A 482,829-nucleotide genomic window follows, 5' to 3' on the forward strand; every position below is an offset into this window, starting at 1 on the left:
TTTCAATATAATCACTTTCTAAGTAATTAAAACAGTAACTAATTTCTTCCGTAATTAAAAGAAGTTTGTTCATTGGCACACACATCCGTCCTAACGCCATATCTGGTAAATACTTCCATTTTTTCAAAATACCAGTTCTAATGCACCAGACTCTCTTCTATCAAGAAAACATTGCTGCAATTTATAGAATACTTTCTTCCTTGTTCATTCTAAGTTCAACCTTCCATTCTCTTTGAGCCATTGCTTTTCAGTCAATCCTAAAACACTTCCTTTTCATTCATTCCTCTTTTGTAGCTACAATATTATTGCACAAGTCCCCAAAACATGTCACCTTGATAAGTTTTATATATGTATATAAATATATATTTTTTTTTTGCGGGGGGAGACTAATACAATAACTAGTAATATATATATATTCACTAGCTCTTCCAGGATGATATTTTACAGCTTAGGGAGAATTAAATCTTATCCAAATTGAATGATTTACCCAAGGTCTCCCACTTGTTACTAGCAGAGCAAGAACCTAAAATAGCACATTTTCTGCTACACACTCCGTTCTTTTAAAGACGTCAGTAAAAGTCAACTATCATCCGCCCTTTTGAACCCATGTAGCGTCGTGGCGAGACTTAAAACCAAGCAAACGTTTTAAATTTTAGCATTCTCAATAATAACTTCCTATCTTTAGGGATAAGGGCATATAATACATGACTCTACAGGTAAAATATTACACTAAGAACTCCGAAGGTTTCTAAATTCCTTGATGAGAGAATTCTGCATTTATCAAATATTGTTTTAATAAATGAGTCATTGGCTGGGGCTTGAGATTATTTGGGCTTTTTTTTTTAATTAGAAAGATTGTTCACTCTAATTATATTCTTGAACAGGATTTGTCATGTGGGTGTTAAAATAATAGTGTCCCAATGTGCCCCAGGCTGAAAAACAATACTTCAGAGATGTGGTCCTTTGCCCTCAAAATGTGAAGACTTTGCATAGCCTCCTGGAATTCAAAAAGAATATTAATCCCCTGCCTTTGGCAGGTGAAATTGACAGCCACCTTACAGAGCAGAAATCTGTCGCTGACCATAAGGGATTGGCATTCCGTTCCTTACTTACAAGGGGACAGGAAATTGGTGGGAGCCCTGAGTGACACAGCTAATGATCCTCTAATGCAGCAGGAAAGAGAAGGAGGGAGAGCAGAAGGGAAGGAAAAGGAAAATGCAGAGCTAACATCCACAGCAAGTCACATTAGCAAGGAGCTACATTCACAAGAAGGAAACATCAGTATCGATGCCTTAAGAGTCTAGGAAACTAAAAAGCAATTTTCATAAACTCTCAAATATAACTTGAAATAATAAAAAGCTTAAACCATCTCTTACAAAGGAAATTCTCCTTTGAAAGGATTCCAGAAAACCATGAAATGTTGTTGATAAGGCTGTGCCAATTTGTAAAGCTTGCCACAATCTCCAGCTCACGTTTTTCCTCTCCCTTTTTTTCTCCTTTCTTTCAAAAAAAATTTTTTTTTCACTGAGCTTTGTTAATCTGAGAGCCTAGGATGACAACAACAACAACCACACGAAGTGTTTTCTAAAGCTGAAACCTCTTTTCCCCCACAACAAGGGGGCTGCGTGGTGGATGAATTCGATTTATTCCATGGAAATGATGTTAAAATAGCATTTGCAAAGCCAGAGAAAAGATTTTTGATGGAAAGCTCCGGTAGAAATTTGTAAAGTAGAAATGTGTAAAGTAGCTGCCGAAGTTTCTCACCTTTATCAACCATTGTATTCAGGATTAATTATAGGTTTGCTCAAATCTCACACTTCACTAAAATGTTTACCCACCAAGGCAGAGTTGGCTGATTGGCTTTTTTCAACTAAAGTAAACTTTTAACTAGTGGAGTCTTAACTTTCTTAACATTTTGCTTAACAGTTGTTTTACATATTTTTCCTCCTCCTCATTGAACAATTATTTTCAATTAGACTTATAATTGCATTGTATAGTTAAAAGGCCCAATTAATATCTTTACAGCAACAATGTTAAGTAGTATTTAGTGGAAATTTTATATTTAGCTGTCAAGAAATAATCAGAGCTTACGTTTATGGAGCACCTTTCATCCTGTGGGCTACCGAAGAGCTATTACAAATTTCATATGCCCCATTACTAATTACAGGTCAGAATCATTCACCCAGCACTACAACATCCTGTTGGAGGTGAAGAATGATAGACTAACATGGTAGCGTTTAAGAAAAAATTGGAAAGTCTCTTATTTAATTGGAACAGTGAAGGCAAATGAGCCAACAGACGGCAGTTGTTCTGGAGATTACTGGAAAATAGTTCCCCGGCTCCTTGCCCACAGAAGAAAGCGACAGCAAGTTGCATAAAGGATTTACATGTGAACACTGAAACCCCTTTTCAGAGACAGACCAGGGGGATCCCATGATACCATGGCAAGACGGTGATTACCTGCTTTCCAACAACCAAAGCAAATTCATCACAAGCAAATCGGCATCACCAGCCTCTGACGGGCCATCCATCATGGGCGGGCACTCACTCCATCCTCACTCGGGAATGTGTGGCCAACTGGCTTCTGCATTTCCTGGGATGCCAACCATGTACGCTAGAAGGTGAAGTCTTGAGTGTCCCCTTGACGGAACTTAGGACATATTTATATTTGCACCGAGGAGGTGCTGGGGGTGGGAATGGGGAAATACACCCAACTTCACACACTGACCTATTTTATAATAGATCAAAAGGATGAAATGTAAATGTGGGTCTTAGGTATGTTAATAGTCCCACTGAGAAAAATGAACATGACCCCCAGGGTCAGTCCCTGAGACCTGGCAACCTGATTTCAGGGACAAGTTACTCATGTATTCATTCAACGAACACATGAGTGCCTGATATGTGCCAGATACGGATTCAGGCCCTGGGAATAGAGGAGGAAATGAAACACACAGAAATTATTGCCCTCGGATATAAAAAGGTAAATGGAGTCAAGGAAGGACGGAATGAAAAAAAAATGTTCTTTCATTCAAAAATTATAAATTGAACCCTTACTTTGGGCTGCCCTATGCCAGGATGGAGAAATGATGGAGACCCTAAGGAAAACCAGTCCCTTCCTTCGTGGACATTTCAGTCCAGTTTGGAGCACACAGTGGTCACAAATTCCCATAAGCTCATGTCTCATTCAAGCTGATTAAATGCAATGAAGAAAAAGTACCCGGTATGAGGAGATCCCGGAATAGCAAGAGGAGACAACAGATGACAAATGCGATAGCAATTATGGAATTGCAGGAGCAGACAAAAGGAATGCAAAACTGACCAAAAGCAAGTCAGGCAGAAAAGAGCAAACAGCACCTTAGGGAGAATTGTTTCAGACAACCAGAAGAGCCTGCAGAGGAAAGATTTGATAAAGAGGTGTTGGGCAAGAATCCTAGGGGAGATGCAACCACTCATTTTTGGCTCAGGTGACTGCTTCCATCTGCAACCTGATTGGGAGGCTAACATGGGGGCTGATAAGCAAGACTGACTTGGAATGCCAGGACCAGGTCAAAGGGAGGGGGCGACCCAACCTGGAAACCAGCCGTGGCCTCTTTGCCCAATGAATGGCCCATTCCTTCAAAGACTTTTCGCTTTGGCACACAGCCCTTTCTCCCACTAAATTCAAGTCCCTTAACCAGCTGGCTGGGTTTGTTGTGATGAAGAGACACCAGAGAGAAGCAAGAAGGTGGTCATAAAGGAAGATTCTTTTTTTAAAATATCAGGGTATGCTTGGAAGGAATCAAACGAGATTGTCTTCTTTCCAAAAAGCATCTAAGATGGGTCCTCTTGGGGGTGAGATTGTGTGGGATGAGTCCATTTCATCTCTGCAGTGGAAAATAGAAACCATGCAGGAGAGAACAGAAACTAAGGGGTAGGGAAGGAGTCCCAGGCAAAAAATCAATCAACACTCCATGAATCTCCCCAGGATTTTTTTCCATCTGTGTCATAGCACAGCTCCATCCCATGGCACCCATTAACACCAACTCATTCTCCCATAGTGGTGGTGGCTGCATTGCCATCAGATTCCAGGCAGTGTCATGACTGAATATAGCTTAAGATATAGGTCAGAATCTCAAGCGTAGAAATTCTATCTACTCTTCGTCTTTGCTGGTAAGTGAAATATTCCAACTAATAATAGTGTTGCTCTTCCCTAATAATCTTTTACTTTTTTTTTACTGCCCATTAATATAAACTTTTAGTAATAGTTACTCCTATGAGCTGAAAACAATCTTTCCTGCTCCCATTAATTTTGTCCCTCAATGTCATGTTCGTCTCCTAACGTGCCAGCCAGGCATGGAATGACTCTTGGAAAAAGGAGCGTTGACCTGGGGCTCATTCCTCTCCAGACAATCCCTTTGGTCTTTTACTTCAAGGGTTCCATTTCACCGCTTTTTCTGAATGTAATGCTAGTGGAGGAGACTCCCTTCTTCACATAAAAGTGGTTCAAATCCCAATATATCTGACTCCAAAATCAATTGCATCGTACCTTCCAAAGATTCAGAGGCCTAGTATATATTACATCAGATATTCTCACAGCATCCCTACAAAGTAGAGAAGAAACGGTACTATTATTCTAATTTAGAGACAGAAGAATTCGATTTAGAAATATTAAGATATTTAGCCATAGGTAGGTGTGGGAATGAAACACCCTCTCATGCTCAGAACCCACAGCTCTGACATAATGTAGTGATAACAATAATAACGTCACAGAGCTGCAGACATCATGTGAAGTGCTTTATGTAGAGTATCTCAACTAATCATCACAACAACCACAGGAAGTAGATGCCATCATTAGCGTCCTTGGCCGAAGCTGAAGGCGCTGAGGCCAGGAAGTATGGGAGTCAGGGTTGGAACCCAAGCTGCCCACTCCAACATGCAGCCTCTGCACTCATGTGTCAGACACGCATTTATTTAAAACCATGATGCACGGACACAATTCAGTTGGGTGATGGGTTAAAAAATATATATACGTTCATTCATATTCTCATTCTCTGGAGAAAAATGACCCCAACAAATATGGTAACTTCTAGAGAACTGATAAACAGGAAAGCTATAGCAGGGAGAGGAAAATTGAGTTTGACCTGAATCCACGGGCAGAAGAGAAGGAAGCGAAATGAGGAGAAAGTGGAAGGGGATTGGGGATAGTAGATCTGAAACCCACTCCAAGCAGAGATACAGACGGGAATTGGGGGAGAGTGTGAAGGTAGAGCCGGTGCCGCAGACAGCCCGAGATCATAGGACATTGAGGGAGGAGGACGTCTGGAGGCTTCCACGGTGGCTGGAAGACAGCAGCATTCTTCCTCATCATGACACTTCCTTGAAATTTGCTTACTCTGTCTAGTTCATGCTTCTGCCAAATGCTCCTGCATCTGAAGCAATCAATCCTGTGGGTATCATCCCCAGGTCAGATGGTACCGTATCTGCCAAAATCTCGCTTCCCGCAATCTCAGGCTCTGTCTCGGAATCCATAGTTGCCTTATTAGTGTGAAGGACCTAGACATCCCTCATTTTGCATTTGGAATGCTCTGACCTCCTGGCAATATTCCCCACACTCCCCTCAGACAGCCATCCCCCAGACCCCACCCTCCCCATCCCTTTCTTCCCTCCTTCCTTCTTTTTTTTTTGCCCTTGAAACTCCTCTGCTTATCTCAAAATTTATATTTCCTTGTTAAGTCACAACCTAAAATAGTCTTTTAATTCCAGTTGCTAGACAGATCAGTCACCCAACAAATGCTTGTTATGTAACTGTGCTCTGGGGAAGGTACGAGAGGTACACAGCAAGGTGAGTGCCCTGGAGGAATCGAGTTGGGGAGATAAAACAAAAAAGTAAGTCTGGAATCTTAGGAGAAAAACACCTCTGAGCTTACTAGCCCCTCAATGGTCACATTCATGTTCTAATTGCCTCTCCATATTCCTTCCAATTTAACCCCACGAAACAGAACATTAAATAAACACCCAAGAAATATTCAAACATCCCTCACTTGCCCTACTTGCAGCCCCCAACCTCTGCCCACCCCTGCCCCATCCATCATCAAAGATTCTGCCTGATTCTCTGTGAGTTCGCCCTTCCTTCTGCCCTGACATATCTGATTTTGAAACCTTCTTCCTCACAGAGAAATTTGCAGGCTAATTAGGTAATGTTGTTAAAGCAATTCAAAAATCCTTGAATTATATAATCTCTGGTTAATTTTTTTAAAATCTCCTTAAATTACTCTAATTTTCTATTTCTCCTTGCTGCGTTGTATTACCCAGAACTTACAATGGGAGGTCTCCTAAATTGCCTAAACAGCAATGGTGTTTTCCATTTAAAACTCACAATAGGCTCCCGTTTAAATGAGTGCTAGAGGACTTTTTTTTTTTCTTCCTAAAAACAAATTCTTAGAGAATGTTCCTTCCTATCCTCATGTGGTCTCAGTGACAGCCAACGTTAGTGACAAGCTGCCGTATGTCCTCTCCAAAAGTTGGTTTTCATTGTTATTCAAGACTGAACTGCAGACTAGAAAGATCCAGCACTAAATCTCTGCACATGGATTGTAGAAAACATTATTTCACGATAGAGATTGTATCGGAAAGCCTCTACTCCTTTTTTGTCTGTGGCTTATCACCGCTCAGGGGAGCAGTAGAGCACAGAGACACAGGGGAAAGAATGTCATTTATTTGGGAAGATCCCTGATAGGAAGATTTCTAGGTAAATTTCACCTGAGAATCATTGAGTAGTTATCGTGGACCCCTAAGTGTGGGCCTGTAGAAGTCAGTAGTCAAAGATTGTTCCAAGAAGCCCAGCAAATGCTAGACCAGGAAGTTGGTAATGAGTCTGGCTCCACCATCAAGAGCTGAGCGGCCTTGGGCAAGACAGTGACTTTCCTGGGCTTTCCTCTCCCTATTGACGACGGTGTTAGGGCAGGTGACCATTCAGATCTTTCCTGGCTCTGAAAGACTTTCTATAGAATGAGAGATTCATAAATGGGACATGGGAAATTCATTTCAGAGAGATTTTAGTTCCCTCTAGGCAATCTAAAGAGTTTGAGCTGCAATATCAAACAATTTTTAAATGAATATTTTAAAATCAAAGTCAGCTGATCATACACTGGGACAAGGGTTTTTTAAATAACATGCAAACCAGGCTGAGTAATTGAGTTTGGTGAGTTTTATGTGGACCAGAATTTTTACAACATAATGTCAGTAAATAAAACTTTGGAGTGAAAATTTGAAGAGCTCCATATACAGAACCCAACCCGGCCTTCAGATCAGCAGCCGCAAGAGATCAAATCTCTAACGCTCAGGGCGAGGCTTGTCTCCTTCCTTCCTTCTTCTTTCTTTCTCTCTTTATCTCTCTGTCTCTCTCTTTCTTTTTTCTTCTCTTGCCCCCTTTTTTTCTTTTTGCTTTAACTTGCGTGTCTTTGAGCTCACAAGCTCATGTAGGCAAACAGAGAGAAAAATTATCCACAACCAACCTGAGATTTTCACTGTCTGCAGTGCTATTCAATATGGCAGCCACTAGCCACCACTGAATATTGACACTTAAATTTAAATTAATTAAAATTAAATAAAATCTTAAAAACCTATTTCCTCAGTTGTACCGGCCACAATTTATATTCAGAAATGACTTGTATATTGGGGTCGACTGGTGGTGTAGTGGTTAAGTTCGCACGCTCCTTTTCAGCAGCCCAGGGTTCGCTGGTTTGGGTCTTGGGTGTGAACCTACACACCACTTATCAAGCCATGCTGTTGCAGGTGTCCCACATATAAAGTAGAGAAAGGTGGGCACAGATGTTGGCTCAGAGCTACTCTTCCTCAGCAAAAAAAAAAAAAAAAAAAAAAAGAGGAGGATTGGCAGCAGATGTTAGCTCAGGGCTAATCTTCTTCAAAAGAAAAAAAAATAACTTGTATTCAAAAGCCACGACTAGCCACTGGCCAGCATGTTGGACAGGGCAGCTATAGAATGTTTTCATCATTGTAGAGAATTCTATTGAACTGTGCTAGATGGCTGCCAGTTAGAAGGTTTAAGAAACTTCTCTCATAAAAAATTTTTCTTGGAGACAGGCTCTGAAGTCAGGCTGCCAGAGTTCAAACCCAATACCACCACTTCTAGCTATAGTGCCCTATAGTTGTTTAAGTGTTCTAAGCCAGTTTCCTCCTTGGTAAAATAGAAATGTTAGTTATACACTGCTTCTACTGCCTCTATGGAGATTAAATGAGCTGGTACTACAGGTAAGGCTCCGTGCCTGGGATCCACAGAGTGCCCAATAATTGTCAGGTCTTGTCTTTAATATTGATCCTTACAGGGAAAAATGACAGTGAAAAGAATGGCCCTGGTACCTTTCAGTGCCATGTAAAGGCCTGTTGTCCATCAAAACCCTGCTCCGTTCATGCAGAATACCTGAGAATATTTTTCCCACAGAGAAAAGTCTACCTTATTACTCAACCTTCACCAAACCCTCCTACTTGGCATTTGACGACTCTTGCAGAATCAGAAAATTCCTGGTATTGGTCTTAAAATTATTATTTTTTGTGTGTCTGTGAGGAAGATTGGCCCTGAGCTAATATCTGTGCCAATCTTCCTCTATTTTGTATGTGGGGTGCTAACACAGCATGGCCTAATGAGCGGTGCATAGGCCGGTGCCCAGGATCCAAACCTGTGAACCCTGGGCCGCTGAAGCAGAGCACAAACTTAACCACTACACGACTGGGCCTGCCTCTTAAAAATTACCTTCAATTTAAATAAATAAGACTGATGGCAGAGAGTCCACACATAATCATATCATGTGGACTGAAAACTTATGGCTAGTTTTTCGCTCAGGCCAATTACAGAACTTGTTGCAAAAGCATTATATGATACATTACAGAAATAAATTTAAAAATTGGGGGACAATCCACTTTTGAAATTTTCTTGGAAATACAGTCTTCACCGGAGTAAATTCAAGATGGTGGCTATCCCCAGAGAGTTTTGACGTATGCATTTTCTTGCCACACACCTCTATAAACTCTTCTGCCTCTACTCCCACAATGAACCAGGAAATTAAATGCTATCTATTCTAAATGCTCATTGTCACCTCAGCCATGTTCTCTGCCTGTCAACCAGCAGAAGGAGCCTCTCAGAGGAGAGGGGAAGCCAGTGAGACTACTGGCTGAGCAGGAGCCCTGCTCCTGGCTTCCTGTTTCCAGGAAGAGCTTATACCTCAACAGTCCTAGCCAACCAACGTGAACATCCAAACTGTCCTCACTCAGGGACACATCAGGAGAGCCCACGGCTGCCAAAGCGAGGTGCAACTGCAGACGGAGTGGGGACCCGAGAGGAAGAAGGCCTGCATTTCTAATTCAGGCTCAGCCACAAACATTTTGATTTGAGCATATTGTTTTCCTCTCTGTAAAGTGATGGAGTTAAACTAGATGTCTCTCAAGTCCCTTCGAGAATCTATCATTCCCATGGCAAAATTCAGGTCAAATGGTATCTCAAATTGGTGCCCTTTTTTGGTGGAGGATTTTTGGTGAATAGAGAGACAAATCAAATAAAGCACAGCATCCAAACACTAACTGGCCTTGGAACATAGGGAGAAAGCTCCAGTTCTCTCCTGTTTGGTTCTATACCCTCTCACAGCTCCGTCACTGACAGGACGTCTCCTCTCCCTGGGTGGGGCAGTGGCCCCCCGCATACACATCTCAGATTCCTCAGTTAGATCCTTTATTATGAATTAAGTCATAAAATATTAAGAAGTAAAGGACTTTTTTTTGCATTTAAATAAGAACCAAACCAAACTCTTAAGATGAAGGAATTATAAATACCACTCTAAGTAGCTAGGAAGGAGAGTTCAAGGGTTTGAGTGCCTCTCCCCAAAATCTTACCTACTAAGTAGAAATCCTGCTGTATCCAATTTGGTTTTCCCTTTACATTACCTTCACAGGTAAATCACAGACAGATGAAATCATTGATTTTTTTTTCATTTCAATGCAGTTTTGTTCAATTAAAATATTCTTTTTATTGTTGTCCACTTTAAGAGGCAGGCTCTTCGCCCCTTCTCTTGAATGCAGCATCTAAAGGGAGACTGTAAGTGTTTTTGAGAAGCCACACATCAGCAGAGAATGGAAGGCTAACTTGTGAACTAATTGTCACCTATGCCAATGTAAATAATTTCTTTGACGACAGTCTTAATTTTCAGGTTCCTTCAACATCCACCCACTCAACATAGTACAAAAACAAGATAAGTAATGATTAAAAGAAACTTTTAAAAAATCTGCCAAATGGTTCATTGGTTGACCATTCCATGCTGGAGTAGGTTGTCGTTTGCCTCAGTGTTTGCCAGAAGCTAGAGGGCTCCTATTGGCTTATGAAAGAGAGAAGCAACTGCCAGAAACTACAAGTCCCAGCGTGCAAGGGTCCACGGAGATCAAAGAGACATGATTGGAGTTGATGATATCTTCAATTTAATTAAAAGAATTTTCTTATCTTCAAAGAGTTTTTCAAATACTCCAAGCACTTCATAAGGCCCACACCATTATAAATCCAATTGAGAGTGGATAAGAAGAGGCAAGGAGGTCAATGCAATTGGACTTGACAAAAAAGTCGCCTATTGTAGGAAGCCTTTGGATCTCACCATTGTTCGCTAGGTCAACATTCTCCCAAGATTTTAGTTGTCCAATCTGATCAAAAGATTTAGAAGATCAAATCTGATTCGTCAGATCCAAGGGTCTCAATATTTCCCTATGAGACTGACAGTTTTGCTTCTAAAAAAGCTTTCAAGTTAAAGCTGTGGCGAAGGAACCCAAGACTAGGAAGATGGGAAAAATCAAGAAAGCTACAAATGAGAAAGATAAATTGCTAATCCCCAGAAAGCAAAATTCGGGGCTGCCTGAATTTAGTCATCAAAACTTACTCCTCACTAGTCTTTTTTTTTCTTTTTCTCCCCAAAGCCCCCTGGTACATAGTTGTATATTCTTCATTGTGGGTCCTTCTAGTTGTGGCATGTGGGACGCTTGCCTCAGCGTGGTTTGTTGAGCAGTGCCATGTCCGCGCCCAGGATTCGAACCAACGAAACACTGGGCCACCTGCAGCGGAGCACAGGAACTTAACCACTTGGCCATGGGGCCAGCCCCTCCTCACTAGTCTTTATTAGAACAAAAGCATCTCCCGACATGGAAGGTGTGATGAGCCAACACTATGTTCGACCTTCCACACATGATTGGTTCTTCATAACGATATGGGTTCGTGACAGATGACCAATCAAATGAGATCCACCAAAAAACAGGGTATTGGCATCAGCATACCACCCCACTTATTACCTAACAAATCCATTCACAATGAGCACACAGTGCTTAAATTCCCCCACACCCTTTCTCATGTTTTCTTTGTATTTTTTCTGATTCGCTTATCACTAAAATACACATTTTAATTGAATTATGCAAGATTGAAACTTCCATGGCTTTGAACATTTCAGTAAACATTTCTACACACTCACCTACAGCAATGCCACAAATCCTTGCAGAAAATTGAGGACAATTCTGACAGCTTCTCAGCAAGTAGAATTTTTTAAAACTTTTAAATGAATTCTCGCTACAAGCCACTGAGCCGAAGTTCAGTATTTCTCTGATTTTTGCTCTTCCCATGTCAACTTCCTAAACCATTTTCTGTCCCTCCATCCTTTTCTTTGTGTTTCTAGACCACACGCGGGTCTGGGAGCAAGGTGTACTATGGTGACCTCGTTGTGAGTCTCTTCCTTTAAAAGGACAAGTATCAAGATTAACTCTTTCTACTTGCCTCTTGCTATCAAATAGATCAAACATTTGGCCATTTGGGCTTCCTCTCTAGTTCCCTATAAGTTGTTCACATGTATCTCCTCTAAACCACAAAACTTTGGCTTCTCCTCGAATTTTGGTCCAGGCCTTCACTGCTGCTCTTTTAAGAGAGATGGTTATCTTTTCCTCAAGGCTTCTCTTTGCTTCGAACCTCTTTTCCTTGTTCCCTTCCACTCCATTGCTGACGAACTCACACGATTATCATCTCCAACGCACCAATATTTTAGTTGAGATGCCATTTCAAATTCATTCATCTTCTAAGCTTTTCTTATAGCAATTGTGAGATAAGAACAATGTATAATATTTTTTAAGTTGAATACAGATTTAAGTTCCTTTGGGGCAAAAATTAATCCGTATCCAAAAGAGTTTCTGACTGAGCCAGTTGGCTCCCCTGGTAATAGCATAGAGCCAAGGAGACTGAAATCAGAGAGGTGTTACCTTTTTATAGAGAAATGTTTTTGTTCTGTACCAACCAATCAGTAATCCCAGCAAACATTGCAAAACTGTGTGCCACTGGTTACAAGTAGAGGAAGAATGAAAAGATCATCAGAGGGCTTGCACCTATCATCACTATGGAGGGAAAAACCATTTCGGAACACATGTCCCTCTGTGTGCTGTATCTTTCACAAGTCAAAGCCCACACATGAAAATTCTTTCAGGGAATAAATTACATCAGAACCTGGGATCTCTAATGACTATGACTTGATCCAAGGCTCCACCGATTCAAAAGCTGGAACAAGAGCTACTGAGAAGACTTTACAGTTATTCACTGACTTGAAAGTCAATATCTGCTCTCAGCTGTCATGGAGTATGATATAATCATGATGAACATTTATGGACCACACACTTTGTGCTAAGCACCATACTATGCACATGCATTATTTCTTTAATCTTCACAAGAAAATGAGCATTCTACAAGGCTTATGAGTTACTAGGACCAAAGTCATTTATTCACATCTAGCATGTACATGAAATGCTCGTCCACCCCTAACCTAAATAGCTCAGTGCTTAGAGTTGCTAAGAGGTAAAGAGACTTTAAACCCAACAAAGTATGGTTAAAAGGAAATGACATGTTTGGCCTGACAGAGTCTTAAAATGGCTTTCTGACTGCCACGTGCACAAGGGCTTCTGCTGATTTTGTACGGCCGTGAGTGGAGAGAGAGACGTCATTTCCACATAACGAACAGTTTTGTAGCTGTGGAGGGAAAGAGCAACCTTGAGAAGAGAGCTCAAGTCACTAGAGGTATTCACACCAACGTTGAATTGGATTACATAACAATTACTCAACTAAGGCAAAGTACTTAGATGACTAGATACATGAGCAAGATGAACACATGGTAAGAATTCGAGCATTCCATGTGGTGAGTTGAGACCATAGGGACCAAGACAAGATATTAGGGGAGCAGAAAGAAGGGTCACTACTCCCAGCTTGAAGTTAAAGGATGAGGGTTAGGGTGAGACACGACAGAAGGCTCCCAAAGACGGGGAGCCTGAGCTGACTCTTGGCGGGGGAGGAGGAGTTAGTCAGATGGTGAAACTGGGATGGGCATTCCAGGTTAGTAACAAGGCAATCAAACCTTTAGACATAAAGACATTACAGAAGTGAGTCTGTTATCAGATGAGTGGTTCAACATGTTGACATTTGACATCCGATTTTGATTCTACAACTTCTAAAACTGACTAAGAAAACCATCACCAGGGGCAGAACTCCTTCACACAGAGAGGCCTCTCCTTTATCTCTGAATAAGCAAGGGAATCGCTTAAGGAAGCTGGGATATGGCCCAGAACAAGTGTCAAATTTCCTGTCCTTCCAGAAGGAGGAACAGAGAGGCATAATGAGGATAGCCAGAAGAAAACATATAGTGAGGTCATCAGAGCCCCACACTCTGAAACTGGGCCAGGCAGAGGGGCTGAATGGTGACACCTGAGAGGCAGCTGCCAAAAAAATCATGCAGATGGAAGGGAATAAAGACCTCAGCTGGCCTACCCTTAGTATTAGGAAAATAAGGCCCAAAGAAGTAAGGTACCTTGTCCAATATCTCATGGCTGTTTGGAAAGAGTGTGCCTAATTCTAAACCCAGGGCAATTTCCATCATGCCATGTGGTTAGTTTAGGTTTTTACCCTAATACAAAAATTGCTACTTATCCTTTTATGGACTTTCTTCCCTAGGGGCCAGAGTGGTGATTATTTGTTTTGGTTTAAAATTCTCTCCTTTTACAGTTCCTGCTGGCATTGACGGCTACAGGCAGGGGAAAGAGTAATGAAGATGGTGGGAAATAGGTAATAATGTTGACCGGACTTTTTAAATAGATTTTCACAGGGCAAATCTTTGATGAGAATAACCCCAAATTGACCACATTACCACAATTAGTTGAACCCTGTTGCCGGAAAAGAGTTGGATCATAAAGCATATAAGCTTCCTGGTTTTCCCAAAGTTCAACTTTTGTTGAAAGTAACAAATTTTTCCTTTTGAAGCCATTCAGCAAAAAAAATGATGAATACTTATCATGACAATTTTTTCTAGTCCTTGTTTTCTGTTCATATTTGGTTCAAAAAACATATTTGTTTCGCGTAAACTCACCAGTAAGTAGAAGCTGGTAGATGACACGGAAGAGTACATTCAATAACATTTTCACAGGTTTGAAAGCCAGTGGGCATGCCTCAATAAATAAGGAAGTCAGTGGTTTTCTGTCATAAAGCCACCTTGGGCAATTCAACAGGGAAACAGTCTACCTGATAGACAGGCAAAATGAGTGATTTATAAGCTTCAAAACCTCCACCTACTCTCCTAGGAACAAGTGTCAAGGAAGAACCAGAGTGAAGATGTCTCATGAGGTCTTAAATCACAATAAGAATTGCTATATACATTCATTAGTCTCACTCATTGAATACTATATATCAAAGTGCCCTAAAACAAAAGATTCAACAGAAATGTGATGCCTGAAACCTTTTCTGGAAAAAGCATGATACACACACAGACACACATATACACACACTGGATATAAATGTTACGTCAAATTAATAAACATATCAAATAACTATTATGCTAACCTTTAAGTGTAGACTTAGTATTTGGCAAATCTATGCCAAAAGTTCCCTTTTTTAATAAAAGGGGGCGTTTTCAATTTTCAAACTGCCTGGTTCCTTTAAAAACAACTTTTTAAGCTATTTTAAAGTTATTTCTTAAAGGATGATCATTTCTCCCAAGCATTTAAAATCAAAACACAGGTTCTCATATTTTCTCAAATGTAATATTCTGTGTTTTTTTCCCCAGCTTTATCGGAATATAATTGACATGTAATGTTGTATAAGTATAAGGTGTAGGACATGATGATTTGATGCATGTATATATCGTGAAATGGTTACCAGAATAGCGTTAGTTAACACCTCCATCACCTCACATAATTATCATTTTTTGTGTGTGGTGAGAACATTTAAGATCTGCTTTCTGGGGCTGGCCCTGTGGCATAGTGGTTAAGTTCGTACACTCTGCTTCAGGGACCAGGGGTTCACCAGTTTGGATCGTGGGCATGGACTTATACACTGCCCACCAATCCATGCTGTGGCAGCGTCCCATACACAGGAACCAGATTTACTTACAACTAGGGTATAAAACTATGTATTGGGGCTTTGGGGAGATAAAAAAAAAAAGAGGAAGATTGGCAACAGATGTTAGGTCAGGGACAATCTCAAAAAACAAAAAAGAAAGTCCCGAGAGAACCAGGAAAAAAAATCTACTCTCTTAGCAACTTTCACGTGTACAATACAGTAGCGTTAGCTCTAGTCTCCATAATGTACATTAGATCCCCAGAACTTACTCATCTTTGACCAACATCTTCCCATTTTCCCCAACCCCCAGTCTCTGGAAACCACCATTCTACTCTCTGTTTCTGTGAGTTCAGCTTTTTTAGACAAAATGCAATATTTTCAAAATGGTGTGAAGTCAAAAAATAAAAGAGTCAGTGGAACATTATAAAGCAAGGTGTCCAGATTGCCAGTTCAACTCTGATGGCATGGTTGACAGACCCAAAATATTCATCTCATTATTGGTCTAAACTCATCACTCTACATTATTAAGTTGCATGTTTTTGTGTTTATCTTTATCTAAAAAGGAGAAGTTCAGTCACGTTAATATAGTCCTATCAGCTTGAACTTGTTGTTTTTATCCTTCCAAGGCAAATTTACTTAAGTCTTAACTGACGAGTGGCTGGAATTGGTCATGCAAATATAGTATTAGTACTTAAGTGCCGATTATATCTTTCACGTACCCATAGTTCAAGAAAAAAATGAATGATTCTCGACATCTACACAGTTTCATAAACAAATTTTTTTATTTACCTCCAAGAAGTTAGTTATCATTCATCTATTCAAAAAATACTTATTGAGTAGTCAGTAGGTGTCAGGCACTATTCTAGCCAAAAGGGATAGAGCACTGAACTAAAGATACAAAAATACCTGTCCTTAAGGACCAGAGTCCAAATAATAAATGCCCTAGTGAATAAAGAACATAGCGTCTTAGAAGATTATAAGCACTTTGGAGTTAAGGGGATTGAGACAGTCAGACACTGATTGAGTCAGTGAATGGGTATGTGGAGTGAGGGTTGTAATTTTAAATAGGAGAAGAAAGCCAGATCTTATTGAGAAGAGGACATTTAATGGAGGTGCTAAATTTAACAATGTGGATATTTGAGGGGAGAGTATTACAAATGTTTCAAACAGACAGAACAGCCAGTGCAAAGGCCCTGAGACAGAAGGATTCCTAGCAGGTTTGAGGAACCACAAGAATACCTGATTGACCAGAGTAGAAAGTGAGGTGTAGAGTAGGAGGTGAGGTCAGGCAGGTGAGGAGAGGTGAGGCAGATCTTGTAGGATCTCATAGACCATCATAGGGATTTCTACTTTCTACTCTCAGTGAAATGGGAAGCTGTGGACCAGAGAAACGACATGAACTGAATTCAATGTTGAAAGGTTTGTTGTATTACTGTGTTGAGAATGGACTCTAGGGAGTAAAAATGGAAGCAAGAAGACCAATTAGAAGACTATTACAGTAATCGAAGCAAGAGATAATGGTGACTTAGACCAGGATGTTAACAATGGGGTTATGAGAAGTACATGGATTTTGGATATGTTTTAATGGTGGACGATCTAACTATTGTGTGTGAAGAAAGAGAGGAGCCAAGAATGAATCCACGTTTTTGACTTGAGCAATTGGAAGGATTAGTAGGCTATTGTATTGAGAAGATTTAGTTTTGGTGGTGGTTGGGGCAATGACCAGAAGTTTAGCTCAGGATACGTTACATTTGATAAGTCTCTACACACATGCAAGGGGAGAAGTCAAATTGGCAGATGAACTGTGGAGTCTGAAGTTCAGAAGAGAAGTGTGTGTGAAGATATAAATGTGGGAGTCATCAGCACCTAAATTATATTTAAAATCATGCTGCTCCTTGAGATTCATATAAAGAGAGTGTTGACAGAGAAGAAAAAGGGACTGAGAAATGACCCCTCAGACACACGAAAGTTAAAAGTGCCTGGTAAAGAGGGGAAAGCATCCAAGGAGAGTGAGAAGGAGTGACTGGTGAGGCGGGAGCAAACCAGTGAATGTGGGGTCCTGAAAGCCAAGTGGAAAAGCAAAGCTTGTCAAGGAAGTGAAGGGCAGATGGGACAGGCGTGGAGGTCGTGGGTCATCTTGACAAGAGCAGTTTTTGCAGAATGGTAGAGGCAAAGAAAGGGACTCAGATGGGGGTCTGGTTAGACAAGAACAAAGGCAACTCATCTTAGCAACAATTCTCAACCTTTTTGGTCTCAGGACCCTTTTATACCCTTAAAGGTTATTGAGGACCTCGATGTACCTTTGATTATATGAGTTATTTATCAACATTATCAATATTACTGTATTCGAGATTATAACTGGGGGATTTTTAAAACGCAAGAATACACAAGTACCTGTTGCCTTAGCCACCAAGATGATGACATCATCACACATTGTATAGCTTCTGGAAACTTCCACTTTGCACCTATGAGAGTAAAAGGTGAAAATGTTTCAATATTATTATGAAAATACTTTTGACCTCATAGCCCTCCTGAAAGAGTCTCAGGGATCCCAAGGGCCCCGGGCCTCCCTTTGAGAACTGCTAACAGATGTGAAAGGAAAGCGCAAACTCAGGATGATGGTCAGTGGTGAGGCAGATAGAGTCTGTGGACATTCTTTTCTCACGCTTGCATTTTTTTTCAGTGAAGGATTGCATACAGTCATCCACTGAGAGCAAGGAAGGAGAGAGAATGACTGAGGATTTGGAAAAAGGAGAGAGGTGAAATAGTCTAGGAGAATGGGAGAATGGATGATGGACTGTTGTAAGCGTTAAGAGTTATTTTTGTTGTTGTTGGGTTTAGTTGTTTCAGTTGTTGTTGTTGGTTTATTTTGAAGTTTTATTGTATGTATGATTGAGAGAGATAGAGAAAGAGAGAAATCAATCCAAATTTTTTATATGTTGTTCATATATTTGTCATATTTGTTGATGTCAAGAATATGTCTCAACCAGATTATTAAACTTTCCTTGTGTGGGTCATGAAGCAAATCATAACACTACTGTTCTTCATTCATTCATTCTTTAAATATTTGTAGAACACCCAGCATATACCAAGTCTTACACTAGGCTCTGGAAACATAAGGTTGAATAGGCCATATATTGGTTCAGTCGGCCTGGCTCGTATTCATATTCAAACTGCATATGCTAAGATCCAAGTTGCTCCAAAATTTCTCCAATATATAGAAAACATAGTAAGGACCATCAAAACAATAATGTCATGTGGCTACCTGTCTCACATTTTCAAACTAAGGTACTGCGCCGTTAACAATTTACTAAGTATCTGATAATAATGCATAAGTCCAGGGAACCACCAATATGCACGTCTAGAATCTGTTTTCTAGAAAACCTATTTCCTATGCCACTCCTGAAGTTTGGGCAAATGCAAACTCTTACAGTTTTAATAAAACAAAAACTTGGGCATTGGTATTGTCTTTTCTCGAACCAAGGCCCATTAGTACACGACATTGGGGAAGAATGTAATTCTTGCCATTCCATCTAAGTCATGGATAGTAAGATTTTATTCTTCAGTCCTTAAGTTTAATGCTTGTAATAATGTCTCAAAGCCTCCTAAAGCGAAATTAGTCGTGTTATCACTTAAAGACGTATTTCAATGCACTCTTCATCCTTTTTCAATCTTTAAAGATCTTTCTGCTTGGGTATTTTGTTTACATAGTGAATTTAGAAACATCTTGACCCTATATTATAAAGGGGGAAACTTGTGGGGTTTTTAGATATAATCATTGGCAACAGAGAAGAGGAATTTAGATTTACTTGTATCAACACTAAATGTACTTTTGAGTTTGCAGGTATTTGGGTCAAAAATATATTTAGGAAAGGGAACTATTTTGATATTTGAGGAGCCCCCATCAGTTCCCCAAAAAGCTAGATACTAAGAAAATGAGATTTTCCTTATAAGATGAAGACTTGTGGTCTCCTTGATAAATTGTAACTCAGTATTCTGGGTTCTAGAGATAAAACAAGATTGCTAAAACAGATTACATTCTCTAATTCCTGAAGTAGTAAAATTTAGAGGGGGAAAAAGTCCCCTAGAGTAGACATTTAGAGGATAGAAGGAGAAAAATTAGGAAATAATAACTGAAAGAGAAATTTTCACTTTAATTAATTTGTTCTAAAATGCTCTTTATTCAATGTGTTTTGAAGTGGATTTATAATCAATTACATTGAGTGAAACGCCTAATGAGCACACTCTATACTCTGAACCACAGCACCTGAGCTACACGCTCACATTTTATTACCTGGACAGTAAACCCAAACAAATAGATTTATAATGGTCTGTAGACAATTCCCATGCAATAGCTATATTATTAAATCTAAGGCATTATTAAAGCTTAATTATATTTAAAATTATTGAGATTTAACAATGATGTAATATATGGAGAAGATATTTATCTCCTGTTTGTACTATAATTACTAAGCCTCAATGAACTCCTCTCTTTAATTCTGCCATTCTCCTTGCTAAATAGCCTCTAATGGAATCCTACGCCTACAATCCAAGATGGCTCTTTCTGCTTAAGACCTTTAACGTCCTCCTTATCCACCTCCCTTCTTCTCCATCTTTACCCAAGATCTTGTCAATATCTTCAAAGGGAAAATTGTCACTTTGTAGCAAGAATTCTCACCCTCCCCTACTTCCTTCCTTACCATTATCCTTCTCTTCATTGCCCTGTATCACCCTCAAACTTCTAAACATCTAAAGCACTAAGTGTATCATTTCATTCCATCAAGGTCATTCACTAACGGCCTCTGCTATTTTTTTCTTTGTCACGTGTCTTTGCTGTTTTTGTAACGCTTCCATTCCCAGCTTTCAGAAGAATTTGTTGTCCAATCCTGAATTCAACTTCTCCTGTTCCTATTTGGGTTTTCAATGTTTCCTCTCTCTCTTTTAGCTTCACATATAAGCCTCTACAAATATATTACGCCTTTGGAGCTTTTATTTTTCTCCCTTAAAATGGGATCTAGTTTCCAGCTTTTGAGGCTATCAGTATTTCATAATTAAGTCCTCGATTTACATTTCCTGTTATTTTCCTGCCATGCAGGTTTTATCTTCACTGATAGCTTTGGGGATCTCCTGACATCTCTCTCAGGTCTTCAACCTCTTGAGCCTTCTCTTCATTCAAATGCAACAGTTTTTACTAAGCACCTGCTATATGTCAGACACTCCGAGGCTAGAGACAAGAACATCCCAGTCAAGATCCCCACCTTCATGGAGCATGCAAGTGGGGAGAGATGGACAATAGAAAGTATATAAGTAAAGAATGTTGCACATTCCAAGAAGGAAATGAAACTGGGTAATGGCATAGAAAGTGACCGGAGAAGAGGACAGCCACTTTAGAGAATGTTTGTAGTGGGTGACTTATTGGAAGAAGCGATATTTGAGTCGCGATCTGAATAATGGGAAGGAGTCAGCCATGTGAACAGAAAGCCATGAGAGGACTCAGAAGAAGAGTAGTCTGGAAAGTAGGAATGGCAACTTCCAAGTCCCTGTGGCAGGAACAAGCTTCGTTTACTCGAGGGACAGAAGGAAGGGCAGAGTTGCCGGAGTCCCTGGGAGAGCAGGAGACGCTGGCCAGGAGCTGGATGGCGCCAGACCATACACCATATGCAGGCTCGGACTACTTCACAGCTCCACAGCCTCGTGTCTAGGGAGCCAGCCCTACCGCCTCGAAATGCGGCATGTTCCAGGTTTCAAATCCAATTCCAGAAACCAAAGAACAAGGACCATCCTTTTCCCTCTCACCAACCAACCACCACAGCAAAACGTCAGTGTCCTTCTCCTCTTGCCATATCGTCTTCAACATGACACCAAAGGAATCAAAGAAAATACACCAAAATGTTACAATACTCAAGTCTCACTACTGGGTTTATGGGCAACTCTCCTTTTTTTTTTTTCTTTCTACTTTCCAACATTTTCTGAATTTTTTATCATGCACCCTACTTTTCACTGTTAAAATAATCAAATGTTCTTTCTCTGCAGCCTCCTATTTTCCTTTGGATTATTCTGGAACTCCAAGGTGACCCGTTTCCCCAAGAACAGGGCACCAAGGTGGTTGCATGAGCGCACAGGTAGGCTTGCACCTGTGGGATAGACACAGGGCTTGTAATTATGTGCAGAGGACGCTGCCGATTTTGCGGAAGCCTCTCAGGCTTGGTGTTCAGGATACTGTTCTAATTTAAATGATATCAGAGTAAACAGGATGCTACATGTAGAACGAAACTCCTCAAGCCCTTACCTAAAGAGATAAGGCTGAAATTGTAAACATCGCACATAGTTTGCAAATGAAGTCTGTGATCCGCTCCAGGAGCCAGGGTCTGGACCCACTGCAGCCACCGAACCTTTCCAATTAGCAAGAGCCAAGCAAAGGAGACCACCACAGATTGGAAATTACTTCCTGCTCATTTCTTCCAGGGCCCCCACAAATTTAAAATTTCCATATTTATTTAGTAAGTCAGAGCGAGTAAGAAAAAAAAAGGGAGAGATGCGAACTCCTGCCAAAAGTCTAGGGTCTCTATTAAAAAAAAAATCCCCAAAGTACGCCAGTTCAGCCACAGCACATCTGGGAATTGTTTGAAGGATAATGACAGTAATAATTATGATTACTTACACTTAATTCTCCCTCACAGGGGCGCTATGAAGATTAATGAGTTAATGCTCGTAATGTGTTTTTGGTTCCTCGATGAAAGCTCCCATAAAAGCCAGATTATTATTATGGTTATTGTTGTTTATATTAGACCATTCCTGTGGACAGCTTCCCTTCACTGCCCGTCCACTACGTTCCCATCATAAAATACAACCCCTTCTCTAATTAACAGCCCACTGGCTCAGGAGCAGTCGCATCAGGCAGAAATCTCCCACTTTGAGAAAGAAAATGCCAGCAGAGTCACTGTCAGCAGTTGCCCATGTCCGTCCTGCCTACCAGACTTCGTTCTGCACTCTGAGCTAAACCATAAGGACACAGGAAAGAAGGCAAGCAGTGTCATGCCCCCAGTGGGAAATATATTGACAGGGAAACTATCTTGCAAAATAGAGTGCCTGCAGATCTATAGAAGTGACCCCAAATCTATAGATATCACCCCAAAATAGGTAGAGAAAACTTGATGATAATGTTTAAGTAAGGCTCATAGAATAGCTTCTTCAAAATCAAAGCCACGTAAAGATCAGAGATCAGTGGATTGCTATTTAACATTCTTTTGTTTTTAAAGAAAAATATTGCAAACCTGCTTATCTCCTATGCATAGGCCTATACCAAACAATATTTGTTGAACAAGACAGAGTCTCTATCCCTGAGAGGATGGTTATTGAAGGACAGCTGTCAATCACCTGCATGTGGTCTGGTCCTCAGGGTAGGACACTGTTACAATGCAGTTATTCCTCTGGAAAGGCAGGGACAACACATTCTCTATGATGTTCTCTCGTCTCCATCTGTAGTTGCAATTAGAAATGGCAACCTATCTGTCCAATGATGAAAGCATTTTTGTGTAGGGCTAAAAGAGGAATGAGCCTCCATAAAGGTCCTTTTTGCATGGTGCGTGTGTAAGGACAAATGTATATAATATGTCTGGTTCCTTTCAGATGCTCGATAATACATAAATGAATGCAATTGCCCTAGAAGAAAATGAGGAACAAAGACTTCCTTCTTCCCTTCTACTCTAGTGTCTCATTTCTCAACTTAAAAATATCATTCCTTAACTCTGGAGGGTCCAGAATCAATCGTTAGGTGAAGGAACTGAGGAGAAAATCAGACCCCCTTCCTCTGCCTCTATATGGCAGAAGCTGCTAGTTTCCTGCTCAAGAGCCATTCTGCCTTCTTCCGTAGAAACAGAATCTTAATTTTAGTGGAGCATTTTACCACTAGGAAACAAAGACCACATTTCTCAGTCTCCCTCAAAGGTAGGTATGGCCATATGACTAAGTTCTGGCCAGGGAGAGGTTGGCAGAGATGCTGAGCAGAGCTAGCTTAGCTGGCAAGGGTGTTCTTTCGACCTTCCCCACTTCCGCTTTCCTGCTGCCTGGAAATCTGACACAACAGTAGAAATTGTAGTCACTGTTAAGGACCATGAGTTGGCCTTGAGGAAAGAAGGCAGAATAATATCCCAAAGATGTCCACGTCCAAATCCGTAGGATCTGTGAATAAGTTACATTATGCGACAAAAGGAAATTAATATTGCAGATGGAATAAACATTACTAATCAGCTGCCCTCAAAAGAGGGAGATTATCCTAAATTACCCAAGTAGACTCAAAATAATCACAAGCGTCCTTAAAATGGGAAGAGGGAGACAGAAGCAAACCAGAGAGAGGGCTGAGCGAGAAGGGGTCGGCCTGATGTTGCTGGCTTTGAAGATGGAAGAAGCGGCCATGAGCCGGGGAAGGTGGGCAGCCTCTAGAAGGCGGAAAAGGCAAGGAAGCAGATGCTCCCTAGAACTTCCAGAAGGAATGCAGCCCTGCCAACTCCTTGATAGCAACCCCGTGAGATGCAGTTCAGAATCTTGACCTCCAGAACTGTAAGATAAATAAATATGTGTTGTTTTAAGCTACTAACTTTGTGGTCATTTGTTATAGCAGCCATCGGAGACTAATGCACTAGCACTGAGGATGACAAAGCAAAAGGAGCGAAGGAGCTTGCATCCCTGATGACTTTGTGGAGCCGCCATATTAGCCTGGGATGACCTAACTCTGGACTCCTTTGATGCGAAAGAGTAATGCCTTTGGTGTTTAACCCACTGTTGTTTGGAGTTCTCTTTTATGAACAGCAAAAGATAACTCATAGCTGATGCACTACATTCTAGAGATAAGAGACTGAGATCCCTGAAGGTTAAGGGACACATTATTTAATGCCATTCAACTACTTATTCAGAATCAGAAGTGGAACCCAAGGTCTCCCAACCCCCATGTTTATGACCTGCCCAATAGCATACAACAGTGGTTCTCAAACTTGAGCTTGCATTGGAATCATCAGGAGGGCTTGTTAAAACACAGGTTTCTGGGCCCCACACTAGAATTCCTGAGTCAGCAGGTCTTGGGGTGGGGCCAAAGGGCCCACACTTTGAGAACACTGGTCTACACGATCACTGGACCAACCTCTGATAACGACTCCTTCTCTTCCATTGCCAGATCCACAACCAAAGTCCAGCCCTCATGACCATCCCCCTGGAGTATCACAGAAGCTTCCTAGCTGGCCACCTTGTCTTGGGTCTTCACTTAGTGACTCCCCCTACCCACACTCCCACCTAACGAATTTTGCTTTCATCATATCCTATTTCTGCTTCAAAACCATGATCCCTCTGCAGGACTTTCAAGGCTCTCTGTAGCTGCCTGCCATCTCCCCTATCTACCTCCAGCCTGCCCTCCCCAAGTCGTCCCTACAAAGAGTCAGAGAAACCAAAACTTTTCTGATTTTATGGAATTTAGGAATTCTTTATGGAACACCAGGAAAGAGTTGGCCAGGTCACAGCCTTTGGCAGATCCAAACTGGAAACCATTGACCTTTCCTATCTTCCACCAGCAGCCCAAGACAGCCCAGCTCCCGCCCTCGGGGCACAAGGAACCAGGTCCGTTGCAAGCAGCCCACAGAAGGTTCTGCTTAAGGGAAGCAGCAACGACTCCATAGAAACTCAGGATGAGGTGAGAATATAGTGTGCATTTCAACTAATTACCCAGAAAGGGAAGACAGCCAGGAGGACCTGAGATTGCTTGTGTGCTGTTATTCTGAATAACAAAGAGAGGGCAAACTTAAAGGAAATTGGCAGCCACTTCACCCAGCTCTGGCCAAAATGGCATTCTGTCCCTCCCCATAGCAGCTGTGCAGCTGTGTGGCTGCGGGCTGGAGTAGTTGCCTTCCTTTGCAGAAAAGGACTGGAAGTGTGGAGGCTGGAGAGGCTGCCTCGCCGTGGGAGGCAGCTTTAAACCCCTAGGAGGAAGGATAGTTCACCTGGGGGCAGAAGGAGCACCAAATGATCCCGCAGTCCTAAACCCAACGTATTTCAGGGTCATTGACTCCTCTCACCAAAATCAGTCTTCAAATAAATATCAGTTGTGTCCTTGCCAGGAAATCTGGTACCTGTATCACTGAGGCCTTTCTCTAAGAAGGAAAGCTTTTCATCTGTTTGTGGTACATTTTTATCCTGCTGCATTAAAAAAGAATTAATGCTTTTGCGTCTTTGTTCTCAATCTGGCCTGCTTTATTCCCTTCTTCCATTTTTCTTTCCTGTTGTTTACTCATTGAAACTCTTCCTCGCTCTAAAAATGATTTGCTACAGCTTGGTTTTCAATTGTCTTACCAGAGCCTCCAACCACGCCCTCCTATAACATCCCAAAGCCATGTAGCCGGGCTCTCTAGGCTCCCACAGATGTAAAACCACACCACTCCCTTCTAGATGTTCACAAGACCGGGGCTTTGCGTAGTGACTCTTCCAACAGCTACTTATTGACTTTCCTATCTGTGTGGACGGCCCTGCGCTCTTCTCTTAGAGATCAGCCTTCATGTTTCGTCACAGGCGTCTCACGAGACCCTCATTGCACAGCTTCTGGTTAAGGGTCCAAAAAACTCCCTTCCAGAAGGAGCTGCGTGAGGTGGCCAGGCTGGTGCAAACAGATTTCCTGCCTAAGTCCCTCCTTCCATGACCCTATCAGAACAGTTTGGAGAAAAGAGACGTTGCTGAAAAGTTTCATACAAATTCAGGAATACAAAAGATATTATTTTTATTGAGAGTTTCTTCCCTTGTACTCACTGAAGTTTCTTACTTCTAAACCCGCCATTTCTCCCTTTCTTCACCCAGACAACTACTGTTTTTACCTTCTCAGAGTGACTAATCTTTACACAGTTTAAGTGGGAGGCAGGTGAAACCCTTGCCTTGAGTAATTTTAGCGAACTTCATATTCTCCTACCTGGATTTAACCGTGGGAAGATAAGTGGAAAATCACAATTCAAAAAAAAAGGAGGTAGAGAGAAGGAGAGAGCCGTTCTAAACAAGAACACACTCACTCTGAGAACTGAAAGTCGGGTATACCCATGACAGCCGTTCCCAGGGCACATTTCAGTTCTGTGGGCTGCAGGCTCACACACCCCGAAGGTAGTGGTAATTACTTCGTAGTTCATTAGGTTTTCCTTGTGTAGGGTGTTGAAGGAACGAGGGAATAAGGTAGCTGACTTTGAAATGAGATGGGGGATGGAAATTCCAGGTGAATTTAAAGCACCTGGCAAGCAGGCATCTCTTCTCAGTGTTTCCTTGTTTTTGCCCCAGACTGGGAAGCCATCACCTTCCTGGCTCTTTCAGAGAATTTCTGTGTGGTCTTGGTCTGACTCAATTAACCTCTCCCCTTCTGCATTTCATCATGTGGATATGGGTATAGGATCAACTTCAAAGAGGTCCAGGGCCTAATTAATGTCTCTAGGGTGCCTGAAGATTCTTGGATGGAAAAAAAGAAAACCACCACCTGTATGCAGAATCGGAGACTGCATGACAGCAGGTGGAAATTATTACTATTAAATGTGACTCCGTCTCAGAATATTTGGCAAACTCCTCCTCTGGGCCCTGAGAAATGTCGAGTTGGTGAGAATATGCTTCCTTTATGACCAAGAGTTCCTCTCTCTCTCTCTCTATGTATGTATGTATACGTATTTTTTTTTTTACTTGTGAGCAAATGATCGTGCTACATTAGAAGACAGTATAACCAACAAACAATGAAAACCAAGAATAAAATAATGAGAAGCGTAATGTAATTAATGGCTTTAGGAGAAGACAAGCCAGCTGTGCAAACATAAAGCTACTCTTCCACAGCAGCTTCTTTCTCCATCTCTCTCCTCTATCTCCTGTCAGTGGGTCTACCCAAGGCCAGAATGATCTTGAAATTCATTGGGAACACTGATGTAATGAACATGAAGCTTCTGAGATCAGGAAAAAACACTTTATAATCAGTTCTTAAAATAATCATTCAGAACCTTTACTGAGCCCCATCATCTTTCCTTTAGTTAGTTCACAAAGAGTCGGTTGCAACCAGCAATTTATTTTAAGCTCTCCAAATGCCCTTCCTCTTGAGTAAACGGTCAACACTACTGTGTTTGCAAAGGCCTTTTGATGTGATCGTAAGATTTTGCAGGATTTCCTCCATAACATCCTCAAGCTGGAAGATGGCTTGGTGAAGTCAAAAGCTACGTTTGTTTATTCATTTATTGAACACATATTTATTGAGTTCCCTCTAAGGGACAAACACGATGCTTCAGGGAACTTGGGGACACTCGGACAAAGCAGACAGGTAATCATTGTGTTGCGAGCGCTGAGGATGGGCAGCTGAGCTCTTGCACGGCAGGAAGGACTACAATGTCTTTCAGTCTTCTGTCATGGGGATTCTCTGGGTCAGGAATTTTTAAACTCAACAGAGTCACAAGAGGGGGAAATGGTTGGATGAAATTGTTTGGTTGATGCTATCTGTTCTTTGTAAGATGTATTTGCCTTCCTGAATGTTTTAGGACCCGTTTTACACTACCCCTAACTTTCAATCCACCTTATAGACAGAATCTCCTTCCTCTTTCTGTTATTTTCTGTGTCCCTGTTGGCTTTCTCTCTTCCACACAAGAGGTGTTGGGACTCATGGAAACAATCCCTTGAATGTGGAAGACAGACAAGGTAAGGTATGTACCAGTCAGGGTTCTCCAAAGAAACAGAACCAATAGAATACATATTTTTAATAGATATATTCTATACATAAATATTTCATATGTTTCATATATATATAAAATACTGAATTGGCTCACACTATTACAGAGGCTAGCAAGTCCAAATCTTCAGGGTGGCCCAGCAGGCTGGAGACCCAGGACAGCCAACGTTCCAGTTTGAGTCCAAAGGCCGTCTGCTGGAGAACCAAGAAGAGCTGATGTCACAGATGAAGTCCTAGGCCATCTGCTGAAGAATTGCCTCTTGCCTGGAGGAGGTCAGCCCTTTGTTCTATTCAGGCCCTTCAACTGATTGGATGAGGCCCACCCACATTATGGAGGGCAAACTGCTTTCCTCAAAGTTCACCAATTCAAATGCTAATCTTACCCAAAACACTCTCACAGAGATACCCAGAATAATGTCTGATCAAATATCTGGGCATCTCATGGCCAAGCCAAATTAACACATAAAGTTAATCATCATAGATAAAAAGCCCTATACTAACACAATTTTTTGATTCTTTATAGCACTTTCCCTAAAAATGTGTTTATAAATATCCTCTCCATTTCATCTCCATTTCGTCAAGTTAGGGGGGGAAAAAACAGACACATGAGTAGTGAGCAACTTAAATATTCTAAGATCCAGCCTTAGTCTACCTGCTACCATTCTTGACATGCTGTCATATCATTTAAATATATTTTTCAAATACCGAAGATGTTGGCTCCAAAACTATTTCCAAAATCTATAGCAATACTTGAGTGCTGCAAAAAAAAAAAAAAGAAAAAAAAAGATAGCTAAATCTCTTAAATGCCTGAAAAAGTAACAGATTTCCCCCATGTCTCACCCCATCTCCTCTCTTGAAATCCAGAAAATGCTAGTGGCTCAAAGAGCCACTGACCTGCTTCATTACTTAATACTCCACATAGACCAGGAAAGGGAGCAGAGCATAAATCACGGACACTCCCTACTTTCAAAAAAGCGAGCCGGCTTTGGGAAAATCAGCACACCACTGCAAGAAAGTTGCATCACATACATTTGGTCTGCCAGTGCGTTTGACCTTTTTTAAATGAGGGAGCAAATAATCATGATTTTTATTTACCTTATAGCTGTCGATAATACTGTGACATTGACTTCAGATGAAATTACCCACCACCATGATCATCCACTGCAAGTTATAGATTTTTAGCAGTGTCGTAACTATAGTAGATATTCAATAAACATTTGTTAAAGTTACACTCTTTTTCAACAGATAGTTAAAAGTGAATCATTATAATAGAGATGTTTGGTTGTCAATTCATTTAACCAATATGTATGGCTAAGTTCTGATTATGTACTAAGCTCCACTGAAAATACAGCCATGACTAAGCAATCATTCATAGCCAAAGAAGCCTAGAGCCCAGTACACAAGAGAGAAAAGCAACAGTGAACTAAAATCATGATGTGAAAGATGCCATTCTAAGCTATCTACTAAGAGCTATCAACGCAAAAAGGAATGGCTTCCCCTAAACTGCCGTATTTGGACCATCTTAAGATCATACTTAAGATATTTTTATGAGGGATATCTAGTGGTTGTATTCCAAAGTCAATATCACAACAGATCAATGAATAGACATAAGAAAACTGGAAAAGATATTGAATCCCGATGCTGAAGCAACACTGATGACTTCTTCGGGTGGTATCTAAAGTTGAATACCAATATACTATTTTTTCATCTCAACAACTCTGAACTGAGAATAACAATATCGGAGTTGGCGATCACACACTCCTTCGCTAGTGCACTGCAACATACTTAAGAGCTACAGTACATCTCTGCCTGATTAATACCTTCATATTCCACGGTCAACAATAAATTCTTCCCCTGCCATTATGGTGCCAACCTTCACACGATGCAAGTTTCCAGTTAAGGTGGTGTAAGGCCCAGCAGAAAACTATTCTCATATGGGACAGAAGGTGACATACCAAGTGGCCAGAGACCATTGTTGGTAACAGGTTGATGTTTGTAATAGGAGGCATTGCATACACATACTATTCCAGTCCTATTCCATCCAGTACTGTGGATTATTTTTTTCAAATAGACCTAAAAGCATAGAATTTTGAGCTAGACATGTTCCTTAAAACAGCCTCATTATACAGGTGACGAATCAGAGGCCAAAGGAACTTGCCTAAAATTGCACAGTTAGGAAACAACGAAGCCAGAACTATACTCTAGGTTCCTTACTCTTTTAATTCTATCATACTCTTAAGCGGCCCATTAGACAGGAACTCTAACATCCCGAAGGCAAGCACTAATAACTGCCAGTTGAATTATCTAAAACCCAGAATCGATTTACAACCAGATTGGTCTTCTATCAACAGATATATTGCACGTGAAAGGCCATAGTCTCCTGAAGGAAACTGGAGACACTGGAACTGATCTGTGGAGATCCCGCAATGGGCAGACTGTGGGAAACATGCCGGAACCCTGAAACAAACCTGAACTTGAAAAAGCTTGAACTCCATGAAGATAGGAATTATGTGTGATTCATTTTTATCCACAGTGTGTAGCAATGCCTGGCAACACACACTCAAGAAAGCCCTGTCCGCTCCATGAGCGGCTCAATGGCAATGTTCAAAACAACACTGAATAAGAGTGATAACCATATGAATGTGTCATAAATATGGAGCCCCTGCCTGAGGTTGCAGTGTGTACATAAGACCCAGGGGAATTGCTGGCATTCACTCTGTTGAGTGATAACAATGGACCACGCCTCACTGATTTGAAAGTCGATAGCCTTATGAAGAAAGAAATAGAATGTCTCACACCAGGAGAAGTAATTTCTCTTTCTTTCAGATCTGCTTTAAAACACACGTTTGCCTATCGCTGACATAACGATTATCTCTTGACATGAGTTTCATGACTGCGTGTGACTTTTCGTCTTCTAGCTCAAAATGACTCTTTCCTTAAATGACCACTGGAGAGAGAGAGACAGAGAAAGAGTCAAATGAACCAACTCCAAAAAAAACACTGGGGCTGATTTCCATGTCCAGGAATAAAGAACCATGGGAGTTTGGCCAAATCTAAAATAAAACAAGTAGAAGTCAACCAGCTCCCGGAGAGCCACCCACTGTGCAGTGCACAAAACTGTCCAACTCTTCAAGGGGGTTCTTGCGTTCAGTTTCATTAAGACTCTGGATTATGTCTGACATTACGTCATAAGCACTTACTAGATATTCAGCAACATGAGCTGATATAAATGAAAAAAAAGGGACATTATGATTAAAAATCAAGATTTGAAAGACATTTAATGTCATGGAAAAGTGTTTATAATATATTGTGACCTGAAAAAAAGCTATGTAATCCCAGTTGTGTGAAAACTTAAAAGTGTGGGTGCCTTGTTTTCTAGTTATATACTGCTGTGTAACAAACTAGTCTAAAACTTAGTAGCGTAACACAACAACATATTCATTTTGTTCATGAATCCATAATTGGTCAGGGCTCATTGGAAACAGCTCCCATGTCCTTGATTCCACGTTGACTGGGACAGCTTGAAGGCTGGTCCTGGAATCATCCAAAGGTTCACTCTGTCCCATGTCTGGATGTTGATGCTGACTGTTGACTGGGAGTCTAGGTTCCTCTCCCTGTGGGTCTCTCCATTTGGTCTCTCTATAAAGGTTAGTTTGGGATTCCTCACCACATGGCGGCTAATTGAATGGCAAGCATTTCAAGAGAGAGAAAGTCAGGAAGTAGCTGAATTGCATTCCCTAACCTAACCTTTTAAATCACACAGCAACACTCACACCATAGTCCCAGGCCCAGCCAGATGCAAGAGAAGGAAGCAAAGATTTCTCACTGGAAGAATATCAATGTCACCTTGCAAAAGATCATGTACTATGGAATATTTATTGATACAACCATCTTTGGAATATGCTCTGCCACCCATAGAAAAAAACACAGACAGTAAATACACCAAAATGTTAACAGTGATTATCCTTGAGTGTCGTGATAATGGCTGACCTATTTTTTTCCATCTATTTTCCAAAATTTCAACAATTGGCATGCTTTACTCATAATCATTTCTCTATTGTTTATTGGGTCGGAGTAGGGGAATGGGATGGGAAGGCAATAACTTTTCCTATAGCACTAGCAAATTTTGGTTTCCAAGATTCCCCAACCCAGGAGTATAACTTATTCATTATACATAATGACCCTTCTAAGATAGCCTTCTCGAACAAGGCTGTGACTTAAGGAATACTTGGTGTCGGAAAAAAACCAGAAAAAAGTCTCCATGATCCAACATGATAGAAAAACCCTTGCCCCCTAAATCTTATCCCTGAGGGAGAGAATGAACATGTGAACATTTTAAAGGCTCTGAAACATTCTGCTATAAATACATTATTAGCCCAACTTATTGGCATTTGAGCCACATTTTTGTAGCATCTATTGGTTGAAAACACTTTGGGGTTCTCCTTCTCTAAACTAGGATTTCTCGACTTCAGCCTCATTGACATTTGGGGCTGGATAGTTTTTTGTTGTAGACAACTGCCCTGTGCGTCCCAGGCCTCCATCCACCATGCCGGTCACAATTGCCATTGCCTTTCCAGTTGTGACAAAAATGTCTCCAGATATTGCCAAATGCCCCATAGGGGACAAAATCACCCCTAATTGAGAACTACTGCTGTAAATTAATAACCAAAATTGTCTATTAGCTTGTCAATTATGGAAAGAAAGAAAAATGAAAAACAGCCTTTCCCAGATAATTTAAGAAATCAATTGAAAGCTGTTGTGCATATGGCAACTACAAATATGGTTTCAGGGGTCATCTCCAAAACCAAGCACATTCACTGATGATAGATCTCTCCTACCAAGAAGAAAGCAAGAGCAAAACCAAGAATCTTTGCTTCTATAGTTCTCGTTTTAAAAAACCTATCTTCAGATCTAGCCCTACTGACAAAAAGTTCAACCTAAATTAGCAGAAAAATTGATTTACGGAATTTTTAAAGAAATGAGGAATTTTCTAACTTTAAAAAACATAGTGGGATTACTGTAAGATTAAGCAGGTTTTGCCAACTAGAGTTAAAGGGACCTGCTTTAATAAGTACGTATATGATTAGCAAATACATCACTTATATGTAAATAAGGCCTTCTCTTAAAAATAGCTGATCTAGTTAATAGTCCTACTTAGAGAAATTTAAAGTTCATCCAGATTCATATCCAAATTGGTGAAAGCCATAAATCCATAGTGGCCAAGTCTTCAGAACCACCCAAAATGTTCTCTGTTTTCTATGGACTCTTCAGATTTTGTGACCACCATGAAGTTCTTTAAACTTAAACAAAATAGACAAAAAAGACCAATAAAGAGAAAAGACGGTAACACAAGACTGGAAGGAACCTGAGGAAGGAATAACATTTTAGAATTTTAAGACCAGGGGATCATTGGAGATCAGGTGTCTGGCTCTCTCCGGAAGGCAGCCGCAAGGATGACCCCAATGGTCCCTGATGGTAATTCCCTCCTGTTGAGTGAGGGTTGGACTTACAGGTGCTTCTAACAAATAAAACATGGCAAAAATGATGGAAGGTCACTCCTGATATTAGATTCTGTCTCCTCTCTTGCTCACCCTGAGGGAAGCAGCTGCCATGTTCTGAGCTGCTCTAGGAGGAGGCCCAGGTGGCCAGGAACTGAGGGAGGCCTCCAACATCAACCAGCGGGAAGATGAGACCCTCAGTCTAACATCCCACAAAGAACAGAATCAGCCCAAGAACACGTGAGTAAATTTGGATCCTTCCCCTACTGAGCCTTTAGATGAGACCGCAGCCCAGATGGTGACTTTGCTGTAAACCTCTGAGAGCAAAGCGCTCAATGATGCCTCTCCTCGATTCAGACCCACAGAAACTGAGATAATACATGTTTATTGTTTTATGCCACTAAGTGTTAGAATAGTGTGTTACATAGCAATAGATAATGTTATGGATTAACTGTGTCCCTCAGACCTCATTTGTTGAAGCCTTAAGCCCCAATACCTCAGAATGTGCCCATATTTGGAGACAAGGCCTTTAAAGAGGTGATTAAGTTAAAACGAGGCCATTAGGGTGGGCCCTAATCCAATCTGATGGGGATCCTTATTAGAAGAGGAAGAGACACCAGAGATGCACGTACACAGAGGAAAGACCATGTGAAGACACAACAAGACGGTGGCCGTCTGCAAGCCCAGGAGAGAGGCCTCAGGAGAAACCAACTCTGCCCTCACCTTGATCTTGGAGGTACAGCCCCCAGAACAGTGAGGAATAAATTTCTGTTGTGTAAGCCTCCCCGTCTGCAGTGTTTTGCTATCACATTTGCTATCACAGTCCGAGCAGACTGACAGAGATAATGAGCACACCATCCTTTTTATAGGTGGCTTGGTAAAGCATCTAATCTCAAGTCAACTAGCTGACTACTACTCAAGGCTTTGACTATAGGTGTGGTTATTGTCAGCTTGTCTCTCTGGACTTCGATCTCTTTCTGTGTAAGATGAAAGCTTACACTAGACCCCCGGTGGCAAGCTACATGGGCCAAATCTGGCTTGTTGCCTGCCTGTGTAAATAAAAGTTTTATTGGAACACTGCCATGCTCGTTTGTTTCCTGATGTCTCTAACTACATTCCCACTACAACAGTGGAGTTGAGTAGTTGCAACAGAGACTGTATGGCTTACAAAGCTTTTAGTATTTATTATCTGGCTCTTTACACAAAATGTTGGCTTGCTGACCCATGGACTCAACAACCTCCAAGGAATCAAGCATCAAACCTTCACAACCTAGGACTCTAGGACCTAGAACCCCTGACACCCAGTTTGACAGTCTTTACATTAGACTAGTGATCCTCAAAGAATGGTCCCTGGACCAGCGGCATCAGCATCACACGGGAACTTATTAGAAATGCACATTCTCAGGCCCCACCCCAGACGTCCTGAGTCAAATTATTGGGGTGGGGCCTAACGCTCTGTGTTTCAGCAAGCCGTCCACATACTGATGGGACCACAGTAGTAGATGGCTCTCCCAACTCAAATTCTCATTTTAAAACTAGATAAGAATTGTTTCACTCTTTAAAAAAAAAAATAAGTCAGACCAAAATAGTGCCTCCCAAAAAAGGGGCATTTTTAAAGGACGTAATCCAACGTTCTTTGATTAGAATGAAGAAATAGAAGTGATATTAAACAATAATAATAATAATATGATGGTTTGATCTCTATCATTTATCTCTCTTTGCGGAATTAGTAAAAAACCACAGCTGTCAACCTGTGTGTTTACTTTAGCAGCCCGTTAGAACTGTCCTCTAACTTGAACAGCCTGACAGTGTTAATCTCCTCCGAGGAAAAAGCGTTTTGCATCATATACTTGACAGACTAAACAAAGAGTAGCTCCAAAATGGTCTTTCCAAGACTCAGCAAATAAATTTGAATTTTGAGTTATATATTGGAACTTAACAACAACAACAAAATTCAGGGCATTAAATACATTTGCTAAATGTAAAAGCTTAAAGAAAAAAAAGAAAGAAAAAAAGAACAGGAAATGGTGACACCCACACACTCAGAAGAGGAATCCCAGGACTGAAACCCCATTTCCTGCCCTGCAAGGTAACAGAAACGTCTCTTCTTTATCTACAATCTGGTTCCTGTGCCACTCAGAATCAAGAGCTAAGCCGAAATGTTGGTTCAGGGTTGGCAGAAGAATTCTATTTCTTTCTTCTTTTCCCTGAAAAACAGAACTCGAGTGGAGTCCCCCACCTTCTCCTTATGCATGAAGAGGAACAAGGAAGAACGATCTTCCATGACTGCCAGTAAAGCTCTTGGCCCCCCCTCCAGCTCTGCTCACCCATCCAAGCTGACCTTGCCTGGTCAGTGTGTCACCTGGAATCTCCACTACAAATGCTGAGCGGTGAGGGGTGAGTCCATGTTTTGCATTCAGACCCAATCCTGGTGCCCTCACTTAACCTTCTAAGAAGCTGCGTTTTAGTCAAACACAGCTAGAAATCAATGAGGCACCGCCAATAGCATCATTTCATTTTACTTCAGGCCTGATGTTTACAAAACCAGGCAAATCAAGATTTTGTGATTATCTATTCACTTGGGAACGTGAAGAGAGCCACCCTGTATCACTTGGGAAAATATGCTTCGATTTTAGTTGTGATTCATGTATCTTTTTCCTAGTGTCAGAGTTCTAATGTTCTATGTGGAGTCAGGAGTTTTAACCAATATACAGACTGCCACCTAAAAACCCAATTAGAGGGCTGGCCCTGTGTCACAGTGGTTAAGCTCGTGCTCCATTTCAGCAGCGTGGGGTTTGTGGGTTCAGATCTGGCGTGTGGACCCACACACTGCTCATCCAGCCATGCTGTGGTGGTGTCCCACATACAAAAATTAGGGGAAGATTGTCACAGATGTTAGCTCAGGACCAATTTTTCTCACCAAAAAAAAAAAAAATCCAATTAGGTCAACTTATAAGTCTCAAATATGGAAACAGGTGTCAAATTATTTGGATATTTTCAAATCTGCCCATCTAAGAGGTATGGTTGGCTCTAGAGAAGTTTTAGGGGTATTTGCTGATTACGCGATCATTTCTTCTTGAAAAATAGGTACCAAGAGATGCATCCCTTCCTAATGGAGAAACAAGCAAGAAGCTTGGCTAGTGAACTAGTTACCTAGGAACCTCCAGATAGGTGTTATAGCATGTACTTGTACTCCAATTCAACAAGTGTCTTTGATCATCTTGCATACAGTCAACAGTGCGAGGTTCTCTGATGATCTCCCCTCCAAAAAAGATGAAGATGCTGTCCCTCCATGTAAGAAGGTACGATCGCTATGGGAAAGAGTTTGGCAGTTTCTTACAAAATTAAACATACACCTACCTTTTGATTCATCTATTCCACTCCTAGGTGCTTACCCAAATAAAAATATTGACCCAAATGAAAGCATACCTCCACACAAAGACTTTACTTGAATGTTCATGACAACTTTATTTATAATAGCCAAAACCTGGAAGCAGCTCAAATGTCCATCAGGGTGTGAATGGATAAATCACGATGCATCCATCCGATGGAACACCACATGGCATCTAAAAGAACAGATTAGAATAGAAAAGAATAGCCTACTGATGCACCCCACACAGATGAATCTCAGACCATTACGCTGGGGGGAAGAAGCCAGACAAAGGAGTACAATGTTGTATGATTCCATTTTCATAAAATTCCAGGAATTGCAAATTAATCTGCCTAATCAGACAATCTAAGTAGATCACTGGCTCCCTGGGGATGGAGGAGTGGCAGGGGCAGAAGGAAGGAGGAATTACAAAGGGACATGAGGGAGACTTGGAGGGGGGACAAGTTCATTATTTTGATTGTGGCGATGGTTTCATGGGTGTACATATATGTCAGAACTTATCAGACTGCACACTTTAAACATGAACAGTCTATTGCATGTCAGTTATATCTTCGTAAGACTTTTTTTTGAGGTGTGACTCCCATTTTGTTGTTTTTTGGTTTGGTTTGGTTTAGTTTTAAAGCATCAACTTTTTTTTTTTATTGAAGGATTGGCCCTGAGCTAACATGTGTTGCCAATCTTCCTCTTTTTTCTCTTCTCCCCAAAGCCCCAGTACATAGTTGTATATCCTAGTTGCAAGCCATTCCAGTTCTTCTGTGGGATGCCGCCACAGCTTGGCCTGATGAGAGCTGTGTAGCTCCATGCCCAGGATTCCAACCAGCGAACACTGGGTCACGGAAGCGGAGCCTGTGAACTTAACCACTACGCCACAGGGCCGCCCCCCTCTTGTCTTGCTTTCACTGGAGAGACAAAATATGCTGCAGACTGGAAATGTGTGATCCATTCACTAGTGCTTTGAGACATCACTTTTAGCACGATGAATCTTTTTATGCTGAGACATCTGGTCCCTCTCACTCTGCGTTCCCCATCCTCATCCCCAAGCCCAGTTGTACAACCAAGAGCAGAACACACGGCCTGTGTTTCCAGTTTCACCAATTCCTATGACATCCTCCCAGCAGCAGAGGAAAAGAGCTGATGAGGGCAAATCGTCTGTTCTTGTCTGTGAAGTCAAAGAAGAAGACAAACTCAAGGTGAGAGGTCGAGATGCAGAAATGCCCAAAATCCCCACGCACACCACAGAAACAAGCCTTCAGCAGGAATTTACCTGGAACTGAGTAATGGGGACTCCTGAGTGGGGTTAATCTAGGCCTGATCTCAGCGGAGACAGCGGAGTGAGAAGAAGGAAAAGCACCTGGGTAGAAACATTTGCCCCCCAGCCCTGTCCTGGGGAGACTCTTGTCCTTCCTGACCTCATAGGAAAGCCCCCTGCTTCAAAAAGCTTCCTCACCCGCAGACAGATGCTCACCAGGAAAATGTCACTTTGTGCTAAACATTAGGTTAGCTGTAGTTGCTCGGTTTACACACTCAGCAACAACAAGCACCGTGCCTTCCTACAGCCTTTGAGTTAACTCTCCCATCTGAAAGCTAAGTAGTCTCTCCGGCCCATTTGCTGTTACAGTGATAACCTCCCACCTTTCACCTCTTGGTATTCTATGGCTCCCCTCCCAGGTGAGCCCCAGACAAGCCCAGGTTGCTGATTTCAGAGTCTCAGACATCACAAGATGATGAGTTTTTGACACAGGTTCTTTCCAAGATAATGGGAATGAGATGCTCATGCCCTTCCAGGATGCTCAGCCCCCAGGGGACATTTGCCAATATTTGGGACATTTTTGGGTGTCACAACTGAGGGTGACAGGTGGTTCTGGCATCTAGCGGGTAGAAGCCAGGGAAGCTGCTAAAATCCTACGATAACAGGACAGTCCCCCCACCACAAACACACAGACCAAAAATTATCTGGCCCCAAACATCAGTGGTACAGAAGTTGAGAAACCCTGCTATACAGTGAAAAGTTGTGTCTTTCTAGGGACTTACCAAAGGGACGGGGAGGTAAGCCACCTCCATTTTAAATTCAGTTTTCAGAATGCGGTATTAGGAAAGGCATCTAATTTTCTGCCTTGATTTCCCATGTCTGCAAAATGGGAACGATCCTATGTCATTTATTCCTCTTCTCTCGGTCTTTCTCCCGGAGAGCTTGCTAATGAATGCTGCCAAGACTTTGAAGACTCTAATTACTGTTATCCCCAGTCTATCAGTTCAAGATTGTGTAGCACCTGGGAGTCCTGCAGACGGGAGATACCAAGCAGATGGAGCCAGTCCTGCCACCGTTGTTACTATTTATCCTTCTCAGAGGGCAGTATCAGGCCCTCAGGCTTGAATTACTCAAAGTCGAATTACTCAAATCAGCTTTAGAATCTGCTGAAGGAAACCGAGCGTTCTCACAATTAAATCTCAGGCTTTCCCAAAGTCAAGGACTTCAACTGGGAGCTTCCAGTTGCCAGCAAGCAAAATTCAGAAAGTCTAAGCACGTGATAAGCATTCAATAGATCTTTGTTGGTTGCTGCTTGACACATAATTCAGATAAAATGTGTAACTGAATTGGGGATCTTAATAAGTTTCAGAATTGCTAGGAGAATTACATATATTAAAAAAACCCATTCCAGTGCCTCACACAGAGTAAGCACTGCCCTTTAAAAAATAAGTTTAGGGGCCTGCCTGCACTCTGCTTCAGTGGCCCAGGGTTTGTGGGTTCAGATCCCAAGCGCAGACGTACATACTGCTCATCAACCATGCTGTGGCAGCATCCCACATACAAAATGGAGGAAGATTGGCACAGATATTAGCTCAGGGCCAATCTTCCTTGCCAATAAATAAATAAATAAATAGTAAGTTTATAATTCAAAGTCTGCTGAATGACTACAAAATTACATCAGTCCCTCACAAAGTTCTTGCCAAGCAGACAATAATCTGACGTTCAACACCCAAATGTGTTTGCCTAAAGCAAAGATGGTCCTCCTCAGCTTTCTTCCCCTCTCATCACCGCTTCCTGATCCTGAGCATCTCTTTATTAGGAAACGATGGCAGCCTCAAGGTCACAGGTCTGGAGGAATCAACCTACACACTCCCCTGAGCACAGTCTACATAAATCAGCACTCTGAGAGCTGCCGCAAGACCCCGAAAATATGAAGGCATGGTATCTGTCATTGTGGAATGTCCAACTGACCCGAGAAGTCAAGGCCAGCATCAAATTACAGCGAACTCACAATGCCGGGCATGCAGAAGTGTTCATGTGAGTGGCATAGTTTACAACAGCTCGAGAAATTCAGAGGAAAGGACCTGGAGTAGATTGGGCAGGCTCCCTGGATGTGGTGAGACTTAACAGGGTCTGGAAGCACAGGTAGGAGTTCTGGGAGGTGATGCTAGAAAAGCAGTCTAAGCCTTCCTTCTCACTTGCTTAATGATTGCAAGGCAATCATTCTGATTTTCCAGGCAAATTTTACCTCAAGAGTAAAGACCTTGAGTTCTGGCATGGGTTTTATGTTCCACTGCTGAACTGCACAGCTATCGATCAAAGTCCAAGAACCCTGCATCTTGTCACCAGTCAAGAGGGGACTGAAGCAGACCTGTGGTTCTCAAAATTGAGCCTGCATCAAAGGCAGCTGGAGGGCTGGGTGCAACGTGAAATGCTGGGCCCACACAGATTTTCTGATTCAGGGCTGGGGCCTGCGAATTTGCATTTCTAACCAGTTCCCAGGTGATGCTGACGTTGCTGGTCTGGGACCTCATTTGGAGAACCACAGAAGGAGAGTATGGCTACATTAGGGCAAATACAAAACCTCTTTTTGGAAAACATGCAAAATGCTCACCCACCCGAAGGCTGGTTCGGAGCTTCAACTCTTGGGGAAGCTGCACACCACGGCCCCTTCATTTATGACATCACTTTACTAGATGTTCAACAGCAGGACCTCAGGAAGTCTCAAAGACCTGGCTCCACTGAACAAATATTTCTTGAACATCTGCCACATACCAGGGGCTCTGCAGTGACATCGCCTCACTGACATTTTCATCTCATTTGGATGGGTTGGAGTTAAATGATGCAAAAATGCTTCTTTGAGTTGACCTAAAGGAAAGGAGGAGACAGACAGGGATCAAAGAAGAGATTTTAAACACACACACACACCAACACACCCTGAAGTGACCTAGCACAGGAAGGGGTGGAGACCAGAAAGAGGGACTGAAGAGAAAAAACAACCCACAGCAGACAACAGATAAATGACTTTGTGGTTAGGTCCAAAGCATAGGAATTGAATCAATTCTGGAACGTGGTAACCTCCTAGACCTGCTTGCTTCTCATCTGGCACATTTTTGACTAGCATTTTCTTCATTTTTAAAGCTGCTTAGCTGTCCTGGCACTTTCTGTGGCGTTTGGGATTTTTCCAGAATCTCCTCTTCAGTTTCTATAGAACAGATATCCTTTCACCCACGGCACATAAGTGTCCATCTTCGCAATGAAGACCAGAGCTAATTTCTACCAGTAGGACTCCTTTTTTTTTTTAACCAGTGAAGCTGAAATATAAGTTCAGCCGCTGAAACCACCAGGGAAATTTGAGACAGCAAATGCAATTATCAACTCAGTTGAAATGTATTATTAATAATAATGCTTAGCTCTGTTGTAGCATTTTCTGGCTTCAAAGCACCAACTAATTAATCCTTACCTCAGCATGGTGAAGTAATTAAGTATTATTATCCCATTTGACAGAGGGGGAAACTGAGGCACCCAGAAGCAAAGCACCTGGCCCAAGGCCACAGAAAGGATACGCTCTCCGAATCACGGGCCTTCTCTGACTTTTAATTGTATGCTGGAAAGGTCTCACGCCTGGGGAAAAAGAAGTTTCTAGAAGGAACCACACCTCCAGAAAAGGGATTGAGGGAGGAAAGCCAGGCCTCTGCTTTCCATAGCACCTTGCTACAAATAATCAGAATTTTACTTTTCTGTAGTATTTTCCTTCCTCATTAAACTTTTTAAAAGCATGCTGACTTGGGGGAAATACTGAAGCATTTTAATGATGTATGAAATAAAAAAAATAATAAAACCTTCTGCCCACCCAGAGAGAATACAAGTCTGGGATCGGACTCGGGCTTTCCTTTTTCGCTCTCGCTTGCAGCCGCTCCATTTCGGTGCCATGTAGCTCAGCTGCAGCCCGCAACGTTTTTTTAAAGGAAAGAAAATGAACGTCGAAACTTAGCAGGCTCAGCCAAAAGAGTGGAACCCGGTCTTCACTGCCCTTTTGCAAATCCCCTTCTCACTTCCATTTCCCTGAACTTTTCTCAGAGCTCTCAGCCCCACCGCAACAGCTCAGCTGGCTTTTTCTTGTATTTTGTCTAATTTTCTCTCGTCTTCCCTTGGGTTTCCGAATCTTTGCTTGAGCAGGAAAGGTGACTGGTTGGGTATGAGTGTTGGCACTTTCTAAGTCTCCCTCTCTCCCATACAGTTCCCGTGCTCGTTAATTCAAGGACTGAGACACACTGAGAAGACCCAAGTGTTATCATGCGACAGAGGTGCACTGGTTCCTTTCGAGCCCATCATAAAGGCCTTCGTGGGCTCCTGGGGGCCTCTTTCTGCCCTGTCCTTCCAGGGGAGAGCGGGACGCTTCACCAGTGCCTTTTCTCTTCTTTCAGTGGCACACTGATGACTGATGGGGGGCGACTGGGGGGCTGCAGGTGAAAAGGAGTGGAGCGGCTCCCCGCGCCCCACCCCTGCGTGGTGGGAGACCCCCCTGCCCCTGCCCCAGATCCTGCCTTGATGCCACACTCCCAGCGTCACCTGGTCTTGCTGTGAAACCACATCAGCACCACGTGTAGGTCTGTCCGCCAGTGTTTTGCTCTTCTCTGTGGGTTCATGTGAAATTTGTCTCAAGGAGCTTTTAAATCCCTCACATGGTTTAAAAGACATATATAAACATTTTTGAAAACAGACAAAGTTAAACTTTAGTTTAGTGATTAGGGACACCCATTTGGATGATAAAAACTGTAAAGAAAAGCTCAGAAATGATTACCATACAAGCCAGAATAATGGTTACTTTTTAGGATGTGGAAGGGGCTGTGGAAGGAGCTTGAGGAGGGCGTCCAGGGTGACCTGCAAAGTTCTCTTTTTTAACCCAGGTGTAGTTACAAGAGTGTTCACATTTTAAATCATTTATCACGAAGTTATACATTTTTAAGCAGTGTCCTATACCTCTTCTATAAGTTACAATTTTTTTTAAGTTTAAAAAAGAATGTAGGATTATATGGACCTCCTTAACTATGTGTGGGGTTATGGTAGTGCCCCATGAAAATTGACGGGGTTTTTTTCCTTTGGTTTTAATAAAATTATTTCTATTTCCTCTACTTAAACTCAAGAGAGTCTCTTAGAGTTCCCAAAGAAAAGGTAACCAGTTTCGAGGTTTCCTGATGGGTGAATTGTTATTTGAAACATGGCAGGTGATAGATGCAGAGAGCAAAACTTCTGTGGTTTCTTCTCCTGCGTTGAAGTTGTCTATTGCTCCCTGTCTCTGGAAATATGGGGGGTTAGAGAGAGCCCCATTCCCCAAAGGAAAGATCCAGGGAAGCCCTGATTCAGAGTGGTAATCATGGAATACACATGTCCTCATGAGCTGGCCGGCCAGCCTCACCTCCCATCATGCCCAGCTGCTCCTCACACACCACGCTTGGTCCCTCAGCATCTCCCAGTGATCCACTCCTGTGCCTTTCCAGGTTCCTCCTCGGTGCATTCTTCTTCAGAAGCCTTCTCTGAACCCTTGAGCTCTGTCAAGTTTCTCTCCTTGTACACCGTGCATAACTCTGTCTTAACACAGCCCCATTACATGGAAAGCGTCTGCATGTCTGTCTCCTTCACTGGACAATGACGTCATCTAGGAGAGAGCTCGATCTATTCATCTGGTCATCCCAACCCCTTGCATTGTGCCCACACATAGTAGGCATTCAGACAGTGTTTATTTAAACCAAGCGTGACTGAGCAATTGACGGGTTGGACCCTACCTTGTACCAAGAGGGACAGTACCAAGGCCCCTTGCCCCCTCCCCACCTACCTTCTTTCATACACACCTACCCTCCTGTCTGAGGCTCCCAAGCCAGCTGACCATCAGGATCACCTGATGAGACTTTAAAATACAGATTCCTAAGCCGTTACACAGAGGTTTTAAAAACCTCCCCCCAGACAATTCGGATCCATCAGCCAGGTTTTGGAATCCTTGCTAAAGTTCAGTCAGAGAAATCTAATGGGATGTAAAAACGATGCTTCAGGGGAAAAGGAAACAAAATAGTAACATTCACCCAGAATGCTGGGCAAGCCACAGCCAGAGGGGAGGGGAAAGGACAAAAAATCTTGTCACAAGGGCTGAAATTTTAGCTTTTTAGCGCAAACAACCTCAAGCAAAATAAATTTGGTGGAAGACGGTGCAAAAGTCCAGGGTACCTGTCAAGCAAACCGTTTCTTCTCCTTTAAGAAAGCGGAAGGGGGCAAAAAGGAGCCGCGCTCTTTCACTGAAGCTACAAACTTGGGTCTTTGGCAATGGCCAAATATCTTCGACAACACATTTACACACCTATAAAAACAAAAAATTTGGTCAGAAATGCCAATAAATGATTTTGAGCCTGTATTAAAGCCACACAGCTGCAAAAACATAAAATATAGCTCTGATTTTTAGAGCAACCGCTTCAGAAAGAAGCCAGTTACAGAATCTAAATAAAATGACTTTTTGAAATTTTAACGGTAAAAAATAAGATTGTCTTCAACTTTTTATTGTACATATTTCATTGGTCTGTGCAAAATTGACTAAAGACACAGATGACTACTACAAATTTACTAAAGGAGGGGAGAAAAAGTTTATGATTAGGGATGGGGATGAGAATGGATGTGGGTTAAAGGTGAGTTGAGCTTTTTATGGTTAAGCCTCCAGTCCGGCACCAGGCAGAACTTTTGCCATTAGTATTGATGCAGATGAGGGAGAAAGTGAAAAAGAAATTGACGATTCCAAAGGCAGTAGTAAGAAGCGTGTGCCATACCACCATGACAAACCAAGCCAATGATGAGTAGAGAAGGCGTGTTTAGGAGGTAAAGAGAAAGTCCTAAGATTTGCCATCGTATCCACGGGCCACACTCAGGTCTGCGCTCCGATGAAGCCATTTTCAGCTGTCACAGGTTCTACCCGTTTCTGATCCAGCTGGACGTACTTGCTCACTCAGCTTCTCCCCATGGGCACAGCCAGAAGATGCTCTGTTGTAATTCCAATTCCAGTGGGCTTGGTACATTTTTCCCAGTTCTTGTGTTGTTATTAACTTCATGACTAACTGAGAGGTGTTTGACTTTTGAAACAGTGCCACAAAAGCTCCTCTCTCATCTCTGGGTGATGTCAGCCCCGTAAACAGGAAAGCTGGAGGAAACAATAGAAATCTCAGTGGTAACGCCTAATGAGGTGGACCCTTATTTTCCCCAAATCTAAAATTATCTCCATTTTCTACACCAGGCAGTTAAAAGGATCTCTGAGGAAATTCAGGATTGGATTTAGATTTAAAAGTAACTTGGGTGCTTTGGCTCTGCCATTCCCTAGGAAAAAAAAATATGAAGTCTTTTTACATTCTCCACGAAACGGATGATTTTAAGCAACTTGTATGGACTTCATGAAAAGAAATTGTTGATTTCCCAACGCACCTGGTGCAGATGATCCAAACAAGCCTTTAGGGTGGGAGACAGTGAGTTTAGCACCAGAAACTAAAGGGTGTGAGCCCTGGAGAACTTCAATAAAATGCCCAGCAAGTTGACAGCTTAGAGGAGAGAACAAAACTAAGGACTCTTCTGGATAGAAACTTTGATTCGTTCCAAGTTAGAGAAACAGCCTAGACTAATGATCTTCATTAGGAACATGATTTTAAATCCATAGTTTAACTTTACAGAGCAATCATGAAATTGAGCACCCGTGTTGACCTGCTGACAGCTAACGCGGGATATTAATTAATGGTTCACAGGACCCTTGCCAAAACCTACACAGAAACACACAATGCTTATGCTGACACAGCACCATCTCTTCAATGAGTACAATTAACTTTTCACTTTTTTTTATGGTATCCTCCAACCAATGCAGAGGAAAGGCATTTACATCGGCAACCTGCAACAGCTTCCCAGTCGCTCTCGGGACATTTAGATGCAGGGAAAAAAACAAGCTACATGATGCTAAGTGTTGCAAGGTTTGGCTCAAAATAGTCAGAATCCAGAAGCTCAGCCAAAAGTGTGAGGCCGGTATTTCTAAATTCTGAGTCTGTGTGGTTGTTGTTGTTGTTGAATTCTACTTCTAAGGCTGCAATCGCTTTCTCCAATGGTGATTAGGCTCCTAAGAGAGTTGGTTTTACTTGAACCCAATCCCAAATAATCGGGTAGATGTAAGAGTCTCAAGAAGGTTTTCTTCATTGATTATGTCTGTGAGGCATCCTTTACCACTGCTGATTAAATGACCCCAGGACAGAGTGGACCACTATCCACAACAAAACAACTCCCATAGAGGGGATGACTTATTTACTCAAAAACACACTACAAATCAAGACTTCATCCCATCAAGAAGCAAAGCACCTGGACCAAGCTTAAGAAAGCACCTGGTTATCACCCTCATTTTTTCTTAGCACTCGTTCCTTTTTCATTTGTTTTTTCCCCAATTTGTACCCGAGGAGCTAGGACTCCGTGTCACCGTCAGCCAGTTTCCAAATAGCAATTTGGGACCTGAATTTTGGAACCACGCAGGGATTTTAAAGCTACATTGTATGAATCTGCACATCAAATAGCAGAACCCACCTTACAGGAGAATGAGCATAACCTGCATTCACAAAATCTTTCACTTTAATAAATGCATGCCTATCACTGAAAAATACCTGCCCCCCAAGATACAAATTATGCCTCCACCTTCATGTAGAGATAACATTGCCCTAGAAGCACCTTTGGTTTTGAACACTTAGAGGAAGAAAACTTCTTGTAGCCACGCCCGAAACATGTCTCCATAGATAATTCACAGTCCACGGAGATTACGTCCAGAAGCAGGATTGGTGCAAGTGAACCGGCTGGAATATGAGTGTGTATTTTTTGAAATAATGGGAATCCACGTAGCTATAGACCATTCAGTTATTCTTTCTTTCCTGTCCTGCTTCCTCTGTTTTGGGGAATAGCTATTAATAGACAAACTATGGCCACAAAAATGCTGTTCAATGGATTGGATAGACGTTTCTTTTTCCTGAAGGTTCCCATCCACTGTCTTAAGATCCATAAACTAGAAAAAGCCATCACTACCAGCCTACTAAGAACCTCAACCAAGACTAGTCCAAAGTTTAACTGATTTAACTAGACCAAACTTTCACTGATTCTAAGGCCAGGGTTCTCTTAATTCTTAATCCCATTGTATTGTACCTGCAACGTACTCAAAAGTTAAGTCCTGTGAATTAGGTCCTAAGGCAGGCTAGCTTTGCAGATATGAAAAATCTGGCACAAAGATGTGAAATGATTTATTCAGCACAGGCAAGAATAAAGAACTGTCAGGTCTACTTTTTCTCATCCATTGCTAAGTGTCTCACTAATTTCCTCAATCTGATAAATTACTGATAAAATCAAAGAGAATGTACATCTCGATGTTCTTGTCTCCCAAATGAGGCCTAAAATCTGTGTTTGTTTGTATACGCATTTCCAAAATGAGTAATTTAGAATTATGTTGCTTATGTCATTTGGTACAGTCTGCCTTCAGGCATGAAGAACACAGGCATATTAGTGACAAATGTTGCTTTGTGTCACCTGCCCCAGCTAAACCCTCCACAGGAAAGCCAGAGGAACTGTTGGTAGAGAAGTTGGAAATGTTAGCACAAGACAGGACCTCCAAACTCCTTTCTGTGTTGTTGATTCAACATAGATGGTGGACGTGGGGGTGGTTAACAAGCCTGTGGGTGTATGGAAATCACAATCTCTGTATATGGCAGAAATCATCAGTCAGCATGGCGTGGATAAATAATGTTCAAGGTAACTGATCCCAAGTTTAGAAAAAGGTGGGATCACCGGATCCTGTATCACCGGCTTTAATCAGTGCAACAAACTCAAGAGAAACTGATTTTCATGGCATAGTAGTCAACAATTACTAGGAATAATAACTAACAGTGAGGGAGCGTGTGATCAGTGCCAGACATCACGAGGACTGTTAATAGGGGTTGTCTGATTTCTTTCTCCTGCGCGAAACTTTGCAAGTTGTGTAATAAAAGAATCAGAATCAAATGAATTGGAAGTCCAGTTAAAGCTCTTGCACCTAGCAGGGATGTGATGCTGGGCAATTAACCTCTCTAAGCCCCAGTTCCCTCATGTGAAAAATGAGATAATGGTGCATGCCTCATAGAGACTTGCAAGACTTACGTGAGCTAATGTGGAGAAAGAATAGGTGTGTAAGTGCCATTTACTTTTAGCTTCATTTATTACATTATTTCCAGTTGTTTTTGATTTATGCTTACAAACTAAATTAACACTGATGACACAGTACCTTTCAAAAAATATCAAGTATGATCTTTTTACATGAAAAAATGAAACTTAAAGAGTGTGTATAAGCGTCATCTTGTTGATTGCCAAAGAGAGTTCAGCTTCTCCGCTGGACTGCGGAGGTGGGGGTCTCCCTCCTTCATTACTTCATGTGTGTCCCTCACGAAGTCTTGGTCTTTATCCAAGAACCCTTCCAAGTTTGACAGAATAATCCTCTTGTCAAATACGTACAAGCCCCTGTGCTTTCCAGAAAAGCAGAGGAAAGACTAAGTAATGGCTTGCCTTTCATAGGCCCAAGTTGAGTGTAGGTGCTTCCCGCCGCTGCTTCCTTGGCTCTCTGTGCATTCCCACGGCCCACGCCACGTAGGCCACTATAGCCTTCGTTAGACCAACTGCTCAAAACTCTGCTCATGGGTGGATGACTTCATCTCCACAGCCTACGGCAGAAGGAAGGGACAGGAATTCCTCTCCCCATCTTCACAATGTGATTATTTGTATTACAATCTCATTTCCGTCATGGCAGCCTAGTTATTCCAAAGTACCAAGGCCTGGCCTTGCATGGTTCATTCCACCATGGTAGCGTTGAGGCTGTACAGCCTGGCTCAATTCCCATTACCATTTCCAATTTCACTTTAAAGTTTGCCAGGTTCTCTAAATCCAATCAAAGACTACCTCCTCAATGAGAAAACAGCATATAAAGGGCTGCTTTTTCTAGTTTTAAATATTAAGCTGAAAGAAGGCCCTTAGCCTTCTGTCAGTGAAGACATCAGCCTTGGACTATGATCCCCAACCCTGCTGAGATTGTGGTGGTTCCATCTTCCAGAGAACAGATAAGACTAACTGCACCAAGCAAGGTTTGAATGTTCATGCTAATAACTTGGCTCCCTCTAGAATTCTGCCTACAACTAAATCCATTTCCTAGAAGCAGGGGAAGTTAACTGTTGGCCTATGGTATAGTTAATTATCTATCATTTACTTCTTCTACTTGGTACCCATACATGAGGAATAAGCATAGGAAAATGTGATGTCTGCGAAAGTTAATTCTTGGTCTTTGTTGAAGACTTGAAGCAAAGGGAAGGATTAAATACTTTCTGGATATGTTATGTTTAAAAAGAGAATAAAACTAGTACATTCAGTGGCTCCTGTGTTTAGGGGGAAGAGAGTGGAATTTATCGTCAAGAGAAAGGAATATTTCTTAATTCCTCTTGGCAGAGGAAGGATGATGGATAGAATTGAGATTATCTTTGCGTTTTGGAAGACTTCACGATGGTGAAGTGTAGGATGTTGAGATTTAAATGCATGTGCTCTCAAAAGTCGAAGAAGCGAAAGTTGGCTGGGTTCTTTTCGGTGCTGTCATCACATACAGTTTTAAACCCTCCTGTGGCCCACAGAGGTCTCATAGAGGGAGGATAGGAGTCAGAAGACCTTTTGGTACCTTCTGTGTAGGATGCCACTGATTCATGGACGTCTTGGGCAGCACTGTTTCAATTCACCCACCTATGAAAGATACATATTTTTCTCCAAGGGATATGACTATCCAGCATAGTTAAGTAAGAACGTTCAGGTCCTTGTATTAAAACAAAATATTACTAAAAATCCCCCCAAGATGGAAAAAAGAAGATAGGATTTCATTACTACCTTTGTCTGCTATTCCTGAGTAAAGGTACAACATGGGTATTAATAGCTATAGGAGAGACAAGGGCAGGACCGGTGCCACAGGCTCCGTGGTTCAACCCATCTCCTGCCTGGCTGCTGGGAGCCCTTAGGCAATTTATTTAAGCACCCCATCATTCAGCTTGTTCATCTGTAAAATGGGTATAATCATACTCCCTACCTCAGTCACATAGCATGAAGCAGTTAATTAAGGCACATAAAGCTTTTGAAAATATAAAATGCAAAGTATGTGCCAATTATAATAAATCCAAAAAAAACCACAGTTCAATTTTTAATGACCTCTATATTTTATTGAAGACACATAAAGCACATAATAAAATTAACCTCTGTGTCAAAAATTATGGCTAGCCTGTGCTGTCTTGTTCATTCCTCTGCCAGAATTACAGTAATAATTTCCTAAACTAAAGTCATAATTTTATTCATGGGTAGCAGTTTAACCAATATTACCAGGCCTACCTAGTGATTTACTGAGTCATCAAATGGCATCTCCCATTCTTGCCTCAATTTTTCTCAGTTATTATAACTCAATTAATGTAACACTAGGATCTACTACCAAAATTTTATAATATAACAGGGTTTTATGACAATTTCATGTTAAAGGATTTAAACACTGAGGTATGACTTTTTATCTAGGTCTTTGAAGAATAATCTACAATATTCCATAAAAAGGTAACAATATTTTAAAAGTGGTTTTAAAGTCTGGTTTAGAATGTGAAAATCTCAAGTGGAAGGAGGAAGAGATCCACGGGCACCAGTCCCTGGCTTCTGATCCTGAACTGCCAGAGGTAGCACGAAGAAGAAATGTCATTGCCTCTCACTTTCCCACAACAGAACAGATTCCTCGACCCTAAAAATGAACATTTCTCCTCTCCAACAAACTCTGGGCTCATCCTTGCTTAATAATTAATGGTCCATGGGCGTTCAGAATTTCAGGAGAAGGACAAGAGATACAAAATGAAATTGTGGTTATCATCAACATTTAGAAAATGATGGTAAAATTAAAATCAGTCCCATTATCTGTCCCTGCTGGATCAAAACACTCTGATCAAGCCATGAGCACCAAGAACACGTGGTCCCTGCCTCAAAGTAGTTACCAGGTTGTCAGAAGACAAAACCAAAGATTTTATTAATCAACTTGAGACTATTCAGAAAACCATATGTAAGAAAGTCATATGTAGTTGCATGAGCGAAAGAATGGAAAAATGATTGAATAGGTGCCTGTCACTGCTATGGGAATTCAGAGCAAGGAAAAGGTCTCTGTGAAGAATTCTTGGAAGGTGTGCATCCTCAGTGAGGCCATAAAGAAAGGATGGGGTTGAGAGGGGCGAAGAGGCAGTGAAGCATAAAGCCATGTGAGTATCTGGGTGATCCAGAATGAGGCCTAAGGGCTAAGGGAAGAAGAACAATGCAGGATGCTGCCCTTTCCAAGAAGCAGGGGCATTGCTCTGCACCCTGTCCAACAGCATTTTAAGCTGCAGACAAGCCTCTAAACGTTATGGAGTCACCTCTTCCAAGTGTTGCATTCCTGTGGGCCATTCTCGATGGTATTCCCTCATTTGACAATGAGTATTCTCCCGGAGAACTTAGCATAGGTGACAGTGAGTGCAATTCATTTCTTTGCTTTTCACAGCAAACAAGCTCTGTCTGCTCAGGAAAGTTGGCCCTCACTATTCTGTTTGTTCTACCCTAGACTCCCTTTCAAGCCCATTCTCTTTTCTACTGCTTACTAGCTTCAGCAGACAAGAGAAATACAGTGTGTGGAACTGGACTGGCCCCAGGAAAATGCTTGCTGTAGCTGCATTATTGCTGTGGCTTAAAATCATACTGCCCATCCACTTGGCACACACCCACGGTTTTTGGAAAAAAGAATGAATGATTAAATGGGACCGTGGTCCATACACTGTTAGATGAAGGATCCAATTTTCCTAGAGAAAATGTCTCCCCCTACTTTATGGGGAGGCTGAGAAAAGGAGAGAGAGATTTAATCAACTTCCTCCAAAGTTGTTTTTTTATTTTTTAAGAGCTTGATTATGATTCATATGAAACATTTTAAAGTTCGAGTGCTGCCTATAAACCTGTTCCCTTTATGCTAATTGCTCTCAATAAAACTAGATCAAGAACTAAGTCTCTCAGCCCAGGACAAGCTCCAGCATGCCTGCTGGGAACAAGTTCAGAGCGTGTAGGTCCTGTCTGATAGGCCCTTTGGAAACAGATAGATAGCCTGATGGATACATGATAAATAGACAGAGACATCATATTAATAGGTAAATGATCTTGCAAGGAACTCTAGGTGATGGAAGGTAGGACACAGTAAACAATTTGTCATCACAGACATTTCGTCAGAGAAAACCCTTTGAAGGGAGTAGGCACCTCGTTTCAGCCTGTATGATTCATCAGCACCAGTGGGGACCCATATAAACCTGCAGATATCTTTGAATTGGAATTGGGAATAGCCAAGTGAACAGAAAAATGGGAACCCAAGTGAAGCGGCTTATAGTGAATCCTGAAGGGTCAAGTGCCTCCGATGAATTTCCTCTGGTTTACCTACAGTCTGTAAACACGGTGAACCCTCAGCCACACTTGCCCTATTTCACTGAGGACTTCAAAGGGACAGCATGTAATGGCTCCTCTGGCAGGCCACCAGCTCTGACCTCCACCCTGGCTCAAGGAACCATCGCTCTGTCTACACTTCACTTTCTACTCTCCATCAGTCATCAGCTGCTCCTACACTCCAGCTAAGGAGAGGGAACAACGAAATGGGAGGGCTAGGAAGGCCCAAGCAACACCTCGTCGCTGTCCACTAAATTTGAAATTGCAAATAGGTTGGCCTAAAAGATGTGTGCTTAGTCAGGGCATCTTTTTTTTTTTCTTTTTTAAGATTGGCCCTGAGCTGAGATCAGTCCCCATCTTTCTTTTTTTTTCTTTTCTTCTTCTCCCCAAAACTCCTAGTACATAGTTGTATATTCTAGTGGTAGGTCCAGGGTGTCTTTGACACAGAGTTAGGGCCTCCAGAACCTTCCTCCTTCCTCATCTCAGTATCCAACAAGCCTAAGAAAGTGTTGCAGACTTTGTCTAAATTCTGCCTGCTACCTGTTAAGCCTGTGCCCTGTTGTTCCATCTTAACTTTTGGCAGAAATCTTTTTATGGACCCACTTTCAGAATATCTGCTAACTCATTTACAATCCTGCACGGTTTTCTATGTGAATCGCAATTAGTGTGGATGATAAAAAACCAATTCCTTTGGCTTAAGCCACCAAACACTTGTTGGAGGGCGTGATTTGTGAACTAGATACCTTTGATTCTATCCAGGCCGTGTACACACCATCACAACAAGCAGGGTCAAAGCTCTTACGCAGGTCTTTGAGGAATTTGGTCCTAAAACGTTGATTTATTAAAGGTTCTCTCTGTGCAGTGTTCAGAAGGCTAGAAGAAAGCAGAGGAGTGTGTGTTTGTGTGTGTATGTTTGTGTAGCTTTAGTGAAAGTGTCAACACCAACCACTTCTACTGCAGGGAATTCTCCACTAACAGCTTTGGAGCAGAGATGACTTTCCCAGTGGTTCTTATGCTGGGACCCCTGATCTCACACACAGAAGGAACGGTACAATAGACTCGAAAAATTTAGAGTAACCAATCACATGAATTCTAGAGTAACCAATCACATGAATTCTAGAGTCGTGAGAGAAAGGTAACTGATCATGTCTCTCAACGGTTCCATCAGAATTTTGCAAGCATTTAAAAGATAGCCTTTGCACACCTTTGAAGATAAATTCCTCAAGAATTATGGTACCCCAAAAGAGCTCTCCAGTCCTGGCTCCCAGACCTCTGGAAGACAGCCTAACGTGGAAAGATCGAGTGGCAAGTCTGAAGTGTCTTATCACTAAGGACTAAGAGAACATCAAAACCCATTTCTCCCCCATTCATTTGGAGGAGCAAGATGTGTGCCAGCTTGTAGAAAATGATGATGATTTTCTTAATTTCACTGCCTGGGTCACATTTCCAAGGAGGCCACAGTAAAACTAGTCTAGACTAGACTTTATTTATTTGTAAAGCTGCTTTCTGGGTTTTGTAGGATTCCTTCCTCTAACTTAAGAACTATTGAGAAAAGATCTCAACTTCCCACTTTTACAGGTCATAGAGCTTAAAACTTTTTTTTTTTTGACTGAAGAGATACAACTTAGGGGGAGAATTTGGGAATGCCAGGATTTCATTGGGGCTGATGAAAAGCAAGAAACACTAGTTCTTCTCAAGTAGAAAAGAGCGAAATTCCTGACCACAGGATGCTCTATTGCATGGGCCTGCGCCCTGCTCCCTCCACTTCGCCCTTCGCTGAAAGCTAATCATGGATTCGATTCCTGAGAGAAATTGTAACCTGGGTGATAATGGCCTTACCAAAACTTGGATGTATTTCGCCTTTAAATTGATAAGCTTTCTTTGAGGAAACAAAGCTACTTAGGTAATCAAATAAAATGTGATAGCACCCTGGGAGTACTAATATCCCCAAACTAGATCTCATACAGGTATTGATCCCTATCAGGCATGGTGTGGAATGTAGGTATGTCATCAGTGCTAATCAGATGAGAATTGACAGGGTCATGCTCAAAACCATATTCAATGTAAAAATCTTATCCAGAAAATAGTTGTAATAAAGCAATTTCTTCTTAATGTTCTTCTTGATGGATTTGGTGCAATTTTCACCCTAAAATGAACTACTTCAACTTCATTTATCTCAGCAGATTAATCTGGATAACCAAGAATAGAAAGAAAAACGTTTGCCTATTTTCATCAGAAGGACAGTGTCAGCCTTGTGCATTCTTTGTTTTCCTAGACACCCAAAGCCAAATGAGCAGTGTAGGGAAATAAATATGTTTTCAGAATAACAACTTAAGATCAATTGAACCTAAACTAATAGAAACAGGAATAATATTTTCATAGCTATTCAAACTGATTCTGAATCCCACGGGAAGTTGCAGATAATTCCTATCACATATCACAGCAAGCTCAGCTTCTCAATGGTGGGAGGAAATTAACATTTATTCAGAATCTTCTATGTGCTAGACACTGTACAGGCATTTTACTTGTATTTAATCCCCACAACCAGAGCTGACATTCAGCTGGTCTGCTCCAATACAACACACTGGCTGGCATCCAGTACAACTGGCCAGACATAATTTCTGATTTGTCTGTGCCCTGAATGACCTCTCAAGAGTGCTCTTATTATTATCTCAGTATTTACAAATGAAGAAATTGGAGTTCGTGTGAACAAGTAACTTCCTGAGGGTCACACAGATTTTAAGGGGAAACAAGGACTTGAACACAACAGATCTCTTCTTATGCCTCACTTACTTCTATTCAATTTATTTCATGTTTTTACTTCGCTGAGAAAGTTTAGGTTGGGTTTTGACACAATTTTTGCCCAATATATGTTCAGGAGTGCAAATAGTGTCACTTGAGTATATCCATAAGTATTCATTGAGGGCCCGGTTTACAAAGTAGTTGAGTATGGCTTATCACATTTATATGAAAGAGATTTTTATTTTTTTAAGATATAATCAACGGTATTGAGTATTTATTGAAGGCTCTCAGAACACGCCAGTTGGAGAACATTTGCCAAGTGCTCACTATGTGAGGAACATTTGTCCATCCATTCAACAAATACAACATAGTTGAGAAGCACTTTCCATCTAGAATGAAAAACAAAACCAGAGTTAGGAAGAATTTCAACGTCCCTCCAGTCTCATCACCCATCTGATGCTTCAGCGTTTTACACAATATTCCAAGCAAATTACTTTTCAGCCCATGTCTGAATACTTGCAAAGCCGGAGAACTCATCTTTGGATAGCCATGTCTATTAGAAAGTTATTTCTTACAGCCATATATCATCGCCCATTTGAAAAAATTTCAATACCTCTTCCACATGGCAACTCTTCAACTATAGACAGAGACAGTTTATCTTATACTTCCATCCACCTTTGTCTTCTCCAGGTTAGATGGCTCAAATTCTTCAACCGTTTCTTATATGGAAATCATTTCAAGTTTCTCATGATCCTAGCTGGTCTCCTTTTAATGCATTCCAATGTTTATACTCCTCTCCAATAAAGTGCCCTGAGCTAACTCAATATTCCCTGTTCAGTCTGACTACAACAACACAGAGCCTTTTCTTGCAAAGTAGTTGAGAATACAGAACACACATAGGTAAAAAAAAAAAAAAATACTTTGAAAGCATTGCAAAATGATAGATAATCAAATACCAATCAACATGGTAAAAGCTACAAATATTGGACCTAATGGATTCCAAGGGATTCAAACCAGAGAAATCTTCCCAGAAAAGAAGAATTGTGATCAAATATACCATGGAGATTCACCAAAAAGTGTGTGGAAAGCATTTTGTGGGGAGGGGGAAGGGCAAATTATGGGGTATCCAGAAGTCATTTTTGCTCACAAAGGACAGAGGCTGGTCCACTGAAAATTCGTGAGACTGGAAGATTGTGAAGGGAAGAGTTCTGGGGAGGAGATGAAGACAAGAACTAAAATGTGTTCACCGTCTTCCACTTGACAGGTGGTTTACATACATTATTTGACTTAATCCTCATACTTAACCTGTTGGGCATCTGTATACATATTTTAGATGAGAAAAAAAGAGACAAAGTTAGTAATAGATGGAGTAAGGAGTCAAACATAGGTTCTGCTCTGGCTACAAAGCCTTAGATCTTTCCTCTACATCTTAGGGACAGAGGAACAGTTAGTGGGAGTCTTCAAATGCCATGATTAATGTAAAGAAGATATGATCTTGCTTCTGTTTCATGATAACAGGATGTCTTATTGCTGGCAGTGAAGGTGGTGAATATATGGTGTTTTAGTTTTATCAAATCCACACGTGTATAATGCTAACTTAAGTAATGCCCCTCATCATTAAAAATTCTGGGTGAAAACATAGGCCCAAGCTGTGTTTCCTTGAAACAACAAACGGTTCCTTCTCAGATCACTGTCCTACAAGTGAAAATATACAAACAGTGTAATCCCAAAGGAGATAATTGAGATAACATTGTAGCTTTACTGTCTTCATTTTTCATTGGTGAATTCATTTCATGAGCCACATGTATGCTATCAAGTTTCCAATTTTTTCACAGAATATCAGCAATCTAGAGCCATCACATGTCAGAAGTTGGAAGTGATCCTGGAGCTCATTCAATCCCATATGCTCCACAAATAAGGAAACTGGCATTAGAGAGGTTAAGTGACTTATCTAAGGTCACAAAGGCAGTTAGTGATATGCACAATGAAACATAAATCTAGGCTTTTGGACTCAACAACTCTCTGCTGCCTCTTAGGACAAACACCGACTAGACCAGACCTAAAGTGGTATCTTCAAAATGCCAGCACGTCCAACTGAGAGGTTGAAAAAAATCCATCCTATGGTCAGTTCCACTGATCTTTCTTCCACTGAATTGAGTTGTTTCTTGACTAAATTAATCAAATCAAGCAACTTCTGAAATATTTGGACAAGACCTGGATCAGTCCCTGTCTCATTTCTTTATGAATACATCTTGATGTCAACTGAACAAAAATAAGAAAGATTGGTGTGCAGACACACATGTTGTCTCGAAAGTCTGAACTATACATTTGGCGTCCCAAAGGTTATAAGGTTATCCCTGTTAGGATCGTTAATCCAACTCTTACTAACGAATCCAAAACTTACATTTTCATTCCTCAGAGAAATAACCATGAAATAAGAAACCCTAGAAGCCTCAGTCTGCTTGGAGTGAAATTACAACTGTGCCTCTGTAGGGTGTCTCTTCCTAATTTTAAAATCAGCCTGTAGACGAGCAAGTCGACAGGTCAAAATGACAAACTCACCCTCAGAGTATTGGTTCATTGCATCTTCCTGTTCAATTTAGTCCTTTAGGTGGAAATCAGACCTCAGAAATTTTCTAATAGCCCCAAACTCTCCTAACTCCGTTGTCCCAGGTTATTCAGGTATACATGACAAGAATTAAAGGTGCTAACTGGGTTTTGCTTGTTTCCTTTTTTCTCTTTCATTTTTTTTAATGTTTTGCATCTAAAGTAAGGTTTTTTTTTTATGGGTGCTTAACGGTTTTAATTTTATAAAACATTGTGCAACCAGATACCTTGGGGAACAGTAATTAAGTGGGATTATGTTTTCATTTCAGTGCATTCTAAATGAGAAGCCTAAATGCTGATTTTTGTCTATCACCAAATGGGGAAAACACACAGCCGTGCTCATTGCTGAAGTATATTCCTTTGCTTACTACGAACAATTTCCTAATGATATTTGCAATTTGCCCTTTGCTTAAGCAGGCCTTCCCCGGGAAATGCAATGAATTCTTTAAAATAATGAAAAAAGTTTACTTTTAATTTTAATACTTGTTCCTAGTAGTCTCTAATCCTCATTCTTCCCACCAAGGGCTGGCCACTACCCCCCAGATAGGCAGAATATTCATTTAACAAATATTTCCTGTGCATCTACTATGGTTCAAGCATTGTTTAAGCCACTGGATGCTATAGTCAATGCAGCATCATTTTCAAGTTGAATTCAAAGTCGTTTCAAAACGAGACTGAGGAGAAGAAGAATTGTGGTTACATCTAAGTTATATACTAATTATGAGTTCAGAGAAAGAATGAACCCTACCTTGAGAGTTCTTGTGTGACATCTCTACAACGTAATAGCTAGCCTTGGAATTCACCTGGATTCAAATTCCAGTTCTATCATTTACAAGATTTTGATCTTGAGCAGTGAATTTCCCTTGAAGCTTCTTTCCTCATCTATAAAATGGAAATAATAGTTTCTACCTTAAATGGCTCCTGTAGCATTTCATGAGAGACTGATACTTGAAATATACTCAATAAATGGCAACGATCATCCTCGTCATCACCTCACTCTTAAAGCACCAAGTAAACTGTCCAGCATGCCAAAAATAGCCGCCAACCGGGAGCTGCTGCCCTTCTGCCTACACAATGAGAAGCCTGTGCTGGCAATCGCTGTGGAATAGATCTCTACAAACAGATATGTTAAGATGGTCTCTTTATCTCTGGCACCTTGCAACTAAAAGATCTCAATAAAGCCTTAATTTGGATAAATTCTGTAGACTGTCTAGAAATATTCATTAACTATGGATCTCTCTTATGGATGATTTTTTTTGGAAGTGCAGTTTTATTAATTTCGAGCTCACAAAGCAATCAAACTAAGCTGGGATGATTTCTGTTATAAGTGCTTAGGGAACTCACTTTAATCAATAAATGGAGAGATCTGTAGTTATCCTGTCAATTGCGTCTCTCTTTCTATGGATCCACTTTCACAGTGCTTTTGGTACTTGAAACAAGCTTGTCTTCTCATTTACACCGTTGATTTGCATTATCTATGCAAAGTTTGTTATACAAAGACAAAGTTCTTCCTGCTGCCTATCTGAACTTTAACACATTTTTCTTAATGAAGCTCCAGTCTGGTCTCTGTACTAATAAGAAGACAAGCAAATTCCACAGTGATTTTAGCCAATTAGAATAATTATCTCACGATGGCATGAAATGTTCTTGTTCCTGGCCCCTTGAAAAGAAATATTTCTGTTAGTCTTCGTTTAGGGAGACTTGTACTGAGGGAAGGAATAAAATAAATATCCTTTAGCTGAGCGGTCATTGACTCTCCTAATGGAGTTTGGTGGCTAGACTTTCAGGAAGTTCATAGGTTCAGACAATTCAAGTGGGTCTTTGAAAAATGGGCCAAATGACTGATGTCCAGTGTAGAATGGAAACAATGAATGTGCTAACAACAAATCACTCTTATCTGCTCATTAATGTGGGTCCCCCAAGGACTTCTAATCTCCCATGTTGCCAATGTAGATTGGGTTACTAATTTGGTTGTTACATGAAAGTTCTAAAAAGGCATTTATCCCAATAAGTCTCTTTTTCACAGAGTTTTAAATAAAAGCACACAGACACCAAAAAAAAACACATTTCTCCCCACTCTTCCAAATATGACCATAACCCATATTCCTTAGCCAAGCTTTCTCTCCACACTATGATTATCAAAGGCTTAGGTGATAAAATAACCCCAACTTCAAGACCATTTTATTTTTCTCTGTGTTTCACCCTCGAAGTTTCGTTCTTTCTTAGGAGCAAAAAAGTCTCTATTTGTAGTTTTCAACTTGCAGCATAGGAGTAACCTTAGCGAGAAACAAAATAAGAAAAGTATTTTACTACAGTATAACGTTACGTAGTTTACAAGTGAAATCCCATAAATCATTTCACTTGATATGTTCATTCACAAAGTAACTCCACAATTATTGCATTTCAAGGACTAGTGTGAGGCAGTGGAGATGCCAAAAAGAAAGGCGGTATCTGTTATCCAAGGGTTGACTGTTCACCCTTATGGCAAACAGGATACTTTGATTCTATTCATTTTATAAGTGAAGCAGGTTAAGGGACTTGCCTTAAGTCACACAGCTAGCAAATGCCAGAGTTGGAGGTAAAATTGAGGTCTTTCCTCACTAAGTACCACGTTCATTCTATTCTATGACACCGCCCCTCCCTACTCTCCAGGTGGAGGACTGCCTCTGCCTTTCCCTGATGGAGAACTTTCACATCTAGTCAGCACTAAAACTTCAATGGGAACTTAATAAGGATTCAGCCTAATGGAAGTTTCTTCTGCAAAAGACATGTGTAATGTTAATGTTCTGAATTTATCTCAGGCCCACTGCAGTCTAAGCTGTATGCTACGTGTAAAGTGCTTTGCGTTTCTTCTAAGTTTCTGTATGGTGCAAACTGCAGGAAAACGGTTTAAAATTGGGTTTCTGCCTTACCCATGTGGATGTTAATAGGTAGTGGGTTTTATCTGAATTTCAAACATCTACTTTCTCATCAAATATTTACTCTCACGAGAGTAAATGTGACAGCCATCATCATATGCTCGAAAATTATTTCATTTATTTTTAAAGGTGAGGGAAGTGACTTGCTGTTTCATCTGCGCACAAAATGATTGTCCAAGGAAAGATTCGTATCTAATCAAGGGGGTAGAGGAAGCATCTCATTAATTTGAGGAAGGCTAATAGACACAATCTTAATTGTACTGCAAAGAAAATAAAGATAGTGTTACAGGAGCAGGAAAGAAACCACGTGTTCTCTAAGCCAGTCTGTCACAAGAACACAGGAAGCAACAGGAACTTTTAAGGGACAATAATTATCTTCACAAGTCAGGAACTCCCGAAGATACCTAGCCTCTCCTATGGCTTTAGTTGGAATTCCTTTGTGGAAAAATGGCATGCTCATCAACTGTGTAGTTCTCACTTTAAAGACATCCTTATAGTCTTTATTTTCTCGTATACTTCTAAGTGTGGGATAGACTCTTTATGCCTTTCTGACCTTTCTGATTCTTGTCTCTGGGACTTTTTTAGCATCTGGTTCATAGCATCTCCCGTTTTCACTGTAATCTCTCTGATACAGATAAAAACAAAAGAAAGGAAGTAGTGCAGGAAAAGGGTTATCTAAATAGACCTTCAGAACATCTTGATAGTGTGTTGAAATATCTCCTGCCACTGGAGCCAAGTCTAGGTACATGCAGAGGAGCCAGTTACTAACAGCACTGTTTTTTTGTGGGTAGCTACGGGGTTAGAATGGGCAAAGAAAGCAGAAATAGCCAGGCTGACAGTAGGATAGGTAGACAGAAAAAGTCATGCGCTATCCAATATGGCAGCCACTAGCCACACGTGATGGAGTATTTGAAAACTGGTTAGTCCAAAGTGAGATGTACCATAACTGTAAAATAGACACAGAATTTAGTATCAAAAAAAAGAACGCAAATATCTATTAATAATTTTCATATTAATTACATGTTTAAATGATAGATTCATTATGTTGTTAAAGAAAATACCTTATTAAAATTAATTTTACCTGCTTCATTTCCCTTTTTTAACAAGACTATTAGCAAATTTAAATTACATATGTTGCTCACGTTATAATTCTATTGGACACCACTGTTATAGACTAACTTGGCATATCTCTACCCATCCAAAATAACTAATGCATCTGGTGAGTAGAAACTAGACATATTTCTCTGAAAACTTCTTTCTTGACGGAGAGGTCCCAAAGAGCAGATGGCAGAAACAAAGGTTTGATTAGCATCCTTACATTCGCACTCATCCAATCCTTTTCTTCTTCCCAAGCAGAAACAGCCTTTTAAATGCTCTAAGGAAAGCTGTTGTCAAAATGATTTCCCTTGTCCTGAAAGAACCCGAAAGAATCTCCAAATCTTGAGACAAGCACAACCCTTAGAGAATTTCTAGCTTACCTTTGCAGATCCAAGACATTCCAACAACTACTTGAGCTTGATAATGAAGAGTCAATCTAAAATGAGCTGTTAAAGATTGAAAATGCCATTTCTAGATCAAGGAGTCACATGGTCTAGTCGTATTCTCTGTGTCTCTATGTGGCCATTGCTATTTAACCCTTAGACCTTCTGGGAAAATGGCAGAATAATAATTCTCAAAGCATTTTAACCCTGTAAGGGTAGTTTGGAAAAGAGCTTCTCTCACTTGGATGTCATGCAGAAGGACATTAATGTACTTTCATTAGTAATTATGCTGTAAAATAGCTTTGGCTCTAATTAATGATATTTGAAATGGTCAGTGAAGTAATCTGTAGTTATCAAATTTCCATCAAAGAATAAAACAGATGCATAAATCTAAAAGTTGGAAGGGAAATCAGTTATGGATTTCCTTGGTTATAGGTCACAGAAAAATCTGGCATAGAAAGTTAGAGGGTTTAGAGCAGTGAAACTACTCTGTATGATACTGTAATGTGGATCCATATTGTTATACTTTTGTCCAAACCCACAGAATATACAACACCAGGAGTGAACCCTGATATCAGCTCTGGCCTCTGGGTAATGATGATGTGTCAATGTAGGTTCAGCAGTTGTAACAAATGTACCATTTGGTGGGGGATATTGATAATGGGGGAGGCTGTGCATGTATTGGGTGCCGAGGGCATATGGGAAATCTCTGGGAACCTAAAACTGCTCTATAAATTAAAGTCTAAAAATATATATATACAAAATACATTTAAAATATATAAAAACGTATAATATATATATATATGCACACATACACACTATATATACACCAAAAAAAAGGTTAGAGGCTTAATATATTCCTCACATAACTGGAAATCTGCAAGTGGCCTCTCGATAGCTGTTGCCACTGCTCTGTGCTGCCATTAGGGATCCAGGCTCTTTGTATATATCTGCTCAATGACATTTAGCTTGTAGATGCTCACCCTCATACTTGTTACCTCATGGTCGCGAGATAGCTGCTAAACATCTAGGTATTTCTCCGATCCAGGCAGGAGGAGCATGAAGCAGCAGTTCCTGTTTCAGGAAAGTGAAAGTCTTCCCAGAAACCCTCTGTTCATGTCTCATTGGCCACAGCTATGCCACATGACCAACCAGAGGCAAGTGAGGCTAAAGCAGCAAGTGTTTTTAGCTGGATTTATTGCTATTCTGAACAAAATCAGGACTCTTTTTACTAAGGAAAAGGGGAATGCACTTTGGGTGGGCATTAGCAGTCCCTGCCGCTGAGGCATCTGGAAAGTTTCTCTAGTCACCTTAGACATAATGAAACTCAAACAACTGATAACATTGACCTTTGACAAGTATGAAAAAGCTGAAGAAGAAAAGCATACAAACTTTCAAGAAGCTATCACACTTATAAATCTGGAGACAAATGGGACTGAGAACTGTTTGTTGATCAACCACGTGAAATCTATTTTTGTTGATTATAAAGATGTCTGTGTAGATAATTGGTACAGCTATATTTGAATAATAATGAACTCTTCTAGTGATTGTCAGAACATTATTGAGTAAACAGCATTTGACTATAAAAGATCATCTATGAGTTCAATGGTGAGGAAAACAATTTGGAAGACAAGAAACGGGAAAGAACCTATCTTGAGTCCTAGTTCTCTGTGTATATTGTCTTCCAAACGGCACCTCTAACTAATTTAACCATCTTCCCTCAAGCAATATATAAATAATCCCTTCCAGTCTAATGATTAGAAAGGAGTCAGTTGAATCACTGAGGACCACAGATGTCGTCAGCCTACCAAGAGGAAATGGCATCACCTAGCTAGTCATTTATCTTGTGGCTTTATGAGATATGTCCTTAGAAATGGAATGGAATGGAATGGGATAGGATAGGATAGGATAGGATAGAAATGCATCATTGGAGATAAGCGTGGTGTTGTTCAGAGAAACTTCTGTTTCAGTTATACTTCTGTTTCGGTTATATATGTACGTGTGTACTGGGCACAGTGCAAAACAAATTTCTTTCTGTGGGTTGTGGTCAAAAAAGTTTGAAAAGCCACTGTCTTAGCAGTTTCAGAACACCTAAGTGCAGCCATTAGCATAGGTCACCAAAAAGAAAACACGGCCTTAAAAACAGCACAAGAACTCAAAACAAGAAACAAGCCCCCCAAAATTAAAGTCAAATGTAATGTAATGCAACCTCCAGACCTGTGGAGCGCGTAGGAAACCGCAGGAATAGCAATAACGGATAACTATCTGTAAAAAGGGTGCCAAATTTTTATCGTGTTATAAATACCTTAATTCTTGGTGAATTTGAGAAGATATGACACTTGAGGACAAGGGACAAGGATCAGTGACACCCAAGAATGGAACAATATCAATCTGGAAGGACTTTAGAAAAGCAGGAAGACCATGATTCTGACCAGCCACCTGTGAGTGGTGCCACACTAGAGAGAAAGGATCAGCAGTTAAAAAGATTATGCTTGCAAAAGCCCCATGTAATTAGTTGTGTTTATATGCCTAAATTAACAGTTACAACCCTGCGTTGTTATTATTTGCAGGTAATTACTTTTGTTGTTTTCTAAAGTCACAAGTTAAAGAACACTGTCAGTAACTTTTAATGAAAATGTCTGGTACGGTCAACTTGATTTGTTTTCCAGAATTTACCATAAAAATGAATACCCAGTAAACAAGGGCTCCATAACCAGCCCTGGTACTGATAATTTTACAAATGGTACCAAAACAGGAAGTGGCCCTGGACCAGAACTGTACGTGGTTTGCATAAGCCATGTGAGTGTTTCAGAAAGGCTAATGATCTGGAGCCCCAAACGACACTATAAACATTTTCCAGTATTTATTTAGGGGAGAAGCTGAGCCCTGTGAAATTTTCTGCCTCCAAGCTGATATATCCATTCAGCAAACACAAAGCCGCGCCCTTGACCCACACCCTGGAAGGCAGTTTAGCCCACCAAAGCCCTGCCCTTGTCTCAAGCAGCTTCTAACCTATGGAGTGTTCTCCCCGAGAAGAATTCTATAAAATACAGTCATCTCCATCTCATCACGTTTCCAGTGATTGTTAACTTCCTCTTCTTGTTGGACCCCAGACTCCCAGCCCAGCCTTCTCCTTGATCTCTCTGTAAACATCACCACCACTTGGGTAATGGTCCACATTCTGGGTTTGTGTGAGACAATAAGGTCACTGATGAGGGAAGAAGTGATTCTACCACTCTTTCTGTGTGTTTAGCCACTCAACCTCCACCACCGCCACGTGTACCTCAGTCATTTCTTCAAGCAACTGCTCCTCCTCCCCTCCAGGTTAACTTGGATCAAGCTGCTAATCAGATACTCTAAGCTCCCACCACAGAAGGGACCAATGACAGTCGAGGTCTATCACTGAGATTGTTTGAACTGAAGGCTCTTGAGTCAAGAGGTAGATAGATGTAAATTGGAGACGATTGGTGACTATCTTCTCTAATATGAGCACGGAAACCTGTCTGAAGTAGAAGAGAATACAGACAACTCAGAGCCAAAAGAGAAAGAAAGAGTGGGCTGATGACCTTATATGGGTCTCTGAAGAAAGTTGTTCCTGGAACCAGACTTCCCACTACATGAGCCGAAACATTCTCTTTTGCTTGAACTAGATAGTGCCGGGTTTCTGTCACTTACTACCAACTGAATTCTGATTGATGCTACAAGTACATTTCTTCATGCTTAAGCTTATTGTTTACTCTGACAGACATATCCATACCACCTGCTTAACTCCTCTCAGCTAAGATTCAGTTACCATGGTTCCTCCTCTAGAAAGCCTTCCTTGACTTTCCAGGGCAAGACAAGCCTGTTCGCCTCTGTTTTCCCAGAGTGCTTTATGCCTGCCTCTTTTACAGCACTTCTCTCACTGCTGATCTCTGCCATTAGACCTCTAGAGTCTAGAGGACAGGAGACTGGACTGTCCCTCATCTTTACATGGCTAGGTTCAGAGCAGTGCCTGACACTGAGAGGTAGGGTAGACAATCAATAGAAGTCTGCCGGATAATGTCTGTTAAATGAAAGCTAAGAAATGGGCATTATGAAATGTTCAGAGAAAGAAACAACTCTCTGTAGGATCACCACTAACTATCATCTGATTTTAAAATGATAGATTAAACACCAACATCTCCCTGATGAACTCTACAAGTTATGGACCAGTTTTATTTCCACCTTTGTGGGCTGTGGAGTACAAGGAAACCTCATTTTATAGCTAATTGATTAATTAATGTATTCATTTGTTCAACAAATATATACTGAGTACCTAAGATTAAACGCCATAAACTCAAAAGGCAGACTGTCGTTGTTTATGTCAGCCATGCAAAAATTGGGCTTAGTTCAAAATACCACTGGATAAAGGCAATTGGGTTTAGAAAATGTGATATATGCAGACTAACATTTCTATTCTCTTTCTTTTATGCTTTTAGGTTTTCCAACTCTGTTTAGAATTTCCAATACTGTGAAAACTATACATAAATATATTCTCTAGGGTCTTTTGCAGAATCAGAAGCCAAGAGGTAGGCAAATTAAGAAAAAGAAGTTGCATCAGTAAATGCTGACAAAATCATTATGATTTACAACCTGTGCAATCTTTGGTGAACCCTAAGACTTTTAACCCACAAGCACAGTTGGCATTTTTTGATGCTTCTATTTCAGGACAAGAGCAGAAGTCTGAAAAGTATCTTCATAAAACTGTCTATAAACCAGTCACCTCCAGGATTTCACTATGCTGATCACATGTAACCAGATTTATCTACTTATCAGCCCACTCATCATTATCTATCACTCTATGTAGGTGAAGAGTGAAATGAATCTGGACTATCTCATCAGGGCAGAGGTGTCTGTCTTAGTGGGGAGAGAAACTCTAGAGGGCCAGCCTAGAGTGTCATTTTATTAAGTGATGGACCAACAAACATTTCTGGAGATTGCAGAGTGACAGTCAACACAACATAAGTACAGATCATAACATCTCCTAAGGATCACTGTGTCTTTAGCTGGAGGACAATTGGTTAGCAACATTAACCTAAGTTTTATAAATGCAACTATAGGTAAAGAAAAACCTTCCAAGAGCTATCCAGGAGAATCATAATCACGTAGTTGTACAAAATTCTATTTTCATACGAAAACAATAATAATCCTGTGGACCAGTAGATCAAGTTTGGAATGATTTCTCAATAGAGCAGTTGTAATTCTGTTGTTATGTATGCCAGCAGTTCTCGAAGTGTGGTTTGATGAACTCTGGAGTCCCCAGGCTTTTAGAGGAATCAGAGTTCTCCTCTTTTCCCTATACACATGTATGTGAGGCCACACAGACTGAACTCAAAAGCAGACATGAGAAGCCAGCTGTTTTCTCTTAGGCCAGACATTAAAGAGATGTGTAAAAATGTGAAACAAGACCAGTCTTCTCATTAATTTTGCATTGTTTTGGAAAGTATCATTATTTTTCATACAACAGATGCTTTATTAAAATGTAATGGATTTATGATGTTATTTTTGAATGAATTTAAAAACAAATATTTTTAAATGTCCCATTTCTAACTTCTAATAGAGTAAATAGAAATATCACAGATAGAAGACAAATAAACGAAAGCACTTTGGGGTCCTTAGGAATTTTTTAGAGGGTCAAGGGGTTCTGACACCAAAAATCTGAGGACCACTGATGTGTGCATTCCAGATAAATTTTTCAGTATTGTTCCACATACTCTGAAGTTTCTTGAGCCCATTTTCTTTCTTCGTGATTTTATGTTTCATCAGTTCTCTGAGTAGTAAACCTACATAGGAATCTTACTAACGCAGCAGATTAAGTCACAACAAATGGGCAATGGTTAAAAACCTACTCCGTGCAAAGTGTTCCATAGGTACACAAAGACCAAGATAGCTGTCCCTTGTGCCAATTTTTCCCTGGAGATATTTGGGCTATAGCAAGGCTACAGTATATAATGCATAAAATACTTTCATCAGTGTGGATCATAAAGGTGAAGGGTTTGTCCCTGAATACATCCGAGAGAAATGCCAGACTTTTCTAGGACAATTGACTCTTTCATTGAACGCAAGAACTTATTTCTTTCCAGAGTTTTGTAAAGTGTGTGGCTGTCAGTTCTTGACCATGGCGACCAATGTTCTTTTGGATCATAACAGGACAAGTTAAAATACCGATTTCTAGTTTCAAATAATGTTGGCCCACTTCACACAGACTTGGCCATAGCAAATGGCTTGTGACACAGCTCCTATTGCACATTATGCTTAAATATAAGAGTGACCAGTTGTCTTACTTCAAGGGTATTAGGAAGATCAGAAAGTAGCTATGCATAAAACAAACCGGAAATACAAGGAATACTCTCTGGGAACGAAATTTCATCACTGGGTCTTTAAATCATGTTGTCAAAGGTCTGCAGGATTATCTCCCAATCAGGTCTGGTTTAGAGGATTTCAAATAATCCAAATAAAACAGTCTGTATTTGCCCATCTGTTACCGTGACAGCAAAAGTATTGCATTAAGGTGACAACCTACCCAAAAAACCTTTGTACCAATTTACTCTATGAGTCTCTTTAAATGTATAAAGAGATGGTTGATCATTTTATAAGCAAATTATGGGCAATTAGTATGTTCTCACCAGTTACGTGTGACTGCAATTTTGTTTTACATTATTAGAGAAAGAAGTTCTGCGCATGCTTCTTTATGGATTTGTGTTTTGTTTTATTAAAAGAATGGTGTCTCAATGTTTTCTGGAGACTGCACCGTGCTCTAGGATAATTACACCATTGAAATCATTTCAGATCATTTGTTTTGGATGCAACTAGGAAAAAGCAGTATCTTATGCCTCTTGACTTTCATGCAAAAGCGAATTATTGTTCATTAAATGTAACTATTTGGTAAGCATAACTCATTCAGTGATAAACACTTTCAAAATATTAGGTGCCATACTTGGCTTTGTGGTAAAAATTTGTTGGTAACTACTTTGTTCATTATCGGAATTTGAATACCACCACAGTTAAGGTGGAAAGAAATTACGGTCAGACAATAAGCCCTGTTCACATCTTCTAGACAAGGCGACTCTTGTTATTTAAGGTGGTTTTAAATAGAAATAGTCTGCAATTTGGGGAATACGGGAGGAAATTCACTTGAATCCCCTTCTTCCTCCTCTTTTTTTCCTCCTCTTCCTCTTGGTTTCCTCCTTCTTCTCCTTCTCCCTGTCTTCTTTTCTCTTCTCTTATGTGCAGCATTAAATAACATTGATGAGTGCCCTTTGTTTGATTATAAAACCTACAAGCTATTCCATGTGCTCATCTGGTTGGAAATTGGTCCCTGTGCCACATTTACTGTGGAAGGATAAACTCTTAGAGTTTAATTAGGCTTATTCTTGGCCAAAGATTGGCACATAAGCAAAAATCACTTATTATGTTCAACAAAATATTTATTGCAACGCTTGGAAATTAGCGTAACATTATAAATCTCTCACGTCCTTGATGGCCGGTGCCACGAAAGACTTATGCTAAGGTGGTTTTCAGCTCTGGAATATTACCAACAGAAGGCGGGATTATGCCTGGCTGAGCCAATCAGGACGGCACAAACGTTCCATTGTTTGAGAGCTTTGCCTCAAGACTCAAAATGCTGAGATTTCTCTCTCATATTTCTAAAAGCTCCCATACACACTTTCATAGGCAAAAGTCAGCAGAGCTCTTTGAACTATCCATGTGGAGGCAAGTGAAAGCATGGGCTTAAATCAGAAAAAATAAAAGTCATGTCAAAAGTCAATGAAGTAACCTGCCTTCCACTTACTGGTTACATTGTCATTATAGATGTAGGTTTGGCGCTCCAATCACTTTCAAAGGAAACTTTCCCATAACGTATAGCTCAGGTTTATTTTTCTAAAACTTTTTCACAAAAAGAATTGAAACGATTTCCTAAAGAGTTCGGAACAAAAATCATTTTAGGTCCTGAGCTATCTGGATATAATACACCAAAATAGTTTACTTTCCAAATTATTTGAATGAGGGATTCAATTCTTTGTTTGCTTATGTAGGAACATCCCTGAAATGTTCATTTTTAAAGTAATCAGCAACGTCAACATCATAAGTAAGCTATGGAGAAAAATTTAGCCCTGTATCAATCAACCAAACATTAAATATTTACTTAAGCAACTACTATGTGACCTTCGTGGTATTAAATGGTCAATATAATACAATATATTCAGCTCTTCCCCACAGGAATTCATCACTTCTTTGTTAAAAATCACTGTTGAATTTTTCAAATAAATAAATCTTTAAATTAAAAACTTACTTATTAGTCATAAAATGATAAAAATCTTAGAGCTGAAATGGACCTTAAATGTCATGCCGTTTACACTTTAAACAGGATAAAGTTACCTAATTATTTTCACAGATGACTATACCAGACTTTCGTAAACACCATGTTGCAATTATAAAATCAATTATAACTGACCTGTGCAAATATCTCACAAGTGAGTTTCTTCGAGGATTCAGAACAAAGCATACAGTCCTTGAATTCCATATTTTTAAATTTGCACATAAACTCATTAGCCAGGAAGCGCGTATTGAATTACTCATATTGGATTTTCTTGGCAACAGTGCTCACCGTTTCTGAGCAGCACCCTGCCAAATCTCCAACTCCCACCTGGTGTTGTTCCTCAGAAACCCGTCATATCTTTCCATCAGTTGACTAAACAAGAAACCAACTAAAATCAGTTTTGTTAATCAGGTAAGTAACTTGGAACATTTAAGAGATAGGTTACTGCATATTTAATTATTATTATAAATTAAACTAAAGTACGATTACGATATTTACAGAAAGTCACAGAAATAGGTTACAGAGAGAATATTTATTTCTGGGCATTGCTTCAGAGTTCATATCACAGTAATTTCTTTTACCTATAGGCAGTATTTATTTTAAAAACCTCAGTGCTTTGGAAGTTGCAAAAAAAATTAATGGCACTGTTTTGTCTCAATTTGACTAAATTCTGCATAAAAAAGAGAGAGAATTTTGAAAAATTATAGACTTTTCTTTAATTACACGGTGCCAAGTGACTGAATTCATTGAACTTTTCAATTAGTTATTTGAGTAGCATTTAGACATGTGTGCGTTTCACAGGGAATGTGTAATGCATATTAAAGATTATAATTAATCATTCCACATTTGAGATCAAGGCCATTTGTGTTCATAACTTTTCTTCTGCCTTCCAGGAAGAACAAGTTGAGGTTAAAATAGAGTGTGAAAACAGATGATAATGTTGTGTGAGGAGGAGCAGATCAACAGTCCTGGGTAAATTTGATGGCTGAAAATATTCAACAAACACAAAGGTAATATTAAACAGTCTGTAGGTATCTAATCCTGAACATTCTGAGGATTTTCAAGTCCTATAACTTTGCTCGTCCCGTTTCCTCTGTTTAGAATTCTCTTTCCTGCCTGGTGAGCTCCCTACTCTTCCTTCAAAGGCAGCGCAAATATTGCTCCTGTAAAGTATCCTTGGATTCACCCAAGTCAGTATTAATTACAAACTCCTCTGAGCGCACGTACTTACTACAGTCCTTACCACATTGTTCCATAATTATTTGCGCATTGCCCTCCCTCGTTCCACATTATGATCTTTTATTCATCTTTGTGTACTTGAGTACCCAATACTGTTCCTGTGTGAGAGAACAGCTCCTGAAACCTCTACAAGACTGGTTCTCAAACTGTGGTCCTGGGACCAGCAGCTTCACCTCATTCATCTGATGTCACCTGGGAATTTACTAGAAATGTACATTTGCAGGCTCTACCAGGAGCCTTCTCGAATCAGTAATTCTGGTGCAGGGTGGGGAAGGGGTGGGCAAGGGACAGCAATGTGGGCTTAACAAGCCCTCCAGGTGATTCCAAAGCACACCAGATTTGGGGCTTTATCCCTGACAGGAAAATCCCAAGGTGGGGAAATGTAGCTGATGACAGGACCCTGTGCCCTTTCCCCTGACTTTGAACTTGTCCTTGCGACTCCATCACTCTGACCCCACTACAGCCAGACTCATTTCCCTTTCAAACTCTAACCAGTGGCAAACGAGGAGGCTGGGTATTTCTTCATTTCCATTAGTTTAGCCAACGAAGGCTATGGTAAATTTACAGACTTCTGTAAATTAAAGAAAAACAAAGGTTTAAAAATGAAGAAAGAATAGGGAACAAAGTACAGTGAAATTTGCAGAGCAACTGATTATCCTGTAATTAACTTTAACCACAAACAGGTACTGTCCTACTCCACATCCTGTCTGAAAACAGGACCAGTTCTGATCTCCTGGAACATCATTACGGCGCGATATATCCACGGGCTAGATAATGTTCCTCGATAACTTTATAAAGCAAACCCAACTGGACGACGTAGAAATTAGCCCTGAGGGTGCAGAAGTCAGGGGGCTTGACTGCCCAGCTCAGAGACTTTGAGCAGATTATCAAAATTTTCCAGCCTCTCTTTTTCGTCCCCATAAAATGGAGATAATACCTTTTAACACGTGGTTATCCAAGAGCAAAATAAGATCACCTATAGGAAGGCAGTTCATAAGCTGTAAAGCATGAAAGCATCATATATACAATGTCTACATATGATATTAGTAACTATCTTTTTAGTTATACTAATAGTAAGGCTTGCTTACTGTTACATCACGAGTGTTAATTTTATTTTCAAAGATTAATTAACAAAGTTTATAAAAATAGTAATAGATTTCAATTTCAGATGAATTTTTACTTTCATAACATGTATTGTGTTTTCCCCGCTTTAAAATGACATCTCTAGGGGCTGGCCCCATGGCCAAGTGGTTGAGTTCAGATACTCTGCTTCAGTGGCCTAGGGCTTTGCCGGTTCGGATCCTGGGCACGGACCTAGCACCACTCATCAAGCCCTGTTGAGGCGGCATCCCACACAGCAGAACCAGAAGGACCTGCAACTAGAATAGACAACTATGTGCTGGTGGGCTTTGGGGAGAAGAAGAGGAAGAAAAAAAGAAGATTGGCAACAGATGTTAGCTCAGGTGCCAATCTTTAAAAGGAAAAAAAAAAGATATGTCTATTTTGGAGAAATTTTGGAAAAATAGGGAAAAGCAAAAAAAAGAAAGAAAAAATCACTTGTGATAGCTTAACCAGAAATAAATCATATTTTTCTGTAAATTTTTGGGATAAAATTATAATCACATAGGAAATAGTGTATTGTAATCTGCTCTATTCACTCAGCAGCACATTGTGAATCTTTTTTGAATTTGGAAATATCCTCCAACAAAATTATTTCTGCTAGCTGCATAGTCATCCGTTGTGACCCCAGATCTTTCACCAGTATTCTTTGTGAGTATACCAGACATTTAGATGGCTTCTAGGGCTTTGCAATTATAAATGTAAGTTTTGTGTATTTATTCTTTTACCATCTCTGTTTCCTAAAAATAAGTTCTTAGAAGCAGAATTGCTAGGTTTGTGTTTATGAACACTTTTAAGACTTTTGAATCTTAGTGACAACCTGCGTTACCAAAAAGTTGTATAAATTTACACTTCCATCAGCAACAAATAAAATGCTTGATTTCTCGCATCATTATCAATATAATGTTATTGTTTCTTTAAGCTTTGCCAATTTTGTACAAGTAAGATGCTATCACATTTTTGTTTCAATTTACATTCATTTGCTTACTACAGAAGTGGATATAACTAAATTATTGAATGTATTTTAGAGTTATAATACACCTCCAAAGAAGACTATTAAAGGCTTAAAGTAGGAAAATTGTAATTTCACTTATCAGAAAGATGCATAGAAATAAGGTATTATCATTAAAGTCAGAAAATAATTTAGATCTTATAACAGTGGATTGTAAATAGTTAAATGTCTATTACAGATATGTATACGTAAATGTGAATATAGATTACATAGATGGAGGTGGAGATAGAGATGTGTATAGGTGAAATGCAAATTGCTATAGAAGGGATTGTGTGTAAAGGTCGTCTTTCATTACCTTCATACAAGTCCAAATTCATCTTTAGGCTCCTGCGTTCTTTTAAAGTCCTATTGCAGGTCATTTTATTAGGGTTTTGCTGACCTATAACAGGTATCTTTGATGCTAGTCTCATAAATACCCCTAAAGTATGCTAATATCAGAGGAGGAACACTACTGAGAGAATATGTTAATCGTAAACAGTAATGGTAACATTATTGCTTTCAAACTATTGTCATTAGTGTGATAATCTTAATTTGGGGTATTACGTGTGTTCATTCTTGTCCAGGTGGATTACGTTTTACATGTGGCTAAAACAATGAATCCTCGTAATTTTCACTGCATTTCTTGAAACGTGCACACCTACGTCTCTTCTGCTCCCTTCAAAAACTGCCAGAGTTTCCTGTTCCCACTGCTAAAGGTGCTTAGCACCATTTGTAGGAGTTCTCCTTTGCAATCCACTGCCCTAATTGTTAAATAAGAACTTGCCTCTTTCTAACTATGGTCCAAGTTAATCCTAAGAAGAAAGCTCCTTATTTTCTCTAGGATGAAGACGGCCCACCATTACCATTTTAATGAGCATTTACCAACCCCTTCGTTGTCATTCTTAGTTTTCAAGTATAAAAAACAGAGGTTGATCATATATCCAATAAAAATGTTCCCTATTTGTAAGTTTTTTAATAGGGTCACCAAAAAAGTGAGAAACAAGTTTCCCTGAAGAAGATTAGCCATCATATATGGCATAGCAATGGACTGGGAAGTTAGAATGATTGAGCGAGAAAGCTCTGTGAGGTTAAGGTTGAGAAAGAAAACCTAGAAAGTAAAAGAAGAAAAGAAAGAAGTTTGTTGAGGGTCTATTATGTGCTATGTAAATGTGCCTGGGGTTTTATATAAACTGACTGGTATTTCGATGTTAGTTCTCTAGATATCATAACATGAGTTATACAATATGTATACACATAATACATACCCGAGAGTTATTTCTCCATAGGAGGATTACAGGGCTTTTTAGCTTTCCTTTAATGCATCTGTAGTCTCTAATTTTTATACTATAAACTTGTAAGAATATATTTTTAAATATTTCATTTTAACTACATCTTAGAAAGTTAAGATGTGTGTTTGGTACAGGGCCCCATGGTTATGAGCATCACTGGAGCTGTACAAACAGGGACCATTTTCCATGCAGATGCACAATCCACATGCAGCAATGAGGGATTTCTAGCTCTTCCGTGTTTCCAATTCTCCATGGCCTGACATCAGAGAACTTCTTATCTCTTCGCCCACATAACTGTCCGCCACTTTGGTGTTGTCAAGTTGACAAATCATGGCCAACACTAATTGCCCAGAGCCACCATCTTTTCCTAGAACTCCTATCTTTATCTTCTCTCTAAAAGTAGAGTTCTTTCTCTTGACTTAGTTTGCTGCTTACATTGGCTACTACTTCCTTCCCTCACCCAACTACATGCCCCTCCCTCTTCCTTACCTTCAACTGCTTTTATGTCCTCCTTCTCTTCTTGTCTTCAACTCTTTCGTTTCTGGTATATTTTGAAAGTCAGGGGGACCTGGAAATTATCATTGGGACATAGTAATACTTTTTCTTCTCACTAAACTTTAGAAATGATGTGAACAAAATGGGACTAGCAAGAGAGAGTCCACTTGTGGCACTCTTTGTCTTCAATCAAAATGTAGCTCCCTCTTGGGGCCGGCCTGGTGGCCTAGTGGTTAAGTTTGGCATGCTCCACTTCAGTGGCCTGGGTTTGGTTCCCAGACATGGACCTACACCGCTCATCAGCAACCAAGCTGTGGTGGCAACCCTCATGCAAAATGGAGGAAGATTGGCGACAGATGTTAGCTAAGGGTGAGTCTACCTTTGGCCCCATGCTTCCCAGCCAAAAGGCAAGGGACTTGAAAAAAGTCCAGGTTTAAGAGCCAAGTCAAGTCATTCCTGCGAGCCAGGAAACTTCAACTCTGAAGAGCACTGTGTGAATTAAAATAATTCACTCAACAAAGGACGTTTCTAGAAATTTTACGAAAGTGTCTTATTTTATCTCTAATTTGCAGTGAACTTAAAGGTCGGTATTTCAGCAAGGACACAGGAAGAGAAACTAGCTTGGAAAAGTTCTGCTCTATAAATATCATAACTCATTACTTTTAATACTAAATCTATGGTAAATTATAATAACATTAGGGCCCACTCCTCCAGATAGAGCTGAAGTATAGAAATATCTCAACTCCTGATTCTACTAACACAAGCTTGGGCCACAAATTTCTTCAATGCTGCATGACAAAATTTTTTTTTTTTTAAATATTGGCACCCCAGCTAACATCTGTTGCCAATTTTCTCTCTTTTTTTTATCTCCTTCTTCTTCCCAAAGCCCTGCAGTACATAGTTGTATATCTAGTTGCAGATACTTCTGGTCGTGCCATGTGGGGCGCCACCTCAGCATGTCCTGATGAGCAGTGTCACTTGCGCACCCATGATCCAAACCGAGGAAACCCCAGGCTGCCGAAGCAGAGCACGCAAACTTAACCACTCAGCCATGGGGCCGGCCCCTACATGACAAAATTTTAAGCATTTTTTTAAATTTATTAAAATTTTCTTAGATGAGTCTTTTTGGGCCATTGGTGCTCCTGTATGGGTGGATGCCTAAGCTGATATGCGCACAAATGAAGTTCACTGAGGACATCGCCTGTCAAATCATATCAACTAACAGGTGCATCTGTTAGCTGATGAATTCACATGAGAACCTTATTGCTCAACCACACACCCCTGCATCTTCCTTAAGACAGGTTTGGCTTTAATTGGATTGTACCCTGTATAAAGGCATATCAACTCTCCACATTTACTTGGAGTTACTAAAAGGCTATTATGATTAAGAAATTCTAATTGTGATTTAACTACTGGAGGAGGCTTCATAATGGTAATCTACATTATCCATTGGCTGTCCCACTGTCCTCAGGAAGGGCTTTTTCTTTCAGTTGTATTCTGGCTGAATTCTGTCTCACAGGAAGCAGAAGTCTTATGCAAGGTAACCAGTTCTTTGTGCACTAAACCTGCTGCCTCGGCTTCCTGCAAGGACAGCTGGTATTCAGAGAACTGCCTGGGAATGTGTTCCATTCCAAAGGCAGTTTTAAATTTCAGGGTCTTACTTCCTGAATTCAGGATGTGTCAGGATTCTCATGCTGTTTGGTCCACGAATATGGGTGCTAACGATTAAAAAGCAAAGTTGTGATGCCTATAGTATTTCACTGTATATATAAACATATACATACTATATATATACACACTGTATAAATATATAGACAGCTGTATAACTCTAATCAGAATTATAGACATTTTAGAAATGGAAAAAATCCCAGATATTGTCTAGACTGCTCCTCTCATTTGCAGATGATAAATCCACAAAGTACAAAGACTCAGACTGATTCAGGTTCACACGATAAATTAAGGAAATAGCTCCTTAGGTCTGTATCAAGAAAGTGAACTTTTAAAAGGTAAATGGTATAGAAAATGCTCTCCCCCAAAGTGGCCCTATTAGAGAGATGTGTTTTGTAACTGCTTTGATGAAAATTAGGAAATTGCCAAAAGAAGAAAACTAGAATAGACTTCTCTGCAATAGACTTTTACTCCTCTGCCTCTTTTTTTCTGTTCTATTGAAATCTAATTAATGTTTTTGAACTTTTTGTTGTGTAAAGTTTTAAATGTATGCAAAATTGAGAGAGAATAATAAAATGAACCTATGTATACATCAAGTGGCATCATTTATCATCAATTCCTGACCGATCTTGTTGAATCTACATGCTCCACTTCCACCTCATTATTTCTGAAGTGAATATCAGACATTATGTCATTTCATCTGTAAACATTTCAGAGTGTATCTCCAAAAGATAAGGACTCTTTTTTTCAAAGCATAGCCACAATATCATGATCACTCAAAAAAATTTAACAACAATTCCTTAATATAAAAAGTGGTGTAAACTTTACATAAATTATCCTTTGCCTTAGAACTATTCCACGCTACTACAATTTGATAAATACCGCTTCATTGATTTATTTATCAAACAAATACTTACTGAGCATTCATATAAACAACCACAAGGATTTTGTTCGTATGACAGACTGGGGAGGAAGGCCAGATTCTTACGTCTTAGAGATAATAGAGAATCGAAGGAGGAGAAAGAATTCTGGGACCACACAGAGCTGAGTCTCACTCCATACCAGATGTGTCAACACGAGCAAATTTCTTAATCGTCAAAGCCTCAGTTTGATTACCTGTAAAATGGGGATAATGATGCCCATCTCGAAGCGTTACTAGAAGGGCTAAATACGACGAGATTCATAAAGTGACAGAGCATGGGCAAGTCAACACTCCAAAACTAGTAGCTATTTTTCTCTCAGATTTATTTAGTGATGTGTAAGTACTGAGTTAATAAAATTTGCTTTAATTAACCAATGGGATATGTAAATCTACTTTGAGGCTCGTTATTCTCTTTCTGAGCTGTGCAAACAACGCTTTAAAAAAAAAGGAGTCTATTTCTCACTTATAAAAACGGAAAGCCAAAGATTCCTAAGAATTATCAGAGATTTGTTAAGTGTTGTCAGTTCAACAAATAATATTTGATGAATTAATGAGTGAACAAATAAACGAGGAAAATTGGAGAGTCTCCTCTCTTTCCCCCAAATCTTTAAGAAACAGAAAAAATTCTTACCCACATTTAAGCGTAGTGATACCAAAAGGATTAATAACTATTTCTTTCCAGCTTTTTACTACGCAACTTTCCAATGCATGTTCCTGTTATTAAGGGGAAAGCTTTTATCCGAGGTAATTCCTGGAGGTAAGCTATTGTTTGGTGGTTAAATACTCGAACATTGCCCAACTTGCTTTTGCCTTTGATGAAGATGTAATTCTAGTTCCTAATTCAGCGTTCATGTAGCACTAATTGTTAATAAACCCTTTAACATTCACTGTTCAGACAGTCATTTTATTAGACTTTTCTCACTACACCCCTCTGGGGTAAGTCACTATTATTATCTTCTTTTTATAGATGAAGAAACTGAGGCAGAGCACGTTTAAATAATTCATTTCAGGTAAGGCGATGAGTCACGGGGAAGAAGGGCCTAGAACCCGCAAGTCTGGGCAGACCCTGCTGAGGTCAGCCCTGAAACACACTGGGCTGCACCACAAGGTGTTACAGCTCTCAACCGGGCCAGTCACCACCGTCTCTGGACACGCCTCTCCCACCAGCTTTGAGGCACTTGAATCAAATTCATCTTTGCAGCCCCCATTGCTAACACTCTAGGTACAGAACAAGCGCTTAATCAATGTGAGTGAAACGTTGGCTGAATGACTGAGATCTGGTGCCCATTTACTTCAAAGAACTGATTCTGCCCCAAAGTCATAAGGGGCGAGAGGATCTGAAAATTTTCTTAATGAAAGTCCGGGTGCACGCCCCCCCCCCCCCCCCCCAGCCCTTTCCCTGTTTGCAGTTTGGATCCCATTCTTTCCTGCCTTCTCAGGAAGTGCTCATTATTGATTATCTCTTCTCTGCCCTCTAGAGCCCTCCCCTCTCCCTCTGTCTGCTGCATTAGCATTTCCACACGGCCAAGTCTCTTCCTCAGCTCTCTATTCGATGCCTAAACAGAACTGTGTTTCCCTTCCACATTTCCTCTGGAGCCTACTCTATTTCTTTCTTTCCCTGCCGCCTCCATTTTCTGACCTCCCACCCATTCCTCAACGCATTCCAAGCCAGCTCCCATTCTCAGTCCTCCCCTGAAACGTCCCTCAATAAAGTTACGAACGTGAATCCCACGCTACAAATCCCTTGGACTCTGTTCAGTCCTCATCTTGTTTCTCAGCAGCATTCGACAGAGTGACTCCACCTCTCTTGGCTTTTCTCCTCTCTGCTGGCATCTTGCTGCTCTCCCCAGACAGTTTGTCCCACTCTACTGCATGATTAAATGGTAGAGATTCTGGAAGGTTCAGCTGAAGGCCCTTTTCCTTCTCATCCTCAGCTCTTTTCCTAAGCAAGCTCACCTCTACCAGTGGGTTGTTTACCAGGCGACTTATCAATGGATCAGGGACTTCCAAAATTACCTCTCCAGCCCAGACCTCTTCTCTAAGTTCTGGACTCCTACATCAAACTGCCTGTTACAGCCCTCAACATTAGTGTTTCCAAGATCTTCCCCCAAAATGTCAAACTGTCCTCCCCAGACACAGTTTTCTTCCCTGTTTCAGTGAATAGCAAAACACTCCACCCAGTTGCTGAAGCCGGAAACCTAGGAGCCATCTTTGACACCTGACTCCCCTTCCACCCATATGGAATCCTTCACCAAGCCCCGGCAATATTACTGCCTACAAATCCTTCAGGTGCATCCACTTCTCTTGACACCCATCCCCTGGCCTAACTGTTCTCTCCACGTTTTTCTTGTTCAGCTTTCCCCACTCCAATTCATGCTTCTCACTGAAAACCACAGCCCTGATCTTATAACACCTACAGCCTCCTTAAACTCCCAATGTCTTCTGGTGCTCTGAGCCTAAAGACCCAAATCTTCAGAACGGCCTTCAGGATTGGCCTCTATATCCACCAGCAGCTTCATTCTGCACCACCTTCCCCCCATTCTGCCTTCTAGTCCTCTGACCTTCCTTGGGGGTCTTGCCTGCACAATGTTTCCTTAACGTCAGAACATTGCCTGCACTGTCTCCCTTCTAAAGACCATCCCTAACTGCCACCTTCCTTCAGTGAATAGTCATGCACCGCATACCGATGTTTCAGTCAACGACAGACCACATATGTGACAATGGTCCCATAAGATTAGTACCATATAGCCCAGGAGTGTAGTAGACTATATCAGCTAGGTTTTTGTAAGTACACTCTGTGATGTTCCAACACTGACAAAATCACCTAATGACGCATTTCTCAGAACGTGTCCCCGTCATTAAGCAACAGCATGACTATACTTCCAATCAAATCACTGCTCAGGTGTCATTTCCTCAAGGAAGCCTCATATGATATGATCTCCTAGACAAAATCTAGTGCCCTTGTTATGACTTCTATAGCACCCTGATGATAGAACTTGCCTCCCATATCTAGCAAAATTATAACTTTATGTTTCTTCGTGTGGTTATTGGATTAAGGCCCAGCTTCCTTACAAAACCACAAGTTCCTTGAGGGTAGGCATTTTTCCATTGTTTCCATATGCCCAGCATCCAGCACAGTGCCAGCCACGTCCTAATCAGTCTACAATGATTTGATATATGAACACATGTGTGTGTTATGCAGTCCTGGAAGGGGATTGCCAGCACACTCAAGCTGGGCAACTCAAGGCAGGTTAACAAAGGGAGTTTTTACAAAGCTCTGGGCTGGTTAGGGGAAACTAAGAAAGGGGGTGCAGCACCCCAGACCTAGCAACAGCAGGGAGCCCTTTCTGCCTTTTTCCCTGAGGGGCGGGAGAAGGGAGAGGTACCAGGTGCTGGAGAGGCCTCCAACCATCCAAGAGGGCCTTCTACCAACGTCTGTGCCCATGACCCAGCAGTAAGGGAGCTGGGGAATGAATAGTCCAATCTCACTCTGCCCTCCTCTGCTAGGGCCTCCCACTTGCCAAATCTAACGCAAAGCCAGAGGGCAAAGGAGCCCTTAATTCTGTCCATCAAGGTCCGCCTGGCAGAGCAGAGCAGGGTAGAGAGTAGACTCGGAAGGGGAAGTGGACAATACTCAGCACAGCATTTCACCCAAGGCCCCACCAGAATCTGGTTTACGCCATGCACAAATGCCCATGTAATCCATTCATTCATGCAGGAGGTGTTCACTGAGCACCTCCTGGTGCAACGTATTGTAGTAGGCACTGAGGAGGCTGTGGTGGAATTTCAGTTAAGCTCATCCAGAATTTATTCCTAGGTTACAAGTCGTAGAGCCCTGGACTACAGGCTGATCCCCGCCCTGCAGGCGCTTATCCAGTTAGAGTGACTAACCAGATAATGGATCACTAAAACCCCGAATGGACCACTGGGGTTGAAGGGAGCCAATAAACCCATATCTCTCTCCCCCTTCCAGTTCCAAACCACATGAAGAATATACACCTGCATCAGATAGATGAGGGTCAATATACCATCTCTGTCTCTGGTCTAGCTGGATTGCAGGATACTACATTACGTACGTTCAGATACCAGAGAGAGCGAAGCGAACGCAAGCATTTGATCAAGGATCAAAATGAGGGACATGGTTGTGAGCTGCAACAGGCAGTCAGAGCCCGGCAGGCTTCCACCACTTTCAACCCTTGGGTGCTTTGAATGAGGGTGAGAACAATGAGGCACAGAATACTGCTTTAAGGAATACAAACAAAAATGCAACTTTAATGCAACATTGTATTAGTTAACAAATAGATTGTGTTCATTCTAAAAAACAATTACTATCAACCTAACACCAAAATGTTTTATCTCCTTAAATTTTTTAGGCATATCAAATGTACAAAAATATGATAAATATCTTTATGTTATTTTTATGTTAGATAAGCATGCATTACACAGATATATGTGATATTTACGTATGTGAACACATATGAAATTCAATGTGAACATATTTCAGTTGGCTTTTTCATGAATGGTTTGAAAATTATAATAGGCAAGAATGGCAATCACGTATCATTCAATTATTTGCCTTTATTATGAATAGTAGAAATGAATGAGCGAGTCCTCAAATATGAATGTCTGGTGTTTACTAAGAAATAATTGATTCAAGCACCCAGGTTACACAGAAATTCCACACCAGCCCCCCCACTACCAATTACAGTGGTCCCCAAGTAAATGAAATAAGATGGAAGGTCTTTTCCCTGAATCTAATCATCCTGCATTGTACAAACCCAGATGAAGAATCCCATCAGCCTGGCAGTTTCCCTGTGACATGGAATTTTTCCAAAGAAATGGAACCTACACAGCATTCCATTTCAATGACATGCCAGACCTGATGCCATTATGACTCCTTTTCTATGCACAGAATTAGAATAACCAAATATCATCCTTGGAGGAGACTTTAAAGGTTCTTCAATTCAACCTTATTCAACCTGGTTTCCACAAGGCTCCAGTCATTACAGCCGTGGACAAAGAGGCCCATCAGCAGGTCTTCACTAGAAAATTCTACTTTTATAAATTGTTGTTCCATAGAAGATTCTTCAGGAGGAAATGCTTTAGCTGATAAAAGGGGTTTGAAATACATTAGACTAGTTCAGCTATTTCATGACCTAAATTAGTAGACTGAGTCCTGCAAGCAGAAAGTGATTTGCCCCGAGTCTCAAAGCTGCTTAATTGCAAAGTCAGGGGTAGACCTCCTCTCTAGGAGCACATTCCAAAAAATCTGTGCAAAATGGTCAGTTTGCAACCTGAAGAATAGATGTCAGCAGCGCTATTTGCCAGACGTGTAAGTGAGTGAGTTGTTCAATATGAAGAAGAGCAAGTAGATTGAGATCCAGGGCCTGTAGCACAATGTGAAATAAAAGTTGCACATAAACAATTCTGAAGATGATATACGAAACTTGTATTACTGGCTGCCATTTTTAAGATTACAAAGCCCCAAGCTAATTTTCTCTTCAACCTCTGTTTATACAAAGATGTACATATCTCAAGTGTCTAGCCTAATCTCAGTAACTACAATAAATATTATGACAAATAATTTAACAACTTAACGAAATGTCTTTAGACTTTAGTGCTATCATTGTCTCCTGGACCCAAGAAAGGCCAAGGAATTGAAAACCCAGAGTGATAAGGTGCCATCACTGGTTAGTTCAGATGGCCAGTGTGCGGTGTGAATAAGACGCAATGCCTGTCTGGGTCTGTTGACACCTCTCTTTCCCGTAGGTAAGTGCTCCCTAGTCCTTGGCCAACAGACACACCACTGGGCCACTGACTGTCAGGGGCTACCTACTCATCCTTCCAGGCTGGCTCAGGCATCACCTCATGCGTACCATCTTCTCCACGATCTCTCCACTCTGCCTTCTCATAGGTCTTAGTAGCTTGAGTATTCCCTGAGCATTTATCCTAGGCTACTTTACATTGTTATTTAATTTATTAGCATACATGGTCTTCCCAATTAAGTTATAAATCTCTCTGCTGCAAAGATGTCTTATGCTTCCTCGTCTCACCAGGGTTTGACACCCACCCTACTAGTGATGGGCTCAATAAATATTTGTTGATAATAATGAGGAGGATGACAATGACTAGAGACGAGCCAAGGCAATCTCCCTTTATCTTCCACCAGAGAAAACTACTCAAAACGAATACTCTGCAACTCAAAGCATACGCTTTTCGCTATGAGAGCAGGATGGATACAGATAATAAGAACAAACATTTGTGGTTGCTTTACAGTTTATTCTCTTAGGTGACAGCTACTATTATTTTCTCCATTTTATGGAGAAAGATGCTGAGGTACAGAAGAATTAGGTGGTGTGCTCATGATTTCATAGGGGCCCTAAAGATGGTGGAAATAAATGTGTTAATATTGGAACAAACCTCTAAGAAAATAAAAGCCATCACTAAGCGAAGGTCTTTTTAAAAAGTCACTAAACAACTATTCATGAAGAAATAAGTCCCAAGTTGGGAGAAACAGGTAGAACGAAGCACATCACTATATTGCGATTAAACAAATTTTAAGTAGAACATGCATGAAGCCACATCATTACCCTATTTAAGATTCTCATTAAATTAATATCTCAAAAAAAATATTTAAGTGCTGAAAGGAAACACCTTAGTGAGGATCTTTTTTCTTTTTGACCATAGCTTAAGGATTGTTTTTTCTTGCAAATGACAGAAAACTCACTGTTTCGATGAATGTCACCTCATCACTCTGAGCTTGAATTTCCCTTCTTATATAAACATGCCACCTCAAGTCGTTGTGAACTATCTCAGAGATGCTGTGGGAGTGAGCAGAGAGAGTGATCGTTGGTAAGGTGTCTAATCTCTTTGAGGAGTTTTTCTACGTAAGCACAATATTCTTCTCTGAGTGGTGAAGAATTCATTTGTCCCAAGGGCTGCTGACCTTTCTTTGCAAACTTTAGTAATGTCCTAGTTTTCTTTTTCCTGGTCTCACACCCTCACCTTGATTAGTGCTTCTATACTGGCAACAACCTAGTCTCCAGCTTCCAACTCTCGTGCATCCCACAGAAATAGGTCAGGCAGGTTCTCATTGGCCAAGGGTGCCAAAGTCTTCACTTCTATTCTTTTGCTCTGCCCTGGACTCTCTTGCAAACATCAGGGCCACTAGATACAGCAGATCCACAGATGGTTTACACATGAACCATTTGACAGCTTCTATTCTAAGAGCACAGGAAACAAACTGAGATGTCATGCTATCATTCACTCATTTGATGAAATTCATTAAGTGCCTACTATGTACCAGCACTGGATGGAAATAGTGCCTGACTTCTAGACCAAAGGCCCATATTTAAGTCTGGCTTTGTTATTTAGTGGCTATGTCGCCTCTCTTTACCTTAGTTTCTTTGCCTATAAAATAACGATAATGATAAACTGACCTCGTGGGTTATTCTAGACATGAAAAGATGACTAAAACATGGCCCTCAACTTGGAGGAGGTCACAGAAACCCCATGGTGATTTCTGGCTCAAACTCAGACCCAACAAATAAGCTTCTCAAATTTGCCACCCCAGAATAAAGAATTGCTGTTGCTATTGTGACCGTGCAGTTGCACAGAGGAGCTGGAGTACAAAGAATGAGACACTAGGTGGAAAAGAAAATGGAGATGTAGCTCAGAGAGTTACAGAGCTGCGAGGAACTGTAGAAATGACCTGGTCCGAGGGTCCCCACCATTTTCGTGAGGAGATAGCACAGAGAGATAGCACAGCTCTTGTCTCTGGAGACAAAGAGCTTTGGGTTCAAATCCTAGCTCTCGCACTTTCCAGTTGTGTGACTTTGTATAAATGACCACCCCCTTTAGCCTCATTATCTCATTTATAGAAAGGGAATATAATGACTCCAACACAATTGTTGTGTGGATTAAGTGAAATAGGGTATGAAAATTACTTGGAATATAGTAAGCTTTCAACAAATGATTATCATTTTTATTAAGTATCATTATTATTTTGATCTTTTTATTATCTGAGATCTTTTCCCCAGTTTTATTGAGATATAATTGACATACAACATCGTACTTATTTAGTGACTACAACACAAGGATTCAATATATGAATTTGTTGTGAAATGATTACCACAATAAATCTAGTCAACATTCATCATCTCACATAGCTACAATTGTTTTTCTTGTGATGAGAACTTTTAAGATCTACTCTCTGAGCAACTTTCAAGTATACAATATAGAATGGTTAACTATAGTCGCCATCCTGTACATTACATCTCCAGGACTTATTTATCTTATAACTGGAAGTTGAGATCTCTTTAGGGCTGGGTGAGGGAGGAATGAGGTACCTGAAAGCCAAAGAGAGAAGGACTGGAGTTAGGAGTAAAGATTCTGTTTCAAATAGAAAAAAGATGCCAGCTTGAGTTTCATTCTCCTTTCTGTTGGAAATTCCGAAAAATCAAGGGAAAGCAGAGGGGCAAGAATGGCATAAAACTGACTCATAACTCTGCTGGAAGACTCTACTGTGTTCTAGAAATAGAACCTACTTTCCAGGGTAAGGAGACCTAATCTAAGTCAGTGAGGAAACCACAGCCAAGAAAGGTTGTGCTCTCTAGGGTCAGATAGCTGGTTGTTGACGGAGCCAAAATTTGCATTGTCACTATGCAAATCTTGGTAGAATCCGTTCATTCATTCATTCAAAAATAAGTATTGGGCACCACCTCTGTGCCTGGAATTACAATTATGGGGTAATGCAAAATTGTACTTCTCAGAAACATGCAATGGCAAATGATGGCCTTAATGAAAATTATCCTGGTCTGGAAACCTAAAGAGAACTTCAGCAGGACCACCTTTCTTTACTCATTGTTTACTTTGTTTTCACATCAATCAGAAGAGATGTGGATGCCGGGCCGGTGACGAGAAGTTGGTAGCAGCAATCTCAGCTGGCTACCGTTGACTTCCTGCTCTACTGTCTCTGTGCTTCAGAGAGGGACTTTCCTAGGGGGCACGTAACCTACATTTTTCAAACAATTAGATTCTTTTCAAACTGAAACCTGCAAGAACAGAAGAAAAATTTTAACACAATTCACTGAAAGCGGCATATGCCTTTTTAGACACGCTCAAATGTGAAAACCTTTTAGTAAGTTTGAACACCATACTACTAAATCTCGTGCGTAATTGTTTCCTGAGAAATGTCGGAGACTACACAACAAGAACACCACATCCTAATGAGTAATAAAGATTACATAACAGTCAAGATAAGCAACCACACCCAGAGATTTCATGTAAATGCTAATGTTGGGTTCTTGGGCACAACGTGAAATAAAAGGGAAGGAATCCACACAACTGAACTTCACAATATTACTCCCAATTGTTACATAAAACCTCAGTTGGTCTTACACACTGTTATTTCGCTTTTTCTAATTGTTGGCTCTTTGTTTTAAAGGCCAATCTTTCTTCACTCACAAAGCGGAGTGTTTAACAAAAATCCTTAAGAAAGCCCTGATTGAATGGGAACCCAAACAGTGGTCCGTGGACTCATAGAGCAAAGTCCAGATTGGGGAAATCCCATAATCTTCTTCAGCACCTATTGCATAGTTTCAGATGGAAAGTTCTTCAGTACATCTAACTGGAATATCCTTTGCTGAAATACAAATGGGGCATCTCTTTTGGAGAGTAAGTGAGCATTAAAAGCATTGACTCCTTAAATCAATGTTCCCCAGTCTGTCCTCCTCAGAACGCTAGTTGCTTAAAATAATAATAATAGTAAAAATAACATAATAATAATAATAATGAGTTTGTGAGGGAGGAATGAATTCTGTAATTAAACAAGTTTGGTAAATACTATATTCTATCTTCCCACCATAAAAGCTCAAAATGTACTATTAACATATTAACAATTTTGAGAAGTCTGGTAGAAATGATGCCTGTTTAATCTCGTTTTTAAGCAGAGTCCTTCCCCCTTGCCCAAATACTTATTATTAGTTCTTGAAATTTTTCTGTGAAATACACAATGGGAGTTTCTGCTTGAGATCGCCAGTCCAGTCTCTCTATTTTATACTTGAGAAGTCTAGAAAGACAGTAACTTGCAAAAGTGTTCAACGGGAAAGTTATTGATCCCTTCCCAAGCAAAAAGAGCAACATTTTCTTATTCTTTGTAAACTGCAGATAGTTGCAGAGAATTCCCTCATGAACCTGTTCCTAAAATACAAGGGTTGCTTAAAAATAGCTCACCTGCGTTGCGTGCACCTGTTCCAAAGCTGCATTCAGGCCCATCGCAGCTCATGCCCTCCAGGCCCACGGTGAATGGTTACTTGAACTCATACACAGTTCCACCATTTAAATGCCCCAAGGAGAAGGGGAACAAGTTAGCGTATAGTCACATCAGAGCCAAACGGAGTTTAGAGACCATCTCGTTTGATCCCTTTATTTTGTAGCCACGAGGGAACTGTGGCTTAAAGAGAGAAGTTGGCGTTGCCTAAGGGACAGTTCGATAGTGGCAAAGCCGGAAGTTCACCTGAGTCTCTCCTGGCTGCTCTCACCCTTCCATCTCTACATTCACCATCCCGAGGGTTACACAAGCCTGCTCCCGACCTTTAGACCAGAAAACTGAGCTCAGCGGCAGAAGCGCTTGCTTACCAAAGAGGATGCAGAAGCCAACCTATTGTTCATGCTGAGTTGCTTTATTCTAAGTGCAAAGGTGAAAAGATTTCCACTCCAACAGTTTCAGAAGAATCATGGGAACGTGGAGAAACGCTGGTTTCTTCACCGCTGTCCTGACTCTCTCTTCTCTTCTACCCGGATCCATCAGATTTTAGGTGACCCCTCCCAGAGTACGCAGAAGGTTAAGAATTTGGCTGGAGTTGAAAACGAAATCATTAAGAGGAAACTATAATTGAGTAGGGTAAGCTATGAAGACTTTCCATATAAACCTCCCAAGAGCTACAACTCTCTATATATGGCAGCAGCGTTTAGAGTTGAAATTTGATATCTTTTTTTCCACTTCGGATTTTTATTTTATAACTATTGTTTGCCAAGGAAGTTCCTTCTTTTCATTCACCCCTGGAGACATTTTAATTATACTTTGTTCTTGAAAACGAGCATTTTTACTTTTAACTATTGATTTCAGAACTCCATGAACTTTCTAGGAAGTCATTTCCTTCAAGCCTCTACATGTCGAGGGTCTCCTATCCCTGCTCCAAATAGGGTCACGTTTCAACAGATCTTATGCCCTCCTGGTCCTCCTGGTGCCTGACCCCCAGGAAATAAAGGAGCATGTTCCATTGAGATGGCCATTATGTATCTCCACTCATCAGAATCACAGTCGCCAGGTGGCAAGGGTACAGGATGACAAGAAAACAATCCCATCTTTCATTTCCCAGCTTCTGTCACGCACGCCCCTTCAACCTGAAAACGGACCAGAAAAATCCAGGGAGAAAAGGTTTGAAAGACTCTGCCCCAAGGTGGCAAGGATCACAAAGTCCAACTGTTATTTGTCTGAAAAGTAAGGGTTCGCAGAGAACCATGAAGGACTCAGATGTTTCCTTTGCTTATCAAGAGAAATAAGACAAATTGTCCCCCCCCCAGCCAATGATTCATCTTGATTGTTTAGGGCAGTTTCCCTTTAATATTTACGCTGTCTCTAAGCTTGGTCTAGCCTTTAAAAAAAGAAGAAGAAGAAAAAGAACTGTCATTTCTATTCACTTAACTGCTTCCCCCTCTGACTTTAAATCAAGGGCAGTGTCTGTTCAATTTAATTACTTTCCAAGTAGCCTGCATGGCACAGCAGCAGCCGCTAAAGCAAGAGAGCCATGTGGTACTTTATAAGGCAAGAAGTCGATATAATTTAAGGATGCTCTTCTAACAGAAAATGCAATGAGGCTGATTCTCTCCTGCTGTGTTTCTAGCCTCTTGATAGATAATATGTTCACAGGTCAAGATTTTAGCTAAACAGTTTAAAACAAGTAAAATGGGGAGAGTGTCATTTACCCTCTGGAAAGTCTACAGGAGAAAATCTGTGAAGGACTAGTCCCACTTGTTCTGATTAGAGGTAAAAAAGTGACCTTCTTCTTCAAAGAAGGTGCTTATTTTTATTATCCACATACACAAGATTTTCCAGAACTATCTGTGTTAATAGTCGCCCCAGCAGCAGCGTATTCCACATCAGAAAGCAAGACTAAGTCAAAATGGTGAATTTGTAGGGCAAAAATTGCAGAAATACAGCACAGACAGAATGCCAAGATCCTGATTCTAAGCTTGACTCAGCCACCAATGAGCTGTGTGGCATTGAGCAAGTTGCTTGACTTCTCTGGGTCTGTTTTGCCTTCTGTAAAATGAGGGAGCTTCATTAAATCAACACTAGAGTCTGTCTCTAACATCCATTGAGACTACTGAATGATAGCAAGGTACCTACCAACTGCCAGTTGGAGTCTGAAGTAGAACAAACCCATTTCCTCCGAGCAGAAGAAATATAAGGACAACTTCAAGTAATAATGCAAACCTAAATTACCCACAAAGGGACCGCCTAGGGTGCAGCGAACTGAGATGGAGTTGCTCTTGTTCATTAACAGGCCAGAAAAATTCTGATCCAAAGGAGAAATGAAATGTTAAGGCGGGAGGAACTGTACATTCGACATGTTAATTTACAGGGGGTAATCAACGCTGATGTGCTAGGATTCAATATATTCTATGGTTTGAGAATATTTTCATTCAATTATAATGCACACTTTGTCCAAGCGATCTGCAGTCACATATAGACTCCTCAGTTTGTTCCATCTACACTAGGTAACTACTTAATATTTTAGAAAGCATATGAGAGCCAAAGAAACGTACACACTTATTGAGTAGAAAGCTCCCTTTTGCACTCTATCAGCCAAAGAGGATAGATTTTCCTATCAATAGCAAATTAATGGATGGTCTTCAAAGCACACAGTAGGTCTTTTCACATACTTTCATACCCATTCACACACAACAGATAAGTGACATCATTTTATTCAAATGAGAATGACGTGTCTTGTCAGTCAACATGGAAATGACTCCAGTGAAAGATCCTATGAGATGTTATGCTCTTCAGACTTGTATTAAATTTGAATGATCAAAAAATTTAGGCATGCTTTGCATAATAAATGTCCATATTTAATGTAAGTGACTCAAGGACACCTTATTCTAGGGATGCGTAGTCTTTCCAGGCCTCAGATTCTGAACATCATCGTTTCTCCATATTGGTCTATTATTGGACTGAATTTGATTCAAAGGCCGAGTAAATCATGCCAAGGCCTGTTCTCTACTGTATGTGGCTCTGTTCTTAGCTCTCCTTTGCCTCTGTATAACTTAATTAAACGAAGAAGTAAGAGTAGTAGGTAGAGAAAAATCTTCGTAGAATGAATCAGTCTATACCACTGCCTTCCAATTGAAGCAGTAACTAATTCAAGACACATAAATATTTATTCTACTATATCCAAACACCTTCTGGGGAAGGAATACTACTACCTGCTCATCCAGCTTTAAACAATTTTGATAATATACAACAAATTAGCAAACTTCCTGCATCTTTTGTCCAATTATTTCCCACGAATGGTGAATGACTGTAATTTTCGCATATGTCTTTGCTCTAAATTCATTACGCGTATTCTAGGCTCTGCAAAACCAATATGGTTTTTCTCTCTGCCCAGATACATTCGTCACATGCCAGTGGAAATCATCAAACAATCAATTAATCAAAAAGCTCTCTGCTCAGCACTGTTCTGGGTACTATCAGATTTGTCACGTCCACAGGAAGCTTGTTATCTATTTGGGGAATCAGGACTAAAGTACAAGAAAAAAAATTATGCACATTCTACTTATAAGTATATACACCTGTGACATAAACTGCAGAAGTTCAGAAGGTAAAAAGGATACGTGTGCATGAAAAGAGACCCTATGATATGTATTCACATTATGGAGTTTTCTTATTGTACATTCAATGTGGTTGTATGTTTCCAGAGATCTTGCTTGTAGACTCTTCAGCAAGGTTTCTCCTGCTGTGTGTTCTAGGTCCTTTAAGCTGGATAATTAATTACTTTGGAATGAAGGAGTTTCTCTCACTGGATTAATGAATAGCACCAGAGAATAAAGACATATCTGAGTAAAACCTTTCTTTGCAAGGTAAGACTTTACCATGAAAGAGCTTATTCTTTCAAATATCATACTCCCCAAATCATAGCACCTTTCATTTATCTCCTGTGCTCCCTCCATTTGTATAAGATCATCAGCCAAGCTAAGGCTTACCATCAGAGAGTAGGGTTTAATGGAACTGTAGTTCCAAGTAAAACGGAGTAGGAAGCAACAAAACACTGCTCTAGCTGCAACAGCTTTAAAAAGCTAGCTAAATTGCTAAAATTATATTATCCAAGACATCAGAAAGCTGTGGAAGCCAAGAGGACTAAATAAATTCTACCAGAGACAGGAGAACCCTTCCAAGATGAGTAGGCGGCCTCTGGCTGCTTTCTGCCTGGGAATGTCTGCCAGTTCTAAGTGCAAGATGAGGCTCGAGCTTGGCCTGAATACAAGGACATTACTGCAAGAAAGAAAAACTACCAAAGCTTTCAGAGGTTGTATGGAGCTGGAATGATAATTTGGAAAGCTCAGGAGCCCTAAATACACAAAGGCCATTTTCCCCTATGGCTCCTTTGCTGAGTCAAGGGGCACTTGGAAGGCTAGGGACCTTCTTTAAAATAGCAGGCTGAAATATACCATAGTCTCACAGTACTGGGGACACAATGTCTGTCTCAAGGAGGAGCATCTGCTTCAAACACACAGCTGGTCTCCTCCTTAAGATATTTGCCAAATTTGGAAAAAGCATGGGGCTGGAGACAAGAGAGCGAAGCTCAAAACTTGCAAAAGGCAGCTCAACTTCCCTGTCTCTGCAGGTAGAAATGAGGGAGGCAAAGACCTAATAGGCCAGCAGTTAAAAACCATAGGCCAGGCTTCTCCACTCTCAGATATTTGAAACCAGAGAGAGACCGAATTTGACTAAAGCCCCATCCCTGAATAAATCATCAAAGGGCAAATTCTCTCCAATTCAAAGCAATATAAACTACAGGACTGTTCTCTTATATACAATGTCCAGCATAAAATAAAAAGTTACAAGACATGAGTAGAAGAGGGGGAAAAAAAACCCCCCAGCACTTTGGGCTGACCCCGTGCCCTAGTGGTTAAAGTTCCATGTGCTCTGCTTTGGTGTCCCTGGTTTGTGGGTTTGGATCCCGGGTGCAGACCTCCTCCACTCATCAGCCGTGCCATGGAGGCACCCCACATGCAAAGTGGAAGAAGACTGGCGTGGGTGTTAGCTCAGGGTGAATCTTCCTCACATAAAAACAAAAAAACCAGCCATTTGAAGCAAACAGAGGGATGACCCAGATGTTGAAATTAGCAGACAAAGTCTTTAAATAACTGTTATTAATGTGCTAAAGAGGGGCCAGTCCAGCAGCATAGTGGTTAAGTTCACACATTCTGCTTCAGCATTCTGGGGTTCACCAGTTTGGATCCTGGGCACATGACCTAGCACCGCTCATCAGGCCATGCTGAGGTGGCGTCCCACATGGAAGAACTAGAATGACTTACAACTAAGATATACAACTATGTACTCAGGCATTGGGGAGAAAAAGAAAAAAAAGAGGACAATTGGCAATAGATGTTAGCTCAAGGCCGATCTTCCTCACCAAAAAAATATAAATATGTGTTAAAGAAAGTAAAAGGAAAGGTGGACAAATCGATTAAAATGTGGAGCATTTCAACAGAGAATTGAAATCTGTGAAAAAGAATAGAAGGATATTCTAGAACTGAAAATTAAAATATCTGAAAGTCAGAATGTATTGAATGGATTTAACATCAGACCGGCAAGTCAGAAGCCAGGATTAGCTAACTCAAAGACAGGTAAACTTAAAAATATTCCTAATAAGATGCATAGAGGAAAAAAGAACAGAACAGAAAAGACACATGCGACATAGTAAAATGATCTAACAAATGCATAATTGCAATCCTAGAAGGAGAGGAGAGAATGGAGAAGAAATATTTGAACAAATCATGGCTGAGAATTTTCTAAAACTGATGAAAAATGTTGATCCACAGATTCAAAAAGCTCAACAAATTCCAAGAAGGATAAATATAAAGAAAGTCACATTTGATTTAATCAATCTGGGGTAAGACCTGAGCATCAATATTTTTAAAATCTTCCCAGGCAAATACTAACATATAGGCAGTGCTGAGAACCACTGATCTAGAGGATGACATATTAAAAGAGTAATGCACAGTTTGTTTAATTTTTTTATGTTTTTGAGGGATCATTAAAAAAAAAAGCAAGTTCTAGTCTCTTCTTCTTGCAAATGTCCCCTAATGGAGTATCAAGGAGCACATTTATATTTCAATTGTCATCTCCATAATTCAGTTCTACAAGTGTGTGAGTGATGGCATCCATACCTATTCTTTCCATGATCCACCAAGTACCATGGGAAGAAAAATAAAATGGCACAAATTCAATCTGGCCAAGAAACTTTCTGATCAGAAAAACAGGAGGTTACAGGAAGGAGCACAAAGTTGGCTTCCTATAGCACTCTCAGCCTAGCTACGTTAGATGCATCAAGAGAGAAGACATCAAGATAGAAGGTAAACTTTTCTCCCTGGTGAAGATACTCAAAGTCAAGCTAACTGTTGCTGGTCACTTAACTAGGTGGAACAGTCAGATCAATGGAGAGTCTGCAACTGGGGCATATGAATGCTAGACAATAAATCCCCATAAGGCTTTGGACACCAGGTTGGCCTGCTGGCATCCATTTCCAGAAAAAGAATTCAGAGCAGAGAAAGAAAGAGCTTGTCAAGTCTGAAGATAAGATGAGATTAAACCATGACTGGTAGATAACACTTTGTGGTTAATGAGAAAATCATACATATTGTTTTCTTTAAAAGCTTATCTTACAGAATTGTTATTCACTGAGTGTATACGTATTCTTTAAAGAAGAAACGGAAATCGTAGCACTAAACGTAGACTATCCCAGACCTCAGAGCCACCAGGAGAATCTCCACGAGGCAGGAACACAGGATCAACAGCATGTCTGTGCCCCAGCAGCCTGCTAACTTTGTCATAGGCAACAGCATCCCCAAGTATTGAATTTACCTAAATTTATAAAAGCAACCGGAATAAATGTCAGTGTTGTTGTCATTATGATTAACAAATTTTCCAGTGAAAATCATGAAACGGCACAAGACAAGCAGCGCATCTCCCCCAAATAATGAGGTATAAACTATGCGTGAACTAGACCCAAATTGCTCCTTGCCACCAGGCTGTTCTCTGTCCACTCGAGTGTGCCCCAGCCAAGAATGCAGGCTCCTGGGGTCGTCCAGGCTGGACTGTAACCGAACGCTACTAATTCTCACGGGAAACAGCTCTGCTCTCTAGCTGCCCACCTGTTCTACACAGTTTCCACAGAAGCTACCACGCTCCTCATCCATTCTTCATGGTGCATCAAGTCCATATGACAAAATAATTTTCTTTTGATTTGAGGTCTTGTTGCACTTCTCCTCCCAAGATTGGTCATCCCTTTTTCCTGGCTTCTCACTATTTCTTTAGCTGATGTGCATACGACAGGAAAGCACTCTATCCTGCCTAGCTTAAGTTTTTGCTATTTACCCTTCCACAAACTTTAGGATTATTATGCTTAATCCTATCCTCAGGGCCACAACTTTACATTTCTCTGCAAAATTCTCAAAGGGGCTCAGTCTGCTGATGCTCCTGATCCATGTAAGACCTTGAGTCTCCTGTATCCTCAGCACCAATTTTCGTATTCCACTGTCACCAGTCCGTTTACATATTGGTTCAAATCATTGATCTGTAAATTAATTCAAAAGACTCTAAAAATAGGTTTTGAGTCCCAAGCTTTTGATTGCTATTTATAATATTTTTTTTCTGTTACCATTCACTACAAAGTGGGATCTGCTGATTACAAATATACATCTCTATCCTTTGAAAGGACTTTTCTTCCAACTCATCATGCTTTTCTAGTGGCCAAGACACAGCAGAAATGATATTTACGTGAGAAATATCTATGTACATATCTATCTTCACCACCAGGCATGGCACATGGTTGGCCTGGGTCCACGAGGGATGAATGAGTGGAAGAGTGGCAGATTACATTCCCAATGCAGCCACTGAAGGTTATGTGACCTCGAACCCAACACTTGACCTTTGAGTGACTTAGGGTCTCTTATGATGATCGTTGGCCCCTATATTTATGGCTTGGCTGGTTTAGTTTTAAACTATAGAGGCAGTAAGAGCTCCTTAGTCTAAGCTTTATATAAAACCAAGGAATTTGTAGGAGAGGGAAGAGCAAACAGTAGGCCTTTTTTTTTTTTTTTGGTGAGGAAGATTGTTGCTCAGCTAACAGCTGTGTCAATCTCCCTCTATTTTGTTTGTGGGATGCCACCACAACATGGCTTGACAAGTGGTGTGTAGGTCCTTGCCCGGGATCCGAACCTGTGAACGAACACCAGGCAGGCAAATCACAGTGTGCGAACTTAAACACTATGCCACCAGGCTGGCCCCAAGAGTTGGCTTTTTGATTAAAAAAACAAAATGAAAGGAATCTTGGATGTCCTCAAGGGAAGGAGCAGCGTTGGAGTGAATATTTTGCTACCATACACATGTGCCTAGGGTGGCAGTCCTCTCTGAAGGCTCACAGTGTCTTGCTTTCTATCCTTGGGGGAGGGGGAATCAAGGAACTCAGCATTGCTGCCCCACGCGGATAATTGTCAGCGTGTGGATATTCCTTACTGCCCAGCGTCCATAATAAGCCACCACTCCATGAAACAGAGTTTCATGATGGATTCTAAAAACCTCTATCTCGCCTACCTTCCCTAAACCAAACTCTTATACATGCTTAAGCAGATTTTTCCAGAAAGGTTTTTCTCCAGAAAGGTTCAGGTAATTGCAAGTGCCAGGACAGTTGTGCGGTTTGTAGATTGCACAAGGCAGCTGACCCAGGGAAAGGTGCAGGCTGGGATCCAGTTCATGTTGGGCTCGCCAAGCCCTAAGCCCTGGCACTGGCTTGTGTCCATGTGGAAGAAGAGGTCCCTTTTCCTTCGTACAAAGGCACAGTCTGCTTGCCAAACCATGCACCTGTGGCCCGAGGATGTCCAGAGATGGCACACACACACAGGTTCACAGAAAGGTTCCATACAGGCTAGTGGAAGCCCCGGATAATTATCCAAAAGTGTGTACGTGTGTGTGCACATGTGTGCGTGTTATGGTTGGTGGGGAGGGTGCTGACAAAGGGCGCTGCACACCTGGTGGGTATTCTTCATTCTTCTGCAAGATATGAAGGATGTGGGTGCACATCCTTAGCCTTTTCTTAGGAATCTCATTCAAATGTTGACTAGGTCATCAGAGAATATTCTTTGCTTCACTCTCACCTTTTCTTCTCTTCTCTTTTCCCTGAAACATACCCATCCTACCTAGCAAGTAAAAAAGTGCTAATACCCTGCTCCCTTCTTATATTTTGCATATTCCAAAATCACAGGCATTTGCCAAATGCCAAAGCGTTTCTTAATTATCGACGGATGCATAACGAATTACTCAAAGCTTAGCGGTTTAAAGCAATAAACATTTTTCTCTCAACAAACATGTTCCCCGTGTGTGCAGAATCCAGAAATGACTGAGCTGGGTCACTCACAGAGCTGTGATCAAGCCGTCGGCCAGGGCTGCAGTCATTTGACAAGCTTTGCAGAAATTGCCGAGCTCATCCACATGGCTGCCAGCAGGTCTTAGTTCCCCTCTAGCTGTTGCTTGGAGGCCTCAGTTCCTCACCACAAAGGTCTCTCCACCCAGCTGCTGACCACATAGCAGCTTGCTTCTCCCAAAGCCAATGACCCTAGAAAGACAGAGGACCAGTGAACGCGAGAGTGCCCAAGACAGAAGTTGCCGTCTTTAATAGCCTGATCTCAGAAGTGACATGTCACTTCTGCCAAACTCTGCTGGTCACACAGCCCAATCATGGGACAATGTAGGTGAGGAGGAATTATACTACAGTGTGGATACCAGGTATCAGGGACCACTGGGAGCCATAGAGAAGGCTGGCTCCTACAGATGCAACCCTCTGGGCAATATCTACTAGCTCTCCGAGAACGCAGTGTACATGCGTTATCCAATTCGATGTTCCAAACGCTATAGAGCAGACCCTATTTTTATTCTCATTTTGAGGATGAGAAAACTGAGCTTTAGAGAAATCAAGCAATTCACCTACAGCCACACAACTAATGATAAATAGACTCCATTCTCTCCTTTCCCTAGTGTAAAGTCTTACTATTTTTGTTTACAATATTTTTCTCTGCCCTCCAGTCCACCCTTTGTACATTCACCAGAGTTATCTTCCTTCTCCAAATGTCTCAAAATGTCTTTCAACTGAATAGAGAACAGAATCCCATCTCCCTATAATGGCATTTGTACTCTTCTATAGTTTTGCTGCAATCTACCTGTGATGGTCAGTTTTCTGTGTCAACTTGGCTGGGACACGGTGCCCCCATATTTGGCTAAACATTATTCTGGATGTTTCTGTGAGGGTGTTTTTGGATGAGATTAATATTTAAACTGGTGGACTTTGAGTAAAACAGATGGTTTTCTTTAATGTGGGTGGGCCTCATTCAATCAGTTGAGGGCCTGAATAGAACAAAATGTTGACCTCACTGAGCGAGAGAGAATTCTCCAGCAGGAAGGCCTTAGGACTTCATCTGCAACATTGGCTTTTCCTGGTTCACTGTCGGACTGCCTCTGCAGTTACACCATAACTCTTTTCTGAGTCTCCAGCCTGCCAGCCTCCCCCACCAGATTTTGGACTCACCAAGATTCCACAATCACGTGAGCCAACTCCTTAAAACACAACTCTTCATATATGTGTAGTGCACATACATCCTATTGGTTCCACTTCTCTGGAGAATCCTGATCAACACACTACCTTTCAGCCTGTTTTCCTGCTATAGCCTCTGAGGTCACCTCCCTCACCATCACTGTCCCTGCCCACGTGCTCACATGGTACATGCATGCGCACACACACATCCACGTTCTGACCCACCCACTCTGGCTGACCCAGCATTTTCCAAATATGCAGTGTTGTCTCGTCTCCATGTCTTTGTTCAAACAGCTAACTACAACTTCCCTCATGTCCTCTCCCCTACCTTTCGCCCAAACGGTCTCCCTCCTATAATCTCACAGTGTTTGTTGTATATCCCCCACAGTAACGTTTATCATTGGGTTCTCTGATATAAAAATGAATGTCTGCCTCCAGTATTAGATTAAGAGGTTCTGGAGAGTAGGATTATGCCAGTCTTCTCTCTGTAACTTGCCCCAGTTGTCAGTTATGTGCTTTGCTCACTGGGACTCAATGAGCTCAACTGAATTCCTCATCTGTTTTCAGGGAATGTTCGTATCTTATATAATCACATCTGAGTCTATCCGGGGCAAAGGAAAAGGATGTATGTATATGCAAAAACGGAGATAGATATGCTGATGCTAATAAATTTTTTTAAATAATAGAATAAAGGCTCTAAGAGAGTTATGATGTCCTATAATTGCCACTATTCAAAAACAAAATGGCGCACACTCTGGAAACCTGATGTGCTGGTCTCATAAAACAACACTCCTGTTGAAAACAACTAAAATTCTAGGTAAAAAGAAATGTAATCTCCTTAAAAACATCAAAGAGCTGGCAAAAATTTGAACAATAACCAGGCCAGGGACTGGGTGATGTAGGGACCCACAGAGAAGCAAGTGGAACAATGAGCCTGGCTTTGGCCCTAAGGCTATATGCCAAACTGAGTGAATTTGAACTTATTCTTTTAAAGTGATATAGTAGTTTTATTTAAAACTCAAAATTTATAATATGCCAGAAATTATATTCTTTGCAACAACGTAAAATTATAATGTAAAATTTTGAATATTAACTTTAAAATGTATGAAAAAGTACATAATTTTTCCAAATCCTTTTAGGGGTTGTGCAAACAAAAATATGAAGAACCCTGAGTAAGATGTGTCACGGGGGCAGGGATGATGAGGAAGACATGATCAACTAATTTTTTTTTCCTTAAAAACTGGTATTTCCAGTTAAAATACCTGGAGAGGTGACCTGATTAGATATTTTTAAACCTCTCAACAATATTTCAATAAAAAAGGGATAATTCCCAAACTTTAATATGATGCCCCAGAATGCCAACACTTTCCTTCTAGAATCACTTAACTTTTACATGCCCATTCCTCTTGTGGGACCCTTTGTTGATGCCAGCTTAGTTTTGGTAGCCTACGTTATAGTGTGTGCTCTCTCGCAGCCGAGAAGAGATCTGAGATCTCTTCCTTTCTTCCTAAGCATAGCCTTTAGAATTTTCTTTAGCAGGTTCTGCTGGTGGCAAACGCCCTGCTTCTGCCTTCCTCCTGTTGGGCTGGTTTTCAGGGGTGGAGGGCATAGAAGGTAAAGGTCAAGGCAAAAATAGAGAAAGTCTGAGTTGCACGAGAGAGCGCATTATAATGCAGGAAATCAAAACTGAGCTGTATAAAACAATTATTATAATGTCCTGAGCTGTTAAAAAAAAAAAAAGAAAAGATAGGGACTCTCACTTACAAGTGGAATCTAAAAAACAAAAACAAAAACCAAGCAAACCGGGTTCATAGATACAGAGAACAGATTGGTCGTTGCCAGAAGTGGGGGTGGGGGTGGGCGAAATGAGTGAAGGGGGTTAAAAGTTACAAACTTCCAGCTAGAAAATAACTAAGTCCTGGGGAGGTATTGTTCAGCGTGATGACTATAGTTAATAGGACTGTGTTGCATATTTGAAAGTCACTAAGAGAGTAAATCTCTTACTAAGATGAGAGTAAGTTCTCATCACAAGGAAAAAAAAAATTCCATTACGTAACTATGTGTGGTGATGGATGTTGACTAGACTTATTGGGGTGATCATTTTGTAATATATGCAAATATCAAGTCATTATGTTGTACACCTGAAATTAATAAAATGTTGTATGTCAACTATACCTCAATAAAAAAAAGATGGGATTAAATACAGGACAATGATATCAAATAAATTGGGAGAAATATACTTAGAGTTACTGTATTCTAAGATTCTTATATTTTTGAGAGAAAAATAAAGATATCAATTAACATAGGTATTATTAAATTAATAAGCATGCTTTAATTTCTAGGTTAGCAGCTAAATAGAAATAAAGTATACAACTTCCAAAGGTGTAAAGGGGAAAAAAAAGAATAAGGAAAAAAATTGTCAGTCAAAGAAAGTAAGAAAGGAGAGAAAAACATGAAAGATCTAAACTCAAATATGTCAGTAATTGCATTAATAGTAAACAGACTAAATGTTTCCAGTTAAAAGGCAAAGATGAATATTCTGGGTAAAACAAAATGAAATCCAGCCATAGCTGCTTTCAAGCAATACATCTAAAACAAGATATAGAAAGATTGAAAATAAAAAAGGAAAAAGATATACATCTAAATACTGACCAAAAGCAAAGGTGGTATAAGCTATACTAATATTAAATATTAAATTTAATTTAAAAAGTCACTTCATAAAATAAGATGATAAAGTCACAAGAAAGATATAATAGTTACGTATCTATTTATACCTCATAACACAGTCATAAAATATGTTAATGCACAAACCGACAAAACTATAAGGAAAAATAAACTAATCTACAATCATAGTGGAAAATTTTTTACATAACTCATTCAATCACTGATCTATCAAGCAAGCAAAAAATGAGAAAGAATATAGAAACTTTAAACAACATGAATAATAAACTTTACCTAATAGATATATATGGTTAGGACACTTCACACAATTATTGTAGATTACAAGTCCTTTTCAAGCTTTTATGAAATTTGACCATATATATTGAGCTATAAAGCAAGTTTCAACCAATTTCAAAGATTATTTTAGCAATCACGTTATCTCACCAGAATGTAATTAAACTAAAAACTAAAAACAAAAAGATAACTGGAAAACCCCCAGGTATTTAGAAATTAAGAAATACAGCATACAGAAATGCCAATTCCAGGTTGATTAAATACCTAAATGTAAAAGGCGAAACTATACAACATTTAGAAGGAAAATATCTTGATGACCTCAAGATAGAAAATATTTTTTGAAACAAGACATATAAAGATAAACCATAAAGGAAAAGATTGTTAAATTCAACCACCCTGAAATGAAGACCTCTGTTCATCAGAAGACACCTTACAGAGTGAAAAGACAAGGGAAGTGATCTCTAAAATATTGATAAGGGGCTAATATCCAGAGTATATAAACTCCTATGAATCAACAAGCAAAAGATAAGCAACCCATTTGGGAAATGGGCAAAAGACTTCACAAAAGGGGCATCTGAATGAACTCTGAAAACTCTGAAAAGAAGCTCCACCTCATTAGCAATGAGGGAAATTCATATTAAAACCAGATTGGCAAAAACATTTAAAGTCTGAAAATATCAAAAGTTGGCAATGACCCAGAGCAACAGAAAATCTCATATGCTGGCCGTGGAAGCCTAAATAGGTACAATCAATTTAGAAAAAGTTGTTTGGCAGTACCTAGCAAAAGTGGACAGGTGAATGCCACGAAATCCAGGAGTTCCACTTCTAAAGTATAGATCCTAGAGAAACTAGTGCATGTGTTCTAGAAGCATGTGTAAGAATGCTCACAGCAGCATTGTTTGTATAGCAAAAACTTGGACATAATCCAAATGCGTAACAATAGAACAGATAAATAAATCATGGTACATTCACACGATGGAAAATCCTAAAACCCATACTCTCCTTAGCCGTAAATTTAACATGGGCGTTCGTGTCCACATCATCAGTCCCTCTGCTGACAAGCATAATCAGATGACAAGAAGATGCATAACAATATCTGGTTCTCAAGTGACCTTGCACCTGGTTCTGGAAGAAATCATTGAAGGTTTTGGCGGCCAGTACATTATGGCAATAGGACTCTTGGATACAGAACAAACCTTGAAGACGAAGTGGCATAATCTCCCACTTTTTGTTGGTTCAGTAACCAGATATAATCAAAGAAAGTTTAAAGAACATATTGATAGGTAGGAAACAAGACTGTCATTTTTGGTGTATTTTCACATCCACAGAGCTTTTAGATGTGATTAGAGTGTGGATCATTGAGACCTGATGTCTAGGAACCAAACCAGGAGTCAGCAAACTTTTTCTGTGTGAAAGTCCAGATAATAAAAATTGTAGCCCCGTGGGCTGTAAGACCTCTGTAGTAACTACTCAATTACGTAAATGAAGGGACATGGCTGTGCTCCAATACAACTTTATTTATGGATGCTGAAGATTTATTTCACGTAATTTTCTCATTTGTTGTGAAATAGCATTATAGTATATAGCATTGGTTTTTAAAATTTTTTTCAACCATTTAAAAATATAAAAACCATTCTGAGCTCACAGACTGTACAAAAACAGATGGCAGGATGAATTTTCCCACTGGCTTTACTACGTTGACCAGCAAATGATGTAAGCTTTCCAACTGCCTTCAATATCAAAGCAAGGTTGGTCCTGGCCAGTTGTTCCATAGCTGAATATGCTAGAAGAGAGTATTTTTCACCCTAAATCATCTTGCTTAGCCTTAACCCTTTAAGTAGTGGAAACAAAATATATAAGCATTGAGAGGTAATATAGGACAAGAGGAGAGAACAAAGGCCTGGGTTGGAATCCCATCTCTAACTCTAACAGGCTGTGACCTTGGCCACAATAACTCAAACCTCCTTCATTTCCTCATCTGTAAAAATGGAAATAATAATACATACACAGTCATTTGTTGTTTGCAGTTATGGATTCTTCTATCCTTGAACTTCAAAACCCATTCTTTTAAAATTAACTACATCCTGCTTTACTTTCCTGTGCCCAGTTTATGATTCTCCCGTGTTCTGCTCAGTTATTCTTTCATGCAGAAACTCGTGAGAGTTCACCAGGGTATTAACACTCACGTTCCTTAATGCCCTTGGCTTCTTGGTTATGGGCCTTGAAAGGTCACCTCCCATTTTGGGGATAGCTATGAGGCTCCCCAGCCCCTTCTTGTTCTAAATCAACGGAAACTAGAAAGAATGCAAATTGGAACACAATTTAGCAATATGTATCAAGTACCTTAAAATGCTCTGAAACGTATTTTGACTCAGTCTTTTCACTTCTGGGAATATATCCACTTCTAACAATCTAAAACACAAACCAAGAATTATTCACAAAAATGGCCATCAAGGCATGAGTCATAATAACAGCAACAACAACAAAAGGATTTTGAGGACATGCTCTACTTCCTTTAGAAAAAAACAATACCTATATAAATTTCTAACTCTTCGTATGCTTCCCATGGGATTATGTATATTATATTATGTATATAATCCCAGGAATATGAGGACATCTCAAGCATCAATCCTATTTCAATGCTAATATTGGAGCTGTCTAGAACCCCGGTATCATAGGCTTCCAGTAGAATGGTGAGACCCATAGATCCTACCTCATTATATGTATTGAGAAGCTAATCTGACTCATGGTGAAGCTGAATCTGTGATGCAAGAATGTGCTTTATATCAAGGGCGTCTTGTCATAAGTTATATTTCCCTCAAAATTTCTTTGACCACCTTACCCATACAGGTGGAGTCTCATATTTTACTCCACTGGTCCCATGCCAAACACTGGACTTCTCTGAGGAGCTGGCAGTCTCCCCACATTATGCCTGGGAAGTGGGATTGTATCCTGGATTTAATTGGACAACCTCAAACCCACACTGGGAAGTTAAAAACCAGGCTTTCTCGCTCCACGCAACCGGGATTTTGCAAATCGAAAGCACTTATTTTACTATTGTCCTGCTATGGATTTAAAAGTCCCGATTTTCAAACTCAAGGCTGAGCAGTGCCAATTTATTTATCTAGGTTATACCATCCTCCCCTTGAAGTAACACATGTCTCTATTTCAATCAGTGAAGCTGTGGAGAACCGGGAAAGCTTACGAGGTTACTAGGAATGCAAAGACATTGATTTAAGATTTTCAAAAATGTTATATGCACTACTATGTGGAAATCTATCTTTTCACCCAGTAGTGTGAGGACTATACGAAATGATGTCACATTCCTAGCAGGAGTCCATCTCACAGGATTCACTCAATAATCATTAGCAAAGAAGTAAAGTGGGTGAAGGAGCCAGCCACTGAGATACAGTAGAGTTTTGGAGGTAGAAAGAACACAAGTGCAAATGCCCTAACGTGGGAGTTTATAGGTTCATGTTTAAGAAACAGAAAAGAGGCCAAAGTGAGTAGTTGGGGAGTACTCAAGCAATAAGAGTGGGTAAGTGTCCTTTAGACTAAGGTGAGAATCCTGGTGGGAAAACATTGGAAGGTTTTGAGTAGAGGAGATTTTTTAAAGGGTCACACTCTGGCTGCTGTATTGAGAAGAGAGCATAGAGGAGAAAGGGTGGCAACAGGGAGACCAGTTAGGAGTCTGTTGGCAATAATCTGAGTGAGAGGTGATGGTGTGAAGGTTTGAGCAGGTGGAAGGTGGAGGAATGAGAGATGATAAAATTCTAGATATCTTCTGAAAGCAGAACCAACAGGATTTGCTGACAGATTGGATGCGGGTGTGAAGGAAGGGAAGAGTCAAGACTGACTCCAAGATTTTTGACTCAAGCAAGTAAAAGGGTGGAATTGCCATCAACCAAGACGGGAGAGACAGCAAGTGAGGCAGGTTGGGAGGAGTTATCCTTGGATACATTAAGTCTGGGATGTCCATTAGACATTTCGGTAAAGACATCAAGTTGGTGACTTAACATGTGAGTCTAGGCTCAGGAGAGAGAGAGAGATCTGTGTCGGGGTATAAACAACTTTTGGCCCAAAACAAAAATGATACAGGTACCATGAACTGAGACAGGGAAGGCTGTAGTGGGAGTAGGTTTGAAGAGGTGACAATTTGGAATTCAGCTTTAGGCACGTTAAATTTGAAAACCAAGTGGCAATCTTGAATAGGCAGCCAGAAATGTGAGTTTGGACTTCAGAAGAGAAGTCCAGGCTGGAGCACTTCTCGATTTGGGACTCTTCAGTGTATAGATGATGTTTAAATCCATGAAACAAGATGACGTCACCAAAGGCACAGATAGAGAACATAAGAGGTCCAAGGAAGGAGTCTTGGGGCACCCCGACATGAAGAAGTCTGGAGATGAGGTAGAAGCAGCAAAGGAGACTGGGATTGAGCAGCCTGTGGTGGACGGAAGCCTGAAGGTGCACAGATGCCCTGCAAGAAGTGAAAAAAATATTTCAAGGAGCAACCTACTGTGTCAAAAGCTATTACTAGCTCAACAGTGATGAAAATGTCCTCCCAACAATTGCACAACAGTCGGTACGAGCAACGGAAGCGGACCATCAAATATAAAATCCTAAATCTAGGCTCTTTTGTTCTTGATGTCGAACTTCAGTATTCCCATTCTCCTCCTTGATGGGTCAATGAAGACCACTCCCTGTAAAAGTTTGGTTCGATATTTAAATAAGTTCACTGTCAACCCACACACCCAGAGTGATTAGTGGAGAATAAAGATAAGGTCACGGAGAACCACAAAGGTCCAGATATTATTCTAAGACTCTGAAGTGACAAGAGGGAAAAGGAAGGGAGTTCCAAACCACTGCTTCAAAAGTTTCCTCCTTTCTTACCTGTTTAGCAACCGCCTGAGGATAAACTTACTCTCCCTTGGGAAGACTTTAACATGGCATTCAGTAGGATTACTCTTAAAAGTGACATTAACATCTATCTCTCAGGAAGACATTTTTTTACAAATGCCCAGGGCATGGAACCCTCTCCCTCCTTTCATGTTCCACAAGTTCCTCCTTCTCCCCTCTCTTCTGTCCCCAGAAAGTATTTTCCCAAACCAGCTTAGGGAACATGGCTCTGTCACCTTGTCAAAAATATTCCATTATCTTTAGGTGACCTTTCTCTGAGACTTAGAAATGGAGTGTTGCAACGGTGGGTCTGGCACTGGGTGACTTTACTGGTGCTCCCTAAAAGACAAGGCTGATGAATAGCATTTGAACCCTGCTTCTCTGATCCTTCAGGCAGAATTAGAGGCTCTCCACGAGGGTAATCCCGAATGATTCATGACGCCTGCTTCAGCACAGTCACACATCATATAAATACAAATTGACAGTTCGCACTCACTGGCCTCATGATGGTATTTACTTAAAATCCTCTCAAGTCCTTTCCCAATGGCTGTGGTGGGGACAGCACTCTATTTAAGGCTAGCAAACAAAGAAGCACCCACTTGGCCCATCCAGCCACCAGATTTACAGGAACCCCGGAGCCTTTGGAATATTCGGCTTTCTTCTTGTGGCACTTGGCAGTTATCTCTCACTGGGTTGGGCAATTGGTTTGTTAGTTGATTGCAAGGATAATCTTTTAAAAAACAAACAAAGAGGTAGTAAACTGAGACCTTTGGATAACCCCTTTGGCCGTCCTGAAGTGTCAAAGATAGAACAAAAATTCCAGGCTATGGAATAGCAACAGAGGCAAAAAAGAGAGGAGCTATGAGACAGTTTATGATATAACATGCTCAGAGAGAGTTGGAGAAACTTGAGGATGCTAACAAAGCCCTAACTGATGAAAGTGTAAAAAGAAAAACTCATATAGAGTCCCCCAAGGAAACACTTAATTTTGTTATTTTCCAAAAGGATTCTTGGTAGATAATAACGAAAAACTAATAGGCAGATACCAACTGTTATTGATCTGATTTGTGTTTTCAACACTGATGAACCCGCTCCTTCAAAGAAATTGTCAACAACAGAAACATTGTTCCCTTGGAGCAATATTAACGTCATCCAGGCAGCAGCATCCTGACGGCTGTCCCTAGACTCAGGAGGAAAAAATACTGCGTAGGATTTGGAAAAGAGTGGCACCCATGTAAACAAAAGCAGAACCAACCCAGAACTGCCTCAATACCAGCTTTTAGGAAGGCTCCTTGGGCGGGTAAACGAATTGTGAAATAATGTTCTCAATGGTTGTGGGGAGCCCCAATTTCCTACATGTGTAAGCCCATTATGTGTTTCCTTGAAAGGATGCCCCTTCTCCTTTCTGGCTTTCTCCGACAGTCACCCTAATGCTTCCCCCTTCTCGTCAGAGCTTGAAATGGTACCCTTTGGAGACGATGGAAGAAAGAAAGTACCACTCAAGCAGATGGAGAGCTGGCAAGGCTCCAGGCAACAGGTCTACGGAGGGAAGCTGCCTCCTTCAAGTCACTGTTTTCATCCTTTGGGTATGACCTAATATATTTTTACATAGGCATGCTATTATTTTATTACTATTAATTGGTAATCAATTCACTTTTACCGTTTGGATAACCCCTTTGGCTTATACTCCCTATCCCTGATTAGAAGGTGGAACCAAAAACTCAAGGCTATGGGACAGTTAGTACCAGAGGTGGGAAAGGATGACTATTAAAAGGAGTCTAAGAGAGCTGCAGACACTGGAGAGCACTAATAAAGAGCTAACGCATGCCCTTGGTCTCGGGCCACATGAAGGGACTACAATTTGCTTACTGTGTTCTGACAGATGCAGAAACCATCTTCTGAGTGACACTGACAGTCAAGGTGCCTCTGTTTTCTGCTTCGTTGGATTTGCTTTTGACTTGATTGGTCTGAAAGCACAAGCGCCTAGTCATAAGCATATAGGTGACAGTAACCGTACTCACAGGAAGAGTGACCAAGGTTTTCTATTTTATATCAAAGATAATAATAACCTTTTCTAAGTGAGTACTCACAACGTTTAGTCCAACAGAGCCTATAAATAAAATATACCAAAAACACAGTATCTTTCTCTTTAAAAAAAAAAAATCTTTAAGGGAATGAGAAGACAAGCCACAGACTGGGAGAAAATATTTGCAAAAACACTCTTAAAACTCAACAGTAAGACAACAAACAACCTGATTAAAAAATGAGCCAAAGACCTAAACAAACACTTCACCAAAAAAGCCACACAGATGGCAAACAAGCATATGAAAAGAAGTTCCGGAGCCGGCCCTGGTGGTCTAGTGGGTAAGATTCAGTGCTCCCACAGCAAGGTCCAGGTTCGTTTCCCAGTTGTGGAACCACACCACCCATCTGTCAGTTGTCATACTGTGGCAGAGGCTCACATAGAGAATTGAGCTAACAACTGGGATACACAACCATGCGCTGAAGCTTTAAAAAAAGAAAAGAAAAGATGGTTCACATCATCTGTCATCAGGGAAACGCAAATTAAAACAACAGTGAGACATCATGGCACATCTATGAGAGTGGCCAAAAGCTGGAACACTGACACCACCAAATGCTGACAAGGATGTGGAGCAACAGGAACTCTCATTCATTGCTGGTGAGAACGCAAAATGGTGCAGCCACTTTGGAAGACGGTTTGGCAGTTTCTTACAGAGCTAAACGTAGTCTTACCACACAGTTCAGCCATTGTGCTCTTTGGTATTTACCCAAAGGAGTCGCAAAGTTATGTCCAGACAAAAACCTGCACATGAATATTATAGCAGCTTTATTCATAACTGCCCAAACGTGGAAACAACCAAGGTCCATCCAGACAATGGGATATGATTGAGCACTAAAAAGAAATGAGCTGTCAAGCCAAGAAAAGACCTGGAGGAACCCTAAATGCATATTGAAGCAAAAGAAGCCAGTCTGAAAAGGCTACATACTGTATGATCCCAGCTGAAAAAGGCAAAACTATGGAGACTGTAAAAAATCAGTAATGGCTGGAGGCAGGAGGTAGAGAGAGGAGAGGGAGAGGAGGGATGGATAGATGGAGTAGAGAAGGTTTTTAGGGCAGTGAAAATACTGTGGAGGATACTATCACAACGGATATAAGTCACTCCACATTTGTCCAAACCCACAGACTGTACAACACCAAGAGTGAACCCTACTGTAAACTATGGACTCCAGGTGACAATGATCCATCAGTGTGGGTTCATCAACTGTAACAAATACACCACCCTGGTGGGCAATGTTGATAATAGGGGAGGCTGTGCACATGTGAGGACAGGAGGTAGATGGGAAATCTCTGTACTTTCCACTCAATTTTGCGATGAAGCAAAAACCACTCTAACAAAATAAAATCTTAAAATAAAATTTAAAAATCTGACAGCCCGTGCATATTTAGACTGTATAGTTTGTGCAAAATGAAGTAGGACCATGTTCACATCCAATGGCAGAGGGGTCAGCATCTTCAAGGACTTGAAGCCAGGTGTCCTGGTCTAGGAAGGTGCTCATATATTCAAGAGGTGACCTGGTTCACCTGATGGTAAAGTCACCTGAGTTGTTCAATAAATAGTTGCAGAGTCTCCTGTGTGTCTTCAGGTCCTTCTCTGAATCTTTACTCAGTGTGGCCTACTGTCGTACAGTGCTCACGCATGCACATGCTCAAGGATGGCCTTTTACAAGGTGAGGGCTTCTGAACTGTCTCATCCTCAGCCCATCCCTCAAACTGGTAAGCAGGCTAAAGCATAGAGAATGGCTGGTACCTAAGGCACCACTTCTTAAAGCTGACGTGGGAAAATTTTTATTTATTTCTCAAACCAGCTTGTAAAGTAGACCCTCAGAAAGTTTATGCAAGCCCACTTTCTCAACGCTGGAGCCCTTTGCGACTAAGGTAACACAGTCATCATTAAGCTCTGCTGTAATTAGCAAGTTGACAATTTCGCCATAACTCGTCCCTGACCAGGGATTCTGGATGACACAGGAAATATCATCAGGAGGAGGACCTGTGACTGACTGGGAAGAAGGACTCCAAGGAAAGAAAGACAGGCGAGGAAAAGACAGTGTCATGAAAAATTAAAAATACTAACTGTGTTGTTTTTCCTCTCCCCTCTTTAAGTTATAAAGTGTACTTTGAATTTTCAAAGGAATCTAGGGAGCGCTGAAGGCAATTCAGGGTGTGCCAGAGATGGAAGAATGGACTGTAAGATTTGGAAGGTACAAAAGTGAAACTAACAGAGATGGACTCTAACGACAGTGAGACCCAGAAATTTAACTGCCCACAACAGAGACCAGGGAGTAGAAAAGTTAAACCAAGAAGCTTATGCATCTCCATCCACTGTGAGCAAGATAACCAATGAAAAGGGAGAATTTGACTGGCAGAGGGAATTTTGGCTTCCATGTGCCATTTTCTAACTTTTCTTTCCCCAGCAGGTGTTTCTGACAAGGCAACCAACAAGAGCATTGAGTGAGCCACACCATGTCCCATATCTCAGAGTCCTGGAGGCATTGGGAAAAGAGAGGAGATGGGACAGGAAAGTTTTCAGTGTTGAAAACCCAGAACCAACAAAGTGCTAAAGTCAGTGTTTTTCTGACTAGGATGCAGCCATGATCTTGTTAGGTGATCTTGAGGCATAATAGATAGACGGGGCCACCTCAAACTTTTTAATAGTTTGAACATTTGAGTTGGTTTTAGAAAAGCACTAACTCCTGCCATTCACAAAGTGTCCATTACAACATCCCATAATTTAATTATAGTCCTTCATTCCTAGTTATTTGGGGTATTTATTTTTCAGGCAGGTAAAGCACGATACTGGGAAGAGTGGAGTAATTTGCAGTTACATGGAAGGGTACAAATAATTAAACGACATTTCAAAGTGTGGGGAAAAAATGCCACCATGGCAGCTCAAATGGTGTTTTCCTTCCTATATATCATGGAATATGAGTCAACCCGGCCTAGAGGTTGACCTGAATTCCGGCATAATTACATATATAAAATTTGGATTTCAGCCCAATGTATGTTACCTTTCTACTGCAGCTGCTGGCCTTCCAGGCTGGGAGATCTCTCATTCCCAGTAGAGAGACTGCCCTGGCAGGATCCGCAGCTGTTTGAAGTCAGCTCTGTGCAGTCATTCCTGATTAAAGACTGCATGGGCGGGAAGGATCAGGCTACTGGTACACCCAGGAGAGAGGTCCGCATTCTTCAGGGTTCCTTGTTGCAAGCCATAAACCCACTCCAACTGACCAGAGCAGAAAAGTTTTAAAGGCTAGTAGGTAGCTCATAGAAGCTCTGGGAGGGCCAGAGAATCAGGCTCAAAAGCTATCCAGCCAAGAACAGTCCCCAAATTGTCCCTCCAAAGTGCTACAAGAACAGTCCCAGAACACTGGACCGATGTGCGCATGCCACGGAGGCCAGCTTCCCACCAGTAGCTCAGCGGGACCCAGTCTCCAACATCCTCCACCACCCCCAAACCAGTGCTGTGCCGCATCTCCAGCCACCCGAAGCTCTCTTCTAAATCTAAGTCGTCTGACTAATGCAACCCTAGGGAGCTGATAGGGCAACTTCTGACTGTCTTGGAGACGCAGAACTCATAATGTGAGACATAATCTCAGCGCCGAAAAGAAATGAGCTAGCAAGCCACAAAGAGGCGGAGAAACATGGGTGCCTTTTCAATCTTGCAAATTCACGGCACCATTGCAAATAAGTGAAGGTAAAGATCCTTCTGCCCCCTCTGGAACTTTAATTTACACTTATGGGGTCAAATAGTCATTTTTTTCCCCATGAGAATTTAAGTTGCTAGTGGGAAGGACTCTTTGTCTGTTTTGTTTGTGGATATAACCAAAGCAAATAAAACAAATCTTAGCACATAGTCAGCGCTCAATAAGCATTTGTTGAATGACTGAATTCATTTAACTCATTTTTCCTTCGTGTCTATCAGACACTGAGGATACCAAGGTAAATAAGAATGAGTGTCAGAATTCAATCTGCTTTCAGCTGCTACTGACCTGGATCCGCAGGAAAAGACAACAATTACAATAGGCTGTGACAGGTGCTTGGACAGAGGAAAGAACTGATGGAGAGTTGAGAAGTCCCCACTCTGGTTTTTGGAAAGATGCCCTAGAAGATGAGTATGAATTAGTCAGCAAAGCAAAATGGAACGGGTAGGCCATTTGGGTGGACAGAAGGACAGAGGGTGTTCAGGCCAAGGGGCAGGATGTACAAAAGCCCAGACATAAGAGAGTCTGGGATTTCAAGTAGCTCAATACAGATGTCTTTGTGTTATAATCTGCCTTTGGGTTTCCACTCACTTACAAGGTCACACTGAGGGTAGGGAGAGAAAAGAAAGTCAGGTTGCAGCGGAAAACCAAAAAATTAACATTAAGTTCTTCTCGAAAACGCTGCTTGGCAAGAAGTTGTCATTTTCAGCAAATCTGTGAAAGACAGTGTCAAGTTAGGTCGCTGAAACTCAGAAGCATTGGAACTCACTGCCCATCACACATAGGGGCACACTGTGATCAAAAGTGGTTATTCAAGAGCCAGCCTGGGGGCGTAGTCGTCGGGTTCAAGCACTACACTTCAGTGACCCAGGGTTCACGGGTTCAGATCTCGGTCGCAAACCTACACACTGCTCATCAAGCCATACTGTGGCAGCATCCCACATACAAAACAGATGAAGATTGGCACAGATGTTAGCTCAAGGTGAATCTTCCACAAGCAAACGGAGGAAGATTGGCAATAGATGTTAGCTCAGGGCCAATCTTCTTCATCAAAAAAAAAAAAAGTTGTTATTCAAAAGAAAACAAATAACTCAATTTAAAAATGAGCAAAAGATCTGAACAGACACCTGACCAAAGAAGATATACAGGTAGAAAATAAGCATAAGGGAAGATTCAGCATCATACGTGTCAGGGAAATGTAAACTAAAACAATGAAATGTAACTATACACCTATTAGAATGGCTAAAATTTTTTAAAATGACAACACTAAATGCTGGCGAGGATTTGGAGCACCAGGAGCTCTCATTCATTACTGGTAGGAATGCAAAATGGTACGGCCACTTTGGAACACAGTTTGGTGATTTTGTACAGAACTAGACATATTCTCATGATTCAGCAGTCGCACTCCTTAGCATTTATCTAAAGGAGTTGAAAACATACGTCTACACAGAGCCTGCACATGGATGTTTATAATAGCTTTATTCATGATTGCCAAAACTTGGAAGCATCCAAGATGTCCTTCAGTGGGTGAATGGATAAATAAACTGTGGTCCATCCAGACAATAGGATATTATTCAGTGCTAAAAAGAAATGAGCTATCAAGCCATGAAAAGACATGGAGGAACCTCAAATGCACATCACTAAGTGAAAGAAGTCCATCTGAAAAGGCTACATACCAGATGAATCCAACTCTGCGACCTTCTATGGAGCAGTAAAACTATGCATAGCAAAACTGTGGAAAAAAGATCAGTGGTCACCAGGGGTTGAGGAGAGGGAGAGGTAAATGGGAGGAGCACAAAAGGTTTTAGGGCAGTGAAACTACTCTGTATGATACTACAATGGTGGGTACACGTCATTACACATTTGTCCAAACCCACAGAATGTACAAGACAGAGAGGGAACCCTAATGTCAACTCTGGGGGGAAAGGGAGCTCTTCATTCATTCTTTCACGTTCATTCATTCAACAGCTATCAAGACATCCATACAATCTCATAAAGTGGGGTGGCTGACAATTCTTCGTTCATTTCCCCCTTTTTCTGAAGCTTGTTTTTTTTTCCCTTCTTCTCCCCAAAGCCCCCCAGTACATAGTTGTATATTTCAGTTGTGGGTCCTTCTAGTTGTGGCATGTGGGACGCCACCTCGGCATGGCCTGATGAGCGGTGCTAGGTCCATGCCCAGGATCCAAACTGGCAAAACCCCGGGCTGCCGAAGCAGAGCGCACAATCTCAACGGCCCCTTCATTTCCCTTTTGATACTCTGAATTTAAAAGTCCAAACAAATTTCATACCAAAGCTAAAAATAAACCGAAGCAATGGTTATTTTTAATATGCTGTTTTGAACCACCACAGACCTGGCTCAGCAGAGATTCTAATACACCCACCTCTCCCAGGAGCTTCCCCCCTTCCACCCCACCATGGCCCAACCCCACCCCTGCCCCAGCATGATAATCACTGTGACACGGAAAGTCTGTGCCAGCTATAGTCCAAGGCGGGGTGTGATGGAGCTATGAGAAGGGTACAAACAAGGAATTATTCAGAAAAAAAAACCTTCGCCAGCTGGAACTAGTAAGTGGCATCCATGGCTGGAATTGAAGGGTACGTAGGATTTCAAGAGCAGAGATGGAGAAAAGAACATCCATGAAAAGAAAGTGGCTTAAGAGAAAACAGTGATGAGTAATCGCAGATCGTAAATGAGAAAACTGAATTGTCTAGTTTGACCAGAACAAACTGTGTATGTCAGCACCCAGCAAGGTGTCCTACACAAAATAAGAATTCATCAAATATTGCACGATGAATAAATGAATTATGCGGAGTCTGAAAAAAGAAAAGAAAAACTAGATTGCCACAAGACTGCAAAGAGCCTTAAATAAAGGCAAAAGAAGGTGGCCTTTATTCTGATTATAATAGGAATTTATAGATTTTTGAACAAGGATTCAGCCTGATCATATCTGTGTACCTTAGAAATTTTTTCTAGCCACTGTCTATGGGATGAAGAAATATCCTCATGAAAAGACACTAGACAGAAGTCGCTGCAGTGATCCAGGGGTAAGAACAATTGAAAGTTTGCACTACCTCTTATGTGTAACTTTCTTATGAAATTGTTTTCTTAAGAGTCTTGGATGAAAAGATAGGGAGAAAGAGAATATTTACATATAGTTTAAATACATTCCTTTTTGCATTGCTACACATAGACTCATTTTTATTATACTTTGCTTTCTGACTTCCAAAATAACACGTTTATTGTGGAAAATGCGCAAGATACCAAAAACCATTTTAACCTTCTGAAATTTTATCACACATAGAAAATGTATACATCTTGGTTTATATCTTTACAATCTATATGATGTATGACAAACACACATACACACATATTCAGATCACTTCCCACATAACTATTTTATAATCTGGATTTTTTTCGTTAAAAAATGAAATGGCTTTAATTTTTTTATAATTATAAAAGTAATATATGCTTATTGTAAAAGACAGAAATAGTGAAAATGGTAAAGAAGAAAAATAAAACCATCTATAATCCCACCCCCAAAGGAAAACTCCTACTGTCAACATTTTGTTATAGTACCTAGGTTTCCCCTCCCTTTATACAAATAGATGAGATGAAATGAGATTAGATTAGATACATAGATAGATGAGATAGATACATGGACAGATAGATGAGATAGATACATAGACATATAGACAGATGAGAGATAGATGAATAGATGATAGATACATGGATACATAGATACACATGCATAGGTACATAGATACATACACGCATAGAGATACACAGATAGATGAAATAAATAGATAAATAATAGATAAATAAATAGATAAGTAGATAAATAAGATGAAATAAATAGAAATAGATAAGATGAAATAAATAAATACACAGATGAGATAGATGATAGATAAACAGATACATACATACATATGTACATAGATGATAGACACATAGACAGATTTTAAATGTGATACTTCATTCTTTTGTAGTCTTTTTTATCTATCTATAATAAAATGAACATTCCTCCTGTTGTTAAATATTCTTTTACAACATGACTTTTTAGTGACCACATGCAACTTCACTATACAATTGTTCCATTGTTTGCTGAACAATTCCTCTATTGCTGTATTTAGTTTGCAGGTTTTTTACTATCATAAACAACTCTGTAGTGAATATTGTTGTCAATTACTCTTTGCTCAAATCCAAGTTTCTTAGGATAAACTCATGAAAATAAAATTGGTCAGAGTATCATCGTACTCTTTTTGCTCATTTAAAAACTCCTAAGTTGAACAAACATTATCTGTTAAAATGTCATCCATCAGATGTATTTTTGAGATAACCTCTATTTTCTAAACAGGCCAATTGATTCACTCTTCTTCAGAATACTGAGAAGACATTAAATGATTCAAAACCAAAAGCAGTGGTTGGGTCTTGGAGGTAGTAACTCAGATGTGAGTTATTCATCACTGCAAGGCCACTACACCTTCAGCCACCACCACGTCATGAGGCCAGCCGTCGCTGCCCCTCCTCAGCTGGGATCTCCACACTCTATTCCCTGTGTGTGCACCATTGTGCACCAGGAGCATCTGGGTCCACTCACTCACTCATTCATTTCTTAAACTCATTCATTCATTTCTTAAACTCATGTCAATTCTGCCCCAGCTTCTTTCTCTTCTGTATTTTATATCTTCTAATAATCATTGCTTTTAAATGTTTATGCGTTGGAGAGAAAAAGAAAGAGTACGTATGCACGTATGTGTGTGCACGTTATTACTGTGTGAACACTGCCTGCCTTTCTTAGTCAAATGGGTGACACAATTTACTAACATTTGACTACATTTATTCCATGTGGCAAGTGTAAAACACTGGGTTTATATACACCAACCATGAGTTGCATAACCCATGGTTATCCACGATTCCTAGATACTACGGAGTACAAACACTACCAAAACTCTCACGTTAAGAGTGTAACGCCAATTATTTGTGCTGCCAAATAGCACATAGGTCATACATATACAAGAATCAACTAAATATAATTTGAAGCAATTTTTGAAGAGTAACTCACAAACACCATTTTAAACACTCAATAAGATGATATTAAAGTTCAATAGTAATCCGTCCTGCCCTCAAGCATCCAGACCCAACGGTCTCCAAGCTTCTTCGGAAAGTTTCTGCCACTGGACAAAGCCAAGGTCTTATCCTCAGATGTTATCCTCAGATCTAAAGCAATGAAAGAGACAGGAATCTCCGTTATCTTGAAAGAAGGAAGTCAGGACCAAAAAGTATTTTTCTAGTCAAAGCTGGGGCAATGGAAGTAAGAAAGTTCATTCAAGGTCAAAGTAACCACTGCCGTGAAACTGACAAGGGAAGACCACAGGCTCCTTCAAATCTATACGTAAATAGAAATCCAATAAAGTGAAAAACTCACATTTTAATTCTAAATGAAGAATTCTGGCATTGTTCCCAGTGGGACCACAAGCTTCTTCTAAACACTCCCACCACCACAGGAGCAAAATTTACGGAGGTGCAAAAAAGCAATGATCGAGACAAAGAATATTTTCATGCAATATTTTTTAAAGTAAGAGTTATTGGCAAAAAATATATGATGAACAAAATAGGAAACATTTTAATAAAGACAAGGTTGTTCATTTTCTAATTTTCAATTTGTAAAATATTGCATCAAAATGTTCTTTATCTCTTTTCCAGGTTTGTGCCCAAGGCAAGTGCTTCCTTCTCCTCACCCTGGTCCCAACCTTAAGGAAATCAAATCTCAGGTGCCAGTTGAAATCTAGCCTGTCCCAGGCAGAGAGGAAGAGGGTGAGAAAAGCAGACTTTTCCTCCAGTCTTAGGAATGTCTCAGGCACAGAAGCTCTTCCTCCCCACGCCAGAGGAAACTATGGCTGCCCAAATTTAGCAAATAAAAATACAGAATACCCAGTTCAGTGTGAATTTCAGGTTAGCCAGGAATATTTTTTTAATGTAAGTATGTCCCATGCAGTATTTGGGACATACTTATACTTAAAAAAAAAAACCTATTCCTTGTTCGTCTGAAATTCAAATTAAACTGAGCATCCTGTATTTTATCTGGCCACCCAACCTCCACTCCACTCCCACCCCTCCCCCAGGAAAGCCTCCCCCAACCCGGACAAGAGTTTCTATCTACCCTGAGAGAGACCGTGCCTCTGAAGGGCTGCAGCAAGAACAAAAGAAATAAAAATAACAAACGAACTGAAAGCCAGCCCAACACGGAAAGAATGTTACTGCACATTTGCTGACAGAGACCGAGGGAGATTTCCAACATAAACAAGGAAATTTAATCTCTCATTTGCAAAAGCTTCCCCTGTGCTAATTTGTTAACTGCTCATGTAGAGACACAGAACCAAGTGCATTTCATTGAGCTTGTTTTTTCTTATATTATGCAAATCAAAGCAATGCCTGTTGATAAAGGCCACGGGAGATCCCAGAAGTGGTGTGGCCAGGGCTGAACCCACAGGCTCGAAGCTGTTTTAGGAATCGGTCAAGTCAATCAAATTTAGCTTCTTTTTCCCAACCAAATGGATTGTTTGGTCAACCAACTTCACGAGCCACTTCAGCAGGTTGTGCTTTTTGCCATAGTTGGGAGGCTGCGGATTACTTCAGACCCCAAAACAACGTGGGTTTGCCTGTTAAGGTTCATTCTTTGTCCTTCAGCCTGTTGTCTGGCTCCCAGGTAGGAAGCAAGAGTATCATCAGCCCCAGAAGAAAGATGCTGTCTCAGTTTCCCCTGCTGCTTCAGAAGGAGGCCGACATGGGGTATTCTCCCACCTCGATGCCAGCGAACGTGCTATGTCATCTAGCTGAACCAGAAAGAAGGCAGGACTGGTTTTCATTTAAAATAATAATTTTTCAAACAAGGCTCTTCCTTCTGCTCACCAGATCTGAGCTACCGTTACACATGGTATTGAGCGCAGTTGCAGCCCTGCGAACTTGATCTTCTGCTTCCGGAAGAGATGTGCCTCGACGATATGGATTTAAGCAGGAGAGTCATCTAGAAAAGTTCTTTCTCTCTCTCTCGCTCTCAATCTCTCTAATAATGCTTATTTCTCTTTTCTTTCTATGTATTTTTCTTTGTTACAAAATTGGACTCCCTTTTCATATACGATTTTGCATCTTGTTCACATCTTTGCCCTTTTACCTTGGAAAAAACAAACAGTTCTCTGCCTCCCTAGCTGTGGAAGACAAAGATAAGGACCTACGCACATTCCTCCTAAAGATTTTGAATAATCAACTCTCAGCCAAACTGTCCTTAAAAATAAGTAAAACTAATGGCTAGCCCAGTGGCATAGCAGTTAGGTTCATGCACTCCACATCAGTAGCCCAGGGTTCACCAGTTTGGATCCCTACGTACCGCTCATCAAGTCATGTTGTGGTGGCATCCCACATATAAAATAGAGGAAGATAAGCACAGATGTTAGCTCAGGGCCAATCTTCCTCAGCAAAAGAAGGAGGATTGACAGCAGATGTTAGCTCAGGGCTAATCTTCCTCAAAGAAAAAAAAAAGTAAAGCTATTTTACTTCCATTTGCAGCTGAAATTAACATCTTGGTTCTAGTATGTGAAGACGGACAACTGAGTTCACAGCTTTGGCCTTTGTGTCTTCATCAGTAAATGCGAATGGAACCATCTCTACAAACCCTTCCAGCTCTAAGATTCTAGGCTGAAAACTGATTTTCAGTATTACCTTTAAAGATTTAAGGGGTCTGGCCAACATTGGTATTATAAAGAGAATCCTTATCTACGAGGATCCCAGCAGTCTCACTGAATTAACAGGAGCTTGAATTGATGGATTGGTCAAAGGGGTAAAGAGGAGAGGGACCTTTCCATCCATCAGCTGCATGCTGCATGCTCATCTCTTGAAGATCAGTCCACTAGCAGAGGTTGCTTAGAGAGTAACTATGCTTAGCACTCAAGGGACACTCAAGGAATAGCATCGTATAAAGGTGTGGAAGGCAGCACAGACTTGCACCTAGTCCAATTAGTCAGCGACTTCCCACATAGGAGACTTAGATTAGACATCTCTTTAAAAGTTACTCTCGAGTAGGAATGAGATACTGGGCTCTAAGGAGATGAAAATATAAACCCAGACCCTAAAATCAATGGGCTAATGCTGGTCTTGGTTTTTAAAAGAAAGTTTTGCACCTGTACGTAGGAATTTTTGTTGAAAGTTTTAAACATAACCCGTGGCATTCCAACACGGGGAGTGTAATCTAGCTGAGCGACCATGAGATGTGACGACTAAGTTACAAAACTGATCCTTGAAAAAAAGAAAAAAAATACTTGTGCTTATGAACGCAACTGAATGTGGATATTAGGAGACCATGAATTATTTCATTAATAATATCCTTCCTCAAAACACTGCCAGTCAAAACTTCACTCTCAAGCAATTAAAAAATGTCTTCCCTACTCGACACCATCCTCAAAGAATCAGTTTCTGACTTTATTGAGGCAATTACAGAATCAGCCAGATTTTTTTTAACGAAAGCCAAGGTTAATCATCGGCCTTTCTTACAAACCTACTTTCCAAGTGGGATTTCGGTGTTTCTAAGAATCAAATCTATTGAAATCTAAAATTTCCTAACTTTGCATAAGTTCAAAGGAATATGGCATGGGCTGTGAAGGCAATTCCAAGAAAGCATTCAGAAAATGTGTTGGGCAATGGCAGTTCAGTTAAAGTAAGCATACATCCCACTGATGCGACCACTTACAACAACACGATACTCACTCGTGTGTCAATGTTCCAGATTTTGTTTCCCAAAAAATCCTCAATCATGGTTTCCAGTTATAAATGGGTTAAAAACATGCAATTGTCTCCACTCTCTCCTGAAACCCCAATAAAAGTAACAGTAAAGTAACAGTAAACAGTAAAACAGTGGATTTATTCCTTAGAATAATCAGGACAGAATAGTGGGAGAGGAGACAAAATTTTGGAAGCTGGAAAATAAAAGGAAGAAAGGTATAAGCTTAGCAGTTAGAATAAGCTGCATCAAAAGCAGTACCATTGTGTTGCAAAACACAGTAGGCTTGGTCCTAAACCACAAGGAGGAAATCCAGGAAACAAATTTTTACCACCCAGATCCCGAAAAAGCTCAGGTGCTATGATTAGGTATCCCTGGCAATGAAAAAGATGAGGCTCTAAACAGGAAGGTGTGTTGAAATCACATAAGGAAAGAGAGACTCATATTCTCTTCAGTCAAGTGGCTGTCCTTCCCCCACCTTCATGGAAATCTGGAGGTTTATTCGCTGTAGAAGCTAAAATAGCAGATGTCTGGATTGGGGTAGCTGAGGCCCAGTTGGAAGTGAGGGGTGCTACATGGAAACAGATGGATCAGTATTAAAGTTGCCTTTCTGCAAATTGAGATCCCTAGCCCCCTTCTCCCAGATCGCTGGCCTCTAGGGTTCTCCATGTAGACAGGAGGCTGGAACAGCATTCTCGAGATAAATTGACAATCCTACCAAAAAAAAAAAAAAACCTTAAAAATTGATGTGAGGTTTTCCCAAACAAATGATCCAGCCAGATTACCCTACAGAGATATCTATAGTCAACACCCTGTCCTAATGACCACAGAGAATCCAATTAGCCTTCTTTAGCTTTCCACCCTGAAAGTGTCAGCAGACACCCAAGGAAACAGCCTTGAACAGAAAAAAAGCAGAGGCCAAAACAGACAGAGAAAAGAAACAAGGAGGAAAGAGAAACTCTGCAGCATATTGAACACTTCCAAAAACCACCATCCATATATAAAAGAAGAGTATTCTTTTTAAAAAGAAAAAGTGGGGAAAACCAATAAAGAACTGTTGAAAATTAAAAATATGATAGCATATGATATGTCCATTATACCTCAGTAAAAAATATAAGGTAGAAATAAAAATCTCAATAAAAGTATTATAAGTTTAGGTCAGACAATGCCTTAGAACAAAATGCCTAAAGAAGAAAAAGATAAAAGAAAATTAGAGATGTGTTCTGGAATTCCAGAAAGAAAGAAAAGAGTAAAAGGAAGTAAGGGTGAAATTATCAAATAAATTATTCAAGAAAATTTCCCAGAATTTAGGAAGCTGAGATTCCAGATTAAAAGAGCCTGAAACCCAAGCGGAGTGGATGAAAAAAGACCCACTTTGAGACATATCTCTGTGACGTCTCCATCCCTGGAGACAAAAAAAAGCTCCCAAAATGTTGAGGAGAGGAAAAAGAAACTCCCATACAGAGGACAAATCAGAATCCACTGGGGCATCTCAATGTCAATGTTGACAGCTAGAAGACAATAGGGTAGTGCCGTGCAAATACTTAGGAAAAAATATTTACAACTAAGAGTTTTACCCTAAGCCTATTAATTAAACGTGAGGCTAGCCTAAGGACATTTTCAGGCAGGTACATCTCAAAATTCATTTCCAGTGCACACTTTCTAGGGAAGCTCCTAGAGGAGACCCTCCAACAAATGAAACGAAGAAACAAAGGAAGATAGGAAGACTCGGGAACCAGGAAACAGAGTTCCAACCCCACAAAGGGGCAAAAGGCTCCCTAGGATGCGGTGAAGGGAGATTTCAAGACTGGAGAGCAATCACCAGATTGGCGATCAGAAGGAGAGAACTTTCCAAAACACAAATTAAAAGCATACCTGATGAGTTCGAATATGTTGCGAGGAGATTAAAACAAGTGAAGGAAGTTTGGAGATGAGTGATAATTAAAAAAAAAAAAAAAAAAAAAAAAAAACCTAAGGGAAAGCAAGACAATTATTAACTCCTGGAAAACCAAAAAGTTTTCTAAGAAAGCAAGGTGATCATAACATAACAAATGCCCCAGTTGCGATTGCCATTTAGATACTCAAAATAAGGCAATAACATTTAATATACAATAGTATCGGGATAATGGGGGAGACGGGAAGTCAATGTTGAAAGAGGTGTTGGAAAGTAAGCAACGTGCAGGTTTAGTGAAAGAGAAAGAAAGTTTCATCTTCAAGAGTGAAAAGAAAATGGAAAACGCCTAATAGTGAAATTAAAGAAAGAGCTGTGAAAAAACATGTTATTTAGAAGTAATGGAGGTTAATACCAAAAGGAATAGTTGAAACAGTTGAAGGTGATTTCCTCTGGGGATCAGGAAAGTGTAGGGGGGTGTCTTAGCCCATTCTGGCTTCAATCACAAAATACTACAGACCAGGTGGGTCATCAACAACAGAAATTTCTTTCTCACAGTTCTGGAGGTTGGAAATTCCAAATCAGAGAGCCCCCATGGTAGGCAAGGGCCCTCTTCAGGGTTGGGACTTCTCACTGTGTCCTCACATGGGGCAAGAAGTCTAGGAATCTCTGTGGGGTCTCTTTTATAAGAGCACTAATCCCATTCATGAGGGCTTGACTTTGATGACCCAAGCACCTCCTAATGGTCCCACCACCTGATATCATCACATTGGGGCTTAGGCTTCAACATACGAATTTCGTGGGGGGGGGGGCAGGGGGAGACCATAAACATTCAGATCATAGCAGGGGGTATTGGGCAAGGGGCTGCCATTTGTCATCCTAAGTCTTGTAATCTGACTCTTTAAACTATGTGCATGTGTAGCTTTGATAAAAATGCAATCTAAAATATTAAAACTCAGAAATGTTATTTGATCTCTGCATCACTTAGAGGCCTAGGGCAGGATGTACAGGGTGGGGGAAGAATGAAAAGAACACTGGTAGTCTCAGAGAGAATACCACCAAATATTTGGTGGCAGCCCTTAGGAATATTAGCTGGAATTCCTCAACTCCACAACTGAATGAAAGTTAGTTCTAGATCATCTGTCTTGAAAACCAAGATGGCCTCTTTCCAAATATGTTTGACTGCCCATGTGCAGTGCATTACAAGCAATAATAAAGCTAATCAAAGGGGCCTCCCACAAATACTTCTGCTACATAGACCAGACCACAACATTTTTCCTACACCTACTAATGTCAGCAATGATGTTTCAATGGCAGGAAGCCGTAATGACATGAAGAAGTCTACTGCAACATCAGGGATTGCATCTTATTAAAATTTGTAATAACCGAAGGCCATAAGGGCAGAAAAGAAACCACCTTCCTCTGGGAACCGAGTCTGTAATTCCACTCAAATGCATTGAATGAGTTATATAATAAATTAATACAGTTGACATTTATTGAGTGCTTACTGTATACCAGGAACTGTTCATTGCTTGGTGTATATTAAGTCCTTACATCCTCATAGCAACCTTGTGAGTCGGTATTTTTCTCCTCATTTTAGAGATGAGAAGACTGAGGCACAGAGAGGTGAGATAAGTGGCGCATGGTGGCACAGCTGGTAAGTGATAGATCTAAAGCAGAAGAAGACTACCCCTCCTCGAGCCCCTCTTGCAAGCCAATCCTGCCCCAATGTTGCAGAGATGGGGAAAGATGGTTCCATTTCTCTTCGTAACAGCAGACCTCCTTGTCAAACCCTTAAACAAGGACCAGATTCTTAACCCAATTTATTGAGTCCTTAGCACATGCCAGGGCTCTGCAAAGCATTTCACAAGCAAAATCTCCTTTAATCTTCCAGCAATCGAAAGAAGTAGGTATTACCACGGCCATGTCCAGACAGGGAAGGTAGAGGGTCCCAGAGGACAAGCCACTCTCCTAGGTCTGTTCAGTGAGGAAGGGGCAGAGCCTGGATACGAACCCCACGGTTCCCTTCCAAAGCCCTGTGCCTCTAACAAGCCAAAATGACTGATGGAAAAATGACGGTTCAAGGTTGAGATTCCAACAGGAAAGAATCCAGGAGCTCTTGGAGGATGAGAATCAAAGCCCCTCTAATCCTTCCAGCAGTCAACAGGGTCTTATTTCATTTAGTCTTGCTCTTGTTGTTGGCATTGGCATTGTTGCTATTGCTAAAAGAGGACATTTTGCTTAATTTTCATTTAAATGATTAAATTAATTGTTTAAAATGTAATCATTTAGGTTTAATTTTAGATGATTTAATGTGCTTATAATAGAACCACCAGTGAGTGACAGAGACAGACGTGGAAGGCTAGGGGGGTCTGTGCTCTATCCTTATGACCTCCCTCACCAACTTCCACACTTGAATTTCCAAGTACAATTTCAGACTTCTCCTAGCAATCCTTAGAAAAATGTCTGTTTTGCAGTTAAGACTACATTTACTCAAGAGCAGTCAGGATAAACAGTTCTATTTCCCAGCAGGCCCAGCATTTAAAGGCAGGGTTAGAGGCAGAAGCACCATCTATGCTTATGAACTCAAAGAAGGGAAGGAAGGAATCGAGAGAGAAGAAGTTTACACTTCTAGCCCTAATAAGCCAAATGATGAACTTCTTCCCTCCCCAACAAGGGCGCTGGGGCAATCAACCCTGAGAAGTTTTGTCTTCTCTGAACTCAGACAGCAGCCTGTGTCTGTGTCACGCATTTGGTGCTCGGTACCCCATGGCCTTCTGTCCTCGCCGGCTGTTTAATCTGCTGTGTGAGAATCTGAATTCCCACAAGGCCCCTGGAGGGCTCAGACCTTGCTCTGTCCTCCTTATGCCCCCTGCTGTGCCTTCACACAGCACAAGGCCAGGTACAGTCCGGAACCTGACAAATATTTGTTGGATTTGCTTGTTCTTGTGCGAGGAGAGAGGAGAATTGGACCACAGAAAATGGGCATCCTTAAGAGCAAATCTAGTTCCAGTACTGTTAAACCACTCAGGATAGCATATTCTGCTGACTTTGTTCCTTTCGTGAGCACTGCTTAAGAAAATGCTCTCTTTTGTAGAGAGGGTACCTGAGAAGACTGACTCGATCTTGTATTTGAGAATCAAGCATCACAGATGTTCCCATTTCCATCACTGAACAAAAAAACTTGTATTTCTCATATTTTCTCCATCTCTCTAGCCCACCAGAGTGTTGTGGGGATCTGAGGCGTCAAAATTTGCAGTGCTTCGAGCTGGAGAGGAACCACACGACGTCACTGTAGCATTTGATCAAGAATTGGCATGGCACTGCATGGCTAGAAACAATAACAATAGGAATGACTAGTGTTTTTACTACAAAAAGAATTGGGTTGCTCTGTTTTTCCTGGGTGTTAAGCAGGATAGAACTCATGGAACATCTGCCAACCAATGAAAAGAACTTTCAAAAACACGGAGCTGGGATTTCAGCCTCAGAGGTTGTGCTTGCAGAGGTTATGGTTTCTCATTCGTAACCTCTGTGCAGTCTCAAATAACTTCTAAATATGCCTCTGCCTGTGAAAGGAGACAAATAGGCATTTCTTCATAGTCCCTTTCTCTGAGGTAGAATAAAGGGGGATTTAATGATCTTTCCATGATCCCTATTGCTCTAGGATTTTAGAATATTTGATATTTCTCCACACCAGTTCAACCTCAAATCATTCATTATCACATTAGGAATGGAAGGGGAATTGTCTTCTTGCTCTTTATTTTGCCCCAACCACCCCCTCCAGACCTACCTCCCCTAACAAAATAAACAAGCAAACAGATAAACTGTTGGAGGCCATGCAACTGAAGGGCCAGGCGTGGTCAGTGATGAGGCATTTCCAAAGCCTGTTAGCACCGGCTCAGATTCCAGAAGCCAAAAGCACCTACGGGCTTGGGAGCTAATGTGAATGTTTTGCTCCCAGTCAACTGCACATGCTCATCTGAGACCTGTTTGCTGAAATCCCGACCTCCCCACTCGAGGCCCCCAAGCTGATGGGCAATGTTGTGAAAGGACATATAGGGGTGGCCCATGTATTCACTTAAAAACGAAGACCTAGACCCGGTATGTATTTTTGAATTTGGACTCCAGTGAGAGGCAGCAAAGCTCAAAAAGGGTTCACTTTCACCAAATTCTCATTCCTCTTCCTGAAAGGAAGTATGAAAAGATCCCTTGCAGATTTCAAGGCTTACAATCAAATATCAGATGAACAAGGGTGGAGAGGAGATGTTGACACGTCACCCTTTCCTTAGAGCCCAAGTAGATTTCAAACCTATTATGCCAACTGGCAGATTCCCTGGATTGAGGCTGTAACACATGCCATAGGAATATGTCTCGAAGGTGACCATGCCATCAGCCAAATGAAATTCCATACCAGCTTCCTATCATCGCATTTCCTCCATGCCAGCAGGCAAGGGGTGGGGGCAAATATTTTATAAGTCAGTACCTGTGTTCTCGTAGACCAGATTCTGGAAACTCATCTTGAGACTAACGTAGTCTGGAGGGTCACCTATTAATGTGGTCTTTTGCAACCTTCCCTCCAAAAAAAGTCTCAAGAGACAAGGTTACCCATTCATTTATATATTTTTATTTTTTATTATATTCTTTATGCAGAGAGATTTGAAAGAGGATAAAAAGTGATGATAGAGAACCCCAACCTCCAAAATGAAGTTTGTCCATCGCTGGTGGGTGTCAGGTGAGTTGGTGAGAAGACACAAGCATGACCCACAAAGGATGACCTTCACCACCGTGGGAGCATCATTAACCCCACAATCACATTTTGAGTACCTGCTAAGTTCAAGGCATTGAAGAACCAGACACAGTTCGGGCATTCAGAGCTCTTAGAGCCCAGTATAGGAGAGAAGACAAATTAAGTCAATAACTAGAACACAAGAGAGAATATTGTAATTATCACAAAAGAGATACAAGTACAATGTAACGGGCATCCACAGTTGGAAGAGACAATATGTCACCCAGTGAACACATCCACAAGCATAGTGATGTTCGTAAAGCTTATTGACAAGTTTGATGTACAACCAACTCTGAGTCTTCCTAGACTCAAACTGAAATGGAACAGGAAGTTTCCAGTAAAATGTAGCCTTGACTTTAGATGTACTTCTTACACCCCACCTCCCTAGCTGAAAAGATGGCAATGTCAAACCTCTCTAAAATTACATTGGACCATGATACCCCCTCACTCAGACCTCTACTCTGCAAAAAAATTAACTAAAAATATGGTTTATAAAAATCACTTCCTGAGCCTCAGAAATGGTGAGACAGAAGGATGTTGTCAAAGAAAATGATGGAATCTTCCACTCCAGAGGTTTTGCAGGAGATGTTTGTAGCAATATTTCTGAAATGGCTTAATAGAGAGGTCAAGACCGTGTTCCCAGATCGTGGGCAAACTTCAATCTCAGCTTCACCATCAGTTAAGGGTGATCTCGGAGGTCCCTTCCAGCTCGAACCTTCTAGAGCAAAGAAACATTTGTTTTCTTACTCTAAATGATGATCTGAAGGGCCCTGTAGGCCTAAGATTCCACCAAGATTAGAGATCATTGCTGCTACACCCCAAATGGAAACCATTTCTGAGAACCAAATGGAAAGAGGAATATGGGGAAAATAGTTCTCACTCATAAAAAAATAAAAATAAAAAAAAATTTCTGAACCATCACTTAGCTCTGATATGGAACAAGAGAATGTCAAGCAGAGTGGGGTTGGGGCGGGGGAGTGGGGGGGCATTTTTTCAGAACTTGTTTGCCCATCCCTAGTTGCAACACCCATTTGCTTCTCCCTAAAAGCATTGCAACATTCCACCCCTGAAACTGACCTAGTTTGTGTGTTTCTTTAAGAAAGTGCCTCTTGTGCCAAAGGTGGCCCTGGCTTAGTCCAGGCACAGGGTGAGGGGATCTGTGTCTAGAAGCTTGGATGGTCTCTTTCGATCATTTAGTCACAGGCTCCAGGTGAGATGAAGCTGCTCTACAAAGGCGGCAGGAACCCAAACAAGCAACCGGCCTCTTCCCCAGCCCCAGCAGGCTCATGATTCCAGAAGCAACTTGCCTTCCTTTCAGCTCTTCTGCTTGCCTCTCCTCAACTGCCCTGGGATCACTAGTTCCCTAGAAGCAGCCCAGGTCCTGCTGTAGCACGGGTCCTGCCACATGGAGCTGACACTCCCTCAGCCTCCTTGCCCCTCAGTTTGGGCACAGATCTGGGAAGGAGACAATCACACTCTACCATGGGTAGAAATGTAGCTTGGTTTTAAGTCTCAAGAAAGAGAAATGAGCTCAAGCCTTTGCATTCTTAGCCTCCTCTTCTCCCATGCTCCACATCACCCAACAAGCTGTCTGAAGTCGGCAAGTTCTTGGCTCCTGCCCATCTCTCACTTGCCTTGGTCCTTCCTCTTCTCCTCCAGGGGCTCTTCTCCACCACAAAGGGGCCTGAAGGGCAGCGGCGGCCTCGCCCCTCTGCGGACGTGCTCCCTAGCATCCAGTCCTCCAGGACGCACCCAGGCTTCCCACACAGCAGTGACCTGCATTCCCACCCAACCCTGGCTCCAAGGTGAGAACTTGGCCTTGGTTGTGCTCCAGTGGCTCCTTCCTCTCATGATACCCCCCTCCTCCTTCACCCCAGCTTCTCTCTCCTTCCTCAGCCTGGCCCATGGCTCCACTACATGCACTCACCTGGGTTCACTCTTTACCCAAAACTTCAATGTCAACTTTGATAGAGGAACTGGCGAAACCCCAGGCCTCACCAGATTCTACACGAGGAGGATTTTACCTTAACTGATTTCCCATACTCGTGCCAAAGGGACTGGATCCCATGCCCTACTCATCTAATGCTTACTCAGGGGCGTCTTGCGGCGAGACACCAGCCCAGAAAAATCCCCTTCTTACTAAGGAGTCCGTGGTACTGTATTTTCACTTTAGTATGTGATAAAGCTCTCAAGATAGCTAATGAGTCACCCAATAATTATTTCACTATTTACCATATAAATGGTATCAAGCAAGTCAGAGCTTAGTCAGCACTGAATTCAGCTGCAGATCTCAATGGGTTGGGATCAATGAACCATTCTCATTGCCTTCAACCATTCTCATTCTCAACTTGAAAGCCGCCTTCGACCCTCTCCTTTCATCTTCTGCCTCCCTCTGAGGGCTCACAGACCCTTTAGAGTGGCCAGCTCCAGGAAGACAAAGAGTAGAGCTCATATCTCTTTGCCTTTCTCTCATTAAACCTAACACAACAAATGGCACATGGCTGGGCTCGTTCCGTGGTGTCTTTGATGAATTTCTAAGGGAAGCATCAGGAAAATTCGGACTTGGAGAGCTAACCCTCTTTTCAGTGTTTCTCAGAATGAGGTCTTGTGTTTGTCCTTGCTGAAAATTCAGATTCTTCACCCCTACCCAAAGCCTGCAGCCTCAGAATGTCAAGGGTGGGTCCTGGGACTCTGCATCTTTTAACAAGCTTCTCAGATGAGTCTTCTGCACGTTGGAGTTACTGAGCCACAAATTCAACTCCATTTTAACTTCTCAGAGATATTTCTAAGTACGAGGGAGGATGAATTTGATTGAAAGAGGAGTATGAATGGAAGTGGTTATAAGTCCTTAGCAACTATAGACATCTGTGTACATCAATGGCCCCCTACTATTAACATGGGCTCATCTTGCCTGACTCTGCTTGGACCATGAAGCCTCTCTGATCATCAGTCCAGCCTTTATAAGTCGGTCACAGATTGACAAGTGGAAAAGCATCTCCTATCATATCTCCTATCTGTTATACCCGAGGCCCCAGCAAGAGAACGGTGGACGCCCCAGGAAGAGAACAGTGGAGTCCCCAACTCTTACTCAAATGAGACAAGCTCCACAGGTGTGTGAAGAGTTCAGCACACTGGACTACATGGCTCCAGTCTTCTGTGTCAGGTTAAGGGTAGGGAAAAGGAGGCTGTAGGACATGAACTAGTTCGTTCAGGTTAACAGTCTATTAATTGTCATGTTTTCTATGGGACAGTCCATTTGGTTCATTTGTATTATGCCAAAGAGTGGTTGAATAGTCAATTCAGTCAAATCAGTCAAAGTAATGCACACCAACCCAGCCCAGGATAGATTGCTTTGTGACAAGGCATCTGGATAAAAAAAAGAGATGGAGACAAACAATGGTGGTCCCTGCTATGCACAATTGAAAGCCAGCATCATGTATCCACCTGCAGAAGAGTAGAACTTGTCTGAAAAACATTGTGTGATGAAAAAGAAAAGAAGTGCTACAAGGGGTATACAACATATATTCAAAAAGGAAAATAGGTTTACAATGTAGCTCTGTCCGATGGAGGAAATATATGAAAATATGTGAAAAGAGATGAATTTAAGCCTCAGGATCTAATTCATTCATTTCAGCATTGTAGTAGAGCACGTCTATTTCTCTCTTTTATAACCAGATCTTCTGTGACACAAAGTCTGAATCTTTGTCCCTGACGTGGTCACCCACAAGCCCAAGTGCCCCCCATTAGAAATACTCTGTTACTTCTGAAATCATTTAAAAGGCTGAACTGTGAAAAGACTAGGCTTAGGAAGGGAAGGGGAGGCGCTTGATGAAAGATGATGGGGTGTGTGTGTGCGTGTGTTTGTGTGTGTGTGTGTTCTTTCAAAAGATAGGTGCTATTTCAGACTCTCTCACATAGAAATATAACAAAAGAGTCCAAAGCTCAGAGCCACAGCGTGCCCATCTGTCGACACGCTATTCAATTAACTTATTGTTACCAGTGAAACGCCAGCTCAGTGAGACTGGAGAAAGAGGAAGTCCCAGGTGCTAAAGTGACAGCCATTAAGCAGTTGGCAAAGCTGAGAAGGCAAGTTGTTCCACCCGAGGCCTGAGAACTCTCTTTCCTCCTCTGCCTCTCTTCCTTCCCCTCTCTCCCTTCCCCTCTCTCTCACTTCCTCATTTTTTCTCCTCCTGGTTCATGTTTCTTTCCTTTTCTTCTCTCTATCCCTTCCCCCATCGGGGTATATCCATTGGCAAAGAGAAAAGGCCATCTTTGCAATTTCAATTAAGCTTATTCTTGAGAGAGAAGCCTTGATGAAAGAGAAATGGGCTTAATTCTGAGAATTTGCTGAAGCTTCTATTTACTTAAACAGAGCCAAGGAAGGGGAGAGGGGAAGACCGTTTCTGCCACCTCAAATGAACTTCAAACCATTCCCCACCCTTCCCTCACATGCGTGAGGTTTTATTTTTCCACTCTCCACCCTCTTGCTTGCTGACTACTCTCCCACTCTCTAAGTCATTTCTTGATTTCACTCTCAAGGGGCAGAAAAGCCAAAAAGGTGGGGCCGCTAAGCTAGAAAAGAGCCCTAGTTAAGACTACAAAGGTGCACATATCCCAGGGGCTCCCGTGTGTACCTATCTTGGGGCAGTGGGGAGTCAATCTGCCACAGGGACACGGCTGGCACTTGACTCATGGCCATGGCACTTGCAAATTTGAGATGGCTGTATTTATCGTCACATTTTCGTGATCTAAGTCCACTGGCAACGGCTCAGAGGGGAAAATAATAGCTCTCAAAGGAGAAACGTTAATATGCTATACATGGATATATTCTAAGCCTTATGTCTAATTATAAGGAGTGAATCACAAATTGAAGCATCTTAAATATAGGCATAAAAAGAAATAATTAACCCTCGAACAGGAAGCTGCTGAGTTATCAGATTGCATCGTTTGAGAACCAAGAAAAGCGAGTCAGCACACTGTCGGCATGAGAAAAGCAGAGGTTAATCCTCCGATGGGGTTTCAATATTCTGCTCATTTCCATAGATGTGTTAAGGAAGGTCCTTATATGAGCAGAAGCTTCTAGTCACGGGACTGTGAAACTGCCCCAGTGGAAACACCCTCTCTTCTTTAGAAAGTGACATTCTTTAGAAGATATATCCAGTCTGAATCCCTCCCACTGGGGTTTTGTTGGTGAGGTATTCAGCATTCATCATTATAAGGAAGTTTCAACCTAAAAGCAGACAAACTCTACAGTTTTATAAGGAAATTTCATTCTTGTGTTAGTTGCCCTCTGCTCAATTTAAAAAGCTGTCTAAGAATTCCTCAGTGACCATTCTCTGCATAATCACAACATTTCTTAGTCTCAGGTTAGAAGCTCCTAGAAACAAGAGGTTGTGGTCTCATCCAGCTAAGTCCCACTGTTTTCCGTAATGGGCCGAACCTGATAATTTAGACCCACGTGACACCCACAGATGATGGTGAAAATGGCTCTGATGGTGCCAGGTGAAGGAACCCACACCAGGAACCAGAAGCCTTGCGTTCCAGGCTCAGTTACTTTATCAGCATCCCCATTGTCAAGCAAGTGGCATTGTCAGGAGCAGAAGTCCGAGCACTTCTGCCCACTGCATCCTCGTCTCAGAGTCCCCAAGGAAACACAGAGCAGACAAGCACTGGACAGAAGAGCCTTCCTGACATAGAGAAGAGACAGAGCAAGATCAGCTTCAATAGTGGGCATCAGACCCCCATAGCCAGCGCGTCCCTCTGGGCAGCCGACACAGAGCAATTGGCCTGCATGCACCTCTCCTGCTTCAGCAGAAAGATCTGTCCCCTCCTTACAGGGGACAGATACAGCAAGGGGTTGGCCAGATGCCATACGACACACACGGCTAAGCAGAACAAAGGAGCCCACACTGAGTGTGAGACAGGGAAAGATATTCCCGCACAAGGCGACAAGGCTAGCATAGGCAATGACAACTCTTTACCTCTTGGGAAGGAAGTGTTCCAGGCTTGAGGCTCATTCTTATGTAGCTGAGTGGGGGTCAAAAGACTGCTCTCGAGACTGCCTTCCCAATGATCATGACCTTGGGAGAACCACTTAATCTCACCGAGTCTCAGTTTCCTTGTCTATAACATACAAGTAACGATGATGACCCCACTCCCCTATACAGGGCTGTCATGAAGTCCAAACCAGAACATTTATTGAAAAGAGCTTTGAAAAATTGTACACCTCTGTGGGACATGTACATGCGGCGACTAACCTAAGTTCTCAAAAACCAGTACAACTGTTTATCCCATTTGAAGGAAATTGTTAGCATCCTAGAGTCCAGTTTGTGTCCAGCATGAGAGAGAATAAATTTCTTGGCACTTCCTGGCATCTGTGGATCCTTCTACATCAAAATTTGGCAACAGGAGTTCTAGCTTTCACTCCAATAATGATATCTCGAATTTTCATTTTCCCGGTATATTTTCTTCTCACCAAGAGCACCCGTGTCACTGCTCTTCTTCCTCTTTAGAGCTATCTTGACATTTTCATTCACAAATACCAGGTGCCATGACACTGTCCTTGACAATCTAAGCTTCATTTATCCACTTGTCACTTTGCTTTAAAAAGTGCTTACATTAGCGACCGGCACTGTGGCCGAGTGGTTAAGTTCATGTGCTCTACTTCTGTGGCCCAGGGTTTCGCTGGTTTGGATACTGGGTGCAGACATGGCACTGCTCATCAAGCCATGCTGAGGCAGCATCCCACATAGCAAAGCCAGAAGGACCTACAACTAGAATATGCAACTATGTTCCAGAGGACTCTGGGGAGAAGAAAAAAAAAAGAATATTGGCAACAGGTGTTAGCTCAGGTGCCAATCTTTAAAAAAAAAGCCAAAAGTACTTACATTGAGTGCAATTCTGCCATTTTAAATGACATTTTAGAAAATTAGTTAAGAGTCCGGCCCTGTGGCCGTGTGATTAAAGTTCCACACACTCCACTTCAGCAGCCTGGGTTCACGGGTTCAGATCTGGGATATGGACCTACTCCACTCACCAGCTACACTGTGGAGGTGTCTCACATACAAAAAAATAGAGGAGGATTGGCACAGATGTTAGCTTAGAGCTAATCTTCCTCAAGCAAAAAAAGAGGAGGATTGGCAGCAGATGGTAGCTCAGCGCAAATCTTCCTCAGCAAAAAATAAAGAAAGAAAGAAAAGTGCATGTTTAAAAAGAAGAATATTAGTTAATATGCTCATAGTGTATGGCTATAGTTATTTGAAAAGAGCGGGTTGCAAAAATATATGTAGTAACAATCCCGTTTAACACATACACACACACACATATCCTAAAAAATTAAAAATATACATACATCGAAATGTTGAGTAGTTATCTCTAGGTAGTGAGAAAAAATATTAACTTATTTTTCTTTGTGCTTATCGATAATCTCTGCGGTTTCTAAAATAAGCATGCATTTCTTTTGGAAAAAGAAAAGAAATTTATTTTAAAATGTTTTTCTTTCCCTCTGTATAAAGGAACATGTTGTACTAAGTAAATCAATGATGAAGTATCCTTCTCTACTGAAGTTTTCTTAACCACGGCTCTGATGATCCAGGAAGAAGAAAGCAATCATCTATTGCAGTGGTTGCAATCTTTTTCCGTAGTAAACAAGTTTATGTCAACCCAATACACACATACTAGTATACATGTGATTGGATGAAACATTTCAAGAAAGAGTCCATCTCTCTGTTACACGCGATACATTCTGATACTTTATATCTTACGCTGTTCACCCATCACAGTTGGAAACAACCTGATCTGTTGCAAACTCCTTGTTTTACAAAATTAGGAGCCTCGCCCTCCAGCTCAAGATCGCCTTCAGGAACAAAAATAAGTCACCCTAGAGAGCATCCTTTAGGGAGATTGTTTCTCCATCTGTCACTGGAGGCCTCTCCAGGAACAAATTACACTTCAGTGCTCTAATCCAGAGCTACACGTTTTCCATGCCCAAACCAGCCACGACCAAAAAAGAATTTTCCAACAGTTGAGCTTCTGGGAGAAAGTTTATGATACCAACTTCTAGGGTTTAGACATGGTAACGTAGGAAGCAGTTCTCCCTCTGGGAAATGAGCGTGAACTCCTTTGAGCTTGAAAACCAGTATTAATTTCCACGGGGCAAATGAAGTGAAGAGGGACCCCAATTCAGTTAGGATCTAATGTATTACCTGGGCTCATCTCACAGCTTTCTATCCTCGTCATCTTCTTGTCTTTTAATTAATGAGAGAATAGGGTGCAATAATACTAATAATCATCTTCTTCAGGCTTATAGGATCTAAGGCCATCCAAACTAGGGAATATCCATCATTTATAAGACCAATAAATGTTTCAGCGACAGTTTCCCTTCTGGGACAGCATCACAAATGGCACTCAAAGTGGAAGGACAGGAGTGAAAGCAAGCAAGAGCGATTAAATAACATGAAAGATCCCAGCCTTTGAGGGCTCTGTTCCCCTATCAAATCAGGATGGCTCACTCACACGCTAATGTGACCAGCAAACACTGAGAAAGTCTTGTGGTACCTTCTTCATTGCCATGTGGATGAATTTCTAACGAGCATGACTGCAATGCATGGTCAGAATGCTTTCTACAATGATTCTGCCACTGAGAGTGTGGTTGTGGCCTAAAGTCCCTAGACTGAGGTTTCTGGAGTTTCCATTCGTGGTCTGGGCTGCAATGATCTGATTAAGCTTCACATCTGCTAAGGGTTTGAGGTGGAGGAAAAGGGAACTGGAATGGTTCTCACCTCATCAATTCTGACCACATCCTCCCTCTCCAATTACCCCAAGAGAAGGGAAAAGAAAAGAGAGCAGGAGAGAAAGAAAGAAAGAAAAGGGAAGGGAAAAGAGGAAAAGACGAGAGAGGGAAGAGACAAAGAGGGCTGGAGGGAACCTCTGGAGCGGCTTATTCTCAGAAATGGAAGCACAGAGCATAGTCTCCAAAGAGCCAGAGCTTTGCTTAATCTGAATTTTTGCCTCCCTTTCTTCCTTTCTTCCCCAATCTATCTACTAACGATGACATGTTAAATGACAGTCATCTGTGAACATTAATTCAGTAAATAAATATCTGAGCATTCCAAATGGGATCTTCATCAGCAATACCATTATGTGAAACTATGTTTTAAGAGGACGGTATCCTGGTGTACTTGTTATAATGGTGGCGCATCTTAAAATAAAAACTTTCAAATACAGTACGCAAGATGCTCAAAAAATTAGGACCACTGTATGATCTAGCAATTCCACTTCCGGGTGCGTATCCAAAGGAAACGAAAACACTAACTTGTTTTCTGCAACTCCGTGTTCTTTGCAGCATTATTTTTAATGGTCAAGACACGGAAACAACCTAAGTGTCTATTGATGGGTGAATGGATAAGGGAAATGTGCTGTGTGTATATATGTACAATTCAGCCATTAAAAAAAAAAGGAAAATCCTACCATTTTTTGACAATATGAATGGACTTGAAGGCATTATGCGAAGTGAAATAAGTAAGACAGACAAAGATAAATACTGTATGATCTCACTTCTATGTGGAATCTAAAACAAATGAAAAAACAAACTCACAGAAAAAGAGATCAGACATGTGGTTACCAGACATGAAGTGTAGAGGGTGTGGGATTGGAGGAAGGTGGTCGAAAGGTACCAACTTCTGGTTATGAGATAAATAACTACTAGGGATGTTATAAACAGCATGATGACTTTAGCTAATGCTTCTGTACGATGTATAGAAAAGTTGAGAGTAAATCCTAAGAGTTCTCAACACAAGGAGAAATTTTTTTCTTTTTTCTTCTTTTCTTTTTATTATGTCTATATGAGGGGATGGATATTAGCTGAATCTATCATGGTAAGAATTTCACAACATATGTAAATCAAACATCACACAGCATGCCTTAAACTTATACAGCAATCTATGGCAATTATTTCTCAAGAAAACTCGGGGTGGGGGGGAGATTTCAAATAATTATTTTTCCTTAGTTTTCTAAATAAATGCATAATACCACTTTTATTGCATATATTATCTTTCAAATTAAGTGTATTTCTAAATGCATTCCACATCTCCATGGTCCTGGAACCCAATGGAAATGACGGGTGGAAGAGGCAGCCACAAGTCCAGGAGAAAAGATACAATAAACAGAACACTATTCACTCCCACAGCACTAGAGCATTTCAAAGTATTTTACCATATTCGTGAGCAATAGGTACACGTTATACCCAAATGGGGCACAGATTCTCAGAATTGTCGCTCTCATCCCATCCACTACTTCCCTTTTTTATTTCAGGAAATACCCGACAGGGAAATTTGCGTAACTTGCCTGAGGCCACACAGTGGCTGAGTTAGATGCATAACTTAAGTGTCCATCTTAATCCTGCCTTCTGACCTCCGGCCAGCATTAGCCTTTCTGATCCTTCCTGAAGTCACAGACAGCCTGCCCATGCAGCGATAAAAACAACCAGCTCAAAAATGAAACACTCATTCAACCAGTTTGCTTCATCTACCTACATCCAAGCAACCAGTTGGACTGACCTGAGTCAGTCAGATGGACTACTGTTCTTCAACTAATGAAACTAAATAAGACTAACTTTTTGGCACTGTAGAGACAACATCATAATGAGTCATTGTAATAGAAGTTACAGGACACTATTCAAAATGGCAAGTGATCAGAATATTACTATTTCAAGAGATCATTATAATTGGACCCTCACTTAGCTGCCAACACATTACATGACAGGAAAACATAAATAGAGTTTATAACTGGTCTTAGCAGAATATCCCGGAAAGTGATATCTATAAGCAACTGTAAAGAGGTGGTTGATAACTTGTTCGTTTCATTCACTGGTGCATTTACTCCTTTGCTTTTATTGCATGCCTATTACGTGCCAGAAACTGAGTGGGATGCTGTATGGTATTCAAAAATAAAGAAATATGGTCCCTGCCATCATAGATTTTACAATACAGAAGGAAAGATATATATACATTAGACAGGATAAAATAAAGGCTAAAGAGAGACTTTTAAAAAACCTCTGTATGCGCTGTGGGATGGTAGAGGCGTGATTGAGCCCAAGAGTGGGTGCTGGGGAAGACTGCAGAAGGGATTTGTCCTCTGATCAGAAGACTAGGGTAGGAGATTCAGGAGCAGGGAACTGAAGACGTGAAGATCCCCAAAAGAGAGCCAAGGCTAAGCTAATGTGGGCAACCGAAGGAATGCACCCATGGAGGGAGCTGCCCAAGGGGGAACTAACTGCCAATTCTAGCTGCTCTCAAAAGGTGGGGGAAACGAGGCTGCAGAGAATAACATCAGAGTCTGGGTTAGAGCAAAAGTGGAGGGTCGGGGAGAAACTACATTTTGTTAACTGCCACGTGTAAGGCAATATACTATGAGACTCACATGAGTTATGTCCTTTAGTCTTGGCGACAACCCTACAAATTGGGTATCTGTATCCCTATGTTATGGATGTCTTCTGCGATTTCCATAGAGCTCCACCAGTTGATGAAGGACTTTCGCATACACTGTATCATCTTAATCCCCACCTTCCTGCTCACTAAGTAGGACAGGAGTCCTCATTTTAGGAAAAAAGAAACTGGGGCCCTGGAACCTAAACAGCTTGCCAAGGATGGGACAGAGACACTGACTTTTCCATTTTGCTGGTAGCCTTAATCTAACTGCAAAGCCAACAGAATATACTCACTTTCTCCCCAGCTTGAGTTCACTTTTTATCGTGTTACTAGCTAATCAATCTGGTTATCTGAAATGCAGCTGGCAGAAACCCAAATTTATAACAGCTGCCTCCAAGCAGCTCATGCAAGCTTTGGAAAATTCAGCCTCCCCCGTTCTACCAATGGCAAACGATGAGCGCCATCCCCATAGATGTTTTGGGGGTGCATTATTATGCCCTGTTAAGTTGAGAGAGAAGGCTCAGTCTGAATGTCTTGTCAGGACTACACGGCCCAAAAAGCCTACAAAATTATTTAGGGAGTACGTTGTAGATCCACCTGGAAAAAAAACAAATCATGATTGCCCAAGTGTCAACAAAACTTTAAAAAAAAAAGCAAGTCTCGCTTGGCAACAGCATGAAGACCACACCTTACGATACACATACCTGGCCTCATCATTCTTGCACAAAGGCGTTTCAGAACGGCCAATAAAACATTTCGAGATAAAGCTCCTTCAACTTTGAGCGATGTTTTAAAAGTCTCCAGGCAAAGCAGGACCTGAATTTCCCAAAAAACATAATTTCGTAGCCGTGGCAAACAAGCTAGTGGGTTGATAAGCGATAGCCTATTGCCAACAGAGATTCCAGGAACACAGGTTTCCACTTAATATCTCAGCCAGGTGGGTGTTCACCCATTGAAATCTCCCCCTAAAGGGCTGCCCCCAGTCCAAGAAGCATAAAGATGCAAGAAATCATGGGAAACTGTTCCGTTCACCTCTCCATTGAATCACTTTCTGATTAAGAATCCCTCTTTCCTCAGAGATCTCCCAAACCTAAAAGAAGCCTTAGCCATTTAGTCTCCTGACATGCAACTTGCTCAACATCTCAAGGGTATTCAAGTTCAAGATCACACCATAAAGAACCCTACTGAAAAATAACCACCACCTAAGGCAACAGGCCAAATACTACAAAAAATTCAGAATAAATTTAATAGGAGGGGGAAGGCAAAGCAAACTCTGACGTTCCTGTCTCTCTCCATAGCTTTACCAAAAAAGACTATCCACCTAGAAAGTCAAAAGCACCTAACAATTGAGCCAAGACTACCCATGGCTCCCGTCCTAGCCCGCTGCGTGCTTGTCAAATGAAGCCCATCATTTGACCTCCTTGAACTCCATCTCCTCATGTGTAAAATAGGGATAATAATAGCTGGGTTCTATTTACTCTCCAACCAGGTATGGACGATTAGCAAGATACTGTCTGTGAAAGTACTTTGATCTCCTCTGAGATAGGTGCTATGTAAATTTCAAGCAGTGTTATCACCACATTTTAGCACACATGAAACCTGAGTGGCCACTGACCAGTAAAGAACTGGTCCTCGTCAGGCAAAAACAGAGCAGGAGACAGCACGAGGAGGTCAGAAATTCAAAATGGGTGATCAGAGGGAAAATGGAGGGCTTACATCCGACCAACAGAAGAACACAGTGAGGGAAGAGAAATGTGCATTTCAAAGGGTAGAGTCCATGGCAGGACAACCTGACCCAACTCTTGGAAATCAGTCACTGGGTGAGAAATTAAAGTAACCTGAACTGGGGGGCGTGGGGGGGAGGGCGGGGCAAGTGGGGGCGCCCAGTGGTGCAGCAGTTAGGTTTGCATGTTCTGCTTCCGTGGCCCAAGGTTCACCAGTTCAGATCCCGGGTGTGGACCTCGCACCGCTTGTTAAGCCACGCTGTGGCAGGTGTCCCACATATAAAAAGTAGAGGAACATGGGCACAGATGTTTGCTCAGGGCCAATCTTCCTCAGCAAAAAGAGGAGGATTGGTAGCAGATGTTAGCTCAGGGCTAATCTTCCTCAAAAAAAAGAAATTTCTTTTTAATTAAAAAAAATAATGTGAACTGGATGTTTATTCAAGAAGCTCCTAAAATCCCAACTCCTCTAGAAAGGAATTGGGGAAAAGCTAGCAAATTGCCCTCATTTCTACCCTTCTGTTCTGGAGGTTCTTCTGGAACTCACCATTACACAGTTTGCACTTTCCTCTGGACTTAGACTTAATGTGAATGCTTTTTCAAAAAAAACCTTCAGTTTCTTTACTTGATATACATTTTACATATTTGGGCCATTTTCTGCTTTTTCCTTTATGTTGCTCTATTTCAATGTCATGCTTTTTAACATTTTCAGGCAAAGACCATGTCCAAGCAAAATCATTTTACCAACACAGCTCACACATTAATTTCTTCGACCAACATAGATTGAGCGCCTACTGTCTACCTGAAAGAAGCTAGCAGAATGAGCAGATAAGTGCTTAGTGATTTGATCCTAAGAATGATCTTAATACTTCTATATTCCTTTTAAATGGTAAAATATTTCCCCATTCATCTGTTAAAAGAAAAAACAGCCATATACCCTCACACTGAATTGTCAGAACTGTCCAAAACACAACTCAAAGACTCCAGGGTTAACATCCCAACTACAGAAATATATATCCAGGATTAGTGGGGCAGATATAACCCAAATTACACCTCAATATTTGTATTTGATCATGCCTGGAACTTCTCCAGTTTTAGGATAACTTGAATCACTCAAAGCATTCAAGAAAAAAACAGCAATTTTTTTTTTTTGGCAAACTGTGGACAATGATATCTATTTAGTCCTCAAGACTCTTCTGGTGGAGCCTGGAAAGTTTCAACACCCAAATGTCTACCAGGGACTCAGGAAACATCTTGTGGCTTGATGACTGGATGATTCTGACTCCAGCAAGAGTCTGTGATCACGTTCTAGGCTGGGACGAGAGGGCAGAGTCAAGGGTTCCATTGGTAGGCCTTGGAGCTTTGTCCGTGGTCTGCTAACCTCCTCTTTCCCACACAGAAGCACAGCCTGATGCCTCTCTGCCTATTTTTTGGGCTCTCCCTGCTCTGTGTTCCCAAAAGAGCCCATTGTGATTAACAACTTGGGGCGATTTTTCTGTGCTCGTGCTGACAAATGGAATCTGAAGGGATTACAGAAGACCAGCGTCAGCCCAGGCCCCTAGAGCTTTGCTTTTCAAGCTTGGGTTCTTGTAGTCACAAGAGTGGGGACTGTTACTCTATTTGAAGAGGAATATCTAAGTCAGAGAAGTCATGGAGGGTAGGATTTGAAAGCAGTCACTTCCCCCTCTAAAAATGACCCTATTCGATTTATTAACAAGTACTTAATGTAGTGTTCATCGTAAGCCCGAGTCCTTTGAGTCCTCAGCATTTTGCCAATGTTAACTCATTTCATCCTTATGACATCACTATTATCCCTGTTTTTAAAATGCAGAAACTGAGACATGGAATAGTTAAGTAACTCGCCCAAAGTCATCTGGCTTGGAAGGAGCAGAGGTGGAATTCAAACCCAAACAACATCCTCCGAGGGCAGTGCTATCTGGCACATATAATGCAAGCCACATATGGAATTTAAAATTTCCTAAGAGCCATACTTTTTTTAAAAAGGCAAAAGAAACAGGTGAAAAAATTTTTTTTTCCTGAGGAAGACTAGTCCTGAGCTAATATCTGTGCCAATCCTCCCCTATTTTGTATGTGGGTCACTGTCACAGCATGGCTGAGAAGTGGTGTAGGTTCACACCTGGGATCCGAACCCATGAGCCTGGGCCTCTGAAGCAGAGCATGTGAGCCTAACCACTACACCACCAGACCAGCCCATGGTGAAATTATTATTTTTTTAAACAATTTTTTTTTAAGACCTTTATTTTTTCCTTTTTCCTCCCAAAACCCCCAGTACATAGTTGTATATTCTTAGTTGTGGGTCCTTCTAGTTGTGGCACGTGGGACGCCGCCTCAGCGTGGCTCAATGAGCAGTGCCATGTCTGCACCCAGGATTCAAACTGACAAAACACTGGGCTGCCTGCAGCGGAGCGCACGAACTTAACCACTCGGCCATGGGGCCAGCCCCTGGTGAAATTATTTTTAACAAAAGATTTTATTTAACCCAATGTATACCAAATATTATCATTTCAACATGTAATCAATGTAGAAGTTATTAATGAGCTATTTTACATTCTTTTTGTTGTCGTACTAAGTCTCTAAAATCTAGTGTGTATTTTACAGTTAGCACAGCTCCATTCAGACCAGCCACATGTCAAGTGCTCAGTAGCCACTTGACTGCCATATACACACTACTACACACTACCGTGTAGACCCTGACTACCACACAGGACAGCACGGTGGAGAATCTGTGCTGCCTTTCCAATGATACCTCTTGGGAGAATGCAGAACCTTTACCCAGGGGGTGTTACGATGCTAACTTTATGACAGAGACTTGGTAGAAAACCTCAGACATCATCTCAAACGCTGCAGTGAGTGCAACAAACCCGCTAGCCCTCGAGCTTTTACTTTCGTTCAACTAGGCATGCCTTCCACTGGAAGACCAGCGTGCGCCACGTAGCACACCGTGGCTTCGAAATGCATAGTGGCATAGGGACAACAGAACTTCAACAGTGGGAAAAGGGAATGGACTTTTCTACCCAATCTGGAAGCCGAGAAGCCTGGGATCCAGGTGCAGCACTAGAAAACCAACAAGCTGCATTATCTCACAGAGCCGTTCACTTCTTGATGTCTCCATGTTTGCATCAGTACAAAGGATGGGACTGGATGATTATGGAGATTCCTTTCAGTTCCCAAATTAGCCTAGTGGTAAAGGTCATGTGCATCATAGTAAGATAGTCTTGGAGTTGAGTCCTGACTCATTCCAGGACTTTAGAAGCTGGTGACCCTGGGCAAATCCTAGTCTTCTGGGAATTGTGAGGTTTTAACGAGCCGATGCACGTAAATACTTAGCCCAGAGCACATGGTGAGCATGAAATAAGCCGACCCCATGATTGATCACATTATTCAATGATCACCTAGATTAGTTATTTTTTTCCTGTATCTATAAGCTAAAGAAATTGAGGCAATTGGCTGAAACTTTAAAAATAAAATAAGCTTGTCTAAAATATTTAGAAAATTGAAGCTGGGAGGTAGACTAGATTTCTTTGATTTCCTGAGTAGCTTCTTTCCTTTGACATGTGTAGTATCAGCCTTATTGTAAGAAAGTAGAATAAATAGAAAGTTTTAGCAAGACCATTAGACCAAAATCCCAAGTCAAATAGAATAAACTCTAATATTTTCAATTACATAAAGATACAAACTCCTATACGTGTGTCTTCTTTGGTTCCTTAGAAAACGTCACAGCCTCTCTTTGTTTAATATAGAAGAGAGTTTGCATTTTAGGCCAGTAAACATTGGTGTTCGGTTCTGTGTCCATTTTAAAGCAACTTTTAAAAATTCCTGTATAACATTTCTCAATGGATCTTGTGAAAAATCATGTTGCGATACCCAAACTCCTTATTTGAAGTGTTACATCCATTTGGTTTGTCTCTTAGTACAGTTCCTGTAAATATCTGTGTGTCTCCTTGACACACTCCAGAATTGACAATTTCCAGACTGACCAACAATCAAAAATCCTATCACCTGGGGTCATTTGATTCAATCACCAAAACTACTGAAATACCTAAGATGCTGACGGACACACAATGGAGCCACTTCTTGGTAATTAATCTGAATTAACTTCCTATATTCACCAAGGTGGTCAGCATGGATGGAGATGGAATCCTGAGATTTACTTTAGAGTAAAACCGAGCTTCATCCACTTACATATCTGTTAGGCAGCACCTACAGAAAAACAAAAATGAGATGAGATTTTGTCTTCCTTCCTTGTAGTGTAGCATCTTTTTGTGGATCTGGATTTCAGAGTAGGAAGTACCTAGTAGCAAAATGGGCTTCCTGGAGATTCTCTTTGGGAATCACAGCTCTACCTTTACCTGAGTTTTCTCTCCTGGGAGGAACTTTGAAGGCAAACTCAAGAGCTGTCCTGTGGCTTTGTGTTGAAGATTTGGGTTGAATGATACACCATGGAAAATGCATATTTTCTGTCCCTGTGATCTAGCTGGTCTCACGCCTTTGGAAACACCAGCAAGTGATGCTTGAACTACATTTTTCGTGAATGTTGTTAGTGCAAAGCACAGCCAAGAAAAGAGATCTGCTAGGAAAGAGCGCTGGCGAACCCAGAGGCTAGGCAGGCTGGAAGACAGTGAGGTGAAGGGCAATCTAGAGTGGGAGCCATTCACTCCATCCTAAAACCACGTTAGATAGCATGCAAATGCCGTCGAAACACATTGTTTCCATTAAAACATCATGCATGCGTGTATTTAATAATTTTCACAGGCTCCCTAATAGCTCTTGCCTCCAGAGACCTTTTCAAGAATCTCGGTGAGTGACCACAAAAATATTACCAAGAGCATGGAGTAGCAATGGGGCACAGGCTAAAGGGAGCATTTTCGTCTGTGGCACAGTCCCATGGGGAGCAAGGAAAGCTAACGTTTCTGCCCATTAACCAGAAGAGGAAAAAGTCAGGCAGAGATGGATTTGAATGAGCTCTTTCCAAGATGTTGGTGACATAAACCAGGCACACTTAGAAGGAGGCACAGAGGGCATTGCAGGAGAATCCTTTCAATCAAATAATGCGGATCCCAAAGGCAAAGCAGGATTTCTTTTTGGAGTTTCCAAAGAAAGTCTAACGGATCCTTTTTAAGTCGTTTTCCTCTTCTACAACTTCTGTGGATACTGATTTAGGTGGAAATGAAACTTTGCTCTTTAGGAGTCCCACAAACAGAAGTTGTGCAACTCAACAAAACAACTTACAGAGATGGGTTTGGGAATGGTAAACTGTACGCAAATATATGTACTAATATAGCACTCAACAAAATGGGACATGACAAGAATTTCTGAACGTTTTTCTACAAACAATGGTATATAATTGTAAATTCTTAATTCACTAATTTTGAAACTTTTATTCAGCACCATTATCTTCCTTGCTCTATGTGGGGCTTTAGGGACGAAAGACTTTCTTCGCCCTCAAAGAGTTCACAGTCTAATGGAGGAGGCAACGAAACAATGACCGTGTTTGATCAATGCTTTGACACAGGTAAGCAGGGGGGATTCTGGAGCAAATAAAAAGAGTCTTCATCCAGATCTGGGTGGAGGGGGCCAGGATTAAGGAAGGTTTTCTGGAGGAGATGACGAATGAATCAGGCAGAGGGGTCAACAAAGTCACCAGATGATGAGAGGGAGCTCGAAGGGCTGAAACATGGCCCGAGGGCTGAGCGGTGAGGGTTGGGGCTGATGGTGCTGAGCCAGGCCAGATCATATCCTTTGTTAGAGAATCCTGTGAAGCTGGGATGCCATCCTGAAGACAATGGGGAGCTGGTGAAATTTTACCAGGGGAGGTAATCATATATGCACTGTAGAAAGCTCACTCTGGCACCAATTTGCAGATAATTGAAGTGGACTGAGATGAGAGACGGGAATACTTGTCAGGACACTGTTGGAAAAATTCAGGTTAAAAAAAACGATGAGGGTTTGAACGAATGCCATGAGGATCGTTCTTCAGGTAATACCAACAGGCTTTTATGACCAATTAGAGGCGAATGAGAAGGAATCATGGATGGCCGCCAGGCTTCCCGTTTGGGTAGCAGGGTAGCTTGCACTACTGTTCGCCAAAATAAGGAATGACTGTTCCTTCATTCTGCCAGCGGCTCTTTCTGACCGCTGGTTGATCCCGTTTCTCCTATCTTCAGCAAGCCACAGGGAAATTCTGCCTCAGTAGCTCATTCCGGTCCCCTCCTTTCAGGCAAGTTGGATCTACACCTTCTTTCTCCAAAAGGTGGGAACCAGGGAGAAGTTCTAACTGGAAGAGGTGTAAACGTGGGGCATAAATCAGTCAAGCCACTAAACTGTCATCCAGATACATCAGCAGACGTTTCTAAACTAAAAGCCTATGAAAAACTATGACCGAAGGAAGGTTTTACAGTGGAGATATTCTGAGGGTGCAAATGTTTACAGGGGTTGGATTCCAAATTCACTGATGTCCTTGCAGAAATGAAGCCAAATTTGTGTCTTTCCCTTACATACACAGCCAGAGTGTATATAATTAAGAGAAAACAGGCCTATGAAATAAATTTATTCAATGAAAACTTGCATACGCCTTAGAAAATATGGCACGTCTCACTGAGAGTGGTTTGTGCTATTTGAGAATACAAACTCTTTTAAGATTCCCATGCATCAGTTTGTATTATGCTAAGGAATTCTGGTTCAATCTGTATTCACTTTGGTAAAAGATCTAGCTTCATCCCCTATATTCTGGTTTGGGAATTGTACGTTTGAAATGATAACCGCACCCCACATGAAGGTGAAAGATTTGGGGAAAAGAAATGTTTCCTGAAACTGTGTCACTTCCTTCTCAGTGGGAAAGGAGGTACTTGTCCTGAGCTGGCACCAGCACCTGGAAGGAATAATGAGTGTTTGCAGAGCGCTCTCAGGTCTGAGGATGAAAGACATCTATGAGCACAGCGTCTAATTGATGTTTGCTATTTTGAAAGTTTCACTAAAGGATTTTTCTCCATTTAAATGAACTCTCATCCAGAAGCTCAGAGAAGGACATAGAACTGAAGAGTTTGGAGTGTCGTCTTCCACCAACATTTTTTTGTTCGGTGGTAATTTCAAACATGGTAATTTCCCACTCCATTGGGATTATCCCTGCTAAGGCAGGATATTGACTTCAGATGCTGTGATCCCTTGGTTGAGTCTATTTACAGGCAAAACAACCATTTAATTCCATTACTTTGGAAGTAAATTACATACATAGGTAAATAAATAAATAAGCCCAAGTCTTTGATGGGCTAAATCATTGACTTTTCAATCGATGTTTAAGCAGTGTTGAAACAATTTTGTTTTCCTTGTACATTGGAAATAAATAGGTGACCAAACATTTGCACGTCGAACTGTGTATTTGGCTTGGCTTGGCTTCATTTTCCAATAAGTTGTTTTCATAATCCAAAGGCTCAAGGAAAGACCAAGTTTGTTCATTCAAGCCCCAAGATAGACACTATTTTACCATAGAACTTAGCAATAAGTTATTTAACTGGTGCCAAACTTGTCACCCCATTTGGTCAAATGTTTGTGTATCCCCGATTAGGAAGAGATTTCAGTGCCATGACAGACCTAGACACTGAGGCAAAGTGTCCCAAATCTAAATGCAGAGGAACTCCCTCCTGCTCTGACGATTTGTTTTTCCCGGTCCTAAGCAACCTAGCAATATTTCTTCTCCATTCTTCCTTTTCTCTATAAAAATTCATATTATTTAGGACTGAAGAAGGAGATTATGAATTCAAAGCTACCCCCTCCTCAGCTGAGCCAGAGTGTTGAGTTCCTAAATCAGCAGATAAAGATTAAAGGACAGTAGCAATCATAGATTAAATATGACATCTTTCCAGATTTCCTTGATGGTGCCAGTAACTAAAGAAGCAGACACACTCTATAAAGAACGAAACTTGGCCACCATCACCATCTTTCCAAATCTAATTTCACCAGCCAAGCCTTAGGCTGGCTCTCCTAGAGCTGACCATTTCTGAAGAGATCATACTTCAGGAAATGTATCTGGGAAATTCATGACTTTATGTGTCATGTCACTATCGGTCTCAGAAGAAAACATCTGAGGTTTAGTTTTGGCTCATGGCGAACACATCTGTAAATTGAATCAAAAGGAACAGTCACCTTGTTCCCAATCTGGGTGGGCCCAGGCTTCCATGAAGCCCACGGTGCTTCACTTGCTGGTGAAGATTCCAGAAGAATATGGGAGATGCGGGCAAACATTCACCTGTTTTGCTAAAAACCTGAGGCGTTTTCATAATCACAGCCTCCATCTCCACCCCCGCCCTCCAATCCAGATTGCAGAACACCCTTCGGGCCTCGCCTCTGTTACGTTTATCCCCTTCAAAACTCCCTCTGGGTTCCTTTTAACGTGATTTTGCCTTTAAAAAAATATTTGGTTGAGACGGTCAGTACACAAGACTCTTTCCCTCAGGCACTGCATTCCCCCTAAAGATGGCCCTGAATCTTGAGACAGAAGTCAGCTCAAGACAGAGTTTTATCTTAAACAGCTGAGCATATAAGCACACAACCCTTTGCGTGTCCAGGCTAGGTGCACACACAATGCAGAAGAGGCAGCGTAAGGCTGTCTGAGCAATCTAAGCAATAAAGCTCCATCCCCAAATCAGATTTTTAAAAAATAAGATTAAATGAATGGCAGAGCAATGATCATCTGTTATAAAGTATGCCAATGACAGTAAAAGCTTTGTTATCGGGTGAGTTGGAGGAGTGGCTGCTGGTCAGCTAAAAATTCTGGTTAACTCAGGCTTTCTTCATCTTGCCCCAGGAGTTTTGCCTCTTATCTCTTCGTGAGCTCTCCCTTTGATAAATGAAAGAAAGTGTATCTGGTTTGTGTGCAAGTCGCCATTTAAGATCCATGGAGATGGAGAATTCATTTTGTTTTTCCAAAAGCAACAGGAATGGGAGAGGCCACTCCCTGGCCACCCAGCCCTGCAGATTCTCCCTGTTCTGGTCCATTTTAGCTGGTTACCAGGGCGAAGATGTTGTTTGGGGGGTTTTTGACTGTATTTAATACTTTGTGGTTACTTTGGTTGCGTGCTGGAGTCAGAAGAAATGGAACTGGAATTGTGAAGAGGCCAGTGCTTTACACCACCCCAGGAGGCCCACACATGAGACCCCTGCTCTCCAAAATGAGGGCCTTCTCACAAATGCAGAATAGCATAGGGATTCCTGTCAACGCAGTCACACATTGTCACGGCAGCAGGGCGTAATGGCAGAGGCCTCGGCTCTGAAGCCAAAAGTCTTGGTTTTGGGGCCCAGAGTTTCACTTACTGTGTGACTTTGGGACAATCTTTTAATCTCTCTACATCTGAGCTTCCTTTTGCAGATCATGATAACTGCCTTTCAGAATGATGAAGATTAAATGAAATAATATATACAGTGTAATGCACAGTGTCTCATACGTACTAGATACTAAACAGATTCTAACTATTAGTATTTCAGTGAGTGGATTGTCAATATCTGGAATGGTTTACGCAAGTCCCTGGAAAATGTTGGCGGGAAACCATCTTGTCCTGGCCAGGGAGATGGGTACAAATTACCTCGCAAGCTTCTTTTTTATGAATCTAGGAAGGAATTTCTATTCCTCAGGGAAGATTAAGGAACAGAGGAGGCAAGCTTCTCTTTGTTAAGGGCCTAAACTGACTCATTCTTTTTAGCTAGAGGAAAGGGAAGGACCCAGAAGAACTTCAGGAATGAGGGGAATTAACTCGTGAAGTGACAAGGCAGTTATCCATGTGCTGGTCACAACAGGGAGGTGGGGAGAAGCATATGCATGTAAGATTCAAAAAAACCCAAGGATCACTGTCTATGACAGATAAGGCAGGCCAGCTAGAGCACACAAGGGCCCAGAATTCCCTACAAAGTCATTATTTGCCTTTCTGCATAAAAAGCAGAATAGAAAAAACCACAGTGGAAACTGATTCAGTGACAGGCGGTCAGCACCACATTGGCTGATGCTTAAACTGTCGCCTCCCAACCCCAAACCAGAAAGGTGTTGCCTCTAAGGCCTTTTCATTAAGAGTGTCAACCTTCATAAACCCCATATTCCATCTCAAGTCGGTGACACCCAAAGGATGGGAGAAAAACCCAGAAAGGAAGGTCAATGTCAACCATCTTCCTTTTGAGTCTCCAGGACTTCAAGACAGGGACCCGCTGAAGACTCATCCTGCTGGGCTTTCAGCGGCTTCACCTTTTTGTAGGAACCCAAAAGAAAGAAAATCCTGAGGAGTGAATGGTCTCTGTACTTTGGTGCTGTCTTGTCTCTGTGTGACTGTCTATCATTAAAGGTAATGGATTAAAGAATCATATCATTAAGATGAAAAGAGAGGTCATTATTTGTTACACCATCTCCCTTTAAAGAGGATGCTTGGAACAAAGAGCAATGACTAAAAGTAATTAGACTGGGGACTCAACTGCAGCAGACATGTTATTGGTGACCCTATGCTATGCATTAAAGTGTCAGACAGACCCAGGGCTGGTTCCCAGGAGGGGGTAAACAAAATGGATTATTCTGTCATCGAAAGCACTAGGCTAGGAGTCAAGAGGCCTGGGCTCCCAGCTAGGTTGAAAATTTGCTGTGAAACTTGAAAGAGCCACTCATTTCATGGGGCCCTGGTGGCTTCCACTGAACAATGATGAGGCTGGACTAAAGTGACTCCTTAAATTCCAAAGTTAGTGGTGGCCAAGGTCATGGGCTGTAGAGTCCTAGACCTGGAGCAGAGTCAAGTCTCGGCTGTATCCCGTGATAACTGCATGATCTTGGCAATCTTCCATAAAATGGGAAGACAAAAGTATCTACTTCATAGTGTTTGGGGCAAATTAAATAAGTTGATGCACCAAGTCTTGTGTGTGGACACCAAAGTGACAGAGAGGAGAGAAGAGCCCTGTCTCCAATGGGTTTTCAATCTATAAGTGACACTGGAACAAGCACGTTTGGTAGAAACAAATCTCCATTAAAGGAATAAGATAGGTTTGTGCATGTATGTGACTTGTGTCGAACACATTCTTAACTAATAATAGTTATAATGCCCTTAAAAATCACCCTTATTAGTTATCTGAAAGCACGTACCTGAGCATCTGACACATAGTGGGCCCTCAAATAAGTAGGTCAGAATTTGTATGGAGATTAGTCCCTCAGAGCTAAGTGTTCCAGAAAGGCAAAGATTCTAGGGACTGAGGTCAGATGATGCCAACTTGAAAAGACAGGAAGAGAAAGAGAAGAGAAGAGAAGAGAATTCAGAGCAAGATGAATGGAAGCGGAGGCAGGCAAATGGCGGTGCGAGACAAGGGACTGTGAGCGTGTTTGCCTGGCTGGTACTGAAAACACAGTGGGAGGAAGGGCAGACAGACAGCCTTCGTGTCCGCGACCAGGTCCCGAGGACGGGCAGGGGCTGCTGGGAATCCCATCCCAGGAGCATTCTGAGGACCAGCAATGTCCACCATGAGCAGCACAGGAGGGCCACGCTGTCCACATACGGGGCAGCCCTCCTGGGCCAGGAGATGCCTGTAGGTGAACATACTCTGGGCAAACAAGGAGAGAGAGAAGGGCACCCAGAGAAGCCACAGTCAAGGGACGAAGTGGTGAAGAGAAAGATATGAGAAGGCTTCGGGAGACGGATGGTGGTGATGGCGGCACAACTTTGTGAGTTCATTTAATACCACTGAACTGTAGACGTCAAAGTGGACATAAATTGTGTTATGTGTATTTTACCACAATAAAAAAAATTGGGGGGAAGGAAGACCTCACTCCCTAGGACTGGAGAGAAAAGCACCAGCAGGGCAGACAGAGCCTCACGAAGCCATCTACCCTGCCCCACCGGCCCCAAGTTCTCCACAGGGCACGGGGCACATTTCTGCTGGGAAAAGAAGTCAGCGAGGTTGGGGAGTAGTCCCCATGGCTGTGGAAGGGAGAAGAAATCTATTTATGCTGCAAACTTACAATCTAATGGGGAAAAAAACCCCTCAAAGACAGTAGATCAAAATCATGATAACTGTACTGGGGTAGCAGAATTACGGGTGGTTTTCATTTTTTTCTCTGTATTTTTTAAATTTCTAAAATAAACCTATGTTACTCTTGTAATGCGAAACAATCTTGCTTAAAAATTATTTTGAATCTGTGGCTACCAAAACCAAATTTGATTCTTCAGATTCGAAGCCTTCCACCCTGTCAATGGCAAGGAGAAGGCTGCAGCAGGGCTGCGCATCAGTTGAGAGACAGCAAGAGGGAAGCATCTCTATAATATCTCGATTTTCTGAAGGTCAGCTTGTCATCCCGTCCCTGTCCTCCACCCCAACCCCCGCCCCAACGTTTAAGAGCCATCCAGAGTTTGGAGCATTGCAAAACAATTCCAGGGATTTTTTTTTTAACACCCTCAGGAATTTCCTGCTTCTAAAACTTACCTCCTCCTAAGAGGGCATTATGCTAAGTGAAATAAGTCAGACAGAGAAGGACAAATACCGTATGATTTCACTTATATGTGGAATCTAAAAAACAAAACAAATGAACAAACAAGACAAAACAGAAACAGACTCAGAGATACAGGAAACAAACTGGTGTTATCACAGGACGGGGAGTGTTGGGGAGCAGGGAGAAATCAGTGAAGGGGATTAAGAGGTACCAACTTCCAGTTATAAAACAAAGAAGTCACGGGATGTATTGTACAGCATAGAGAATACAGGCAATAACATTGTAACAACTTCATATGGTGGCAGATGGTTACTAGACTTATGACCCTGATCCTTTCATAATACGTACAAATATCGAATCATTATGATGTATGCCTGAAACTAACAGGATATTGTACGTCAATTATACTTCAATAAAAAAATAAAAAATAAAACTTACCTTCTCCTGTCTCTCTCTTTTTTTTTTGATAGATATTTGTGCCTGTGACGTCAAACCAGATTGTAAATTCCTTGAGGGTAGAAACTGTGTCTTATTCCCCTTTCCACCACCCTTGGTATTTAGCACATAAAAAAAGGATTTTGTAAATATTTGTTGAATGACGAACGAACGTTGGGTCTCACCAACTTGGTCTTTCTCTGTCCCTTCCCCCTCATCTGCCTGGCCCCTGTTTCCCCCTGGTGTCCCTTGTCCCTGCCAGGAGGCAGCACCATTTCTTGTTCAAGGAGAGACCAACCTGCATTTTGCTGATCTCTGTCTAACCAGGGGACATCACATGCCACTTCCCTGGGGCCCTGGTTTTGAAGCACAGTTTCTGCCAACGTCAAGAGACGACTCCAAACCAGTGGTTAGTCTCCCCGGGGCTGGCTGCAGGATGGTGTGGTCCATCTAATAATAATACTTAACGCTTAAACTGCCACTTCTATGGGCCTCTTCAAAGCCTTTTAGGACAATTAGCTAATTAAGGCACAGCCCTGCCCTGGTGACTACAGTTATAATTCCCACTTTACAGATGGGGAAACTGAGGCAGATTTTAAGTGAGCTGCCACAGGCCAGAGTCAGCTTCCGAGCCAGGATTAGAAGTTGCAGATACTTAACTCCAGGTTGAAGCAACCGTACCCACCCCCCCACCCCACCCCCCCCCCCCAGTCCTCTTACTCTGAATAAATAGTTCCTGGGGAAGCGGATGGACAGGCCTCTCCACAGGATCCATGTCTACAGTCTTTGAAGGATGAGTCTAATTCGTTCCTTCCACACTTTCGGAACTCTCCAGGCTCAAGTTGAGTTCAGCTTCCAACTGGGATGACAAACAAACAAACACAAAGAGAAGAAAATGAGCTGGCTGTGAGATTTTATTTTCTTAAGGACATTTTTCTACTCTGCACGCTTTCCAAGTGCATGTAAAATGCATATGGCCGTTTAGAGCTGAATAAGGATTGTTACCCACTCTGGCCTTCTTACCAGCTTCCTTCCAGAAGGCGATTTAAGAGGGAGAAAGAAAAAGAGAAAGGAGACGTAACAAAACCTGAAGCTATGACAATCCTCAGCTGGCAGCAGAAGCAATAACAACCAGCCACAGTCGGGCGACAGAATGTAACATATGATTAGGGGCATTAATATTTCCCATCTTAGCTGGTAAGGTGCAAAATTGGAAATTTTGATTGATTACTTTGGTAGAAAAGCTAAATGACTCAAACTATCCCAAAGAAAACCTCAGATTCTTCACAACCGAACACAGATTCCCGCTATTAGCACAGAATAAAACTACACACCTCAGCCAACATAGTGTGTTTGGGTTTTTTTAATACCAGCACTAGAAGCAAATATTGGAGATTCTTATAGAAACACGTTACCCATCTCCAGGCCCTGTGGTCTATGCAAATAGACTAAATACCAAAGCCGAGGGCTTGTGGAGCAATGAAAGGGTGATGGGGGCATTCCTGAAAGACACCTTCTGGAAGGCGCCACTTGCTCAGGGTCTGTAGGGCCCACAGGATCCGGGTCACTGGGAGGGTGTGGTGAGGACATTCCACACGTAGCACGCATGAAGACACAGAGATAAGAAGGAGGAAAGAGACCCGACCAAAAGAAGGGACACAAGTTAAAGAAAAGGACCTTTGTTGACTTTTAAATAAGACGATTTTCCGTTGTTCTGAATCACAGTAACCTTCATGCTCAGTTCTTGGAGGAAGGTGCATCTAAGGTAACAGCAGATAACCCCAATCTAAACCCCATGAAGCACATATTTCTTGTGTTCCAAAAAAGAGAAAATTCGTTTTGTGCAGCAAGAAACTCTTAAAAGCGAACACTGAGCGCTTAACATTTGCAGTTCATAAATACTTCTGTTTGTAACTCCCTGAGAAGTTAAGCCGAATTCACCGCATGCTCACGAACACTGTGGCTGGAAAATCAGAACTGAGAACACATTCTAGGACAAAACTGAGATCTTCCTAACAGGGGACCCCCCGTATAACTTGGTTCCCAAAGCAAATGCTGGAAAAAAATCAAATGCTGAGTACTTAAATCAAAAATCCCTCCTTAGGCATAAATGAGAGGTGTTTGTACAGAATGAGGAGTTGAAGGGGTTTTTTTGTTTGTTTTGTTTTTATGGGATTAACTATTGGAATTAAAGTAATTAAATGCTATTAGCTTAACAGTTCTTGATTATGATAATAGCCCAGGCTTGAACCAGGTAGACTCAAGCTGGGTTTCAGATCCCACATCTATTTGACCTTGAACTCTGTTCATTTCTTGCAGAGGTAAAAGGAGCTAAGGAATCAATCTGAGCGACTTGAAAAGGAGAAGGATCTAGCCCTTCTTCAGCCGAAAGAGCACTGGACACAAGCATGGACTTACATCGTCTACATTTGGCTTTTCTCACCCCAAAGCCGCTGAATGGGCTAAAAGGGGATGAAAGCAGAAGTTTGAGAGGATGTCACAAAAGAGAAATCTACAAGAAGCACGTGTCCTCGGGATTCTCCCCTGTAGAAAGTGGCTGTGAGGCACCAGCATGGGAGGTCAGCTGGCTTTGGAAGAGTTATAAGAATATCCATCATAGCTGGGGTTGCCAGATAAAACACAGAACACCCAGTTAAACTTGAATTTCAGATAAGCAATGAATAATCATTTAGGATAAGTATGCCCCAAATATTGCATGGGACATCCTTATACTAACATAGTACTCGTCATTTATCTGAAATTCAAATTTAAATGGGCATTCTGTATTTTTATTTGTTAAATTTGGCAACCCTGGTCGCAGCAAAAAGTTCCCAATGTAAAAATGTGAAAAATTAGGGGAGAGGAATATAAGCATTTTGTTGAGAGATAGGAAACTAACAATCCCAAGAGACAGCTAAGCATGTTTAAGCTGTTTCCTTCAGGAAACAGGAAAGTTTGGGCAGTGAGATTGCCCTTTTTCTTAAGTCTTAGCAATAGCGTTTGAATTTTTCATCTGTGTCCCCATATAACTTTGACAAATTATCATTTCTTTTAAAAAAGGAAATGATCATCCATGATTTCATTTTAATCCACTTTTCCCCATCCCCCCCCCCCAAAAAATTGGTATGCCAAGATGCCAAGTTTCAAGGGCATATAAGGAAAGGGGCAAAAAATCAAAATAAGAGGCTGGCCCCATGGCGCAGCGGTTAAGTGCGCACATTCCACATCTGTGGCCCGGGATTCACCGGTTTGGATCTCGGGTGCAGACATGGCACCACTTGTCAAGCCATGCTGTGGTAGGCGTCCCACATATAAAGTGGAGGATATTGGGCACAGATGTTAGCTCAGGGCCAGTCTTCCTCAGCAAAAAGAGGAGGGTTGGCAGCAGATGTTAGCTCAGGGCTGATCTTCCTCAAAAAAATTAAAAAATAAATAAATAATTTAAAAATCGAAATAAAAAGAGAGACAGAGAGAGCCATGTCTCCCACGCCCCTGTCCCCAGTCAATACCACTGGCTTTTTGTCTCCCGTGTGCAGGAATGCAAACCTCCAGTCTAGACAACCCCATCATGGTGGAGCTCGAAGCTTGCAGACCAAGAAGAAGACAGGTGGTTTTTGCAGCGGTGGGAGTGGGGATTAAGAATTTGGCTACTAATTATTGAGTGCTTATTAAAATGCGATGCACTGCGTTAAGAACCGGACTACGTGATCACCTTAATCTTCCCATCAACCCTGTGAGATGTTGTTATCATCACCTTCAGATGAGGAATTGAGGCTGACTGAGGTCAAGTACCTGCCAGAGATCACCCAGCTCGCAAGTGCTGGAGTTGAGATTGGACCCCAAGCTTGTCTGACCCCAACCCCCTGCACTCAACCAAAATGGTACATCATTGCCCAGGTGTGATGCTGGGCGCGAGATTCTGGCAACAGCCCCGCCTGGAACTCAGGATGTCAAAGCTTCTCATGACCGCCTAAATGAGATGAAATTAGGAGAATGACATGACTCTCCTTGTAGCATCTAAGGCCTTCTCCATCTCCCACCGTCGTGGTGGGAGAAGAGCTGGTCAGGGTTCTGACGGCCTGGGATCCTGGTGCTGTGTCTCGCTCTTTGCAGGATGAGCCCACCCAGGAAGAAACACACACCCCATAGCTTTTCCTCAAGGCTCTCCTCCCAGACTGGGCTTCCACGCTGAATGCCTCCTGCAATGGATAAAGGCATCTAAGTGTCCCTCAGTTGCCTTATCATGGGCATCTTTAAGGCCTGGGATTTTGGAAAACATCCCTGAGAATGTACAACCCGCCGTGTGCCTGTTTGTTCCCGACCGCAGAGAGTAGAGGGGCTGGGAGAGAAGTCATGACCATCTCCAGGGAGCGAGGAAGGCTTTGCCCTCCCACGCCACTCCACTGCCTCTGAGCCCGGGGTGCAGTGCAAAGCCAGGAGAGAAGGCTGGAGCTTGTTGTTCTGCGCCTGGGTGTTTTCAAGTTTATGCTTCTAGACAAACAAGCCCGGAGGAGCCGAAGACAACGCGGACATCTAAAAGCTGCCCCTCAAATTAACACCTTTCGTCTCAGCTTTGATTCCTTTCGGAGACACACCTGAACATGAAGAACTGATGCCGTTATCTCACCAGATCTGAGTTTGGGGGAATTGTCCAAGTTCTGCTTCCTTCCTCTGCATTGGGACAGATCCAGGGTGGGAGAGAGAAACAGCATTATGACGAGGAGAGAGCGGCTCCGTTGTTCCTCATTATGATTATTATTTGCAGAAAGGCCCAGTGCACATTCAGCAGGGTTGTAAGTGCCCAGAAGGTGGTGGGGAATGCCCCTGGTCATTCTCAGGGAAGTTAGCCCGGCTCCCCTCCGCCAGCATCAGATAACAGCTAAGATGGTAAGTTCAGCTGCCTGGCTGGAGCCTCTTCCAGTATTTGAACCCAGTTAGGGATCTGAGTCCCGCGTAATCGCAGCTCTCTTTGATGTCTTGAGATTCTCTTGAGGATAAGGGAGGTGACTCCCTGCTCCTGGCCTGACTCAGTTGTGACTTTCTTGTGGCTCCTGGGAATGACTCCTGTCCTGGAGGCCTCCCCATCACACAGTCTGTTTCCCAGGGTCTGTTTGGAAGTTAATAACACCATTTCTAAAAACAAACATCAGGAAAAGGCTTCCTCTTTTTCTCTGCTAAGGACAAGAGTCTTTAGCCACCCAATCGGAGTCCATTGTTTTAAGAAGCCAAACGGTTGGATTATTGCTAAGATGCTGGCTTGTAAGAGTTCTGTGGGTCCTCATTGTTCTCTGCCCTTGAACAGAACTTCTGTGTGGGCCTCACTGACTAGCTGGGCATTGTGTGGCCTAGGGGGTTAACTCAATACCGTATTTAATTTTCAATCACAAATGTTTACGAGACCACCAGCCTGGAGGCCTCCATTTCCCTCTTGGCAGGTAGGTGGGAGTGGCTAACCCTCCTGGGAAGGAAGACGATTGCTGGTGGGGCTGAGCCCCAGCGCAGGCAGCTCTGCCTATTGGCCTGTCGTCTGGCTTGTTGAGTCACTGAAAATCCCCGAAGTAGGGTGCGCTGGGGCTATAAGAAGAAGATAGACTTCAGGGAACTAAATTATTCCCTCTTCTTTGGCTGGCATTTCAGACTAGATGGCTGCACCATAGTTGTGGGGTGGGAAGGGATTTATTCCAAGTTCCCAACTTCTAGACCAGAAAATATTCCCGTATTCGTCAAACTCACACATACACACTCACACACACACACAAGAACAATCGATAGCTTGCGTATGAAGATGAGATCAGATGTCAGCGTCTGATAAGCCCAGGTGGGGTAAATTGCAGAGATGGAGCAACAAACGCTAGCACAGAAGTCCCCCTGCAGCTCTGGGCTGTCCTCCCCACAATAGGACCTGGGGACTCTCGTCACTTAGCGACCTGTTTCCCCAAGTAGGTAGGTCGCTGCCTTTGGAAAGGTCAGGAAGGTTAGACAGGGCAAGCTGCTCCCTCTCCCACTGAGAAAGAGGTGGAGGTGGGGAGAGAGAACAAGCAAGACCTGGGGGCAAATTCCGACAGGCCTGATCCAATTCCAAGGATGACAGGATCCCTCTGCCCATAGTTCCTCCTTCCAGAACGGGGCATTCTTCCTGATTCTGAGCCTTCTAAATTAGGGGCAACTCCAATGGCCTAGAAAATTCTGGACAAGGCTCTCCAAGGAGACACCCACCACCCTGAGACGGGCTCCCCACTTCTTTAAAACCCGAAACATCTCCCAGCTCTCTGCCCCTCGGGCAAGCAGCAGCTTGAGATAGCAAACCGCTCCCCTCCTTCTTCCTGGGGAGGGAGGGAGGCAGGGAGCTGCTGCCCCAGCAGGTGTCTCTGCCTCGCCTTTTCTCCTGGGGCAAGAAGCAAATGCAGGTGCCTGGTACCACTCCCTCTTTCCTCCTAGGAGGAGTGGGCGGCTAGGGTGGTGTCCCAGCCACTCCCTCTGGCCCCCCAGGGCTGGTGGCTTAGGGAGGTACCCTTGCTACCAACTCCTTTCTCAGAGCAGAAGGCTGGAGTCCAGAAGTCAAACCTCACCCTCCCTCATTTTTTTCCCACCAACCCTACCACCTCCAAGTAGCTTTATGGATGTGTCCTGAATTCTGCTTTCTACAGGATCTTAGCCTCTTACTCAAATCTGCTGTCATTGATTGCTGCGGTCCCGGCCCCGGCCAGCAGCCTGGCCAGGACAACACCAAAGAAATGCAAGAGGCAGCCCTGGCCTCAAGGAGTTTACAGTCTTCCCCAGGAGCTCACAATTTGTTTAGTTAGATTTACAACCCACCCCAAAGCTCTAGCTGATGAAATCTCTGACTCCCTGCTTCTGGATCTTATCTGATCCCTGACAGAACAGGACTTTGGGGAAAGCATTCCTCTCCTCGCCCATATCTGGTTCCCACACTGGGGAGGAAGGAGGAAAGAGAATTCTTCAAGGATACGAAGGTCAAAGGTGGAGGACAGCCATCAGATCTTTTCTAGATGCTCTCCACCGAGAACTTCAGGTCCAGGACCAGCATGGATGGCTGTGTTGGAAAGGGTAATGGCAGGAGAGTCAATAAACATGGAGGGTACTTCCAGAAAATGCCACCATGCACGACACAGCCGCCTGCCTCATCTCTGTGTGCAATCAGGACCTCCAAGAGGAATCCCAGATAGACTGAGGTGAACCCATCACAGCACGGTCTACCACCTTCAATCCATGCCAGCCCCTCCAGAGAAGGGCCATTGCTTGGTGGCACAATAAGCTTCCTCTCCTGGGAAGGGTTACGACTCCCTGGCAGGCAGCGATTCAGGGAAGCAATATTCTAAGGAAACAGAGAGAACCCTAGAAAGAATCCTAGAAAGAATAGGCAACAGGAGGCAGAAAGTGCCAGAGGGAAGCCCACCAGGCAGCTGTCAGTGACAAGCAGTAAAAAGAAGGAAGTGGGGAATATGAGAAGGGATTGGTAGTGATGACAAAAGTGGCTTCACCTAGAAAACCCACCCAAAAAAGGTCCTGATGCTCAAAAATCATAATTTTTGACCAAGAGAGTTCATTGTTCTAATCCAGGGACTGGTGACTTTTTTCTCCTTAAAAGCTAGGAGCAAAGCTAAGCCAAGCCTGCATCCTGGCTGGTCAGACGCAGAAACCGGGGAGAAGGAAATGGAAAGCCAGAGAAGCAGAAAAGGAGAGCCACAAATGGGACAGGACAAGGCTGGGCAGAAAGTACGACGGAGAAGAAAGATGGAAAAGCAGACAACATGCAGGAGAGGTGGCGAAAATGATGCCCACTGTCCTCAGGCCCTTAGCAAATCTGTTCTGTTGTCTATTCCATTCTGGACGTGGACAAGTGCAGACCCGGATCAGCTAGTCTGAACTTGAGCTGAAATTCCAGAAGGCCCCCAACTCCTTTCTGCTGAAAATTCAGTCACTAGACACTTGCGTATAGGGGACACTTTCCCAGAAGCAGTCGACCAGGATTTCGGGGTTCTTCCTGACGACAATTACTCATGATTAAGCCCCTGGCTGCATCCCTTCTCCCAAGATCTGTCTGTGAAGCAGTGAGAATTTTTACATCATGAAGGTGTCCTCGGTCTTTCCTTTTATCTGATGCATCTTTCTCAGCGCAGTACGCTTGGTAATCAGTCTTCTCGCAAATGCTCCATGAGTCCAGCTGAGAACTGACAAATGTACCGTTTTACAGACCGGAAATCTGAGGCCCTGAAAAGGGAAGGGTTGCTCTTTAGGGATGATGGCACCACAGCAAAGAAGACCCCGTCTCCAGTAGCCTGAGTGTGACCTGGCGTCTTTAGAGCCAAGGTCTGGGGGACAAGAACCCCGATTTCTGTTCTTGCAGGGGAGCAGGAATGCCTGTAAAGTCAAGTCAATCCAGACTGAGCTTTTAACGTCCTTCTTAAAAGTATGTACCAAGTGAACACCACCACCTTCAAGAAATGCCGTTTCTGGACTCTATCCTTTCTGCGAAATTCTTTAAGAGCAAGAGAACTGCAACCAGATAAAATGGAATTCCAAAATCGCTTGTGCAACTCGCAACAGATTCCTAGCTGCCCATCCACACAGCTGAGTGTGATGAAAACACAAGTAAATTAAATCTAGAAGGGTCTACAGAGACGTTCCAGGATATACTCTGATAAGACAGATGAACAGAGGGATGTCAAAGTGTCACAAAATTGTATGCGACTTGCCCAAGAACGTACACTAGGAATTGACTAAACTGGCATTAGAATTCCAGTCTCATGACTCCCAGTTAATAGCAATAAGAAGAAATTAGCAGCAGAAGAAATTAGTGCCTGTATACAAAACACTGCTGTAAGCACATTGCTTATTAGTTTAACCTCATTCATAACCACAATCTGAGTTATATAATACTGTCAGCAATATCACCTTTGGGGTAAAAAGACTGCGGTCCCAGAGGCTCAAAAAAAAAAAAAAAGAAGAAACATTATGGGCTTCCTAACAATACAGAAAATTACAGGTGTGCCTTACTTCCTGCAAATTCTACGCTATTATATTTATATTGAATTTTCATAGTGATAGCCTTTGAAAGCACTGGGGAGTTGGCAATATAAAGTAATCCTATGGTGAATCCTTTTTATTAGCAAAGCATCTTTTTGCAGAGCAAATAATTCCTCCTGATGTTCATAAATCAGTTTTGCTTAAACTGAGATGTGTATTGGGACTGAAAGCTAATCCCCATATTACTCCAAGCACAGCTCAGATTCCATAAAGGATGTGACTTTGGGAGCAGCTCGGGAAGAAAGCGTCTGAGTAGGAGCGGATCCAGGAGATAAATCAGATAGATCCACTTCTTCCCTAATTTCTCCCACCTTCTTCAACAGAGCAAAGCCCCGACCTTAGTGCCCCCAAGTAAAGATTTTCAAGGAATTTTATGAAAGGAAAATAATTATTAACAGGGTAGCCAAGGAGGCATGTCTTATGGTGAAGAATAAATGTTATCAAAAGGCAAATATTTATTCACGCTCAGCAACATTTTTCTAGTGGGAGGATATGAGAGGGCTGGTCCTGGAGAGATGCAGAAAAGATGAAAAAAAGTCAGAAATTGATTAAGAGATTAAACACATCATGGGAGTCCAATAAATATTTTTAGATCTATTATTCATTTTTTTAATGGAAACTATAAAGAAAAATTAAAGGACCAAGAATTACTTCCAGGGTAAACTGAGGTAGGGTCCATTCAGAGGAAGGTGATAGCCAGTTTCTCTGTCTCCCCCAAGAAGCACAGCGAGGAATCAGGCTGAGCTCGAATCAGGCTCACATTAGGCTAGAGCTTTCCTTGCATTCTCTGATTATTAAAGCAATTCATGCTCATTGTGGAAAATCTGGAAAGTAAACTATAAAGAAGTGGAAGCACCCACAAGCCCACCACGCAGGTAATCACGATCAATTTGGGGGCATATTTCTGGAGCTCTTTAAAGACACAAAATCATCTTTGCTTTCTGAAATGGTGAAATGAGAGCTACTCAAGGACAGGACATTTTCCTTCCGCATCTAGCAACCCATAGTGTTGAGCTACAACTCCTGCCATATAAGAATTTGTGTTCCGTGGAGCAAGATGACGAAAGCGTAGGGACCTGGAAAATAACAACTCCACATTCCCAGGGCCCCTTCCACCCCAGAGCAGATGAACCTAAACCCGGGGAGCTGCAGCCTGGCCCGATCCCCACCTGGCCCAATCCCCACCTGGCCTGTCTGCAACTTGAGACACCCGTCCAGGTGAGGGTGGAGTCCTCCACATCCTGACAAATGGGAAAGCATCACCCTGAGGCACTTTCTGCTCCTAAATCGAGTTTTCAGTTCAGGGAAAAAAATAAACCAAGCGAGGAATTTTCCACTGCCCCATTAATCATGAGAGCAGTAGTCTGGGAGCAGGAAATACTGTGGCAGGCATTCCTGGTCTGCGGGTCCACCCGGCCCCACCGCTACTGACCATTCCCTAGCGGAGTGGCCTTCCATTGTGTCCACGCTCATGGAGGTTGGCTTGTGGGAATACTTTGTAAATGCTTTTTACCTCATCCATGAGGTGGGCGGCGGGCCGGTGGTCTTATTTCCGTGCCCAGTTCCAGCAGGAGACACAACATGAAGGTTGTTAGAGGGAAGCTTCTGACCAGATAGCCTCCCATCTTGGTTTCACAGTGGCTCGTACCCCCCTGAGACTCAACTCCTTGACGTAAGCATTTCCCTGCCCCTCTGGTTCTCTCGTGAGACAGCTCAGAATAGTAGCTGAGAGGTCACTGCACCATTAACTAGCTATGTGAACTTAGGCATGTCTTTGAAGGTCTCTAAGCCTCTGCATCCTCATCTGTGAAATAATAATAGTGTTTCCCTGATAAAGTCGTTGTGAAGATTCAATAAGATGAATCATGTACAGAACCCGGTACATAAACACTTAGCGAAGGCTGGTTGTTGATGTCCAGCAAGTCATTCGTTCAACAATTATTTATTGATAACCCACGTGCCTCTGAGGACATGTGGTTTCTGCCCTCGAAGAAGTCATCATCCACCGGGAGAGACAAATTTAAAAACAAACAACCATGACATCACACGGTCACTTCTGTGAGGTGTGTGTTATAACCATCCTTTTGCAGACAATCTTGTCTATCTTCCCAATAACGCCACAAGGTAGGTATTACTGTGCATTTACACACGATGGGCCAGAGCCCCAGAGGCCACCGGCTTGTTAGTGGACACTTGTGGCCTAGAACCCAGTCCAGCCCTAGTTCTCTTGGTCCAGGTTCACCAGTCTTTTTTTCTCTCTCTTACGGGTCCCTCAAATCTTCAGGGGGAACTCCTGAGGGTAACTCAGAAGACCACCTGATGCTGAACACAGCTCTAAATCTGAGCTCGAAAGCATTCACCCTTACAGGATCAACTTTGCCAGGTCGATGCAAAATTACCTGCCAATTTCCATCGGTGGTGGTTCATGTTATTACTGCCGCTGTTCTTTGTCATTATAGAATTGCAACCCTGATTGTCACTCAGGGACATATGGCCCCGGGACTATAAACTGTCACCAGGCCATTGCTGCTGAAGGCTGCCCTTCAGTGCCTGACAGTGATGATTAAACATTGCCTATTAAAGGAGCCATAAAGAAGCCAGACATCCTGACCAATGAGTAGAGTGGAGCACAAACAATGGGCCAGATTTTCCTGTCTCTCAAGGGAGTCACTCTCTCATCTTTCAGAGAAAAAAAAAAAATCACGCAGTCAGAATCTGGCAGAGTAACGTCAAGGAGGCACAGGGGAGGGCAGGGGTCAGGAGAGGGGGGTCTGGACACAGACGCCCACCCAATACTAGAGTTACCCTTGTTCCTACCTCAAGCTAAGAAATAGAAAGCTATTTTATTTCTCCTGAATTCTACTGTCTGTCTCACTCATTTGCATTATTTACTGCCTCGATGGTGGGAATCACTCAGTCTCAAGATGGCTGGCCAGGCCCGTCCACGGGCTCAGTCGAATTTTACCACTCTGGTCCCAAGACTTCTGAGAATTGCTGGAGAAAGTCCCTAACTTCACCTGGGCCTGCCCTACTGCTTGGCAGTCCTTTAGTCATCTCTTGCTGACTCCCAACTATATTCTCTGTGGAATTCCCAAAAGGGATTCCCAAAGGGGATTCCCTGGAATCCACAACATGCCTGGCCTTCCTGTTCTCCCTGCAGACAGCTTGGCCTCCTACCTTCCTGAGAACACGGTCCTTCTCATGACATCTTTCTAGTTCCCACCATCAACCTCAAACAACTGGAGGCGTGACATCTGTGTGGGTGACACCCTTTTCTCTGCATCCCCCCACCCCCCCGCAACTTCTGAATCTTCTTCCATCTCTTCTTCTCCTTTCTCAGGAGAAGACTGATTCTACCTCCTTTTTCCAAGGCCTTTGCTCCTCATCCCACTCTCTCCTACCTCCTGTAGGATTTCTCTCCATTCGGCCCCATCTGTCTTGCATCTTGAATCTTGTCTTCTCCCCGCTTTCTTCTTCCCTCCTGCTTAACAACCTGATTTGATTATGCCCCTCTCACCTCCTGAACTGAAGACCCCCATCTTTTTTCCGGCAGAAATCTGGAAAGAGTCTGCATGTCCTGGACCTCTTCTTCCTCCCCTCCAGCTCATGCCTTCTCCTCCTAACCATCCTATAGCCACCATGGCTATCTAACCAGAACTCTTTTTCCAGGTCAAAAAAGCTGCCTCGCTCCAACAACTAGTGGTCTCCTCAATCTTTCTCTTCTTTTTTTTTTTTTTTTCTGCTTTATCTCCCCAAACCCCCCCGTACACAGTTGTATATCTTAGTTGCAGGTCCTTCTAGTTGTGGGATGTGAGACGCTGGCTCAACGTGACCTGATGAGCGGAGCCATGTCCGCGCCCAGGATCCAAACCCTGGGCCGCCGCAGCAGAGCACATGAACTTAACCACTCGGCCACGGAGCCGGCCCCGGTCTCCTCAATCTTTAACCCTTGATTTTTACAATATTTGACTTTTCTTCTTGAAATGTCTCCTCTCTTAGCTTCCAGGAGGCGGTTCTTCCCTGATTCTAGTCTTGCCTCTCAGACAGCCTTCTCTGTCTGCCCACTCAGGCCCTGTTCTTTCTGCCTTCCACCTCTTAAAGGGGATGGTCTTCAAAGTGATGTCCCCATTCATGGATCCATATTCTCTACCCTCAAGCTGTCTCTGTGATCTCATAGCCTTAACGTGGATCGCCCCCAAAGGTTCATCTCTTCCTAACTCCAGTTTCACGTATCTAACTCCCTGTTGGACAATTTGATCAAGATACCCCACCAACAACGTGACATGTTGAGGTTAGGTGTATCATCTTTTCTGGATTCACTGCCTCCTCCAGACTTGTCATGCACTTCTACGAGGCATGGGGAGTATCTGAGAAAGCAGAGCAAAAGAGAATGGTAGAGTCATTTTCACTGTCACCCAGTGTAGACTCTCATTCTACCTCAGCCGATCTCATCTAATCCTCTTCCTGGTTCTACTATTCTTCCTTCAGAAGATCTCCCTCATCCATCCCCACCTCTCCAAAGTGTTATCTTGAATTAGACGCCATCTATTACCTTCTACATGGGCTCCCACCATGGCCTCCCAGCTGGTTTCTCTTCTTCCTATCTTTCCGCCCCAACTCATCCTACTCATTGTCAAGCATATGGCTACAATTGGATCACTCTTCTGCTAAAATACCTTCAATACCTCCATATTGAGTACTGAAGAAAGCCCCAGCTCTTTAGCCTGCCACTCATAATCTGGCCTCAGCTTCTCTCTCCAGCTTTTACATGTCCTCTGTACTCTAAAGACCTGGGCAACTCCAGGTCAAGTAAGGGTCTTCTCCTTCCCTGCCTCCATGCCCTTTCCTCTGGATGCAATGCCTCTGCTCTTCACACCACTCTGCCTAGGAAATTCCTACTATCCTTCAAACCCAGTTCAAATGATACTCACTCTCCCAAATCTTCCTTGGTCTCACTCCTTCTCCTCTGCCTTTTAGTCTGCACCTCCCTTATCGTGCATATAGTACTGCTATTACAGGATGCATCTGCCTTCATAGATTCTAAGCTCCTCAAGGGTAAGGGCCATGCCCTCCACCTCTTGACACCCCTCCTGGAGCCCAGCATTGTGTCTTGACTGTGCCAACTCTCAGTCTCAAGCATTTGTTGATTCTACGGCTGGAAAGCGTTTTGATCATTAACTGAATCTACAGAGTCCTCGACTCAAACATCTTGGTCACAGACCTCTTTGATCTTTGCTCTGAAAGACGTCTACAAAGCAGCATCAGTAGCATCTTCTTTTCTTTTTTTTTTTTTTAACTATCTTCTCTGTTGTCACTGATTTTTAAAGGTTTATTTTATTATGATAAGAACACTTAACCTGAGATCTACCCTCTTAACAGAATTTTAAGTGTATGATACAGTACTGTTGGCTGTAGGCGCCATGCTGTACAGCAGCTCTCTAGAGCTCATTCATGGCACTTAACTGAAACTTTATGCCCATTGATCAGTAACTCTCCGTTTTTCCCTCCCCCAGCCCCTTACAAGCACTGTTCTACCCTTTGATTCTGTGACTGACTACTCTAGATACCTCGTATAAGAGGAATCATGCAGTATTTGTTCTTCTGTGACTGACTTATTTCACCTCCCGTGATGTCCTCCACGTTCTTCCATGTTGCCATGTATTGCATAATTTCCTTCTTTTTTTAAGGCTGAATAATATTCCACTGTGGGTATAGGCCACATTTCGTTTATCCATTCAACTGTCGATGGACATTTAGGTTATTGGCACATCTTGGCTATTGTGAGTAATGCTGCTATGAACATAGGAGAGCTAGCATTGCTTCAAGATCCTGATTTCGGTTCTTTTGGGTAAATACCCAGAAGTGGGACTGCTGGATTGGATGATAGTTCCATTTTTAATTTTTTGATGTGCAAAGTTCCAATTTCTCCACATCCTCACCAGCAACTATCTTTAGCATCATTTTCAAAAGTATTAAACATATTGATGGCTGGACCCTTCTGACAATACTAATAATAGTGACCATCTGTTGAATCACTACTCTATCCCATGCAGTAGGGCTATATCTCCTACCTATGTTCTCATCTAACTTCAGAGGATCCCCCATTTTACAGATGAGGAAATATATTTTCTGCAATCTAAAACAACGTGATTCTGTGATTCTGCCCCCGTGAGCTCTACTTAAGCTCTGGGAATCTTGGGAATTAACTGGGACACAGCCTTGTTGCCTCATTTAAGGATATCTGAGTTGACACAGCCACTAATTCTCTTTATGAAGAGCCACTCGTATGGAATTCGCCACTGCTATTAATCAGCTCTAGCCACGAGTCAATACGACACCAGAGGCAGGAGAAGCAGTAAAACCTGTTTGTCTTAATGTGTCTGAATCATTTCTTTTTCAGTTTTGAAGTTTTATGCATCATTCATTCCACTGGATTGCCACTGAAGGCACAGCCCTACATCTGGGACACAGCGGGCACTTAATACCTGCATTGACATATTTTTTTCCTCTTTAGGATGGAATTGAATTATTGTGCATGCACAGCTGTAATATATAACCAGACAAGTTTGCCTTGCTCACAGGGAAACACGTCTTCCAAAGGGGCAGAAGAGAAAGAACATGCCTCCTCGTGCCCTGTAGGGGTCTAAGAGTCTTCCACATTTGGGAGAGTCCGAGACCTGAGTCCTATATGATGGTTGACTGCAGTCCTTGCCTGAATGCTCTAGGAAACTGGTTTAGATGGAGTTCAGACCCTTGATTAACCCTCAAACAAAGTCCCGAGGACATTTCCCAGCTTCTCTGCGCTCCGGGGAAGCACGAGGCCAGCAACAACACACAGCAGAAGCCTGTCTACAGAGGGGACAGTGCACCCCTCGTGCCTGCCTCTCTGAGGAAGAGCATCCTTTGACTTCTTCTCAAAGTTGGTCCCCAATCCAAACATCAGAGAATCAGAGTGGACTTCACTGACCTTTTTCCTCCAGTAAATTTAGCCCTCCATAAGAGAATGTAACTCTGAAAACCATTCTCTTCCCTACCCAAATATTCAGCTTCTGATATCTGCTCTGCTGGAAGAGGAAAAAAAGCACGGGCATTTCAAGGTAATGAATAAACCTAAACTAATTTATATTTGGCTTGGGAATATCAAAACAAACACACAAGCATGTAAACATTTGCACATCCGTGGAGAAACATGTAGATACATATACCCTCAGACATAAACACCCATTTTTGTGACCATCCTCAATAGGACTTGAATCTGAGCCTATTATTGGAGGCCAACAATGTCTTGGTGGCATTGTTTTGTTAACATTTTTGTTGTTGTTGTTGTTGTTGTCATCATTGAGGAAGATTTGCTCTGAGCTAACATCTGCTGCCAATCTTGCTCTTTTTGCTTGAGGAAGGTTCACCCTGAGCTAACATCCATGCTTATCTTCCTCTTTTTTTTTCTTTCTTTTTTTTTTTTTTTTGCTGAGGGAGATTTGCCCTGAGCTAACATCTGTGGCAATCTTCCTCAATTTTGTCTGTGGGTCACCACCACAGCAGGACCACTGATGAGTGGTGTAGGTCCATGCTGGGGAACTGAATCTGGGCCGCTGAACCAGAGCATGCCAAAATTAACCACTAGGCCACAGGACCAGCCCCTTAACTTTTTCTTTTTTCTGAGGATCCTCCTGAATATATGTGGGGCTGATGTCCAGCTGATATCCACATTGCCAGTATTTTAGTCTGGATGCCAACAGTATTTTACACATTGAGTTAAAGAGCACATTGCATTATAACATTTTTCGCAACTACTTGACCTCAGCCTTGACTTACTGACCACTCTTGGGGGATAACAAAATAGGCCCTGAGGGAGGTGACAACCCTTTCTTATTGACACACCCTTTACCAGAGCACCTATAAGCTGTAATTACCATGATATTCCAGGCTCTGGATGAGAAAACCATGGCACAGGGAAAGGAGGCCTATTGTCCAGTATCACGTAACAAGTGAGTTAGGACAAAGTCAGAGAGAATTAGCACTCTGGATATTTTTCATCTCTTTCTGTCCTAAGCCTAGTGATTCCAAGAAGTACAAAAGAGAGGCCAAAGGATCAAATCCAGCCCTTGGCAGATATCCATTTCTCCTCATACTGATGATTTTGGATCTTGCATTTTTATAACACTGACAGAAAAATGCAAATGAAAACCTGAATTGTACTTACCATTGTATACCAATCCTTAGAATTCTAGGGATCAAAAAGAGAAAGGAAAGGCTGGCCCAGTGGGGTAGTGGTTAAGTTCGTGCACTCCACTTCAGTGGCCTGGGGTTTGCAGGTTCGGATCCTGGCACGGACCTACACACCACTCATCAGGCTGTGCTGTGGCAGCATCCCACATAAAAAATAGAGGAAGATTGGCATGGATGTTAGCTCAGGGACAATCTTCTTCACCAAAAAAAAAAGAAAGAAAAGGATTTTCAAAGGCCAGCCTTGTGGCACAGCAGTTAAGTTCAGTGTGCTCTACTTAAGCGGCCTGGGGTTCACAGGTTCAGATCCTGGGCATGGACCTACACCACTCATCAGCCATGCTGTGGCAGTGACCCACATACAACACAGAGGAAGACTGGCACAGATGTTAGCTCAGGGACAATCTTCCTCAGCAAAAGATGAAAAAGAGATTTTCAGACAGACATTTAGAAGTGTGACTTCGTTGGCCAATTTCTGGTGAGTAGCAGCCTCCATATTCCTGTTTATTGCCTTTGTAAAACAGATTCTTTCCTTGTCCAATAACTACCTTTTAAAGTCCAGGAGCCACCTCTTGAAAGGCAAGTTATTCTGATTTTCCTCTAGTTTTGGTCTGCTATGAATGCTTCAATTTGTTCTGCCATCCCTTGATGGATGTCGTTTATGGTATGCCAACATGGAGCCACCTATTCAACACAACATGGACTTGTTTGGTTTCAGGGGATGCTCTGGGTTCAAGAGTGATGCACAAGAACGAATTGTAAGACCCAGCTTTATCTTGGACGCCACAGATGGCAACTAGCTGCCTTCACAATCCCTAAAAAGTATTGTGGTTGGCCTCCCTGAGACACAAGACCAGCCTTCAGTTAAGGCTTCCTTTATCCTGTGGTCTTCAACATGCCTAGAAACAGAAATGCACTAAACCACTCTTCTCCTGTAGCTGCAGCCAATTCTGCTGCCTCCTCAAGTTTTCCTTCCAGCATCATACCCACCCATCCTCCATGATTCCATCTTCCGTGTTGACTCCAGAAGATTCTCCTAAGCTAGGACGTTTATCCTGAATAAATTACTTGGAATCATTTTCCAAAGCATAGGGTTTGGGGTCACTTGTCATCTCACTCACCCCACAGCCACCTTTGTCCACGAATGTGCTAGAGCAACTGTTTCAAGTCTACTGCTCAAGGACCATTGGAGGGCCTCAAACAGGATTCCGAATGGCAGAGCTAGAACAAGGTAATTTATCTTTGTAGCCCCACCCCCTGCTCTCCCTACCCCATCCTTGACCATCTAGGATACCTCTCTTGTGACTTGCCATTAACTAATCCTTGCCAGGTAACCTGTTTATAACTAATTCTGGAAAGACTTTAGTAGTTAAAGAAATAATAGTAACTCTTTAACATTATGGGCTGAATTAGTGCCCAACATAGTTCTAAGGACATTATATATATCATTGCACTTAATCCCCACACTGACTAAATGCACAGACTATCCCCTTATTACGGATGAAGCAACTGACACCGTGGAGGTTAAGTAACACGTGCGACATAGCACCTTTGGAAAGTTTGGGGCGCATGCTGGGTCCTCCCCCTCACCTTCATGCCTTCTTCCAAAGCTATAGGATCAGTGACCTGGGTCCTCAGGAACCCATTTCAATCGCTAACCAAATCTGCTTCTTGGCCGAGCCCAGCGAGCCTGGGGATAGAAATCAAACACACCCAGAAGTGAAGTACACAGCACCGGAAGTTCAAAACAGACTTCCAAAATTCTGTGCTCATAGTAATTCTGTTCAAACCCCAAAGGGGGAAAGAATCACGTTAGGCCCACCACCTCCTTCCCTCATACCCCATAAGAGAACGCAAGACTAGACCCAAATGTCACAGGAAGTCAGTGACAGGGAGACCTGACAATCTGGGGGAGTCTGGAATACCAGTGCTAGATGGTTACCACTTCCCTTCAGTACACAACTTTGGAATGGCCTTCAGGTCCCTGGACGAAGGCTCCAGCGTTGCATCTCCACCTGCATTTTGACCAGGCCAAGGGGCACCATTTATAAAAACAAACAAACAAAAACCCCTGATTCCTTTTCTAGATGCATACATAGTTCTAACAGCGCAAGTCACATTACTTAGCATTAGCCAGTCGCTCTCAGATCTGGCATGAAAGGCAGGAAGCCACATACGGTGTACCACTATTAATATTATTATAATTATAATTATATTTTATGACAGTTTCCCTAACCTCTACTGCTCGACACTAGTTAATTTCTCCATCATAAAAAGTGGGTTCTTTTATTGGACTGAGTGTTTTGTGATTAGTTTGGTTGAGTTTTACCAGCCGAGGCATAATTAAGGAAGGCAAATCTCCAAGTGGAGCCTGAAAACCCGTTATCTGCTCCACTGCGTGGGCAAACAAGCAAGAAAATGACCACCATTTACAGATCGTCCAATGGGAAACCGCCTCCTCCTTCAGTCTTGGAAGAGGATTTTAAAACCAGAGCTCCCAGTGGTGAACACGATGCAGTCTTTACAGAAACTGAAATATGGTGACGCACACCTGAAATTTACACACTGTTGTAACCCAATATGACCCCAATAAAATAATTTACCAGTAAAACTTTTTTAAAAATTAAAAAGTTAGAGCTTCCACAGTGGCTATTATGCGGGGCTCTGGAAGACTGCCGATGACCCCCAAGTAATCGAATCTAAACATAACCTTGGGTGCCAAGGACACTCCCCAAGGGCACTGGCCCTGAGCACTCTGCCTGTGAGCTTTCACCCCAGTTTTGACCTTTGCCTGCTGGGAGATGTTGGGCAAGTAACAACCTCTTGGGAGAGTGGGTTCAATGGTCAGGCTGCCTTACAACAAAGAAACTGCACGTCTAGTCGCTCAACCTGAAGAACCGATGGAAAGCGCTCTTAGAAAAAAAAAATCCAAAAGCCTGAAGACATAGGAGCAGAGCATCCTTCTTCAGCCCCCGATTTTGGCTAAGGAAGGGTGGCGTCTCAGAGTAGAGAGCAGAAGGAAGCAACACTGAGTTCTGACGAGCTGTGAGGCCATTGCTCGGTTTAGCTTCTTCAAGCTTTTTTCTCCTCCTATGTAAAACAAGAATGATAAATAATAACACCTACATCCTCGGGCCCTTGGGATGATTAAGTGAGAAACCATATACAAAGCACACAGTAAGTGCTCAGTATTCAGAGTGGCCACCAAATCTAAAAACATAGGGGAATGTTTCTAGACATCTAGATGTAAACCACACATCAATGGTTCATTGATATTAATGTCCTTATACAATAAAATAATTGCTACGTTTCCAGTTTTGCTGGCCACCCTTTGCATTAGCTGATACTATTGCTCAACAAACAGCACTGTGCTAGGTGTTGAAAGACATCAAAAGGCCTCTTTGCCCAAAAATATTATTCTGTCGTTGGTGCCTAGAATTCCCGTGGACTCTTATGCTTGGTTTAAGTTTCAAGGTGTTAAAGTCTTCTTTTACACGCCAAGCTCAACAAAGAAGGATAACTTTAAGCCATTAAGAGTCATCGTCACCTTAGCTCAAAAGAGTGTATCAACTCTGACAAGCTACTGGCCTGGAACCGGGAGGGAAGATTTGATGAAGTGGCCCAGAGTGCAGGGCCCTACGTGCATCAGGGTTCTGCAGCTGAATGAGGGACAGTACCAGGGACTCGGCATCACAGTGACGATACCGAAAGTGAGTAGGTGGGGGTCAGCAAGGGGGTTTGGAATCCAAAGCAAACTTTGCCTTCTTGAGTTAGTCATCTATTTATAATCCATCTCTCAGCATAACTCGTGGTTCTTAAAGTCAACAGCCCACAAAATAAACGCCTACTCTTCCCTATCGACCTCCAGGAAAATAAACCATCTTTTTTAAGTGAAAGACCACAGCTCATCCCTCTCTTAGCATGGCGGTCCACTCTGACAGTGATGTTCTCACGTCAGCCATGCTGGGATTTCTGCACAGTGGCAAAGAAGCTCCGTTATCACTGGGAACTGATCTCAGATGTGGAGAAAGATAACTCTCCCCCTCCTTCACATGGCCTAAAATAAACCATGGGCTGTTGAGTATTCCACTTTGTTTTATTCCCTAAGCCCTCTTTAAACATCCTCTAGAGATGCCAGCCCATGAGTTCAATGAGATCGTGCCTGTGCTAGAGCGATTGGCAGGGTGGTATCCAGCAGGAAGCTGAAGCCATTATAGGGCCAAAAGGTTGGGTTGAAGGGGTGTACGGGCTTCTGTACTAGACATTCCATATTTCATGCGGACGAGTTTGATCCTTTAAGCTCTGAAAACACCCAGAGGGCAAACTGTCAGCACCATGCACAAGAATTTTGCCCTGAACAAAATGACCTTTGAGTTCTTAACTGGTTTCATATTCTTCAGGTCTCTGCGTACATATTCCTCTTCAGTCACTCTCTAACATCTTAAATGCATTTATTTGCTGGTAGGGTTGGCCCTCGCTGGCCAACAGCCACTGATTAACATCTAGTCTGCAAACCATGTAGAAATGTAATCCTTAACAAAATGGGGAAGTTCCGAGGGAGCCAACACCTTGTATTGATTTGCAAACTTCAGCCCAATGTGAGCGTCTTTTCTCACTAAATTACAGCTGTCTGTCTTCAGGGAAAATCCACTGAAACTCTAGGGTCAAGGTGGGACTCTCTCTTGTCACATCATCACAGATATTGAGTTCAGTGATGGATGGGTGTAAATCACCGTTCTAAGACATCAAATGGGACATCCATTGACAGGAATGGGACTTTTATTTTAAGATGTGAAATGAAGGTGACATCTTCCATTAGGGATATCTTTATCTAGGTATCAAACATCTTTTTCTCAATGGTAAGCCAAACCAGCATTTCCCTTAAGTTTAAAACTCATATTATAGGCTTTTCTATTTCTTACTGTTAACGCTGAGAACAGACACACCAGCACTCCCACAGCCCAGGACAGGCCCTTGGGGACAGGTCTTTCTGTGTCTTTGGGTAACTCAGATATGCGCCTAGAGCTTCAGTTTCCCAGGTCATGATAGAGAGGAAACACAGTCCAGCAGTGTACCTTAGAGGACCGGGTAATGGAAAAAGTGGATTGATACATGCCTTCTTCTTTCCTCCTCTCCTTTCACCTTTGCCCAGCCAGCTGGCTAGGAGGGTGGATGTTCCGCCAGCTCTTCTATCTGTGGTAATGGAAAGCAGACACCGAATCCCCAAACTTCACCTTAGACACTGCTGTAGCTGAAAAACTCTCCCTCCATCAGAGCTGCTGGTGATTAGTAAAGCAGGCGGGCTGTGATGCTGTTGTCTGTCCTTCCGTCTTCGAATGGATGTGCTGAGGAGAAGAGGAGTGGGCTGCATCTGGACTCTCTTAGGAAAAGTTGCAGAAAGGGTCTTCTAATCCACAAACTGGATAGTCAACCTCTGTGGAATGAGGGTGTGGTACAACAGCCAGCACAGCAGTGCAGTGAATGAGGCTCCCAGCTCCATCCCTTCACGCAGCACCAATCCCATTGAGGGAGCCCAAGGGGCAGCTCCAGGCCCCCTGATCCAATTAAAGAGGCCTGGCCCTCCTGTCTTCTCTAGTATAAGCACAGGACTGAGCATCAGAACCTGCTCAACCCGTGAGCCAGACCCACATTCACAATGCAGTTGTTCTCAGGCACATCTTGTCACCCCCAAGAGATTGCAAACCTCTTAAGGGAAGAGCTGACTTCACAGAGTTGGACTAGATGCTCACTTACTTGGTGTGATTTATCAGGCTCTGAAAGAAGGCTGTTTCCCATCCAGATATATCCTGCTACTCACCCACTAAATGCCATTTTAAAAAGACCTCCACGTGGGTGAAGTGCTGTCATGGAAGGGCAGAGGAACAGGGGTCTCTAGCGTTTTATTACACTCTACCATTACAGAAGGGTCCCAAGTAGCAAGAAGACATCGAAACAGGGCTTGCTCCCTGCCCTACTTGCACACAGCCATCTCATCAACAGGTCCCGGTGCATTCCACATAAGATGAAAAAGATCACACTTCTACCTCACCATGGGGTCCAAAGAACCCGAGACCCGCTATGAGATTAGAAACCTTGGGAGAGGAATTTCTTCATTTCTTTATGTCTTTTTTTTTTTTTTTGAGATTATGATAGTTTACAATCTTGTGAAATTTCAGTTGTACCTTACTGTTTGTCAGTCATGTTGTAGGTGCACCACTTCACCCTTTGTGCCCACTCCCAGCCCCCCTTTCCCCTGGTAACCACTAATCTGTTCTCTTTGTCTACGTGTTTAACTTCCACATATGAGTGGAGTCATACGGAGATTGTCTTTCTCTGTCTGGCTTATTTCACTTAACATAATACCCTCAAGGTCCATCCATGTTGTTGTGAATGGGATGATTTTATCCTTTTTTATGGCTGAGTAGTATTCCATTGTGTATATATACCATATCTTCTTTATCCAATCATCAGTTGATGGGCACTTAGGTTGCTTCCACGTCTTGGCTATTGTAAATAATGCTGCAATGAACATAGGGGTGCATGGGACTTTTGGAATTGTTGACTTCAAGTTCCTTGGATAGATACCCAGCAGTGAGATGGCTAGATCGTACGGTATTTCTATTTTTAATTTTTTGAGAAATCTCCATACTGTTTTCCATAGTGGCTGCACCAGTTTGCATTCCCACCAACAGTGTATGAGGGTTCCTTTTTCTCCACAACCTCTCCAATATTTTTTACTTTATGTTTTAGTTATTTTTGCCATTCTAATGGGAGTAAGGTGATATCTTAGTGTAGTTTTGATTTGCATTTCTCCTTATTTCTTTAACCAATTCCTCCATATCAGAGTAGACCCAAAGCAGTCAGTGAGGCCAACTTCAGTTGATTAATGCCTGATGCAACTGAAGACAGGATGGTGGCCCCATCTCCACTTGTGGCTTGCTAACTTGGCAGAGTAGGAAAACTCCCCAGCTTCGGGGCCAGCCTGGTGGCGCAGCAGTTAAGTGCGCATGTTCCGCTTCGGCTGCCCAGGGTTCGCTGGTTCGGATCCTGGGTGCAAACATGGCGCCGCTTGGTAAGCGATGCTGTGGTAGGCACCCCACGTATAAAGTAGAGGAAGATGGGCACGATGTTAGCTCAGGGCCAGCCTTCCTAAGCAAAAAGAGGAGGATTGGTGGCAGGTGTTAGCTCAGCGCTAATCTTCCAAAAAAAAAAAAAAAAAAAAAACTCCCCAGCGTCCTGTTGCACACTTAGCTCTAGAGAGGGAGGGAATAAGATTCTTTCTCCTATTGTAACCCCTAAACCATGTTTTTCTCCAGGGTGAGGGATAGCTCCTAGTTTTTGACAAGAGGAGTAGGACATGTGATGATGGAAACCAAAGACTGGAGTGATACAGGAAATGACCATGAGCCAAGGAAAGCAGGAGGCCACCCAAAGCTAGAAAAGTCAAGAAAACAGATCCCACTTGGGAGCCTCCAGTAGGAACCAACCCTGAGACACCTTGACTTTAGCCAGTGAAACTGGTCTCAGACCTCTGACCTGCAGAATTGTAGGAGAATAAATCTCTGCTGTTGGAAGCCGCTGAAGTGGTGCTAATCTGCTACAGCAGCAGTCGGAAACTAAGACAGATTTTGGCTTCACAGGGGCGTTGGACTTGACACTCATGAAGAGTTTGCCTGGAAGCCAAAGATTTCAGGGTTCCTGTGGATCTGTTAGCAGGTCTCGGAGGAAATGTGAACACATCCTGTCCTCCTCACACACCCCCAACTTCTACTACCCAACCAGAACTTGGTCAGGTTGGAAGCCACTGTGTCTACGGAGGGATTTCAATTTCTCCTCTGAGAAAGGGACCCATATAGGTTCAAAGCAGCAGAGCATGGTCATTTGTGTATCCAACAAAATGTACTGAGTGTGTCTTCTGTGCCGGGCACCATGCTGCTCACAGGGCTGCCGTGATGAGCGCAACAGAGCAGGCTGCTCATGACGGGGCCAACCATCCATCAAGGGCCCGGCTCTGTATCCAGCTAGGGTGAAGTCTCAGCAGATCCACTCACGTATTTGTGACTTTGGGCAAGTTACTTGCCCTCTCTCCCCTATGATTTCTTACCCATAATTAAGGATCATAATCTTCCCACTTGACAGGGCTTCTCTGGGAATCTAGTGAGAAAATCCCTTTGAAAAGCCTAGCAGCTTCACTGCCACACAGGATGTGTTCAGTGGAAATGTTGGCTACCATTTCTTTATGGTGTGATGGGTCGTGGCTTTGTTTGGTGGCCTCTGCGTATCGTACAATAGCCTCCTGGCCCATTTCCTCAGACCGAGTCCTGTCACTGTCCTGTCCATGTGAGCCCAGAGGGTCAGACTGAACCAATGACCGTCCCCCACCCTTCTGGGAGGCCCACAAGAGTTCCAGGCACTTGTCAGGAGTCCTGGGGTCTTCAGTGAACCCAACCAGTTGACCTCCGGGAAATTTGGAATTCTCTGAAGGAGGCCCAGCTTTTACAACAAGGGAGCCCTGAAAATGCTCAGAGTGAAGAACAGGATGCCTTCATGCACTGGGGTCTCAAGTTTACAATAGAGAGGTCTGCTTACATGCCTAGCCCAGGTATGATTTGCCTGCAGTGGAGGACTCCAAGGAGAATTTCTGATCAGTGTAATGGGTTGTCAATGGAGGGGAATCCAGGCTGCTTTGGCTCAGGGTTGGCAGTGACCGTGGGTGGGGCTGTGGCTGAAGGGGCTGATGTGTTCAGAGCTGCTTGTGTTGTCAGTGCTCAAGGAGGACACAGCTGTCCTTGCAAGGCTGTGAAAGGCAGTCCCAAAAAAAGGGAATGGAACCTTCCCTAATAATAAGAAGAGAGAGGGCAGCCACAAGGTGGGTTTTACTTAACGACCCCTTCCAGTTCCTGAAATGCAGTTTTAATGACCCTCCAAAAGGAAACGCTGTACTCAACCACCCCCCGGCCCCACCCCAGGGCCATTGGGTTCATTAAGGGATCCCAGATAGACTATTTAAACGACAGGCCTGCACATGGCCAATTCAACACCAACCGAAAATTCCCAGTTCTTCTGCTTCTTTTAAAAAAATTGGGGGGGGGTGGGCGTACTTTACAAGTTTGGTCAGTAAGTATTAACTAATTTTATGATCAGAAAAAAACAAAGAAAGAAAACAAAACTTTCATTTTCTGGAAGTTTCTTACACCCACTGGCCAAAAAAGAAACCCGATTGGCTGATTTCTTAGTCGACCACCTGGTAGTTCAGGCATCCTGCAGGGACCACCCAAATCTTTCTGCAGCGGAGTCTGGTTCGGTGCTGGGAGCCAGTTACCTCGCGGGTCTCCACACTACATCCTTAAGTTGCACAATCCTGGGCCCAGAGCTGCTTCCTTAGGAACACAAATTCCCCTCCAGGTGTTTGCACATCTTTGGGGCTGTTGCTGGGGCCCACGCAGCACAGATGAGCGCTCTATAAGGCACCCCTTTTGTCTAGCCTGAGACCGGTGGGGGTAGGGTGGGGAGTGCAGGGGGAGGGGGCGGGGGAATGGGCCTGCTCTCCAAATCCCCACGCCAATGCACAGACTGCCAAGCTGCACACAGACATGACAGAGGATTGTAAAAACGCACCACAAACAATGTGGCTAATGTACCGGGATCCCCTGCAGAGGAGCTCAAGGGCGACGGAGGAAGGGACTGGAAATGTCAGAGTCCAAATAGAGCACCCTAAAAGGAACGGCTTTGGGGCAACACTGATCCACTTCGTCTGTTGATCCCCTTCTCCAAAGAGAAAGAGAGAGGGTGGGCGCAAGGCACAAGAAAGACCAGACTCTGGCTCTCTCCTTCGAACACAGCCTGTGAGCAATTCGGGCAGGATTTCTTCACACAATGGATGAGTGAAATGCGAACCATGCTGCCAACATCAGCAGGACAGGCAAGTCCTGCGTCTTCCACTCAAGAGGGGCCTGGACACATTTCTGAAAGAGCAAGGACTCTGCAGGCTGGGACACTAACTCTTGTCCTGGGTTGACAGTCACAAATACAAGTTAATTTGTGTTTCGAAAGATAGTGCTAAAGACAGACGGGAGGGGAAGTGCCCGTGACCCGTCTGGGGTCTGATGAACTATCACCCCGGCCCTTTAAAACACCCTGGTCAAAATGCTGACAGGGAGGTGTGAGGGCGTCTTCCTGAAAAAGGATGTTCTCAAAAAAAAAAAATCCGATGGGATCACAGCATTCATCTTCTCAAATGGGTCTTAGAGATCATCGCATCTAATTACACAGATCAAGAACCCACTCGCAGAGAAATTAAACGATGGCCTCAGATCGTCTGCCCATGAGTGGCAGGGCCAGGGATGAAACCCAAGTTCTCAGACTCTTACCAGGACAGTTGTTACCACACATTCAAATGATCAATGAATTTCTCTGAATTCTGGGTTTTTCCCTTTACTGGGTTTTTGCAAAGGATGTGGACAAGTCCAATCTGGGGTGTAATCACACCGTTTGAGCAAGATGGAATAAACAAAATGAAAATGTTTTTCAGAAGTTCTTTTCATCTGAAAGCACAGTAAAGGGTTGGTGTTTTACTCAGCTGTTTGGGATGATGGTTAAAATTTTTGCTCTGCGGATAAAACTATAGGATGCTATCGTTGAAATGATTTCTTTTGACCTTTTAAACAATTTTTAATTTTTTAAAAAATCTCTCCTTAGCTTGGAAATTGAAGGGAATTTACCTACAGAGGAGTCAATAATGACTGATCCCAAAAATGATTCCAGATTCAGGGGCGGGTTTGGGGTTGAGGGCAGGAGGAGGGAACAAGAGAACATGGAGAAATAACGCTTCTAAATCTTTGAAATGTAAACAGGACAATTCACCATTGCGAGGAAAATATCAGATGTGGGAACGGATGGCGTTTGAGTTCGAGCTTCTGAATTCTGCCAACAGGTGTTTTCCTAAATTCAGGTCAGACAGGAGGCACCTGGGAAGAATTGCCTCCCTTCACACTCCTAGACTTAGGAATTATCCAAATGAAGGTCTGGGATGAGGAGCAAGCTTTAAAAATCATTTTAAGACCTTAAAAAGGTTTCGAAAATAGACAATCATCTCAGAAGGCAGGCTCTGCGGGTCCCCACTTCTGTCGCCTTCTGTCTGCCTGGCAAATAACCCAGAGACCCAATTGGGAACCACGCCACAGTTCACGGAGTTGTTTTTAAAGAATAACATGTAAATGTCACAAAGTAAAAATGAGACACTGGCGTTTTGGTTTCTCTATTTCCTGATCTGCTTTTTTTTCAAGTGGTTTTAAATGGACTTCAACCTAGACATTCAATAGGTATTTGTCGAATAAATGAAAGAAGCCCTCAGATTCAAAATTTTTGCTTCATGCGCTTCCACTGTTAGATAAGAGGAGTTCATGAATAGCAAAACTGTTCAATAACTACGTAGTTTATTTTTTTCTATTATGTTGGCTTTTAAAATGTTTCAAAGAAATAAGCCAAATTCGTGCATGTATTTCTCAAGTAATCTCTTATGGATGAGCTAATGCAACTGTTTCAAAAGTGAGGCAGAAGAGACTGAAAATTAATTAGGGGTGCAGTTTACTCAAAAATATTTGAGCCATATTTTAGATCTACAGTCTTGTTCTGTTTTTCTAGATGAAACCTTCTCTACATTGCTCTTCTAGTGTCTTACAGATTTTTAAATGAAGAAAAAAGAAAAGAACAAAACCATGAAAACATATGATAACGTTCTAGAGAAGAAAGTGAATCATTGTTATCATATATATTTTAAATCTTTTGCATCATCTTCTGGAAATATCTTTAGAACGTCAAATCAATGCACAGAAGGATAAAATGACATTTCTCTGAAGAAGAAATAGGACCACATATGCCATTATCATGATGGCACCTAAAACAAAACATAGCTAGATTACCGAGTTTGGGATTTTTCTACGTGTGCCCACCCCAACCCTCCCACCCCAAGAATGTCAAGAATTTGAACTCCCTGTTCTTAAGGTGAAAGGGCATTAACTCAAATGTTCATGAAGAAAAGAGGTGGCGAATCCTGAGACACTGGAACTACACAGCAAAACCTCCCAAGTTTAAGATGGCAAGAGATGATGATTTCCTTTGGTGCTTTAAAAGTGATCGAAAACAACACTCAAATTGTGGACCACGAATCAGGAGCCAGGAAGATCTCCATTTGCATCTCAATAATTCTCTACTCCTTTATTTCAACATTTAGCTTTAGGTTTAAAATATTTGCTAAGAAAGCAGAGAGGCGATTAACAGAGATTTTAAAATGTGTGCCATAGTTACACATTCTGTCAACAGAGTAAAAGGAAACTATACAGCATAAGTTACAAAACAGTTATTTCATGTCTCGCAAACATTCCAATAAATCCCTCCACTGTGGTGTTAGTCAGCAGCAGAAAAGAAAAGCAGAAATGAACTCGAGAGCCAGCCCAGTTCCTTTACGTCTTGCAGAGAACCACGAGGAACCCATCCGCGCGGTCCGCCTGTGAATCTCACCAGGGAATTCTTCCTGTTTCTCCTGCAGGAAGACGGTCTCCTCGAGGTACACAAGGAGGAGGGAACCACAGCTCACTAGGGACCACAGAAGGGACTCCAGCCCCAGGCTGCCTTCCTCTGGGCTCCAAACAGAGCTCCAAGATGCTCCGTTTCCCACAGGAATAAATGATGACACTCTGGGGTCTGCATTATCTCCTAGTGAATTAACACGTTTGGGATTTGCTTTTTTTTTTTTAAGCTCCTTTTTCTTAGATTAGCTAGACCTACCAGATTCTATAAGAGCTTGGCCACCACTTTGATACGATGGTATTTGGTTGTTTTAAAATATTCTCACTTGATGATGGCTTTTATATTATTATTCCAACAGACTGTATTAAAGGCAGTGGTCACTAACACAGAACACGACAGGAGCTAACAGCCAGGCGGCTCCCAGGCCCCGATCTGTCTGGCCTAAGTCGCTGACATGCAAGTCGGTAGCTCATACGCTGCTACCCTCATAGCACAGGCTGCGGGAGGAGTGAGAGAAAGGATAGATGCGGCTGTACCCTTAGAAGCTACTTAATAAATATCATCAAAAAACGAAATGGAAAAGAAGCCCTCCGGAGCACAAGCACCTTAGGTCAACTGAACATCATCTAGTTTATTCAACCAAAAATTGAGAGAGAAGGAAAATATTAAAACCAAAAAGCAATTCTTAACACTAGCCGTAAATAAATTTGTACAACAATTCAGTCTGTATAATAGAATGAAATAAATCTACATCTTTTCTCATTTTGGTGCTTTGAATTATACATACAAACAACAATTACAGGGACTTGTTTATACAGAGTGGAGGCCCAGGAAGGCTCTCTGACACCCTCCGCGGCAACTTACGAGTGTTAACATGGATTGCCCGGAACTGACAGACTTTCCTACACAGAGGCCCACAGCTTTGAACAAATGATTTGCCTATGACATTTTTTTTCCTTTTTTTTGTTTTTTCTTTTAATGCATCAACCAACTGCAGCCAGGGAAAGGAAATAAAACTGGCAGTTTGTCCATTTGGAATATCAGACTAGTTTCTTCTGAATTTCCACACTTAATTTCCCCCATATTCCTTAAAATTCTTGGCGTCCTTCATGCCTTTCTTACAGCTACCCAGATGCAACAAAGTCTTCTTCGAATGTACAGTATTTCTTACAATATAAGTTATATGCAATGTTCAGCATTTTTTTTTCACAGCACTAGAGAGACCCTGTTGAATAGGGAATATGAGTCTGAATGGCTTATTCACAAATGGGATCCAGATTCAGTGATGGAGAACACAGACACCCACAGTGAGCTCCTCTGCAAAAGTGGCAAACATCATTTTGTTTTCTGCCTTCAAAAACATATATCCATCGGTTGTCGGCTTCATGATTCTGCTCCTGCAAAAAAATGCACGTAGAAGGGGCCGGAGGGACTCTCGCCTGGACACCGTGAAGCATCAAGCAGGGCCTCTAACCCATGGCGGTGACCATACTGGAAGGATGGTGAGGTCCGAAGGAGAGGCTGGACGGCGGGTGCATCGGTGTCGGGGTGGTCAGCATGTGGCTGGAGTGGCTGAAGGGCGAGATGTGGCTGAGAGAAGACATGTGTCTGGAGAGAGCGGCTGGGTTGAAAGAGCTGCCCTTGGGGAAGTCCTCCAGCGTGTCATGCACCTTTTTGCACTTTTTGGATTTGCTAGACATTTTTCGGTTTCTGGTCTGGATGCCTTCCTTCTTCATAGTCAGGGGTCTGTTAATCTAAACAGAGATCAAGTTTTTTTTTTTTTTTTTTTTTTTTACTTTTTTGCTGGCTCTGAAATGGTGCAGGCTTTCATACCCCAATATGGGTTCCTCTGACTGCCCCAGATCAGGGATCTGCTTGCAGGGGGCCCCTTCCTCCCACCTCTTCCTGCCTCCTTCCCAAGGATCCAGAGTCCTCAGGCTAGGTCTGTGGCGGGGTTCCGACTGTCAGCCCCTATCAGTTTCAGAAACCAAGAGACCAGAGGTAAGGTGTTCCAAGCAGGGATCATTAATTACCTTCCTCCTCACCACTCATTTGGGAAGAACTTTGCATTCCCAAGGACCATATTCTAGAGAACCACTCCATAGGATTGTACTTCCATGATAACTAAATTATAAAAACTTGTCTTGTTTCATTAGAATTTCCTTAGACTATTTTAGGAGAATGGAGGCAATCGAGGAATCTTCAAGAGAGAAATAACACCATGTCTTCTCGTCTGAAACCTGCGTTGGGACTTTAAAAGCACTACCAAGGTAATCGATCTTAAGTGTGTAAGTCTACCTGCCTTCAGAAACGAGGCCTGCACCCCTCTTCAAATAACTTATGGTTGCCTCTCTCCTACTTGGCCTTTTCGCAGCGAGAGGTGCTGTAAAATCTTCCCCTGGAATTTGTATGTTCTGGGGTCATTTTCTAACACACATGTCTTTCCAAAAGATCATCTCTTGCCCATGTCTCAGAAGGGCAATGACTCAAAGTTGCAAATTTCTACCTAGTTCCGCCTATCCCCTTCTAACTAGACAAATAGCTAAACCACCGCGCAGCAAGCATTTAATAACCATTTATGGGGTACAAAGGACTGTGCTAGTCTGAAAGCATTCTCCTCCTAAATCCAAAGACCGGGAATGAACTAAAGAGACACAGGCCAGCGCCGACTCTCCGCATCACCAGTCTTCAGTCTCCGAGACAGTGCAGCATCTCCCTCCTCTTGAGAAGCCTCATTTGTTTTGTTTTTAAAATACATTTGCTTTGGGAGGGGCAAAATCAAGAGAGGGGACTTGACAAAACAAACAGACATCCCTCCCCACAAGGAGTCAGAATCAGATTAACCTCAACAGCAGACATCCGCCGTGGATAGGAACCAACACATCCGGCCACGTTCCCAGGGGAATGTGGCAAAGGGACTAAGAAGGGCATGCCGGGGTCTGGGTCATTTCTGGCTCCTTGGGGAAGAAGCATCTTCTCTCTCTAGGGTCCTCTAGGATGAAGAAAGAGAAGAGCCTCTCACAGCTCCAGGATCTACCCGCCTGCTCCAAAAGCTAGAAGATGACCGTTAAGGAAGAGAGAATCCAAAAGGCCAAGAGAGAGAGGCTGTTGACAATGCTTCTAGGAGCAGCAAACACAGCTGCCTGGAGCTGAGCTGGGAGAGGTCACCCTGGAGAGGGGGACAGAGCCCCACAGTGGAGCTGAGACCTGGTTTCCCCTGGTGCAGGAAAGCAACGTGAGCGACAGCAGAGGATCTAAAAGGTCGCTGCGAAAAGAACATTTCAGGGTTCCTTCTTCAAAGTTATAATCAAGATAAAGACGCAGCCTACAGAGGTGATAGGAATCTACTGTCACATCAAATCTTCCCCAAGATAATGTCTAGACACACAGTTCTTTAGGCTGATACCTAGATATACACAGCCGGGTATCTAAATATAATATCTAGTTACACAGATAGCCACCCAAACCCAGATAACTAGTCCCAACACCACCTGGACACACTGATACTGAGATAGCTAGTTATCGAAACACCTAGATAAGAAGAAAGGAACTAACTATGGCATACACGCGTAGGTACCTAGATAGGCTGCACAAAACACAACACCACGACGATGTTAACAGACTATTATCTCTTATTGTTAAATACACGTAAATCGTAAATCGCCTCCTTTTGTGAATTCTTACTCAACCAGAGAAGATAGAAAAACCACTCTTGGTGGTGAGCAAGTTTCTCTCTCCCGGCCCCTGGAGCCCAGTTGTGAAGTTGGCAGCTAATTAAGAATAAGGTGGAAGCGAGGAATGGAAAAGGTTCCTTGGGTTTTCTTTGATTTGATGAGAAACTCCTAGTCTCCAGAAATATTATTTTTAGATTGGACACAATTGAGATCATATCTCACCACGACTTGATGAGCTTATCTCATCAAATAGTCAGAGAAATTTATAGCTGGTTAATGTCCCATAATTCCTATACTTCTGTGGAAATAGGAAAGAAATACACACACACACAATCCATTACTTGGAATTGAACTTTGGCATATCCTAAAATGAGAAAGTGTTTCCTCCCCACTGGTCCCTGTTAGTCCTAACGCTACAGACCTCCCAGGATGGCCTTCTGCTAGTCTGAAACCGCTCGTGACTCCTCTCCAGCAGCCTCCTGTTCCCCTGTGCTACTTACTTGCTTCTTCTGAGTCACAGTTTCATCAAGTAAAACGGAAATAAGAATAATTTCTGCCCTGGCTACATCATGGGACTATTTGAGCCTCAAATGTAATCAAGTAACACGCAAGTTCTTTGAAAACTACAAAGTACAACCTCAAAATAATTTTATAGGCTGCGCCGATGACTAGGGTAGCTCATACACTCGACTGCCCCAAATCTTCCAAACTTTAATCACAAATCTGTTCATCTCCCCGGCAGTGAGCAAGTAAATTCCCCAAAGTGAAAATAGGACTTGGGTTTTGTCACTGATAAATGGATTTGTCCCACAGTCTGAAGATCTGAGGGACAATGACTGAAGGCAGGGAGACCCTAGTTCCATTAGTGCTGGGCCCTGCATGGGGACCACGTGAAGAGGGCATGACACCGAAGGGAGGGAGACAAGTTTCACAGGGTCCCTGAGAATCGCTGCAACTTATTCCCAAAATGAAAAAAAGAATTGGGGTGCTGAGGTCACCATGAGACGTTCTCCTGTGACTCAAAAAAATCTAACGAGAGATGCTTCCTCCCCAGTTCCCAGGTATTCCTGAGTAAGACGAGTTGACTGCCAGAATGGCAGGAGCCCAAAGCTGTGCCTCTTCCCCATTCAGCCCCAGACTTTGCCAAAGTCAGATTGGCAAAGACTTTAGGAGAATCAGACAGAGCTAAAGAGGAGAGAGAGACAGAGAGAGCGAGAAATGACGATTCTTCCTTTGGGATTAACACAAACTTCAGGCCAGAGCTGTTGCAGGAAAAAAAAAAATTCCTGAAATTTTTTTTTAAGGTATTACAAAATGGGAGGACCCCAAATTAAAAGATTAGAAATGACACAGCTAAACCCAGGGGTCTGACTGGCAGTTGTCATCCTGCTAATGTGATGCAGAAGGAGAAAACACTACGTTTCTTTTCCCTAGTCTGGATAACCTCCACCGCTTTCCCCAGTTCTCTGCTGGTTAGGACGAGGCCATCGGATGAAATCTCTCAGACATTTCATTTCAGGTCTTTCACACAAAGAATCCATTTCAAATTCACAGCACAAGTTAAGCCAAGACTTTTTACCCCTCAGTAACTGAATCGGCCCCTCCGTTTCAGGAATTCGTGTGCCATGCATTACAATTCTATTTACCTTTCTCTCGATCACTCTCTTTCTCTATTTTGCAAAAAGTGTAAGCCGCAAGGAAACATCAAAATAGAAATGGTGACTTTTTTTGTTTTCCAAGAGGAAGATTTTTCTCCCTTAAAAACTCAAACGAGGCCCACCATGCATATTGGATCTCTGCATTGCACATGGTGGTTCCCATACATACTAAGGGGGTTGAATCGTCCCGTCTTTAAACCTGACAGTCTCATCAAGGCCACCCTGTACAAACTAGTTTCCCACACTGGTCCTATGGCTTTGGTTATCTGAGGCCTGTTATTTGCCCCAAAAGAGGGCAACTGCAATCGAGAAGGGGACCTGGAAAGGGGGATGCTCTTTGTGGGCATCATCAGAAAGCAAGATGGTTCTAGCCGGTCCCCGAGACACTTACATTGTGCAGCTTGTAGTACAGCCCGCAGGCGTTGCAGACAGGATCCCCATTGGCATTTCTTCTCCAGAGAGTGGTAGTGGTGGTTTGACAGTTTGCACAGGACGTACCTGCCCTTCTCGCTGCCGACTGGGAGCAGGGAGAGAGAGAGCGCAAAACCAAAACAAACTTTAAACGTGTTTTCAGAACGACAGAGACAGACTTTTTTAAAAAAATGAAAAGAAATTATCATTGAAATCAAAACTAGCAAGTGGCCCACATGAAAGTAATAAAGATCCCCAAAAGCTGCCTCAAGAAGAAAAAGATAGCCAATTGCCTGGCACAGGAGGGCGTCAGACTGTAGTCAAGTGGTCAGGATGCAGCCTGCTCTTCCCTCGGGGAGAAGCCAGGAGGATCAGAAAGCTGATGCCAGCTCTCTGAAATAATGTTCCTCCTGTTCCCTTTCGACAAAGTTCACTGGATGTTAAATTGTTATAGGTCGCAATTTTGAATTGCCAAGAATATCAAGTCTCAGCAAGGCTATTGGCCATCACAATATGCTAACAGCAAAGGAAGAGCAAAAGCCAGCATCGTCACTGATAGATCCAAATAAAGAAACACCGGATTGCAAAGAGAACAGAGAGCGTCCGTGCACATGTGCGGCTTCCACTCAGGGGATGTATGACTTAGGAGGCACAGAGCAGGACATCCTAAGGGAACAGGACCCCAGCCAATTGGTAGTGGTCCTAAATTTACACAGCTTGCACTTTGGTCACTTCCAAATTTTGTCACTCCTGGTGACAGCCACCTCATTCTCTTTAGGTAGCTTCCAGTTAATGAGACAAAGTGGAAACAACAAGGAATTTTGCTTTTCAACAGCAACACTGGCCCCTCCTCCTGCTCGATCTCATTTCACCTTCTTGAAATTAGGTATTTTCTTTTTGCTGTTTGCAGAGCAGAATAATCGCAAGTCAGATAGATGTCAGCCTCCACTTGAATTTTAATTATTTGATTGTGTCACTGCCTTCATTTCCTTTAAAAGGGAGATTTTTCTTTCACTTTTTGATGCACTTACATTGATAAGGGAGGGGACTGTTCTCTCTGTTCATACTTTTAAAAAAATTAAACTCAAAAACTTTTGAAAGAAAATGGGGTTGAGTCACTTCTGACATACTCCTCTCTCACCTCCTCACCCCTCAAATCTAAAAAGAAAATTTTAACTGCAGAATCATTCCTGCTCCTGGACTCCAAAATATTGTCAAAGGCTAGAGAGGGAGAAAGAATTCAGCTGGTCTTTATCTGTGATCAGGAAAATTCTGGCACACTTATAAAAGCGTGGAACAGAAACTACAGCGATCACAGCGCACTTCTCCATCAACATTTTGTCAAGCAAGAAGTTGGGCCAGATATGCCAGATATGGAAAACCCAGTGGCAATTCTGAATTAACCAGACTGATTCCTTTCCTTTCAAGCCACGAAACAGTTCCACAGATACGCCCCTCCTTCCTACTGGCTTAAATAGCAGAGCTGTGACCTTTTTTCTTTTTTTTTTTTAGTAATTCTTTATTTTCTGTGTTCTAAGGAAGATTCCACTTTTCGGCTGTCCATTTTGAAAATAATTCACCACAGTCCAAGAATGCAGCCTCTAACCCCACCAACCTATGCCCACCTGCTTTATGAAACGTGATGATGTAAGACTTATAACTGTTTCCCTTGTACGCTCTTGGGAAGAAAATGATACATCACATCACTGCTTAATGATTTTGACAATTCTGTTATCATGTGATTATTATTATCTTCCTGTACTTTTTTTTTCTTTAAAAGAAATACTCGGATATAGTAGACTAATATCTATTCAGGGGCCGGATCTCCCAGCCCAACAGCTTGGAATGTGTACTACAAGCACAAAACGCCAGCCAGTAAAATGGGAGCTCCAGTGCCGAGACTCACAGGCAGCCCTTTGCAACATATTAACAGTAACAGAAATACAACCAGCTCAGACTTTATGCGAATTTACACAGAACCTCTAAAAGCCACACTGTTTGACTTCACTAGCAGGACACAAAGTAGGTTAATAAAGCAAGCTACTCAGCTAGTTGTCAGTTGTGAAAATCCTGATGACACCAGGAAAAAAAATTCCATGGATCTTCCCTTTGGTCCTTTCTCCTATTTCCTGCATGAGTTTATTCAGTGTTAGATATGCATCTTACGGAAGAGCTAGCCACACGATGGCTGGGCGGTCCTCAGCGAATCTGCAAATGTGCAAAGCGAAAATAGCAAACCAGAGAGCCAGAGCCGGAGCGAAGGCACAGGAAATATAGGAAAGAAGAAAAAGAAAGTTCTAGGTATTCATAAGTCGAATACATCTGAGGGCTTTAAAAAAAAAAAAAAATCCTGAATGTGCCCTACGTGTCTCTCTGGAGCATATGAATTCTATGGAACTAAAAATATAAAACCACCCAGAACGGATGAGTAAGAAAGAAAAGATAGCTTAAAAAGTGACAGCCAATGAACTCCAGAATTAAAAGCAATTATTACTCAGAGTTCTAGAGATTTCTTAGGAAAGGTAAATGAAGACAGAATTATATAAAATGCAAGTGGAGCCCTCCTATGCAATGTGCCCAGACAGAAGAAACTCCAAGAAAATGTCAAACGTCTTCTTGCTCATGAACCAGGCTGCAGACAGTCACTGTGCTCCCTCTTTCTCCTTCTTTCCTCGTACAGTAAAAAGAAAGCCCAATTATAATGGTACCCTGACTTATTTTAACAAGAAAGTTTTTGTTATTAGTTTTCTTTCTTTTTTTTCCTTTTCTTTTTCTTTTCTTTTTTTTTTTTTTCTAAGGCCAGGTTTTGAGTGATTCAGAACATTCTTTTGTGGTGTGATCATATTCATTCTGTGCTAACACCTCCAGCCATTTTTTTTTAAAACTCGTCTTGTTCTGATACGTTCAAACATCTTGATGTTTAGGTTGGGGAAGCTGAGTCGTTGTTTATGAGTTATCTCCAGTGCTCAGATATCCGGCAGCTTTTTCCTAGGAAGTTAGCTTTGCACATGAGAGAAAGGAAAAAAAAAAAAATACCACAGTGCATGGGGACGAGTGCGGGGGGGGGGGGGGGGGGGGGGTTGAGAAAGTTGGAGAAGGGGGTAAAGAATAAAGCCTAGAGACTGAAGATTGTCAAAAATTAGTCCGTGGACACATCCAACCCCAGAAAGTTTTTCCTTCTTCTAAAGAGGATGTGAAAGGTATTGAGTTGAATTAAAATATGATGGGGAAGACAATTCTTTAAAAAGAACACAGAGGATTTTCCCCCCTTTAAAATGTGATGGATGCTGCTTCATCCATTAATCTGCATGGGGAAATTCCCCTCCTCCCTTCTCTACTTGGTGAATGTCATCACCACAAAGAGCATTTTGATCTCTTGACTGTGGTTAGAGTCATCATTTGCCAAGGCCGCTTTTAGTTGTCTGTTACAGACACTTGCTATTCAGTCTGGTCTGAGGTCCAAAGACAAGCTTACGTATGAGCCTCTCTTGCTAGTTTTCCTTATAAATGCTTGACAGTGCCAGTTTTCTCAAGTATTCCTAAGGGTCAAGAAATTTAAGAAAGAAAAATGGTGGCGGGCCGGGGAACTATCACCCTACCGATAATGGTTCAAAGAGAAAACAAGACTAAAAGCTAGGTGGGACCAAGAGGCAAGGCAGGAATCACACAATTTTTTCCCAGAGGAATTATCTGTGGAAAGTCCTCAATTCTGTTTTTTTTTTTTTTCTTTTTAAGATTGGCACCTGAACTAACATCTGTTGCCAATCTTCTTCTTTTTCTTCTGCTTCTTCCCAAAGCCCCCCAGGACTCTACTAGGCTCAGTGGTTGCCGCTTGTGAGAGCCAGTTAATTGGCCCCATCAATCTTAAAGCATTGGCACACAAGACTCATCCATGGCACTAGGACAGCACTGAGCCTGTCACCGAATCCTAGCATTCCCACCTATACATCAGGAACATGTTCTGGATGGTGCCTGGGACATTCCATCCTCATACTAAATTTCTCTGTCATCATCAATGCATCTTAAATCAGTTGTCCCATTAAAGCAATCATTCCACCAGCAAACACACTTCAGATTTGATAACCAAGAAGTCAACATCCTTAAAAAGGCAATAAGTGACTTAAGAAATATGAAGAGAAAAAAAGAGAGAGGGAGCTTTGCTGTATATATAATTTGGAAAAAGAAAAGAAAAAAAAAACTATCCCAAGCAAGCTGACATGATTTTGAGCTGTCCTGCCAATTTCCTGCAGAAAATGCTCCTTCCTGAAGAGAGGAAATTGAAGACGAAATGGTCCGTGTTGGAGCTGGGCTTCCCAAGGACAACTCACCAGCCTTCTCTTGGGTTTGATGAGGGGTCGGTTCTGTCCGTTCATTTTGTGGTAGAGCCCACAGGCATTGCAGAGGTAGTGCCCGGTGCCATCTCGTCGCCAGAGTGGGGTCGAGGTCGCCCCGCAGTTCACACACTCCCTGCCTTCTAGAAACAAGATTGCACATAAGTCACTTATGGGAGGAAAACACCCAGGGAAGCTGCCAGTGCTGGGAACTAGGGAGTGAAAGTAACGTGGAGAACTTTCTTTTCTCTCTTTCTTCTTTTGGGGAACGTTCCCACTCCCACCTCCCTCGAAGGTGGCTCCCAAGTTGAAACGAATTACTGTAGGGCTGTCTCATGGCCTCAGTCTCATTCCCGTCCACAGCCAGCACCATCACAAGAAGCGGGGCGTGAATAAACAGCAGCAGAACTTCTGCTGGTTCCGGGCCTGCCCGACTTGATGGGGAAGACCAAACCAAGCCAAGGAGGAAGGCAGATTTCAGCTCGAAATAGTTCCCTGAGAAAACTCTGAGCCCTGGACCATGGCGAAAGCAAAACATTCCATTCATTTCCCTCAAAGGAAAAACAAAGGTGACCCATTATCGTGGCTAGGTCTGTCTATACAAATCGATTAAATAATGAAGAGGAGGATGGGGAAAAAGGAAAGCGTCATCAATGGCCACATAGATAAACAGATAATAAAGAGACGAATAGATTGATCACTTGGCTGATTGATTTTAGTAGCCAGGGCATTCGATTTTACTTCCAATAATACTGTAAATGTCCCTGGCTGGCAAGTAATAGAAGACGATCCCACAGGGTCCGCTCACACCCCCATCATCTTTTTTCTGCCTAGAAAAGGCTCAGGTTTTCAACAGTTTCCCAGCCACTGGGACAGAGACTGAAGTGGACTCATGACCCCAGCCGGCCCAGGCCAGGGGTGTTACAGGGATGCGCAGCACAGTCGTTAGCAAGGAACCTGGGGAGGGAGGAGGGGAGAGGAAGAGCAGCGTTGGGAGGGGCAGAGCCAGCGAGGAGCAGATCGGAGACCAGGGGCCTCTAGGTCGGCTCCTCAACCAGGCCTGCCTGCGTTGCTCTTTTTCCAACAAACAAACAAACAAAATAAACAGAAACCGGCCAGGCCGGGTTCGAGCAGCGTTCACTGCAGGGGCGGGCGGGTGACCTGACCCACCTCCGGAGGGGAGCTCCTGGCGACACCTCCAAATACCATCTGAGGACACGGGGGAGTTCGCTGGTGGTTTCTTTGCAACTTCGGTGCAGGGAGGAGGAGGGGGGCGGTTTGTGGCAGAATCTGCCCGGTTCGTGGGGGGCCTCCTTCTCCTGGCGGCACCGCCGCACCAGCTCGATGCTGACCGAGCCTGGATCCCAGGAGGAGCCCCCGCCCCGCCCGACCCAACCCAACCCTGCAGGAGCCAGTGGCTCCGCTGGAGCTGGTCCCCCCAGGAGGAGGGGCCAGAAGGGGTCTGGCTCTCTTTGGGGGTGCAGGAGGGAGGTTTTGGAGGATGCTGGGGAGAAAGAGAACCCCTAAATGTTGTTTGGTCTTGAGAGATTAATCAGCTAACCCCAAACTACCAGGAAGGCTAGGGTGGGGGAAAAGAACCTGGCAGGCCCTTGGGAATCTTAACCCCCTACAAGGAGGGAGAGGCTAGCTTGGGGACCCCAAAACTGCTCAGCCTTTGGAAACCCCCAGTATGAAGGAATTGGGGGGTTGACCCCTGGGACCTACGCTGTTCTCCTGGGCTGGGTTCTGGGGGAGGAAAAGAAGCTTTGGAAATGGAAGAGAGTTTTGCCTCCTCCGACACTAGAGTCCACGACGGTGCTGAGTAATTTTTGCGCACTTTACTTTTGCCAAAAAATTTAAAGGAGTTAAGAGAGATTTTGGTTTTTTGCTCCAAATTCAAAACAGGTTCTTAAGCCCGGGGTTTAGAGAGCTTTCCAAGAACCCCTGCGATTATCTACAAAAGCTGGCCCTGTGTGCCAGGAGCACTTTCTAGGGACCCAACAGCGTTGCTCAGCCCTCAAAAAAGACTTTGGACTGAACTGCATCCAGACACCTTTGGCTGGGGTCAAAAGCCTGCGGGAGGTGGCTGGCTGGATGCGGGGGAGGCAAGAAGGAAGGAGGAAAGGGCGAGTGGGCGAGGAGGTGCCAGCAGCAGCCAAGCCTGGAGGCGGGCAAGCCCACAGATTCCATGCTCCAAATGGGCACTGGGTCAGCCCCTTGTGGGGGCAGCGACACTGGCCTCTGCTGGCTGGGGCTCCAGGCCCACCCCATCCTGCCAAGACAGGGGCCTCGCAGGTTCCCAGTCATTTTGTCCCTTTCCCACTTGGGCGTTGGCAGACGGCTGGCTGCGAGGGTGCGCTGGCTTCTTGCTCCCCTCAGCAGCAGCAGCAGCAGCTTAGGTGGGAGTTGTGGCCGTGGCTATGACAGGCGCGGGGCTGGCTGGCCGCCCTGCTCCTGGGCACCCTGGGCTGGGGGATCTCCCAGCCTGACGCGATTAGTCTGATTTCCTTCCCTTTGTCAGGCGGTGGGGAGGATGACTGGCTTCCTTTTCAGAGGGCCCTTAAAAGCTGCAACGGCTGCCTCTGCAGCCAGGCCCTGCACACTGGAGCAATGTTCGGTCTAGATTCACTCCACAAGTCTGTGATTGCCTGGTGTGGCTTTTCTTATGTTTTCTCTTTCCTCCTTGTTGCCTCCAGTCTGTGACTTCAGCCAACAACCAATTTCCTACGGGAGGCCCTGACTGTCTCCCACTTTCCTTCCCTCTCCTCGCTTACTGCCTGGTGTGAGCTGCTCAGACAGACACCTCTCTCTTAGGTGACAAGAACCACAGAGCCGCTAGGCCTCCTGACGTTCAACAGCCGTTTTTTCGAACACCCCTTCGTCTCCAACTGAAATCCTGAAATGGGCTGGATGGCAGGGGTAGGGAGCAGGGCGGGAGGTCATGTCCAGAGGGAAGTGGAGGGGGATGCCCAGGGTGAGAGGAGGTGGCAGAGCTAAGAAATGGCCCTTTGCAAAAAAGCCTCTGTCTTTTGTTTGCAAAGTTCTATCCCAGCACCGACAGCCCCGGGGCGTTAAAAAAGCTGTAGGTGCCCTTAACCACAGCTTCAACCGTTTCTCCTAAATGCGACAACCCTGTCTTCTCTGTCTCCTCCTTCAAGTGCGTTTGCAAAGAAGAGGTTAAAAAAAAAAAAAATGTGACCGCTAAAACCAAGAGAATCCCCTCCTCAAGAATTCCCACCACTTCCACCCTCTTTACACAGAAGGTGGCTTGAAACTTCCTCTCCACACTCCCAAAGTCCCGACTCCCTGGTGCCCAGGTGTGCTGTTCTTGGTTTTTTTGACTGTGAGAAAGGAATAAGGAGGAGGAAGTAAAAAGCCAAATTTAAATAGTCGCCTCTCCTCTCTCCCTCACCCAAAAAATAATAAAATAGGTATGGAGGTGCTCCTGGTTCTGGCTTAGGGAAATGCAGCTCTTTCCCGAACCCGCCCCAAAAGTTCAGTCTTAAGAAAAGAGATGAGAGAAAAGACAAGACTAAACCAGAGGCAGAAGGTGTGCACAACAGAGGGGAAGAACTCAAACACGGAAATGAGGGCAGAGAAACCAGAGGCTTTTGGAAAAGTCACTGGGTCCCCTCCCCCCACACAAACCACCACACCGGCCTCAGATACCACGATCTGCCCCAAACTTTTAGCCCTACCAGAAAAGAGAACTTAAACAAAAATCCCATAACTACCTCAAAATGCACACCATCGCCCTCTCTGCAATCAGCCCTCAAGCCTGAATCTAATCCTGGTGTTTATGCAAAGCTGTACCCCCTTTCTCTGGAACCCTCCCCTCCAGGTCCAAACCCAGCCCCTGGCGAGGCAGCGTGGCCACTGTCCTCTGCCAGTTCTTTCTTCCTCTTGCTTTCTCTTTGCCTCCACCAGCTCGCCTGCCTCCCTTTCCCTCTGCCGACTTTCATGTACTGAACATGCAGGTCTGAGTTCTTCAGTCAGCCTAACCGCATCCGGACTCTATTAAAGTTCCTGGCGCGGGATAAACAATGCAACTGTCGCGGGCAGCAGCCTGAAAATAATTGGATTAGCTAAAACATATCAACTAAATAGAGACAGTCCTGCCCAGGCCGTCGGAGTGAATGTCACCCTGGAAAAAACCCTGAAAACTGATCTCATGGTCACTGGGCTCCCAGAGCCCTCCCTCGGAAGTTTTCTAAACCTGGGTTTTGCCAGCTCTGTTTCAAGGTTTCCACCACTTCTCTGTCTATAGAATCTCTGTAGAGGGAGAGAAGAGGGAAGGCAGTGAAATGGTCCCGGCAGAGACATCTACCCTGAACTGGACACCTCCAAGCAGACACCACAATCCTCACAAAAACATCTCTAAAAATATAGTTAAATCCCATCTCAGAGAATCCCAAAGTCTCTGATTTGGCTGTTTCGGTCACAGACAACATCGGGGATGGATTATTTTATTTTTAAAGCAAAAATACTCGCTGTGCGTTTTCTGCTTTTTTTAATGCAAGTGTCTACCCCGAGAGAATGAACAGGCAGCGTGCGTGGAGGCAGGGTGCACGTTTTTCGAGAGAGGATGAGCAGAGGAAGCAGAGGCACACACCTGGAGAAGCTTTCTCAGTTCTTCCTACCTCCTCTGGCTTCAGAACAATTGAAGCGAATGTCCTAAGACGGCTTCCTGTCCCGCCCTGGGCTGGAGCCCCAGAAGTCACTGCAGGGAACTGGGCCCTGCGACTTCTGATTTTCCTTCAACTGTTTCCTCAGGCAAGAGCCCATCTCTCTCTCCCAGAAGATGGGATGAGAGCCCCCTTTTTCACGCAAAGAGTATGTGTGCTGCCTTTGCCAGGGTCCCGCCCCCCACAAAAAACATATACACACTTTATTTATACAGGTCTGTACAGGGGGCTGTCCTCTGTCGACTGCATGACCCCCTCTGAGCTGAGCCAGAGGAAGAGTCAGACGGTCCCAGAGGCCAGGGGGGTCATAGGAGGGACCTGTGTTTGTTTAGGCTTCAAGAGGTTTCGTTTTAGCTTTAAACACTCAAGATTTATTCCCTCGGCCTTCCATTTGGTCTTGGAAGCTTGACTAGAGTTCCTGGCAGAATCCAGAAGTTTCGGGGCAGGCCAGCAGGCAGAGTATTTTGTTCTTGTTTTATTTCCTTACCCAGTTCATTGGAGGGTTTTAAATGAGATCCCACTTCCCCTCTGCTCTGAAGACTAGAAGGAGATAGGATACACCTCATTCTTCCCCCACTGGAAGAATGGGAAGAAAGCAAATCTCCGAAGGGGCTGGAACACCCCCGCCCAGCTCCCCTGGGGGGCCTGGCTGCACGCCCCCTTTTCCTTGCCCTGGGTTTAGGGGAGGGAGAGGTGGGTGGGGGAGAAGGGGCTCCTACCTGTGCTGGATCTCGCCTTGGGCCTCGACTTACATCCGAAGCCGGTGGGGGAGCCCCCCAGTAGGCTGCTGGGCGGGAAGAGTCCAGAGCTGTATTCGGGGACGTAGGGCGGGTACGTGGTGATGGGGTGGTGGGCCGTTGAGGCGGCCCCGCCCAGGGTGGGCATGCTGGCGCGGGAGTGCGAGGCCTCGAGCTTCATGCTGTCGGGCAGCGGCACCTGGTACTTGATGCACTCCTTCTCGTCCTGCCGGGCCGAGCCGGCCGAGCCTGGGGTGGATAGCGACGGGTCCGGCGAGACATCCTTCGGCGGGGTGGGCGGGAAGGTGAAGAGGTGCGGGCTGGAGTGGCCTGCCGACAGCGACGAGGACGAGGCGGGGGGATAGACGGAGAGGGGCCCCGGGGAGCCGTGGTGGATGGACGTCTTGGAGAAGGGGCTGAGGTTCCAGGGCGAGGCGGTGTGGTGGCTGCCCAGGGCCTTGCCGCCGTCCAGCCAGGGCAGGGATCCGTGCAGCAGAGGCGGGCGACACACCTGGCTCCCTGCTGGGGGAAGAGAAGGGACAGGAGAGAGAAATGCACGTGAGAGCGGCCCCAGGAGGCTCTCCCCTCCATCCCCCCTCCCCATCTGGAAGATCCCAAACACAGCCTCCACTTGCACCAGGCCTGCTGTTTCCAATCCAGGCAGACCCCCGAGTACCTTGGCCAGCACACACTCTTCACCCCTCTCTCCCACACTAATGTCCCATCAAGTCCAGCCGAATTAGGGGCCTGGGTCTGACACCCAAGAGGGGCTACAGTGGAGTGGAGAAGGGCCCCTTGGCTTATTCAGGCCCTCCAGATCCACTTTCTAAATCGCATCCCCTGGGGTCCCTCTTCTAGGACCTGACTTAATTTATCGGTTTCCTTCAATGGCCTGGAGTCCCCCGTCCCAGACCTAATCCCAGCTAGCCTGATAAGACAGCAGGCTGTGAATGATGAGGCCTGGTTGGGGGAGCCTGGCCGCAACACTGCTCAGCACCAGGACGACACAACACACCGGACCCTGGAGAGGGGTCCAGCAGGAGTGCCAGCTCCTGATGCCCAGTGCAAGAAGGAGAGGGCTTGGAAGAGAGGAGAGGGGCATTTTAGGGTGACTTCCAAGTAACCCAGCTTCACTGCTTGCTGGTAAGTGGCAAGGCCTGAAGTGGGACTGACAAGGAAATTTTAATTTGCTCAGACTGTTGGAGAAAGTTTCCAAGCCTGGACCCTTTTTTTCTGCCTGTCTCAAGCTCCCCACACCTACAGAAGGAAATAAAATAAGCCCCATATGCTCTCAAAGATGATTCCACCCGCGCAATCTGTGAATTTTCACCTGAGCCCCTGAGACACAAAATTCCAGTGTTTGTATTTATTTCACTCACACACAGAGGGTCTTTAGCCTTTATATGCAATACACAGTTTTAAGGCAACCACAGCTCAGAGTAGTCCATACGCTCTGAGAGAGGGACACTGAAGCTGCAAGTGAAAATCCACGCACTTATTGATCTTTTAATCCAGTACCTGCCTCAGCATTTGACATTCTATTTAACCATCAAGAACAATACTGAAACTAAAATCTTGAGAGAAAGGAAGGGGAGGGGAGAGGAGGGGGGAGGCGAGTTCTCTGAACACCAAGGGTCAAGATTCATATTATGCAGGAAGTCGTATAGTAAATAATATTAAGTCTGCATCTACCGCATTTCCACTTTACTGCTGATCTGCACAGAACGAGGGCAAAGAGCGCCCCATCCACAGAAACAATTGTTTAAAACCTGGTGACAGCAGGGCTGCGCACGCCGGCTGCCGGAGGGGCTCTGTCATCGGCGCCAACCCGGGCGCTAAGCAGGGGGACCAGGGCAGACCTGGTCGGGCGGACTGAGAGAGCCTCACGTTGTCTCCGCCTGAAATTTTGCTCCTATTTCTTCTTTAGAAACACCCTTACAGCTGGAAAACGTTAGAGATTTTTTTCCCCCTAACTATATAGGACTGGCTTTCTTTTTAACATTTCAGAACTTTCCTAAACTTCTCAAGGGGAAAGAGAAAGGAAAAAAAAGAAAGGCAACTGAGATCTCTTCTCCATAATAAGAAACCCCAATGGATCCTGAATCTCCTTCGGGAGCCTAGTGGCACGGTGGTAGGCCAGAGGAGAGAGTATGGCGAGAGCTGGCCGGAGCAGGCAAGGAGGCAATCCCAAAGCAAAGACGCAGGAGAATTCTGTGCAACCGGGAATCTAGGAAACCTCAGATGTCCCCCGCTTAAGACAGTAGTCTTTCCACCAAAACCCCCCCAATCACCAGAACGCCATTCCTCAGAGCCAAGAGGTAAGGGATCTGCCTAGAAACCAAATGCACTAGCTTTAGGGAAAGGGCAAAAGGGAGCAGCGGGAATAAATTCGCCTCTTGGGCCTTTCTGGAAATGCGCCGGAGAAACAAACTGAGGCACGCCGGCAGAAGCCCCCGGGAAAGAGCTACTGAGTAACTGGCGGAGCGAAGAGTTTTGAAAGCGCCGAGTCCGAGGCGCTAGGGCCGGCGCCGGCTGCCGGGCCGGGAGGGCGGCCGGCGGAGGCAAAGCCTCGGCTCGGAGCGCCTGGGACCCCCCGAGGCCCCCACCCTGCGGCGGCGGGGAGAGAGGGCTGCGGCTCGGCGCCCGCCAGGTGAGCGCCAGGCCCGGGGACACCAGGCGCGGAGAGACGCCCGCTGCGCCTGTTTTTTAAAAACACTCTCATGACGATCGAGACGCCTTCCTCGCCCATTTCCGGGCCCCAATTGTTTTAAATGAAGCAGTAACGACACTTGGGGGCCTTCGCTGGGGCTCCCCACCCCCGGATCCCTCCTTGCCTCCCCGACCCGGGAGAGCGGGGGCGGCCGGGCGGGGGGGTCCCGCACGCGGGGCGCACTCACCGTGGTGGGTCGGAGGGTATCTCTGCACCGTGGCCCTCACCGAGTTTCCGTAGTAGGACGAGACGTGGCTGCCTTGACTGTCGATGTTAAAAAGTACATCCACCTCCTCGGGCAGCGGGTACTGCGCCGGGTCCATGTAGGAGTGGCCGAGGCCCGGGTGGTGCGTGTCCGGGTGCTGCCCGTTGAGGACCGCGGGGTGGTGGTGGCTCACCCAGCGCGGCTGGTCCGCCGTCACCTCCATGGCCCCGGCTGCGCTCGCGCCCTCTCGCCGGGCCCGGAACCCGCGCGCGGAGAGGGAGGGCGGTCGGGCTGGGAGGTTGGGGGGCCCCCGAGGCTCCGCAGGTGCTCCTGCCGTCGGAGGGGCGGGGGCCGTTTAATGATTTGTTTTCAGTGGGGAGAATGGGAAAGCTGGGAAGGAAAGGTGATCAAATGAGATTTTTAAAAAAACCTTTGAGGGGTAGTTTAGCAAAGAGAAGAAGAGGAAGAAAAAAGAAATTCCAAAAAATAGGCACGGAGGGATAAAAGGGGACCAAATTGTAAGAGGGGACGAGGACAGCTGGAATTCTGCAAATGAGGCTGCTCTGCACCGGGGCCTCTTCGGTGCGTCCGAGACTGTGTCTCCTCGAGTCACCTGCGAAGGAGAGAAGGGGGAGACCTGGATGAGCTCCTAAGTACTTTACACCTGAGTTTATGAAGTGGCACCACCTCCCCTGGAGCCGCCCGGCCCCCGCGCCCGCGCACCCGGGCCACGCACACACGCGCCAGCACGCCTCCTCTGGAGCTCGGAAAACCCGGACGCAGCCGGGGAGCAAACGCCTCCCCAGCGCATCCCTCAGCAGCCTGGCTCTCCCGGGAGCCCCGGACTGACTGAGCGGTTCCAACTTGGACGACAATTCCCTCCCTCCGGGAACACCGGTCCCGGGACCTTCCTTCCAGCGTTTAAAAACTCTCCCAAAGAGGAGGGTTGCGCGTTTAAAATGTTTTAAAGTCCTCCCAAATAGAAAGGAAAAAAAAAATCAAATTAAAAAAAAAAGTCGCCAGTACCAACCTGGGTAGCGAGGAGCAGAGAGGAGGAGCAGGAGGAGGCGTGTGACCTGAGAGAGCAGAAACTGCTCGGTCAGATTGCGTGGCTCGCTCTGTCTCGCGCTCTCTCCGTCTCTCTCTCTTTCCTCTCTCTCTCTCCCTCTCTCAGTATTTTTTTTTTTTTTACAGGGAATGCATTCTTTCTGAAAGTATCAAGACGGCGCCAGGCAGCTCAGTGTTCGCAGACAGCTGTGGCGCGACGCAACTTAAGGAGGTTCTAGTGTCATCCGCGCCGAGGGGGAGGAGCCTGGCGCTGGCGAGGAGGGGACAGGATCGCCAGCACAAGGAAACTGCAACCCAAACCCGCTCCAGGACTTCGCCGCCCCCCCGCCCCCCCTCCTCCCTCCCCTCCAGTGACCGGAAAGGGGCGCCGCGGAGGGCGGCCCGGGAGCAGGGGCCGCGGGGCGGGTGGGCGAGGCGCACGGGAGGGAATTCGCGCTCTGGCCCTTTAACTGTGGCTCCCGCTCCTGCCAATTCATCCGGCTCCGCAGATGATTCCGTGCCGGGGACACCGGCCTGCCCCATTCATAAAGTGAATTTCTACAGGCAGCCTTTCTTTTCCAGACTTTTTTAAATGAGCAAACTTTTTTTTTTAGTCAATCCAGGGTATTTGGGAGTTTATCGATTTGGGGGCTCTGTACATGTAAAACTGCTCAGAAAAAAAAATATTTTTAATGTCAAAGTACGTTGAGATTTGCCTCTGGAGAGAACGGCCTAAAAGATCGAGGAATCGGGCAAAAGAATTTGATTGGAACGTCCGTGTTACTTTGGGGTCGTTGTGAACATTTTCTCCAGCCTTATGGCGCTAACGAGCCTCTCAAATGAATGTTCCAGCTGGTCCAGCTGTCCTTTCCAGACCTAATATTTGTAAGCGATGTGTGCTTTTGACTTAAGTGACAATCGTGATGGATGAAAAGAAGTGGTGGGAGGAGAGAGACGCTGACTAGTTCCCCAAGTACAGGGAGAGGTAAAGAAATCGGTCTGCAATCCAGTCCCCCAACTTTTCCCTTCTCCCCGCCCAGAGCCCTGCTGACTCCAGCTCCTGGCGTTTTTCCCCAGCCGAGGACACCAGCGCCCTGCCCCGACGCCCACCCGGGCCGCCGGGCAGGACCGCGGCGACTCTCCGCGGGCCTCGCAGCTACCCGGCTCGCTCTGCCGGGCCCCGCAGCCCCGGGCGGAGGGAGCGCGGTTCCGAGGCGGCCTGCGAGGGGCGGGGCGGGGGCGGGGCCGCGAAGGGGCCAATCAGCGGGCGAGGCTGCGGCCGGGCCGCGATTGGCCGGCCCCGCGGGCTCCAACCTCCTCGGCCTCCCTTGGTCCTTTGAGCCACTGCATCCCCTAGCGGCGCTTAGGCTCCTGCAGCCGCCGCCCGAAAAGGCGGCCGGGGCGAGCAGGGGTCAGGCGCGGAAGGAGACTTCCACCTCTGCTCGCCCCAGGACGACGTGTGCGAGGACAGATTGTGGGTTCTCTCGCAGGCTTTCCCACCGATGGTACAAAGAGCTTGATAGGGGGTTTTATTTGAAGACTTTATTCCCTCTTCGCTTCTCTACTCCATAAAATTCCCTACAAATACAAAAATTCGAGATAGAAAAGACTGTCCCTAAAAGTACGTTCTGGACTAGTCCTTTCACGAGGTGAAGCAAAACCCTCAAGATTCAGCCTTGACTTGGCGTGGAGGGGATGTGTTGTTTTAATACGCAATCCTTGTAGAAAGATCAGTAAAATTTATTTGGAAGAAGTAGAGGAGACGCGGGTCCTCTCGATCCTGGATTTGGAGCTTCTCTTGAGTCTCGGTCTTCTTAAACCTGACGTTTGCTAGGAATCAGAGTTGTGTTTAGAAGATCCCTAAATTAAACACACGCCCCCGTGTTTCTCCTGAGCCCATTTACTCCCGGTTTATTAGGGCGGCCCAGTAAAGGAGCATCGATTTTTCCTTCCACTCTGACCACTTCTCTCTAGGGCCATTCAAGCTGCCAGCCTCTCCTGCTCCGGGCGTTCTCCAAACCTTTTAATTATTTAGTTTCTGTCCAGCATTCACCGAAACAGCTCCATAAACAAGGACGAACGAACGCACACACGTCTTTGCTAAAGTCCCGAGATTAAGACTAAGGATGGAAGCAGAGAGAAAAAGTGAAAAGCGCTTCTTGGAGCGTCAGTCCAGGACCAGGAGACGCTAGCTCGACCCCAGTTCAAAGCCACCCAGAAAATCCCAAACGGAGTTCCCTGGTCCTCTGCTCGGAGACCTGGAAGCCACGGAAAGGACAAAAGGGAGCCATCCTCGAAAAGCTGCTGTAGCCAGGACTTGAAAATGTTAACTTCTGAGGCTAAGAACGATTTTTCAAAGACAAAGAGAAAGTATTTGAGAAGGAGGCCTTCCGGTGTAGCGGCGCCTCTCTGATAACGCACACAATTTTGGGGGCGGGCGAAGGAGAATTACTCGTTTAAATTAAATCGTAAGCCCCGAGCCTGGCTGCAGTGGGATGGAGAGACCCCCACCACCACCTTGGAAAAATAAAAGATGTGGAAGGCCCCTCTGGGTGGTTTGGACCTGGCAGAGAGGCGTGGGGGGCTGCGGCTGGATGCCCGGTGTAATGGAGCCAGCCTGTAGGGGGTATTTAACATTTAATTCCCAGCCGGTCCGCCCCTGTTCCCGGACTGACAGTGGGTAATTGGGAAAGAGGACGTTGCTCTTTTGATGGCCCGCGCCGGCCAGTCTCGCCGACGCCACACTGGGTTTGACGTCACGGGCCCAGCCCCAGAGCCAGGAGCGCAGAGCAGGGGGAAGGGAAGAGGAGGGGAGGGGGATACCCGCGAGGGAGGGCCGAGGTCGGCCCCGGGACCCACGGGGAAGGAAGGGGGAAGGGAGCGAGGCCGGAGAGAGGCTGCGGCGCTTGGCCTGAGGCGGAGAGCCGGGCTGCGGGGGTCTGGGCCAGGCCAGGCGCCGGCCTGACCCGCCTCGCCGGCAAATGCAGGCCGGGCTTCCTCCTCCGAGGGCGGGCGGGCGATGGGAGGGGGCTCGAGGCCGGGGAAGGGGGGAAAGGTGGTCCTGATTCCCCCATGCAGTGGCACACCAAGCTGACGCTGGCCTCCTGCGGAGACGCCTCAGCGCCCTCCTGCAGACCTCACGCCCCCCCACCCCCAGGAACCCCGGCCCTGGCCTGGTCTAGCGAGTCCCCCCTCCTCCCCGGGAGCAGCCGGTGAAGCTCCGGTGGAGGAAGCGAGGAGGAGACCCAGGAGGAGGATGCCGCTGCCGCTGCCGCCGCCGCCGCCGCTGCAGGGCCCAGGGCTCCTGTAGGGCACGAGGCCTCCCACATCAGGGTAAGGGGCCGGCGAATGGCCTGGATGCGTGGGACCCTGGGGGCAAGCATCCTGGAGCCGAGCAGGCGACGGCACAGCCACCGCCCTCCCCCTCCCCGCCGCGGGTCCCGGGGCCGTGAGCGGGACGGCGGCAGCCAGTTGGGCCTGTCTGAAACGCCAGGCCTCGAGGCGGCTGCTTTAGGCGTCAAGTTGAGCGGGGTGTGTGTGCCCTCTTGGGGAAAGGGTAAGAAATGGAGCCTTCCTTTTTCTCCTTGGTTGGGGTGAGCTGGGACCCACACCCCCCCAAACACATGCCCATGTTCAGGTCCCTCCCACCCGCCCTCCTGGGAGTGCAGAGACTCCGTCCGGATGGAGGTGGGGAAGCCAGTCCCGCCAAGGAACCGGAGTTCGCGGCGCAGAGGGGAGGAGCGTGACCCCCAGGCTCACCCCTGGGGTCGCAGGACCCGGCGAGCGGAGATCCACGCGGCCAGCGTCACCCACCCGAGCCTGGCGACGGGCGCGTCCAGGCGAGCTCCGCGGGGCCGAGGTGCCAGGAGAAGCAGCCCCGGGCGCCCGCGCGCTGCCCGCCGAGGGGTACCAGAAATGCCGCGCCTCGGGGTCGAAGTCATAAAGTTACTAATCCCGCGCAGGGGGAGCAAGCGTGCCTCGGGCCGCCTGGGGCGGTCATTTGAGCGTGTTTACTTAAGGACTTTGCAAGCGGAGCGCGCGCGAAATAGTCGGATTTCCAGCGAGGCAGCAAATATTTGCAGGCGGGAGAAAGAAGCGGAGCCGGGCCGCGCCGTTAAAGACAGAAATGAAGCCGGAACCTGCGGGGCTGGGGGCGGGGAGGGCACAGAGCGACAGCAAAGGCCAGAAATTGGAGCGCGGCCCCGAGGCCCTTGCGAGCCGGGGCTGGAGGAGGAGAAATCCCTCCCCATTCCAGCTCGATCAATCTTCCTTGGCTGCGATCGCTCAATAAAAATGGTGTGAACCGGCCGCGGTCGCTGTGCGTCTGGGGAGGAAGTAGAGGCCAGAGGTGCCGAGGCCGGCGCCGGCACCCCGCACCAGCCCGGTTCGCGGCCGGGCGGTCTGCAAGCCTTAGGCGGCCGGGAGCCGAGGGCGGCCCGGGGGGCCTTTAATTGGTTGTCTCCATTTTAATAGTGGCCATTGTTGGAGCAATTAGCGAGAGACAATAACCGCCAAGAGGCGTTTAATTCGATTCGGTGCCCCGGTTGCGGCCGGGACAAGGGCGCTCTGGAAGCATAGGCTGGCTTGGGAGGGAAGATCGAGTTAAGCGCCGGCTCCCTTGCTCGCCAGTTTTGTCTTAGGTGTGGGAGTTATACTGGGGCAAGTTAAAAGCGGAGCGAGAGCTACCAGGTCCTGCTCCTGGACAGAGGAAACCCGTCCTGGGCCTCGCTAGCCCCGCAAGGCGCCCCCGGGGCCGCCGCGCCTGCTGGCAGCACGCGCCTAAACTGCGGCCATTGCGCGCGTCCCCAGTGCCTGCTGGAGGGAAAAAAGCAGAGAGGACAGGGACGTGGAAATCGATCTCCTTCCTCTCGAGCCCCGGGACTGCACCTCGATCACCCGAACCGCGTCCCAATTTCTTTCCCCATCGGAGGAGGTGGGGCAAAGGAGAGAACGCTCTTCTGGCGCGTGCACACCTCCCTCTCCACCGAGCCAGTCAGTACCCCCACCTCTGCCTGGGCCCTCGGATTAGGTTACCGTGGCCGGGCGAGGATTTTTACTGGATACGAGAATAGCGCAGGTAAAGCTGTATAAACAGCTCGCCGGCTGCCGGACGGGAGGGTTACGCAGGGGACACGGCCCACGGCGCCACCGCCGGGCCAGGGCTGCGCGGGCGAAGCGGCGGGAGAGCACAATTATGTTATGCTCAGGGTAAACAGATTATATTATGTCTCTGCAGTCCCCACCCGAGCCCCCGTCTCTTTCCCGCATGAGCTGAAATGAAGAGAAGGAAGCGAAACCAAAAGGTGATGAGAAAGAAGCCGGCGTTCGGCAGTGCTCGCTGCTCTCTTAAAATGAAACAGTGGACGTGGGGGAACGCAGAGAAAAGAGGGCCCCCCGAAACTCACTGGCAAAGGGAAGATTCTGGAGGTGGAAACGTCAAAGGGGAAGCCCGCGGGAACTCAGGCGAAAAGAGCTCGGCACGCGCGCCTCTCTTCCCGGCTCCCACGCCTACCAGCCCCTGGCCTGGGGTCTCCCTGCCCTGGGAAATGAGCCATCGCTTTGGGGGTGGTATGTGGTTTGATTTACCTTCCCCCCTCCCTTATTCATCTATCACTGTTTAAAACTCGGAAGGAAACCCTCCCGGGCCTGGAGGGGCAGCGAGAGATGGGGAGTCAGAGACAAGAGATGCGCTCCGAGATTACCCCCTCCCGCCCCGCCCCCACCGCCAGCCTGGGACCTCCAGCTTCAAGCGATCCTGGCCCTCCCTCTGCCGCTTCCCCCCTTCTCCCCGGTTGAGAAAAACCCTGATGGTATCGAGATAAAAATTGGGTAGGTAGGGGTGTAGCGGGAAGGAGGAGAGAGAGGGAGAAGACAGGGGATTTCTGCTTTCGGGTTTAATAGGGCCCCTGTCAAGGGGCCTTGGCAAAGGGGGGAGCCCCGCGGTTGGGTAGGAAAGAACGATTCCCCCTTGAGGGTGAGTCGAAAGGAATGCCAGGCGCCCTGGAGGAAGATGCACCTCCCAGCTCTCCCTCCCTCGTGGTCTGGGGGACAGGTGAGAGGCACAAGAGGAGAGGAAGCGATGGAGGCGGCGCTCCAGCGGGTCCGCGCGGTGCCTCCCGGCCCCAGGCCGCTTATCTGGCCCCCAGCGGCACCGCCGACTCTCAGGAAGGCGCTCTCCTCCCCGGGGGTCCTCAGGCGGCACCGCCGAAGCGTCTGGGACTCCCAGGGAAGGGAGCGGCCACCGCAGCCAGGAAAGTGGTCAGAAGTACGAGGTCAACCGTGTGAACTCCAGGTCCTAGCATTTTTTGGGGCGAAGAGGGGTGCACGTGGGGCGCCTGCTCCACTCCCCGTAGCCTCGCGGGGCTCCTGGCTTGTCGCCCGCCGCCTCGCCGCCTCCCAGCTCAGAGCCCCCAGCTCCGAGCCCCGAGCGCTCGCTTCAGCCCTTCAGGCGACTCGCCTCGGGTCACTTCAGTGTGGCATTTCAGGAGCCGGAGGGCTTTAACTGGGGGCTATTGTGTTTTTACTTCTCTTGATAAGCCGGAAAACTGGGGTGTGATGGTTGCTGGACAATGGACCGCGGGCTTCAAGGGAACAGGGAGTTCACAACAGGGAGAGGGGCAATGAGAGAGGGTCGTTTCGTTCAGATCAGGAGACAGTAGCGGCGAGGTTCTAAAAGCACGAATTGTCATTTGTTCCTTTGGACACGCTGGAGACCCGATGGGGAAATCTGCGCTTCTGCCCGCCTCAAAGGTGTCAAGAAGCCACCTTCCCGCGGGCCCCCTCCGCCTCTCCATCCCTCCAGGACTGCGCCCTGCCGGCCGTCTCTCCCCGCCAGGCCCCGGCTCGCGCTCGGCTCGCCGCCGCCTGCCACCTCGTGGAGCCCAAGCAATTTGTTACATAAAACAAAACAGCAGCCACACACATGTGCCTGCAGACCCGCAGCGACGGACACCCAGGGAGACCTCCGCTCAAGCGCCTCGGGCCCCGTGTTTCTTTCTGTCCATCTAAGGGCCGCATCCACCGCCACCACCTCTGGTCGCATCTGCCCGGCGACCAGAAGCTAAGGCAGTTCGGACTCGCGCTCCCGGGCTTGCTGGCCCACTCGCGGCGTTGCCAACCCTCTCTCCGCTGACTCCGACCGTTGAGAAAAAGAGGGGATCAGAAATATTTGGTGCGCGCACAAAGACGTACCACGAAAGGCATGCACATTTCTGTGTGAAATGGCTCAGATGCGAGAATGAGACACCGCCTCAGTGCAGCCAGCCCAGAAATGGTTAGAATAACCTGGTGCTGGAGAACACTGGGCTTCCGAACTCTGCCCCCATACATCTTATCAGGACCCCGAATTCCCTGCCACCTCCCATGTTCCCCGACACAAGCTGCCTTAACCTCCAGGAGAGGGATTCTCAGCCACCCGGCTCCCACGTACCTGCCCCCTCCCCAGGCTCTCTGTGTCACTCTGGGCTGGGGGGCTCCCAAAAGAGGCTCCACCACTGAGTGTCCAGGGGCAGCTACTCCCATCTCTTCACTGCACCCCGACTTACCCCACCTCGTGTAACACCTGGAAATATCAAATAAAGGAAAATGCAGTGTCCCCTGTCTCCAGACTTTTCGCAGGACAGACTAACCCCAACCCTGAGTCCCCCAGGGTTGACAGAGATATCTTGTGTAGAATGGAGGGTGGGCCTGTGGGATGCAGGGGCTTGTATGCTGAGTGCCACACACCCACATCATCGAACTCAGCTGGCTCCTCAAGCCAGGAACCTTAGGCCTCTCAAGGTGACTGGCTGGAAGCTGGAAGCTGGACTCCCTGCCTGATCCCACTCCGGAATCGATAATGGGAGCCCATGGGACCCAACACCCACCTGGGTCTTGGTCTGTCTGACCTGGACCCCATACCCCAGCCCAGGTTCAAATGGACAGACCACAATTCCTGTCCTCAGAACCACACAGCTGTTTACGGGCTTTGAAGGTAAGCCCCCTCCCACACCCAGCCATCCGGGCTCAGCAAGCATCTCCCATCCAGACACCTGGATTGACTCTGCCAGCCTGGCTGGGACTCCCCACCCCGCAGCCTGTCACAGGACCAACAGCCCCCACACACACCTTCTGCCACACACACTTTTTCTGCCACAACCACTAAGGGATGGAAGGGCTGTAAAGGCTACTTCATTATTTGTCCCTTTAAAGGTCTCGTGTCCACAACCCCAGCATCCTGGTGAATGTGGGCGACAGGGGAGGAGAGAAGGACCAGGAAACATGGGAACCAGAGGGGAGATCCTGCGGGTCAGACTCACTTCCAGCCCCTGCCCTGGACAGAATCGCCCACATCAGTTTCCTCAGGCACCCTGCAGGATCCAGAGGAAGAAAAGATGTCTAAAAGCAATTCTCCTGCCCAGATTCTCTCCACTTCCTCGGCATTTGAACATTCTCTCTCTTCATTGGGACCTGCCTCTGACTGAACGACTTCTTGGAGGTCTGTTGGTCAGACACCCCTGGAGAAAGTCAAATTCTTGTCCTCTCTACCCCTCCCGCTCCCCGCAACCCTGGGCACCCTCTCTTGGAAGCTGCGGTTTTCTTGCCTAACTCAGGGTGCTCCTGGAAGCCAGGGCACCTCCTAGCCACCAGCTCCCCCTGGGGGAAGGGGATGCCAGATGCCTGCACATCTGGGCTCCAACTTTATCTCACAGGGCACAGCTGTTTCTTTGATTATACGCAGAGACAATGAGCCTAAACACACACTTGTAAGCAGAGGGAAATAAACACGAAATTGACACTCGGGGCTGCACCCACCTTCCGAGAAAGCTGAGCTGCTCCTTGGCAAAAGGGTTCTTTTCCCTAAGCCTTTGCCCTCACTGGCAAGAAGGAAACGTATGTCCAGCCCTTCCCAAGCATTCCCACCGTCTCTTATTTTTCTGCTTAGTTTTTCTTCACATGCCTAGTCCTACTAGCTTGTTCCTCCAAACAAGGACGTACACCCCTGCACACACCATGCTGGCCCAAGGTCATTGCAGAAAGCCGAAGATTTCCAGGGGCCAGAAAGAACAATAAGGACAGGGATCTAGCTCACTTTCTTCCAGGGGTAGCTGTCCTTTTGGAGTCAAGACCTCCTCTTAATTCTCTCCACCTGGGCCGGGGACAGCGCGTGCAGAGTTAAAGAGGGAAGACAGCGACATTCACTGACCTGGTAGCTCGCTCCCGCCGGCCAGCTGTTTTTTATTTTTTCCTGACTCGCCCGAGATCTGAAGGCAGAAATGACAGGCAGACTTGGCCGCTGTTGCCGCTGCTGCGGTCCTCGCCGCCCCGGCTGGCTGCCTACGGCATCTCACGCGGGCTTCCAGCGAGAAGTAAAACCTGAGTGATGCGCATCTTTCCTAGAAACCCCCTCCCTCCGCCTTCTCCTGCTCACTGTAGAGAGCGGAGCTCTTCCGGGTTGCGAAGGGGGAAAGGGAGGGAGGGAAGAAGACTGAGGGAGGAATGAATTTCACCCCCTTTTTGCAAACAGGCAAACCGCACATCAGGGGGATGTGAAACTGGCAGGGTTGGGGGGGATGGGGAAAGACTGCCTGAAATATGACCAGCCCCTGGCGCCTACAAAGCCCACTGTCTCTGGCAGGGTTGGCATTAACACTGTAAATGTCATCAGTAGTGTTGACTGGGTCATTACCTACGTAGATATAAAAGCTTTTGCGGAGTTTTCTTCACATTTTTGGAGGAAGTAGGGACCCACTGGGACCATCTAGAAGTACAGCTGGTGGCCACCATTATTAGCAGGGTCTCTGCCCCACAGGGTTTTCCCTCTCCCTTCTGACTGTTTCTCTGTTTCTGTTTATGCTGACACCTCAAAAATGCCTGCACACTAGCTTCATCTATCTTCAGCCACAGCCAGCCAGTAAAAGTTAGGAAAAGCGGATGGCCAGTGACCCAGCTCTGGGCTTGCTGCTGCTTTGGGGCCCTCCTCAGGGTAGGCATTGGGAGGCTGGGGTACTCGTACACATACAAAGTAGAGATTTGAGGAGGGGGCTCCCTATGGGTCCCAACTCTTTTCAAGAAGACTTCTAGAGCAAATTTACCTTCTCAGAGAGTGAGATAAGGAAGTGAGAATCAGAGGTCACTCTGAAGATAAAATGTCTGAAAGAAAATGTTGCTATTAATCTTCACACCGGACCCAGTCAACTCCAGCCCTCCCCTGGCAACCTCCCCGTCTCCTGGAGCATCCCTACTTCTGCTGGTGGGAGATCAAAATTATCCACGGAGAGAATCTGTCATGAATAAATTTCTGCAGGAGTAAAATGAAACTCCATAAACATTGGGGTAGAAAGGTCAGATCCATTTGTTTTGACAGGTAGAGTTTTCCTTTCACAATATTTATACAATAAGAATATGGAGACTGACTTTAAAAATAAATAAATCTTTGGGGAGAAATAAAACAAAATTTGTCCATTACTGGGCCAGGATGTCAGGAAGTTTCTTGTGCTGAAACCAGTTCGGTAGGAAGGAGCTGCCCGGTTTAATGGTGCGAAGGGTTTAGGGGTGGCTGCTCCGTCCGGGGAGGACGAGGCCATTGGTCAGCAGGTCAGAATGAGCGGTGCAGAGGTGGGGCCGTGATCCGAGAAGGGAAAGCCGGTGAGAGGCAAGCGGGGCGCGTGAGAGTCAAGCTGTCCTGGAGCGTGGTGTCTAGAGAGGAGGTACGGAGGATGCCCAGGCCAGAGGGCGCCACGGTTGAGGATACGCTGGAGGTCCCGCGATGGGGCCGCGACCTCCAGCCACTAGAACCCCCTCGACTCAGACACACCACCAAGCGGTCTGCGCCCTCCGCTCCGCACCGTCGGGACTCCCTGTTTAAGCCAAGAATGGAGGGAGAGCATTATTCATTTGCCACCTTGGCCAGGAGAGCAGAAGGGGGTCTCTCTGCCCTGGAGGGAGCCCGAAGTCCACCTCGCGTCACTAACTCAGCCCCTCCTCCGCCCTCCTGCCCTCTCCCTCCCGCCGTCTGCCACCAAGTGGCAGAACCAAGTTCTTTGGTGCTGGGGAGCGGAGTCCGAAGGGCTGCGCGTTTCCAGGACGTAGGGGACGAGGCCACTCTCTTGACAGCTTTCCCCCAACCTGTTGCTCCGAGGCATCTGGGGGCTGCAGCTTGGCCTGTGCTAGGAAGGCCGCGAAGGGCTGGGCCGCTGCCCAGGCAGAGGAGGTGACCGGGAATCCCGAGTTTTTTAGGGTCCCCAAACCACCCCACCCTCTTCGAGCGCCGCTCCGCAAGAACTAGGACCACGGGCCCCAGCATCTGTCACCCAAGCAGCGACATTGGCTCCTTGGCCCAGGTGTTAGCTGTACCCCAACTCGCTGTGCACCAGGCCCTGGGGCCATTTGCGTTTTTCTCCAAGCTCCCCTCCCCGCTTCTTGTCCCTTTCGAGGTTCCCATTCTCCCTTCCCCCACCTCCCCAGATCCGCCTCCAACTGGAAAGCCCTTTTCCTGTAGAATCGGGATCCCAAACTGCACCCCCTGGGACCCAAGGCCCACTGCCGCTCCTCTCTTCTTGGTCCCTCTCCCCCACCCCGTCGCCACTCTGTCCCCGGCACGCGCCGGCGACCCTGCGCCCGGTTCCGGCCGGTCTGACGGCCTCTCTCCCCGTTCCTTTTCTGCTGACGCGGGCACTTGCTTGTCTCCGGGTCTAAAGCGACTCTTCGGTAAGGGACTGAGTAATCTGATCGCATGCACACGGCTCCTCCATCACCTCAGTTCTACCTTTAGCCAAGTGAGGCTTAATTCAAGGAAATTCGGCTGCCAAAGACACTCGGGCTGGGAAAAAAAAAATTCGAAGGACTTAAAATATAACTGGTGTTCAATGTAATGGTCAGACAGGCGCAAGATTCAGAGAAGAGATGCCAGCTCTCTTGATGGACTTAGGGGTGGAAACTGCTGCTAATTAGGGACAGGAGAGTGAATTATTCCGAGAGGGTTGGGGGGAGATCTCATGGTGAGGAGGAAGTGAGGTGAAGACAGGAGAGAATTTATTCTGAGAAGTAAGCCAAGTCAGGGAAGGAGTTGGTCGCTTAGTCAGATGGGCTAAAGATTTATTCGGGATATGTGGGCATCGGCGGCCGCACACTGTAAAGATGTTGCCTTAATGAAGCTACAAGTCGCTTTCTGAATTTTAAAAGCTACCAGTCTGGCTCGCTGATTCGTGGTTCAGGTCTCTGCGTGTGTATTTACTTGTGTGTGAGAGAGAGAGCAAAAATGATCCTCTGTTATTCAGGGGCGGCTGTCTGTTCAACACTCAGGGACAGCAGGGCTCAGAGCCTGCCCTTCCTAACAAGTCTAGGGGACAAGGTGGCTTCACTCCCAAGATTTCAGGAGTTTTAAGTGGACCTTTCACTGAGGAGTCACTGTATTGGGTGCGGGGCCTGGAGCACCAAGGCAAGAAGGCAGGGCCCCAGCTCTCCGCCACCTGGGTGGACACATTCAGGTGCTCCTCTCCTCTTCGGGGCATCCATCCCCACATACCTGCAGACCTCCCTGACTCCTTTCCCCTTCATGGGGCATCTACCACTAACCTTTTAACCCCTTAACCCCAGGCAGGCAATCATCCTTCCTCTGGCTTGGATTCAGAGGCAGAACCAGGTACAGAAGTGGTCTGAGGCTCCTAGGCCTCGGGACAGAGCCCAGTCTGGGATCCTTTCTGGAGGCGGTCCGGGCCATCCTAACTGGCACCAGCATCCACTGCTTTAAATCCTGTGGCGCGTTGGGCCACATTCCTACAAGCTAAGGCATTCGATTGCATTTTAAATATACAGAGAAGTGGCTGGGCATGTGGAGGTAGAAGATGACTAATAGATAATAGAAACACTGCATCCTGGATCTCTGTGATGGCCGCGTAGATATGAAGTTCACCTGTTGGGTAAAGAAAAAGGAGACCCTGCAGGAAGAAATAATCGCTGGCAGAGTCGTCTCCATTCTTTCTAAGAATGTGTGGCCACTTAGAGTTCTCTGCAGGGCTGGGGGAACCATGTATATATTCTTCCAGATTTCCGACATCCCTTTTCTTTTCTTAAAGCACAGGTAATATTTTTCTTTCTGCCTATCTGTCTTTAGCATCGTCCTCCTTGCCAATTTTTCTACCTGCCTGTATACACCCTCAGATTGGTTTAGTTTCTGCCAGAGGAAAACACACACTGGATGTTAGCCTTGGCTTAAAAGTTCTAATCTTTCGATCTCACTCATTGAGATTTATTTTATTGTAAATGTGTACAGTTGGGGGTTGGGAGGGTGTAAACGGGGCCTGGGGTGGGGACAACCAGTTCTTTAATTTTTCTTCTTCTTTTTCTAAGAGAACATTTTTTAAACTCAACTTTCAGGTCAACGTTTGCCAGTGTTTCCCTGATCACCAACCGCAGCCCGGTTGGGGGTGAGTGGGTGGTGCAGGTCTGGGTGGTGGGGGGCCCGATGGTGGGGAACCATGGATGTCTCAGATGAAAGTTTCACAAAGCAATGACTGGAAATTTAAAAAAAAAAAATCAGACCTATTCCAACCAGGCACCCTAAATAAATAGCCCCGTTTGCAAATTCCTATCAATTATTACGTGATGGGAAAAAATCCTATCTAAAAATAAAGCACGTGGACGTGGAGAATTTTAATTAAATCTTACTGTGGATATAATAACATGGAAGTGATTTTTCATTCGGGCGCTTGCCTGCTCACCAGTGTTTTATGGCGTTTTCTTGCCTCTGACTTTATTTTAAAATATTAGACGAGGTGGAGAATTATAAACGACTCTTTCCTTATCTGTACTGCTCACATATCCAGGATCAGAGGAGCTGATTAAGAAAGAAGTCAGAGGCAACGCTGGATTCATAATGATTTGGAATAATGAATCCTTATCTCTGCTTTCCAGATTATCTGCCTTTCAGCTCCCAATGTTTTGTTACATGGGATAATTTATTGCATCTAATACATCACAATGAATCTGATGGTAGAAAGTGATGGCCAACGTTGTGAAAAGGGGGCCCTTATTTTTTATCCCGGGGCAATGAAACTGCTTTTTGCAGTTTTTAATTGGGAAAATATAAGGTAGATCTGATAAAAAAAAAAAAAAAAAAAGCTGGGTATAATCTTGCCTGGTCGTGCTTTACCACGCTGCTCTTTAATTAGTGTGTCAATTTCAGGCTGAAATTAACAAGATCGACCTGAAACCGGTGCTTCGTTTCTCCCCAGCACCGAGATCCTAATTTTTAACATGATTTATTTTTATGAAAAAGGAGATAATTAATCATAAACACTGAGTAAAGCACAGAGCCAAGTTAAGATAAAATGCCATTTGTGTCTTTATAGGGACAGATACCAACAATTCTAATTTTTCTGAGATTTCCTCTCTCCTCACCATCTCCTGCCCCCACACAGCTCCCACGCGGACCGCTGCCCTCTCCAGCCCCATTCCAAGTAAACAAGAAAAAAAATCAATTCCTCCCGGTATTCACGGCTCTCTTTCTAAAAGTGTGTGTATTCAGCTCTTCTGGCTTTGTCTCTTAACACATGCAGAATGTGCAAAGACCTCCTTCCCCCAGAGCAGAGTGGTAGGTGGGGTACCTGTTCTCGCAGACCGCATCCCCCGCCTCCATCTACCACCTACCCTCGTCATCTTCCCTCCATTTTAGAGTTAGAGAGAAGAGGACACACATCTCATTTAATGGTTAATTAGTTACAATAATTGGCATTTTTGTTCCTTTTGTCTTTTGCCCTAATGCCAAAAGAACACAAGCCATCTAAACGCAACAGGCTTTACTCCCTGCCTCTTTGAGGACGGATTTCAGAATCCAAGGCTATACCCGGAGTCCCCTCCCGACGACTGACAACACTAGCAACCTCCCGGCTTCAGGAAGTAGACGGGGCAGGAGTCGCTGGTAATTTGCTCTTTAAGCTTTTTATGCCTGTTGATTACTTTCTGGTTGCTTGGATTAAACAATCGTTGCAAATATGCAGACCAGTGAGAGGAGATTCATACATATTCGCTCTCCAATTGTTCCTCCTGACGTCAGACCATAATTTCTTGGTAATTGGATGGCTTGCACCCGAATAATGCTCATCTGAAATTCTCCACGTTTCTCTAGGTTGCAGTAGATTTTGTACTGGAAGGTGGGAGGAGGACTTGATTTTTTTTTTCCTTAAAGAATCACTGTCTGTTCCCCGTAGTTCCTATTGTCTCCCTTCCTCCCCCTACACTTAAGAACACTTACTTCTGAAGTGTGAGGATTTGGGGTTCGTTTCCCCAGAATATAATTTCCCAGACGCTTCTTGAGTAGGTGGCAGAGTGTGGAATACGGGTTGGGAAAGATAGAGGAAGTGGAGGTGAGGTTGGGGCAGAGAAGGGGTGAGGTTCTATAGAGTCAAATCTATAGAACCTCTATCTATCAAATCGAGAGTCAAATCTGCCCGCCTGCTGAGATCCTCAAGAGTCGCCTGGATCACCCTCCCTACCATTCAGTTTTCCTCTCCTGAGATGACTCTAGGTTCCCGGCTGTCTAGAGTTCAAGTCTCGGTTCCTAACCCCGTCCCACACTCTCAGGCAAACTAGGCAGCCAAGTAACTATGGATTTAAAAAGGCTGAGTCTGGATTATAAAGATATGTCCGATTTCAGGTGGTGGGAGAGACTTGATTTCCTGCAATATTTCTCCTTTATCTTTCAGTTCACTTTGGCCCCAGTACAGTGGACTCCAGATGTCTAGGTCCAATCTTACATTCAATGTTGCACGACTTCCCTCTCCTTCCTCTCTCTCTCTTCCTCTCCTTCTTCTCTTCGCCCCTTCCTCCTCCCCCTTCCCCCCTCTTCCCTCTCTTTAGGATACATCACTCCAAGAATTTCAAGTATCAATTATAAGTAATATTAATTTCTCAGCCCCAACCAGTGAAGTGCAGATGATCTGATAGGAGGATGAAAACGGTGCTCCCCCAGATGAAACGGACCAGCGGGGCCTCCTGGGCCGGTTCCCATGCTCAGATGAGCATTCAATTTTCCGGCATTATCTCCGCACTTAAACTCGCTTTCTCCATTTCTGTGCCAAGATAAATTTGCATAATATTTGCAGCTGTAATTAGCTGATGAGCATCTCCCAGCCTCCCCCTTTTGTTTCTCTCTGCATTTGGTCTTCCATTGATGCCTCGTTTGATCTTTAATATTACAGGATTCCCGATAGAGGATTGCCTATCTTATCTCCTCGGCTCCAAAATCTTTTAAGAAGGAGGGAGAAAGGGAGAGAGGGGGTTGGGGAAAAGCGTGAGTGAGGAGAATGAAGCCTCACTAATCAGAGTTTGAAAAGGTTACATGGGGAGAAGGTATGGCAGGGACAGAACAAATAAGATAAATGGGGAGCTATGGTGGGTGGGTGGGGGAGGTAGGACTCCCTCTGGGAACGGGGAGAGTCTGGAATAAACGGGTTATTATTCAGAGAATTCAGGAGTGAGATAGCGGAGACAGGGCTGAGGCCCGGAACCTGGACGGTTGGGGGTGGAGTGTGGTTAACAGCCAGCCTCAAAAGTGTGGCCCTTCCTTCCTTTCTGGGGAAACGTAACTGAGGGGCTCCAAGAGGGACGTTCTGCGGGGTGCTCCCCTCAAGCCGAAACTGGAACTTCTGAAACCGGGCGATTCCCTTATCTGCTCATCTGTTTGTCTCTCGTTAATAGCACAGCGCTCCTGAATTTCCACTACGCTGCTGCCACTTCCCGTTCTCCCCATTGCTGTTCGAAAGAAATGAAAGCCCTCCCCCCCCCAAAAAAAAAGAAAGAAAAGTAGGAAAAAAGCTACAAGAGACTAGGAAAAAGTGGAGACGCGGAGTCCGTGGCAATGAATAGCGTCGCCTCCAGAAGTGGAGCAGAACCAGAAAAGTGCCCCCCCCCCCCACCGCCTCGTCCTGGTTGTTAATGTTAGTTTTCTCCAACTCGGGAGTTTTCTGACTTGGGTGGCGGCACGGTGGGAGGGAAGGCAGGCGGATTAGAGGAGCCCCTGGTTGAATGAGTATTTGTGGGAATCCGGAGGGGGGGAGAGAGAGAGAGGAAAGGAAGGAGGGAGAAGGAGGAAAAAAAGAAGACGAGAAAGAGTCGATTTTCATGCCAATCATTGGAACAAATAGCTAACATTTAACGTTTACACCCGCACTGGCGGCGCCCTGGCGCTCCGAGGACCTGGAGCCGGGCTAAAATGTCCCGAAAGCCCTTGGAGAAAACGAGTTTCCAGCTATCAGGTTCTCCCCATGGCCCCCCTTGCGTCGGGCTTCGGTTTCAGGCTGGACTTGTCCAGTGTCTGCGTTACTGCTGCGGGCTCCTGCAGGCGTGTCAAGGCGGCGAATATCAAATAGCGCCGGGGTCAAGGCGCTGTCGTTAACCGTGCGGGGCGCTGGGGGCTGCGGACTCGGGTGGGACTCGCGGGGGGAGGAAGGCGGGTGGAGGGAGGGCGAAGGAATGAAGGACTGAATGAATGAATGGGTGGAGAGGGCCCCCAGACGCAGGTGGGCTGAAGGCGCCTGTGCGCACCTCCTCGCCCTCGCAGGGCAAGTAAGGCTCTCAGTTTGAGAAAAGTTCCTTGAAACTTTTTTTTTTTTAATGAGGCCAATTTTCTAAAGCGATGCTGGGAGATTGGGCTCCAGTCCCGGCCCTGTCACTGTGTGCCTTTAGTAATCTTGCTAGTTCAAGGCCTCAGTTTCCCCATCTGCTAATTGAGGGGGTTGGGCAAGGTGATGGCCAAGGGTCCCTCTGGCTGGCAAAAAGAGCAGGCTGTGGGTCCGGGGCGGTTAATAGGGAGTAGAGTGTGCCGGAGGTGACCACTTCTGCAGCCCCAGTGTCCCCCCCGGCCCGGGTACCGCCCCCAGTTTGGCCCGCAGGCACTGGCCTAACAGACAGACGGCCAGAGAAAGAGCCGGGAAACTCCTAACTCGCGCCCTTAGGGCTCCCCCGAGCTCGAGCTCTGCAGCCGGGAGCAAGAGCGAGCGCGCTGGGGTCACCGTCTGGGGAAGTCCAGCGTCCCCTGGCCCAGCCCACCCAGATGACTTAGGCGCTCTCTCCTCGGCGTCTTGTGCCTCTTAAGCGTTTCCAAAAGAGAACATCTTTTTGCGGGTGGGGTTTGAGGTTTCTTTCAAAATCCCAGACTCCAGGGCCAGAGCGGAAGTCCCCGCAGACTTGGTTGGGGCGGACAGCGCTGGGTCAGCGGCACCGCGCGCCCTGTTAGAAATCCCTGAACAGCAGCCCGCTCCTTAGGATGTTAGGGTGTCTCTTTTTTTTCCCCCTTACCTTTGAGAATTGGGTTTCTGTTTTGAGGTGGGGGGAGGTTGGTACGTTCGCACGTGCGCTGGGTCTGCGTGAATGGGCGTTTCAGCCCTGTTTCTACTGCGGGTGGAGGTGGTGTCTCACAGGCGGTGTGGAGGGGAGGGAGGGCCACTCGACTTAGACGTTTATTTCCCTAACCCTGAGCGGAAAATCGAGCGGAGGCACTAAGCAGCCTACAAGAGGTTGCTTCGAAGGCTGCGGCTCAGGCTCCGGGGCGGGGACCCAGGTCCGTACTGACCTTACCCCCACCCCCAAGGCCCCACCTCCCCACCCTCCTGCGCAGCTCCGGGTGGTCCGAGGCTGCGCGCCAGACCCCTGGCCTCTCAGTCCGCTGCGCGCGAGCCTGCGGAGTGGGGGTCTGTGCAGGAGCCAGGAGTGGCAGCAGTGGGGGGACACAAGAGCGAGGCGCCCCGACGTGCCGGGGTGGACTGGGGGCCCTCCTTTTGATGAGTCGTTCCCTCCCCTCGGTGTAATTCTCAATGATAGTTATGAAGACTAATCACGATGCTACTTTTCCCCTTCTTTCTCAAATTAAAAAGAGAGAGAGGAAAAAAAAAAATACGCGCCCAACTTCACTACCGTTCGGGTTCCGGAGAAATTCTCAAATAGAGCAGTGTAATTTCTCAGTTGATTTTGATTGACATACTGTCCCTGGGATCATGTGTTAATCCCTTCTTCACTCAAGCCTTTTCATAACTCATTTCTCTCTTGCTAGATGGGGACTGTGATGGTTACCGAGGCAACGATGATAGCGCTAAGCTATTTCCCTCTCTGCAAGGAGACCATTATTCCGCATGCATAGGCCATTTGCAGCAGAGGTCGTCACAAAGTCATTCACAACACAGCGCTCGTTTATTAAACTTTTATTCTCTTTTTTCCCCCAACACAGAAACTAGTTTGCACTTGTACCAGGGGGTGTCATTGTCCCGCTCCGTGCTGGCAGTAACCGCACTGCCATGCGCGGGCCCCACACTGACACTCATTTACACACCGACACCGCACTCCCCCGCGTTAGGGCCAGAGGCCTCGCTACCTCCCCGTCCGCCCCTCAGGGTCTTCTCTGACGCCGCCTCCAGCACCTCGAGGATGAGACCAGGCGGTGGCAGCCAATAAGTGTAGACGGGAACCGGCTTCCCAGGCCGTGCCACCTCAGCCAGGGGACTTGGTTAACGGAGGCGCCTTCTCTGAGTGCCTTCCTGCAGGCTGCCACTTCTGGTCCTTTCTGGGAGCCCTCGCCCCGCCACATCCCTTTTCTCCTCCCCGCCTTGGGATCTGCGCCCTGGCCCAGGCCCCTCCCTTGGGTGGCCGGAGACGCAGCCTGGCCGCGCTGGTTCTGGAGAAGCCACCTGCTGGGCGCGCCCGGGCCTTAGGTTTCTTTTCCCAGTTTGTCCAGGAAAAGGGCCTGCTGGTGGTTCGGGCTCCTGGCCCAGCGTCCGGCACGTTAGGGACGCGGAGAAAGGGCAGATTTGGTCCTCAGTCTTCTCTCGGTGGTGGCCTGGGGCTGGTGGGTGGGGTAAGTAGAAGAACCGTTAGGGGCAGTCAGTCAAGGACGTTGGCCAGAGACGGGTCTACACTGATGCAAACGCGGCACACGTTTCTATTCCGGATCTGCAAGGCCACCAAAACGGAGGGACAGTTAGGGAGGCCATTGATGGCCACGGCCTCTCTTTCCCTCCATCTTCTCCCGAGTCCTCCCTCCCTCCCTCGCTTTCTCCCTCCTTTTCTTTTCCTTCCCTTCCACCCCTCCCAGTCTTTGTGTTTTATGGGACATGGGGACCCACTGGGGCCCCAGGGACTTAGTCTCCGTCTCCAGCGCGGCCTCAGTGAGCTGGACCCGGGAACCCCAGGCCAGTGACGGCCTCCGCAGCCCCGGCGCACCTGCTGTCGCCCTATCCGGTGCCGCGCCTGCCTCACCCCACAGCCGCGGCGCACCCCAGCGGAGCGCTCCCTGGACCACCCAGTCACCCTGTCGCGGGCACTCGCCAGCCAGGACCAGGCCGCAGAGCTGGCTCGCTGCTCCGCAGGCATCGGAGGGGACCCGGAGCTGGGCGGGGGCAGACCTGCGCGGGGTAAAGGTTGGGGACCGGGCTCCTAGATCGACAGGTGGGAGGTGCTCCAAGGGATCCCAAAGATCAATCTCCCTTCTCAAGGCGGGGATTGCCCGACGGCCTGTGGCGACCCGGCAGGCGACACTGGAGGCCGGAGGGGATGCCCTTTGCACGGGTGACCCCCACTCTCGTCCTGTTCCTAGAGCGCGGAGACACCCTGCTCAACCACGGAAGGGACATCGCCTGCCCCGTTGGGAACGCGCCCGGCTGGAGTCGGGGGTGGGTGGGGGAGGAAGGGGACCAGAAGAGCCGGTGGTCCCCATGGCCCCCAAGCGGCGCCCCACCAGGGGCAGTGGGACCCCCAGTGCAAGGGAGGGCCTGGGGAGAAAGGGAATGGGAACTCTTGCCCTGGAAGTTGGGGCTGTCCGTGGCGGCTCTCCTTCCCACATCGCCAACCTCCCTGAGAAAAACCATCCACAGACGCGAACCTCAGGCCGCTCCCTTCTGAAGGCCTTCAAGCTGCAGGGGCGTCGGGATGTTGGCATCCGAGGGCCGGGGCCGGGGCAGGGCAGGAGCTGAGAGGGGACATGGCCCGCGGGAGATGGACTGCAGTGGCCCAGAGCAGAGACCCCAAGAAGTGAGGCGTGTGGGTGGCTGACCCGGCTCTTTAAAAGGCGCCTCCAACTGCAGAGAGGGTAAGTTGAAGGCTGAAGTGGGGCCAGGAGGAAGCGCAGAGAGTGCCTGTCTGGGCCTCTCCTCCCTGCGCTCAGAGGGTCCCAGCAAGGTCACTTCCGCTGTGCCAGTGTTGGACAGGAGGGTGGTGGAGACCTGGTCTGGGTGGGTGTTGGAGGCGCATTTGAGGGGTGGTAGGAGAAAGGCTGCAGACCCACTTGGGGTGGCAGGGGGGTGCTCATGGGTGCTGTCAGGCTGGAGGCCAACTGATAGGTGAGTGGAGGTGAGGACAGTAATGGTAGCACTCTTGTGGCCGCGGGAGTCTCTCCCGAGGGTCAGTTTAGGTCTGACAAGTCTGTTAGCCGTGTAAGGCACTGCATGCCACACAACTCATCACCCGCCTCAGTTATCTTAGGGGAAACCAAATTGATGGAAGTTGAGTCCTAGGAAAAAGGTCAGCCAGATCCCCGGAAGCTTAGGCACTTTCACCAAAGGCCACAACAATATTATTGTGTAGTAGCAGGAACTGCATCCATCATAAAATATGTAGGGCATGAGATAATGCTCATTAAATACTCAGAACATCCTATAAGGTAGGTTTACCCCTTTTTACAGGTGACCTGGTCTGACTGTGACCCCAGCTGTCGTCACTGCTCCTATGGACTTCTTTCCGTCCAGATCCCAGGACACACTGAGGATATCAATAGAGTTACTAGTATTTACATTTGTTCTTTCCTCGTTCCTTTCTTCCTTTGACACGGGTCCCACAATGGGCACCCTGCTGGTCTCTGAGACTGCGAAGTAGGAAGCTTTCTCTGTCCACAGGTAGAGTGGGGAGAAAGACGAGCAAATAGATCATCACAGATGCAATGAGTACTCCATTAAAAGGAGGACATAGTGGTACGTGGCCCCGAGGAGAGACTGCTGTGTCTCCACACCCCCTGGGAGGCTTAGGAGCTTATGGGGCAGAGCAGGGGGCAAAAGGCAGGTTCAGTGGCACCGGGCTGGGGAAAGGGCACGGAGAGCCCATAAATCATGAGAAATGTGGAGGGCCTGGAGCAGGGGGACGTGAGAGAGGCAGGGCAGGACAGGACAGGACAGGACAATGTAGCCCCTTGGACGTCAAGCTAAATGGCTTTCTGCTGTGGGCACTGGGGACCCAGGCACAGGCTGTAAGCAGGGATCAGAATGAGCTAAGTTGTAGATTCCAGATGCCATTCTGGTGACAGTTTCCCCCTGTCCCTCAGCCACACCCCTAGAACTGAAGCGTTTGCCTCAGTATTTCTAATTGTATCAAATAAGTGGGTAATTATATATATATATATATTTGCAAAATGCTTATGCAAAAGCAACATTGACACCTCGGCTCATGTTTCTCTATGTGTTTTTGCAATATCGCTACATGGGACCTCCGTCCTCTGGGGTTGTGGAAGCTTGTGGAGAAAAGCAGCCCTGTTCATTGCCTTTGTTTCAAAGTCACAGCTTTGCCTGGGCCAAAGGCACTCTGACAGTGTAACTACCGCCATGGAGGGGGAAGCCCAGCGAGAGAGCGGTGACACCACCTAGAAAACCACCCTTCACTGTGTCTATGCCAGGAGAGAAGAGAGCACGACAGGCTCTCTTGAATATATGGCAGGTATCTACTAATGCTCACCCTAATTGATGGGCTCTCTATATATCATCCCAGATAAAGGGCCCCCGTGCAGTAAACGCTGATGCTTAGAACATCCTGATAGGGCTTTGTTAACAAGAAGATAACAGAAGAGCAAGATATGTTTGTTTAGCTGCCTATAGATAAACCCAATAGGTCTTTGTTAACTTTCCATGACTGATGGCAACCACTAACCATGATAAATAATCCTGGAACTGGAACTTTATTTAAAGTGCCAGAAATGGGGCGCAAATTTTTAGCTCTTTCAAACGAGGAGGCAGTATTTTCCTGTGTGAGTACACGTGTCATGGGACGTCAGCGCCCGATTTTCTCCAGATAATTTTAAACCATCAGCCAAGCCTCCGAATCAAGTGACTCTTGATATTTATTCAGGGCATGTTATGTTCCCATCCCGGGAAACCTGAGCCGGTCTGAGGACCTGGATTTTGCAGACCAGTCTTCAAAAGAGTGGCAGAACCTTGAGAAATCAACGCAAACGGTTTTCTGGTAACTGCAAACAGGTGAAAAGATGCTTTTCAACACTTGTGAGCAAAATGGTGGCCAGAGATGCCGGTTCGTGCAACATGTTGGAAGTTGCAAAGTGTTACCCAAAACTGACCGCTCAGTAAGGGTTTATTTTATTTTATTTTTTTTTAAGATTTATTTTTTCCTTTTTCTCCCCAAAGCCCCCCAGTACATAGTTGTATATTCTTCGTTGTGTGTCCATCTAGTTGTGGCATGTGGGACGCTGCCTCAGCGTGGTTTGATGAGCAGTGTCATGTCCGCGCCCAGGATTCGAACCAACGAAACACTGGGCCGCCTGCAGCGGAGCGCGCGAACTTAACTGCTCGGCCACGGGGCCAGCCCCAGTAAGGGTTTATTTTTAAAAGCCAAGGAGGTAAGTTTTTTCCTGTTTTTAAATGACGTCTTGCCTACAGAGGTAACATCATTCCTTTAACTAGATGGAGCCACAAGAAACGGTATGCCCAGAACCCACCCAAATTGAAAACCTCAAAGGCCACTGAAAGCAGCTGTTTCATAAATGCAGTTACAAAGAGAGCAAACTGTGGCGCTGGTGAAAAGAGTTATCTTTACACCGTTATCTTTAATGCAATCTCTTGAAAGAAGGCAACCATTTTTTACTAAAAACATCATTTGAATTTGATCTTTGCTAAGACGCTAGGGAAGAAGGGAGGAGTCTGACCTGAGTGTGCCATCTTTCCTAACCTGCAGACTAATCAATTTTGATGGAAGAAGCGATATTGGGTCTCTGAAGTTAACCAGATTTGCCACCAGTCATTGGAGGTCCCAGGTGAAAGGATGTTTCCGTTCATAAAAAGAATATTAAAGGGAATTCATTCTTAATGTAGAAAAATTACTATTTGCCGAAGCCACAGGTTTAATACGTCCTAAAGTACTAGAGCAAGGCGTTTTTGTGTGTGTGGTTTTTTTTATGTGTCACAAATAAGAAAGAGCTATTGTAACTCAGTTCCCTTTTTGGTTCTAAGAGAAAATTCCGGTTGGCTTCATCCTCTAGGGCAGCTCAGGCCTGAAAGCATCAGATTGGATTCCCCAGACTCCCTGAAACCATAAGTTCACATCCCAAAGGAGCCGGGCTCAACCCTTCCTCCTTCCTAGGCAATAAATAGCATGGAAGACAGGTTATCTCTGTGGCCAACTTTCAGGAAAGACCTTGAAAACAGAGCCGGGGTGGACCCTGGCATCACATGGTGCTTCCATTAAGGTGGGAGTTTACTGCGGGTGGCTGAGCCGATTGGGGCCAGCTAGCAACTGAATGCCACGCTGATCCCAGGGGACACTTCAACTGGGTTTTTTCATAGAAATCCATTTAAAAGCCTGAGATAGAGTGCCGAGGGAGCCTGCCAGCTCCACTTACCCCGGTGGCGGGCCATTGGGTGGCTCCATCAGATTAGGTGTGAGAGGGGCCGGGAATCTGGACTATTTACTTTCATCCTCAGAACTGGCGGCATTTCTAGAGCGCCCTCATATCTTCGCACCATATTTTGTATTCCTGATTAGTGGGTTGGCTGAGGTACAACACGATTAATCTTTCTTTCTTTCTTTTTTTTTTGGCTCAAAGAGCTGGGGCCCTCACCTGAGTCTGAACAACGAATGACTGAAATTCTAGCACACGTTTTAAGCCTTGTGCCGCTTCTTTACATAAGGGGCACTGTTTCTGCTCGCCTTCGAACATACTGTTGGTCTAATTGCTGACATTACTCCACTTCATAGGAAAGCCCAGCTTTTCTTGTGGGAGAAAGTTGGATAATGCCAGTGGAGACCAGCACGGGGCTGTGTGCAGGTTTGTTTGTTTTAGTGACACGGGCTGTCACCACACCTGAACAGGAACTGGGGGAAGATCAGCTCCCCGGGACCTCTCTGACTTTTGCTCCAAACCTTCTGTTTTTCTTCTGATCTTTGAGCACTAATGAAACATGATGAACAACTGAATGCAAAATAGGGGCTTGCAAACCCTTATCAACTGTGCTCGTTTCCAAATGCATTATACATCTTAGAAATCATAGCTGTTTAATGTGACTTTTGTGTTTGCTAACTGCATAATTGCAAAAATTATACACGAATATGTATATAAATAGGTAGTGCTGTGAGCTGTATGTAATAATGACACCATGTATTTTTATATAAACATCCTTCAGATGAATCTGTATACACAGACTTTGCTATGCTTCTCAGAGACAAAGTGGGCTACTGTCTGACATCGACATTGACCGGTTGCTTGGGAAAGGGGTGAATATCCTCTTATGGCAGAAACATCATCTTTTGAATTCGGTCAGGATTTCTGCCGCATTAAATTGCTGTATTGTCTGTGACTACACACTGAAACATTGGCTAGCCTGGTTTTGGTGGTCTGGTAATTTGAAACCCTCAAGTAGGGTTTGGTATTTTGTAATCGATAAGTGGATCTTCTCTGTTGCTTTTAACGATTTGCAACAAAGTTCGGCGACAATGATTTGTACATAAAACATTTGCAAAAATAACTAGCCATCCAAGAAATGAAGTAGATGTTGAAAGGGCTTATATTACCTCCTAGATACTAGAAACCTCGTGGAAGCAATTCAGATGTCCAGAGATTCAGTGTATGTATATGAACAAGGACAACATAGCTTCATACTAATGGGTACATCAATGCAGTAGAAAATTTTCACTAAAATTTTATACAAAGCACTGACTACTGATGTTTTGTACATAGGTAGAGACTCCTGGATACATAAAATAGGTACTGAATGAAAAATTGTTAGTAAGTTGAAAATATTAAACTTTCTGTCCACTTGCCTTTTTCCGTTTCATTAACAATAAACCATTAAATGTGTCTATGCTATTTTATCTAACTTTTGTAACTAAAGATACATTCCAGTGCAGGAAATGTCAGTAAATGTATTCACTCCACCAAGAGCTCTCTACCCTTGCATTATGCCAGTGGAGAAATTTCCTTCTGCTGTGCCTTTTTGAAATATGCTCTTGCAAGAAGTGAACAATCTAAAAGGGATGGCTCATGTGTCAACTTTTTTTTTTTTTTTTTTTTTTGCTGAGGAAGATTCGCCCTGAGCTAACATCCATGCCGATCTTCATCCATTTTTTTTGTATGTGGGACACCTCCACAGTGTGGCTGGTGAGTGGAGTAGGTCCACGCCCAGGATCTAAACCCGCAAACCCCAGCCACCAAAGCAGAGCGCATGGAGGTTTAACCACTTGGCCATGGGTCCGGGCCCACGCCAACTTTTTGTATCCTAAGCTCATTTCCTTTTTAAACTTTAAACCTATTCTTTATGTTATTTTTAACCAGATTCAAACTCGAAACATGTTGGGGGTAAGTAGTTTCTGATTGGGTTCCATCCCACAACACACATGTCCCTTCCCCTATGGGTTTGACATTGTAATGGTCATTGGATAGATTTCACCTGTCACTACCTCTTAAATAGAACTCATTTGTTCATAACTTTTCAAATCTCAAACCCAGAATGTTAGTGCTACAACAGCATATAAAGCTCATGCGATCTCTTTGCTTCAAAACAAAAGGGCTGAGGCCCTTGCAGGAGTGACAGCCTCTACCTAGTTAGGAAGTGTGGCTGTGATGTTAGTGCTTCTTGCACAACATCCTTCACACACTCCTTCCGGGCCACATGGAAGACTAGGATTACGAGGAAGGAGTGAGTAAGGAATATCTATATTTGCGGATGTTCTAGAACTGCACTGTGCAATGTGGTCGCCACTGGCCACCTGTGGTTATTTAAATTTCAATTAGTTAAAATGAAATCAAATGAAAAATTCAGTTTCTGACTGCAGTAGCAGTAATTTCGAGCACTCAATAGCCCGTGTGGCCGTGGCTGCTGTATCGGACAGTACAGAAATTATAGGACATTGCCACCATTGTCAAAAATTCTGTTGAACAGCCTGAGGTCCGAGATTGAGTGCTGTGACTAAGGAACACAGACGCTCGCGTGTTGAACACATTCCTAAACAGATAAAGAGGGGGTGCAGTGGGAGCTGCTCCACCAGGGGGTGCTCTGTAGGGTTCCGCATCCCCACGGCAGGATTACTATTGAACGCTTTGAGAACTCTCTGCTCATTTTAAGCGCAGGTTGGGTCTCCTCACTTTATCTGATACGTTTACTGAGCTGAGGCCTGAGGTTGTGCAAGAAGGGACATGCACCCATGGACCTGCTGAGCACAGGGGAATCCGAACGATGGCTTATCCTCGGTGGTCTGTTATTCCGTGTAGCTCTCCAAGATTGTTTAGTGTAATAATCAGAAAATGCCAGTGCCAAATCAATCGCATTCTGACTCGCTGCTTATTAACATTGGTTATACAATGTATACATAATAACAGTGGTTATCCTGGGAATGAATGCACTGGGGTGTGGGACAGTGGCGTATTTCTCCCTGTCCTCTCCAGCCCTGTTTACCATATAGACGTGTGTAAGACTGCTCTGGACTGCCCACTCTGGAGAAAAAAGGCTCTGGGAGGAAGTCTCTATCTCAGCGATCTTCTGTGTCTGATAATCAACTTGTCTGATGATAAAATTGCCTCATTACTGTCTTGTCTAACTTTTCTAGCCTTGACTGTAATATCAAGATCACTGTTTTTGATGGGGTGTTGAAACCCAGAATCTGAGGCTCATAGACAATCCAGAATTCATAGAGCACTGAAAAATTATTGAAAGAGCAAGATAATTCAGATTAATGGATTAAGTTAAAAAAAAAAAAAGCCACAGTACAGCTATCATTTACTGAGCTCTTCCCGTGGGTTAAAGGCTTTACGTGCGATTTCGTTCCATTTCCACGACTATCCAAAGCAGATGTTCTTATTCTCTCTTTTCAGGGCAAGAAACTGAGATTTAGAGAATTGATTTATTCGAGTTCATTCAACAGCTGAGCAATAGAGCCAGGATACAAATCTAGGTTCTGCCTTTAAAAAGCAAGTGTGCTGTTGGCCACTATCATGCTATCTAGATTCCTAAAAAGTCACTTAGAGATCTAAACGTGATTTGAAAGGAAGATACGTAAAGCAGAAAGTATCAATTTAATGCACGAAGCCCGTCAAAAACCCTGTGGGCACCTTAACGGGGAATAGGTCTGGCCAATTCAACTTAATTTCTAAAAATTGGTGGGAAAATGGTAAGCCAAAAATATTTCTCTGACTGTACTTCAAACACTAGTTGATTTGAAGCGAAGTTACTAGAAATGTGCTTGAAAGTAGAGGGGCAGTGTCCTCTGACTCAGGCTGGTCACCCGCCCAGATCACACTGAAGGTGGCATGCCCCACCTAAAGGTTTTCAAATTCAAATTTTGACAGCTCTGTGCTACGCTCTCCCCAAAACCAAAGAAACAAACCAACCTCACCCAAGGGCCTGTTTCCATCTGGGGCCTTCAGTGGAGAAATGACCTTGGAGAGGTCATCAACTGACCTTCTAGAAGTTTGCCCTCGGCAGCAGCCTCACTGGAAAGCTCTGGTAGAAGCCGCCCCACTAATCCTTCCAAGTTAAAAAATTGCTTCCTCTTGTCCTTTCTTTTTTTCTGAACTATACAAGTATTTATTAATGTCTTTCCCTCTTATCTTACTCCCTTGGTAAGAATTCACCTTACTGTTCCTCTAAGCGGACTCTCCTCCCACATTTAGCATGACGGGATTCACAAAAAACTTGATGTACATATATTGCATCAGGAATACATTTATCCCAGTCAATTGACTTTATCTCCTTAGAGAGGCCCGATCTTTTGCTTTTATTCAGTTTCAGAGCCAATAATTCTTCCTGGGAAGGTTATGATGTTGTCAACTTCCTTTTTTTTTTTCCAATTTTTTTTTTAATTGTAGAGGATAACAAACACAAACATAGCTACAACTTTATAGTTTTGACAAATAATTACACAGTGATGTTGTCTAGCCACCTCCCAGGGGGAGAGATAAGACATCACCTGTACCCTAGAAGTACCCGGGCTGGCTTATGCCCCCCAACCTAGACCCCACTGCCCCAGAGGAAGCCGCCACCCCTACTGTTACCAGGATCTCTCCTTGCTTGCTCCCCTTTGTCTGCATCCCTAGACGTGCAGTGTGCCTCTTTCCGGGCTTTATTTACAAGGACTCATACTATATATATTCTTATGTCTGTGTTGGCTTACATTTTGCGGTAACATGTCCCTTATTCTCATAGACCTAACACTGAAAACTGGTCAACTAGCAGTCAGAACTTCTGACTTGGATCCATTTTTGAGGTGGGCACCACGTTTCTCATGGAGTTACCTGTCGGAGCTCTCTACAACACTGGGGACCTGGCTCATTCCATCTTTGCATCCCCACCATGCGTGATGGGCGTCTCTTGCCTAGAGAGATGACTAATGACTTTTTTTGAGAAGGGTATGGATATAGCTAAGTGCCGGACATTCTGGGCCTGTTGTTTTTGTCAATGTTGTAAATAGCCACGTCAAAATTAACAGAACGAAGGAAAGATGAAGTTATTTAGAAATCCTCTTACAGTGAATTCCCTTTCTAGAAACTAGCGAAAAAGTCTTGATCAACAATCCAAACAGTATATAAGAAGTAATCAGACTATAACTGGGTAATATTTTTGGACGATTTGAACTACCTCTGGTAAGTACTTCTATAGGTCTAAACGAGTTAATTAGAAGCAGCACACACATTTTCTTCAAACCATTTAACTTGGCCGTAGTCAACTCCTCATGGACAGTAACACGGACATTCTTCAGGTTTGTGCTGTTTTGCTCAAGATAGTCTCATTCTATTAGTGGTTGTTTCACTATCCAAGAACAAGACCGAACCCAAAGAAACCCCCCAAAGCTTCAAAAAGTAAACAGAATATGGACTAGCTTGCAAGGATAAAGTAGGAAACTATTGCTTAGGGCAAAGCACTCAAAATACGCTTCTGTTCTAAAAGCCTAACACATTTAAGTCGTGTGATGTATATCCGTCTGCGGGTATATATACACACATTTCCTATCATGTCAACTCTGCTAGTTCCTAGGATAGGTAATGTAACCACTTGCTAAGCTTTTAAGTATTTTGTTGTAAATATAAACATTTCAGAGTGTACAGCTCCACCAACATGAAAAGCCACTTGCAGTCTAAGGTGGAGAGAAAGGTTATGGCTAAGGAAATGGGAAAAGAACAAGGACGGAAGATGCTTAGGATTCGATGAAATACATTTTAATACATACTATGTTGCGGAAACAGCTGCAAAACCAGGGAGCACCCCGGAAGTGGCTCCTGGGAGAACTGAACTTGGGTCTGATACATTTGTGCCATTTCCATGAAGTGTGCCCAGCAAATGTTGAATGAACGAATGAAAGTGTTTAAAACTGTTCTTTTACTAAGTAAATTAAAAACCGAGTTATCCAGGATGAAAAAGGCAATCAGCAGTTGTTTTAATAGCTCACGTAAACCCAAAGTGATGTTTCAACGATATTAAGAATAAACTGTTGAGCTGTCCGTCCAAATATCTAATTTCCAGGGTCATCTACTGGCCTGCACGCATGGATTAAGAGTTACTTTATAGGCTATAACTAATGCAAGATTCCTAAAGAATTGCTTCCTAGTGGAACGACTGAACCTATTGTGGAAAGATGTTATTCACAACATTATCTATTTCATTCTTTAGCCAGGGTCATTCATTTGCTTTTAGACTTAAACGTCTATAGAAAACTGCTATGATCTGAAGAGACTGGCCATCAGACTGTTCGGAAGCTTAGCCAGCATGGCTTCAGGGAACTCCATTCACCAGCATTCTTCCTGGCAAGGTTTCCCTATCTCAGTGCTCACTCTCTACTTCGGTTAGTAGGTCTTTGTCTAATCGTCCTATTGAGAGGAGAATACAGGCGTTTAGCTGATACAGGACAGTAATGCACTGCATTTTATCCTGGAGAAAAGCCCGGCAGAGCCAGCAGGCTGATACCCTCTCATTTTCTTCAGGACGTTTGGAACCACAAATCAGCTGGAAGATAAAGATGCTCGCTGTACTTAACTGCAGACACCTGCGGAAGAGAAACAGCGTGTCGGTCCTAGAAAGCACACTTTGCCAGCTACGCAGGGGTCGGAAGGCAGACTATCTCAGCAGAAGAGTTTCCTGGTTTCCTGGGAGTGAGGAGGGTGTCTATTTCTTAAATATCTTCTCCTCCAATGAAATCCTAGCCAGGACCATTTTTTCCTGACTGCTTCTTTTTATAAAGTATCGATGCTACCGTCAGATGAAAACAGTCCCTGAGTTGACTGACAACTGGAAGACTTCTAATGCTCCAAAGGGAAATACTTCCCATTCCTTTCCATCGAGTTTTCTCAGCCACAGTAGTTCCTCAAATTCCTGCCGCTCTGATTTCCTTCTCCCTCCAGTCTAAACCCATTTTCTTCTTCTCGCTCGGGTCCGCTAACCTTCTCCTCCTGATGAAATCATCCTTCCCAGTGTAGCCCTCCCCGCTCTCGTCTTTTCCTGTCTTGTTCGACTTTGTTAATGAAAGTGAGTTAATCTCCATCCTCTTCGTAAGCTCTGTGGCATTGATAAGCTACTCTCTTTTCCTTCAGGATTCTTTCATGGAGGATGACTCTGCCCAACTTTCTAACACAGGTCTTTCATTTTTGAGTCCACATTTCCTTTTTCAGTTTCTTGGACTTCCTTTGGTTGGCGTACGGACAGCCATCCAGTGGAGACGGGGACCACCAGTCCATTCCACACGGGCCACTGAACAGTCAGAAGATGGGAGCAACTTTGGTCTCCAGTGACCTGGACTGGATTCAACTCACTGACCTAGAGGGAAAGGCTCTGTATCCATTACTAATCCCGTGAGCTCTCCAGCCCCCTGAAAATGATTCTTTGGTTTTATTATTGCAAAGGCCATTTATAAAATCATGAACTGGATTTAGGAAAGCAACCATGAAATAGCGAGGGACAACAAACTGATTGAAATTCCTTCAAGGTCATGTGGGCTGAAGCCTCGCAGCCAGCAGGACGGGGGTGAAGTTATATATAGGCACCTTCATTCTTATTTCATAGCATGACCGGCTCACTTAAACGTGGCAACTTTAGATCCACTGACCGTGCCTCAAGTAACTAAATCCTAAATAAAGAAAATGGAAAAGCAAACTATGAAATAGCCAATAATCTTTATTTTGCACTTCCCCACCCCCCCATCCCTCTCCAAAAAGCACTAATGGGTATATTTGTGCATGTGAAAATATTGTATAAAGTATTTAGGATGATGTCAAATTAATAAAACAAAAAACACGTATCTCAACATAGATGCTTTGTTTCTTTGTAGGGATAGAAAAATTTTGGCTTCTAGAACAAGGAGGGCGATGAAATACTGCACTCTTAAAAGGTCGACTCCATTTCCACTGATTTGCAATTTAACATTCATGGCAGAAAACCTCATTTCTCTAACCACATAATATGTTTTAAAATATGACTAATTCATACACTAATATCAACTTACTTGGCATTAAAAAAATCACAATTTCTATTAATATATTTGTATTAGGTTCAAAGCCCATATTCTAGCATTCAAGATATCCATTACACTGGTCCAAATTGGGATTATTTCAGAATCAAGTAAAAGTCCATATTTATTCCAAAGTTGCTAAAATATGCTAATAAAATTAAATTTGATGTTTTACATTAAAAATAAAATATTTGGTTTATCTCTCAGACATCTATAACATACAATAAATAGTGGGCAGTATAGTAATATAATAAAGTTTTGTGGTACCCTGAAATTTGATGAGTTTTCTTAAAAAAAATTCATAATATACTTCATTTCAGCCTTAAACCACAATATCAATGAACAGATTTGCAGAAATAAAACCATATAAACACAAAATGCTACAGTATACTTTTTTTTTTTTTTACTTTCGGGGAATCTACACGTCCTTTTAATAAAAGTTAAGTCAAAGAAATTTACAGAAACAAAATAGATGACAGAATGATTTCAAATCATCCACTATCAAACGCCTTGTTCTCCTTGCACCTGCCAGGCCCCTTGCCCACAGGCTCCGGGCTGCGCCGGGCAGTTCAACGGAGGTGGCTTTGAACTGTGGCTCTTTTTTCCAGCCTTCTCGGCTTACGTGAAGCGGTAATTACAGACATGGCTGAAATCACAGTGGATTCCAGAGAAAGCCAGAATGAAACACGATAAAAATTTAAAAAATAACTACTTCATAAATATTTATTATTTACATGAGGGGAGATCTTCTGGTCTGAAGAGTTTTCATACAAGTTGATGAAATGTATACGCGGTGAGAAGAGCGCCAGCGGTTTAAAGGAGGACAGAGTTAGAATGCAACAAAGATAGAAAATACGGGAGAGTCAACAAAAATAATTTGCACAAAAGCAAACAGGACATGATAGAAACCTTTTTCTTAAAAAATATAAGGTATTTCACAAAAGCCTGAACATTTTACATGTTAGTACTAAAAATGGGGGGGGGGGGAGGGGGAGCTTCATATATTTTCATCACAAAAATATTTACCAGTACTCCACCTGGAGCTGTCTCTCATGTTCTTATGATTATCTTACTGTGGAGGGCGGAGGCGGAAACTGTACACGGACTAGTCATATCATCCTTAGACACAGTCAAGGCATTACACGTCATCTTCTCGTCTAACACCTTCATGAAAAGGCCCTGGAGAGGACAAAGGGATCAAAGGGGAAGATTACGGTCTTTTTATTAATAATACTTGTCACTGGTAATAGAAAAACGGAGGCGCGGCGGTCCTCGCGCGGCCCCGGCTTGCGTTCCGCATCCACTGCCCGGCCGCGGGCGCTCGGCGTCGGAAGGAGGCTCCGGGGGCGCACGCGCGTCCGCAGTCTGGCGGGTCCCTCTGCACAGGACCCTGGTGCGGGCGGGATGGCGGCGCGGCCCCAGCGCCCTCCGCGTGGCCGCCGCGCTGTCCCGGCGCGGAGACGTCAGTGTGCCCGGTGCTTCCGCTTCTTGTGCTTCTTATCCTTCTTCTTGTTGGCACACTTGGGACAGAACCACTGCATCTCCTCCGGCGGGGCGGCCATTATTCCAACACAGGGCCTACACAGCAAAAAAGCCCCACAAAAGTTTCAGATAAACAAGCTTTACTTATATACATATTCTTTTTCTATGTTTTAACATAATTTTAAATAATTAAGTAATTTTTCAGTCTATTGTATACCGACTAGAAATCCGAGTCAAACAGCTGTAATTTATGGAGCAGGCTGTCGGGCGGTGGGTCATTCTATTACATAATGCCCCTTTTACAGGCCCTACTGGAGAAATTAATTAGCTCATTCATCCTTTCAGCCAGAAATGGTATGATTCTTCTGAGCAACGGCTTTGTTTTTATCTTATAGCTATCATGTATCATGTGACTGAATGGATTTCTATCTTTTTATTTCAGGTATTTTAAAGATAAAATGAGAAGATGATTGGCATAAATTTTGGTAGAGTTTCTTCAGTTCTGGAGAGCTGCCGAAGAGGTGTAAAAACAGACAAGCGGTCGCTTTATCTGCAGTTTGGGACCTGTGTTCAGAGGGGTTAGCTCAGCCCCACTGTCAAGCACTGTCGCTTTTACAGAGCCTCACTGGAAAGAAGGGGAAAGCCTTCTATTTCCTTTTTTTTCAATAAGGAGGATGTGTAAGCTAAGCAGAATATTGGGAATTTAGGCTGAATCTCAAGAGTCCAAACACTCGTGCTTTCTAATCACATTTTACTGGCTCGGTGATCCTGCTCGTCTGCTGTTCTCAGGACAGCAGCGGAATGGGCGCAAACCCGAGGCGCGGTCACTCATCACCGGGGGTGGGGAGCCCCGCGGGGCAGGCCGGGCTGGGGCGCTCACCAGTGGTACCAGTCGTCGCAGTCGTCACAGCCGATCATGGGGCTCCCGTCGTCCGGCTTATTGCAGCCGGGGCAGATCCAGATCTGATTGCCCCATTCGTCTCGGATCTGAGGGTTTAAACAGGGAGGGAGCGAACAGAGAGGGAAAGGGCAAAAAGAACCAAAAAGGGAGTAGAATAAGAACGGTTACTTTACACTGCACACCGAATAAACTGGCAAATTACATGAAAAAGAAGTAGTAGTTAATTTATTAAAGCCATGATCATGGCCATCACTCTCCTAGGATCACATGAAAAAGAAAACAGCCACTAGGGGCTCCACGATAAGACAGTTCTAATGAATGTTTTAAACTTTCTTTTCTAAGTCATAAAAACAAAGCATTTCATAATCATTTCTGTGAACAATATGACCTAATGACCGACAGCCCCCTTTATCTAGAAAAATGCTGCAAATATGTAAGTTCTTAATGATCAGGGTCTTCATGGCCGGAACAGTTGGTATTTTTGAAAGCGACACAGCTCCAGTATACGCAGTTCCCTCAGCCGCATTCATAGGCCTGGAATTAATACATACAGCCAAATGTGCGTGCATCAGCTTATTACTTATTAGCCAAACCCTTCTCCTGAACTAGCTGATAAGATCAAGGATATAAAAGAGTTGTTACTAAGTAACTTTCCATTCCCTTTATGACATTTTCAGTAAAGTACAATCAACTAAAGGGCAAATGAAGCAGGGGAGGCAGGAGGCCAAAGAGCTGCATGTTCTCACGTTATTTGGCTGCAAACACCGTGAGCGCTGGAGTTTGCTTTACCTAACGCAGCAGTTCGAACAAGAAGCAGCCCCAGCTGTACCACTCGCTCCACCTCCACATTAACAACCATCCGGGAGAAAGAGTCTGCACTGGGCATTCAAAACAGCCACGACTGACAGCTAATTCTCAAAAGTTTTCATAATAACACCACATATAATTTCATTCAGTTTATTTTGCGAGGTACGGTCTCTTCCTGTACTTGCAAATACAACAGTGACTAGATATACAGAAAAGAAATGGCTTTCTGGGTGTGTGATGCATGTATTAGGAGCATAGATACTATTTCATTCTACTGATGTGCTTTTTAAGGCTGACCATTTTTGAGAAAGTCTCTTCAGAGTCAACCTACGTCGACATGAAAGCTTCCTAAAGAAATCTGTGGGCGGCTACATGGACCCAGCCCTCTCTCATTTCAAGGGGAGAGCACAGTCACTACGTGCCCGCTGTCTAGGGGTAAGACCGGCCCAGCATCCTATGCCCTGAAGCTGCCATGCATGGCCAGTCCTGCTGCTGGCTGACCTCTCCTGAATTAGAAGGCCATGACTCTGTTGCTACATGAGAAATTTGCCGCAGCATCCATGATAACTTACGCTCAACACTTCACAGTTTACTAAGTTATTCCAAACATCTTACTTTGCTTAATCATCCTCAACAACCCTGGGAGAGGTTAAGAATGAGGAAAGGGAGCTAGGGGAATGTAAGCGACAGGTCCAAAGCCACACCATTGGGCAGTGACGAAATCAGCCTTGTTGTTCTATAGCCTATGTCTTTCCTCCAAATCACAAATTTTGTCCTCTGTCTACGAAATGTCTCTTAGGAGACAGAAGGCTTCCCATCCATGTTGTCTATACCAATCTGATCCATACCAATAAGTCAGCTTAAAAATCCACTGAAGAATCTGAAATTTCAGGGCTAGAACATACTCTAGGAATCATCTAGTCTAACATAACCCCTTAATTACAGAAACAGAAATGGAGGCTGAGGAGGTTGAGTATAAAATCTTTCCTGATCATCCCATCTTGGGGTGATGTGGCCTTAATTAAACGTCTACAGCAACTGGTCCTCAAATGGGCCAATTTGAAGATCACAGACTTTTGTATCGCATCTTCTAGTTTTGTCTTGAACTGTGAATTTAATATTTTTCTGTTAATTTTTCATGACTATATCTTCTCTTAATTCTTCTGAGATTTTCTTATCTTTTGTATCTAATGCCTCCAATATTTAATGATTTGTTGAAATTTCCTTCCACACCACCTTTAAAGAGATGTAATATTTGCATGACATATAACAACTATCGTGAGTCCTACCAGCCACTTTCCAATTCCATCTATGCAGAGAGACCGCTGTCACGAGCTCACAGCCCACGGTCTGTGTACTTGGTGGTCACGGCAATGTCAGCGCACTGAGTACCTCTATGTGCCTGTTGTGTGTTTCTGTCACTCTACCGCGTCCAAAGGACATATTAACACAAACCCTTCATTCCTAGACTCAATTCAGGGTGTGACTCAGACCTGAAGACAGTCCCACGAGCACAATGAGAACTCCTTCCACAAGGCACGTTCTGCCACCTGAAGACACGCTCGGGCACTCAGGGGGCTCTGCGCTCTGAAAACCAGCTCCCTTTCATCCACAGGCCCTGGTGTTTTCTGGGCCTTAGCCAAAGAAATACTCTAATTACTGCTCTTACTCAGAAACGGCAGCTGGCTCATCAGATCTCTGCACATTACGTAAATCATGCTCTTAAGTGAATAATTTAATTGCTTGATCAAGAGATTCAACATGGGATTTAAATATCACTATTCATCTCTCTATTTATATATTGATGTTATTAAATTTGTTTATAGTCATATTCTAAAACAATATAAAGAAAAGCAATGCTTTGACAGTATTTATGGAGACTAAACATGCAAACACTATAAAACAATACTTTTCAGCCAAAAGCTTGCAAATGCACTGAAAATACCTTTCCAGTCATAAAGAATTGCCTCTGAAATTCAATAATGATACTTATGACACTGCTTTTTAATTGAAAACATTTCATGATACAAGTCTCAAGTGACTTTTTCTTAAATACTACAAAAGTAAAAGGTAGCATACCACGTAAGTGCTGACCGTCTCCGTGACCACACTCCGGACAGGGGCTTTGGAACTTCCGGCTCCAGAGATGGCGGGAGACGGAGACGGCATCAAGGCAGGGGACGTGGTGGACTGTGCGAGGAGTGGCAAAGGCACCGGGGCGGGGGTGACGTGCACAGGCACAGGGGCTGGGGCTGGCGCAGGTGGCGGGGTCTTGGGTCTGCTCAGAGAGGGCGCTGGCTTAGCCTCGGGCGCAGGCACCACTTTGCTGATGACACTGCCAATGAGAGAGAGAGAAGGAAAAGTCAAAACAGGAGGTCGAATCAAACCAAATCTTTAAAAACATTATCACAAAATAACGTTATTCTTCTGCTGGCAAAATACTCTTTGGACAGTCCAGAGATAGCTACAGACCTCAGAGTTCAAAGCCCTTTACCAATTCACCTCTCAACTTATTCAGCCTCATTTTTTATTTCCCCAAATTGTCCCTCAGTGACCAGCTATGTAGACACTTTTAGCAACCAATACACAGGTACTATTCACAGAAATGTAACTATTTTTAGAGTAAGTGTGTTTGTTCCCCCTGTTGCCGGATACACCCCCTCTCTGTTGACTTCAGATTTGGCAAAGGAACTTCCGTGGCCCATGAAACATGAGTGGAAGTGACGTGTGCCACTTCTGCGTAGAAGCTTTGAGCGCCATCACAAAGCCGAGCTTCCCTCTTTTCTGTGTGCTGCATGCGAGTCCTCCAACGGCCGTCAGCTCACACTCAGGGCAAAGAGGACGTGGGCAGAGCTATGATGGACGTGTCACAGGAGTGAGAAGTAAACGACTGCTGTTGGAGGCCACTGAGACTTTGGGCTTGTTAAGACCTGCAGCTTAACCTACCAAAGCTGGACACAGTAACTTAAACCAAGCTCATATATACACCTCTTTCTCCACTCCAGGGTTTCCTACTCTGAATACTCTGAATGCCAGACTTTCTCACTTCTGGATTTGGCTTGATGGCCAGGCATTAAAGATTTAAGATTCTCAGACGGGCTGGGGAGAAAGGTCAAGTCGCAGGAGTGCATTTTCGCTCCCCGGGAGAGAAAAGCAGCTCGAGCTCCTTTCCCAGTGATGTTACCGACTGATAATTAGAGCTGTCCCTTCCTTAGCAACATTTTATTCATAGTACTCATGCGGTGGACGAAGCACTGGACTCAGAGTCAGGGGAGCTGAGTTCAAATCCCAGACCTGCCACAGGCCAGCTAGGTGACCTTGGGTAAGTCATTTAGAAATACTGTTTACTGGGCGCCTATAAGAAGCTCACTATTACACTCTCGACCATCTCATCGAGTCCCACGACAATGTCAAAGGAGTTATGGTGTCCCCATTTTATGGATGGGGACACAGAACTGGAGAGAGGAATTTGGGTAAATGGGTGGCAGGCTTTGAACCAAGGTCGTTTTGATTCCAAAACTCTTTCTTTTTCTTCTTTTTTTAGGTTTCTTTACTTAAAAAGAATTACATATCATTCCAAGCATAGAGAATATGAGGTAACAGGTTCGGTGACAGTCCGAGATAAACGGACCTTAGCCCTTCCCCGTGTTTGCTTCAGGTCTCTCCCCCGCTGTGCCCCAGAAGTGACCCCCCTAAAGCTGACAGGTTTGTTTTTCTATTTTCGTTCTTCGTACTTTTTCTGCCTTTGTACCTCCCATAAATGACACATACTGTACTACTGTTTTACATGTTTCAACCATATAAACAATATCACACTGTATTTCTCCTTTGCAATTAGCTTTCCTCAGTTTTTTTATGGAGATATAACTGACATACAGCAGTGTGTAAGTCTGAGGTGTACAACGTGTTGGTTTGACAGAGTTATACATTACAATATGATTACTACAGTAGTGTTAGCTAACACCCTTATTATGTCACAAAGTTAGCATTTCTTTTTTGTGACAACAGTTAAGACCTAGCCTCTTAGCAATTATGAAGTTTACAACACAGTATTGATGACTATAATCTCTATGCTGTGCATTAGCTCCCCAGAACTTACTTCTCTACTAGTTGCCCACTTAGTTTTATGTCTCTTGATTTATCCATGTTGATACATATAGATCTATATTACTTTTTGTCTTTGAGGAAGATTACCCCTGAGCTAACATCCGCTGCCAATCCTCCTCTTTTTTGCTGAGGAAGACTGGCCCTGAGCTAACATCTGTGCCCATCTTCCTCTATTTCATATGTGGGGCGCCTGCACAGCATGGCTTGATGAGTGGCGCATTGGTCCACGCCTGGGATTTGAACTGGTGAACTCTGGGCCACTAAAGTGGAACATGAGAACTTAACTGCTGTACCACCAGGCTGGCCCCTATATTACCTATTTTAATTGTTATGTAGTATTCCATAGTATGAATAGGTCAAAGGGTTTTTGTCCATTGCCTTACTGAGGGTAGGACGTGGCAACTCACAATGTTACACGTTAACTTGTAAATCTGTTCAACAATCTCCTGGGCTATGTTCCTAGAGATGAAAGTTGCTGGGTCAGAGGGTAGGCACAGTCTCACCTTTACAAGGAGTCCTAAGCTGCTCTCTAAGGCGATGGCACCCACCCATCTCTTTGTGCCATTCACACTTAACTTCCTAGGCCTGGCTTTAAAGACAACAAAGGGTAAACACATACAGCTGCCTCTGAGGGTCACAGTGGACACAGAGCAACATGTACAACTGTGAAGTGTCAGCACCAGCCGCAGATACACGTCACGGCTGTTGCCGACACCCTGAGGCGTCATCACCACCAGCCTGCACAGTTCCACTTTCTCCAAGTCCTAGTTTAGAAACCACCCCCACCAAAAAGCACTCATTTCTTTGCTATTCTGATTAGAAGTTTATAATACATTAAATTATTTCAAAAATTCCACTGTTATGTAAGCAAATAGTTAATGCTATCTACTTGCTCTCCCCTTGTTTCATTCAAGTGTGCTTGCCTTCCTAACTTGAACACAGCCAAAGACCAAGAGAATTTCACACAGGCTGTCTGTGCAGGAGACACGCCACAAATGTTTACCATGATTAACAGTGTATATTTTTCGACCACTGACTAAGTACTCAACCGTCTTAAGCACCCGAAAGCCAGGGCATGCCAGGCACTGTGCTAAATGCGTACTTGCCTCTCTCACTTGATCCTCATGACAACCAAATGAGGTAATGAGCACTGTTACTCCCCTCCTTTTGAAGATGAAGACACCACAGCACAGAAGATGAAGCACCTTGCCCAGATTCATAGCCGACCATGTGGCAGAGCCAGGATTAAACCCAGGCACCTGGGTTCAGCACCCGTGATCCCAACTATAAAGGTTGTCTCTCAACGCTGACTGAGTGAGTTTTGTCTCACAACTAAGGTGGGAGTGCAAAGTCATTACTATGGCATTTATATCCAGGGGGCAAGCTCCTCATTTTTATGGTTAAATTTTTAAAACACACCAGTTTTAGAGCAAGTTTCCCATACTGGTTTAAAATGTGGGTGTTCAAACCAAATCTAAAGAAAAAAAGGAATCCTGAGAGGAAGTAGAACCCAGGTGTTTTGCCCTGAGGGCATGTACAGAGGTGCATCTGACCTTTGGTTTTCATAAAGAGGACAGGTTTCAAAGCCCAGGACTGCCAAAGGGGAAGTAAAAGAATGCCCTTCCCACAGGAAGGCTCCCAGCAGGCTGCACCGACTAGGCAGGGTGAATCAGAAGCCCATGAATTCTCTGCTCTGGTGGTTCAGGACACTATATTTAAAGTAATCTGGGCTTGTAATGTGCCCACATACTCAACACTAATCATCCTGAGAGGAAGCAACTTGAAAGCTAGGCCTCATATTAATACCTCATAATATTAATATTAATTAATCAATAATTTGATTATTGATTAATTAATATTAATATTGGGGCCAGTGGTTAAGTTCGCGTGCTCCACTTCAGCAGCCCAGGGTTTCACTGGTTCAAATCCTGGGCATGGATATGGCACTGCTCATCAGGCCATGCTGAGGAGGCGTCCCACATGCCACAACCAGAAGGACCCACAACTAAAATATACAACTATGTACTGGGGGGACTCGGGGAGAAAAAGCAGAAAAAAAAGAAATTAATCAATGTTAGTATTAATAAATAACTATTTAAGAAAAATAGGAGCATATAATCAAAGATAACCAAACATACATGGAAGCCAGGTAGCATCAGGGAGAAGCAGAAGAAGTAACAGGCAGTTTAAAGAGACCCATAAAGACCACAGATACTAGAATTATCAACTCTAAAACAACTCTGCTTACAGTGTTTACAAAAATAAAAGGCAAAGTTTGAAATTATCTGCAGGTGATAGGAGGTAATAAAGAATGCCCTAGCAGATTTGAAAAGAACTACACAGATCTTCTAGAAATGAAAAATACAATAACTGGAATTTAAAACTCAATGGATGGGAGAACCGTAAACTAAACAGGACAGAAGAAATTATCTAGAATGTAGCCTGGAGATGCCAAGAGAATACAATAAAAAGATCTAATTAGTACATGTTTAATCATAATTCTAGAGAGAGAACGGGGCAGAGGCAAAACATTAAAGAATATGTGAGACTTTTACAGAACGAATGAAAGACACCAACCCACAGACTTAGGAAGCCCAGCAAATCCCAGGCAAGATAAATAAAAAGAAATCTACAGCTAGACACATCAGAGTGAAACTATAAAACATCACAAAGAGAAAGTCTGAAAAGCAGCCGGAGGGAAAACAGAACAATTACTTCTAAAGAAGAAACAGATGACAGCCAACTTCTCAACAGCAATGATAAAATCTAGAAAACAGTCGAATAACATCTTCAATGTGTGAAAGAAAAATAGATTTTTCTCTTTGAAAACACCTTTCAAGATTAAAGATGAAATAAAGACATTTTCAGGCAGGCAAAACCTACGGACTGGCCACCAGGGGACTCTTACTAAAGAAATTCTGAAGTAGCAATTCGCAAAGTTTTTGGTCGTAGGACCCCTTTACATTCTTAAAAATTACTAAGAAACCCAAAGACCTTTTATTTGTGTGCATTATATCTGTCAATATTTACTATATTAGAATTGTAACAGAAATTTAAAAAGATTTAGTAATTCATTAAAAAGTAACAATAACAAACCATTACCTGTTAACGGACAGCATTTTTCTAATGAAAAGTAAGTATACTTTCCAAGACAAAACAATTTTGTGAGAAGACTGGCAATGATTTATATTTTTGCAACTCTCCGCAATGTATGCACATCTAACTAGAGAAGGGAGGAGTATTGTAATGGCTTTTTGAGAGACTTGTGTAAATTCTTCCTCGAAACTGAACCAAAATGCAACAGTGGTAGTTTCTTAAAAGTTTGCAATGTGCAATCTGAAACCAAATCAATAAGCTTTTCATATTCAGTTACTTTAAGATCCATTGATCTGTCTAGCACTTTGAATAGATATCTTATCCAAGGACAATTTTATAACATCATGTGCTGGTCATTTGGAATATTGGTTCATTGACTTATTCAGATCTTCCAAATATCTACACATCATACAATATTAAAAAATCACATTTGTTGGTGTTACCCTCTATTTCATCAAAACTTTCTTAAAGCATTGAAGAACTGTCAACTTTTAATGACGTGTTTTCCAAAATTCTGATTTTTACTTAAGAGCTTGAATTTTATCACTTATGTCAAATACTCTCAGGTGTTTTCTTTGAAATAACAGGCTTATTTTGTTCATTTTTGAGGCAATGTTGGTCAAATATTCAAGTGTGAATAACCATTGTTAGTTGCTCTTTCAAGTAAAAATGGTCTTTTGTAAGAAAAGCAGCTAGGTTGGTTTTCAACTTAAATAATGACACAAATGCTTTTCCTCAAGACAACTATCATATTTTACACGCGCAAGTGTTTTATGAGTATTTCCCATTTCGATACTATCCACTTCATCACACAAACTATTAGAAAGGCGTACGCTCTGGGAGACCATGCACCACACTCTGAGTGCCTCACACTCTAAAGGAAGCACTTCAGAAGGAAGGACCCCATCAGAAGGTCTGAGAGGCAGGGAAGAAGGAGAAATGTGGTGGTAAAGTTAAACACACACTGACCAAAGAAAACAATAGTAATACACAGTGGAACTAGAAAAAAAGATAAAACATATGGAAATAATAATATGCAAACCAGCAGTGGGGGAAGAGAGCTAACGTGTTCTAACGTCCTCTTCTCTGGAAGGAGATGTCGAGCTATTACCTTTAAAATGTGGTAACTTCTAGGGTAACCATGTCAAGATTAGGAACAGAGTGTATGTATAACTTCTAAACTAGTATAGAGAAAAATGGAATGATAAAACAAATGACCAACCTGACAGAAGGAAAGAAAGGAGAGAAAAAGAAACAGAATGATAAGACAAATAGAAAGTCCAAAATAAGGAGGATTTTAACTCAAATATCAATAATTATATAATGTAAATGGTCTAAATGATTCACTTGTCAGACTGAGTAAAACAATGAAACTTAGGGGGCCAGCCTGGTGGTGTAGTGGTTAAGTTTGTATGCTCCACTTCGGCAGCCCAGGGTTCATCGATTTCGATCCCAGGTACGGTCCTACACACTGCTCATCAAGCCATGCTGTGGTGGTGTCCCACATACAAAATAGAGGAAGACTGGCAACAGATGTTAGCTCAGCACCAATCCTCCTCACCAAAAAAAGGGGAGGAAAAAACCCCAGCAAACAATGAAACCCAACACTATGGTGTTTACCAGAAACACATCTAGCAATAGAAAGGCTGAAAGTAAGAGGCTAGGAAAACAGCGTGTAAATACAAGAAAAGTAATATGACACAAGACAGATATGAAGGCAAGAACTTCATCATTTTAAAAGTTCGTGCCAGGAAGATGTAACAATTTAGAATTTGAATGCACCTAAAAATAAAATATATCCCCAAGATATATAAGGCAACACTAACGGAAGTGTAAGAACAGACAAAACCACAATCATAATTGGAGATTTTGGCATCTCTCTCTCTGTAACTGACAGAGTAAGCAGTCAAAAAACTAGAATGGATATATATAGAAGGTCTGAAAGAAAGAACAAAAATAACAGAACTGACCCAAAGGACATTTTTAAAACTCCATATTCAACAAATACAGAATACTCACTCTTTCAAGAATACCTTGAAAAAACTGACCAAATAAATTTCATAAGGCTGAAGAATAACTTGAACAGTCTGTACATAGATTCGTTAGCCCTGTGATACTGGTAGCGCCACAAAGGAATAGCAAGGCTTTTTATTGCTGTAGCTTTAGCATCTAACATGGTAACTGGCATTAGTAGGCATCTTACAAATCTGAACATACTTAATTTTATTAATCAAACCAAAAAAACACAAACAAAAGCTGGTCCTGAAAGCAGTGATTTCCTAGATGAAATGATAGGTTTGGTAATTTTTCTAGCCAATAAAAACTATAGGAAAAAATTGCCTAGTAATATGCACTATGATATGGGAAGAAAGATGGGATAAAAGACAGGTGAGGAAACATGGCTATCAGTGAAAAGAGACGAAGAGGAGAGAGAAGAGGGAGAGAAAGTGAAGCAATTACAGATTGAGGTTAGGGGCCTGGGGAGAACCCAGGCATTTCCAGTTGTGGGCTCACGGAGGTGACTCGGAGGAGGGCAGGAGGCAGGACTCAGCTCTGGGATCACAGGCCAGAGGCAGAAGCAGGCCTGGAAATCTAAGGCGTCAACAAGCAGAGGCTGTTGGAGGGGCGCCACTATGTACAGGACGGATGGGTGGGAACTTAGAAAACTATTTGCAAAGAATTTGTTCCTTTTATCACTTTATTTCAATTTCACTATTTATTAGCTATTCTAACAACTGAACCTATTATCTAAAATGATTTTTAGATAGTCATGAGCTCTGACATACAAAAATCATATGAAATTGAGAATTAGCTCTACTATGAGTTGTAAGAAGGTGGAGTTAATTTGGAAAAAAGAAAACAAATTACAGGCATATCATAAACCATAAATTCTAGAGGGATTAAAGATTTGGTAGAAGAAAATGCAAAACCATCAAAATGACCCAGAAAGCAAGTAAACATATGTTTTTAATCTTGGCTTGGGGGAAGATTTTCTAAGTATCTCATCAAAAGTGGAAACCATAAAAGGAAACAGTGATTTGAGTGCACAAAATTTTTAAAACATCATAAGCAAAGGCAAAAGACAAAATGAAGAATATTATTTGCAACATACAGGACAAAGGGTTCAGTAGCTCATATATAAAGAGTTCTTTCAAATCAAAAATAAAAAGACTAACATTCTTATTAAAACATGAGCAAAGAACACAAGCAGGTGATACAGAATAGAAGAAACACAAACAGCCAATAGAAAGGAAAAAAATGTTCTATATTCATGGTAATCAAAGACACGAACATGAAAACAACACCAAAATACCTTTTTTGGTAGAGACTAAAAAGACTGATGACACCTAGTGTTATGAAGACGAGAGAATGAGAGGGGTGGTTGGTACAGTATTTCTGAATGGTTATCAAACCTTAAAAACGCACAAGTATTGACCAGCAATTCTACTTCTAAAGAGCCATCCTGAGGAGACAATAGACTACTATGCGAAAATATGGGGTAAAGAATATTATTTGTAGCATTGTTTATTGATTACGAAAAAACCAAAAACTAGAATGACTATAATTGAAAATACCCTAAAATAGGGGATTGGTTAAATAAATGATGAGCAAAATACTATGCTGTTATATTTGAAGAGAGGATACACACATACATACACACACACACAAATGCTATGCTTAGCCAAAAGAAGTTTACAGATAGTATGCATAATAGAGTCCAATATTTGTGAGGGAGAAAAAAAGCAAACAAGAATGCATGAGTGTGTACTCAGAAAAAAGTGCAAAAGAATATACACCAAAATGTCCAGAAATTGGCTCTATTCGGTGGAATTATAGGTGTTTTTTTCTTTCAGTTTACCTATAATTAACATATGTAACATGTAATAAAAAATAAGTTAAAAACACTTGTCACAATATACACATCTAAATTGTGTGGGAATTTTAAAATTACTGTTTGAGTTGTACATTTGTAGTTTGTTCACTTTTCTGTGCGTCTGTTATATTTAATAAATTGCTGGGAAAACATGCTGGCTCAGCTAAAGCGTTTGCGCACAGATGCTGACCAAAGTCAAGCCCTAAAGTTCTGGAATAAGAGTCCCAAGCTAAATGAAAAAGTTGCTCAATTAGTGCATCTAATTGAGTGTACCATCATTAACAGAGACGAACAACAAAAGGATCAAAGGAGGGGACCAGCACAGCCATAAAACTATGCTATTTTTGTACATAATTAAAATCGTAAATTTGAACAGCCTTTAGATATTAAGGTTGGTTCACAGTCTTGGGTCTCTTCTTTTCAAAGAAACAATGTCCACAGTTGCTCTGTATCCTAATTATGTGCATATCTGTCTTTACCATCCATATTAGGCAACACATTTCTTAGGAGTAAGGTGTGTATCTTATTTGTCCTTGAATTATTTGCAGTATTAAACAGTGTCTTAATACGTATTCATCGACTTTATAATCATAATGCCCAACACTGCACAGAGAAGGCTCCTATAAAATAACCATTTTACTTTGGAATATTTTTGTCTGTTTAATATATTTTAAATTAGGCCAATTTTCTCTACTTCCTTCCTGCCTACCTTCCTTCCACACTACTTGCTGAGTTCCAAGGCCACTGAGATTTCTATTTGCCAGCATGGATTCTAATTCCTCATCTATCTAACCATTTTCAGACCAAAAACAATTACACACCAACGCAAGGTACAAGCACACCATGAAGGTTCCATTCTAACTGTTCTAGGGGAATGCTTTTGTTTTAAGCTACACTAAACACAGAATGAATATTATTTGCCTTACCTGACTCTTTTCCCATCCCCTTTCATTTTCTATTTTTCTTAGATTTCTTCCTTACCTAGAAGGCCTGCTAATGGTGCCCATGAAAATGGCTTAGCATTGGCAGGAGAGCCAAGGGACAGAAACAAATTTTTGACTCATTTTATGGGGCAGTACGTGAAATCTCAGAAATAACTATCTGTACATACATTCTTATTTTTTAATTTAGAGAAATGGTATTTTGATGAAAATATTATAATAAAAATGATCCTTCCAAAATGCCTAATATTGTTGCTCCAATTTAATTAAATTACTCCTTTAAAAATAATACTGCATATATATATATATAAATATAATTCTCATTCAAGTTTTCTGAGGAGCAAAAGGAGAAACATTAAAGTGGGTACTCAGTGTTGATGAGACAAAATGTCCTGACTTTCTCTTTTCAGGAGAAAACTTTTCTCTTTTCAGCACTCAAGCGACTTGTTTTTCCCAACTCTTTTGAATTTCATAAGACAATTCACTAGTGTTTGAAAGTTATTTTTTATTTTAGCTCCGAAGTTACTTTTGTGGTAACTGGAAACAGTTTTAATAACAATCCTTTCATTATCTCTTCAATTTTGAACATTACAGAAAAAACATACACACAGTATAACATGATATAACTTCTCACCACTTGTGAGATAAACTATCATCACTTAACCTAATTTGATCATTGTGAAAATAATTCTGGATTCCTATTGGCCTTCATGGCCAAGGTGTGTTTCATATTTCTAGACAGTATTTTGCTTCTCTCTCTTTTTCAACTTGGAGTATCACTTTTTCCCTCCTATTTAATTGCACTTTCTGTCGAATATGCAACGTCTTGCAGAGAAACCAACACCGCCCACCGCTGGGTCCCACGCGGGCTCCATGCCGCTAACGTTACCTCTTTTGGAGGATTTGGTGAGAGCGCCCTACCTGCTGCAAACACTGGCGTTATTCACAAAAACGTGCACAGGGAGGGATTTTCCGCAGGATTTCTTTACTTGTTTCCCCACCACAAAACAGTGAAATAAATAGAATGGGTCATGAGCTGCGTGGCCTGTAATGCAAACTCACAGCTTGACAAGTCAATAAAGAGCCAATCCTCCCCTCTCCAGCCACACGGAGCCTCGGAGGCTGGAGGCAAACATAATTTGGATATGTCTGCACAGGGAGGTTAACGAGCCTCATTACTCAGCTATTGTGTGCGAACACTAGGAAGCCAGTAATCTAAATTATCAAAGTCTAATAAGTGCCACTAAACTGCACACGAAGTTCAAAAGTGCCCTCACAATGGCTTACTTATTCACCCTTAAAAGTGAACAGCCACTTATTTAATTAAATGGTAACAAGGTGATGCCATAGGTAAAAACTACTGTAATCACCTCCATGAATTTTACATCAACTTCCAAACAGGGAAGTTCTTCAACGTTTGGGAGAAAAACCACCTTGATAAAACAATACGGTCCTTAAGCCAAAACTCACTTTTCTTCTTCAGATTTAAAATTTTAATCAATCTCAGAAATACCATGCACCCTTTGAAATACCAGATGAAACAGATTCCCAGGTTGTATCTTAACCTAACCCCTCCCTACAACAAACAAAAAAACACCACTGAGACGTCACTATAATATTACTCTAAAACCGCACAGTGGGTCACTGGTTACATAAAACATTATAGCTGTGCTTTCTTACTTTTTTCCTAAAAGTCCCAGAAATACTAAGCCCAAGTATGGCAGTCAGCCTCCGAGGGTCCCACTGTCCAGTCTTCCCACACTCATGTAGTCCCCTCACAGACTGGGAAGGCTGGCTTGGATGAGTGACTAACAGGATATCGTGAAAACAACACTGTGAGACATCCAAGCTGTGAGACACTGCAGCTTCTGCCTTCTCTCTTGTGGATCACTGGCTCTGGGGAAGCCAGCTGCTATGCTGTGAGGACGCTGAAGCTACCTTAGGAAGAGGCCCATGTGACCAGCCACTGAGGCCTCCTGCCAACAGCCATGTGTGTGAGCTCCCAGCACATTCTCCAGCCGAGGCAAGGCCTTCCAATGACGGCGGCCCTGGGCAGCAGCTTGACAGGAGATCTGAGTCAGAACCACCCAAATTCCTGACCCACAGGAAACTAGGAAGTAATAAAAGTTTATTGCTTTAAGCTGCTAAGTTTTAGGGTCATTTGTTATGTGGAAATAGAAAATATACTAAGTATTTAATTTATCTCATTTAGGTATAAAAATAAATATTCAGAATTTAGGAGAAATTATATTTTAGAGTATCAGTACTTAAAATGCCAAATTCTAACACAGTCATTTCCATATTTCACATTTGACCAACAGGAACAAATACCCAAACACAATTATGGGAACCAGTTTTATGTTGATTCTTCAAATCAATCATTACTCCTTATTCCTCTTGATTCTGACAGCTCAACTCTTAGCATTCATATAATTCTAATAGTAAATGGATTTAATTCCTCAAGCTCATGGCTTGCCTCTTGCATGTTTACAACATCTTATAGAACGAGTATTTTATCTTGTCATAGGCCAAGTACATAGCAAGGAGCAAAGATTTTATCTTTTAACTCAGGCATGACCTATTGGAAAAGTGAAACAAACTGCATGAAATAATCAAAGGAAAACATAGCCATTGTACAATCTTCATTTCCAAAGGGGATCCTCAAATGATTATATATTTCTATTGTCAAATGTTCAAAATCTGTAAAATATCCTAAAAGGGCATTAATGCTCAGAAAAATAATAAATAGTGCAATTTCCTCATATTTGCAAAAAAAATATACTAGAAGAAGAATAAAAGAAACAAAAATGGTAACCTCTAGGGTAAGGCGTGTAAAGGGGCGAGGGAAAGCGATGACAGCAGTTGTCTGAATATATCTTCTTATATCGTTTCAGCTTTGCATTCAAGTAAATGTTTTATATACTCCAAGTTAAATTTATAAAATTGCCTACAGGTCGAAAATAAATGGAAATGAACGAACCTCAATGTATCATGTTGGTGACACAACCACACAGGAAAAAGATCATTTCAGAGGCCTTTAGGAGAACAGCATTTTGGACTCTACTCCCCACAAGGCGTTTCTAACACTTCCTAGCTGGAGGTAATCACCTTGAACCTCTGTATAATTCTAGCTGTATCTCTCATAACCTTTCACACTTTCCACCTTCTATTATGATTTTTACATCTATGCTCCTGAGAGGAGGACCAACATCTGATTCAAATTTACCATTTGCACAAGTGTATCTCCTTCGAAACAGTGGTACTGTATACATAATAAAAATTAACATTTGTTAAAGGCAGATCAATTTTTAAAAAGGCACACCCATGAGGGTGTTGTCTAGGGCAGCGTCAGAGTTCTTCTCAAAACCCACTTCTCTGGAGTCAGAACGTCGAAAAGATTTTGTGATTTCAGAAAGGCTCTGCTTCTTTCCAGCAAATAATAGGGTGCTTTTAGCAAGGAAAAGCACACCCAATGGAACTGAACGCTCGACAGAGACAGGACTGGACCTGAGGACTCCCCGAGCAAGGACAAGCACACCCAATGGAACTGAACGCTCGACAGAGATAGGACTGGACCTGAGGACTCCCCGAGCCCAGGGTCTACAGAAGAGAGACGCCTTCACATGGAAATCTGCTCAAGACGCAAGTTAACCATAAAAGATAAACATTCATTCATTCATTCATTCATTCATTCTAGGATTAAATAACATTCAAAGTATTTGAAAATGCTAAAAGCAGTAAGATGATATCTAGTGAACTTGAAAAATGAACAAGATTATGATTAAGATTTGTATCTCTTTTCTAACACTGGAGTGTTATAAAATTCAGCTGCTACTGGAGTCACGATTGGAAAATCCAACACTGCTACCTTAAAATATATTAAAATTGGATAATAGCTGCTGTGTCTTCACCAAAAATCACCATGCTTTATACAAATTCTCATCTTCCTCTGTTAATAGTATGGGAAAAAATATACATAGTTATACCATGTGATATATATATAGATATACACACATGTTTATTTTCATCTTTGTGTGCTAAAATAAGTAAATAAGTGACGATATATGTATATTCTATACTCCTGACAACTATATATATATACTTATTACATATAGTATGATCTCTATTATATTCCTGACAATTTTAATATCTATTGACTTATGTATACAGTATGATGTCTCTTATACTGCAGACCGTTGTGGTTCCATTCTCCTCCTAGAGCATCTCTTGATCCTGTATCTTTGATAATAAAAATGATCTTCTAAATTGAGAATGAAGAGGGTTTTAACAATTTGTTTGTAAAAGAACGTGTCCAATTGTTAAGCTGTAAAATGAGATGAGATAAAAGGATAAGTTTTTCTACACTCCAAAGAAATAAATTAGCTACAATAAACATTAATAAAATATTTAATGAAAAATCATTTTGGTTGCTTTAGCATATAAAGGACTTTTATGAATAAGAGGAAGATTCATGTTAAAAAAAAAAAAGTGGCCAAGGGAGTTTAAAGCAAAACATAAATAAAAAATTTTAAAAATGTACATAATAAGAGAATGTTTCCAAACTTTTCTCTGAGGCAGGCAAAGACTGGAAAGCATTCCACTGGCGGTGGAGATCATGCTGAAAAAAAGACAGAGGAAAGACGGAAAAAGAGAGGAGGCCACCACAGCTCCTGCACACTTAAGCACTGAATCAAGAATTCATTTGTGAGCTTTAAAGGCTACTGAAGATTTTGGTCCTCTTGTCTCCCCACAGTTCTTTCTAGAATCCTCTATCACCATAATGGCCTAGGAGGGCAAGAAAAATGACAAACCCTGGCCTGAGGGACACGTGAAGAAAGAACGGAAGTCAGTCACACTTTTCCTTAGTGAGGACTGCTTTGGATCTGACTCCAAGAACATGACCTCAGAAGGAGACACTTGAAAGCAGCAGCTAATGCATTTCCTCCTCCTCCCCCCCGTTCCTGCCACAGCAGCGGCAGGGGCCCAGCAACGGAGACCACTGAACTGACAGGTCATCTCTGAATGGTTTTAATTCAGATGTTTACATTAGGGAGCACAAATGAGCAGAAGAGTCAATGCCAGACAATCTGAAACTTCAGTCCTTATTTAAGAGCTGTTTTTCTTCTTCTAGTTTCTTTGCTTTAAAATTAAATAATGATAATACTTTAAAAAACATGTACCGATTTATAAATGTATGCATGCATACAGAAAAATAATTCATATAAGAAAGGCCAGAAAAAAGTAGAGGCAATTCAAAATTTACCCTGTCAATATACTTTGAAAGTGATCTAAATATGAGGCATAGGTGGATTTCCTTGTATTTATTATCAGACAAATAAACAACAACGAAGACAAAAAAAAGTTGCAGACATTCTGCTTTAGTTACTTGGCTTTCATGAGGAAAAACTGGAACATGGCTGTTTACCACTTAAAATTGTGATTTACTCATTCTGTTCATCTTATTTCAGAATCAATGAGACTAAGAGTATTGACGACACATTAATTCTCCTATATGTTTTAGCTCACATGTCCATACATAGACAAATCAGTATTTCTTCAATCGCATCATAACATAAATTAAAGCTATGTTCAAAAACAGGTTAATGTCCAACTTTAGCCAGAAGCGCTCTAGTAGTTAATCTAAGATAACAACAAAAACAAACCCTTTAAAATATATACAGTTAATTTTAACAGTTATATAGTCTTTTAATTATAATAAGTTTTAGAATAATACCATACTTAAGATGCAGCACATATTTATTAACATAAAATCAGATAAGTATATTCTATCATAGACGTAGTTTATACATATATACCAGGAGCATGACTTTTCAAGCTCTGAATCGTGACCCAATACCAGTTTCTGTCTCATTATTACCCAGTTGAGATTATCTGCATCTGAAGTCAAAGGGTTTTGTAGCCAACGCTGAGATATTGTAAAAGAAATAGCTAGAGAATACAATTCATAGCAGGGCCAATATTACCGTTATACTACAGTCTCCAGAAGCTAGGATGTCAGCTTTTAAACAAGCCCGTACAGTAAGGTAACACAAATTTTGCAGTTTCTATCAAACAAGTTATAATTTAGTATCTACAGTGTACACAGCACCCTATGGGGAAACTCCAAAATCTTCCTTCAATAAGCTTACTGATGTTACCAACAATTCATATAGATTGAAATTCCAAACCAGACAACATTAAATTTGGCCAAGCAATTTCAGGTGCCTAATATTATCTTTCATAGGAAATTTAAAACAGCAAAGAAAATCTATGGAAAGAAAGATTCGTAAACAAATGACCCAAATAGAGGTTTCACAACATCATGAATACAAATAAATAAATATATATCTATAAATATAGTGGCTTTTAACATTCAGCACACCAGAAGATCTAAGCCAGTTCGAAGGAGAAAACTTAAAATGAAACATTCCCACTGCAGAATGGACACCTGCTGCGTTTGCCTATTTCCATGCAGCGTCCATTTCCCTTCCTGCCTTCAGACTCTCTCCCCTCCCACTTTCAGTCCATAGGGTCTGGCTTTATCTTACTCCTATTTCCAAGGCAGGACACATGAGCCAGGCCCAGCAGAGCACAACTCCACAGTGACTGTTTGCGGACGGACGCAGGAACTCTGCTGCGTCATTTAGAACCTTCTTTGGGACTTCTGGGTCTGTTTCCTCTGGGTTGATAAACTGGTAGAAAATGTGCTTGAATTCACAATAGGTCATTTCTGCCACAACTGGGGACAAGGCCAAGTTTGATACAACATATTCTACAAAAAGCCTGGAAAAAATCTAGATGATGACTAAAAAACGGCAACAAATACAACACTAAAGATTTCTCACAGACAAAACTTTTACTCTGGTATTCGTGCAAAAGTAAACTTTTGAGTATCACACACAAACAATGCACCACCTTAGAAATTCATGGGGGATTTATAACAGACATTTGTCTTCAAAAGGAGGAGGTATTATCCAAAGGACTAAAAAAAATGCCTACTTGAGAACCTTGATTTAACAGTACCAACAACATCATATATATTAGCCTTAAAAACTGTGTTTTAAAATTGGATACTTACAAACATCTGAATAAACTCACAATATTTACCAGGTCCCTTTCCCAGATTAATCTGATAAATGAACTCCAAGGCACAAACACTATCACAAAGAAAATGATCGTTTGCAGTATTACGTTTTACATGAATAATGCACTCCCCCAAAAAGCCACCTGTGATGGAGACAGCTCCAACGATCAACACGTTTCAGAACATACCCAGGAACGGCCTCAGTAAACGTCAACTATTCTTAAATCAAAAGCTCCCTCCGACGAAGAAAGGATTTCTATAAAACCAACTCACAGGTCCATGAAGAAAAAGAATGGATCTAGCTTTACATATAAAATAACTTATTAGCTGCTCCAGAGTCTCTCAGAATTTCAGAACCACCAGATTTAACTAATCCTTCCTACATATAGTCATTCCATTCTCTTTACTGTCGGTGGGAATTTTAACTGGTATAGCTTTTTGGATGATAATTTGGCATGATAATCTCTTAAAAATCTTAAGTGTTCATATTCTTTGATCTACCAACACTTGAATAAACAAAGATCTGTATATGAGGATGTTGTTTCTTTATTTGTTATAGCAAAATCTGGAACAACTCAGACGTCCACAGATTGGTGATGGGAAAGACAAATAAATTACGATACAATAGTAAATAAAATACCACGTCACACAGACCTGGGCAAACGTCCATGACGAGCTCTTGGCGGGGGGCAAGTTGTAGGGGAGTGTATGTGAGATGATCCTACTCTGTTTTTAAAAAATTGCTGAAAAGCGCTCCAAACAACTAGCATGATTATTGTGGAAAGAGAGTGATTTAGTGGAACTTTTGCTTTCTAAGTTCACATTTCTAAACAGTTTATCTTTTAAAAAAACCACAAAACTAACCATTTATTATTTTTATAATCAGAAAAAAAGATTAAGAAACAAAACCAAGTACTTCCATATTTAGTGATACTTGTTCGAAATAGGTGTTGAAAAGCCTTTTTGCTTTTTATACCTGATTTTATCCAAAGGATGCAGGAGAATATAGGTAACATCTTAGTGAAAGTATTTCTCTTTAGAGCAAGTGTCTGCGGTCAGCATTAAAAAGAAGAAAACATATAAGAAACATTTATTGAAGGCCTATTATGTCCTGATCAGAGTCTTCCGTGTTTTGTTTCCCAGACATTCTTATTTAATCCTCGTTTATTAAAACCCTACGTACATACGGCACGGGGAGCCAAAGATGGACAATCAGGGTACCTCGGAAGAAAAGCTACTCTGACAATTTTATTTTCAAATATAGGGGCATCATTTTTCATCTGCTCAGAGTATATGTGTGGTACATCTGTTATTATAAAGATACTGCAAGTCTTAAAGAAACCCACATTTCCCTTTTACACAGACCACAGAATGACTGACTTTATATTATTTAAAACAAATTCGGAAATTCAGTCACTCCACCTGTAGTATCTTCCAATTCCCTTAAGCAACTTATTGTTAGCATCTTCTTATTATTCAAATTATCTCTAAAATTAGGTGAAATACCAAGAGCCATGGTTTAGAAGGAGAAGCAATCGCTGACAAAGATTTCAACACCAAAGGAAGCCTGTCTATTGCACTGGAGGGCTAAGAGTAAGCTTCCTCTGTCCTCCGTTACGCCTCTCATTTTAAGGGGTTTTTACTCAACAAAAACACGGTTGCTCCTAATGTCACAGCTTTTCTGTAAAAGTAGCTCAATGAAACCCTATTTTGATACTACTTCAAATTTACCAAAGTTTGTTCAGAGTGAAAATCAGTTCTACGGCTCAACAGCTGAGAGACTGTCTGGATCCACAAACGTGTCTCAACAGATATTTGTCGTCAGTCTACTGTGCCTCCTGCTCTTTGGGAGTTAAGACAGAAGGTGAATGCAGCACACACTCAATTTCCAAGAAACTCACGATCTGGGGGAGAAGGCAGTCACAGAGGGCAGACATATAAAGCGTACCAAGTGGAATAATTTGGATAACAACTGTGTATTTTGGGCACTTGGAAGAAGATGGCCAGCTGGGGGTAGGGTGTAAAGACGGGCAGCGATGACTTCCCCCAATGACAAACGACAGTGTAAAAAGATGAATATGAGTTACTCTGATGAGGGGGCGTGGAGGCAGAGGGCATCTGAGGCAGACAGGATGACCTGAGAAAAGAAAGGAAGATGAAAAACACCCAGTTCTATATGGGAAACTGCAAGCAGTTTGTGGAGCTACAACATACAAAGCCAGCCATCGCAGGGTTTTAAGCGCTCCGGATAGATTGCTCTGGAGGGAGTAAGTATGGAGAAGAGTTTTGAGTGGCAGGAGGAATGGAGAAGACGGTAGGGAATTAAGAAATGTTAGCAGGTAAAACTGTCAGGGACTGGGGATCGGCTGGCTGTTAGGAGGGGAAAGCTGGGAGGGGGGAAGGGAGGTACCACCCCTCCTTGGGTTTCATGTTTCTGTGACCATGGCTGGTAATGCTGGAGCTTTCACAGTCTGAGGGCAGAGCCTAGAGCTCAGACAGGTGTAGGGTGATCTGTGCGGGTAAAGTTTTCACTTGATTTGAAAAGTGGAAAACTTTAAAAACTCTCAGTCATTCTCCCCAGGAAGCAAAACAGTCTTGCATCTAATGGCTTTTCTGTTTCCCAGCTAAAGGACGTTTGCTGGGGCAGTTGCAGAAGCCTGTGAAGACGGTACAGACATCCTGCCCTTGGCTGCTTCTACTGACCACTTGCGCGTAGACGAAGAGGAGGGTCCAGACTTGAAGATGCTGAGGGTTCACGTGAAGATAAAGGGGGCTTCTGAGGACAGGGTCTTCCTCTTCCCTTCAGTTTTGTTCAGAGCAACGCTTTTGGAGTCGGGGAGACATTCCTATCTTAGTTTTCAGGATGTTGAGTCTGTTACTACGACATAAATAAATCTCCCAACTCTACTAGTCAGATGGTCTTGTCTTCTTTCAAGTTCCCCTAGAAACTCAAATGGCTTGAAAATGGAGGTTCTGGTCACATCATCAACAGACAAAAAACATAAGAAGAAGAACAAGCTTGGGGAAATAACGATGTGTTCAAATTTTGGAAATGTTATGTTAAGTGCCTCTGGTCCATCCAGTCAGAACTTTCTGGCAGGTAACTGGGCAGACTAGTGTGCCACTTAGGGGAGAAATCAGAGCTGGAAATAAAGATTTGGGAATCATCGTCATATAATTATGAAACCTAAGAGTGAATAAGAAAATTTAGGGAGAAAGAACAGAGTGGTGGGCCAAGGGCGAGAAGAGAAAGCAAAAGTCCATAAAAGAGAAACAGAAGGAATGATAAGAGAGAACCAGACAAGTGTAGTACCAAGAAAAACAAGGAATAGAAAGTCTCAAAGAGAGATGGGGGAAACACAGGGTCCAGTAGAGCAGAGAGGAGGACGATCACAAGGGTCCAGCAGAGCAGAGAGGAGGACGATCACAAGGGTCCAGCAGAGCAGAGAGGAGGATGATCACAGGGGCTGCAGCATGGGCTCTGGACGGGCACCTGGGATGAGGACTTCAATGGGTGCAATGAATGAGAAGCTTCAGAATAGTTTCCAAGGCAGACCCCAGAATGCAGGGGGTTTAGGAATGAAAAATTGGAAGAAAGTCCATATAAACAGCAAGTTTTGAGAAGTCAGAATGAGAAGAGGAAGTTATATAGCCTTCTCTCATGTAGATGGAAGGCTTGGTGAAGGTGAGAAGGTTTAGGATTGGAAAATATAAGACTGAAGGAAAGATATGAGAAAAAGGAAGGAAAGGAAGATAAAGGACAAGAGAAAATGAAGGGAAAGAACTTCCTCGGGAGGGAGGGCAGGAAAGGTGGGAATGAAGCAGGGCGCAGGAGGAGCAGCTGATCCTAAAACTAAGGAGGCATGCTGCTTCCTTCTTGGAGCCTGGAGGACAAGCTGTGAGGATAGCTGCAGTTTTGGAACCCGAAAGAGTAAATCCACACGGACAGGGTAACTCAGCTAGTCAGTCCCACGTGGTGACATACCCCTCAACCCATGTGTTGAGAGTCTGACAACTTATATTTTTAAAAGGCTGCATTATTCTAAATTACAGAAGTCCTGCAGTGACATGAATATCCATCCTATAAGCTGCAAAGGCGAAAGTGGGAATAGAGAAGCAGTACACTATGCCTCTCAAGTCTTTATAGGACTATTTCAATATTACAGCCCCATGAAACGACAGGAAATAATAGAATGCAAGGAATTTAAATTTTCTGTCTTGTTGTCAGTAACAACAAGAGTGCCTAAATGTTTTTATCAGCTGGTACATATTCTTTTTAAACACCAGAAGCGTGAGTAGTTTGATCTTTAGGGGAAATTATAGTCAGATAGTATCCAAAAGGGTACCATGATACAGCTAAATTATCTCTGCCTGTCACAGGTTAAAGAACAGTTAAATTCTGGACGTTCACATCAGCTTTTTCTAGATAACAAATCTTAAGTACCTTCCTATATTCACTCAATTAGTGATCCTGGGCCTTGATAACACTGCAGAGAGAAACTTTCCAACTATCATTCAAATCATATCTAAAAAGGTGGTCATAAATATTTTAAAACCTAAGCGAACTAATAAGACCTAGACCCATTAAGGATAAGATCTTTTACAACAAATTAAATAAAACAATTTATTGAAGTCTGGACTCAAGATAAGCCAGATTTACTAGCTGACCTTTTATTCATTTAAAGAACAAAATTAGCTCTAATTGCATTAGAATGGAATCCAGTAAATTTTCCCAAGTCTTCTAATGTGGCATCCGTGTAAGCACTGCTGCAATTGTTTACAAGGAAGATGGAAATGCTTTGATTATAATCTTTCCACTTGTTTTACTGTGTAGTAAAAGCATTTCCCAAAACCTAAAGCCAGCTTTTCTGACAATATACTATTTTTTTCTCTTAAACATACTGCATCTTTGGTGTTAATGAGCAAACCCAATGTACCAGGGGAAGAAATTAAAATTGGAGATGTCATTATTATTTCATGTCAGTAAACATGAGGGAGTAACATACAGAGGTCAAGAACTCCTTGTCTCGAAAAATCAGAAAAGGGCTGAAGACCCAAATAAGAAAAACTTTAACTACCTGCTTCCCCTCAGAGTTATAACTGAGACACGTGGGTTTGCATCTGTTGAATTTATAAGTACAATCAAGTAGCAAGAATAATGTATACAACTCACAACTTGTGTTCTGGTTCAGCGGCTAGAAAATTTCATTTGTATTGTTTCCATCTTTCACTAGCATTAAAGATAAGTCATTTGCCACACATTTTAAATATAGCCATTCTTAAGATTTTCGGGGGTCACTGCTCTTGTTTTCTAGCTTCTAATGTAGGCAAAATACCTATGAAGTGCTCCAGTATCGGGGACAAGCTCAGCAGGGCAAAACCAAACTATCAACACTTTTCAATCTTTCCTTTTTTAAATCAAAAGCAGACAGTTTTACTGGAAGAGAAATAAATTAAAAATAGAAAAACAAAAGGCCTTCGAAGTCTGACAGGCTAATGCTCTGAAATATTCTGAACTTTACTCCTAAAGGATCATTTTTTTAAACAAACAAGTTTCTTTGCTCTGCCTCCTCAGCATGCTTTCATAAAAATATGAAATCTGACTGCCTTTCCCTAAATTAAATAAAATAAAATATATCTCTTATTTTTGCCTGTCCCTCATCCCTTATTCTGGCAAGAGAGCCCTCTTTTCCTTCTGGAACCTACCATTTCCCCTTCTGACAGGGATGGCTCCCCCACCACCGTGGCTGGTGAGCCAGGCTGGCCAACTGGAGTCCTTGATGGGGACTGAGAATGGACGCTGTGAAACGGGGGTGTTCACCAGGGACATGGAGCCCTAAGAACCACCTCAGCCTCGAGCGACTTGGACATCTTTGCCACCACACAGAGGCAAGATGGAGACAAAGAAAGTGAGCAGAGTCCTTATGACGCTTTTTGAACCCTGGGTACCACCTCACCTAAAGTCAAATAAACCCCTTTACTTTGTTCCTTTAAGCTAGTTTGATTTGGATTTCTGTCGCTTGCAACCGAGAATCTTGACTAACACCAAAAAAAATGAGAGTGCTTCAACTGAAGATGAGAAGCCTCTTCACAGAGTCCCCTTCACCGAGTGCGCCTCTGTGCTGTACCCTCACATTAGGGGTCGGTGTAAGAAACTGTCAAATACAAAATGCCTTTGTATCTGCTGGAAAAGCTGCCAGGGAAGACACTGTTCCTGCCATCTGGTTCCATAGGGAAATCAAGTTGTAAATTTACTGCCTTGGAAAACTTCATCTCTCCTGAAAAACCAAGAGGCACTTTCCTTTTTAAAAATGTATTTCGCTTTTTGCCCTTACTGCTAGAAAGCCGTGATTATATTTGATGGGCAATCATTTGCTTCTTTCTGCCCTTCTTAGCCTTAGTTCCTATTTCTCTTTTCTAGTAACTTTATTATATGTTCTGCCTCTAAGGTACCCTAAGTTTGTTTAGACTGGAAAAAAGTTACATAAGAACAAACAACATTTCAAGGATAGAAAGAAAAATGCAGAAAGTCGGATTAAAAACCATTTGCTACTATTTTTCTAAAGAATATATCAGTAAAACACCACCATACATGTTTCACCGATTAAATGTCTTTCAGCTAAATCTGGCTACATTTAAAAAATATAAAATGTTTATTTTCTTTAAAAATATTTTAAATGGTTATTTTTGTAATTGCCCATAATTATTTTCTACTTCTAGCTGTACTGACAAAAAGTGTTAATGAGAAAAGGTTGGATCACAAAAAGACCAGAAATATCCACAAATATTTTGTTTTTAAAGATTAAACTCTTGGGGCTGGCCCCATGGCCGAGTGGTGAAGTTCACCCGCTTTGCTTTGATGGCCGAGGGTTTCGCTGGTTCAAATCCTGGGTGCGGACATGGCACCACTCATCAAGCCGTGATGAGGCGGCGTCCCACATGCCACAACTAGAAGGACCCACAACTGAAAATACACAACTATGTACTGGGGGGCTTTGAGAGAAAAAGGAAAAATAAAATCTTAAAAAAAAAAAAAGATTAAACTCTTTAATTTTTTCAGGATTAATGGCAAAGTTTTAGTTTTCACAGTACATATAAATAATGTAGGGGTCGGCCTGGTGGCGCAGAGGTTAAGTGTGCATGTTCCGCTTTGGTAGCCTGAGTTGGCCAGTTTGGATCCCAGGTGCAGACATGGCATCGCTTGGCACGCCATGCTGTGGTAGGCGTCCCACATATAAAGTAGAGAAAGATGGGCAAGGATGTTAGCTCAGGGGTAGTCTTGCTCAGCAAAAAGAGGAGGATTGGCAGCAGATGTTAGCTCCGGGCTAATCTTCCTCAGAAAACAAAAATAAAAATCTAAAAACTACAACTATTAAAAATCCCCCTCCCAGGCACAAGCTAAAGTCTGTAAACTGCAGCAAAAACCTCAATTACTCACACAAAAAGGAAAACATCAAATTTTCAGCACCTCTGCTAAGAGAGGTTTGACTAATGAAAGAATTTCCTGAATTTTAAGAAACTTGATAATACTCATGGCTGTGTTGACACTGGGAATCAAAATGTTAGCAGAAAGAAAACTATAATCACCAGGAGTAAAGTGATCACGGAAGAATATCTCAGCATAATTTGCATATTTTGGAAAAAGGGTTAAATCTGTAAAAAAAAAATCTGTTGTGACCTCTCAGTCAAAAGAAAATTTAGAATGATCATTGATGACATAGTGTTTTCATGAAAGGCATCATAAATTATTGTGTCACTTGATCAAATAAATATACTATTAGATATTGTTTTCATGAAAGCCATCATAAATGATTCTATCACTTGATCAAATATACTATCAGATACAAATTGGGAAAAAAGACTGAGCATTACTGGATGTCTGGAAGGGTCTAATTAATGACCCCTTTCTGGTGAGCTCATTGAATAAGGACAGCAATGCCCTAAGAGCATGACCAGCTCACCATTTCAACAGAAACCCCCACTAACCAGATGAAATAACACGGCAAGCAGAAGAGCCGCTCTGACCGAGGGGAGGAGTGAAGGGGCAGACAGAGAAAAGGACAGAAACTTCCTTCCCAGGACTAGTGAGAGGACAGCATTAAAGACACACTTGAGAACTGCGAGGGGGGAAGAACGCTTAATCCCCTAACCGTCACCACTATTCATCTCAAAGTCTTTATATACACTTACATTTTTCTTAATCCTTTACCAATATTTAAAATTACCTTTTTTCATTAGGAGCTCCTTCAACAGAATTTTGAGCTGTATAAATATAACTCCATATTTAACTTTAGAAGAGTTGCAGGTCCTGTTCTGCCATGTCTGTCTGTCTTTTTTGTTTTTTTTTGCTGAGGAAGATTCACCCTGAGCTAACATCTGTGACAGTCTTCTTCTAATTCCTATGTGGGTCGCCACCAGATCATGGCTAATGAGTGGTGTAGGTCCACACCTGGGACCTGAACCTGGGCCACCAAAGCAGAGCATGCCGAACTTAACCACTATGCCATGAGGTCAGCCCTTGTCATGACTTTCTTGACAATCCTATTGAAACAGTCCTCATCCCTAAATTACTCCATCACATTACTTTGCTCTATCTTCTTCACAGAAATGAATAAATGAAAAATAAATGAAAGAATGCCATAAGTTGGACCATTCTTCCTACACTTGCTCAAATCTCAGTAAATGATAAGATTGAGATGACAAATAACATAGCAACTGTGGTACCACTTGCCCATCCCATGACAGCGGACACTACACTCATCATACTCCTTGTCACCAAGTCCAAGGGGGACCTCAGAATCCTGACCAATACAGTTCCAGGCAGCTGCTCCTGGGCAAGCCGAAACCTACCTGAAGGCTAGGCCAGACTCAGATGTTTTAGCAATGTACTTGAATGTGCCGTTTCTTCCCATTCATACTACTCTAACAAACTCCATAGGCATTGAGATTGTATCTCCGGGTTAGTATTTTGGTTTCATCTTCAGCAGAGACTAAGGGGAACTCTGGATACCCAATCCTGGAGGACATGCTAAGGGAATTTGAGGTCTTTGCAAAGTCATCTTGGATTTTAACAGCCTCAGGAGGAGGTGCTGCACTCACCATAGACCTTCTAGAATACAGTTTCCAGTCACATTAAATCAAGGCAAAAACAAGGTATCTTTGTATGCTTCAAGGAAGCATAATAGAGAATAGAGGAAATAATCTAACCTCAAAGTACTTTCCTGGATCGAGGGCAGAAGACATAACTTCACTTAAGAAGATTTTGAAACTAAATATTGTCCTAAAGATCTCCCAACAAGAGGGTATAATTTGAACCCTGTAAAGTTTTTTCCTTTTCCCATAATTTCCAAAGACTCTATTCTCTGCCTGTTCTTCAGCAGTAAACAACCCCCTTCCCTGAACTATTCAGACCCCCTGTTTCAATCCCAGCCTGCTCATTAATTTCACTTCAAAAGAGTATCATTACACTCCCGAGTGTGCACAAACTGAGTAAGTAAAGGTACATTTATATGAATCTACCACCCCTTTTCCATTATAACTGCCATGGAATAAGCCATGTATTCTTAAACTATAAGAACAAAAGATTACTTCTAATTTCATAAATTTTCATGTGTCATAAAATATTCTCTTCTTTTAATTTCTTTCAACTATTCTTAGCTGTGAGCCACACAAAAACAGGCAGTGGTGTGGATGTGGCCCATGGGCCACAGTTTGCTGACCCTGATTTAGATTTAAAAAACCTATACTGATTAAGTTATATTTTACATAAAATCCCATCGCCGTGTGACTTGGGCCTCTTTTTCTCTTATTTTAATTTAAAATATAATATATTTCACTCATGTATTTCTCTGTTCATTATAAGTATTTCTTTGTGTCTCACTTTGGTCAAATGATTAATTATTCATATAATATGGGGGTTATTTACCTAAATATCTGAAAGTTCACATATTATTATACTTTCATAGGCAATTTGTCCAGAATGTCTGGGTATTCTAACTTCCCTAATATGTTCCAGAGTAATAGGATCTATTTCCTACATCTTCAATATCTTAGGTATATAAGCGATTTATTGAGAGGAGAAAAACAAAGAGTCAACAGAATGGCTCAAAAATACTTAAGGGTGGATAAGATGAACAGTTTTATTGATGCCTTTTCCCAAACCTTTTGTCTCTAAAGGGAATGAGCAAGGCAAACCTCTGTGTAGAAGTAAAGATTATGTAACGGCGACTTACTGAGAAAACAGAAACAAATACGAACCAGCAGGAGAAAAGTATTTGTTGAATGCTAAATAAGAACATTTTCCTCTTAGAGAAATGAGCCCAAGTATAGAATTTCCAAGGAGAGGGTATGAATAGTTACTTTGGTTGCGTCTCCTTGCTAACTAGCTCTCTGTCCTCTGCTGGTTAACGGATAAGAACATCACTCAAATTTCCGCAAGTAAGATAGAGGGTACCAGGTACTGTACCAGCATCTGGTTAAAAAAGAGCTGAATCTACAGTATTTTTGTTACATTGTCTAAGCTTGTCAGCAATACTACCAACCACTGGTCTAGGATTCTACTGGCAGAACCAAAAAGGGTACTGTCGGAATTACGCAGGTAATTTGGGTAAGAAAAGTACGGACTATCTGGAGTTTCTTCCCTCAGTCTCCAGAAGACAGCGTGTGCCTCTGAACTACCATTCCTCAGAACGACGGTGGACCTTTTCACTGCACTACATTAGGAATTAACAAAAGCAGCAGCATAAAATACGCACAAAATTTAAGATGGAACAAACTACTGAGAACACAAAGCAAATTTTCTGTTGTCTACCAACTAAAGAAATTCATGGGTCCTACTTTCATTTTTATGGCTAAAAACCAAATGAAAATTAAATGCCTTATAAGCCTATTTTCTACATAATATGTGATCGTTTGCAAAGTAAACTAATCCATGTTCAGGCTTACTGGTAAAAACATAGGGTTGCAAACTTGTGAAATTCATTTAAATGATATATAGTATGATTTTTGAATAATAAGAAAGAAAAATCAATGTTTCATCACCTTATTAGGATCACATGGGAACACTGCGGCCTTAATTTATAACTCAAAAATGAATTTTTCTTAAAAAAAAAAGAGCAGACAATTCAGACTTCAGCATTACTATTGTATGCTGTTTCACTAAGCCTTTGGCAGTATCTTTGCTTTATAGAAAGAGAATAAAACCATGTGCCATCTGAGCAAGAAGAGAATCTTCACTCTCTGTCATGGCGACACAGAAGACGTACTTGAGAAGGTATGCCTTACTGCCACCTGGGTGTAATATGGCAGTTGGTCCATTCAATACCCAGTCTCTTACTTTGCAAATAGCCAGGACCTCAAGAACCATGCAGAAACAATGTCATGTGCTAGCCTTTAAAAAGGAGAAAAAGAACAAGAAAAAAGGATCCTCTATGTTAAATAAAGCCATAAGCATTTACTCTGAGGAAGAAACCAATAAAAATTTGAAAATGAAAAATTCTTAAAATAAAGCTTGACCCTACACGTTCATACCTGGAAAAGGTTTGTAGAGTTCTAAATCCATCAGGAAAGAGCAGGGAAGATTAGGGTCAACTTATTTCACTCCAATTCAAATGTTTATACTTACATCTTGTCTTGGCCAGCACCAACTCTGAGCGTCAATCTGGGGATAACTGGACTTGGGGCTGGAACAACTGGCTCCACTTTTATCTGTTGAAGTTAGGACATTAGAGTTAAACACTTTTTTTTTCAACAAAGGTCCTCCCACCTCTTTTCCTACTTCCTCATCTCCACAAACTTGATAAACGAGTTTCGGCCTCAAATGTTGCTAAAATGCTAGACCCAAAGATAATCTGGGCTATTCTGTGTTGTTTCTCAACAACTGAAGGCTACCTGGCAACAGGAGAAATTTTATAAAATTTAATCACTTTATGTAAATATGGGAATTATTTCTTTCTTAGTTTTGGTTAATTTCTTGGATTTTATTGTTAGAATTTTTTTTTTTTAACAAAAATTATCTAGATCATTTGGTGGAACATTTAAGTAATTACCCGACTTAATATAAACAGAAAAAGATGCAATGATATCTTCTCTCTAAGATAAAATGCATCTACTTATTCGATTGGAAAAACATTAAACTCATCTTAAGTTAGCACTGTCATATAAAACAACTGAAACACCAAGTGTAACTACAACGTTAAACTGTTCCATCTTTTGGCTAGTAGTAAAAAGATCTAAAATACCGTAAAAGAAAAAATATATATACATTTTTAGAAAGGATTTATGGTGAAGGCAATGACTGCTAAACAAGTTGAAGATCTCACAAATATTTGAGCTAATAGTTAGAAACGGCATACACAAACTATGATGTTAAAGGGGTTCTTCACAACCTTTGGGTTGGAGGCGCTATGGTGTAATAAGTATTTTGAATGAATAAACTGAACACAAGCTCTGCAGTTCAAATTATGGGCTATATCAGAGTTTTCAACAGGGGTTTTACTGGCCTTTTTGGTGGGACAATTCTTTGTTGAATGGGACTGTCCCAGGCATTGCCAGATGTTTAACTTCCCTAGTCTTGGGGCACTACTATATGCCAACAGTACACTGCTGGTCACTGTGACAACTAGCTGCAAACCACTGATTTACATATTTCAAGCTCAAGAGTTAAATCAGAACGGTGTGGTGGTTCTAAAGGGGAATGAATATTTAACATTATGTTCGATATACTATATCATATAATTAATATATTGCACAGTGATCAAATCTTCTATTTTTTCATGTTTTCACCTGTCCCCTTCTAGAATTTTTTTTTAATCCACTGTAACATCAAGATCTACAACCTTGACCATTCTCTTTAACAGCCTGGAGCGTAGGAGATACTCAACAAATATTCGTTGGATTAACTTCTCTTGCAAGCACCTTTGACTCCCAGTTATTTCACTATTTGTCCAGGACCAATTTAAAATCATCCTTCAGAGCACTGAGAAATTCCAGAGAAAACTTTAAAAATCATGCAAGCTTCTGCCATCACAAACTCCAACGTCATCTCTGCCTTCAGTACTATTTATTTGGATAACCAGCTAAACTAGATAAGGGCAGAGACCACATCTGTTTTGCTTATTGCTATTTCCCAGTGCCTAACATGGGGTCTGACAAATAATAAGTGCCTAAGATTTACTGATTGAAAGAATTAATCGGAAGCTATGATTTCAAAGCTTTACCTCTTTCAAGAACCATCCCATGATTTCCTTTCCTCCTTTGCCCTTCAAACTCCACAGGAAAAAATACTGAGGCCACTAGTCAGGAGAACTCCAAGTCCCCATAAACTTACAAACTTCTCTGCCTCTACAACTATACTAGGGCCCACCTCCTCCAGTCTTCTAAAGAACCTTTCTCCTTATTTATAGCATCATGAAACATCTTCATTACATTAATTATTTTCAGCTAACTTTTCAATGTGCTCAAATCTATCTTTAAAAAAAATATTACCTCCTCTTCAACCTCTAGCTGACAACCTCTCACAGTTTTCAGTCTTCCACTGTCTCTTCTTCATTGTCTCTACTTTCTCACTCACCATTCATTCCTCAACCCACTCCAATCTTCTGCCCCAACTGTGCCACTCTAAAACCACTCTTTCCAGACGCTATTTCCTAATGTCCCAGTATGTTTTTCCATTATAGGTCTTATCATGCTCCTTTCTTCTCCTTTCAAAAGTCCTCTACTTTGCTTGACCTTACTTGGTCCTCTCCTCTTGTCATTCCACAGTGACATACATCATGTCTTCAAAATCTCCCTCTCTGGACTAGCACTGATGGAATTTAGGGCCAAAATATAATATTGCCTACTGAACATTTTCAACTAAACATCCTGTAAGTATTTCATCTCATCACATTTAAACTGTAACTAGTCTCCCTGTTGGCAAATGTCTCCTTCACTCGCCCGGATCTTTGAACAGCACAGTGCAGTGGTTTTCCTCAAGGTCCTAGGAGATCCAGAGTCACTGAGGTGGGGTCAGAGCAAGACCCACGGAGAACTAACTAGGGTTTGTGTTCACTTTCTCCTTGTCTTGAACAAAAAGTTCCATATCTAACCAAATCTGAAAACCAATGGTCCAACCTATTTTGTAAACTATTAAGATTTTTATATTTTTATCTTTCCGTGTTATCTGTGGGAGAATAAACAAATATATCCAAAACAAACATTTTAAACCACTTCCTATTTGCCAGGCATTGTGCTTGGTTATTTTTGAGATGTTCTCATTTAGGTTTTTAAACATGCAGGGTAGATATTATGGTTTCCATCTTACAGTGAAACTGATCTATCTGAAGCAAAAATTTCCCCTTTCTTTTCCATTTCCTTTTCCTTTTTCTGTTCTAAGGTCACACAAATAGCAAAGCTGGGATTAAACTCAGTTTTTTTGATTTAGAGAATGAAAAATTATATAAAGTTCCTCTATTTCTAAAAACTTTTAGGGTCACATACTCCTAAGTGATGAGGTATTGGGAGTAATATTCCACATTCCTTCAACCCACAATACTATTATTTAAGCACCTAACCCTTTGTTGAGTTTTAGTTAAAAATACAGCTGTTTGCTCTACCTTAAAAAAAAAAATCTTCTTTACTACGATTATGCTTCACATTGTATGTTTGGTCCCTTTCTATTACCACACTATACAATAATTATAAGTCACACATTTATTGCACTTCACAAAGTGTGTCCCATATACATGACCCAATTTGATCTTCACAACTCTATAAAACAGGTGTGGAAGGTACTATTATCCCCAAGTACTGAGGCCTAGAAAGCTTAAGTGGTTTGCCCAGAATTACAATGTTAGTAAGTAAATGATCTAAATCCAGGTGTCCTGACACCAAATTCATCCCCTGCCCTACCATACTGCTCCTTGACTCCTTGCCACACGTTTTGAGTCTTTTTTTCTGGGTATGTTGATGTCTTACATGGAGCTATGCATTTTCTTTGTCAATGTCTTTTACGATGAATGACATATACTTGTGAGATGGCTAGAGGTGGTTGTAAAATACATTTTCTCTATGGAAGGCTAACCAGAAAATGTGGAAATTGAGATTAACTTTGGCCTCACCTCCATTCAACTAAACTGGCTAGGTTTGTGATGCTGTCTTAAATGGCTTGGCAGGGCAAAAGAATCAAGACACAATTTATTTATGACCTACTACTAAAAAAAAGTCAAATGATACAGTATGTAAAACAGAACCAACAAAAATGAAGATATCTTTTATAAGTCAGATTAAAAATGATATAAACGTGCCTTGAGACAATAGATATTTAATAAACTTGTCCAATTAATGAACGATTCAGAAGTCGTTACCTCCGCTCAAAGTTTTACCTATAACTAGGGTGACCACATCATCCAAACAGAGACACCTTTGAGAGGGAAAGTGAAAGCTATTAATTACACCACAAAACAGGCGTAACCTGAGATTGTCCCGCGCAAACCAGGAAATATGGTAACCGGACCTGAATATATTTACATACCTTAATTTCCTTCTTAAAGAGGCTAAATCAGATTTAACCTAAAGATAAAATCCAAGCAAGTGTAGAAACAGACTAATAAGGATGTTAATAACATAGATACAGAAAGCACAATTTCTAAATAAAAATTTCTCATCAGACTTCTGTTTACATTAACTCTATTCAAATGCCTACTAAAATAAAAACAAGGACATTTCCTACAATCACAACATAATTTCTCATGTGTCCATCCCAGAAATCAACAAACTAAATGACAATTATTTCAATTACTTAAACAATACAACTAATGCCATCTTTTAATGGCATGAAGCCAAAATCTGGGAAGATGTGAGCTGTTAAGGGGTTAAAATAAAAGAACAGCACTTAGCGTGATGCTGAGAATTGGGACGCGTAGAGAGCATTTACAGTGGATTACTAAGCTTCCCAAGTCACCAAAGAGGCAAAGTCCAGTAATATAAGACTCCTTTGTAGCTAACTAAAAATACATTGTCAGTGGATTTGTCCAGTTTTATGTATAAGCAATACGTCTTTCACCTGAACTAATACTAGTAGTCACATAAGCCCCTTATTGCCATGTGCTGCATTTTTTTTGCTAATCTTCAAGGATTTAGCTTCTTTGCCACATACCTCAGGGCACCAACTGATAAAGCTCTAACTCTCCATTTTTCCAGGACACCAGCAGTGCGGCCTTGCAAAAAATGAAAATCGCTCAAGAGATTTAAAGGGGAAATTTATTTTTAAAATCCTGACTTGAAGCAAAGAGGTGGATTTTTAAAAAGCTTATCTATAAAGAATCAGTTTAAATTTAAATTCTATCTTGGAACTCTTTCATGCATTCCAGCTTTAAAGTTTATCTTCTGACAGGGACTTTCTGCAAAGGTAATGGGCAGCTTTGTCAATATAATCTGGCCAAGTTTTTATTTTTCTATTTTTTTAATGTTAAACTTCTTTGATTAAAAAAAATCCCCCAAATATGTGTGCTAGATAGGGTAGCAGAAAGTTCAGCAAGCGCTAGTTCAGATTCCCATCTATGTTAATATGTCAGAAAAATACCCAGAAATAGTACTGATGAAAAGCCCATTTTGATAACCTAACATTTTGGATGCTGAATTACGATGACTGGTAACCATCTTGTCGTCTTTCTTGGCAATTAAGGCCTTTACGTTATTTCCATTTAGAAAAATAGTTTAACTAAACACTGAAAAATTATTTAAATATTAAAGACAGTCAGAAGAAGATCTATGGTTGTGGACAATATAAGTGGAACGCAGCCAGGACAACTGAAACAGAACTCACGCTTTCATCAAGCGCTCAGAGTCTACCATATGAAGACTAGGAGATGGCCTCTGGTCAACTTCTATAGATCCAAACATACTCATTTAAACATTAAGCTACTGGTTTCCTCTTGGAACAGACAGTCATAAGAAACAGGAAGGGAGTATGTCTCCCTTTTTACTGGGCTATTTTATTTATTGAAAACCCTTCATTTCACTAGTTAGTTACGAGTGCTGATGAGAAAGACTGGAAAATGAGAGTGCATTACTTTAGAGAGAGGTGAAAACAATGACAACCTTTTGTTAAAGGGACAAACCAGTAAGACTATTTATCCTTCTCTAAAGAACAAACTGTTTAAGTTCAATGAAAGATCATTTGGGGGCAAACAGCTAAGGGATTTGGGGATAGATTAAAGAAACATTCACATTAAAGTCATTAAAGCTGTGAGGACGTCCACCGCCTGTTCTTTAAAATACGGCGGTTGAACAGCAGCTCTCTAAGGTCTTTTCAGGGACTAAAATTTTCTAAAATCATGATGTCACCTCACTCCAGAGTGTGAAAGCATGCGTATGCCTCTCATCAGCCTCCATCTGAGGGGACAGGCCCGTGAAGGAGGTGTTAGGTAAGAAAGAACCCAGCCCTTGCTGACGGACCTAGGTCAAGTCACAGCTCTTCCACTTCCAGGAGCAACAGCACCAAGCCCTCAGAGTTGCTGGGAGGATGATTAATCAAATTCTGGCCAGGTCTGGCACTCATATGCACTCAATAAGTGGCAGTTGCTAATATCATTTACTGTGTGGCTTAGTACATTCAATAGCCAATGTTAGCTCAAAATAAAATTAATCAATCAATAGGATGAAAATTTGGGGAATCCTTTAGAGATTTTGGAGCATTCCATTATAAGCAAATCTCAATTATCTGTGGGCTGATTAACATTATTGGTTAGTTGTAAGAAAATTCTGGATTGTCAGTTAAATGACACAAACTAGTCTTTACTTTGTGCTTTCTATGAGAGGGCAAAGAGAAGGCCTTTTAAGCCAAAATATTCTTAGAGAAGGTATGAAACCATTGTTTTTAAGCAGAGGTAAACCATACTTTATGGTGATGCTGTCTCTTCCAGGTACTGAATGGCAAGGAGAGAGAGGGAAGGAAGCAGGAGGTTAGGAGAGGTGGAGAGGTTAGGAGAGATGAATAACTAGTAAGTGAGGGAGCTGGAATTCAGATCCAAGTCAGTCTGACGCCACAGTCCACGTTCTTTGTGGGCCTGCTCTGGGCCTATCTATCTACAGATTGTGATGTCACCATTTTTGGGGTAAAACTCTACTGTAACATTTCAGATCATTCAAATAAGAGCATAAAAACTATTTCCAGGGGCCGGCTCTGCAGCCAAGTGGTTAAGTTCATGCACTCTGCTTCGGTGGCCCAGGGTTTCACAGGTTCAGATCCTGGGCATGTACCTAGCACCACTCATCAAGCCAAGCTGAGGCGGTGTCCCACACAGCACAACCAGAAGGACCTAGATCTACAATATACAAATTTGTACTGTGGGGCTTTGGGGAGAAGAAGAAAAAAGAAAAAAGAAAAAGAAGATTGGCAACAGATGTTAGATCAGGTGACAATCTTTAAAAAAAAAACTATTTCCAAGTTTGACAGATGGATTTTGGCTTATCTTCTATATAAGGTTATATGTACAACTGTTCAATTCCACTAACATAAATAAGGAGATGCTTTCTTCTTTAGTTTTTCACAGCAGTCCTCCTTCCAAAAAACACTTAAAATATCAAGAGTAAATTTTAATAAAGTAGTCCTGTAACATTCATCTAAACCCCACAGATTCATGGTTAACAAATTAGGTCATGCAGTACATACACCAACACAAATACAAACAAAAATGTTAAACTACTCTGAAATGTACTGTTAGGCCTATCGCTGCTAAAGCTATTATAGTTATGTTTGCCGCTCCTGAACATAATCGCTCTTAATGTGTTTTCCACAAAAAACTAGTTTGTTTCTATTTTAAAGGGGTGAAAGACTAGACTCTTAGCGCTGACTAATGCGGATCATTGCCCATAAGGGGGACTGAAAGACTGTGCATAAACCACCATACTTGCATTATTACCACGACATGAAAAACAATCCTTCCTTCTGAGGGTGCATCACTGAGCCAGGCACCTTGCATACATTAGTTCACTTAATCCATTTCTAATTTAATGCAGGAAAATATAGTGGTTAAGAACATCAACTATGGCATCTCACAGCCTGGGCTGAAATTGTGACTCTTGTTCAATCACTCAGTAGGTATGTGATCTTGGGCAAGTGTATTAATTTCTCTAAACCTGTTTCTCATCTTACAGTAATAATTATAATATGTACCTTATAGAGTCGTGGTAAAGAATTAAACTGATATATAGTGTTTAGCATATAGTAGTTACTCCAAAAATGTTAACTATTACTGTTTTGCTGTTTTAAAAGTGTTATTATCATATCCCTACTTTAAAGATGAAGCACCAAAGGATTAAAGAAACTAAACAACTTGTCTTAGACCTTACCACAGATCTGCTGGATTCCAAAGCCCAAGGCTCCTTCCACCTACCATGCAGATCCCCATTTAATTAACGGTATCTTTATTGGTTCTTGTACAGATAAATGTGGGTGTTGCTGGTAAAAGCCTCGTAGGCAGGTAAAATAAAATGGGGAGATGTTTTTCTTTTATTAAAACAACGCCCTTGCTTGCTTATCTGGGTCAATGTCCACTTGCTCCTGTGACTTGGTCAGGATAAGAAGGAAGAATGAGATGGTGGCCCTCGTTCTTTTGACAAAAGACATTTTCTTGGGGCAGCTTAGATATGCCTGAGTTTGATTTACCCTTGCTGCCTTTCTTCTGTGGACATGTAAAAGAATTCTTAGATCATATGTAATCCAACTTGAGGTGTACTTGCATTTACTCATATGATTTAATACTTGGTGGGGATGAAGTGGGGTTGAAAAAGAAGTCAATGTTTAAGTTAATATCTCAATTTCCACTCTTTGTCAATGGCGTTTCCATGGGTTGCACTAGTTTTCATCCTTTCCTAGCTGCATAAAGGGCTAAAATTTAAAAGAAGGTCAAGGAAGCAGAAATTATTTTTTAACACTGTACCCATAGCTGACTCAACCTGTCACACATAAGTTGGCTAGTATGGTCCAATGAACTATCCAGGTTTCTACATTTTATGGGTTAATTCAAAATGGAACAATAACACTCACCACCTCCATAAGCAGCATCTCCATTTACTGAGCATTTACTTATGTGTCAGACACAGTACTAAATGTCTCAGCTGCTATCTCATTTAATCCTCACAAAAGTAACTCGCCCACTTTCACATAGCTAAAAAAGTCAGGATTTGAACTCAGGTTTAACTTTAGAGACAATACTGTTCATTATTTTTTTTTTGGTGAGGAAGATTGGCCCTGAGCTAACAGCTGTTGCCAATCTTCTTCTTTATGCTTGAGGAAGATTGTCACTGAGCTAATGTCTGTGCCAATCTTCCTCTATTTTATGTGGGATGCTGGCACAGCATGGCTCGATGAGCAGCACTAGATCCGTGCCTGGGATATGAACCTGCAGACAGCAGGCCGCCCAAGGGGAGCACATGAATTTAACCACTATGCCACCAGACCAGCCCGTTTATTATTTTTAAAGACTTTATAAGATAGCTGACTTTTATAAATGTTTATCTTTTGTCATTTATCTGGCTCATAACCCATCAAAACTGATACAAAAACTTCTTTTCTGTAGGCACAATCTGTGCAACTTGTAGCTGAGCCTTTTCCTCCAACCAAGGTAGTCTGAGGGACTTCTCTTCCCCAAAGTCAGGTAGATATGGAGGAAAGGCATGGACTGCTGATACAAATCTAATCTGATGGGCTTTATCCAAATTCATAATGGCTGTTGAAACAACACCAGTGACCTTCCACAGTTAAGAAGGTGATGAAAGCAACAGGACTCTGATGTGCTGAGGGCTCCGCTGCCAAGTGATGAGGTACACGATGGATAAGCGACTAACTGCTGCCAGGCAGGTCTCCAGCAGTACACATTCCAAACGCGAAGTGTGTCTGTGTGGACATGACTCTGTTGGGTATGTGACCTCGATCTTGGACAAGTCACTCTCTCAGGCTCAGTTTCTCATCCATAAATGGTGATAACAATACCTACTGGACCTATGTCACAGGTGTGTTAGGAGGAGAAAACAAGGTATGTGCAAGTGCCAGGTACCACATAAAAATCACATAATGATAAAATGTTTTTAAATGGAAATAAGAGTTGGATTTCTGTGTCTTCTTAATTTGCTGATGTTCAGTTATTAATATCAGAATTTTCATTCTACTTCTTTATATTTTAGAACAGCCAAGGGGACAGAGAAAGAATAAAGTTAGGCAGAAAAATGTGAGCATTGTCAACACTGCTTGTCAGTTAAATTAACTTTTCTACGTACGTTTGAAATTAAAAATATTGCAAAAGTATTGGTAACAAGCTGCTGTAGGTCAGAGGCATCATAGTTTACTATGTGCAAAAATTACGGGGTAGTATTTTGTAGCCAGCCTCAAAGAGGACTGCTCCTGGAGGGCAGAGCAAGGAGTGCTGAGGATCTGTATGTACAGCACCCTGAATACTTTGACACTTTTTAAGAAAGTTTAAAAGAAATTTTCAGATCAACCAGTCAACCACCGTAACCCAAAGAACCATGGACTGAAGAGCAAAGCCATTAAAGCAGAGGTCACGTCCTGTGCCCAAAGGATTGAGGGCCCTGTTTCTACAAAACTGCGGGCTATCTGTCAGTTTCTTTGGCTGAACTGATGGCATGCTAATTTGCTTACGTCGTAAAATACTTGGAATGATTTTCTGCCCACCAACAAGGCTGCCAGATCAGCCTAGATACTCAGAAACATGTCCTATCTTATTAAAGCAGAAAACACAAGGGTAAGAGACGCTACAGAAAGTAGTAGACAGCCATAACCCTAAACACTTGCAAAATGGTTCACCAGAAAGAAAACCGAGTCAGTACGGAAGGACTCCACGGGGCTGGCCATCCTCTTAAAGGCACGCCATGCTCTTGCATGCTCTTAGAAAAATGGATGTTGCCCTTTTTTGCTATCTAATATTGGCTACAAAATAGTGTGTAGTAGACTTGATAATTACAAAAATCTTATTCACAGTTTAAGATTACAGATTTTTTTAAACTGCCAGAAATTAATATGGTTAATAGAGAGCTTAGGGTCTGTGATTAGATTCCTCTTAGCCTATGAATTTTTAACATTTTCCACTGTAGAGGGGGCTTGATTATAGGTTTATGGGTTTTAGAATTAAAATTAAATTTTGTAACCACATTACAAACATATTTCCCATTAAGTTATGGGTGATTTACATCCAAAATACAGATAGAATTGCTGGCTTTGTTTACCTGTATTTTTCAATAGGACTTTGTTCAGATAGTGCCGAAAAGGATAAACTCTTACTTTTTCATGCTTGTGTTTCTCCTTTTCTTTCTCTCTCTTCTCTCTCTCTCTTTTCTCCTTCTCCCTTTCCTTCTCTTTCTTCTCCTTTTCCTTCTCTTTCTCTTTCTTTTTCTTCTTCTCCTTTTTGTCCTTTTTCCTCTCTTTCTCCTTCGGTTTGTCTTTCTCTTCAAACAGTTTTTCGGGGAGCATGGGTGACAGAGAGGGCAGCATGGCAGGCATCCTCACGGCCGCGGCGGGGCTAAACAAGGGCAGCGCCATGTCCTTTGGCGGCAACACCAGTGGGGCTGGTGCCACCTTCATCTTCTCTTCTCGACCTTTATCTTTAACTTTGTCTTTGTCTCTCTTATCTTTATCTTTTTTGCCCTTTTCTCTATCTTTCTTCTTGTCCTTATGCTTCTCTTTCTCCTTTCTCACAATTCCATCTTTCAACCTTACTTTTGGATCAACATCTTCAAATTCTTTTATTTTAAATGTATAGGGATCTGACTCCTCATCTTTGAGAAACTCCTTCCACGGATGCTTGGTTTCCTTCTCTTTCTCCTTCTCTTTCACTTTATCCTTCTCTCTGTTTTTGTCCTTGCTTTTGTCTCTTTCCCTCTCCTTATCGCGCTGCTTCTCTTTCTTTTTCATTTTAGTCTTCAGTTCCTTTTTCAACTTCTTTTTGACTTCCACTGATGAAGGCAGTTTGGTTTTCTCCTCATACACCTTGTGCAGAGGCTCGGGAGTGGGAGGAGAAACTGAAGGAGAAGAGATATAAGGAAAGTTGGGAGGCATATTTGAAGGTGTTCCCAGTTTTGCTTTACGTACAACCTCATCAATGGAGGCATCCATGGTCCATGAATTATCAGAACTTGAAGTTCCGCCTGAATGAGGCAGCGGAGTGGAGCCTGACTTGGTGAAATTGTTTGCGGAAGTGGACGCTTTGGGAGTAGTACATTCTGAACCTGAAATTCTCTTAGGGCTGGTAAAAATGTCGCCTTCGGATTCTGATCCAGAAGAAAATTCGAAAGGATCTGGCTCTCGTTCAGCACAAGCTCGTGCGATCACAGCATCAATAGAGTCATCAATTGTTTTATCGGTCACGACAGCCTTTTTCGGCTGATTCTCATTGTTCAGCTTCCCAGCATCAGGGGGTGTTTGTATTTGTTTTACCTGAATGGCCTCTTTACTGATTTTTTCACTCACTGTAGCTAAAGGAGTCCTGTTTGGGGTTTCAGGTCTGACAGGTGCTTGGGGAACATGAGTCATAACCTTGGGGCTCTTGGGGCTTTTAGGGCTTTTAGAACGTCCAGGAGATTTCTTTTCTTTGGATATAGTTTTTGGTGACCGAATAGGACTTCCGACCATTGCTGGTGACTGAGTAGATTTAGGTGACTTAATCTTCTGTCCTGGAGAACTAGTTTTAGTCTTTGTTTTAGGTGTAAATGACTTTGTTTCTAATGGTTTTGCAGTTGGCATTTGCGATTTTGCAACCGGAGCTAACATTGGTGGCTCTGGCGACGGAGGTGCTAGGTCTGTATTGTCCTGTACATGCACTGGAGAAAGCATTGGTGGAATCTTTTGGGTATTGATTGAGCTGAGTGGTTCTCGAGCTTCCAATAATACTATGTCCAGGGTGTCCCCTTTGGTGCTTAATAGTCGTGGTCGCTTCATGGCAGGCATTTCTTCAGCTTCAGGACTATCCAATGGTCTCTTACCCAAGAAATTCTCATCATTAATAATTTCCTCCTCCTCCAGTTCATCGTCTTCCTCCAAGGGAACCTGCATGGCTTCTGCTGATGTACCGCCATCAGTGGGCACCTGCTCTTCTTCTTCTTCTGGTAAAAGAAGAAAAAAGAAGCGTTACTGGAATATAAAAAAAATCTGACAAATAAAACCAATACTTCAAACATGATTTCTAGGAAAGAAATGAAATTCTTGACAGTGTTTAGAAAGTAGAGCGGTAAGTGTTCACTGATCTTCCAAAGGTGCACCGTCCTTCTTTGAAGAGTAGCAATCAGTGACAGCACATAAATAAGCCGACTGTTCTCCTTTTAAGGGGTTTGGCCCCACTTTTAGGATCTGGAGTTGGCTAAGTTTTTCCCCTTTGTCTTCTGCTTCCTTAATTAATTCTTTTCCTAACCTGACTAAATACTGTCTTTCTCTTTCCCTTTTCCTCTTATGTACACGCACACACACACATCTCTCTAAAAATCAAGAGATGAGTTATTATGTGACTACTATCCTCAGAAATGACAGAAAGGCATACATTTTTTAGGACTTTTATAACAAATTCTAATTCTTGGAGTTTGGAAAATGCAAGCCTCGGACCCAGACATAATTCGCATACTACCTGTGTCTTCTATTTTGCTTGCTTGATGTCGGCCACTTTGAGAGGCGGTATGGTGCAATGGAACACCCGCCGGCTGTGGCATAAGAAAGATGGCGTTGCAGTTAGTGTTCTGGCACTACAGAGCAAAAGGCCTTAGGCAGTCTCTTAACCTCTCTGAGCCTGCTTCATGACCTTTCAAAAGGGGCTAATGTTACTTGCCCTGCCTACTTGACTGAGTTGCTGTAAGATCAGATTATTTCTTTCTACACATATTAACTAAGCATATACCATGCATAATGCACAATGATAAGGGCTGAAAGAGCTTCTGGCATAAATCACAACCTAAAAGAGCTTACAGTTCAGCAGGGGACACAGTGTAAGTGTCTGGCACATAGAAAGTGAGTAGGGTCTCAATAAAGACGAAGTGCTACAGCAGTTCCAAGGAGAAAGAGATGACCGCGATGCCAGCGATCTGGAGAAGACTCGCTGACGAAGCTGCATTTTGGCTATCTGGAGACGGGGAGTAGTAAAGTGCAGGGTGAAGGAGCAGATGACAAAAAGACGGAGATGGAACAACGGAAGTGTGGAAGAACCAGGGAATAATTTGCCTGGGAAGTAGGTGCAAGATGGGGAATAGTAGAAAGTAAGCTTACTCAGGGTGCATCCAGATCCTAGAAGGTTTTTTTTTTTTTTTTAAAGATTTTATTTTTTCCTTTTTCTCCCCAAAGCCCCCCGGTACATAGTTGTATATTCTTTGTTGTGGGTCCTTCTAGTTGTGGCATGTGGGACGCCGCCTCAGCATGGTCTGACGAGCAGTTCCATGTCCGCGCCCAGGATTCGAACCAACGAAACACTGGGCCGCCTGCAGCAGAGCGCGTGAACTTAACTGCTCGGCCACGGGGCCAGCCCCCCTAGAAGGTTTTTTTTAAAAAAATTTTATTGAGGTCATGTTGACTTTTAACATTGTGTAAATTTCAGGTGTACATTATTATATTTCAGTCTCTATATAGACTGCATTGTGTTCCATCAATACTCAGACTTTAGAAGTTTTGAATTCCAGAAAAACAAACATGATCTTTATTCAACTTAGTTTGGAATTACTGAAGACTTTTAGCCAAGAGAGAAAAATGACTGGGGTATATGTTAGCATAATTATTCTGGCAAAAACACATAGGATAAACAGCAGGTAATGATACTAATGAAGAGGTGACAAAGTAGGCGTTACGGAAATGACATAGGTAAGCGACAGTAAGGGTCTGAACTGGAACAGTGGTAACAAACAGGAAGCGGCAGAGGTAGACGATATTTTGAAGACAGAATGAGTAGAAATTGATAAATGGTTAGGTATAAGAGCAGAGGGAGGATTCAAACACAATTTCAAGGCTTTGAGCCTGGTGAGTGACAAATGAAGTCATTAACAGAAATAGGAAATAAAGAAACAGAGAAGGAAGATGATTATTTATTAGCTCAATCCCAAGACACAGAGTTTGAGGAATAGTTAGTGATGTGTGGCAGGGAGCTGAAAATATACTAAAATTCAGAAACCAGGACAGAGTCTGTGAGAGAGAGATCTTTGTGGAGATAAATGAAATCACAATAATGGATAATGTTAGCAAGGGAGAAATAAGGGGTAGTCAAGTTCAGATATTCTGAGGAAATCTACATATAAAGATAAGAGGAAGAAGATTTAAAGAAATACATGGGGGAATGAGGAGATGTCAAAGAGATCAAGGGACAACGAGTTTTCAAGAGGAGGACTAGTGAACAAGGTCAAATGCTTAAGAGGTCAAGGAGAACGAAGGCTCACGGCAGAAGTCACTCCATAAGAGCTTTACGGGGTGAACAGGGAACGAATGATGTAATGTATATGAAAGCACTGTGAAAACTAGAAAGGACAAGGCAAATTCGAGACACACTTCTTGCTACCATTACTTGAGAAGGACACCATCATCCATCCAGTTACCCAAGTCAGAAACCATTCCAGACTACTTCTTTCCCCTCTTCCTCCACATCTGAATTGTCCGTTTTCTTCTGTACCTCCTTTAACGTGCTTTCCCCAATGCTACTGTAGTTCAAATCCTCGGCGCCCCTTCTCTGTAGCACTGCAACAGCCTTCTAACTATTCTCTCTGCCTCCAGTCCCATCTACTTCACAACCATTTTTACCACTGCCCACAGTGATCTTCTGAAAACACAAATCTGAGTGTGTGACTCCCCATCTTAAAACCCTTTCGTTGGTCCCTGCAGCACTGGTTTGCAAAAGGTGCTCCCTGGAGCCTGAGGGTTTTGTGGAACCCCTTTTGAGGCACTGCACAGTAGAGACTGGGTCCCCTATTCTCTATTCAATGGAATAAACCTCTAAGTTTATCTGTTTTCCATGCTGAGCTTCCACAAAAACTATCAAAGATCACTACTGTAAAATCTAACCGTCTAACTTCCCCGGCATGACCTGCAGGGCGCTCCGTCATCGAGCTCAGTGATTAAGCTCACCTTCCCGTGAGCCCCCGAGCACTCCACCCATTCCAGCCTCGCAGACTTCTCTGTGGTTCCTCCAGCACACGGCGCTCCGTCATCGAGCTCAGTGATTAAGCTCACCTTCCCGTGAGCCCCCGAGCACTCCACCCATTCCAGCCTCGCAGACTTCTCTGTGGTTCCTCCAGCACACGGCGCTCCGTCTCCCTTCTGCACCTCGGCGTGTGCAACTAACTCCCGTGGCCTGCAGTCCTCGGCCCTCCTGACTCTTGGGTGACTAGCTCTTCTCAGACGCCAATCAAATGTTCTCTCTTCTGTGACGCTTTTTCTTAGCAGCTAGAAATGGCCATCCTCCCTCCGGCTCTACTGTATCCTGATTACATAAGCAACAAAGAAAGTCTAGAGTGTTTATTATCCGGCCCTTTACAGAGGTTTTCTGACTCCTGTCCTAGACCGACCCTATTCAGATAATTTGAACACTTCCTTCCATCCTCATGTTTATTAGAATGACAAGACAGACTTCAAATCTGCTCAACTGCTAACAGGCAAACATACGAAAAAATCAGAAAGAAGACAGCTTTAGGATATTCTCCAAGTGAATGAATGAAAAGGTTTGGAACACTGACTAGTGCTATATTTCTAAATTCCAAAGAACCTCCTCTTACCCCACAGGGGTTCATAAATCCTAATGATGCCAAAGCAGAGACAGGTTTAGCCTGGGCAGCATCACCAGCCTCCAGAACACGTTTTAGTGTGCCTTGTTCTTTTCACTCTGGAGGCTAATCTGGATCCAGATGGGCCGTGAGAGAGGGAGTCCCCGGGGCCCTAGGTGGACATACTGGGAGGGCAGAGGATTGCTCTAACGTAAGCAGTCCCCACAAAGGGGGCTCCCAGGACCAAAAGTAAGACAGTTACAAGGCCTCTTTTATAGCTAGAACAACTTGAAAATTTGGGTTTTCTATACAGTGTATTTAAGACACATTTTGCTCGTGTGCAATTCTATCAAATTGGAACTGACAAGATGACTGCCAGACAGGCATTGGAACCGAAGGAAATACGTCAGGTTGGGTTATGAAAAACTGTACTACTTTCCTGCAAATCCTTTGGAAAACAGATACATTTGTTTGGAATTTGGAGCTCAAGCACCTCAGAAAAATATCAAAAAAATGAATGATAGTTGTTTATGTTTAAGTAAAAAATAAATCAACATAAAGCTTGATTCAAAGTGGGTCTCCACAAGATATAAGGGGGTTATTTGTTTTTGTTACTTTATTTTTATTGTTTATTTTCATTTTTTGTTTATTTCAAGTCCTGGCTGCTAACCTGTATGCATCTAGAAGCTTTACATTGTTTAGAGGAATATAAATGAATTATAAAACTAAACTACTAAAGGGGCTGGCCCCGTGGCCGAGTGGTTAAGTTTGCGCGCTCCGCTGCAGGCAGCCCAGTGTTTCGTTGGTTCGAATCCTGGGCGTGGACATGGCACTGCTCATCAGACCACGCTGAGTCAGCGTCCCACATGCCACAACTAGAAGAACCCACAACGAAGAATATACAACTATGTACCGGGGGGCTTTGGGGAGAAAAAGGAAATAATAAAATCTTTAAAAAAAAAAAAAAAACTAAACTACTAGAAGTGCTGATTTTAGGAATATTTAAAATACAAATGTTTCTTGTTTTTATTAGTTTAATTTACAATTTTTTTTATGTTTAAAGATTTTATAAGAAAGCTTCAACTGCAGCATCAAAATTAATCAAAATGAAAAGAGAATTTTTCTGGAAGAGAAAGCCTTAAACTTCAATAAGAACAGGAAAAGTGTGAAGATATTTTCTGAATCAGAAATTACCTGATACACACCAGAGAATACAGCAATGCATATATAAGGCATAAAGCATAACAACGAATGAACACCTGTGAAACCACCACCCAACTGCAGAAACAGAGCATCAGCAATATCACTGAACCCCCTTGGCTCCTTTCCGATAAGCCTCCGCTTTCTCCACTCCCATTGCCATCGCCCATCTTGATTTTTATACCTTCTATTCCCTTGTTTCCTGTAACGTTTTACCACATTTCTATGTAGTTGGCTTGTTTTTGAACTTTATATAAGTTGTATCACACTACAACGTTCTTTAGCTTTCTCACCCAACATGTGTTTCTGAGATTCGCCTGTGCTGATGCAGGCACCTGGAATTCATTGGTTTTCACTGCTGTAAAAATGTACCACGCATATGAATCCACTCTCCCGGTATGAAAGTTTCCCACTTGAGTGAATATATTTTATTTTTAAAACATTACAAAATTCAAATAAATGAATACAGTTGATTGAGCTTATGCTTGCTCAAACACAGACTTAATTGATGATTATGCAAAATGAGCTTCTGGTTTTTTATTACATGAATAACTTAATTCTGTGTTCTAAGAGTTTGGAATAAGATAAATATATGATGGCTATTGAATGGTTTATCCTTTACTACCACCCAAACTCCCACCTGAAGGTTAATTTCAGTTTGATAATAGATGAATGGCAATAAAGTATTCTTTGTGTCTATGTGTATAATAAGCATCATTTACCAATAACCTGTAAAATATCTTAAAAGTGTTTTAGCATTTTCCTATACTCATCCATGGAAACAGTTTTACTATAAAATAGCATATAATTTGGTTAACAGAAATTTAATATTACAAGATACTTGAGATCTTTTGATATATTATTACATAAATGCATAAAAATAGTAACAAAATCTTGGATCACAAGCTCTTTCTAATTTAACACAAATATAGACATAAGAAGAAAAGCTGTGTTCCAAAGTCAAAAGGGAAATGCTATATGATATGACAAGTATTTTAAAGATTTTAAAGATTTCCAGAGAACTAAAAACTCATTTTCTACTGTTTCAGTATTTTGAAAGTGGACGAAAGGAATCTCCTGTATCGACATGACAAACAAATATGGGGGGAAAAACTAGTTTAAGGAAGACTATTAGTTGTGAGATGTTAAACAAGTTTCTCAAGTTCTTAGTACTTTATTTCCTTGATCCAGAAGATGCAGGACATTAGTCATCACTGAACTTGTGAGTATAGTGAAAATTAATTGCTAATTAGAGTTCAATAAGTACTCAAATTACTAAGTAATAATACAGGTCAATAACAGAGATATACAGTGTAAAGTCAGCCTTGCAATCCTTTTTGAGAAGATTAAAAAATCAACTCCCCTCACTATAATCTCTCTAACACCATATAACAACAGCATCAGTCCAGAGTTAGCATCTACAGGTCAAGTGGGTATCACCTCAGCATCGGCCCTCATAACTCCATCCTGCAACGAGCCATCTAGAGCCGTGGGGAGACTCGTTAAGGAGAACAGACGTTTTAGTAAGGGAAGCTGGTTCTGGATAACTGTTAATGCTTATGCTGCTAAAGGTATAGTAAAGAATTATTTACAAAACCAATGTTTGCTTTTCTGCTTATGTCAAAATTTGGCTCAAGTTAACAGTGATAAGAGTTTTGATTTATCTTTTCTTTTGCCTGAGAATTTATTCAAAATTATGATATTTGTTATAAACTGATCATTAGCACTGCCATAAATTATGATATAACTACTGCGCTTCCAGGAGGAAAAAGAGGACACTAACAATGAGAAAAGCCATGAAGAACCACACTTAAACCAGGCGTAGGAGCCTCTATTTGCAAAAAAATGTTAACTTACTGGTAAAAAGATTCATGTCCACTATCAACAACCTTATTCTTCATATAAATTCACTAAAATGTGAATGTTATAATTCAATCTAAGGAAAAACCTGCCACATTAAGAGGTAACTTTTCATTCTGCCAAATGTGTTACATACACAGTATGCTTTCTCAGTTGTCAAAAAAGAGAAATGATGGAAAAAAATGTGAATGACTCAGCACAAACTTATCACCACAGAAATACAATTCAGAACAGATGCTTCATTGGTAGGAGAATATCTTACCATAAGGGAAAGGAGGGAGACAGAGGTGATCTCTAAGGCATCTTCTCATTTAAACAATCAATGGTTCCAAGTCAGCAGTTGGTTGTAAAATTATTTTTTAAATTTTTTAACTTGAAATAATTTCAAACTTATACAAAAGTTGACAGAATATTACAAAGAACTCATGAATACCCTTCACCCATAGTCACCAAATTAACATTTTCCTTCAGTATGTGACTGTATGAACAATTGCCAAATTCTCTTTTAATTACATATAATAAATAAAATGGATCCAAGTTAACGTCCATCTTTTAAAGACTTCGCAAATGTTGATGGGCCAAGGTCAGGGTGGGGCAACGCTGCCAACTCCATTCCAATTCTCCTTCCTTAACGACACAAATAAATACTCCATACTCACTACATTCCCCAGAGGAGTAATGAGAAAAACATGCCTCTTTCCCAAACTTCTCCGACAAAAACAAAACAAGGCAATAAGGTCTGAACACACCAAAAGGATTTTTTAGGAGTTAATTCTAAGCTACTATAAATATTGACTTAGTACAAAATATCTTTTTAACTAGAATAGTAAATACCTTTAAAGAAACACTATAATCTAAAAAGCCCATGGACATTAGGGAAAAAAAAGGAAATTGTTTGCATATGGCATGAAAGCTTTTTATCTCATTAACTACACAGATGCATGCCACTTTACAATTCAGTGGCATGATCTCAAACTAAGCAGAAAATATACTTGTGCTTCTAAACTGTAAATACAGGGACAATAAAACGCTATCTGCATATATTTCACCAGAAATTGAATGTATTTAAAAGTAGATGTCTTCTGAGTTTCCTTGGAGAGATACAAGCAGAAATTAATTTCCAGCAATGAGGACACAAATTTCCCTATTTTCCTATTAGTTTATGCATCCCACTGTTTTTATAAAGAGACCTCTTTTACTAACAAGTATGAAAGGATTCATTTAAAATACATATTTTTTCAAGAAACACCTTTCTCTTTGTCTGGATATTAGGTATATTTATTGTAACCAGTTCCTTGAAGTAATGTAACACTACTAATATTCATTCACTCCTCACTCATTCATTCATTCATCTATTAAGTGCCTTCTGAATACTACTGCGGCAAGCACTATGTTAGATCCTAGGAATATAAAGTTGAATAAGACATGATTTCCTATCCTTAAGAATCAACTACATTTTGTGGTCATCAGTTCAAGTGCTGTGGCAGGGACTGGCACAAGGTACATATGTAGCCACATCCACGGATATGAGGACAGAAGTCCCAATGTCGACTAGAAAGGGGGTTGGACTGAAACTACATCTGGGATCTGTACCAGTACCATGATTCAACCTAGCACAGCCCATTTACTTTCCCAAACCTAAGGATTCTCATCTGCAAAGTAAAAGTATTGACAACTGACCTCCCACTTCTAAGGGATGAAGATCTTTATTATTAGGGCCACCTCTACACATAGTTGACCAGGCATGTTGGACGATCTAAAGGGCAGGACAGAACTATTTCTGTCCCTAAATATCTCAGTGACCACATGCAACAGTGCTTGGCATTCTGACCACTTGATTTATGTCTTGGATAAAGGCAATATCTCTAAAATGCTGTGCCAAAATATTTTTAAGACTGTAAAGCCAGCAAATGAACAATTCTATCCTGCTTCTTGAGGTGAGGAGACTCTGAGAAAATGGAACATAAGTAAAATAATTTGATGGAACGCTGAGGATTAAAAGGGTTTGGAACACAGAAGCCTGGCAGGAGGGTAAGGCTGGGCGGGCTGCCACTGAGGGGAGGAGTCTGGGGCAGTTGGAAAATGACAGGCAGACACGGGATGCCTGGGAAAGAGACCAAGAGTAGCAATACAAGGATAACCCCTTTCAACATTTTATTTTTTAGTTCTAATGAAGCTGAAGAAATTTTTTTAATCCCATCTATGTCCCCTCATAAAATATTTTTAAAATTTTCCTGTCTATAATGTAACAGAAAAAACACACCTCAACATATGTAAGTGGATAGGTATTTTTTAAATAAACCTATTTACTTAAAAAAATGAAATTACTAACAAAGACAAGACAATTAGGCAATGACAATTCATACAGTACAACCAATCAATAACACAATAAATTAACAGCAGAGTGAAGATGATGCGTTATAAATACCTACATACACACTGAACTGTAAAAAAGCACTATTTCACTAACATTCTGCACAATAAAAACCTAAAGTGCTATATAAGCAAGGCAACCTGAAATGACACCTAGTATTATAAATGGCCTAATCTATATGTTAATACTGTTGTATCACATAACTGCAGCAAGACGAAGATAACAATATGACTTTGGGGTTTCTATGGCTACACCCTGGGCTAGCGTGCCTGAAAGGGCCGGCTGCTGACACCACACGAGCATTCTGAGGGCTCCTTTTTGGTTATTTATGATATGATTTATGATAACGACAACATCTCCTATTTTCTCTCCTCCTCAGATACAATAAATTGCTATCGTTAATCACCCTTCTCGGTTCAACTATGATTACAATAGCATAATAGGGCCTTGCTATGGTAATACTGTGGATTTTTTTTAAAAGAAATAAATACAAGGAGATCTCTTCAGACAATGTCGATATCGCTAATATTTTAATCATCTTCCTTTAAGTCTTTCAGAATAAACTCCATTACAACTAAGATTCCATATCCAGGTTGTAAGCCCTCCGTACAAATCAAATTCATAATCAAGCCCCCCACATTCACAAATCACGACGACTATGATTTTCTCAAACTTACAACAAGAGTAAGACTGCATATAGGATACAGTTTCTTCTCTAAGACAGACAATGGCAGTTGTTTCTTTCCTGTACTGATGAACTAATCTTATTGCTATTTTTCTCTCCCCAGAACTAGAGAAATTAGGGAAATTAGCCATTCATCTAACAGAAGGCAAAATAGCAGAGAAGGAATAAAACCTGCAATCACACAGAGATGTGTGATGTGCCGTTGCCAATTATTGGCTATGTGGTTGCTTAATCTTTCTGAACTTCAATTTCCTTTTACATCAATTTCGGCTAGTAGAAAGTACTATCTCTTTGGCTTTTGAGTAATAGTGAGATAAAGTATGTAAAGAATCCAGCAAAGTGCTTAATAAATGAATTAGAGTGTAAAAAAAGAAGATAAATTCTTCCCTTCCCTGCATCTATGCCCTTTCGATGGGCTACTCATCCAGAGGTGGTGCCTGTTTGATTTGGGTGGCTACGCAACTTGCTTTGGCCAATGGGTCAGAGTCGACAAAAGTGACATAAGCAGAGGCTTGCAAACCACATGCGTCCTGGGGCTTGCCCTTTTGCTGCTCTTGGGAAACTTGCAATCAACCCCACATGAAGGAGCCCGGGTTAGCCTGCTGCTGGAGGATGGAAAGTGCCTGGCTCAGAGCCCCACACAAATCGTCAGACATATGAGTGAGGCCATCCGTCACCAGCTGATTGCAAATGTACAACCGAGCCCAGCCATATCCAGAAAAAGACGTGCACGCTGAGCCAACTCAAAATGATGCCAACTCAGAATTGTGAACTAACAAACAGGTGCTGTTTTAAGCCCCTAAATTTTGAGGTAGCTTGCTACACAGCAACATGTTAATGATGTATTCACATATACATGTACAGTGGATTTGTGTTATTTGTAGTGGTTACGTTCTATGAAAGTGCTGCAAACATGAAGTTAGTGAAAACTGAACCACTGCTCCTAGGGGAAATACAAGGTTAGGTTCCTATGACGCTCTGGTCACAACACTTTTGTCAGCAAATTAATATACAACCTTGTATTATGTTTCTTTCTGTTTAACGAATACATATATAAAATATTTAATATATGCTGTTGATTCATTAACATATATATTTAATATATATCTAACTTAATATATATTGTTGATTCATTAACACTGAACTCACAGACAACAGCACTATAATTCATGCCTGAACAAAGCTGATCGAATACCTGTATTTTCTCCATAAGGAACATCACAGCCTTCTTGCACTTAGGACCACTAGCCAACACTTCAGCATGCTGCTTGGTGGCCATTTTAAGTGGCATAATCACCAAGAAAAAGCAAAAAACGTGGCACTAAGTAGACCGTGAAAATGACAGTATGAGAGCTGAAACGACAAGGCAAAGTGTCACCTTGCTTGAACTCAGAAAAGGATGCATTGGGCAAGTGAAATTTTTTGCCATTCTGTGCATGCTTGGAATGACCAAGAAAAAGCACCGTGCGTATTGATTTTGGGGTTACAAATACATTTTAGTGAGTAGGTGCAATTGCAAATACAGAATCTGCGCATGATGAGGATCAACTATATATAATTATACAGATATAAATTCATCAATATCAAACACTTTTATGGACTACTGATTTAAAATATAAGCTTTTACTTGAAAGTAATTCCAGTCCTCAGAAGGCATTTAATGCAAAGATTAAACATGTCTTATGAACTTTAGTTCCATAGTGACCACATCTGACAAGACATTCTTCCAAATCCAAACTGGTACATATTTCACTTTAAATACAAAGAACTAGCCATGTGCAGGACATTCTGCTCAAGCCACATGATCACTCTTTGAATTTCTGGAACACATTCAGTTCTTTCCCTTCTCAGGGTCTCTATACCCACACATTCTGCTCCTCTCTGCTGGGGACACTCTTCCCTTCGTTATTTCCTTGTTTGTCTCTCTCTCACCCTTGAGGTTTAAGCTTAAGTATTGTCTTCCTAAGGAATTAGTCTCTGGTCATTCCCCATCTCCAAAATAAAGAGATACAATTTGTAATTGTCCGATTGCTAATGCATTTCTTATCTGTTTCCCCAATTAAGCTTCACTAAGAAGGAACCAAGTTTGCCTTTAGCTGCTAAGCAATCATCACAGGCTGAGGATGAATATTTCCTGCAGTATTACTATTAGAAAAATAAGAAAAATTATTTTGCCACATTTAGTTGAGTGTAAGTTGTTGAAATGCCCATCTCTGAAATTGGGATGTGTTTTATAATCAAAGCATCTTCTTGTCTCTGTTGGACAAGTGACAGTAGTGACGTGGCAGTCACTGCCTGTCAATGGGTGAACTTGATTGTCATTCTTGCTAGAATGACTGGACCTGCCACTCATCAATGTTTCAGTCAACAAATCATTTAAAAATTTGAAGAAGAAATACTTGTTCTATGCAGTTAAAACGAAAGATTTTGTATGATATGAAAGAATTGTTTCATAGTCTAATTGGCAGTGCGTTTTTTTCTCAGTGGTACATAAAAGAATGGTGCTTCTTACAACTGATGCTAGTTGGTCCAAATTATTATTAAATGCTTATTATGTTCCCTCTACATACAGTCATGTGTCACTTAGTGCTGGGGATACATTCTGAGAAACGCGTCATTAGATGATTGTGTCATTGTGCAAACATCTTAGAGTATACCTAGACAAATGCAGGTGGGATAGCCCACCATACACCTAGGCTATATGGTACTAATCTTGTGGGACCGTTGTCCCATATGCAGTCCGTGGTTGACCGAAATGTTGTTATACAGTGCATGACTACAGAGAAATTGTGTTAGTTGTTAAATAAACTGGACATACCTAAAATCCAAGGTTCACGAAGGGAGGACTTAACAAGCTGTGCCTCAGAGGAAATGGACTGGAGAAGTGGTAACTTGGTGGTTGCCCCATGTTCTCCATTTTCTTTCCCTTCTTGTGCTCACTTACAAAAGACATCCCATTCATCAATTCGCTCTCGTATACAGGCCCTTCTACTGGACTGACTTGCCACTTGACCTCTAGGTTTTGGGATAGGGTTTAGAAGCACACTCCTTATTTCAAGCCATACTTTATTAGTAAGGCAGCATTTCATTCCAGAGGAAACGGCGATGGACTAGAAGATGACCCTAGTTTATAGAACCAGCCCTTTCTTGTTTCTGTGTATTGATGAACACAAGATTATTTATCTGCACACACACAAAATAACGCTGACCCTACTTACTTCACAGGACTATCATGTGCAGTCAGTAAAAACTCAATGTGAAATCATTTTGAAAACTGTTCAAGTAGAAGTGATGTCAGCAGTGGTGGCAGCAGCAGAGACCTTTTTATTGCCATCATTCTCCAGTCACCCAGTACCCACCAAGAGCCAGCCCCATGGGAGAGCTGCTCCCACCCATGATCTTTTTCCTCTCTCCTCCAACTACGCATGTATAATCCTAGCAGTTTTAACAAAACATTTTCCTCTCTCCTCCAACTACGCATGTATAATCCTAGCAGTTTTAACAAAACCACTAGAAAAAAAACAAGCTCAGCATAATCACACAATGGCTGTTAAGAAGCAAGATCAGAAAGAAGACCAAATTTAGGATGACTCTAGGTGGAAATGGTAAGAGAAACATTAGTTGAGCACCAAATGATAAATCTGATAGGTGAAAAGAAAATTAGCATTTAGGCTTCTGATTTTTATGTATCTATCCTTGTCTCATTGCACCGACTCCAAAGATCCTGATGTTGAGGAGACAGCCCGTAAAGTCTGCTGTTGGTCTCAAAATCTGGGGACTCAAAACAAAAACACTCTAAGAAACCATCCATATACAAGCCACAAAATAGGCAATTCACAATGGTACGAAAATTACTAGACAAATGCTATGAAATTATAATTAACTCTTTCCTGGCATGGATTGGGGTGCGGGGGAAGCACAGATTATCAAACAATGAGTGATATAAAGTTACCACACACATCAAATATAGGTTTAAAGTTCTTAAACATCAGAATTAAAAAGTACTGTACTTAACACTAAAACTACTTGGAACTTCACTTAAATTTTCCTTGATAAAAGGTATGTCAGGAAGTCACAATGTCTGAGGGATGAATATCACTTATGACACCACATTTGTGTGATTTTGCAAATAAACAGTTTTGGCTAAGAAAAAGCTAAATATGACCACTGTGTATCACTATTAGGGCCACGTGATGGGTGAGCCTAGAACTGACTCTCTCCAACTCCAAGCACTCCAGGAAGCCATTTCCTGCTCAAAGGCCTCCAGTGCCTTCCCATCACCATTGGAACACACAGCTCCTTACTATGGCCCCGGAAGTCCTAGAAGGTACTGCCCCACCCTCACTCTCTGCTCCTCTTCTCAGACCACACTGGGCTTCTTGGAGTTCCCCCATCCTGCCAAGCTGATTCCCAATAGTCTCCCCTGGCCTGGAAGTTCTTCCTTCAGGTCTTCTCATGGCATCTTCTCTCATTTTATTCAGATCTCCATAGCTGCCTCCTCCGAGAGGTCTTCTCTGATTGCAGCAGTCTGCAATCTACTTGCCTCCCAATCACTTTCACACCCTGCGTTATCTCCACTGTGCTCACTCCTACCAAGCGCTATATGATTTAATGCTGAGCTATTTTTTGTTTCACCTACTAAAACATAAGCTTTCCGAGGGCAGGGACTGTATCTTCTAGACTGTATTCCCAGTGTCTAAACAGGAGCTAACCCAGAGAATGCCCTTACTATGTGTTGAACAAAAGCTCTTACCAACCATGTGGCGGTGTGGTGGTTGGAGCCACAGGTATAAGGAAGGTCATCTAGGGAAATACAGAGAGCAGAGGAGCAGAGAAGCACAGACAGACATTTTGGGACACACCAAAATTTAAAGTTGAGGCAGAAGTGGAGCTTGAGAAGGAGAAGGAGATGGACTAGCTGATAAGTTGTGAGAAAACTAGAAGAGAAAGCATAAGTGAGCATGAGCAAGGAAAGTTTCAACAACTAGGGTATTCAATTGTGCCAAAGGTCAGAAAAGCATCAAGTATCGCCCCAAAAGTACTAAGATCCATGGCAGTGCTATGAAATAGATAAGTCGAGTAAAGTAATAGAAAATGACAACTAGGGAGGCAGCAGTGAGGTAGAAGGCCATTTTCTTAGAGAGGATGACGAAACTATGTGAATACTGACTGTTTACACAGAGATCTGAATAATGAGAACAGAGACAAGCCACAGCCCAGGGAACAGCCTGTGGAACAGCCCTATGCATACTGAGGTTGCACGTCTGAGGCACTGAAAGGAAGCCCGTGTGGCAAGAGTGGAGAAAGTGAGGGGAGGATGGAACCAGATGGGCTGTACTGCTACACAGGCCTCGGTGGGTCATGGTAAAGCATTTGGGTTGTACTTAAAGGTTAACGGGAAGTCACTAATCGTTTTAAAATAGCTCGATCTGCTTTTGAAAAAAATGACTCCAGCAGCTGGGTAAAGAATACTATTGAAGTTACTGGTGACGTGAGTGAACAGCGTCAGTCTAGTGGTGGAGGCAAAAGCCGGAGGGCAGTAGGGTAAGGTGTGTACCACGGAGTAAAGACAGTCTCACTCACTCACTCACTCATTCATTCATCCAACAAATACCTATCACCCTCTATGTACAGCAGGCAATACAGATGTAAGCGAACACAAAACAAGGTTTCTCTTCTATGGACTTTACATGCTGGTAGGGTGATGGGCAACAAATAATAGAAACGATAATTCATAGTGATTAATCTCAGGAAGAGAATAAAATACGATCACGTGTATGGGGAAGAAAAGGGCTACTTTAGATAAAAGAGTCATTGAGGAAGTGATGTGTCAGCCGAGAGCAGACTGGAGTAAACTACAGCCACGGGATGAGCTTTTGAAGAAGGACTTCAGGGAAAAGAGCGAGCGAGGGCAAGGCCCTGCTGTGGAAGAAACTCGCAGGCCGGGTGAGAAGAAGAAGGCGGAGCTGGCCTGGGTTGAAAAGCGTGGAGTGGAAGGGCGTGTGGGAGGGCGAGCAGGCCTGGTCTCCAGCACTGAGGGATCTGGAGCGTGTCTGAGCACAAGGGGAAGCCACCTGCGAGTTTTCAGCAGGGAACCTCGATTAGAAGAAAGGAAAAGACTGAGTCAGGCAGGTAAAGAAAGCTAAGGAAAAGTCTTAAAATGCTCACTGTGCAGATGAACAAGATAAACTACTAGATAAGACAAGCAAAAGAACCAGAAAGTAACAGCACTTTATTCCACCAATGGGAAAAAAAGTAACCGCAATGTGAAGCTTAAAAGACTGGTCGGATTTAAAACAACCATGTCCAACAGGAAACCAATTATTATATGAAATTACATACAAATAAAAACAATCACTAAGCATGATGATCAGCATTACTATACAACCTTCACACGGGTGAAACAGACAGATGCCAGAGGCCAGTGCACTTAAGCAAGTGGATGGAGAAAGGCTGTTTATCTTTGGGATGATGCCTTGTTCTATTTTGCACGGTTTACTGCCATAAAAATGCAAATAAAGTAAAAAATTACACCTACATTTAAGTTGTTTGACGCTATGTTTTCATATTGCACATACTCCTAGGTACAGTCAACCTTTATCCCAATGCTCTAAATGACCTTGACAAAATTCTGGAGAAACTATCTCAAGACCTGGGGCTCTAAAGCTATTTTAGAATTAGCTCTGAATAATTGTCCCACAACATGAGTTTCTTGATTAATTGCTTAAGATAAGGTCTCCTTTTCCTTGCTGGCCTCCAGTGGCTCTCTCTAGCTCCCATAATCACTTTTGTCTCATTCTTCTAAACCCTGGAAGGCTAAGAGAAAAATCAGAGATACACCAATTCCATTACTCGAGGATTAGCTAAGAGATAACCCTTTGTATTCCGTTACTGACCATTCTGTGAGTAATTATGCAGTAACTATCATACGTTTGGAAGATGCACTGTTTTCTAACGCTCACTCCTCTTTGTATCAGACAAGTTACGAATGTTATGCTCTTTAACTTTGCAAACCTACATCTGGGTCACGAGAAAAATGGCTAGTAACTTTTACATTTCATTTTTCTTTCATTTCTTTTCCTACATAAAAAGTAAAAGCTGAAACAAGAATAATTAGTCTGCTGAAGGTCTTACTAACTAGAAAATTAGGACTCTATTTTTGACCAGATTTATGTCTTACAAGAGGCAAATTTCTGCATAATTTAGACAGAAAATTGGCAGAGGATGGCTGCTCCATCTAATTTCAGCAAAATTAGTATTCAGCCACCTGAATTTTTGGCAGTATTCCAGTAGGTTTATCCAAAGCAATAAGTAGACAGAAATAAAAGAAAATTGTCGATCATGCCTAAACAAGTTAGTTTCTCTCTCTAACTCTCTCTCTCATACATAGGAACACTAAAAAAATGAGTGAATAATTTTAAAAGTATATTTCATGAATGGATTCATGGTTTTTGTTTTCTCTCCTTATACATACCAATTGCAGCGAGAACAAGAAAGCCCATCCCATTTTCAAAGTACAAAGACTCCCATAATAGTAAGCTGACTCAAACATGGTTTACAAAGTGATGATTTTTTCTTTTAATTATTTATGCTCCAAATAAAGCACATCAGTTACATCGATTCTTGACTATCTGTGCTAACAGATGGAAATGATAGTGATGATAATTCCAAATTCATTAGCAGTTGCTTTGGAACGCATCCTAGTAGAAAGCTGCAAGTCCACAGAACTAAGTTTTGCTTCCCTCTGTTTCCTCCTAGAGCTCTAGTTGGCACAGAAGTAAAAAGCCAAGAAGCACAAATCACGCATTTGCTATTGACTAAGCACCTACCATCTGTAGGCCTTGAGCTCAGAGAAAACTAAAAAGTTATTTATTCTTCAGGGCCATATTCACTCCGTGTCTGGTGGTGTCCAAGTGGTGGCTCCAAGACGCTCCTGGCAGCTGGAATTTAATTGGCAGGGACAATGAAGAATGGCAGACAGTATGGAAGCCATGTGGAAAAAGTCAGCAAAAGAGGGGCTTCCATTCAGTAAGTGTCTACTGTACATCTATGTGCCAGACACCAGGTGTTAAGACCTCAAAGACGTAAAAGACCCTCAAAACACCTACCCACAAGAAACTGACAAACTGAGAAACACACACATCATTTAAAATGCGGTAGTTTGCAATAATAAATAGTAAGCAGAGTGTTAAGGCATCTCAGAAATAAATAGTAACAGCAACATCATCCAACAGAAATTTAATGCAAACCACATAATGGAATTAAAAGTTGTTCAGTAGCCACAATAAAATACTAAAAAGAAACAAATGAAGCTAATTTTAATTTTTTATTTAACTTAATATATCAAAAATATTATCTCAATATGTAATCAATATAAAAATAATGATTGAGATACCTTAGTTTCTTTTTGTACTAAGCTTTCAAAATCTGAGGTGCATTTTACACTGATAGCACATGTCAATTCTGATGTTAAATCTTCATTGGAAATACTTGATTTTATGTAGACCTCATAAAATTTACAGTTGAAAAAGTAGATCCATGTACCTGAGTTGTTCCAAACATACTTAAAAAGTTTTCCAATAATAAATAGTTTTTAAATTTAAACTAAGCAAAACTGAGTAAAATGAAAAGTTCAGCCCCTCAGTCAGATGAGGCACATTTTGAAGGCTCCGTAGCCCCTTGTGGCTAGCGGTCACCAAGCAGGACGCGCAGGGCTAGAACTCTATTAGGAAAACTTAGGAGGGACACTAGGAGAGGTCTGTGAGGAACGGATCAAGAGGCAGCTGAGAAGCAGGAAGAAAAAGACTGAGTATGTGGTTGACTAGGTGTGAGTAAGAGAAAACCAGAGAAGCAGTATAAAAAACAGCTGCAGAAAATCAAAGTTTATAAAGAAGGGGAAAAATCCGAGAAGGACTGAACACTTATTAATGGCCTATGGTGGACTGTATACCAATGGGATGTTGGGGGCAGCTATACAGAAACTTGGTAATCTAGGACCCTAATCTGAGGTCCTCTAAACAGCAGTGTATTCCGTTTCAAAAGTACGTTTGTTGTACAAGAGTACATTTTAAGTCCTCTACTCATATGCCTACTTCTCAAGTCAGCCAATTTTGCTCCATTCCTCTGCTCAGTTACAAGAAAGCAATATAAGGCGGTGGTTAGTGTGTGGGCTCGGGAGTCAGAGGGCTTGCCTTCAGATCCTGCCTTCACACTTGCCAGCTGTGTGAACTTGAGGAGGTCTCTAAGCCTCATCTGTAAAATGGGGATGATTAGAACAGTATCTGTCTCAGGGGTTCAGGGGAGGATATATTAATGCCACCAAAGCACGTGATGTGGCCCCTAATACATGCCGACTGTCCAATCAAAGGGAGTTTTTATAATTAATATAGCTATAGCCCAGATCTCTATCGTCTCTTGCCTGGATTATTAAAACGGAATACTAGCTGGTCTTCTGGTTCCCAATTTCTTGCTATCTCAATCCATCATCTACTCGGCCACCAGACTTTTCTTTTGAAAGCACAGACATTGATCACATCTACTCTTCTGCTTAAAAATCTTCAATGGCTCTCACAAGTCTGCATGTGAGCAAACAATTCTTCATACTATCTCTAGAGTAGACGAAAATTTATAGCATTCAATACCCTTATTATAGAAGACCATTTTATAAAGAAGAAACTTAGTACACATTTTAAGAATTCAGAAAAACTCTTACCCAACCCTCTCTTCAGAGAACGATCTGCTTTAGTTTTCCTCCCACAGAGCACAAAAATGAACAAGAGTTGTGGAATCAGATTGCCCCAGGCTAGAATTCTGACTCTGACTCTTATTAGCTGTGTGACTTTACGCAAAGCACTTAACTTCTCTGAGGTTTCGCGTTCTTCTCTAAAATATACTGTGTAGGGTTCTTGTGAACATCCTACTACTATCTAACAATGAGAAGGCACCTGACAATTAGCTTCCTTCCTTTTCTTTTCTCGAGCAATAATTCCCTCCTCTGTAAAGGGACACTTGTTTACATCATTGTTTCTCCTCTGAGTCTGTGAGTCTCTAAAGGGCAAGGAGCCTGACTGACTCATCCTGATGCCCCAATATACGTTACAGTACCTGAGACGTCGTAGGCATTAGGCTCAACAAATCTCTGTTGAACTAAAATGAGTTGGAGGGTGACCATAAGGGGTAAAGGGGCACACATATATGGTGACAGACAAATAATAACGTAGAACTGAAATTTCACAGTGTTATAAACTATTATGACATCAATAAAATTTAAAAAAAGATTTCTCTTCTTGTCATTTTATCACTAACAATTTTGACTATAAATATTTCAAAAATCATTACCATATTGACTTTATATTCCGAATATAATGCTCATGTTCCACTTTGGCTGAACAGTACAGTAAAAAATTCAGCCAAAAAAAGAGAGAGAAAGAAAGAAAACTAGCCCATCAATTTTCAATACTTTACTGCCTTCTGCTCTGGACTTGTTATTTTCTGCTCTTTCAAACTGCCTGTTTTATAGGGCAGGCCTACAGGCAGGGGAAACGTCTTCTCTGTAAAATGCCTTAAGTATTCCTAGGCATTCCATAAATGTTAAGGAGTCAGTGAGGTCTTATTTGATGAGTAAGCGATACCTTCAATATGGTTAATTTAGGCACTTCAGAAGGGACATTAAATGGCAGCCTCTGCACGTGACAATGTAATTTTTGCATTTAATGCTTTTCATTCTGGTACTCTTCTCAGTCTCTTCCCTCTCAGATTCTCTCTCCTTTTTTTTTGTGAGGGAGGGCATTGGAATTCTCTCCACCTTTTCTCTACCTTCATTATCATCCCTTTCACTTTTGCTTCTGTCTAGTCAACACTTCCATGTTTCATACACACATTTCCTCTTCCAGTTTTACTGCCCTGTAGAGAGTTACTAGGTTACAAAGTGGACTGTCAAGAGGAGTTCTGTTTCCAGCACTGGCTGACGAGGTTGCTCCAGATGAACCCTCCTGCGTGCAGAGAACAACCAGAAAAGCTGAGGGCTCTCTTCCTCCCTCTGCCTTCTCCCTCCTTCTCACACTCTCTTTCTCTCTCCACCTCTTTGAAGGCATCAGAGAGCGAACAAGGAAGCATACATTTGTAGAACCAAGACCCAGAAGAAGAAGGAATCCCAGAGGGTGAGCCTGATATTGGAGCCGTTATTTTCTGCTCAAGGTGACTGCAAGAGGAGGGGCTGAGACCCTGTGTGGAGCTCTCAGCAGTCTCATGGAGCAAACAGCAATGACAGGATCTGACTGACATCTGATTTTAGCAGCATCACCACAGCTGCTGTGTTGAGAACAGACCTTGGGGGAGCAAACACGGGCACAGAGGGAAGTTGGGAGGCGACCATAGGAGCCCAGGGGAGAGGTGACTGTGGCCGGACCCAGGCAGGGAGATGTGAGAGGTGGTCAAATTCCTGGTAAGAGCAGAAGATGCCAGCAGGCAACCCAAGGGCCTGGAAATGGCTTTTTAGGGGGTTGGGGGAGCTGCATAATGTTTTTAAACATTTTTACTTTGCTGCCAAGATTTAAGAATCCAGAAATGGCAAAGAAAAAAAAATCTATATATCCTGCCTTTACTAAAACATCAGAAGATCTAGAATTCTACACCCACATTCCCATGAGGCTATAATCCACTGGGCATGGCAAGGCTGCCCACTTGAGATGGGGCATATGCAATTCCCTGTCGCCAGACCCCCAGCTCCTCTTGGGATCTGTGTTTGCAACCCTGCTGGAAAGCTTGATATGGACCTGCCCCAAGATTTTCTCAGTTGGCAATGACCTAAGACTTGGTTAGATTCCCTAAGTTTTCTCTGGAACTTAGTTTAACTAAAGAAAAGCAAAGCTTATGGTTTTATAGGCATATCAAAAAGAATGTCCTACAGTACTGTCACCTACACAAGGCAATATCCTATAAATATGTTGCTTCTGATTGGGGAAAAAAAAGTAGTATAATTTTCAGCTGAAAAAACCCTGAACTACCAGAGACAAGTCCCAGAAATATGCCAATGAAATTTAATTAAGGCAGATGGGTTAAAAATATACTTGATAAAATATTTACCTTAAGTATCTTTTCAGATATGTAATATTTATATACTCATTCTGTACAGGAAGCTCTACAGAGAAATATAAAAGGCAATTTATGTATCACCGCGGAAGTCTGCCAGAGTGACTCTCCTTTTCCCTGACTCTCACAGAGATTTCTTGCAAATCAGAATTACGAGCTATAAGAACATAACTAATAGAACATTATACAGCTTAATAAAAATGTCAACTTGTCACCTTTTGAAATATAACTGAAGTGGAGCCACAGGATCCAGGCCCGTTTGTGAAGAAACTGACCTCAGAACAAATATTCCCGACTCCTTGAAGCGGTATTCAATTTGACACTTTGGGGGAAATGACAAGAAGTAATTGAAATGGACCTATTAAAAACCAAAAATGTTTTTAAAGTAAAATTTTAGTTAATTTGAGCAAGTAGGAACATTATACCAGATCCAACATAGACTGCTGTCTTTCTCCTTCAGTGCTTACATATGTGTTCAGTGTTTCTCTACTAGAAAACACCCAAGATCTTAAAAACTCAGCTATCACAACCTTTTACTTTTGCTCAGCACTGCAACCCAACTCAAGTTAATCCTTTCTTTGAGCTCTCCGTGATTCCCTGAGAGCTCACTATTTTCCAGACCTAATGGAAACAGTCAGTGGGAAAGAAATTTCCCAGCCCCAAGAAATTCAGTCTAGCAGGAAAGACACACAAGACAATTGGAAAATAGCGTGGCAAGGGTGCTATCCAAGCAGAGAAGAGGGGTTCTCAGTGCTTTGTCAAATTGCTCCCAAGAATAAATATTTACTTGATCACTCCACCACTCATTTACTCTTAAACTCCTAACTATCTGACTGCCCCAACCACTCACCTGAAATGCCTTCCCATGGTGCCTTGTAACTTCCTCATCTCCCATTACAAATAATCCCCATCCTGCCTGACCTCGTATAGTAACAACTGCTCATCACTCTGCCTTTTCCTTGAAGTTCTCTTTTGTTATATTCATTTAAACTTTAGTTCAACAAATATTTGTGTGTCTAGTCAATGCCAAGAGGTAAGGGAGGTACTGAACTTAGAGAAAAGACTTTCCACCTGCCAATGGGCTCCACCTAGCAGGGAGAACATGAAAAATCGGCTGGATTAATCATCCTAAAAGACGGCTCTCCGGATCGAAATCTTCCGAAGACTCCCATTTTGCCTAACGAACAGAGGATGACCCTTTCACCTTCAGCTTGGCTGCTGTGCCTCTCTATAAAATGGTCTGAACTTAGCTTTCACTCTTTTCTCCCCTAACTTTCCTTCCTTCCAGTGGCATTGGACTACTTACATCAAAGGTCATGTTGAATGGAGCTTTCCATTTCTGTGCTTTTGGTTACACTGTTTCTGTCTGAAAGCTTTTCTCCCCATACCTGCTTATCGAAATCTGATCTATTTTATGAGAACTGTCTCAAATAATAACTCCCTTCACGAAACCCTGCTTCCAATCTGATTTGCACTCTCCATTCCCCAAATCCCCATTGCGGTTTCTAACTTTCTGAGAACACTTGTGCTTCTCGTGTTTGTATACAGTTTTTTACCAGTTATTCAGGATCAGTAGATTGCAAACTTGCCAATGGTATGGACTGCATCTTAAATCATCTGTTTCCTGAACCTTTCCATGTAAATCTATAAATATTCATACAATACTTATTATATGCAGGCTGTCATGCTGAAAAAAAAATAGCAAGCGCTCAAATACCTATTGGATTTCACTGAATTTAGACCAAATCGTCTGGTGGTTTCCTGGTAAGAGCTGCGTAAGAAGTAAATGTTTTCGGACTATGCCTAAGACGTCCCTAGTCTACCTCGTCACCTGAGTGATTGCTGGGCTGCATATAGAAGTCAAGGTTGAAATGATTTCATTCTGAATTATGATGGCATGTAGCACTGTCTTCTAACTTTCACTGTTGCCCCTTCAGTCAGACACCACACGAACTGCAATCCTTGGGACGTGACCTTAAATGTATATAATTTTCTCTTAATCTACGATGTCTACTAATTTCACAATAATGTGCCTTGGTGTGCATTTTTATTCATTCATTGTTATGGACCTTTTAATATGGAGATTTACATCCTTTAGTTTTGGGAAATTTTCTTGCTTTATTTCTTTGATAATTTCATTTCCTTTGGTTTCATTGTTCTTTCTTCCTGGAACTCCTTTTAGTTGGCTCTACTAACTGATTCTGTACTTTTCTCCCTCTTTTCTCCTCTATTGCTCCTCTCTTTATCTGACTGTTTATGGATTTTCTTGGCTTTTATCTTAAAACCCCTCTATAGAACTTTTATCGTGATTATTATATTTTTAATTTCAAGAACTTGTTCTTGTTCTTTGATTGTTTGTTCCTCTTGGACAGTTTCCGCTCTTCTCTCTCTGAAGGGGTGTCTGTGTTTGTGTAAAGTTTTCTTCTGCTTATTCATTGTCTCTATTTCTGATGGTTTTGGATTTTATTTTTCACGTTGGATATTTTTCCTCCAATGTCTGGCAGTTACTGGCTGTCCAGTTATATTAAAGAGTCAGCCAATAAAAAGCTCACCAGAAGCTCTGTGTGGGACAATTGGGACTTTGCTACCTGGTGGGCTTCACTTTAAGATCATTTAGCTCTAAAACGTTATTATCAGTAGGCATTTTCTCTGGGACTACTCAGTTTCTTCAGAGAAGGATGCTCCAGGTTCCCACATAGTACGAGCCTGGCGGTGAAGGGCAGAGGGGAAGTCTCACCTTTCAGTGTGCAGGCTCTCCTCCACTTTCAGTACTGAGCTTCAGCTCTGCTCTGCTGGGCTTCACTCAATCACTGTTGCCAACGAACAAACACAAACAAACAAACCCCTCATCGTGTATCGAATGGAGAAGCAGTCACCCAGCGGTGAGTGAGCACCTGAGGGTCACTGCTCCTTACAGACTTTCAGGTGATTCCCGTTTTCAGCTCCCGCTTCATCCCTGCCTTCTGGGGTTCCTCATGCTAATTCCTGACCCTTTCTGAGGAGGCCCAAAGAGATCACTCAGCTCACTTCTCATAAGTATTCTCCTGTCCAGGAGACTTGACTCAGTCAGCTACCACTTCCATCTCTTCTCTTGCTCTCTTGTCCTTGTGGCTTGATGCCTTTTTTATGACTTCACTGTCATTCTAGTGGGGTCAAGGAAGAAGCACAAATAAACGGTGTGGGCAATCTGCCATGTTTAAACAGACATCTCAGCTCCTCCTTGAGGATTTCACTCCAGCTCTTTCTGAGGTTTGGTTATTGATCATTTGGCAGCCTCTTTCAATTATTGGCATTTGGCAATTTCTTTCCTTCTCATGATGTTAGCTGTCATCTTAATGTTGCTGACTCCGAAATCTTTATCTTTACTTATTTCATCCTCTCTTATGGCAGTTTCATTTTCTTTGATTTCCTACTACGCATTATGCATTGAATATTTCACTACCATTTCAAATTCAACAAGTCACACATTGACCTCATTATTTCTCTGTCAAAGGAAACTTGCTCTTACAGTTTTCTTGTCTGTCTGACTGGCCCTCGCATTCTCTTGGTCATTTAGAGACACAAGTTTTAGCTCTCTCCCGTTCACTATCCAATCACTAAACAAGTGTTATTAACTTTCTGTTAAAAAAAAAAAAAAACTCCTGTTATCATCATTTCTCTCTTATTCCCATTTGCTATCTTAGGATAGGCCCTCATACCACATTATCCTCAAAATACCATAGTCTAATAACTATAAACAGTCCGCTTCCAAACTTCCCTCTGTACAGGTGGTCGTGTGTCCCGCTAGAGCTCCCCTCTCATCATAATGCACCTTCCCTCACCCCTAACTATACAAAACTCCTCAGCGTGCCCAGTGCCTGTGGTAGTGATTTTTAAACTCCACACATCTATAGTCAGGGGTGCCACAAATGATTTAACCGACCAAAGAAACCTGTTTATTGTTTTAAATCATAGGATTCTTTTTTTTTGTTTTTTTGAGGAAGATTAGCCCTGAGCTAACATCTGCCACCAATCCTCCTCTTTTTGCTAAGGAAGACTGGCCCTGAGCTAACATAGTGCCCATCTTCCTCTACTTTCTATGTAGGATGCTTACCACAGCATGGCTTGACAAGCGGTGCCATGTTCACACCCGGGATCTGAACCGGCGAACCACGGACCGCCAAAGCGTAATGTGCGCACTTAACCGCTGAGCCACCGGGCCGGCCCGTAAATCACGGGATTCTTAATGTGAATTTGTCTGAAAAAATGTTTCACGACTAAAAACAGTTATATCTAACATCCAAACATCTTATCCTGAGATTTAAAGCCCTAAACAAGCCGGCAGGAGTCCACAGGAAATCATCTCTAACCAGTCTTCAACACAAACCCTACTTTCTAAGCAGGCTGTTCCAACTGGTCCGCGGCTCTGGAGTCAGACTGCCTAGGATGAAATGTGGGCTCTCCCCCTTCCAAGCTACACAACCTTGGGCACGTTAGCCAACCTCGCTGTAGCTCAGCTGACACATCCATAATCAGATAAAAAGAGCACCCCTCTCATGCTGAGAAGACTGAACGACTTTACGCGTGTGTATGTGCTCAGCACAGGGCTTGGCCCACAGCAAGTGCTCTTCACATTTTAGCTGTCGTTGCCATTCCTGCTGTTCCATGAGTGCGATTCCCTCTTGCCTATTTAATCATCCTTCAAGATGCAGCTTAATCAAGAGAATGAGAGGACAAGCCACAGGCTGAGAGAAAATATTTACAAAAGACACATCTGATAAAGGACTATTATCCAAAACATACAAAGAACTCTTAAACCTCAACAAAAAGAAAATGAACAACCTGATTTAAAAAAATGGGCCAAAGACCTGAATAGACACCTCACCAAAGAAGACATACAGATGGCAAATAAGCATAAAAAAGATGCTCCACATCATAGGTCATAGGGAAATGGAAATTAAAACAACAATGAGATACCACTACACACCTTTAGAATGGCCAAATCTAAAATAGTGGCAATATCAAACGCTGACAAGGATGTGGAGCAACAGGAACTCACATTCAATATGGAGGAAACTGAAGTGCATATTATTAAGTCAAAGAGGCCAATTTGAAAAGGCTACATACCGTATAATGCCAGCTCTATGACATTCTGGAGAAGGCAAAAGTAGACTGGCTGCCAGAGTGAGTTTAAGCTCATCTACTCCTCCAGCCCAGAGCTTCCCGAGGCTTCGCATCGCAGTACTATCTCAAGCCCTTCTCACGGTCTACAGACACCCTCCCTTCTAGACTTGTTGTATTATTCTCTCTCCCACTCATTCAGTTCCAGGCACACTTGTCTCCTCCCTGTTCCTTAAATAAACTAAACACTTTCCAGGCTCGAGGCCTTTGAATTTGCTGTTTCTCTGTTTGGAATGCCCCTCCATGTGACTGCAAGGTCTGTTCCCTTGTTTCTTTCCAGTCCTATTTAATTATCACTTCTCAGAGAGATGTTGCCTCAATAACCTATCTAAAGTAGAAAGTCCCACAACTCTCTGTCCCTCCACCTAGCCTTATTTTTCTTCCTAGTATTCACTGCTTGACATGAGTATTTATCGTTAAATGTATCCTGTCCTCCCTAGAACATACGCTTCATGACAGCAGACTTTAGTTCTATTCACTGCTGTGTTCCCAGCTTCTAGAACAGTGCCTGCCTCATAGTAGGGGCTCAATGGCTATTTTTGAAATAAATGAATGGATCACTTAACGAACTGCTAGCATTTAGTGCTTAACAGCAATTATTAGTTCTTAAAAATATCATAGTGCTTTCTTTTCCATTTTTAATTTTTTTGGGGGGTGAGGAAGATTGGCCCTGAGATAACATCTGTTGCCAATCCGCCTCTTTTTCCTTGAGAAAGACTGGCCTTGAGCTAACATCTGTGCCAGTCTTCCTCTATGGGCTGCTGGCAAGGCATGGCTTGATGAGTGGTGTAGGTCTGTGCCCAGGATCCAAACCCATGAACCTAGGACGCCAACGTGGAGTGCACCAAGCTTAACTGCTACGCCACCGGGCTGGCCCCTCAGAGTGCTTTTTAATGTTAAAAAAGTAGAAAGAGATTAAGATCTTTATCAAAGGAGAGAATAATGACTGTATTTCTTTGAATCTGCATCTATCAATTATAAGACATTCATTTTATGTACCACTAAGGAAAAAACCCTGGCAATTAAATTATAAGAATACATTTTTATCACTTAGAAATTTTATTTTAGACTAACTGAACAAGCTGTCCTAGATATACTTAGACAGATTTTAATATATCACTCATACTTACATTAAAAAGAAAACTGAAATAAGTTTAAGGAGTCCTGAAATGTTTTTACTTTCAATGTCTAATTCTTCTGAATTATTTTTCAACCCCAAGTTGTCAGAATCCATGCTTTACCACACAATATCAATCTCTACGCCATCAAGAATGTCAGAAATACAGCATTCTGTTTTCAACGAGCACCTCTGGGATTTTCTTACAAGCCACTGACACTCACTCTGCAAGTTTTGGTGCATGTGTGCAGGCGATGACAACTATGTCAGGACAGCTGCCAGGCAGTGACCATAAGATGCATCGAGATTTCAGAAAAGCTAAAATATGAAAAAAATGTGCATCTTAGAATCTAAAAGTCATGTTTTTTCCTAATATATAACAGCAAAGAAACAGGCTTAAGATGTTTTCCATAATTTTGTAGTTTGTATTGTATATTCATTTTATGTATGATCTTTTTCTTGTCTTTTTTCCCCTGTTGAGGATTATAGCAGAAAGAATCATCTCTTGAGATCTGTAAATGATAGCACTAATGTGTGTATGTGTGTGTGCGAGCCTGTGTGAGCCAGCTGAGGAAGTTTTTACTGTCACTTCATCACTGTGTCTAGTGTCCTGCTTCTCTTTCTATTTGGATGGAGGAGGAGGTGGGGAGGGAAGAGGACAAGCCGGGGAGGGAGAGAAAGGGAACTCAGCGCGGAATTCCCCCAGCAGATGCTCTCTCTACTGGAGGCGCTACCCTATAGTAGACCCACTCTCCGACAGCACGGTGAGCCTGCGTCAGGGCTGCGTGGAGCCGCAGTGCAGCTCTTGGCTCTGCTCTGGCTATTTCCACGCCTGAGGTGGGGTCCACAAAGCTGCTGCATGGAAAAACTTCATCACGTGAGCATGATGAGATAAAACTCTTCCCATGGTGTCTCTCTGATCTAGAATTTATTTCATGTAACCACTTGTATTTGCAGTGAAGTGACATTTTACAAAGAAAATGCAACAGTGTTTGTGTTCTTAGAGTACATTTCTGTGTACGTTTTAAGTAATAGTATTTCAGTAACATGAAATATGCAATAGATATGATAGACATCTTGAAGAGAATAAAATACCTACTCATCTCAGAGTAGCCAGCTAATTTTTGGTTTACTTTATACGACCTTTTATTTTTTTAGCAGCAGGTCTATCAAACTCAAACTATAAGGATTTGAGCAGAATTGCTTTCCCTTCTAGTCTTACTCATTTAATATTAAGCATAACATAAATCAACATCAGTTAAACATTCGTATTTTGGGATAAGAATGAGTTTAACACAACTGGTCTTTACACGTGGGATTACTTTAAGTTACAGAATACAGAGATGTTTGAGTTTACTGGTGATTCTGGTTGCACATTTAAATTCTGGCTCCCCACATAATCAATCAATCAATCAACCAGTCAGTCTCCCTCTCTCTCAACTTTTGGACACATGCTGCAGAAAACATTTAACCAGTACTCCCGGCGTTTGTGCTGTCTCATGGAACACTGACTAGCCGAGAGGCCATTCTCTCTACTGGACTGGAAGCAAGCTCGGCCGGCACACTCGGTGTTCAAGGAGCTTTTGTGTTTTCTAAGAAGAGGGGAGAAAGGCAGAGAATTACCAGCCCAGGTGAAAACTGCTATCAGTCTAGTGCACAGATCTAACCCTCCTACTGTTTTAAACAGGACTGAGTGTCACAAAAACCGGGAGAGGCGACTCTTCCTCCACAAGAAGGTAAAGATGTGGTGGGAAGGGGCAGGCAGGAAATGTGGGGTGAAGAGAAAATGGGATCAGTAAGAAGAGCAGGAAGAACTGGGTTAACACTGCAGGTAATCGCATGTTCATCTTGTTTTACTTTGTAAAATTTGACTGTACTCCCAGTATCGAATATGGCCCAGTTTAAATTTCTAAGACTCATCTTTTCCAAAAAATAACTAAAACACAAAACCATGGAGGATCTTTTAACTTTTGCACCCCACACAGGGTATGATAACAGTCTTCTGGAATAACGGTAACAGAGGGCTATCGCTGCAGCACCTCGCACTCTCCAACTCAGTGCACTTCCGCCATTTCACCCGCCACGCTGTGTGATAAACAATCCGTATATGACTGTCTCACTTTCGAGGCCAAAGACAATACAGCAATACTCTGAGAAGGCAGGAACTATCATTATCATTTCTGCGTATACAGTACCTGGCAGATAGGAACTGCCTATAAGGAAATAAGCACTCAGTATTATTACTTGTTGTCTGATTCTCTAGAATCAATATACACACACTATAGTACATATAATGCTATCATAATCTAAGATTGGAAAACACGGGCGTTTTAGCTTCCATTTTGAAATCTTCAAGTTCTAATTCCTGTCTTTCTACATTTTAGAACCTTCATGAAAATCTGTGCTCTGTTTACTTACAAAATCTTATTGTATCAGAAACGTAGAATAACTGAAGGCCCGTCCTTGGGGTCTAGCAGAACTTAACTCGTGAGCTTAAACTCCCTGGCATCCAAGCGCACGGTTACTCACACTTTCAAGTACCCACGGCAGATCTAGCCCAGGGTGAAGAAGGAGCTCTGCCTCAAACGAACTTCAGGATCAACAGAAATACAAGCATAGCACAGTAATTACAAACAGAGTTCCCGGCCTTCAAGGTCCAAGTCTGCCAGTGATTAGCACAGCACAGGAAGAGGTTACTTGACGTCTCCAAGCCCTTGTTCACCATCAGTAAGATGGAGATAACAACGAAACCAACTCAGTTACCATAGGAAGCGAATTAAACGAGACAACACATGATACGTATTAAACGTTCAATACATTTTAACTATTATATGAGTTACTAGGTGGATTAGTCAGGTATAATATCTAAATAAAGCAAAAAGCAAATGAAAACAAAAACCCAGAAAAACTAGGCAATGCTACTCTTAATATTAGCTGCCCTTACTGGCCTCAGATGGCAATGAACAGACGTACTTGGTAATGTATAGTCACAGTAAGTTCTTGTCATATTTACAGTGTAGGCCACAGATCTGGTAGATACAATTTTGGAAAGAGAAAGTTGTGGGATTTCTAAAAATAAAGATCCTATCCCCACATAGAGATATTAACATATATGTGCTACAAAAATGGAACCCCTATATTTCCCTATGCTAATTTTGTAGTAGTAAGGGAAAAAAAATGGACACCAACATTGAACACATCTATAGGATTGCTAACTATGAAAATTAGTTATTCAAAATCACTTTTTCAGATGGACTCCATTTCTTAGGGAAAACATGACCTTTTTTGGTCAAGTGGTACTGAAAAATGGTGATGATTGTACTCAGGGATTTTCTCTTAGTGTCCTCACATAAGATAAATTTGACTGCTGAAATACTATATGGAATTAAGTCCTCAGTCACTAAACTAAAGGAGGGAATTTGTATTGTAGACTATTTCATACACTACGTATGGCTCTGGAAATGCATCGGACATACACATTCACCTTTTGTTCCAGACTCTTGTACTAGATGAATGGAAAAAATCAACTTGTACTCCCTAATCTAGGAATAGGCCTGGAAAAGTCTGGCCTGGCATTTAGCATTATCCATTAATAATCTATTCATGGATGATCAAGAATCAGTTAAATGTAATTTCAAGTAAGTATCTATTTGTCTGTCTTACTATTTTTAAAAAGTAGAAAAATAGAGAGAAGAACTGTGGAACATTTAAAGAAAAACCATACATAACCCTAACCCCGAAAGGTCTGAATTCCTTGTGCTCCTCTTAATTCACACAATCACCCCTTAACTGGAAAGAACTGAACTGCTAACAGTAACAGGGATTCTGGATGATCATTATGAAAAATAGAGAAAAAGTTTTACTTCTCTCAATTAATACAAAGAGATTCTTGTAATTCCAGTTATAGTTAGTAAGACCTGTCTCTTGTATAAAATATTTTCTCACATTTAGAAATTATATCCTCTGAGTGGAATAAAAAGCAGAAAGAGAACAATCCGGAAGGCAAAAAAAAAAAACTCCCTTAAAACTTAACTATGCATTGCAGAACAAATACAGTTATTACATTAAATGCAAGTTTATGAGAATTTTACTTCTGATAACAGGTAAAGAGTAAATACTGTCTGCAACATGTCATTTCTAACAGTATGAACAAATGCAGAACACTAACAAACGTCTGCTTTGGAGATGAATATTTTATCATAAGCACGTGCCTTCAACTACGCAGCGTAACCTATTTTATAACATGCCTACTTCTCTTGATATTCCAGAATACAATTCTCTGAATGTGAAAACAAAAGCTACTAAATGGCAACTATCTACCAAAAGAATCACTTGCATTACTTGAGAAGAGTAAGGGAGCCAGTCTTAGGCCATTATTTAGATAACTGTAGATGGAATGACAGAAGACCCATGGCAGGAATATAAAAACCCTTAGAACCTTAGTTTTTATGTGTTCTAAGTCGCCAACACAATAGTCCATGGTTAATAACACAAGCGCAGTCCCACAAGCTTCTCTTGCCCACCTAGCAAGTGTACTAATTATTATTCATAATGACATCCTTGAGGCAGCAGGTGAAGTACGTCTGGAGTACTCTAGTTAAGAAATTAATACAAGGTATGACACAATTTGAAAATGTCCATAAGTACATTAAAATGACATTTTAGGTAAAATTTCATGGAAAATACATTTATGTAACTCTCCCAGTTACCTAAAGATGCAGGATAAAGATAATTCTGTCATAGTATAGCTATTTTAATTAGCTCACTCAACAATTACTTGAGTGTTTCCTATGTGCCAGGCACTGCTGTAGGTACTGGGCACACAGCAGTGAATAAAACAGACAAAATGCCTGTCCACATGGAGCTTATATTTCAGTGGAGACAGATAAAACAATAAGAGTAGTTTCTATTTCTATGATCCTTTGTACTGTGGAAAGGTCAAAGGTTATCTAAATCAGTGTTTTTATTCCCACCTTAAACACCTAAAACAAAAACAAACGGATGAGCTCTTAATTCTTTGTTTTAAAATCAAGTTTTCATCAGTCTCTTTAAGAAATAAAATGCTATAAGAAGTAAAATAAATAATAATTCATCAAAAATTCAGAACTCCAAAGAAAAAGGGGCAAGAAAACAAGGTCGAGATTTAGAGGAAGAAATATCTTCCCTGTATTCCAAGGCAGACTACGTTTTTAAACATACATACACCAGTATTTTCACAACTTCCCTGTTACTCACTGGGATTAAAGAAGAAACAAAGCCTCTTCATTAGTAAAACATCTTTATAATTGTTATTTTACTTTCATAATTTTTATAGGTTCTTTTACAAGGCTGGTTAGGTGGTAAATATTATATTCCTAATAACATATATTAACATTTATTTTATACCCCAATTTATCTAAAAAAGGGATGCGTTATAACTAACTTTTGTAATGTGGAGTCTAAAGAGATTCTGAACATTATCTGCTGTTAAAATACAGAATAAGCATTTTGTAAATTAATTATTGGTCAACTCATGACAGATTTTGACCCCACATTATTTAGAACTGATAGTAAGAAACTAAGATACTGCTGGATAATAGAAAGACACTGGAGTGGGTGGCTGGAGGGGCTACAAAGAAAGGCAGAGTTGAGAAATTTTCTTTCACATTTTCATGCATGAGTTCCTGAGCAAACAATTCCTAAAAATTTAAAGACCGCTAACAAAGACTGTTTTAATGATTTCCAACCACCAACACGTTGGAAGATGTCCAGGAGAATATATGGAAAAATGAAAGTACGAGTAGAGAATGGAGAGGAGAATATGGCTAACACAGTCACGTGGCCAACATGGACAAAATAATTTGTGTTCATTATCTTCTCCTTTGCACACTTAACTATTCAAAACCATTTAAAAATAACTTTAGCCTCGTGGATCTGTAACTCAGAAAACCTCTGAAAATACACCTCCACAGATCAAGTCAATTGATCTTTGACCAAAGTTCAAAGACAATACAATGGAGCAAAGACAGTCTTTTCAACAAATGGTACAGGAACTACTAGATACCCACACGCAATAAAATCTAGACACAAACCTTATACCCTTTACAAAAATCAACTCAAAACAGATCACAGACCAAAATGTAAAATGCAAAACTACAGAACTCCTAGAAGACAGTATAGGAGAAAACTTAGATGATCTTGGGTACAGCTGTGATTTTTTAGATACACCACCAAAGGGACGATTCACGAGAGACTTGATACGCTAGACAGACTTCATGAAAACCTTTCCCGAACCTTCAGCTTCAACAAGCGCCCCTCCACACGGTACCCGCGAATGACCTATGCATTACATGTCCATCATGTAACAAGTCACATCAGTATCACATCATAATGAGCTTACCGTTCTGTGTATCCTCCTCTCCATCTGCAATATTTTCAATGGTGGGGCATTTTCATTTTTGGATCCTCAATATCTAACATAGTGCTATCAATAATAATACATGTTGAGCCAAACAGAAAAATATCCTTAATTCTCTGACAATGTTAATATTAAAATGTTGCAATAAGTTGACAAAATTAATTTATTCATGATTAAAAACCAGTAAAGTTTAAAAAATATCACTTATTAGTCTTATACTTGACAGAGAATTGAAAATTTTTAGATATAATGAGATCAAATTCAGATCCTAAAAAGGAAGAAGGAAACGGAATTAGTGAGGGTAACTGTAACAGAGGACCCACTTTGTCAACCTTTGCTCCCAAGGTCCACAGGACACATGTTAGGCTGCCAGTGTCACTCTACCAAAAATATCAGCTTTGGCTTTCCATTTCTCCCTCACCTCTCAAACATCCTGGCACCAGCACAGAACAGTAAATAATAAACACTGTCTAAGAATGATATATTCAAACTTACTCTTGATGACAGTGAAGAGGTGGAATGCTTTCTTTTTAATGGCATGAGGGTGCTCAAAAAGAAGTTTTTAATGAAATTATACCCTAAATATTGTCAACTGCATAGTTCAACTATCCTAGTTTTTCCATTTTCTATCAAATTTTATAAAATTCAAGTATGAAATATACTTCAGACCTTGGAATGTCCCTTTATTTTCAAAATAAAAATAAAGTTTCATTATTACTTCACATCAAATGTCAGCTCTATACGAAGGTCTCACTCAAGATATCTAAACCTCAGTTTTTGTATAAAAAGTCAATCATGTGTATAAAAATTCAATTCTTTCCCCAATTTTTCCAATACAATGGACTATCAACTACAACAGTGTTTGTACAGTGACTCATAGAAATTGGGAAGGGAGTCCACATTTTGTTTGTATTTAAAGCAGGAAACTATCCTAAAAAAAAATTATCATCATGCATCAACTACTGTATTTAATTCAGGATGAACACCAAAGCAACTGGGAACTGATGTGACAACTTGAGTTGGAAGAACAAAAAAGCTTTTTTGCTATACAGCAAACACAGTAATACTAACTTCAAAAATAAAGTCAGAAAAAATAATTAAGCTCCTTTTGAGCATTTTAAACAAAGATGTGGCAAACACTGGCAGAATAAAAATTAGCATTAGTTTTCATGCCAGTAATATCACAGATCACAGATAACAAACAAAGCCCCCCTCCAAAGTACACAGAAGTCCACATTCATGACACACACACTCACAAACCCTGTAACAAAAAGGTTAATAAACAGACATACAAATGATACATTATCATTTAAGATGTGACATAAAGCAATTTTCAATTACATCTGATAATCTGCTCTTATGACTCATTACTTTTGTTCACACACCTTGAATCAAAGATAGAGAATGTCAGCCTTCAACTTGAACTGTTTTGCTATCACAGATTTTTGTCATAATCATAATAGGATTTCAACATAGTTGCTCATTTTAACAACTTTTCTTTACTCATATAGAAAGAAAAAACTTTTAATAAAGACAGTATGAGGAAATTAACTGTTTGGTAGGCAGACCAGAAATCTTATTATGCACATTAAGAGAAACTGATGTTCCTAAGTGGTTTAAATGTATAAGCTGGGAGATACAAGTTTTCTAATAAACCTATTTATGACAGACCAATATGCCGCTCCAATTATGCACTGTAATCTGCTTTTGTTTTCTCTAAAGTGATATATAGTTGAGAGAAATGAACCGCAAGTGATTTCTAAATGTTTCAAGGAATAGCACTACTATTCTGTAACACTGCTTGAAAACAGAACACCTTTTATGTGTTCCAGTATATAAAACTGGCAGTAGGCAGTCAAAATATACACTGAAACATTAGTAACTAAGGAAAAAACTATGATCAAGGGATTGCTAGCCATCTGCTTTAAAAACTGATTACTGAAGTGAGGACACAGTACAATAATTGCGTTGAGCCCACAATCAAGTCACCAGGCAGTAATCTCAGTTACGCTATACATTTATCCAAATAATACTTAACATAAAAACACCATGCCCATATTATTCACCAGCACACTGGGATTTGCAATGTCTTGGAGATTTGAGTATTAGATTATTCAATATTAGATACTGAGGCATCTGTTTGAAATTTGGAGTATGACTTGATTATCACATATCTTCTACAGGAGAGGAAAGAGAGGCTTGGAGAAATTAAGAGGAGGGGTTAAGATAGTACAAATGATCACAATGGAGAAATCCTCCAAGTTTAAAACTCACAAAGTGGTCCTCCTCTGAATCTAGAAAAAGCAATAAAGACATCCACCATATTAGGACCCAAATACAAATCTAGTCCAAAACCTTTTAACAATTACCATTAGCTCAATGATAATTTGTTTATTTAATGAGCAGAAAAAATTCAAGTAGGAGGAAGTACTCATTTACAGCCTTGAGTTATCTGATAAGATTCCAGAGGCAAATACTCCTTTTTAAAATTCCTTTGAGTTTGAACACTAAGAATTGAATTTATTAAGTAACCAGGCCACCATTTTTAAGAAGAAAAAAAATAAAAATGAATACATATATATTTCAACATGGGCCTGACAAAAATTTGATTGTGATTTCTTAGAGATGGAAAACTGTACCTTATAAAGTTCAATATATCTATTAACTAGCATGAGATCCTTAATAAATGCTTTTTGAATTAAGAGAAGCATGATTTTTGCTTAGCTCTGGCATTTCAGGTGTGATCATGTGACAACGCCAGAATTAGAAAATAAAAATCATTTTTTAAAAAATACACAGTTTTAAAGAAAATGTCACTGTCTTTAAAACTTTCTTCTAAAATACTCAACTAACAACAGTATTGGCCACACAGCTGAAACCTCAAGATTTTAAAATGTAAACGTGCAAAAAAGACTAAAAGATTTACCTGAAACATTCTATGTAGTAATAGTTTTCAAACTTTGACAGTGAGCCACTGTAAAAAATATTTTACATTTTCACACTTACATATAGACACACACGTATATGTGTTAAGTACAAAAGTGTCATGAAACAATACCTAGCCTCACTATGAGTGAGGTATTCTACTTAATTTTTTTTTAATGCTGATGTCAACCCACTAAACTGAGTTATCAACCATTAGTGGGTCATGACCTGAAGTTTGAAAAACACTGCTCAGTACATCTCAGAAATTTTTTTAAAAGAGGAGATGGTCAAGGGAGTTGACACAGTCTTTAGTTTTGAACAAAATATTTTGGATCGGTAATGAATACTAAGAGGAATTTTCAAAGCCAGTAGGATAGAAACCTCAAGCCCAGTAGCCTCAATACTACATAATATTTTTTAGCAACTGAACAGAGTGGAAAGGATAGAAAAACCACCAAATAAAACTACCTTTACTTCCTACTTCAAAGTAAAGTTAATTATGCCTTTTACTAATTAGATTTCCAAGAGAAACAGTATGCATTATTAACAAGACCAAAGAAGAATTAAGAAATATATAATGTCTAAGACCGCTTCTGACCTAAAAAAGAGCCCTTGAGAATTCTCTAGGGATTGCAACTTCCCTCAAACAGAACACCACTAATATTCTCCAGATTGGCTGGCCCAGTCCCTCTGCATCTCAAGAAAATGTTTACATTACAGCTGGGTTCAAATGCAAGGTCAGTTAGCTTTAAGATTTGGGAAACTAGCAACAGCTTTTTAGCTACAGCATAAATCATGGTTAACAAAATTATTAACTTTCTAAATTGATAAAAACAGTTTCACTCTATTTCAATGCTACCAAATTTCCTTAAAATATTTGGTAAAAAGATAAGCTTTATTTAAAAAATGTTTTACCTGCAAATCAAAAAGCTTTTCAGGTTTAGCCATATTATGCTAAAGAAGAACAACAATTAACTGTGATTTTTATCTCCAGTCTGACTTCAAGAATGCCAGTTTATATCAAGTAAACAAGATAAGGCATTTACATCGTACAAATGCAGACTTGTTCTTTAGAAATTGTTTCTGTGAATAATACAGAATAGACGCCAGGAGATTATTTTCTATTTCATTATATGCGACACAAAAATCAATATGACTTCATTTGGGATAAGATGGCTGGAAATACATTTTATCATTTATATCTCAGAACAAAATGGACAGCATGAAAAGCTCAACATTATAAACAAAGATTGGGATCACACAATTCACCCGCAGCATTCATCTAGTGAGGGAGAAAACCCAACAAATGAACCAAGCATTTTATAGATATGGATGTACATGTATATGTGTATACATACATTGTTGAGGATAGCATCAACAAATGAAAAAACAGAATATGAGGACTAAAATGTCATTAAGCATCTCCTGTAACCCCAGTCCCTATTGGGGTTGTATATACACATTATCTCTAAATCTTAAAATACCTGCAAGACTGGACTTATCTCCATTTTACAGGTGAAAACACTGAGGCTTGGGAAGGCCATACGACTTGCTCACATGCACAGCTAATAGTTAATCTAGATAACACCAGGACAGCACACACTGCCAAGACGGAAGCAAGGACTACTGAGTTCTTGGTAGGGCCGCCCTTCCCCCGGGCTCAATTCTGTCCACCTTACTGCCACAAACTGCAGAAGAGACCAGACCCCAGAAGGAGCCTATCATAAAGCAGATACTCACTTCCTCCTAAGAGAAAATCAAGACTGCTATCATGCTTGACATCCCCTATTAGATCAGTCATCTGTCATCCTAGAAGCTGAGCCTCCCAGGCTATCTGTCCCTCATCACCTGGACTCTGATTCCTGGGCGGTTCTCCAGCCTTGAGTCTGACTCATTCTGTCATCCCGCCCAGACTCTGAGCCCTCCGAAACTCATAAGCCGTCATTAGCAGAAGCCCCTACGTGTTCAGGGTCTTCTCCAAAGCCCCCTTCACCTTTCTGCTATACCTCTGGGGATATGACTTCCATGACAGCCCCCTCAACTGATGGCACTTTTTCTCCCACATACCATATACAAACTGCTGCAAGGTGAGCTAAGTCCCTCCTTGCTCCTCATTTTGCTTCTCCACTCTTCCCCCCACCCCCACTCCCTGCCTCCACAGTTCCTTGGTAGCACACACCATCAGGTACGACCACCTTCTGCTCTTCCTTGTAGCGTTCAGTCATCTTTGGGCATACAGGGTTAGCCCTCTCCATTTTTGGAAGTGTTTAGTACCTGGTTTACTATTCTTTCCACCTCTACTCAAGCGACCTCAGGCAATATAAGGTAATGGTTTCAAAGGCTGAATGCCAAATTCTGAATCCCCAGTTCACCCCTTACTAGCGGGCATGTTGCTTTATCTCCCTGTGCTTCTGGTTCTTCATCTGTAACAGGAGGATAAACACAGAATCTGACCCAGCCACATATTCAGTACCCAATATTCCCTTCCTGTTCTTTTTTTTTTGGTGGGGAAGACTGGCTCTTGGCCCTGAGCTAACATCTGTGCCAATCTTCCTTTATTTTGTATGTGGGACACTGCCATAGCATGGCTTGATAAGCAGTGTGTAGGTCCATGCCCAGGACCCAAACCCATAAACCCAGGGCCCCCAAAGCAGAGCATACAAACTTAACCACTACGCCACCGGGCCAGCGCTCCCCTCCGTTCTTAGTTCCCTCTTTTATTAGGCTAGACACCATGGACCAAACTTGAATCACTCTCGCAGTTTCTCAAGTCTCTTGCTCCTTTTCCAAAACATCATTATACTCCCCTGGCCAAATCCTGACCCTAGTTACATCCAGCTCTTCATTTACTCTAGGCCTCTGCTCGGCCAGCTAAGTCTGGCTGGATTCTCCCTGAACAAAGGAACATTGATTTCTGATGGGACCCCAGCATTGCCTGGCAATCCTACATCTCTCTAGATAATTCTCTCTCTCGTCTTTCTTGAAGACTATTTCAAGCTCTCTCTTCTCTAGTCAGACTTTCAACATCCTTTCCTCACTCTCAGTCCTTAACTGCCTCTTATTTCTCTCATTTCACCAGTGGAAGCGACCAGAACTCTCTTCTTCTGAGATCTGCCAATTTACTCAAGGACCTGGCTCCTCCACTTACCCCCTGTCTTAACCATCAGTTGACTCTTCTCCAACAGATCTTCCCATTAGCATACAATATCTCCAATCCTAACAACAAAACAAACCAAAAAAACCTTCCTTGACCCAGCTACTTTCCCACGAGTCTAGTCTTTGTTAAATCTAACCACTATGAAACTGCCTCTATTATTGTCTCCACTTCCTTGCCTCCTATTCTCTCTTCAGCCTCCTCCCATCAAGCTTTCATCCCCAACCCTCCACCAAAATTGCTCTTGTCAAGGTCAATATGGCCTCTATCTTCCCAAATCCAATACTTCACTTTCAGTCTCCATCTTATGTAGCTTCTCAAAAGTATTTCCTTCTTAATTGCCATCTTCCTCATTGGCTTCCAAGGCTTCTCTTTTCTTCACACCCCATATCCAATCCATTAGCAAATCCACTGTTGGCCTCTCCACTGCCACCTCTGGAGTGCACACCAACTTTCCCATAAGCCTGGTAATAATCTCCTAACCTGACCCCTACCTTCTAGCCTCCAAACAGCAGCCCGAGTGACCTTGTTAAGACAAAAATTAGATTATGCCACTCCCTTGATCAAAACTCCTTTTACATTAGGATAAATCCAAACTCTATTCCATACCACGGCCTACAAGGCCCTCTATGAACGGGCCCCCCGCCTGCCTCTCAAATTCATTTACCTCTCCACATCCATTTACTACCATTTGCTCCAGGCTCTGTTCTGCCACAGACTACCCTGTATTCCTAGAAAATGTAAAGCCTCTTTCTGTGTGAGAGCACGTGTACTTGCTGTACCCTCTGCTTGAAATGGTTTTACCCAAGACATCCACAATATTGAGAAAAAAAGAAGATGACCACATGGATTTCTTCATTAGGTTTGCTCAGGTGACACCTCGACGGCTCCATCAAAAGTAACTCCTCTCTGGATAAGGGGTTGGGGGAGGGCGAAAGGGATAAAGGGCCATACTTGTACGTACGGTGACAGACAAACACCAGACTATCGGTGGCAAGCACGATGCAGTCTATACAGAAACTGATACATAATAATGTACACCTGAAACTTACACAACGTCATAAGCCAATGTGACCTCAATAAAAAAAAAAGGTAACTCCTCTCCTGACTCCCCACTCTCTTTCCCTCCTCACTTAACCTTTCTCACAGCACTGACTAGCTGAAATGTTATCAAATGTTTATTTAGTTACTTTCATATTGTCTCTCTCCAACTAAAATGTGGGCAACACCAGGGAAAGAATTTTGTTTGTTTTCTTTATTGCTGTATCTCCCATGTCAAAAAGCGTGCTTTATATATATATAAAGATTCCTTTAAATAAGAAGTTGCACTAGAGCAGTTCAACTGGGATTAGATCTACAAATTAAATCCACATACTTCAATTTTTTAAATCTCACCTGTTATGAAAGACATGCCTTTTACAAGTTTAGCTCTCTTGTAAGTTATGTTCAATAGAAAATTGTGTAATAGACGTGGTGTTAGTTACTAAAACAAACGCTACTAAAACTAAAACTGAGATACACGTAGGTATACCAACAACTATTCTGACTTTTTTTTTAAAGATTGGCCCTGAGCTAACATCTGTTGCCAATCTTTTTTTTTTTCTTTCTTCTCCCCAAAGTCCCCCAGTACATAGTTGTATATTCTAGTTGTAGGTCCTTCTGGTTCTGCCATGTGGGACACCACCTCAGCATGGCCTGATGAGCGGTACTAGGTCCACACCCAGGATCTGAACTGGCGAAACCCTGGGCTGCCGAGGCAGAATGCACGAACTTAACCACTCAGCCATGGGGCCAGCCCCCTGACATATTTTTAGAATTAATTCAGTTCTTACATTCTTAAAATTAACAGATATCACATTTTATAGCTATGATCTACATATGAAGCTGAGGGGTTGAAGCTCAGTGATGGTTACATGAAGTTAACTAAACTATTCTACTTTTATATACGACTGAAATTTTCCATAACAAAAAACTTTTTAAAAATTTTGAACATTTCACACTTTAGTTTCTATGTGTGTATGCAACTTAAAAACATGGTCAAAATAGGAATTCCTACATTAATTACCCAAAGAAGAGAAAGACATAATGTAAGATCCATTAACAAAGGAAACTCTAGCTGACTGAAAGCAAGGTTTCTGTTTTGTATAGTACCTTAATAACTATTGGGTAGCATCCAAACTAAACACTTTCGGGTTAAGTGAAAGAACTTCACTGAAACAATTTACAAACCATTCACTCATTTTGACACAACAGATACAATACACCGTTTAGACTCTTAACAAGACTGGCGCTTTAAAAGCTACATGGCATTAATAAATTTAGGATGACACAGTTCTTTAGGAGCCTGAAAAGTCCTCATCCTAAACTCTAACAAGAATTCACGCTCCAGCAGGAAGGGAAGAGCAACAGGTTGTTCACGAAAGCAGTGAGGAACGGAGAAAGTGTGTGATAAGCATGAGGGTACAAGAGGTACATGTCGTAAGTACACGTTTATTGCATATAACGGAAGGCCTGATGCATCAATGATTTACCAGTAAAGTTTTTACTCTATCTTTAATGATAACAACAAAGTATCAACTACTAAAGAACCTACTATTTAAAATGTCCACATTCTCAAGTACAAAAGCTCAAGCAGTACTTACTGTCCCTCTACCCTCCTTGCAAAAAAGGTAAGCAAAGAAGCTTTAGATATTTACAATAGATTATAACAATTTACAGTACAAACCAAATTTGGAAACGCTCAAAGGCAAACATTGTATGAAATCAGATTTTCTTTCATTTACTCTTTTGATATATATTTACTGAAAGCCTATCACGTGCCATACGGGGTACTAGGTTCTGAGTATAAAATGGTGAACCAGAGATGGTCCCTGTCCTTCTGGAATCTATAGTCTGGGGGTAAGAAAGACAATAAATAAATTGACATAAACTCTTAATTAAATCTTATGATAAATGCTGTGAAATAAACGTGTCAAAATTAATGGGATAGGGCAAACACTTGCCTTGGCCATGGATGCCAAGGTAACATAAGCCAAGACCTGAAGGATGAGAAATCAACATTTCTCCCTCTTGTCCCCAGTGTATTTTAACATAAATCTCAGACATCATATTATTTCACCAGTAAATACTCCCTTATGTATCTCTAACAGAAAAGACATTTTTAAAATATATATAACCACACTCCCATTAACACACCAAGCAAAATTAATAAGAATTTTAATACCCAGTTCATATTCAAATTTCCTTGAAAATTGCAAAAATGTCTCTTTATGGTTGGTTTCTTCAAATCAGCATCTAAAATAGGACCACACATTGCAATTAGCTGATACGTCACATATGTCTCTTTTGAGGAATAACTGTTTACTCTCCTCTCCTTTTTCATGCCATTTATTTTCTGTGTCACTTGTTTTGCAGAATATCACATTCTGGATTCAGCTGCTGGTACAGTTTCACTTGCTCCGCTATCCTCTGTATTTCCTACAAGCATGGAGCTGGATCTATGTCCTGATTCCACTCAAGTTCAATCTACTTGGCAAGAACACTTCACAGGTGATTTAGGGTACTTCTTATTGTGTCAAACAAGAGGCACACATGTCTGGTTGTCCCACTTTTAGTACTGTCATGATTCATCAGGGGATGATTTGAAGAGAAGGTGGAAGAGTGTCCCTGGCACAGGCGACAACAGTGTGTGTCTTGAGAAGAAGGATAAAGGACATCAATGAAGTTGGAGAAGATGCGTTTATACAGATAGGTTTGGAAGTCGGGTGGTTGAGTTCCTCAACAAAAAGGATTTTAAACACTAACCTTAAAATACTATGGCATAATACCTAGGTTGGCAACCTTTTACAAGTGGAGCGCACATGGATGGACCTTGAGGGTATTATGCTAAGTGAAATAAGTCAGAGGGAGAAAGTCAAATACCATATGATCTCACTCATACTTGACGATAAAAACGATGACAGACACACACATAGCAACAGAGACTGGATTGGTGGTTACCATAGGGGAAGGGGGGAGGGGGAAGGGGGGAGGGCAAAAGGGGTGATTAGGCGCACATGTGTAGTGATGGACGATAATTAGTTTTTGGGTGGTGAACATGATGTAATCTACACAGAATTCGAAATATATTATGATGTACATCTGAAAGCTATGTAATGTTATAATCCAATGTTACTGCAATAAAAATAAATAAATAAATAAATAAATAAATAAATAAATAAAAAAGAAGTGGGCCACATGCTTTCTGTATTTCTATAATTTATGAGACAAAGGGGTAGAAAAAGGATACCAAGTATTGCCTGGAGCAAGCAAGGGAAATAGTTCAAGTGGCTGCTGTGTGACATTCTCATATTTATCCTGCATGCAAAAGAAACTCGTTATTTACTCATTTCATTTCTATCTAAAAACCTAATGGGTAAAACTAACTAGCAGAGGGCATTCTGAGGTCCAATTCAGAAAGAAAAGGAAAGCACTATGATTTGGGGGAAAACATTAACTAACTTATTTGTATTAACTCTACTGTCTGCTAAAGTTTCAGACTGGTATTCATGCCAAGTCCCAAAGATTGCTGAAGGTTTCCACTTTCAGAATTATCATCAAGAAATTAAGAAAACTTTATGTGGAAGGGTTAGGTCAATCAGTGGTTTTTTAATTTTATAGATGAGACCAAGATCTACTGAAGTTACTGAAATTACAAAACTAGTCCCATAGCTGGTGCAGGGGAGGAAGACATTTCCTCTCTCCAAATGCGGGTTCGCCTGGCCGGAGAACGAATTAAATTCACATGAGACAGAATAGCAAGAGAAAATTAAACAAAGGTTTGTGAGGAACCATGGCCTGGGGCCTTTCTTCCCAAAGGAAGAAAGGGCACCAAAGAAGTGGGGTGCACATAGTGGTTATATCCCCCCAAACAGGGTGTTTCACGTGTGACTGAAATGTCCCTTTCACAATAGTCACGAAGCTGCTCTGTCAGCACAGCGCTCGATGGAAACGACAGATAGGTCTGATGTCCCAGTGAACGCCGCGGGGTGGCAGGTGTGTTGCCTCGGGCTGGGGGGGTCACAGATGAGCGCCGCAATCGGTTCCTAGCCTAAGGAAAGATGCTTAATTCTTAAAGAAATGCCAAAGTTGGGAGGGAGAGGGAAGTCAGTTACAGGAGGTTACCAGACTAGCACAATAAAATGCAGATTCAAGTCCTTGCCTTTGGTATTGATTAAGAGTTTCTAGAGAGAAGGTCACCTCCTTTCTTCTTCCTGGTACACAGAGGGAGGCACCTTTTACAGATAGAGATTTACCTTACAAATGTAAATGTGTCCTAATGAAGGGCAAGTTCCATTCCTCAGAGCCTCCTTCCCTGTGCCAGTTTATCAAAAGCAATCAGCCTCAAATAATCCTGATGCCAAAGAGACATACCTTGGGGTGGCCAATTCCAGGTCCCCACACTGGTCCCAGGACAGAAGTATCCTAAATTGCTGTTCTTTCCACTACATCATTTGGTTCGTACCCATAAAAATTACCATTTAAGAATTTTTCTCCTAACTGTATGAGGTTTAGTTCATGGACAGTATCAAGTTCACAGTTTATTGCATCTACTGGCTCTTTACTTTTCCATTTCAATTCCTCAAAGACACACATTTCCTGAATGATGAGATAATGAGCATACTACCTTTCCTATTACATATAAAGAAACTCTCCCAAAACACATGTACATAAAAACAATAAATAAATCATTAATAATCATGATTTCAGAATTCTGGATGACAAATTCATTAAAGTCAATATGACTCCTTGTGATAGCCTAGGCATTGTTTAAAGTAGGGGGCCCTAAACCCAAATGCCCTTAGGGACCAGAAAAATGTAGTCAAGATATAAAGCGAGCTGGATATATCACAGAAAGGGGTCCTGGCCACTGTGCAACTAGAGAGGGCAAGTCTCCATTCCAGATAATTGTGGTCATTACTGGAATGGAAGCTCAATGTTCCCAAATCTTCCAATTTTTAAGAAAAGATCTAAAAACTGGTTATTTGGTGTGTAAATTTATTCAATTAAAAATGTTGGCAATGAAAGAAAAATGTAAAGTACACTGTGTGAGTCAATCTAAATACACCTGCAGGGTGAATGGAAATTAAACCCCATGCCCTCCCTCATTTGCAACCTTTGGTAAATGTCCTGCTGTTGGTAGCCATCGAAATCTACAAAATAAAGCTTTAAACATACCTTCTAAACAGTTTATAGACTAATATTGCACTAGGCCTATACTGTCACACTAAGTACAACAAAGTCTTTAGTTAAAATACATTATTTTATTTACTTTGTATCTACTTCTCTGCCAAATGGCAGAGTACTTGCAACCAATGTGTTCCATGAAACTCATAAGTAAATGTTCCTTTCTGTGTACAAATAACTTCAGTAACTTAAGCATTTTCTCTTAAAACTCTAAATTTATTTTCTTAAGTGACAGTAATTAGCAGTCTGGATTAGGCCAGATTTCATTTACTAACTTGACATAATCAGATGACTCATGGGTTTCAACATTCAAGCCCTGCCCATGTTTGCTTGTTACCATTTCTATTTTCTAACGAAATGTGTTTTGAGCATATCAACAATTAACACACATTTTTCATCATCTCAAAGCACCCTCTTAGGAAGATCTACATAGCAAGACTTAACTTTCAAATTTGACTCTTTTCACTCAAATTCACAAAATCAAAGACAAAATACCATATGAATCCCAAAACTTATATCATTTAGCACTGAGGATGTGGTTAATGATAAAAAATCACATATACTTAAAGCTGAGGTTAAAGAATTATTTTATTAAGATCAAGAGCTCTACATAACAAGTATAATATTATTTTGGGTCCAGTTTGTTCTTATTCAACAACTTAAGAAAGTATGCATTATTTCTGGTTTGAACTTATTGATATATTTTTTAAAACCTGTGGCCTGGTTCATGATTCTGTATACAAATAAATATTTAAATTCAGTTTAGAATTCACCAAATTATTCCTAGCTTTTGGTTAGTAGTTAGGTTAATGTCCTTAAAAAAAAATTTTAGCTTAATACTCAGAAGTAAACATGTTTAAAATTTATAACACATAAAATTAATTTCAAAAGCCCAGACATTTAGGAATGTTTGTGCTGTAGTAGGAGTGTTGCCTGTTTGCAACACATCACACTTCACAACATATTTTTATTAGACACTTCATAGCCAAATAAAGCAGAAAAAAGTCAGTGTTTACAAATTGTAAGCGCTCAACACACGGAGGAGATTAAAGGACTCTGAGCTCAAAGAGCTAATGACTCCCACAGAGTGGAAAGAGCACAGGTTTTAGCGTCACACAGACCTGAGTTCAAATTCTGACTCTGTGAATTCCTGGTTGATTCATATTCTGCAAGTAGAGATATCTTTACTTTGCAGTGGTAATGCTTCGCTGTTAGGAGAATAAAATGGGGCCTAGTAAAGTATCTGGCATATGTTAGACTATGAAACAATGTTAGTTTCCTTTTGCTCTCGATTTGCAGCCATCAACCACAAATAATATTTCTAAAATTTAATTCATCATCCTTTCTACATAATTGGCTAATCCTCCCATCTTCTCCTTTTCTATAACTTGAATTATTTTTGAAATTAAGTTAACTGATGCAGCAACTTATCGAATGACACCAGTACAGTGAAGGCGAGGGAAGCTTCTGGTCGAATCAGGCCTTTCATTCAGCAGATGTGCTGTTCTGAGGGGTAGAGAGTGGTGGAGGTCAAATCCTGAAAGTGGTAAATGCAGTTCTATTCATGGGGCGTTTCTTAAGCTAGCCCCAACTTCTGAGCAGGGCCAGCAGTTCTCAAACTTTGGCATGTAAAACAATCAATCAGAGAGATTTTAAAAACACAGATCCTGGGCCCCCAAGAGATTCTGGTTCAACAGATCTGGAATGAGGCCCATGAACCTGAATATACAAAAAGCTCCAGGTGATGCTGACACTGCTGGTCAGTGGATCACACTTTGTCTAGACCATCAAACATATGACAAACAACAGGCCTCCCACGGGCCTCCAAGGAACAAGAATGGCCACAGCTCTGGCAGAGAAGTAACACCCTTCTCAGACTCTTTTCCTTTCAAAGCAAGTCTCCTGACATATGAAAATGTAACCTCTAAGCGTAGTAGTTCTCAACTGTGGTTCCCCAGAGGCCCCAGTAACAGCAGCAGCATCACTTGGGAACTTGTTAGAAATGGAAATTCTTGGGCCCATCCCAGACCCACTGATCAGAAACTCTGGGGTTAGGGCCCAGAAATCTGCCTTAACAAGCCTTCTAAGTACTTCTGATGCAAGCTGAAGTTTGAGAACCACTGTTCTATTCAATTCCCCATACCCACTTCAAACAGAGCAGATTCAAATTAATCTTTCTAACACATCGGGTTTCCACGTAAGCATTTGTTGAAGAAAGGGTTCTGTGGCTTGAAAAATGTTTGAAATTAGCTTCTGTCTCATGCGCTTTTTGACTCTGGCACCATGGAGTAACCTAGATGCTTTACAGAGAAAAAGCTTTGTTATTTTTCTTCAGCAGCTCCCAGTAATCCAGATTTAGGAGGAGAGAAGGTGGATATAAGGGCAAGGATGAAGATGATGACGTTGGGTTGTGAGAGATGACATTTATAAGGTGTTAGGTACTATTCTAAGACCTTTTCATTTATTAACCCATTTAATCTTCATAGCCACCCCATTAAATAGCTAGCGTTAGAATTTAAAGTATTGAAAGTTACCAACATTTAAAAGTCAGAAGATTTCAATTAATAATCTGAATTTCCAATTTCTATTTTTAAAATTGAAAGACCTGGCAGCACAGGGCTTGCATTCCTGCCTGGGAAAATCAGCTGAGCTAAGCAGAAGCCACTACTCTAGATGGAAAAAGCACTCTCCAGTTCAAAGATCCCCACCCTCGCCCCCAGGCCCCTTCCTCATTTTTGTTAATTCCTGGCTCTGGAAGGCATTTGAGTTTGTAGCCCCTGCTTTGGAAAAAAAAAATTTGTATGTCTATTTATATACAGAGGGGATGGGGGTAAAAAGGGAACAGTGGAATGAATGCAGGTTGGAAATTCGGAATAAAGGCTTTGATGGAGAATTAGCTACATGTGTGGACGCGGCAAACTCGATAGATTACCTTGTAAGTCATTAGTATTTCTAACTCCTAAATATCTTTTGGACCGATCACCTTCTGTCTAATCCTGCTGCCACTGACCTCGTTTAAGGCTTCATCAACTTTTGCTGATTATTACAGAATTCACTATACGAGTTCCTTTTCTACAGTCTTTCTCAGCTTCAATCCAACCTCTACACTGCCTTAAGAATGCTTTCTAAAACGCAAAGCTAATCATTTTGCCCTCTTGCCAAAAACCTTTCATGGTTCCACATTACTATAATAGCAGCTTTCAAACTAAGACACAGAACCTTCTCTTTAATGAAAAAGCCTACTTGGGAGATAAATATATTAAAAAGATGAACATGGAACTGCTCTGGGTGTCCCTTACAATTCAGTTCTCACCTTCTTCCTGGGCACCTGTGGTTGTCCAGCTGGAGATTCCATTTCCCAGCCTTCCTCAAAGCTACGTATAGCCATATGGCCATGTGACTAAGGAGGCTCGAGTGGGTTTGAATGACAGCATGTTACCTGTGAATTATCTCCAAGTTAAAACAGCCTCTTTGGATTTGGGGACACACAGTGGCAATGACTCAGCTTCCCCACATTGCTTGGGACAGTTCTCCTAGGGGACGCTAAGCAACATGATGGCAAGGACCTGAGTCCCTGAAGGACTGCGTGGAAGAGAGCTGTCTTGCAAGCCTAGAACAGCCACACCGTTAACTGGGGAATTAAACTCTTGTCTTATTTAAGCCACTGTTTATTTGGTCTTTTTATTACTGCAGCTTAACTTTATCCTCAATTAATACAATTTGATTTGTTTCATTTTTTTCTAATGTAGACTTTTTTTTTTTGATGAGGAAGATGCACCCTGAGCCAACATCAGTGCCAACCTTCCCCCATTTTGTACGTGGGATGCCTCCACAACACGGCTGATGACTGGAGTAGGCCCACGCCCGGGATCCAAACCCGTGAATCGGGGCTGCTGAAGCAGAGTGCGTGGGAACCTTAACCACTCAGCCATGGGGCCAGCCCCTCTAATAGACTTTTAATCATCTTAGAAAGCAAGGCAATGGTAAACTAAAGATCCTAAGCTCTAAGAAAATTCTATGCTCCCCTAAATAACAAAACACTAAAACAACCACCCATATACTCAAACAAAATAATTAACATACTGAATATTCTGGAAAAACAAAAAGAGTTGGCAGAAAGAAGATATTCACAGGAACTTTCCTTTCCAAGCACTAGGGGTAAGGCTGGTAGCAATCTATCTTCTAATTTTAAAAAGCAGAGCAAAGCAGAATTCAACAATGTGTAGAAAGTACGTGAACAGAAAACTAGGATTCCTTTCACGCAGAGAGACAGAGGGAAACCTGAGCCCCAGAACTTAGGAAACAATGCAGCACTAGTACTGACTGCACTCTCCCCTGAGGTAGAATCAGTGAATAAAGGAACATGACAAATGACAGGACAATGGACACAGCACTGTAAGGCTCCACTACGATCATTTCCCTGCAGGGAAGCCATTTCGCTTGTCATTTTTCTTCCTGTAGCTCCACTAAGGTAGTATTTCCCAAACTTGTGGGCTTTCTGTGCTACTTTTATAATTTGTGCAATACTGGCGTAACATCTGAATTATTATCCCTTTACTCCTCTTTAAATTCAGTTAATTTTTAACTTAGATACTCACTTTACCTTTGTTCTAAGCAATAATACCTGTGAAATCACAAGGTCCTTGTGTTAATTATACATTTCTAACTTACATTAAAATACAAAAAATAAACCTAAATGCTCATTTGTTTGTCACCTAATATCATCTTGCATGCCAGCAGGGATACGCACCTCACGCTCTGGGAAGCGCTGGATTGAAAATAATCGCACCTGGCATACAATTCTAGGCTCTAAAGAGAAACCTCCTGAAGGCTGTTGCTTTACTGTTGCTCTGAGGCCATACCACAAATGGAGACGTGAATGTGCCTTGGCTTTTAGCTCCAGAGTCCACGTGCACTGTTGCTGCTCTGTATGTGCCAGAACCTGTGTCTGATTCTACGAAAATTGCTAAGTTATTCAAGCTAATCAAGTCTACAGGAAGCGAAGCCAGTTGGCCCAAGGAACACTGTTCGCCCAATGACAGTCACCTAAATTTCAGCCCAAAATGCATGAGAGAGAGTAAAAAGTCACGGACAGGCTAGACGTCAGCACCAGTGTTAGATAAGAAACATGCTGTTAGGCTAGGGGTGTCAAGAGCCACGCGAGATCAACAAAAGAATAAGATGTCTTTCTAGGTGCTGCATGGGGGCCACAGAGCAAACTAATAGCAACTTAGGAGAAATCTTTGTTTTCCTACAGCAGACACTTTTCTAAATCTTTCTATATTTTACTGGTTTTTCAAAGATAACCTCCGAAAGGAGAAGGGAGTTTCTTCAGAGTAGTAATCTTAATCAGCAAACTGTCCCCTTCTCCCATCAGACATAAGGTTTTTCCTTTGAATAAGAATCATGTAGCTGTAGTCACCACCTGTCTCTGAGAGCTTTGTCAGAATGGATATCGAGTAATTCACTCCTGCTCTATTTAAGCGTGGGCATTATCAGATATCTTATTTGTTCTACTTCTTATTTAGGATGACGTGCCAATAATTGAAAGGAATGTTACCATCCTATATTCAAATTAAAGATGAGACACTATGAAACAATAACTTCAGTAGGAAAAGTTAAAGGAAAGTTAAGGGAAAGAGGAAGCAGACAAGAGAAGAAACATCACACACATATTCTAAGGCACTCAAGCAACAAAAGAAAAGACTTTTTCAGTGGATCAGTTCCTATCCTAGGAGCAGCTTTAATCAGCCGGGATGTACTTCTCTAAATCACATTCTATTATATTTCCTTTGCCTGATTGGCAGTTGCCAAAAAACTTCTGAAACATAACTTTCTGCCTAAAATTGGTGCATTTACTACATATTTTGAAAAGTACAAAGTATATAAAGTAGAATCTTTGCCTAATTTTACATTTTTAAAGGAATGTTATTGCCTTCCAATATTTTTACCCCTTGACCATAATAAAAATACTCAAAAACAGATGGTAACACAGGGATCTCTATCTATCTGAACTCTTTCTAACCAAACTCAAAATGTGAATGAATCTGGATCGCGAGGGGTACTTACATTTTTACTGTGTATGAAAATAAACAGATTCTGTCTAAAAGAGAGAAAATAATCAATAATTTATTTGAATTAAAATTAGGAAAAACTTTGTCAGAATCACTGGCTCCGCCGGAACCACATGCTTCTCTTGACTCCTTTTTCTCTTAAAGACAGCACTTGTCACACATGCTCGACCCTCAGACTCACTGTTCTCTCCTCCTGTCGACCACCTCAACTAACAGACGTCAGCTTCAGTCCAGTCTCCCTCACGGGTCTCGAACTCTAATACTTACAGAAGAAGACTGGCTTTGTTTCGTAAATAGCCCCTTGGGTTGTATTCTTCTAATATAGACACGTTTTATTGCATATTAAAGATTAAGAACACTCTTCACACCCACAAAGAAATACGCTCTCATCTTTCTTGAAACACATGGCCCCTTCATTCTATTTTTGTTTTTTCACACGAATAAACAAATATTTTGCTTTTCCTCTTAACTCTACCAAAAGAAAAAGGAAAGCACAAGACAAAGGACGGTGTGAGAGAAATGAGAAAGGGCAAGTGATAGCCTCATGGAGGAGTAACAGGAAGTGGAGGAAACCGCGGCCAACTGGAGTTTACCCGTCCCACGCAAAGGGGGAAGGCAGGTGCTACTTGGCTCCAGCCAATGATGGCATGCCTGGGATTGCCACAGCGTCTGGTTATTCAAGAGAAGCCAGAAAAGTCCCAAATTTTAAATGAGGACAACTATTTCAAATTCTTAAAAATATCATGAAGGCCACCAGTGTGCCAGCTAAACAGATCCAGCCCACCACCTGCCAAGTGCAACCTCTAATTGGGCCTTTTCTCTTTAAATTTTTATTAAAAATAAGTTTATTCCAACTTTTCCCACCTCTACTATCTGCACAATTAGCTCATCTGTCTACTCCTTTGTTTATTCCCTCACTTTGTTCTTTTACTCACTTTCTGATTCATTCAAGTATTCAACAAGTATGAGCTACAGACTTAACGTGTGTCAGGCACTATGCTGGGGAGAGATGATACAATTATGAACAAGACAGACAAGGTCTATTCTCTGGGTGTTTACATACAATATAATGGAGGAGACAGACATTAAAGAAAAAATATATCAAAGAGGATTTACTTTCATTTGTATTAGGGCTACAAAACATAAGTAAAATTGGCCCACTCTTCCCTGGTTAGGGAAGACCTCTTTACTGTGTGGACCCTATCATTTCACTCAAACTGGTCTCCATCGAGATCTACCTGCTAGCTCCCAAGAACAGGTTCAAACATAGCTACTCAACACTGAACAGTCCCTCACTGCCTACAGGATTCAGAACAAACTGGGCCTGAAATTTAAGGCCTCCCCGAAACTGGTTTCAACCTCATTTCTGCCATTTCTACTATTTCCATCTTTGTGGCCCTTGTTCCCAGGTACATTGGTCCCTGCTCTAACTCAAACACAACACCACACTTACTGGTTGCCCTAAATCAGATCTGATCTCTATTTTCTGAATCCCCACGACACCTTAAAATACTTGGTGACGCTTATTATAGTTACCCAACATTACAGGGTCTCTCAATATTTGTCTTACACGCCCAAATAGAGCGTAAGCTCCTTAAGGGTAAGATCTGTGACCTACTCACCCCAATACTCATGGATCTACGTAATACAGTAATAAATATTTCTTGAATAAACACACATTAGTTAAAGAAATAATTGTGTCTGCCTAGAAAAAGATGACTGAGTTCGAAAGGGATCAACATTCTCATTTTACTATATTAGTAGTCCTCTTAAAAGTTACTTCTACAATTAATTCTAATGTCACATATAATACACAGAGTTAACTCTGCCTCATCTAAGCAACTGCAAAGAATAACTAATCACAACACCTCCCTGCTTTATGAGTAAGAAATTATTTCCCAAGATAAAAGTATATCACGACACAGATTTAGAAGGTAGTTGAACACTTCTGACCTTATTAAAAAAATCATAATTTTTGCTAACCACCATTTCCCCACTAAAAGGAGCAAGGGCTTCATGGAGAAGCATGGAGGGCTGCTTCCAAGGCTGAGACAAGGAAAGGTAAGTGTGCAGTGAGCCTGGAACATCTTGTTGGAATGCACAATAGCAGATGGGAGCATGTCAAAGGACAGCTTGAAGGGGTCAAACTGGTTAAATTCGGGAAAATCTGAGTACCAAGATATTTGATGATATAATGACAGGAACAGATTACTACAAATTGAATTGAAAAAGAATCCTGAGTCCAGTCTAATACCTTAAAAAGGGAAAAGGAGTGGGAGAGGGACAGAAGAACCCAAACGCAGAAGAAATGAAAGCAACAGAGAATCAACATTTGACAGCCACCATGATAATAACTGCTTGAAGCAAGAATCATCACTGAATGCTAAATGAATGTGAGGAACAGAATATTCACACGGTCTCCAACTGTCCCCCTGCCCATTACTCATTAATTACAAATGGTGAAAGTTACCTTTACAATAAAAAAAATCTGGCAGACACCACATAAACCTGATGATCATTGCCAAAAACCCAAACTGGATAAAGTGACATTATACGCCTCCTGATGTATTGCACCGAGAACAAAACAGTATCACCTATGAAGCATCCCTGCCAAAAGCGTTTCACCTGGAGTTAATCATGAGGAAACTACCAGACACATCCATATTGGCCTGGACTCTTCAATATCACCGTAATAAAAGACTCAGGGGAAAAAAGCTGTGAGATTGTTAGAGACCAAAAAGACAGAACTTAAATGCAGTATATGATCTTTGGATCCTGAATGAGGGATTAAAAAAATGGCTACAAATAACATTACTGAGAAACTGAATACTGGACAATAATATTGCATCAATGTTAAATTTCCTAAGTGTATTGATTTGTGGTTATGTAGGGGAAATGTCCTTGCTCTTAGGAAAAACATGCTGAAGTATATAGGACTTAAGTGTCACATGATCTGTAATCACTCTCAAATGGTTCGGAAAATGAAGTTTGGTGTGTGTGTCTGTTCAAAGAGAAAGAAAGCCAATGTGGCAAATTATTAACATGATCAAATTTGCAATATACCTTCGCAAATAAAAAAGGTATTTTGTATTTCAATTGATAAAGGTGACATATCAAAAAGAAAAGCAATGCAAGCACTTATTTTCTGGAAAATAAAATTTTAAATGTCACTATCACAGGCCTTAACTAACCAAGTGGAAAAATTTTTTAAACTATGACATTTTTGAATTGTTTTAATATGAAATACTAATTTAAGAATTTTTCTGAATATTCCCAACAGATTTTAGAGGTTAACTCTGTTAAACAATAAACACACAAAACAACTGTACTCATTGCACACCTCACTGTGAGTCTAAAACATAACGAGCCATTGAATTCAAAGATCATGGGAAAAAAGCTGATAATCAAATGTTACTGGCCATCTAAACAGCTACACACCACGCTGTTTTCCACTCAAGCCCAATTTCAAAGGAAAGTAGTTTTCAATGGTTGGTTGGTCAAACACAACATTAAATAGCAAGCACTAAAAAGTTAATTGAATGTTTGCCAGAAAGAGTATGACTCGTTTTTATACTGGATAATTAATTTCTTTGTTTTTATAAGAATTTTAAAGAGTGACCAACATGCACCCTGTGGGTAATTAACTGCATTCAAGAAAGACTTCTTACTTTTGCGGCAAAGACTATACTTAGGTTTGGAAACACTCCAAGAGTGTTTTTGTTTGTTTAAAATTTGACTTCTTCTAGTATTTTTTTTTTTTTTGCTTTATCTTAAGGATATACATTATAATGTCATAGTATTTAAACTCCATTACAAATAACTTTAATAATATCATTGACAGTACATGCCTAAGTAAATCCCCATAAAGAAAACAGGTTTGTGATAGGAGGCATTCTTAAGTAAATTATAATCAAATGCAATGGATCTTATTAACTTTAAAAATGTGTAACCTAAAAATTAGCTTTGGGATTACTGGTCTAGATTTTTTTAAAAATCTGAACATCTGGAAAGTTTACATAAGCATGCTGAGAGAAATTATAAATATTTGTATGCACTACTACTTCATGAAGCACGACTTTAAAAAATAATTTACAAGATTAGTATGGCATCCTCAATGTGAATTATTTTGTGAAGAATTTGTTATGGTTAAAAAATATTTTATGATCACTTGTTAACTTAGGATAAAGTTCACATGCTTCCAATCAAAATCTTTATTTTTGTAATATGAATCCTAAAAAGAAAAAAGTTCTGTGAAACAGAGTAAGTTAAAAATAAACAATATCCCACGATATGTAGGTGTATCTTCCTTATGGAATCTCCCTGAAAGTTGGGGAAATTGCTACTTAAATCTATCTTCCAAATGACTATTTTTATAAAAGTAGTTTTTCTGTTTAGTAATTCAAAAAATCTGAATCATTTCATAACTTTCTACTTTCTGTTTCATGAGACTGAATTTCACAGCCCACATGAGAGGGGCACAAGAGTTTCAACGATGCCAGCTTTACACTGTTTGTGCTTGTTGTCTTGGTGCCTTTTGGAGTCGCAAAATAAGAGCTGGCTGGCCAGCTCACTGTCAGCCATTCATCTGGCAACAATGGTTACAGAGAAAACAGTTACCCATTTTATCTGCAACAGGCTGGCTACCAAAATCAATCAAAATCCTAAGAAATGATACAGTATTCTATTTATTTCTTTATTAACATGATTTTGAGACAAACGCCTCTAGTAAAAGTATAACTTACTAATAATTGCTACATAAAACTATTTGTACACCATCATTTCTTGACTTTATTAAGGAACAGAAGACTTGTTTGGGCAATAAGAAATAAGGCGGTAAGTAAGATGGTAAGCAGTGGCTACATTTATGGTATTGAAAGCCTTAGATAAGGGCAAAAGTGCTACTCTAATTAGCCATACTAAGTTACGCCAGTCGGCGGATTTTACTTTGGTGCAAGCTTTACACCATTATACAAATATCTGCTCCTTTCCAAAATATTCTAATAGCCAAGGATTGGGGAGGCAAACAAAAAAGTCTTGATATTCTAGTAGATATAAGTAGATGATGGTTAATATGGCAATTGAAGAAAATGAAGGGAAAAGGTAATCCTAATTATAGTCCAAAAGATGCTTTTCTTTAAAAATCACCATAATTCCACAATCTAGAAAATAAAAATCACTGCTAATATTAGAGTTTTCATTTTCTTTAAATACTTTTCTACACATACTTCTATTTTTTCCCTACCTAACTGAAATCATAGTAAACAGCTTATATGCTATTTTCACTTAACATTTTATAGCGCATATCCCGAATTCATCTTCAAAAACACGACATATTTAATGAGCACTCAGTAGTCTATCACATAAATAAATCATTTACAGTCATGCTCAATGACAGGGACACGTTTCATGAAATGCGTCGTTAGGCGACTTCGTCCTTGTGTGAACGTCAGAGAGGGCACTTTCACAAACCTAAATAGTATAGCCTCCTAGACACCTAGGCTCTACGGGACTAACCTTATGGGACCACCACATATGCGGTCCGTCACCAACCAAAATGTTGTTACACGACACAGGACGATTATTCAGCAACACTCCCACTGTTGAACATTTAGGTTTTCCCTTCCAGTTTTTTCCTTTGTATTCCTTTGTGTTCTTCAAAATCAGCAGGACTGGAAGCTTCCTGAGGACAAAGCCTATGTCTTCCTTGTCTAGTTCCCCAGTGTTCAGCACACTGCTATACATGGAAGATACATCTAAATGTGTGTTGACTTAAAAAGGAACCACGCTATACTCTGGTCCTCTATGTAGCAAACCTGTATTACAGTGAAACCATGATTACCTAATCATGATTAAACAATCAAAGAAGGGAGAATATTTTGGATCAACATTGTAGAATGAAAGAGAGATTTATCCCTGCTCCCATCCAATCCTCCTGGCAAAAAAAAGTTACTAAAGGAACTTAAAACTGTGTTAAATTCACCAAGATAAAGAAATAGGGGAGGAGAAAATAATAGATGGAGACGTCAGTGTTTCCAGAAGATGGAGAAGGGATCACTCAGTGAGTGTATCTAACTTTGAAGGGACAGGAAAAGCTGAGACTTAAAGCACCCTGCAAGAGGAATACAAACGAGCAAACACACTGCTCTCAGGACAGAAGCATGGAACCAGACGCACCAGGTTCCTGGGAAGGTGGAGCATGGGGCTCACAAAAGAAGGCTGGTCGAATGCGCTAGAAGTCAGCACCCAGGCAGCCTTCTCAACCTCCCTCTGGCAGAAGACATGAGGTTTCTCATCAGAGAAGGGGATTAAAAGAGACCACCAAATGCCTACTAGTACAATGAAAGCAAAAAGGGGGCCCTTTTTACAAAGGCAACTAACAGTGAAATTTTAAAACAGTTATAGAGAGAAGAATCTAAATTTGTTAGGGAGAAAATACTGATAGTATAATGAATGATTGGGATCCAGCATGGTACAGGATTTCTTAGCTATATTATTAAATGCTAAGATAATGGAGTAATTTGTCAAAATTCTACAGGAAATTAAATAACCTAGAATGCTTTATTCAGCCAAACGATTTGTGACAGGCAGAATTCTAACAATGACACTTACTTGTGTAAAATCTTCTCCCCTTTGAATGTGCGTGAAACCTGGGAATATTAGGAGATAGTCCCATGATTATGCAAAAATGAGATTAGCCAAGTGGGCCTAATCTAATCACAACAATCCTTTAATAAAAGTTTTCTCGGGCTGGTAGTAGGAAAGAAAGCCAGGGATTCAAAGCATAAGAAGGATTTGATGGGCCTTTTAGTAGCTTGAGGCTGGAAAGGAACACATAGGAAGGAAGTGGGCAGCCTCTGACAGCCAGCCAGAGCACAGGGACCTCAGTCCTCCAGCTGCAAGGAACTGAAATCTACCCATGAGGAATCAGAGTGGGAAAGGACTCCAAGCTTAACCTGGCTGACATCCTGACTTTGGTCATGTGAGATCTTAAGGAGAGGATCCAGCTGAGCCATGTCAGACTTCTGACCTATGGAAACTAGGAGACATTAAATCAGTGTTGTTTTAAGCTGCTAAACTTGCAGTAATTTGTTCCGCAGCAAAAGAAAACTAATACACCAATAATCAAATATTTTCCTATTCTGTATATTCCTCTTTTCCTAAAAGCTCAATACTGAAAGAAAAAAAGAATATTCACTTTATGAAAGACCCCTCACTTAACAGAAATTAGCTAAATCTGTCGCAAAATGAGATTTTAGAATGAGAGGTTGCAGATCATTAGCATGTACGTCATACTGGGCTATGAGAATTAGTAATCAAAAGAACTGGCAACACAGAGCTTTCTCCCCTTGCTCTGCGGGTGTCAGGAAGTGTGTCTCGAAGAGAAATGGTCTCAGACACAATGGTTAGGATCTCCTCCTTGAGAGAGGTCACATAGGACAGCACGAGAGCTTAGGACCATACCCAGAATGAGGAAGATTCCGCAAGAACTGGTTTTGCTCTTCATTCCCCCCCAATCGCCAAAGCACAACATTAAAAGATCTGAGGAAAAGAATATAGAGAAGGATTATTACTATCACAGAAAGCTGGAAGGCTGAAACAGACTTGCTTCTTACTTAGCTTTATATGATAACATAATAGAACAGGACAAGGTTCCAATACTCCATTCCGGAGGTGGGTGAACTCAGGCATGAGGACTAGTCAGCAGCAACAGATGTCATCTACTCGCAGCTGCCATCAGTAACCCCAAGCCTTTCTCCTCTTGCTTCACTCCTGTTCTGCTTCCCACTCCCCCGACGCTCAAGGAAAATCTCTAGTCCTGTACTAGGACAGTTACTGGCCAGACCTGATAGTCTCCCCTTCGCGTGTTCAGCCCTCGGAGGCACTGAAGACACCGTGGATGGCTGTCAGGTGATAACTAGGGGCAGGGGTGGGGGAGCGAGCGGCACCAACGTTGTGAATGTCTACTACGCTAGAAAACCTGTACAATCATCTCATTCCATCTTCACCTCCGTCCTACAAAGCAGATATTGTTGTCCTCATTATGCAGATGGAAAAGCACAGGTTCTGTAACTTGTGCAGGCCACACAATTAGTGAAAAAATGTGTGCAATGGAAAGTCTCCCTCCAGGGCCCAAGCCTTTGTTTGCTTGTTTTCCAGTTAGAGTCATGCCCCAATTCACCAAGCCTCAACCAGGAACCCACTGCTTTTATCCTCTTTTCCTTTTTATTGTAAACAAGACTCCCAAAGTAATGACTGGTGACAAGGCCAATGATATCAATAAGAAATGTGATGCATTGATTTTAAGAAAGATATTCTCTCTCTTCTAAATACTTAAGACAAAGCTGTGAGACATCTCAGAAACAAGTAAGAACTGTCTCCTAGCTTCAGGAGAGAAATAATTGTTACAAGATCTAAATCTAGTGGGAAACTGAAGCCACTGCAGATATAGCAAAGAATTATCCAGAAAAACTGACATCACTGAAAAGGAAGACACAAATGTTCTAGGCAGGCATCTACCAGGCCAATACAACAGGGAGCAAGGGCTCACTGAAGCAGTCACCGAGGCAGCTGCCTCTCACATAGGATTTACCATTCAAAGGCAGGTGGAGGCTTGAAAGCACATCAAAGAAAAAACGAAATGTTTCACGGGCAAAAGACCCTAACTGGAATACAGTCTGAAGTTACTGGAGCAATGAAGCCTTCCTATAGAGCAAAAGAAGAAGGCATTTCCGGTCAAAAAATCATCAGACTCATATTTAAGTAGTCTTGGCCTATAACCCTAGCCCATCAAGAAAAATCCTCTAAGAAAAATACACTACAATAGTTCCATATTAAACATTTGATTTTATATATTCAACAAATGTATATAGAATTTTTATAGATCATTTTGACATTTTTATAGTAAGTGCTCAATAAATATTAACCAACTGAATAAATGAACAGAAAATGGGTTTCCGAAAATAAACTCCAATTGAAAACACTGACCAACAGAAAATCATTATTCCACTTTCAACAGTTCAACGTCCAATCGTCATCCAGGAATCAGCTAGCTCACTCAGACGCCACACCACACCTGCTAGGATGAGCAGATACCTCCTCTCCACTTAGAGACCTACATTCGAAACCAGACAGTGTTGAGATATGACACAGGCAAAAATCATTTGGTTGTTTTTGTTTTTCTCTATTATTGTTTTCTACCTTATGTAGTCATTTTCTTCTTATTTGATCTTATGACCAAATGTGTTTCTTGAGGGCTGACGCTCTCTGCTGACAGTAGGAACAATAATTACATCATTGAAGAATGTGTACTGGTTAGGGAAAGAAAAGTTTAAAAAATGTGCACATTCCAAAGTCAAGCTAGAGAGTACCTACAACTTTGAATTACATTCCATTGCTTCCATTAGAATAGCTAATTGTCAACTGAAAGTTTACTTTAAGACAACATAAAAATGGAAAAGAGAAAGGATAATTTTAGTCCTAATAAAGTAAAATGTGGGCCAGCCCAGTGGCATAGTGATTAAGTTTGCATGCTGCACTTTGGCAGCCCAGGGTTCACAGGTTCGGATCCTGGGCATGGATGTACACACAGCTCATCAAGCCGTGCTGTGGCAGCATCCCACATACAAAATAGAGGAAGATTGGCATATGTGTCAGCTCAGTGACAATCTTCCTCAAGCAAAAAGAGGAAGAATGGCAACAGATGTTAGCTCATGGCCAATCTTCCTCACCAAAAACACCCAAAAATAAATAAATAAAATGTGTAATTCCTTTGGTGATCTAGGGCAGAAGATTACAGTTGGAGAGAAGAAATGTATTTTGAGTTTTGTACCCACTCTGCTGGTGAAAGCATAAGGTTAAAGACAGGGGAGGAGAGAGTAATAGAGACTGACGCTGTCTCTTTCTGTTTTTCTTAAAGAGTTCTTTGGAGAAGGATCATTAAATAGATAAGGGGTATGTTGAAATAAAAAAAGAGGTGGTATTTTAAGTATGAGGATGAATTTATGTAAGAAAGCTCCCAATAAGGATTGAGAATATCTGATAAAATGTTGATATGGGCAAAATAGAGGTAAGAAGCTGAAGCTGGAAATGCAGGAGAAAGAGATAACCTTGGTAAACACACATCAGATAGGCTAGGACAATGCTAGAAGCAAGGGGATCAATGAGAAGGAAGTGGCCACAGTCAAAGCAGATGATGACCAGGACAGATCTGGCTCCAGGAGTGAAAAAGGAATGACACGTACAATCAATGATATGAAGGAGAGCAAACAGCTAAGGCACAAAAAGCCAGATGAGCTATACACCGAGCACAGAGGAAAATACCTGAGAAGATGAGTTTGGTACAGTAAAAGGAACTACTGGGGCAGCAGAGATCCTGATGGGTCACCACACAGGACAAACTTGCAGATACCCATTGCTAGCTCCTCCCTGCTTCTTATCTGTTTGTCTGATCTTAAAAAGCAACTATCTTTCAAGTGGTACACGTACCAAATGCAAAACTGTAGATAAAACATTTCTCCCTGGTAGGCCTATACTAACTCATCATCAAATAACAAAGCTCTCTTTCAGTAATTTAGGCCTTTACATTTTTCTCCTAAAAGATACTAAATTCAAGAAATAATCAGCAATTTCCCCAAAATACATCTCAAATCCTCAAAGACTGTATATTAAGGCCTATTTATAAAATAAATTTTGATAAAATATATTGAAATAAAATTATTTCCATTTCAGTTTTTTGAGATTTCAAAGATGGACAGACAGACAACTGACCAACTGAATGACAACCAAAAGACACATATATAGGGTTGAGATTTCATAAGAAACAATGTATTTCAAAAACCAACCTACAATTTACAGTAGAACTAGTAGAATTGGAGATAACAAATATTTTCATTTTAATAATATGGCAATATATTCTATATTACCAGGTTAAGATTTAATATTTTGATATATCGAAATAAATTATCATATACTTTATGCTGCTTTTTAAAAATCATCAGTTTTTATTGTAACAGAAGAAAAATTAGAGCAATCGAGTTTTCATCTTTTTTTACATTTGCAAAATTTTTTCAGTCGAGTAGAACAAAGACAAAATATTATGGTACTTTCTCATGAAATGCGTATTTGAAAAAGGAACGAAGAGTCTTTCAAGTTGAAAGCTCACAAGCTCATACACCCTAAGTCTGGCTGCAGTCCCTGACAGACGGTGGACACTGAATTTGCTTATTGATATGTTTAGTTCAGTTCAATAAATTACTTCTTAAGCAAGCCCTTACAAAACAGATAAAAGTGCACAGAAACCCAAAACTCTTCCAAAGAAAAGGGGCAAAATAAAAACTCACAATGTATATCTAAATTTTGTAATATATAAAGTTGTATACATGGTAATTGCTCAATAAATATTTAATAAATGGGCGAATGATCAAACATCTGGGTTTGGAAATTAAATTTTTACAAGAGGAAAATCTCTTACTTAATATGAAAACTGGTTAGAAGTTAACTATCAGTAAAACTCATTCATTGTTATAATTTATACTCACATTGTAATACCATAGAACACTATTGTGCTTGAGTTAACAAGCAAAGTAGATATTCCATTTATACTGGCAATGTTCCACGAACAACAAAGCTAAGTCCAGTAGATACAATATTTTCAAAATGCATGTAAACTATTTAGATGAATTCTTTCTGCTGACAATCCCAGGGGAGAGAAGAGAAAATGATGTGTTTTACCCTAAGAGCTCAAAGCTCTCTGGGGAGGTAATTCAATTGAAATTTTACATTCAGTCTCGCCAGGCAGCGATAAACAGATGCTTAAATTAGCCGCCTTATACTATAATCAAATATCTTAAGGAAAAAAAAGTTTCTAACAAAAATATAGAGAAGAAGGTGAAGAGAAAAAAAGGGGAAATAAAACACTTTTTAAAAGCTTACTGATATTTTCAGAAAAAAATACTTTTATAACTTCTTCTGTAAGTAGTATACCACAGGATTCAATCACACCTTTCAAGACATTTACTGGTTAGTTTGTACCACGGGGCCAATTAGCACACAAATAATTAAAAATAACTAAATTTTTATAACAAGTTTTTTGAAATTGATATAATTTGCAGGGTTTTTTTAAAAATGGTTTCATGTACAAAATTTTACTTGTATCTGTGTCTTTTACTATCAGCATCTGCAAGTTTTTTCTGAAAGTAACTATGGGTACAAATAATAAACAAATCAACAAAAGACAAAAGGTTAAAACTGATTCACAAAATTAATTCCACATTCAAAATGGGTAAAACTGTAAAAGGAGCTAAAAAACAAAAATTACAGCCAGCAACCAAAGGGAGAGAACAATCTAGTGAAAAAGCTGCAATCTTGATTTAACTGACTCACTAGGTCGATCAGTCCTCTCCAGTCTTTCTCCAAAACACGTCCACTGGCACCCGCAGTCCACAGAAAGCACATTGCTAGGAAAGGCTGCGATTGCTCTCCAGCAGTTCCACCACTGCTGGGATCCACCAGGATGCTCACCGAAAATCAGCCGTGCTGTTCTCAAACTGGTTTTTACCAGTTGTGTTGGTTCTGGAGCTATGTTACTTACTTAAATATTAATCAAGGAAACATGAGTGCAAAAACAGATTTGTTTCTATTGAAAACTAAATCGAATGCTTCAGAAAGATTCTATATAGACTAATCACTGGGGAAAAAATGGCTGTTGATGTAAGCGTGGGCAGGGATTTACAAAATAAACTAGAAGGACTAGAAGTTAAAATCTAGAAGGATTCTACACTGATTACTTTGCAAGCTTTTAAAGTTTTAACTTTAAAGAAACTGAAACGGGAGATCACAGATGATATACTAGAGCGTGTTTTATGCAAGAAAAGCAACGTTATGGGGCTGGCCCCGTGGCCGAGTGGTTAAGTTCGTGCACTCTGCTGCAGGCGGCCCAGAGTTTCGTCAGTTCAAATCCTGAGCGTGGACATGGCACTGCTCATCAAACCACGCTGAGGAGGCCTCCCATGTGCCACAACTAGAAGGACCCACAACTAAGAATATACAACTATGTACCAGGGGGCTTTGGGAAGAAAAAGGAAAAAAATAAAATCTTTAAAAAAAAAAAAAGAAAAAGAAAAGCAATGTTAAATTCCAATCAGAGAACCAACACCCAAAGAGTCTTGACCCCACTTAAACAGACAGGTGAATGTACATTTATATGTCTTAACTGAAACTAGAATGTTAAAGTTTTCATATATGAACCTGTTCTTTTATGTTTTTTTTATTGCAGTAACAATGGATTATACCATTATATAACTTTCAGGTGTACATCATAATATATTTCAAATTCTGTGTAGATTACATCACATTCACCACCCAAAAACTAATTACAATCCATCACCACACACATGTGCCTAATCACCCCTTTTGCCCTCCTTTCTCCCCCTTTCCCTTCTGGTAACCACTAATCGAATCTCTGTTTCTGTGTGTGTGTTTGTCACTGTTTTTATCTTCTACTTATGAGTGATGTCATACATATTTGACTTTCTCCCTCTGGCTTATTTCACTTAGCATAATACCCTCAAGGTCCATCCATGTTGTCACAAATGGCTGGATTTCATCATTTCTTATGGCTAAATAGTATTCCATTGTATACACATACCACATCTTCTTTATCCATTCATCCCTTGATGGGCACCTAGATTGCTTCCAAGTCTTGGTTACTGTGCACAAGGCGGTGATGAACACAGGCGTGCAGGTATCTTTAAACAATTCTCTGCTTTAACTTCTCATCTGTGATTAACTGACCAGCTGTGATATGTTAAAAGGCTTCTACTCTACTGAGTTGGAACCTAGAACACAAACACAGGAGCTCACTAATCACGGCTGAGACGATTCAGAACGGTAAGGTGCCACAACAGTAACAGGAACGGAATGCTAAGAGCATCCAGCTAGGCTTGGAGAGCAAAGGGAGGGTAAAGAGAACTTGAAATGAGTTAAATCTTGAAAAGGATACAGAAGTTCAACAGGTAGTAAGAAGAGGTCTGTGAAGAAGAGAAAAGAAAGGCAGGCAGGAGACCATGGTGCATTTCAGATGACTGTAGTTTTAGGCTTGTTAGTAAAGGGCCATGCGGAAGGCACAGAAAGTGAGGCTAGTCTTAACTGCCATAAAAGGTCTTATCTGCCATGGCCAAGAGTTTGATTTTTATCAGGAAGGCAAAATAATGTGAAGAATTTTAAGGAGAGCAGTAACCAGATGTCTATTTCAGAAATACTGCTCTGGCCCAGTATGGGAGATAAAGGAGGCAGGAGACTAGACTGGAAGAGTAAATGTAAAATGAGAAATCCAAATTTTCCAGAACAGGGCCCATGGGACTGCAAAAGAAGATGGGTTTAATATTTAGGAAGTAGTATTGATAAGAATTAGAGCGAGAGCTGATGAAAGTGTGTGAAAGAAAAGCATTTAACAGGAGCCCCCAGGCTTCTAGCACGGGAAACAAGATAAATGACGCAGCCTGTTTAACCAGATATGGATCCAGGGAAGACCCAGACCAATGGAAGAAATAATTAATCTTGTCTTAGAAATGATGAACATGAGGTGGAGTTTGTCCAGTAAACCACTGAATATATGGATCTGGACCCCACAAAAGAGGTGAAGGCTTGAGGAAGGGGTTAGAGATGTATGTTAGTGATATACAAGAATGGTGAAAAGCATGGTCCCAGGAAGCAGGCTGAGTGTGGATCTGGGTTCTGCCACTTACTAGCTGTGTGGCCGTGGGCAAATTACTTAACCTCTCTGTGCCTCTGCTTCCTTATCTGTAAGAAAGGGTTAAGAAGTATGGCCATCCACTGCATAACGACATTTCAATCAATGACGAACCACATATGACAGTTGTCTCATAAGATTAGTACCATATAGCCTAGGTGGGTGGTAGGCTATACCATCTTGGTTTGTGTAAGTATCGTGGGGGAGGAAAAATTTTCCTCTACCCTTCTAGGTTCTTCTGGCTGGTCTAAGAATTAAACTGACAAAGACAAATTAACAGGAGAAAAACAAACAAGTTTAATCACACGTATACATGGGAAAAATCCAGGAAAACCAAGTAACTCACCAAAATGACTGACCTTAAATATCATCCTCAGCTAAAGACAAAAAAAGATGTTGGGGGCGGGGAGAGTCAGGGACTTCAAAGGGAAGGAAGGCAATTCACAGGTAGGTGAAAAGGAGCAAACATTCAGAAAACAAGAATCTGGTCACACAGAAACAGAAGAACGCAGAGGGGAGCCCAACACACAGGCTTTTCTAGGTTCCTCGCTGTCTATCACCTAGTTCATGTTGGGCTAAGGCGATAGCTCACTTCCTGAGACAGGTTTCTTTATCTGAATTCTTTTAGACAGTTAACAAGAAAAACTTTGAGTCTTTTGTTTCATAAAAATAATCAGCCTAAAATAATCCTCATGTTAAAGAGACACATTTTGGTGTGGCAAATTTTGTTCCCCTTCAGTACACTCTATGATGTTCACACAACGGCAAAACTACCTACCGGTGCATTTCTCAGACTACCTCCCTATTGTTAAGTGACACAGGACTGTCCCCCTCACAGGGTTAGAGAAGACCGAACGAGTGTATGTGGAGTGTTTGCAAGAGTGCGCGGCCGCAGGAAGCGCTGCTGGGCAGCAGTTGTCCCCGCTGCCGTTACTGCAGCCGAAGCCGTCTGTGCGGCTGAGATCAGCCCCCAGTGTGGAGAGCAAGAAGAAAGCAGAGAGGAAATCCCAGGCAGGCACACGAAGTTTAAGAAGGAGAACAAGCATGGGGGGAGGCACAGAAAAGGAAAGGAATTGTCAGAGCAGCCAAGGAGGTCTACAGTTTCATAGAAGGGAAAAGTCAGCAATGCTGAGGCCACAGACATACGAAGCAAAGTTCTGAAAATGCTGACTGGGTTTGGGAATTAAGAAGTCACTGGAGATTTTACTAAAAGCTGTTTTTATAGGACAGTCCCCAAACTTCTATGATTATATACCCCAAGTATAGAAAAATAGGTTTGTACCTCAATTATCCTATATAAGTATCTTTATAAATTACATACTTAGACTGCTATCATTGGCTAGTCTCTCCAGGCACAATATATACTTGAGGAAGTTTTTGTACACCAACAATAGAAGAGATAAAACCCTAATTCAAATAGTTTTATCGAGAACTACCAATTTGGGAAGACAATTATTTGCTAGATCAGATTAGACGGCCATTTTTAAAATACAATGTGGCTAACAACCAGCATGCACCCGGAGTAGACATGTAAGCACTGCCGTTTTCCCGTTGTCCAATTGTGCTTGTTCTGAATTAGTACAGTATACACAATCAAAGTCTTTTAAAAAGTGTCTTAACATTTTTCCATTTAGTGAGGGTAGGCTCTTTTCATTTACTGTCGTCTTCAGACAATTTTCCATTTGCTGAGGGTAGGCTCAGCTAAAATTAGATATTAGCTTGAACCATATGAAATTATCATTCTTGTTGGTGAAAAACAGTCAAATATTGGCAATTTCATCTGGTTCAACATACATAATCCATAAATGCACTTAACTAGACACATATAAACTATTGCACACTGCTACACACTGGAAGCAAACAAACGAATGAAGGACTACAGTCAGCCCTCAACACTGAAGAACTAAACGCATGAAACGTAAATGAATTAAATGTAGTTAAAAGTATCAAACGTTGATAAAGTTTTATTTTTTATAAATTTAGGTAAAAGTCAATAGAAGTTAAACATGTTCTCCCGGTGCCCCAATCAATCACCTGATGCACTTGCCCCAACTTTAAAAGCCACTGTTGAAAGGGTGAAGAGCGAGAAAGAAAAGAAGACGCATCTGAACAGTTTCGGGAAGCTTGGCTAAGGAGGGGTGTAGATCTCGGTCTAGAGGAAGACAGTTAAAGAAGGGCTCTAAACGTCTGCTTAAGATGGGAGAGATCTGAGCATGTCTGCAGCCTGCAGGAAGGAGCCGACGGAGAGAAAGAGATGGAAGTGAGAGGAGACCCTGAGCTAGACAGGTGGGTCAGACCACCATGACGGCAGGGGCATTTTAAAATATGGAATCAGGCCCCTGGAAATCTCCATTTCAAAAAAAGCCCCCCCAGGTTATTCTGATATTGCTGCTCCACGGAACGGAGCTGCCCTAGAGCTCACATAAAGGGTTTTGAATCTAACAAATTTAAAATGCTTCACGTTTTCAACTCTGTAATACACTTTGGTGTTCTGTTCTAAATGGCCAATTAAAATTATAAAGAATTTTAATGACCTAAAGGTACAATCAGGTATCTTCCTCTCTAATCCTTAACTTTTCCTTTATCACCCCCAATTTTAGCTTGGACTGAAAAGCCTTTCTTGAGGTTTGTTCTCAGACTTCAGATGATTCAGCATCAAAACACTCCTGGGGCTCTTATCTGTTTCAGTCGCAGGCAGTCAATTCATCTGGCCTAAACAGTTCACAGCTATCAGGAGGAAAGTCTTGTGTTGCATTTTCATCTACTCTGCTCTCTGATCTCCTGCTTCCTTTCACTATAAGCAGCAGAAGTGGGGAAAGAAAAAGAAGAGAAAGAGAGAGAAAAAGAGACAAGAGCTACACACAGAGTCTTTTCATGGTGAGGAGAAAGCCTTCCTTGACTTTGCGATCACAAAAAGTTCTCTCCACACTTGCAACAATTTTGTAAGCAAAAATTCAAGCCAGTTCATAGCTACCCTATCTTACTAAAAATGGCAAGTCTCTGTAATTTAATTTTCCCTGCAACCCCTTTAACAATGGTTTCAGTTCATAAACTGCTTTCGATTCAGTTTGCCCAATCATTTCCTTAACCAGCTTGTATCCTTTATACCAAAGAGAAGATTTCCAACAAAATTTAAAGATACTCTTGAAGAAGGTATTTAAAACAGTTTCAATATAAAGTTATTCCAGTCTATACTATTTTTCTATTAATGTCATGAGTAGAAGTTTCACTTCCTACGTAAGACTGAGAGAGATCAGGCTGTAAGAGCTGCGAGTAAAATGATTACTAGTATTAAGATGAGGAAATGGGAAGGGGATTAACATTTATTGCCTATCTGCTATGTGCTATGATGTATATATGTTATCTCACTTAATTTTTACAACAACCCTATGAGATATTACTACCCTCATTTTGCTGATAAGGATACTTCAGTTCACAGGGGTTAAGAGAATCACAGAGCTATTAAGAGGCAAAGCCAGAATTTTAAGCCAGGTCTTAAAATTGAGCAAAGCCCAAACTTTCCTTTGGTTATTACATATTGTGAGTGAAGAAAGAAACAGTAGTAGTTACATATCCAGGATAAAAAAAATAAAGGGGCATATGGAAGGATGGTCATAAGAAGGAAAGAGGTAGGAGAAAGAAAACAAAGAACATACTTGAGAAACAGCAGAGGGACAGAAGGGGACCCAGGTGACATCAGTACTCAGAGGGAATGAAACAGCCAGCACAGGGGAGGGGCAGTGGCTTATGTCGAATGTGGCTGACTCCTTTAAGTCTCAACAGAGGGAAGATTTGGCCCAACAGGGTTCTTCAAACTTAAAACCCTGATAAAAGATAATCAAAAATAATTGAGCGGTGAACATGATGTAGTTTACACAGAAATCGAAATATAATGATGTACACCTCATATTTATTTAATGTTATAAACCAATGTTACCTCAATTAAAAAAAAATAATCTGGAGGACAGCACCCTTGAGCGTTCAGCTCAAAGAGCCTTCATTTAGAGAAAAGAAGGAAGGTGTTTGCTAAAAGGAGAGAACATACGCATGTTCGTCCTTGTGAGGAAGAAAGCGGACTGTTTGGGGGAGAGTGGATACCGTGTGGGAAGTAACAAGATCAAAGGCATAGAAAGAAGTATTTGAATTAGAAATGCTTATAATCAAATACAGACACAAAGGAGAAAATGAATATGAGAGAGACATGACGGATGAACCAGAATGTAATGAGAATGGTTACCCACAGGGGTGGGTGGGAACAAGTGGAAAGGGTAAGGGGTGTGGCAATTTGCCATTTAAGTGTACAATTCAGTAGCATCAATTACATTCGCAATGTTGTGCAACCATCACCACTATCTATTTCCAAAACTTTTCCATCACCACCAAACAGAAACTCTGTAGTCACGAAGCAGCCCTTCCAAGTAACGTTTGAACACAAAATTTTGACTATATACGTTCAAACTAAAGATTGAAAAAGAATAACTGTGAACAAAAATTGAAGTCTAGTTAGTAGGTTTGTTTTTCACATTGCTATGGGCTAGCGATTCTGAAGCTGCTTTCTGTATATTCTAGAATTAAGCAAATAAGAGAATAAACTCTGTGCTTTGGATTAGATTTGGTGTTATCAGTATGAACTCATCCTTTTACTACATATGGAAAGATAACGATGAAATAGATACAGCTGTGTGTGTTTACATAAATGTAGTTTCTGGCTCTGTCTGCTAAGAGCACTTGAAACAAGGACACTGCAGTAGCAGTGATCAGGCCTGGTGCCCAGATCCTGGATTCTGAATTGCATTCTTCACAAACAGGAGCCTGGGGCGCTGGCCCGGTGACTTAGTGGTTAAGTTCACTGGCTGCGCTTCGGCGGCCCAGGGTTCACAGGTTCAGATCCCAGGTGTGGACCCTACACACCACTCATCAAGCCATGCTGAGGAGGCGTCCCACATACAAAACAGAGGAAGACTGCCACAGATGTTAGCTCAGCAACAATCTTCTTCAAACAAAAAGAGGGCCAATCTTCCTCACCAAAAAAAAAAAAAGAAAAGAAAAGAAAATAGAGCCAGGGCTCTTTGGAGAAATAGCTGATTCCAGGACTAGAACTGGGAAGTGCAAGAAGAGCCTGGATCATCTTGTTGGGCCAGAAAGTAAAAAGTGCTCCAAGACTAAGGGAAACATGTCAAAGGACACTGTAGGCAGTTCAAGGGCCTCCCAAGGGTCAAATTAGGGGCAATTTATGCACCAAAATAAATCATGACAGTAATGGAGTATAATACACTGACTAAAATAAAAATCTACAAGCAAGTGTACACTGAAACAAATACATGAATAAATAAGTAGGAAAGAAAGGAAATCTCCCTTAGAGTAGAATGTCAACTAATAAATAGAAAAGGATGGAATTAGAAATTTACTATCCAGCAACTATGATAGTAATAACTCATCCAAGTAGAAATCATTAATGGATGCTAAAACTGGTGCATAAAGTTGGATGAGAAATAGAAGGTTTACATGAAAATAATAACTTGATAGTGTAGAACCTGACAAACACCATCTTAACCAACTATATGAAATCAACCTCATGGGGCTCTCCACATGGCACACTAGAAGAGTACACCACCACTTCTCTGCGATTCTGGACAAAAATATATAACCTGCATCTCATGAGGAAATATCACACAAAACCAAATCGAGGGACACTGTATAAAATAATTAGCTTTTCTTCAAAAACGGCAAGGTCACGAAAGGCAAAAGCAGACCAAAGAACTGCTCTAGGTCAAAAAAACTAAAGCGACACAACAACTTCATGCAACATGTGATTCCTGACTGGACACTGGATCAGACACTTGTTTGTTTCCTTTCCTTACAGAGGATATTATTGGGACAACTGATGTGATTTGAATATGGTCTGTAGATTACATAATAGTATTATATCAATATTAATTCCCTGATTTTGATAACTGTACTGTACTGTGGTTACGTATGAGAAACTCCTTGTTTTTAGAAAATACACACAAATACTTAAGGGTAAAGGGGCGTCTTGTCTGTGACTTTTTTTCGAACAGTTTAGTAAAAACAAAGCAAAACATGCATATATACAGAAATAGAACGATAAGTAAATGAAGCCAGATGTGAACGTTTGGGGAACCTAGATGAAGAATAAAGGAGAATTCTTTGCACTATTCTTGCAATCTTTCTCTAAATCTGAAATTATTTCGAAGTAAAAAGGAAAACAAAATCATCCAGTGTATTAAACCAGCTATTGCTTAGTATTTTTTGCCAGATCACTTGGGCGGTGCCCGAACACCACCAGGACCAGCTCACTACTTCTCCTACCTTGACATGAGCCTCTGCTTCTTTAGACAGCTGTGATGATTAGAAAAGTCTTCCTCATATTGAGTCGAAATCTATTCCTGTGTATTTTTCATCTATCAAACCTATGTGACTTTTCCTGTGGTTACAATCTTATTTCTCTAAATCCTTTCAAAGGCTGTCTACCATCTTTTAGGTTTAATTGTAATACATTCTTTTTTTAAAGACCAAACTTCTCTCTCTCACTTCTTGCTTCTGAAGATTCCACTTCTCATCCTCTTAATAACATTATCTCTTCCTCTATAAAATGAAGTAGATGGACTAGCTGGCCTCTAAGATCCTAGCACGAGACTGAGTTTCTTAGAGGCAAGGAGCACAGAGTATTTGTACAACACATCGTAAACGAGGAATACATGTGCTGGACTGACCAAACTTCCAAATCTAAACATGAAGATGACTGTTTCTCTGATATCCTCCAATAAGCAGATCTCTGCACAATGCTACAGAGTACACATACCTTTCCAAAATCTCAATAAGAAAACATCTTTAAACTTCTAATTGCTTCCCTGTAATCCAGTAAAATATATAACGTATCGCTTCAAGAAAAAGCCATGTTCATGAAAATTTGCGGATAAATCAAACTGGCTTGACTTACAGTTTTGAACCCAGCAGGTGCCCAATCAACGTCTGTTCAACTACACTGACTAGTTCTTTACCTTACTCGTGCCAGGACACGTCTGTGCGTTCACAGGAACAGTCAGGACGGAAGCCAATCAACACCTAATGTAAAGAATCTCTAGTGATAGTGTCTCTGCATAAGAATCAGAAAATGCAGTTCTGTAATCTGGGTTGTTTTAAATGAGTCAACGAGGGCATAGAAGGTAAGTAACTCATCCAAAGTTCCACAGTGAATTCGATTTAAAGTTGGAACTAGAACTCAAGCCTGAAGGCTCCCCTGTCAGAGCTCTTCCTACTCTATCATTCTGCCAACGGGATACCTCAATGCTTCTAGGACAATTTCCTCACTGCTCTGAAACCCACAATTGTTACTCTATCAGAGTTTTGAGGGGCTCTCTAGAAACTGAGCATGTCTTGCTCTCTTTATTTATAAAACATAGATAAACATATTTGATATAAAAAAATTAAGTTCATGATTTATTGCTAAATTTTGTACTAAACCTGCTGTCAATTTTGTGTTTGAGAGTCAAAGTCTTTTGTTTATCTCCTTCCTAATTTAATTAGATCACTCTATTTTATAACACATAGTCTTTTTAAAGGGAATTCTGGAATTCTGATATACTGCTGACATGGAGATATTAACTAAAAGCAGCTCTGGAAGGTTAGGGACCCAGGATATTAAAACATAACTGAAGACTCTTAAGATAACCACAGTAATGCAACACCTGGTGGGAAAACAGTTTATTAAAAGAGCTAACTTTTTAAGGATATCCTCTTGTCAGGTGAATAATTTCTCACTTTGCCCCTTTGAACACTGATATGCTGGATTTGCAGCAATTTAGATAAGTAAATATTAGTAGATTATGTAGTTTAAATGTTATACATTCTATGGCACTCACCATCAAAAGGATATTTGCCAAATTACAATGTAAACAGCTTAGTGATGAGTAGTGAGGAGTTGATTCTCGTAAGCTGGGCGGTAAGAAGAGAAACCAGTGAGAAAATGCACATGGATGAGGGACTCAACCCAGGGGAAGATACAACTTGTTCTCTGTAGAGTGGCTTCTTCTAGGAGTATGAATGCGTTTACAACAGACCGCTCTCAAAGAAACGATGGCAGCAAGATGATCCCTCCCATACAAGCTGACAGTGGGGGCAAGATACGAAAATTCAGATCCAGCTTCTGTTACTCAACCGGTCACTTACCGTAAATACGCTTAAGCCTTGTTTTATAGTGCTGGGGGGATCGGTCAGGATAATGTATATTTTTGATTTCTCACATCCACTAATTCCCTCCAGACCATCACCTAACCTAATATATTAAATTTCATGACAGATGATCACATTCATTAGAAAATATTTTTTGTTTCCAGATACGCAAAAATGTTTCAAATGAAGGCACTCTTCCAAATTAAGGTTTTATTTTCCCCAAAAGTCTAAGGAATAAATTTTTAAAATCCACGTATGTATTTTTCTTTACATGAATTATTATCTTTAATGATACAGGCTGATAAGACTAAGACTAAGACACAAAACCAAAATTGAAACAACATTTAAAAAGCCACACATAAAGCCAGAAAGGTAAATAACTCTGTTGTATTAGATGGACAAAGCGAGATGCCCAATGGGTCGAGGAAGAAAACTAAATGTCCTACAAATATCTCCCATTATTTTTAATGCTGTCTGAATTATCTTACTAAAAGCCTGTGGTTACACATTGTCTTTCTTTAAGGAGTCCATTTTGAGGCCCATTAATATAATAAATTTATAAATACCATCTGAAATACTAACTGTGGCATTTTCTAAATAAAACAGCTCCTTGCTGTTGCTCATTTTAATCTTGTGACAAAGATGAGGGCGAACACCATTATTTCCTTTAATAATACTCAAAGGGGCTCCGACTGCAAACTATACAAGAGAAAATATATAATCAAACACGTATTAGTATGTCACCAACTGATGCAAAGTTGCATTTCATTAATAGTATGTAACTCCAAAAATCTTTTATAGATGAGTTTCCAATTAGTTACCTATCACACAGTTTAATATTCAAAATTGGTGAAGGTAATTTTACACCAAAGGTATAACTTCTTAAAATAGAAAGGATGGAAAGAGAAAATAGAAATAAAACTTCCTTATGTTACTATTTGAAGACAGTACTTAAAAGAAATATTCAAACATGGACATATTAAAAATTTCATAAAATTATAAATTTTCAAACTTTTGGCTTCACAATGATATCTGTATTAGAACCAGTCTAAACAGCTAAAAACAGTACAGTAGTTAAATTTATTACAGTGTATCTAGAGAGGGATTTATCAGGAAGCTAATGGCTTTTGGGTTCTTCACACAAGCCCTTTATAAGGTTGTATATCTGACTTTTAAAATGTCTTATTAAAATATAATAAATATATCCAAAGTACATAACATACATTATAAGTGTATGGCTTGATGACCTTTCAAAACCAAACACACTCAAATCAAGAGAAGAACATCACCAGCATCCCATGCTTTCACGACCCCTCCCAGTCACTTCCACCCTCTGAAAGGTCACCACTACCCAGTCTTTGAAGAGCACAGGCCGAGCTGTATAGGCCTGGCTTCTTTCACTAGACTTTATGTCTGAGAGATTTTTCTACAATATGTGTGATTGGAGATAATCTTTTTCATTGCTATATAATATTCCACACTATATTTATCCATTCTACTGTTGAAAGGACTTTGAATCTGCTTTTGTTTATCTTATATTACTCTCTTAAAGAAGGTTCCCCAAATTATATAAGCTTTAGGCCTCACAAAACCAGGATCTGCTCCGGGGTAGACCCACATGATGAAATGTCTTGTATTCTTTTCAAAGTCATGTTTTAGAATAATTAATAGCATAGGCGGGTCAGATGCACACTGTGACCTATCATTTCGCAGGCCAGTGGCACGTAGCACACACTCATAAATGTCTACTGGACAAATGCCAAATTGGAAAGTACAATAAAGTCATTCAAAGGAAACTGTGACAGTAAGATGACAGAAACATTAACTCAGATGCATTTTACATCTGACTTGTCATTTCACTATAGGACTACCTTTCTAGCTAGTCCCTTCTCAAGACAACATACATGGTGTATAAGGGGCATCTGAAGGGGAGATAAGACACCGAATTTATTGTACAGTTTTAAAAAGTAGAGTAAGAACCAAGAAATCTTACTCTATCTCTATCTGTCACTAACTAGCTTTTAAGACCCTGATCAAGTCATTTCATCACTATGGGCCTAAACTGTCTTATTTTTTAAATAGAAAGGTTGTACTCTCAGAGGTCACATCAGCTCTAAAATTCTTAGATTCCCTTACTGTAGGATAATAGTGATAGAGGAAAAGCATTTCTGTTTTTTGTTTTATTAAAAGAGCATTTGAAAATTCTAATACATTATGAGCAAATTTATGAAATCAGTATTAATTACTCCTAAAGATTCCTGGAGACTGACAATATTCTCACTTATTCTATAAGATTCTCAACTTAACTAAATTTGTGGCTACAAAAAAGGAGTAACAAGTAAGTTATAAAGTAAAAGTATTTTTAAAAATCCAAAATAGGACAGTAACGGGGAAAAAAATAAACATCAGATGTGAAATCTCCATTAAAAAAAAATGTAGTGAGCAGATAGGAAAGTGAGCAATTTGGGTAAAGGAAGTTCAAAGAGAGATCTGAAAATCAGGATGACAGTTTTATTTAGATTTGCCAAAGATAAAGGCAGCAAATCAAAGTAAAAGAGATAGGTTTAGCACTGTCCTATTTCCAGTACAAGAAGAAGTCTGGAGGGAGAAGCACGCACTTTCCAAAGTTTAAGCATCTATTTGGGGAGGTGAAAAATAGTTTCAATAGGTGGCAAAACATTTAAAGCATAGACGAAGATTTCAGTAAAATAACAAATCCTGGCTATAGCCCAAAGATAAAGAAAATAACTTGCACGACTTTAGGACAACACATTTACATTTTCAAATAAACTAATTAAAAATAAAACATGACATAACCATCACTACCTAGGATTTTCTATACAGCTGTCGGATGTATGAACACATAAGACAGTCATTCGCTTCTTCCTCATATGTAGACATTCCATTCATTTCTAATAACAGCATTTTAGTAGCTACTGTGACAATAAATAAGTTGTTCTTTCAAACTTAATTCTTACAAAACCAACAGGAAAACTTTTAGAAAACAATTGTACTTTAAAATAACTGCACATGGCCCACTTCATTCAAAATAAAAAAACCTCTACACAACAGGTCATAATTAAATTAGAGAAGACAAGGTCCGCAGTCAGAAATATGGAGACCCCGAACATGGAGCTAAGGGATTGTTGTCAAGTAACAATCTTTTTAAATTAAAAAAGAGCACACTTTACATTATTTTAGGAAATTAATCCCAAACAATAGTCTCACCTTTCTCTTATTATAATTTTCTATTTTACAACTATTCAGGAACAAAGAAAAGAAAAATATAACCACTGCACAAATGAATTGATGTACATGAACCACTTTTGGGGGGCACTAGGTGTCTCCCTTTATCACACAGAAGAGTAGGGAAGGAAGGGAAGACAAACTTTCTTTTTGTAAATATAAATTTTAAAGTTTAATAGTAATAAGATATTACTATCACTTGCTTCGAGTTTGATTATATTCTGTGAGTAAAATCAGTCGTATGAGGTGGAAAAAATGAGTATTTTACAATTTGTTTGCTTTAAAAACCAAGTTTGCCTTTATTGCCCTCCTGATTAAAGTGGAATTAAAATGTTCTCCACGAAAAGAAGTAAAAACTTGCCACTTTTCTCAATGTACTTTTCTGTCAGTAGATAAGAATTCCTCCTTTTTCTTTTGTTTTGAGTAATGAGACACCAGAGATTTTGGGGGGTAAATTCACTAAACTAGACATACTTTAAAAGGACCATTGTTCTATTTTTAAAGCTCTCATTTTCTTAATATTGCATTAAGACCACCATACAAAGATAACTTTTGAAGAGAGAGTCAACTTCTGTTTCAAACTGCCTTCCACCTAGAGGCCAGCAGGACTGTCCACGCCTGCTCACTCTAGAATAGAGCCTGTTTTTCAGTGGAGTTTTCCTGACTTTCCTCCATACCTTCTGACTTTTTCTTTATTATGGCACAATCTATCTAATCCAGCAATAAAATAAATCGACCTAACCTAAAGGAAAAATTGTCATCCTTCACCCAGGAAGAGAAATGGCTAAGTAGGTGGAAATACAGACCCATGTTATAAAGATTAATAAATGCAAGGCTCAAAGACCATCATTTATATGAACTTTCAAAGAAAACAGTTACAATTTCCAGAAACGGTGCCAGATGTTTACATTACCTTCAATTTAAATGGTTAAATAAATAAACAACGTATGAAGTATGGAGAAAGAGAAAAAAATGAAAAAGGACAATTATGACAGCAAGAGAGTATATTATTTACAAGAGAGTATAAAGGATGACTGGTAAATAATACCTAAAACCATCACCACACCGGCTGCAGTCTCCTTATGTCAATTAACAGCCACGATAAGCAAACTTCATTTAAAACAAGGAAAACCTACAAAGTGGTATCAAAGTTTGTAGGTACCAAACCTACCAACTGGTAAAATGAGTATCAAAGGAAGAACGGCGCATTTTGGAGAATGAAGAAGCATAAACATAAGCAGGCACAGCATAATTCCAAATTATACTCCTGGAAAGCTTAAAAAGCCCTTTTTAATAGCAATACTCAAGAAGGAAAATGACTTGAGTTCAATACCTAATTTCTTTAGTATACATGTTTGGAACAGTTATGTGATTTTTGTAGGTAAGTAATCTGTGGAAAACTTTTCCATGTAATAAGCACCTAGAGAGAAAATTAATTTAATTAACATTTCTTCTAATACTGTGGTCATGTTTCCCACAGAAAATTAACTGAAAAAAATAACTGAGACAAAACATATCCTTTCAGAGTCTATATTTTCTAATATACTTGTGAATACAAGCCATAAAAGTATTCGTCTAAGAAAGAAAAAAACATTGAAAAATCCTTTTTGCCTTTAAACATATAAAGCTTATTTATATATTTAGGTTACAACAGAAATTCTAAAATAATGAAGTACTCACCATCATCTCTTGCTAAGTATAAGAAGTCTTTTTTTCCACCACCGTCCCCCAGCTAAGGAAGCATGCAGCCTGATTTATGCAGGAAAGCCCACGGGTAAGACACGTATAACTTCCTAAGAATGATGATCTTAACAATTAAACTCAAGTTATACTTGTAATTTATAAATGCCTTGTAATATTTATTCTTTTGCATTTCTTTTCATTAAAAAAAAATTAGCCTCTAAAACTTCCTCAGTATAAATTTAAATCTGGAGTAATTAAGGATTTCTGAAAACATGTATCTGTTCCTAAATTTCTTTTCTCTTCTTTAAAATGTCTGTAAAATCAATTGCACTCTTGAGCTCCGTACAAACAAATAAAAATAATAAGAGGTATATTTTATATGACAAGCTCGCAGCTTTAAAAATTCATTAAGAGCTCGGCAGTAATATTTTCAGTGCATTTTACTATTACCTATTGATTCTAATGCACTTCACTTATCTGTAGAGATAAAACTTATCTTGACCTTGCTGAATACAAATAGCCTAGACTAAAACCTGCGCTGGCCTCTCTCGGGAACCGCAGCGACAATCATTACCGATGACACAGGGAACTGTAAACGCTCCACACAAACGCTTCAACAGACGGAAACTTGTGTACTTCTCACACTGGCAATAAGAAACAAGAAAACAACAGTTTTACATCTACGGATAAATAGCATTAAGTTACTTTCTCCAATCGACCTGACATATTTTAGTTTCCAAACAAGAAACTAGTACAGTTTCTTCTGTTATTTGGCTGCTTCTTCAAAACACCTGGCCGCAGCTGTCTTACAAGGCACCCTAAGGCACAGAGGAGTGGGGGGTAACATAAGGAAGGGGAGAAAAGGAGACTGTCCTCCTACGGAGACGCCCATAACATCAGAGAAACTTGGGAGAAAATGACAGCGGGCTTTCTTAAGGTGCATTTAAATTTTCAGCACATGCTTTATTCCAATTCCACTAAAATAATCTAAAATTACACCTACAGTGACTAATGCATAAAAGGTATTTCTAAATGTCTTTTAAAAATTAAATGGTAGCTTTCCTCAACAATCTTACTCCACTCTCAAATTTTACCCCCCAATTTTTATTATTGGAGGAAATAGCTAAGTCACCATTAAATTACATATTGTGCTTTTCAAAGTCTGTGTTATACAAAATAAGCTAATGCGAGCCTTTCTCCACCTCTTAAATAAAGGCCTGTTTTCAGATAAACTCAATTTCAACAGTCGATTAGACTCAACTGGAGTATTTCATAAAGTTAAAAAATATAAATAAATAACTTGTTGAAAAAATGCCAGTTAATTCCCTAATTTCATGGGGTACCAGTTAAAGATTAAAAAATAAACCATAAAGATTCCTAATTCTCAAATACTTTTCTTTCACAAATATCAAAGCATAGAATGAAATTAATTTCAAATGCATTAAATTATTACTTAAATTTTTTTAAGTTCCTGAAAATTATATAGCTAATAGTCTATAATTTGACTTGAAATAAGATTTCTGTTTGTTTTTAAACTACTTGTAGAGACTTGGGGATTTATGGACAAATTCTAACTTTACAAATCACAGCTCTGACAACTTCAAATCTGGGCTTGGATTCTCTCTACCCTCCCTGCCCCAAACATTTCCCAAGTAGCCAGGCAATGAACATACATTTACTGTCATTTTATATAACATTTATGTTCCTTTAAGAAAGAGAGGTTTAACTTCAATTGTCCTTTAATATTCACTATTTTAGCAGTTAGATATCTATATCAATATCGTATGATTTTAAGGAAGCACGAGAAAGAAATTATATAGAGAATTTGCTAAGTAGATCAGTGGCTTTTTTAAGCAGTACATTAAGAGGTTACATTTTTAAAAACCCTGCAAGAATTCGTGTCCCCTATTATTATTCAGGGCACCTGAACACAAGATATTACTATGGCACATTAACTCTGCTATTTCTCAAGATAGAAGCAGGAATTTTAAACGTTCCCTATCAAATAATTTGCTCAGAGCACCTAAATGAAACGTACTGTAATTTTATATATTTCCATCTACAATATTGCTTAGCGCTGATAAACCACAATACAACTTTCTATATTTTAACAGGCGACAATTTTGGCATTAGCTACAGAAGAGTACAGACTAAAAAAAATAATGCCATCCGCAAACTCTGCTACAAAGAATACGGCTCCATTGCTAATTATACAGGGAACTGATTTTAATTACACAGAAAACATTGCTTTAAAAACACTTTGCAAACTGCAAAGGCAGATGGGGGAGTCAGAGCAGCAATAAAATGCTTCTATCGTGTTACAACAGTGCCCTCTACTGGTAACTATAGAACTTTGCAGGAAAACATGACATTTTACTTAGAAAAGCAAGCCAGGAAGAACAAACTTTTAATTATGACAATGTGCTGCCTTTCTTTAATATAAATAATGAAATACAACTTGTATCACTTTAAACCTGAATCAATATTTAATCATATTTGAAAAGCTTCTTGATGAAATTTATAGTTTTGAAATAACTAAATCCAAGAAATATGGCTTCCAATTATATATCATCTGGCTAAAAGACAAACTGTTTTCTTAAGTGATGAAACAAAACTAGAAATATTTGAGTAAATCATCAATAATATTTCTGAATCTAAAATTTGCATATTTAGAAGAAAAAACTAAAATTTCATTAGTTAAATGTATGGATTTTTATCTAATTCTCAGCCCATCATGCATATAAGGTCGTAATGTCAAAATAGCAATAGTTATTTGTAATTAAGTTAAATGCAGAGGAAATTTATTTCTCCCACTTGTTTCTTTTAACCAACAAGTATTTCTTTAAATCACTAAGTATTTCCGCAAGAATACTTAACGGAAGTATTACATTTGTTGCTGGTTTCAGGAACAATTAACAAGCTATGCTTAGCCGACGGATCTCAACAACAAAATAATCATCATTACTATTTTTTTTTATTCCCTCAGTATAATGAGCCCCTCTTTTTCCTGAGAAAGATTGGCCCTGAGCTAACACCTATTGCCAATCTTTTTTTTTTTCTTTTCTCCCCAAAGCCCCAGAACACAGTTGTATATCCAAGTTGTAAGTCATTCTAGTTCCTCTATGTGGGATGCCGCCTCAGCATGGCCTGATGAGGGGTGGGTAGGTCCGGACCCAGGATCTGAACCAGCGAACCCCAGGCCGCCAAAGCAGAGCATGCAAACTTAACCACTCCGCCACGGGGCCAGCCCCCATCACCACTATTAGAGTTCCTTTGTTTGAAGTGACAACTCTACCACACATGAAAGTCTAAGTCACAAGAAATTACAATACGAGACTTAAAGTTACACATAAAGTCTTTGAATCCTATACTGTCAGACAGGAAACTTAAAATGTGACCTAATAAAGTTTAAGAACACATTCAGTTGACCTCAATGTATCACCATTTCAATCTCTAGCAAAAATAAACTATTCCTTCTGCCTACAAATGAAGAAAATTGTCTTTCCTTATACATAAACAGTTTCTATCACAGATACACACAATCTAAGTTACGGAAACTGCACTTTTAAAAGCAGTACAAGAACTTCGTGACTGTAAAGAAAAACCAATTTGTTTTATATAACACGAAACTCTGGGCTTCAAGAAAGGTGACGGCTAGAATATATTCTTTCGGCAACTTAAATATTGGGGGGTGAGGGGTGGGTAGTAGAAGGGATCAAGAACAAAGGAGCCACAAGCAGAAAACTGTCGGGCAAGAGTGTAAAGTCTTGGGCGGGGCAGGTGTGGTTGAGAGGTCCAAGGAACAGACTTAGAAAAGGAAAAGGAGAAGGAAGCAAGAAAGGAAAAGGAGGAGGAAGCAGAAATGTATCAGGCTCTGCTTCGACGTAGAGGCTAAAACTTCCAAGTGAGAAGAGTTTTGCTGCTGGTTTCACTAGTTACCATTCTGACTCTTCTTCAACAAAAGACCCCCATTTCTCACTAGCAGTTAATTTCCAATTTTATAATGGAAATCAATAGAAAGTGAAATACACATCATGAAAACTGATTTTATAATGAACCACCAGAAAGTATCTTCAATTAGGTAATACCTTTGTAAAGAAATTCTATTGAAAATGACCAGGAGAAGAAAAGAGAAGAAACAAGAAAAATTATGAGAGCAGCAAAGAATTACATTAGAAGTAAAAATGGAGAGGATGTATCCTGATGGATGGAACTGAAGATTATTTTCTTTTTAGAGTATACTAGTTGAAAAAGTCAGAATTGGTTTTTGATATATGGTAGTTTCAAAGTACAACAATGACTGAAAGAATTTCAGAATTAAAGGAGGAGTTACGGACTACAAAAAAGTAAGGATCCAACTGACCATTCTTGGGATCAGAGTTTTATTACTTCCTATTCCTAAGAATGAGTTCAAAGTTACTCCTCTATCCAACCTGCAGTAGGAAAGAAGACACATCCTTATATATAACTTGCTATGGCAAGTTATTTTTTTCTGCTGATCCCTCCATTATTATTTGTATAATATTACAGACCATCTTTGATTTTTCCTTATAATCTAAAAAAAAAAAACGATGTTCACCTGAAAATCCCGGAATTTAAACATTAATAAAGTGAGATCAAACAGAGTCCACAAAGAATTTAAATCCCTGAAAATTGTTTCTCTCTGGACCAATCAAGACTCAGGAGTCAAGATAAAATGGGCAAAGGATAAAAAGAGGTGATTTACAATGGAAAAAAGACAAATAGTTCATAAACATATTCATTGGTAATCAATAGTATACAAGATATAACCATTTTTCACCAATCAGTGTGGCAAAGGTCAAAAAGAATACTACCCACTATAGATGCAAGTGTCAGGTGCTGCTATAGGGGAGCGCACCCGTGTGACCTTTCTGGGGGCAATTTGGAATATGTATCAAAAGCCTGAAAAAATGTGGCAACCTTTTAATTAGCCCAGCAATTCTACCACTAGGAATTTCTTTTAAGGCAATTATTAGAAAGTACAAATAGATATGTGATCAACGATGTTCAAGAAAATACTGCAAAAACAGTGAAAATTTCTAAACAACCTAAATGTCACAAGGATCTAGGTAAATGAATTATGGCACACCCTTATAATGCAATACTCTGCTGCCACTAGGATGAGGTAACAGTTGTGGAAAGACATTCATAAGAAAATAAGGAAACCAAAACAGAACATAGTACACGTGGTATGGTCTCACTTTGGAAAAAAGAAACCAAGAACTACACATATATAGACAGACGTACTGGGAGCATAGCTGTTGTCTTTCTTTTATCTTACATGTGTTTTTAAATTTTCTAAAGTTACTATCTTTCTTATATAATATAGTTTTTATTTTTAAAATACGAGTAGGGGAACCTGAGAATGTAGCGTGAAATCTTCAGATTTACAAACAAAATAGGGGAACTGTTCTATGATGTGTTGGTTTACACTCTGGACTGGGAATCCTAATGATCAGAACTCAATTCTTGGAAGGACCTTTTTAGAAGACGATACGGAGTTATGAATCCTGAAGTCAGATCTTCTAAAATTTAAATCCTACCTCTGCATTTCCTACTTGTGCAATGTTAGCAAAATTTCTTAAAGATGTTTTTCACCTGAAAAATGGGGATATTAATACCTGCCTTGTGGGTTATGGGCAAAACAGATAAAATGATAAGAACTATTTTATCAATTACATTATTGTTGTTTGCTCAGCCCTTTTAGGCGCCAGAAGATGGGCGCTAAGACACAGATTATCACTTCCTCTCTCCCACTTCCCCAGGAGGTAGGTACTATTCGTGATGTACAATTCACATATGAGACTTGGAACGTTTTAAGTCACTCATCCAATAAGACATGGCTACTAAACAGCTACTCCAGAATTTGAAGCCAAGGCTGTGTGCCTACAAAGCTGACAGTTTTTTGGGTTTTTTTAAAGATTAGCACCTGAGCTACCATCTGTTGCCAATCTTCTTTTTTTCTTCTTCTTCTTCTCCCCAAAGCCCCCCCCAGTACATAGTTGTATATTCTAGTTGCAGATCCTTCTGGTTGTGCTGTGTGGGACGCCGCCTCAGTGTGGCCTGATGAGCGGTGCTATATCTGCGTCCAGGATCCCAACCAGTGAAACCCTGGGCCGAGGAAGCAGAATGCGTGAACTTAACCACTTGGCCAGGGGGCGGCCCCCAAAGCTGACAGTTTTAACCAGTAGGTTATACTGCCTCCACTCCTAAACGGTCACACAGTTGCGCTATACTACCATTGCTGGATGATTTTCTGTCATTCTTATTTCAGAACATTTCACTTGTCAACAATATAATAAAAATCTAACTCTTCATTTTGGCTGGCAAATTCACCAATCTTCCTTCCTATTCAAAGCTGTGCAAGACTACATCCCTTATCCTTAAACTTCTCATAGCCGTGCTGCCTCCTCCAACTCTGAACACCATATGGAATGAGCAGGTACCTTCCTCAAGTTCTAGATACATCCAGGACTGTGGATCTAATGACAGTGAAACACAAACGTCTTGGCTAATTCAGAGCCAGAGTGTGATTTTTAAATGAGTCAGGAAACATCTGTTTTTGAGCTCCAATTTAAACAGTGGATTTCCTGAAGCCTTAGCATCAGAATAATAATTCTAGAAGTGAGTGACTAAGTACTAATTCCTCACTCTAACATATAAAATAGTTTCTAAATGCATACTCGAAATCACATCTTTAAAAACTGCTTTCTTCAGTTTGGAATTTAAACTGCACATTGATCTAAAATTTAATTTATCTTTTGAATGTGGAGTTACCGTTGCAGGTAGATGATGTTTTAGAGTGCACCACAGAAACAAACGAGTGAAGCTCTCTTCGGTCCTTACCCTAGGCATCCAGCTGAGGCATGCAACACTGAAGGGTTTCTGGACACTCCTTCTGACTGGGCTTTCCAGAGACTCTCTCTGCCCATCTGTCAACTTCGGCCTTTTCTATTGCTCTGTTTTCTTTCTAATAATCTAAAATTCTTCACTGGTTTCCCATTGCACTTAAAACGAAATCCTCATTCTTCTCCCTGATTACCAGATGTGAAGTGACCCTTGCTTCATCTTACACCTCTCTCCCTCGCAGGAGGTTCCAGACAGGCTGGGTTTATTTCTGTTTCTTAAAAATACCACATTTAATCTTACTTTAGAGCTTTGGCACCAGCTCGCTCTTCTGCCTGGCACACTCTTCATCCTTGATCAGGAAGAGCAGCTCTCTGTCGGCCCTGAGACATCAGACTAAAAGCTCCTCTCTCGGAGGAGGCTTTCCCTAAAATTCCATGGTCGGTCACCACCATAGCCCCTATTTTAATTGTCTACATACATAACATGTGCCACCCGTTCCTCTTTCCTTATTTGGTGACTATTAGCCCACACTAGAATACAAATGCTAGGAGAGCAAAAGCCTGCCAATTGTATTTACTGCACATCCCCAGGGCTTAGAACAGTGAGGGCACAGAGCAGACGTCTGTTCCAACAACAAAATTTAACTGTTTAAATTTACTAACCATGAAAGCAACATATGCACAATGGAGGAACTTACAAAATAAAGGAAAGGATTTTAAAAATCACTGTATGTTCCAAACAAAACTGCTATTAATATTTTGGCATGTCCATCACTAAGATGACTCTCAAAAGTTCTTAACTACTAATAGATTGATATCCTCAGATTGATGGGATGTACTGTTAAGTAAAATAAAAAAGCAAAGCGCAAATCAGTGCAGGCAATGATGGAGGGATAAAATACAGTCACAGTTGCTTTTATCTGCATAAATAAACCCCGCAAAGATAAACACAAGAGTGAGTACCTGCAGCGAACAGAGGGGACAGAAATGGAGAGGCGAAGGCAAGGGAGAAATCTTCTCAATGTATGCTTTTTTATGTTGTTTTGATTTTTGAACTAAGTGAAGGTATTCCCGTTCAAGACAAATACCTTTACAGACTAACCTTTGTATCTCTCTCACTCCTGCCTGTGAAAAACCCTACATCTAGACTTTCCTTCTGCCTGTATCCACATTCCTAGACATGGCTACAGCAAACCCACAAGCAGGCCTGTTACTGCCACCAACCTCAAATCAGGCCCCGACAGCACAGCCATCACAGCACATCTTTCTAGAGGGCTTGCTTTCCTACTTTCTCATGCACTGCTTCATATCTTCTCCACTCTCCTTAGACTCTCTCACCACCCACTAACCACATCACTCTGAACCACACTTTACTCAGAAGCCATCAACTGGGAACTCCCTCAGAACCACATCACCAAATCTACGAAACTACCTGTAGCTCTACAGAATTCTCCCATGAACAATGGAAAAATGCCTTACCAAAGACAATCTCTCCATACATATATATGGTCAACTGACTTTCAACAAAGGAGCCGAGGCAATTCAATAAAGAGTGGATTGCTTTTCAGCAAATGGTGCATGAACTAGATATCCATATGCACAAAAAAAACAACCAACTCGCTCGCACAGAAATTAACTCAAAATGGATCACAGACCTAAATTTAAAACCTAAAACTATAAAACTTCTAGAAAGAAAAATATGAGAAAGTCTTTGTGATCATGAGTTAGGCAAAGATTTCACAGGACACAAAAAATATAAATCATTAAAAAAAGTTAAAATGAACATCAAAATTAAAAATGACTGCTCCTTAAAAGACATTCTTAATAAAATGAAAAGACAAAACACAGGCAGAGAGACAATATTTGCAAAACGCATAGTATGTGATATAGGACCGGTGATCAGAAAACGTAAAGAACTTTTACAGCTCAGTGACAGAAAGACAAACAAGCCACAAGACCCCAACATTCTCTCCTAGACATTTGCCCAAGAGAGATGGAAACACATGCCTACACAAAACCCACACAGGAATTTTCCTAACAGCTCTAGTCATAATTGCCAAAACTTTTTTCAAGTACCCATCAACTGGTGAATGGATAAATAAGTTGTGGCATATTCATAACATGGAATACAACTCGGTAATAAAAAGTAATGAATACTGTACATACAAAATGGATGAATCTCAAAATCACTATGCTAAGTAAAAGAAGAGAGCCTCAAAAGGTTACATGCTGATTATTCCATTTATGACCTTCTAGAAAAGGCAAAACCACAGGGAAAGAACGCAGAGCAGATGCCAGGGGGTAATGGTGGGTTGGGGAGGGAGGAAATTGATTACAAAGGGGCACAAGAAATTTATTGGGATGATTCACACTTTAAAAAAATTATCTTGAAAATTCTGGGAAAACAGTGTTAGCAGTAGCAGCATAATTTTTAGATCTCTTTAAATCTCTAGATGAAAACAGTGGAACAATGAAACAGCACAATCAGAAACTCATTTATAATGTTTACAACAAAACTAAGAGATAAGGCATCCCCAACCAGAATACAAGCAGATGTGGACAAATGCCCGAGAGACGTAAGACCTATTATCAGCATCTGTTACACAAACAGTGAGGAAAGCAACAGAGCCTTTGACTTAACCTGAGAGCAGAAGAACCCCCATCATAACCAACAGACACTCACTGGAAAGGGCAGGAGTGACTTCGAGAACAGTGGCTACAAGTGAGAGCACATGCTCACTCCAGACCAGACCAGACCAGTCCCAGGGCCCCGCGGTGAAGTCTAGCCTCCACGAAATCTCAGAACTGACCCAGGACACCCTCCCCGAACAGGGCCCCATTATGAGGAGAAGCTCCTGGGACTGGCATCCAAGTTGAGTGTAACAGGGACAAGAGAGATGAAAGAAAGATGAAGTCCTCTAAAGTGGGCACGAGGTACACGGCCAGCTAATCTCAGAAATCAAGCTGACGCGTTTTTTTAACAACACATGCAAACACCAAAAGAGGGAGCTCTGGGAAGTTAGAAAAGCTACTAAACGAAGCCTTCTTCTACAAGTCCAAGAAAACTCATCTCAACAAAAATGAGCATCACAAAAGCATCAAGGTCAAAACCCAAAGTTACTGTACAAGAAAAGAAACAGATTAACGTTCCACTGAAAACGAAAGCAAAACTGAAAACAGAAACAGTTCAACACTGAAACAAACTATTTCAAAACAAGCTAAGGGACACTTTAAAAATTACATAAGATAAGAAAAAAATAACAAATGAGACAAACTCAGAAATGAAGGGATAGAAGTAAAATAATTAGAAATTTTTTAAAAATATTTTAGAAATGAAGACTAACCTAGAAAAAACAAAAGAGCAAATAAACACAATAATGCCTGAAGAGAAATAAAAGATGAAAGAAGGAAAACTCTGAAAATCAAAATTAAAAGATTAGAAAGAATTAAAAAGAACTGACAAACGCTGATGAAGGCGAAGGAGCCCAGCACACGGCCCACAGAAGTCGTGAAAAAGAAAACCGAGGGACAGGACAAACACTCAGGCGATACTGCGAGAACATGTTGAGAGAGGACACAAGGTACCTCAGAATATCAACCCCGAGCAACCAACGCCAAGATATTCTGTTAAAATAGGTAGACTTTTTAGAAAACAGAAAAAAGTCCTTTGGGCACCTAAGCAAAAAGAACAAGTGACTTATAAGGGAAAGAACAGACCCAGAGACGACAGAGCAAACCAGCGGCAAGGAGCATCCCAGTGCCCAGACTGTGGTTTTGAGCTCAGTTTCCAGTAACAGCAGAATAGCACGTCAGACTGAGGCTTCCCCAAATAACAATTAGGAACTCTGGACAAAATCCTAAAAGCACTGATGGGAAGGGACTGGGGAGCAACCAAAACAAGTAGGATCTGAAAGGGAGCTGCCACTTGGCAAAGGCAAAGGTACTGAGCAGGCTCCCCATTCCACACCGTCCTGACAAAGGGAAGGCCCAGTCTGTGCCTCGCTAGATGTCTAGAACTCAGACAGAAACCTGCACCTGTACTGGCTTCAGGAACCAGAGGACAGAGTCTGGAAGCATAGCAACTAGAAAATGAGGGGAAAATCCTACAAAGGAGAGAGCCACAGAAGGGGAGCCCTAGTTTCTGCTTATAAATTCTGCCCAAATCCCTGACTGACCTGTGAACCACGCATGTGCAGGGCAAACTCCAAGCAGCTCAGATAATGATAAACTAAAAATGGTAGCCCAAATGAGCTGAAAACTTATGTCTACACACAAACCTGAACACAGATATTTACAGAAGCTTTATTCATAGATGCCAAAATTTGGAAGCAACTAAGATGTCCTTCAATAGATAAACAAATAAACTGTGGTACATCCAGACAGTGGACTATTATTCGGTGCTGAAAAGAAATGAGCTATCAAGCCATGAAAAGAAACGGAAGAATCCTACATGCATGTTACTAAGTCCAAGAAGCCAAACTGAAAAGGCCACATACTCAATGATCCAACAATGATCCAAGTATAAGACATTCTGGAGAAAGGAAAACTATGGAGATAATAAACAGATCAGTGGTTTCCAGGGGTTAGTCGGGAGGGAGGGACGCATAGGCGAAGCACAGAGGATTTTTAGGGCAGTGAAACTACTCTGTATGACACTATGATGGTGGATACACGGCATTATACCTTTAACAAAACCCGCAGGGTACAGAACACCAAAAGAGTGAACCCTGCTGAAAACTACGGACTTCAGATAACAATGATGCGCCAATATATGTTCATTGATTGTAACAAATGTCTCACTCTGGTTTGAGATGTTGATAGTGGGGGAGACTGCTGCATGTGTGGGGCCAGAGTGTACATGGAAACCCTATATTTTCTGCTCAATTTTTGCTGTGAACCTAAAACTGTTCTAAAAAAGAAAGTCTATTATTTTATTTTAAATGCCATGTAAAACAGCATCAAAAAGGTGAAATACTTATGGGTAAGTTTATAAAATATGTACAGGAACGGTACATTGAAAACTACAAAATGTTGCTGAGAAAAATTAAAGAAGACCTAAATAAATGGAGAGTTAGCCCATGTCCCCTGATCAGAATACTCGATAGTGTTAAAATGTCAATTCTCTCCAAATTGGTCTATAGATTTGATGTAGTCCCAATACAAATTCCAACAGTCTTTCTTACAGAAATTAATAGGTTGATTCTAAATTTTATATGGAAAGGCAAGGGACTTAGTGTCAAGAACTATGAAGGGTCTGAAATGCTACCTTGATTGCAAGCTAAGAAGTTGGTTTATCACAGTTTCATGGATTCTAGTAGAAGATACCAGACTCCTGGCTCAGAGATGAAGAATAGTTTATTACCCAGAGCCATTTCACTCCTGGGTCTTTATACAAGAAAAATGAAAGCATAAATGCTCATAGCAACTTTATTTGAAATAGCCCAAAAGAGAAACAACCCAAATGTCCATGAATGGGTGAATGGGTAAACAAATTGTGATATATTCATGCAATGGAATACTACTCAGCAATAAAAAGGAATAAATTATGGATATTTGTAACAACATAGATCAATCGCAAAATAATTATGCTGGGTGAAAAAAGCCAGACAGAAAAATCATATATACTGCGATTTCTCTTACATAAAATTCTAAAAAATGCAGCCTCATCTATAGTGACAGAAAGCAGGTCAGTGGTTGCCTAGGAAGGGAATGAGAGAGGAGGGAAGAAGGGACGGTTTACAAAGGGCTTTAGGAAACTTCTTGGGGTGATGAACATGTTCATTATTTCGACTGTGACAGTAATTTCATAAGTATATAAATATGTCAAAATTTATTAAATTGTGTACTTTCAACATGTGGGGCTTACTGTACATCAATTACAATAAGCTGAAAAAAATTAAGACAATAGTGCAGGGAAAAAAATCAAACACTAAATACATTTCAGCTGCTGCCCAACAAATGAGAGACACAGTCTGGAGTTTGAGTTCAAAGTTATCTCCCTGCTGAAACAAAAAAATCAACACGCTACAGAAGAACATAACAGAATCCACAGTCTCTACAAAGTATCATTCACAATGTCAGGAACAGAATAAAAAATTCTTAGACATATGAAAAAACAGGAAAATGTGATCCACACTCAAGAGAAAAAGCAATTCACTGAGACCAACCCTAAGAGCCTATAACAAATTGACACATCAGATAGCAAGGAATCTATCAAAGATCATTAGAATCAAGCCAAAAGGAATAAGGAGCAAGTAGGAAGAGGTTTCTGCTAGCAAAAGATTGAGTAACTGGGCTCCAGTAAGGATGAGACTGAAATGGATTAAAATCTATTACATTTATTTAAATCAATGAGTTCATAATAATATAAAAACTTAATTGGTACCTTTTCCAGGTGACAATGAACCATTCTGTTAACTTGAAAACTGAATATACAAAAGAAATGCAGAATTTATCCTGCCTTTTGTTTTATATGAACTATCCCACTGGGTAGCCAAACAGTACTTGAGGGAAAACGTCTCCCTACAAAATAATTCCAGCATGTGATCAAAGTCAGTGTAGAGGTCACTTCTAGGGAGGGAGGAAGAGGCTGCGAATGGGATGGGAAAAATAACCTAACAGGTCATTTCAATTTCTCAGTTCTAAACCTCTAAGACTGCTTTCAAAATAGGTAGGTAGAACCTTTCAATTTAAAAACATCAGCACTCACAATGCCTCATCTGGGATATGGAAACTTGAGTGCTCAATCAGAGTAAAACCTTCCAAAAGAAAAACACAAACCTGGCTGAAGGAGTCCAATAGAGACCTAAAGATCTATATGGTTTCCATATGTTTGCTACCTATAAATGATTCTAAAACAGTTCTAAACTAAACTTCTTGAAAAAAGTTTACTAAGCAACATAAGATTTAAACCATAGTTTAATAAACTCACATATATGAATTATACATGATTTTATATATACAGAGTGTTCACAGAATTATAGAAACTAAGGTTGACAGGGACCTCTGGTTAAATCTAATCGACTGTTGAAATTCCTTGAGTTTGTTAAACAATATCTCTTGATTGCTTCCCCCCCAAAAAACCTGTGGATGGCATCACCACGTCTTACCAGACTAGTCCAGAGGTACCCAAACTTCCTCAGTTCACAGGGCCCTCAGCAAGACTCAGTAATTTTTGCACGGTCCACCAGGGCCAAGAGAAATATCTAACAGTCCCATGTGTTAAGTAGTTAAGTCCAAACAACTTAGTACCTATGTTCAAACAACCTAGTAGCTATTCAAACAAAATAACACACATACATTTTTTAAAAACTTGCTTTTTAGTCTTAAATAACCCAGTTACTTACTAATTGGATGTGTGTGCCTGTCAGCTCTGCACAATTTATCTAATCTTGGACTCAGCCACCCTCATCTCCTGTTCTGCAGTGTTCTCCATAAAGTTCTTGCTTTTTAATCACAGCAACCACTAAAAGTCTAGTTTTGTAAATATATGACATCATCAAAAGGAATTTAGTGTGATCTAATGTTAAAACTACAAACTACCTTGAGCTGGTAGTTTGTAATTATCTGATAGATGTTAAGTACCTGTGTTTCCCCTTGAAAATTTAAAATATCGTATGGCACCCCTGAGTTCACTCTGTCACCCAGGCTGCCTCAGCACAGACTTTGGCAATAGTATGACTAAGCCACTGTGTACTTGCTCTTACTAGTTATCAAGCAGTTATATGAATTACTATACATTTTTAAAGGTAATCAATCAAATTCATTTTTTTTCTTCTTCTCCCCAAAGCCCCCCAGTAAAAGCTGTATATTCTAGTTATAGGTCCCTCTGGCTCTGCTGTGTAGGACTCCACCTCAGCATGGCCTGGTGAGCAGTGCTACATCTGCGCCCAGGATCCAAACCAGCGAAACCCTCGCCCACCGAAGCGGAGTGCACAAATATAACCACTTGGCCATGGGGCCAGCCTCAAAATCATTTTTTCTAAAAGCACTGCTTTATTGCATCATGGATCATGCCTCCCTACTGCACCAAAGATTTTTAAAATCAATTTTTCAAACAACAAACTTCAAATACTTAAGAACTCATTTCTTGAAATAAAATTTCAAAGGATGAATTTCATCCTAAATAATTGATATTATTAACTCTATTTAGTACAGCTGGACTGGGAGACAAAGACCAAGGATGCTAGGGCAGTGTATGTAGTAAGCATCATGAAATAATAAGTTCTCTAGGAAATAGCCATTTGTTCAACAAACATTTAACGATTGCCTGCTAGGGGCCGTGCACTGTTCTAAGTGCTAGGAATGAAACAGCCAATGAAGCGGACAAAAAGAAGTTATGTAGCTTCTCTGGGCCTCGGTGTTTTCATCTAAAATGAGGATGATAATACCTACCTCTCAGTGTGGCTGTGAGGATTAAATAGATGATGTGTTGGAAGCAAGAAGCAGAGACTGTAACACATGGTGGGTGCTCAAAATAAGTTGATTCATCGATAAACTTCAATACATACACTCTGCTTCAAGCTCCACGCACAAAGGAGATACCAAGTGCTGCAGCAACGGTGTCAACTGCCATCTCTGTTTGAAATCTGATGGAAGCAGGTCTTCAAAATCAAGTACTGTCTAAAGGCACGGTAGGTTGAAGTTTTATTATAACAAACCATAAGAGACTACATAAATTTGTGCTTATCCTGGCATTTTGCCATGTCATATTTCTTGAAACAAGTGGGCTACAAGGGGCTTGCTCATTTCTGGTCAGCACTGTCAATGAAAGACACAAGGAAGGGAAAGGGTGGAACTGTTTCTCTATAAAGTCAATAACGCAACTTGTTTTCATCATTTGGGGAGGCAGAGGAATAGACTGCTTCGTTCTCATCCCTTTCCTATCCGAGCACCCCCAGTTTTCTACCTCTCTCCATTCTGCAGAGCACTAGTTTCAGAGAGGTAGCAGAGACAGGCGCATAACTGCGAGCGCTTTCTCATTTTTCTGTTCCACAAGTAAAACAGTACCTTGGATGATCTAAAAATTTTTTTTTTTTCTCCCCAAAGCCCCCTGGTACATAGTTGTATATTCTTCGTTGTGGCTCCTTCTAGTTGTGGCATGTGGGATGCTGCCTCAGCGTGGTTTGATGAGCAGTGCCATGACCGTGCCCAGGATTCGAACCAACGAAACACTGGGCCACCTGCAGCGGAGCGCGCAAACTTAACCACTCGGCCACGGGGCCAGCCCCGATCTAAACATTTTTAAATATGTTTTTAAAAAACCTGTGGGTCTGATATCTGATATGATGATGTTGACATTAAAACAATTAATAGCTGTTAACATGTACTGGGCACTGTGATACATATATATTCCGAGCACTGTTCTAAGTGTATTATAGATATTAACCTCACAACAACCCTCAAGTAAGTTCTAATTAACAACAGATTTATCTTTCAGGGTGAAAACAGACAAAAAGATAAACTAAAAGACAAATTAGTTAGTGCTTAACAAACTAAGACACTGTTGAAAATGACACAGCTAGGAATTTAGGAATCAATGTGAGAGTTATCTGACTCCCAGCTCAGTGTTCCAGTCTACACCCACACTCGAATAAGAAAGCCTGGAGTCTTCCTAACTAATCAGTAATGACCAGCACTCGTGAAAAACTAGTTAAGCTGATACCCCAGCATAAACCAACCGTGTCAATGATGAGAACTGCAGCCTAGCTGACATAAATGATTATGTCATTATGGGGGTTCTAAAGCACACAAGTGCCAGGACGAAAAACTAAAGATAAAATTCAGCCACAGACCCAGAACCCAAGCCCAAATTATACAAAGTCACTGGAAATCGCTTATAATATCAATCATTTCTTTGATGATTTGTAAACTATGGTTTTAGAATGAAGATGAGGATTTTACCACTCTACCATTAAAATTCTTTGGGAAAGACAGTTTTTAACAGCCAGGTCAATTACTATTTTGAAAGAGTAGCTCTTTCACTATGGGATACAGGGAGAATAATGTGATTTCATGTTCCCATTTGTAATAACACAGAACTCAGAAGTTAATATGCCGCTGCAGCCATTCAAACCTATTTGTAAGCTGTCAACCCCATAAATCCTCAAATTCCACTCTTCCCTACTCCAACCTTCCCAAAAGAATTGAACTGACAAATAGATAAAGTTTCTGAGAAATTCCTACGGTTAGTAGAAAAAAAAATATTCTAGAAATGTTGAAAAGAACCCCAGGGTGTGGTATAGCTGAAAATCAGAGGTTTCCCCCTAATGAATTCAGAAAGCTAACAGTAGTTTCATAACTTCTCTAATTTTCTCCTACCTTTTTCTTTCTTAACCTTAACAAAACATCATTTAAGATACTGAGGTAAATAATCATGTAAAAAAGCTAAGAGAAAGCTAAGAGCTTTTCTTGGATGACATTTATACCCGTGTGAAAGAAAAAAGTCATTATTTCCCTCAAATCAAAATACAATTACCCTTTCATGAAATAACTCACAAACAGGAGGAAGAATTCAAGCAACATAAAATCAAAATGCCTTTTAAAACTTTAGAACGAGTCTGAGTCGAGTCCTGGGACAGTCCCCCCAGTAGTCCACGATTCAGTGTCTACTTTAACGTTCCAAAGACTTCCTGGCACCAAGGCCCGACTCTCTGGGAGTACCTATCGCTATTCCGCAGGCATCCTGCCAAGCTCTCCTCCAATTGCACAGAACTTTCTCCCAGATGATCGCCTAAGAGAGCAGTGGTGAGAAGCAGTGCTAACTCGTAATGGGATGCAATGATGTACCTGTGCTGGGAAGATGCAGTTTCAGACAGAGGTTTACATGGCTTGCTGAAGATCCTGCATTTTAATTCAATTAATCTTTGTTTTTTCCTCCTGCTTCCTTACTTTCACACTTACTTATTTTAAGCACCAGCACGACCACTCAAATAACACCAGAGAGAAACAAAGTGCTCACTTGCACTGATCGTTATTCAAACAAAAAGACGAGGGGATTTGATTCCATTAAGAAGTAAATTCAAAAGAAATTTTAGAACATTAACTAGGGAATTTAGTCTTCAAGGTACTCTTTGTGATGGAACTATAATACCTTTATCATAATATTCTAAATACAAAGCACCACCTAGCTTCCCTCTAGCGAGCTGAAAGTTCAAGAGAGGTCTCTTGGTTTTACTGTCTTAATTGTGTAGAGATAGATGTTCCTCAAAAAACAAATCTGAAACTGAGATCGTTACTTGTTTCACAGAAGGATTTGTCACCTTACAAAGGATTGGGGGCAAGCAACCTTTAAGTAGGGAGAATTGTGGCTATTTAAATTCTCTCTTTAAAAATCTGAGTAACCAATTTCTTCAGATATACATCTAAAAGAAAAAGAGAGAGTCGCCCAGTGGTGTGCTGGAGGAGGTATATGATTTAAAATTAAATCCTCTAAGCTAACAGTTAATTAAATTATATCAAAAACAAAAGTAACAAATGCTTAAAATTCATCAGTCCTAATTACGTTATTCTTTCAGTTACTTCATCTATTGCATCCACACGATGAAAACACTACATAATAACATTAAGCCACCAGCTCTCTTCCAACACTGCATTCAGGGACATTACAGCGGTGCTTGATACTGGCCATCATAGGGTCATTTATATCAAGGAAACGGGCAAATGCCACAAAGCACAGAATGATTTATTGTTTTGTGGATTGTCTAAACTTAAGAAAGTGATGGAGAAAATACTGAAAATGCAGATTAAATTTTAAAATGTGTTGTGTCTATAGCCATTCCATTGTAAATAGCACCAAAAAAAGAGAAAATATTCTTCCAGTATTCAAAAACCAGTATCCAACTCAGCAAAGAAGTCACTCATGTCATCAATGAATGAATGAAATTTCAACATATATATTTGTTGTTTCACTTCTGTCTTCCACATTAACATAAAGGAAAATATCAACCACCATTCATATTGGAATTATACTCAGTTGCAACTGTAGTTTGGTTACAGATAGGTGAGTTTAGCAAAAGTGAACAACAGTATTCTATGAAAATCAGTTTGCTATATGGAATTTACAATAAAGAGTATTATTTGGGGGCCGGCCCCGTGGCCAAGTGGTTAAGTTCGCGCGCGGCCCAGGGTTTCGCCGGTTTGGATCCTGGGCATGGACATGGCACCGCTCATCAGGCCATGCTGAGGTGGCATCCCACATGCCACAACTAGAAGGACTCACAACTAAAAATATACAACTACGTATCAGGGGGCTTTGGGGAGAAAAAGGAAAAATAAAATCTTAAAAAAAAAAAAGAGGGGTTGGCCCCGTGGCCGAGTGGTTGGGTTCCCACGCTCCGCTGCAGGCGGCCCAGTGTTTCGTTGGTTCAAACCCTGGGCACAGACGTGGCACTGCTCATCGGGTCATGCTGGGGTGGCGTCCCACATGCCACAGCTATAAAGACCCACAACGAAGAATATACAACTATGTGCCAGGGGGCTTTGGGGAGAAAAAGGGAAAAAAAAAATTTTTTTTTAAAGAGTATTGTCTATTTTATTACTATTATTTGTAAACTGTCTACTACACTTTTACGTTAGTAAACTTTATAATAAATTTGTGAATGCATATACACATGCATTCTTTTTGGGGTTTTTTTGAGAAGCAGTTGTGAAACATTTAGCAGAACACCACTGAGTGGGACCCTCTGTAAGTTAGCTTCTGAGTCCTTTTGATGATACCTGTGCAGTCTTTGATGGCTTTCTTCCTATCTGGTGTGACAAGATGTTCCAGGTCACACTGTAGATTTCCTGCCCAGCCTTGGAAAAGGCCATTTTTCTGAGAAGCCCTGGTCCCTTTTAGAGAGAAATAAAATCAAGACCACCATCGGGCTCTGGCAGCGCTCAATGCTCCTGGGTAGGTCACTGTTTCCAGGCCTCTCCTGTGGAACCTTTGTTATTCAGATATTGGACCTTCTGGGCTGGTACCATAATTTTTAAAAAATTTTTCTCTTTTAAAATCATCTTTTGTTTTGCTTCCTGCAGGATTTCTTCAGCTTTATCTTCTAATTCTCTCTTGAGTTGTTTGTTTTACTTCTGCTACCATGATTTTTAATTTCCAAGAGGGCTTTTGGTCTTAGAATAAACGCTGCTTCTGCTGCTTCTCCTCTTCCACCTCCTTCTTTAAAATAGGATCCTGTTCTTGCTTCATGGTTACAATATTTTCTTTTAACTCTCTCAGGATATTAGCAAAGAGCTATTGCAGGGTTTTTCCCCTTGCGTGATTCTGTTTCCTCCAGGTTGCTTTTTAGTTTGTTTTGTTCTCTTTCACATTAGCTTTCTCAGGTGTCTGGTAATCCTTGGTTATATGCTCATGTTTAAGAGTGGAACTAAAACCCAGTTGGGAGCCCTGAGTATGTCAGTGGGGCTTGGGGCTTGTGAAGTGGGGGCTTCATTTTAGAGAGATCTGACTGGGCTATTCAGTGGGGAAATGTCTGATGTCAATCTCTTTCGGTATTTCATCTTGGTCTGGATTTCATAGAGAAATCTCTAATCTCTTGCTTGGAGGATGAAGGGCTGGCTGCCAAGATTCTGGGAGCCAAGTGGGAGAAGAAGGCGGGACATCTCAGCATCCTGTATACGTACATTCCATTAATCCCCTTATTTTCAGATTGCTACTCCCGCCTGCAGCTGCTGTGTCACCACACCCCGCAATTCAGAGTCCCTTTGTTCCACCCTCTGTAACATACAGGGTTTTGTGGGAAGTTACCCAACTACACAAAACTAGGGAGGAATCTGTGCATCTGTCTGCTTCTCAAAAAGATTTTCAACCAACTCTGCCCCCCACTTGCAGAAGAACCAGGTGCCACAAAAGCTAGGCCTTCTGGGATTCTGCAGTGTAAATTTGGTTGGGTCTTGGAGTTCTCCGTTGCTCGTCTAGATCCAGTTGTACTGGGTCTGCTAGGTTTTTTACCACTTGACCTTCAACTTCCCAGTTTCAACAAATGTGTTACTCTTGGCTTCACCCCCGTTCTCTTCATTCTTTTAGATTCATGTCCTTAACAACTACAACAACATCTAACATCCCTTTAGTGTTGTTTTAGTGGGGTTCCAGGAGGGTGCAAAAGTGGATACATGGATTTAATTCTCCATCTTTAACCAGAAGTCAAAAGAGTTTTACAAACACCACTTTTACTGTCTCATTCTGCTCTTCAAGAACCCGCAGAGGTTCACACCATAATCAAATTTTTCTAAATGGCTCCCATGATACTATAATATAGGACCAGCCTACTTATGGATCTACATATTTATTATTCTTTATACTCCAGGAAGCACACAGCTCAAATACACACACACATACACACACACACCAACACAAGTTTTCCTCCCTACCTCCATGATTTTCTAATGGCATTGTCCTCTCCTTACAGTGCTTTTTTTTCCTCTCTCTCTCTCTCCACTGATGTCTTATCCTTCAACGTCAAGATACGGGTCAAGATCCAGCTCCTCCATAAGCTAGCTTCCTTCACTTGCTTTAACTTACACAGATCTTTTCGATCCTGAATTCCAACTACACTTACCATAGCCTACAACTATATAGTATAGTATATAACATATAGCTTCATATATGTTAGCTTTATCTCTTCAGAGCACTAACTTAAGGGCCAAAAGTATATAAACCCTGTGCATGTTTCCCAATATGCGCTGGCTGACAGGAACTTCTGCGCTGTGCTAAGTACTCCTGAGAAGTCTTGAATACATTACCCCTGTAAACCTGATGGTTCTTGCTTCTTACTGAATTTCCAAATCCCGCATTCAAAGGGCTGAGTCATTTCCGAGATGAAACGAGCCACTGGCTTCATTTGCTAGACGACAGATCGAGTGGATTGTGTATTGTGCTGCTAAGTGTCTGACAACGGGCTTTCTGAAGAACTATGTGTGGATTTTAAGTTCTAATGATATAAAGGATGTACAGCACAATTACAAATAATAATAAAACATACAGTACACTTTATTATAAATTCCATCTAACCAACTGATTCTCACAGAATAATTTTGTTGATATTTGCCAAATTTATGTATCAGTAGCCAACCTAGAGTTGCAATTGATGAATGAGTGTAGCGCTGACAGGAATGTTGATTTAGACCAAAGAACAACAAACTTTTACTTAAAGGGCCAAAGAGCAAATATTTTCGACTTGTGGGATATACAGTTTCTGTCACCTCTGCCATTGTAGAGCCAAAACAGCCAGAGACAAGAAGTAAACAATTGGGCATAGCTGTGTTCCAATAAAACTTTATGTATTAAATCAGGCTGCTGGCCAGGCATAGTTTGCCAACCTCTCGTTTAAACTAAAGTAAAACAGGAAAGGCTTATGTCAGAACTTCATTTGTCTGTCAGTGATGTGAGCAACCTCTTTGCTAAATCATGTATAATAGTTTTAGAATACTGGAGGAATAGTTCCTCATTTTTTTGTACTATTTACAATGGAATGGCTACAGGCACTATACAATTTGAAGTTTAATCTATATTTTCAATATTTTCTTTTTTTTTTAAGGAAGATTAGCCCTGAGCTAACATCTGCTGCCCATCCTCCTCTTTTTGCTGAGGAAGATAGGCCCTAAGCTAACATCTATGCCCATCTTCCTCTATTTTATATGTGGGACTCCTGCCAAAGCATAGCTTGACAAGCAGGGTGCAGGTCCTTGCCCAGGATTCGAACCAGTGAACCCCAGGCCGCCAAAGTGGAGCACGTGAACTTAACTGCTGTGCCACCAGGCTGGCCCTCAATATTTTTTAACAACACTTTCTTAAGTCCAGACAATCAACAAAACAATAAATTAAGCCCTGGTTTGTAGTATTTGCTGATTTCTGTGACATAAATACTCCCGTCACGGCTGATTTCAAACTATCAATGTGATGTCGCTGAATGTGGAGCTGGGAAAAATACAGTAGCACAGAGTTATATAGTATTCCACCATACAGATACAATAAACTTAACCTCAAGAATAAAATAACTAGAATTTGATGAGTTTTGAGTACCTTTGCTTTTAATATAAATTAAGTAATTGTAAATGTATATGATTTAATTTTTAATAAAGGCTGTGTTTAACAACGAACCCACAAACTTCCTGAATATTTAACAGTCAGCTCTCACCAGCGGGTACGAGCCAGCTCCAGCACAGCACTGGTCCCACAGGCCAAAGACAGGACAAACTGAACATCAACAAGGATAAGAATAAATGCAACGGACTGACACCCATCAAATTTGTTTAAATCCATGGGTTCATAACGATACTTAGAAAAAACACACGCACAACTAGTTGGTGACTACTGAAAGAAGCTAGGGAACCAACTCATTATTTTGAAAACTGATGAATAAAGAAAAGAGATCAAACTTTATCTGCCTTTTGCATAAAAACTGTACCAGGAGGTAACCAAACAGTAGATGAAGGGAAGTTTTTCTTTATAGAAGTACTCCAGCTAATAAAAGAAAGAAGGATAAAATTAGACTGTCACCATTTTGCAACTTCTATTGACTTAATGGTTCAACGTTTGCTAAGATCACACATACACAATGACATTATATGGCCCCTGATGGACTTATACACCCCCAACTATGAAATAGTGTTGCCAAAACAATTGAACCTGACAACAATCCACCTACAAATTTATAGGCTATACAGAGGACCAGGTCAAATAAAACCATTAGGATGCTATATAAGCAAAATTCAGACTATGAAAAATTCTACAGGATAAATAACCCAGTTTCTCCAACAAATATGCAAATGCAAAAGGAAAAGGGAAAAGGAAAGACAGAGAAGGAGGAAGGGAGAAAGAAGGAGAGATATCAAGCAATCACAATGTGTTATCTGGATCCTGAGTCAAATAAACAGTAAATAATATGCAAAAAAATTTATGACATTTATGAAACAAAAATTTGAAAAAAGACTGGTTGTTTGATGATATTAAAAATTATTATTAATTTTGAGGGTTTGAGGATGCTATGGTAGTTATGCTAAAAAATAGCTCTTATCTTTTAGAGATACATACTGAAACATTTACGGGTGAAATAATATGATGTCAAAGATTTTCTTCAAAATAACGTGAAAGGAGGAGAAGCGAACAGGGGCACACATGCAATAAGAATGGCCGTGAGTAGATATTGTTGAAGCTGGGTGATGGATACATGGGAGGCTACATTCTAGTCTGACTACATTTGTGTGTTTGAAATCTTTCTGTAATAAAAACTCTTTTTAAATATTAAAACGCTTCAGTAGCTCTCCATCTCACTGAAAGGAAAAGGCAGACTCCAACCACAGGGCCTCCCATGATGACCCCTTCCGGTGTGTTACCTCCTGACCTCCTTTCCTAACCCTCTGCCCCTCTATCATCCTTCTGCTCCAGTCCTACTGACCCCCAGGTCAAACATACCAGCCATGTGCTCTTTTTTGGGCTTTGCACCAGATTTTTCCCTGCTTGAAAGGCTCTTTCCTCAGATGTCTTACATGGCTATCTCCCTCAGCTCATTTAAGTCTTTGTTCAAATGTCCCTCTCTCAGTGATATCTACCATATTTTTAATTGCAATTTCCCTCCCCGCACCCTAGCTTTCATTTCCCCTTATAATGCTCTATTTTTTCTCACAGTACTTACCCTCTTCCAAAAACAATACCAATTTACTTATTTGTTACGTTATTATTTCCTGTCTATGCCACCTACTGAAGTGTAAACTCTATAATCACAGGGATATTCACCTGTTTCACATATGTATTTTGTGTGCTCATACTAGTGCCTGGCACACACAACCAGAGATCAATTAAATATGTGCTGAATGCAGTGAATAAATAAATAATACGTACCATAACATAAGTATGTACAAAGTTCCATAAGGACACAGAGGTACAACTAACAGCACAACAAACTTAGAAGTCTGGGGGAACGGGAAAATAAATCTAAAATCCTAAAGCTAAACTTTTATCTCTTAAATACCAAAATATGTATTGCAAGGATATTTTAAATAGTATCAACATTTAACTTTAAATATACATACGGTATGCATTTTGCCTCTTATATATGACTTTCCCAAACTAATAGCATGAGTTGTCCTATTAATTCCAAAATAAAATAATGTTCTCATTCATGAGAGCTAATCAATAAAAAGACTAGTAACTGTCAAGTGCGCTTCTTAATTAAAACACAGTAAAGATTTAATCTGCAGGTACATCATTGAGAATAGAAATAACACTGCTGTTGTTGGCTGAGCAATTTTCCACAGCCCAGATGGAGAGGGTTAATCAGGAGATGGGAATCTGTGCGTTAAGCGAATCCTATAATCTATCATTCAATGGTTCCCAACCATTTCTAACAAATAATAATCCCCTTTTTTAACATCAGAAGATTTCATGAACCCCCACAACAATAGTTACGACTTTAGTATATGTTAATTAGGGAAATACACAATAACAAAAAGGAATGAACTAAGCAATACTGAGTGAATTTGTATGTTATAAACCACAACAACTGTTATACAAATTTAAAATAGTTATGTATGTGTATATCTACACATACATAAAAGTTTTTTGACATAGCCTACATACAAAACTTTACGCAATATAAATTCATACATCCCATGTAATTACCCCAAGTCTTCACAGAAGTCCAAGATCTACAGCACGAAACCAGTGGCATAAGGTATCCAAAATCTTCCTTATGCATCTTTTTTTTTTTTTTTTAAAGATTGGCACCTGGGCTAACAACTGTTGCCAATCTTTTTTTTTTTTTTCTGCTTTCTCTCCCCAAACCCCCGCCGTACACAGTTGCATATCCTAGTTGCATGTCCTTCTAGTTGTGGGATGTGGGACGCCACCTCAACGTGGCCTGACGAGCGGTGCCATGTCCGCGCCCAGGACCCGAACCCTGGGCCGCCGCAGCAGAGCGCGCGAATTTAACCACTCGGCCACGGAACCAGCACCCCTTATGGATCTTTGAACCTTATAAATGGGAATATCACTTATAATAATAGAATTTAAGCACAAAAATAGCTAATTAAAAAACTCCCAAAACCCAGTTCTTTGGAGTCAGACTGCCTAGATTCAAATCCTGGATCCCCCAGTTACTAGTGTGTGATCTTCAAAGTTACTTATCATCCCCACTCCTCAGTTTGCTCATCTATAGACAGTACTTAAGTCATAGGGTTAGTGTGAGAACTACAAGAGTTAATACGGATAAAGCCCTTAGATCAGTGTGTGGCACCTAAGTTAGGGTATATAAGTGTTGTTCTCTACTAAGTTTCACCAAATCCAGAATTTAGCCTCTTGTCCCTCAAGGTGTGCTATAAACTCACCAGGTGTTACTGCTTTCTGTTACTAAAATTTAGAAAGACAAGGCTGAAAAAAGAGAGTCTCAAAAAAAACCCTGCCATGAAACATTTGTTGAAACCTTGACCATTTGTTAAACTATAAACATATGTTTACTGAGAGGCCCTACCGCCACAGCAGGTAAACACCACTTTGGCAGGCTCGACAACCATACAGTACTTGTAAGAAGACTTATGATATGCAGACCAGAGAGCTACGTAAAGGCGCAGAGTTTATGCCACTCATTTTATTTTCCCAAAGCATTTTTCTTAATACCACACAGGACAGTTCTAGTTATCCTAGCCTTCCCAACAAGGCCAGCTTGAATAAAAATGAATGTACGAACAACTTTATTTGAAGTTGAACTTTAAGAAATCCTTTAAATGCAAAACTAAGGGTATTCCTGTTTCATATTTAACTTGCAACAAGATATCCAGCAGCTATCTAGGGACCTGGAAAGGTTGGTTAGCTGATGACAAGATGCCTGCTGAGAGGGGCTCCACACACAGGTGCCACTCACTTGTAGACAAAATCTTCCGACCTACGTCTCAGTCCCCTGTAAAGTTACTCTGAACACGCTGCACAGGAAAGGAAATGCAAAGTGAGTTTTTCTCCTGTACCAGGGCACTGGGACTTCCTGAGCTTTTCATTCCATTGCTGATTGGTCCAGAACTACTATTTCCTTCTAACTAGTCCCAATCGTGTCTGTCAGACATAATTAGGGTTGCACACTAAAAAGAAGTGTTAAAATGCAATAATGCCATTAAATCTGTCAAATATTTTTTACTTTAACCCTCAGTATATCAGGAAAAATAGCCATTACCATTTGACATCTGGGTCCAATGGAACCTTTTATATTTTTAAGCCATTTTATAAATAATTTATAGAAGTATAAAAAAAAGGATAGTGAAAACAACGTTAATAGAAACTGTAATGGGAATTTAAACAAAGCAAACCCTTTGTATCATGTAAATTTTGGTGTATAACAGCATAAAATATGAAAAAATATTTTCACACGTCCTTTCAGCAAAATGGGATAGTCTAGCTTCTTGTCACAAAAATATTATTGTAGGATGAAACTCTACTTGGATGACTAACTGAATGAGTAAACCGTATTTCTTTGTTTGCCCTGAGAAACACTGTTCAGTTGTCAACTTTGAGTTGAAGAAAATTGATCTAGGATGTTGTCATCTGAAGACCCAGAGAGATTTCATTCATATGATCAATTTCTTCATCATCATCATGAGAGGCCAGAAATGTTCCTATCTCTTTGCATTTATTTTTGATTTATCTAATAATTATGAAACGTCAATTTTTTCTCTTTTCCATTATAGGTGGGAAATGAAAAATTTTGTATTTTCATCTGTGTTCAATGAAATCTAAAAGTAGACTAAAACGATGGTGTTTCCAGTCTTCTTTAATACATTCTTGACATAGAATATAACACTCCGGGCCCATAATTAGAAAAATGAAGGATGACAATTTACTGCACTATTGAATCATCCTTATCTAGGCAATTTCATCATTCTTCCATTTTTAATTTTAGTCTTTTTTTTTTTTTTAGCATAGTTGGGAATAATTGATGAGTAATGATGAGTTATAATAGAATAATTCCTATGATAATCAAATAGCAAAATGTTTCAAGATACAGGAAAATATGATCCATAAGATCTAATAATGTAACTTAGATTTATAAAAGGGTTCAATGGACCCATACGGTAATGACAAAACAGAACGAGTTTTATTTAATTTTTTTAAAAAGTAAATTTTGTCTTTGTTCTTTTGAAAGCCTCTAAGAATAAAAATCATGAAACACCAATCCTTTCAAATAGTAAGAACTGCTCAAAAATAAAATACAAAAACAAAAGTTGGAGCCAATCAACTGTAACAATACACAGAGGGTTAAGAACACTTTTTCCTCAAATTATATTAAGTTTTAATACTAGAATAATTAAAAATTAAAAATGTGAATAAAATCATCTATTAAATTAGAAACACTGTTTTAAATGAAAGATGGAATAAAACAGGTATTCTATATTACTAGTAGTACTATAAATTAAACTTAAAGAGGGGTCAGCCCAGTGGCACAGAGGTTAAGTGCACACGTTCCACTTTGGTGGCCTGGGGTTCGTCAGTTCGGATCCCAGGTGCAGGCATGACACCACATGACAAGCCATGCTGTGGTAGGCGTCCCACATATAAAGTAGAGGAAGATGGGCACAGATGTTAGCTCAGGGCCAGCATTCCTCAGCAAAAAAAGAGGAAGATTGGCAGCAGAAGTTAGCTCAGGGCTAATATTCCTCCAAAAAAAACTTAAAGAAATTTTATTAAAAATTTTTAAAGTTTCATACTCTTTAACTCAGTAATCAAACTTTTTAAACTTTTTAAATCATAAGACATAATCTGAAATATTAAGAAAACTGTGTAAATAAGAATATTTATTGCAGTGGTATTCATATAAATCAAAAATCAGAAGAGGCCTAAATCTTCAAGACTAAGGGATGGCCTATCATACAGCCATGTAAAATGATGGCTACAAAGAATATACAGCAACACGGAATAATACTCTTCATCTTTATTCCAGACAAGACCTCTCAACCATCATTCTATATCTGAACAGCTAATTGCTATGAGGTACACACGGAGAGTCGCTAAGTATTTCAAACCAAAATAGTCAACAAACTTGCATTATACCCATCCTGAAATCCTCTTGCAAACATATTCTTGCTTATGCACACCCTATCATGACTAACAGAATCACCCAAACCAAATCATTTAAGTCTATTTTATACATTTCCTGTTTGCTCCTGCACCTACCACTGTCTAGCACACAGAAGCTATAATAGCTAGCATATGTAGGTGAGTTAACTAAATTTAAAAATACAGTATATAAAATTATATGGTGTAATTGAACCATGTTAAAGTTAGCATGTGTGCATACACATGCATATATACACACACAGACTTGAAGACCTACATCACAATACAAACAGTGCTTATGTTCCAGTGGGAGATTTTTTTTTTTAGCTCCCAAAGTACAACTAAAAAAATTAAAACAAAATGCCTCCTCTTAAAATGTGTTTAATCTAAGTTTGTAAAAAACAAAAATTATAGTTGGAAATTCAATTCCAGCGAGACTGCTAGGATATTGATATAATCAGACATTCATTATGGCATCATAAAATGACACAATTCTTTTGGAAAGCAATGTGTAATACATGCTAAAAACCACAAACGTGTTTTTACACCTTTGACCTAAAAACTTCTACCCTGGGAATTTCTCATAAGGAAATAATATTAAAAAAATACATATGCACAAAGATATTGATGCAATATTATAATATTTAAGAGCATTAAAAGTGTCCCAAAATAAAAGAATGTCTAAGTAAATTATGATACATTCTTAAAAATATAGTAAATATAGGGGGCCATCCCGTGGCCAAGTGGTTAAGTTTTCGTGCTCCACTTCAGCAGCCCAGGGTTTCGCCGGTGCAGATCCTGGGTGCGGACGTGGCACTGCTCATCAAGCCATGCTGAGGCGGCGCCCCACATGCCACAACTAGAAGGACCCACAACTGAAAATACACAACTATGTTGGGGTGCTTTGGGGAGAAAAAGGAAAAATAAAATCTTTAAAAAAAATAGTAAATATAATATACATAGGAACAGGGAAAACATACAACAAAAACGTTAAGTTAAAAAAGCAGAACATAAATAATGTTGAATAAAAAGAGTAAAAGCAAATTGTATTAACTATTTCAACAAACCAAATATTCCCTTCACAAATAAAAAAGGGATGGGCACACTGAAAAATAAAAACTTATGTTCGAAAGCAGAAAATGTATTTATATTTAAAGTATCTTCTAATGGTAAGATAATGAAGATAATGTTTAAAAATCAAAACACGCAAGAAAAAGTAGATATTAATGGATAATAATTGCAAATTTTTGAAAAGAAAATCTAGAGTTTCAAAAAGGATAACATAAGGCCTTTGTTAAATGATAAAAGGAATTCCTTTCTAAATACGAAAGTCTCCTTAAGGAAAGCAAATATCAGACATATTTATATGTAACTATTCCAACAAATAATGTTCAATAGAAGCTCAATTAACAAAATTGTTACCTTTCTTTCTAAAACAAGCCATCAACGGTTTAACTTGTATGCTTTTCCTTAAGACTCTGAAAACACTTCTTGGCATTGAATTGGATATTCATTAACACTAAGAAGAGGAGAGACTGCCACCTGCTGAACTATAGCCCTTTCCCATTGTGAAAGAGACCAGTCTTGTTTAGACTGCGGAATGTGAAGTCTCCAGCAAGAATAAAATGGATGATAATTAACTATTACACATCAGCAGAGAATATTTAAACATTACATGTTTTCTCCATAATACTTGATAAAAGTGAATTCTAAATTTACACTAAGTCTGATTACATGAAGGAGAAATAATCAATTAATGAGTGTTAACTGTGCACATGGCAGCATATTAGCACAAAATATCAACAATTAATCAACACGGTACCATAACATCACAATGCTCACCAAAAATAGAGAAAGGATTGCTTCTTTTCTGTGGTAAAATTAGATGCAAACAACTACATTTAAGTATTACCTAAAATAGAAATTCTTAAATATGTCTAAGGGTTAGAAAAAGTTAACTGAAAGCTAACTAAAAGTGGGTCGGTAAAACTAAAGTCTATCACCAAAAGACAATGGAAGAGACAGACAGACATTTAAATAACTGCACACATCTGGCCAAGATGACTTGCACATTCACACACACCTTCACTTTGTTTTGAGTTATGCCACGGTCCTCAGGGCGAGAGCCCGTGAACCTGAGCCAGCTGGAAGTGCAGTGTACACGAGAAAGGTGAAACGGTACCTCACGTAACCAGAATGCAGGAAAATCCTCTAAGTAGATGAGAACTGAGTCCCACTCTGTGCCAAGCACTTTTCACACCAAAGCAGAACTTCCCCATTAGAAAGAAGAGCGTGCGCACTATTACAGATGTGGACAGTTACCGGGCTGTGTTTTTTCAGGAGACAATGCAATGACAACCATTAGACCTGCTGCTGAGATTCTCAGGAACAAACTGCGAAGGTGGGCCTGCTCTCAGAAGACCATATCACAGACCCATAATAACAGATAACATATATCTCATTTGGTTATAACAACAATCCCACGGAGGCTATATTCCCATTTTACAACGGGACTAGGGCTCGGGAGAGGAAAGAGGAGGCATACCACATTTGGGAGAAAGTAAAAACATGGCTTTCAATTGTCATTCTTCAATGAAATACCAAGCTATACATTTTTGGTCACATGACTAAAGCGAACATCAGGCATCCCTGCACAAATGCTATATGTAACTTTAAGCCCTAAACTAATAAACTAAAGGTTAATCTTTAATCTTTTATAACAAAACTAATGTTAGGTGTGTTCCAGAATTTCTGTTCTAAGAACACAAAGGATAATTCAGTGTCCTACAGTGACAAACAGGACCATCCTTAAATATACTCGCTACAGCATGAGGCCAATGAAAGGAGAGGCTTTGTGCCCCCAACATGGGGCACGGTGCCTGGCACAGAGTGGACACTCTAGATTTAAACTAGTAATAATAGCAATAACAACAACAGTAGGTAAACCTGGCCCTTTTTTTGGTGAGGAAAACTGGCCCTGAGCTAACATCTGTGCCAAGCTTCCTCTATTTTGTATGTGGGTCACCCCCTCAGCACAGCCGACAAGTGGTGTAGGTCTGCGCCTGGGATCTGAACCCGTGAACCCAGGCTGCCCAAAGCAGAGCATGCCAAACTTAACCACAACACCATGGGGCTGGCCTAAACCTGGTCTTTTTTAAAGAAAGTGCATCTGCTGCCCTTAACAAGCAACAGTCTGCCCTGGGTCCCAGGTTCATGCCAGATTATATAATCTCCAATCTACCTGATTCTTCTTTTTAAAAAATAAATAAAAGGTTATGCTAGAGCATTGCCTGAGGGATATAAGTAAGGTTCCTTCTAAACTTTAACCCTAGACTAGGCCAGTCTGTTTAAGATCTGAAAATTTAGTTATTTAGATTACCCACCCAGTCCCCCAAGCTTGAAACTTTGGCTCCTCTATCAGATTCTCTGTAACTTATCTGTCACCAAATCCTGTCCCTTCAACTTCTCTCACATCTGGCGCTTCCTCTGTACCTCTTCACCAGTCAGAACTCAGGCCCCATCATCTCTCTCCTGGACAACTGCCACAAGCTCTATCAGGACCCTTTTCCAAGGGTCTTCTCTCTCTCGAGTCCAGCCTTCTCAATACCACCAGAATTTACTACTCTAATCATCTTATCCCAGCTACTTAGAAAATACCCATTGATTCCCTCATTACTTAGCACACCAGGTAACTATCCCAAATAACACTTCAAAATCATATACGAATATTAGTCTACTCTTTCTTTCCATGTAGACTGGAAGCTCCAGGGAGGCAAAGACAGCCCTTCCTGTTTTGTTCATGTCTGCATCTCCAGAAACAAGCAGCCTGCCTGGCATACAGCAGGCTCTCCACCGCTACTTGGTGAATGAACGAAAAATGAGTTTGAACCTCCCTTTAGGCCAACGGCACAAGATTTATAAGCACCGTAAATGAAGCAAATAACTTCATATTATTTATGTGAAATAGGAAAGCTCTATGTAGCTATAGTAAGTAGTTGGTTAAATAAAACACAATACTCCACTGTCCCAGAGAAGATTCAAGTTCAGGAAAGCAAGACAGAATAAATCCTCATTTATAACAAAAACATTAACTTTGGGGTCTTATGCCAAGTCAACCATGTAACATTTATTGCCCTCTTCCTCAACCTCCTTCCCCCCCAACACACATACACACGTGTGCGCACGTGGAGGAAATCTTCCAAAAATATATAATCGTGGATAAGAGAAACGTTAAACTTCTGGAAACTTTAAAATTTGGAAAAAAATAACAAGATTTTTTTGCGTGTTCTGGATGCCTGGAAGGGGAAAATAGAGTAATTTGGTGGTTGTAGTAAGTAAAACAGCAAAATACTTAATTTTTCTAAGGCATTTGGTATGTTTCTTGATTTAGAAACATAAAAACTATTTTATTATAACATTGCAAATGTGCTCTTATTTTTATAAACCCAGACAGATTAAAGGAAAAATATTTCAGTAGGAAAGAGAATTTTAGCAAAGCTGACCATAAATTGTAGTCTATCATATCTGTGTATGCTGGTATAATGTATATACCTCTACTTAGGGGATAATTTTGCTGCTTTGAATGCAAAGCAAAGACACTTATATATTTTTTTTTAAATCTAATTTAATTCTTATGCTGTAGTTAAAAAACCCATTTCCAAGGATAACAATGAGAAAAAGTAACATGAATAAAAGAATCAAATAAGATGTTATCAAAATATGATTTTTTTTTAAGCAACTGCATTGAAGAAGTCAATGTGAAAGGAAAAGAAAAAAACTTGAAGAGTCACATGGTAAACCTGTACTCTGAGAATAATACCAGGGTAATGAATGATGCAAAGGATGCTGGGCTGAGACTAAGCAATGTGGGCCTATCATTTCGGTCACTTTAACAGCTGTGTTACTTTGGAGAAGTTACTTTTGGAGACAGCTTCCCCAACATTCTGAACAAATTCCCTAAGGACAGCAGTCAGTAACCTTCTCTGTGCCCTGAATTCACCTCTCAGGTAGAGTGACAGGACTTTAGGCTTTCTGTAATAAAAGGTAGAATGAAGAATGAGTATGGGATTTAAAGAGGAAGCAAGACAAGTGTAAATTCTGGAGACAAATGAAACCAGTGGTCATAACAAGATATATTAAGTCGATGGTAGAGATATAGATCACATGGGCGCCCAGAGTATGGCTGCAGGGGGAACTCCAAATCAGCCTAGCCTGAGTAAAGATCCGAAGGCACACAGTTCCTTCGGGGAAACATAAGCAAGTTAATGATTATGGAGATTAAAGCCTGAAGCAATGAGGGCAGAAGTCTCATCCTGGAGGGCCCTATAGGTTTATGCTAAGAAATCTGTACTGAACATCACAAGCAAGTCAGTGCGCATCAGTCCTTGATATCATTTCAGACGCAACCTCTTGGCTCAGATGCTGCAGGATTAAGAAAAACAAACAACACAATGCCTCCAGGCAACTACCTTGGATACACAGAATACACTTTGCCCAGACCCTCCAGCCCCGCAGGGAGACGAGGGGGAAGGGTATGAGAGGGTCAAGGGAGGGGTGGCAACACGCTCACAGAGGGGCTAGGTGTGAGCCTGGACTGGGGCCAGCAGCATTCTGCAAGCCTGTCCACTAAGAACACCGGCGTGACGATGGCACTGCTCCTCCTAGTAAAGTCCTGCCTCCACAGAGATTTCCAACCACCACAGAACAAAGCCGAAACAGGGAGGGAGGACATCTTACTCATCTCTCTACCTTCAATTCAGGGTCCTTACGTAGGACTGGACACACAGTGGGGACCCATAAACGCAGCACCGAAAACAATCAAGCAAATTCTACTCCAGCTCTGCTCCCAAATCACAATGTATCACAGGCTGGTTAGTGCACCCATTTTTTTTGAACTTCTACTACTCCTTCTATAAGTAGGAATGATAACAGTACCTGCTTTTAGGGCTGTTTCAAGACTAAATGAGACAGTGCATTTGAAAACACCATGTGATATCAAGGATTAATGATCTCAAGGCTGCTTTTATATTTCTATTTTCAAACAAACGTAAATATTAATATTTTATTTCTTTCTTTCTTTTTTGAGGAAGATTAGCCGTGAGCTAACTACTGCCAATCCTCCTCTTTTTGCTGAGGAAGACTGGCCCCGAGCTAATATCCGTGCCCATCTTCCTCTACTTTATATGTGGGACGCCTACCACAGCATGGTGTGCCAAGCGGTGCCATGTCCACACCCGGGATCCGAACCTGCAAACCCCGGGGCGCCGAGAAGTGGAATGTGTGAACTTAACCGCTGCGCCACCGGGCTGGCCCCATAAATATTAATAATTTTAGTGACTGAAAAGCAGTACAAATTTCCTCATTAACATTCTTCTATTCATTTAGTCCGTAATCTAAGTTGTAAGAAGAAACATCATTTCTCTAGAATGATTAAAGCTATTTTTATTTTCAATGAAAAAAAGAAATTGCTCTCCACAGACCTTTCTGGTTTCCTTGAGAAACAAAGGCTGCTCGCCATGCCTTTAGGCTGTGGGAAGTGAATAAAGGGTTTTACGCTAGGAATACACTTACTTTTTATTTAACAATGTATTATGGAAGACAAGGATAGTTGAGGCAAGGGATAAGGTTTAAACAAAGGGAATGGGGGCGCTAGTATTTTAGAAATGTTTTGGAAACACAATTAGCAGACACGGCCATGGGGAATGCAGGAGCAGGATGAGGGAAGGGGTCAAAGACAACTCTCACATTTCCAGCTTAAGGGACTGGGCAGGAGATGGTGCCACCAACTGAAACAGGTAACACAGGTGTATTAAGGGTAAGAGAATGTGTGCAGCTTTGACATACGGGTTTGAGCTGCCTGTGGGAAATGTGGAAACGGCCAACTGGCAACTGGACAGAGTCTGAAAGGTATGGTTTGGGGCGTCATCATATACAGAGGATAGTTGAAACCATGAGAATAGATAAGATCACACACTGAAACTGGAGAAAGTAAGAAAAGTAATAGATTAAGTATAAAATTTGGGGAGTCAGCCCAGTTGCATAGTGGGTAAGTTTGCACACTCTGCTTCAGTGGCCTGGGGTGCACAGGTTCAGATCCTGGGTGCAGATCTGCACACCATACCGCTCATCAAGCCATGCTGTGGCGGCATCCCACATACAAAACAGAGGAAGACTGGCATAGATGTTAGCTTACCGACAATCTTCCTCAAGCAAAAAGAGGAGGACCGGTAATGGATGTTGGCTCAGGGCCAATTTTTCTCACCAAAATAAATTAATTAATCAATTAAATAAAATAAGTTCAAAAAATTAAAAAGAAAAGAATAAAATTTCAGGAGCACCAACATTCTAGAAGTAAAAGAGCCATGGAAGACAAGCCCTGAAAGGCACAGGGAATGAATTAGTCATACAAGGAGGATTAAGAGAGCACAATGTCACTGAACAAAAGGAGTGCCCAACAGTGATAAAGGCATCAGGAAGGTTCAGGGAAGGGAATCCTGGGAAGAAAGTGGCAGCTGTGGAAACGTTTTTGGATCTTCCCAAAATGCCACATAAAAACAGAGCAACTCACACAGTGAGGTGACAAAGTGCACCCACTGACACCAAAATATACGGGATGAGAACCAACCACCAAGAGCCACCAGCCCTGAGTACGACCCATCTGTGTGGGTGCAAGTGGGGAGAAGCGATGCAGAGACCGGCCCGAAAGAGAACCTCAAAAAGCCAGCAGGTGTTCACTGAAAGCCTGGCAGGCCACGTGAGAAGCGTGCTGAGGCTGAGAATGGCCTGACTTCTTCCAGAACAGGGGAGTAACCGGAGCCTGAGTGAGATCTCAAGGGGCCCAAGACTCACCCCTGAGCTTTCAAACCCGACCCTTCGGTGCCCTCTCCAGGACAGAGCCTACTGAGAAGAAACCTGCTGGGATGAGAATCACAGCTGAGCAGAAAAGGAAAAGGAAAAGTGGCGTTAAGGAAAGAAAAGACCCAGATCAAAGTGGAGGGAGAAAGTAGAGACAGAATACCTCAGAAAGCAAGCACCCGACTTTTGAACATTACACAAAGCAACCGAAGAGGGAGCAGAGTAAAGTTAGAACCACCACCCTGAACCTCCTTCTGGATGGTCAGAAAAACGACATGCACAGACACAACTTCTACAAGAAAAAGGAGATTAAATACATCCCTATAGACAATGAAACTATACAACAAACAATCCTCAAAAAACAGATGAAAACTGTAATGTTCCAGTATTATTTCAAAATGGTCTAAAAGATATGAACATAAATCAAAATTAGAAAAACTCAGAAATCAGGTGACAGACCTAAAGGAAGTAGCTATATGATCTGACAATTTGAACAGAGGACAATCACAGAAAATTGGGGTAATAGGACAGCATAGCAAAAAAAAGTTTGTTCACCAGTTTCAGTAATCATGAATGACAGGATCAGTATTAATACTGTATGAGTAGTCTAGGATATGGCTGATGAGTAATTTTGGAATATTCTAATTCTATCACTTTATCCTTGGGAACCAGAATTCTTGTTATGGACGAAAGTATTTACTGATGTAAATAAAAAGCAAAGATCCGATAGTCCTGAATTTGAATTCTAAATATTTGTCTGAACTCCTCAGATACCCTATCTGTTACCTGTCTGTCTAACCACCTATCTACATGCACCTATATGCATATACATGAGTATAAATATTTATTTACTTATTGCCTAGAAACAATGACTGACCCAGTTGTAATAAGTACCCCAAGCGCCCAGACCGTGGAATTGAAATGCCATTTCCCAAGAAGCCAGGGCTCCTTGGAAAAATGATTGATTCCAACTGTGGCACAAGAATACACAGGATGACCCTAAAACACTTTGATACAGCAGATAGCAAGTACGCTATCAAACACTACCAGCGTCATGTCAACAGGACTCAGAAGCCAGACTGAAGAAGCTGCCACCGGCCAAAGCTGGGACAATCTGAGTTGCAATGAGGGGTAATAATTATAATGAAAGAAACCTATCAAACATGTTTCAATCTATGAGCTCATATGATAGACTTTTTAAACACTAATAAGTCACCTATGGATGACAAGGACAGTTCATAATTTTGAAAACTGGGTATGCAAAATGAAAGAGTCAAGCATTCATCCTGCTTTCCCTGTATGAACTGTACCGCTAAGTAACTAAATAGTGGATGAGGGAAACGATTTTTTAATAAAAATTATTCCAACTAAAGAATGAAATAAAAACAAAATGATAGAATATCATTGCCTTGCAGCTAATACCAAAAAAAGTGAAAACCAGACATTATTAGCCTCCTGATGAAGGAACATAACACTACATATACCTTGCCAAAGGTACTGAACTGGAGTCTAATCAAGCCTCAGATTCTTGTGCCAATTTGCAAGAAACACATTGAACTGCACTAGGGGTACAGAGTCAGCAAAATCCAGACTGGGGGAAATCCTGTAAATCAAATGACCCAGAGTCTTCAACAAATACAGTATAAGAAAAAGAAAGGCATTTGATGGGGGCAAGGTTGTGGGGGGGACCTGTAGATTCTAAGAGAATTAAATGACATGTGAAATAAGAAAAGGGGTTGTGTGTGTGAAGAAATTAAACTAAAATGTCCACAGATACACATTTGGCTGATAAAAGATAAAAGAAAAGCAAAGAAGTAATCTCTAAAAAGTTACAATAGTGGTTATTTTTGGAGGGAGGAAGGAGAGGCTGTGGTCGGGGCTGGGCACAGGGAAGGGCTTCTGGGGTAGTTGGTAAAGTTTTATGCCTTGAACTGGAAGGTGATTAAAAAGTTATTTGCCTTATAATAACTCACTAAGCAATAAGCCCCCAAAAAGAAGATCGGTAAGGATAAAAATTTCCTTTAGGTCAGCCAATTCCGGGGTAACTGATGCTCCCCGTGAGAGCTATTTCAAGAAAAGGATGGGGGCAGAAGCCACACTGCAGCAGCCTGAGGAATGAATAGTAGGTATTGAAGGGGACGCAGATTCTTGAGTCAAAGGGGGTGAAAATGTTGCACGCTGAAAGATCTAGAAGGATTCACACCCGTCAAATAAGGCCACTCTTTGGAAATGGGGGTATGGGGAAAGGGAGGAGGATCTTTCATTTTATACTTTATACTTGGGCAATATTCAATTTTTTTCCAACATGTTGTGTTACTTCTTAATTATTTTAAACCTGTAAGTGCTCATTTTGTAAAACGGCTTCATAATAAAAATAGGAACCCCTGGAGAAGAGAAAAATCTAAATAATTTCTGCAGAAGAGTTTAATTTATGGAGATACTCTGCTTTCAAAGAGGGGATGCATAACTTGCCAGTCCTCCAGTGTGGGCTGCACACAGTGCCCTCTTTCCAAAGAGGACAGTGTGGGAAGGGGGAAGAGAGTCACTTTACAGTGGAGAAACCTGACAAACACCACCCGGCAAGGTGATCGGGGTCAACATCCACTGTGATAAATCGTGGCGATAGCATGGACCCTTACTATGATGCGAGCAAAATGGCACTTTTCCCCTGTGGCCTTCCTCCCCAAAAACTCGTAACCCCGGCCTGACCACGAGAAAAACCTCAGACAAATTCCAATAGAGAGGCATTCTGTAACTCCTCAAAACTGTCAAGGTGATCAAAAACAAGGAAAGTCTGAGAAACTGTCACAGCCAACAGGAGCCCAAGAAGACATGACAACTAATGTAATAAGCATCCTGAATGGGATCCTGAAACAGAAAAAGGACTTTAGTTAAAAACTAAAGATAAGGGACTTTAGTTAATAATGTATCAGTACTGGTTCATTAACTATAACAAATGTACCATACTAACGTAAGATACTAATAATAGGGGAAATAGGGTACAAGAAATAAGGGAACTCTCTGTACTATCTTCTCAATTTTTCTGTATATCTAAAACTATTCAAAAAAATCAAGTCTAAAAAAATAAAAAATAAAAACAAAATAAAGTCTACTTAAAATTTCTTAGAAGTAGCAACATCACAGTATCTTTACCAAGTTGTTAAGTTGACGTTGGTAAGCTTTCTGCAATAAGTAAAGCAGAGGAAATGGTTTCTATTTCTCTTTTCTTTCTCATGCAAATATTTTGGACCAATCAATGGACCACTTAGAAGACCCTCACAGACCAGTGATCTAGTGGCTTCCCTCTGAGAACCAAACAAGGACTTTAGTGTAGTATACTATTTTCAGGCATTCTTCAGCACAACAAAACAGGGAGCAAAAAATATGCTATTGGTGTGAATCTGAAAATATGTACGGCAAGCTGGGGAGAGAATGTTTTTGGATAAAACACACTGGGTACCAGCCTTCAGAACTGTAACTGTCTAAGCAAAACGTGCATTTATAAAATATTTTCAAAGAGGTCTCATTTCTAAGCATGTAATCACATACGACGGGCAAGAATTCCTTCTATATCACCTCCTCCTCTACCATGTTCACACTGCTGATAATCAAACAGCTCCTCAGTCAAGCATCTACCCCAGCCCAGATATTAGGTTTGCATTCCCTTAGCTGCTAAGCATAAGATTAACAGTTTTAAATTTATTCTTATAGTAGAGATACCTCATAAATGTATACTGTATTTCAATTGAAAAGTAAGTTCCTTAAGAGTGAGGAAGGCAAAACGGGAAGAGATCTAACGTTCACTGTTGTGTCTTACATGTTAAGCACTGTCCTACTTTATACACATGTCCTACAAAATCTCTCAGTTAATCCTCACTATCGCCCATGTGGTAGGATTCTTATACCTATTTTACAGATGAAGAACATAAAGTTCAGAAAGGCAAAGTAACTTGCTAAGACTATAAACTCGATAACCTGCTGAGTCACGTCCAAACGGCTCCATGAAGCCCGTGTTCCTTCCACTACAGCCTGCTGCCGCTTCAGGCCTGCCATGCTCGCACGCTCACCAGAGTACTTAGTGGTACACGGAGAAGACATTCTAGTGCTTCTTTGACATGAACCAAGTTGAACAAGTGATAAGAAGGTAGTCCCATGACTTTAGAAAATTAGTACTTTGCTAAGAGTATTTTATGACCAAAGTCTGGTCCTGTCTGTGGCTCTTAAGCAAATAAAAGGAAAATAAAGAACTTAGCCAACAGGTGTTATTAACAAAGTTGTTCACGTCTGTACCACACTTTGCACCACTAATCAGAATACTAGGAACTTTCTAACATGCTGTACCCATGCAAAGAAAGATCTCAGACTACAAGTGATTTATTAAGTTGACTTGTGTGGCTACATTAAAAAATGGTCACCACAGAACTGCATTTTATATCCCTTTACCTGAACAGGGGGAAAAGGCTTTGATAAGCATCTTATTGTACTGTCTACCACTTATCGCATCCTTACGAACCATATGCTTATCTTATGAATCAGCAATATTTCTGCTCCTTAGAGAACCCACAGCATTAGCTGAAAAGAGAAGTGTTCAAGGGTTATGCTATTTTCCTTTTAAAATGTTTATAATTTATATTGCATAAAATTTCAAATGAAATAAGATTCTTCTTTTGCTTCAAATGATCCAGAAGAGAAACTCAAAAAGTTACTGTAGTCACTTCAGACAGAAGTCAGTATCTAAGATCACTGAACTGCTTTTCATTCTCCTTCACTACCCATACAAATCTGATATCTTAGTTACATTTCCTTGCAGTATTTAAACATGATAACCATATCGCTTGAGAGAATTTCATTGTGTATTATTTGCATTCTATAAAAATAAAACAAGAGGGAGCAAAGGGTTAAGTGTTGATTATTATCAAAGTCCTAGCCTTTTGGGCAGTGAGCGTGTTAAGGCTTATTACATTATTAAAAATAATTAAATAACTCTCTAAATGAATAAATGCAGGTTATGCATGCACCAAGATGAGCCTGTGCAGGAATCAAGGATTAAGATTAAGCAAATGTCCATCTGAGTCCAAATTTTTCAAAACGGCAGAAAAGGGGCCAGTCCCTTGGCCGAGTGGTTAAGTTCGCACACTCTGCTTCAGCAGCCCAGGGTTTTGCTGGTTTGGATCCTGGGCGTGGACATGGCACCGCTCATCAAGCCATGCTGAGGCGGCATCCCACATGGCACAACTAGAAGGACCCACAACTAAAATATACAACTATGTACTGGGGGACTTTGGGGAGAAAAAGGAAAAACGAAATCTTTAAAAACGGCAGAAAAAAACAAATATTAAGCAATTTAACTATAAAATAGGAAGTATAACAGGAGACAGAATAGAATGCAAACCACAAAACAGTTAGATTTAGAAAGGCCCAAAGGCACAGAGAAAATGGACTAAAATTTTTCAAACGGAGAAGACAGTAGTTCTGGTTCAATCACATGCCAACTGACACTGCACGGAAGTCTGTTAAACTTCACCCCGGTCTAATTCACTGATACAAGACACAATCACCTGTCACTCGGAGAATCACTGACCTGTGGTTATCTATATTAGTGTCTTTCCTTCAGTTTCCTCCTATGGAATGCCTTAAGCTTTCTCCCAGCATTTGACTACCATTCATGTTTTCTTAGCACAATTCCAAATTTTGCGTACTTCTAAGTGGCCTTTCAGCTAAAAATTTCAGAGCCATATAAAAATTAAAGTACAAGAGGATATATCATGGACTAACTTAGCACTACTTTGACGAAGATGTCTAGGATGCTCAATAAGTCATAATTAATGACAACAGCAAAGAAGGAAATTCCAGGTCTACGTGACATTCATGACCTAAGAGAAAAGAGAGTTCTCTTCGATCCAGCTGCTACCAGGCCTCTGCTCAAGAAACCCTCCTTTGATAAAGCTGACACTGAAATGCATCTGTATATTCCTAAAGTAAATATATATACGTCTAGAGAAGTTGCGACGAATATAGGTTTCTAGATCAAAAACACTGACACTAAGGAATGAGGGATTTAAAGAGACTGACTTTACATGGGGGTCATAAAGAGTAAGATTTCCTCAAAGGTAATAAAAGCTACACATACAAATAAATTCAAAGATGGGCAGGAGACAGAATTTTAAGCAGTTACTAAGGGAAGCTGGGGATGATTGAGATGCATCTATAGATTTCCAAGCCCTGCTGTTATATTATCTCAGTAGGCCTGGAAAGGAGGAGAAACAAAGAACTTCCACAGGCAAGACCCTACAGATAGTGTTTAATTTAACTCAGTTCAAGAACATTCACCCCAGGCATGCCTTGTGTGAAGCACTGGCGATGCTTATTCCTGCCTTCAGTCAGAACTGAATCTCTAAGAACTAGAAGCAGAGAAGTACTAAGCTGCCAAGCAGAGTCTATTTCCCAAAGGGACTCAAACCAGCAGACTATGAGGCTTTCCAAAAGGGTGCAGCAAGTTCTTTCCATATCTATCACAGCTACAAACAGGCATGGGTACAGTGCTTCACTTCCAGCACACTTCATAAGAGCTCCAGCACTGTCCAGTAGAGGCTACCACGCCAAGATCAGAGCGCCTGATGATGACGCACCAATCCACAACCAAGCTCTACAACGTAGGGCCGGTTTTTGCCCAGTTTTTCAGATAAGGCAACAGTGACACACAGATTGTAAAACAACTTATTCCAAGTCTAAAGATAACATGAAACAAACAGGTAACACTCCAAAAAGCTATGAAAGTGGAATAGAAGATTGTAACATATGAATTACAAGAAATTGGAACCCTGGGGCATTGTTGGTGGGAAGGCAAAATGGTACAGCCACTGTGGAAAACAATATGGCTGTTCCTCAAAAAACTTAAACATAGAATTACCTTATGACCCAAAAATTCCAATTCTGAGTATATACCCCCAGAAATTGAAAGCAGGGACTCAAACAAATATTTGTACACCAATGTTCATAGCAGCATTATTCAGAAGAGCCAAAAGGTGGAAACAACCCAAATATCCACCAATGGATGAATGGATAACGAAATGTGGTATATACATACAACAGGATAGTATTCAGTCTTAAGAAGGAAGGAAACTCTGAAACATGCTACATGGATGAACCTTGAAGACACCATGCTAAGTAAAGTAAGCCAGACACAAGGTAAGTAAGATTCCACTTACATGAGGTACGTAGAGTAGTCAAATTCAGAGACAGAAAATAGAATGGTGATTGCCCAGGGCTGGCTGGAGGGCGGGTATGGGGAGTTATTGTTTAATGGTTTCAGAGTTGGCGAAGATGAAAAAGTTCTGGAGATGGATGGTGGTGATGGTAGTACAACAATGTGAATGTACTTAATGCCACTGAATTGTACATCAATAAAAAAATTATAAATAAAAGTTATTTCTGCCATCATTTGCATTGTCCTGAAGTACATTTACAGTTCTAGAATTTAAAAAAGAAAAAACTGAATTACAACTTTCCCATTTTTTACAAGAAAAAATATTTTGTAACTGCATTAGAGACCACAAATTACTCATGTATCTCTTTAGAACCGTAGTGAACCTAAACAATTGACATGTAAAATTATTCAGGTGAAAAGGAACTCTGCAATGACTATTGTGCCTGATTAGCTATTATTTTATAAACAAAAATTCTGTATGACCAAACAATAAACATTTCTACTCATCATAAAAAAATGGAGATAAATCTGCATAATATTAGTGAATTGTTCACTCACTCACTGTTTCTAGCATTATCCAACTCACCTTTATAATAAGGGGGGCGGGTGGGTGGGAAAGAGCTACTGTCATTGTTCTGTTTCGAAGGTTTTCTAATTTACTTCACACCCATCCTCATACACTACGTCTACTGAAAGGCTTCTCTCTGTGGTCACTTTCTGTTCTCCCCTACTTAAAACTGATAAAGGAAATAAATGCCTCATCAGACATAACCTTGATTATGCCATGGCTCCGCCTGGTGAAGCCAGCCACAAGTTTGTTGTCTTAAAGATTAGAATGATTTGTAAATAATATGAAAATATTTTGATTGCACTTCTAGAATTTATATGTTGGCATAGCGTTTTATATAATTCAGTTGGGAAAACTAAGAAGATTAAAAACCCATCAAAATAGTTACAAATATATGAGCAAGAAACAGACAAAAAAATTACAAACCTTCTTGAGAAGACACAATGGGTGGCATGTAATCAGGAATGTATTCTTTTCTTTCCTCTGCATCTTTACTTCCAGGCTGAGGAAACTGAAGTACATTGTTCTTGCTAACAGGAAATGAAGGAATTTGATGTGGGAAAGTGACAGGTTCAATATTGTGAATATAGTCTTCTAGTTCATGAAGACTAACCCCCATAAGTTGGAAAGCTTCACTAACATCATCCAAAATTGGGTCTGTCCGGCCATCTGAAACAAAGTCAAAAGCAAAGAAAATTATTTTAAGAAAATCCCATGAAGATTTTTTAAAATATTAAGAAAAAAGTATCAAGTAAATACACAGCTCAGAATCAAATATACTATATACATGTAAGACCTAGTTATTGGAAAGAATTTAGTAGATTTTTAAATAGAATACCATATTGTTTAAATATTAGAAAGCTGATTCCTAAAGTCAATTTTAAATAGGATCTGATAACCAATCAGATCGCCACAGACAATTCATACTCACAATCAGCTGGTACAGAATAAATATCAAAGGAGTTTACAGATAGTCAACAGCATCTGGGACAGTGGCTGACACAAAGTAAATGCCCCATAAATATTACATTATTATTTTTTGTCAAATAACTAGAATGTTGTGCTAAGTAAATGTCCATTACATTTTCTCTATTGTACAATAATGATTCTCTGGAACCTAAAACAGTGGCTGGCATATAGCTGGCATTTGTTGAATGACTTATACCACTGAATCAATTTTTTAAATTCAACAATATTTACAGAAAGGATTTAGATCATAAAGGTAATTTACATATAAATTTTAAATGTAATTAGAAGGCTACATACAAAATGGATAAAGATAAAAAGATTAAAAGTTACATACAGCAAGATTCTCTTTAGAAAAGGAAGTTTTACAGAACTTAAGATCTCTACATCTTTTAAAACTTCTATGAGAATTCCAGTTCCCAATTTCCAATAGCCTACAGTATTTTTTACTGACATCTCTTATGATCACTTCAAATTCAATGTCTAAAATTAAATCATGCTGCGAAATGAAAAAGAATAAACCAAAGTTTGTAAAAATTAGACACGTGCTTGCTCACATCCACAAAGAAAAGTTCTGGAAGGATATACATCCAACTGTTAACAGTTCAAGGGGATGAAAGCTGTAGTGCAGAGAAGGGCAGAGTTGAACCTGAGTTTCACTTCTAACTTCAAACATTTCTGGAATATTTGAATTTTTCTACAAGTATGGGTTACTTCTATGATGTATAAAAAAGAAAGAATAAGTAAAATTAATATTCATTCTTTTTCTTAATGACAATAATATGTATTGCAACTCTTCTGTTCCTGTTAAAAGAATTATTATTCTCTCAGTCTAAAATATATAACCATCATGAATTCCTCCACATGCTTTGCAATGTCAACCCAAGACCTTCTGGTACTCTCCGCTCCCTTTTTTGGCCTCAGATTGCAAGTTTTCCTTTCTCCTTATTCCTACTATCACTATCTCAGTATAGTTTCCAGTTCTCCCCCTGGATCCTCTCTTGCACTTCATGGACAGCACAATTTTCTTGACCTATCACTTTCCGCACACCGTTCCCCTCCTCGGGGTCTGCAGCATTTTCTACCACACGATTTAACTTCTCAGTCTGCCGAGTCCCTCCCGAACCTGATTTCCCTCTGTTTAAGTCTCCTCTAACATGCTCCGCAGGAACTGGCTACATCTGTCACGCTGGCCACCTCACTGCCACTCTGATCATGCTTCATCCCACTTGGCTATCTCTAATCCAGCATGTTCTCCCCCTTTAAACAACCATTCCTCATAGCTCCACTCAAATTTCATCTTTCCTGGGAAGAGATCTTGCTCTGGAACCCAGAGCCCACATCCATCTCTCCTTTACCCTATTCCTTTTGCATTTACTGCCTAGACCACGCAATTCTTACGTTAGAGTACTAGTCTCGAAGAGTCATTCTGAACGGTGTAGCACCCGCTTTCAGCACATGCACACACACCTAATACAACACACACAGAGACATCTGCCCCGAATGCTGTGACAAATCATTACCTTAGGGAAATTTAAAAATGTATTACTTGTTGAATTCATAGTAACTTCCAATACTTGCTTTAACTTGAGAGTATTTTTTTTTAGAGGGAACAAATACCATCAGTGTGTTTTTGTTGACATTTTGACACCCCTGTACACACCCTAGGGGCAGAAATTGTGCCTAAGTAATTTCATGTCTCTGACACCTAGCACAGTGCTTAGTTCATAAGTGGTATGCAACAAATGTCTGTCAAAAAGACAAAAAGGATTTAAAAGAATACAAGATTGCATAATGGTAACCTGAGGTTACAGAATTCAAGTCTAAAAGTAGGATAGTACACCAAAAAGAATCTAAAAAAAGCCTGTAACTAATAAGTATACCAGGAATTAGCATTTTAAAAAACTCACCAGACCACAATGGGGAATAATGAACCTGATAATCGCATTCTCACTAAAAGCAAGAAAATCGACCACAGGAATTGGGTAATTAGGAAAGAGGTTCACATTAACACATAACAATGATCACTTGATGACTTTGGAATACGTGGTGACTTGGAGCTCTAGCACACAGTCTTGTTCTGTGTATACGACAGGAAAGGTGACTATGTATTCAAGGGATATTTTGATTACCTAAAGGTACAGAACATCTGTCCTCACTGAAGGAACATGGTAGCAAAAATACAATCTGGATCGTGCATAACCATAACAGTATACTCAGGGACCACACATGGGGAGGGAAAGGAAGCAAAAGCCAAGAGAGTAGCGTGCTGGTGGGGTACTCTCAAGATAACAATGAATGAGGGTTACCTGACAGTTCCAAATTTAGATTGGAAGTATCGGTGAAATCAAGCATTCAAAAACTACACATTTTTAAAACTCAAAAGGTGAAGTGATTAAATAGCTATTATGGTAGTGGGTTATCAGTTGATTCATTTATTCAACAACTATTTCCTGGGTGCCTATTATATCATGGCGTCATACTAGGTTACAGAATACAAATAAATTTGTCTCCTGGGGAGGAGAAGGGAGAGAGGGTGAGAGACACACACAGATGATTACAAAACAAAAGTGTTAAATAACACAACAGAAATACACACAGAATAAGAGAGTAGATAATATGAGTTTCCTAAAGCAAGTGATAAGTGAATCTCAAAATATAAGCGGTACTAGGTGGAACAGGGGGGCAAGGACACTCTAGGAAACAGCATGCATATAGAAATGGACAGCTTAAAATGTTCTGGAAAAGGCAGGTAGCTGAGCATGGTTGTAGATTAGGATGGCAGAAGATCAGAAAATACTAGTTCAGAAAGGGAAGCGAGTGCTGCCTAAGAGTTTAGATTTTTCAGCCTGTAATCAACTGAAATATTTTTAAGAACGACACGATCGGCTCTGTGTTATGGACAGATTATTTGGGGAAGCTGGGATGGAATTTAGGGCTTAAGAAGTAAAGTGCATCCAGGGGTCTCAATTTTCCAGTCTAGGAACCACTTTAACAAAACAAAATATCCTACGAAACGCTTCACCCAGTTCTTCACCGTAACACCTTAAAAATAATGACCTGAAATTTAAATGAGGGGTGGCTCCCCTCCACGCACACACACACTTCACATCAGTTAGATGATGTGTGGCTCCTATGAAATATTGCAAATTATTAAATGCCACCAGCTTAGATACTACCGGTCACTTAAAAACTATTAAGTATTGTAGCTCAGATTACCTGGGAGACCTCATAAATTGCCTATGATCCCTCTACCACACTTCATAACCACCGACATGAAAACATACAGAAAGAAATCAATGGATGACTGAGATGTAAGTGAAAGTTAATCTAAGTGAAACTGACAAAGTTGGCCTTCGGACAGAGTGAGCAGAGATGCTGTCTACGAGGTGAACAGATATAGCCCCGTCCCTAACGGAGCAGAGCTGTCAACGAGTCCGTGTGGTTATGAGCTGAAGAATAGCCAGCCTTGTAAGAAACGGCCGGTAGACGGAGCGCCTGTGACAACTAGTTGTAGTAGTTTGCGGGCAAGGGAGGAATAGGACCAAAGTAGAAGAGGCTGCAAGGCATTGTGGAGGTGGTTGTACACGCAGCAAAAGCGAGGCGAGGAGGAAGACCGAGGCACATCTCAGATCGGAGAAGGGGTGGGAGGGCGACGAGCCGGGAGCGCACACAGGGCTCCCGGCTGGCGGCGGGAAGTTAGCGGATGAGGAAGAGGCACCCGGGGGATGACTCGAGTTTCCAGGGGCAGTGGAAGTGGAGGGGCGTCAGGGGCCGAGAAGACACCCGATCTCGGGTTGGGGGTGAAGGACCCACAGCTCGGGGACGCTGCGAGCGCGCAGGGGAGCCCCGAGGTGTCACTCGTGACTGGCAGAGGCAGCCCTCCCGCACCCAGCCCGGTACTCACAGAGCTCAGAGTACCGATGGCAGCCCCGTCCCAACTGCTGCAGGTAGCGCTGCAGCACGTCCGTGAGGAGGTGGCAGGCGCTGAGTTGCACCGAGTCCCAGCCCAGCGCCTGGCAGATCTGCGCCACCGAGACCCTCAACAACGACCTGGAGTAACTCTCGCACATCCCGCTCCGTGGACTCCACCGCAGCCCCTGCTGCCACTGCTCTCCACCCCCACCGCCTAACCTTAGCAGAGCCCCCGATTCATCCTCTGGGGCCCCCGTGGCGGGGAAATCGTCCCCCCCGACCCCTGGCGACCACCTCAAAACCTCAGCAGCACGGAGCGCGCCAGCCTGAGAGCCGCCATTTTGGACTCGCTCCGCCTCCCGCTGGACGGTCGCCGGGGCGAGGCAGCACTAGCCAAAGACGGAGCGCGCCGATGAGGAAGCTCCGCCCCGCTGGAGCAGAGCGATGGTGTCGGTATCGACTCTCGGGTCTGGACGGAGGCGGGAAGCGGCTGTGCAGAGCGCAGGTGGCGGATGCGCCCCGGGAGGCAGGTGCCTGGGGCCTTCCCGGGGGGCGCGCACGTGCAGAGGGTGGGAGACGGACCTGTCGGTGGTTGAGGGGCGAAAGAGGGAGCCAGAACATGATGCTGAGATGGGCTGTTGGAAGTGGGAACCTGGGAGAGGCTGCGAGTTCAGGGGCACGATTTGGGGCGTGGGAACTTGTGTTCCCCCAAACGCAGATCTGACCCGGTCTTGCTTCTGCTTAAAACAAACAAGCAAAAAAATTGAGCTGCTTACCACTGTATAGATTATATCAAGTCTAAGTTGTTCAGTATGTCCTTCAGAGCGCGGGGACTAGGGTCAGGCAAGGAATGCACTGGCCTCTGCGAAATTTATAGGGACACCAGAAAACTCAATCAAGATCAGTGTTCTAATGCAATATTTTTAAAAAACAAAAATCCAGACCACTGCTAAAAAAAATCCTACCTCACCTCACTTTAATCCCAGCCCTGGTTCCAATAAAACTTTATTTGCAAAAATAGGTGTGCCAGTAGGCCGAGGTTTACCGGTTTTGCCAGTCATCAACACTGATCTGTCAAAGGAAGAGAGAACTCAGTTGCCTACAGAAGCCAAACAAGTACCTTTAGTCCATGAGTGTACCAGGAGCTGTTGCCTACTCCAGAGCTTTCTTTCAGCCCCAGCCAAGTGTTGCCAGATCTTTCCAATTTGCCAGAAATGAGGATTTTGTGATAAATACCTAAATTTTTAAATATTGGGAATACATTTTTAAAGTTTTAATTTGCAAGCCAAACTACTCCCATGGTTAAGCCAGAATCAGCCTGTGGATAGTAAGGGTGTAATAGCTGATCTGCTTGGTTTCTTTTTTTCTGTTGTTTTTTTTTTTTTGAGGAAGATTAGCCCTGAGCTAACTACTGCCAATCCTCCTCTTTTTGCTGAGGAAGACTGGCCCTGAGCTAACATCCATGCCCATCTTCCTCTACTTTATACATGGGACACCTACCACAGTATGACTTTTGCCAAGCAGTGCCGTGTCCGCACCTGGGATCAGAACTGGCAAACTCTGGGCCGCGGAGAAGCAGAACGTGCAAACTTAACCACTGCACCACTGGGCCGGCCCCTACTTGGTTTCTTAAATAGACCATTTTGTGCCCAAAGTGCCAGGTGGCAACTATAGCTAATATTTCAGTGGGACTCCTGCTGTGTCCCCTGGCAAAAGCATTCCTGGGCCCGACCCGGTGGCCTAGTGGTTAAGTTTGGCATGCTCCACTTTGGTGGCCTGGGTTCTGTTCCTGGGCGTGGACCTCCACTGCTTGTCTATCAGTGGCAATGCTGTGGTGGTGGCTGACATACAACATAGAGGAAGATCGGCAACAGATGTTAGCTCAGGGTGAATCTTCCTCAGCAAAAAAGAAAGAAAGAAAGCATTCCCCGTTTTGGAAGTCAGAAGTATCAACCTAGAGAACTGAGAGTTGCAGGGACAAGAACAATTTCCCAGATGGGTCACTGGGAGTGATGGTAAGTGAGGAAACTCCAGCTTCCACCCCAAGTTATTTACCTTTCAGGAACCCAGCACCATAGACAAGTCATTGACTTTAAGTGTATGCAGCCTCCTGTGGGACTGCACCCCGTCCTCATAAGATACTGCTTGCGAGCTGGTGTTTGAGCTGCGTTCCAAGGCCATTCCATTGCTGTGCCAGGCTGACCGCTTCCGAGTGGTGTGGTTATGTAGTATGACAAGAAGATGTCACAATCATGTGCCCACTCCCAACCTCCTTTGTTGTAAAATAGATTCCTTGGTCTGACGCGACGTGATATGGCCCACCGGTACATCAAACGCCATGAGCAGGAAGTAAGTCCAGCCGCCATAACAAAATACCACACACCGGGGTGCTTAAACAACAGACAGTTATTTTCTTGCAGTTCTGGAGACCGGAAGTCCCAGACTGAGGTGTAGGCAGAATTGATTCCTCTGAGGCCTCTTTCCTTGGCTTGCAGACAGCTGCCCTCTTGTTCCCTCTTCGCATCATCTTTGTGCACTCTCTCTCTGTGTCCTAATCTCTTCTTATAAAGACACCAATCAGGGGCCAGCCCAGTGGTGTAGTGGTTAAGTTTACACACTCCACTTCCGCAGCCCAGGGTTCGTGGGTTCAGATCCTGGGCATGGACTTACACATCACTCATCAAGCCGTGCTGTGGCAATGACCCACATACAAAATAGAGGACATTGGCACAGAAGTTAGCTCAGCGACAATCTTCCTCAAGGAAAAAGAGGAAGATTGGCAACAGATGTTAGCTTAGGGCCAATCTTCCTCACCAAAAAAAAAAAAAAAAAAGAGGCACCAATCAGATTGGATTAGGGCCCACCCTAACAGGCTTATTTTAATTTAATTACCTCTTTAAAGGCCCTCTCTCCAAATACAGTCACATTCTGAGATACTGGGGGTTGGGGTTTCACCTATGAATTTGGGGGACACAGTTCATTGCATAACAAGGAGTCACCGTGTTGGTCTCTGTGGCAGGCAAGTGGGTTTGACACTGCCTGATGCTCTGCCCGTCAGGAGGGTTTCCCCTCCCTGCTCTCTTCCTGGGCCACACGGAGTGAAGCTATGGCAACAGTCGCAGTCCATTTTTGACTTGGGTCTTCATGCTGAGCCAATTCACCCATGAACTGAGCTTGGCTTTGTGTCCTCCCCAGTCTGCTGGTCATAGGAACCCCCATGCAGCCACTGGTCTGAAGTGAGGGAGACTGGTGGTGCAACATTAATGGTGGCCGCTGGGGCCTGGCCTCCCTTCTCATGAGCTTGCATGTGCCCTCCCAGCCCTGCTCATGATGGGTCCTGACGTACCACTTTTGTCTTCAGATGGATTGTTGCTAGGCTTGACTTTTCACCTAGGTCTAACAGAAGCCAGCTCACAATGGGCAGTCCTGGCTTCATAGTTCAGTAGTGTCCCATGGTCAGACAGTCCGTCTCTACTGGGGCCCACTAGCATGGCAGGAGCTGGTTTTCAAAAGGTGTAATTCTCCACTGCGTGTCATGGCTTTACTCTGGAACCTAGGGATCTGCGATGCTACTTACGCATTAGAGTTGCTATCACCTCTACGTGGAGTATTTTCCCATGATGGATACCTCTAATAACATAGGACTACCAGGTCATACGGCCCAAGCAGGAGGGAAGCTCGCACCACTGCCTGAATCTGCTCCAGAACCCTTTTCTACTCTGGGCCCCAACTCAAAATTGGCACCTTTCAAGCCATCAGTATATGTTAAGAGCAGAATTCCCAGGTGTGGAATATTCTGCTTCTGAAACCCAAAGACGCCTACCAGGCATTATGCTTCCTTCTTCATCGTGGAAGGTACAAGATGCAATAACTTACCATTTGCAAGAGATGTGCCAGCATGCCCCAGACTACTGGACCCTAAAAGTCTTAACTGATATGGCGGGCCCCTGAATCTTTGTAGCGTTTATCTCCCACCCTCCAGAATGCATGTATCTTGCCGTGACCTTTTGTGTACTAGCCACTTCTTACTTCTCCAGTCTGATTAGCATGATCACATCAATATAGTGGGCCAGTGTAGTTTTGTGAGTGGTCCAGCCAGTCCAAATCTCTTCAGAGGCTATGATGACAGAGCGTGTGAGAATTAACATAGCTCTAGGGCCAGACCAAGATGTATACTGTTGTCTCTTCCAAGCGAATATCAACTATTTCTGATCTTCTCTCCTGACTGGGTTAGAAAAGACTGCTTTCAACAATCAGTGGCCGTGTGTCATGTGCCTGAGACCATGTTTATCTGTTCTAGCAAAGATGCCACATCTGATACACCATCTGCGATTGGGGTTCTTACTTGGTTGAGTTTATAGTAGTACACTCTGAAGATAAATCAAGTTACATCAAAAATAGTTCATGTTTGCAGGGGCCAAACTGTCAGATGATATGAAGAGAGAATGGGGACCACTGCCCCTCATTCTGTAGGTCTTTAACAGTGTGACTGGTTTCTGCCTTCCCCCTCCCAGAGCTGGAGGGCCAATCTCCAAAGCTTGTGCTCAGCCTTCCTACTACCATAGTTCTAACCCTACAGGCCAGGGAGCCAGGTGGGGATTGTGCCAGCTTCCCCATATGTGTGTTCTAATTACACATTTGGAATCAAGGAATTGACCCCTGAGTGGGTCCATAAACCTGGAGGACCCAGCGTGAATTGGGCCAAGGCTCCATTTATTACTTGGCCTCAAATGCCCTCACTTTAACTGGGGGCCCATGATGACTCTGCATCTCCTGGTTTCATTCTCAACTCAGCCCCTGTGTTCAGGGGTCTTCAGAATGAGTATTCCCTTTCTCCAGTGGATGGTCACCTAAGTAAGTGGCTGTTGGTTCTGCAGAAGGAGTGGGGGAATCATTATCCTCTCCATTTGGTGTTGCAGAGTTCTTCCTCTTGAAGACTCAAGAGTTTCAGTCTGAAAACTGGCCCAGACCCAGACATTGGACAAGGGATCATGGCTGGATATTGGAGCGACTGCCCTCAGCCTCCTAATCACCCATCCTTGGATTATTTTGATTGTACAGATTGAGTAGCCCACTTGTTGGCTGCCCATCTGTTTCACCCCGGGGATCCCTTGTTCTGTGAACTGTCTCCAAAACTCACCAGGTGAGCCTGCTCCCCTCTGACTTGTCTTATCATGATTGCGTTCACCTGGCTTCTGACTCGCAAGCAGTTAAGCACTACCACCTGGCCTCTATTATTTTAGGGTCCCATCATCCCCATATTTCTTGCCCATCTGAACACTGATTCATTGTGCCAGCTTGTTTCCACTGCTATTCCACCCCAGTTCACCACTGGTCAACGTTTTACAACCTTCACTGTCAGGAACTACTTACTACCTTGTGCTGGGGGCTTTTTGTGCTCCACCTACCACATGGCCAACCAGGTGGCTGATCCAGCTCCCAAATCCCTTCCAGTTTCTTGATATCTTCTCCCTCGAGCCCTTCCAGTATGAACTGTCCCAAGTTGGGCTCTGCAGGGAGCAGTGTCTGAGATGGAGAGTAACCTGCAGAGGGGTGCCCTTGGGATCACCAGCTGGGGAAGGGAAGGGATGAAAAGGAAGTGTAAGTGAGCATAAGCGAGGCCATCTTGTTACGCTGAATGGCCCCAGCCCCTCCTCGGTGTGACTACTCGCTGCTCTGCACGTACTCTAAAAAATTCACGTGCTTTCCTGATTTATGGCCTCTGCTTACGTATGTACTCCATCATAGCTAGATACATTAAAACTTTCTTCTATAACTTTCTCTCCAGGAACAGGCTGACCACAGGCAGGAAACACACCTATAAGGTATCCATCACAGCTGACAGAAGGAGGGAACAATAAAAGACCCTGGAGTCCATCATGCCTTAAGGGAATCCCCTCCTTACTGTCCATTTTCCCTATAAAACTGCCTCAAGATTCCGTAATTTTTGAAGATGGTTTTTTTGAGACATTAGCCTGCCATCTTTCCAATTATGCGGGCTAATTGAATGAAAACTTCCTTCCTCCATCCCTGACTTGTCATGATTAATTGGCTCAGATCATGGTGAGCAGAACGAGCCCACTGCTTGGTATCAGACGTGGCGCTAGGGGAGGGAGATGTTTGGCGCTGCCGACCCTCAAGGAAGACCTCGGCACCCCAGAGAGCTGTCCAGCTGGGGTGGCCCTTCCGAGTCGTGGTAAATGCAGGCAAGGGGGCCTGGCCTTTATACTCCCATACTGATCAGGCTGGATGTGGGCTTCCAGGAGGGGGCCATGATCTTGGGCAAGGCAGTCTTCAGTGGAGGCAGTTCCAAAGAAGGTTGACAGCTGAGGGGGCCGTGGCTGACAGCATTCCCAGCAGCTGGGGGAATGTGTCCTTCAGTCCTGCTGAAGGGTCATCCAGGAGGCACATCACAGCTCCCGCTACACCACAGTACCATTATCTCATGCAGCAAACTCAAGACTGATACAATAATATTATCCAATAAAAAGTGCATATTCAGATTTTTCCCATTGTCCCCAGATGCCTCATAGCTTTTTAATTTTTTTAATCCAGGATCTAATCAAGAACCACTCATTGCATTTAGTTGTCCTGTCTTTCTAATCTCTTCTAATAAGATCAATCCCCCCTGATTGATGGTGTGGCCTTTTTGGTTTGGTTTTTGGTCTTTTGTGACATTTATATTTTTGCAGTATAGGACAGTTATCTCATGGGATGTCTCATAATCTTTGTCTGTTTCACGTTGAACAACTTTGGCAAGAATACTCCTAACACAGGTGGTCTGCCCTCCCTGCTGTATAACATCAGGAGTTAGTTTGTCCCACGATTGGTGACAAAGTTTGGTCACTTGTAGAGGTGGTATCTGCCTGATCTCTCCATTGTAAGGTCTCCTTTTTTGTTTTACTTTGAAATTAATAAGTAAACTGTAAGGTGATACTTTGAGACTGTAAACAACCTGCTTCTCTACAACCCGTCACCCCAGTGGTTTTGGGAGCATCCATTTCTGATCTCTTATTGAATCCGTTATTACACTGCTGGTTACAAAGTGGCGATTTTTCTAATTCTATCATTTTTTTCTACATTTATTAGACATTCTATAAAGTTCCCTCGCTTTTGTAAAATTTTTTTATTGTGGTAACATTGGTTTATAACATTATATAAATTTCAGGTGTACATCCGTATATTTCGATTTCTGTGTGGACTATATCGTGTTCACCACCCAGAGACCAATTACAGTCTATCATTACACACATGTACCTAATCACCCCTTTCACTTTCCTCCCTCCCCGTTCCCTTCTGGTAACCAACAATCCAATCTCTGTTTCTATGTGATTGTTTGTTGTTGTTTTTATCTTCTATTTATGAGTGAGATCATAATGGTATTTGAATTTCTCCCTCTGACTTATTTCGCTTAGCATAATACCCTCAAGGTCCATCCATGTTGTCACAAATGGCTGGATTTCATCATTTCTTATGGCTGAGTAGTATTCCATTGTGTATATATACCACATCTTCTTTATTCATTCATCCTTTGATGGGCACCTAGGTTGCTTCCAAGCCTCGGCTATTGTGAATAATGCTGCGATGAACATAGGGGTGCATGTATCTTTACACATTCGTGTTTTCATCTTCTTTGGATAAATACCAAGCAGTGGAATAGCTGGATCATATGGTAGATCTATTCTTAATTTTTTGAGGAATCTCCATACTGTTTTCCATAGTGGCTGCACTAGTTTGCACTCCTACCAGCAGTGTATGAGGGCTCCCTTCTCTCCACATCCTCTCCAACACTTGTTTCCTGTCTTGTCAATTACAGCCATTGTGACAGGAGCCCTCACTTCTTCTAGTATGACATTAGTATGTGGTCAGGGATTCTTTTTTATTTGATGAGTTATAATCCCTCACTCTCATTATTCTTTTGATGTTTAAATTGTCCCATATTTGGCCAGTGGGAGCCCTTTCAAGCCAGCTGGTGTGTTCTGACATGCCACCATCATCCACTGAGTGTTTTCTGACGTTGTGGCACAGGATTTTCCAGGCTCACTTTGTGCGTGCCCTGCCCTAGACTGGGAATTTGCCATCTCTCTGAGGGGCTCCATGTCTTCTTAGCGAGGAATAGTATTTAGAAGCCAAGATATGAGTGCCAGCTGACCTTCATTATTACAGGGGTATCATTGCTTCAGGGGCCATTTAGTGAACAGAATTAGAAAATAGGAATATTTTAAAAGTCTCAAGTCCATCCTGAGGCCTCTGATTCAGATCTACAACTGTATATTCCTTACCTCCTCCCATTTTATCGTTGTATCTCCCTTTTCCCAAAGTGAGAACCCTGGTTTCAATTATATCAAATATTTGCTTTATCCTGTAATGCCTTTGCCTGGTTTTCAAGTGTTTGTTCTCTTTTCATATGATTCACTCCGCTGTTTTTCATGATTCGTTATATAAAGATGACTCCCTAGTCTAACACTTCACCCCAGATTTTCACCGAGTTTCAGACTAGTGTAACCAACTGCATCTAATGAACAACTAAGGTCTGTTTGGACATCCTCTATATCACTCACGTTTAATTAATGTTTAATGGATGTCCAAGACTAAAATCCTCACCCTCTCTTTTTCGCTGTACACTGTGGAAGGGCAGGAACTGAGTTCCTCTTATTCCCTGATAAATCTCCAATATATATCGTACCCCGCAGGTAGTCAGTGCTCCATAAATAAATGCCTTTTAGGACAATTCGTCTTGCATTAGTGTATACAATGGACTACAGCACAACTCCATGAGTGTACTAAAACCGCTGAATTGTACACTTTAAAAGGGTGAATTTTACAGCATGTGAGTTGTATCTCAATAAGATGTTATTTTTAAAAAGGGAATAGATTAGAGGTGAGATACTGTGGCGGCAAGGAAGCGAGAACCTGAGGCCGGTGCTGCAGCCATGGAGACAGAGCAGCTGATTCCCTAACAGCAGTGAGGGTCAGCCGGTCTGTAGACATGCCAGTAGGACACAAGATCTGTGGACTGAGCTTTCTTCTTGAGAGCAGAGCTCTGGCTCACCCTATAAGCCCTGACGCCTGCCATTGCATCCTGGTGGATGAAGAAAGGAACGGAGAGCAACGTGGAAGTGCTGGGCGCTGGGGTGAAGCCCTCAGTGCAAAGAGGGGGTGTCTAGCTGAGAACCGGGCGCCCCAACTGCAGCAATGGCGTCACTTTTTATTCAGTCGGTGTTGGCAGGAGCTCAGTAACTGCACAATTTTCAAGCTTAGAGAGTTTCCAATAATAATAAAGTTTCTGAAAGTTGCAAATATTCATACTAAAGCAGTAAGAGAAACAAAGGTTCACGAAGAGCAAACTGTTAGAAAACAGGAGTTGTAACAATGGAAACTCAATCCTGGCATGTTAAAATGCACTTTACGCACTATCCAGGTGTTCTCATAAACTAGGATAGCGGTTTAGGTTATGTAATGAAACTTACTAACGCAAACATTTATCATTCATTGTACTAATGCTGTTATGCCATTTAGCAAAAGGAGGGGATGTAACTTGGGGAAAAACGTCAAGCTTACTTTTCAAGACTCCTTTCTGCGTATCTAAACTGCAGAATGTGGTGTGCTCATAATCTCGCCCCAGTAGTGTAATTTCTACTGTTGGTCACTGGTCCTTCAGGACTCAGCTTAGATATCACTTCCTCCAGGCTGGACAGCCTTCTCAGTCCCCCTGCCTCTCCGCAAACTGTCTCTCCTCTGTGCTCACCAGTTATGACCCTTATCCCGTTTTGTCATTATTTGCTTGTTTTCGCTCCAGACTGGTAAGCTCCTAGGGGGAAGTGTTTTAATGATTATCATTGCAGCTTCAGATTTCGAGAGTGCTCACACATAGGAGAGCATCAATAAATGCTGTTGAACTGATGATCACTTTTATATGGATCAGGCAACATTTAATCACAGACACGGCACTCACCCTGTGTCAGATTCTAAGTATTTTGCAAATGTTAACTCATTTAATCCTCATAACCCTCTGAGTAAATACTATTTTAATCTCCATGTTATAGATAAGACTGAAAAGATTAAGTAACTAGCCCAAGGTCACACAGCTGGGAAGAGCTGAGGTGGGATTCCCACCCGGACAGTTCACTCCCAAGTCTGTGCTCTTAACCACTGCTCTAGGCACAGAAAACTATCTTCCCTGTGTGTGGTTGGTAAAGCAAATCAAATCATTGCTTAGTTTTATTTCTCCAGACCCTATGCTGGGGATGTGAGAAAGCAGAGGAAGAGAAATGCAAAACTTCTAAAACTGCCATTTCCCCACGTTGGGTATTGTCTTTATATATGGCTAATCAGATGGTATTTAAAAAATAAAAAAGTTGATAGTGCATCGTTATCCAACAGCAGTTACACAAATTTCCCTAGTTTTAAGTTGCAGCATGAATGATAAAAGAGTTGATGTCACAAATATGCAAAGAACTTGTCTGCAACGAGAAAAAGATAAAATCTCAATAAAAAATGGGCAATGAATGGTCGACTGTTGTATTGTTAAAGATTCAAGACAGTTTTAGATAGTAGGGGGAATCTGTCTCATAGTTAGCCAAGTTTACAGTCTTTTGGAGAGCAATTTGGCAGTGTCTGTTGAATTTTTAAATGTACATAGTTTGTCATCAATTCCACTTCTAATAATTCAGTCTACAGAAGTATTCATACAAGTCTGCAAAGACTTGCCCAAGGATGCCCATTCACGATCATCTCTGTGACATTTCAGAGCAACGCAGGTGGAGACCCACAAGCTTTCAGAGATCGTCACAAAGGTTCAGAAATCAAATGGCTCCAAGGCATTTTAAGTCACATGGAGGCCAGAAGAGAATGAAACAAGTGCCTTCAAAACTCAGAAGCAAAACCAATGTCTAACCTAGAATCTATACCCAAGCAAACCATCACTTAAATGTCATAGAACAGACATTTTAAGATATGCAAAGTTTACCTCCCATGTACCTGCAGGAAGTATACCACTGAAATAACAGGGGGAAACGTGTGACACAGGAAATGAAAGGCAAAGGGAAGCCTGAGGAAGGCGAAGAGAAAACCCAGCACAGCCGTGCACCCGACAGAGCACAACCAGTGGGGGCTGGAACACCCACACTCCCGAGACAGATGGAGGGCTGGGTGGCCCCCACGCCTCTTGTCCCCTCTTCCGAACCTGGGACAGTATGCCATGGTCAGCCTGACAGATTATTTTACTCAGGCTGACGGTGCTTAAATTCCTGCTTTTCCTCCTACTATGCTGTCTGGAACACACAGTTCACCCTCACAGAAGTGTTCTGCCATCTTGGAAACTGGAGGTGGGCCAAGGTAAGTTTAGAAGCAAAACAAACCCACAGAGCACCCTGTCCCTTGCCAACATTCCTGAAAGGTACCTGGTCCTTGGTTCACACAGCACTCTGCCGAGGCCTAGCTGCTGGCCAGCTGTTTCTCACAGCCTCATTCACTGACCACCCACAAGCGGCTCCTGTAAGATTTCAGGGAAGCTAGAAAACGACCCTGAGATTCTGTTCAGTTTATCTTCTCCTGGCAGCCTTCTTACAGTAGCAGTACTGCTCTTTACAGGTCTGTGCTTGCTCATCAATTTTTATATTACTCACTCTTCATTTCTATCAATATAGCTGTTGGTAAAATAATAAAATCTTTGAAGAATTCTAAATACATGTATTTATTTAATGGTTTTTAAAAGTCAAGAGTAAGATACATCGAAGTGTTAAGTGAGGATGAGCTTTACATGTTTTATATTTTTATACTTCTGTAGCCTGTAGTCCTTTTGGAATTTATATTATTACTTTTGTAACAAAAAAAACTGAGTTCCCTATTTCAAATAAATACGAAAAAAACTGACATTTTGGCCTGGCCAACTTGGTTGCATGTAACAGCCCTGGCACCCCATCTTGATGGTTATCCACATGTGGGTATGGAGCGAGTATTGTGCTGAAAGGGTGCCCAGGGCTTGGAAAGGTATTCACAAATTTATTTAGAGTAAGTGTATGTCTGGACTTCTCCATCCTGTCTATGAGAAACAGACAGGGACTCCAATAGCATGTTTCCTCCATTGTGCTGGCTGTTCTTTGAAGGTGCAAAAGGATGGGAGCCTGGGCCGAGGTTGTGACCTGTTGCCTCTTCCTTCCACCCCGACCCCAAAGAGGACAGGCTTTTTAAGTTTGTAAGGATCTATAAAATCAGAAGAGCCCCTTCCATTATCTTCTTACCAAAAAACTTTAATAGGAGCAAGTTAATATTTTTAAATGTTTTAACATCTCATTTTGAAAACTTAACTGTTGTTTTTTTTTTTCAGATTTTTATTTTATTTTTTCCTTTTTCTCCCCAAAGCCCCCCGGTACATAGTTGTATATTCTTCGTTGTGGGTCCTTCTAGTTGTGGCATGTGGGACGCTGCCTCAGCGTGGTTTGATGAGCAGTGCCACGTCTGCGCCCAGGATTCGAACCAACGAAACACTGGGCCGCCTGCAGCGGAGCGCGCGAACTTAACCACTCGGCCACGGGGCCAGCCCCATCTGTTGTTCTTATATAATAAGAAGAGACTGATTTTTTTTTATGGTAAGTTGTTTATTGTAAGATAATTTACAAATATCTTGCTGTCTTTAGTAATTTAAACAATGGACCAACAATTTCTTCTGACAGGACAGCAGTAACTTAAAAACAAAATCAGCCGGCTGAATTTTCCTTCTTTACCTGAAAAATACAGAACAAATAAAAATCAAACACTATTTTTTTGGGAAAGGATGTCAGGAGATAATAAATATTTCCGTGGGGTTTAAGGAACCGACTTTACATAATAAAATGTTACTCTACACTAGTGGTTCTCGAGTTTTGGTCTGGGGACTCTTTCATGGGGTCTGTGAGGGCAAAAGTATTTTCATAAGAATGATAGCTGCCTGTTTTTATTTTCATTCTCAAGAGTATACGGTGCAGTTTTCCAGAGTCTACATGACGTGCTCTATCAGAACAGAAGGAATACAGAAACAGGTGAGCATCTGGCTCTCTTTCCTTAGGTCAGACATCAAGGGGTCCGGAGACCCTAAGTCTGAGAACCACCCCTCTTCACTAGGCTATATTTAATATTTCAAAATAATGCCAATTCTCTAAGTTTATTTACTAAATCTAAGGGGAAAAAAAGCCCCCCAGCGTTACCCCTATGCTCCCATAGTTGGCTGCTGCTAAAAACGGGCCTGGCAATCTGAATCTCTCAGAGAACCAGGTTCACTGGTGCTGGACTAGCTTCAATCATAGCTGGCTGGGTTTCTTTTCTGAAGGGGTGTGGGGCGGGTGTGTGAAGTGTTACCACTTTACCTCTCGTCTGAGGATGCAACTTGATTTTCATTACTCCCTGGTTATTGTATTAGAAGAAAAAGACAAACACAAAACAAGCCGGTCAAGAAGCAATCCATGCTAGTTAGTCATGTATAATTTCCAACTAAAAAAGTCCCTTTCCTCACCCGTTACCTTGAGTATATCACATAAATGCGTACCAAAATATTCCTTTAAAACAGATTCAATGACTGTTGTAAAAGTTACAGATTTCAATCTGGTTAGAAGCAGTAAAATCATGTTCATGCAAGTAAGCAAGACTTATGAAAGCATAATTTAAAACACCACTTTTTCTATCAATAGCATACAATATATTTTAAAATTTTAGCAACTAATACTTGGCACCTCAAATATTATGGTTTATCCATGCCTCTTATTACTAAACAGCCATAGTGTTCGTATTAAAGATGAAGGTTTTTTAACCAAAATAACGGACAGGTTACAGAGCATGCAAGTCCATTCACCTACACAGTCCAGCCTTGGGACGGCACAGCTAATTCTTTATAAAGGATTTAGACTACCTTTCCAGAAAGCGAAAACTAAATAGTCCGTTTCCAACTATTTGAATTCTCTTTAAATTCTCAGTTTGTAAGTCCCAATCTCCCTCTTCTCATTTCCCTCGATCTGACTACTTTTCAGTCAGGTTTCCCACATTCCTAACCAAGAAAGAGCCTGGTCCTCAATTCCGCAGAAGTTGTATCCTCAATTTATTTCCAGTATTCCTTTTTCAAGAGCAAAAAAAGGAGCCTTGGGTCTCTGGGTCTCACAGCCCCGGCACCTTCAGATGCAGCTCCTTCCCCCAGGCCTCCTCACACTTCCCGTCCGAGAGGAATCAGCTGAGCACTGGCAGGAGTACACGGAGCAAGGAGGATAGGGAATAATCTATGTACTTAATCCTGGTGTCAGTCCCATGTCATAGATGACAAACTGAGTGGCAGAGAGAATATCTGACCAAGTGACCAAGCTGGTCACCGGCAGGGCCACTCATCACAGCACTGTGCCCTGTGATGCCAACAGGGCAGGAGCGACCAGGCGTGGAGATGGGTTAGGTTAACAAAGTCACGTGCAGAAAGCAAAATAAGAGAAGGAAGGATGCTGAGGGATGCAAGTAACAACTACAGAAGGGTCTCGATCAGTTTTATTTGTCTCTCTCTGGCATTCTGCCCAGTTTCTATCCTTGACAGACAATACTTAAGGACCAATTTAAATGTCACCTTAGTGAAGAGCCTTTCCCTAATTCTTAAACATGGACCACGTTTTCACATACCCAATACAATGTTATTTCTCCCTCTCTGGAACTTCTACTTCTTATATACTAATGACACATCATTCATTCACTGAACAAATATTTATGGAAGAAGTATGTGCTCGTGATGGGGCTACAAAGTGACTAAGACATGGTCCCTCCCAAGCTGCGGGAGTACACACGCAAATAAAATTCCTAATAAAACAGTGTAAGTGCTATAATAAGGGGAAGCAAAGGATGCTAAAGAAGGGTAACCCACTCAAATCACGAAGGAGGGCTTCCTGGGAGAGAAGATCCCCCAGCTCAGCTAGGAGGATAAGAAGGATTCAGTCAGGTGAAGAATCAAGGGTGCCAGGGTTAGAAATGCATGGCATTTCAGGCAAACACATGTGCCCCTGGGGGAAGGTGAAAAGAGCAATGTGGCTGAAGTTCAAGGAGGTGAGCAATGGTAATGGTAGGAGGCTAGACTAGTGTATTGGTGGCCAGAAAATATGGACTTACATATATCAAGCTAAGCTGTTTCTTCAGGATTATGTAATACAGAATGGATTCTCTTTTTTTCCCTTAGCACTGTCATAAGGATTGGCAAAAGGCCAGATAGTAAATATTTTAGGCTTTCACATACTGTCTTTCTTTCAATGATCCTTTAAAAGTGTCAACCCATTCTTAGCTCCAGGCCAGTGTGCTGACCCACCTTCGACTGCAATTTCTAATACATCTAATACACTATGTCTTCCCCATGAAGGCCGTGAGCTGTTCGATGGCAAATACCGTCCCCAAGACGTCGTCAGTGTCTAGCACAGGGCCTGACACTTTAGGGGCACTCAGAAAGCATGTTCTTTATCAGGAGAGACTAAGAAGGATCTGCATTAAGTGGGCATCCAGGGGAAAGAGTCAAGGGATATTTAGAAGGTAAAATTTATAGAACTTGGTGACCAATTATAGTAGAAGATAAGAAAGAATGAGTCAAAGATAACTTACTACATATTTTATCTTTCATCACAATCATCTGCATATTTATCTTATCCTATTAGAATGTAAATGCCTTGAAAGAAAGGATTGCATCCTTGAGCACTGTGCCTAGCAGTGTATTCTGCAGAGTGGGTGTTCAATTTAATAATTTTTTAAATAGAATTCCTATTATCTTCACCCTGGTTTCAGAAACATTAACGTATCTAGACAAACAAGAAATTTTCCTGAGGAAAGTGGTATACTATCTCACAGTACTGATATAGAAACAATAATTAAAAAATTCCTGGACCCTACCACCATGCAGTGATTTACAGATTTATGTAAACCCAAACCCAGTCTTCTAAGTCACAAAGCTTGGTTTGGTTTATAATGCTTTGAGTTCCAAAGACAGATTTCATAAATGATACTGAATTATCCACATCCTATTCCTAATGCTTTAGGAAAGTGAAAGCTAGCAACACACTGATTTCTAAAAGGAAACTAAGCCTGAACGTTTCAGCTGGAACAATCAGAATGAACCAGAGGTCTCACTTTCGCCAAACCCTTCTATCTTTCACCAAATGCTTATATCCATTAAGCAAAGGATCATTTCATCTTTAACAGACAAAACAAAACTGAAAACTTTTAATGTCCAAAGCTTAAGCTAGCAGACACAGATCAGAAACAACTCTGAAGGAGATCTACAATTACTCACAGAGCTGCAGCACCAGAGATGATTTCAATCAACTCCTTCGTGATGACAGCTTGGCGGGTGCGATTGAATGTCAGAGTCAGTTTGTCAATCATCTCAGCTACAAACAAAACAAAATGATTACACAACAAAATCTAAAACTAGAAAAGAATAATTTGTTCAGTAACTTACTCCTAGACGTATGTTGCTTAATTTAAAAATAAGACATTCTGTTTCTTTTTGGGTATCAAAATCGGTCTCTCAGAAAATCTTACAAAGATATTTTTATATCTTCCATGAGATGCCTTTTCAAAGTACTCGCAAACTTACTGCCTACCAAGAAAAATATCCTGCCTTTAAGGCAGAGAATATTATTTTTCTATCTCATCAGATAAGAAAATTCAAGGAAAGAGACAGTAATTGGTCAAAAATGTCATAGAATCAGCAGAGCCCAGGACGAGGCCCCAGCTCTCCTGCTTCCTGGTCTACCGAGAGATGCTAATGTTTCTGATGCGAGGGTCTTCACGCTACTCTCAGCAACAGAACTCTGCCAAGAGACCACTGTGTGCTTACAAGCATTCTTGCTAGCGTTGTCCATGGCCGTCATCCGGGCACTCTGCTCACTCGTGGTGGATTCCTTTAGCGAATAGTAGATGATGTTGGCCAGACTGTATTCTTGGTAATTCTTCAGCACGTCAGCATCAATATCATCGTAGATACTCATGCTCTCTGTTAAAACAAGTGATATATTTCTTTGGAGTTATGTAGCTCAAAGAGTAGTTTAATCAAAAACAGCATACTAGCGTAAAAATCCTTTATCATCACAGAGCAGAAGTAAAGGTGAGGTAGGTTAAAAGACTCAGTTCTAACAGTTTCATCTATTTCCACACTGGATTATAGCAGATTTTCAGCAAACTATAATATGTAAACGAAGCATGTGATATTCCACTTTAAAGAACTTTACGACATTTCACGGTTGTGAAGTCCTCTGGACAGCATCGAGCAGAGTGCCTGGCACAAAGGCAGCAAACTCTCATTAAATGTTTTTTCAATAAAGAAATTAAGGAAAGAACTGAAACTAGTATAATGTAACAAAAATCCCAATTCTGCCATTTGATAATTGGAGAAATCTGAAAGTGTCAGGCAGGAAAATGAGAGAGAGAAAGCTTTATAAGAACATGAAAGAGTGAGAGAATTAGAGGCTGATACGAATTTTAGTAATCACGTTGCAGAAATTTAGCAGCACACTTCAAAATTCACTCATGAAGGTAAGGTGGTGAGCTAGTACAGTATTTCATCCAACTTAAGGGGCTATGGATTATAACCCCTATTTCATGTACCAATGAGAAAAAAATAACATAGCCAATTAAAAACATATGCCACTGACTGGGAGAAACATCCTAAATTCAGAGATGTTAAAATGTAAAAAAGTGTACATCTTAGAATAAAAGAAATATAATATACAAAAGGGGAAAATGCCTTAGGAAAATAAAATCAGTTCCAGAATATTGTTTCTAGGATGCTTCACTGAGCAATGATGACTTTATTCAAACAGTAAAACGAGAATTGAGTGGGTCAATGTAAATTAGTTGTGAACACTGTTCAAATCTCTATTCTAGAGCTTCTGATTGCACTGCGGTTAGGCAGAGTTCCCACACATGGACTGCAAAGCCAATTCCTAGCTAGGCTCTTCAAGCACTGAGAAAGCGTGTCTAATTATGGCCCTCAATGGATATTTATTTATTTGTTCAATTAATGAAGGAATGGAGTAAGACTGTCAAACAATGAATGGATTATGATATGGAAGCCACTAATAGATGATAATAGACACAGTCTGAAATCATTTCGCTACCACAGAGACAGGCCATCCTGACAAACGAATCTCTTCCTTCCACCTGGAAAAGCACTTGTCATACAAAAATGAATTACCAGCACTTGCAATGGTGTCGAGGGAAAAGATGGGCTTTTCTTCCGTCTTGTAGGAAATGACAGACCTAGAAATGACAAAAGCAAATATAAATTTCAAAATGATAATTTTTAAACTGTTAAGTGGACATTTACTTATTTTAAAATATGAATGTAAACATAAAAAAGCTTTGATTTCTAAATTTTTCTTGCCTGAATCGATTAAAGATGATAGATCCCTCATCAAATTCATATCCAGAATTTAATAATTCCAGGGCAATGACCGACGCATCTCCAAAAGTAGGGGGTTTTCTTCCCACTTCTTTGAATGTCACCAGAAACTGGTCAGAGTGAGTCCTAAAAGAAAATCGAGAGACCACATAAAATAGCGTAGTGGAATACGTCTCCTGAAAGAGCACAGGGAACAAGGAAAACATATTCTCACTACGGATCAAGTTTAATTCTACGGGGAGAGGGGTCTTCACTGAATTAAACTGTTCCATGGATTCTCATGATTATTCCTTCTGCGCCTGCGAGGAACTGAGGACTGATATTCAGGCCTTTCTTGTCTCGTATTTCTCTAAGCTTTTATTTCCCTCCTTCCAACCCTAATTAACACCCGTCCATTTCTGACATTTCCAGGCTGTGACAGCTCCTCGGAGTCCTCACTGGTTTTCAATGTCAATAGCTTTGGATATTCCCATTGCATTCCGTCTATGGTTTGGAAGAAGTTCAAAAGACAAGCAGAAAACAGGGGAAATCTATATATTCTAATATTTCCTGGAAAAAAATGAAACGAGAACAAAAACTTCTCTGTGAGTATAAAATAGGTAACAAAAAAAAGGACACAATGCTAAATTATCAAAGAAACTTCCATTTATTCATGCCTGCCCCTTTAAACATAATCTATATTGAAATTACCTTTGAAGTATACCCCTGATTTTATCACCAACTCCAACAATCATAACTTCTTTCCCGGCTGCTGTGAGCGTGGCCACTTCACTCTTCATCTGCTTAGCAACCGAGGAATGAATAGCACCACAAAGCCCTCGATCTGAGGACACACCAATAAGGAGGTGTTTCTTCTTGTCTTCAGGTGCCTTAATATCAGCTTTTTCATACAGAGCTTAAAAATAAACAAAAGAATTTTTAATATGCAATTTATATTAAATATAGCAATTATCTCTAATTTACAAAAGTGTTGGCTGTTTTCAAAATGATGCATTTAAATTTAGGTGGCACTTGACTGATATAATCAAAAGTGTCTCAGTACTTATTCCATTTACAATCAGGATGAAAACAGTAAAGGTTTAAATCTTTACATGACAAAAGTTCCTAAGGGCCAACTAATGGCCAATTTATCTTAAATACTGACTAAAAGAAATCTCTATTACAATTAAAAACCTTGTAAAGAGGGCAGAGGTATAGAGGTACCAATTTATCTAGATATCAGACTTGGAATGAAAATCTTCAGTATTCAACCAAAAAAGCAAGAAGCAAATATTTACTGAGCTGCTTATATAATCTGCACATCAAGCTCTAATAAAAACTATTGATGTTAAAATAATGATACGGGGCTGGCCCCGTGGGCGAGTGGTTAAGTTCGCAGGCTCCACTGCAGGCGGCCCAGTGTTTCGTTGGTTCGGATCCTGGGCGCAGACATGGCACTGCTCATCAAACCACGCTGAGGCAGCGTCCCACATGCCACAACTAGAAGGACCCACAATGAAGAATATACAACTATGTACCGGGGGGCTTTGGGGAGAAAAAGGAAAAAACAAAATCTTTAAAAAAGAAAATAATGATGCCACTTTATTTTGGGGATTACTTTAACAACCTCACTTTGTTGGTCTAGTCCTCCAAGAGGTGGAGGCCAAGAGGGGATTAAACAAACACGGACTTTACCAGGGGAAATGGATGTGAGAAAACAGGAAGGAATTCAGAAGAGCCATGCCACTACCATGCAGGTCTGACCCGGGGCAAGACGAGGGGAAGAAAGGCTGGGTGGCAGCTTCCTGGACCACTGCGCAGTGTAAGGGCAGCGCAGCAACGCTGCTGGGGAGCCCCAAGTCTCCCAAGAACACGGCTGCCTGAGGATCCTGCCTGCGCTCAGCTGCTGGCTGGGAGCACCTGTGGGAAGCAAGCCTGGGTGCAGACGCAGGACCGACTTCAGCAGCTGGTGCTCCCCGTGGTTGCAGGGTGCATCTCCATGGCTGCCACGTTCACCCGTTTCAAGAAAATTCCTGCTATTACCTTTTTCAGTACAAAGCAGTGATTCTCAAATTTCAATACCCGAGGACCTCCCATAAAAAGCAGAGAGGAGGAAATACTTCACTGCAAAGTTCAGGGGAGGGGGAGAATATTTCCTTTAAGTCTCTTTTTATGACTGTACTGCATAAAATGCCTGTTTTAAATATTTAAAATAATTACCCATTTTCTATTTAGCAATTAGTATTTCTTTTAGTTTGAAGGACTCAGAAGCCCACTGGCAGCCTTAACTTGAATTTTTAATATTTTACCACAAATACTCTAATCAGATACCTAAGCCAATTTCTTCATTAGACAATTCTGTGGCTATAGGCTTTTGGAGGAAACAAATTTATTACACTTATTCATACCAGCAAGAGAGGTGAACAGTGAAATGACTTTTCCTTTTCACATGAACAGGCTGGAGAGTAATTTACCAACCGGCATTTACGGAGCCACCCCCAAGGTGCTCAGTATTGTGCCAGGCAGGGAACGGGACACAGGAGAGCAAACGGCTGGAGCTGGAAAGGACTGCTAAACCCTAACCCAGCAGCTCTCCTCTATACCTGTCAGATGAAACTAAATATGGCATTTTCAAAGCAAGGAGCCACTTCCACTGAGGCCTAGTGCTCTATCATTTTCTCATGCAAAATTCTCTTTACCAGTATAAATGAATGTTCAAAAAAAATATGGCAGAGCACAAGAAAACTATTGCACAAGGCAATTTACATTTAATACATACATTTTCTTCAATTTAGAAATAAGCAACTTTCGCCTTCTTTGCAGTTGATGTGTAAATATTCCACTCGTGTATTCAGGAGTCATAGCCCCGACTACTCGGTCAGCTCTCCACCGCAGGGTCCCACCTTCCCACCCCGCAGTCCTAAAATATCACCGCACACCGCACAACCTAACAGGACGAAATCAAGCACCTGAGTCTGATGCACTGTTTCCAAGTTATGTTGACAGTATAATTAATGATCTGGGAACATTTCCAGAATGTTTTAGAAGTTAACATAGTTCCATACAGCGGTTAATCGATAGGTTTTGATGCCAAACCACATAGGTAAGTGACCTTGGGCAAGTGAGTTGACTTCCAGGTGCTTCAGTTTTTCTCAACTGTAAAGCAGGGGCTCTAACAGCTCCTACCCTCATAGACTTGCTGTGAAAAACGAGCACGTGTCAAATATTCCAAAACAGACCTGTCATCACACTAAGCGTTAAATAAAAGTCACGAGTGGCGATCCTCTTTATGTCAACAGCTCTTCGTGACTGGGGAATGACAGCCTTCTCTTACCCAGAGACCCTATTCCATACACTCGGGCTGGTTTCAGCTCCCTCTCAGCTCGGGCATATTTGGCTGCGGCTACCATTTTCATAGACTTGGTAATTTTCTGGATGTTTCTGATGGACTTCAGTCGCCTGGTAACTGAAAAACAGAAGTGCCGTGTTAAGAGAAAGGAGTCGTATTTTCATTTGTGAATTTATCAAAGTATTTTTCTGAACTGCAAGGTAGAATAATTAGCACTTAGACCATCAATTAACAGCATGATGCTAAACTAGGCTTAATGTTAGAACGAGCACTAATAAGGAACAAACCTAGCTGCTCCCGAGACAGGACGAGCAAGCGGAACAGCAGAGAACAGTCAATTATGCATTTAAAACATTAAAGGGAACTGAAAATGGCCTTTAACCACGTATTCCATAACATTGCTATGGAATATTTGTTATACAAACAGTACAGTTTTCTCATCATTCTACAGACAATGAATCAGAACCACCACGTGTCACCTCACACTGGTCTTTTCCAAAACAAGTTCAATGCCCCACACATAGGCTGTTAGATTCATTTTGACCAAATATACAACGTGGCATATTTTTGAAAGAATTTTTGTCAAATTTTGGTTTTTCTTAAATTGCATATTGAGATAGAGTACTTACTATCTTTCAAAGTTGCCATATTTCGAACTTGGATCCTGAGAACAAAGGTTTTAAAAATATTTTAGTTGTTTGAAAAATAGCTCCATTAGACAAGAAAAACTTTCAAAGTTAACATATTTATTTAAAGAATGCCCCTAAAGAAACAATCTATCAAATATAGGACTCGGAATGTATATATATCTTTCTAAATTCCTTAATACTGATACGAAACCCTGTACCAAAGGCCTCGTCTTATTTGACCTCACACGCAAACCTTCCACTGAAGACACAATGGCATTTACACATGCTCTACGCCTTCCCCCATACCTTTGCCCATATTGTTTCCATGACAGAAAAGTCTTTCCCCTTGTAAGGCTCTCCAAGTACACTTAAAATCAAGGTCAGCCACCTCTAAAGAGCATTCCTTGACTTTGTCAGTTCACCAAAACCTTTTCAAATAACACTTCGGGTCAATTATACATTCTAACACGACCACATGTGTGAAAAGTTCAGTTTATTTAAACTGATCCTTAACTTTTCCAACTCAATTCAATAAACATTGACTAAGTAGCTGTTATGCTCCAGGACGTGGCTTCTGACCACAAAAAGCATACTATTATCTCATAAACAAGACTCATGAAGACTTAGATTTATATAAAATTTACGTTAAATATTTTTCTGGTCTTTAAAATTAAAGTGCCAATGCATAAAAATCAAAATGATTTGACTTAAATGTAATGTTAGTGAAAGATAAACACAAGAGGACCCCCCGCCCTACTGGGGAAGACAACATGTTATCAAATAAAGACGATCTTTCAGCCCTTAAGTCCATACAGAGCACCTGTGTTGGCCCGGAACGCTCCACGGGAGCACTGAAGAGTCAGTCAATTTGTGCATAAAGAAGGAGGGTCTAAGGAGGGATCAGGACGTGGATTTGAAGCTGGAGGCGCAGGCTGGGTAATGAGTTTAAAGACGATTTTATAGGCAGCAGGGAAACAAAATGTTAACAAGCCCACAAATCAGCATAGTTTTTTAGTAAAGTATCCCAGATGGCGGTGAAAAGCACAAAATGAAATTGGAATATTGTTGACATGGAGACTGAAGAAGGGGCTGCTGACGCTTCCAGACAAGAGGAAGCAAGAACCTGGACTAGGATGTTGGTAAAGCAAAAAGAGACTAAATCTGAGAGCAAGTTCCTAAGAGTAGAAAGGAAAACAATAAGAATGACCAAAAGGTTTCTAATTTAACAACCTGAGTGGACACTGTTGTCATTAACCAAGACAGAAAAACTGGGTGGGGGTAATCTCCCTGGAAATAATGAATTTTGAATACGATATAGTTAAAAAGACCAAGGGACCAGGTGGAAATGTCCAATGGGTCTGGAAAACATGCGAGGTTTTGAGATTTGAGATACCAATTTGTAACTATTCGTAGACACGGTAGTTGATGCCAAAAAGAAAAAAAAAAAAAAAAAACAAGAAGTACAATTAGATGCAGAAGGAATACTTCCTAATTCTTTGAGGCCAGCATTACCCTAATACCAAAACCAGATAAAGACATTATAATAAATGAAAATTAGAGAACATTATCTCTCATGAACATAGATGCAAAAACCCTCAACAAAATATTAGCAAATTGAATCCAATAATGTATTAAAGAAAATTATACACCATGACCAAGTGGGATTTATTCCAGGTATGCAAGGCTGGTTCACCATTCAAAACTCAAATAATATAATCCATCATACCGAGTTAAAGAAGAAAAGTCATATGATCAATAGATACAGAAAAAGCATGTGACAAAATCTAACACTCATTCATGATAAAAATCTCACCAAATTAGGAATAGAAGAGAACTTCCCCAACTTGATAAAGAACATCTACAAAAAATTCTATGGTTTAATGGTGAGAAACTAGAAGCTTTCCCTCTAAGATTGGGAACAAGACAAAAACGTCCTCTTTGACCACTCCTATTCCTCATCGTACTGAAAGTCCTAACTAATAGGATAACAAAAGGGAATAAAAGGTGTACAGACTTGGGAAAGAAGAAATAAAGTTGTCTTTGTTCACAGATGACATGATTGTTTATGTACAAAATCTCAAAGAATAGGTAAAAAGCACCCCTGCTGGAACTAATAACCAATTATAGTAAAGTTGCAGGATACAAGGTTAGTATATACAAAAGTCAACTGCTTTATTTATACCAGCTATGAACATTAGAATTTCAAGTTAAAAAAACACCAACATGGGGGGCCAGCCCAGTGGCGCAGTGGTTAAGTTCGCACATTCCGCTTCTCGGCGGCCCGGGGTTCACCAGTTCGGATCCCGGGTGCGGACATGGCACCGCTTGGCATGCCATGCTGTGGTAGGTGTCCCACATATAAAAAGTAGAGGAAGATAGGCACGTTGCTAGCTCAGGGCCAGGCTTCCTCAGCAAAAAGAGGAGGACTGGCAGTAGTTAGCTCAGGGCTAATCTTCCTCAAAAAAAAAAGAGAAAAAACCACCAACATAGAAGTGTAGAAGTAAAAATGGCTAAGATGGTACATTACATGTTGTGTACATTTTACCACAATAAAAAGACACACACACAAAGACTTACGTATACATCTAACAAAATATGTACAAGATCTATATGAGGAAAACTACAAAACTGATGAAAGAAATTAAAGATCTAGATAATGGAGAGAGGTTCCAGATTCATGGATAGGAAGACTCAGTGCTGCTAAGATGTCAGTTCTTCCCAACTTGATCTCTAGACTGAATAACAATTCCAATCAAATGTCAGCAAGTTAGTTTGTAGATATCAATAAACTGAGTTTAACATTTATACAGAAAGGCAAAACACTCAGAATAGGTAACACAATATTGAAAAAGAAGAGCAAAGCCAGGGAACTGCCAACGTCTGATTTCAAGACTTACGATAAAGTTATAGTCATCAAGACAGTGTGGTACTGGCCAAAGAATGGACAAGTAGATCAACGGAACAGAACAGTGAGCCCAGAAATAGACCCACACAAATACAATCAACCAGGGGCCAGCAGTGTGCTCTGCTTCAGTGGCCCAGGGTTTTGCCGGTTTGGATCCTGGATGTGGCCCTAACACCGCTCATCAAGCCATGCTGAGGCAGTGACTCACATAGCAGAACTACAAGCACCTACAACTAGGATATACAACTATGTCCTGGGGGGCTTTGAGGAGAATAAAAATAAATAAATAAATAAATAAATAAGAAGATTGGCAACAGATGTCAACTCAGGGTCAATCTTTAAAAAAAAAATAGTCTGATGTTTGATAAAGGAGCAGAGGTAACTGAATGGAGAAAGCATACTCTTTTCTACCAAATGGTGTGGGAACATTGGACATCCTTATGCAAAATTAATCTGAACAATGATCCTACATCTTTCACAAAAATTAACTCAAAATGAATCATGGATTTAAATATAACACACAAAACTATAAAACTTCTACAGGATACCACAGGAGGAAATCTAGGTGCCTTGGGTTTGGCTATGAGTTTTTAGATAAAACACCAAAAGGATGATCCATAAAAAAAAACTGATAAGCTAGACTTTATTGGTTTTAAAAACCCCTGCTCTGCAGAAGACACACTTAAGAGAATGAAAACACAAGCCACACGGTGGGAAAAATATATATCTGATAAAGGACTGTTATCCAAAATACAGAAAGAACTCTTAAAACTCGACAATAAGAAAACAAACACCACAAGTTAAAATGAGCAAAAGATAACATGTACCTCACCAAAGAAGATATACAGATGGCAAGTAAGCATATAAAAAGATGCTCGACATCCATGTCATTAGGGAATTGCAAATTAACACAATGAGATATCACTACAAACCTATAAGAATGCCTAAAATTTTAAAGAATACCAAACGATGACAATGATGTGGAGCACCAGGAACTCTCAGCGATTGACAGTGGGAATGCACAATGGTACGGCTACTTTGGAAGATGGTCTGGCAGTTTGCTACACACCTAAAGACAGTCTTAATACATGATCCAGCAGCATGGTCCTAGGAATTTACCCAACGGAGCTGAAAACATGTCTAGACAAAAACCTGCACATGAATGTTTACAGCAGCTTTATTCACGATTGCTAAAACTGGAAGCCACCAAGATGTCCTTCAATATGCGAATGAATGGATAAACAAACTGGTACATCCATTCAATGGAGTATTACGCACTCAGCAATAAAAATAAATGAGCTATCAAGCTACAAAAAGACATGGAGGTGCCTTAACTGCATATTGCTAAGCAAAAGCCGCCAATCTGAAAAGGCTATACACTGTCTCATTCCAACTATATGACATTCCAGAAAAGACAAACTATACCAAGAGTAAAAAGATCAGTGCTTGCCAGGCTTTTGGGGAAGAGATTTTTAGGGCAATGAAACTATTCTGTATGACACTGTAATGGAAAATACATGTCATTACGCATTTGTCAAAACCCATAGGACTGTATACCAAAAGAGGGACCTTAATGAAACTATGCACATTAGTTAATAATGTATCAATACTGGTTCATTAATTGTAGTACATATACCACACCAACGCAAGATTCTAACTGGGGAAACTGTCCAGAGAGGGTGTGGGTGCATGCAATGCTCTGTACTATATGCTCAATTTTTCTAAAAATCTACAACTGTACTAGAAAATAAAGTCTATTATTAATAACTTAAAAAATGCAGGTTATGAAATGTTATATGATCCCATTTTTGTGATTATATGTATTTATCTGCATAAAAATGAGTCTGAAAGGTCATAACTGAAAAAGTTATTTTCAAAAATCTCTTCATTTATATATCTCACTACTGGTTCTTCTCAGCCATCGAGAAAGAAAAATAAAGAAAATAAGAGGGAAACTATATGGAAAATAGTAGGTTTGGTTATAAGAATGGATCCACTAAAGGAAAAGATAAAAGCTGTCGATACTGACAAACCGCTATTGCAGATACAGACTTATCTGACAACCATCACTCTATTAACAGTTTTTTCATAATGGAACTTGAAAAGTAACACCACGTTCTGGACGATTTTCCTTTTTTGGTATAATGAATTTTTCACCCCAAAATTTATAGACTATAAGGAGTGACATTTGGACATTATGGTTTTAGGCAGACACTCCAATTTAACTGACACAAGCTTCTAGTCAGAGAACATCATATGGAACAAATTTGAATTGCATGCCATAATTGGACGAACTCAGAATGTTTTGGTTTCCATAAGGATCCCAAGTGAGAGGAACGAAGAGAGAGGATCTTTCGTGATTCTCTATGCTGTGCACTTGCCGTAATTCCCCCTTTCTGAAGCACTCTCATGCTTAGCCTTCATTTAGTTCTAAAGATGTCTATGCATGTTACAACTTTATTTTTTAAGTACCATTTGAGTACAAAATAACCATGAGCTGATCCAAACTCCTTAGGCAGAGCCTGCTCTATTCAATATACAATTTTTGCAAACGAAAAGATAAAGTTCTGAATCAGCTGTATGCTCTGCATCGTGTCCTGAGAAATCCTCAGAAGATGATTTGAAAACCAGAAACGTAGTAAATACGGTGGGTGGAAAAACACACAGATGGTGGATTATCATTATCTACTATGATCATACAGCATTGTTAGAAAAGCTGGAGAAGGCAGTGGAGGAGTGAGTCAGAGAGGTTGCTAGATGAATGATTTATCACCAAAGAAATTACAGGCAGCTTGAAAGAATTTTAAGGAGAGTATAATGTGGTAAAATATAAAACTTAAGGAGGACACAGCATCTGCTAATTCTTCCTTTTCAGTGTATATATAGTTCAATTATGGCCACCAGTCTCCTATTATAAAATAGTTCTATTTTAGAGAATGCGGAAAACTAAGCCAAATATATTTTCTCCCGATTTGAAGACAGAAAAATCAGAGACTCTTCCCCCAAATTTCTTATTTCCATTTTCTTAAATACTACTTTTTAAAGAACACGTTTAATTTCCAAAACTTTAGGGTATTTTACTGATACCCTAAACAACAATTAAAACAATTTCACTACGATGTCATTAAGCCTAATGTTTAATGTTAATAGGCCAACCCCCCTGAAGCAAAAACTGTTAACAATAACAAATCACACTTTTAAAAGCTCTCAATGACCAAAACAGAACCAAGGAAATGCTTCTTCATGGTTCTGTAAAAGCAAAGGTATTTTTCTCCTCTTTCAAGCTAATTCTGTGGAGTGTGAAACATTAAGATGGTTTCAATTTCTGAATTTTAACGGCATTTAAATGAATGGGAAGCGAAAGGACAGAAGAGGTGGGAAAGACATCAGACACTGTGAAAATGCCTTGCACAGTGGAACACTGATGTCTGATGAATATTCATAACCTACTAATTTAAAACTAACATTCCAAAGAGATTAAGGTCAGGACCCTGACCTTTATTGGCTGATGGAGGTTCCAATTTAGGCCCCTATTGGTAGGTGTCTCAGATTCAGAGGGAGCTTCTATTTAAAACAATTCTTTATTGGAAGATCTTCAAATTGTCTAACAGGATGTTTTAAAAAAGTTATTTCTACAATTTTATATAAAATATTTTGTCCTCATTTCAGAAACTCTTTCCATTTTTTAAAGATCAACTTGGATACCACTTAAGGGTCTAAAAACACCGACAGGTAATGTTAATGCACAGCAAGATGGGAAGGAAGGAAGGAAGGAGAGCTGATGTGAGCTGAGCACCACTGCGTGCACGCCAGGAACAGTCCCGCAAGCTCACTAGGACCATGTCTTTTTGTTTACCATCACGTTTTAGCACTTTCCACAGTGCCAACTTGTGGCAGGGCAGGCACTCAAAAAATGTCTGCTGAGCTATTAAGAAACGGTACAACCTGCCATTCAACTAAGGCGACTTCTTCATTCCCACGAAGACTCTTTTTCAATATCAGAAGAAGGAAAAAAAACTGACTTCCAACGCAAATCCACCAACATTTTTATGTAGGAACTTCACATTTAATTACCTCATTACCCTGAAAATTCTGTCTTGTTATTAATTCTCTGCTTAATAAAAAACGTGCCTATTTCAATTAGTCCCTTCGCATATATTAGGATACTGTAAAACCAGGGAATTGCTACACACAGCCTCTAACTATTAATCCCCTTAGCACTGCGTCTGAAATTCTCCCAGACACTGTCTAGCTTCAAGACATTTCATCCTATTATATCACCCACAAACCAACTTTAATCTGCTCATTCCTAGCCCTTCTTATAAGCAATTTTTCTCAGGGATCCATGTTTAAAACCTTTAAAACTGGCATGGCAGTTCACAGATGACACTTCAAAAGTCCCTCGATCTCCTCCGGGGGACCTGGGGACGACTTCATGACCTTGCAGGGCTACTGCTTCAGCATTATGGTTTCAAGACAGTGCTGAGTGTCTTTCCCTTCCTCGCCGACAGACAGATTGTTAAGGTCCCTTTTGCAGCCCACGAGGGCACTCATTTTAGTCGCCAATGTCCAGCAAAGCGCCTGCCCCATCCTTGGCCCCGACCGCACGTTAGAGCGGGATCGCAGAGCTCTTAAAGCGTCCCTGCGCTCTGCACTAACGCAGCCCAGCCCTGGATGGAGGGTTTCAAAGGGCGTCAAGGACAGAAAGCACAACTTAACCTTCCCCGAGACCTTGGTCCTCCGCTCCCCCTCCCTTTCGGGCCCAGGCAAAGGCTCTAGCATCCTCGCTGCCTGGCACGCTGCAAGCTCCCTAAGTAGTAATGAGCTGAACGAATCCAAGACCGCCCTGAAATCCATTCGGACCAAGGTCTCGACCCCGGGGTCCAAGGTGAGCGGCCCTCGTGCCCCTCCCCCCGCCCCGGCTCACGGACGTGGCGCGACCTTGCAGTCCCTCCAGCCCCTCTGCGCGCCCTTCCCGGCTCCGAGGCGCTTCCTGCAGCCCGGCCACCCGGGGCCTCCAGGGGCCTCCAGGGACGGAGGCCCGGCCGGCCCTGCGACCCCCGTTCCGCCCACTCGCCTCCGCCCGCTTCCCCTTCCCCCTGACCGATCTCTTCCATCCCTCCGGTTCCCCCCGCAAGCTGCCGTACCATTGCGGCTGCACGGCCCAGGCCGACAGCCCAGCGACACCCGCCCGAGAGAACATGGTGCTACCGGCCCCGCTGAAGGTCGGTCAGACAGGCCGCAGCGCGCAGGCGCGGAAGCTTCCCCGCGCGCCCCTCCCGCCCCGCTTTCTCCCTCAGTCTCGCTTCCTCCCGCCAGCAGGGAGGGAAGCCTCGCGAGCGTTGGGGCCCGGCCTTCCGAGCCCCCACCTCCTTCCGGCTAGCCGGTGGTATTTGCCCCGCCCACCTCCGCCAGCCCGGTTCCGCTTCCGGTTGGCAGGGCGCTGGGCTCCAGAAAGTTGTCGCTGGGGTGGTCGCGATGGGCAAGTCGGATTTTCTTACCCCGAAGGCCATCGCCAACAGGATCAAGTCCAAGGGGCTTCAGAAGCTGCGCTGGTATTGCCAGATGTGCCAGAAGCAGTGCCGGGACGAGGTAGGTCCCCCCTGTCCACGCCCCGTCCTCTTCCCCGGGGGGCCCGCCGATCCAGGTCAGGTCCCTGAGGCTGGGGGTGCCGGCGAGGGTCCCAGGTCCCCGGTCGTGGGGTCTGTCCTGGGCGAGTCTGCTGCCCAACTCAGTAGGGCCATCCTTCCCTGCAGCCCCTGTCCCAGCGGGGAACCAGGGGTCTTTGACACCGCATTCCTCCCCAGGCTGCCCCCAAAAGAAATGAAGTTAGGAAAGGCTTTGCAGCTCTCGTAGAAGTGATCCTACTCAAGCTGTCATAAACCGGAGGCGCGAATACTGAAGTGCTGGCGCCTGGGCAATAACAATAGCAGTCGTCTCTGACTTGGCATGACTCTTGGAGATGATTAGGGTTCACACCTCTTTGCGGGATCAGATGCAAAAGGAGAACTAAGCTCGTGCACACCAGTCATCTAACAGGTATTTATTGAGCACCTACAATGTGGCAGGCCCAGAATATTATTGTGGCGAAGATGCGGACTCTGGGATCAGACTGTCAGAATTATGAAGCCTAGTCGTGCCACTTATTAGCTGTGTGGTCTTGGGCAAGTTACTCACCTTCTGTGTGCCCGTTTACTGATCTGTAAAGCAGGAATAATAGCTATATCTGCTTGTAAGATTGTTGTGACTTTTAAATGAGTGAATCATGTATAAAGTGACTCGGGGTCTTTGGGCAGATCTTGAAAAGCGTTGTATGCCGTGGTATGAAGTTACACTTTTTCCCATTAATGAGGTGGATGAAGCGCCTTGAAGAATTGAGAGCAGGCTAGTCATGTGATCATATTTTTCCCTGGAGATTGAATTGGGTAGGGGCAGAAGAGCATTGGGCAACCGGAATAATCTAATCCATTTTTTTCTGCAAGTGAGGGATGGGATATTTTAGGTGGGGCTCCCATTGAATAACATTGATACACTTATTCTCTTTCATTTCTCTTTAGTTCTTTCTAAGTCAAGGTGAAATTCTCACACAGGACACTAGAGACTAGTACAATGAACATCCGGATATCTCTACTCAGATTTAACATTTTAAGTATTTTGCTGTATTTACTTTTTTCTGAAATAGTCTAAAGTAAATTACAAACATCAGGATATTTCACCTCTAAATACTTAAATATGCATCTCTAAAATATCAGGTCGTTTTTCTACGTAGCTACAATATACGTCATCACACATTACAGAGTTAAAAAAAATTCTTTTATATCATCTGATCCACTCTCCATACTCGTATGTCCTCAGTTCTTCCCCTAAATGCTTTTTAAAGCAGTTTTTTTTTTAAACCAAGATCCAATCAAAAACCGTGAATTAGATTTGGTTATTAGGACTTTTTTAAAAACAGACTTTAATTTTTAGAGAAGTTTTAGGTTCACAGCAGAAATGAACAGAAGGTACAGAGATTTCCCAAACACACCTGCCCCCATTTATGTGTAGATTCCCCTACTGTGAAAATCCCACAGCAGAGTGGGATGTTTGTTACAGTCAGGAAGCTACACTGACATGTCATTATCATAATTAGGGTTCACTCATAGTGTTGTACTGTGGGTTTAATGACATGTATCCACCGTTGTCGTATCATACAGAGTAGTTTCACTGCCCTAAAAATCTCTGTACTCCAGGTTATTAGGACTTTTAATGCTCTCTAAATTTAGAATAGAACCCACTTCCCCCACCCTATAGCCTCCACCTGCCACTCCCCAACCCCCAATTTTTTTTCTTGACTTTGACTTGAATAGGCCAGTCAGTTATAGTGGGGCATTCCCACTTTCTGGATATGTAGGATTGTCTCCCTGTGATTGTGTTTTGTCTTCTTTCTCTCACTCTTGTAGTTTCTGTAAATTGGAACTTAGATCTAAGGGCTTGATCAGGTTCAGGTTAAACATTTTCGGGAAGAAATCTTCATAGGTGATCCAGTGTATTTCATATTGCGTCACATAAGGAAGCCCATAATGTCTAGTAATCCTAAAATGATTGAGTAAAGATGACAGCCTGTAAAGTAATGTTAGAAAGTAACATTTTCCCTCTTGTAAGAACAAGTAACTAGTGGGGTAAGACTTTGGAAACACGCCCACATATCTAGTTTCCCATCAACCTTTTACCTATGTCTTTAGCATCCTTGCCTGAGTCAGTTATTTCATTAGGAGTTGCAAAGTGGTTATTTTTCTAATTCTTTTGCCATTTATTATCAGCTGCCATTCATTTGTAAAAATGAGCTTTTTTCTCATCAACTAGGGCTATTGGGTTATCCTCAAATGTTATCCTAAAATACAGTCCCCTTGGGAAAGGGAAGATAAATGCTTATTCTTTCCCTTCAGCTTTCAGAGTAAGGCACTTGTGGTGCTCCTGGCCGGTTTGCCCTCAGATCTGTTCATGGCCCTTCCCTACCTGGGAGGGTGGCCTAGGGGAGGAGAAGGTGACACCTGTAAGTTCCCTCCCCTGTCTTCTATGTGTCAGTATTGGAAGATTGAGAGAGAGAGGAAGGCCAGATCCAGGGTATTTTCCTCCTGCCCATCCACTCCCTGGGATTTCTACAATTTCATAACAGTATTTTGTTGTCATTTTATTGACTTATTTTTAATTTATGGAAAATAGGACTGGTTTTTCATTTATGAGACTGATACCAAGTTTCTTTTGAAGATAAATTTAACTAAGAGTAATGCACAGGTAGTACGCAGATGAGACAAAAAGAGTGTAGATAGTCTGTGGGTGACTAAGGATTAGGAAACTAAGCAGGATCCAGTGTGAAATCCTGGCAGTGGCAGGGGCATTGAGCAGAGGGACTGGCTAAGAGTTATTAAGAAGGCTGAGTTGACTTAGTGATAAACGGAGTGCAGAGGTGCAGGACTCGAGGATGCGGTGCTCCACCCTGGCTGGGGTGATGGGCTCTTTGGTTATGCTGCTCACTGAGATGGGGAATACAGGAGGAGAGGCACGTTTTGCATTTAGATTACTAATAGAAGTGAAGAGTCAGGTTCACCTGTTAAGTGGAATGGATATGAAGTCAACACTTCTGTGTTTTACAGTCCTCGGAAGAGGATACAGATTTAGTCTGCTTAACGTAAGGTATATGTAACATTCAACAGTGTATTTTGGATAATGCACTAAAGTGGAGGAAAGTGAGTGGAAAATAGTTTCCTTAATGGAAATTCACTGAAGACTCATTGTACTTCACTATATTCCTCAAAGCACCTGTGTAACACTCTGTGAAGTCGGTGCTCAGTAAGAATTTGTTAAATTGACCAAAAAAATGAAATCTCTCCTCTGTTACTGTGCCCAGTAAGGTTTCTTACTAATGTCTGTTTTCTAAAGCACTATTTTTCTGTTTCTTTACTCTCTAGGATTATTATTTGATCAGTAGGGTTGCAAACCTCAACTTCATAAAAAATTTTTTAAAAAACTGTACAGTGCTGACAGCTAGTGATTTGATGATGATGATGATTATTTACAGTTTATCATCAGAGAGCAGCTTTTAGGGTTTAACTAAATACTTCTATTTAGGGCCCATTCCGATGATCTAAACTGGAGTTTAACTGTTGCCTTTGCATTTTTGTAGAATGGCTTTAAGTGTCATTGTATGTCTGAATCTCATCAGAGACAACTATTGCTGGCGTCAGAAAATCCTCAGCAGTTTATGGATTATTTTTCAGAGTAAGTAACTCAAAGACATCCTTATGTCAAGCTTCATTCACTTGGACGTTTAATAGATACTCGATATTCTGTATATTAGAAGCTCTGTTTATTCCTTACATATTAGCGTGACGGCTGCATTTTTGGTGCTCAGTTTTTGTCTTCTTTTGACAATTTGTTATAGTATGAAATTATTAAAAAAACGTTTCTCACAATTCAGTCTTTCCCTCCTTTGCCTTCAAACATACGAAACTATCTTTCATTCTAGAACAGTCCCGACCAAGAGCACAGCTCTGGAGTCCTGGTGCCTGCCTTTGAACCCCCAAATCTGGCTTCTCCACTCATAGGCTGTGTGACGTCGGGTGGACGACTTTCCGTTTTCCTGTGCTGTAGTCTCCTCGTCTGTAAAGCGGGACCAACAGCGCACCCTCTTCCCAGTGTTGTCTGTCCTTCATAGGGTTTATAAGGAGAGTAAGTGGTCCAGACTTTCAAAGGGCCTAGAGAAGTGCCCAGCACTTGATTAATATTAGCAGTTAATTATTATGATTACTGTTTAGTCTTCCTTCTATCCATCTTTCTTTCTTTCTTTCCAAACTTCCAGACCTTTTGGTCTTAGGACTCCTTTCACTCTTAAAAATTATTGAGGACCCCAACAAGCTTTTGTTTATGTGGGTTGTATCCATTGATACTTGTAAATTAGAGGTTAAAACTGAAAACCTTTTAAAAAATTTACTTATTAATTCATTTGAAATAACAATAATAAGCCTATTACATGTTAAAGTAAATAACCTTTTTTAATAAGAAATAGCCACCTTTTCCAAAACAAAAAATGTAAGAGTGGCATTGCTTTTACATCTCTTCGAATCACTTCAGTGTCTGACTTCATAGAAGACAGTTGGATTCTCTCACGTGCTCCCGCGTTCCTCCTCTTTTGAAATGTTGTTTTGGTTGGAGCACACGGAGGAAGGCCAGCCTTTGCACAGATGTGTAGTCGGAAGAGGGGGAGTATTGTAATAGCCTTTTTATATAACTTTGGGTATTCTTCTTTGATACTACATCAAAACACAACAGTGTGGTAGTGTTGTAAAGGTTAGTTTCAGTGTGGAATCTGAAAGCATACCAGCAAACTTTCTGTACTCTATTATATTAAAATCCACTCGATCTTTCATTTTAAATGGATCTTGTACCCGTGCATGATTTTGTAACATCATGCATTGGTCATTTGGAAAATATTGGTACACTAAGTTATGCAGGTATTCCAAATGGTGACACATTTTATTATAGAATATCAAAAAATCATATTCATTAATGTTAACATCAATGTCAGAAACATCTTTTTTTTTTCTTTCTGGTAAGGAAGATTGGCTCTGAGCTAACATCTCTTGCCAATCTTCCTCTTCTGTTTTTTTTTTATTTTATTTTTTTTAAAGATTTTATTTTTTCCTTTTTCTCCCCAAAGCCCCCCCGGTACATAGTTGTATATTCTTCGTTGTGGGTCCTTCTAGTTGTTGTATGTGGGACGCCACCTCAGCGTGGTTTGATAAGCAGTGTCATGTCCGCGCCCAGGATTCAAACCAACGAAACACTGGGCCGCCTGCAGCGGAGCGTGCGAACTTAACCACTCGGCCACGGGGCCAGCCCCCTTCCTCTTCTGTTTTTTTATTGAGATTATAATAGTTTATAACGTTGTGAAACTTCAGTTGTACATTATTATTTGTCAGTTACCACATAAATGTGCCCCTTTACCCCTTGTGTCCCTCCAACCCCCTTCCCCTCTGGTACGCACTAATCTATTCTCTTTTCCATGTGTTTATCTTCCACATATGAGTGAAATCATATGGTGGTTGTCCTTCCTTGTCTGGCTTATTTCGCTTAACATAGTACCCTCCCGGTCCATCCATGTTGAGAATGGGATGGCTTTGTCTTTTTTATGGCTGAGTAGATTCCATTGTATATGTATACCACATCTTCTTTATCCATTCATCAGTTGATGGGCACTTGGGTTGCATCCACATCTTGGCTATTGTGTATGATCCTGCAGTGAACATAGCGGTGCATGAATCTCTTTGAATTGTTGATTTCACATTCTTTGGATGGATGCTCAGTAGTGGGATAGCTGGGTCATATTGTATTTTCATTTTTAATTTTTTGAGAAATCTCTTAGTGTTTTCTATAGTGGCTGCACCAGTTTGCATCCCCAACAGCAGTGCAAGACGGTTCCCTTTTCTGCACAACCTCTCCCCAATCTTCCTCTTTTTGCTTGAGGAAGATTAGCCCTGAGCTAACATCCATGCCCATCTTCCTCTCCTTTGTATGTAGGATGCCACCACAGCATGGCTTGACAAGCAGTGTGTAGGTCGACACCAGAGATCTGAGCCTGTGAACCCCTGGCCACCAAAGCGGAGCATGTGAACTTAACCACTGTGCCACTAGGCTGGCCCCAGAAACGTCTTTAAGTATTGGGAAATATGTCAAACTAACGGTGGTTTACAAAAATTGAGATTTTTGCTTGAAAGCTCTAGGTTTTGTGGTTGTTTTTTTTTTTTTTTTTTTTTTTTTACAGATTTTGGTTTTCCTTTTTTTCCCCAAAGCCCCCAAGCACACAGTTGTATATTTTTAGTTGTGGATCCTTCTAGTTGTGGCATATGGGGTGCCATGTCAGCATGGCTTGATGAGCGGTGCCGTGTCCACGCCCAGGATCCAAACCAGCGAAACCCTGGGCTGCCGAAGCAGAGCGCGCAAACTTAACCACTCGGCCACGTGGCGGCCCTTGAAGGCTCTAGTTTTATCCTTGGCAACAAATAGTGTCAGTTGTTTTCCTTGACATGACAGGCTCACTTTGTTTATTTTTGAGAAAATGTCTACTGAATACTTAATTTGGAATAACCGTTGTCTATATGTCTGTCATTCTTTCAAGTAAAAATGGTGTTCTGTAAAAAAGATAGTTCAGGGGGCCAGCCCAGTGGCATAGCGGTTAAGTTCGTGCGCTCTGCTTTGGCCGCCCAGTGTCCGCAGGTTTGGATCCCGGGTGTGGACCTCTGCACTGCTCATCACTCCATGCTGTGGCAGTGTCCCATGTACAAAATAGAGGAAGATTGACACAGACATTAGCTCAGGGCTAGTCTTCCTCACCAAGAAAAAAAAGAGATAGTTCAGCTCGAACAATGGCACAAATGCTTTTTCTCAAGACAACCATTGTACGGCAGCACAAGTGGTTTATTCGTAATTCTCATTTCATCACACAGGATGTTAGAAAGACGTGTACTCAAAGATTGAGATTTAATATGACTAGTAATACTGACTGCTTCATTGAAGACACTCTAGGTGAACCCAGCATGGTGTCCACTGTGAGTACATGGTGGTTGAAGAACGCATTGACTGCCAGTGCAGGTTGGCATCACTGCCCACTGCCTTGGCCTGGCTAAGATGCCAGCGAGTTTCCCCTCCATTGCTTTTGTGCCATCAAGGCACAATAACACAGTGAAGAAGGCAGAAATCATTTCTCTGTGAACCACCTGACACCATCTTGAATACCCGCAGGTACCTCTGCCACACCTTGGGAAACAGCCGTCCTGGCAAGGGCCATCCACTCTCTGTGCCTTCCTCTGACCACCATCGTGCCTCCGTCCTCTGCAGGCTGACTTCCGCCCCTTCGGTCTCCGGAAGAGTCCCTCGTGGCTGTTTCTGTCTCCCTCTTCCTGGATCTCTCCTCTCGGACAGTGCTCTGAACTCTCAGTGGGAACACCTTGCTGTCTTCCATTCTTTCCTGGTTTTCCTACAACCACTCCCTCTGTGCTTGCTTTCTTCCTGATTCCTCTTCCTCCTAGCTCCTCAAATGTAGGGAGGTTCTTCTGGGTGCCGTTTGGCTCTCCCCACACTGTACACAGTCCCCATGAGTCACATTCTTCTTCTACTGTCGCCTGTATGTTTGGATGACTCCTAAATCTTGCTCTTCATTCCTAACATCTGTCTTGAGTTGTAGATTCTTTTTCTGGTCAATTCTAATCTCTGTTTCCAAAGGCTGTCCCGAAGCCAGTGTTTTAAAGCTGAACTCAGTATTCTCTCCACCACAGCTCCTTGTTATGCAGTGCTGGCTAGTAACTGCCTCTCCCGACTGCTAAGCCAGAAACCTCCGAGTCCTCTGGGAGTTCCCTCTTATTGATTCTCTGTTCAGTGCTCTTTCAACTTAGGTCCTTTCATTCTCACAGCCCTGGTAATCGTTCTTAGCGTCTCTCAGCTAAATTAGTTCGGTGACTCCCTCACTGGTCTGCCAACCTGCAGCTTCTGCTCTTCTCTGCGTGTTGTGTGCCCCTGGTTCACAAACCACTGCGGGCAGCAGTGTCACCTTGAAAACATGACAACACATTCTGACTCAGTAGCTCTAAGATGGGGCTGGAGACCTTGCATTTCTGTCAAGCTCCCAGGTGATAGCGATGGGGACCACGCTTTGAGAATTACTGTTGTATGCTGTCCACCAGGATTGTCTTTCTAAGTCACAGATCTTTACAAATTAACTTCTAAATAACTTATTTTGTACTTTTCCACTGTCTGCGTAAAACCCCACCTCTTGACATGACATCGAAGGCACTTTAAAACAGCCCTAACGTTGTTTTCCAGCTCCATCTTCCCCTCATTGTTCTCTTCCACCCCGCTCTCACGCTCATTGTTGTCTGCCCTCAGTTTAGCCAAATTAGATTGTCGTTTTTAGACTTGCGAAGCTTTCGTCTCTGTGCCAGCTGGGAGTGGCCTTCCCTTCCTCTTCCCCTGTGAAAGTCCTCGTTATACTTCACACCATGTTAGAGATCCCCCCGACATCTCCTGCTACTCTTCCTATGATATTTCGTTACATCTCTTTTTCAGTTTGACCTCTGTTAGGATTGGTTCTGTTCTGTTTTAACCTCCGTCAAGATTTATGTTTTATTCGCCTGCGTTTATCTAGCACTTAACACAGTGGACTCAGTTCAGAGGGACACATTAAGTGCCAATTTCATGTGGGAAAAGGGCAGTTTTGTTATCGTTGCTAGAATGGGGTTATCATGCCACAGCCAGTGGCGCTAAGAGACTTCCTGAAGGACCCTCTCCAAAGCTCTGTAGTCACTTTTGCTGTGGCTGCTTTGCCAAGACAAAACGTTTCAACTCCAAACTGACTTTTAACTTTAATTCTTGAAAACTGTAATCGTTTGGGATTCTTTCCGCGTTCAGTTGTAAAGTTTCCTGACAAATATTCACACACATGTTCATAGATCGTTTGGGCATTCAAACTGTATAATAGTTTACATTTCAGGAAGATGATGCTCTGTATTTGTAGAAATCACCTGAGGCTTTTTTCCCTTCTTCATTAGGGAATTCCGAAATGACTTCCTGGAACTTCTCAGGAGGCGCTTTGGTAAGCTTCTTAAGTTCTGTGCGCACGATGACTTCGTGATCTTACAATCTGCCCAGGATTCACATGTCGTGTCTTGTTCTCAGGCACTAAGAGAGTGCACAACAACATTGTTTATAATGAGTATATCAGCCACCGAGAGCACATCCATATGAATGCCACTCAATGGGAGACACTGACTGATTTTACCAAGTGGCTGGGCAGAGAAGGTAAGAAGAAGACGTTATTTGAATAATTATCATGTGGCTCCATTGCAGGGAGAAAGAATTGTCATCTTTTTTCTGTGTAAATTTATGGAAAAGAAGATGAATAGGGCAATTAAAAACTGGTAGGGAGGAGCATGGTCTTCCAGGATTGATTTTGTGTCTTGCAGTTGAATAGGAATGTCTGGAATAGTTCTTTTGACAATGCAAAGATTTCTCCCTGGAGCGTCTTCTCATTTAAGTTAAGGATTATCTTCAGTCCTCTTCCATCCGCGCCCCCCATCCGTATTCATTTCACTTTAGGAAACTTTTGTTATTCCCTCTTAAGGTGATTTTTAAAATTTTCTCTTGCTTTTCCCATTTTTAATAGGATGAAAAGTTTGGGAGAAGGAAAGAGGAAGAAATCTTATGTCACTATACTACTTATTCAGTGTGTCACCTTATTCCATTTTAGGGGGATAATTTCTACTTAGCAGAACATGATGTACTCAGCGGATGTTAAATACTTAGACACAGTTGAATAATTACTAAGCGGGCTAATGCTTCTTTCACATATTTCCCTTGTTTAAATAAGTTGCCTCAACGTAGCTAGTTAAAAATCAGAATAATAATTTTTTCTGTTTAAGGAGATAAAATAATTTTTTCCACTTAAAATATCTGATTTTCACTAAGTGTAAATATGGAAAATTCATGTGCTGCATGAATTTGTGTATTCCAGTGTGTTTGAATGAGAACACATTTATATTTACTTTTGGCTTTGATCGTATACAGATTTATGATGTCTGTTGTTTTTTGAAGGCTTGTGCAAAGTAGATGAGACACCGAAAGGCTGGTATATTCAGTATATAGACAGGGACCCGGGAACGCTCCGCCGGCAACTGGAACTAGAGAAAAAGAAGAAGCAGGACCTCGACGATGAGGAAAAGACTGCCAAATTCATTCAAGAACAAGTGAGAAGAGGTCTGGAAGGGAAAGAACAGGTGGGCCACAGTATCATCCCACCTGCAGAGAGGCAATAGAAAAAGGTCTGCAGAAGCAAAAGCACTTGCTTTTTTAAGCTTTGAGTTGAGGTTTATAGGTATGTTCCTTAATCAAGAGGAGAAAGAGCACGGCCGAGTGTGGAAGCCCAGGTTTTGGAGTTGAGACAAACCTGGGGCGATTCCTGACTGACTGCCTTCTCGATCTCGTCTAATTCTCTGATCTACACCTCAGTTCCCTTATCTCTAAATAGAGACGATATCTCATGGGGACGTGGGGATGACATAAACAGGTCATTTCAACTGCTTGTGATTAGTGCAGTGCTGGAGGGAAACACAGCGTGTGGGAACACAGAGAGCCAGCAGGGCTCCAGCCTGGGGAGGAGGATGTAGACTATTCAAAGGGAGGTACAGCCCCTGGGCTGAGGAGTCTTGAATTCGGGGTGGGGGGGAATGAGGGGGTGCGGGAGGCGTGGTCAAGGCGGTTCAGGTGGTAGAATGACTAGAATAGGCATTTATTTCAAAAAATGTTTATTGGGTGCCTCCTGTGTGCTAGGCCCCCTTCTGGGCACTGGGGATACAGCAATGGACAAAAGAGAAGTGCCCACCCTCATAGAGCTTAGAGGCTGAAAGTTGTGTGGGAGCAGGAAAATGCAGCCTAGTGTGTATGTGAAAGTACTAGCCATTTAGTATTTTTAGAAACTTTTTTGGGGGGGTTGGAGGGGTGTGAGGAAGATTTGCCCTGAGCTAACATCCATTGCCAATCTTCCTCTTTTTTTTGCTTGAGGAAGACTAGGCCTGAGCTAACATCCGTGCCAGTATTCCTCTCTTGTATATGTGGGATGTCTCCACAGCATGGGTGATGAGTGGAGTAGGTCTGCACCAGGATCTGAACCTGTGAACCTGGGCTGCCAAAGCGGAGTGCACAGAACCTTAACCACTCAGCCACGGGGCCCGCCCACCTTTAGAAACTTTTTATTGTGGTATAACGTACATGTAATAAAGTGTATGATGTGCGTTGATCTTAAGGTTACAGCTCAATGAACTTTTATGTATGTGTTTCCTTACGTAGATAGATAGACAGCCTGTGTAGCCATCACCCAGATCGAGATATAGAACATTTCCAGCATTCTAGAAGGTTCCCTCATGCCCATTCCCAATCAATACCCACCGTCCCCCGAGAAGGAGCCACTCCTCTGATGCACCTTTACTGATTATTGGTTAGTTTAGTGTGTTCTTGTACTTCGTAGAAATGGAATGGTACAGTACGCTCTCTTTGTGTCTAGCTTCCTTACTTCACCTATGTTCTTTCCTGTCAGTGTTTCATTATTTTTTAAATTGATGTATAGTATTCCATTTTATGAATATAACACAATTTATTTGTCCTTTCTCCTGTTGGAAACACGTGGTTTGATTTCAGTTTGGGCTATTGTGAATACAGCTGCTCTGGTCATTACTGTACACATCTTGAATAAGCCATTTAGAATAGAATGGTGCAGGAAGCAGCGGGCAGTAAGAATTAAGACCTCAGTAAGGATCGCTTCGTGAATCAACTTTTATACCGTGTTAATTGAACTTGTTGACGAGTGAATGTATAAATGTTATGATATTGCTTACATTAAGATGCCTATATTCACACCATCTTTTAGGAGTTTTCTACATTAAATTAAAATAGGAGCAGTGGTTCAACTGCTGTAATTATAAAATTTAACCTCCTGCTTAAGATTGAAAGCTTTTTATTCTCACAATTCTTTCACCTTTTTAACATTTAAACCTTTGTTTTCAATAGAAGAAAAATTATAATTTCCTATTGTGGAAATTAAGAAGGATCACATCTTCTCATACAGAGGAAAGTAGTTTACTTCTTGGAGTAACATTATTATTTTGTAACATTTTAGCTTAACACTGCTAAAAACCTTCAAGTTAATTTGTACTTTTCAGGTATAAATAGTATCTTTATCCTAAAAGGCAGGGGAAATTCTATTCCTCAGCACTACTTCATTCTGCAATTTAAATATGTCAATTTTTTTGAAAGTGAGATCATGTTTTTTTCGCCTTCCTTTGTGAAATCTTATATGGACATTACCTAAGAAAAGAACATTTTAGCTAGATCTCAAGAACATCTTTTTTTATTATTATTATAGAAACAATAATTAACATTTACCAAGCACTTATTATGGCAGGCATATGCTAAATGTTTCCTTTATATTATCCTATGTAACCCTTAGAACATCTCTAAATATGTACATTGTCCCTGTTTTAAAGATAGAATAACTCTGGCTTCAGGGAGATGGTGAGGTCGACCAAGAGGACAAGCTAATAGGTCGCAGAGGTGGAGCTGCAGTTTTATTTGAGTTAGTCTTAGACTCGATCATTACACTAAATTATCCACCATAGAGAAAGGTTTTGCTTTTTAAGGTAATCCTGTAGCTAAGATTCTTAAAGTTTATTGCTTTATGTTGTTGTTGTTTCCTGCTTTAATTGTAACAGAAATAGTAATGTAGGTCAACTTCTACAGTCTGGCACAGCAAAACTACTTTTTTCCCCTTTATAATAATTCTCCATTGGAGAATATTTGCAATACATATAATTTCTTAATTAGGTTCTTAACCATTTTAGAATTGCATCGTAAAGCTGCCTTGCAACGTAGGTAGCAAGTCATAATTTAGGACTTGAATATTGATAGTAAGTGCATTGTGAACCAAACCTTCAAACCTTTTTTTTTTATTTTAGGAGGCTCCTGTCTTTACGGAATTAAGCAGAGAAAATGATGAAGAGAAAGGTAGTTTTACTTTTCTTTCTTCTTTTTTTAATATGGATGCTTTTGTAGTGGCTTTGCCAAAAACTAGCAATGTGTTTGGGAGCAAAATGTGTAATCTGTCTGGATTGCATTGTCCTCATTGATAAAATGAAAGGGTAATAAGACTGACTGAAATTAGCGTAAACGATCAAGAGAAACCTTGCCCTACCAAGAGTCCCAGAGATAGGGTGGTTCTGCTGCCATACTCTCGGCAGCTGGACACAAGGCAGCTGCCAGTACTTCCAGCCATCGTATGCAGGCCCAGCATCGTCCAGAGAATGACAGAGAGCATGGTTCTTGTGGAGTCCCCTGAGCAGGGAAACTTTCCCTAGAAGGCACTCCTGCGCCAACAGGCTTCCTTTCGAATATCATTCGCCGGACTGTGTCACTTGTCCACCTCAAAAACAATCACTGGGAAAAGGAATAGGATTATTTTGATTGATGTAGACCAAAAGAACCTTACTAATTCCCCCAGTAGGCCCACACCTCCTATTCCCATCACTGTGGACATTAGGTTTTCAACCTGTGAATTTTGGGAGGACATAAACGTTCAGACATAGCATCCTCCAGGCCATGTGTGTGAGGTATGGGCACCTAAACAAAAGTGGATTCCTATTAGCAAGGGAAGAGGGGGCAGTGCAGTGGGACACAGCCAAGGCTGCCTGCTACATCTCATCACATGAAAGTCTTCCCCAGCTCTTAGCATCATTCTAGTACATTCTACAGGAATTTATCATCTGGGTAGGAGCACTCCAGCTCTCACTTCTTCAGAATGTCTGTGAATTTCTATGTGGATACACTGTGGTATCTTATCTGATAAGTTTTATTGTAATTTTCCTGAAATATATATAGAATACCAATTCTTTTCTTCCAGTTACATTTAATTTGAATAAAGGAGCATGTAGTTCAGCAGCAACATCTTCCAAGTCAAGGTGAGCTACACAAACAGGTATCTTAGAACTTGAGAGTATTTGTGAAATGTTGATCACTATGTTTGAAAAGCTGCACTATTGTGAAATAGTTTTCTCTGGTTGTAATTTTCTTTTTCTGTTTTTGTTTGATGGTTGGTTGTTTTCCTTTTTTAGCAACTATTTTTCTCTTATTTGCCTATGATGAATCTGTCTTTTGAGGAAAAGCTCCTTCTGATTAAATGATTAAATGTTTCACATGATAAACACTTGGCTTCTCTGCGAATCCTTCTCTTAAAGGTTCCTTCTATGCTACTGCAGTACTGTTTATTTTTCTCTCGTAGCCTACTTACCAAGTGTAAATGTTACCTGGGGTATACACTTTTTGTTTTACCATTGTATTATGATTTTCTAAGAATAAAGACTGACTTATTCCACTGTCTGCTCAGGACCTAGCACAGTATAAATGCACCCACAGACACTCAGTACTAATGGCCTTCCCCTCTAGATGGTGTACTACAGAGCAGGAGGCGACTAACTTTTTCTGTAAGGGGCCGCATAGTAAATATTGTAGACGTTACTGGCCATATGTCTTTGTCACCACCACTTAACTCTGCTGTCGGAATGAGAAAGCAGCCCTAGACAGTCCGTAAATGAACAAGCATGGCTGTGTCCCAGGAAAATCTTATTTATAAAACCAGGCAGCAGGCTGGGTTTGGCCCTCAGGCTGTAGTTTGCCAAACCCTGGTAGAGCACGCAGCCAGGTAGTTCTATCTACTTTGCACGTTCTCTTCTCTTGCAGTTTTATGTATTCTTTCCCAAATATTTACTCACTGTTTGCGGTGTGCAATGCATTCAGTTTAGTTAGGGAGGTTAAAAGACAAATAAGATATTCAGGAAGGTGCCAGTATCTACTGGAATTTAGTTTTGAGCTGAGTGATAGTTGCTATTTTACGTGTTGTTTATTTAACTCAGTTTTTTGGGTTAATTTATAGGCTAGTGCTTATTTGCATGACTAAATAAGTGTCCAGGAGAATGGGAGGAAGTAGGTACGCTGAGTCAGCGGTGTGTGCTGCTTCAGAAAGACTTCCCAGATGTCTTGTCTTTAATCACAGCATTTCAGAATTAACACCTACATACATGACCTGGAAGACAGGCTCAAATATATCATCACACACACGCCTTATAGTCCTAGCCCCTTATACGTTCTCTGCATTTTCCTGCATTATTTGTTATTCGTGAGTGTAGGTGATGTGAGGGTCGGTCCCAGCGGCCCCCTGGCATTAGCTTTCTATGGCTGCTGTAACAGACGACCACAACCGGGGCGGCTTGAAACAGCAGAGGTTTGCCCGGCCTCTGGAGCCCGGGGTTCCGACATCAGTGTCACCGCGCTGAGGCCAAGGCTCTGCAGGGCTGTGCTCCTCCAGAGGCTCAGGGGGAGCTGTTCCTCGCCTCTGCCAGCTTCCAGAAGGTGACTGCTGGCATTCGTTGTTCTGGCTGCATCCCTCCAGTCTTCGAGACCAGTGTCTTCCAATTTCCCTGCTCCACCTTCACGTTGCCTTCTCCTCTGCATCAGGTCCCTCTTAAAAGGATGTGTGCTGCCTTTAGGGTCCACCCAGACCATCCAGGGTAATCTCATCTTAAAATCTTTGCCTTAATCTGGTTTGCGAAGACCCTTTTCCCAAATAAGGTAACATTCATAGGTTCCAAGGCTGAAGGCCTCACATCTTTAGGGGTCGGCTGTTCAGCCTACTACACCGTATGCCCACCTTCATATTATTAGTAAAAATGTTAGCTTTAGTTGACCAAGTTCTGTAAATTCAGTCTCAGTTATCTGTAATAGTGTGTAAATAGTGTCACAGATGGCACAGTGGAAAGCCTCATCTAAATTTTCTTTTTCCGAGATTGTGCTGTATTTTTATGGAGGTTGGGGTTTATTTTCCTGTGGATTTCTCTCTCGTATGTCTAAAATGCAGAATGAACTAAAGGATCTAGATAGCAGAAGTGGGTGTTTTAGGCTATGTTGAGGCACGAAGGTGAGCCCTGCTTCCCCATTGCTTGAGCAGAGCTTCCCCAGTTCCCACGCCCCTTTTCCCTTGGGGCTTCTTGGTCTCCTTAGATTGCACTAGGACCCACTCGAGTTACCGAAGGCAGAATTCTAGGGCTGTTCTAGAAGCCTCATGTTCCATTTCCAGTCTGTTAATGTTCATGTCCTGCCTTGGTTCTAACCCCCTCTTGACCCTATGTCAGTCTCTCCCCTCTCATAGAATCTTTTTTGGGGAGGAAGGGCATTATTTTACCGCAGCAGGTGTAAGATTAAATATAATACACAGCTGGAAACAAATTAACTGTTCACTTTGCATTTTACTTTAATGTCATAAGTGAGATGTTTAATTTTCTGTGCTTCTGGTGATATTAAACTGTTAAAATGCTTTGTGTAGGTATTCTTTTTTGACTCTCTAAATAGTATTTTTAAGATAGGGATTATAACTTCCTCGAAAGCTTAGTAAAACTTTTCTGTAAAATATTGTGTGTGTGTCTTCTGCAGTTTTTACTACCAGTTTACTTTCCTTGTGGTTGTTGGTTTATTCAACTTTTCAATATCATCTCAAGTCAGTTTCAATAATGTGTATAATTTTTATTTTTCTAGAATATCCTTTTCATCTAGGCATTCAAATTTATTATCTATTTTATTAATTTTTTAGAATACTCTTTATTTTCTTGATTTTATCATTTCTCTGATTTCTATTTTATTAATTTCTATCCTTCATAATTTCCTCTGTCAACATTCTTTATATGTTTTGTTATTCATTTTAGCTCTGCTAGATTCTTGATATTGCAAGCAGAAAGATCTTTCTAAACATCAAATCTTACCAAGTCTTTCTCTTATTAAAGACGCTCAGTGTCTTTAGTCATCATCTGTGGAAACACCTCTAACTTTTTTGTTTTGTTTTGTTTTTGGTGAGGAAGATTGGCCCTGAGCTAACATCTGTTGCCAATCTTCCTCTTGTTGCTTGAGGAAGATTGTCCCTAAGCTAACATCCGTGTCCATCTTCCTCTATTTTGTATGTGGGGTGCCGCCACAGCATGGCTTGATGAGCAGTATGTAGGTCCACACCCAGGATTTGAACCTGCTAACCCCGGGCCACCAAAGTGGAGCTCACAGACTTTACTATGCCACTGGGCTGGCCCCACCTCTGACAGTTTTTACATACCATGTGTAGTGCTTGTGATCTGGTTTATATCCTGCTGTCTGTCCTCCAGCTATGCTACACTAATTGCAGTTCCTAAATGTGGCATGCTGCCCCCCTCCTTTTGCCTTTGTATCTTCTGTTCTCTCTCCCTGGAACGCCCTTCCATGTCTGTACTCCCGCTCTAGCATGAGATCCTGATGGGCTGTTCTGATCCATTGGTTGTCTCATTATAAACATTTAATAATGCTGAATACATTTTCTTGATAGAAAACTTTTTTTTTTTTGAGGAATATTAGCCCTGAGCTAACATCTGCTGCCAATCCTCCTCTTTTTGCTGAGGAAGACTAGCCCTGAGCTAACATTCATGCCCATCTTCCTCTACTTTATATGTGGGACGCCTGCCACAGCATGGCTTGCCAAGGGGTGCCATGTCCACACCCAGGATCTGAACCAGTGAACCTTGGGCCGCCAAAGCAGAATGTGCGAACTTGACTGCTGCGCCACGGGGCCAACCCAGATAGAAAATGTTTTTTCTGTTCAGTTTAGTGTTTTTGTGTGGTGAAAAATCCATAACGTGAAATGGTACGTACCATTTAACCATTTTTAAGTAGCAGTCCATTGGCATTAAGTACATTCACATTGTGCAACCATCTCCAGTGTCCGTCTCTGGGTCTTTTCCATCACCCCAAACTGAGACTCTCTCCCGCTAAACGCCAGCTCCCACTCCGCCTCCCCAGCCCCTGGTCACCTGTGTCCTGCTTTCTGTCTCTAAACTTGGCTCCCTCATGTGAGTGGAATCAGAGTCACTGTCCTTCTGTGTCTGGCTTTTTTGACTTAGCACACTGTCTTCACGATTCATCCATGTGGTGGCACGTCTCAGAATTTCCTTCCTTTTCAAGGCTGCATAATCTCCCATTGTGCGTGTATACCACGTTTTGTTTGTCTGTTCGTCTGTGAGTGGATGTTTGAGTGGTCTCCATCTTTTGGCTACTGTGACTAATGCCGTTCTGAGCGTTGGTGCCCCGGAATCTGAGTCCCTGCTTTCAGTTCCTTTGGTATATACCCAGAAGTAAAACTGCTAGTGTGGTGATTTTGCATTTAATTTTTTGAAGAACAACTATACTATTTTCCACAGCAGCTATACCATTTGATATTCCCACCCACAGTGCACAAGGGTGCTGATTTCTCCACATCCTCAGCAAATCTTGTTGTTTTCTGTTTTTTTTGTTGTTGTTGTTTTCTTTTTTTAATTTTATTTTCCCTTTTTCTCCCCAAAGCCCCCCGGTACATAGTTGTGTATTTTTAGTTGGGGGTCCTTCTAGTTGTGGCATGTGGGATGCCACCTCAACGTGGCCTGATGAGCAGTGCCATGTCCACGCCTAAGATCTGAACTGATGCAACCCTGGGCTGCCGAAGCGGAGCACGCAAACTGAACCACTCGCCCACGGGGCTGTCCCCATTGTTGTTTTTTTAATAATAGCCATCCTAATGGAAGTGAAGTGTATTTCATAGTGGCTTTGATTAGCATTTCCCTAGTGATTAGTGATGTCGAACATCTTTTCATTTGCTTTTTGGCCATTTATATATGTTCTTTGCAGAAATGTCTATTGCCCATTTTTTAATTGGGTTTTTTTTTTAAGTTGAGTTTTAAGAAAAGTGTCTAACAGCCTAAAATAACCCCAAGTTTCCAAGCTGAGACAAATACCAAAATACTGAAATAATTTATAAATTTATTTGAAGGCTCATTGTTGATAATATTTGAGAAATCATGGAGCATGTGAGAAAAGGCAGAATGCGGAAAAATAAGCAAATGTTTTTTCAGAAACTGGAGAAAAACTTCAGAAAACAATAGTAGCAAGTTTTTCCTACTGATTTCAGTAGGAATTAGGTAGCTTGTGAATGTACAAAGAGGAAGAGGTAACCACTAGACCCCGAAACAGCGCTGCATCCTAACTCCCCTGTGCTGGGATTATGGGTACTTACTCCACAGACGCACTGTGGGTGACCATGATCTGGGATTGTTGCTAAATTGGGTAGATTCCCAGCTTAGAGAACATGTAAATCTAAAGAACTTTTATTTTAAAGTGCAAATTGAAGAGTTTATCTTTATATGGCCTTAATCTGTTCACAACTGGTATATATTGTTAACAGTCATCACAAACCTGGCAAATTTGTTCAGTAAGAGACTCAGAACTTAAAAATAGTTCAGAGGATTGAATTATGGGGCAAAACCCAGTAAGTGAACTTTCACAAGGGTCAGTATAAAGCCCTGCAGTTAAGCAGAGAGAGCAACCTCCACAGAGACAGTGGAGGGTCCTGAATGACAATCGCCTATGTAGAAAAGATGTGGGGATTTCAGTCAACTGTGAGCTGAATGGGAGTCCTTAAAGTAACCAGGCTGCCGATAAATCTGATGCAACCTCTAAATGCCTTTTTTGAAAAAAATTCCAAATAATGGAAAATCATAATTCTGTCGTATTTTCTATTCATTACACTTTTTTTCTTGGTTATCTCCATGGTAGCTTTGTGCAAATGTTTATTCTCTGTTTCATGTCTTGTAAATATGACAAATAACTAGATTGGTAAGATTTATTTAGTCAGCAAATATTAATTGAGAGTCTGTTTTATGTGAATTATGAGATAGTTACTGCTACTTTACTGGGCAAAAAATATATGTATGTGTATATAATATATGGTTCCTCCCCTACTATGAGAGAGGAGTCATGCATAAATGATTATAGTACAAGAGGGCATGTGACACCTGCCACGAAGTGCTATGGCAGTTCAAAAAATGACAGGATCCAAGAAGCCTCATGAAGGATGGATCTTAAAGAATTTTAAGAAATGTAGATCAATGGAGAGATTATTTTACGTGTAAACAAGGCATGTGCAAATTTGCAAAGGCATGAAGCACAGGGCATGGCTCATTCAATAGCAGATTGTTCAGAATGACTCACGTACATAAGTCAGAGATAGTATTCCGGGGCCAGTGGTGACAATTTTATATTGGCACTAAAACATGTGGAATTCACACTGTCAACTCTAGGCAGGCAGGAGCAATAAAAAATTTTTAAGTGACACGTTGAGATCTTTCCTTTAGCAGAATAGAACTGACAGTAGTGTGCTAGGCTTCTAGCCATCATTTTACAAACATTTCATTTAATCCTTGCAGTCGAGTTATGAGTTGGCTCACATCATTATCCACAGTTATAGATAGAGAACTGAGGCTTAGAAAAGTTATTGCACACGGTCCTAGCAGAAGAAGCTTCAGACCCTCATCTGCCTAACGCCAGAGCCGAAGCTGTCGTCACTCCACTGCACTGGTTATAGCGGCACTAACTGGGGGTGGGGAGAAGGGAGAGGGAGGAAGACAGGAAGGACGTGTTCTTGTGGTGCTTACAGCTGTGTAAGAGATACAGACAGGTCCTGCTTGGCCTTGACTAATCTGTTATAAATTAATCACGTAACAGATTTCTTCTGTATTGTTCCTCTGTAGATAGTTTGTTAACAAGCACAGTTCTTCTTTTTATCAGTTCTTTGGGACCAAGTGCATTGAAGACCATAGGAAATGCAGCTTCAGTGAAACGGAAGGAATCTTCCCAGAGCTCCACTCAGTCGAAAGAAAAGAAGAAAAAGAAGTCTGCCCTCGATGAGATCATGGAGGTACAGTTTCTGAGCTGCTTTCGACTCCTTAGCAATTAAGAGGAATGATATAGTTCACACCAAGGGAAGTTAAATAGTTTCACCACTTACTAGATTACTATACAGTTAGAAAAATATGCATGTACTGGGTTAGGGAAAAGCAGCCAGACGCAGTTACATCAGAACAGAGTTGGAGCCCCTCCCAACTGTATATTTTCTTGCCTCGAGTGCTGCCTTTAAAGCTCTCTGTGGGGTTGTGGTCAGTAGAGTTCAATCAGAAGGACGCCAGTGGTGCGTGGGGCTAGAAATGCAAGCTCTGTCCCCCTCTGGGGCTCTATGAAATTGGCATCCTCCATGGACCCCCCTCCCACCACCACCAACCACCTCCTAGCCAGCAAGAGGAAGCTGTGATGTATTTTCTAATTTGATTTGACCTGATGGCTCAGTTAATGTGATTGATCATTGAAAACCTATGATTATCTGGATCCAGGGCCATACTTTGACTCTGAAACTCTAGAGCAGTTCTGCAGAAGGTTCTTGATATACTCCTAAATATTCCTTTCTCCCCCCAACCCATAGGCTTGCCTTATCAATGAATGTAGGAAGTAAGTGGAAGAGAGGAGGAAGGCCAGGCAAAGAGAAAGAATACCTGGATACAGAAGCTAACATTTTTCCTTGTAATATAATTTCCTCTAGTCTCCCCATCCCTTTTCTTCACTTGTGAAGGGAGAGGAGGTAACTGTTGGTTTCCCCTGTTACTGAGTCCTCACACAATGTGGGGCAGTCTGAAAAGCTTGAAGTGAAGTGTAAGATGTGTACCCTAAGAGATGTGGTCCTTCCATCATGCAGCAGATAGTGAGTCACTGTTAGGGGCTGGGCGTTGTGCGAGTCCTGGGTCTGGAGAGTAGGGAGAAAAACACAGTCCCTGTGTGTCACGGAGCTTTCATTGTAGCGAGAGAGACACACCATGGCCAAGTGAACCAGTAAATGCGTAATTACAAAATGCTAAGTGCTGAGGAGGTCTGAGGGCTGGGAGTGGGGAGGTCACGTGGGGAAAGTTGCTAAAGGCAGGGAGCATCTCTAAGGCAAGCATCCGAAGGAAGATCCATATGGCTCAAGCACGGTGAGCACGAGAGTGGTCGCATTTGAGGTTAGAGAGAGTTAGGGCAACACTGTAGGGGTCGTAAGACTGTGACAACACCGTAGAGGTTGTAAGACTCTTGACAACACTATCAAGGTCATAAGCCATGACAGGGAGTCTTTGAGCTTAATTCAGAGTAAAAGGGAAAGCCAGATCCTCTTCCTTTGAATATAATATATGCTAAGTTTAGAATGTTCCTTGTTCATTTTGGGAAGTTGGAGGAATTAAAATGAGGTTTAGAATCAAACAAAAATTACATTGTTCCATCCCATTGAAAGTTGGTACTTCTGGTTTAGTAAGCAGTTGAGAAAGATGGGCATGCTCTATAGCTGTAATGGCCAGTCAGCTCTTTTTTCTTTTGATCACTCTCTTTTGTTTTTTTGGTGAGGAGGATTGGCCCTGAGCTAACATCTGTTGCCAGTCTTCTTTTTTTTTTTTTCCCTCCCCAAAGCCCCAGTACATAGTTGTAGATCCTAGTTGTAAGTCCTTCTAATTCTTCTCTGTGGGATGCCGCCACAGCATGGCTTGATAAGCAGTGTATAGGTCCACGCCCAGGATCTGAACTGGCAAACCCCAGGCTGCCAAAGCAGAGCATGTGAACTTAACCACCCAGCCACCGGATCAACCCCTTGATCACCCTGGCCCATATTGCATACTTTTTTTAATTCAAGTTTTTTTTTTAATCAAAACCTAATTGCAAAAAATATTTATTTGTATTTATCAGAGCTTGCAAATTATATTGATCTTCGGTGAAGTGTGTGTTTTATGGTATTTGTTTGCTAAATAGAATGGTATTTGAAGATAAATTGAGGATTTTACAGAGGTGACTTTATGAATGTCTTGTGTATCCTACAGATTGAAGAAGAAAAGAAAAGAGCTGCCCGCACAGACTACTGGCTACAGCCTGTACGTGTTCAGTTGGAGCTTCTTGAGTTCTAAATGTACTTTTAAGTGAATGATTTAAGTAGCATTTGGTATAAATGACTGAATTTCTCAAATATATGTAAATTACATAGATAGATTCATAACTTTAATGACTCCTTTCTACCTGATCTTAAGTATTGGTTGTACCCTTATCAGAGGGGAACTTCATATGTATAGACCAGTAATGTTCCTTGAGTGTAGCGGGAAATTTGTTCATGGACTCCTTGAATTTAAGTCTGGAATTATTTTCAGTTTTAGCTATAAGACAAAGGGTTACGTTTTCACAAATGGGATTGAAAGGTAGAATTGTAAATGCAGACGTATTTTTTTTTCCAACTTATAGCTTATTGAACTTAGAATACCCCTTTGGGTGCTCTGTCGAAAAAAGCAGGTTTTAATTTTACAGACTCAAGGAAAGCTTTGTATTTTATTGTGTATTTATTACTACTTATTATTTTAAGATAATTTTCAAACATTTAAATAATTTTAAAAATTATTATTTATTGATACTCTGTTTTGAACTTACTGAGATGTGAAGTTTTCATGGAACTTTCAGGGTGCCTAGTTATTTTTAAAGGAGCTGGTTTGATCAGTAATCAACTTTACAGTAAAGTAAAAAGTAGTGTGTCATTTAGATAATTTCTGATTTGGAAAATAAGATTAATAATAACCTTGAAGGTCAGAAACTCCAAAGTTCTGATTCAGATCTTCAAAGGCATTCTCCCATTAGCTTGAAAATAGTTTAGCTTCCATGTCTTAGTTTATGTCCTTAGACAATGGGAACCATTTCTACCTGTGGATCATGTGAAGGATCATGAAATAAGTTATTTAATATGAAAATACTTGCTGTGTTAAATAGAAAATAAGCACTTTGTATGAATTATTTCGGTTAATTCTTGTGTCAGCCCTGTAAGTTAATTACTGTTATTATCCCCATTTTACAGCTGAGAAAACTGAGGCATAAAGTATTAGAGTGATTTCCCAAGGTCCTTTAGAAAATGGGACCCGGGATCCCCTGGGAGTGGCTTCTGCTCTCCACTGGTGGCCAGCTCTGCTTCTTTGTGCCTTAGTCACCCCGACTCCTGTCTCTGAGCAGAAGTTTGAGTGAAGATTAGAAAAGAAAGAACTACCCGGGGTTATTTTGATTTGTTTTCCCTGTTGGAGTAGCTGGTATTTGAATATTAATAGTTTCATATATTGTTTATGAAAATGTAAGCAAGAATTTTGCTTAAAGCAGTAGTTCTTTTCCAGAGAGTAATTCAAAAATTTTTTCAAAATATGTATACTTCAGTACTGCCACCATCCTGTGTCCTGGGGTGAAATGCATATTTTGACTTACCTCCTAGGTGATTCTGAGATGTGCCCTTGGTTAAGAACCATTGGTTCAAAAGGAAAACAAACCAAAAGCAAAAAAAAAAAAGGCAAGCATTCCAAGTTTTAGTTGGTTCAAAAAGGATTGTCTCTTCCCACTGACAAGCTTTTCAATTACATTTTATTTTCTGTTTGGTAACTTTCTCATATCATAAATTATTCAGATTTTCTTCATAGTTCCTCTTACAGAGTGTTACATTAAAAGTGAGAATCAGCCAATGGTGCTCGTGTGTCTCACTCTGAAATGGGCAATATGTTTGTTAAAATAACCTGCAGCCCACAGAGCTAGATTGGAGAGCTTCATTTTTTAAACTCAGGAAAGAAAGGTTTTGAACAGATCTATTGTGAGCAAGTGTCAATAAGTACAATGACTTAATGAGTTATCTTTTAAATTATAAGTGTGTACCCATGAGAGCCTTTGAGAAATTTAGCCCGGAAATATTCTGGCTAAATCAGAGAAACTGTTTTCACGTTATTTGGCTTCATTTAGAATGTCTTAGTAGAATACAGGCTTAAGAATAAGACCATTCAAGTCTTCTCTTAAACATATTTTTCTACTATTAAATGTCCTACTTCCAAAGTCCTCACTGAATTTTTGTTAATATAATTTTTAGCCTGGCTTAATGAAGGACTGGGGACCACCTGGTACCTCTGTTGTATTCACTTGAATTAGCAAATATAGGATCAGAGTAGTGAACATAGCGTGAAGTTAGGTGATTTAATTTTCATTATCAGCTGTTAGCTCGACCAAATCGGGAAAACAACACTGAAGAAGCCGAGTCAGAGTGCTTTAGTATGAAATCAGCCCAGATTTCTCTCCCGTTTGAGAAGTAGATGCTCAGAAGAACCATGCTTTTAGCAGGAACTAATCTGGAGGAATCTCATCTGTATCAAAAATTGAAAGCAACATAATGAGAAAAGGGCGTTGTGGAAAGGAGCACCCGTGAGCTGAGAGGCCCCATTTCTGCATTTCCCAGTGAGGCTGTTGCCACGTGAGTTCGCGTCAGCAGCCGACACCTACAGTGCAGTTCACTTACTTGGATGCAGAGGAAGAAAGACGCTGCCTATGAAAGACCTGAATTAATAGAGTCGAGATTGACAGATAGAAGTGCTCGATTTCAAGAAACCTTCACTGGGGAAATGAGCCGTGAGATATATATTTTTTTCCTCCTGGTGACCATGTTGAATAAAAAGAGAAAGAAGGAGTGAAAGGTTACTAAGGAAATGTTTTACCATTGTTAGGAAGGCTTAGAACTTCAAAATTTCATAGTTAGCAGAGCGGTTACATTTTACAATGATTTTTGGTGAACATGGTTTAAGATGAAGATGTAAAACAGAAAAGATAATTTTTGTCGTTCCTTTCATCTTGATTTTTTTGTTGTTATTTTCTAGGAAATCATCGTGAAAATTATAACCAAAAAACTTGGAGAGAAATATCATAAGAAAAAGTGCATTGTTAAGGTAAGGACTTGAAGTTATAAATGAAATTTGTGAAAAGGCCTGGGGTGCAGTGAGTAAAGCCTTTTTGGTATTCCTTAAAAATCAAGTCCTGGGGCCAGCTTCATGGTGTAGTGGTTAAGTTCGTGCACTCTGCGGTTTGTAGGTTTGGATCCTGGGTGTGGGATCTCAAGCCACACTGTGGCAGTGTCCCACATAAAACAGAGGAAGATCGGCACAGATGTTAGCTCAATAACAGTCTTCCTCAAGCGAAAAAAAGGAAGACTGGCAACAGATGTAAGCTCAGGGCCAGTCTTTCTCACACACACAAAAAATCAAGTCCTAGTAGCAGAAGCACAGTGTGTCAGGTTCTTGATGGCTCCATAACAGGAAAGCTGGATTCATAATTGTTGGAGAAATATTTCATTTCCAAACATAAGTTTATGCTTAACTTTGGTCTGCTTTCTTACTGGAGCAGATGGTACATGTGAAATCACACTGGCACCTCTTAAAGTCATTGTGCATGCCTTGCTGATCAGTAAGTTGCATTCTCTTTGTTAATGATAGACAATATGTTTATGCCCCCAGAGTTCCAGGGAGGGCTTCCTGTGTTTTGCCTGAGAGACTGTCTTGGCTTCTCTAGAATTTGTTTGTTTGTTTTTCTCAGGAAGACTCACCTTGAGCTATCTGTTGCCAATCTTCCTCTCTCTCTCTGGCTTGAGGAAGATTTGCCCTGAGCTAACATCTGTGCCAGTCTTCCTCTATTTTGTTTATGGGTGGCTGCCACAGCATGGTTGACAAATGGTGTAGGTCCACGCCCAGGATCCAAACCCATGAACCCTGGGCTGCCGAAGTGGAGCATGCCGAACTTAACCACTACACCACTGGGCCAGCCCTGCTAGGATTTTAAAATTTAAAAATCAGCACTCTAGTCCTTTTCTCTATGTTGTGTTTCCTAAATATAGTTTCATTGCAGCACCCAGCCTGTGCATATAAACTGCCCTTCTACTGTACTTGAAGCTAGGCAAAATTATCCCTCTCACTATATTTCTTTTTTTTTTTTAAAGATTGGCACCTGGGCTAACAACTATTGCCAATCTTTTTTTTTTTTTCCTGCTTTATCTCCCCAACCCGCCCCGTACATAGTTGTATGTCTTAGTTACAGGTCCTTCTAGTTGTGGGATGTGGGACGCCACCTCATCGTGGCCTATGAGTGGTGCCATGTCCGCGCCCAGGATCCGAACCCTGGGCCGCCACAGCAGAGCGCGCGAACTTAACCACTCGGCCATGGAGCCGGCCCTCACTGTATTTCTTAAAGTCTCATTCTGAGGTCACCAGTCTTTTATTCTTTACAGATGAAAACCTTAACTAAGTTTTGAACTGAGTTCTTTATTAAGAACCATAGAGAAATCGTATGTGGAATTTAGAAAATAGTGTTGTTTATAGGAGGAGTTATTCTTATCCTTTGATTGGAATTTCATTTGTTTTCATTTTATTTATTTCTGCCCTTTGAAATCTGTGTTCATCCATTTCTTCTATTATAAAAGTGTTGATTTTACGTGACAGGAGGTAATTGACAAATACACAGCGGTTGTAAAGCTGATGGACTCTGGAGACAAGCTGAAGCTGGACCAGACTCATTTAGAAACTGTGATTCCAGCACCGGGTGAGTCTTTCTGCAAGACCATTCAATATGTGTGCCATCGCAATGCATGATGCCATTTTTAAAGCCACAAGTTTTTGACATCACTTGATAGTTATGGATGCAAGTTTCCTTTTTTGAAATATGTAACTGTTGCCTCTTTGACCTCAGGTGATGTGGTAGTTCACTAGTCTGCCAAGAAAGCTATATTTTGGCATGAATAAATTTTTCCTTCCTAGAATCTTTTTTTTTTTTTTCTGCAGCAAAATGCAGACATATCTGGAAAAAATCAATCACATTAGGGTTATTATTAATGTATTTATTTAGCTACCTGAGATAGTAAAGTGAAAGTCTGTGTTATTTTGCTTTTTCTTTTCCTTAATTGTCTTGATGGTAATATTAGTCTCCAAAACTTCCACTTATCAGATCCTTTCCCCCTAGAATAAAACTCATTTTATGGATTAAGAATAATTTTTTTTTCAGCTTTAGTTAGATATAATTGACATACAATAAACTGCACTTGTGTAGAGTATACAGTTTGCTAAGTTTTAACCTGAATACTCCCGTGAAACCATCCCCACAATCACGACAGTGAGTGTGCCCCTCACCCCCCAGTTTCCTCATTTCCCCTTAAAACCCTTCCCTGCCGCCCCTCCGCTCCTGCCTCCCGTGTGCCCCCAGGTACCACCTGTCTGCTTTCTGTCACTATAGATTCATTTGTATTCTTCTAGAATTTTATATGAATAAATCCTACCATGTGTCCTGTGTTTTGGTCTGACTTCTTTCACTAAGTGTAATTATCTGGGATCGTCCTTGTTGTCAGTGCATCTGTGGTTCACGCCTTTCTGTTGCTGAGTCCTGTTTCATTGTGTGGATACACCACTGTTTGTCCAGTCACCTGTTGTGAGATGGACATTTGGGTTGTTTACAGTTTTTGGCTGTTACAAATAAAATTTCTGCGAGCAGTCATGTACAAGTCTTTGTGTGGACCTATGATTTCTTTTCTACTGGGAAAATTCTTAGAAATAGAATGGCTCAGTCATATGGTAGGCATAAGTTTAAATTTTTATGAAACTGCCAAACCATCTTATGATTTTGAAAAGAGACAAAATAAGCTAAATTTTTTCTAATTCCTTCTCGACTCTGAGCATTTCCTCCAAGTCTCTTATACTTCTTGCAATCTAAAATTGAAACGTATCTCTTTGACAAATAACCGAATGAGATGAGGAGTCTTATACTGTTATAGTAATTAAAGTAGCTATAAACTGTGCTTTAGAATATTAGAGCTCTTAAATGATTAAGAACTTTTAAGAGAGAGGTTTTGTTTTTCGTTTTGTTCAGTCAGTGTAATTGCATTTTGCTGTAACAACGTGGAAGAAAAAAGTGGATATTTTCTTTGCATTCAGCGTTATATTCTTTTCTTTTGAAGGAAAAAGAGTTCTCGTTTTAAATGGAGGCTACAGAGGAAATGAAGGTACCTTAGAATCCATCAATGAGAAGACTTTCTCAGCTACTATAGTCATTGAAACTGTAAGTATGTTTACGCAAAGACAAATTTCAAAATGCTTTAAAAATGTGCCATGTTCTTTTTCACTGGATTGGTCCTTGTTTTATTTTAGAGTTTGGGTTTTTTATTTGCTTCTCTCCTATTTGGAAATCTGTAAGATTTTTTTTCTCTGATGACTACCATTGCTAAAATATTTTATTTTCGGGTTTTAAAAGAAATGCATATATGTCTTAGTCCCTTCCAGCTGCTATAGCAAAATACCATAGACCGGGTGGCTAATAAACAACAGAAATCTGTTTCTCTCAATTCTGGAGGCTGGAAGTCCAAGATCAAGGCGCTGATGACACCCTGCTTCCTGCTCCTTGTGTCCTTACATGGTGGAAGGGGCAAGGGAGCTTATTCATGAGGGCTCCGCTCATTACCTAATCACTCCCTAAGGCCCCACCTCCAAACACCATCACATTGGGCATTAGGTTGCCACATAAGAATTTTGGGTGCAACACATCCAGTCTCTAGCAATGCTCATTGTATAAAACCTGAAACAAACAATGTAGTATAAATAATTTAAAAAATTACTTGTAATCCCCCAGTCAAAGGGTAACCCCCATTAATATTTTGGTCTGTTCCTTTCCAGTCTTTGTATTTTATAAAATTGTGTACAATATGGACAGTTTTGATCCTGACTTTTTTCCTCTCACATCTAATATAAAACTCAATTTGGCACGGTATAATTCGTGGGGAATGTATAGTTATAATTAATGGGGAAAAAGCCACAGAGATCAGTTTTTTAAAATGTACCCCCTTCTTTCATGAAGGATTTAAGGTATCTGAGGTCAGTAAAGCAATTAATTTAAGGAAATCTGATGTACAAGTAAAATTGTTTATTGATTAGAACTGGTAGTTCACTGACAGGCCTGTGAGTGAGGCCAAGTGAGACCTAACCTGTCTTCAGAAGGGAAGACCTGAAACGTACCTTTTCCTTTCTGCCTAATTCTTTCTAGAACTCTGGACTCCTGTACTCTGTGTCTTTATCTCTGAGTGAAATACTTTTTCATCTCCAGTACAGTAAGTTTTAGTATTTGGGGGGATAACGGACCACTTGGAGAGTCTAAACAAAATTCTGAACTCTCTCCAAAAAACTGCGCATAACCGCCAAATTTTGTGAGTTTTCTTAAGAAGTTCATAGGCTCCCTAAACCCGTCTGGGGACTGATTAGGGAATGTGTGTCTCAGGAAGGTGTTCTGGAAAAGCCATTTAGGTCCTTACTTGAGATAAATCCCTTTTAAGTAAATTAAGCTTTTCTTTTCTTTTTTTCCCTTTGTCTGGCAATACTAACCTAGAAACTGTCACTGATATAAACTCTATAGGAAAAAAAGGAAAAGAGAAATGTCTTTGAGGAATTTATCAATCTGGCAAAGTTAAGAGACGGAGTTTTTCTGAAAAACTCAGTAAGTTTTTCTCTCTGGCTTAATCATTATAAGGTCATGGAAAATCTCATATTTCCCTGGCAAAGTAATTCTCCTCCACTTTTTAATTTTGTAACACTATGCAGTTTAGATCCTGCTTCATGTTTTCATCTCAGGGAAACTGAAAACAACTGATTACTATTGAGGATGTTCTAGGTTCCATCCAGATGCCTTTGGTTTACAGTTTGTATGATTTTCAAGAGCTGATTTCCTACCGCCCTCGCTATAAACCCACAGTGTCGTCTTCTCTCTAAGGCTTTAATTGCTTTCAGAGCTGCTCTGAGACAGAACCTGCCAGGAAATCCGCATGAAGAGCCTTTCTGGTTGATGACAAAGCAGCATGTCCTCTTGGAAGAGGACACCCACCTGCTGATTTTTTTGGTTTTTCTTTTGCAGCCTGCCTCCATTAACAAATACATATATATATATTTGTATGCACTTGGGTCTCTTTCTCTTATATCTCATGTTTTATCCAAATCACTGCTGTGAAACACATGAGGTTTGCAAGTGATTTCTCCTGTTGTTTTTATCATTTCTGACATCTTAAATTTTAGTATCAGTATCATAGCATTTGAAATTTGCACAGTTATTAAGCATATTTTTTAATATCTAACAAAGTATTCCACAACAGCCTCAGCCTTTCAGCTGATTGCCGAAGGAAGCCACGTGTATGGCTTGTTCTTCTTCCCCAGCTTCATAGTTCATATCATGAAAGTGTACTTGATAGTAGGCCTTCCCGACTGGGTAATCAGAGTCAGCCGGGGTCATGCTTTATCTGGGAACCTACTTCCTTTAAATAAATCACTATTATATATTAAAAGAATGGCATTTTAAAAAGCATTTTTAAGGGAAGGTATGATTCTGAGTAAAAAATGTTAAAATTTCAGTCGGAGATTAGAGTCGTCGTCATTGTCATTATCATCATCATAATCATTTTGTATTTTGCAAGGGAGCTGACCAGCTTTCAAATTTTAACTAAAAGATTTAATAATAAGTGTCGCAGTTATTAAGCTTATGCTCATGTTGTATTCCAGGTATTGTTCTAAGCACTGTATGTGTATCATTCATTTGTATTTCCCAACAACCCAGTACTGTGGATACTGTTACTATCCCCACTAGGGGACAGTGGGGCCCGAGGGACTGAGTCCCCTGCTGAAGGTGGGATTTGAATTGGACAGTCTGGGTCCAGAGCCCGTGTTCGTAGCCTCTGTGTTCCCAGACTCTGTCGGCTTTTATGACGGGCATTGTCTTTCATTAATCCAGTTCTCCTCTTTCCCTTTCTGTTGGGTGTGAAGGGAAGAAGAAAATGTACTTAAAATTGGACTCATTTTCTGGGGTAAAGACCATCCTAGCTATTACAGCTAAGCTAAACAAACATGGTTGTGTATGAGTATACATATTGCTTAAAATTAAACAATGATAATTGCCATAACCAAAAGAAACCCCCAAATTGATGATGGCACAAATATGATAGAAGTTAACTTCTCATTGTAAGAGCCCAAAGTGGATCTTCTTAGGGAACAGCTCTTCTCTAAGGGGTGATGTGTGAGCCCAGGCTCCTTCCAGCTTGTGGCTCCAGCGTCTTCAACAAGTGTCTCTTAGAGTTGCTGTGTCCCTGTGCTTCAGGCCGACCAGAGGGGAATGTGACCGATGGCGTGTGGAGGGTAGCATGACCTGGGTCCGGAAGTGGCACACACACTTCTCTTCATCTCTCTGGGCTAGAGCTTCATCTTATGGCCACACCTAATCACGAGAGCTAGGAAATACGACTGTTTATCCAGGAGCCAGAGGAGATACCGAACCGCCAGCAGGTCTCCACCACAGCATCTGGTGATAACACATGTCACCTATCATTGGAGAAAATGTGGCAGTTCTTAATGAGAATACCATAGAATGTTTTTAAAATTCATAGATATATAGACATGTTTACTCTCCTAATGGTATTTTAGTGATATGGAAAAGACAAATTTTTATCTCTAAGTGTAGCATCTTTTCTTGTCTTTTAAGTGTGTGTGTCTTTTTAAATCTTTTCTTCAATTATTTTAATTTGCAGGGCCCTTTAAAAGGACGCAGAGTTGAAGGAATTCAATATGAAGACATTTCTAAACTTGCCTGAGTTTGAAAATTTGTTAACAACACATTAAAATCCTAAAGCATCAAATTGGTGTTCTCCAAGGCATTACAAGACTCTACTGTGTTAGGGTGTTTCTTTTGTATAAAACAAACGGATTTATTTAAATATTACTGTATAGTTGTTTAGCTAAACTTCTAGAAAAATCTAATTATGTCTCATGAAGTATCAAAACTGTATAGTTTTGTCCCTGTTAATTTTGTCCTTGTTATTTTTGTGTCCTTTGTAACAATTCCTTGATGATTTTTATCTTCATTAAAAGAAGTTATTGTAAAGTGTTTTGTATAAAACAATTCAGAATCATAATTAGAGGAAATCCTTCATATACTCAAAATTTATATTTTCAGTAGTAAAGTAGTAAAGTTGAACTACAAATGTAGTTAAATTTTAAAGTCAAACTATAAATAGAATAACCGCTTTATTGAGAAATAATTCACAATTCCACCCGTTTAAAGTGTACAATGTAGTGGTTTTTTGGTATATTTACAGAATCGTGCAGCCATCACCACTATCTGGTTTTAGAACATTTTCATCACCCCAAAAAGAAACCCTGTACACATAGTCATGCCTGTTCTCCACTCTCCCCAGGCCTTGGCGATCACTGATTTACTTTCTCTGTGGATTTGCCTGTTTGGGACATTACATGTAAATGTAATCATACAGTATGTGGTCTTGTATGACTGGCCTCTTTCACTGAGCATAGTGTTTTCAAGGTTTATCCATGTTGTAGCGTGTGTCAGTACTTCATTCCTTTTCATTGTCGAGTAATATTCCGTTGTATGGACATACCACATTTTTTTAATCCACCCATCAGTTGATGGACATTTTGGTTGTTCCCACTTTGGGGCTATTATGAATGATGCTCCTGTGAACGTTTGTGTAAAAGATTTTATGTGAACATGAGCTCTCAGTTCCTGGACATGGAGTCGCTGAGTCAGACTGTAACTCGTTTTTTACCGTGTGTATCATTTTGAACTGCCAAACTGTGCCACAGTGGCTGCACCATTTTGCAATTCCACCAGCAATGTTGAACTGTTCATTTTTAAATAAGCGGGACAGTATATTATTTAGAGATGCAAAAGACAGGAAACTCACCTCATATTTGCTTATGCAAAAAAAAAAAAAAAAGGAACTTGCCTTAACTGGAGGTAACTTAAAAGGAGTTGCCATAACTGAAAGGGAGCAGAGCCTGGCTTCAGTGCAGTGGGGTTCAGAGTGTGAGCAGCCTTATCAGGCTGTGTCTCCTTGTACCTCTGGCTTCTGTATTGGCTCCATTCTCAGGCATTCTTTCAACAGTGAGATGACTGCCAGCATCTCCAGGTCTACATCTAATCCTATCACAGTTCCAACAAAACAAGACTGGAACTGAGTCCTCTCTGTTCATACCCGGACAAACCACTGTAAATAAAAGGGTTGGAATATACTGATTGGTCAGACTTGGGTTGTATCCCAACCCCACAGCCATGTCTTTTGGACTTAGAGTGGGGAGAAGTGACCAATTCTATTATCAGAAGGTGGGAGAATATATCCTGGTGAACAGAAGCATAAGAGGCTGCAAAAGACAGAGTCATAGGATGGTGTCAGGAGCTTGATGGGAATTCTGGGCTGAATTAAAGCATTTTCACAATAACTTGGCAGCATAGTTCCATGGAAAGGAACTGGGTTTGGAGTTGGGCAGACTTCAGATTGAATCTTGGCTGTTTTATTCACTATCTGTGTAGTCTTAGAAAAGTTAATGTTCTTGAATTTCAGTCTTTTTTTTTTTTCCCCTGAGGAAGATTCGCCCTGAGCTAATATTTGTGCCAGTGTTCCTCTGTTTTGTATGTGAGTTGCTGCCACAGCATGGCTGATGAGTGGTGTAGGTCTGCACCCAGGATCTGAACGTGTGAACCTGACCTGCCAAAGCAGAGCATGCAAACCTAACCAGTAGGTCACAGGGCCAGCCCCTGAATTTCAAATTATTTTTTTTATTTTTATTTTTTTGAGGATGATTGGCCCTGAGCTAACATCCACTGCCAATCCGCCTCTTTTTGCTGAGGAAGATTGACCCTGAGCCAACGTCTGTGCTGATCTTCCTCTATTTTACATGTGGGACGCCTGCCACAGCGTGGCTTGATGAGTGGTGCTGGGTCCGTGCCTGGGATCCAAACCAGCGAACCCTGGGCCACCGAAGCAGAGTGCGTGAAGTTAACTATGCCACTGAGCCAGCCCCTGAATCTCAATGTTTTTAATGTATAAATTGTGAAAAATAAAGTGTCCCTGTGGGGTGGTTGTGAGAACTACAGAAAATGCATGTAAAGTGTCAGACATCAAGCTCAGCATGTAGTAGGTGCCTCATAAGTGGTAGCAAGTGGTGGTGTCAGTAAACGGAGCCAAGCATTTGCAGCCCAGCCTGGTATAAATCTGACCTGAAGGATTTCAATAAGGAGAATGGTTCTCCCTGATAATAATGTGAAAAATAAGACGTGACAAGTGTTATATGTCTCCTCAAAATCCATAAGTTTGGAATCAAATCAAAGATTTTCTTCATAGAAAAAAAGTGTTTCATCACTGCCTCCCACATCTGATTCTCCAACATCTTCCTCAGACTATCTCAGAATAAAATAGAGTAGTAGTATTGAAGTTAAATTCAATTTAAAAAATCTGAAGCATGAAATTATGGTTCTAGACTCTGGAACATCTTTCTTATAAGTTCCTAGAAGGCAATAGTGATTATGTTAAGCAAAGTGACTGCAGACACCTAAAATCCAGTCTTATATTGACTTTCCTTTTTAAAGCATCATAGGCTATTTAAAAAAAAAAAAATAGGGGCCAGCTTGGTGGCGCAGTGGTTAAGTTCGCAGCTCCGCTTCAGTGGCCTGGGTTCGCCGGTTCGGATCCCGGGTGCGGACATGGCACCACTTGGTGAGCCATGCTGTGGTAGGTGTCCCACATATAAAGTAGAGGAAGATGGGCATGGATGTTAGCTCAGGGCCAGTCTTCCTCAGCAAAAAGGAGGATTGGCAGCAGATGTTCACTCAGGGCTAATCTTCCTCAAAAAAATAAAAATTAGAAAAATAGGCTTTATTTTTTTTGAACCCTTTTAGATTCACAGCAAAATTGAGCGCAATATACAGAGATTTCCCATGTATCCCCTGTCCTCTCCCTTCCCACAGCCTTCCTCACTTCCTTGACATCCCCTGGCAGAGCGGTGCATTTGTTACAACTGACACATCATCATCATCCAGAGTCCACAGTTTACATTAGGGTGCACTCTTGGTAGTGTACATTCTATGAGTTTGGACAAATTCATAAAGAAATGTGTTTTCCATTATATAGTATTCCGTGGGATAGTTTTGCTGGCCTAACAATTCGCCTCCTCGTCCCTCACACCCCCTGCCTCCAGCGGCTACTGATCTTCTTACTGTCTCCATGGTTTTGCCTTCTCCAGCATGTCATATAGTTGACTCATACAGTATGTAGCCTTTTCAGACTGGCTTCTTTCACTTAGTAATATGCACTTAAGGTTCCTCCATGTCTTCTCCATTTCTTTTTAGAGCTGAATAATATCCCGTTGTCTGGATGGACCACAGTTTATTTGTCAGTTCACCCCTGAAGGGCAGTTTGATTGATTGCAAATTTTGTCAGTTATGAATAAAGCTGCTATACACATCCATGTGTACGTTTTTGTGTGGACGTAGGTTTTCAACTCATTTTGGTAAATACCAAGGAGCGTGATTGCTGGACTGAATGGTAAGAGTGTCTTCCAAGGTGGCTGTACCATTTTGCATTCCCACCAGCAATGGATGAGAGTTCCTGTTGCTCCACATCCTCGTCAGCACTTGGTGGTGTCAATGTTTTGATTTTGGCCATCACAATAGGTACGTAGTAGTATCTCAATGTTTTAGTTTGCAACGCCTAATGACATGATGTTGAGCGTCTTTTTATGTGCTCATTTGCTATCTGTATATCTTCTTTGGTGAGATGTCTGTTCAAGTGTTTTGCCTATTTTTTAATCGGGTTGTTCATTTCCTTACTGTTGAGTTGGAGAGTTCTTTGTATATGTTGGATAACAGTCTTTTATCAGATAAGTCTTTTGCAAATATTTTCTTCAATTTCGATTCAATCAGTTTGCTTGAGTTCATGTCAAATTATTGGCATTGGTGTGCTGGGAAACCAAATTCCCTGAGTTTTCTTCGTTAAGACTTCCATTGGACCCCATTGCCTTATTTGCTCCTTTTTCCCTTGTGTACTTCTAACTGCCTATCAGTTTTTGCTGAGATATTTGAGTAAATTTATTCTACAAACATGTACAGAGTGCCTCCCAGAAGTAAGCCATTGCGGTAGGTGCTAGAGAAGATATTTTGAGAGAGAGAGACCACATTCACATAACTTTGATTACAGTATATTGTTATAGTTATATTTTGTTAGTAGTTGTTGTTAATCTCTTACTGTGCATAATTTGTAAGTTAAACTTTATCATAGATTTGTATGTATAGGAGAAAACATCCTTTGTGGGGGGTTCGGTACTATCTGTGGTTTCAGGCACCCACTGGGGGTCTTGGAACGTTTCCCCTGAGGATAGGGGAGACTACTGTATAGACCCGAGACGCATGCTGTGCAGGAATTGACAGTGCTCAATGAATTAATATTCAAGTGAAATGATAGGCCAATTAAGAGAAACTTTTTTCTTTATTGAGTTATTGATAGGTTACAATCTTGTGAAATTTCAGTTGTACATTAATGTTTGTCAGTCATGTTGTAGGTGCACCACTTCACCCTTTGTGCCGACCCCCAACCCCACCTTTCCCCTGGTATCCACTAAACTGTTCTTAGTCCATAATTTTAAATTCCTCATATGAGTGGAGTCATACACAGATTATCTTTCTCTCGCTGGCTTATTTCACTTAACATAATTCTCTCAAGGTCCATCCATGTTATTGCAAATGGAATGATTTTGTTCTGTTTTACAGCTGAGTAGTATTCCATCGTATATATGTACCACATCTTCTTTATCCATTCGTCTGTTGCTGGACATTTAGGTTGCTTCCATGTCTTGGCTATTGTAAACAGTGCTGCAATAAACATTGGGGTGCACAGGACTTTTGGGATTGCTGACTTCAAGCTCAATTAAGAGAAACTTTTGATAACCTGGAGCCGTTAATTAAAAGCCTGCCCCAGCTTCACTAGGCCTCAGTCAGAGGCCATTAACTGATGCCGGTGGACACCTCAGTTCCTGCTTGAGTGAAATGGAATCACAGGCTTAGAATAGGAATCAGCCTTGATTGTAAGTGAGTCATTAGGTTGAACGAAGTGCCCCCAGAAATGCTAACTGGGTAATTGAGTTATACTATTAAAAAGAAGCATCCTTGATTTTTCCTTCTCTTTCGTGGACATTTCAGAAAAAGTCACCAATGGAGTCTTGGCCAGTGTGAAAAAGTGTTAAGAATAATTTTGGCCAGCTTGAAGAAATGTTAAGAAAAGAATAATTACTAAATTCTTACAGCATGTAAGCGTCTTTATGTATCCAGGCAGCCAGGTAATTTTTACTTTGATCTAACTGGGTCTTTGGAGTGACATAGCTCTTTCGATTGGGATAAGGCTGAAGAGAAGATGCCACTTTTTATGGCGTTAGGTGATCCTTTAAAGTATGTAGAATGATCGGCATGAGATCTCATACCAGTAGGTGCTAAAATAACTCCTAATTCATGGTCCATTTTTACTAAACATTGAGACGCTCCAATTCTCTTTTCTAGTCGCTGCTTTGGATTACCAATTTTCCAACTCTAAGAAAACTTGTTTCATTTTCAGTAATTTAAAAACACAAACATAAACAGAGGTATGATCTGAGCCAAGAGTCTGGTTTTTCTCAAACATAGGGTCTCATTTTCCTAACAAGAAGACATCTATATTTAACTGGTTTAGTGGAACCTGTTTAGATTGATACTTAGGAGAGCTTTGAAAATAGACTAGATAAGTCCTAAAGATGATTAATATATCTGACAGATACCAGCCCTGTAATACCCCAGCTCTGTAAAAAATTAAATATTGATCGATTACCAGTGGGTTGCAAGGTGCTCCAAAGAATAAACAAAGAATTAAAAAAAAAAAATAAGATAGGGGGGCTGGCCCCGTGGCCGAGTGGTTAAGTTTGCGCGCTCCGCTGCAGGCGGCCCAGTGTTGCGTTGGTTCGAATCCTGGGCACGGACATGGCACCACTCATCAAACCACGCTGAGGCGACATCCCACGTGCCACAACTAGAAGGACCCACAACGAAGAATATACAACTATGTACTGGGGAGCTTCAGGGAGAAAAAGGAAAAAAATAAAATCTTTAAAAAGAAAATAAGATAGGTAACTGTCAAGTTGCTTTCCTTCATCGCTAAGAGCATAATACTTTGCAGAAACTAATCAGGAAGTAGACAGTGGAATAATTTCTTCCTTTCCAATGATTCCCATTTATTTGGTTCATTTGAAATTCAAAATTGATTATTCATTTGTTCAAAATTAATTATATAGAGAAGTCATATTTCTGGTCTCAAAGGGGGACACGTGAATAGTATTAATGAGGTTTTTACAGACAATGAATTTCAAAACACC

The 482,829-nt window shown here is 41.6% G+C and overlaps 5 protein-coding genes and 3 long non-coding RNA genes across 20 annotated transcripts; 4 read left to right on the plus strand and 4 right to left on the minus strand.

Moving 5' to 3' along the window:
- Window positions 1-55,714: 55,714 nt before the first annotated feature.
- LOC138921342 (uncharacterized) lies at window positions 55,715-63,589 on the minus strand. Its single transcript, XR_011433855.1, has 4 exons — window positions 63,484-63,589; window positions 62,498-62,563; window positions 58,850-58,983; window positions 55,715-55,883 (listed from the first exon to the last, which is right to left on the minus strand). It is a non-coding gene; the product is annotated as an uncharacterized lncRNA (long non-coding RNA).
- Window positions 63,590-184,022: 120,433 nt separating this feature from the next.
- GATA3 (GATA binding protein 3) lies at window positions 184,023-213,231 on the minus strand. 6 transcript variants are annotated; one of them, XM_070254835.1, is made up of 6 exons: window positions 213,004-213,231; window positions 202,755-203,385; window positions 199,840-200,376; window positions 194,433-194,578; window positions 190,085-190,210; window positions 184,023-186,115 (listed from the first exon to the last, which is right to left on the minus strand). In XM_070254835.1, exons 2-6 carry the CDS (start codon window positions 202,993-202,995, stop codon window positions 185,831-185,833), a joined length of 1,335 nt encoding a protein of 444 aa, XP_070110936.1. In that variant the 5' UTR covers window positions 202,996-203,385; window positions 213,004-213,231; the 3' UTR covers window positions 184,023-185,830. The 6 variants fall into 6 exon arrangements, with proteins under 6 accessions (XP_070110936.1, XP_070110935.1, XP_014592634.2 ...); XM_070254834.1 differs by having other exon boundaries at window positions 199,840-200,379; XM_014737148.3 differs by lacking the exon at window positions 213,004-213,231 and adding an exon at window positions 203,803-204,155.
- LOC138921343 (uncharacterized) lies at window positions 207,015-211,413 on the plus strand. The gene is made up of 2 exons (XM_070254837.1): window positions 207,015-207,152; window positions 207,457-211,413. Exon 2 carries the CDS (start codon window positions 207,501-207,503, stop codon window positions 208,119-208,121), a length of 621 nt encoding a protein of 206 aa, XP_070110938.1. The 5' UTR covers window positions 207,015-207,152; window positions 207,457-207,500; the 3' UTR covers window positions 208,122-211,413.
- Window positions 213,232-234,188: 20,957 nt separating the features above from the next.
- TAF3 (TATA-box binding protein associated factor 3) lies at window positions 234,189-413,405 on the minus strand. 5 transcript variants are annotated; one of them, XR_002804919.2, is made up of 8 exons: window positions 413,029-413,405; window positions 408,582-408,824; window positions 281,058-282,874; window positions 270,402-270,484; window positions 241,756-242,011; window positions 238,849-238,955; window positions 237,513-238,064; window positions 234,189-235,795 (listed from the first exon to the last, which is right to left on the minus strand). XR_002804919.2 is itself a non-coding variant. In XM_003364333.5 (7 exons), the coding sequence occupies exons 1-7, from the start codon at window positions 413,192-413,194 to the stop codon at window positions 237,950-237,952; spliced, it is 2,787 nt and encodes a 928-aa protein (XP_003364381.2). In that variant the 5' UTR covers window positions 413,195-413,405; the 3' UTR covers window positions 237,196-237,949. The 5 variants fall into 5 exon arrangements, 2 of the variants coding, with proteins under 2 accessions (XP_003364381.2, XP_070110940.1); XR_002804918.2 differs by having other exon boundaries at window positions 234,189-236,105; XR_011433856.1 differs by having other exon boundaries at window positions 234,189-236,105; window positions 281,003-282,874.
- Window positions 413,406-413,491: 86 nt separating this feature from the next.
- LOC106782745 (uncharacterized) lies at window positions 413,492-425,626 on the plus strand. The gene is made up of 4 exons (XR_001380051.3): window positions 413,492-413,566; window positions 417,956-418,179; window positions 423,787-424,373; window positions 425,400-425,626. It is a non-coding gene; the product is annotated as an uncharacterized lncRNA (long non-coding RNA).
- ATP5F1C (ATP synthase F1 subunit gamma) lies at window positions 425,615-443,678 on the minus strand. 3 transcript variants are annotated; one of them, XM_005606935.4, is made up of 10 exons: window positions 443,431-443,668; window positions 435,379-435,413; window positions 434,735-434,866; window positions 432,112-432,316; window positions 431,404-431,547; window positions 431,215-431,279; window positions 429,859-430,014; window positions 429,310-429,406; window positions 426,380-426,416; window positions 425,615-425,761 (listed from the first exon to the last, which is right to left on the minus strand). In XM_005606935.4, the coding sequence occupies exons 1-9, from the start codon at window positions 443,484-443,486 to the stop codon at window positions 426,410-426,412; spliced, it is 897 nt and encodes a 298-aa protein (XP_005606992.1). In that variant the 5' UTR covers window positions 443,487-443,668; the 3' UTR covers window positions 425,615-425,761; window positions 426,380-426,409. The 3 variants fall into 3 exon arrangements, with proteins under 3 accessions (XP_005606992.1, XP_005606993.1, XP_001499911.3); XM_005606936.4 differs by lacking the exon at window positions 426,380-426,416 and having other exon boundaries at window positions 443,431-443,678; XM_001499861.7 differs by lacking the exons at window positions 425,615-425,761; window positions 426,380-426,416 and having other exon boundaries at window positions 429,306-429,406; window positions 443,431-443,639.
- LOC138921344 (uncharacterized) lies at window positions 425,921-432,754 on the plus strand. Its single transcript, XR_011433857.1, has 2 exons — window positions 425,921-426,055; window positions 431,833-432,754. It is a non-coding gene; the product is annotated as an uncharacterized lncRNA (long non-coding RNA).
- A 5-nt stretch (window positions 443,679-443,683) lies between the features above and the next one.
- KIN (Kin17 DNA and RNA binding protein) lies at window positions 443,684-476,524 on the plus strand. 2 transcript variants are annotated; one of them, XM_001916725.6, is made up of 13 exons: window positions 443,684-443,875; window positions 447,450-447,544; window positions 452,866-452,909; window positions 452,993-453,115; window positions 453,908-454,089; window positions 456,820-456,868; window positions 457,761-457,818; window positions 464,522-464,651; window positions 466,627-466,677; window positions 469,459-469,527; window positions 471,070-471,169; window positions 472,575-472,675; window positions 476,172-476,524. In XM_001916725.6, the coding sequence occupies exons 1-13, from the start codon at window positions 443,762-443,764 to the stop codon at window positions 476,232-476,234; spliced, it is 1,179 nt and encodes a 392-aa protein (XP_001916760.1). In that variant the 5' UTR covers window positions 443,684-443,761; the 3' UTR covers window positions 476,235-476,524. The 2 variants fall into 2 exon arrangements, with proteins under 2 accessions (XP_001916760.1, XP_014592582.1); XM_014737096.3 differs by having other exon boundaries at window positions 443,687-443,875; window positions 473,654-476,524.
- Window positions 476,525-482,829: the final 6,305 nt, after the last annotated feature.

The sequence above is a fragment of the Equus caballus genome, chromosome 29 (assembly GCF_041296265.1).
Source record: "Equus caballus isolate H_3958 breed thoroughbred chromosome 29, TB-T2T, whole genome shotgun sequence".
NCBI lineage: Eukaryota > Metazoa > Chordata > Mammalia > Perissodactyla > Equidae > Equus > Equus caballus.

Bases quoted from the DNA above. Each gene is read 5' to 3' on its own strand.
- GATA3 (XM_070254834.1), bottom strand. From the start codon at position 202,995: ATGGAGGTGACGGCGGACCAGCCGCGCTGGGTGAGCCACCACCACCCC. The intron at 194,579-199,839 runs GTAGGAGCCCCT...TCTTGTTTCTAG, and splicing joins CAAGGCGAGATCCAGCACAG to AAGGCAGGGAGTGTGTGAAC. The intron at 186,116-190,084 runs GTAAGTGTCTCG...ATCTCTGTTTAG, and splicing joins TGTACTACAAGCTGCACAAT to ATTAACAGACCCCTGACTAT.
- LOC138921343 (XM_070254837.1), top strand. From the start codon at position 207,501: ATGGAGGTGGGGAAGCCAGTCCCGCCAAGGAACCGGAGTTCGCGGCGC.
- TAF3 (XM_003364333.5), bottom strand. From the start codon at position 413,194: ATGTGCGAGAGTTACTCCAGGTCGTTGTTGAGGGTCTCGGTGGCGCAG. The intron at 282,875-408,581 runs GTTTGTAATTTT...TTCTTTTACCAG, and splicing joins CATTGTGTCTTCTCAAGAAG to AAGAAGAAGAAGAGCAGGTG. The intron at 270,485-281,057 runs GTAAGAGTTTAT...TAACTTCAACAG, and splicing joins AGAAACACAAGCATGAAAAA to ATAAAAGTGGAGCCAGTTGT.
- ATP5F1C (XM_005606935.4), bottom strand. From the start codon at position 443,486: ATGTTCTCTCGGGCGGGTGTCGCTGGGCTGTCGGCCTGGGCCGTGCAG. The intron at 434,867-435,378 runs GTAAGTACTCTA...TCTGTTTTTCAG, and splicing joins TATGGCAACTTTGAAAGATA to TTACCAGGCGACTGAAGTCC. The intron at 432,317-434,734 runs GTAAGAGAAGGC...TTTATTTTTAAG, and splicing joins GTATGGAATAGGGTCTCTGG to CTCTGTATGAAAAAGCTGAT.
- KIN (XM_014737096.3), top strand. From the start codon at position 443,762: ATGGGCAAGTCGGATTTTCTTACCCCGAAGGCCATCGCCAACAGGATC. The intron at 457,819-464,521 runs GTGAGCTACACA...TCTTTTTATCAG, and splicing joins GCAACATCTTCCAAGTCAAG to TTCTTTGGGACCAAGTGCAT. The intron at 469,528-471,069 runs GTAAGGACTTGA...TTTACGTGACAG, and splicing joins AGAAAAAGTGCATTGTTAAG to GAGGTAATTGACAAATACAC.